At 44.5% G+C, this 570,418-nt stretch overlaps 3 protein-coding genes, 7 long non-coding RNA genes, 1 other non-coding gene and 5 pseudogenes across 35 annotated transcripts, besides 75 other annotated features; 6 read left to right on the top strand and 10 right to left on the bottom strand.

Moving 5' to 3' along the window:
• Positions 1-6,332: 6,332 nt before the first annotated feature.
• On the bottom strand, positions 6,333-23,707 carry LOC105374294 (uncharacterized). 2 transcript variants are annotated; one of them, XR_924873.2, is made up of 4 exons: positions 23,641-23,707; positions 21,010-21,198; positions 18,938-19,139; positions 6,333-7,535 (listed from the first exon to the last, which is right to left on the bottom strand). It is a non-coding gene; the product is annotated as an uncharacterized LOC105374294 (long non-coding RNA). The 2 variants fall into 2 exon arrangements; XR_924874.1 differs by lacking the exon at positions 6,333-7,535 and adding an exon at positions 16,182-16,332.
• Positions 11,057-11,557: an enhancer, noted in NCBI's record as "H3K4me1 hESC enhancer chr3:194707036-194707536 (GRCh37/hg19 assembly coordinates)". NCBI's record gives its function as "activates a minimal SCP1, AML or CMV promoter by ChIP-STARR-seq in primed H9 embryonic stem cells {active_cell/tissue: H9 hESC(primed)}" and the evidence as "EXISTENCE:reporter gene assay evidence [ECO:0000049][PMID:30033119]".
• Positions 12,850-13,350: an enhancer, noted in NCBI's record as "H3K4me1 hESC enhancer chr3:194708829-194709329 (GRCh37/hg19 assembly coordinates)". NCBI's record gives its function as "activates a minimal SCP1, AML or CMV promoter by ChIP-STARR-seq in naive H9 embryonic stem cells {active_cell/tissue: H9 hESC(naive)}" and the evidence as "EXISTENCE:reporter gene assay evidence [ECO:0000049][PMID:30033119]".
• A 6,755-nt stretch (positions 23,708-30,462) lies between the features above and the next one.
• On the bottom strand, positions 30,463-31,505 carry LOC105374295 (uncharacterized). The gene is made up of 2 exons (XR_007096224.1): positions 31,420-31,505; positions 30,463-30,673 (listed from the first exon to the last, which is right to left on the bottom strand). It is a non-coding gene; the product is annotated as an uncharacterized LOC105374295 (long non-coding RNA).
• Positions 55,146-56,143: an enhancer, noted in NCBI's record as "H3K27ac-H3K4me1 hESC enhancer chr3:194751125-194752122 (GRCh37/hg19 assembly coordinates)". NCBI's record gives its function as "activates a minimal SCP1, AML or CMV promoter by ChIP-STARR-seq in naive H9 embryonic stem cells {active_cell/tissue: H9 hESC(naive)}" and the evidence as "EXISTENCE:reporter gene assay evidence [ECO:0000049][PMID:30033119]".
• Positions 56,144-57,142: an enhancer, noted in NCBI's record as "H3K27ac-H3K4me1 hESC enhancer chr3:194752123-194753121 (GRCh37/hg19 assembly coordinates)". NCBI's record gives its function as "activates a minimal SCP1, AML or CMV promoter by ChIP-STARR-seq in naive H9 embryonic stem cells {active_cell/tissue: H9 hESC(naive)}" and the evidence as "EXISTENCE:reporter gene assay evidence [ECO:0000049][PMID:30033119]".
• Positions 83,730-84,024: a silencer, noted in NCBI's record as "tiled region #6289; HepG2 Repressive non-DNase unmatched - State 3:PromF, and K562 Repressive non-DNase unmatched - State 20:ReprD". NCBI's record gives its function as "represses a minimal TATA promoter and a strong SV40 promoter by Sharpr-MPRA in HepG2 and K562 cells {active_cell/tissue: HepG2 | K562}" and the evidence as "EXISTENCE:reporter gene assay evidence [ECO:0000049][PMID:27701403]".
• Positions 86,006-86,779: an enhancer, noted in NCBI's record as "H3K4me1 hESC enhancer chr3:194781985-194782758 (GRCh37/hg19 assembly coordinates)". NCBI's record gives its function as "activates a minimal SCP1, AML or CMV promoter by ChIP-STARR-seq in naive H9 embryonic stem cells {active_cell/tissue: H9 hESC(naive)}" and the evidence as "EXISTENCE:reporter gene assay evidence [ECO:0000049][PMID:30033119]".
• Positions 93,034-295,909, bottom strand: XXYLT1 (xyloside xylosyltransferase 1). 7 transcript variants are annotated; one of them, XR_924105.4, is made up of 5 exons: positions 295,305-295,909; positions 251,459-251,606; positions 205,141-205,265; positions 200,381-200,603; positions 194,353-200,295 (listed from the first exon to the last, which is right to left on the bottom strand). XR_924105.4 is itself a non-coding variant. In NM_152531.5 (4 exons), exons 1-4 carry the CDS (start codon positions 295,806-295,808, stop codon positions 94,465-94,467), a joined length of 1,182 nt encoding a protein of 393 aa, NP_689744.3. In that variant the 5' UTR covers positions 295,809-295,909; the 3' UTR covers positions 93,034-94,464. The 7 variants fall into 7 exon arrangements, 6 of the variants coding, with proteins under 6 accessions (NP_689744.3, XP_005269343.1, NP_001294998.1 ...); NM_152531.5 differs by lacking the exons at positions 194,353-200,295; positions 200,381-200,603; positions 205,141-205,265 and adding exons at positions 93,034-94,861; positions 181,199-181,331; XM_005269286.6 differs by lacking the exons at positions 194,353-200,295; positions 200,381-200,603; positions 205,141-205,265; positions 295,305-295,909 and adding exons at positions 93,034-94,861; positions 181,199-181,331; positions 281,255-284,249.
• Positions 93,082-94,281: an enhancer, noted in NCBI's record as "BRD4-independent group 4 enhancer chr3:194789061-194790260 (GRCh37/hg19 assembly coordinates)". NCBI's record gives its function as "activates an origin of replication core promoter dependent on BRD2, P300/CBP, MED14 and CDK7 cofactors, and independent of BRD4, by STARR-seq in HCT116 cells {active_cell/tissue: HCT116}" and the evidence as "EXISTENCE:reporter gene assay evidence [ECO:0000049][PMID:35650434]".
• Positions 97,854-98,354: an enhancer, noted in NCBI's record as "H3K4me1 hESC enhancer chr3:194793833-194794333 (GRCh37/hg19 assembly coordinates)". NCBI's record gives its function as "activates a minimal SCP1, AML or CMV promoter by ChIP-STARR-seq in naive H9 embryonic stem cells {active_cell/tissue: H9 hESC(naive)}" and the evidence as "EXISTENCE:reporter gene assay evidence [ECO:0000049][PMID:30033119]".
• Positions 103,774-104,290: an enhancer, noted in NCBI's record as "H3K4me1 hESC enhancer chr3:194799753-194800269 (GRCh37/hg19 assembly coordinates)". NCBI's record gives its function as "activates a minimal SCP1, AML or CMV promoter by ChIP-STARR-seq in primed H9 embryonic stem cells {active_cell/tissue: H9 hESC(primed)}" and the evidence as "EXISTENCE:reporter gene assay evidence [ECO:0000049][PMID:30033119]".
• Positions 105,095-105,174: an enhancer, noted in NCBI's record as "active region_21037". NCBI's record gives its function as "activates an Ori minimal core promoter by ATAC-STARR-seq in GM12878 lymphoblastoid cells {active_cell/tissue: GM12878}" and the evidence as "EXISTENCE:reporter gene assay evidence [ECO:0000049][PMID:35858748]".
• Positions 107,066-107,235: an enhancer, noted in NCBI's record as "experimental_67503 CRE fragment used in MPRA reporter constructs". NCBI's record gives its function as "activates a minimal promoter by MPRAs in K562 erythroleukemia cells, with activity observed for both the introgressed and non-introgressed 3:194803130 variant alleles {active_cell/tissue: K562}" and the evidence as "EXISTENCE:reporter gene assay evidence [ECO:0000049][PMID:34662402]".
• Positions 118,779-118,848: an enhancer, noted in NCBI's record as "active region_21038". NCBI's record gives its function as "activates an Ori minimal core promoter by ATAC-STARR-seq in GM12878 lymphoblastoid cells {active_cell/tissue: GM12878}" and the evidence as "EXISTENCE:reporter gene assay evidence [ECO:0000049][PMID:35858748]".
• Positions 118,969-119,138: an enhancer, noted in NCBI's record as "active region_21039". NCBI's record gives its function as "activates an Ori minimal core promoter by ATAC-STARR-seq in GM12878 lymphoblastoid cells {active_cell/tissue: GM12878}" and the evidence as "EXISTENCE:reporter gene assay evidence [ECO:0000049][PMID:35858748]".
• Positions 119,209-119,258: an enhancer, noted in NCBI's record as "active region_21040". NCBI's record gives its function as "activates an Ori minimal core promoter by ATAC-STARR-seq in GM12878 lymphoblastoid cells {active_cell/tissue: GM12878}" and the evidence as "EXISTENCE:reporter gene assay evidence [ECO:0000049][PMID:35858748]".
• On the top strand, positions 119,338-120,807 carry XXYLT1-AS1 (XXYLT1 antisense RNA 1). The gene is made up of 4 exons (NR_104188.1): positions 119,338-119,428; positions 120,035-120,127; positions 120,349-120,457; positions 120,670-120,807. It is a non-coding gene; the product is annotated as an XXYLT1 antisense RNA 1 (long non-coding RNA).
• Positions 119,723-120,922: an enhancer, noted in NCBI's record as "CDK7 strongly-dependent group 2 enhancer chr3:194815702-194816901 (GRCh37/hg19 assembly coordinates)". NCBI's record gives its function as "activates an origin of replication core promoter dependent on BRD2, BRD4, P300/CBP, MED14 and CDK7 cofactors, with strong dependence on CDK7, by STARR-seq in HCT116 cells {active_cell/tissue: HCT116}" and the evidence as "EXISTENCE:reporter gene assay evidence [ECO:0000049][PMID:35650434]".
• Positions 127,388-128,587: an enhancer, noted in NCBI's record as "BRD4-independent group 4 enhancer chr3:194823367-194824566 (GRCh37/hg19 assembly coordinates)". NCBI's record gives its function as "activates an origin of replication core promoter dependent on BRD2, P300/CBP, MED14 and CDK7 cofactors, and independent of BRD4, by STARR-seq in HCT116 cells {active_cell/tissue: HCT116}" and the evidence as "EXISTENCE:reporter gene assay evidence [ECO:0000049][PMID:35650434]".
• On the bottom strand, positions 127,602-131,293 carry LOC124909476 (uncharacterized). Its single transcript, XR_007096226.1, has 2 exons — positions 128,380-131,293; positions 127,602-128,264 (listed from the first exon to the last, which is right to left on the bottom strand). It is a non-coding gene; the product is annotated as an uncharacterized LOC124909476 (long non-coding RNA).
• Positions 131,181-131,350: a silencer, noted in NCBI's record as "silent region_15030". NCBI's record gives its function as "represses an Ori minimal core promoter by ATAC-STARR-seq in GM12878 lymphoblastoid cells {active_cell/tissue: GM12878}" and the evidence as "EXISTENCE:reporter gene assay evidence [ECO:0000049][PMID:35858748]".
• Positions 142,051-142,593: an enhancer, noted in NCBI's record as "H3K27ac hESC enhancer chr3:194838030-194838572 (GRCh37/hg19 assembly coordinates)". NCBI's record gives its function as "activates a minimal SCP1, AML or CMV promoter by ChIP-STARR-seq in primed H9 embryonic stem cells {active_cell/tissue: H9 hESC(primed)}" and the evidence as "EXISTENCE:reporter gene assay evidence [ECO:0000049][PMID:30033119]".
• Positions 142,594-143,134: an enhancer, noted in NCBI's record as "H3K27ac-H3K4me1 hESC enhancer chr3:194838573-194839113 (GRCh37/hg19 assembly coordinates)". NCBI's record gives its function as "activates a minimal SCP1, AML or CMV promoter by ChIP-STARR-seq in primed H9 embryonic stem cells {active_cell/tissue: H9 hESC(primed)}" and the evidence as "EXISTENCE:reporter gene assay evidence [ECO:0000049][PMID:30033119]".
• Positions 142,868-142,927: an enhancer, noted in NCBI's record as "active region_21041". NCBI's record gives its function as "activates an Ori minimal core promoter by ATAC-STARR-seq in GM12878 lymphoblastoid cells {active_cell/tissue: GM12878}" and the evidence as "EXISTENCE:reporter gene assay evidence [ECO:0000049][PMID:35858748]".
• Positions 148,967-149,499: an enhancer, noted in NCBI's record as "H3K27ac hESC enhancer chr3:194844946-194845478 (GRCh37/hg19 assembly coordinates)". NCBI's record gives its function as "activates a minimal SCP1, AML or CMV promoter by ChIP-STARR-seq in primed H9 embryonic stem cells {active_cell/tissue: H9 hESC(primed)}" and the evidence as "EXISTENCE:reporter gene assay evidence [ECO:0000049][PMID:30033119]".
• Positions 148,967-149,624: a biological region, named in NCBI's record as "Sharpr-MPRA regulatory region 14086".
• Positions 149,330-149,624: a silencer, noted in NCBI's record as "tiled region #14086; HepG2 Repressive DNase unmatched - State 8:EnhW, and K562 Repressive non-DNase unmatched - State 7:EnhWF". NCBI's record gives its function as "represses a minimal TATA promoter and a strong SV40 promoter by Sharpr-MPRA in HepG2 and K562 cells {active_cell/tissue: HepG2 | K562}" and the evidence as "EXISTENCE:reporter gene assay evidence [ECO:0000049][PMID:27701403]".
• Positions 150,563-151,093: an enhancer, noted in NCBI's record as "H3K27ac-H3K4me1 hESC enhancer chr3:194846542-194847072 (GRCh37/hg19 assembly coordinates)". NCBI's record gives its function as "activates a minimal SCP1, AML or CMV promoter by ChIP-STARR-seq in naive H9 embryonic stem cells {active_cell/tissue: H9 hESC(naive)}" and the evidence as "EXISTENCE:reporter gene assay evidence [ECO:0000049][PMID:30033119]".
• Positions 154,247-154,626: an enhancer, noted in NCBI's record as "active region_21042". NCBI's record gives its function as "activates an Ori minimal core promoter by ATAC-STARR-seq in GM12878 lymphoblastoid cells {active_cell/tissue: GM12878}" and the evidence as "EXISTENCE:reporter gene assay evidence [ECO:0000049][PMID:35858748]".
• Positions 154,767-155,076: an enhancer, noted in NCBI's record as "active region_21043". NCBI's record gives its function as "activates an Ori minimal core promoter by ATAC-STARR-seq in GM12878 lymphoblastoid cells {active_cell/tissue: GM12878}" and the evidence as "EXISTENCE:reporter gene assay evidence [ECO:0000049][PMID:35858748]".
• Positions 156,188-156,257: an enhancer, noted in NCBI's record as "active region_21044". NCBI's record gives its function as "activates an Ori minimal core promoter by ATAC-STARR-seq in GM12878 lymphoblastoid cells {active_cell/tissue: GM12878}" and the evidence as "EXISTENCE:reporter gene assay evidence [ECO:0000049][PMID:35858748]".
• Positions 156,318-156,427: an enhancer, noted in NCBI's record as "active region_21045". NCBI's record gives its function as "activates an Ori minimal core promoter by ATAC-STARR-seq in GM12878 lymphoblastoid cells {active_cell/tissue: GM12878}" and the evidence as "EXISTENCE:reporter gene assay evidence [ECO:0000049][PMID:35858748]".
• Positions 158,179-158,258: an enhancer, noted in NCBI's record as "active region_21046". NCBI's record gives its function as "activates an Ori minimal core promoter by ATAC-STARR-seq in GM12878 lymphoblastoid cells {active_cell/tissue: GM12878}" and the evidence as "EXISTENCE:reporter gene assay evidence [ECO:0000049][PMID:35858748]".
• MIR3137 (microRNA 3137) lies at positions 159,256-159,330 on the bottom strand. Its single transcript, NR_036089.1, has one exon. It is a non-coding gene; the product is annotated as a microRNA 3137 (primary transcript).
• Positions 163,792-164,293: an enhancer, noted in NCBI's record as "H3K4me1 hESC enhancer chr3:194859771-194860272 (GRCh37/hg19 assembly coordinates)". NCBI's record gives its function as "activates a minimal SCP1, AML or CMV promoter by ChIP-STARR-seq in primed H9 embryonic stem cells {active_cell/tissue: H9 hESC(primed)}" and the evidence as "EXISTENCE:reporter gene assay evidence [ECO:0000049][PMID:30033119]".
• Positions 164,294-164,793: an enhancer, noted in NCBI's record as "H3K4me1 hESC enhancer chr3:194860273-194860772 (GRCh37/hg19 assembly coordinates)". NCBI's record gives its function as "activates a minimal SCP1, AML or CMV promoter by ChIP-STARR-seq in primed H9 embryonic stem cells {active_cell/tissue: H9 hESC(primed)}" and the evidence as "EXISTENCE:reporter gene assay evidence [ECO:0000049][PMID:30033119]".
• RN7SL36P (RNA, 7SL, cytoplasmic 36, pseudogene) lies at positions 171,478-171,753 on the bottom strand (annotated as a pseudogene).
• Positions 172,339-172,448: an enhancer, noted in NCBI's record as "active region_21047". NCBI's record gives its function as "activates an Ori minimal core promoter by ATAC-STARR-seq in GM12878 lymphoblastoid cells {active_cell/tissue: GM12878}" and the evidence as "EXISTENCE:reporter gene assay evidence [ECO:0000049][PMID:35858748]".
• XXYLT1-AS2 (XXYLT1 antisense RNA 2) lies at positions 172,621-177,606 on the top strand. 2 transcript variants are annotated; one of them, NR_102710.1, is made up of 2 exons: positions 172,621-172,855; positions 176,992-177,606. It is a non-coding gene; the product is annotated as an XXYLT1 antisense RNA 2 (long non-coding RNA). The 2 variants fall into 2 exon arrangements; NR_102711.1 differs by having other exon boundaries at positions 177,007-177,606.
• Positions 172,689-172,738: an enhancer, noted in NCBI's record as "active region_21048". NCBI's record gives its function as "activates an Ori minimal core promoter by ATAC-STARR-seq in GM12878 lymphoblastoid cells {active_cell/tissue: GM12878}" and the evidence as "EXISTENCE:reporter gene assay evidence [ECO:0000049][PMID:35858748]".
• LOC105374296 (uncharacterized) lies at positions 174,021-176,060 on the bottom strand. Its single transcript, XR_001741088.2, has 2 exons — positions 175,838-176,060; positions 174,021-175,408 (listed from the first exon to the last, which is right to left on the bottom strand). It is a non-coding gene; the product is annotated as an uncharacterized LOC105374296 (long non-coding RNA).
• Positions 174,967-175,176: an enhancer, noted in NCBI's record as "active region_21049". NCBI's record gives its function as "activates an Ori minimal core promoter by ATAC-STARR-seq in GM12878 lymphoblastoid cells {active_cell/tissue: GM12878}" and the evidence as "EXISTENCE:reporter gene assay evidence [ECO:0000049][PMID:35858748]".
• Positions 177,312-177,953: an enhancer, noted in NCBI's record as "OCT4-NANOG-H3K27ac-H3K4me1 hESC enhancer chr3:194873291-194873932 (GRCh37/hg19 assembly coordinates)". NCBI's record gives its function as "activates a minimal SCP1, AML or CMV promoter by ChIP-STARR-seq in naive H9 embryonic stem cells {active_cell/tissue: H9 hESC(naive)}" and the evidence as "EXISTENCE:reporter gene assay evidence [ECO:0000049][PMID:30033119]".
• Positions 177,954-178,594: an enhancer, noted in NCBI's record as "OCT4-NANOG-H3K27ac-H3K4me1 hESC enhancer chr3:194873933-194874573 (GRCh37/hg19 assembly coordinates)". NCBI's record gives its function as "activates a minimal SCP1, AML or CMV promoter by ChIP-STARR-seq in naive H9 embryonic stem cells {active_cell/tissue: H9 hESC(naive)}" and the evidence as "EXISTENCE:reporter gene assay evidence [ECO:0000049][PMID:30033119]".
• Positions 180,032-180,171: an enhancer, noted in NCBI's record as "active region_21050". NCBI's record gives its function as "activates an Ori minimal core promoter by ATAC-STARR-seq in GM12878 lymphoblastoid cells {active_cell/tissue: GM12878}" and the evidence as "EXISTENCE:reporter gene assay evidence [ECO:0000049][PMID:35858748]".
• Positions 184,512-185,012: an enhancer, noted in NCBI's record as "H3K4me1 hESC enhancer chr3:194880491-194880991 (GRCh37/hg19 assembly coordinates)". NCBI's record gives its function as "activates a minimal SCP1, AML or CMV promoter by ChIP-STARR-seq in naive H9 embryonic stem cells {active_cell/tissue: H9 hESC(naive)}" and the evidence as "EXISTENCE:reporter gene assay evidence [ECO:0000049][PMID:30033119]".
• Positions 185,025-185,539: an enhancer, noted in NCBI's record as "H3K27ac-H3K4me1 hESC enhancer chr3:194881004-194881518 (GRCh37/hg19 assembly coordinates)". NCBI's record gives its function as "activates a minimal SCP1, AML or CMV promoter by ChIP-STARR-seq in naive H9 embryonic stem cells {active_cell/tissue: H9 hESC(naive)}" and the evidence as "EXISTENCE:reporter gene assay evidence [ECO:0000049][PMID:30033119]".
• Positions 187,074-187,213: an enhancer, noted in NCBI's record as "active region_21051". NCBI's record gives its function as "activates an Ori minimal core promoter by ATAC-STARR-seq in GM12878 lymphoblastoid cells {active_cell/tissue: GM12878}" and the evidence as "EXISTENCE:reporter gene assay evidence [ECO:0000049][PMID:35858748]".
• Positions 187,254-187,403: an enhancer, noted in NCBI's record as "active region_21052". NCBI's record gives its function as "activates an Ori minimal core promoter by ATAC-STARR-seq in GM12878 lymphoblastoid cells {active_cell/tissue: GM12878}" and the evidence as "EXISTENCE:reporter gene assay evidence [ECO:0000049][PMID:35858748]".
• Positions 188,099-188,266: a silencer, noted in NCBI's record as "fragment chr3:194884078-194884245 (GRCh37/hg19 assembly coordinates)". NCBI's record gives its function as "represses an EF-1alpha promoter that drives an FKBP-Casp9 reporter gene in an ReSE screen in HepG2 liver carcinoma cells {active_cell/tissue: HepG2}" and the evidence as "EXISTENCE:reporter gene assay evidence [ECO:0000049][PMID:32094911]".
• Positions 204,808-205,385: an enhancer, noted in NCBI's record as "H3K27ac-H3K4me1 hESC enhancer chr3:194900787-194901364 (GRCh37/hg19 assembly coordinates)". NCBI's record gives its function as "activates a minimal SCP1, AML or CMV promoter by ChIP-STARR-seq in naive H9 embryonic stem cells {active_cell/tissue: H9 hESC(naive)}" and the evidence as "EXISTENCE:reporter gene assay evidence [ECO:0000049][PMID:30033119]".
• Positions 205,386-205,963: an enhancer, noted in NCBI's record as "H3K27ac-H3K4me1 hESC enhancer chr3:194901365-194901942 (GRCh37/hg19 assembly coordinates)". NCBI's record gives its function as "activates a minimal SCP1, AML or CMV promoter by ChIP-STARR-seq in naive H9 embryonic stem cells {active_cell/tissue: H9 hESC(naive)}" and the evidence as "EXISTENCE:reporter gene assay evidence [ECO:0000049][PMID:30033119]".
• Positions 208,988-210,187: an enhancer, noted in NCBI's record as "P300/CBP strongly-dependent group 1 enhancer chr3:194904967-194906166 (GRCh37/hg19 assembly coordinates)". NCBI's record gives its function as "activates an origin of replication core promoter dependent on BRD2, BRD4, P300/CBP, MED14 and CDK7 cofactors, with strong dependence on P300/CBP, by STARR-seq in HCT116 cells {active_cell/tissue: HCT116}" and the evidence as "EXISTENCE:reporter gene assay evidence [ECO:0000049][PMID:35650434]".
• Positions 212,410-212,925: an enhancer, noted in NCBI's record as "H3K27ac-H3K4me1 hESC enhancer chr3:194908389-194908904 (GRCh37/hg19 assembly coordinates)". NCBI's record gives its function as "activates a minimal SCP1, AML or CMV promoter by ChIP-STARR-seq in naive H9 embryonic stem cells {active_cell/tissue: H9 hESC(naive)}" and the evidence as "EXISTENCE:reporter gene assay evidence [ECO:0000049][PMID:30033119]".
• Positions 231,448-231,975: an enhancer, noted in NCBI's record as "H3K27ac-H3K4me1 hESC enhancer chr3:194927427-194927954 (GRCh37/hg19 assembly coordinates)". NCBI's record gives its function as "activates a minimal SCP1, AML or CMV promoter by ChIP-STARR-seq in naive H9 embryonic stem cells {active_cell/tissue: H9 hESC(naive)}" and the evidence as "EXISTENCE:reporter gene assay evidence [ECO:0000049][PMID:30033119]".
• Positions 231,976-232,501: an enhancer, noted in NCBI's record as "H3K27ac-H3K4me1 hESC enhancer chr3:194927955-194928480 (GRCh37/hg19 assembly coordinates)". NCBI's record gives its function as "activates a minimal SCP1, AML or CMV promoter by ChIP-STARR-seq in naive H9 embryonic stem cells {active_cell/tissue: H9 hESC(naive)}" and the evidence as "EXISTENCE:reporter gene assay evidence [ECO:0000049][PMID:30033119]".
• Positions 236,571-237,152: an enhancer, noted in NCBI's record as "H3K4me1 hESC enhancer chr3:194932550-194933131 (GRCh37/hg19 assembly coordinates)". NCBI's record gives its function as "activates a minimal SCP1, AML or CMV promoter by ChIP-STARR-seq in naive H9 embryonic stem cells {active_cell/tissue: H9 hESC(naive)}" and the evidence as "EXISTENCE:reporter gene assay evidence [ECO:0000049][PMID:30033119]".
• Positions 236,666-236,839: a silencer, noted in NCBI's record as "fragment chr3:194932645-194932818 (GRCh37/hg19 assembly coordinates)". NCBI's record gives its function as "represses an EF-1alpha promoter that drives an FKBP-Casp9 reporter gene in an ReSE screen in K562 erythroleukemia cells {active_cell/tissue: K562}" and the evidence as "EXISTENCE:reporter gene assay evidence [ECO:0000049][PMID:32094911]".
• Positions 239,537-239,642, top strand: RNU6-25P (RNA, U6 small nuclear 25, pseudogene; annotated as a pseudogene).
• Positions 251,126-251,720: an enhancer, noted in NCBI's record as "H3K27ac-H3K4me1 hESC enhancer chr3:194947105-194947699 (GRCh37/hg19 assembly coordinates)". NCBI's record gives its function as "activates a minimal SCP1, AML or CMV promoter by ChIP-STARR-seq in primed H9 embryonic stem cells {active_cell/tissue: H9 hESC(primed)}" and the evidence as "EXISTENCE:reporter gene assay evidence [ECO:0000049][PMID:30033119]".
• Positions 264,792-265,354: an enhancer, noted in NCBI's record as "H3K4me1 hESC enhancer chr3:194960771-194961333 (GRCh37/hg19 assembly coordinates)". NCBI's record gives its function as "activates a minimal SCP1, AML or CMV promoter by ChIP-STARR-seq in primed H9 embryonic stem cells {active_cell/tissue: H9 hESC(primed)}" and the evidence as "EXISTENCE:reporter gene assay evidence [ECO:0000049][PMID:30033119]".
• Positions 276,596-276,645: a silencer, noted in NCBI's record as "silent region_15031". NCBI's record gives its function as "represses an Ori minimal core promoter by ATAC-STARR-seq in GM12878 lymphoblastoid cells {active_cell/tissue: GM12878}" and the evidence as "EXISTENCE:reporter gene assay evidence [ECO:0000049][PMID:35858748]".
• Positions 277,465-277,514: an enhancer, noted in NCBI's record as "active region_21053". NCBI's record gives its function as "activates an Ori minimal core promoter by ATAC-STARR-seq in GM12878 lymphoblastoid cells {active_cell/tissue: GM12878}" and the evidence as "EXISTENCE:reporter gene assay evidence [ECO:0000049][PMID:35858748]".
• Positions 278,304-279,091: an enhancer, noted in NCBI's record as "H3K27ac-H3K4me1 hESC enhancer chr3:194974283-194975070 (GRCh37/hg19 assembly coordinates)". NCBI's record gives its function as "activates a minimal SCP1, AML or CMV promoter by ChIP-STARR-seq in naive H9 embryonic stem cells {active_cell/tissue: H9 hESC(naive)}" and the evidence as "EXISTENCE:reporter gene assay evidence [ECO:0000049][PMID:30033119]".
• Positions 280,849-281,023: a silencer, noted in NCBI's record as "fragment chr3:194976828-194977002 (GRCh37/hg19 assembly coordinates)". NCBI's record gives its function as "represses an EF-1alpha promoter that drives an FKBP-Casp9 reporter gene in an ReSE screen in K562 erythroleukemia cells {active_cell/tissue: K562}" and the evidence as "EXISTENCE:reporter gene assay evidence [ECO:0000049][PMID:32094911]".
• Positions 284,346-285,285: a silencer, noted in NCBI's record as "silent region_15032". NCBI's record gives its function as "represses an Ori minimal core promoter by ATAC-STARR-seq in GM12878 lymphoblastoid cells {active_cell/tissue: GM12878}" and the evidence as "EXISTENCE:reporter gene assay evidence [ECO:0000049][PMID:35858748]".
• On the top strand, positions 285,097-288,404 carry LOC124909475 (uncharacterized). Its single transcript, XR_007096225.1, has 2 exons — positions 285,097-286,399; positions 287,734-288,404. It is a non-coding gene; the product is annotated as an uncharacterized LOC124909475 (long non-coding RNA).
• Positions 295,148-295,939: an enhancer, noted in NCBI's record as "H3K27ac hESC enhancer chr3:194991127-194991918 (GRCh37/hg19 assembly coordinates)". NCBI's record gives its function as "activates a minimal SCP1, AML or CMV promoter by ChIP-STARR-seq in naive H9 embryonic stem cells {active_cell/tissue: H9 hESC(naive)}" and the evidence as "EXISTENCE:reporter gene assay evidence [ECO:0000049][PMID:30033119]".
• Positions 295,148-296,059: a biological region, named in NCBI's record as "H3K27ac hESC enhancer GRCh37_chr3:194991127-194991918".
• Positions 295,190-295,369: a silencer, noted in NCBI's record as "silent region_15033". NCBI's record gives its function as "represses an Ori minimal core promoter by ATAC-STARR-seq in GM12878 lymphoblastoid cells {active_cell/tissue: GM12878}" and the evidence as "EXISTENCE:reporter gene assay evidence [ECO:0000049][PMID:35858748]".
• Positions 295,530-296,059: a silencer, noted in NCBI's record as "silent region_15034". NCBI's record gives its function as "represses an Ori minimal core promoter by ATAC-STARR-seq in GM12878 lymphoblastoid cells {active_cell/tissue: GM12878}" and the evidence as "EXISTENCE:reporter gene assay evidence [ECO:0000049][PMID:35858748]".
• Positions 296,310-296,539: a silencer, noted in NCBI's record as "silent region_15035". NCBI's record gives its function as "represses an Ori minimal core promoter by ATAC-STARR-seq in GM12878 lymphoblastoid cells {active_cell/tissue: GM12878}" and the evidence as "EXISTENCE:reporter gene assay evidence [ECO:0000049][PMID:35858748]".
• On the bottom strand, positions 299,495-467,770 carry ACAP2 (ArfGAP with coiled-coil, ankyrin repeat and PH domains 2). 13 transcript variants are annotated; one of them, XM_047447835.1, is made up of 27 exons: positions 467,545-467,770; positions 437,596-437,666; positions 416,840-416,897; positions 406,653-406,772; positions 405,759-405,812; positions 390,232-390,315; positions 370,009-370,067; positions 367,221-367,404; positions 361,682-361,726; positions 357,778-357,873; positions 351,635-351,709; positions 345,451-345,563; positions 337,697-337,717; positions 333,536-333,587; positions 331,973-332,073; positions 331,261-331,366; positions 326,716-326,924; positions 326,325-326,394; positions 321,940-322,031; positions 320,458-320,642; positions 319,946-320,050; positions 319,469-319,561; positions 317,015-317,202; positions 316,456-316,565; positions 313,871-313,981; positions 310,546-310,607; positions 299,495-304,178 (listed from the first exon to the last, which is right to left on the bottom strand). In XM_047447835.1, exons 4-27 carry the CDS (start codon positions 406,749-406,751, stop codon positions 304,078-304,080), a joined length of 2,415 nt encoding a protein of 804 aa, XP_047303791.1. In that variant the 5' UTR covers positions 406,752-406,772; positions 416,840-416,897; positions 437,596-437,666; positions 467,545-467,770; the 3' UTR covers positions 299,495-304,077. The 13 variants fall into 13 exon arrangements, with proteins under 13 accessions (XP_047303791.1, XP_016861535.1, XP_047303793.1 ...); XM_017006046.2 differs by lacking the exon at positions 437,596-437,666; XM_047447837.1 differs by lacking the exons at positions 437,596-437,666; positions 467,545-467,770 and adding an exon at positions 466,900-467,026.
• On the top strand, positions 374,425-374,780 carry RPL31P22 (ribosomal protein L31 pseudogene 22; annotated as a pseudogene).
• Positions 419,504-419,593: an enhancer, noted in NCBI's record as "active region_21054". NCBI's record gives its function as "activates an Ori minimal core promoter by ATAC-STARR-seq in GM12878 lymphoblastoid cells {active_cell/tissue: GM12878}" and the evidence as "EXISTENCE:reporter gene assay evidence [ECO:0000049][PMID:35858748]".
• Positions 458,533-459,033: an enhancer, noted in NCBI's record as "H3K27ac hESC enhancer chr3:195154512-195155012 (GRCh37/hg19 assembly coordinates)". NCBI's record gives its function as "activates a minimal SCP1, AML or CMV promoter by ChIP-STARR-seq in primed H9 embryonic stem cells {active_cell/tissue: H9 hESC(primed)}" and the evidence as "EXISTENCE:reporter gene assay evidence [ECO:0000049][PMID:30033119]".
• Positions 466,685-466,774: an enhancer, noted in NCBI's record as "active region_21055". NCBI's record gives its function as "activates an Ori minimal core promoter by ATAC-STARR-seq in GM12878 lymphoblastoid cells {active_cell/tissue: GM12878}" and the evidence as "EXISTENCE:reporter gene assay evidence [ECO:0000049][PMID:35858748]".
• Positions 467,225-467,274: a silencer, noted in NCBI's record as "silent region_15036". NCBI's record gives its function as "represses an Ori minimal core promoter by ATAC-STARR-seq in GM12878 lymphoblastoid cells {active_cell/tissue: GM12878}" and the evidence as "EXISTENCE:reporter gene assay evidence [ECO:0000049][PMID:35858748]".
• Positions 467,295-467,514: a silencer, noted in NCBI's record as "silent region_15037". NCBI's record gives its function as "represses an Ori minimal core promoter by ATAC-STARR-seq in GM12878 lymphoblastoid cells {active_cell/tissue: GM12878}" and the evidence as "EXISTENCE:reporter gene assay evidence [ECO:0000049][PMID:35858748]".
• Positions 467,295-468,134: a biological region, named in NCBI's record as "H3K27ac hESC enhancer GRCh37_chr3:195163293-195163792".
• Positions 467,314-467,813: an enhancer, noted in NCBI's record as "H3K27ac hESC enhancer chr3:195163293-195163792 (GRCh37/hg19 assembly coordinates)". NCBI's record gives its function as "activates a minimal SCP1, AML or CMV promoter by ChIP-STARR-seq in naive H9 embryonic stem cells {active_cell/tissue: H9 hESC(naive)}" and the evidence as "EXISTENCE:reporter gene assay evidence [ECO:0000049][PMID:30033119]".
• Positions 467,635-468,134: a silencer, noted in NCBI's record as "silent region_15038". NCBI's record gives its function as "represses an Ori minimal core promoter by ATAC-STARR-seq in GM12878 lymphoblastoid cells {active_cell/tissue: GM12878}" and the evidence as "EXISTENCE:reporter gene assay evidence [ECO:0000049][PMID:35858748]".
• On the top strand, positions 484,174-484,258 carry LOC124906341 (uncharacterized; annotated as a pseudogene).
• Positions 494,223-495,422: an enhancer, noted in NCBI's record as "BRD4-independent group 4 enhancer chr3:195190192-195191391 (GRCh37/hg19 assembly coordinates)". NCBI's record gives its function as "activates an origin of replication core promoter dependent on BRD2, P300/CBP, MED14 and CDK7 cofactors, and independent of BRD4, by STARR-seq in HCT116 cells {active_cell/tissue: HCT116}" and the evidence as "EXISTENCE:reporter gene assay evidence [ECO:0000049][PMID:35650434]".
• Positions 539,178-568,075, bottom strand: PPP1R2 (protein phosphatase 1 regulatory inhibitor subunit 2). 5 transcript variants are annotated; one of them, NM_001316325.2, is made up of 7 exons: positions 567,654-568,075; positions 554,544-554,651; positions 552,508-552,652; positions 549,569-549,646; positions 548,442-548,536; positions 543,768-543,935; positions 539,178-541,692 (listed from the first exon to the last, which is right to left on the bottom strand). In NM_001316325.2, the coding sequence occupies exons 2-7, from the start codon at positions 554,566-554,568 to the stop codon at positions 541,646-541,648; spliced, it is 558 nt and encodes a 185-aa protein (NP_001303254.1). In that variant the 5' UTR covers positions 554,569-554,651; positions 567,654-568,075; the 3' UTR covers positions 539,178-541,645. The 5 variants fall into 5 exon arrangements, 4 of the variants coding, with proteins under 4 accessions (NP_001303254.1, NP_006232.1, NP_001278433.1 ...); NM_006241.8 differs by lacking the exon at positions 552,508-552,652; NM_001291504.2 differs by lacking the exon at positions 552,508-552,652 and having other exon boundaries at positions 548,439-548,536.
• Positions 541,588-541,788: a silencer, noted in NCBI's record as "peak4984 fragment used in MPRA reporter construct". NCBI's record gives its function as "represses an SCP1 promoter by STARR-seq MPRAs in K562 erythroleukemia cells {active_cell/tissue: K562}" and the evidence as "EXISTENCE:reporter gene assay evidence [ECO:0000049][PMID:32103011]".
• Positions 547,837-547,971, bottom strand: RNU6ATAC24P (RNA, U6atac small nuclear 24, pseudogene; annotated as a pseudogene).
• Positions 562,697-562,926: an enhancer, noted in NCBI's record as "active region_21056". NCBI's record gives its function as "activates an Ori minimal core promoter by ATAC-STARR-seq in GM12878 lymphoblastoid cells {active_cell/tissue: GM12878}" and the evidence as "EXISTENCE:reporter gene assay evidence [ECO:0000049][PMID:35858748]".
• Positions 565,044-565,153: an enhancer, noted in NCBI's record as "active region_21057". NCBI's record gives its function as "activates an Ori minimal core promoter by ATAC-STARR-seq in GM12878 lymphoblastoid cells {active_cell/tissue: GM12878}" and the evidence as "EXISTENCE:reporter gene assay evidence [ECO:0000049][PMID:35858748]".
• Positions 568,047-568,286: a silencer, noted in NCBI's record as "silent region_15039". NCBI's record gives its function as "represses an Ori minimal core promoter by ATAC-STARR-seq in GM12878 lymphoblastoid cells {active_cell/tissue: GM12878}" and the evidence as "EXISTENCE:reporter gene assay evidence [ECO:0000049][PMID:35858748]".

Raw genomic sequence — 570,418 nt, forward strand, 5'->3', positions numbered from 1 at the left:
ACAGCCCGACCTGAAGAGCTCTGGAACTAGTGAAGGAGATGAATGCATTTGCAGGGAGAGTGACCACCTTCCCTCCAGTCGGCTCCACCTTCTTCATGACAGCAGCCTTCACAATGACAGCAGCCTTCACAATGACAGCAGTGACGAGGGCACCCCTCAAGGCTTCAGACCTTCAGGGCCTTAGGACTCATGTTCTGTTTTCTGGCTACACTAACGGAGCTAAGGGAAGGAGCCTCTGCTTCCGCTGCTCAGATGCTGGCTGGTGCCCGCCATGCCTTCATCATTCTCACATCTGATTCAGGGGCTCTCCCTTTCTCCAGGCTTGGGTTCGGGGAACCTGAGGGCCACTATCTGCTGGGTTCCATCAGCAAGTCCAGCAGCACAGCTGATCTGACAGGTGTCACATGACTCACAGGCAGGCAGGCTCAGTGGGACAAGTCCTAAACTAGGACTCAGGGGACCGCCTGGTCTCTGTTGTCTACTAACCAGCTGTGTGACCTTCAATAGGCCACTTCCCTTTTCTAAGCCTCAGTTTCCATAGCAGTAAAACCAGAGGGCCCTTCTCTAGAGAGTTCTTCCCGCCCTGACAGTCTCTCTCTCTCTCTCTCTCTCTCTCTCTCTCACACACACACACACACACACACACACACACATATCTGGGTGGGTATGTTTTACAGAAGTACTGTATTGCTCTACATTTTGTAACATGCTCTTAAGTTTTTGAGAAAATGATATACAGAAGGATTTGTAACTTCTTTGCTATTCACTCAAATGAATCCATTTTGTGTTTTAGTAGCTTCAGATCACTTCAACAGCCAATGCAAATAATCAAGACAGAAGCAGTGCAACCTCTTGGAGTTGGCCTATTTCCAGTGGTACAGCCAAACGCAATGGCATTATTTACCCAAATTGTTGGGCAACCAGCATGCACTGGAAGCAGATGCCAGCAGACGCCTTCCCGGACGCCAAGTCCTAGGAGTTGGCTTAGGCCCTTAGCTCAGGATGGAGGCAGCACCCACTGCATTGACACAATGCTGTGGGGTGATCCAGTCCTCAGCAACTACAGGGAGGATCCAGCCACTGGGGCAGACTGCACTTCAGGGACATCAGAAGCGGAAACCTGGGCTGGGGAGGTGCTTCCAAAGGAAACACCTGGAAGAGGGAGAAAGGATAAAAGAACCACCATCTAGATTAGGAAAGCAAGGCAGTTCCTGCCACCCAGAATAGTGTGTGCTGCTTGTTTGGAAAATGCATGATCATTTTCAGAGTCCTGAGGCCCGTCAGAGACTTTATGTCCAGCAGTGCCGATGGCCTGGTTCTCAGTCAAGGTAGTGGTCTGAGCTGCCATGGTCGGTCTCCTGCTCCAAACACATAGAAATTCTAGGTAAAGTACAGAAAATTAAATTTCAAAACCTATAACGAAGCTCAGAAGCTAAAAAAGCATCTGTGGATGCTCAAATAAAGAGGAGTCTTGCAGTGGTAATCAGGATTGAGCTACACCCTGTGTGTGCCTTAGAGGCTGGGTTTAGTTTTCAAGTTATCAGAAATCATATTGAGCTATAGAGATAGTTTATCACCCTGCATCTTTTAAAAACCAGATTAGGATATAATTTACATACAGTGAAATTCGCCCTTTTTAGGATATAATACTGTGAGTTCCGGCAAATAAATACAGTCATAGAACTACTACCCCCGTCAAGGCATGGAGCAGTTCCATCACCACGAACGTCCTTCTGCCCTTTGTAGCCAACTCTTCCCCCTCCCCTGGAAACTACTGGTCTATATTTGCCCTTCTATTTCTGCTTTTTCCAGAATTCCAGAGAAATGGAGTCATACGGTGTTTAGAAAGGCTGCAGCTTTAGTTCTTGCCCAGGAAGTGACACCAAGGCCACAGCCTTGCCGACAGCAGGAATACTAGGACTGAGTTCCCCAAATGAAACCAGGAGTCAGGAAAGGGCTCTCCTGTTTAGGAACTGGGATTAGAAAAACTGCTTGCTGGCCTGAATATTAGGCACAAAAGTGGGTCACTTACCTTGGACCATGAGGGAAACTGTCACCAATAAAATATCTGAACCTCTAGGTTGTATGACACAAAATTATGGACAGGTATTCTCATTGCTACCAGCACGGTGTGGATGTCCCGAGCCTAGAAACTCACATAAATACTGGTCTAGAAACTGTTTGCCCTTTAGAGGCAACAGATGCAATCACAATGTCATTCCAGAGGAACATCTCTGCAATCCAGGCATATGCAGGACCCCTCAGGAGATAGCTTCACCCACATAAATACAAAGCGCGCAAAGAAATCCAAAGCTCTGAGCAGTAAACAGCAGATTCAACCAGAAAACATGTCAGAAATGTAAAATTGTATAGAAGTCTGTGAGGGACTTTAAAATAGCTATATTTGAAGTATTTGAAGAACTCAAAGAAAGAATAGACTGATAAGAGGCCGGGCGCGGTGTCTCATCCCTGTAATCCCAGCACTTAGGGAGGCTGAGGCAGGCGAATCACTTGAGGTCAGGAGTTCAAGATCAGCCTGGCCAACATGGTGAAACCCCGTCTCTACTAAAAATACAAAAATTAGCCGGTGGTGGCTGCAGATGCCTGTAATCCCAGCTACTCGGGAGGCTGAGGCAGGAGAATTGCTTGAACCTGGGAGGTGGAGGTTGCAGTGAGCCAAGATTGCACCACTGCACTCTAGCCCGGGAGACAGAGCGAGACTCTATCAAAAAAAAAAAAACACAGAAAGAAAGAAAGAATAGACTGATAATGCAAAAACAGAATATTGTAGGAGACAATTACAGAAATGAATAATATAATAATTGGTTTTTAAAAACTAATGGTCAAGTTAAATCATCACTAGACAACTGAAAGAGGAATTAATGAGTAGGATGATAGAGCAAAGGAGATCACAGATATATAAAGAGATATGAAATCTGAGAGAGGAGTTCAGAGATGTGGAGGAGAGAGACTTATGCCTAACAGGAGCGTGAGAATACAGAGATGGGGAAAGAGGCAATATTTAAAGAGATGATGGCAGAAATATTTTTCAGAGATTAGGAAAGACCTATGGCCCCACATTAAATAAGCATACTAAGCCCAAAGCAGGATAAATAGACATAAATTCACATCTACAAGGAAAAAAAATGGTAAAAGCTAGTTTAATGAAGAGATAGATCACCTACAAAAGAATGGCTATCAGATTAACGGCAGAGCTTCCTTCATCAACATAGATATCCTAAGACAATGACTTATATCTTCAATGTGCTAAGAAAAAATGTCTTCCAAGGGGATTATAGTGTAGAACAGGTCCTCTCCTTCTCCTCCAGTATGTCTACACTTAAGAGGTCAATAGGGCCAGGTGCGGTGGCTCACGCCTGTAATCCCAGCACTTTGGGAGGCCAAGGCAGGTGGATCACAAGGTCAGAAGTTCAAGACCACCATGGCTAACATAGTGAAACCCTGTCTCTACTAAAAATACAAAAATTAGCCTGGCATGGTGGTGGGCACCTGTAATCCCAGCTACTCAGGAGGCTGAGGCAGGAGAATCACTTGAACCCAGGAGGTGGAGGTTGCAGTGAGCCGAGATCGTACCACTGCACTCCAGCCTGGGTGAGAGTGAGACTTCGTCTGAAAAAAGAAAAAAATATTCAATGTACCTGTGAAGGAGCTCTTGTTTATTGAGCATGTCCCTTTGAAGAAATGACTGAAGAGAGTCATTCCTCCGAGAGGTAGGAGCTGGTGGAATGGGACCTGCTAAGTCCACATTACCCAGGGACTGAGACTCGCTCCTTGAATTCTATATTCAAGTAAACTGGCGTTCAAGATATGCCAGGTGGATCAGCTAGACAGAGGTGAGCTAAATATTTGTTTAGATATATTAAGATAGTTTAAGGCCCAGAGATCCCCTCTGAAAGAACTTGAACTAGTCAACAATTCAGAGGGGAAATAGAAAGTGAACCCAGAAGAAAAGCACGACTGGAAAAAAAAAAAAACAAGTGTATTAATTTGCTAGGGCTGCCATAACCAAGTACCACAGAGTGGGTGGCTTCAACCGCAGACAGTTATTTTCTCCCAGTTCTGGAGGCTGGATGCCCAGGGTCAAGGTGTCAGCAGCTCTGGTTTCTGAGGACTCTCTCTCTGGCTCGCAGACGCCGGTCTTATTGCTCTGTCCTCACACGGCCTTTCCTCTCTTTGCAGACATGTGTCTGTGTCCAAATTTCTTCTTCTTTTAAGGACATCCATCATATTGGATTAAGGCCCATTCTAAACACCTCACTGTAACTTAATTACCTCTTTATTTTAAAGACCCTATCTCCCAATACAGTTACATTCTGAGCTATTGGGGCTTCAACATATGAATTTTGAAGAAACACAATTCAACCCATAACAGTAAGTGTGTACAAAGAAATTAGTAAGATCTAAATAAGTATTGAATCATCATTATCACCATCATCTCATCATCATCATCATCATCAATTTGGGAGATTTAAAAACATGAGGAATTAAAATAATAGAAATAGTAAAAAATGTGAGCAGTGAAAGGTTGTAAGTAAGAAATTTTGAGTGTATAAAATTACTGTTTTTATTCAGGAGAAGGATAAAGTGTTGATTAACTTCAGGCTTTGTTCAAAAAATACACAGTGAAGTATGCATATTATAAGCTTTAGGAAAATAGTGAAAGATCAGAAACACATGCATAATTTTCAAATCAGTAGAGGGCAAAAGAGGGAAGAAAATCTAATCAGTCTCACAGAAAGCCACAGAAAAGGAGTGGGAAAGGCAAAGAAACAATACATGAAGAATGCAAAATAAGATAGACAAAAATCCAAATCATCACAGTAATCACAGAAATCGTAAATGGATTAATTTTTCCTATTAAAAGATAGACACTCGGAGTACACTTCCAATGTCCAGATTATGCAGTTTGTAAGAAATGCACTAAACATAATGACAGAGCTTGAAAATAGACATAAAAAGATATACCAGGGGTATCCGTTATAAAGCTTTGGTTACAGGGTACAGAAGAATCAACCAAATTGGTTAATAATAAAGTAGATTTATTAGTTTAGATAAACAGACGTTGCAGAGGCAGGATCAGCTTCAGAGTAGCTTGATTCAGCAACAATCTCATTAAGGACCGAGCATCTTCCTATCTCTGCTCTCCCTTCCATGGTATCAGCTTTACTTTTAGGCTGGCTTCCCTTTGGGAGAAAATTGACTGTAGGATTTCTAGGTTTCATCTCACCTATCCCATCAAGAAAATTCGAGGCAATTCTAAAGAACAATAAGAGATTAGGGAATATGGCTTAACCAACAGGATATAAACAATTCTTATAAAGCTATACTAATAAAACTGGGTGATATTTATAGAGCAATAAAAAATAGACCAAATTAATAGATCAGAGAGCTTAGAGACTACATATATATAGATATACTTGGTGTTGGGACAATGGCTTTCCATGTAAAAGAATAAAATCAGGTTCCTATCTCATAGCATGCACAAAAATAAATTCCAGTTTGGCTAAAGCCTATATATTAAAAATATAACTTTTAAGCTACTAAAAAAAAATCTTTATGACATCAGGTAATAAAAAGCTTTCAAGATATAAGAGAACAAACCGTTTAAAAATTCATAGATTTGTCTATATCAAAATCAAAATGCTTTATGACAAAAAATGATAGATTAGAAGTTGTTTACAATATGAAATACCAAAAAGGTAGTCTTCAGAATATATAAAGACCTTCTACAACTCAATAAGAAAAAGGCGCTCAACCCAATAGAAAGAGGGTAAGAGATTTAAAGGGGTAATTCACAGAAGAGGAAATCCAAGTGGTCATGAATACATGAAAAGACGCTCAACTCATGGAAGCACTCACAGAAAACAAGTTGAAATCTTCTCATATCATGTCAATCTCCATATTTTAGAAAAAAATTAAAAGTCTGAAAATACTAATCTTTGTGAAAATATGAGGAAAATGGGAACTTTCAGAAACACTGCTAGTGGGGGATAAATTAGCACAGCCATTTGGGGAACAGCTTTGCAGTTATTATTAACATTGAAAAATGCACACATTTTATGACCGAAAAAATTCCCAAGGCATCAACCCTAGAGAAACTCTTCTATGAGGGTAAGAAAACACCTCAGCCTTGTAATAATGAAAACATTTTTAAACAACCTAAATTTTCATCTAAAGTAAAAGTGGTACATATTAATTAGCAGCAGTGAAAAGCAATGAACTATATCTGCGTATCTTGACATGAACAGATCTTCTAAGCCCCGTAATGAGTGAAAAAATCAAAGTGACATATATATAGAGAGAGAGAAAGATTATTTATTACATAAATTTATTACATAAATTTTTTAAATGTGGAAGATAATACTTTACATGATTAGGGACACAAATATATATTATAAGCATTTTTTAAGTGGACAAGAAGGCACATACCAAATTTATGACAATAACTTCCTCTGGAAAGGAAAGGAGGGAAATAGGAATGGGTAGTGATAAAAGTGAGATTCAATTTCATCAGTGAATTTCCTTTTTTAAAGCTCTCTGTGGGATTAATATGATGCTGTGTTTTAGACCATTTTCTGTTGCTTTAATAGAATGACTGATACTGGGTAATTTATAAAGACCAAAAGGTTATTTGGCTCATGGTCTTGGAGGCTGGGAAGTCCAAGGGCATGGCATCAGCACCTGGTGAGGGTTTTCTTGCTCATCATAACATTGGGGAAGGCATTATACAGAGAGAGAGCAAGCAAGCACATATGAAAAAGACTGCAAAAGTGAGCTGAGCTCATTTTATAACAACCCACTCTCGTGAGAAGTAACTTCCTCCCTAGAGAACTAATTCACTCCCATGATAATGGCAGTAATCCATGCAGGAGGGCTCCACTCTTGTGATCCAAGGATCTCTTAAAGGCCCCACGTCTTAATACTGTTACATTGGCAATGAAGTTTGTAACACATGAACTTTTAGGGGGCACATTCAAACCAGAGCAGGCTGGGACTTCAAATCTCACCCTACTGAGTTTCTTCCCCTTCTCTGACCTGCATCTCCCATTGTCTTGCCAGTTTCTCCTGGGAGCGCTTCCCTGATAAACTGTGTGCACAGTGAACCTCATCCCACGGTCTGCTACTAGAGAGCCTGTCCTAAGACGATGAGGCACTCAAGCGTCTCCCCCTCACTCCAATTCTTTGCTCCATCTTTGGTAGGCTGAAAAATGACTCCTGCCCCCACAAAAAATCAGTATTCTAATCCATGTGACCTGTGAATTTTACATTGTATGGCAAAACAAAGGGGTCTTTGCAGATGAGAGTAAATTAAGGATCTTGGGACGGAGGGTTATCTGGATACGCCCTAAAGGCACACACATTTATCCTTATCAGAGTGAGGCAGAGGGAGATTTGACCACACACACAGATGAGAAGGCCATGTGACGATGGATCAGGGAGAAATTCAAAGATGCTGGCCTTGAAGATTGGAGTGATGAGGCCACAAACCAAGGAATGCCAGCAGCCACCAGAAACTGGAAGAAACAAGAAACAAATTATCCCCTAAAGCTTTCAGAGGAGCATGGCTGTCTATGATTTTGAACTTCTGAGCTCCAGAACTGGGAGGGAATAAGTTTATGGTAATTCGTTAAAACAGCCATGGGAAACCAACATGCTCTCCTACTAATAAAAGCTTATAATCCTTACACCATGCTTACCATATCCCAGGCCCTGTGCTGAACTTTCACCCTGGTTGTCTCACGTAAGACTCACAATATCTCTTTGGGTTAGTTAATTCACAGGAGCAAAAACTGAGGTTTGAAGAAGTTAAATGACTTGCCCAGGGTGACACAGAGTCAGGATTCAGACACAGGCAGGCCAACTCCAGAGCTGTCCTTCTCTACAAGTACTGTGGTCCCACCTTTCAAGTTGGGAGGCCCAGCAGGGATGGTTATCAAGCAGGGAAGAAGGGGAGGTATGTCCAGTCTCTGCTGTATGTCAGGATCCCAGAAAAAAAGCATTAGAAGCCTGGGCTCTGGTATCTCTCCACCTGCCAGACCCCACCCACCAGTTCCAAGGAAAGGCAGCCCCAGCAAACGTCTCCACAGGGACTGAGCAAGGCAGATGGCTGGGCTGCTGAGCAGACGGAGGGAGCCCAGGGCTTTCTGTGCTCAAGGCCTGCTCAGAGAAGGTTGGTCTGGACACCCCAACCAGCCAGTTCACCAAGCACTGGCATCTTCCCACAAGAGAAGAAAGGAGGGAAAGATGGAAAAGAAAGAGGGAGGAAAACAAAACAGCCCAAACAGCCCAAATCACTCCTCCCCCAACAGCTGCGTTCAACAAAGGGACATTAAATTAAATTCTTGAGGAAACAGGGCTCAGAGGGTAGGACCATGCCAAGTGAGCCCAGGAACACTTACCACTCTTCGGAACCCAATTAGCCTCCCTTTGGGACACTGGGCTCTTCATTAATCCCTTCTCTGGCTGAAAATGAGGTCCCTGTGCTTTGATCCCCTCTGCCTGCCTGCCAGGGCTCCTGGCTGGGAAATGTCACATCTGCCACTGCTCACACCATTGTCTGAGCTTACAGACCCATGGCTCTCCAGTAGCATAGGCCACGCTGCCAGAAGCCCCTCCAAACACTCACCCAGACTTGAGTGTGGTCCCCAGATACACCCAACATACTCTCTGGGCACCATCAGAGAAAACTCAGACCCAGTACCTGCCATGAAAGAACTTGAGATGGAAGAGGGAGAAAAACTTATACAAAAACCTTTGATATGGCCCATAAAATCTCATCAGAGCCTCTACTTTACTGAGCACTGGCCTAATCCCATTCCCACATGGTCCATAAACACTTTTGTGTCCCTTACCCCACTGGGCCTGTCGCCCTGCTGTCCTGCCCTGATGCAGCTGGAGGCTGGGGGGCTCCAGCCTTCTCCTGAGGATTCCTGTCTAAATGCTCAGCTGCTCTGGAATTCACAGGAGCCCAGGGCATGGGGCCCACCTGGTCTCCTGCTTCCTTCAGGTTGTTGCAGAGCCCCTGTCCTCCCTCGCCTTCTCTACCCCTTTGCTCCCCCTGCCTCGCCTGCAGCTGTCCATGAGCTCTGCTCAGCAAGTCCCAGCTGACCTGGATCTTTCCTTTTTTTCCAGCTAAACAGATATCTGCCTTGCTAATACTGACTGCCTTTCAAAGCATAATTATGATGTGTTGTGTTAAAATCACACTCCAGTAAGGAGCAGGAGACAGGGGAGAGGAATGGATGGGATGAAGAGGGCCAAGAGTCTCTTCCTGTCTCCCGGTGCAGGGATTAAGAGACTGAAGAGGGCATTCTGGGGAAACTGAGGCTCAGAATGGCCCAATAACCTGCCCAAAGCCAGACAGTCTGTAACTGGTGGAGCTAAGATCCTGCTGTTGACTTCATTTGCAGGTGGAGGAGGATGAGAAGGAAGTTTAGGGTGCATCTGCCAGGTCTGGGCAGAGCCTGCCCCAGTTGTGTTCAAGGTCCAGTGTTCAACACCCCCACCCTGGCCCCATGCGGGACTCCAGGGAAAGCCTGGAACCACGCCCCGGGAAAACACACAGGAACTCTGAGGGCTGGGCAGGGAGGGCTGCGGAGCTGCCCAGGACACCTTGCCTGACAAGGGCTCCTGCCATGCAGCTCATTTCAGCATAACACCTGCTTACGACGGCCTGCTCTGCCTGGGGAAGGATATCAGGCCCCGTGGAGGATGCACAGCGAAGCCAGCACGTCCCTGACCTCAAGAAGTTGCCAGCCTCCCGAGGGAGATGGCTGTCGCACGGACTCCCGCACCCACCAGAAGGCCTGCAGGGAGACCTCTGGGGCCGCTTTTCAGTCACGACCTCTATGCTCCACGCCCGTCCTCTGGGCGCCAACTGGTGATGCTGGAGCTGGGACTCTGCCCGCGGCTCCGCTCTGCCAGCCGGGTCTGTGTAGGCTCTGCAGCCCGGGCGCTAGAGCGGCACCTCCAGGCTGGTGCGGGAGGCAGGACTTGCTCTTCCTATTTGCTCCCTGTCCGCTTCCTGCGGGCTTCCTGTTCCTGGGAGCTCGTTGTCTCCCTCCCCAGCCAACAGCCGGCAGTGCCAAACCGGAGCCGCAGCGGAACGCAGCTTGCAGCTTCTCCAACTCTGGCAGAAGCAGTTGCGTCACCCTGTGGCCCAAGAGCCGGCTCAGACCCCTGCTCAGAGGTTGGGATCCCAGGCAAGTGGGCCCTTGTCTGCAGGGCCCCAGCGCCAGCGCGCAGAGACCTCTCCTCAAGTCGGCTCTGCAGGGTCCCTCCGCTGTGTTTCTAAATGTCCCCCTTCGCCCCTTCAGCCACAGAAATAGTAGTAGCTGCCTTCTGCAGTTGCCACTTCTGCTCACCCTGTCAGTCTCTGTCACCCTGATGACTGCAGAGAAGAGTCTGGAGACCAAGATGGACCTCCCAGGACTTACAAAGCAGAGACTTTCACTCCTGCTCTGCTGAAAATCCCCTTCATGCCCTGGCTTTCCTGGACTGTGTCCTCGTTTCAACCTCAGTTTTTTTTGTTGGTTTGTTTGTTTTTGTTTTGTTTTTGAGATGCAGTCTAGCTCTGTCGCCAGGCTGGAGTGCGGTGGCGACATCTCAGTTCACTGCAGGCTCCCCCTCCCGGGTTCAAGCGATTCTCCTGCCTCAGCCTCCTGAGTAGCTGGGACTACAGGCGCCCGCCACCGCGCCTGGCTAATTTTTGTATTTTTAGTGGAGAAGGGGTTTCACCAAGTTGGCCAGGATGGTCTCCATCTCCTGACCTCCTGCTCCGCCCACCTCAGCCTCCCAAAGTGCTGGAATTACAGGCGTGAGCCACCGCGCCCGGCCTCAACCTCAGTTCTTTATAGGAAACTCTCTGTGCCCTCCTTATTGGATGCTGACTGCTGCTGGATCTTTAGTGGGTAGCTAGCCTTTTGATCTCATCCTCAGGATCTTGATGGCCCCCTCTCTGATAGCAGTTGACCTTATTCGTAGAACTGCTCCTCCACATGGCCCATCCCTTAGGATTTGACTTCACTGCCATAGCAGTCCCCTCTGCCCTAACTTGGCCTGAACATGATGTCAGTCCCAGAGGTGGGCCTGTGGCCTAAGGCAGCTGACCACAGCCTTCCCTGGAACCTGTATACTCTGAGCTCTTTCTTTTCCACAGTCACCAACTAGGGTAATTTAAACTGGGTTGTCTGCAGCGGGGCCTCTGCCTCCCACGGCTCCCCGTCCCAGGTTATCCTGTGTGTAGTAGAAAATAATGGTGACCATTCACAGATTGAGAGCTGGCTGCATTGAGGCTGCCATCCGGTCATGCCTGAGGTCCACTCCACCCCTGTCTTTCCCAATTTCTGGAGCCCAAAGCCTCCCTTTGTGTGTAGGCAAGCGTGAGCTGGGTTTCTGTCACGCTCAACAGAGGGAGTCCTGACTGATGTGGCAACGCCCCCCACACCTAGGTCGTCTGGAAACAAGCTGAGTCAGGGCTGGTCTAGTCAGACTCCCTACCTGGTTCTGCAACCTCACCACACAGTCTCCGCCGTGCCACAGTTGCTGCATAGCTTCCTGCTTATGCAATGGCTTTGCCAAGGGCCTAGACACCCAGTCGGGCCTGGCTGAACCAGGGCCAAGTTGAAAAGGCAAAATCCAAGATGGAACTAAGCAACAAAAGAGTCAAGAATCCAGGCCCCTCCCACCCCAGAGCCGTGGGCTTGACGCTGAACCTGAGTCTTCCCCAACCCCCTTGTATGAGGACGTGTGTAGGCGGTAAGTGTTGTGCGACAATAGGATTATATTCATTCCACTTCCTTAATGAGCCAGGCTTCTTTTGGAAATATCAGGCTCCAAAGCTGAGACATATATAATGTTATATATAAATAGAATGAATATAAATAGGCTGGGCACATTGGCTCACGCCTGCAATCCCAGCACTTTGGGAGGCTGAGGCGAGTGGATCACCTGAGGTCAGGAGTTCGAGACCAGCCTGGCCAACATGGTGAAACCTCGTCTCTACTAAAAATACAAAAATTAGTCGGGCATGGTGGCAGGCACCTGTAATCCCAGCTACTCAGGAGGCTGAGTCAGGAGAATGGCTTGAACCCAGGAAGCAGAGGTTGCGGTGAGCCACGATAGTGCCATTGCACTCTAGCCTGGGTGACAAGAGTGAAACTCCATCTCAAAAAAAAAAATGAATATAAATATATATGAATATAAACATATGTAGAGAGAATGAATATAAATAGATATATACATATGCATATGTGCGTGTGTGTCTAGACATATAGATACCTATATACACCCCAGAATATCTTTCCTATTTCTGCAGGAATAGGGTCCCAGGGGCCTCAGAGGCTGTTTAGTCCAGCCCACTCCCCTTCCCTCCCTCCTCCCAGATAAGGAAATTGAGGCTTCCCACCAAATCATGTAGTTGGTGACTCGCCACGTTGGGAGCAGAATCCAGGCCTCCTCTCGAACACATCAGTGTCTGACTGAACTGAAACTGCACACAAGGCAGATGCCTGACAGCTACCACCCTCAGACGTCAGTCTAGCAGGGTTCCCTGCGAGGACCTTAAGGGAGGAGAGGGGCAGCTGGAGGCCCTGAAGTCAATAGGCGTGCAGGGCCGTCCTCTCCTCTGAGGTTTTTTGCGTGGGACTTCCGAAGAGAAGAAGCTTCTCCCAAGTATATTTTCAAAATTCTTCTCTACATCAGACACACGGAAAAAACACAGCCAAAAGGCATCGGTGTGCTGACCCCAGCCCAGGCCCAGCAGGCAGCATGACGCAGGAAAAGGGGCCTGGCCCCAGCTGGCTGGGCAACCTGGGGCAAGTCATTCAGCCTCTTTGGGCTTTTGCTTTCCTATGTGCCACGTAGCGGGAGAGGGCATTCCAGTTCCCTACCCAACCTACTGTCCAAAGCTTTTGTCTCCAACTCTCTCATGCCAAGGCACAGCCCTGACTCTGCCAGCCCCCTGATCAGGGCCTCCCCAGGCAACAATAGGACCATGCCCATCACCGGGTACAAACTTTGTGGAGTTGTTGTGGACAGGGAGTGCCAGGCCTGGGTTTCCCTGGAGAGACACCGACGTGCAGGTACCACACATTTTGACTCCTGTCTTCTAAGTCGTAACACTGCAGCTCCCAGGATTTGCCAATTCAGCCCGGCTGCCCCCACCACGCTACTGATTACAGAACGGTCTAGAGACCAAGATGAACCTCCTGGGACTTAGGAAGCAGGACTGTGAATTCCCTTCATGCCCTGACTCTCCTGTACCTGTGTCCCAATGTCAAGTCTGAGAACCACAGAAACCTAGGAAGTCAGGGCTTTAGAGGAAAGCTCGTGATTTTAGCCTCCTCTCTCCCAATCCATTTTACAGACGAGGAAACTGCCCCAGAGGGCGCAGGAGAGACAGGGCAGGACCAGGAACTAGCTCACAGGTTGTCTAGATCTAGTCCCCACCCACTTTATTCTAGGTGCGCCCTTGGGAAATTCACTTCATCCCTTAGAGTGGCAGTTTCCACCTCTGTCAAGGTGAAAATAATCCCTTCTTTGTGGGGCTGCTGGAAGGATGAAGGAGGTTAATAAATGTAAAAGGCTTGGAGTAGTGCCCACCAGAGAAATTTGTCATTGTGAGCTCTATTAGTCACTTGCTCTAACAAACACCTCAAACCTTCAAAGTCTTAACACAAAAGAAGTTGATCACTCCTATAACATCCAACGCCAGCATTCCTTATGGGTGGGCTATTCGTCACATGGGGACCAGGAACTCAGGTTCATCATTTCCTGTGGTTTCCCCATCCCCGAGGACCCAGAAGGCCTCTGTTTCCAGTCAACAGAAGGGGGAAGACAGAGTGGAGAAAGCCCATCCACTCCTAAGCCTCAGCCCAGGGGTATTGCACGTGACTTCCATTCATACTCCACTGGCGAGAGCCAGCTCTATGGTGGCCATACTTGACATGGAAGAGTGGGGAGATGTAGTGTCTGGTCGAGTGGCCACCTCCCAACAACAAGCCCACCATACGGAAGGGGAGCCCACATTTGTCTCTGCAACAACTAACAAATCCTCCTGACCTAGTGGCTTCACATGACACTTATTGGTTCACACTCTCTGAGTCAACAATGTGGGCTGGAACCAGCAGTGGTTTTTCTGCTAGTCTCATCTGGGGTCACTTATGCAGCTCCAGTTAGCGGACAGCCCGGCTGGGCCTGCATGGCCTAGGACGGCCTCATACACATGTTCATCCCTGAGCATGCTATCAGCCAGGGTGTCTCGGTTCTCCAGCAGCGCATTCACACGGCAGCAGAAGTCCAAGGCGGCAAGAGCAAGACACCACAAGGCTTCCTAAGGCCTAGATTTGGCAACCACGTAGCATCATTTCTGCCACATTCTACTGATCAAAGCAAGTCACCAGGCAAGTCCAGGTTTAAGGAGTAGGGAGACAGACTCCACCTCTCAAAAGAATCTGTGGCCATTTGCAATCTACACACAGGGGTGGAGGAGAAGGATCACCCTCAGAAGATAAGAGGTTGTATTTTACACAGACCAGACACTCAGTGTCCTCTGCCATGGCTATCTGGTTGTCAGGATTTGAGAAGGAGTGTGGCTGCATCATACATATATGTAACCTATGGAGTCAACGAATCCACTGGGGGAGGGCAGAGAGAGATTATTTAAAGAGTGTCTTTGACTGGGTGCGGTGGCTCACGCCTGTAATCCCAGCACTTTGGGAGGCCGAGGTGAGCAGATCACGAGGTCAAGAGATGGAGACCAGCCTGGCCAAGATGGTGAAACCCTGTCTCTACTAAAAATACAAAAATTAGCCAGGCATGGTGGTGCATGCCTGTAGTCCCAGCTACTTGGGAGACTGAGGCAGGACAATCGCTTGAACCAGGGAGGCAGAGGTTGCAGTGAACTGAGATGGTGCCATTGCACTCTGGCCTAGTGACAGGGTGAGACCCCGTCTCAAAAATAAATAAATAAATAAAGGGTGTCTTTGATCCCAAGGCATTGACTCCATGCCTTAGTGTGGCCATATGACATGATAGAGAAGACACATTTATTATCCCCTCCCCAGTGTCATTTCCCACATGCCTGTCAGAGGATGAGCACTTGATTGGGCAGAGTATGATCCTAATGACTAAAGAGACACGTTTTTCATGGTGCATGATCTCCAGATACCTGTCAACGACTTCCTCTGGTGTTCAATCGAAGAACTAACGATTCCAGTGCTGGAGGAAAATCTGGCCGGGATGCACTCACAGAGAGAGAGAGAGTGTCTGACTCCAGTGTTATGCCTTCCTAGGGGACTTTCAAGGGTAATGTGGACTACACAGGATTCTAACCTAGTGTGCTAAGCTTAGAGCCCATCCTTCAGGTTAGCTAGGGCTCCCCTGGAGCACACATCTGTGCCAGCACAGGTGCTCAGTCACAGAGAGGAGTGTGGTTGGTCTCGTGCTAGGAGTCATGGATCTAACCAGTATGACTGCGGTGAACTCCTTTCCTCTCCCGGCCCTGGGAAGGGAACACTGGCCGACTAGAAAGACTCTAAAGGGAAGTGACCAGCACAGAGGGGCACAGAGCAGTCTGCAGACCAAGTCATGGGGATGATGGAAACGGCAGGTTTAGCCAGAGAAGAGAGACACAGAGAAGTTAAATATTCACATATTAGACAGGGTCAAACATGCTTGGTCATGTTATTATTCCCTATCCAGAGGCCTGCTGTGCTCTAGAGCAATCCTCCTCCTCCTCCTCCTCTTCCTCCTCCTCTTCCTCCTCCTACTCCTTCTCCTCTTCCTCCTCCTCCTCTTCCTCCTCCTCCTCTTCCTCCTCCTCTTCCTCCTCCTCTTCCTCCTCCTCTTCCTCCTCCTCCTCTTCCTCCTCCTCCTCTTCCTCCTCCTCCTCTTCCTCCTCCTCCTCTTCCTCCTCTTCCTCCTTCTCCTCTTCCTCCTCTTCCTCCTGCTCTTCCTCCTCCACTTCCTTCTCCTCTTCCTCCTCTTCCTCCTCCTCCTCCTCCTCTTCCTCCTCCTCTTCCTCCTCCTCTTCCTCCTCTTCCTCCTCCTCCTCTTCCTCCTCCTCCTCTTCCTCCTCCTACTCCTCTTCCTCCTCCTCCTCCTCTTCCTCCTCCTTCTCCTCCTCTTCCTCCTCCTCCTCCTCCTCTCCCTTTCTGTCTCTCTCTTCCCTCCTTTGCTCCTTAAATTCAATGTCACCAGGTGATCCAATATATAAAAGCTGTGAGTGGTGATGCTCCCTCGGGCAGTTTAGATCTTCGCTTTTAGTGGAAAACACTTGCATTACGTGAAACTGAGGCAGGAGAATAGGACCTGGACGCAAGGAACCTAATTAAAATTTAATAATTAGAAAATTTTAAAAGCAATTTTTATTACAAATGCACTTCTTAATGAGATAAATGGAGATAAATGGAGCTGGCTTTTTTCCAACTAGGTTGTGTATCAGTTGATGAATATGACTTACTGTTTTAATGAGTCGGAGTTGAGCATCAATTTTATACCTATTTTTCTGGTTTTTTAGATGTAGGCATTGAGAAACTCTAGTCATATCAGTAGATGGGAGTGGAAGGAGTTTTGTTCTAAAAAGGTCATTTAATTCTCTGAACTACTGACTTACGTGCCTGAAAATCATGTAGTAAACTACTATTAACTTTGATGAAAACCAAAAACTGAAAACCATTTGTTTGGCAAAAGGATTTTTACCAGTCTCAAGAGTCATTATCCTTGTCATCTTCTGGAAAGAATACAAAAAAATTCTATTAAGACTTAGGAAATGACTCTTAATCAGACCCATTACTCTTTCCCTAAGAGGTACTTGACTTAACCCATTATTGTCAGACGAGTTTAGGAAATCAAAATCTATTACTTAATTAAACTTTTGACAATACAACATTTTGATAAAATGCTTTTATATCATCACTTGCTTTAAATATATTTTCAGAAAACCTAAAACTGCAAATTTAGTTAATTCAAATTATGAAAAATATGTCATATAACTTAATTATCAAACCAGTCCTTACTATTAAATCTATCAACCAAATCAGGCTTTATGTCAGAAAAAGTCCAGCTTTAGAAACATGCTAACAGGCATTTTATGGAATACTATAAAACTTAGTAGAAGATAAACTTTGTAAAAGAACATCATAAGGTAGTGTTTTAAAAATGGTTCGAGCTTTACATCATTTTTGTCCAATGTAATATTTAACCTATTTTATAAGCTTTAAAAACAAAATAATAGCTCAATATATGATTACTGACTACTTAATTTATAAAGTTTATAATAATGTACTGTGAAGCCAAAATTGCAAGTGTTTTAGGAAGTGAGGAATATGATAAAAGCCATACTTCTTTGAACTCTGGTGTTTCGCTTGGGGAATTAATTAAATAAGAATCAGAAATAATTCAATTAATTTCACTGAATATAATGATCACATTTTACTATGTATTTAATAAAAGAGAAAGATAAATTCCACTAAAAAAGTTGGTCCACACTTAGCATATTTTAAATGGGAAGTAGAAAATATAAGACATTCTACAAAATGAAATAAGATGAAGTTAACTCTCCTAGGACAATTTATGATGTGATTGGATAAAATAACTTTTACCTACTTTATTTATTTATTTATTTTTTATGTTTTTGAGACGGAGTCTCGCTCTGTCACCCAGGCTGGAGTACAGTGGCGCGATCTCGGCTCACTGCAAGCTCCGCCTCCCGGGTTCACGCCATTCTCCTGCCTCAGCCTCCCGAGTAGCTGGGACTACAGGCGCGCACCACCGCGTCCGGCTAATTTTTTTGCATTTTTAGTAGAGACGGGGTTTCATCTTGTTAGCCAGGATGGTCTCGATCTCCTGACCTCGTGATCTGCCCGCCTCGGCCTCCCAAAGTGCTGGGATTCTGTAATCACCACGCTTGGCCTACCTACTTTATTAAATAATGAGCACAACATAGGAAAGACATCACATAAAAGTTGTATTTGTATATTTTTCATGATAGACTCAGGAAACATTACAGTTATATTTGGGGGCTAGAAGAATTAAAATTCTTAAACAAAAACAGTTATTACTCCCTCTACCTGACTCTACTACATTTCTGGATTGAGAATATCCCAGCCTGAGTCCCAATTCCCTATTTCTAAAGTGAGACTTCACCTCTAACGGAAATATGCATAAGACCAGGAACGGTTTTGTACTCCAGGGTGTTTTAATGGCTTGATTAGTCCTTAAAAGGCGTCTCCCCGGCCAGGCATGGTGGCTCACGCCTGTAATCCCAGCACTTTGGGAGTCCCAGGTGGGTGGATCACCTGAGGTCGGGAGTTCAAGACCAGCCTCACCAACATGGAGAAGCCCCATTTCTACTAAAAATACAAAATTAGGTGGGTGTGGTGGCGCAGGCCTGTAAACCCAGCTAGTCGGGAGGCTGAGGCAGGAGAATCGCTTGAATCTGGGAGGTGGAGGTTGCAGTGAGCCGAGATCGAGCCATTGCACTCTAGCCTGGGCAACAAGAGCAAAACTCCATCTAAAAAAAAAAAAAGTCTCCCTTTTGTGTAGCACCCCAGGGGTTTCCCTATTTCTCACAGGACGATGGGTATCTTGCTTTCTCCAGGCAGGGGAAGCATTACCGTCAACCCAAGTGCATCCCAGGGAGATGAGTTTAGGAAAGATCGTCATGCCTGTGAGGCTGAGAATCAGAGCATGATTCCCTCAAAACCTGCAGGGCTCAAGGCCCCTTGGTGACCTCTTCCACCTGCAGGGGTTTGCAGCCCTCACTCTGAACACCGCTGCCTTCGGGCGCTGGCATCCACAGTCTCTCTTCACTGCAGGTTCCGGTGACTCAGTCCAGCTGCCCCCGCCCGCCCACACTTACCCACGGGGCTTCACCCTCGCTGCCTCCCAGCTGCCCCCGTCGCCCCACACTTACCCTCGGGGCATCACCCTCGCTGCCTCCCAGCCCCTCTCACGGAGGAAGGCTGAACATGTTCTCCCTGGAAACTGAGGCCTGGGTGAGGAGGGGCTGCTGGAGAGCAGGAATCTGCTCCCATCTTCAGGACCCTCCCTGGAGAAGGACACTTTCCCACCTCCACTAGATTCTCTGGAAATTCTTCAGTCATCATCTGTATTCCCTGAAAAAAAAAAAAAAAGTGGGGGTGGGGGCACGTTTTATCCCTTAAAAAAGGGAGAAGTCTTTCTTGATTCCCAAAACAGCAGAAAATCAACATTATTTGGCTTTTTTACTTCCAAGACAGACTTTTGGAGTTTGCCAGGCTGGGCTGCTTGCGTTAATGGCAGCATGGATCAGGGAAAATGCCAAGACGCTGAGGTCTGAACACCTGGACTCCAATCCCAACCCCGCACTCATCCACCGTGTGACTTTGAGCAAGTCACTCCACCTCTTTGAGCCCTAATTTAAGTCCAAAATGTGGTGGTTGATACCTGACTCCCAGAGTATGGGGGAGGATTAAATGGGAGCATACACCTACAGGACCCAGGACAGTTCCCTGGGGTCAGGAGATGCCCCGTGACATCCTTTCCATCCCACTGTCCCTTGCTCTCCAGCTCAGAGTCAGGACCCGTCCAGCCCTCTGGGACAAGCCCAAGGAGCTGCTGCCCTATTTCCCTTCTCTAACCCTCAGCCCTAGCACACAGGCTCGGCTCTCTGGGTTCCCCCTTTTGCAGGCAGCCCCTGCCCTGCCCCAGCTCCTGCCCCAAAGCCTTCCTCAGACTTCACAGGGTCCGTGTCCTTCCCCTCTGAGCCTGGACCACTGGGTGTCACACACATGTGTACACTCTTGCACACACCAGTGCACAACCTCCCCCCCAACCCCCTGCCTTCCTAGGGCTCCCTTTGTGGCTGAAGCCAAACCCAGAGAAAAATGCAAAGTAGAAAGAAGAAGAATGGAGTCCATTTTTCACATTCTTCCAGGATCCATGAACTTCAGGGTGCTCAGATGGGAAATGAATATGGGCCTCTTTTTTAATCCTACATCTACTTCATTGTCTCAATTGGGAGAGTAATTAATAAATGATTAATGGGAATGGCTTCTACAAAGATGGAATGATCCCGAGATGTGTTGCAACCTGCTGCCCAGATCGTCTTTAGAGAATTTAGAGCTGCTGATAGCTTCAGGTTGACTCTTTTCCTTTACATAGCAGATAATGCCCCAGGCGGAGGGACTGTCTCCCCAGAGCTGAGCACTTGACTCACATCAAAGGGAAAAACCAAGCTTAACATTAAACAGCGGGTTCAAAGTACCAGAGCAGCCCATCTCCAAGGCAGTGTGAGAGCCCCAGGCTGCGGGCCTTCCAGGCCAGTGAGAGCCAGGCTTGTGCCCTGATGATCGAAGGCACCTTCTCCCACTGCCCTGGGGATTTCATGGGAGCCAACAAGATGCCACGGAAATTAATACATAAATAAAAGGAAGTATAGACCCACAAAGGCAGCAGCAGTGACCTTCGGATGAGATCTTAGGGTTGACTTTGAATTGTTATTTATTGTGCTGTTTTTCTGCATTGAGCTTGCATTATTTCTGGAAACTTTGTAATGTAATTTTTGAAGAATCTGGTACAAGGCATCTGAAAGGCACCTGATTATGTAAAGGCAGACAGACTGAACACAGATGGTCTGCTCAACCCCTTTTCAGGGTGAAAAAATGCTTGGTTCTAAGGTGGGCAGAGGTCCTGAGGACTTCACAGCAGGACCAGGTCAGATGACACGAAGGGAGCGAAGACTCTCACTGAGATCACTCTGCCACCGCGTCCTCTACAGTCTCTGCCAGGCCTCCAGGCCCTCATGCCCTGATCCTGCTGAGACTCCCCAGCCCAGCTTTCCCACGAGTGCCAGGCCAGAGAACCCACAGCCAAATGTATTTTCAAAGCCAACGACAGCTCTGCCTCCACTTGAGTGAGCTTAGGAAACGCAGGAAGAAAGGAATCCAGGCGCCCAAGAGGTGAAAGGAAAGAAGTGCTTTACTTGACCAAAGGTAGAACACGTACTTCCGGGGGGTGCAGAGCTCTTGACTATTCGAAGCTTCCACATTTGAATTTCGCTCCAGAAGGCGCAGTCCGGGCTTTGAACTGCTTTTCTGCTGGAAAGCAGCACCACCGTATCCCCTGGTTTTGTGCTTCCCTTGCTACTGACTTAATTGAAAGTCCAGTTTCCATCCTTCAAAATGTAACCTAAACCTGAAAATGTGTAGAGACACAAAGTAGATGAGGGTGTCGAGGGGTGGGTGTAGGGATGGGGATTAACTGTAAATGGGTGTGAGGGATCTTACTGGGGGTGAAAATGCTCTAAAACTGGTTTCTGGTGATGGTTGTGCCACTCAGTAAGTTACTAAAAGTCATTGAATTTTACACTTAAAATGATTGAATTTCATGATCTGTAAAATAGACCTCAATAAAGCTAGTCATAAAAACAAAACAACAACAACAAAAACAAAACACCCATTCTTATATAACCTCCTCTCCAAACTCTTCCCAGCTGCCATCACGCATGGAGCTGATCACGCCCTCCTCGGAACGCCTGCAGCTCTCTGGGTTTCCCTCCCTAACCTGTGAGATTGGTGGTTGTTCCTGCCTCTCCCATCTAGACCAGGCCCCGTCATCTCTGACTGCCCTATGTCTCTGCCCCAGGGTCGCCCAACGTCCTGAAAACCTGCCTGGCCTGAATAAATGAAGGGAGGACGGGGGACAGCTTGCAAGCTCACTCTATGAGCTCCATTGCCCAGGCCTTCTTGGCTTCCGGGAACTTAACTGGACACACAGACCTATTTCATTCACACCCCCAAGCCACCCCATCCCAGGCCCAGTGGGACAGACAAGATCACATGCCTTGTGACCCAAAACTCAAGGACACTGCTACATCCAAGCACAGAAGGAAGTCGCCTCATCGAAGCTCTTATGCTAAGGTATTCATACCCCCGTTATTTATAACAGTAACAAAGCTGAAAGACCAATAGGGCATTGGTTAAATAAAAGTACCACCGTAAGAGGCATTATATAGTGAATTAAAAGGATATTCCTCAAAACAATTTAATGGATGGAAGACTATTTACAATATCATAGCAAGCCACAAAAGCAGGTTGTAAAAATGTAAACTGTATGTATGATCCCTATCTGGTTTTTGTAAGTAAAAACTGGAAAGAATAGCAAAATGTTTACAGTGTATTTGTGGATGCTTTTCATTTCTATCCTTATACTTTTTTGCATTTTCTAATTTTCTACAATGAACATACATTACTTATTTAAAAAATCACTTAAAGAATATAGAAAAGCCCAAAGAGTAATACAATAAAAGCCATGTAGCTGTTCCCTAAAATTAGGAAAGATCCTATTTTATTTACATCAATCTCATGTTTTTAAAGAATAAAACAAAACAGATTAGATAAAATCTTCTTTAGATAATATCTTCTTTATTCTCTTCCCCAGTCCTAGTCCCTCCCAACCTCTCCAGAGACAACAGCTTTTTTAGATTAGATGTAGATCCAGTCCATGTTTTAATATTTGTATTATATTGACTACATAGAATTATAATAGATTTTTGGGCCAGGCGCGATGGCTCACGCCTGTAATCCCAGCACTTTGGGAGGCCGAGGCGGGCAGATCATGAGGTCAGGAGACTGAAACCATCCTGGCCAACATGGTGAAACCCTGTCTCTACTAAAAAAAATAAAAATAAAAATTATCTGGGCTTGGTGGCGTGCACCTGTAGTCCCAGCTACTCAGGAGTCTGAGGCAGGAGAATTGCTTGAACCTGGGAGGTGGAGGTTGCAGTGAGCCAAGATTGTGCCACTGCACTCCAGCCTGGGCGACAAGGGCAAAACTCCGTCTCAAAAAAAAAAAAAGTATAATAGATTTTTTTAAATTCCTCTTAAATGTACCAATAAAATGCATCATACTGTGTATAACACCTTGCAACTTGCATCTTTCACGTTGAAATATACATTTTCTTTCATTCACTTAACTTCCGTATAATAGTCTATTGCATAATTTGCCACATATATTCATCTATTCCTCCTCTGATGGACTTCTGATTTGTTTCTAATTTTTGCTGTAAGACGCAATACAGTGAATATCGATGGGCGTGTTTTCCTGTGCACACTAGAGCAGTGGTTCTCTAGTGTGGTTCCAGGACCAGCAGCATCAGCATCCCCTGAGAACTTGACAGAAGGGAAAATCCTCAGGCTGCACCCCAGACTGAATTAGAAACTCTGGGGTCAGTGCCTGGCAATCTGCAGTTTGGAGGCAAACTACATGTGGTTTGAGAACCATTGCTTTAGACTAGAGAACATAGCTAGAAATGGAATCCCTAGGTCCTGGGGCCTGCCGTTTTAGGGTCCACCAAGTACCCCCCAACAGCTCTCGAAGCAGCTTGCTGATTTACCTCCCACCAACGGCGTTATGAGGGCTTCTCCACGTCTTCCCCAGTACTGGCCCTGTCAACCAGATTACTTTTAGCCAAGATGATGGATGGAGATGCTATTTCATTGTTGTTTAAATTTGCATTGCCATGATTATTAAAGATGTTTCACGTACATATTAACCACTCAGTTTTCTTCTTCTTTCAATAATTTTACAATCACAAAAAACAGATTTGAAAACATATACACTTCAAGCCGTACTCACTTGTCTTATCATCCTGTTTAAGACATGAAAGACTGGACCAGAACTCCATGGCATGTCCAGCCACCCAGACACCTCCCTGTTCCGTGGTCTGCCCCTCGGCTCTGATCTCAGTCTCTAGGCCTCTCCCAGGATGACCTCCCACGCTGAAGCTCACACTCTCCTCCCATAACTACAGCCATCCTGAGCCCATCTGCCTGGGAATCATCCCTGCCCAAGAGTTAATGACAGGGGGTGAGTGCTCTTCCCAGCCCAGCCCCAGCCCCAGAGGACATGGGACCTCATTCAAGAGATTCAGTTTCCCAGCCCCGACCCAGCCCCAGGGGACACGGGGCCTGATTCAAGAGATCAAGTACAGTAGATGCTTAACAAGGTTGAGAGACTAACTCATTCAATCATTTATTCATTCAACCAAAAACTATTCATTGAACAACATTGGTGTGCCAGGCACTGAGCTCAGCAGATTGGTGAGTGGTGACCATTATTTGTGGGCCCTCCTGGACCTCACAGTTCCTTGGAAGAGACAGACATTAAATGTGCAATTCCACAAATTAATGTAAAGTTGCAACCATCACAACAGCCAAGAGACGGAGGTGGATAGAATGGTGAGAACTGGTCAGGGAGGTGAGGATGGATTCCCGAGGAGGTAAGGATTCAGCTGAGACCCGGAGGAGGCAGAGGCGTGCTTTCCAGCACCGCCCAGAATCCCCACATTCCCCAAACCCTCCCAGCCCTCTATGCACAGCTCTGAGTATGGAGGAAGAGCTGAGCGCAGCAAGGCTGCCCAGAGCTGGAACCCCAGACACGAGCCTAGGCCCACTCACCCACCAAGGGGCTGGGCTGGACACACTTACCCCAGAGCCCCAGAAGACCCCCACCAAAGGCTGGCTGTGAGCTAGCTCATTCAGCAGAGCCCATGTCATGTTTTTAAAAAGAGTGCTGTGGGGAAAAAAGAGAAAAAAATCACTGACTGTCCCCTCCACCCAACTACTTCTTCACTAGACATCTCATCCCTGGTGAATTTCTGATAATGCCGCTGGGTGTTTACAGTTTCCAAATGAGGCAGAGGGGCTGGTTCACTGCTGCCTGGGAGTCAACACAGGAGAAAAGCTGTCATCCCCATCTCTCTCGCAATCTCTCTCTCAAGGTTTATTATAAAATACCTGTCCCCCGCCCTTCCTCTGGATGGTAAAATAGAGCATCCTCTGCATTGAGTTTTAATCACCACTGACAACCAGCTCACTTCAAGGTCTAGAGTACACATCAGAACGATCTTACATAAAACAGGATGTTTTTTCAATGTCCGGGTCCTGCCCACTGCAGTGCAGAAGATGGTGCCTTCCCCCGGCTTTGGCTAGAGAGCATAGGGGTATGTTAACCTGGCTGGTGATGCAAGGAGAATCCCTTAGAGGAAGCTAGAGTGACAGGATGGGTTGATTATTTCAAACAGAGATGGTTTCATGAGACTGCATGCAAGAGTTAGAAAAGTCTTCTAGATTTTTTGGTTTGGAGGCACACCAGAAAGGAAAGGTGAGATCAGGGTACCCAGGTGGAAATCCAGGCTCTCCCCAAAACCCCAGGCTCACTGAGGCAGCCTGACACGCTACTCCTCTCAAAGTCTTAATTGCATTGTCTGTAATTTAAGGAGTTAGACTAGATTCTCTCTAAAATTTCTTCCAGTTTAATGCCCATGAGTCCTGATTAATTTTGATTTTGTTATGCCCCACTTCATATGATTCTTGGTGGCTCACAAAAATAAATTTGGCATAGGATTGTAAAGACTTATGCAAAGAAATTGGATGGGAAAGAAGAGTAAAGTGAGGACACTAAAATAAAATTAGCCTCTAAGCTGCATGGTAAGGTCCTATGCACTTTGTTAAAGGTGAGCCATATTTTTGCTTCTGAGCTTCCTACCAGCCAATGCAGAGAGGAAAATGTGATCAGTTTTGAGACCAAGATAATGGTAAGAAAAGACCAGTTTTCAGGAAAGCATCAACTCTTCTTGGTTCTAGGGCCTGAGGCATTTCTCACTTAGGTCTTTAAAGTGAAGGAATGCTGGCATGTTAGAGCACATTCTCAACAGAATCTTTTCAGGGAACACATTAACCTCTTTATAAGGCCCCTCAACGTGGCCAGTGACATAACTGCAAAAGCAGTGTGGTGAAATCAGTTTGACCTGGACCAAAAAGCTGCGATATAGATCTGGAGTTCTCTGGTGGTCTTTGTAAGCCGAGGGGAATAGCAGAGTAGCTAGGACAGTATTTCTCAAACCGAGGGGCTAAGGGCTCCTGGGGTTCCCCAGACATATTCTTGAGCCAGACAGTGCTGATTCGGAGCAGTTATCCTCAATCACGTTCATGTACATTTCAATAGAGGCAGAGGAAAAGAAACGGATCTGCCAAACGGCCACCTGGGCCAGTGGGCCATCTCCATCACAGTGCGAATTTAGTGTTAGTCAATATAAAGGGGCATGAGTGTGATGTGGGCATGCTCCTGCCACCTAACCCTGCGCCTCCATGCTGCCACAATCCCTGCTACTCAGTGACAACCGCAGACTCAAGACTAGCCGGCCTTGGTCTGTGTAAAGCTGCCTTTCTTAGCTCCCAATTGCCCCACAGAGTAAGGCTGAAATTCCTCTACAGGCTGTTCAGGTCTCTGTGTGATCCACACCACCTTCTCCTCTGGCTTCAACAGGGATGCTTCTCTATCCTCCCCCTCCCTCCCAATGTCAAGCCCTGACCCCTGAGTCAAACCATTGATTTGCCTTTGTGCAGACATCTTCCAACCTCTGAGTTCCCTTTGCCTCTCTCCCCTCCCAAGTTTCTCTTTTGACTTCCTCCCATCCTCCAAGGTCCAACCCAAAGACCACCAAAGTTAAGCCTTCCCCATTTTTCCAGCAGATGAAATCTCCCTCCCTCCCAGAGCACTTGGCCAATGTCACATCCATTGACACAACTCTTATTTCTGCTGGGCATGGCTGACTCAGTGAACATGCAGGATGAAGTACAGAGAAGCCTTCAGCCCACAAGAAGAATTTGGTTTCTTGGGCTTAGACCTGTCTTCTCGGCTTGACTGGGGGCTTCTTGAGGGCAAGAGCCCCAGCTCACAAGTCCCAGCCCTCCTGCCACATTCCCACAAGTTTTGCTAATGTCTGCAGAATTCACTTGCAGTAAGGAGGGGTGTGGTGTGGCTGCATCAGGGGAGAGGATGCCTCAGACAGCCAGCAGGTGGTGGGCTTGCTGGCTGGGCGAGCTGGGGCAGGACTTCTAATCCCTTTGTCACAGCTGGGCTGGCCTGGACAGTGGCCAAGGGCAGGAGGGGGAGGGAGGTTGCCTCCCCGTAGGTGAACACCTGACACACTGTGTGCTTATTGGCATTTCTTGCTGCACCTGTTTATTTAACCAAAGCATTCTGATCACAATGCCCATTAAACCTTGTTGACATATTTGAAATTCTGCATTCATGCAACTCAAGCGTCAGCCTTCCATCTGCCAGCTGTATCCTATATTAATTAAAACAGTGGATGAGGTAAACCCAGTTAATCCTCTGGGGGAGAGGTGGGGTTTGTTTTTCAAAGGGATACAGTTTCAGCTTACAGGGTGCATTGGTTTGCTTTTCAGAGTTCCAAATGGGCATTTGTTGTGCACACACTGTGCCCAGAACCTTCTGCTAAATACAGCCTTGCCCCTGATCACTCCTGAGTACTGAGGAATGAATGTGGGTAGGTGCAGTTGTGCATGTGTACATGCGTGAGCTATACACGTGAGCGTTTTGTGTGAGCCCTTGTGTTCATGTGGGTGTGAGTACCACATCTGCATCTGATCAACACCCAGTGACATGCCACCCTCCACGAATGCACTCGGCACACCAAGTTCCATTTGTTCTTTGTTATCCTTAAAGCACCAGGGAAGCTGTACTGCTCACATCAATCACTTGAGATTAAAAAAGAGACAGACTTTGTGTTTACTCCGAGCTCCCTGTGATGATCATTACTAAGACTTGTAATTTCCCTCCATGAGAATCTGGCAGGCTGGGAATACTTTCTTTTGATGGTTGGCAGCTAGCTCTTCATGGAAGAGCTTAGTTAATTCCTCCCAGGCAAGTTATGTGTCTCACTCTGAATGACAGTCTGGGACCACGGAAGGCAGGACCCCTGTGCACGACTCCGTGGGAGAGGTTTCACATGGGAGAGGAAATACAAGGGGAAGGAGCCTCCTGGGACTGTGCAGCACGGGGTCCCCAGTGGGAGGAGCGAGGCCTGGCAGTTGGGAGTCTGGGGTTGGGTCTGGCCGCAGGCCCACCATGTAATCTTGCAAAATTACCTCGTCTTGGGCTCTGCTTCCTCATTTGCAAAATGAAGAGATCGGATTGCATCATTTCTTAGGTCCCTTGTGTCTACAGGCTCTAGGAGTGTGCCAAGAAATGGAGTTGATCTGCTGGTTTTGGTGGGAACCACAGCCTCCTAAAAATGTTAGAGCCGGAGGGAACCTCAGCTCAACTTCTGTGCCTAACCTCCTCATTTCCCAGAAGCAAGTGACTTGTTCAAAGCAAGTCAACGCAGAAGAAATAGAGTATGCATTCTGGGATGGAAACAGAGCCAGCCCAGGTCCCTTGGTGAGGTTTTGAATGCATTTCATTTCCAAAAGGCAACCGAGATCACTTCCCCTCCACTTAGGTCAGGACTTGGCTCAGGCCTCACTCAGCTCCTTCCCAAACCCCTATTCCCTATCTGAGCTCCCCTCGTCCCAGCACCAGGCATTCATTTGTGTGGTAGCAGCTGGAATACTCAGGGCTCCTGGTACACATAGAGTGGTCCCCAGCCCCCGCAGCAGCACCCAGCAGCTTGTTGGAATGGCAGGACATTGGGCCCCACCCCAGAGCTTTCAATCAGATCCCCAGGTGGTCCTTCAGCTTGAGAGCTGCTGTTGCAGGACCACCTGGTCTCTCCTACTCTGTTCCACTCCCCTTCTCCCCAGCTAGACTGTGAGCTTTTTAAGGGTAGGTCACGCAGCTCATTCCTGTGTGCATCCCAGGGTTTGGAATGGTCCCTGGCGCAAAATAGGTGCTCATCAGGTATTGGATGAATACATGAGTGACATGAACCTGTGCAGGCTTCTTGAAGGCTGTGAACATAGCACCAAATCTGGAAGGGAAGACCGAGTGTTGATGGAGAGATAAAAGTGACGGTCTGCAGATAGCCTTCTCCCTGCCCTCGCTAGAGGCAGGGGGTCAGGACTAGCCTGGTTGGAAGGGATGACTGTGACACGAAAAAGCATGAGAGGAGGTAGAAGAGGAGGGAAGGGGAGGATATCAGGGAGTTGAATGATGCCACGATCAGAGTGTTTGGGACAGACCTGTGTACCCCGTTCATGTCCACCTCCCCTAATCTTACTTTCCTAAAGCAAACGTTCCCTATTTTCAGATGATTCTGAGCAAAGGCGAGGAGCATGATTGTTCAAAATGAGAATCTGAGTTCAGATCCCAGTCCCATTGTGTACATGCTGTGTGATCTCGGGCAAGTGACTGACCCTCTCCCCGTGTCCGTTTCCTCATTTCTAAACTGAGGATCACAAAAGAACCTTCGAAGGGTGCCCTGAGGATTAAATGAGATCGTATAATGCATTGCTACAGGGCCTGGCACAAGGAAAGGGTTCAATGGATGTGAAATGATCATAAGTGAAAGAATAAAATCTGATCACTAGCTGGCTGGAGACTGTCCAGTCTGGGAGTCTGGCACCCAGCTCAGTTTGCAGGTCCTAAACCTGGGCTCCCACACCCAACGCTTTGGTTTTTCCTCCCATTGGCCCTCTAGGCCTACTCAGAAACTCTTGTCTCCCTGAGCCCCTCAGATTCATATGTCTCAGGACGGTTGGGTGGGGGGATTCTCTCTTGTCTCCAGAACACTGGCATGGCTTGCCCAAGCCATAGAACCCAGTTAACCGCTCCCAGGCCCTCCCACCCAAATGCCATTGTCTTCATGTTGGCAGCTGACAGAGGTGCAGCGAATGTTTACATCCCTAAATTAGAGAAAGCCTGATAGCACCAGTCTGGGGTCTCCTGGCGGCCTCCTTGTACTGTTTAGCTGCGTCCAGGATTCTGCAGTCGGGCCACCCACCCACAGTGCAGGTGGAATACATTGTAGCCTATGTGAGTGATGCCTCCCTGGAATTGTGCAGTACACAAGCCAAGCAGATGTATGCAGGGCTCTTGTCCCCAGGCCCCACAGCCATTCGTGTCATGCTCCTTGTGAATAAGGTAAGGGCTTTAGGAACAGCTTTGCAGGTAGTGGGCACGGGCAGTTTAAAGTAGTCACAGGTCTGCTCTTTAGAAACAGTCCCTGCCATTTAAAATTCTTGAAAAAAGAATCTCAATCTCCATTCCAGCCATCTAGGAGAGGGAAGAGCTGGGGAAAGGACACAGGAGGAGAAGCTCTAAACTATGCCCTCAGTTTGTCCCTTTCTGGGGGCCCTGCCGTCTGGGCATCAGACTGCGGGCGGGTCTACCATCAGCCAAGCGCAGGGGATGCATTCTCCGAGACGGTTCCCAGGTGGTGCTGTGAGGGCAGGTGCAGAGAAGTGAGCCCAGCACTGAAGGCATCTGCCAGCATTCATTCCAAATAACCAGACAATGTGCCCTGAGCCCCGCCAGCATTTGTGGTCTCCAAGAAAATGTTCCCTTTCCCTCCCACTCTCCCTGTCTCAAGAGGAAATTTTCCCATCTGAATGTGTGTGACAGATGAGAAGTCGAAGCTCGTTTATCCTTAATAATGTTACTGAAAAATACCAGTAATTACATAAGGACTGCAGAAAATCACATTTAGGTAAATGAGGGGAGGGATGGTTTTTATTACGTTTCCTCAATGGATATGTAATTGTCAGCTGTAAAGGCACCTTCCTGGCTCACAAAATGACACCAAAAGTCCTTGTGAGAAGACTGGGCATTTGTGCTCACTTGGCGCTGGTTGGGCAGCTGGAGATATTTGGGGTGAGTTACCCTCCTTGGTCCTCCCAAATTACACTGCTCCATCCTGAGTCAGCTGGAAGGAGAAGTGGGACAGGGGAGAGTTTAAGTATGCGGAACACTTCTGTGTGTCAGAACACAACGCCCACCCACCCCATCTCAGAGGAAGCCTACCATCCTTCCAGCCCACTGCCAATGCTGCCTCCTCCAGGGGGCCTTCCTGCCAGCCCGGGCTGCGTCCTGGTCCATCTTTCCCAGGAGGAAGAGGGACCCTAATGTGGAAGAATCTGCTGTGTTCTCCTCTTCCTCCTGGGGTGGACAGCGAGACTACACTTTCCAGCCTCCCCTCGTAATAAGGTGTGGCCGGCTGACTAAGTTCTAGTCCACGGAATTTGGGGGGAGTGATGAGCACCACCTCCAAACCTGGCTCTACCGCTGACTGGCAGCCCCGGGCTCCCACCGCCCACCCACGCACTTCTAACAGGGAGCAGGGCGGACCCAGACCCTCGCTGCTGATCACAACACAGCGCGGTTTCTGCCAGCCCCAAGCATGGCAAGGACCAGTAGGGCTCCCAGGCAAAAGGCAGCCTCCCTATCTGGCCATATTGGGGCTGCCTCACCCTCTCTCATCTTTGAATCTGCCAGACACAACTGGAGTCCCCGAAATCCCTGGATGGAACATTCCAGCCCTGGAGTGGGGCCATGGGCTCATGTGCCGATGGGCTTGGGATCTGTGAGCTTGTCGTCCTACAGCGTGAGTCTTCCCCACTCTCCCCATCATTCTATTTTAAAGGCCAGTATCGTGTCTCCAGCTTCACTTACATGCCTGTTACCAAGAAGGACTGAAAGAAGCAAAAATACACAAAGGATGGCTTGGGCAGCTGTAAATAGTTCTGACCCACATCCAACCATCAGCCACAAATCATTTGTGAAAGGATCACAGAATCTCAGAGTCCCTTGAAAAACAAAAAAAAGAAAACTTAAAAAAGTAAAAAGGAAGTTAACTTTTACCATATCCTCATTCACCCATTTGCCTGTCTGACATTCAGCTCTGCACTGATGACAAACACTTCATTTATGAGAAATACTTAGTTCCATGGGCTTCTCCTGCATAACACTTGACTTACACAGTTCATTGAGTCTAAAGAGCTGATTCTTAAATTTATTTAGGAAGAGCAAAGTTGGAGGATGAAGACCCTCAGCTTTCAAGACTTCCTACAGATCAGGCACAGTGGCTCACACCTGCAATCCCAGCACTACAGTCTGGGCACGGTGGCTCACACCTGTAATCCCAGCACTACAGGCCAGGCATGGTGGCTCACACCTGTAATCCCAGCACTTCGGGAGGCTGAAGCGGGAGGATTGCTTGAGCCCAGGAGTTCAAGACCAGCATCAGCAGCATAAGGAGACCCTGTCTCTACAAAAATTAACCAGGTGTGTTGGCGTGTGCCTGTAGTGCTAGCTACGTGGAAGACTGAGGTGGGAGGAGTACTTGAGCCCGAGAGGCTGAGGCTGCAGTGAGCCCAGTGAACCATGATCATGCCACTGCACTCCAGCCTGGGTGACAGAGAGAGACCCTGTCCAAAAAAGAAAAGAAAAAAAAAAAAGACTTTCTGTAGCAGACAGTGAGGTATTGGTGAGAGGAGAGCCTCAGACCAACTAGGGCAGAAAAGAGACCCCAGAAACAGACACACATATATATCATATCACACATATGATATATACGGTCACTGACTTTTGAAAAACAAATCATAACACATCATTATCACAGAGTTTGAAATTATTTGTTAAACGCCTGTCTCCCCTTGTAGGCGGTGTGCCCTAACAGGAGAAACGCACATCTATCGTGTTCACAGCGAGGTCCTCAACACTTAATAAATACAATGCCTGGAACAGACTCGAAGCTCATCAGACATTTTTCAAAGGAAGGAAGGAGGAAGGCTGGGGGCAGGCAGACTTTCTTGATCCTTCAGGCATGAATGGGCTCCCTCTCCATACTCAGACTTCTGACAACCTCCACGTAGCCTATTCTTTTGTTCTTCACACATAATGTTACGTAATGCTTCATTCACTTTACAACTCTCTGTGCTTCCAAAATGTGGCCTTACCAGTTACAAAGACATGACTATCAAAAGCAAGCAGGTCTTTCCAGCCATCTGCTCGGCAGGAAGGAGGACGGCTTGATTAAGATTGCACATCCACTTCAGCTGGTGGCTTAATCAGCCCCAAACCTAAAAGAGCTTTCACAGCTCCTTCTGCTCTTCCCCAAACCCCTCCTGTGGGGTCACCTGGTGATGGTCTGGCTGGGCTCAGCTTGTGGACTAGGATATCACAGGTAAGAAGAGGTGGTCTCTTTCCACCGTCCTTGCAGAGAAAGTGCTGGTGTGTGTGGAAAGTTGGAGAAATGGGTTCCTGAAATTGATTTCCACTAAGACATTTTTAGCTGACAAGAACATGAAAATCTGCTTCTTAGAAACAGAAGCTTTTCTTATTGAATTAGAACATGAGATAATTTGTTCACTTTTCATTTTGGTTTAAAAAACACCGCATGTTCTCACTCATAGGTGGGAATTGAACAATGAGAACACTTGGACGCAGGAAGGGGAACATCACACACCGGGGCCTGTTGTGGGGTGGGGTGAGGGGGGAGGGATAGCATTAGGAGATATACCTAATGTTAAATGACAAGTATGGTATACATATGTAACAAACCTGCACGTTGTGCACATGTACCTTAAAACTTAAAGTATAATAATAAAAAAAAGTGAAACAAAAAAAAAAATCTGTGTTAACAAAAGAAGAAGCCATCCTGGTCTCAGCCCTGGGCTGTAGATTTTTCCCATTCCCAGGGAGGATGGGCACCTCCTCTCGCAGGTGGCAAGGCTACTTTTAGGAAGGCTACTATTTTCTTCTAGGGTTGAGCAGACTCTGGCTTGCCTGTTGTCTCATGATAATCAAAACACAACCCACACCTGCAGGACACATTCCAGCTTCTCCAGAAGCCTTTTCACTTGCTGCTCGTTGTGTCACCAGCGTCAGGTGGTCCTTGCCCCAAGCTGGTGCATGAGATTCTTTTCCAGGGACTTCAGGGAACCTGTGCTCCAATGCCTCAGGAGAGGAGAGAGTCTGGACAGAGCCCAAGATGAACGTCACCCTGCCAGTCCTTGTGTCTGGAGCATTTGCTCTGCTCAGGGTGGGATGCTGGCACGGAAGGGGACACAGCAGAGGACGTAGAGAAGGGCTACAGGGGCTGAAGACTGAGCTCTGTAGTAGGAGGTGGGAGGCCAGAGTACTCCTGACACCAGCTTGCTGTTCTGGTGCCAGCTCGCTATGCAGACTTAATTTCATTAACTCTCTGAGCCTCAGATGCCTCACCTGTAATGTGCAAAAAAAAAAAAAAAATTTAAGCATCTTATTTTTCTTAACGATCGTATGTAAAAGGGTTCAATAAACTTGCAAGTATACAGCAGAAGTGGACTAAATATTACAAGTAGTCTTTTCCATCAAATTCTAATAAAGAAGGCACGTGACACACTCTATCCATTTCCTATGGCTACTGTAACAAATGACTCTAAAGTAAGTGGCTTACAACAGAAATGTCCTCTCACATTTCTGGAGGTGTAGCAGGACAAGCGGCAGACAAAACCCCTCAGACACCAAGTTAAAGAAGGAAGGGCTTTGTTTGGCCGGGAGCTTCCGCAAGACTCATGTCCCCAAAAGCCAAGCTCTCCAAGTGAGCAATTCCTGTCCCTTTTAAGGGCTCACAACTCTAAGGGGGTCCACGTGAGAGGGTTATGATCGATTGAGCAAGCAGGGGGTACATGACTGGGGGCTGCATACACTGGTAATCCGAACAGAATAGAACAGGACGGGATTTTCACAATGCTTTTCCATACAATATCTGGAATCTATAGATAACATAACCAGTTAGGTCAGGGGTCAATCTTAGTAACCAGGCCGAGGGCGCGGCGCTGAGCTGTCTGCCTGTGGATTTCATTTCTGCCTTTCAGTTTTTACTTCTTCTTTCTTTAGAGGCAGAAACTGGGCATAAGACAATATGAGAGATGGTCTCCTCCCTTAGAGGGAGAGGTCTGCAGTAAAGGTGTCTGCGGGCTGTGCTCCCTCTGAAAGCTCTAGGGATAATTTTCCTTGCTGCTTCCCATTTCTGATGGCTGTAAGCATTTCTTGGCTTGTGGCTGCACAGCTGACTCTGTCTTTATGTAGCCTGTCTTCTCTTCTTTGTATCTTCTCCTCCTCTGCTTTTTATAAGGGCACTTTATGGAATTTACAGCCCACCTGGATAATCCAGCATGATCTCATTTTGAGATCATTAATTTAATTACATCTTTAAAGACTCTTTTCCAAGTAAGTTCCCACTGACAGGTTCCAGGAGTTACGAGATGCACACATCTTTTGAGGGGCCATAATGTAACCTCCTACACACATACACCCCTAAACTCACACCTAGAACCACCACCTCATAGCTGAGTTGGGCTGCTGCCCAGGTGTCATCCACAAAGCATGTTTCATAAGCATCAGATTATATATTCCTCAAAGAGGTCTCAGAGGTAGGGAATTATTATCCTGTTTGAAATAGGAGGAAACTGAGACCTAGAGGGTGAGTGTTGTACTCAAGATCACACAACATCTGGGAATTAGAGCTGAGACTTCAACCAAGGCCCATGTGGCAGGAGGCACAAAACTTGTTTCTCCCTCCAGAGCAAGGGGGATGTTTTATCTGCAAGGAGAAAGAGAGGGGACTCAGCCTGCAGCTGTAGAAATCTTCATGGAGGTGCTCCTCTTCCTCTCGCATTACCTCCGCACCTCCAAGTCTGCACTCACCTCTGCCCAGCCACCCCTGCATAGAGAAAAGGCACAGGACTGGACCTACATCAACCACCGGTCTGTTCTTCCCCGCCCTGTCTGAAGTGAGGGCTCACACAAGGCCCCCACACGGCAGGCCACAGGTAACACTCCCTCAAAGAAGGAACCGAGGAACGAATGGTTTGTGTCAATCGCACCACTGGAGGAGGGAGTCAGGCATCTTGTGCACTGACCCAGATAAAGGAGAATTTTCTACTCCACTGCCTTCTGATGGATGAACAGAGACAGAGGCCTCTCCCTGAAGACATTCAAGCTGAGTCCCCATGACAGCTTGGCAGGGATGCTGTCAGGGGCTCCTGCCCAGGTGACATGTGGGTCTTGAGGACATATGAAGGTTCTGGAAGCCGTAAGGTCTCCCACCCCGTGGAAGAGGACACCAGCCACATCCAAGGCAGTGCCTTCCTGCTCCATGCGGTGACTTGTGTGGACCTCACTGACAGACACGCACAAAAGAAACCAGGCACCTGAATACACAGTTTTTGTGTGTTAGTTCAGGTGCTCTAAGAGGTAGACACCAAGATGGGTTTAGACGTGGAAGAGACTTCTTGGGAAAATGCCTGTGAAGGAGAAAGAGCCAGAGACAGTGAGGACAGCCCTTGGCCACAAGGCAGGCATGGCCTCTAGAGGAGGGTGGGCCGGATGGGAGAGTGGGAGGAAGTGACTCAGGGTCCCAATAGGGGGTCTTGGAGCCAAAGTCACCTGTTGGGGGAGTCCTTGTCTTGCAAAAATAGGCTCATTACATGTGCTCAGGCATTGGCTGGAGGCACCCTCAGGAAGGGGCCTCAGTGAGAACTGGGGGTAACTCCTGACTGGGCCTTCCATCAGGTATGCTCCCCTTGGCAGGGAATCTGCGCAGCAGTTTCACGGCTGTTACAGGATGAGTCTATTTACAGGAAGGTCAGGGACAAGTCAACTAATAGATGACGCACTCACAAACTCAACACAGTGGTTCCCTTTGGTGAGGGGTGGTTATTGACTGGAGGAGCCTTCTATAGTGCTGGAAATGTTCTAAGTCTTGATCTGGGCGGTGGCTCCATGGGTGTACACACATGTAAAGGTTCATCAAGGTGTACACTTAGGATTTGCTCACTTTACTGGACTTATGGATATTCAATACAAATTGTAAAAGCAATGCCTTTACCAGCTCCTTTCTTTCCCCAGGCCACCTACAGTCGTATATCTGAGAACATTCCTTCAATCGGTAGAAGGGCTTTTTGGAGGTGCTAAATATAATTTTAGGGACTTTAATTCAGTGTAGAGTCAGGCAGAAGGGGACCAGAAGTGAGAAAGTACAGCTTTGTGGCTCACTCTCAGATGAGCTGAGGCCCTTTGGGCAGCTGAGGGGAGAGAGAAGGTGTGGGGGGCCGGAAGGGTGCCCAGCAGGTTGAAGCAGGGAAATGCTGGGTGACAGTGACTCACAGGGTGGCCAAGGACAGGAGGGAGAAACAACATCCTGGGACAGTCTGCAGTAGGTGGCCCAGCCCAGCTGCCTGCTCCCTGCCCCCAGGTCCCAGAACCAGCCCTTCTGGATGGGTGCCTCTGTCTCCACCCTGGGGCACAGCAGGCAGCTGCTGGCCGTGGCCACCGGCACTTCCTCTGGACTCCTCACCGTCCTGATGCTTGGCTGGTTCTCCTAGATCACTATTTCTGTTCCAGAGGACGGGAAACACTATGAGGCCTCCATCTGGCCATAAGGAGCCCTGGCATGAGCCTCTCCCCATCAGCTTAGGAGAGTAAACAAGGGCATTGGTGCAGGGTACCACACAAGAGCCAGACTCCCCACAGCACAGAGAATGACCTGGGGAAGGTGAATCACCTGCTTCACAGGCTGAACAAAACAGTCTCCTCTCTACATGCAAGGGGATCTAGTGGCATTCTCAAATGGCCATCCCAGAGGGTCCCCAGCCCCTACACTCGTGATTGTCAGTCCTTTATTTAGCAAACACTCACCGAGGCCCTGCTATGTGCAACAACACAGGATGGAGCCAACACAGGCCCTACTGCAGAGCTCAGACATTCAGCACGCACCCTCACACCCGGACTTACTTGGGGCAACATGAAGGTGCATAAGGCAATCTGTCTCCCCCCTCAAGCAGCTTGCAGTCTGGGCAGGACCAGACACTTGCCTTTAACACAAGGTGGGCAGTGGGAGAGGATGGAGGAGGGGGCAGCTGAAGTCTGGTGGAGTTCTGAGGAGGGAGAGATGGAGCCAAGGAAGAGCTTCAGGCTCAAAGGGGATCAGGGCAGAATTGGGCAGCCAGAAAAGTGAGACTGACCTCAGTGTTCTTGGAGATACTGTTTTGGGGAAAGGCTGAACAATTCAGTCCTGTCTTCTCATCAATTACATTGTTTTCAATTACATTGTTTTCAATTACATTTCAGAGATGTTCATCTTCCCTCCACCCCACACGGTTTCATACGTGGCATCCCAGGCAGTCCCCGGGGCTGGCTGCCCCAGCTCTATCATCCAGGCCCCTTCCCAGCCCATGCAGTGCCTCAGGACAGCCATAGGAGGGGAGAGGTATCTGTCTTCCCCAGCCGGTGGTCAACCAAATCTAAGCACATGGTCATGCCAGCCACCTCTCATGTCACCAAAACTCAGGGGCTTGAGGGTTTATACATCAAAGCTCCTACATCCATGCCTTGATTCTCTCCTCAACACTGAGAATCTCAGTTCTTCACAGATGTACGCAGTGAAGAATTCCACAGGCCCAGGCCAGGGACAATTTAGCCGACCCTTTGATAATGACCATGGATTTTATTTTTCCTCCTGTCACTGTAAGATAGATATCTGAAAACAGTGCTACATACCACTCACCATTTTGGGGGGCCGGTGAGCATGAGTGGTGACCTGCAGGGTTGCCTTACAAAAACCCATGACATCACCTGGCACCCTGTCTCTGTCCTCCCTGGACGTTTGCGGCCTCTCTCAGCTCTCGCACCCAGCCATAGCAGGCTAAAGCGTCTGACAGCTTTGCATCTGCAATATCGAGATCCAGCAGCTTTCCACAATGGCTGGCTGCAGCATTTACAGTGACTCAGATCATTTTCAGAGTTTTCAAGTGTATTCTCTCAGATCAACCAAAATCTGTGATAGGAAATGATGCAGCATCAGATTGGTCCCGTGTTTTATACCAGATGTTTAAACAAGCAAAGAAGAAAGTATGCTTAAGAAAATACATGGAAAACACACAATCGCAGAGTTTGCCTTGCCAAATGGAGCCTCCTAAAGCCTCAGCATCTTTAGGAGGGGGGGATGTTTTCTGAGAAACAGCTAATTCTCCAAGAGGCAAGAGCCCGGGATTAAGATAGGATCTCGGGCAGGAAATGAATGGGGCATTTCATAAATGTGCTTTTCACTCAGAGCCGCTTAAAAGGTACAAGTCAAGCTAACTAGGCCCATGTGATGGCTCCAATTATTGGAATCCTGTGCCTGGTTACACCAGGCCTCGGTGCTGTCTCGTCTCCTGATGGTATCTCACACCCAGACTCACTGAGAGCACAGTGCGGATTTCTGTACAATAATTTCCTCACCAATGCTCCAGGAGGGGATGCCAGGAGCACAGCTGTTGTATTTGGCGTTTCAAGGTTGACAGCAAGAGCCTAAGGAAGACCCCTTTGACCAGCCTGGACTGTGCTGGCTTCTTTCTCTAAACTTTTACAGTAGCTGACTCTGCACCTAAAAATGTAGCTCCTAACTGGAAGTCAGAAGGGCTTGAAGGCACTATGGAGATCACACAACTCACCTCGCCCACCCCACTGGTCCATAACGCATTCTCTCCTCAACGTTGCCAACAAGAATTGTGCAGACTCTGAAAGCCTGTCGAGGTGGGGCACTCACACCCTCCCCAGGGAGGTCATTCCGTCTCAGGTCGGTCTTTGAGTTCAGAGTATCTTCACCTCAGATCGGTCTTTGAGTTCAGAGTATCTTCACCTCAGGTCGGTCTTTGAGTTCAGAGTATCTTCACCTCAGGTCGGTCTTTGAGTTCAGAGTATCTTCACCTCAGGTTGGTCTTTGAGTTCAGAGTATCTTCACCTCAGGTCGGTCTTTGAGTTCTGAGTATCTTCACAACAGTAGCCCAAGATGTGTCTTCCTGGAGCTTCCACTCATGGCTCATGGTTCTACTTCTGGAAGCCACACGATTCTACCTGTCTTCTGTCTGGCAACTCTTACACAGCCCTGGCCACACAGCTCCTTTTCTTTCTATAATTCCCCTCCAAAAATACCATTGGTTCTTTTCTAATTATTTAGCCACGTTTTCTGATCAGATAGACCTTACTAGCTTGGATTTTCCTTCCTTTGTGTTCGAGTTCCACCCCTGCCCTACTTCCTATTCCCACTGTCTTTCTTATCATAAACCCAACACAGGGTTGAAGACATAGCAGACACCCAGCCAAACCGGAAACCTCTGCCTACAGCCACATCAAAGATTGGCTCGCATTCTCCTGAGGCTCTTCAAGTGGTGTTGGGAAGATTAATCAGCATCTTAGGCATCTATGAAGTGCCCTGAAAGCCTCAGGGGTGTGCAGCAATCACAGACCAAACACAGGCCAATCCCGAGCTGCACAACCCACGGTGGAGAGATGGAACCCTCATTTCAGCTCATAGCAGACACCCCCTTGGCCCTGGGCCTCAGCAGGGAATCCAGACATCAACAATCAAAGACCATCTGATGCCTGCTTTCTGACTGCAACTTAGATGGGGAAGGATTTTGAAAATTGCTTAGACTTGAGTCTTGCAAATGAACTTTCACAAGGATATAAAACAGCTGTGGGCAGAGTTTCACAGGATGCCACCGAGGCAGGAGGCCTAAGCCCTGTAGCCGAGCTCCTGAATTTCACGTCTCGGAGGCCACCGAGAATCTTAGAACCCTGGGGTTCCACGAAACACGGTGTGGACCTACCACCTCAGCTCTTGCTCTGTACCTTGATTTATGGAGGAACTACAAAATCACCAAACATGCCCTATTCCACATCTCTTGCAAAACCCCATCTTGACAAATAATACAACAATTAGCCAGGCATGGTGGCGTGTGCTTGTAGTCCCAGGAACTCAGGAGGCTGAGGCGGGAGGATTGCTTGAGCCCAGGAGGTTGAGGCTGCAGTGAGCTGTGAGCATGCCACTGCACTCCAGCCTGGGTGACAGAGTGAGACCCTGGAAAACAAAAAACAAAAAAACAAAAAACTAGAGAAGGAACCCTCATAAGACCGCAGGGCAGATGGTGGCAGAGAAAGATGACAGCCCAGGGCAGAAAAGAAGGATGTGACCTCACTGACAGGGAGATGGGAAGGTCCTGCTGGAGCCACACTGTGACCCTGGAAAGTGGCCACTGGAGACCTCTACTCTCCCTCTCGAGGCTCCCTCCCAGGCTCCAGAGTCCTCTTAGTGTCCCCTCAATGCCAATTACCTCCCTCCATGGTGCCCTACCCAGGCTTGCTTCAGGGACCACTGCTCTTCCCTGCCTTCCCACGCCCAAGTTAATTCCATTTCCATCCCCTCAGCATCCTTCTCTCTGTAAGTCAAAGTGATCCATGTAAAAAAGCCCATCACCTCTCAGATAACAAATAGAATTGGGGAGTGGATTTATCTATTTCTTTTAAATTGTCTAATTGATTGGCATATTTGTTCATAATAGCTTCCTATTATCTTTGTAGTATCTGCAGCATCCCTACTGATGACTCCTTTGTCACTCCTGATTTGGGTTATTTGAGCCTTCTCTCGTGTTTTCTTTAACAGTCTTGCCATAGATGTGTCTATTTTATTAATTTTTGCAAAAATCACACTCGTGTCTCTATTTCATTATATATGCTCTTATCTTTATCATTTTCTTCCTTCTATTTTCTTTAAGTTTACTCATTTGTAATTTTCTGACTTCTTGGATTGCAGACTTAGCTCATTAATTTTCAGACCATTTTAAGTAACAGCTTTATTGAGATATAATTTATATACTATAAAACTTATTCATTTAACATGCAATACTGCAGAAATCTTGTACATAGGTTGTTTTTTTACATGTGCAAGTTCTTTATTAATTTTAGACAAACTCACATTCTTTATCTGGCTATTATCCCAATTTCCTGGAACTTTAGTCCTTCTGTTAATTATATCATCAGACTCTTGTACTTAGTGGATATTTTTCTCATCTTTAGTGTAGCTTGTGTATTCAGTGAAACCCTTTCATCCTAGATTATAGAATAGTTTCTCTAAAGTGTTGCTGTATTTCTCTAGGCAAATCAAAAGTATCAGCAGCCTAGGACCCCATTTTTAAGGGGTGGGGTCTTGCAACGTTGCCCAGGCTGAACTCGAACTCCTGGGCTCAAGGGGTCCTCCTGCCCAGCATCCCAAGTATCTGGGACTTTGGGGCACACACCACCATGCCTGGCTGTATATTAAGGGCTTTGGTTTGGTAGTTTCCTGGACTTCTGGATAGTATAAATTCACATGTAAATCTATATGAAACACAAGCCCTGAGTTTTGACTTCTTGGGGGAGAAATTTTCACTCTGTGCCCAAGCAGAAACAGACATGCTTTTTGTTATCTTGCTGTGCCAGTGGACGGGTTTTCCCCGAATCTCTACTTTCCCTGAGGGTGTGGCCCTCCAAGAATGCCAATTGTCAGCAGAAGTCTCCTTCTGTCTCCGTTCCTTCTCCAAGGTCTCATTTCCTGACCTTATGTGAGCATGAAGGCCCAAGCCCTTAGGTTGCTGAAACTGATGCCATCATGACCACCACCCCATCGCCACCATCAATCTCTCCCCACAATTACCCCAAGAGTAGGCAGCAGCAACTCATTCACTCTCCACTGTAGCTGTTTATCCCCTGTTTGTTTCTGGTGTCTGGTAATTTTCTTTTCTTGCTTGCATGCTTGGCTATTGTTTACAATAATTTTTTTACATTTTATCCAGGTGTTTGTGGCAGAAGGGTTTATGTTTATCCAACATTTCCTAGAGGCTACTTTCTCCCGGGACTTTACAGTAGCTCTCATCAACACTATTTACCCTGCATCTACCACCGCACCTGTTTGGTAAACACAAGTAACTATTTCTTATAAGAATCATGATATTTTAGAAACTTCATGGTGAGTCTAAGTGGAGAAACTTACAGTGAGTCTAAACTCTTCAAGGGCTAAATGTCAGTTGCTGTTGTAGTACCTGTACTCAGGCTAGGATTCTTTCCATCTTGCTGAAGGTTCTCATTCTATTCTGGCTAAAGAATCCTATAGATTTATGGATCCTGTATCAGAGATATTTAACATCTATTTAGAAACAGCCAAGGATGGTATCAATAGTTTCTCATTTTAATCTCAGTATGTTCAGATGCCACATGAGGTCAAGAAAGTATAACTGATATACTTTAGGCTGCATTAGTGAAAGTGACTCCAACCAGAAATGAAGAGCTCTTTCTGACTCTCCAGTCAGTAAGTGGAGTGTGTGTTTGTTTGTTTTGAGATGGGGTCTCGCTCTGTCGCCCAGGCTGGAGTGCAGTGGCATGATCTCAGCTCACTGCAGCCTCTGCTTTCTGGGTTCAAGCAATTCCCTGCCCCAGCCTCCCGAGTAGCTGGGATTACAGGCACCCACAACCACACCTGGCTAATTTTTGTATTTTTAGTAGAGACAGGGTTTCACCATCTTGGCCAGGCTGGTCTTGAACTCCTGACCTTGTGATCCACCCGCCTCAGCCTCCCAAAGTGCCGGGATTACAGGCGTGAGCCACCGCGCCCGGTCGTGAGTGGAGTTTTTGATTAGTATTTCTGCCCTTCTGTTCTTGATCATTAGGCATCATCAAGCCATTTATCAACTTGAGTTTATTATGGACTAAACAGGGTGATACTCCCTTTGATCTTAGAACATCTTTCTTCTATCTCCCCCGTGACATGTTGCACTCACATATTGTTGATATTCCCCTAATCTACTGATGCCGAACTTGGGGAAGGACTTGAGCAAAATTTCTTATGCCACAGAGTGGTAAAGCCCTGTTCCATAAGGGAACATTTCAGGGCATTGGGCAGATAATTTATGTAACAAGATGCGACAAGGTAATTAGAAGGTAGAAGGAGACTCCAGGACAAACATATCCTTATTGCAGCTAGAGGTCATGGTCGTGTCTGATGCCTCCCGTTTCTCCTGAAAATGCATCTGCTGCTGGTCATCAAATAGAAAGTTATGGCGATGGAAGTAGTTGAGAGGAGTCACTAAAACAAGAATAGAATTGCAACATGTTCAATAGTTTGTGAATTTTATGATGAGCCTTGTTGAAAAGGTTACCTTCTGAGCCAGGCTGGGGTTTCCATAGCTCCGTCCCAATAAGATGCAAACCTCATGTTGTTGGAAAAGCCTTTATTTCCTGTGTTTTATTCCAGGACACATGGAGTAACCACGATTCAATTGGGTTCTGGAGATGGGTACCAGTCCTGCCATCAGTCAGAGATCTGTGGTACGTTTGGAGCCAGAATCATATAAGACATCTCTTCTTCCTCTTGCTATGTCCTTTAGTGAGCTACTTCTAAGACATAAGAACTAAATAAAATTCTCTAAAGAGAACAAAACCCAGAGTCAACAAGGAAAATGCTGAGCTTAGTAACAAAAAATTCAAAAAGTCATCAGCAAACAAAAAGAGTATGTGTCAAACTGACACTCTGTTTTTAGCTGGTCCATCATGCCTGCTCTAGAGAGACGAATGCTGAGCTAACTCTCCAGTCAGCACGCGGTGCATCTCCTCCATCATAATTACTCCCATACTTAGGAGAACTGACCTGGAATGAGAGTGTGGGAATCACATCATCTATTCTGAGTGCACAGCAGTTTTAAGTCCATTCCCTTGGGCAAGCTAAAAGGCAGGTCACTATAATTTGAATAGGATGGAAGTAATTTGATTTTGTTAAGTTCTTTACAATACATAGAATTATAGAATCATAAAACCTCAAGGTTGGAAGGGCCGTTTTGTCTTAAAGGGCGTTTTGTCTATCCAATTCAGGGATCTCCTTCACCACGTCCCTGTCAGTATGTTATACATGCTCTGCTTCAATAGCTGCAGGGATGGGAGCTTGCTTCTGCCCAAGAGAGTATAATGAGACTGTCCCTTCCCCACAAAGAGGTGGAGATTTCCTACGGAAGATCACAGCTTTTCAAAAACCAAGTGTGCTACAAATGCATAGTGAGCCCTTGCGACAGACTCCTCCGTTCCTTCACTACCCCATGGTCTTCCTCTTGGGACCACCCCAAAGCTCTTCCCTTCGTCGAAAATCCTGTCCCATCCTTTCTTCCCACCTCTCTCCAACACTATTTCCCTGTTTACTGAGGAAATCCAGACCATCAGACAAAAGCCGTCAGCTTCCCTGCCCTCCTGCCCTCCCTCATCTCTCATCTTCACTTGCCCTTGTGCCCGAGGAAAGAGTGGCTCTCTTCTTGTCTCAAGGTAAACCTTCCTCTCTTGCTGGGGATCACACACCTGCTGCCATCTGTTAAATTTGAATGACCAGGCAAATCCTCTTCTCCAACCCTTCTGGATCATTCTCCTTCATCTAGAAACACGTTCAGGCCTTTCCTACACTTAAACATAGCCTCACTTCACTCTGCTGTTCCTCTCCCGGGGCTCCATCTGGGCTCATTCATCCAATTTTAGTTAACATAGGCTAGGCGACACTGCTATAACAAACAGCCCCAAGTCGAACACAACAAGGGTTGGGTTTATTTTTCCTCACTTAGGCAAGGTCCACTGCAGGTCACAGTGACTCTCCAGAGTAGCTGCCTTCCATGCAGGGACCCAGCAATGCTGCTTTTTTGTTTGTTTGTTTGTTTGTTTGTTTTGTTTTAAACAGAGTTTCACTCTTGTTGCCCAGGCTGGAGTGCAATGGTACCATCTTGACTCACTGCAACCTCTACCTCCCACATTCAAGCGATTCTCCTGCCTCAGCCTCCCAAGTAGCTGGGATTACAGGCGTAAGCCACCACACCTGCCTAATTTTTGTATTTTTAGTAGAGACAAGGTTTCCCCATGTTGGTCAGGCTAATCTCAAACTCCTGATCTTCGGTGGTGATCTGCCCGTCTCGGCCTCCCAAAGTGCTGGGATTACAGGTGTGAGCCACTGTGCCCGGTCTGCTGGCTGCTTTAATCTGATGTCTCCTCCCTTCTCACTGCAAGAACTCCTCTGCTCACGGCAATAGGAGAAGCGATAACCCCTCCTAACTCCAAGAAGGTGAGAAATGTTTCTCCTGTGTGCCAGAAAGGAGAAATTAACAGTAAATAGCTATTCACTGAAAGGTTCTTACCACACTTTCACCAGCTTCCTGGATACAGATTCAAGGTCTGCTGTCCTGGCTGCCTAGTTCTACCTTCACCCCTGAATCTGGCTTCTGCCCACACCCTAGTGACACCGCTCATTGTTCCACTGACCAGTGGTGAACCCTATAGTCTTGGCTCTTCCTGTTTGGACCACAGGATCTCAGCTTCCTGCAGATTCCCCTTCACTGGGCTGTGCTTTGATGTTCTGCTCTGGGCTTTTCTTGACAGTCACTACAAGAAACAACCAGAACTCATTTTCTGCATTTGCTGTGGGATTCCTGTTGAAGAGCTTGTCTATATATGCCCCTATTTTCCTTAAGTAAACTCTAGGTGAAAAATAATTTTAGAATTTAGTGCCAGCAAAAGTACCATCTCTCCTAAGAAAATATGCTTCTATTACATAACGGTCTGCGTTTCACTTTTTATCATGCCTTGCCAAGAAGCTTAGAACTAAACTGGAGAATCAGTTTTAACAGGAATACTTAGTATTTTAGCTAACTTGCTTCCTCTTTTCCTCAGTCTCATCTTACCCCTCCAGCCTACTTGAAAAGTACCTTTTCTTCTGAGATCTTCCATTTATTTTTGAAAGTGCTAGGAGTATAAAAACATTAAAGCAACCTTTTCTGACCAGATTGAGGTGATGTGTCTGCAGCATTCCTAACCCTCCAGCACAGCTGAAGTGTCCCACAGACCCCTGCCAGGCTGAAATAAGTCACAGTCTTGTTAGAGAAGGTGGGAGAAGGTGCCCCGGGCAGAGAAACCATCAGCTCAGGCCCCATCCTTCCAAATTATCCTGCTGAGCCCCAGGGCAGAGGCAGGAGATCCTGAAGAAGGAGCAGATTCTGAAGCTGTGGCTCTGCGGCACTCTCCCCTTCCAACAGGGGCAGGCCTGGGGAAAGTCAGTGAATGCATAGAACAAGCAGAAGATACCAAAAGTCTAAGGAGAGAGCCTTTGTCCAAGAGGAGGAGCCGAAGATCAAGGTTTGAGTATCAGGGTTATGCTATCATCACAAAACTAAATGGGATGTTTTCTCTATGCTCTGGGACAAATTAAATGGCACAATAATTATAATTGGAAGTTTTGATCAAATTTACCCAGCTGTTCTTTGAAATCTATTTGACTCCTTGTGTCCCTCCTGTTTCTATAATCTGTGATTGCTAATTTCACTGAGATTTTCTATTCTATTAGCAAACATAGTGCATAACATTCATTCATTTGAAACTGATGCCTTTTGCTCATATGGTGATAACCCTTTCTCAAGTCTAATGTTAGATAAGTCTCCCTTTATTGTCCTAGTTAACCCCATTAGAAATCTGACGGTTTTGCTGTTTTTTTTTCAAGGGATTTGGATGGTTTATCATTTCTAATATTTTCTGCCTTACTGGTTTCTTCATTTTGTTCTTGCTGACTCCTTCCTTAAGTCTGTTTTGTTGGGGAGGTAGAGGAAGATTCACCTTTTTAGATAAAGGTAGGGTTAATTTTTATTCTTTTTATCAAACAATATAAACAATGCTATACCATTTCCTCTAAGTACAGTTTTGGTTGTATCCCTTGGGTTTGGATATGTAGGTTCTTGTTACTGTGGTTTTACTTGACAAATGATTTGTTTTCTAGCCACATTGCTTCATAACTAGAGAACAGGGCCTCCGAGGCTTTTACCTTTTCAAATGTGTGGTGGTTTCCTAACGATTCAGTGTGGTGGGGCAGCTCCTGACACAGCTACCTAAAAGCTCCATCTCCTGATATTCAGAGCTCAGGTTTATTACTTACTTTATCTTTTTGTTTTGTTTTGTTTTGTTTTGTTTTTGAGGCAGAGTTTTGCTCTTGTTACCCAGGCTGGAGTGCAATGGCGTGGACTCGGCTCACTGCAACCTCTGCCTCTCGGGTTCAAACGATTCTCTTGCCTCGGCCTCCCAAGTAGCTGGGATTACAGGCACCCACCACCATGCCCGGCTAATTTTTTGTATTTTTAGTAGAGACGGGGTTTCACATGTTGGCCAGGCTGGTCTTGAACTCCTGACCTCAAGTGATCCACCTGCCTCGGTCTCCCAAAGTGCTGGGATTACAGGCATGAGCCACCACACCCGGCCTATTTTATCATTTTTATAATGTAGAGATTCCCTAATCTTTAACTTCTTCATTTATTAATTTATTCCTTTTTCTGTTCTCGGATATATTTTTTTAACTTATTGAGTATGATACTTGTTTTATCTATTTTGTTTTTTATTAACATAAATATTCAAGACTATAAATTTTCCTATAAACACTTTAACCGCATCACCCATATATTATAAAATGTATCCATCCTGGCGAACACCGTGAAACCCCGTCTCTACTAAAAATACAAAAAATCAGCCGGGCGCGGTTGCGGATGCCTGTAGTCCCAGCTACTGGGAGGCTGAGGCAGGAGAATGGCATTAACCCAGGAGGTGGAGGTTGCAGTGAGCCAAGATCGCGCCACTGCACTCCAGCCTGGGCAACAGAGTGAGACTCCATCTAAAAAAAAAAAAAAAAAAAGTAAGATTTTCCTTAAATTTACATATTTATATATTATTAGAGTATATATAAAGGTTTTCATTATGTTTATTATATATATTTCATTATTATAACTTATGATCTTTGGAACTTCCAAAATGTGTTAGAATAGTTAAAATTTGGTTTTGTTGGTTTCAATTTTGAATAATAGGCATTTCTGCTTTCTAGGATTGTCCATTTGTATTTGTGTTGCATTGAGATGGAGGAATGTCTGTAGTTGCTCTGCTTCCTGGAATGTATTGTGCTTGCTGTTGTGAATTGCAGCAGGGTTTTTATGTTTTTTTACTTTATTATTTTAACTGACAAGCAAGAATTTCATATACTGATGGAGTACAGCATGATGTTTTGATATCTGTGTACACTGTAGAATGCCTAAATCAAGTTAAGATATACATTCCCTCACATATTATCGTTTTATATGGCGAGGACACTTAAAATCTAGTCTCTTAGTCATTTTCAAGTATACAACGTATTGTTATTAACTACAATCACCATGATGTTCAATAGACTTCTTGAGCTTATTCCTCCTAACTGAAATGTTGTGTTCTTTGACCAGCATCTCCCCAACTCCCCCATCTACACACACACACACGCACACACACGTGGGCACACACACAAGCACGCACACACACACGCACGTGCACACACACGCACACAAGCGCACGCACACTCAGTCTCTGTAGCCACCATTTTACTCTGTTTCCATTAGTTTCACTTTTTCAGATTGCACATGTGAAACTGTGCAGCATTTGTTTTTCTGTGCCTGGCTTAGTTCACTTAACATAGCGTCCTCCAGGTTCATCCACGTTGTTACAAATGGCAGAATCTCCTTCTTTTTAAAGCCGAATAGTATTCAATTGTGTACATGTACCACATGTTCTTTCTCCATTCATCTGTTGATGGACACTTGGTTGTTTCATATCTTGGCTATTGTGAATAGTGCTGCAACAGACAGGGGAGTGCAGGTATCTCTTCCACATACTGATTTCATAGCCTTTGGATATATACCCAGTAATGGGATTGCTGGATCATATGGTAGTTTTGTTTTCCTTTTTTTTGAGACAGAGTCTCACTCTGTCGCCCAGGCTGGAGTGCAGTGGTGTGATCTCGGCTCACTGCAAGCTCCGCCTCCCAGGTTCACGCCATTCTCCTGCCTCAGCCTCCCGAGTAGCTGGGACTACAGGCGCCCACCACCACACCTGGCTAATTTTTTTTTTTTTTTTTTTGTATTTTTAGTAGAGACGGGGTTTCACTGTGTTAGCCAGGATGGTCTCGATCTCCTAACCTTGTGATCCGCCCGCCTTGGCCTCCCAAAGTGCTGGGATTACAGGCGTGAGCCACTGCACCCGGCCTTGTTTTCCATGTTCTTTGGAATATACATGCTGTTTCCCATAATGGCTGTACTAATTTACATTCCCACCAACAGTGAGCAAGGGTTCCCTTTTCTCCACACCCTCACCACTTTTATCTTTTTTTTTTTTTTTTTTTTGAGATGGAGTTTCACTCTTGTTGCCCAGGCTGGAGTGCAGTGGCACAACTTCGGCTCACCACAACCTCCGCCTCCCTGCAACCTTCGCCTCTCGGGTTGAAGCAATTCTCCTGCCTCAGCCTCCTGAGTAGCTGGGATTACTGGCGCCCGCCACCATGCCCGGCTAATTTTTGTTTCTTGGTAGAGACAGGGTTTCACCATGTTGGGCTCCCACAACTTCTCTCCCAGGAGCTACGGGTTGGGACTTGGGCCCCTCTCTTCTGCTTCTCGTTACAGCCCTGACATCCCAGTTTGCCTTCACACCCAGCCCAGTGTAGATGGCCCTTGTTAAGATGAAACTTTAATTTTCCAACAGTAGGCAAAACGGTGGGCGTGTCACTTCCCTCTCTAGAGAGTTTCCTGATTTAGCAAACATAATTAATCCCATCCATTTGACCTCAATGTCCTTTTCACATTTCCCTCCAATACAGATGTTCTCAAACCCTGGCTGTTTATTAAAGCCATCTGAGGCACTTTCAGACAATACCCATGCCCAAGCCCCCAGACCATTCCGTCAGAATGGAGAGGGGAGCACAGGTGATTCTCCTGCAAAGCCAGAGAACCCCTCTTCTTAGCTCCCCATAAAACTCCTGTTCAAAGCCTTAGGCCAGTATCAGTTATTTCTTTCTCCAAGCGAGATAATGCAGAGGCATTTTACTGTGTATAATTTGTGATGCTATCACTTTTTCCCCAGGCCGTCTTTATGCAGACCAACCCAAGATGAAATGTTCGGGGTTGGGCAGGCAGATCCTTCAGCCCGAGTGGTGTGGCAAGCTGGAGGGAGGGGGAGGCGTGGCACCAACTCTGGGGAAGTTTCATGACAGCGAAGCTCAATCATCACAGCTGAACACCCAGGTCAGGTGAGGGAGGCCCCAGCCATCCCAAGACGGAGCAAAGCCCTCGGCAGTCAAGTTAGTTGGGCTGGACCAGGCCCCGGAGCTCAGAGGTGGAAGTAGTTTCAGACTGATGAGTTCAACAGGATGATTTTGTTCTGTGAAGTGGAAGCAGCTGGCAAATTGGAGGCTCTCACAGAGCCTGTCTCTTATAAGTAATGGGAAATGAGAAATTGTCCTCAGCAAAAACAGAGGGAGCTCCAAGGAGCCACAGTTTAAATGTCCACCCAGGCCAGGAGCGGTGGCTCATGCCTGTAATCCCAGGACACTGGGAGGCCGAGGCGGGCGGATCACTTGAGGCCAGAAGTTTGAGACCAGCCTGGCCAACATGGTGAAACCCCATCTCTACTAAAAATACAAAAATACAAAAATTAGCCAGGCTATGGTGGCGCACACCTGTAACCCCAGCTATTCAGGAGGCTGAGGCGGGAGAATCACTTGAACTCGGGAGGCAGAGATTGCAGTGAGCTGAGATCGTGCCACTGCACTCCAGCCTGGGCGACAGAGAGAGACCCTGTCTCAAAAAAAAAATATATATATATACATATATATATCCACCAGAGACAAGCTCCTCTAACACAGACACCTGCATGTAAACTATAGGCACAAAGGTAAAATAACAGGAAGGGCCCTAGATTTGGGAGTCAATATAACTGGATTCAAAGGCCAGCCCTGCCCTCCCCTTAAATCCCAGCACATCTTTGCCAACATTGGTTTATCAAACTTTTAATGTTTTCCAACAAAGAGGTGATAAATGTTATCCCATTCTTTTAATTTACATTCCAATGACATTTTAATAGAACTATAAAACACCAGAGTTGAAAGAGACCTCAGTGATCAAGTACTCAAATGCCTTCGTTTAAAGAATTTTTAAATTGAGTATAAGTAATACATTGACACATTATCATGGTAAAATTATATATATATTATATATATATATAGAGAGAGAGAGAGAGAGAGAGAGCAATCTATTGAATAGAAAATGAAAATTCCACTTTGCACCTTCCTCTGACTCTCTTACTGAGGGTAAATTGATGTTCATCATTGCTACATGATGGGTAATTTGCTACATATCTACTTGCATATGTAAATGCATAAAAGTATAGTGAGTTGTGGTATTTTACATAAAAGATATATAGCCGTATATCTTTTTTTGTAATTATTATTTTCTAACAACACATTCTAAGGGTGTCTTAACACATATCTCAGAAATCTTTCTGTATCAGTACACATAGACCTGTTCCACTCTTTGCTCCATAATATCCTATAGTATGGGGTGTATTTGTTATCCATTGCTGGATAACAAATTACCCCCCAAATTTAGCAGCTTTAAAACAAAAACAATTTATTATTTCACACAGATTCTGAGATCAGGAGCCCTGAAACAGCCCCTCATGGTGGTTCTGGATCAGGGCCTGTCGTGGGGTTGCAGCTGAGCTGGCAGGGCTGTGGTCATCTGAAAGCTTGATTGGGGTTAAAGGATCCACAGATAAGATGGCTAACGCCCATGGCTGTTGGCTAAAGGACTCAATTCCTTTCCACGTGGGCCTCTCTACAGGGCTGCTCACAACTAGGCAGCTTCCCCAGGGCAAGGGATTCAAGAGCAAGGAGAGAGAAAACCCAAGATGGAAGCGGCTTAGGTTTTACTAAGCCCGGGAGTGCCATGCCATTCCTTCTGTTACAGGTAGTGAGACAGGCATGAGCAGGGCAGGAGAGGGCTCTGGGGGAATGTTGGGTGATGGTTTGGCAATGATCACACTGCCTCTCTAAAAGTGATAAATTGGCAGCCAGTGCCAGGGAGAGGCCATTTCCTCATGGACCACACCTGCTGCACTAAAGTGTTCATTGAATGCAGGTGCCAGGGAGACACAACTTCCCAGGCATGGTGCATTAAGAGACAAAATGGCAGAGTATGACCCTCTGGGAGCACCCCACAAGAAAAGGGAAGAAAGCCTCAGGTGGGTATGTGTACAACTTCCTATACACACTGTGTAAGGGTAAGGAGGGCACTGCACATGCAGGCAGCTCACCCTAAGGTGAGAATCACGAGAAAGGGGCCAGCCCAGAAAGTCCTCGGATCAAGGTTAAACGCTGCACTTGTTCTGACGTCGCCCGCTTGGGGTCTTTTCCCAGTGTACTTTCTTTCCTGGTCTAAAGGCTTTATAAAAACCTTCCACTCCTCCTCTTGCCTTCCTCTCTTTTTCAGCCTTAGGCCCGTCAGTCAAATTCTTTCTTCTGAGGAGGCAAGAATTGAGGTTGCTGCAGACCCACACGGATTCACCGCTGGTAACTCAGATACCTTCCAACCTTCCACTGGTAACAATTCTGCCATATGCTGTTGGTCAAGCAGATCTTCCCTGGTTCAGTGTGGAAGAGGACTACACTGGGGGGATGCCAGGAGGTGGAGATCACAGGGATTGACTTGGAGACCTGCTGCCACATATGGTCACCAGGGTTATTCTCCATTCTCACAGGTGGCCTCCCGTTTCTCATGCTCACAGGCGGCACTGCCATGAGCATCCTTGGGCATGCTTCTGTGAGTTTTTTTGTTTTGTTTTGTTTGTTTGTTTTGTTTTTGAGATGGAGTCTTGCTCTATCACCCAGGCTGGAGTGCAGTGGTGCGATCTCGGCTCACTGCAACCTCCACCTTCCAGGTTCAAGCGATTCTCCTGCCTCAGCCTCCTGAGTAGCTGGGATTACAGGTGCACGCCACCATGCCCAGCTAATTTTTGTATTTTTACTAGAGACGGGGTTTCACCATGATGGCCAGGCTGGTCTCGAACTCCTAACCTCAGGCAATCCACCCACCTCTGTTCCCACTGAGCATGCCTCTTAATGCCCAGGTACGTCTCTTCTAGTCCTAGTGGTAGAATGGCTGCAATTCTTGCATTTTCAAATGGGAAACTGAAACCAGAGGAAGGTGACTTCTCCAAGGTCATACTGTTAATCGCCTACGAGTCCAGGATGACATCAGTCACCTGACTTCCAGCCTACTTTATTTTCAGAGCCACTCTGTAGGCAAAATACACATGGCCTGAGATTTCAGGAAGTATGTTGAGATAAAGCCTGGCTGGGAATTGCCAAGAGTCAGTTTCCAGAACGACAAAACGTGTAATGGCTAATCTTGCTTTGTAGGCACTACATAAACGTCACTACACTCAAAGCCTAGATTAGCCAATGCATGAATGTCTAATCTGCCTTGATTAAAAGGAAGCTGGTGGAAATGAGGAATCTTTTCCATGCTGTCATTAGCAGAAACTTCGGAGTGAGACAGACCCGGGTTTGAGTTCTGGCTCTAGCTCTGTGACTGTAAGCCAGCCACATCATTCCTGTGTCATGGTTTCTCCATCTGTAAAATGGGAATCATCAGAGTACCAACTTCACAGGCTGTTCAGTGGATGATGTGATGGTGTAGATCATGCACTCAGCGAGGGGCTGGCAGGCTTCCCACAGGAGCTGCTGCTATTTGTATTCTCCCTGTCTGGCCTACTTCATTTATCCATCAAGCTTCCTGAATGAATGGATTCCATTTTCTAAAAAATAGATGGTACCTGGAGAGCTCATTTTATTCCATTTTCCCACATCTTGACTCTGCTGTTAATACCATCCATTATTTTGTGGCCTGCTTTTTGTTGCATACTGTCAGATTTGTGATGAATGTAGCACAGCGTGGGCGTGAAGTCAATACAGAGCCTCCTGAGAGCTGCCCCTGTGGCCCAGCACAGACTACTTCTTGCCCCTTGTGTGGCTGGCTGTATGTGCAACTGTCTCTGCGGGCAGGACCTGAATCCTCCTCACCTCTGTGGCTGTAATGTGTCTGGAATGAATGAATGAATGAATGAATGAATGAATGAACAAATGAAAAAAAGGGATCGGCCGGGCGCGGTGGCTCATGCCTGTAATCCCAGCACTTTGGGAGGCCGAGGTGGGCAGATCACAGGAGGTCAGGAGTTCGAGACCAGCCTGACCAACACGGAGAAACCCCGTCTCTACTAAAAATACAAAATTAGCTGGGCGTGGTGGCACGTGCCTGTAATCCCAGCTACTTGGGAAGGTGAGGCAGGAGTATCGCTTCACGCCGGGGGCAGAGGCTGTGGTGAGCTGAGATCGCACCATTGTACTCCAGCCTGGGTAACAAGAGCGAAACTCTGTCTCAAAAAAAAAAAGGATCAATAGAACCAAATCAACTGAAATGAATGGGTCACAAAGGACATCGCTGGAACATTGAATTATTGCCTGGATTTGGATTTAAAATGTTAAGAGTATTGTAGAGATTTAGAATAACTTTGAGTCCTCCAACATCCAGCAGAAGGAAAGATGGGATACTGTGGGTCGAAGGATGGGGTACTCTGGGTTGAAGGATGGGGTACTGTAGGTCGGGAAAAAGGAAGAGGGGCCAAGTATTGCGCCGGTTTTCTGTGCGATGAGTTTAAGGTGTTTTCGGGCCTCCAGAGTAGACCTCATCTGCTGGGTTGGGTTTAAGGGAGAGACCCATGGCTTTTTACCAGCTGTGCAGCAGGTTAGCAAACAGGCTTTTACCCTGAAGCCACTGGATATCCCCGAGCTTCAGGAGAGAACCCTGGAAACCCTACTGCTCTTCAGAATCAACAAGCCCTGGAATGTTTCTGGCCAGAGCCAGGCAAGGACAGAGATTTAAAGGGGATGTGACAAGTGTCCCAGGTAAGTGACACCCAGGCCCAAACTGGAAGGGTACCAGCATTCTCCCTGTTTGAGGATCCTTGTCAGGGACCTCAGCCATAGGGAACATCTGAGCTTGGCCTCTGAGCCCTTCCGTCCACTCCTAGCACTGCCTCCACAGCCCCAAAGAAGACCCCACTTCTCCTCGAGGGTGGCTGGCCTGCTGGCAAAGACCATTTCCTCCTCCTCCACTTGGGAAGCCAGGGGAGCCTGGCCCGGCCCATCAGCTGGGCCAGAGGGCGGTACTGCCCTGGGGTGCCCTGAGGGAGAAGGGCAGGGCTCCGGGTGCCTGTGCAGTGCTGGGCCTCAGCAGGGGCCTGGCCCAGTGTGACCGCAGCGCCACAATAGCCAGGCTCCCCCCGAGGGCATCTTGTACGCAGGCTGATACTTTGAGCTTACTCATTCCAAACCCCTTTGCTGTCCTTCCTCAGGAAGCTTCCTATTGAAAGATAAATGCTCTGTCTGTGATCAAACAGATTTACATTTATTTACTTTCCTTTCCTCCCAGGACTGCGCCAGCCCAGACAAGTCCAAGAGGAGGATTCCAGGCAGTTAAGATGGTTTCCGGAGAAGCCTGGAATTTCCCCGTAAGCACAAGCTCGGCAGAAAAAGGCAGGGTCCCTCGGCAGCCAGGGCAGGGGCTGAGTCAGTCCCAAGTCTCCCTGGCAAATGGATCACCCCTTAGGGTGGGAAGAGCCCCCCAGCTGTGTGGGGAACCTGGCTAGAGGTTGCTGAACCTCTGCTTTCAAGGAGTCTTGTGACCCCGGGAGCATAGAACAATCGCGGAGGCGCTTACATCCAAAATCCATTTTCCTTCAAAAAAGTGTCCAGGTGGAGGTAAAGAAAGAGGACCCTGTATACTTTGGTAAATCTGTGATTTAGCTACAATGTAACTGGGCCTTGGGAACCCAGGGTGAGGTTTCTTATGTGACATCTCCTGGAAAAGCTCCGCTCAATTCCTGAAAAATCCCTTATCAGACACCGACAGGAAACAGGGATTTCCAGGGAAATGGATGTGGAAGGCACCTGAAGGCCATTCCAAAACTCCAAAGTTTTTATTTATTTTACTAACTTAGGTGACTTAGACATACAACTTCCTGCAAACAGTGCATTCAGCTTTGTGTTCCTAAGCAAATAAATGGAACAGAGGCCACCAAAACTAGGCCCGCTGGAAAGGGCAGAGCAGATGCCCTTACACCCATAGCCCCTGGGGGTCATGCCTGTGAGTTCTTGCATATCAGCTTGTGACAGCGTTGTGACCTGCCCCTTTGTCACCTTGCCACCACATCACCCCCCAGGGGTCTGGGCATTTCCTCGAAGCTGCTTCCAGGACAGGATCAGGAACGTGTTACTTGGGTGGGGGGCTGGGAGGGAGGCAAGGAGCTCTGGTTCTGCCCATGTCCTCCAGCCTCGAGTGTGCAACTGCTCTTCTGGGAACTTGGGTCTCCTCATCTGAAACACAGGGAATTAGAGAAGATGATTTTGTAACGCTCGAAGGCTCTGTAATCCCCAAAAACATGCTCTAAAGGGATCTCCAGTCCAGCATATCAACCCAAACAAAAGACAACGCTGTGGTTACTTGTTCAAATGCCTCTTTCTTCTTGTAAACAGTGCACTCCCAATGACAGAGGCCCTCTGCTACTCATCATCTAGGTAGCTGACAGGTGGCTGCCTGCGGTACCTGATGTTTGGACAGACAAACAAATGACCAGGTGACACCCAAGTGCGATTCTCTCTGATCGCCATCCTGTAGCCTGTCTCCTTAGCTGGGCTCCAAGCTCTTTGGGGAGCGAGGAACAGATCTGTTCTACATAGAATCTCCAATCAGAGCTGACGGTGGCTCAGGAAGCACCAGGGTGCCCAGGCTAGTTGTTGAAATATTGAAGTACTTCTGTGCAGTTGCTGAGCCTGAGAGAGCCTCTCTCCCCTCCCCCGCCACCAAGCCCAACATCTATCCGAAGGTTTCCTCTCCACCATCCAGCCACTGAAGGGTGGTGACTGATGTAGCAGGGCTGTAGGCCTCTGCTCCAGGACTGTATATGCCTGGTGCCATTCTGATTGGCCAGCGCCCTTGCCATACTGTCGTTAAATGTTGAGTGGTAGACCAGCCCAATGCAGGTGATGGGGAGGGAGAGCAGATGACTGGTAGGTGCCACCTGTCACCTGAGAATAGATATATGTAGGCCCTGCTTTCCCAATGGACTGAGAATGTTCCCAGCAAAGAAGTGGGCAGTGTGTGCTGCCTGACCCCAAGAAGACACATGCCCAGATCCCTAGCTGGACAGAACGAGGACCTCCAAGCACACCTGCAGGCAAAGGAATGGGCTGAGTCTCAGCCCCCCGGACTTACGAGCCAGGCGGCCCCACCTGTCTAAACTTGCGTTTCCTCTTCTGTACACAGGAGACAGTTAAACCTACCTTCCAGTTTGCGTGAGGACTTGTGTCTAACACGGGCTCTGATCTGTACCCACAGGTAGGGCTTTCCCTCCTGACAAAATCTTATTTTGATAAATCAGGACTTTAAAAATGACCAAGTGGTTAAGCAAGTGCATTCCGTCTGTGCAGATGCATCAAGCTGTTCGCTTACCTACACAATTCTGTATGTAGAGCAGACGATGATCCAATGCCAAAACATCAAATATATATTCTTAGGCATCAAAAGTATTATCAATAAAAGTTAAGGTGCTAAAAAAGAATGGCTGAGCAAAATCTAGAATTTGAGTCCTAGAGAAAGTTCCTGAGACAGGTCTCTTTCAATCCTGAGTTTCCTGACAGCAGGGGCTGGGAGCATATCAAAACAGTCCTTGCTAGAATTTTCCTCCTAAAGCTAAGTGTTTAACCGGTGCATTTTAGCAACAGCAGAGCTGGAAAAATATATCTGGGTAGAAGTAGCAGACAGACAGCGGTCAGCGAGCCAGGAGGTCGCAGGCCACAGGCCTTGGGCAGTCACACCTGCAGAGTAAACACTGAGTCAGACTGGGTTAATTATGCAGAGATTGATTCTGGCTTGAAAGAGGAAGGGAGAGCCGCCTCACTGCATACTCGGAGGTGGGCCTTGGCTAGGTGGATCTAACAATTGATTATTTTATTTCAGATCCAGGGAGTGTTGTGATATTGACCTTCAAGGTTCAGAGAAGAGTGTTTAGGACACACAGTGAAATAGACAGCTGCAGTCCAAGCCACAGTGGAATTTCTAGTGTCCTCTGCCCTTCTGGGGCAGGCTAGGGCGGGGTGGAGCAGGGAGACGGCTTCAGGCCTTTCTAATTTAAAAGGACAAGGACCAGGGGCTGGATGCCTTTCCGTTTCACACCCGCGGCTTCCCACTTCAGGAGTGTTCCTGTGCTTCCCACCTTGGCCTGTCTTCAGACGGGCACCTGGACGTGGGGCTTGGAGATCCAACTAGTCCCCAAGTTCACCCAAGACAGTTTGTTCCCAGGAGCTCATTTAACACTAGGCTGTTTGCAAGTCAAAGTGCGTCCCGTGCAAACAACATCCCAAGAGCACTGAGCGTGGCCAGCTGACCCACGAAGTCTATGACCCATCCCTGTACCTTGAAGTCCTGAAAGCTCTGGACCTACCACCATGTTGCCACGAGCACACACTCTAGATCTGAACTGCTCATTCGGTGGACGCTGGGAAGTGGGGACCCTGTGTCCACCAGTGTTCCTTCAGCACACAGCCACTGAGTGCCTGCTCGGGGCCAGGTCCTTATTTAGGGAAACCAGAGAGATGCCTCGTATACCTCAAAGGTCTCAGTTTAGGGCAGAATTCAGGACAGGTTCCAAATACCTACACCTGAGACCAAAAATGGTCCTATTAGGAGAGGTAGATAATGCCTGGAGAGGGGATTTCAAGGTGGGGAGGCCACATCCAAGTGGGGTGGAAGCAGGGAACTGAAGAGAAACTTGGGAGGATGGGCTGGACTTTGAAAGGCAGGGAGGGGAGGGCGTCCCAGGCCGAGGATAGGTGTGAGCAATTTCCCTTTCCCCAGGCTTTGGAAGGGGAACCGGGGAGGAAGGGCAGGCATGAGCCACGGCAAGGTAGGAACACCTAAGGGAGGCAGCAGGCGAAGCCCCCCAGCTCCTGCCCAGGCCCCTCCACTGTGCGTGGAGGGATGCAGGCGTGGCTCCGGCCCCTCTGCTCTGCATGGAGGGATGCAGGCCTGGCTCCGTGGGAAAGGTGAACTGAGGCACAGAGTCTCCTTCCCCAGCGCTGAGGACTGGGGAGTGGGTCTCCAGCAGCTCCTCACACTGCCTCCTGGCCGGGGCCTCAGAGAAGCCAGCCCAAATCCTGGCCCGGATCAGAAAAATCCCAGGTGATTAGATCCAGAGGGGATGGAGTCCCAACCTCTCCAGGCCACTCTGGAGGCCGAGGCTCTGAAGAGAAAGTGCCTGCCAAACGCTGCCCTTGGCCTAAGGAGCTTCCTGCAGCCAGGGCCTCACCTGCAAAGGGCTATGAAATCACCTGTTTTGCTTCATGATGATGAAGATTAAGTTTAAATCATATACGTCTGTGGGGGTGAAGAACAGCACCTTGAATCCCTTGCAGGTGGAGAGCGTGGAGGCGCAAAGGTTCTACTGGCTCTTCCCAGGCGCCCCCACACAAACTGGACTCCAATCCAGGAGGAAGCACGGAGGCGGCCTAACCTGGGCCCTCCTCCATCCACGGAGCTGAGGGCCCAGAGAGGGAGGGCAACTCGCCCTCCACCACACCCCGCACAGCAGCTCCCTCCTTCCCCAGGGCCCAGCCCTGACACCTCCTGTCCCTGCCGGAGCCCTGCACCTGAGGACCCAGAGCCACGCGGGACCTTCTTTCACAGCCAGGAGGCGTCGGGGAGCTTCCCAGGCTGACTCTGCTTCCCGTGCTTTCCCCACCGCCCCCGCCAGAAACTGGGGCCCAAATGGCAGCATCCCCACCCCACGGCGCCCCAGCGCTGCAAAGCGCAGCCCTTCCGTAAACGGCCTGGGGAAATGAAGTTGGTGGACTCTGCCTGTCCTCGTCCGGTGTCACCTCCTGCCGGCCTCCTCATTCTGCCAGGGCTTCTGGCTCCTCACCCGGGCACAGAGGCCCCTTCAGCAGCAGGGATGGGGGCATTCGGAGAAGGACTGGGGCCGGCTGATCCTGGCCTGACAGAGGCCTCCTCACCCACTGGCACCAGCCCTGCCCTGAAGACGTGGTCGTAGCATCGATGCAATCGGGGGGGAGCGTGGTGGGTGGGGCACAGCCTGAAGGAGGAGGTCGAGCAAACACGTGGCCTCAGCTGGGACGCAGCACTGTCTGCAGAGCCCCTCGAATCCAGCTCCACATCTGGTTCTCGGGGGCGCAGGGCTGCCCGTGCAGGATTATCGACCCTGTTTTCAGGGAACAGGAAACTGAGGCCAAGCGAGGGGTCCTGAGCCGCCCAAGGTCAGAGAGGTGGTGAGGGGGAGAGATGCAACAGGGGGGTCCCCAGAGTAAGGGCGGGCAGGGCGGATGCCTGTGCTGAGATGTGGCGCCGAGGCCTTACGAGCACCCACTGAAGGTCTGTTCAGTCACCCCAAGAATGTCTGGAGCCCGAGTATCATCTGGCAGCCACCCTGGAGAAGGAACCAAGAACGCGGGGGGAGTCGGAAAGGGGGGCCCACCGAGGGGAGAAAGGGGTCGGCGCCGCTGTTCGGGCTGGTTGCTTTCTGGGCTCCTGAGCCCGGTGCTGTCCCACCCTCCGGGAAAGTCTAAAGCAAGAGGTGCCACCGCCCTCCGTGTCCTGCAGGCTGAGGAGCAGTGACGCTATTCAGCAAGATGAGAAACACGGGCAGGAGGTAAGAACTGAGATCTCCTTCCTGTCGGCATCTGACGGGAGGAGGCATGTGAATCCCAGGAGAAAACAAAACCTAGAAAGCGGCTGAGCCAGGAGACCCCTGGGCGGTGGGCTTAGCAAGGGGCAGGGGTTACCCACAGTCCTCCCTAGCACCTCGTCCCCATCCTCTGCCTTCACACCTGGGACTCTCTTCCATGCTGGGGGAAACCTTCAGATGAATTGATTCTCGCTGAGGTTGTGCAGACCCCAGTGCACAGCCCCCAACCACAACCCCTTCCCTCCTGGCAGAGCTCGCTCTGGAGCAGCTGGAGGTCCAGCTTGATGTTTTCCCAGGACAGTCAGAAATCAGACCCAGCCAGCCCACCCCCCTGCAGGTCCACTCTTTGAATACCAGATGGCGGGGGCAGGGGAAGTCTCCTTAAAGCAAAAAGGAATAAAATTTGGAGACACAGTTTGCGGGGAACCAGAGGCCCACTCGGCTGTGGCAGCCACTGCTTGTTAGTCCTGATCTTTGTTCCCCGCTCTTCCATAGGATATTAAGCCGAGCACATAGATACTCAGAATAAAGACTGCATTTCCCAGCATCTCTTGCAGCAGATATGGCCACATGTCTAGGATCTAGTCAACAGGTAAATGCAACATTAGGGACTTTTCTTACAGGAAGTGGTCATACCCTTTCCTTCCTTCCTGGTGGCTGGAATACAGGCGTAATGGCTGGAACTGAAACAGCCATTTTTGATCATGAAGTAATCTTGGGAATTAAGCCAAGTTTAGAGAAGAAACAAGACAGAAGCATACTGTGTGTCCCTGACCCCACGGAGCTGCCACACTGGCCTAGCCCACCGACATTTTGAAAGTTTTATGGAAAAAAAATAGCTTTATAGTTTAAGTTGTTTGTTATTTGGGACAAAGTCAATATGAAATAACACACCTTTTTTTTGTTGTTTGAAGTAAACTTTTGTTAGTTTTTTAAATAATTTTTATTTGTATTTCAATAGTTTGGGGGGGTAAAGGTGGTTTTGGGTTACATGGGTAAGTTCTTTAGTGGTGATTTCTGAGATTCTGGTGCACCCATCACCCAAGCAGTGTACACTGTACCCAATATATAGTCTTTTATCCCTCATCCCCTCTCAACCTTCCCCTACCCCAGCCCCAGAGTCGATTTTATCATTCTTATGCCTTTGCATCCTCACTGCTTAGCTCCCGCTTATAAGTGAGAACATATGATGTTTGGTTTTCCTGAATCACTTCACTTAGAATAATGGTCTTCAACTCCATCCAGGCTGCTGTGAATGCCATTATTTCATTCCTTTTTATGGCTGTGTAGTATTCCATGGTGTATAAATACCTTATCCACTCATTGGTTGATGGGCACTTAGGTTGGTTCCATATCTTTGCAGTTGTGAATTGTGCTGCTCCAAATGTGTGTGCATGTGTCTTTTTCATATAATGACTTCTTTTCCTCTGGATAGATACCCAGTAGTGGGATTGCTGGATTTAATGATCGTTCTACTTTTAGTTCTTTAAGTAATCTCCATCTGTTTTCCATAGTGGTTGTACTAGTTTACTTTCCCACCAGCTGTGTGAAAGTGCTCCCTTTTCACCGCATCCATGCCAACATCTGTTGTTTTTTGATTTTTAATTATGGCCATTCTTGCAGGAGTAAGGTGATATCTCAAAGTGGTTGAAATTTGCATTTCCCTGATGATGATTAGTGATGTTGAGCATTTTTTCATATGATGGAGGCTGTTTGTATATCTTCTTTTGAGAATCGTCTATTCATGTCCTTTGTCCCCTTTTGCATGGGATTGTTTGTTTGTTTTTTTCTCGCCGATTTGTTTGAGTTCCTTGTAGATCCTGGATATTACCTTTGTCGGATGCATAGTTTGCAAGCATTTTCTCCTCCTCTGGGGTTGTCTGTTTACTGTGCTGATTATTTATCTTGCTGTGCAGAAGCTTTTTAGTTTAATTAGATCCCATTTATTTATTTACTTTTGTTGTTGTTGCATTTGCTTTTGGGTTCTTAATCATGAATTATTCGCCTAAGCCAATGTCTAGAAGAGTTTATCCAAGGTTATTAGAGGTTTTTAGAATTTTTATGGTTTCAGGCTTAGATTTAAGTCTTTAATCCATCTTGAGTTGATTTTTATATAAAGTGAGAGATGAGGATCCAGTTTCATTTTTCTACATGTGGCTTGCCAGTTTTCAAAGATCAGAGCAGAACACACCATTTTTAAAGGAACAAATCCAATCTCCTCCAAGAAACATGCCCAGAGCTCTCCAGGTCAACACAACCTTTCCCACACCTCCACGGCCATCAGAGCATTGGTCACTGGGTGCAGCAAAGCACAGTTGGAGTGCTTCTGCTTGCAGAGTTCTTTCACATGCAGTATTTTATTCATTTTCAGAACAGTCCAAAGTAGGTATTATTGTCAGCATATAATAAAGGTAGGGGCTGGGCATGGTGGCTCACGCCCATAATCCCAGCACTTTGGGAGGTCAAGGCAAGAGGATGGCTTGAGCCCAGGAGTTTGAGACCAGCCTGGGCAACACAGTGAGACTTCATCTCTACAAAAAAAATAAACAGAATTAGCCAGGTGTGGTGGCATGTATCTGTAGTCCCAGCTACACAGGAGGCTGAGATGGGAGGATTGCTTGAGCCCAGGAGGTTGGGGCTGCAGTGAACCAATTGTGCCACTGCCTGGGAGACAGAGCGAGACCCTGTCCCCCCAAATTATAATATAATAAAAAGCTAGGTACACATTGCCAAGTAACGACATGGTAGCGCGAGTGGTGACTGGTTTTCTGGTCTGGAACACTCTTCAGCTTGAATCTAAACGATGAATGCCCGGTTCCATCTCCCTTCCTGCCCTGTGAGCTGGGCGGGCTCATCTTAGGCTCAATGGGGCCTGATTCAGCTTTGATTCCTCAGGGCTGCGGGCCCCACCCACAGCAGGTGCTATGTAAATTTGTGCTGAATTGATTTGCTGTAACTGCAGCAAGGATTGATTTCTTCTAAGCTGCATTTCTTGGTTTGATATTCTCTTAAAAAGAGAAAAACTGCAAGGAAAGAAAAAAGCTGTCCTTTCAGCTGAACCCTTGGCCTGCAGGTAGCCAGGGCTTGGCAGTGTAGGAGGGATTGATCTGGAGGCCTCAGAGACTGAGCAGTGTGGGAGGGAGTGCTCTGGAGGCCTCAGAGACTGCAACAAACTGCTGAGAACCCAGAGCTGTGGCCACAGGAGGTTAAGTGTGGAAGGGACCCTGCAGCCAGGAAGAGCCTCTGAAGCTGGGGGCTCAGAGGTCCAGAGGATTCCACCAGCCCCACTCAGTGGTAGGGGAGACATGAAGAGCTTCAGGGAGGCCAAGAGAAGAGCTGGTTTCATAGCCAGGCTGTTTTGCAAATGTCACTTCATTGAATCTCACAGCATTTCTCTGGGGTTGGATGGCAGGCAACGCCATTTTTTTGATGGGGGATGGGGGATGGGGGATGGGGAACCGAAGAAGGAGAATTACAATGAATTCTTGCCTCCTAGCTATGAGAAAAAGCCACTGCCCCAGATGTACAATGCCCCGTGGGGAGACAGTGACCTGCCGAGTCTAACTCAGGAAAGAATTAGCTGTCCTCACCCCCACATTCACCCAGCGGCTCTGCACTGGTTTCAAAGGCCACCAAGTTCACGCCACACAACAGTTCTTCAAGGACCGAGGCAGACATTGCCCCTTTCGACGGAAGAGGAGCCTGAAACCCAGAGAGGGGAAGTGACTTGCCCAAGGTCACGCGGTGCCAAAGCTAGAGCCCGATGTCCCTCCTCCCACTGCCTGCAGCTCCTAGGTTGACAGTTGATCGTGTGCTTGCCAGTCTGCAAACCCCTCATGCTGCCTTTCACTGTGCCCAGAACGGGAGCCACAGTGGGGAGGAGAGGGTGGTGACAAGCTGAGCCCAAGCCAGCTATTGGAGAGTCCATGCCCCAGGAGTATCTCAGGATCACGGACTGCTAGAGCCAGAAGGACCTTGCAGAAAGTGAGGACACTGAGGCCTCAGAGGGGAGGGGACTTGCCCAAGGCCACACAGACAATGCCCTTTCTCATTGTTATGACAAAGAAACAACCAAACGGTGAGAAGGGGTGTTGTCTGCCCTTGCCCGTTTCCACACACAAGTGGAACCTGGAGTTCTGACCCCTCTTCCGCTCCTCCTGGTGACAGGGGCTCCCTCAGGAACCTGGCTTCTCTGGAGAGGCAGAGCTGTTCTTGGCTACCGAAGCACTCTCCCCTGCCCCCAGAAGTCCTTACTGTCTTTCAAGACCCCATTCAAATGCTACTTCTCTCAAGGATGACAACCCTCCCCCTGCATCCCCGCCCTGTCCCCTCCAACACCTGTGTCACCCGGCCTGCACCTCTCACGGCCCCCTCCCTGGAGTCACGTGTGGTCGCTGACTCATGACTTTGGTGCTTCCCAGGGCATAATCTCCAGGCACAGCCCATGCCCAGGCTCCCCAGGTTCCTGGGGGTATGAGAGACAGACATCAAAGGAGTTCCTGATGGAATGAGGTTAGCTGTGGCTGTGAGAAGCTGGGCTAGAGGACTCTGCAGGTGCCAAGTGCCTGTGGTCACGTGCTCTGGGCCTTGGGTGGCAGTTCCTGAGAGGGTGGCTTGTGAACAGCAGGTCTCGAAGGCTGGAGGAGTGGGCAGCTCCCGGCCAGGCCTTGGCCTAAGGGTTTTCCTGAGTTTAGGGCAAAGGTCCATGAAACAGCTGCTGGGCCAGCCTTCTGGTGACTGGAGCCACAGCCCTTTAAGAAACCTGTTAGTGGGGAACCCTTCAGGGGCTCCAAGTAAAGCCCCCCGCCCCCATTCTCTGGAGGAGAGGTGCCAAGCCAGGTCCCGTCATCCCCAGAAGGGCCTGAGAGGCTCCGGCTGGGGCGGCTGCCCTGGCATCTGCCCCAGGGGGCATGGGCTCAGCCCCAGCAGCCAGCACTCCATTCTGGTCACTGAGCCATGTAACATCCTCCCCAAACCCCACCGTCCCCTGGGTTCCCACCTGCCTACTGTTCTTGACAGATACATATGTATGTTATTTATTTATTTAATTATTTATTTTTGAGACGGAGTTTTGCTCTGTCGCCCAGGCTGGAGTGCAGTGGTACAATCTCGGCTCACTGCAACTTCTTCCTCTCAGGCTCAAGCGATTCCCCTGCCTCAGCCTCCCAAGTAGCTGGGATTACAGGCGCCCACCACCACACCCAGCTAATTTTTGTATTTTAGTAGAGACAGAGTTTCACCATGTTGGCCAGGCTGGTCTCGACTTCCTGACCTCAAGTGATCCGCCTGCCTTGGCCTCCCAAAGTGCTGGGATTACAGGCGTGAGCCACCGCGCCCGGCCTGTATGTTCTTTAAATAAAGAACAGAATAAACCCCAGCGTGAGTAATCTTCAAACTAATGAGAATCATTAAGTCAAGATGAGCATTTTCCCCTCATGTGCCTTAAGTCACTCTCCAGATGAGGGACAGCCAGCTGGCAGCTCAGCTAAAGGGACATGCAGGCTGGAGAGCAAACACCGTGGCCGGGACTGGCTCGGGCCCTGGCTTCTCAGCCCACCCTCTCAGTCGTTCTCTGCCCTCCCAATCCCGTCTAAGTGTCAGTTTTGAGGGATGTGGAAACGCGTGAAACACACCTCCATGCATATGAAAAAGAATGTTTATGACTCTTCTATTGACTTCAGCCCCTCCAAGACAGCCCTCGGGACTCCAGCAGCTGGGGGACTGGATTCCTTCCTCAAAGACAGCCCTTGGGACTTCAGCAGCTAGGGGACTGGATTCCTTCCTCAAAGACAGCCCTTGGGACTCCAGCAGCTAGGGGACTGGATTCCTTCCTCAAAGACAGCCCTCGGGACTCCAGCAGCTAGGGGACTGGATTCCTTCGATTGCCCTTCATCATGTTTCAGTGGGATTCTTGAAGCAGCCTCCTCACTCCACTGTCTCCCTACCCCCACCCTGCTGTCCTCAGAAGCCCCAGAAGCCCACGCTCCTGCAGCCAGAGGGACCATCCAAAGCTTCCATGAGATCTTCTCTCCTCTGCTTCAACCCCCGCCCCCCACCGTGGCTCCCCATCTCCTCAGGCAGTGATGCTCAGCACCCCCATGATGAAACAGCATCACCTGTGAGCTTTAAAAAGACACCCATGCTCAAGCTCCACCCAGACCCCAAAATCAGAATGCAGCGGGGGGCGGGGGGTTGGGGTACAGGGAGGCAGGCATGAACAACTTTTTAAAGCTGCCAGGTAATTCAAATATGCAGCTCAGTTTCAGAGCCATGGGTTTAAAGAGTAAGGGTGGGGAGGGGAATCTCCTTAGAGTGGAATGCTGGTGAGGAAGTAAGTCCGGGCGGAGCCAGGATTTGTAAATCATCACTCAGAGATCACTAATACTGATGCAGGCAGCTCAACAGATGCGAAAACCACTGAGTGAGAAGTTCCTGGGGAGCAGGATCTTCATACAGTCTCAGAGGAAAACCCCACAGATTAATGACAATTTACGAAGGGGAAAGGGCACCTGTACGTTAGGGAACCAAGTTCTAAAACCCAGCATCACCAGCCGTGGGGCTACGCCATGCTCCTCCCACCTGATGCAAGGGCAGGAGACGCCCCCATCCAGGTAGAATTTTTGCCTGTGACGTTCATTCTGAGTCAATGTTCTTCCTCAATCTGAAGAGTGCAGACTGTGGGCCATTCAAAAAAGAGCGGCCCAGGAGGTGGCATTTGAGGGAGGGGCTTCTTCATGGAGCTGCACGTCCTGGGGACTCGGAGGCATCTTGGGGAGGGTACTGGACCTCACAGCGTGTGGGTCAGGAGACACAGGTCAGTTTATTTAAATCTCAGAAGACAGCTCTCTGCTGACCTCAAGGTTACAACTGTTATTATTATCCCAGAGATGCCTTGTCTATCTGAAAAAGGGCCCATCTAGGGTGAGTGAGTGTTAAGGTTGTCCGCTTACAGGTCTGAGCCGGCCTGCCCATCTCTTTGAAATGAGCACAGCCTTAGGACAGGCACGGACTCTGGGCTGGGCTGCCAGACCGGCTCCTCGCCCCTCTCCGTTCCTGTCCCCACAGCCTGACCAGCCAAGTCCACAGGCACCACAGAGCTGTAAATCATGTCCTCCAACCTGCTCGTTGTCCCTGCTGCTGGCTCAGCCAAGGAAGAGGAAATGGGACCTAAATGCTTCCCAAAATCATCCGTATTCCCATCCCCATCCCTCTTCCCCCCAGATTCTGGTGCCCAGGATTTAGCAGAAAAAAATGTGCTGCCCTCCCATGCAAGTCCGCCAGCATTGGCGCCCCCCTCCCCGGCCTTTGTGCCTTAGCTCTCCTTCCTATGTGTACCGCTTCCTCTGCGTGGAAACACCATATGAATGCAATCGATATTTTTCTTACATGGGCAAGGATATCTAGGGATTCCCTGGAATGTCCAAGGACAGATGTGCAGAGACGGGAATGATGATCTAACAGAGCCCCTGTGGAGACCTGCGTAAGTGGCTCTCTCCCCAACCCAGGGAGCCTGCCCTCCCTCTCTGCTTGCATGAGGGAGAGACTGGGTCCCAGGAGATGCAGGGGTGAGGACTCCCCTCTGGAGAGCAGCAGCCTGCTCTGGCAGGGAGAGCACTGGATTGGGAGTCAGGAGCCTTGGGCTCCAGGTTGGGCTTGGCCACTGGCTCACAGAAGGACCCTGAGTGAGTCCCTTCTCTGCTCTGTTTTCTGTGCTGGCAAGGGAAGAAGGTGGAGCGGCAGGGTCATCCCTAGGTCCCCTCTGGCTGTCAATCCATGGCTCTGTGATGCTGAGCCAATCCCTTCTGGCCCCCTTGCCTCGTCCTCCCTGTGAACTCAGGGAATGCCTCAAGCAGGAAGGCACCTATCCACCCACATCAAACCAGGCCACCTTGCTCTCCCTGGAGGGCTAGGTCCCCCATGGGAGAAGCACTGACAGTTCCCGCAGATCTTTACTTTCTGGGTGGGTCAGGTGACAGGGAGGAAAGGGACCTGGAATGACATGGAAGCCCCTCTGAAGTCCCTCCTCACCCAGCTACTCCCCGACGCCTCTCAAGGGGCAGGGCAGTGGCACCCAGTCCCTGCTCCCCTCGAACAGGACTGCTTAGGCCCAGCCAGGCCTCCCCCTGGTGTCCTGCCTTCAGCCCACCCTGTCCGCTCGGCTGCTAGATCTTGTGTTACACAGGGCAGCTGCCCCCTCTTTCCTAAGCAAGGCATCTGCCTCAGTTTCCCCTACCCTTTCCGCAGTGAGCAGGACAAGCCCTGCCTCTCCCAAGGCTCAGGGAAAGGAGCCAGGCTGGGGAGATGCATTCTTCCACACCTTGGCCCATTGCGCGTGCTCCAACCGACGAGGTGCCACCTCAGAGACAGTCCCACCCCTGCCCATCCAGCCAGGTTCTCCTCTCCCTCTCCCCTTCAACAGGGAGTTCTGCGGGTGCTTTTTCATCTTGCCTGCTGGGGCCAGAAGTCAGCAGGCCTGGGCTCTGGACTGTCCTGGCTTCCGGCTTGCTGTGTAACCTGGACAGATCCTTCTCCAGAGGGCCTTGACTTCCCCATCTGCGGAATCTGAGGGGATTAGACCTGAATGGTCCTTCTCAGGATGTGGTCCTGGGTCCAGCAGCATCAACATCCCCTGGGAACTTGTTACAGATGCAGATTCCCAGGCCACACTTGGACTCACTGAATCAGGAACACTGGGGGTTGGGGCCCAGTTGTCTTTTTTTTTTTTTTTTTTTTTTTTTTTGAGACAGGGTCTCGCTGTGTTGCCCAGGCTGGAGTGCAATGGCACGATCTCGGCTCACTGCCACCTCTGCCTCCCGATTCAAGTGATTCTCCTGCCTCAGCCTCCCCAGTAGCTGGGACTACAAGCGCGCCACCACACCCAGCTAATTTGTGTATATTTAGTTGAGATGGGGTTTCTCTATGTTGTTGAAGCTGGTCTTAAACTCCTAACCTCAGGTGATCCACCTGCCTAGGCCTCCCAAGGTGCTGGGATTACAGGCATGAGCCACCGCGCCCAGCCAGCAATCTGTCTTAACACCCTCTGCAGGTGACCTGGGCTGCACTAGAGGGCCTCGGTGGTGGAGACCGCGATGGGCCACTCAGACTTGGCTTCAGAGTGCCGCCAGGAGACCGCCCTCCACCCTCACTCCATGCGGGGGTTGGCCTGGGCAGCAGGAAAGCACCTTTCGGGGCAGCCTATAGGAGCTGAGTGATTGGCTTCAGGTTAAAGGCCCCTCACCCCCACCCAGGGCAGTGCTGAAGGGCCCTCCAGCTCCTGACCTCCTGGGGTCAGCAGGGGCTTCAGCCTCCTCCTCGACACAATCCTGCTTCCTTCCTTCTCCCCCACGGGCCTCAATCCCAAGAGCTCTCTCTATACATGCCCTGCACGCCAATCACTGTGGAGTCTGCTTCCCGGGGACTCCAGCCTGCGGTAGCCTTGACAGGCTCTGACATTCAGTTCCCTTCTCCGTTCTCCTCCTCCACCTCCATCACTACAGCATGTTAAGCACTCACTGTGTGCAGGGCCCGGGATGAGAACTTTAAGTGCACTGTTTTGTCAATTCCCAAGACCACCCTGGGAGCTTCATCTTACAGGTGAGGCTCAGAGAAGTTAAGTGACCTGCCTGTGTCCCCCAATAGTAGGTGGAGGGTCGGGGCTGCTCTGTCTGATGCCACAGCCCAGCTTCTATCCAGCTCACCCTCCTGCATCTCAGGGAGGCCCACACACTCATGCGGACCTCTGGAGTTGTGGTAGGGGGGTAAAGAAAGGGGGACTAGGAGCAGGGTTCTGAAAATGCCTGTGACACTCAGGAAAGTGCCAGCTGACCCTGGCTTCCCACAGTAACCCCAGGGCCAGCAGCCAGGGCTCCTGAGCCATGCAGGAGATGCAGCCCCTATCCTCTAGGAACAAACAGGCCCATGGGGAAAAACACATGTATGTCCCTACTACAGGGCTGCCTCTGATGAGCCAGGAGAGGGGGCCCGGGAGGACTGGGGAGACTTCCTCTAGGACATGAGATGCAGGGCACCAGGCAGAAGCCAGGGACGTGCAGGTTCTTGGCGAACCTGTAGTGTGGGATGGATGGCAGGGGAGGGGCCACAGCCAGGCCACAGAGCGGCAATGACTGGAGCTTCTCAGGAGGCCAGAGCCAAAATGGCCCTCCAAGGGCAGCCAACCTGGGTGGCCAAGCGGAGGAGCCCTCTGGGTGGGGAGGAACTGCCCAGGCCTCCGGGGCAATAGGAACAGCTGCAGGTCATTCCTGGAAAAGGAGAATTAACCCAAGCCAAGCCAAGGCCTCCCTGCCTCCTGGGAAAGGCACAGTGGGGTGGAAAGAATGGAGGCTTTGGAATCAGAAAGCTCTGGACCACCCCTCAGCTCTCCCACATGCTAGGGATGTGGCTCTGAGCAAGCCATTTAATTTCTTGAAGCCTTGTGTCCCTCATCTATTGAATGGGCACAATGTCCCCTCCTTTCATGTTTAAATAACATGATGTATATCTAGCACGTGGAATTGAGCAGGCTCACAATGGCCGTTCCATCCTGTTCCACTTTATTTCAAGGCCAGTGACTTGGAAATTAACACGAAATGCCCACCACTCCTCCTGGAATGTGGCAAGTTATATTCAGTGGACCCTTCCTCCATGTAGAAGGCTCTTGGCCATCCTTGAAGATCCGTTCCAAAAGCTCCCTCCATCTTTTTTTGTTTGTTTGTTTGTTTTTGAGATGGAATCTTGCTCTGTCACCAGGCTGGAGTGCAGTGGCACAATATTGGATCGCTGCAACTTCTGCCTCCCGGGTCGGAGCGATTCTCCTGCCTCAGCCTCCCGAGTAGCTGGGACTACAGGCACGCACCACCATGCCCAGCTAATTTTTGTATTTTTTGTAGAGACGGGGTTTCACCGTGTTGGCCAGGATGGTCTCGATCTCCACCTCGTGATCCACCCACCTTGGCCTCTCAAAGTGCAGGGATTACAGGTATGAGCCTCCATGCCTGGCCACTCCCTCCATCTTTACATGGTCCATCTCTCTCCTCCAAGGCACTCCTCACATGGAGGACGTTTCTGTCTTACAGTCCATAAAACCAGAACAGATGAGAGAGTTGAAAGGGACCTCGATTCTGAGATACTCCAGAACAGCAATTGTCTCAAAAGGTTTCTGTGGATAAATACATTTGGGACATGCTAGGTTAAAAATAAACATGGCCCTCTCCTGCAGGACTGATCAGAGCCTTTAATGCACTGAGGAGCACTAAGAATCCCCAAGAAGGGGATCCAGTGTGAATGGAGTGTTTCTTAAACATTTGCCCAAGAAACTTTTTTGACCACAGAGTAAGTATCCTTTAACATGGGGATACTGATCTAAGCTCATAATTATTTTATAGATGGGAAATTGAGGCCCAGAGTGGCGAATTAATATACTCAGAGTCACACAGGGTATCAGAAGCAGAGCTGGGGCTGGAACCCAACCTCCTCCCTTTCAAGGGTCCTAGAAAATGGTGTTAGTTGTTTTCCAACAGCTGCTTGGACAAGAGGCGGCAGATACAAATGAGTCCATGGTGCCTCGTCTTGCTGCTCCCGTGGAAGGAGGTCGCACACACCACCCCACTGCCATTCTCACCTCTCTCACTCCTGATAGTGCCGGTCCCTCTGCATCCTGTTGCACTGCTCTCTGCCTCCGTTTCTTACCAGCACCTTCTGTATGGCCAGAGCTGTATGCCCAGCTCCTCCCTCAGCCTAGCTGCCGGCAGAGCTCCATGAATATGAGGAAACGCGAGTCAGTGGAGAAGGAGCCCCATCAGCCTGCAGCACTGGGGCTGGGGGTGAAAACAGAAGCAGGCAGGGGACAGCTTGGCACCAAAGCCACCTGCAGACACGAAGAGAATAAAGGTGTCCCTTTCCTCTGCAGGGAATGCTTTACTTATTCCAGCAACATTTAGGTGGATATGTTGCCCCACTTCTCAAAGCAAGCTGTCCACTTCCTATACTTAGGCAAGAGTGAGCAGACTGATACTGGGTTTCAGCTAAGAATAGGCCTTTGGCTGACCATCTAAAGTCAGGCCATCCTCGTGCTGCTCTGCTGTTTCATGCACTGGGGACATGGTCTTTAGGGTCCAGTGACTGTCAGAAAGGGAAGCAGCCTCCAGCCATACAATCAATCCATCGCCCATCCGTCCAGTCATCCGATCAACCAACCAGACACCAAACAGCTTCCTATCCACTCACCTGTACGTTCAAGGGAAACAGGCAAAGGATTGCATCAGCAGTGATATGCTGATTAACCACTTGCTCTCCGGAACAAAAAGCCCTGGCTTGTGCCATTTGCCAATTTCCATGGTGTTACTATTCCCACAATTTTAAGTTACCAACGTGATGTCACTGATGTGGAACTGGGAAAAGATGGATAGTAGCACACTCTCATATAGTATTTCTACCATACACATACAGATAACCTCAAGGGCATAGATTATAGTAAAATGTAGGATGATAATTAATAATTGATGTATTTTGAATATTGACTACCTTTGTTTTTAGGATCTAATTGATGGTTTATCTAATTTAATTATTTATTTATTTTTGAGATGGAGTCTTGCTCTGTTGCCCAGGCTGGAGTGCAGTGGCACAATCTTGGCTCACTGCAAGCTCTGCCTCCCGGGCTCAAGTGACTCTCCTGCCTCAGCCTCCTGAGTAGCTGGGACTACAGGCACCTGCCACCATGCCCGGCTAATTTTTGTATTTTTGGTAGAGACAGGGTTTCACCATATTGGCCAGGCTGGTCTCGAACTCCTGACCTTGTGATCCGCCCACCTTGACCTCCCAAAGTGCTGGGATTACAGGCATAAGCCACCGCGCCCAGCCAATTTAATTTTTAATAATGGTTGTTTTGAACAACTGGATCACAAAATTCTTGAAAAATTAATAATCAGCTTTCCCAATATGAGGTGGCTCCAGCTCAAGGTAGATTTGGAACACAAAGGAAAAAGTTCTTCTATACTGGAAGCAGGAGTTGAAAGGCGATCACAGTGAAATAATGACAGTCAACTCCTGTAAGTCTATACTAGGGAAGGAGACCAGTCTGACTTAGCTATGTCTGAAGCACACAGTTTAAAACGATCTTTAATTCTTAAAAAAAAAAAAAAAAGCTTTTATTTGAGGTTCAGGGGAACATGTGCAAGTTTGTTATATAGACTCATGTCATGGGGGTTTGCTGTACAGATTATTTCATCACGTAGGCACTAAGCCTAGTATCAAGCACTTAGCTTTTTTGCTCCTCTCTTCCTCCCACCCTCCACCCTCAGGTAGACCCCAGTGTCTCGTTCCCTTCTTTGCGTCCATGTGTTCTCATCATTTATCTCCCACTTGTGAGAACATGGGGTATTTGGTTTTCTGTTCCTGCATGAGTTTGTTAAGGATAATGGCCTCCAGCTCCATCCATGTTTCCTCAAAAGACATGTCTCCTTCTGTTTTTTTTTTTGGCTGCATAGTATTCCATGGTGTGTATGTACCACGTTTTCTTTATCCAATCTGTCACTGATGGGCATTTAGGCTGGTTCTATGTCTTTGCTATTGTGAGTAGTGCTGCAATGAACAGTCAGGGCCATGCGTCTTTATAATACAATGATCTCTGTTCCTCTAGGTATATACCCAGTAATGGGATTGCTGGGTCGAATGGGAGTTCTGCTTTTAGCTCTTTGAGGAATCGTCACACTGCTTTCCACAATGGTTGAATTAATTTACACTCCCATCAACAATGTATAAAAAAAAAGTCTTCTTTTCTCCACAACCTTGCCAGTATCTGTTCTTTTTTGACTTTTTAATAATAGTCATTCTGACTGGTACGATTTGCATTTCTCTAATGATCAGTGATGTTGAGCTTTTTTTCAAGTGCTGTTTGGCCCCGTGTATGTCTTCTTTTGAAAAGTGTCTGTTCATGTCCTTTGCCACTTTTTTGTTTGTGTTTTTCTTATAAATTCGTTTAAGTTCCTTATAGATGCTGGATATTAGACCTTTGTCAGATGCATAGTTTGCAAACATTTTCTTTCATTCTGTAAACTGTTTACTCTGTTGATAGTTTCTTTTGCTGTGCAGAAGCTCTTAAATTTAACTAGATCCCTTTTGTCAATTTTTGTTTTGTTGCGATTGCTTTTGGCATCTTCGCCATGAAATCTTTGCCTGTTCCTATGTCCAGGATGGTATTGCCTCGGTTGTCTTCTAGGGTTTTTATAGTTTTGGGTTTTATATTTAAGTCGTTAGTCCATCTTGAGCTGATTTTTGTATGTGATGTAAGGGAGGGGTCTATTTTCAGTCTTCTGCATATGGCTAGCCAGTTATCCCAGTACCATTTATTGAATAGGGAGTTCTTTTCCCATTGCTTGTTTTTGTCAGCTTTGCTGAAGATCAGATGGTTGTAAATGTGTGGCCATATTTCTGGGCTCTCTGTTCTATTCCATTGGTCTGTGTCTGTTTTCGTGCCAGTAGTATGCTGTTTTGGTGAAGTATAGTTTGTAGTATAGCCGTGTAGTATAGTTTGAAGTTGGGTAATGTGATGTCTCCAGCTTTGTTCTTTTTGCTTAGGATTGCCTTGGCTATTCGGGCTCTTTTTTTGGTTCCATATGAATTTTAAAATACTTTTTTCTAGTTCTGTGAAGAATGTTGTTGGTAGTTTGATAAGAATAGCATTGAATCTATAAATTGCTTTGGGCAGTATGGCCATTTTAATGACATTGGTTCTTCTTAGTCATGAACATAAAATGTGTTTCCATTTGTTTGTGTCATCTCTGATTTCTTTGAGCAGTGTTTTGTAATTGATTTCTTTGAGCAGTGTTTTGTAATTCTCATTGTAGAGATCTTTCACCTCTCTGGTTGGCTATATTCCTAGGTATTTTATTCTTTTTGTGGCAATTGTGAATGGGATTGCCTTTCTGACTTGGCTCTCAGCTTGGCTGTTGTTGGTGTATAGGAATGCTCGTAATTTTCGTACATTCATTTTTTATCCTGAAACTTTGCTGACGTTGTTTACCAGTGGAATGAGCTTTTGGGCTGCGAGTATAAGGTTTTCTAGATGTAGAATCATGTCATCTGCAAACAGGGTTGGTTTGACTTCCCCTCTTCCTATTTGGATGCCCTTTATTTCTTTCTCCTGCCTGATTGCCCTGGTCAGGACTTTCAATATGTTGAATAGGAGTGGTGGGAGAGGGCATCCTTGTCTTCTGCAGGTTTTCGAGGGAAATGCTTCCAGCTTTTCCCTGTTCAGTATGGTGTTGGCTGTGGGTTTGTCACATAGATGGCTCTTATTATTTTGAGGTACATTCCTTCAATACCTAGTTTATTGTGAGTTTTTGACATGAAGGGATGTTGACTTTTCTGAAAGCCTTTTCTACATCTGTGGAGGTAATCATGTAGATTATCTTCAGTTCACGACATATTTAATTCCATTGCATTCATGTATCCTGAATAATTTCAGTCCTATTTTGCTTTCCAGGGTCAACAGTATTCAGTTAAGCACCACTTTCTTCTTGAGCAACTTTCTTCTCTCGGTTCTTCTGGCCCCTTCACTTTGTTGTTCCCCTGTTACTTCAATCTCCTTTGCTAATTCCTCCTCCTTTTCAGCTCAGTGTGTGAATGTTGGAGTGTTCGGAGTTTGGTCCTGGGCCCTCTTCTCACTATTTACACTCTCTTCTTAAGGATTTCAATTAGTCCAGAGGCTCTAAATATCATGTATCAGTGCTTTCTTATTTTTTGTCTAAGCGTCACATAGAAATAATTTTTTAAAAACCCAAACAGTGCTAAAAAGCTTATTTTTAAAAAGCAGGAGTATCTTATCTATCTTCCCCACACCTCTTCAGAAACAATCTCTTTTCATTTGTTTCCTTCCAGGATTTACCTATTTATCTCCATATTTCTAAACAGCATGCATATCTTGCTAGCCTTTTTACAATCAATTTTATATAAATGTGTGTGTGTGTGTGTAATTTTTTTTTTTTTTTGAGATGGAGTCTCGCTCTGTCGCCCAGGCTGGAGTGCAGTGGCACAGTCTCGGCTCACTGCAGCCTCTGCCTCCCAGGTTCAATCGATTCTCTGCCTCAGCCTCCCGAGTACCTGGGATTACAGGCACGTACCACCATGCCCGGACAATTTTTGTATTTTTAGTAGAGACTGGGTTTTGCCATGTTGGCCAGGCAGGTCTCGAACTCCTGGCCTTAACTGATCCACCTGCCTCAGCCTCCCAAGGTGCTGGGATTACAGGTGTGAGCTACCATGCCCAGCCTCGATTTAATATATTATCTGTTAACTTCTTATTATAGTAAATAATGATTTGAGATATTTTACATCATCTATTTCCCTCTTTGCACTTCAAGTTTTAAAAAAAAATCTGTAGTAGTATTTCACTGATAGGATTAAGTTAATATTTTCATTGATGGGCCCAGCAAATGCATATTCTTTCTTTAAACCTTTTTTTCTGGAGTCAATAATTTTTATTTGCTTACTTTTTGTTGTTGTGGTTATTGCTGTTTTACTCTCTGGCTAGCTCTCCCTGCACCCTCTAAGGCCTGTCAGTTATTCGCATGGTCAAGTATGTCACTACTTTGTCAGTTCCACTTCCCTCCAAACCCCTCCCACCTCCCGCTCCCACCTCCCACTCCCATCTGCACTGCCGCTCTCCCAGCCTGCTGCACAGCCGAGCATCCCCTTCAATTCCTGGCTCCATTAGCCCCCTGCTTCCTGGATCTTGTGCATTCTTTTTTCTTGGTTTACTTCCTTGCAATGGTGACGCTTTCCTCCTGAAGCTTTCCGAGAAAGGAGGCAAATGTTCTAAGAGTTTGTGTGCTGTGTCTTCATTCTTATCTCACACTTGACTGGAGTTTCTAGGATTTTCTTTTTGTCTGATATTCTTAAATTTCACATTGATTGCATTGAGGTCAGCCTTTTTACCTTCTTTGTACTGTGCATTTCTGTCTTCCAGTTCTAGCAACTTTTCTTACATGATTTCTTTGGTACTATCCTCCAAATTACTTAGAACTTACACTGGGCAGATGTTGAAACTTCTAATTTCTGAAAATATATTTTTCCCCTATTTTTCACTTTTGTCTTTTCCCCTCTCCTTTCTTACAGAATTCCTCTAATTCGTTGTTCAACCATGTTATTCAATTTTTTTTTTTTTTTTTTTGAGATAGAATCTCGCACTTTCACCCAGGCTGGAGTGCAGTGGCACGATCTCGGCTCACTGCAAGCTCTGCCTCCTGGGTTCACGCCATTCTCCTGCCTCAGCCTCCTGAGTAGCTGGGACTACAGGTGCCCACCACCAAGCCTGGCTAATTTTTTGTATTTTTAGTAGAAACGGGGTTTCACCGTGTTACCCAGGATGGTCTCCATCTCCTGATATCATGATCTGCCCAGCTGGGCCTCCCAGAGTGCTGGGATTACAGGTGTGAGCCACCGCGCCCGGCCGAATTTTTTTATTTTATCTATCATTTTTAATTGCCAAGAATATTTGATTAGTCCTGGGTGTTTCTTTTTTTGTAGCCCTTCTTTGTGTTTCACAGATGCGGTACCTCCTCATCCTTTGAGGATATTATAATTTATTTTGACATTTTCTTTTTCTCTGAGTGCCTTTTCTCTGATTGTGTGCTTTGATCTCTATCTTTTGTGTCAGAGGGCTTTCCTCAAATGTCTGATGGACTTTATCTGAGCCCTTGTGTCCAAATGCAAACAGGAGACTCTGGGTGTACAGGTGGGATTAGGAGACTGGTGGGCTTCCTTGCAGGGTGCTCTGGTGGTCAGTTGGTATTTCCATTTAGGACCCCGAAATGTCATAGCTACAGGTATTTTCTGGGCAGTTCAGTTTCTCCAGAGAATAGAAGGTGTCTCCTCCAATTGCCTGCTCCAGGACAGAAGCCCAGCTGCTGGGTCCAAGAGCTGGACAGGGAAGGGGCTGGGGCAGGTCTCCAGTCAATGTGCAGAACCTCGCTCAGCTTGTTGTTTTTAGTCAGGGCTTCACCACTGCCCCCCCGCCCCCATTCTCGGGGCCTCCTAGTGCATTTTAAACAGAGAATAAAGTTCCAGTCTCCTGCAGGACTGGGGAGAGGGTGCTCATCGGTGGGGACCTCATGGGGACTGCCTCTTAGATTTTCAGTGCCTCCCGCCCCCTCCCGTTTCCAGCCCCCATTTCCCAGGCCTCATTCCCACCCTTCCCAGCTTGTGCCTCCCACTCCCCTTCCTTCCTGGCTTCTGTAAGGTGTCTCAGCTTCCTTTCTGTGGGCACGCTGTGCCTTGCAGGCACCTACATGGGGGCTTTCTCCTCTTTGCCAAGTCATTTCTCATTCTTCTGTCTACCTCCTATCTTCACCTACTGTGATTTGGAGGCATAAACATCTTCCCATTTCCTCAGACTGGAGTTTTATTTTAGGGATTTTTTTCTCTTTTATTTTGGGGGTGATTTTCAAGAGAATGGAAGCAATGTGTCCCTCACTTAATCATCTTGAAACCATACAACTGACACCCAGATGTATAGCCCACAACCAACCCCTCTCCTGGACCCTCCCCTGAATGCCAACAGCCTGTTTGAGGTCTATACTTGGTTGTTGAATAGACACCTCAAGTTTGTCACCAACAGGACACTTGATTTCTTCCCCTCACCCCAAATTGCTCTGTCAACATCTTCTCTATCTCAATAAAAGCATTCCCCAAATTCCTCAAGCCAAAGCCACTGGCGGAAGCCTGGACTCCCCTCTTTTGCTCGTCCCCAGTCCGCCTACAGCCCTAGCCCTCAGCAAGGCCTGGATGCTCCCCCTTCACACACTTCCTGCTTCTTCATTCTGTCCACTTCAATCAGTCACCAACCCAAGCCTCCTTCACCTTTTGCCTACACAATTTTATCACCCCCTACCTGGGCTTTCTCCTGACACTCTTGTCCCCTCCAGCCTACTCTATACAATGACCACAAATGTCACTTCCCTGCTTCAAACGCTCCAGTGGCTTCCTGGCTTCCCATCACATTTGGATAAGACCCAATTCCTTCCTGTGGCAATGAGGCCCTCCGTGACCCACCGCTCGCTCTCTCTGTGGCAATGAGGCCCTCCATGACCCACTGCCTCTCTCTGACCTCACTTCCTGTGCCTGCTCTCCTCTCTATGCCTGGGCTACCACGGTCTTCTGGCCATCCCTCCAACTGCTCCAACTTGTTCCTTCCTTGTGCCTTTGTTCTCGCTGTTCCCTCTGCCTGGAATCCTCTCCCCAAGACGTCACATAGCTGCTTCCTTCACTTTTTTTTGAGACGGAGCCTTGCTCTGTCACCCAGGCTGGAGTACAACGGCGTGATCTTGGCTCACTGCAACCTCCACCTCCTGGGTTCAAGTGATTCTCTTGCCTCAGCCTCTCGAATAGCTGAGATTACAGGTGCCCACCACCACGCACAGCTAATTTTTGTATTTTTAGCAGAGACAGAGTTTCGCCATGTTGGCCAGGCTGGTCTTGAACTCCTGACCTCAGGTGATCCGCCCGCCTAGGCCTCCCAAAGTGCTGGGATTACAGGCATGAGCCACCGACCTGGCCCCCTCCTCCTCACTTTTAAGCTTGTTTACTTATTTGTTATCCATCTCTCTTCCCACCAGAAGATAAGCCCCCTGAGGTCAGGAACCATGTGCACCTTGATCCCTGCTGTATCTCCAGCACCTAGAACAGTATTGGAGACACAGTAGGAACCCAATAAATACTTCTTGAATGATAGACTAGTTGGAAGCCAGAAGTCATCTGCTCTAGTGCAAGCTTTACCACTTGCAAGCTAGGCAAGTGTAGGTAACTTTACCTCTGTGAGCCTCAGTTTCCCCTACCTGCACAATGGGGATAATAGTCTCTTTCCTTTCCATCTGGGGTGGGTGGGCACACTGTTGTAAGGTGAAATGAACCTTGTGAAATGAAAGTGAAGACCCTTCGTAAGTGCATATTTGTGAACCGTGAGGTCCTGTGGACTCATGAAGGGCAGGAGAGCTGCTTCCATCTTTACCACTCCCCCCAGCCCCCACTTACCCCAAGGGAACCTGGGAGTGAAAGGAGGGCTGCAGGGAAAGGGCACTTGAAATTAATAACCTTATTTCAGAGTGAAAGTCCCACTGCCATTTGCACAGCAGGAAGCAGGAGAGTAGCAGCTCTTCGGCAGGCAAGGACTCCGTATCTGAGGCTGGGGAGCTCCTGCACTGGCCCTGGCTGAGCAGCGAGGTGGCCCAGGCTCTGCAACCTGAACCCACGTGGAGTCACACCATGACCCAGGACTCCACGGATTATACTGACTCAGCTAGAGTCAAGAGGGCTGCAGTGCTTATTGATGACATCTTTTTAAAATCATTATTTCAGAGACAGAGTCTTGCTCTGTTGCCCAGGCTGGAGTGCAGTGGTACCACCACAGCTCACTACAGCCTCAAAGTCCTGGACTCAAGGGATCCTCCCACCTCAACCTCTTGAGTAGTTGGGATTACAGGTGCACGCCACCACACCCAGCTAATTTTTTTTTTTTTTTTACTTTTTGTAGAGATGGGTATTGCCATCTTGCCCAGGATGGTCTTGAAATCCTGGGCTCAAGTTATTTGCCCACCTTGGCATCCCAAAGTACTAGGATTACAGGTGTGAGCCACTGCACCCAGCATCTGTGTGTGTGTGTGTGTGTTTTGTTTTGTTTTGTTTGTTTGTTTAGAAAAATCACAGCACCTTCTGGCACAGGTCAATGTTATCTTAGCTGGGTCAGGACAGTTCCTTCTGTATTTAGGTAAGGTTGTCAATCTTCCTTTTTAAAAATGTCGGCTGCAATTTTAAGAAATGATATTGTGTTTTGCTTCCTAGGGCTCCTTTTATTAATCCCCCTCCCTTCTCAGGGTTTTAGCCCAACCATGAGTGTGTGATTCGATCTGGAAACTGTCCAGAGCACAAATCAAACCAAGAGGGCTCTTCCTGGGCTCCAGCGTTTCCACCGAGCCATGTTTTCGCGTCGGCTTCAGGACAGGTGCAGTGGGTGCCCCTTCCCCAAGGCACCTCCCACTCTCCTGTGTCTCTGTTTGCCTTTGGGATCCTCAGGGTGGCTTTCTGTGGTGCTTTTTGTAGGAAATTGAGATTGCCATGGGGAAAGGGGAAAAGGGAGAGTGATGAGTGTGGTCATTTTCCTAAGGACCCGGTCCTGCGGTTGTTCAGAGGGTACTCCCCTTCCTAGAAGTAGGAAGAGCCTCTGAAGCTGGGACCTGAATGTGCTCAGGAGCAGAGTCACTGTTTCTCAAAGGAGTTAGTTGAGGAGACCAGGAGGGAAATGAGCTTGGAAGTCTAGAATCCTAGGGCGCTCAGGACACACAGGTCAGGCCCCCCAAGCTCTCGTCTGTTCCTTTTCTTGCGAGCTCGCATGGCCTCTGCTTGCACACCCCCAGGGACACGGTGCTCACTCCTTCTCTAAGCATCTCCTGCCATGTCTGCCTGCACTTCAGGACCATCCAGCTGGGCTCTGCGGAGCAGGGGTAATAGAACATTTTAGGGTGTTCCCAATCAGATAAAGGGAATTTTTTTTTTTTTTTTGAGATGGAGTCTCACTCTGTCATCCAGGCTGGAGTGCAGCGGTGCAATCTTGGCTCACTGCAACCTCTGCCTCCTGGGTTCAAGAGATTCTCCCGTCTCAGCCTCCCAAGTAGCTGGGACTATAGGTGCCCACCACCACGCCTGGCTAATTGTTTTTGTATTTTTAGTAGAGACAGGGTTTCGCTATATTGGCCAGGCTGGTCTTGAACTCCTGACCTTGTGATCCACCTGCCTCGGCCTCCCAAAGTGCTGGGATTACAGGCATGAGCCACCGCACCCGGCCAGATAAAGGGAATTTTATGGTGAAACAATTGCCGCAGAGACCGTCATGTCCCAGGAATCTATTAAGCTAGAGAAGAGGACAGATGTGAGCACAGGATATTAATTCAGTGGGGGCACAGAGGGGCCTTTCCTGCCAGGAGTGTTCATTTCTGAGCCTCCACCCCTCAGTCTGCCCTGACGCCAAGTCCTCCCAAGTGCCTGGCACTCTCCCATCCCTCCCTCCTGTGGCCCCCTCTGGGATTCTGGGGGCTGGGCAGCCCTGGGCCTGTCTCCACTCACTCTGCCCTCCTGTTTCCTGAATCCGCCGCTTCCATTTCTCTCCTGTACTGAGGAAGGGGATGGTTTTCAGTTATCCCCAGGCAAGTAGCAGAGAGTTAATGAGGGCCCACCCTGTGCCTGGCAGTGGAGTCAGTGGAGTCAGGTGCAGGGAGCACGAAGATGCCAGAGCTCCTGCCTCCCAGGGGTGCGGAAACCAGAGGCACAGTGGGATGCAAGAGGCGGTGGGAGCACGGTGGTGCCTGTCCAGCTAGAGGTGCAACCCGCTGACACGCCAGGCCCCGGGGACCCGCATCAGCCTCTTGTGGCATCCAACAACATGGAGCCCGGCAAAGTGAAATTAAGAAGGTCCGTCTGTATCTGTGTGCCTTGAAAAAGAGTGAGGATCCTATTCATAACCCCGGCCACAAGCGTCACCATCTCTCAAACTCTCTTTCTGTGAAACAGGCCCTAAGCACCTCTCTCCTCTCCCCATCATCCGGCCGCGCGGCCTCCTGTCAAAAGGGCCCTGGACTTCTGCTTCCTTCCGCAGGCCATGCCAGAAAACACAGGCTGCTCCTAGACAGAGGCCCCAGCGTCCGCCCTCCGCCCCCGCCTCCTTCACCCACCTCAGGACATGCAGCTCGTTGCTCAGGATAACGCTCTTTCTTACAAGCCCTGGACAAGAAATATTCTCCACCAACTTGCAGAGGGAGGCTCAGGGTGTCACAGGTGACAGGAGGGACACCCAGCTCCAGCTGAGGGGGCAGGGAGGCTTCCTCTCCCTTGAGCTCAGTTCTCACAGAGGAGCAGAGGTGGAAGGAAGAAAGCGGTGAGGAGCAGGGCAGGTGCCCCAGCAGAGCCACAGGAGGGTCTGGGCACAAGCGCAGAGCCTGGCCCATTCGTTCCTTCATCCCCACGGGTCACGGGCTGAGAAGACAGACTCAAAGTTAGCTCTTCCCACGACGGCTTGTTCACGCAGACCTGAGTCCGGAGGCGCTCGCTGCACTTGGTATAATTCCCACTTTCTTGTCTTTTGGTACCAAGAGATTCCAACCAAAGGCTTCAGTCCCCTGGCAGGTCTAAAAGCCTGTGATGACCGCCAGGAGCCCCAGCCTGAGAAGGCCCTGTCCTGTCTCACCCAAACTGTGCCGGGACCCCTCCCCTTTTGCACGCGCCGTGCCGGGACCCCTCCCCTTTTCCATGCGGGACGACTCCCTAGAACGTGAGGATGCTCGCTTTGCTTTTAAAACTTTGTCTCCACCTAGGCCTTGAAGTATAGATTCTGGCACAACCCCTTTCTGCTACAAAGGAGGCAAGTGAGGGCTAGAGATGGGACTAACTTGTCTGGGTCACACAGCAAGTCTGTGGCAGGGCAAGGATAATAATCCTAGGGGCAGAGTCCACCCAGAGCCTGGATGGAACACAGCACGTATTTCCTCTCTAGGGCTCAGGTCATAGCCTCCCTGGTAGTTCCCTGGTAGCTCCCTGTGTAGAGTTGGGACCCTAGCATGTGCCACAGAGAGGCTCAGAGAGGCCAAGTATGCTCCTAACTAAAGGCCACACAGCCGTGCTTTCTCACCTGGGGCACGCAGCAGGAATCCAGGAGGCATCCCTCACCCTCAGTGTGGATCCATGGGGACCCCTCTCTGGGCACCGACCTGCAGCAGTGAGACAGACTCACTGCGTGGGAAGTTCTGTCAGAATGAGGACTGACCCGCCCTCTTCACCTCTGTGACCCCAGAATCTAGCCCATGCAGGGGCTTGGTCAGCTGAGATCATGTCACTGCTCTCCAGCCTGGGTACAAATGAACAAAGTGTCACAGATGTCAACTTGTGCCCCCTCCTGAAAGCCTATATTCTTTTCATGGAGTTCTTCTGACTGACCCTGCCCATGATAAGCAGTGGCCTCACCCCGATGGAGGCTCACCACTTTGGCATCACCCCTGGCACGGGCAGATGCTGCCTCTGGGTCTGCAGGGCTCTTCACCTTTGGAGAGCTCCTCACCTGTCTCGAAGGTGGCTGAGGTCCTGCCTCCTCCTGCCGAGCCACAGCCCTACAGCCTGTCGGTGTGCCCAGGGCTGCTCACAGATCCCCTGTGGGCCACTGGGCCCTGTCGGGATCCACACGTGGAGGGAAAGGACAGAAGAATAAGGTCTTGTTCCCTGCTAAAAGCAGATGGCCCTCCCTGGTGTTGCCATTGGGACCAGCTAGCACCACTGGGGCACGCTGGGCTGGGACAGTCTGGGCAGTGTCACCATGGAGAGGTGGCTGACCTGCACAGGCAGCCTGGCCTGTGCTCTCGCCCAGGGAAGGATGCCAGGGAACCTGCAAGAGGAGAGAGCGGAGGCAGGACATGCCCAGAGCTGAAAGCCTTTGAGGAGAAAGAACCAAGAGTAGACTAGAGGGCAGCCAAGGTGGGAGCTGCAGGAGGGGGTGCTGTGGGCCGCCGGGCCTGCAGGGGCAGCGCTCCGGGAGGGACGCTGCTGTGCCACCAGCCCCTGCTTCAGGATGGAGGCCTTGTTCTCCCGCAAGTGTTGGGCGCTGATGGCAGGGAGCAGAGTCCCCAGGAGTGACCCTGGCTGAAGAGAGCTGCCTTGCCCAAGGCTATGCCCTCACCCGGGGCCGCCCATGCCCAGTGCCAGGACAGGTGAGGGTTGAAGGCCCCACTTCTGGGCATCAACCCAGGGCTTATGTGCAAGGCCACCCTGGCTCTGGGGCTCTCTGTGGGACTGGCTGAGGCCTTTGTCATGACTGTCTCGGAGCTCAACATCTCCCTGCCTAATCCTGTTCCCTCCCCTCCCACAGAGCAGTTTCCAGGAAGCCTCCTGCTCGTGAATCTCCATCTCTCGATCTGTGTCCTAGGAACAGCAGAAACCCAGTAGGGAGAGGCAGCAGTGGTGTGGGATTGTAGTACAAGGGGTCTGGGTGCCAGGGAGACGGGGGGAGCCCCAGCTGGGGAGTTTCAAGGCCTGTGCGGCAGGAGGATCCTGGGGTCCCTGGGAAAGGAGGCTGAGCTGGGGAAAGAGGCTGGAAGGAAAGAGACTGCCGTGGCTTCTTGGTTTGGAGAGAAGATGAAATTTCCTAAAAGGATGGACAGGATGAGATGGATCTAAGCTTACCCTGAAGCCGCCTGCCCATGACCATAACCAGGCACTTTGAGTTTTCCGTGCGTGTGCTCACCTGGCCTTGGAAGATTACAGCCAGTCGTGTCACTCTCTATTGCTGGAAAGAAGAGGATTACCTGCTTCCCTGACACCGTGCCTTGCGAGCACGGAAATTCACAAACACCCAGCGGGCACTCTCAGCCCTCGGGCTTGTGCCTGCGTCAAGCCATTCTGGGCCTTGGGAAGTGCCAGGACCGGGCTGGGTAGGCGGAAGAGCTTCCTGGTTTTGCCTGAGGTAAGGGAGAGGGGCTTTTCCTGAGAGAAGGTGGAGGTGCCCAGTGACGGGATAAGTGGGGGTTGAAGGTCGCACTCCTGGGCTTCACCCCACGGCTTCTGTGCAAGGCCACCCTGGCTCTGGGGCTCTCTGTGGGATCGGCCGAGGCTTAATGGACGAACGCCAGGCTCCATCCATGAGACGGCTCGAGTGTGGGGTCGGATGGCCATGGCACTCCCCTGGCAGGACTTCAGCACACCACAGAGCTCCGAGGAAGCTCAGCCATGGCCTGTGTCTGCCCTGGCGTCTCCATGCGGCACTGGGTTGGGCTGGGGTGTGAGGGAGTGAGGTATGTCTAGGGTCTTGAAAGTTCTTTGCTATGAGTTATCTCACCTGCTACTCACAGCAGTCCTGGGAGGGCGGGCAGATCAGGAGCTGGTTACATTCTCCCCCACTCACAGTGGTGCACCCGCTGGCCACAGTCAGGCAGTGAGGACAGGCCAGAAGCCAGGGCCCCTGCCTCCCCGTCCAGCCTCCTTCCACAGCGGCATATGCCACTCATGCGGAGGCAGCTCTGACGCGGGCCACACGCGCTGGAGGACTCCAGTATATCTTGGATCACAACGTGTCAATGCACAGAGACACGTGAACACGAGCACTGTGGTGGAGAGAAAGTGGGGGCTCGTGCCGGTGACCATAGGGGTGGGGGCCAGGTCTCGGGGGAGTAGCTTGCACCACTTAGTCAAAAATGAAGTATCTGCATAGCTTATGATCTGGCGGTTTTGTTCCTGGATATGCAACACAAATTCTCATCGGGTCTGTAAGGAACAAGGGCAGGGATGCTCACGCAGGGTTACTGGGGTGAGCGTGTGGTCCCAGGCTCCATAGGTATCCGTCAGTGCACAGTGAGCCCATCAGAATGGTTGGCTGCTCGGGGGATGGGAGAGGACTGTGGGAATAAAAGGGAATGAAAAATGGAGCGAGAGGCCCCTACAGAAAACAGTGGCGAGCGTGGGTCCTGAAGTGAGGGGGAACGTTGTCTTGCTCCATAAGGCAGCTGGGAAGGTCCGCGGGCTCCATGCTCCCGCGCTCCTGCACAGGCCTGAGCAGCAGGGGGCAGGGGGCTGAGGTGCAGGCTGGAGCCAAGCCCTACGGTTCAGGAAGGGAGGCTGGAGACAGGAGGGCAGCCGGCTTTGGAGATGTGAAGAGGCCCTCCCGCTCTGAGGCTCCGCAGATGAGTGGCCTTCAGCAAGGCTGCTGAGTGTGTCTGCGTGGTGGGACACCTCTTCCCCCTCAGAATGGGGGTGCCAGTGGAGATGCTCTGAGCTGAGCCAGCCTCAATTAAACCGGCCTTCCCTTCACTCTAGAAGGTGTTTTGTTCTTTGCAAGCTCCTTGGGGAGTGGCTGGCTGGTCCGCTCAACACGCCCCGCAGGGTAGCTCTACCTTCTCTCCCTGGTGAAGACTCGGCACTTCCCAAGGTGAGACCAGTGGGGCATGGGACTTTCTGCTGGGGGGGACCCTTTGGAAGGTGGTCACATAGCTGAACGGGACAAGATGTTAGCAGGTATAGCTGTCAATGGATCATAAGCAGAGAGGTGAGGGCTCCTGGGGGACAGCTGATTCTCTTTGGATTGTAAGTGCGCCTCCAGAGTTGGTCTGCACCCCTCACTGTGCCTGTGGAGAATGCGGGAGAAGGGAAGTGTGTAACCGCATACTTTGAGACAGTTTTACTCTGCATGTTCATGTCATGAATCCTAAGTGGGTGAATGACGAGTTGAGGTCTGGCAGTTTCGCATTTGATCTGGACTCTTCTTTACCCACATGTGAACCCCAGTGGCTGCATTTGAAACATGTGTTTCCCCAGACAGCTGGGGGCAGGGATACTGCCCAGAGATCTGGTTCAATCCCTCAGCTCCTTGTTTTTGCAGATGAAGAAACAGGCCCAGAGAGGAAAAAGGTTTATCCAAGGACTCGTGACAGGTTAGCTTTGAGCTGAGGCAGCACTGCCTCCACCTCCTGGACACGCCCAGCAAGTTATCTGTGGACACCTGACTGACAGGTTCACTGTGAGCTGAGGTAGCCCCTGACCTACTGGTTTTTGTGGAGTGGCACAGCCAACAAAAATTGGACAGCTTACAAGCATGCATCTGTTCATCCATGGGGTTACGGAGATGCTACCAACACATTTCATGAGCTCCAAAACGGCTGTAATTTATAATTTAAAAAGAATATTCTAAGTAATAATGGTTAGAATTCCCTTACATCTGTATTATTTCACAGCTTACCAAGTCCTTACACATCTTTTCCTCCTTCCACACTCCTTTGAGGAGCTCTTACCAGTGTCTAGAACTGGGGAAAGAGGTGGCCTTGCCTGTCCAAGATGGCCAGGTAGTGAGGGCAGGATGTGGACTCAAAGCCAGGCCTCCGTCTCGGGTGTGAGGCTGTCTCCACTATACCACCTGCTTGCTTGGAAATTTCTGCTCCCTGCCAACCTCCAGATTTAGCCCAGCCCGTGGGCCTCCCATATTAAGATCAGCCAGGAAGTGTTAAAATTAGCAGAGGTTTGGCCTCTAGTCAAAGCAGGTGCCAAGACACAGCTGCACTTACTACCTTAACCTACAAACTCCTGGTGTGCTCTAGGTTGGGCCTGTGAACCAACACATCATACTTTGACTTGATGAAATGCTGTTGAAGGAGAGGCCGCAGTCTGTTTGGTTTGACACACACAGAAGAGCAAATCTCTTCAGCAAGCCTGCGTGCTTTCCAAAGGCCATCATCATTTGTAGGGTGGACTTTGTGTATACACAAAAGATGACAGTATATGAGAAATGAAAGCAGGGTCTGGAGCTGCTATTATTAGATCGCTTTTATTTGGAGAACTGGGGCATCCACAGGGAAGTTGAAGACCCAGAGCCGACTCAGCCTAGATTATGTGTTCTTAGGGGTGACATCGGCCATGGACAGCCGGGAGCTGTAAGACGGCCAGGCTGACACTCACCTGGAACTGGGGAGAAGGGATGTGGTTAAAAATGTACAGCATTTATTATCTTATAATAAAGGTAATTAATACTCGATGTGGAAAATACAGAAATATAGATGAAAACAAAAAGCACCTTAATCCTAGCACCCAGACATGTTATCTTTTCAGATTTCTGTTTTCCTCATATGTACAGGCGTATTCTCGAGAGTGGGTTTCCATGAAGCAAGTTAAGCACAGCACAAGGAACTATGCTTGCATGACAGCAACTGTAACAGGACCCAGGTCAGGAGCTGGCACTCCACGACTTGTCAAGCACGGCAATGGCGAGGCACAGCAAGCCCCGGCTGCTCTGTCAGCGGGCTGGGGTGTGATCTGTGGGCGGGCTGGGGTGCCTGTGCGGTGATCTGTGGGCGGGCTGGGGTGTGATCTGTCGGCGGGCTGGGGTGCCTGTGCGGTGATCTGTCGGGCTGGGGAGTGATCTGTCGGGGGGATGGGGTTTGAACTGTCAGCAGGCTCGGGTGCCTGTGCAGTGATCTGTCAGCGGGTTGGGGTGTGACCTGTGGGCGGGCTGGGGTGCCTGTGCGGTGATCTGTGGGCGGGCTGGGGTGCCTGTGCGGTGACCTGTGGGCGGGCTGGGGTGCCTGTGCGGTGATCTGTCGGCGGGCCAGGGTGTGATCTGTTGGCGGGCCGGGGTGTGATCTGTTGGCGGGCCGGGGTGTGATCTGTCGGCGCTCTGTGATCTGTCAGCGGCCTGGGGTGTGATCTCTCAGCGGGCTGGGGTGCCTGTGCGGTGATCTGTTTGCGGGCTGGGGTGTGAGCTGTCGGCGGTCTGGGGTGTGATCTGTCGGCGGTCTGGGGTGTGATCTGTCGGCGGTCTGGGGTGTGATCTGTCAGCGGGCTGGGGTGCCTGTGCAGTGATCTGTCGGGGGGCTGAGGTGTGATCTGTGGGCGGGCTGGGGTGACTCTGCAGTGATCTGTCGGCAGGCTGGGGTGTGATCTGTCGGGCTCGGGTGTGATCTGTCGGCGGGCTGGGGTGCCTGTGCAGTGATCTGTCGGTGGGCTGAGGTGTGATCTGTGGGCAGTTTGGGGTGCCTGTGCAGTGATCTGTTGGTGGGCCGGGGTGTGATCTGTTGGCGGTCTGTGGTGTGACCTGTCAGCGGTCTGGGGTGTGATCTGTCAGCGGGCTGGGGTGCCTGTGCAGTGATCTGTTGGTGGGCTGGGTGTGATCTGTTGACGGGCTGGGGTGTGATCTGTCAGTGGGCTGGGGTGTGATCTGTGGGCGGGCTGGGGTGCCTGTGCAGTGATCTGTCGGCGGGCCGGGGTGTGATCTGTGGGCGGGCTGGGGTGCCTGTGCAGTGATCTGTCCGCAGGCTGGGGTGTGATCTGTCGGCGGGCTGGGGTGTGATCTGTGGGCAGGCTGGGGTGCCTGTGCGGTGATCTGTCGGGGGGCTGGGGTGTGATCTGTGGGCGGGCTGGGGTGCCTGTGCGGTGATCTGTGGGCGGGCTGGGGTGCCTGTGAAGTCATCTGTCGGTGGGCCGGGGTGTGATCTGTCGGCAGGCTGTGGAGTGATCTGTCGGTGGGCTGGCTGCCTGTGTGGTGATCCGTCGGCGGGCTGGGGTGCCTATGTGGTGATCTGTCAGCAGGCTGGGGTGTGATCTGTCTATGGGCCAGGGTGTGATCTGTTGGTGGGCTGCAGTGTGATCTGTCGGGCTGGGGTGTGATCTGTCCGCGGGCCGGGGTGGGATCTGTTGGTGGGCTGCGGTGGGACCTGTCAGCGGGCTGGGGTGTGATCTGTCAGCGGGCTGGGGTGTGATCTGTGGGTGGGCTGGGGTGCCTGTGCAGTGACAGTCTGCTGTGCACTGGGGGGTTGGAAGGTCGAGGCCACTGGTGACAGAGGGGAAGCTCCTGAGAGGTTTACTTAAAAGTAAATGAGGGATGTTGTTTGGCCTTTGCCCATTTTGACCAACCAGCTTATTGTTTTTTTCTTGCAACAACAAAATACACACATAGCTATAGACACATTTTAATTATAGAAAGGATTGCAGGGAAAATACCTTTATTATTGTGAGTCTAAAATTCTTTAGCCTTTAACTCACTTTTTTCCCGTTGAAATAATTGTTTTTTTAATGTGGTGTTTGAAACACCTATGTTTTTAGAAGTTGAAATACAGCAGAATAGATGCTCTTTTTATACATACGTGTGTGTGTAGGTATGTATCTATACACACGTGTGTACACTGATATACATACACATATATGTAATTTTAAAAATAGGATCGTATTAAACATATGATCTTACATTTTGCATTCTTTATTTAATAGCACATTCTAAGTATTTCCTGAGGCATTACATATTCTTCGAATAATGCCTCAAGTATTCTGTTATATGGATGAAGCATATTATTCATCTACCTATTCCATTCTTTTTTTTTTTTTTTTTTTTTTTTTTTTAAAGACAGACAGAGTCTTGCCCGGTCCCCCAGGCTGGAGTGTAGTGTCGTGATCTCAGCTCACTGCAGCCTCTGCCTCCTGGGTTTGAGTGATCCTCCCAGCTCAGCCTCCTGAATAGCTGGGCGTGCACCACCATGCCCAGCTAATTTTTGTATAGTTGTAGACACTGGGCCTTGCCATGTTGCCCAGGCTGGTCTTGAACTCCTGGGCTCAAGAGATCTGCCGGCCTCAGCCTCTGAAAGTGCTGGGATTACATGTGTGAGCCACCGCGCCTGGCCCCTCTTTTTCACATTTTAAGTTGCTTCCAATTTTCTTCTACTATAAAAAATGTGATAAACATATAGTATATGACTCTGTCCACATCTCTCACATTTTCTTACAGTCGACTTTAGACATAATGACCTTCATGAAGTTTTCATAAACATTATCAATAGCGTAATAAATCCCCCAATACAATGGCTGGTGCACAGCAGGCATTCAAGAATTGTTACCTATAAATAGGAAATCAAGTAGGTGAGAGAACAGACCAATTCTGTCACAGCAGAGGGCTGGGAAAGATATCTGCTCCACCTCTTCAGGGCAGGATGTAACTGGGCAGTCTAGGGTAAGAGGGATGAGAAGAAATGGGGATGCTTTTGCTCCCCAGTGCAGGTGGACCTGCCAATACCTAGAATGAAATGATTCCTTGCTTTGAACCAAACATGCCAATACTACCCTCTCTGACACCCTCTCAGATGTGCCCTCTCCTTGGTCCTTAGGATCTCCTGTAAGCACTCATCTTCATCAGGGGAGGTGGGGATTCCAATGGCATTGAGTACACACTTGATTCAGAGCCTTCATGCAGCTGAAACTGTGATCAGAGAACAAACAACATGAATCACCATGTTCTCAAAGATGATTTATTGGCTATCCTCACTCATGGGAAAAAGAAAAACGTAAATGAAATCAAAACAAAACAAGATGAAAATTGATACAAATGGACCCCTGGGGCTTTCACGTCTGCAGCCTACGTACAGGAGGCCCCATCAAAAGAAATGACGCTTTAATTTCTGCTAAGGTCTACGGTCTAACGTGGTATGATAAGGGGATTTTTTAAACAAAGAAACTAGAATGCTTACTAGCCCATGAGTGACATGTCTTCCAAGCCCACATGGTCACACTTGGGAATTGCTGGGTTCCTTTTTGGTTTTTTTTTTTTTTTTGAGATGGACGTCTCACTCTGTCGTCCAGGCTGGAGTGCAGTGGTGTGATCACAGCTCAGTGCAGTGAACTCCTGGACTCAAGCCACCCTCCCACTTCAGCCTCCCAAGTAGCCGGGACAACAAGCACAAGCCACCACACCTGGCTAATTTTTAAAATATTTTGTAGCGATGGGGGCCTCCCTGTGTTTCCCAGGCTGATCTCGACCTCCGAGGCTCAATCGATACCCCCACCTCGGTCTCCCAAAGTGTTGGGATTACAGGCTTGACGACTGTGCCCGGCCTGGGCTTTTTGGAATGAGTCTTCCTGGTCCCGACAGTTCTCCTGCATGTCCTTGTGGTGGCCAGTCTCTGTTCTTTGATGACGAATTTGCTTTCTGAGTAGAGTCTGGTCACCTGGAGCTGGTTTGGTGGAATAAAGGACAATGGGGTTCTAGGATGTAGCTGGGAGATACAAGCTGTGAGTACTCTAATAATGAGATAAGTTTTCTTATGCAGGCCCCAGTTGGTCCTGAAGTCCTTCCTCAAAGAGGCGATCCTGAAACCTACACCAAGTGACGTGAGCATCAGGAGAATGCGCGTGCAGCAGCCTCCCAGGGTGAGTATGTGATGGGCTGGCATTCGTTTGGAAGCTTAGATACTGGGCTGGTCATTAAAACCTTGGCTTACCTTACCCGTTTGGGGCTCGATGGGTGCTAAAGCAGTTCTGTTTGTACTTTCTCGAAAAATGGAAGGCTGTCAATTTAAATTAAATTTATATTGGTCCAAAAAAGGCCGGGTCTAAAGGATTTCCATTCCTCAGAGGCAGACAGCAAGGGGGACCCTTTCTCCCCTTCCTTCTCTTCAAGTGCTTGCTTCCCAGCCCACTGGACATGCGTGTCCTTTGTGTCGCCTGCTCCCTGGAGGAATAAGGTCCCAAGCACCAGCAGTGCACAGGCCAGTCCTTGGCGGGTGGCCTCAGCACAGTGACCTGCCCGGCAGGAGGTCTCAGCACCTTAATCACAGGACTTCCCTGCGGTGTCTCTCTAGCGGGTCAGACACTGCCCTTGGGTCTGTCCCAAGGAACCCTGTCCTTCCCCCAGATCTGGAGGCCCCGGGGGCAAGGCACGGGGAGCGCCTAGTCCTCCGGGATGGGAGTGTTGCAGTTCCCGTGGTAGATCTTGACGTGGCCCTCACACCTGAAATAGGCCTCGAAGACGTCACTGTAGCCATGGTCCCTCCACCAGGTGCACAGCTGCCGGTTCCAGGTACAGTCCAGCACATGGAAGAGCTTGGGGTGCTCCATGCCGATCATGGTGAAGAAGTCCTGGTCCCCGAGGTGGCCGCGGAAGTGGTACTTGTCGGCCAGCTGCTGCACCTGCGCCGGCTCCAGCAGGCGGCTGTAGAGCGGGGACTGGCGCATGGCCTCCAGGTTCAGCAACATCACCCCGCTGTTGAAGCCCGGCAGCCCCTCGGGGGGCGGGCCCCCAACCCGGGTCTGGGGGTTCTCATGGCGGAACTGCCAGAATGTGTGCCTGTGGAGAGAGAGGACAGAGTTAGTCCGGTGTGCAGGGGAACCAGCCTGCCGGCCTGCTGCCCTGGGTCTTCACAGCCAGCCTGCATGCAAACACTGCCACATTCCGGGGTGCAGAATCCGCATCACTACACCAGCAAGTGGCAGAGCTGGGACCTGAACCCAGGGCTCTGGACCCCAAGCCTCAGATTCTTTCTACCATCCTCTGCTACGTCCTCACCACAGCCAACATTGATATTATTGACTGAGGATGTACCAGGCGCCATACTAGACCGGCTTACTTACTCCCCACACAACCCCAGGGGATGGGTGCTCTGAGATGATACATCATTTCACAGCCAAGAAAACGGACGCACAGAGAGGTCAAGGTATTTGCCCAAAGTCACACACCTAGTAAGCAGCAGACGCAGGGACTAAACCCAGACAATCTGGCTCCAAAGTCCACATTCTTAAGATAGCAGCAATCTAGGTAGAACTTTCCACCCCCTTGTCTTCACCTGTGATCTTGAAAAGGAGAAGGGAGAGAGAAGCAGGGGACACAATCCTGAACAGAGATCTCATCAAGACGCAGGCAGCTGAACCCTGACTGGAACAGAACTGTTTTCTGCTTTAGAACAAGGCTCATTCATTGAGCCCCAAGCCTGGCACTTCAGAAAGGCTGGGCAGGGGCTGGGGGCCTGCGACAGCCCAGGGCACACCATGGGTTAGGGTGAAAGACAGCTGTAGAAGAGCCATGTAGGATGATGTCTACTTTAGAAGGAATGTCACTTCAAGTTCAATTTTTCTCTCAGCAGATTTAGAAACCAATCTAGGTTCATAGTTCAGGGAGTGTTAGCCTCTTCTAGGTCCTCTACCCAAATGCTTCCATCTGGAGGGGAGAAGAAAGACCTAGACACCTCCCTGTGAGGGCCAGGGTTAAAGCGCTGCACTGTCCTCCAGCCTCTTTAATAGCTAAGCCTCATGTGTGCTGCAAGGGGTGTGCAGGTGGAGGGGAGAGGCGTCCAAGCCCACACCCACAGAGGAGGGGCCACAGCAATCGTGCCGGTGACCTGGAGGAAGGAGGACCATCAGGAGGCCCACTGTGGCAGGGACAGGCGTGGGAGTGGGTCCTCACGGGGAGGACACATCGTGGCAGAACCAGCTCTGCCTCCCAGCCTGGAGATGCTGCCCCACCGGCCCCCGCAGAGAGACTTCCCCACCCAAACCCAGGATAGGATCTGCGTGATGAAGCAGAAGGTACGGGGGAATAAAACCGGAGACCCTGCCCAGGGTGGCCCTGAGGGGCCACTTCTCAGCACCAGCACATTGCTCCGCTTCTGGGAACGGAGGAACCTTCCTCAAGGTCTCACGTATCACAGAGAGTGCCAAGAGTCTGATCCTGGCGAGGGGGAAGCATTCCCTCCGGACATTCTTACAGGGGAATCCACAGGGCCACTGCTTGTGTTCTGCTGTGAGTGGAACCGAGCTCTGGTGCCTGCCTGGTGGTAACAGCCTTGGCAAAAATAAGCTTCTCAAGCAAACTGAGATGCTGTCATCTTGCCACAAAAGTCTGCGGTGATAGGGTCACACAGGGTTGGGATGCAGTGTGGCAGCTGTGTGTTCATTTTACCCTATTTCTTCCCAGTGGTTCATTTCAGGACCAGGTTATAAAGCAGCTAAAATTCTACCAGGCAGACCAGGGCACCATGACATCAGAGAGGAGGGACCCTCTGACTAGGGGCAGTGGGTGCTTTACCACCAAGGAGCTCGATTTACCCTTCGAGGGGTGGGAACGAAGCGTTTACCGAGGTGGAGCAGAGACCCAAAGGGAGGGAGGGCACGAGAAGCAGGGAGGCAGGACCTGTGGCCGCCGAGGTCCTGGACTACCTCATGCTCCACGGAGCCCACGTGTCCATCTTTCTTTACTGTCCAGAGTACCCAGGAGGGAGAGGACTCACCCAGCTGGGGGTGTGGCCCGTGCAGTCTCTTGTGTCCACAGGACCTCACAGGGCACCAGCACAGCAGGGCCACAGGAAAGATCACAGGGCTGATGAGGAACGATGGAAAGGCAGGCGTGGGGTGGACCGTGCAGCTGTCGACACCGGGTGGAAGCAGGGGGCAGGACACTGAGGACACGATGCTGCACCTGCAGATTCACTGAGCCCTCAACCTCCCCACCAGATCTACTGTGGGGTTGAGTGAGGAGCAGGAACCCGGAGAGGCTCAGGTGTCTTTTTAAACGGCTTTACTCCTAGCAAGTGGGGAGCAAAGAGGCCGCCCACTGTTCCAGGTATCCTTACCAACCTCGGCAGGAACGCTCCCAAATCTTCTGTGTCTGCAGCAAGGAGGAGCAAACAGTGAACTAGCACTGAGCTCGCTGGGCTCAGGAGATGGGGGCCGCAGGCAGAGAGAAGAGGACAGAATATGCCTCCAGGAGAAGGCCACAGCACAAGTGGCTCTTTGGGGACAATGCTCAGCACCACCACTCAATCAGGATGAAGAGGTATTTGATGATGGTCAGAAAGGACTGGTCTGGGCATCAGCCTGAGAAGGAAAGGAGGGACAGGAAATTGGGCGTGCAAGCTGCCCCGTGTGTGTGCTGCAGCAGAAACACAGCCTGAAAAGGAACAATGACTGTCCCCACCCAAAGCGATGTTCAGGGGGCCCTTGTTCAAGGCGTCCCTACTATCCCCAAATGAACCCAGAAAGACAGAGCAGTCACCTAAGGGAATGGTGGGTTTCTCTGGCTTCTGTGTCTGCTGGTTCTCGTAGAGGAATCGCATCAGCCTCGGGGTAGAAGGAATGGTACGGGGTGTGGACAGTATTGGAGCTCGTGCGAGGAACTTCTATCCCATGGCAAAATGGCCTAAACAGGCAGTACCGCCAATCCCCCCAACGCAACAGCACAGCGTGGGTCACGAAGCCCTCTCACACTCTCCACCTCGGCTCCCTCTCCCTGGCAGCCCAGGGACATTACTGCCTGCATTTTTGCAGAAAGGGAACAGAGGTCCTCAGTTTGTCGCAGGCAGGGCTTCTGATCTCTGAGGTCCCTTTGATCTGACTGCCTCGGATTCCACGGGCTAGGGTTCCAAGGAGGTGCGCTTGGATTTCAATCTTATTTCTGAATTTGGGTGGCACCGGCCGAGGCCAGGGGACAGGGTGATCGGGTGATGCTGGCACATTAGGAACTTAGGGCTCAGACCTGAGGCCTCTACGAGGCAGGGCAGTGAGTGTCCCAGACCCCTGCCCTTCTTCACAGGAGTCTGGGGCTGACAACGTATATTCAGGGGCACTGTCTGTGGCACGTGCAGAGGCTGCAGGAAACCTTTGTATAAATGCAGGTATTTGGTTCTGAGTCCTGGAGCATCCAGAAGTTTCTCTGACTAACCCCTCCCCCCCTCATGCCCACAACCCAGCCACTTTGCTCTAACTATCTGGATTGTCTAACCGTCCGGCCTGTGGAGAGTCTTGTTCCTGTCTTCCATAGTCACCTGGAGACCCACGGTAGAGGGGATAAGCCTTTTTCACCCCTTTAGAAATAATTTCAACTGGAAAACAAGCCCCCACGCAGACAGTCCCTGGTAAATATTGGGTCTTTTCAGAAGTCAAGGAGGCCCTTTGGGAAAATAAAAATTAAGAAGCTTTAAGAACATTCTTCCAGTCATAAATGCATTTTCTAAATTTTTAACATTGAATATAACTTAATAATCATAAAAAAGACTATTAAAAGCTAGTCAACTAGTTTTCATGAAGAAAACCCATCTTTATGGAAAAGGGCATCTGAAGTCATTTGGAAAAGCACAGTTACTTCCTCGCTTCAAGTCTTTCCCTGATGATCACAACCAAGGCCGCTCTGCTAAGGGCTCTCGAGAGAGCCGGGCTGGAGAATCTAAGGGCTCGTCCTCCCCAGTAAAGGGCACACGTGGCCATCAGCCCTCCCACCTCCTCCTCCCACCACTCCAAACCACAGGCCCTTTTGCCTCCGACTCTTCGTGATTTTTTTTCTCCTGCCCCTTTCTCAGCTCCTCAGGTCGAGTTCACCACCACCACCTCCAAGAGGGAGGAAGCGAGGATGGGAAAATGCTGAGCCTGGGCTGTCTGCACAAGACTCTGCAGGAAGGTTCTAGAAGCCTGTGCTGACTCAGGCTAAGTTCAGGCTGTAGACTGTCAGGCAAAGAAGGCTCCATTTGAGGTCTGAGATTCAGCACACGGCCTCGCAAGGCGTACCTCTGGGGCGTCCTTCAGCCTTGAGAGCAGTCACTGAAGGGCCAGCATCTGGGCCTCCTCCCAGAGGAAGCACCCGGCCCAGAGGCTGTGCAGTCAGTGAGGCCTGGAACCCGGAAACGTGATTTCCCTCATACCCATGCATGTGTGCCTGGCCCAATGAGCTCGTTTGGCGTGGAAGGGACCTTGTTTTCCAGTCATCCAAGATGAGAGTCCAGGAGGGAAAAGCAACACTCAGCAGCTGTCCAGCACTTCATCCACACCAGCCAGGTCCTCTGGGGTGATCCAGGGACATTTCAAGTCCACCCAGGCCCAGAGGCTCTCCGGACACCCTGCGCCCTGGCTGGGTGATGTCGGCTAATTTCAGACCCATGACCCTGCATCTTGGTCCTACCTGGAGCTAAGGCTGAAGTTCTGTGGGGCAGTCTCGAGCTCTTCAGTCCTTTAGGGGAACCACTGCCCTGTGGTATCAAACTGGAGAAGACATGGACATCCTGGAGTTGTAGGACCACCACGGAGCTCTAAGTACCCGTGTCCCTAGAGCAGTCCTTACTGCCAGCTCAGAACTGACCCTTATTAGGATCTCTTGATAACAAGACCTAAAGCAGGCTGAGGTCTCCAGCTCTACTGGACAGAGAAGGTAAGAAGTGTTCCCAGGCCGGGAGCGGTGGCTCGCACCTGTAATCCCAGCACTTTGGGAGGCCGAGGTGGGCGGATCACCTGAGGTCAGGAGTTCGAGACCAGCCTGGCCAACATGACAAAACCCCGTCTCTACTAAAAATACAAAACTTAGCCGGGCATGGTGGCGTGCGCCTGTAATCCCAGCTACTCAGGAGGCTGAGGCAGGAGAATCGTTTGAACCCGGGAGGCAGAGGTTGCAGTGAGTTGAGATTGCACCATTGCACTCCAGCCTGGGCAACAAGAGTGAAACTCCGTCTCAAGAAAAAAGAATAAGTGTTCCTAACGTCACACAGGCCATTTGCAGTAGGACTAAGAGATGCTCCTCATAGAGCCACGGTCTACCAGAGCCTGAAGACTGAGGGACTCCTGGTTCATATACCCATTGTGCAGATGAGGAAGCTGAGGCTCAAAAACTGGCCTGTCCAGGGTCACGCTGCTGAAAGGGCAACTCCACATTTCCAGGCAAATAATTTATGCTTTTCCACAAATGCCTCTGCCCAGAAAAGGGAACTGCTGCCTCCCACCTACCCAAAACAAGCCCTGTGGTGAGGCGAGGCAGCACCGCTCAGACAAAGCCAGCCTGCCAGGAGGCGCAGAGGCTGTGCTTTCCCCTCCAGCAGGGCCCACGTCCTCCAAGCTCACCACACTAGCACTTGGAGGAGAGCTGGGTGCCCGAGTGGCTGGCAGGACTTGCCTGGGGAAATAGGAGGGACACTAAGCAGGTGGCAGGCATGTGCTCACCCTCGTCTGTGGGACCTCCTAAGAAACATGTGCTTGTTTTCAAACCCCAGCCCTCTTTGAAGGCCAGCAACTGAGTTGCCAAACCACAACATCCCCAGAACTTGGAAGGGGCAAGCGAGGTCGAGGCGCGGCTGTTGCTTTGCAGGCTGAGTGGGCACTGGGGTTGGCCCTCAGTGCTGCAACCAGGCTGCCTGGCAGGACAGGAGAGGACTGCTGGGGCACCGGGCCCCACAGAGACCCTGTGGGGAGGCACACCGCAGAGGGCTTCCCCTCCAGGCCCTCCCTCCAACATGAGCCACAGCTCCTCCCCTCCAGAAAGAACCAGCACCACGGCCTCCGCCTCCTGGAGCCTCTCCCCGCACGCTGGAGGCTGCCAGGGCCCTGCTTTGCAACTGCTGGCATCTCTGCACCATCTGCACAGCCTGAGAGAACAGAGGTTCAGGGAAGGAAGAGGGCCTGGAGGAAGGTCTGGGGGCTCGGGGAAGTGAGAAAAGAGGTGACATCTGCTGAGCAGATGTGCACAGCTTTAATCAGGACAGTGTTACCACCCACCCCACACCCACCCGTTCCAGAGAGGAAGAAGCCCGCACGGGGTCACGGGGCCGACTGCGGCACAGACATTGGAACTCGACCGCGCGTGTTCCCGGAGTCTGAGTCGTTTTGAATTATGTCACGCAGGGGCCTTCGGTGGGAGGAGGGACAGTCGTGACAGGGCACTGGGGTGGCTACTAGACAAGCCAAGCATTCTGGAGAGTTGCCCCTGTTACAGCCTGCACAGTGGGCCTCATTTTTACCTAAAGACCACTGGGCTCTGTTAGTTCGCTAGGGCTGCCATCGCAAAGTACCACCAATGGGGCGGCTTCAGCAGCAGAAAGGTGCTGCCTCTCCGTTCGGCGGGCTGGAAGTCCAAGATCACAGTGCTGGCAGCTGGCTCTGTCTGGGCTAGGAGGGAGGGTCTGTTCCAGGCGCTCCCCTCGCTCCTGGTGGCTTGCTGGCAGTCTGGGATCCTGGGAGAGGCATCACCCTGCTCTCTGCCTTCATATTCACATGGCGTTCTCCCTGCGTGCACGTGCCTCTGTGTCCACATTGCCCCTTTCTATCAAGACGCCAGCCATAAGGATCCGGGCCTGCCCTACCCCAGCAGAACCTCATCTCAACTCTTTATATCTGCAACAACCCCATTCCCACAAAAGGTGACACTCAGAAGTGCTGGGGGCTAGGATTTCTGCAGAGGAATTCTGAGGGACACACTTCAACCCACAGCACTCTCCAGCAATGAAGATGGAGAAAAACACCACAGCTCACTGGTACCTTGTTCTCACTGTCCAGGGACTCAGAGGACACCTGTGGGGCCCAGAACTGCCCTCAGCAAAACCCCAGCCCCTGCTGCTCTCAGTGGGTGGAGACAGAATGACCCACAGTGGGCGGGGCAGCCTCTGTCCAGGGAAAGGCAGGTGTCAGTGGCTGGGGAAGGGAAAAGCAGAGGGATGGGAGATGATGTAGGGGGCGGCACGGGGACCCCAGCAGAGAGATGTCCAAAAGCTCCCCCTTGCAACATCTCCTGCAATCTCAACCCAGAGGCAGTGCCGCAATAACATGGATGGAATGGGGAAGATGCCCCCACTGGGCTGGTCCGGGACTCTGCGCTGACCCTGCCCAGCAGCGTGCCCTGAGGAGCAGCCCTGCCTGTCCCTGTAGGTGCTCAGCCTCTGCAGAGCTGATGCTGCAAATGCTCCTCCCTGCCCAGGCTTAGGTTGTGGCGGCTCCTCAGCGATCAGCCCTCGTCCACCCAGCCAGCCTCCTGGAGTCTGGAATGATAAAGGTGACCCATAGTGTCAGTCTCGTTCCCAAAGCTGTACCAGCTATGACCAGCCCATCTCTGTGGGGCCCTGTAAAGCGCGGCCTGGGGCTGGACGTCGTAGGGGGTGAATGGCCCTGATGGCAAGGCCTCTGACCTGGTGCAGGGCAGCCCTTCAGCCCCCTGCAGGCGTCCGTTTCTCCAGAGCCCTGCAGAAGGGCAGCTGGCAGGCCTGAGGCCTCCACATGGCACGGCACCACCAGGACCCCAAGGTTGCTGCCCCGTATCCTCAGGATGTGCCATGCCCTTCTCGAAGGCTTCTCCTGGCCCTCCGCTCCCCGTGCCCAGCCTGCCTGGGGTTGTCAGTCACGTGACCTTCCCCCAGCATCTGCAGCCCTGGAGCTGTAAAAACAGATGGGCAGGGACTGGGGAACTCACCCTCACTCAGTCACATGCAGCCCCGGAGCCTCGGCCCTGGGAGGGGCAAGGGACAGAGATGAGGGGGAAGAGGCAGTGGAGGGGCTTTAAGCCTGGATCCCTACTCAGACGGCGGAGCCAGAAACAGCCATGGCGGAGCTGGGAGGAGTGGGTGTGGGGCGGAGGAAAAGGGAATTCCATGTTGAGTCCCAAACAGGTGCCCAGAGAACAGCAATGTGGAGGAGCCCAGCAGGTGGCTGGAGGTACCGGCCATAAGCAGAGAGCACCAAGCAGGTGGTACGGAATTCTGGAGAGTTCTGACATTTAGGGCGTGGAAGAAGAGGAGCCAGGAAGATGCAGGGCGTTGGAGGACCCCGGCCACCTGTCCCTCACACTGACAGCCGAGAGGCCCGTAGCGAGTCAGGCCATGGGGGCCTTTTCTGCTGTGGGAGCTCCTGCAGAGCCACTGAGCTACACGGGCCTTCCAGCTAGTTCTGCAGGCCCACTGTGCCTCCTCCAGCCTCTCGTGCCCTGGCCCTCTGGGCACGAGATGTGTCCCACCAAGTTCCCTCCAGCCTACCTCCCCCTCTTCCTCATCCCCATCCAAGCTGGGCCTTCTCCCCAGTGATGCCCTCCAAGCCTCCTACTAATATCGACTGCCCGTTCTCTGCCTCTCACTCAAACACTTGGATCTGGACAGAATGACACCCAGACAGTACCTCAGTACCCCTCCACGAAGTAGAGATGCATCCTGCTGCCACTCTCCCCAGTCCCCAGGGCTGCACACAGCCCCCCACACTTCCAGAGCTGTCCTCCCCACCTCCCATCGCACCATCCGGCTGGCAGCTCCTTGCTCGCCGCCTGGGATCCCCTTCCTCTCTGCTCCATCCCTAGGGACACCCTCAAGAATTCCAAATGCTGATGGCCCTTCCCTTCACCTTGACCACAGTGTCCTCAAACCACACCTAAGCTACCCACTCGGCTCTCCATGAACTTTGCGACCAGACGCACTCTGCTCCAGTGATGGGAACTGAGATCCCTCTCTGGCGGCAACGTCCTGACCCACCCTGCACAGAACCTGCTCATCAGACCCTTGGAAGCTCTGACCCCTGCCCCCAGATGGTCAGCCTCAATTTGCATCTCCCGGCCCCTTACCCAGTGTCATCTGCCCCCAGTACATCACTGCATGTGAGAATACAGCAGTGTGGAAAGCTGTAGAGGGCAAGGACTTGGAAGTGCCGCAAGAGGTGACAGTGACCTTGGAGAAGGAGAGGGATGGAGACGGGGAAGCCACACCCTTGGCCCTGGGGAGCGTATGAACAGCAGAGAACAGACGCCAGGGAGCCAGATGGCACCTAGAGGCAAACAGAGGACAGAGGGGAGGATATTTTCCAAAGAGGGAGAGCTGAGTATTCTGTACGCCAAGGGAAAGGGATGCATACATGAGAGAAAGACAGACTGAAGAAATACAGGGAAAACGGCAGGGTGGCTTCTTTGAGGAATGAGAATAACGATAATGGCTAATATTTAGTGAGGACTTACTATGTGCCAGGCCCTGTTGTAAGTTCTTAAATGTATTCAGTATAATGTTTGTAATAAGCAAACAAGGTAGGTACTATGATTTCCATGTTCTAGATGAGGAAGCTGAGGCAGAGAGCTCTAAAACGCTTGCCCGAGGTCAGCAAGGGGAGAATTGCCAGGCAGAAGAGCTGTCCGGGAAGAGGGAACCCTGGGATGTGGCTGGGAGCAGAGAGGGACAGAAGCGAGGACAGCAGCAGTTCTGAGAGGTCAGGAAAGGAAGACATGAAGTCATCTAAGGAGGAGGAGGGGCTGGGTGTGAGAAGGGTTTGAGAAAGAGAGAATCTGTTTACAAGGGGCTCTGTGTAATACAATCGGGAATGAATAACAGGCAAATAAAGGGTGAGGGTGTGGGCAGAGTCAGGTGACTCTGGGACTGATAAGGGGAAGTGTCCCGCTCATCTTCATGTCTGGAGGGCCTGGCGTGGGCATCTGATTCACAGAAGGGCCCCCAGAACTGTTAGTTTCAAATGGATGGATTAATGAAGGAAGGCATAAGAGATTCTAAAGCTAGATGGCAGGAATTTAGGAGAATGTTGGATGAAGGCAGTGGCACAACCGTTCAGAAAGGCAGGGGCGGGAGGAGAACGTGCCTCGGGCCCAGTCACTAGAGGGAAGTGAAGACAGAGAAGGTGAGGCAGAAAAGTTGGCTCCCCAAGCCCAGGAATCCACATCTGTGACGAAGTGCTCAGTGTGACAAAGACTAGGAAGGAAGGGGCCCAGATGGTGACCTGACCTGGGGATGCCCACAGCCCTCTGGACAACACCCTTCCTAGCGCTGGCCCTGGAAGGCACCCAGCCTCCAGTACTGGGGCTTGTAGAGGGAGCAGCTGTTCAAGCCCCAGTACTTGTCACAGGGAGCAGTTCAATTCTAGTGGGAGCCCCAGGACCCAACCAGGAAACCACAGAGCCGGCAGCCAAAGCTGGTGAGGACCCACATGCACCTGGCCCAGCTGGGCAGCCAGGCCCCAGCTCAGCTCCACAACCCTCCTCTTTCCCTGAATTTAAGGGAGCGGGGGTGGGGGGGATGGGGGAGGGTTTGTCAGAGTGAAGACAAAACCACAGAGGGTCACCTTCAGAATCGGCTCACTGTCCCCGACAGCCTCATGGCGCTGGAGGTCACAGGAGAGAGTGCCAGGACACATGGTGGGGTGTTTTCCGGGACAGCGAGCAGAGTGCAGCCAGGTGTGGGAAAGGCGGCAGGGAGGGTATGTGTGGAATTTAACCTTGTGTCCCCAGTTAGACTCCATCAATCCGCACCAGCGCCCTTCACCCTCATGGGAGGGGGTGTTCCAACCCAGGAGCCAGAGGTGGCAGAGACTCCGTGGACGTGGCTCACCCAGGCACGAAGGTGCTGGGCAGTATGACCCCCGGCTGCAAACTGTGTTACTTCTCAAGATCAGAAAAAGTGGAGCGCCCTCCCATTCCATGTAAGGGCCCCCACCTTTGGCTGTCCCTGATCGCTGTCCTACACAATGTGGCATGGATCTTGGCCAAGGCAAAAATAGTAATTGGCACGGTGACAGTGTGATGGGCCAGGCCCAGGCCCCGCCTGCAGGAGCCTGTCATGCTGAGGTGGGCAGCCCTTCTCAGATGTCACTGTGCCTGGGCTCACCTGGGAGCTCGTCAGCCACTGCATTTCTGACAAGCCCCCAGGGATCGCTAACGCTGCTGGTCCAAGAATCACACTAAAAAAAAAAAAGCGTTTTTATGATTTTTATAAAGAGATGAAAGCCACTGAGTTATTTTATCCTGAAAATGGCCATACAACAGGTGGCATAGCAATTTGCAAAGTATACACAGGTTCTATGCTAATACTTGTCCCGTCTTCTCCCTCTGTCACAGCGCTGAGCAGGGCCCGGGGACAGGCTTCCTGGAAGCAGCACAATAATGCTTACAGGTGCCAGGAGGGAGGCCCAGCTCCGCCACCTTCCATCGGTCTAGGGTGGAGGGAAGGCCAGGAGGCAGCAATATATCAGATTTCCACTGCCTTGAAAAAAAATGTACAGTGCACATACAGGTTAAGAATATAGGTTCTGGGGGCAGACAGTCCCAGTCCGGAGCTTAAATCCTGGTTCTCTGCATCTACACTGGAGAAGGCACTCAAACTCTCTGTGCTGCAGGCTTCCAAATATAAACAGGGCTGCCGAGAAAATGTTATGAGGTAATGCAAGTAAAATACTCAATACATTCAGATGAGATAAGGAAAGCCACAATGTCAAGTTCAGCGAGCAGCAGTGCAGATTCTCAATGCCAAACACACCAGCCTCCCCTGTGGTCTGCAGCAGCCAGTGGGCCCTGCAACTGGTCTACCTGGCTCTGCACCCACCACCAGGGTGGGCCTGGGCAAATCACTTCCCCTGCTGGGCGCTCGGTTCCTAAACCTATTAAATGGACGAATCGGCCAGAGGATTCTTGTCAGTCCTGAAAGCCTGCAGTTCTAGGCCAGGACTAGAAGCTTCCGGGGGGCGATCACTGAACTCCAACGATTGATGATGTCTCTTTAACTGCATTCCAAGTGCGTGATTACAACATGGATTTGCTGTTGTTGTTACTTGCTTTTGTTTCAAAAACTCACTTCTATGTATTGACAAAGCCTCACGATGGATCCAGTGTGGGGCATCTGGGTGGTTTCCAATTATGGGACCTCAGCAGTGTGCTGTGTGTGTCAAGGGTGGCGGGCGCGTAAGGCAACCACTATGCTTATTTGCTTTTGCAGAGTCCTTAGGTTTGTCCTATTTGGGTGTATGCAGATTCAGTTTTCAGGAAATAGGGGTGATGAGTCTCAGGCGTTTGCCTCCCCGTCAGCCCCCCTCCCTGGTGGTCTTCCTGGAGGGCTGCTGACACCTGCCCATCTTCTCTCTCCCTCTGGTGCTACTGTCTGAGCAGCTGTGCAGGAGCAGGAAGGAGGAATAGGCAGGGCCAGAAAAGTTCCCTGTGTCCCTGGGACTTCCTTCCCTCAGGCATTTCGGCATAAACACACGGAACCTCGTGGGAGTACAGCAGGAAGAAAAAGTGAGGAACCCTGAAGAAGGATCTCTCGGCTGGGCACGGTGGCTCACGCCTGTAATCCCAGCACTTTGGGAGGCTGAGGCGGGTGGATCCCTTGAGGTCAGGAGTTTGAAGCCATCCTGGCTAGCATGGCGAAACTCCAACTCAACTCCACAAAAATTAGCCGGGTGTGGTGGCGCGTGCCTATAATCCCAGCTACTCGGGAGGCTGAGGCATGACAATCACTTGAACCCCGGGGGAAGGAGGTTGCAGTGAGCCGAGATCACTGGGTAACAGAGTGAAACTCCATCTCAAAAAAAAAAAGAAGGACCTCTCCCAAACTTGCCCTCAGCCATAAGGCACCCCCCCTGCCAAGAGCCAACAGTGAGGTGCCAGGTCACATGTGGCACAGACATGGCCCCAGCCAGGAAGCCCTGCTCACCCCGTGAGATAAAGTTGCAAACTTAAGAAGCCATGTCTGCACATTTCTGCTGGCCAGCCGAATTCCACAAAGCCCCTGACTCTGTGACAACGCTCAACCCTCCGGAGGATGAAGTGAAGACAAAACAGGATAGAGCGCCCGGCCCCCAGCGTCTCTTCCTGAGTCACTATATTCCTTAAAAGATCCATGACCCTAGTGCTTGCCTTTTCCTACGCATAAGATCGCATCTGAAGGGGTCAGTGATGTCGCTTCTGGAGTCTCTAACCAGATGCACCCTTGCACGTAAGCCTTGATAACCCCCTGCGTATACCGAGCCTGTCTACCTGTGTGTAAACTGTGAGCTGAAACAGTCTTGGGGCAGCCTGACAGAACCTCTCGAAAGACTCCTCCCAGGCTGGAGTCCTCAGGAAACTTCTGAATAAAACGAACTTAATTCTTTAAAAGCTTGACTTTTTCCTTTGGTCAACACCCTCCCTGCTGAGATGATCCCTGGGGCCTCTCCTCAGGCTTTCCTGACACCAGAGGTCCTTCTCCTCATCTCCTCCTCAGAAGTCAGGGTCATCCCTACATCCAGGCTGGCAATAAATATTTGTTCAAGCCTATTATGGACAAGCACCATGCCCAGAAAAATGACGAGGAGGAGGAGAAGAACACCTCTCCCCATTCACAGGAATCATTACCCAGCTATATGTACATTATCTCAATTCCTCACAACTACCTACGGTCAGTATTATTTCCATTTTACGGACGAGGAAATGGAGGCCCAGAGAGTTACTGCGCCTGGCGGTGCACAGTGGCTCATGCCGCTAATCCCAGCACTTTGGGAGGCCGAGGAAAGCAGATCACTTGCAGTCAGGAGTTTGAGACCAGCCCGGCCAACACAGCAAAACTCCATCTCTACTAAAAATACAAAAATCATCCAGGCGCGGTGGCAGGCACCCGTAGTCCCAGCTCCTCAAGGTGCTGAGGCAGGAGCATGGTTTGAACCCAGGAGGCAGAGGTTGCAGCGAGCCGAGATTGCACCACGGCACTCCAGCCTGGGTGACAGTGAGTGAAAATCGGTCTCAAAAAAAAAAAAGTGATGTGCTGATGGTCACACATTCTGCCTTTTGCTGCATTAACTCAGAAAGAGCTCATCTCCTGTGCTTTCACCAAGTTCAGAGCTGGAGTGAGAAATAACATCACAGAAAGGATTCCTAGCGGGCTTTGGTTCTCTGGGAAGGTCCGGCTGGTAAGGCAGAAAAGCAGAAAAGCAGAAAACAGGCTATGAGGTCTGAATTGCATCAGGCCAGTTCCAACCACAGAGCAGGCTGTGGGTGAGGATGGGAAGATGGCAGGGATCAGCTAGGCTGCTCCCTGCCCCAGGGATACTTAGAGGCAGGAGGCCCGATTCAAGTCAGGGCCCTGGCCCTAGACCCAAAATCTTCTCGCTGAAAAAAACCTATAGAGATCACCCAGGAAAATGGAGCATGGAAGCCACCTGGGCAAGGCTGCCCAGCTAGGACATAAAGTCCACCCTCGCTAGGGCACCACAAGACTGCCTGCAGCCTTTCCCACCAGCGAGATGGCAGCCTCAGTGTAATGTATTTCATGCAACCCAGATTTTGAGCAAAGTAAACCGTACTCTTTTCAGAGGTCCAATTCTTTCCCTAAAATACTTAGGTCAGCCCTTGCAGCCTGCTGTTCTTCACTTGCTGTATTTTAGTGAGTTAAACCACCCAAGGATGTTCTAGGCAAAACTCCCACCACTACACACGATCACAGGACTCCATCGGCCCCAGAAACCCAACCCCAGGGATTCATTCATTCAATTAGGCTTCAGGGTCCAGGATGTGAAGAGCACAGTGAATCACACAGACACCCTCATCCTGGAGAGCCCACTCTGATGGCAGGACCATTCTCCATGCTGGGGACAGTACACCTTGGCTCTTGGCAGGGGAGCTTCTCTAATGGTGCCCAAGACAGCAGCTCCTGCCAGTTGCAGAAGCTGAGGGTAGGAAAGGGAGGCCTAGCAAGGCAGCCACTTCCAGACCCTCGAAATGCCAAAAACCTCCAGAGTGTGTGGTTCATCTGAGCAGCCGCAGAGTCTTCACGTGGACGTAACCTTCTCCCAAGCAAGGATGACCCCCATGGGAGTTACAGTGCTCTAAATCCTCTCCTTGCACGAGGTCAAGTAGGAAAAGAAATGATTGCCATATGAAAGTTCAAGTTGGGGACAAAAGGGGCTGAGTGAGGTCCCTGGAGAACAGTTCAGAGGAGCACGGGCTTTGGAGAGAGAATATCTGGATTTGCCCTTTGGCTCAACACCCCTTCCGACCTCTCCAAACCTCTTGGGAATGGTGACTCAGTACCAGTGTCACAGTCCTGGTCCCCACCCCTGGCCCTGCCGCTCCGGCTCCAAGCTGGTTCAGAAAATACGCAACTCACCCAAGGTGTCCAGGTCTGGCATCTCTGCCACTCTCCCATCCCTGGTTCCCTAGAATGGAGCCTCCATCCCCATGTCTAAGCATGCCAGCGCATTTCACCAGAGACCGCGGTGGGAGGGGGGAGTCCACCCAGTTCTACTCGAGAAGCACAGCAGTGCGGTCAGAGAGAAAGGAGCAGGAGCTTAGCTCCTGTGCTCCCTCACAGCTCCAAGAGCCCAGTCATCCTGCGGGCCGCGGTGGGCAGCCGCGAGCCACAACCGTGTCTGGTGACAATCCTAGTAGAGTTCCAGACTGATGCGGCGAGACCACTCCATTCCACCAGGGGCTGGCCCAGAGTTTGGTTCAAAACCGTCAGGTCGCCACTAGCCTCACTGTCCTTCGACTGTGGTGACAGAGCCACTGCTCTGAGCACTCACCTCATACCCAACACAGGAAAGAGGTGCCTCAAAAGCTTGCTGGGCTAGCCTCCTCCCCCACCCCGAGGCTAGCCCCTGAGGCAGCTGCCCCCACTCACCTCTGTCCTCTGTGCTGTCAGGCCTTGCGGAGGCCAACACTCACTATGACTCGGTGGTGCCCGAGCTGCAGAAGACCCAAACTTGACTTTTCAAGCTTCTCTTTCAAGGACTGCCTGGGGCCTGTGGACAGGGGCAGCTGCATTAAAGGCCATTTGTACACACAGAGCACACCTGGGCAAAACAGACCTGGTTTCCAGCACCCCCAAACACCCAGCTTGCCCCCAGCCTGCCCCACAGCTGGCCGCGCTGTGTGCCTCGAAGCCTTACAGCTCAGCACTCTACAGCACTGTCCTTGCTTTTAAATTTTTCTTTTTTTTTAAGGGAAGAAAATCCACAAAACAATCTGTCCTTCTGACAGGCCAGCTCAGATTCCTATCGTGCTAGGTTGGATCAAGGAGCATCATTACGACGGCTTTATCAGAACTGTCTGCTTCAGAAAATAAACAACTTATCAAAGGTAGCCAGGTCTGGCGTCTCGGCCGCTCCCCTACCCCTGCTTCCCTGGAACAGAGGCTGTTTCCCTGTCTCCATGCATGTGAATGCATTTCAGCAGAGACCACAGACCTGTAGGGGAGAAGTCTATCCAGTTGTATTCAACAAACACAGTGGTTAGGGGCAGGGGCTGTGGGGTCAGAGGCCTGACTATGAGCCAGGGCCAGTTTAGGATGGGCCCTGTGAGGAAGGTCAGGGAAGCTGACCTTGCTGCTAAAGGGAACAAAAGGTTTGAAGCGAGGTATGAGGAAGGTCACTCTGGCTGGGTGGGCACTGGCATGGAGGAGGAAGGGCTGGAAGCAGCAAGACCAGGCAGGAGGATGCTTTGGTGATGGGGGGGAGGGTGGCAGTGCCAAGGATGGAGACAAGCAAAGGGTTTAGGAGATACTTAGCAGGTGTATGACTAGCTCTAAGAACGGATGCATGTAGGTGATGAAGGGGGACAAAGAGCTCCGGGTCCTGGCTTCTGTCTTGAGCATTCTGGCTATGGGGTCAGTGGCAGTGGCTGTTCTAATCATGATCAGTGACTTGCATGATGACACTGGCCAGGCCCCTCCCCGATACCTCCCACCTGTACCACAAGGAGGGAGAGTGGCCTCCTAGGCCTTCCCAGCTCCAGGTCGCCTTGGTGGCAGCACTGTGGTCACCTCCTCCTGCCTCGGTGCAGCTTCTCTAAACTCAGGGCAGGCTGCGGGGAGCAGTAAGGGGGCTGGGAGGCACTGCCCGTGTGGCCCGTTGACACGCCACCGTCTCTCCAGGTGGCCTGCAGCAAACCCGCCTTTCCTGCTCCTCTGGACACAGCCGGCCTTGCCCTTGCCAGGCTGCGTGTGGCCCTGGAGCTCCTCTTCCGCCCTCTTCCCGTTTGTACCCACTCTCCAGGGAGACATTTTTCCCCTTTAAACTGGAAATGTGCTCCCTGGCTCCTCCTCAGATCCCTTGTGCTTGAGTTGCTTCTCCAGGCCTTCCAGATAAATCTCTTGAAAATCTGCTGTGCTTGGGGTGCTCCCTGTGAAAGCAGAAAAGCATCTGAGCTACCCTCCCTGTCTCTCCCCACTGCGCGCTCTATTCAGGTATCAACACAGGTATGCCTGGAGCTGGTAGAGCACAGAGACAAGGCAGTCAGGCTCCCTGCACGCAGGGCCTGCAACTTCTCAGCTCTCTCCGGATAGGGCACTGGGGCCTGGGCTTACCCAGAACAGCCAACTGGAATTTGAATGAACATAAAGAGTGGAATTTTTAACAGCCAGATCAAAGCGGGCATTAAAATTAGATGCTACTGGAGGAGCCAAGATGGCCGAATAGGAACAGCTCTGGTGTACAGCTCCCAGCGTGAGCGACGCAGAAGACGGTGATTTCTGCATTTCCATCTGAGGTACCGGGTTCATCTCACTAGGGAGTGCCAGACAGTGGGCGCAGGTCAGTGGGTGCGCGCACCGTGCGCGAGCCGAAGCAGGGCGAGGCAAAGCCTCACTTGGGAAGCGCAAGGGGTCAGGGAGTTCCCTTTCAAAGGGAGTCAAAGAAAGGGGTGACAGACGCACCTGGAAAATCGGGTCACTCCCACCTGAATACTGCGCTTTTCCAACGGGCTTAAAAAACGGCGCACCACGAGATTACATCCCGCACCTGGCTCGGAGGGTCCTACCCCACGGAGTCTCGCTGATTGCCAGCACAGCGGTCTGAGATCAAACTGCAAGGTGGCAGCGAGGCTGGGGGAGGGGCGCCCGCCATTGCCCAGGCTTGATTAGGTAAACAAAGCAGCCGGGAAGCTCGAACTGGGTGGAGCCCACCACAGCTCAAGGAGGCCTGCCTGCCTCTGTAGGCTCCACCTCTGGGGGCAGGGCACAGACAAACAAAAAGACAGCAGTAACCTCTGCAGACTTAAAGGTCCCTGTCTGACAGCTTTGAAGAGAGCAGTGGTTCTCCCAGCACGCAGCTGGAGATCTGAGAACGGGCAGACTGCCTCCTCAAGTGGGTCCCTGACCCCTGACCCCCGAGCAGCCTAACTGGGAGGCACCCCCCAGCGGGGCACCTCACAGGGCCGGGTACTCCAACAGACCTGCAGCTGAGGGTCCTGTCTGTTAGAAGGAAAACTAACAAACAGAAAGGACATCCACACCAAAAACCCATCTGTACATCACCATCATCAAAGACCAAAAGTAGATAAAACCACAAAGATGGGGAAAAAACAGAACAGAAAAACTGGAAACTCTAAAAAGCAGAGCACCTCTCCTCCTCCAAAGGAACGCAGTTCCTCACCAGCAACAGAACAAAGCTGGATGGAGAATGACTTTGACGAGCTGAGAGAAGAAGGCTTCAGACGATCAAATTACTCTGAGCTACGGGAGGACATTCAAACCAAAGGCAAAGAAGTTGAAAACTTTGAAAAAAATTTAGAAGAATATATAACTAGAATAACCAATACAGAGAAGTGCTTAAAGGAGCTGATGGAGCTGAAAACCAAGGCTCGAGAACTACGTGAAGAATGCAGAAGCCTCAGGAGCCGATGCAATCAACTGGAAGAAAGGGTATCAGCAATGGAAGATGAAATGAATGAAATGAAGCAAGAAGGGAAGTTTAGAGAAAAAACAATAAAAAGAAATGAGCAAAGCCTCCAGGAAATATGGGACTATGTGAAAAGACCAAATCTACGTCTGATTGGTGTACCTGAAAGTGATGGGGAGAATGGAACCAAGTTGGAAAACACTCTGCAGGATATTATCCAGGAGAACTTCCCCAATCTAGCAAGGCAGGCCAACGTTCAGATTCAGGAAATACAGAGAACGCCACAAAGATACTCCTCGAGAAGAGCAACTCCAAGACACATAATTGTCAGATTTACCAAAGTTGAAATGAAGGAAAAAATGTTAAGGGCAGCCAGAGAGAAAGGTCGGGTTACCCACAAAGGGAAGCCCATCAGACTAACAGTGGATCTCTCGGCAGAAACCCTACAAGCCAGAAGAGAGTGGGGGCCAATATTCAACATTCTTAAAGAAAAGGATTTTCAACGCAGAATTTCATATCCAGCCAAACTAAGCTTCATAAGTGAAGGAGAAATAAAATACTTTACAGACAAACAAATGCTGAGAGATTTTGTCACCACCAGGCCTGCCCTAAAAGAGCTCCTGAAGGAAGCGCTAAACATGGAAGGGAACAACCGGTACCAGCCGCTGCAAAATCATGCCAAAATGTAAAGACCATCGAGACTAGGAAGAAACTGCATCAACTAACGAGCACAATAACCAGCTAGCATCATAATGACAGGATCAAATTCACACATAACAATATTAACTTTAAATGTAAATGGACTAAATGCTCCAATTAAAAGACACAGACTGGCAAATTGGATAAAGAGTCAAGACCCATCAGTGTGCTGTATTCAGGAAACCCATCTCACATGCAGAGACACACATAGGCTCAAAATAAAAGGATGGAGGAAGATCTACCAAGCCAATGGAAAACAAAAAAAGGCAGGGGTTGCAATCCTAGTCTCTGATGAAACAGACTTTAAAGCAACAAAGATAAAAAGAGACAAAGAAGGCCATTACATAATGGTAAAGGGATCAATTCAACAAGAAGAGCTAACTATCCTAAATATATATGCACCCAATACAGGAGCACCAAGATTCATAAAGCAAGTCCTGAGTGACCTACAAAGAGACTTAGACTCCCACACATTAATAATGGGAGACTTTAACACCCCACTGTCAACATTAGACAGATCAAGGAGACAGAAAGTCAACAAGGATACCCAGGAATTGAACTCAGCTCTGCACCAAGCGGACCTAATAGACATCTACAGAACTCTCCACCCCAAATCAACAGAATATACATTTTTTTCAGCACCACACCACACCTACTCCAAAATTGACCACATACTTGGAAGTAAAGCTCTCCTCAGCAAATGTAAAAGAACAGAAATTATAACAAACTATCTCTCAGACCACAGTGCAATCAAACTAGAACTCAGGATTAAGAATCTCACTCAAAACCACTCAACTACACGGAAACTGAACAACCTGCTCCTGAATGACTACTGGGTACATAACGAAATGAAGGCAGAAATAAAGATGTTCTTTGAAACCAACAAGAACAAAGACACAACATACCAGAATCTCTGGGACGCATTCAAAGCAGTGTGTAGAGGGACATTTATAGCACTAAATGCCACAAGAGAAAGCAGGAAAGATCCAAAATTGACACCCTAACATCACAATTAAAAGAACTAGAAAAGCAAGAGCAAACACATTCAAAAGCTAGCAGAAGGCAAGAAATAACTAAAATCAGAGCAGAACTGAAGGAAATAGAGACACAAAAAACCCTTCAAAAAATTAATGAATCCAGGAGCTGGTTTTTTGAAAGGATCAACAAAATTGATAGACCACTAGCAAGACTAATAAAGAAAAAAAGAGAGAAGAATCAAATAGACGCAATAAAAAATGATAAAGGGGATATCACCACCGATCTCACAGAAATACAAACTACCATCAGAGAATACTACAAACACCTCTACACAAATAAACTAGAAAACCTAGAAGAAATGGATAAATTCCTCGACGTATACACTCTCCCAAGACTAAACCAGGAAGAAGTTGAATCTCTGAATAGACCAATAACAGGAGCTGAAATTGTGGCAATAATCAATAGCTTACCAATCAAAAAGAGTCCAGCACCAGATGGATTCACAGCCGAATTCTACCAGAGGTACAAGGAGGAACTGGTACCATTCCTTCTGAAACTATTTCAATCAATAGAAAAAGAGGGAATCCTCCCTAACTCATTTTATGAGGCCAGCATCATTCTGATACCAAAGCCAGGCAGAGACACAACAAAAAAAGAGAATTTTAGACCAATATCCTTGATGAACATTGATGCAAAAATCCTCAATAAAATACTGGCAAAACGAATCCAGCAGCACATCAAAAAGCTTATTCACCATGATCAAGTGGGCTTCATCCCTGGGATGCAAGGCTGGTTCAATATACGCAAATCAATAAATGTAATCCAGCAGGTAAACAGAGCCAAAGACAAAAACCACATGATTATCTCAATAGATGCAGAAAAAGCCTTTGACAAAATTCAACAACCCTTCATGCTAAAAACTCTCAATAAATTAGGTATTGATGGGATGTATTTCAAAATAATAAGAGCTATCTATGACAAACCCACAGCCAATATCATACTGAATGGGCAAAAACTGGAAGCATTCCCTTTGAAAACTGGCACAAGACAGGGATGCCCTCTCTCACCACTCCTATTCAACATAGTGTTGGAAGTTCTGGCCAGGGCAATTAGGCAGGAGAAGGAAATAAAGGGTATTCAATTAGGAAAAGAGGAAGTCAAATTGTCCCTGTTTGCAGACGACATGATTGTATATCTAGAAAACCCCATTGTCTCAGCCCAAAATCTCCTTAAGCTGATAAGCAACTTCAGCAAAGTCTCAGGATACAAAATCAATGTACAAAAATCACAAGCATTCTTATACACCAACAACAGACAAACAGAGAGCCAAATCATGAGTGAACTCCCATTCACAATTGCTTCAAAGAGAATAAAATACCTAGGAATCCAACTTACAAGGGATGTGAAGGACCTCTTCAAGGAGAACTACAAACCTCTGCTCAAGGAAATAAAAGAGGATACAAACAAATGGAAGAACATGCCATGCTCATGGGTAGGAAGAATCAATATCGTGAAAATGGCCATACTGCCCAAGGTAATTTACAGATTCAATGCCATCCCCATCAAGCTACCAATGACTTTCTTCACAGAATTGGAAAAAACTACTTTAAAGTTCATCTGGAACCAAAAAAGAGCCCGCATCGCCAAGTCAATCCTAAGCCAAAAGAACAAAGCTGGAGGCATCACACTACCTGACTTCAAACTATATTACAAGGCTACAGTAACCAAAACAGCATGGTACTGGTACCAAAACAGAGATATAGGCCAACGGAACAGAACAGAGCCCTCAGAAATAACGCCGCATGTCTACAACTATCTGATCTTTGACAAACCTGACAAAAACAAGTAATGGGGAACGGATTCCCTATTTAATAAATGGTGCTGGGAAAACTGGCTAGCCATATGTAGAAAGCTGAAACTGGATCCCTTCCTTACACCTTATACAAAAATCAATTCAAGATGGATTAAAGACTTAAACGTTAGACCTAAAACCATAAAAACCCTAGAAGAAAACCTAGGCATTACCATTCAGGACATAGGCATGGGCAAGGACTTCATGTCTAAAACACCAAAAGCAATGGCAACAAAAGACAAAATTGACAAATGGGATCTAATTAAACTAAAGAGCTTCTGCACAGCAAAAGAAACTACCATCAGAGTGAACAGGCAACCTACAGAATGGGAGAAAATTTTCGCAACCAACTCATCCGACAGAGGGCTAATATCCAGAATCTACAATGAACTCAAACAAATTTACAAGAAAAAAACAAACAACCCCATCAAAAAGTGGGCGAAGGACATGAACAGATACTTCTCAAAAGAAGACATTTATGCAGCCAAAAACCACATGAAAAAATGCTCATCATCACTGGCCATCAGAGAAATGCAAATCAAAACCACAGTGAGATACCATCTCACACCAGTTAGAATGGCAATCATTAAAAAGTCAGGAAACAACAGGTGCTGGAGAGGATGTGGAGAAATAGGAACACTTTTACACTGTTGGTGGGACTGTAAACTAGTTCAACCATTGTGGAAGTCAGTGTGGCGATTCCTCAGGGATCTAGAACTGGAAATACCATTTGACCCAGCCATCCCATTACTGGGTATATACCCAAAGGACTATAAATCATGCTGCTATAAAGACACATGCACACGTATGTTTATTGTGGCATTATTCACAATAGCAAAGACTTGGAACCAACCCAAATGTCCAACAATGATAGACTGGATTAAGAAAATGTGGCACATATACACCATGGAATACTATGCAGCCATAAAAAATGATGAGTTACTGTCCTTTGTAGGGACATGGATGAAATTGGAAATCATCATTCTCAGTAAACTATCGCAAGTACAAAAAACCAAACACCGCATATTCTCACTCATAGGTGGGAATTGAACAGTGAGATCACATGGACACAGGAAGGGGAATATCACACTCTGGGGACTGTTGTGGGGTGGTGGGAGGGGGGAGGGATAGCATTGGGGGATATACCTAATGCTAGATGACGAGTTAGTGGGTGCAGCGCACCAGCATGGCACATGTATACATATGTAACTAACCTGCACAATGTGCACATGTACCCTAGAACTTAAAGTATAATAAAAAAATAAAAATAAATAAATAAATAAATAAATAAAATTAGATGCTACTTCAAGCCATTACCTGGGGAAAGTAATTAGACTCCTCCGAAAATAACAGCAGTTCTGCTGCCACTCCTGGAGCCTTTCTTCTGGAATTATCTGGCCGTCCTCCCGCTGCCCTTCTCCCCACAGCTGTTCAGGGTGCAGAACTGCCCACTGGGGAAAAGGTGCCCTGACTCCAAGCGCATCCAAACTAATTAGGAGCCTATCCTCCCCCAGCCCACGTCCGTGGAGGCGCCATACCCCCAAGGCCTGGTGCAGTCAAGGGGAGAGTGTCAGCTGCTCCCCTCGGGGACAGTGGCAGCTCCTCCTCCTCCTCCTCCTCTTCCTCCTCCCTGTGTGGAATTTCGTGGGCTGGCTTGCTGGGGAGGCCATGAAACATGAAATTCACAGCACTGGCCTCTCCTGTTCCTAGGTCTCAGACTGAGGGAAAAGCATAAAGAAACGCTGGCTGTGGACGCACCTTGGAAGGAGGCAAAGGAGAAAAGAAAGCAAGCACCCGACACAGCCCAGCGAGGCCCCAAGGAGGCCCCACGCCCCACTGCCTGTCTGCACTCTGCTGAAACCCACATCCACGCCCCCAGGCCAGCTGGCATCTTCCACGCTTCCCTGCTCTCTTGGGGCCTCCTCCCTCACGCCCTCAGTGTCACCTCGCCCTTTGCCCAAGACCAACAGACACCTGCCCACACGCATGCAGGCCCAGAGTGGCCCGACCAGGCTTCCTCGCCCCTTGTTCTGTCCAGACACAAAGCTGACATGGGAGTCCGGTCGGCAGACTCATCCCCACACCCTGTACAAAGCTGGACACCCGCGGAGACCTCCGGAAGCCAAGATCTAAGCGCTTCGATCCCACATTCACAAGCCCCCTCAGCGGGGATTCCCAGACGCACGCTTCTCCTGAGAGAGTCCAGCCCCTCCTGGCGGCCGTGGTCCCTGGATGCGGGTGCTCGAGGCCTGTGTGGGTAATCACGCTTCCCGTCTCCACGCCACCCTTCCCCCACAGAGTCGCCTGCCCTTCCACACAGACAAGGGGCCACAAGGCCGCACCTTCCCCTCTCCACACAGCCTGCGAAGGCATCGCAGATGCCATTCTGATTAGCAAATGCTGCCTCTGCTCCACCACGCACCTGTTCTGTGGCTCAGCTCTGCCACTGGCCCTCCAGAAGGTTTTCTCAGCTAACCCCACTGGCCTCCACCTCCCCTCCCAGGGTTCTCTCACATAAGAGTTACTAGATGCAGGGCAGTGCTTCCCAGACCTTACTGTGCGGGGGAAATGTGTGTCCGGGATCTGGTTAAAATGCAGACTGGGATTCCGCATCGCTGACAAGCCCCCAGGTGATACCAACGCTACTGGTCTGCAGGCCACACTTTTGAGTAGTGAGAAGGTGGAGGTAAGAGTGAGGACTCTGAGTCAGGGAAAGTGTGTTCTGGCCCCAGCTCCACCAGAACTAAGCATTACATCTCATGAGACTGCCGTGAGGGCTGCATGAGGTAATGCAGTGTCTGGCTGTCGCGGGAACGCAGCGTGCACTCGCAAATGCAAATTCTCTTCCTCTTGCTCCAGTCTTCTCCCTGTGGCGGTGGTGAGTGTAATGCCTCAGAAGACTCTGCCAGGGCATTAAACAAAGTCATACGCGAACCCCCCGGTGCACGGCAGGTGGGTGATGTGGGTTCTCCTTCCTTGCCTTCCACCATCTGGGACTGGGGCCAGCACAGAACCTGTGCCCCATATGGTCAGGGAAGGCAGGGGGACAGCTCCTAGAGCTGAGCCTTGCAGATGGGCACTCTTACAGCCGGGCCTCCACATCCAGTTTGAGTGCTCATGTGTGGTGTTGGGGAAAGGGGTCGTTCAGGTCACACTGGTGGGCAATTCTTCAGGGGACTTTGTCACCTGTGTGCTTATGCGTGAGCAACAGCGCCTGATGACTCTTGGGAAGAGCCACAACAAAGCGAGGGCCTGCAGGCGGCAGTGGCCAGGGAACCCTAGGTAAGGCCCTAACACGTGCGGTCCCCTGATCTGCGGGTGGGGCAGCCTTCACTGGAGGGGGAGTGAGTCTCAGTGAATCAGAGTGGGTACATGTGGAGCTGCAGGTCAGCAGCTCAACAGGGATGAGTAAGGTGCTTTCAGAGGCCACGTTAACCACATCTGGCTGGGAAGGAACCAGTTAGCAAACCTCTCTTTCCCTGCCCTGTTTCCAGCCCACAGGAACTCAAGCAGCTTCAGAGAAGGTCTTACTTGTTTCCGGGGAGAGGCCAGAGGCTCCGGGAACCCAATTCAATATGTAATATATAGCAGTGTCCACGCTATGGTCTAAGCAAAGGCAAGAGGAGAAATAAGGTTGATGGATGGCTCCATCCTTAGCACGCGTTTATGGACACCCACCCAGCCTTCTCCCAGCCGCCACGGCTCTCCACACACAGACAAAAGCAAAGCCCTTTGACCTTAAGCAGAAAAGTACACTGTCTCAACATACTTTTATAGAGTACCTGCTAAGCCTGGGGCCACCTAGGGGAGATTGGAGGGTCCCTCTAGCATGGCTGCAGCCCATGCACAGCAGGAGGATCTGTGTGGCCAGACGGGGAGGCTGGTGACAGTGGCGCAGACACAGCACTCAGAGGCCTCCAGGTGCGGAGAAACAACATGTGACGCAGACACCATGCTCTGTTCCCAGTGCGTCCCCAACACACACACGTATATATACACGACCATGCCCATGTGCACTTACATAATACACATGCACATACGCACACGTGTACGTAACAGACGCACATGCTGACAAACACACACGATACACACACACACACGCATACATTTCCTCGGCCTTCGGGAAAATGGAGTTCAACCTCCCATCTGAAGTTGAACTCGTTTCTTCAGAAGTGAGTCTGAGTCTTCATTTCTCAGGCACAGATGTGCAAGGAAACCATTCCTTCTCCTCCTCAGGCCTTCTCAGTGCCCTGGTAATATTTACACAGTTATTTAACAAGCAAGGCTGAGCTTTCCTTTCAACTGGCAATTAAAATCAGAACATAGAGACAAGCTTTGTAAAGCTTGGTTTCCATAGAGGATAATTTTCTTCCATGGGTTTAAAAAAATGAGAATCTTGACTGAAACTGTAGGTACTCACGTCAACAGTAATGCCCACTCAGTCTTCCAAATTGAGATAGAATGTGACTACCTTTTGCTGGAGGTTAGAAATAGTTCAAATTTGTATAATTTGTTTCCCAATTTAATAAGAAAAACAACAGGGGTGAAAATGGTCAGGCTGCGCTGAGCGCTGGGCAAAGGCAGGCTGTTCTGATTCCCGCCCAGCAGACCCCTCAGACGGGCTCCCCTGGCGTCCCTCTGCTGGGACTTCCCATGTCCCTGTTGTCTTGAAGAAAGGAACAAGACATATAGGCCGGTTCATTTTTAATCTGCTGCTGGTGTGGCCCAGTCCCCTCAACCAGACTGCTGGCAACTTTAAGTTGGAGACAGTTCTTGGAAGCAGGCTCAGTGCTGAGTTGGTTTTGACATAAGAATACATACACAGACAGACAGACAGAGAGATATACTGTAGCTGACATTTACTAAATGCCAGTCACCTTTTAAACAATTTATATCAATGATTTCATCCTCACTAAACTTTGTGACGCGGGTTACAGCAATGGCAAATGCGTATCAACACGTATCTAGCACCACGTGTGGGTTACAACAGCAGCAAATGCGTATCAACACGTAGCTAGCACCACGTGCCACCACATGCAAGCACTGTTGTGTTTATATCTGTGACCTCATTCAGCTTTCATAAACTTATGAGGTTGTTATTATCATGATCCCCACTTTATAGACAAGGAAACTGAGGCTTACAAGGGTTAAGGAATTGAGTCAAAGCCCCCCAGCTAGTAAGTGGTGAGGTCTGGATTTAAACCCAGGCAGCCTGGCCTGGAGCCCCCACTGATAAGACTGTCCTCGGCTGCCTCTCAGTGCATGGCGAGCACCCTGTGAACAGTCGCCAAGATAAAACCCAGCCCTGAGCACCTCCGCTGGGACCACACAACTGCTTCTGATTCTCCGGGGGAGTGTGAGTGGAGAAAAGACCCTCACACAAATGCCCCCACCCCCCCACCACGCACACACAAAGAAGTCAGGCTGGGCAGGAAAGACGCTTCAAACCAAATGTCTGGACAAAGAAAAGATGAGACTGGTGGAGGGGAACCGAGAAAGGCTCATGGAAGGTACTGTGGTGGTGAATAAGGAAGGACCCACAGAGTCCCACAGTCCCAGCAGTGGGGCGGGTCGGGAGGGGAACAGTGTGCTTCTGGGCCTAGGGGCAGCAGAGAGTGGCGGAGGAGACAAATGTGCATGATTCCACACACAGGAAATACCAAGAACAGGCACGCTCACAGGCAGGTTAGAGCTGGGGAGAGGCAGGAAATGGGAAGTTATTATTGAATGGGTACAGGGTTTCTGTTTGGGGTGATGCACATATACGAGAAACGGTGGTGATGGTTGTACAACATTGTGAATAGAATTAATGCCAGTGACTGTACACTTCAAAACGGTTAAAATGGAGCCAGGTGCAGTGGCTCACGCCTGTAATCCCAGCACTTTGGGAGGCTGAGGCGGGTGGATCACGAGGTCAGAAGATCGAGACCATCCTGGCTAACATGTTGAAACCCTGTCTCTACTAAAAATACAAAAAATTAGCCGGGCGTGGTGGTGCGCGCCTGTAGTCCCAGCTACTTGGGAGGCTGAGGCAGGAGAATGGCGTGAACCCGGGAGGCGGAGCTTGCAGTGAGCGGAGATCGTGCCACTGCACTCCAGCCTGGGAGACAGAGAGAGAGACTGTCTCAACAACAACAACAAAAGGTTAAAATGGCGAATTCTGTGTTATGTATATATTTGACCATAATCTCTCTTCACAGTGGCAGAGGAGGTGAAGCCACGGGCCTTGATGCTGTCAAGGTCTCGGGAGCCCTCCTCGCTGCGCTGGCCCCTGCTGCAGAGCCCGTCATCAGAAGAAAGTGATTTTTTTCCTATGGGTTCTGACAGTTAAGGCCCTGGTGCCTCTTGATGGCAATCAGAGGGACTGGAAAACTCACTCTCTGCCTCATTCCAACACTACCTACGGGTGGGACCCTCCCTGGGCCTCCTGGCCTGCAGCCTGGGGTCTCCAAGCTGCCTCAGGGCTTTCCGTCCCATGTTCTGCCCGAGCCCTGAGCGGCCCTGTTGACTTGGGACATGTGCCCCTTGGCTTGGCAGGGCTGCTGCTTCTCCCTTTCCATCTCATTGCTTCAAGCACAGACCATTCCACAATCACAATGTATTTACTTTCCAAAGCTGTGGATACCAAAGGAAAAACTGTGGTAGCAGAGTACGGTGTAATTAACGTGGAATGTACCAGGGGAACCGAGGACATGGCAGACAGACACCGCGTTCTCAAACAACCGCTTGCTGTTGAAGAGGGTCTATTTTCTCCTCTCCCTCTCCCTTCCCAAGAGATTAAAATAATAAACTCTAAGAAATAAATAAACGTGCTCAGCTTCACACATACGAGGTTGACCCTGGCGCAGGTGCGTGGACTCACGTGTGGGGTAGCAGCTGGACAGCCATGATCTGTGTCCATCACCACCCAGGCATCATGACCACAGAGAGACATATTTAGCACACACATTACAGTGCCTCCCAAACCAGCACCACCATCTGGGGCCTGTGCTGTCAGCCTGGACGCAGTCAAGTCAGCTGAAAGTAAAATCCATTCTCCATAATAAAGGTGTTCACAAGCCCCTTTCCCTGTGCAAGTTAGCAAAGACAGAACCATCTGACGAAGAATTAAATGCAGTAACTGGGCTGGGCGCGGTGGCTCATGCCTATAATTCCAGCACTTTGGGAGGCCGAGGCGGGTGGATTACGAGGTCAGAAGATCAAGACCATCCTGGTTAACACGTTGAAACCCCGTCTCTACTAAAAATACAAAAAAATTAGCCGGGCGTGGTGGTGGGCACCTGCAGTCCCAGCTACTGGGGAGGCTGAGGCTGCAGAATGGCGTGAACCTGGGAGGCGGAGCTTGCAGTGAGCTGAGATCGCGCCACTGCACTCCAGCCTGGGCGACACAGCGAGACTCTGTCTCAAAAAAAAAAAAAAAAAAAAATGCAGTAACTATATTTGAATCTTGTTCAGTGTAAAAGTTCTTAAGAAAAAGTTGTTTCTAAAGTGTAGCTTCAGTCAATAATTGGGATCTGTTTCTCACTGGGCACAAAATGGAGGGAGAAGAGAAAAATTCTCCCTGTCTTACTTAAAAAAGAAGACAGACTAAATAAAGTACAATAAATATCTATAGAATAAAGTAGTGGAAATTTGGAACTTCCAAATTTGCAAATCTGGAACTTCCAGTCCCTGCATAAAGCTGTCTGAGATCCTGCACCTGAAACCAATCTCCCCGCCACCACCGTTCCCCCTGCTTCATGCGACAGGCAAGGAGTGGCCCAGCCATGTCTGTCCCTCCTTTATTCATCCTCTGTGGATGTCTGACGGCCAGATGGACAGGGCTGGTTTCCTACTGGTCTCCGAATCTCCTGCCTCCACACCTAGCATGGGGTCCTATCTGGGAAAGTGTGGCCTATATGGCATGGAAGCCAGGTACAGCAGGAGTTTTACCCACCAGAGCACCGGACAGTGTGCTTTGGCCAGGACAAGGAGGGACACATTTAGCACACACATCACAGCGCCTCCCCCAGAAGGCAGGCATCTGCAGAGTCTTCTGCCCTGGCATCAGGCTAATGTCATGCTCCTCAGTGCCTATAGAATTAACGTCACCTTAGCCCAACACATAAGGCTCCCGGTGATGTGGCCTCTACCCCTGCCAGCCTCCTCCTCCTCTCTCCCTGGCACTCTCCCCGGCACTCTCCCCTGTACTCCACCCAGACCCAAGTTCCTGGGCCTACACACGCTACCCTCACTGAGGCTGTGGTGCCCTTCTCCCTCCTCGTCCACCAGAAAACTTCTTGTCACGAAAACCCAGCTCACAGGCCATGTCCTTTGTTCAGCTCCCTCCTCGCCCCCAAGCCTTGGACTATGTCTATGGTTGTGGGGTTTATACTGATCCTACATCCCTTTCTGTCCTATTAAACTGTGAGTTCTTTGGGGACAGAGACTGTGTCTTTTTATATCGGATATCCCTGCTGCCTAACCCTGTGCCTGGCACAAAGCAGGGACTCAGTCCAAATTTACTGAAGCGAACTAGTCTAGACAGGTATACTTTCACTGTCCAACTGCAAGGATATAACTAGCCTTTTCCAAGACAGCTATAGGTTCCACAGAGCGGCCCACAGCCAAGGCCTCTGCCAGTCTCTGTGAAGGGCTTCTGGCGCAATCCCAGCAGCTCCCCAGCCTCACTGCTGTAATCCACAAAGCACCTCCCAGCACGTGACAGTGAGGCTATGACAAGTACATAATATGTCACCTTCAGAGCCGCCAGGCCTCTTGCCAGTGCTATGCCGTCCTTACGGCGCTTGGGCAGGTACCCCCAGCTTGAATGTTCGACTTAATTGATTGGGAGCAATTAAGGAGAACATGTACTAGTTAATTAAACACTGTACCCCCACTGCCACCTTCATCAAAATCTCTTAAATCACATTAGGAAAAAACAGAATCTCTCTGGCTGGTTAGTATCTTTACTCTCAGGGCATCATGATGATGAAATGGGTAAACACATCCTCTTTTGCAAAACCATTTCCTTCCCATTTATTACTTTTTCTAGAAATGCACACAACTGCTATCACTTTCATAAATATTTTAAAACATTAGTAAGTCCCAGGGACATTCCTTTTGTATACTACATATTTCAGTGAGATTTGGATAAAATATGGCAGTTATACATGTAGCTCTAATTAACATATTTCCTGAATGAAAATGATAACATCTGGCCCCTTTTAAAGATGAAATATATGAAATTGGGATATAGCAAAAAATACATCTGAGCCGGGTGCTGTGGTGTGTTCCTGTTATCCTAGCTACCTGGGAGGCTGAGGCAAAAGGACTGCTGGAGCCCAGGGCTTTATGTCCAGCCTGGGAAATGTAGCGAGACCCTATCTCTATTGAAAAAAAAAGGGGAGAGGGGAAGGGAGGGGAGGGGAGGAGAGGGGAGGGAAGAAAGAAAAAGAAAGTAAGGAAACAGAAAAAAAGGAAGAAACAAAGAGGAACGGAGGAAAGGAGGAAAGGAGAAATGTAAGGAGGAAGGGAAGGGAAAGGGAGGGGAGGGGAGGGGACGGGGGAGGGAGGGATGCGGGGAGGGAGGACAGAAAGAAAGTAAAGAAACAGAAAAAAAGGAAGAGAGAAAGAGGAAGGGAGGAGAGGAGGAATGGAAGGAGGAAGGGAAGGGAAAGGGAGGGGAGGGGAGGGGGAAAAAGAGAATTGTCTGGTATATCTGAGTCTATGTTTTCCAACAGAATAGAATGAATGTCTTCTGAATTCTATGTAAGATATACAACATGATATTTTGAAATACACAGGTAGTGAAATGGTTACAATAGTCAAGCAAATTAACATATCCATCAATTCACATTGTTACTCATCTTTGTGTGTGTGGCAAGAGCACCTAAAACAAACTCTTTTCGCAAAATTCATGAATACGATATTATGGATGATAGCCCTCATGTCACACATGAACCCTCTAGACCCGTTCATCCCACACGTCTGCTACGCTGTATCCCCTGACTGGTATCTCCCCATTTCCTCCCTCACCCTCGCCGTGGCCACGGTAACCATCATTTTCTTCTCTACCGCTGTGTATTCAGCTTTTCCTCTTTTTAAAAAGATTCTACATATAAGTGAGATCATGCGACATATTTTTTCTCTGTGTCTGGCTTATTTCACTTAGCAATAATGTCCTCCAAGTTTCATCCACGCTGTGGCAAATGGTATGACTCCTTCTTTTTAAAGGCCGAGTAATATTCCGTTTTGTGTGTGTGTGTGTGTGTCTTGTATGTTACAATTTCTTTCTCTATTCATCTATCAACAGACATTTAGGTTCTTTCCGTATCTTGGCTACTGTGAATAACGTTGCCGTGAGCACGGGAGAGCAGTTATCTTTACGAGGTAGTGATTTCATTTCCTTTGGGTCAATGCCCAGAAGAAGGACTGCTGAGTCATATAGTAGTTCTAGTTTTATTTCTTTAGGAATTTCCATATTGTTTTCCATCATGGCTGTACCAACCTACATTCCTACCAACGGTGCAGCGTGCTGGGGCTCCCTCTTCTCCACACCCTCGCCAACAGTGGCTATCTCTTGTGTTTTTGACAATGGCTATTCTATCAGGTGTGAAGTGAGAATGACTGTTTTCTGATTTTGCCAGATTTTTATATGTCTAAGGAATCAACCCCGTACTGCCAGCCTGCACTGAACGGGGAGAAGTGGCGGCTCACGCTAGTAACAGTCAGTGCTGTGGGGGGCAGATAAAAGGGAGCCTAGGAACGCTGGACGGAAATGCTGATTTGCTCCAGATAACAGACTGGAATTCCAGGCCATGAGGCTGGGCCTAGTTTAGTTAATGCTGGGCCACTGGTGGTTCTGTGACAGAAAAACAGGAGTGCAGGAATGCACCCCCACACCAGCGACCTGCGTCCATCACCCCACGCCAGCGACCTGCGTCCATCACCCCACGCCAGCGGCCTGCGTCCATCACCCCACGCCAGCGGCCTGCGTCCATCACCCCACGCCAGCGGCCTGCGTCCATCACCCCACACCAGCGGCCTGCGTCCATCTCTTCTGCATTTGTTAGAGGCTGCATGGGCCTAAATCACACACACTCAGAACCTAGAAAGAATCAGTGTAGGTAAAACAAGAGAGAAATTAATTTTAAATAGGAACATGTTCTTTGTCTTTTGAAGCCTTTTAAAGGCCCTTACATTCACTGTCGCTGTGCCTTTACCTAGACTCAGATAAATGACAGAAGAGGTGCTGTTCTGTGAGACCTTTAGAATCCATCAAGGGGAAGTCACTGGGCAAGAGGAATGAAATTCAGGCCCTGAGAAACTAGGGAAAAAAAAATTAGAGAAACAATGCAATCTTGTCAGGTGACCAATTCCAAGTGTGTCCTTTGACCTCATGGAATAAAAGACAGTCCCTGGCATAACTAGCTGAAAATACTAGCTGGGGTCATATGCTTCTGATTACTGAGAAAGGCCAGCACAGGCTGAGAGTCCCTATGCTCCTGCCTAACCCTGTGGCCTCTCCAACGAGGGGAGAAAGGTTTGACGCACTAGAAGTTCATCACTTTAAGTCTGTTGTTTGGAATTCTGAATACATTTTCCTATAACAACTATTTCCAACTGGTGTTTGGGCGCCTTTTTAGACATTACATACAGATGGACCCACAGTTTAGAATGGGAGCAATGGGGAAAGGAAAATGGGAGGTCGGGCCCATGAAATCTACTGATGAGTAGAAGCCCTTTGGGAGCACACACCCACTGTGACGGTGATGACGGTGATGAGGGCTCCGTGTGTGTGTGTGTGTGTGTGTGTGTGTGTGTGTGTGTGTGTGTGTGTATTTTATGAGAGGGCAGATGCCATGAGAGGAAAACGAGGCTCTAGGAACAGAAACAGAAGTATGAAGAAGTGGTTCAAAGACAAGAAGTAGCAAGCAGAGGAGATGGTTCTGAGTCCCAATCATTCCTCAGCTTAAGTTCTTCTTTCTACAATACTTCACTTCCCAGGCAGCAGTGCCCAGGTGAGCAGTTCCCTTGCGGGGAGGGGGTGGGGCAGCAGTGGACTCATGCTGCCTGCTGGGAAAGGGTATGTGAGATTCAGCTGCTCACACGACCATGTGTTCACTGAGCAGGGGATCACAACCTCAAGCTCCCAGAGAGCAAGGCAGTGGGGACGAGGCGGGGACCCGGGAGATCCAGACAGCGTGGCACGACCACCTGAGAGAGGCTGCTGCTGTTCAGCTGAGGCCAGGGGTTCTGGAGAAAAGGCAGGCCTAGTATCATCCTGACTTCTGAGTTTTAAAGGAAAGCTACGGAATACCTTGATTTTAAATGTTGGCAACTAATACAAAGTAACAACAACAACAAAATGCTACAGGCAAAAACAAAAACAAACAAAAAAAACCCCACACCAAAAACCCTCTTCTGTCTGGTCTGTGGAATATCAGTTTGCAGTCCCTTTCCCAGTGTCTACAGTTAGAATAAACCATTTGGTTCTTTGATTCGCAAGTCTAGCTACAAGCCAGAATCACTTTGGGTACATGGTCAAAACGCAGCTTTGGAGACCAACAGTATTGGGATGCCTGGGACAAGGCCTGAGAGCCTGTCTTTTGAGGTGCCCTGGGGATAGTGGTGTGGCTGCGCCGCATTTGGAAACCACTGGCTGGTTTGTATTTCATCCATATAACCAACTGCTCACTAGTGTTTCACACCTCCAGTTCATAATGGTCAAATACTATCACAAGAATGATAAAACCACAAAATATGCTGACCCCATGGATAGGAAAGAGGTGAATGTCAAGGGGACCTGGGACACAACCAAGTGTGTCAAAGTGTGTCTTATCTAAATGGTTTATGAAAAATTAAAACTCTATAATATATAAGCATATGTTTTAACAGACGAATTTTCCCTCTACTAAATCTTTGAGTAAAACTGACTCTTCAGGAAGATGCAGTAAGCTTTGATCCTGTGACTGGAGAGTACAGCTGTCCCCAGGATATTCACCAAAGTTTAAGAGAAACAGACATATCTACACACCGTATCATCATCTCGTCTGACTTACGCCCAAAGGCAAAGGGCCACGTGAAGTCCACAGCAGGACTCAAGTGCAAAGTCAACAGACTTTTATTTAAACTTCTGTTCAAAGGTATGTGAGTGTTGAAAGTGTGTCAGATGGTGGAGAAAATGACATAACAGGAAATTGTCGTTTAACAACAGAGTCCATCCCTGAATGCTGCAGCCAAGTCTGCGCCTCCGCGTCCACTCACGGGGCCACCGAGCAGTGATTTGGAGACCTGTTTCAACTATCAGCGGGGGCCAAGGGATCCCTGAGCCAGACCTACACCATGGCAGAGCCCCCCAGGTCATTTTCCCACCGTCGGTGAAACTGTGAGGAAACCATGGTATTATTCCTGGCCTCCCTGCGCTTCCCTCTCTCCTTTCCTGGTGACGTTTCCAGCTGTCACCAGCATTCCATGGCATACTTCTTATTCCCCACCTTCCCTTACTCTCATATCATCACTTCTTAGTAAGACTAAAGCCTTCCCCTTTCCTGTATTATTTACTTCTGATTAATGTCGGCAGCATTTCACCGGCGCGTAGCATTTAACTATTGACTTGAACACCATAGGTATTGCTTCTTATGGAAAAAGAATACTTTAAATTAAACGTGGTCTCTTTATCCAAAAGTGCCCAATTTGTTATGATTAATAAAGTTACCAATCAATAAAGTTACTTCATATGATCACTCTGAAAAAAACAATAAAACCTCTTTGTGGAAGCTCAATACACTGCCATTCTGTCATTCACTAGTGTTCTCGACGGAGAGGCGCTCTTGCTGTGCTGTGTCGTTTTTGATGGAGAGATGCTCTTGCTGTGTTTTTGACGGAGAGATGCTCTTGTTGTGTTTTTGATGGAGAGATGCTCTTGTTGTGTTTTTGATGGAGAGATGCTCTTGCTCCGCACTCCCACCTAACCCTCACCCCCAACCCCCTGAAAGGTTCTGGCCCCAGCACGGCCCCGCACACACCCTCTCTCACTGGACTTGCCCCTTCCCTTCTCCCGGGCCTCACGGCGGTGTCTACGCCGGGCTCGCTGGAACCTTCCAGGGCTCGGTGATTCGGGGCTGCGGTGGGAGGGCCCTGAGTTCTTAGACCCGCGTGCAGATCCGGCCGCGACACAGGCGAGACCCCTGCCGGCGAGGCGCGGAACTGCAGGCACGCCGCGGCAGGGAGGGCCGCAGAGCGGGAGGGGCCTGGGGCGCCCCCAGCAAAGAAGCTGGGGTGGGGGGCTGGCCACCCATCAGGTCATCAGGAGCCAAGTCCTCTTCCACACTTCTTTCACCACTGTCTTCAGCTGCCACCTCTGTCTGCCTCAGGACCATCAAGCTGTCTGGCTTCCGTCCTAAGACCCTGAGACAGAATGGAACCCTGGGCACTTACCCTCCTAGGCCAAGGCCAAATTCTCCAAAACACCCCCTAGAGGTGGGGGTGACGGGGGGAGGAGAGTAGACACTTGGAGCCCTGGACATCGGGCCAAGCATCCCACAGACGACAGATAAACGGCTCCCGGATGGTAATACAATCAGAGGCTCCACAGAATCTTTTTCTGTTGGCAATGGGATTAGAAAATAAAAATAAATCCCAAACACACACAGGCACCTGCCCTTTGCCTGGTGGAATGGAGAGCTCTCGTTTTGTTTTGCCCAGAACGACTTTCATTTACAGCTTCACATTTTCAGCAAGACGAAAAGCTGAGTCCAGACGCCCTTCAAAAAGAAGAGAGGTGGCCGGGTGCGGTGGCTCACGCCTGGAATCCCAGCACTTTTGGAGGCCGAGGCGGGCGGATCACCTGAGGTCGGGAGTTCGAGACCAGCCTGACCAAGATGGCGAAACCTCGCCTCTACTAAAAATACAAAAATTAGCCGGGCATGGTGGCGGGCACCTGTAATCCCAGCTACTCAGGAGGCTGAGGGAGGAGAATCGCTTGAACCCAGGAGGTGGAGCTTGCAGTAAGCCAAGATCATGCCACTGCACTTCAGCCTGGGCAACAAGAGCAAAACTCCGTCTCAAAAAAAAAAAAAAAAGGAAGAAAGGAGGAGGAAGAAGAAGAAGGAGGAGGAAGGAGGAGGAGGGGGAGGAGGAGGGGGAAGAGGGGGAGAGGAGGAGGGGGAGGAGGAGGGGGAGGAGGAGGGGGAGGAGGAAGGGGAGGAGGAGGGGGAGGAGGAGGGGGAGGAGGAGGAGGAGGAGGAGGGGGAGGAGGAAGGGGAGGAGAGCCACAAGTGCCAGGGGGGCAAACCTAGCAAGAACAGTCAGTATTCTCCGCACTGTGACCCCGTCCTCCCTGCGCTTCTGGCGGGGATCCAGCCCCTCAGTGTTCGGAATCCTCATGGCCTCATGAGGCCAACTTGGTAGAGACACCACCTCCTTTCTTAAATGAGGAAAATGGAGACTCCCACGTGGAGGCATCACCCGCCCAGGCCTCCGCACAGTGGGGCCCTTCTTCCAGTCAGCTGCTGGCCAGTGCTGAGGAGGGTCCCTACACACAACACAACCCATTTTATCTGGCCAACACAACTCTGATGCCATTCGGCTCTCATGCAGTTGAACCGTGTCAGATGAGAAGTGGCTGGAAACCTCCCTCTAGCTGTATGCATCTCCCACCACTCCCCATAGGGGGGTCTGGCCTTTCATCTTACAGAGAGACCTAGGTGACCTGCAGAGGCAACCCTGGGTCACCTGAGCTGCAAGTCCCAGTTCTGGGCCTGGCCTGCAATGTTCATATATTCTTCCATCCATTCTTGTTTTTCTTTACTAAACATAACTGCATGTTACAACCAGCTAGGCATAAACATTAATTAGAAACGCAAACCACCATACTGATAAAAACATGCAGAAATCCTATGAACCAGCGGCGTAACTGGGAACTTTCTCAAGAGCCTTTGACTCTTATCAAACTGCTAACTCTTGTTTTATTTGAGACTTAGTAGCATCTTCCTAGTTTTTTAGAAAATTGATTTCCTGTCTGTAAAATACACATTTGGAGTAAAAAATCTGGAAAACTTTACAAATCGTAAAGAAAAAACAACACACATATACAGTCACGCATCGCTTAACAACAGAGTTTGCTCTGAGAAATGCATTGTTAGGTGATTTCGTCTTTGTGTGAACACACAGAGTGACTTCCACAAACCTAGATGGTATTGCCCACCACACACCTGGGCTGTATGGTACAGTCTGCTGCTCCTAGGCTACAAACCTGCATGGCATGTTACTATACTGAATACTGTAGATGCCTGTAACACAATGGTATCTGTCTATCTAAACATATCCAAACATAGAAAAGGTACAGTAATAATATGGTATTATAATCGGACGGGACCACCATCATATATTGACCAAAATGTTACGCAGCATGTGACTATAACTCAATTTCACTCTCCCCCTCCATGAAGCTAGAAAGTAAATCCAAGGATGTCCTTACAACACCCTACTGGTAACGTCACGTCCCACACAGTGGCTAGAAATAATAATTAAGGCAGCTATTATCTTGTGAGGTAAGCACTACTTCAGAGCTTTACCTGTATTTTCTTTAGTTCTCACGAAAACCCCAAAGGTATTATTATTTCCAATATATTGATAAAGCAGTGAATTCTCAGGAAAGTGAACTCGAAAGGGGCAGAGCCAGGACTGTTAATCACCCAGTCCCACTACCCCCAAAATTCATGCTCAGCATTCCTCCAGATACTCTCTCTTCGTTGCTTGCAGATCTCCACTCTTGAACAGGAGCATCATTTTATGAAGGAGGGCACAGGCAAGGTACTTCCACAGCAGAGGCCGACAGCCCAGCAGCGCCTTCACTATAGCTGAACACCTTGAGGCACACTCTCGAGAAGGCGGAATAACCAGGCCTGGCTCTCCCAAGCCAGCAGCGTGTGTGTGCGTGTATGGTGTGTCTGTGTGTGGCATGTGTGTAGTGTATAAGTGTGCATGTATGTGTGCATGTGTATGGTGTGTGTGTTGGTGGTGTATGAGTGTGTGGTATATGTGTGCGTGTATGTGGTATATGTGTGCATGTGTGTGTGAGGTATGTGTACGTGTGTGGTGTATGAGTGTGCATGTGTGTGGTGTACATGTGTAGGGGGTGTGTGTGTGCATGGTGTGTGTGGTTGTGTGGCATATGAGTGCACGTGTGTGTGGTGTGTGTTGTATGAGTGTGTGTGGTGTCTGTGTGGTGTGTGTGGTGTATGTGTGCGTGTGTGTGGTGTGTGTGTTGTATGAGTGTGTGTGGTGTCTGGTGTGTGTGGTGTATGAGTGTGCGTGTGTGTGGTGTATGTGTTCAGGTATGTATGTGAGTGTGGGGCTGGGTGTGTGTGTGGTGTATGTGTGGTGTGTGTGGTGTATGAGTGTGTGTGTGGTGTATGAGTGTGCGTGTGTGTGGTGTATGTGTGCCTGTGTGTGTGGTGTATGTGTGCATGTGTGTGGGTGAGGTGTGGGTGTGTGTGGTGTGTGTGGGGGTATATGTGTGTGTGGTATATGAGTGTGCGTGCATGTGTGTGTGTTGTGTGTATGTGTGTGGGTGGGGGTGTGTGCATGGTGTGTGGTTGTGTGTGGCATGAGTGTGCATGTCTGGTGTATGTGTGCGTGTGTGTGGTGTGTGTGGTGTCTGGTGTGTGTGGTGTATGAGTGTGCGTGTGTGGTGTATGTGTGCATGTGTGGTGTGTGTGTGTGTGGTGTGTGTGGTGTCTGTGTGTTGTGTGTGGTGTCTGAGTATGTGTGTGTGTGGGTGAGGTGTATGTGTGGTGTGTGCGTGTGTGGTGTATAAGTGTGTGGTGTGCGTGTGTGGGTGAAGTGTGTGTGGGTGTGTGGTGTGTGTGGGGTGTATGTGTGCGTGTGTGGTATATGTGTGTGTGGGTGAGGGTGAGGTGTGTGTATGTGTGTGGTGTGTGGTGTATGTGCGTGCGTGTGTGCTGTATAAGTGTGTGTGGTGTGTTATGTGTGTATAAGTGCGTCTGTGGTGTATGTGTGCGTGTGTATGTGGTGTAAAGTGTGTGTGGTGTGTGGGTGAGGTGTGTGTGTATGTGGTGTATGTGTGCATGGTGTGTGGTGTATGTGTGCGTGGTGTACGTGTGCGTGTGTGTGGTGTGTGTGTGGTGTATGTATGTGGTGTGTTGTGTGGTGTATGTGTGTGTGTGCTGTATGTGTGCATGTGTGTGGTGTGTGTGTGGTGTGTGATGTATAAGTGTGTGTGGTGTGTTGTGTGTGGTGTATGTGTGTGTGTGCTGTATGTGTGCATGTGTGTGGTGTGTGTGGTGTGTGTGTGTGTGCTGTATGTGTGCATGTGTGTGGTGTATAAGTGTGTGTGGTGTGTGTGTGGTGTATAAGTGTATGTGGTGTATGTGTGCGTGTGTGTGGTGTATAAGTGTGTGTGTGGTGTGTTGTGTGTGTTGTATAAGTGTGTGTGTGGTGTGTGGTGTATGTGTGCGTGTGTGTGGGTGAGGTGTGTGGTGTGTGTGTGTGGTGTGTGTGAGGTATGTGTATGTGGGTGGGGGCAGGGTGATATTTATTTTCTAGGGCTGCCACGACAAAGTACAAACCGGTTTGCTTAAACAGCAGACACTGATTGTCCGCAGTCCTGGAGGCTAGAAGTCTGAGATCATGGGTCGGCAGGGCTGGATCCCTCTGAGGGCTGCGAGGCCGAGCCTGTTCCAGGCCGCTCCCCTAGCTTCTGGTGGTTCGCTGGCAATCTTTGCTATTCCTTAGCACGCAGAAGCAAAGCCGTGATCTGACTTCTCCTTTACGTGATGTTCTCCCTGTGTGTGTGTGTCTGTGCCCAAATTCCTCTTTTTATAAGAACACCAGTCATACTGGATTAGGCTCGACCATGAGGACCTCATCTTAACAAATGACATCTGCAACGACCCTATTCCAAATAAGGTCACATTCTGAGGGAGTGGTGGTTAGGGCTTCAGCGTATGAATTTCTGAGGAACACATTCAATCCATAGCAGAGAGGGGAGATGGGGAGAGAGGCTGGATGGGGAGCAAGGGGAAAGGAGGTGGCGGAGAGGGTCTGGCTGGGCTGAGTGGGCTGGGCCTGTGTGTATCTCTCTGGCTAGGATGGCGCTCCAGGGGCAGGTGTCTGATGGTGCTCAGTGTCTCTCATGACGGGAGCATCTGTCACTGTGAACGTCTGTAAGCAGCAGGTAAAGGACACGCTGATTGTGACCAAGCTGAACGAGTATTATACTATCACTGGCCCACCCATCTACCACTGGTACTGACTCGTGAAGCCTATCTTTTCTCACAGAATTCCACTGTCTTCAACGTGGTAAGATTAACAGACAGACTTCTAACATAAGCTGTCTTCACAGGGCCTTGAGGCTGGATTACCTCAGTTACAACAAAACAGAATTTTCAAAAATAGGAACTCAACTTAAAGATTTAAAATTGAGGTAAAGTGGCCTTCGGAAAAATATGTAAATACAAGATCATTTGCTCGCCCCAATCGTGGAAGCTTGATTCAAATAGCGCGTGCCTGCTCTACATGCAAAGTGAACATCCTGATTGCCTGTAAATGCCTCAGGAACTCATTTCTTCTACAGTTTACTTGGCATTACTATCGCTGCAGAAATGTGCAAATGAGACGGGTGCTAATATCAATCAGTACATTGGTATATACCAAATCAGCTTAAGTGAGGACAAGATAGTTATAATTATTCTTAAAACCCACGAGACCATTTCTAGCCGTCAGGAGGGCCCATGAACTAGGAAACTGAGGCTTGCTGACATCTCAGCGACACCTGGGCAAAAGCCTACTGGAATCCGGGTCAGGTTCTGTGGGCTGCCATGGCTGAACACTGGGCAAACACGGGTTTCGCTGATGCTTTGGGGTTCGCAAGCCCCAGAAGATCTGTCCACACTGATCCACTCTGCTCAGTTCTGAGGCAACTCGGGGCAGGGCCATCGAGCCCACCCACCCCAGCAAGGACTGCACGTGCGCACGTGCGCGCACACACACACATGCACACACACGCACGCACACCCACACGCATGTGCACACCCACACACATGCACACACGCATGGACACATGCACACACCCACACACACCCACACACACACACAGAGCCCCCAGCCCCAGGTGGGAACAGCTAGATGAAGCAGTGCACACACACGCACGCACACACACACACGCATGCACACACACGCACACATGTGCACACACACACCCCCATGCACACACGCAGCTCCCAGCCCCGGGTGGTGGGAATAGTTGGATGAAGCAGTGCACACACACACGTATGCACACACGCAGCTCCCAGCCCCGGGTGGTAGGAACAGCTGAAGCAGTGCGCGCATGCACACACACACACCCATGCACACACGCAGCTCCCAGCCCCAGGTGGTGGGAACAGCTGAAGCAGCGCACACACGCACACACACCCACACGCATGCACACACATGCATGCACACATGTGCGCACATACACGCAGCCCCCAGCCTCCAGCCCCAGGTGGTGGGAACAGCTGGATGAAGCAGTCAAGAGAACATGGGTTTCAAAATCCAATCTGGGTTTCAACTGCAGCCATGCCCCTCACTCGCCGTGCCATCCCAGGCAAGCTGTTGCTCTTCTTTGAGCTTCAGCTTCCTCCCAGATAGGAACATTAATCCATACCCAGAGGCTGTGTGAAGATTAAACAGCATTTCATATGAGGAGCCCTCGCACAGAGCCTGGCAAGAGCCACTCCTTGGTCCGTGGACCTTCCCGTCTTTTCTCCCTTCCACAGTAAGGATGGAGCCGCCTCAGGAAAACATCTCCCACTGATTTCGCCGCAACTGCAGGATGGAAACGGAGGTGAACATCTGGCGGGAGCTCGGAAAAACGCCAGTTTCTGACACTATCTTCGACAAGCCAGGGAGTTGGGAAAGCTTGGGAGGGGAGTGGTGCACTAACGTATATTAACACTTACTACGAGGCAGGCACCGTTCCAAGAAGCTGACATGTTTTCAAGAATCTTAATTCTCAGAACATCCCTGATTAGGTAGTACGCTTATCCTTAACATAGGGGGAAACTGAGGCACAAAGCGGTTTACTGGTTTGTCCAAGGTCACAGGGCTATTAAATAGTGGAGCCAGGACCTGAACCCAGGCAGTGTGAACCCAGCACTCACGGTCTTTTTTGTTAGAATCCTTTTTCTCTTTAATCAGTTTTGGATTTCCCCTCTGTTTCATGAGCTTTTTGCTTTACTTTTTAGCCATTCATTCCACAAACACCTACTCGGAGCCAGGCCTGGGAATGCCGAGCTTGGCTGAGGGAGCCTGCACAGCACCCACAGGACCAGGCAAAGAGGCGGAAAGGGGTGTGGCCAGGAGAAAGGGTTGTGGCCAGGAGAAAAGGGTGGAAAGGAGCCCTGGGCATTCTGATAGTGCCAGAGGGTGCTCCTGAGGCCGGCGGGCAAAGAATGCTATGAAGAAGGGGTGTCTGAGTTGGCCATGAATGACAGAGAGGATTTCTCAAGGTAGAGATGGGTGAAGAGAAGTCCCTCCAGGTGGCAGGAACAGTGCAAGCAAAGATAAGCAGGTGAAAGCTTGGCACAGCATCTGGGAGCCATGAGTGCCCAATTTGGCTAGAGCGTACTGAGTCAGTGCCAGGTCACAAACGCCTTGAGTGCCAGACCCCTGGGTTGAAGATTCTGAATGCATTCCAAGATTCAATTAAGGAAGCAGGATGATCTGCCCATGATTTTGCCCACTTATGGTGGCAGCCAATCATCCTGCAACAACTGTGCCCCAGTCCACACGCTTCCAGGGAAAGCTGCATTGGGTGGCCCCCTTCTCGCTCCTCCACGTGAAGCCCTGAACTCAGCTGCCCAAATTTGTTTCTCCACAAAGTACAGCCACACCATTGCACCCAAAATGGAGGATCTGAGGGGCCAAGGAATGACTACTGCCTGGAGAGCCGGGAGACACGGAGCATCACCTTCCACCTGCGTTGAGCTTCTTTTCATTTCACTCCATGTACTAAATAAGCCATTTTGAGCACCTGCTCTGTGTACGGTCCTGTGCCTGGGTCCCATGAGACCCAAATCATTGTCATTTCTCTAGCACTTGAAACACATCTGTCCCCCTACACCCACAATCACATTATACAACCATGTCATCAACAAGTACATTTCTACTAAAAAGTTCCTGCTCATGACAGTGCTGGGAGGACATCTCTTTACACGTTTAATTACGAAGACCAGGACCAGACATGAAATCCTAATGACCCAAATGAACAGCACTTGATGTAGAAGGCAGCGCGGCTTTGCCCACATTCCCTGAACCTCTGTCAAGCTTGTGACAAGCTTTCGTCAATCAGACGAAACTAAGTGAAAAAGCAATCGCTTTTGGAGCACGCAGGAAGGTAGCAGTCTTACAGGCTTAGAAAACCAGGGAGGAGTGAAGCCGCTCAGTGGTCTCCCTGCCGGTGCAAGGAGGCTGCCACCTGCAGAAGGTGCTAACGCCAAGTGTGGGAAGACACCGGGGTCGGCCTGGGCGCAGTCACTCCTGGGTGGAGGCTGAGCTTGGGAGTGTGAATGCCGCAGGCCCCACCCGTTCCACTCGTCAAAATCGTACCTAGCTGAGGTTGCACAGTTGGCTCCTCCCAAACCTCCCGTTGATCCTCCTCCTATTGAGAGGTTGGAACGAGGGAAACTAAGCTTCCCAGATGCCCAAACGGCGAGAGCTCGGGACGTGAATCAGGTGCTGCGACTCGGGAACTAGTGTGCTCACATGAGACGTGCCCGGTGAGAATGTGGCTTCTGGCTGTCACTGCTGGTTAGACGGTCCCAGTCACCTTGAACCCAGGTCGTGCTGCCGCTTCCTGAGTACCAGAAAAGCAGGGCAGTGGTGGTGATTTCTGTCCAAACTCCATAATCCTCAGACCTCAACTTAGACTGTTCATCCTTCAGCCTCCTAGAGAGTCCAGGAATGGCTGTGGGCTGGCAACAGCTGCTTCTGAACTAGCCAGGAGTCCTTCAAAAGGCCCAGCCGGAAACCTGCCCCTTGAGCCCCTCCAACAATGTTGTAAGCACCTAATTCCAACAAGAAACTCCTTCTGCTTACACCACCTGGAGTGGTTTCTGCTTCCTACGCGATCCCTGGTTGATAAACCCTGCCTGGCAAACCGAGCACGCGTGAAGGCCTCAGGAGCCACAGTGGAAGTGGTTTGGAAAGCACAGCTATTTACAGGACGACTCCCTTCATCTGGTGCGGAGCAGTAACCCCCTCGTCTGGCTCCGGCAGCACACCGTGTGCGCTCTCACCTTTGAGCTGAGGTGTTCACGTCCGAGGTGGAGGAAGGAGGGCGGCAGGTGCAGGCCAGGACCGGACCTCGGTTATCTAGAGAGTAACTAACAGTGCTTTGTCAGAGGGCGAGAGGGTCTGATGGGGGCAGCTCTGTATGAAAACTGGAGGCGCTGAGGCTGTCCTCAGGCTCAGGAGACAAAGACCGAGGACAGGTGACAGGGACAGTGATAAGGAGCTGGGCCGCTCAGGAGATGGCAGGAAACTCAAGTCAGGCAGCTGAAGCATGCACTATTTGCCACAAACGGAGTCGGGCTATCTAAAACAGGTTGTTTACGTGGACTTGATGGGCCTATAAGACTCAGCGACAGGGAGAAGCAGCTGGATTGGGGTGTGTTGAGCTTTCCTGTCACCCAAGGCAGAGGGGCGCTGTGTTCTGGTAGGTGACATGCACTATGAGATCTCAAGAGCAAGAGAAAGAAGGCATGCCACCACGAGCGGTGGAATCTGCACCATGCTGGATCTACTGACACATCTAAAACATTCTCAACTGCAGCAACATTTCTGGGCAAGTAAGTTCTAAGCGTGTCTGTTTCCCCTCACAAATTCTAACCAGAATGCTTTAAGCCAATGCTTCTCCAATTTTAATGTTTCTGTGAATTATCTGGGGATCTCGTTAAAATGTAGATTCTGAGTCAGTAGGTCTGGGGTGGGGTCTGAGATTCTGTTTCTGGTCCATGAACTACACTTTGAGTAGTGAGACTTGAAGCTTCAGAAACATCAGTCAAGATCCAAACTATTTACAGGTGCACTGCCAAGTGCACATCAGCAAGAAGGGAGGGAACTTGGCCCAGGAAACACAAGAGAGAGACAGTAGAACCAATCCACAGGACAACTTATCAGCTCTCACCGGCTTGCAACTCTATTTCCTGCTCTCTCCCTCACCCTTACCCTGGGACGCTTGGGAGAATAAGATTTAATTTCCCATTTCTGGGGACTCTAAAAACTGTGCAGAAGGGAAAGGGAAGGTAAGTCATTGAGGGCTGACCATCTCCAGGACCAGGTAAAGGCTGAGACGGAAACACACTTGCTTGCCTGCCTGACCCAGAAAGCCTTGTTCTCCTTTCTGGAACCTCGGGAGCAAAACAGGCAAAGGTCCCACAGGTGATTGGGGGAAGAGCAATCCAGATGGCAGATAATCCTATACAATAATGCTCAGGCACACCAGGGGTCAGAGAAATGAAACAAAGTAACAATGAAGTGTTACTGCCCACCCATCAGCCCAGCCAGCACAAACAAGGAAATCACAACTGATGCTACGGGGATGTGGAAACAGGTGCCTTCATGTACTATTAATGGAAGTGAGAATTGCTGTAGTTTATTGGGAAAACAATCTGGAAACATCCTATATATATATAGTGTATACACACACACACACACACACACACACACATCCCCTTCAGCTCAGCACTCCTACTCTTGGGAATCTATGCCTGGGAAATAAAAGCACTAGCTCGGAAGGACACATACACACACGCGTCCATATGTACAAATGAGAATGTTTGTGGAAGCATTATTTATAAGTGAAAAAACTAGAGATAAAATGAATGCCATCAAAGTAAGAATGTTGAATCAGATGTGGGCCATCCATCCTATGGACTACATTAGCAGAATGAAATAAGAGAGGCATACCAGTGAACTTGAGGGATTTTTCTATGAAGTACTGATGAGCAAGAAAAGCAACATGCAGTAAATTTGATTCATATGATCTCATTTTTATAAAACAATTTTTAAAAACTTGTACATGTATCTATGTGTTGATGTGTGTCATAAGTGTCTATGACTTTTATAAGCACAGATAAACATATGGGAGGATTCCAAGTTATTAAATGAGTTATTTGGTGTGGAGTAGGGGTCGGGGTAGCGTGGAAACAAAGGGAAAAACTCCATGCACCCCCCTCTCTCACGCACACATGCATGCACACATCCAGGGAAACAATAAGAATGAGGGGTCCCTGGCCCTCTTTCCCTCTGTGGTGCCTGCCCGGAGCTCAGCTCTTGTGGGTAGCTGTCACTACAGGACACTGTGGAGGGGACTAATTACATGCCAATAAGTGTAAAGGTCAGTGGCCATCTCAGTGCCACTCAGCACTGGAGTTCCCATTCCTGGGCCCCTGGGCCACAGCCTCCCCGTCGGAATAACACTTGGAAATTTCCAGGAAGAAGAAATTCACTCTGCTCAGGGCAGCATGTTCTACTTTTTGAAAATGACTTTTTAGTGAGTTCTTTCTCACATGATGCTGAATTTCACCCCTTAACGCTTCTGCTCTCTGCTCCACGTCCTGCCCCCTAGAGCCACAAGGAACAAGTACATTTCCTGTCCCATATGAAGACAGAGATAATGCCCCCCTGGGCTTTCTCTTATCTTAACTAAACATCCCCAGTCCTGCCACCGGTGCTGAGCACTCATCTAAGGCATTTCCTGATGGCAGGTCAGGTTCTTACTCCTCCAGTGAGACACAGGGATTTTGATAAGATGCAGGCGAAGACCCCAAATCTCCAAGCCTTCCCAAGGAACAAGTCAGCACTACCCCTATCAGAAAAACTCTGAAGGAGATACAGAGCAGGGTGGGGAGGAAGGCAGTTCCAAAGGTCCTTCTAATTTCCTTAGGAGCCCCATGGCCCGTGGCCACCACTAGCGTGACTACACAATGACTGCCTCCCAGCTTCCACACCGGGCTCCCAGTGCATGTCACCGAGCTTGCCTGGCCATGACTCATGCAGGAAAGGCTGCACAGGTGACGCCAGGTGTGGACATGGCAGAAGGAACGGAAGATGAGGTTAGGCTTGGCTTCCTTGCAATCACCTTCTGAAGGGCTGTGGGCTGCAGCAGGGGCACTGGGCATTCCAAGCTGGGGGAGAATGCAGCCTTCACAGACTTGCCACAGGCACCTATGCCCCAGGGGCATACACAAGGGACTGCAAAGGGAGAAATGAACCATGGTGAGTTAAATCTCATTAATGCAAAACCTACCAACCCAGAATTAGAGAGACCTGGGCCTGGAGTTGACAGCGCCAATCCCAGAAACAGCTTTCACGGGTAAAGATACGAGTACACAATGTTTCAGAATTCCCGAAGGAGGTGACGTAGTAAACTTTCGAAACGTAGTTCCCTGAAGGAGGAATCTTCAGTGGGGTTCTAAGAGCACTGCGTTCCTCTGGGGCTCTGTCATTAGCTGTACATCAGCAGGCAGGTCACCTCTCTGCTTTGAGCCTCAGTTTTGTCTTTGAAAAAATGGAAATAAGCCCAGGCGCGGTGGCTCATGCCTGTAATCCCGGCACTCTGGGAAGCCAGGGCGGGTGGATCACGAGGTCAGGAGTTTAAGACCAGCCTGGCCAGCATGGTGAAACCCTGTCTCTACTAAAAATACAAAAAAAAAAAAATTAGCTGGGTGTGGTGGCACGCGCCTGTAATCCCAGCTACTCGGGAGGCTAGGGCAGGAGAATCACTTGAACCTGGGAGGTGGAGGTTGCAGTGAGCCGAGATTGCGCCATTGCACTCCAGCCTGGGAGACACAGCGAGACTCCATCTCAAACAAAAAAAAAAAAAAAAAAGGAAATAACATATATAGTGAAGCTGATATAAAAATCCAATAAGGGAAATCACATAAAATGACTATGTGACCTTAGATTGCTGTATAAATATGACTTTATTGGTCCTGCTGAGGACAGGCGATGAAGGGTATCCAGTAAGGGACCTGGGTAGCTGCTATGAAATGAGTGACTGGGTGATAACATGAGCCACTTTTCCCAACAAGAAGACAGAAAGAATGGATCAGAAACCAGGAGAGGATTCCAAGTGAATCAAGTGTAAACACACTCCTAGCCCGGGCCCCGCACAGAGTATATGGCCTGACAATGAAGCGATGGCTGGAGCTACATTCCACGACAATGAGCTGGATGCCCCCAGATGAGAGGAGGCCTCCGAGGGCTGTTTCGTCCTCACTCCGCAGAACAATGCTGAGTCTCCCGAATGCCTCTTTTGTTCCATACGGCACAAACATCACAAACATCTTTTAACCACCCTGTGTTTTCCTAGCTGTTTGTTCTTTTCTCAAAGGTCCTAAGATCACAGAATCATCTCCAAGAACAATAGCTGGGGAGCCTGTTCTGCAGTTGAAACAACAAGGTCAAGGGGTTTGTGGCTGAAGCAGGGAAGGCAGGGGGAGGTCAGGGGCTGGGCGGGGCGGGGGGAGCAGCCTGTCCCTGCATTCCCTTGGGATGGGAAGTTCCCACTGGGCCCGCAGGATTCCTGCTCGTGACTGGGGTACCGGCTGCCTGTCTCTAGGATCAGATTCCACTCAAAACTCACATGCTGTCTCTTTTCTCTCTGAAAACAAAAAGCTTAGATTTCTCCTCTGTCTTCAGCCTAAGGCCTCTATCCAGGTTCCACGGACAAGATGATCTACTCAAAGGAGGGCAGAGCCTGGGCGTCCAGCAAAGGCCTCACCCCCACCCACTCTGACACAGTAGCTGCCCCATCCTCCTGGGGGTGCCCCTCCCAACCCCACCACTGCCCTCTGCTGCTCAGATGCCCCCCCCGCCCCAGCCCCCATGGCCACAGAGAAGGAAAGCCTGGTAAAGAGCTTCAGGCTGGGCATGGAATCCTGGCTCCACCACATCCTGGCTCTGAGGCTGGCCTTGAACCATGTGTAAACCATCTGTGCCTCAGTTTTCTCATCTGGAAAATGGGAGTAATATTCATATTGACCTTACAGCATTGCCGTGAGGATTCAGTGACACTCCATATAAAGCAAGCATTGAGCACAGTGCCTGGCACAGGGTGCACCCCAATAACATTAACTAACATTATTATTCCTGTTCAGCTGTAGCAACAGAAACACCCCTGTATTCCCATGACTATCGTTAGCATTGCTATTATCCCTGCAGTGTTCTCCTCGGATGGCTCCATGAAAAGTGCTTAGTAACTCTGAGAGTGAAACCCATTTCATTCAGGATTCAGAGTCAGGATTTCCCTTCTCCGTGGCTCCGTCACTGAGCACCGACTCTGCGGGGTCCCGGAGGGGAAGACAAGGCAAGCTCACGGCACCTGAGAAGCTGGAAGAGCACGGAGAGGGTGTGCGGCCTGGCTGGCACAGCTCCTGCATGTCAGGCCAGCCCCCGCCCTGTTCCCAGACAGTCAGGGTTCCTAGGGCTTACTCCCCCAAACCCTCACCTGCAAATCAGGCTCGTGGTGTTCCCCTACCTCCCTGGGGCTCACAGGCAGGAGAGTGTGAGGGTGTGTGACGTGTGTTGGAGCTAAGATTATATAGCTGGGTGGCCTGTGGGCCACACCTAGCCTGCTGCTGCCTCCTCCGTGAGCACCCCCATGCTCCCAGGGCCCAAACACCCGGGAACCACAGCACACCGGCCATGCCCTTGGAAATGCTGCATCTACCAAAGCCTCCCTGAGCTGCAGGAAGGCCTTGGCCGCCCAGCCATTGAGAGGTCTATCTTTTCACCCGAGGATGTGATCTGCCCTCTACTCAGGCTACACCTACCGAGGCCTTCCAGGTAGAAATTCAGCCAAGGCCTGCCCCAGCGTGTGATTCAAAGGACAAGATGGTGATGAGAGACGGGGTTCCCTCTTGTACAGAAAGCCTTGGGTTGGTGCACGCAGGATGGATGGAGACTGACGCCCACCACCCGCATCTCTGCTCCTTTAACTCCTTTTGGCCTTCATACCCTCCAGGATGACCTCCCAAGACAGGGTTCCTCTAGATATTTTGCTCCCCTGCTGAATTCAGAGCCTCTGAAGGCTCCTCTTTGCTGCCTAGCCCCAAATGACGTTCTCATCTTTTCTGCCCCTACGCCCCACTCTAAAACCTTCCTCAGTCACACTGAGCATTCCCTCATCCCCAAACCTCCTCTGTGCTTTCTAACCACTTGGGTTTGGAGCTAGCAGACATGCTGGTCCTATTCTGGAGAATGGCACCCAAAACAAGAAAGGCTGAGGGCCTCGTGCTGAGACTCTACAGGAGAACACTCGCCAGGTCGGGGACTCAGGCAGCTTTATTCCAGCATTCTAGCCCTACCATCAACTGGCCCTGTGACCTGGGCAAGTGGCTACCCCTCTCTAGGCCTCAGGATCCCCATCTATAATACTGGGTGCTGACCAAGTCATCTCTAAAGGCATCGTCTAGCACTGGGCCTCCAAGAGAAAGCCCAGCCTGGACCCTACATTGTCATCCTCCATTCCTCTTGTCTTAGTTCAAGCTATTATAACAAAGTACCACAGACTGGGTGCCCATAAACCACAGAAGTCAAGTTCTTACAGTTCTAGAGGCTGGGAAGTCCAAGACCAACGTGCCCACTGATTCTGTGTCTGGTGAGGACTCACTGCCCAGTTCACAGATGGCTGCCTTTCCCCAGTCTCCTCATATGGTGAAGGGGTGACAGAGCTCTTCAGGGTCTCTTTCATCAGGACACTCATCCCATTCATGATGACCTAATCACTCTCCAAAGGCCCCACCTCCTGATACCATCACACTGGGGGTTAGGATTTCAACACATGAATTTTGGGGGGATACAATTATTCAGTCCATTGCACCCCTCAGTAGTCTAAAAGGGCTGAGGTTAAAAACGCAGATGGGAAAAGTAAGGCTCTGATATCTCCCCATCCTCCAGACGAAGGTGGAACACCAGCTCAGTGTCTAGCTGGAATGTAGTACTGAGTAGTAGTACAGCAGTACTGAGTAGTACTACTTGGTAGTACTGTAGTAGTAGTACTCAGTACTCAGTATCAGTACAGCAGCTCAGTGTCTAGCTGAGAAGTCCAGCTGGAAAGTACCCCATGCCTGAGCACCCCAGAGCTGGGTCCTAGGAGAGCCCACAAACAGGTGAGAAGGGATGAGTCCCAAGGTCCTTCGACTCCACAGGAAGGGGGAGGCGACTGCCAGCCCCAGCACCACAAATTAGCCAGGAAGCTGAGAGAAAGAAGGAAGTTTCCAGCTTTTTTGGTTTCACATTATTGACGGCACGTAACAAACTCCCCTCACCACCCCATCAGTGTGACAGCGGGGGCGACACGCTCCCCTTGGTGGCTCAGCAGCAGAGTGGGAAGAGCATCTGCTATCTCCACATCACTGTGCCTGGGGCTGTTTGCAGCCCTCCAAGAAGGACACTGAGCCCTCTGTGCTCAGAGACAGGGTGTGGCCAGCTGGAAAGGACCAGGTGCTATAAGCCAGGAGCCCGGGCACTGGCCTGGTTCTGCAACGAACCAGCTTGGTGACCTTGACAAAGTCACTGTTCTCTGATCTCACTTTCCTACACTGAAAAATGAAGGAGCTGGAGGAGATGATCTCCATGTTCCCATTCGGCAATGTCATTCTATCATTCTACTAAATGGGAATGACAACCAGATCTAATCAGCTAGAACTCATTCAACCAATATTTTTAGGTATCTTCAATGTGCAAGCCTCTAATTTACCAAAAAAAAAAACCCTACATTTTTTTCCTGAATGGCTACAGGCAGTGGAAGAAGTGGAGGGGCCCACCACCTATCCATCATAGTGGACAAATCCCCCCAGCACAGCATAAGGGGCTGCCTAAACCCCGCCATCAGCATCCACTCCCCAGAGCCTCCCCGTCAGCAAGCCCCCCTCTCCTGGCCGGCTGACGGAATTACAGAGGGCTTAATCTGTACCAATCTTCCCTCTCCTGACTGATGAGGCTTTGGGGATTCTGGGAGAACACGGAGGTGCTACTGCCTGAGTCACTAACGTCGGTGATATAACAGAGAAGGCCTCCCTGGAATATCTCTGCAGGCAGAAGACGAGTGAGTCCTGAGGGCTGCAAGGCCTGCGTCTGAAGGAGCTCGTCAGCTGAATTATTAATGGGACTCTGAACGCTGCTCAAGTTTCCCCTGACAGATGCTTTCGCCAGCTGATGGTTCTGAGACCAATTAAGAATGATTGCGGATTCCAAGGCAGTGCCACCACCAGTGAGCATCTTAAATGTCTCCGGAGCCCACTGCAGGAAATTCACAGCCAGCCATCTCCTCAGACGCGGGCACGATAATCACAAAGGGGGGCACCAGATGCTACAGGGTCTGGGCCACTGCCCCATATCAACTTCTGTCCCCCGCCCAGGACATCACCAGAACCCTAATTCCAGCACACAGAGCAGAAGGCCCTTCAAAGACCTTTGCAGCAAATTCCAAGGGTCCTAATGCCTCAGGAAAACAGGTATCATGTGAACAAAGGGATCTGGGTCAAAAAGCTTAAAAAAGCTAACGCTCAACAAAGCTAGACAGGACTGTGTACTTCAGGACTTCTAGGAGCCTTTAGTGTGCTCCGTGAATCTAGAAGAGGGGGAATAAAATGTACGTATTTCTCAAACTTACTTGATCATTACACCCTTTTCTTCCAGGACACATTCTGGGATTGGTGTTCCATGGAACTCACCTCGAGAAGTGTGGGTCTAGACCACAGCCCTCATTTTACAGACAAAGAGACAGAGGGCCAGGGTGGTTACGCAGTAAGCCAGATCTCAGGTAGAGTCCCTCATACTAAACGGCAATGTTCTAGGTGCTTGTCAGCTGCTTTAAGGAAAATGACAAGGTTTTCTACAGGAACTGACCAGATGGTTGGGGGCTGGACTGAGATGCTTCTGGGAGAACGATGGGTATAAATCCAAGACCTAGGACTCACCTGGAAGGGAAATGGTTTGCGATGGCAGCATGAGAGAGCTCTGGGGCTTTGGGCCTGGCACAGAATAACTTTGTTTTCCCCTGATAATTTGTCTAGTGTTTCTAGGCCTCCCCCTCTAGACTGTGAATTCCGTGGGGGCAAGGACCACGTTTGTTTTGCTCACGAACGCAGCCCCAGCACCTGGCACAGTGTCTGGTAAGCAGGCAGTGCTCAGGAAATATTTGCTGACAGACTGATAAACTAATGAGCACATGCCTTACTGTCAACTTCCAAAAACCCAAGACACTTTGAACCCCGTGGGAGTGTGGACCCCACATCAACCTCCAGTATCACAAGACTGCCCTCGCTGGCCGGGACACAGTCAGCCAGGTTCCAGGGACCACAACTCCCACTAGAGCCAAGCAGCGTACGGACAGGGGCTGGCTCCGGGAAGGCTGGAGTCTGAGCCGGCACTGGCAGCGTTTTTCACGGACGCAGCACACATCTGTATTTTCTATCAGGCTGCGGGTGCACAAGGCTGTCCCGGGTTATTTGAAGGACAGAGGGAAAAGAGCAGTACGAATAAATGGCATCTCAGCTTCTTTCAAGCTAACCCATTCTTTATTCATTTATTACACATTTACTGAGCAGTTACAGGGAAAGAGAAAAAAATGAAAGGCTTGATCCCCGCCCTCAAGAAGCTGATAGAAAAAAGAGAATGTGTAAAAAAGAGAAAATAAGAATGAGAAAAAAGAGGTGTGTAAGGGGCCACATGGCAAGGAAGACAGTGACGTCAGAGACACCTAGGCTAAACCTGTCCCCAAGAGCAGGGGAGGGGACCCGGCTCCGACAGGGAGCTGAACTGATATTCAGCTAGGGGCCTGGACATGATGCTTTTGGCCTCTACTCCTCGACCTTCGACCAAACAGTCCTAAAAGTGGGGGAAGCCTGGGGCCTGGGCCTTTCATCCCCATTTCCTTCCATTGCGGGGCTGGAGAATTGGGAGAGCAGCCCAGAGCAGGCTCTCCTTAGGTAGGGCCATGGACCAGGAGGGCAGCCCTAGCCTGTCCACCGGAGGGGCGTAGGAAGGAGCTCACAAGGCCAGGATATGAGCTCACAAGCCTGGTGGGGGTGGGCAATGGGGAAGAGCCCAGGAAGGGCAGCAAAGGGCTGTGACATCTGCCCTCCCCACCACCTGATTCAAAACTCTTTCGGTGGGGGGTCATCCTCCATCAGAACTCAAGCTCAATCAATCCCCTGGCCCCACGCTTCCAAATGCAAATTATCTCAATGAAGCGAAGAAGCCATATTGATTTTCAACTGAAATCTTGCCTGGAAATAAGTTGAAATGTTCATGATCAAAATCTGTGGCCAGGAGATGGGATCAGACCTAGAGGCCCTGCTGGCGCCAACCTGGTAGCAGGTGTTGGCAGAGACCTGCGTGAGGACAGTCCTAGGCAGTCACAGCCGCTCCAGCGGGCATCCACCTCCCGCAGCAGCCAGAACCCCGCCCAGACAACACTGCCCTCAACAGGGAAGGTGCGGGCAGGAGCAGCTCTTCCACAGGTTCACGATACCCCGAGATAACTGAGAAAGACACAAGGAGTGCCCCCAAAACCACATGGAGGCATTTCTGCTATATAGTCAGCAAATGAAAAATGTCAACAGTGACCTACGCCCAAATCACATGCATGCCATAAGGTTATTTTTCAATTTCTGTTTACTGCAGACCCGCCTTGGGCAAGCTGGTGCAGTTTTCTTTTCTTTAGTGAGTTGAGTTCTACCCCTAACACACAGGTGAGGTCGAGAGGCCCACTCAGTGCTGCGTGAGGCAGGATAAGGCCGTGAATGAAAGGCTGCCAGACCCAGGCCTGCGGAAACCACAGTAGCCACAGAGCTAAGCGGTGGGGTATTCGTTACCGCACCTGACCCTCTTTGGCGCTGTCCTGGCCTGTGGCAGGTCAGAAGTTGCCTTCCCACTGGTAAATGCGATTGGTCATTCTGTGATCATTCATTCATTCATTCACTCATTTACAGTAGTCCCAAATATTTGCTGGGACTGTGTACAACAGAGCATTGTACCAAGCACTGGGGATATAAAAGTGATGAAGGCACAGTTCCTGCTCTCTAGAAAGGAGCCCATGGATTTGGCCTTCTACCTTTGGTGTTCTCAATTCTGCGACAGTCTCGGCAAAAAACCCAACCGGGCATAAAGACTTGACATTCTGCACAGGAAGGAAGCACGCAGGGACAGAATGTCCATTTGTGAGAAAAAGGAGATACAAAAAATAGACATCCCTGGAGGGCTCCTCCTCCTTCTTTCAATTTGATCCCAACACTCCCCTCCCTAGAGAAGACAAGACTGTTCAACAGCATTGCCACCCCATCTGCCAGGTGGCCGGAGGGAGCAAAGGCACAGCCTCCCAGGGGCCCTCTGCTCTGACCTGGCTGCCTGGTGGAAAAACACTACAAATCTGGTAGGAGGTGATTTGATTTTCTTGCCTGGTTGCGATGCAGTTATGGTGTTATAAAACAGAGGGTCCGAAAGACTCTCACAGGGAAGCAGAAGGAAATGGTCTTTTCATCTTCCCATGTACCATTCTGTAACTCAAGTGCAGCAACCTCCATTTTACAGAATGTTCCCTCTGTGGATTTTCAGAGCCAGGCTAAGAAAATGAAAGAAGTCTTCAGGGGTAGAGGTGGGAAGAACCTGAGGGACCTGGGGTGGGCATCTGCGTTCTAGAAGAGTCTTCGCTTTGGGAAAAGCCTTCTCCAACACAGCTCCCCGGTAAACATGAGTGTTCAGAGATCAGTGCTTAAAAGAGAGGCCTTAGGAAGGGAGACACAGCAAAACTGGAATCTAAGTTTGGGGAGTACCTCACACGGCGGATTTGACTCTCAAGCATCATCCGTAGATTTGGTTTTGTGTTACTCCTGGGTGTCTTTGTCAGTTCCTCCAGGGGTGCCATGGACTTGCTAAAAAGGTGCTGGAATCAAAATTTTAATTCACGTATTTGTATTGATTTAGTTATTCCTCAGGCCCCATCTACTTGCAAAGATTTCGAGGTGGCATGTAATAAAGAAAATATAGACAATGCTAAAAGTTTAAAAATAGTGAGGTGTGGTGGCTCATGCCTGTAATCCCAGCATTTTAGGAGGCCGAGACAGGAGGATTACTTGAGCCCAGGAGTTCAAGACCAGCATGGGCAACATACTGAGACCCTATCTCTACAAAAAATCAAAACAATTTGCTGGGCATGGTGACACGTGCCTGTAGACCCAGCTACTTGGGAGGCTGAGGCAGGAGGATCACTTGAGCCCAGGAGGTTGAGGCTGCAGTAAGCCATGATCATGCCACTGCTCTCCACCTTGGGTGACAGAGTGAGACAAAATGTGTGTGTGTGTGTAATTTTTCTGAAGAGCAAAACGCCATGTAGAAAGAGGAAGTATTAATAAAAAGTAAGATATTTGATTGATCAGAATGAATTTTGAAGGGTCTGTGAAATGATTATATAAATCATTGAAAGAGGTAATTGTGCAAATGTGTACATCACATAGGCTGACATAGTATCAGAGCTAGAAGGGAGCTTAAACATCCAAACATCCGTCTCCTCATACAGATAGTTGGGAAACCCAAGGTCCAGGCAAGTGAAAGAGCCTGGCATGCCAGGAGCCCAGGGCCCATGAGGACCTGTAACCTGCAACGGGGCCAGGGAAGCTGACGGCACATGGCCACACCACTGGTGGGAGGCAGACTCAGAACACTTCCATCCCTTTCTAGCATGCAGTCCTAGTCTGCTCAGGGAAGTGTTGATAGCTCAGCCTCAGTACAGCCCCCCAGGGAGGCAAATGACTGACAAACGCCTGCACATCCCTTCCTACCTGACACACCACATCATCACCCACCAGGGCGCCCAAGCCAGAACCCCCAGTGCATCCTTAACCCATAGCGCATTCATCCTCCTTTCCAGCTGCCCCCCTTAAATCTCATCTCAGCCCCAGGTATTCATGTTTTCACTCCTCTCCAATCTAATCTCCACCATGCAACCAATGTCAACATCCTAAAATGAAAATGAAACCAGACCTCCCCATCCTCACCAGGATAAAGCACAAATGCCTTTGCATGGTTTATGAGGCCCTCTGTGTCTGACTCCTTGGACCAGCACTCTTACCTGCACACCCCGGGCTCCTGGACTAAACTCTCATAGCTCCCTAAACTACCCTGAGCCACTGCTCCTGTAGCTCCCTGGACCTAAAATGTCCTTTCTTCCTGACCAACTCCTGCTTTCCTTCCAATATGTCACCTCTTCCTGATGCCTTCCCTGATTACCTCTAATTGGGCCTCTCCTATGTGTTTAGAGCCCCTCATCACAATACTTATCTGTTACTTGCTTACTTGAATGTCTCCCCCCTTGTATAAGCTCCTTGAAGGTGGAGACTTTTATTTCTGTCTCTTCAAATCTTAAAACACTGGTACACAATAAATATTTGCTGTGCAAGAATGACTGGCTGACTGAATAAATGAAAGCATGCGCCAACACTGGAAGATTAGTAGAACCGTCTTGTCCCAGTGGCCAAGAAAAACATCCCCATGCGAGACGAGTCATTTTCATTCTCTTGGAAAGTAAAAAGGCAACTAAATCATTAAAATGAAATAAAAATTTTCATCTTTTAAAAAATGACTTTATACAGATCTGTCAGTACTTAATGCTTGTTCTACCCTGGAAAAAATATTGTGTGGGGGGAAGGTCGCGGCTAACATAGAGAGGGACAGCAGAGTTTAGCGTGAACACTGAAGTCTGCACTTATACGGCAGCCATTTACAACCTCCTGCCCTCTCTCTCTCTCTTTTTTTGGTAACAGCTTTCTTGACACATAATTTAAATTCCATACAATTCACCCATTTAACATGTACAATTCAGTGGATTTTAGTATGCTCACAGAGTTGTGTAACTATGACACAATTTTAGAATATTTTCATCACCTCAAAAAGAAATCTCGTACCCTTTAGCTATCGCTCCCCCAAAACTCCTGGACCACCTGCCCCAGCCCCAAGCAACCATTTTTGCCTCTTCTGGATATTTCATCTCAATGGACGCATATAGTGCGGTCTTCTGTGACGGGCTTCTTTCACTCGTCTTAATGCTTTCAAGGTGCATCGTGCTGCGGCATGTATCAATTCTTCATTCCCTCTATGGCCAAATAACATTTCATCATATTTTGCTTTTCCATTCATCAGTTGATAGACATTTGGTGATTTCCACCTTTTGGCTATTATGAATAATGCTGATATGAATGTTCATTTGCATGTTAGTGTGCGGGCGTATGTTTTCAGTTCTCTCGGGCATTTGGTGATTTCCACCGTTTGGCTATTATGACTCATGCTGATACGAACGTCCATTTGCATGTTAGTGTGTGGGCGCATGTTTTCAGTTCTCTCGGGTCTCTGTACACCTATCTAGGAGTGGAACGGCTGGTCAGGGTCACTAAGTTTGTGAACAGCCAGACTGTTCTTCAGAGCAGCTGTACCACTTCATATTCCCACCACCAGTGAGTGCGGGTTCCCATGCCTCCAACTCCTCACCAGCACCTGTTATTGTCCTGCCTTTCTTTTTTTATTATAGCTGACCAGTGGATATGAACTGGTGTCTCACTGTAGCTTTGCTTTACACTCTGCCTGATGACTAACGATGTTGAGCATCTTTTTGTGTGCTTTTTAGCCATTTGAATGTCTCTCCTGCCATTCTGCCAGTCTCAGCAAATACTCAGTGCAAGCTACTCAGTTGCCAGGATTTCCTGGTAGATCTGTGGTCCCTCTCTGAGGACCCTCAGGTACAGCCCCAGCATGCCCACCAACAGGTAGGAGCTGCCCATTAGCACCTTTAGAGATGACTCTGGAGCTGGCTTTGAAGTGACAATGATCACACTCAGTAGACAGGGACTATCTGAATGCAGCCTGCTGTCTTCTAGAAACTGCTAGGCAGGTCTGGGCTTAGAGGGGAAAGGCAGAGATGAGTGAAGATGGGGTGGACCCTGCTGGTCCTCAAGGACTTTATAACCTTTAGCTGTGGAGACACCAGGTAAGATTAAATAAATGCTTTAACCAAGTCATTAGCAGAATGCTTCAGAAATGGAGGAAAGAGGAGAGGTGATTCCTACTTACGGGTGAAGTGTAGATCAGGGAAAGGGTTCATGCCAGTAGCTATGCTAGAGCTCAGCTTACAAAGGAAGTAAGTTTCCACAGCCAGAGTTGGGGAAGGACATGCTATGCTAAGAAATCAGCCTGAGCAAAGCACTGGAGGCGAGAGGAGGGGAACGGAGGCAACAGGCAATCTGGAGGGGCTGGGCTCAAGTCAGCACCTTCAAGAATCTGAACAAATGTACCCATGGCCATACACAACAAAACGTGCATACAATTTCAGGGTGCAGGGAGAAGGGAGAGGAGGGCAGTGAGGCTGAAAGATCAGCTTGAGGCCAGATCGGAAGAGGTCTTTATGCTGCACCAACTGCGGCTTTGTCCCATACGCTCCGAAAAACAAGGCAGAGCTGGACCCAATGGTGACAGGATCCCCAAGGGTCTGCTTAGCCTGAGACCTGCAAACACAACACCATTGCCAAGACCTGCAAATTCTGCAAGCAGGACCATTCAGGTCCCTCCTTCAATGTATCCCTCGTGCCCTCTACGGCCTATTCTCAGAAATGGGACCCAAACAGTGTTCTCCCTTGTGCCGGCCTGCTCCATTGGCCGGTTCCTTCCCAAGCTGCTGAGGAAGCAGCCTCGCTTTGTCACAGGCATCCTCATTACCCACTACCTGACCCCCACATTGCTCAAACACCCTAGACTCAGAAGCCGAACCACCCTCTTTCCGTCTCCCCATTCATTTCCAAACACACACAGTCTTCTTTGTTCATGAAAGGGACAGGTGATCTGACTTGCCTGAAAGGCGGGTGGATTTTTCAGTCCTAGCTCCACATTCATCAGCACCTTACAAGTAAGGGCAGGCCTTGGCTTTGCAGCTAGCTGTTATAGAGCAAGCCTGACATATAGCCTTTGGCTAACTATAGCACAGCTATTTCTGCAACTGCAGCAAAGTGCACCACAAATCAGCAGTCACAAAGAATGGCTTGGAATCTGTTACAGCAAGAAAGTGCATCTCCAGAAAGCTCCATTCCAGCTGTAGGACACTTTTCCCGCTCTCTTTCCTCCACTGTGGTCCCAAGTCAACAATGCAAGCAACAGTTCAAACTGAGAACTGAGAACCTCCTTCTGCGAAGACCACTCTCAGAGCACAAGCAGGGGCAGGGCCAGGGTGATGAGGCAGGCAGGAGGTGACAAACCTCTATGGTAAATGTTTACCAGTGACCCCACCATATCCAGGCTAATTTCATAGTCATCACAAAATATATAATATTACCACACAGTGAAAAGAACACTCAATTATACTTGAGGCTTGGATCTTCCATTTCCTAGTTTTGTGACCTTGGACAAATTCTATAAAATGAGGACACTATCTTTGCTGTCTATCCCTGAGGGCCTCAGTGAAGAGGTTTGCCAATGAAGACAGAAGTCCAGGCAGGTGATCAGCATCTAGCAGGCCCAAGAGGAAGATGCTAGAAGCCAGCCAGTGAGACTTGGGGGAGCCAGGCGGGACCTCACTCCTAAGGAACTAAGGAACCCAGTGGGGTCCCTCAGTGCCAGCCTGCAATACCCAGAGGACAAGGATAGCATGTGATCCACACCGCTAAGGCCTGAAGCCCACCTCCACATTTACAGCTGTGACATGCTGGCCATGAGCTTTTGCCTTTCTGTGCCTCAGCTTCCTCACTTCTAAAATGGGGATAGAAATAGTATTGGCTTTATGGAGTTGGGATAATTAAACATTCCAATGCTCCAGCCTGGGCAACATGGCGAAACCCCATCTTTACAAATAAAGAAATTAGCCAGGCATGGCAGTGCGCGCCTATAGTCCCGACTACTCGGGAGGCTGAGGCAGGAGGATCACTTGAGCCTGGGAGGTCAAGGCTGCAGTGAGCCAAGATCGCACCACTGCATTCCAGCCTGGGCAACAGACTGAGACTCGGTCTCCAAAAAAAAAAAAAGAAAGAAAATAAGTGCTTAGAACAGTGCTTGGCGCATGACACACATTCATTAAGCAGCAGTTGTTATTATTACAAACTATGTCTCTGTTCACCATTAATTTAAACTGCATTTAAATTGCAGTTTGAGAGGTAGGCAAAGTTTTTGGAGGAACTAATGACATCAGCCTTCACTGGGGAGATGGATACACCTAATCAGAGCTGAAGAGCCAAGGAGGAACGCCACGGTTTTATTCTCGGCTTACTTGGAGATTTGCAACTGACACCTACCAGCCAGCAGACCGTAGTGAAGCAGGATGCTTAAAGACTAGTAATAATCATCTTTCATAAATATATGGAACACTTTCAGGTTTACACAGATTAACGCTGAGATGCACAATATGATTCTCATTTTACCAATGAAGAAAGTGAAGCCAGATTTTAAGTATTTGCTTAATTCCATGCACAATTCTCTTTCTACCAAAACCATATATTCTGATGGACTAGATTTTCTGGTTAACAAGGGCAGAAGTAACTACATTCTGTAAACTGAATCGTCCTGCTGAGTTCTAGTGAAACAAAAGCTTACAACATCATAAATAAAAAACCCTGCTTGGGGTGGAGGTGGTGGGCAAGTGTAAGCACCAGCATGGTCTCAGGGACCTGACAGAAGGAGGGTGGCAAGAGAAGGAATCAGGCAGATTAAGGGGCATGAAATGTGAAGAGAAAGACGGCTGAAGCCCCAGGTGCCCCGCCTGCTGAGCAGACAGATGGCTGCAAGTCCCAACGCTCTGATAAAAAAAGGAAAATTAATTTTTCCTGAATGGCCCTGGAGTACCAGCAGCTGACATCGGCAGGTGGATAACTGAGCCAGCCCTTGGGGTGGGGAGTGGGAGAGGGGGAAGAAGGGTGGGAACTTTCTTCTCAAGTAAGAAGGAAAACACTGGAGAATTCAATAGGTGTCCAAGAGTTTCTGGAAGTTCTACAGGCAAATGTGATCAAAGACCTTCAGGAGAAATGTGTCCCATAAGTGACAGCATCTATTGAACTCTAAAAATGAATGTGTCTGCACCAAGAAAACTAGATGTTCAGCTTCCAGCATGATAAACATTTCATATTTGAGTCACCTCTGCTACGCCTAACAAGCAGAGGCGGACGAGCTGCTGTGCCAAACGCTCCCAGATGCACACTCTCGGCAACTTGTTGCCATGCAGCATTGTATACAGTCACGCACCACGTGACGACGTTGCAGTCAACGACAGAACACACGAACAGAGGATGGTGCCAGAAGATCATGATGGAGCTGAAAAATCCCCATTGCCTAGTGACGTCTTGGGGATCCTGACCCTGTGCAGGCCTAGGCTGATGTATGTGTTTGGCTTGTTTTTAACAAAAAAGTTTTAAAAAATTAAAAACTTACAAAATGGAAAAAAGCTTACAGAATAAGGATAAAAAGAAAAAGTATTTACTTTTGGCTGGGTGTGGAGGCTCATGCCTGTAATCCTGGCACTTTGGGAGGCTGAGGCAGGAGGGTCGCCTGAGCCCAGGAGTTTGAGACCAACCTCGGCAATATAGTGAGACCCCTGCCAAGTAAAAGACAGACAGACAGACAGAAAGAAAGAAAGAAATTTTTGTACAGCTGTACAATATATTTGTGTTTTAAGCTGAGTGTTATTACAAGAGTCAAAAAGGTTTTTAAAATTTAAAAGTTTCTAAGGAAAAGAGCTGCAGTAAGCTCAGGTTAATTTATTTTTGAAGAAAGAACATTTATTTCTATAAATTTAGCATAGCCTACAGGTGCCTGAATAGAAAAAGCTTACAGCAGTGCAAAGTAACGTCCCAGGCCTTCACACTCACCCACTGACGCACCCGGAGCAACTTCCAGTCCTACAAGCTCCACTGATGGTAGATGCCCTATACAGAGGCACCATTTTTCATGTTTTACTCTTTCTATGTACTGTACTTTTTCTATATTTAAGTATTTTTAGATATACAAATATTTACCCCTGTGTTATAGCTGCCTACAGTGTTCAGTACAGAAACATGTTGTACAGGTTTGTAGCCCAGGAGCACGAGGCTACCCCTATACCATACACCCCATTGCTCCCAGGCTACAGACCTGTATACCATGCTACTGTAATGAATCAGCACACACATTTGTGTTCCCAGCAGCTGACAAGATTAATCTTCAGGATGCCAGGAAGGGACTCGGAGAAAGCTACAAGCTGGGGCCCTGGCTTCCCCGGTAAGAAATGTATGTCTGCATAGAGTTCCTCCAGACAGGCCTGCTCCCTGCCTCTGGAAGCCTGGCAGAGAGGAAACGCTTTCCATCCGTATTTCCCACTGGCTGGCATCATGGCGTGAAGAGGGGTGTGTGTGTGTGTGTGTGTGTGTGTGTGTGTGTGTGTGTGTGCGTGTGCGCGCGTGCGCGCACGTGCAAAGAGCTATCAGCTATTTCCAAAGACGACTCAGTAAATAAGAGCTTTTCTGTAAATCTGAGTATCTGAAGGACTTTTGTGGGGAAAGGTGTGAGGACATGTTTTCGTTTGGCATCAGAGTATGTTTGGCAGGGGCAATGGGTAGAAACCACAGGGGCGTAGATTGTTTTAGGTTTAATAGACAGAAAGACATTCTAACAAACTCATCCAATCATCAAATAATGGGCTGCTCTGAAAGTGGCCACGTCCCCACTGTGGGAGGTGATCCGCTTGAGACTGACAGATCTGGGATGCTGCAGGCGGAATCCAACATGAGGCGAGATACCCTCGGTGTCCCTCCCATTCCCAGAATTCTGCGACGATATCAACAGAATCTATAATGGTCTGCTAGAGTTAGGAAAGATAGTTCAATTCACCTTTCTCATTTTACACAGGAGGAAACCAAGGTGGATAGGAAGGGACTGGACCCGAGGCACCTGAGTCTATCTTTCCATCCCCTTATCAAAAAAGAGTCAGTCAGCAGGGGCAGGGAGGTTTGTTCAGCATTTCAGTGAAGAGAAAGGGGTGTTGGGAGATGGGAGGGAGGACAGTGAAGTACAAGTGGCTTCCATTTTCCAGGGCAGATGACACACTGGGCACCTCCACACTTCCCTGGAGAACCCAGGCTGGCTCGGAACACAGTCCCTAGGCCTCAGCACCAGGAGGCTGAGACCCACGGGAATGACACTGTGGCAGAAGTCAGCTGCTTTTGCAGTACATAGCAGGATGGGGTTCCTGTGACTGAAGGGGCAGACACGGAAACTCAGACTGGAAGAGCTTTCTACTGTAGAAAAGAGGTTTTTACTGTGGGAAAGAGATTTTCTACAGTAAATCTTTGCTGTCACCTTAGATGGATAAATGGATGGACGGATGGACAGACGGGGATGGCAGGACGGCAGTCAGGTAGGCAGGCAGGCATTATTCTAGTGCTTCCCTAGGGTAAGAGAAAGGTTCACCCGACTCAGGCTGCAGACATAAAAAAGTGAAACCCATGCCCTCTGATAATGACCAACATTCCCTCTATGGTGTAGAAGCTATGAATGGCCTGGCTGGATACAGTTTCCACTAAAACCTACACCACTGAGATTTCCCAATGATCAGAAGCCCTCAGCAACAGTCTGAGAGCAGCCATGCACGGCTGCCTTTAATTACACACTGATCACAGCATCACCAGGGCCGTCACCATGCTGGGAGGAAAAGCGATAACATCATTTTGCTGGAGAGAGCCCCACACGTCAGAGCAGAAATGCAGCCTTTGCCAAATGTGACTGTGGACAGAGATGAGAGATCCACTCGGACAGCGCTCAAACGCCAACGTAGGACCCTCAGTGCTCCTATAGGTTTGAATGAAAAGACTATCTTTAACATACACCTGTATACTGCAACCCACCCCGGCCCAAAAAAATAAATGGGACTCAGTGACCCAGGCTATAAGGTGGCTGGGTAGGAGACTGCAAAACATCTCAAGAGCTGCTATTTCCTAATTCAGGAAATAGAGGATGTGGTCTAAGAACCATCACTCCAGGACCTCAGGGGCAGAGGGGACAGGCAGGGGACTGAGCCCAGGAACCTGGGTTCTAGTCCTGACCAAGCGGCCCCGGGTGAACGCAACTTACCGAAAACTTAGTGTCTTCTACAAAACAAGGATAAAACCACCTGCGTTCTTATGTCACTGAATTAGTATGAGGAGCAAATTTAAAATATGAATGTAAAACCAATTTGCACACAGTTGAGCACCGTTCAAGCACACAGGACGACAGCACTGCTATAAGCCCTGGCCAGAAGCACACAAGGTGAAGTGGGCAGCTCACAGGACGCAGGGAGCTGCCAGGAAGGCCACTGCATGTCTGTCAAAGGGCATGGAGACTTCAGCCTGGACAAGAAAAATAAATAAATAAATAAAAACAAGCAGAGGTCCAAGGAGATAAATAACTTATTCTTTGTTTTAGACCATTTTTAGAAGTGGCGTCGAAGGGTAAAAACCTTCATCAGAAAGGCCTGGACCCAGAAAACAGGTTCTCAAACTGAGAAATGAGCACAGGATTGAGTGTCTAAAAGGAGATGATTACACTGCAACTCGTTCGAGTCCTAGGAGGCTGTCCACAAGCTTAGGCTTAGCTGCAGGCAGCCAATGGGATCCTTCAATCATACAGGTACAGCCTGCCACAGTGCCCAGGTGCCTCATCAGCTTGCTGTGGGGGCCAGGACAGAGAAGGGGCACTGAAGGGAAGAAAAAAGTGGAGGGAGAAACAAAGTGGGGTGTGACACTTTTCTTCTGGGGCAGGGGAAGGGGTGACATGTAGGGACAGGGGCATTACAAACTGAAGTTTGAGATGCTTTAATAATGGTGCTTCAAAAATCCTTGACCCCATATTGTTGGAAGCTATTTTCAGCTGGCAATTTACAAAACCACACATGGTCAGCTCCAATCTGGCCACAGTTTCTGCACCTTTGCCATTGGGCTTTCGGCACTGGTCTTCTGCACCATGGATAAGAGCACAAAGCCATGTTTTCCCACATGGGTAAAGGGTGGGGTAAGGGTGTGCACCTGCCTGTAACCTCAAAGACCGTGAAGAGAAAGGGGCTAGTGGCAGCTTCATCCAAGGCAGAAGGTGATTCCTTCCTGCACAGCACACTCCCTTTCTAGGCCAGGACAAATTCCTTCTGGCTTCAGAGGTGGTGCTGCTGCGCACTCTACATTTAACCTCTCCGTGCTCTGTAAATACTGCCTGCTTTGGCTTCACAGCACCAAGGAAAGTTATGGCTTGTATCGGACACGGAGAAAGGGAGAGGGCTCTGATGGAGCTGCTCTGTGCTTAGTATTATGTCATGTGTACATGACATCATTGTATTCTCAGCTACTTACTGAGTACCCTTAAGTAGGTCCTGAAGGCCAGTGATTCTCAAACAGGAGGAAGAGAGGGGTCATAAACCCTTGCAGGTCAGAACTGGCAGGCAGGCTTTATCAGACACACCCTTTCTGCCTGCATAGCAACATGTGAGTCCCAGATCTCAAATATGCCATGGAAGGGGAGGTTCTCGTTTTATAGCCCATATGCTGGGTGTCTCCCCATTTCACAGATGAGGAAACAGAGGCTTTAAGAGGTTTAAGTATGTTTCGCAAAGTCATTTGGCCAGTAAGTGATGGAGCCAGAAGTCAACCTCAATGACAGAAACTTTGCCAACATTTTAGTCTATCTCCACAATGGCAATAAGAGAAGCAAGTTATCTTCCCAGGAAATTTAAGTGATTTGGTTTTATTCCTGCTAGGGACTTCAGTTCCCTCCGCTTCATGCCATCATTTGAAAATAATAACCAAGCCTTAAAACTACAAGATGTAATTAGAGAGCTGGACACTGGCTGGAGGAATGGTTTCCGTGCCAGGCCCTACCTAGACTGGATTTGTGAGACTAGGAGGGGAGAGGCTGGGCAATATTTTACTAGTCAAGGGCCTGGTCCTTGACTAATAAGGTCATAGCCTTGCAGAGGGAGACACGCATTCATGGGAAGCGTCTGTCCTCCAAGCCTGAGGAGTGAGGGCCACAGCTGGGTGCAGGCGGCCCTCAGAGAGGCTTTATGGAACTGGCAGCATCTCACCTGTGCCTCGAAGAATGAGCAGGGCATATAGAAAAGTGGGCTGGAGGCCAGGTGCAGTGGCTCATGTCTGTAATCCCAGCACTTTGAGAGGCCGAGGCGGGTGGGTCACAAGTGAGGAGTTTGAGACCAGCCTGGTCAGCATGGTGAAACCCCGTCTCTACTAAAAATACAAAAATTAACCAGGCATGGTGGCGGGTGCCTATAATCCCAGCTACTTGGGAGGCTGAGGCAGGAGAATTGCTTGAACCTGGGAGGCAGAGGTTGCAGTGAGCCAAAATTGCACCACTGCAGTCCAGCCTGGGCAACAAAGTGAGACTCTGCCTCAGGAAAAAAAAAAAAAAAAAAAAGAAAGAAAGAAAGAAAGAAAAATGGGCTAGAGAGAGAGCATCCTAGTCAGAGAGAGAGCATCCTAGACAGAGGGAGAGCATCCTCAAGGGCCCCAAGTGTGGAAGACACCTGTGTGGGCAACAGCCAGGGGTTCAGTGCAGCTGAAACAAAAGTACAAGGGGAGCTGGTGAGAGGAGAGGTGGGTGCAGGGAGGGAGTAGCTGCCCCCAGTGTCAGGCTAAGGAGTTCGGCTTTTAAAATTAGTCCAATGTCTAGCATACAGCAGGTGCTCAGGAAAGCTGGAGACAGAGAGTCATCAGTTAGTTTGGGGACATGGAAGTGGGTAGGCGGTCCCTTGGCTGCAAAGCTCCCGGGTAGACAGTCCCTTGGCTGCAGAGCTTGGAGCTGCTAGTGACCCAGGAGACTACGTCTGATGTGAAATGAAATTGAAAGTCGAGCAGAGAGTCTGGCTAAGACCTTCTAAGAGGCGGAAAATGATGTGGAGGCAGGGAGAGGGAACCAGGCCCCCAGAGTCAGAATAGGCAGCAGGAAGGACATAAGGCCTGCTGCTTACGGATCTCTCATCTCTGTCCACAGTCACATTTGGCAAAGGTACCTCCACGTCGCAGGAGTGCAGCCACGGACGCTTTCACAGTGTGCTCAGCCGCTCAGCTGCAGGCATGGGGCCAGCCCTCTAGGCTATATACCTCTTGAGGGTGGGGTCTGTGGCTTGTTCAGAGCCTGGCCCTTAGCAGGTCCTGAAGAAGTAACTGTGGAATTCTTTACTAGATAAGCTCAGATGTGCCAAGATGATAAGACAAAGGCCCCTTCCCAAAAACACTCCCATGACTGAGGCCAAGCCCACATGAATCTCCTAAGTTTATCTTGGGTAATGCCAGGGCCAGGACACATAGGTGAGTTTCACAATGGGAGCCTGCGTTTCCATTCCATTCCCCTCACAGAGTTGGGGTGGGCTGGGCTTGGCTGTATTCACCAACAGTCCCTATGGACTTCTCCCAGATGAGGACCCCTCCCAGCTTCTGGAGATTCTGTGGCAGACATAATACAAGCCCATCCAGGAGGCATAAGGCGACATCTCCCGAGCCCTACGTGCTGGTCTAGGGAGCAACACCCTCTCTGCAAGACATCTTTAGGCTCTCTGGAGTACATGAACACAGGTGAGTCATCCTTTTACAGTCACAGGCTGAGAGGGTGCAGCCCTGGTGAGATTCTGACTTGTAGCTAATGTGCACTAAAAGCAGCTCTTGGGAATTTCTGAGACCAGCCAGAAATCAATGGTGACAATAAAGCATTTACACTTTTGAGCAGAGTTACCTCATCTCAACTTCGATTCCTTGATTCCTTCTGCATGGAATTATGGCCAAATCCCAGTGGTTAGTTCTCAAAATTAGCAAATTAGTCTATAGGCAACGTTAGCACCACCCAATAGAGAAAGCCTAATCCTTCCTATTCAACCCATGCCCAAATACCAGCTCCGGAGGTGGCACGGACTAGCAGAGGATGTGGGAGGCACCCTTACTGTTATGGACAGCATGTATGGCCCCCACCCAAATTTACATGTTGATGTCTACATTAGTCTGTTCTCACACTGCTATAAAGACATACCTGAGATTGGGTTGATTTATGTAGAAAAGAGGTTTAATAGACCCACAGTTCTGCAGACTGTACAGGAAGCATGGCCAGGAGGCCTCAGAAAACTCACAATCATGGTGGAAGGTGTAGGGGAAGCAAGCACATCTGCACATGGCAGCAGGAGAGAGAGTGAGAGAGAGAGTGAGAGAGAGAGTGAGAACAAAAGAGAGAGAGCACAAGAAGGGGGAAGCACTACACACTTTTAAACAACTGGATCTCATGAGGACTCATTCACTATCACGAGAAGAGCAAGAGGGAAGTCTGCCCCCATGATTCAATCACCTCCCACCCAGCCCCTCCTCTAACACATGGGGATTACAATTCAATATGAGATTTGGGTGGGGACACACAGCCAAACCATATCAACGTCCTAACCTCCAGTGGGATGGTATTCGGGGGATTTGGGGGAGTTATTAGGTCATGAGGGTGGGGCTCTCATTATGGGATTAGTGCCCTTATGAGAGACATGAGAGAGCTTGCCTCACCTCTCCCTACCTCTGCTCTCTCCATCATAAGAGGATACAAGACGGCCATCTGCAAACCAGGAAGTAGGCCCTCACCACATACCTGATCTGCCAGCACCTTGATCTTGGACTTCCCAGCCTAAAGAACTGTGAGCAATAAATTCTGTTGTTTATAAGCTACCTAATCTATGGTGTTTATTACAGTAGCCTGAACTAAGACACTTGGTAAGATTCATCTATACAGTCAGGGCACTTTTACTCTTTACCTTGAAAGTCCAGTCAAAAGCCAAATTCCAGTGCAAGAATAGTCCAACACTCCCCTTCCGGCTCTAACAGATGATAGGTCCAGATACACTGTGTTACGTGGCTCTGAAACAATTCCAAATACTTGCATAGTTTGCTACGTGAGTGTCATATGTTTTTCTATGATAAGAACTTGGAGTGAACTCTCCTTCCCCTTGAGAGAAAATGTTACATCATCAAATCTTATAAGACCCCGTATATGACCTCAACTACTGGGCTTCAAATTACGTATAAACTCAAGGCTTTGACATTCTAAGACCTCAGGCTATGGCAGGGCTACACTGCCAGCCACCTCTCTCAGGTGGCAAGTTTATGCCAAAATGAGGCCACACTCTTAACCGCCTCTTCAAAGACCGAGAGCTCAGTGGGGTCACACTCCATTAGCCTTTGAGCAAATCTCAGAACCCTTGCCAGCCAGCGCCAGCCAGCCAATGCTCTGGGAATCTAACGTGTTGTCCAGCATCTCCACTGTGTGGGTCATCTCTCCCAATGGCCACCTGTGTAAAGGTACCCCTCACACTTTAGTTAGACTTTACTTCCCACAGAGGGCTGCTTCCCGCCTAATTGAGCGACTAGACTCTAGTAATTTTGGAAGCCACTCACTCCATGGCTAATGCATTCCCTGAGAGAATTGTTCTCATTATTCTGCCCCTTTTTAGGCATTGTGAACCAAAGGAAAACAAAATCTCTTTGTGTAGCAATAAACCACGTGATTCATGTAATCACAACTTTGATTATCTCCTTATTTCAACCATAGAGAACACGATGCTGACCCCAGCGGTTATTTCTGACCCCAAATATGTAAGCCCTCCACAGCCTCTCTCCCCTGCCTTGGTTCCCTCCCCAGTCTCTCCTCTTCCGACCCTCCCTGCTCCACCACATCAAGCTTAGGTTTGCTGGTGTCTCCCGAGGCCTGGGACAGCCCTGGGTCACACTTGTTGTCCTAGTGCCCCCTCCCCAACCTTTGTTATCAAACGTGTTCTAGTTTAAACAATATATGAATGGTAACTATTTCTCATGATGTTTATCTTTACTTACTATGGTGGGCAGGCAGATCTAGAAAATGGAGTCTTCGGTGGCAGGGTCTCATTCAGACTGCTCACACTTTGGTTCCCCCTCTCCTTCCTTTTCTTCCAATTTTATCCCTCCTTTTGTCCCTGAAGGAACTTACCTTAGCTGGCAAAGACACCAAAATGTATCCTATGAGAACCGTAAGCCTGCTGTAGGTGTACCACAAATTCAGCTATAAGTTTTCTATTAGTCAACTGAAAAAAGGGGCCACCTAATTAGTTGTACAGAAGGAAAAAATAAGTTATCCAGGAGAAATACAACTATTCCTGACTGTAGACCATTTTCAGATGGGCCATCAAAGAGGCCACTTTGTGATGCCATTAGCAATGCCCTCAATGGCACCGCCGAGCAGGCAGCCGGGGCTGGGGCTGGGGTGCGTATGCACGCTGGGGTCTTCATGCGGCCAGCCCGCCCAGGCTTGCTTGGGAGGCAGCGCCGAACAGGGAGGATGGTGAAGTGGGAAGCAGTGAGGATATACCTGCCACATCACGCCCAGGCTGCTCCCTTCCCTCCTTCTCTCTCTTCCCTTTGGATTTCTCTCCCTCCATTCCTCCCTGGCCAGGCCTTCAACCTCCCAAAAGCATCTTCGGGCACCGAGAGGAGTTTAAAGATGCTCTTATACACATTCGACCTCTCAGACAATTAAAGTAATTGCACCTCTAAAAATGGTGAGTCTGGGGATCTTTTCATTTTCTTTCAAAATTGCATTTCTGGACACGAATTATGCTTGGCCTTGACATTTAGTTATTAGCTAAATCTGAGGTTAGGTAGAGAAACATTTGATGGAATTTTCAATTACCAATAAAAATCAGCTATTTCAAGTAACAGGAGAAAATGTTGGGAAAAAACAAAGTTGGAGTGCCCCTAAACAAAACTCTAGGGGTCAGTTCCCAAGAGCAGCCAACCAAAGCCTTGCGGGGTGCAGCCCACGGTGGGAGCATTTGGCCAGTTTTTTGCCTCAATGATCCTTTAAACCAGAGGTCTCAACCTGGCCATTCTTGGGCTCAGTCTGGTGCACAGATGTGGTTTTTTGGCCAGCAGATTGTCTGCTTAATTGTCGATATTTTGAAATCAGAAGCTTTTACGTTAACAACACAGAGTTCCGGCTTCTTTTGAAAAGAAAACAAATCAGAACATCTGGTAACACTGGGCCCACATTCACACAAAACAAAACACAGAACCATCAGAAACACTAGCCAGGAGCCAGGGCACAGAAGGGTTTTCAATCAACTGCTTTCCTTTCCTCTCTTCTACAATCCATTTTTAAATTGTAAAAACGTGTCTTACTTCCTGGAGGCATTTACCTGAAATTAAACTGCTGCAGGCTGTACCCTCAGTTTCTGAATCACATATGGGCTCTTCTTGTACCTGTTGCAGTATGTTACATTTACTAGATGATCACCTTTTCTTTTGAGAGCTAACCAAATGTTCTCTCATTATATATATATATATAGATAGATATATATAGATATAGATATATATAGATATAGATATAGATATATATATAGATATATATAGATATAGATATATATATATATATATTTATTTTTTATTTTTATTTTTTTTTTGAGATGGACTCTTGCTGTCATCCAGGCTGGAGTGCAAGGGCGAGATCTTGGCTCACTGCAACCTCTGCTTCCAGGTTCAAGCAATTCTCCTGCTCAGACTCCCAAGTAGCTGGGATTACAGGCACCCGCCACCACGCCCAGCTGATTTTTGTATTTTTATTAGAGACGGGGTTTCACTATGTTGGCCAGGCTGGTCTCAAACTCCTGACCTTAAGTGATCCACCTGCCTGGGCCTCCCAAAGTGCTAGGATTACAGGCATGAGCCACCGTGCCTGGCCAACCGCCCACTCCACTCCATCTCGAGTGTGATATGGCATGTGGACCGGGGACTGGGCCTCTTCTAATCTGATCGGTGCAAATGGCTGGCTAATCACATGCCATCCAGGTATTCCTGGGGTTGATTTGTGGGTTTTTTCATCCACAAATCTCTCCCAGATTCTGGCTGGCAAAGGGGGTCAAACGGTTCCTCCTTTTTTTTTGAGACACAGTCTTGCCCTATCGCCCAGGCTGGAATGCAATGGTGCAATCTCGGCTCACTGCAACCTCCGCCTCCCGGGTTCAAGTGATTCTCCTGCCTCAGCCTCCCGAGTAGCTGGGATTAAAGGCACGTGCCACCACACTTGGCAAATTTTTTGTATCTTTAGTAGGGACGGGGTTTCACCACATTGGGCAGGCTGGTCTCGAACTCCTGACCCCGTGATCCGCCCGCCTCAGCCTCCCAAAGTGCTGGGATTACAGGTGTGAGCCACTGTGCCCGGCCAAACAGTTCCTCCTTTCTGTTTCAGTTTCCCCTGCACCAAAAGGGCCTCAAGGATTCTACTACTCCTTTTATGCAGAAGTGTGTTTCCTTGATCCTCTGTGTGATGCCTTTAACCTTGGGCAGCAGCTAAAAGGGTGTGAGATGTGAGTAGAAAAGTGGCCCGCAAGACCAAGGTCACACTCCGTACCCCTCCTAAACCCTGCCAACATCTTGGCAGGAAGGTACCGGCAGAAGAAATAGGGGTGCCTTTTCTCTGCTCTGGTTATTCTTTGTAAATAATATGATTCACCCTTATGTCTCTACCTTGCTTAGACGCAATCTTCCAGGCTCTCTGAAAGCTGAATACCAATGAGCTGCAATTATACATCATCAGGAACATGAAAGTCCTGTTCACTGCTACCCAAGTGAAGAGCTAGAATTATCCTGCTTTCTTTAGAGTTCCAAGTTCGTGATCCTTGGGCCGGTCAACATAGGATGGTCCTAGCAGCAAAGGAAAGGATTTCCATGCAGAGACTGGGCTTGATTTTATTGAGAGAAGCAGCGGGCTTGTTTGTGTTTGTTTTTTTAACAGAGCCAAGGAAGATCAAGTGGAAGCCACGTGAATGGGCACCTCACTCCACGGTTACCAGCATTGATGGGGCCCTGCGAGCATCTCTGTGAAGCCACATGAACGGGCACATCACTCCACGGTGACTGGCACTGATGGGGCCCTGCGAGCATCTCTGTGAAGTCACATGAACGGGCACCTCACTCCACGGTGACTGGCACTGATGGGGCCCTGCGAGCATCTCTGTGAAGCCACATGAATGGGCACCTCACTCCACGGTGACCGGCACTGATGGGGCCCTGCGAGCATCTCTGTGAAGCCACATGAACGGGCACCTCACTCCACGGTGACCGGCATTGATGGGGCCCTGCGAGCATCTCTGTGAAGTCACATGAACGGGCACCTCACTCCACGGTGACCGGCACTGATGGGGCCCTGCGAGCATCTCTGTGACTTCACATTTCTGAAAGTCCATAGAATCCACCAGCCTCATAATGAGCGCTCGTCTACAGACGCAAGGACACCGCAGACATCCAGGCAAATCACGACATACTACGCCAATTCTGGCTCAGCTTCCTCTTTTACAAACAGTGATAGAGCAGTCCCCAAAAGGCAGACGGCTGGGTTCCTGGATCAAAACACTCCTTTGGGCAGCTCCTTGATGCTGGAGTCAATTCTGCTACCATGAAATAGAAGATCACAGGGGTTCTCTATGATCAACAGTAAGCAGCTCATTTAAAGAAGTCACCTAAGGCAGGAGGAGGAGACAGATGTTCAATTCAACCCCAGGCTCAGATTAAAAGTTTGATATTTCTATAAGAGCCAATTCTGCTGCTACCCTGGAAGCAGAGGGATGGGAACTTCAGATCCGTTTCACTTAGGAACCCACAGAAGAAATGCAGTCCTGTGGCTGAAGTCTGCACCTGAGATGGCCATGGAGCCATATAGAAATTCCCTTCATGTGGGGCTGGTCACGCTCAGCTCAGTCCTTTCCACACGTGGTTTGTTACAGAAGGTCCCTCTTGTACACATGCCACTGGGATTCAACTGTGCTATTTTGCTTTTTTTCCCCAGGAAGATGCTTACAGATAAGCCTTTCTGCTGCCTGGATTACAAATAAGGTTCTTTCAATGCGATGATGTTTATTTGGCATAGGAAACAGATTGCAGCAATGCAACAAAGCACACAGTCCTGCGGGCCCATCATCCGCCGCTGTGCCTCCACTGTAGCCCTGTCCAGACCCACGTCCCACTGCAAGCTCCTGGAGGACAGGGTCTGGTTTCTCTCTACTGCATAGCCAAACCCTCGGCAAATGCCTGCCCAGTGAGCTTTCTATTCGGGCACAGAGTTTGGTCTATCCCAAGAGCACTCTTAGAGGCTACGCCTGCATTGCAAAGCCAAACACCACTCCGAGAGACTTTTCAGAGGAAAGAAGGGAATGTGATACCCACTTCTTAGCATTTTGAAGGCAGAACTCCATTTTTGTTTGTTTGGTTTCTTTTTTTAGAGACAGGGTCTCGCTATGTTGCCCAGGCTGGAGTGCATGGCTAGTCACAGGCGTAATCCCATTACTAATCAGCACAGGAGTTTTAACCTGCTTCATTTCCAGCCTGGGCTGCTTCATCCCTTCCTAGGCAACTTGGTGGTCCCCCGTTCCCAGGAGGTCACCAAGTTGATGCCAAACTTAGTGCAGACACCCACAGAATTCCTGGGCTTAAGTGACCCCCCTGCCTCAGCCTTCCAAGTAGCTGGAACTACAGGTGCAGGCTACCATGCCCAGCTGAAGGCAGAATATTAAGCTGAGGGAGAGGTGAGCCACTCAGTAAAATTTACAGTTCCTACAGCAAAAAGTCTATGTATCTTGTCCATGGGATATCTCTAAACAGCAGTACTGACTCAGTGTTGACACCGCAGGCATTTGCGTTTTCATTAAGTTTTATCTACCCTATCTCCCTCACGTTATATCTTCCTTGAAAGCAAGAGGCATGTCTTCTACTTCGTAATTCCTCATGGGACCAATCCTATGGCTCACACACACAATGAGCCAAATAAAAAACTGAGAATAGGCTGGGCATGGTGACTCACACCTGTAATCCCAGCACTTTGGGAAGCCCAGGCAGGTGGATCACCTGAGGTCAGGAGTTCGAGACCAGCCTGGCCAACATGATGAAACCCTGTCTCTACTAAAAATACAAAAATTAGCCAGGCATGGTGGTCAGCGCCTGTAATCTCAGCTACTTGGGAGGCTGAGGCAGGAGAATCGCTTGAACCCGGGAGGCGGAGGTTGCAGTGAGCCAAGATCACACCACTGCACTCCAGCCTGGGCGACAAGAAAGAAACTATGTCTCAAACAAACAAACTGAGAATAACAAACTTTCCCATGGACTGTCTTTACAAACAAAAACTGAATGTGAAAGTAACTTCTCTAAGACCAGTAATGGGACTACAGAGCCTGACTTAGCAGCTGGCCAGCACCGCGGAGGAAACGCCCTCTGACTACACATCTGTTCCTGCATTCACTCAACAAACATCGAAGTGCCTGGCATTGGTCTGCACGGCATAAACAGAACAGAAGGGCTGCCTCCCAGTCCCACCCCTTCCACGCATTCACTTCCTCACTCATTCTTTCAGGAGACACCTGTGTCAGGCACGACGTGGTGAACTTTTAAAAACGGATTCAGTAGTACCAAAATACTCATAATGTGCAGACAGACAAAAGAACTGGAAGGAGTCGTGTTTTCAGACACAGGAAGCTTTTCACGTGCTCCACCTGGACCTCATCTCTCAGCCTCACACTCCGATCTTCAGCAGCCCCCGCTATGCGCCCGAGTCTTGGGACGTCATCCCGGAGCTCCTAGCCTGCCCGGGAGGCAGAGCCATCAGGTAAGAGACGGTCACAATGACAGCAACACAATCCCGCTTGGGTTCTCTGTACAGAGTTTTCCTTTTAAAATACCTTTTCCACTGATGTTATTTAAAAATAACAACCTCAGAGTAGACTTCTGATCTCTACCACAGGGCAGGTACATCCCTCCCTTTTTATGAGTAATTCCTGCAGGGGTTATAGCACGGCCTCCAGGTCACACGGGCTACACAAAAACACTTAGCCCAGTTTTCTAACTCCCAGGGAGTGAAGGAATCACTATTTTAAAAGGTGGCAAGCTTTTTTCTCCTTTACTCAGATTTAACTCTGATAGAAACTGACAGGCTCAATCTTGGTTAATTTTTTTTTTTTAAACACGAGAACAAGGTTCAAGAAATTCATCTTCAGGTGTCAGAGAGACGAAAAGAACCCAATAGCTTTTATCTTCAAGTCCTACATTTATGCATCTCGTAATGAGGGTGATGGCTGGTTCCCTTACAACGGAGGGCTTCATGCCTAGTGAACAACGGACCTGAATTTATATCAGCCATAAAGCCTTCCAGACGTGACGGTCACGCTAACATCCTGACATGAGGCAATCTGCAGAGAGATGGAAAGTGTGCTTGGCTAGAGGTTAGTGCTGCCTCTCTCTATTTTCTTCCCTTGTACCAACTGATTTCAGACTGAGGAACTTGAAGACAGAGTGACACTATGAGCTCATATAACTCTCCTCAGCTCTAAACTCGGCCACAGCAGATGTGTTTTTAAGAAACTAATAGACTGAAAATGACATTTACAGACGAAATGCTGTGACGACTGAGATTCGTTTCAAAATAATCAGGGGAAGAGGAAAAGTGGGTGGGAGGAGACATAAAACAAAGATTGGCTAAGGGCTGATAGTTATTGAGGCTGCATGGATATTATAATATTGGGGCATCCAGAAATATTACATGATGCTTTCTACTTTTGTATATGTTGAAAGGTTTTCATAGTAAAAAGAAAAATCATACCAAGAGACCAGCAACATTTATCAAAGAAGGCTGACTTAGGTATAAGGATGGTCAAGATACACTGTTAAGTGAACAAAAAAAGATGTACAAAGGTATAGAGAGTTTATTTACATATACACACACACACCCCCTGATAAAAATATAGAAAATTTCTGGAAAAATAATAACCTCCATATGCTATTCAAAACAAAAATGTATCACTTTTTAATGATGAGTTTTAGATAACAATTGTTTTCATCCGATGGGGGGGCAACAGGAGGAAAGGGCATAGTCGGCTTGAAAATGAGATAAACATCTCCATGGGCCAGGAACAGAACAGAAACCATATTGGAGATCAGGGCTAGAGCCATGGCTGGAACCTGGAAGCAAGCAAAGGGCCAGATGTTCACCCTCTGTGCAGCGTAGCAGGGACCAAACACCCCACGCACGGGGGAAAGTGGAAGCCAGGCTCAGTGAAACAGGGAGTGGGGGCTGCCTCGGGCACAGTCCTCGGTCTCTCCCCCTGTCCTCGTCCCTTCCTCCTCTGCTGCAACTATACTGCAATCTACATTCGTCCCTCCCCCCATCTTTGATCCCCTGGTTTCCAATATTCTCTGGGATATTAAAATGTTCTTCACTATTGCGGACTAGTTATTTTCTCTTTGTAATACTGTCTGTTTCTGTTTTGCAAATACCTTACAATGTTTAGGGTAAAGCCATAAAAACTGGTCTGTATAGATAAGACACTATTAATAAATGTATGATGGTAATTTCCGCAGAAGCGGGAAGGAGGGAAACACAGTACCAACACCCTAGCTAGCTGCGAGGAAGCCGGGAGATAACATATCCAGCGTTTTTGTCTTCCATAATAGGAGGCAGGCTTCTATGGCAGAGAATTCCCAAATTCTAGGAAAGGGGTTAAGATGCTGAGAAGCCAAAAGATGAGCAATAATTTTGCTAAGTTGTCAGCAGCCCCAACCGTACATATAAGGAAACTGAGGCTGAGGTTAAGTGACTTCCCTAGGTTCACAGAACTTATCAGTGGCCAAGCTGGGACTGTGGATAACGCTGCCACCACCACCCAGGAGTGCTGCTCGTGCTAGGCACCATAAATACATTATCTGATTCAATCTCCCTCAACTCTGCCACATATAGTGTTATAATCTCCATTTCTCATGAGCTAAAGAGACTAAGGCTCAGAGACGTCAAGAGACTTGCCCAAGGTCACACAGCAACTGAGTGGTAGAGGTAGTCAGTCCACACCCTCCCTTCTTCCCTCTGTGCTGGCGCTCACTCCCTCCCCAACACTCCCCTGGGAGCCCAGCACCAGTCCTTGGAGTGGGATGACGCAGCCTGCAGAGAAGCTTTCCTTCCGAGCGTCTGGAAGAACCCGAGGCTGGCACAGCACCATCAGCAAATAAAACCATGTGACTTAAAAAGGTGAACGAGCGGACATGATTAAAATACTTAACACAAAAGCGAATTCCCGCCTGGTGGCATGTTATCAGCAGCTGACAGGAATAGCCTGCCGCTTCCTCCTCAGGGTGGGCCGGGGCTCACACAGCACACGGCTGCCCGCAGAGCCTGGGGAGAATGAAACCGGAAGCCTATGCCGCCACCAACAAGCTCCCATTCAGAGGATCCTCAGGCGGCCAGCTCCACAAAGTGACCATAACAAAGGGCCACAGCCCACATACGCACACACTCACACACATATGCACACTCTCACACACTCACATACACACACACTCACACATACGCACACTCTCTCACACACTCTCACACACACACACACTCTCTCCCTCTCCCTCTCCCTCTCTCTCTCTCCATCACTCCAGGGTCAGCAGGAGCCCTGAAGCCTGAAGCCAAGCCATGACCAGGCCTCCTGGTCCCAGTGGCCTCCCCAAATGACCCAGTCCACAGTTGGGCTTCCTAACTCTACAGAGTGGTGACCTCAAGCCTGGAGCCTCACAGAGACCTTGAGGGCTGCCTCCCACCCCCTCCCTCTCTTACCCTGGTTTCCCTGCAAGCTCCCCTTCCGTCCCCTTTGTTCCTGTTCACTCCAGGATCTTGTAGGAGAGCCAGATCACCTGCTGCTGCTAAAAAGGGAAGTTTTACAATCGTGGGTAGAGGTGGGCAGCCAGATTTAGGAAAAAAGCGGGATATCTGTTAAAATTTAAATTTCAGGGTCAGGTGTGGTGGCTCATACCTGTCATCCCAGTACTTTGGGAGGCTGAGGCGGGCGGATCACTTGAGGTCAGCAGTTCGAGACCAGCCTGGCCAACATGGCTACTAATAACACAAAAATTAGTCAGGAGTGGTGGCTCTGCCTGCAGTCCCAGCTACTCGGGAGGCTGAGGCAGGAGAACTTCTTGAACCTGGGAGGCGGTGGCTGCAGTGAGTCAAGGTTGTGCCACTGCACTCCAGCCTGGGCAACAGAGAGAGACTCTGTCTTTAAAAAATAAAAAAATTAAAAAAATTTAAATTTCAATATACAATAAACAATAAACAATTATTTAGTATAAATAATTGTTTAGATAAACAATAAACAATTATTTAGTATAAATAAACGATTATTTATAAACAATAAACAATAACAATTATTTAGTATAAGTATGTCCTGTGCAATATTTGGGACATATTTAACATACAAAACACTTATTTGTTATTTATGTGAAGTTCCATTTAATTGGGTGCCCTGTATTTTAAATGGCAACCCTATATGCCTGGGGGAGGGATTGATTAGGAGAAGCCCAGAGGAACAAAGCGACTGGTAAAGAAAACACAAAAGAGGAGTGAAGATTAAGGGAGGGAGGGAGGGAGGGAGTGACGGAGGGGAAATGCTCTTTAATGAGGGTCTCTCTCACAACAGAAACTTCCACTATTACTTCATTTGAGTTCTCCAGTAATTCTCTGTGTTAGAGATATGTATCCCACTTACAGACCAAACAACAGAGGGTCAGAGAATCCAGTGACTCACAAAGTGTCACATGGGGAATTCACTTCTGAGTACGACCGAATGCTATTTCCTCCACATCAAGCTTCTTCGCCTGCTGCCACACCTTTAGAATTGTTATAGGCTGCACATAAAGAGGGCACAGCCGTTTACTTTTCTAATACTTTCATGAGGAAACAAATTCAAAATGGCACATCTTTACAAAATACAGTTGTCTATCTTTTAGATTCTCCTCTTGGCCCCTTATCCCAACTAAACACATCACCACTGAGGACCTGTCCAGGGGTTTAGCTCCTGATGAAGAGACAGAGAAAAGGTCAGAGAAAGGAAGGGTGACGCTCCATCCAAGATGACTACAGCGCTATGATTTCCAGATGGGGAAGGTCACGGATGCTGGACGCAACAGAATCTCAACAGGGACCCGAGAGAGAGAGGCTCCTCTCTCCCTACACTAATATCCCACGATCCCTGTGTCACTTTCCAGAACACACTGTCAGTTCCATGGACCTAGGATTATAAAATCCTGTAAGATTTATACAGAAAATATAAAAATCTGGGGAGGGGGAACTGTGAAACAATGTGAAAAAAACTATTTGTCAAATGGACAGTGGGGAATAACTTCTCCTCCCGCACCTCCTCCAAGCTTCTAACAACACTCATGGCACACAATACAGAGGAGACTGCCATAAAAATGACTTAAAATGTGCCCTTTTGAGGTAAAGTAACTATGGGACAAGTGACTATAAAAATGACACAGCTGGGGAGATCCAAATCTATTCCTGCTCAGCAAGTTTCCAGATTAAAATGTGTCTGCTTACCTAGTCAAGATTTGGTTTTGTGCTGTTTTGTGTTTAAATTTTCCTTTCATATAGATGCTAGCATGTTCTTCTTAAAATAAAACACTTGTCCACCTCACTCCCCTCTCTGGGGAGACCCCTTGGTGGTCAGAGCCCACTGCCAGTTCCATGGAAGTCCCAGGCAGGGGCAAGAGGGGACCTCTGTGGGAAGCAGTCTGACGGCCGCAGCAATGGCCAAGCCCAAGGGCCGAGACCGCCTGCTCAAGAGAAAGGCGGGCTGCGCTGTCCCTGCTTCCTCTCTCCCCTTCCATTCCCATCCTCTTCCTTCTCTCAGCCTCCCCACCCTAGCCCCACTGCCAGCCAGGTGAACACTCCAAAGCAGCAGATAATTAATGCCGGATCTCCCAGGTCCCCAGAGGTCCCCAGTCTTCTTGTGAAAGAAGGCAAAAAACATGCTCAATTCCTTGTCGGCCAGCCAGTACCAAGCCATTCCCAGCCCCAGCATGAGACTGCAAACGTTACAAGGCAATTCCCCAGAGCCAGCGGGGCACGCGGCAGGCAGTGCAGGGCTGTCATCTGCAGACTCCATTATTAAAGGTCTCTGGAAACATTTCAGCTGAGGGGTGGAGGGAGGGAGCATGAAAAGGAGTATAAGTCTCTGTTGATTTTTGAGTGCCCAGGCCCTGCAAACGCCATTCTTCAGACTCTGCTGCAGCGGAGGTCTCATGGTTATCATAGTACATAATGAAAATTAAAGATGCTCAGGGTTAGAAAAACTCAGTTTCATTTCGAATCTAAAATCTTTCAGAGCTTTCTTTCAGGAAGTCCAGATAATTAAACTGATTTTAAGTTGCACTGTTTATAAAATCCTAGATCTACAGAAAATACAAATTCTGGCCAATCCTGTCTAAGCACGATGGGTTTCCAAGTTTCCATTTATATCACATGAGAAGATTCCAAAGCAGGCCTTGAAGGCATTGGCGCTGTAACTGCATTTAATACTTAGCCCAGTTTAAACACCCCATGACGTCAGTTCTCCCCGATCCCTGAAGAGCTCACCAGCAGACAGGCAACTTCCAGACGGAGGGAGGACAATGAGGGTCCGAAGGGCTGTAACCCCCAATGCCAGAGCCGGGGAGCGGGGACTTAGAGCTCAGCTCTTCTCCTTCTCAGGTGGGGGAACAAAGGCCCCAAGGTGGCAGAGCTGGGACTAGTATCTAGGGCTTGGGACTCTGAGGCTCCCTGTATTGTTACAGTAGGTAGCTAGTCAGACATGAGCAGGGCAGGAGAGGGCTCCACCACCACCAGGAATGTCAGGCGACCATCAGCTGATGGTCAGGCAGTTGTCAACCGTCTCTCTAAAATGATAATTGGATGCAGCCAGCGCCAGGGAAAGGGAGGGTCCCAGTAGATAGAAAGAACCTGGAACTGACGACCAGCAGCTTCCTGGTAAGATTTCAGGAGTTGGGCACGTGGGCTCAAGCATGTGCACTAGGAGGCAAAACGGTGGCACTAGGAGGCATGTGCACTAGGAGGCAAAACCCTCCTCTAGGAAGGCTGGACTGGTAAGGGAAGAAACCAGGAAATAAATCACAGAAACAAACCATCTGGTAAAGAAAACACAAAGAGGAATGAAGATTAAGGGAGGGAGAGAGGGAGGGAGGGGAAATGCTCTTTAATGAGGGTCTCTCTCGCAACAGAAACTTCCACTGTTACTTCATTTGAGTTCTCCAGGGAGCGCGTGCACAACCTCGGTAAACACACTGCGCTCCCTCCCAAGGGCTTGCAGGCCACCCTCAGGGAAGAACCGGGGGAGGAGTAACGCAAACCCCAGAACCACGCCAATGTACAAAACCCCAAGTCAAAAGTCACACAGCACGTTTGATCTCCAAGTCACCCACTGGCCCTCTCCCAAGTGTACTTTATTTCCTTTCATTCCGGTCTAAAGCTTTTTAATAAACTTTCTCTCCTGCTCTAAAACTTGCCTTGGTCTCTCACTCTGCCTGAGGCCCCTCAAATTCTTTCTTCTGAAGAGGCAGGAAGTGAGGGTGCTACGGACCCATATGGATTCACTGCTGCGACCACTATCACCTCCCTCTGTTGGACCAAGGACCCCAGCAGATCTTCCTGGTATGAAGGGGAGGGAAGAAGGTGGGGAGTCTTCTACAGTTAAGATGGCAGGTGTCTGCCCAAACCCTCTCAAGTCGCCAACCCCTGACCTCAGAGGAAGAGGCCTACCCAGTGACTCTGGGGCCACACGTGAGAGGATTATATAAGGGAGAAAAGTCCACACGGCCCAAGGAGTTATCAGCTCATTTAGGGGCCTTGCAGGAATTTCCTGTTATGTGATCTGGGTCATGCAAATAGCCACAACCGAGCTGAAGCTGCCTCTTCACCCCCTCTTTCTGAGGGGAAACACAGGCTCTTGACTCACTAGTTGCCTGTACTCTGCAGCTCTCCAACGACTGGGCCTCCCTCCAGGAAGGTCGGCAGGGAGCCAGCATCACGGTGTGCACTGAGAACAAAGAGCGGGGCATGCCTGCGGGACAGCAAAATCCCAGCCCTTTCCGAACAAACTCGGCAGCTCTGCTCTGGGTGTGCTATCGCTCTACCCGCTGGAGAAACAGCCAGCAACATGAAACTCTCCAGGCCCAGGGCCACAGGCCTGGTTTATTGTAATCAAAACCCGCTTCAGCTGTTCCTTTCCTTTTTTTTTTTTTTAATTACAAGATGTAGAACAAGAACACACAAAAAAGTGCATGCAAACATGAAGCTAAGCTAAGTGGGGAACTGAGACCTTGCAGCTCTCCAGAGCCAACCCACCCCCACGCCCCCCACCGCCTGCCACGCCGGCTTTGGGAAGCATCACCCCCCTTCTCCTTTCCCATTCTCCGCACCTGCACATGTGCATCCCTAAAGGTTCCAGTTTGGTTTCGCTCTCGTCGCATGGAGCCGTTCCCTTTTTTGCTGTTGCTGTATAGCACTCAACTGAATGAATGCGTTTTATTTATCCATTCTGCTAAGTAGCAAATTTGAGTCGTTTTCAGTTTTGGCTACTACAAATAACGCTACAGTGAATATTCCAGAATGGTTCTCAGTCCTGGAGTTTCTCCATGACACAGGCTTGACAATCAAATGCAGCATCATGCGGAATGCGCTTCTTCGTGCTGACTACTGATGCCAGTCTGTGTTCTGACGTCTTCCCTCCCTACAAGACCACCAATCCACCCACTCTGCTAATAGAGAATGGGGGTCACTGGTGACTCACAGGCCAAGAAAGCCCAGCTGGTCAGTAGAAGGGAAGTTAAATCTTCCTCCGTAAGGCAAAGCCCAAGATTTTAAAATTCTGAGCTTAACCAGATCCAACAACCAGAACAACTGGGCTTTTCAGAAGAAAAAGGCCACAAACTCCAACAAAATAATGAGGTAGCACCTACGGCTTGGGATAGACCCACCTGCCCATACAATCAACTGTAAGCAATAAGTACCAATGTGTTCCCAAGATACTAAGTGCAGAAGGATCGGACGCCACTAAATCCCAATCTGTCACGGCTGGCAGAAGAGAGAGGGTGAAGGGTGGGGAGGGGTCGTGGAGGCGGCCCCCCTGCAGTCATGACGCACCTGTAAACTGGCTGCATCTCCCGGGCTATGCCGATGATGGCGCCTGGCAGGAAACTGTCAAATTCCTCAAACAACTCCCGGATGTTGGTCTTAAACTTCAGGTCTAGGTCCAGCTGAATGATCTGCAGGATCTCTGCGGGAAAGAGAAAAGGACAATGAGACACAGGTACACCTCCTGGGAGGCTCGGCCACGGACAGAAAATGAAGTGGAGGGCAGAGAAAAGGGCACTGGACTCTTACTGTTGTCAGTGAATGATGCACAGTTACCGCTGGAACAAAAGGCCTTTCATCTACCAGCAACCCCTCCACACTATTAGTCTTCACAAACGACTACCCGTGTCTTTTCTTCCAACTGCAGACATCCATTTTGCTTAAAACTAGGCGACCACACGCTCCAGTGTCGGCCTGCTGTCCTGATGTAACTGTTAACCGTGCACCATTTCACTCTCAAAAGTATCTCATTTGGATGATACCTTATGTGGACACCCTGCTTCCCTACATAAAACTCAAAGCGGGCCGGGCACAGTGGCTCACATCTGTAATCCCAGCATTTTGGGAGGCCGAGGCGGGTAGATCACGAGGTCAGGAGTTTGAGACCAGCCTGACCAACATTGTGAAACCCTGTCTCTACTAAAAATACAAAAATTAGCTGGGCGTGGTGGCAGGTGCCTGTAATTCCAGCTAGTCAGTAGGCTGAGGCAGGAGAATTGCTTGAACCCAGGAGGCAGAGGTTGCAGTGAGCTGAGATCGCGCCACTGCACTCCAGCCTGGGCAACAGAGCAAGGCGCCATCTCAAAAAAAAAAAAAAAAAAAAAAAACCCTCAAAGCATCCAGGTGTTTCCTCTTTGGAGCACAGGTGATAAATAACCCACACAAGAGAGAAGTAAAAAACATTATGGTCTCAGGCCTTTATCAGTGCGTTCTGCAAACCCAGATGTGTGTCAAGTGAAGATGCTGACCAGAGCGAAACGGCTGAATGATCTCAGATACCACAGTGTTTTTAATCCACTGCCTAAAAGACAGGATGAGCCCAGATTCTTCAATGTCACAATCACCTGGCACCTAAGAGCTGCTTCCATCACCTCCAGGTGACTCCGGGCTAGAAGCACAGGAGGGAGGCACTGGCGAAGGTCATTCCCCTATCCTTCACCCAGCCCAGCCTGACCAGGATCCTAGGTGTTGTGCCAGGCACCAAGCTGACCAGGACCCTGCCCTCAAGAGAGACATGCGGGTGGCAAAAAACAGAGGGAGGGGCCAGTGCTGAAGCCTGAAATGGAAGAGCAGCTGTGGGAGGTCCAAAGAGGGGGCGCATGGGGTTCAATGATGAAGCAGCGAGAGCAAGTTCCTGGTACCCGGCCTGGGAATCAGAACACACGAGTGCAACTTCCAGTTCTGCTGCTGATTGACCCTGTGACCCAGGGAAAGTTATTTTACTTCTCTGCACCTCAGCTGTTCCATTGGCTAAAATGGGGAGGTTCTCCTGTGCCTTGTGTGGGAAATAGCTTATGGACAGTGTTACAGGGATCCTAGAGACCTTGAGGAACAGAATTCTGGAGCACAGCACCACACTGGCCAAATGTAGAATTTGTGCAAAGGCAATTTAAGGAACTTGGGATAATTTTGCTCTAACTAAAGAAACTCCTGATGGGAGGAAGGGCCGTGCATTTAGTCAGCCTGTCAATCATCACATCGAAAGCCCACCACCTGCTACAGGTGCTCTCTCTTTCAAGGCCATCTAAACTCTACTTATTCTGCAAGCAGCAGCCTAAACACCCCAGACAGGCCCTGCAGGAGTCATGGCTTCCTGCTCTGTGCTCCCCACATGGCTGTCTGCCTGCCTGTGGTCATGGCCACCCGCGTACCTGTCTCACCACCCTTCTGGAGAGGGCATTCCTTGAGAATGGGAATATGCTGGGAGGGCGGGGCTCAGGACCATCAGACGCTTCTGGATGAGCATCTTCATCTTGTCTTAATATACCCTTCAGTAAACCTGAGCACTTCCCCTGCGCTTTAGGGACCAACTGGGAGTAAACCCAGAAAGGTCCTATGTAGGCCTAAGACACCAGAATCTGAGCTGCTTCGATGTTATTTACAACTCCTCCTTCCTAAAGCACCTTCCAGGAAGGGTTTGCTTAAAGTTGGTAACACTTCACCAGGTGAGGTCCACCGACTAGGAAGGAGACAGGCGGCAACTCCAGCACAAAGTGACCCATTCACACAGATATAAAACAACTGAGATGGGAGGCCACTCCTTTCTATTCCCGGAGGCCAACAGGCCCCTGTGCAGCCTGCACTGTCCTGCGGGCACCTGTCCAGGAGGTTAGCCCCTTCATGTAATTATGAAATAAGACGCCAAGTTGTAAATGTCACTGCTGAAGAGAAAGATGCTTACTAGGAATGCTGGAATTCATTAGGATGAGGTTTCTAAAGGGGCCTGTTCCTCTGGCCTCTGGTCCTTGAGGTAGCTGTCTCTCTGTGGGAAATATGTGGGGGCAAGAGGGTTACACAGAACGCTGAAGGCTTTGTGAGGACAAAATGAGACTGATCCATGGAAGTAACATCGCAGAGAAGATGCTGGTTGGAGGATAGCTGAAATGATAGCAGTAGGATCACTGAAATGTAAGGAATAAATGAACGAGATAACTGCCCCCAAAGCCAGGAAGACATGAAACCTAAGAATCATGAGGAAGAATGAGAAAAAGGAAGACTAGACAGCTACAAGACTCACAAGAATGGCCAGCACCCAAGGCTGCCTGAATGTCCACCATGTCCAAATCTTGAGAAAACGCAACAAAAAGAATGGCATGGCAGATCTGAAAACACTGGTTATAACTGATGCCACTCTACCCATTTTACAGATGAGGAAGCTGAGGGCCAAGAAGAGAGACTTGTCAGGCATTACACGCAAGCTAGGTGGCAAAGCTGATCTCAGAACCCAGGTCTACTGACTCCCTAGTTAATGCTCCTGTGTTTATTAGCCCCGTCACCTCCAACCCACTCCCAACACAGGCCATAAACTCCTAGAGAGCAGAATGCATTGTGTAATGGACCAAAGGGTGTGCTCAGGACTAACCAGGCACCCAACACAACTAGCTCGTGGAGTATCTGCATATCATCCCATGGAAATATCAGCATGAAGACAAGTGAGTACAAGCTAAAGGTGTAGCTTTCAACACCTCCAAGACCCTGTCACCATCATTGCCGTCACGGCCCTGGCAGCACTCCTCAGGAGCTCCTGGCTGTCCAGGGGACTATTTTCAGGGCTGAGAACACCTATGTCTTCTGCCTGGGTTTGAGGCCTGGCTGGCGGCCGATGCTTCCGTACAATTACACCACAGAGGGCCACATGCACGGCCCCAGTACCAGCTGGGAGATTTTCAAATCAACATTCCCAAGGGGATGTGCGGTTGGAATTGGCGGTGGTGGATCTCACATCCAGCAGAAACTTGGGTCGCTTCTGAGCTGGACGTTTCTCTGTCAAAGCGCTCTTCTCCATTTCCCTCCCAGGACATGCTTGGGCCAACTCGGCTCATCATCAGCATCCAATTAAACCAGCCACAAGCATGTCATCTGACCATGGGTGGAATTACAACCCAGAGTGAGTAATTAATGATACCCAAAAATAAACAAGAAAAGGAAAAAAAAATCCAGAAGAAAAAAATAGTGAGCCTTCTGTCCTCTCCTTTCCCTTCTCCTATCCCCAGAAACAATTCTTAGCAGACACATCTTAACACACAAAAAGCAACACGCAACAAAATAGATCAAGAAACGATGCAAAGAAAAGACATGCTCAGGTAAGCACAGTGCCTACTGTCCTGGGAAACACAACAGGCCTTCAGGGAGGGGCAGGTGAACCATGCAAGCGCCTCCTCTGTCTTTCTGTTTTGAAATGGCTTCAGAGATTTGCAGAGATAAATATTTACAACACATTAGAGGGCTTTCACTGCAGAGCATCAGCCCAAATTCCACTAACTGGGAGAGGGTTTAGGGAGAAGGGGAAATGATGACAGCATTAAGCTATGTGACTCCAGCGTCCTGAGGCTGAGGACCTGGAAGCAGCTGCCTGGAAAAGGGGCTAATTTTCCCATTGTCCACTTTGAAATATTGCAGCAATATGCCACCTGCCTTATCATACTCTGGTGTTTTTAAATTGCTGTTCAGGAGCACCTCTGGCCTGCGGGAGCCAAAGGGCAACTGAAAGGGGTGGAGACTTCCCCTAACAGTGAGAGGATCCTGACCCCAGAGGAGTTGTTTTGAGGCCCACGGGACAGGCACGGTCCCCCTGTGCTCCACCAGCCAGACCAGGCTGGCTTCTCGCACTGGAGGGTCTGAGCATGTGGTAGAGGGTCCGCCCCGCGACGCACAGACCCAGGGCGTGTCCCCAAGGGGATGTGCGGTTGGAATTGGCGGTGGTGGATCTCACATCCAACAGAAACTTGGGTCGCTTCTGGGCTGGATGTTTCTCTGTCAAAGCGCTCTTCTCCATTTCCCTCCCAGGACAAGGCCCAGCCACAGGGCAGCTGGCTCACTATAGGAATAGGGGCTACAAAGGAAGACGGGGAGCTTGCCAAGGGTCCTGCGCCTTGGCCACAGATTCTAGGGGCTCCTCCAGCCTGACCAGACAAATGTTCACCCTCTAGGAGCAGGGAAGGGATGTCTGTGTGCCAGGCCCTGGGAAGGCTTTGCATGCTGATTCAGCCCATGAACCTCCATCATGTCTCCTCGAGGTGGTGGTTAGTATCTTCCAGTTTCAGATGAGGAACCTGATGCTCAGAGACTTTCGGTAATTTGTTTAAGACAACTCAGCAAAAAAGGCTCAGGGTGGAGAGCAATTACAGATTCGCCTCGCTCGATAGTTTGCTTGAGCCACGACACATTTCTGAGAAAAGCCTTCGGACATCTCTGAAGTCCCTTTTAAAGTCCTCTTATGAGCCAGAAATGCTTCCACATCAAGGGTGAAGATAGCAGACGACCCCAGATCATCTCTGTGCAGTGGCTGGGGCTTCATGGACAGAACCCCCAACCATGACCACCTCCCACAAGACCCTCATCCCCAAGAAGCATGAAGACTATTGGGATTCTCTTTCATTGACAAAGACCAATAGAGAAACTTCTGGAAGAAAGGGTTTTATGCCCTTGTATCACCGAATCATCTAAACACTCTATGAGATATATAGATATATAGATTTTTTTTTTTTTTTTTTGAGATGGAGTCTTGCTCTGTCACCCTGGCTGGAGGGCAATGGCGCGATCTTGGCTCACTGCAACCTCCGCCTCCCGGGTTCAAGCAATTCTCCTGCCTCAGCCTCCTGAGGCACGCCACCATACCCGGCTAATTTTTATATTTTTAGTAGAGACGGGGTTTCACCATGTTGGCCAGGCTGGTCTCAAACTCCTGAATTCAGGTGATCCGCCCACCTTGGCCTCCCAAAGTGCTAGGATTACAGGTGTGAGCCACCACGCCCAGCCCTGAGATTAATATTATTTCTATTTGGCTGGGTGCAGTGGCTGATGCCTGTAATCCCAGCACTTAGGAAGACTGAGGCAGGAGGATCACTTGAGCTCGGGAATCTGAGGCTGCAGTGAGCTGTGTTCGCACCACTGCACTCCAGCCTGGGTGACCGGGTGACCAAGTGAGGCCCTGTTTCAAAAAAAAAAAAAAAAAATTCCACTTGACAAATGAGGAAATCGAGAAGTATAATAATCCAAGATCACGCAGCTGGTCAGTGGTAGGGCTCGAAACCCCGTCTGTTGGGCTCGACAGCCTGGTGCCTGCTTTTCACTGCCCATGCTGCCCTGCCTTCCGGGCTCCTGGGCAGCCAGGATACGGCCAGCGCTCAGCTTTGCAGGCTCTGCCCAGACAGGAAGGCCTTGACTCTCACTGTGCTAATCTATGTTTTCCACATTAGCAGCCTGCCCCTCCTCGGATGGTCGGGGGGAGAAAGGAAACAGAGTTCATAGAGTGATTTATGCAACCTGTTAGCAGCTCTGGTAAAAGGTTTTGGGTCCAGGAAGTTGAAATGAATAACCACAGCCAGTTTCATATATTCGCTGTACAACAAACTTTCTTCAGGCCTTACTCGCCCCCTCTCAAAATGAAGCATGAAAAACTGTGTTGGCTATGGCTCAGCCATGGCATTGTTTATAGCGCCCAGCTCCTGTTTTGTGGACCAAACAAATTATCATGAGAAGACACAGTTTTTGCTTCAGCAACAGTGTAACATGAGTCTCCTTCCTCATCCTTAGCACCTTCTGCTAAGAGGTATAAATCATATCCTTTAGGATAGGACAGAATTTATTTTGAACTTGGCTGAAAAATTTGGGGGACTTACATAAGACAGCACATATAACACCCAATGTAAATTTCCCTCTCGCTTCTATTGCCAATATGAAGTGATGGCTTACGCACGGATTGATGTAGTTCAATACACAGGGGAAATGGAATTTGAGATCTGAAAATCTTCCATTTCTATGGTAAGGATGTCCATGGTCCCTGCTGGCCTTTCCATAGTTCACATCTCTCTCGTGTCTGCTATAAGTTTTTGGTTTTTTTTTGTCTCTAAAAGCTTAAATTCTTTCCTATTTGAGGCAGGAACACATCTGGACTCTGTTCACAACAGTTAGACCGATGATGCTTAGTCTTTCTTCTTCACCAACAGGCTTTTTTTCAGAGACCCCTGGGGGAGAAGCTGTAGAAAGCAATCCTTTTTGGATAGAATTATCAGGTGTTTTCTGAAAATAATGATACAGATACCACTGGTTGCCCAAACTGTCACAGTGCAACTTTTCAAATTCTCCATTTTGAGATTCTTTATCAGAATTATGGGCTCCTGTTTCTAATCTCACCTTCCAACCACTCTCTCCCTCTTGAGTGGCATTTGAGCCCATGCCACCTTATGGATTCAGTCTAAAATTAGGTAAACTAACAAAGGTTCCATCCTGCTGCCTGCAGCTCCTCATCCCCACACTGTCCCCTGACACCTGCTCCTGCCCTTGGCCCTGCACTCTGTCAGGGCCTGTCCACTGCAGCCTTGCCCCTTCCATTGATTCACATGGCAATGACAATGATAGGACTAATTCCTTATATTTCTATGGCATGTTGCAACGTTCAAAATACATTCCCAGCCCATAAAACTCCTTCCCATGCTTTAACTCGTTTGATCCTTACAGCAACCCTAGGGGGCAGGTGCATCCATGTGGACTGGGTTTAACTGCATATCACAGAACACCTCTAGCAGCAACAGTTTCAACACAGAGAAGAGCATAACTAAGCCACATCCACGGAGGGCATGGCTGCTCCATGAAGTTATCAAAGACCCAGACGACTTCTGCTTTTCTCCTTTGCTATCCTAGATCTCATTTCCATCCTCAAGGTACCTCATGGTGCAAGACAGGGGCTGCTGGGGCTCCAGCCAACTTGGCTGCATTCCAGGCAACTGAAAGGACCAAAGAGAAAAGACACCCTGACTTTGCTTCCTGCAATGAGGCAGACTGTTTAAGCATCCTTCCTGGAAGTCTTTAACATTTCTTCTCATAGCTCACTAGACAAAATTTAGTCATGTGACGACACTTAGCTACAATGAAAGCTGTGAAATGCATTCTTTTATGGGCAAAAGGTTACCCCCAAATAAATGGGATGCAGTTGTAAATAAGAAAGGAAAGAACTGATATAGAGCAGGAACTAGCAGTACTCCCACAGAAGGCAAGAAGTAACTACACCCACTTTACAGATCAAGAAATAGAGGCCCAAAGAGATTAGGTGTTGCTACGGTCACATGGTCACTAGTGGCAAGATGGGAACTAAGTCCATGTCACTGGCCCCACATCCAGATCCCCTTTCCCTGTTCATGGAGCCTCCTTGCTGCAGTGGAGCCGCTGCTGTGTTTCCGCATGGACTCTTGCTTGCTTCCCCTCCAGACCTTTGTTCAGCCCTCAGCTGTCCCCAGTTGGTCTATCAACAAGATCCGTGCCTGCCAGCCCCAGGCTGCCATCCTGAAGGACTACTGTCCTCTGTCCCCTGCCTCACACTTTGTTCCTTCTTTGTTCCCTGCCTTGCCTCCCTGCATTTGTGTCCCACTGGGTCCCTTGGAATCCAGGCATGGTCATTAGCAAGGAGGACCAGGCCAGAGGTGGCCAGATACCAGCAATACAGACCCTCAGAGTAGGATCACAACCCCACAACTATTTCTGCAATGCCCAGAGAGTTCTGTGAGCAGGATGCCTCACCTTGGGGTACCCATACCATACCAAGATGGTTGACACCTCCTGAAATTGTTTCTGATGGCCAACCTCTTGTGTGACCATGACCTTGTTCCATTCTGACACTGAAAACACATTTCATGATGGATGTGGACGCTTATCTGTGGGTCCTTGACTACAATGCCTAAGCAAACACAAATTAGTTAGTGCTGAAGTGCAGTTTGGTAAACAGAACCTTTGCAATGATGGAGTCCGTTATGGGAAGTGACTAAGCGGGTTTCTTGGTGGTGAAATGTGTGGGGACTTCTGCTCCATTGGAAGGGGAGAGTCTGTATTTCCAGTGAAAATTGGAGCCTGGACTCTCAGCACAGGGGCCAGTCCTGGACTTCCCCGCCTTCCTGTGTACACATGAAAACATTTTGTTTTCAAGTTCTAGCACCTTGGCTACCTCTTTCGTGTCTCTAACATGAAGGTCTCTGTATTCTGGCAGCAGTTCTCCCCATTGTGAACAATGAATCCGCCACTCTTCCCTGGAGTTACACTGTCTCAGTTCCTCTCCCCCAGCAGACTCATTCTTCTCCAGGTGGTGCTCTCCAGCCTCCTACCATCCTCTACAGGGTCGCAGGCTACAGGGTTTCCTCAGCCTCCTCCAGCCAACTACGGCGGAAGCACCAACAACCAAGAGAGGCGCAAACTCCTGAGATCCTCTCCCAGAAAGGGCAAATAGGACCAGGCAGAGAACAGCCGGCTTCTCAGCGAGAGGAAGATGTCCACCCCCAGCCACAGCGCCTGACTTCTCCCTGGGACCATGGAGGGGTGTGGAAAGAATGGCCCCACATCATCCCTTGTGCTAGAAGAAACCCACATCACAGCACAGAAAAATGTTTCTCCACTTTATGAGTCCAGAAATACCTCTCTGACCTTTTCTAGCAGGAGGAAAAAATATGGCCTTAATCTTTTCAGTAGCAAATATCTTTTACCCTGTGACAGTTTGCAAACTGACTAGCCAATGGTCAAATGGCTCTTCAGCTTTCCTGTCTCCTGAGCCAGGAATCCTAACAAAATGTCACGTTATATTGGTGCTGTTGATACTACATCTTCTAAAAAAGATGGACGATCTATCATCATCGTTATATTAGTGCTGTTGATACTATATCTTCTAAAAAAGATGGACGATCTAGCATCATCTAGGAGATAATTAAGTCCCTATATCTCAGGTACTGGACTACACACTTTACATATTTTGCCTCATTGAATCCTCACACACAGGGCTTACTGTCCCCATTCTCTAGCTGCCTCCTCCCTGACAGGTGAAGTTTCATTGCTTTCATCTCTGTTTACCAAGGTTGAGAGGAGCCCCTCCTGTTATGAGTCTGATAAGAATGACACAGGAAGGTGGGGAAGTCCAGGACTGGCCCCTGTGCTGAGAATCCAGGCTCCAATTTTCATTGGAAATACAGACTCTCCCCTTCCCATGGAGCAGAAGTCCCCACACATTTCACCACCAAGAAACCCCCTTAGTCACTTCCCACAGCAGACTCCATCATTGCAAAGATTCTGTTTACCAAACTGCACTTCAGCACTAATTAGTCTATTTCCCAATTTTAATTAAATTTTAATTTCATTTAATTCATTAGTTTTTCTTCTAATTAAATAACATTTGAGTTATTTTAATTTTAATTAAAGACATAAAATACAATGCACCAAACTGACAGAACTGCAGCTGAGTGCAAAAAACAAAGAGAAAACAAGGTTTTGACTCATAAATATTTCAGCGTGCACTTCCTAAGAAACAAGGACACTCTCTTTCAGAACAACAGTACAACATCAAAGTCAGGACACTAGCAGTAACACCCCAATACTATTTCATCCACAGTCCCATTCAAAATGTGTCAGTTGTCCAAAAACAAAAACACAGTTCCTGGCCCCGGATTGCATGTAGTTGTCCCACGTGTTCTATCTGAAATGATTCTTCAGTCTTTCTTTGTTTTCCAGGACTTAGGACAATTTGGGGAATATGGGCCATTTTTTTTTTTATTGATTTATTGATTTTGAGATGGAGTCTCACTCTTTCACCAGGCTGGAGTACAATGGCACGATCTCAGCTCACTGCAACCTCCACCTCCTGGGTTCAAGTGATTCTCCTGCCTCAGCCTCCCAAGTAGCTGGGATTACAGGTGCCCAGCACACCCAGCTAATTTTTGCATTTTTAGTAGAGATAGGGTTTCACCATGTTGGCCAGGCTCGTCTTCATCTCTTGACCTTGTGATCCACCCACCTCGGCCTCCCAAAGTGCTGGGATTACAGGCGTGAGCCACCGCGCCCGGCCATGGGCCAATTATCTAGTAAAAGTCCTTCAATCTGGGTTTGCCTGATGTTTCCTCCTGACTAGACGCAGGCTGTGCATCTTTGTCAGGAAAGCCACGGAAGCCATACTGCGTTCTCGCAGCGCCATGTCGGCAGGCACATGGTGCCAGTGTGTCCTATCACTGTGACGTTAACTTTGATCACAGTCAAGCTACTATTTTTCTCTTTGTAACAACAACATTTTGTGGGGCAATACTTTAAGACTCTGACAATATCCCATCTCCTAACAAATGTTTACCTGTTTGTTTTAGCCTCCATTGATGATTCTTGTCTAAATAAATTATTACTATGTTGAGCCGGGCGCGGTGACTCATGCCTGTAATCTCAACACTTTGGGAGGCCGAGGCGGATGGATCACCTGAAGTTAGAAGTTCGAGGCCAGCCTGGCCAGCATGGTGAAACCCCATCTCTACTAAAAATACAAAAATTAGCCGGGAGTGGTGGTGGGCACCTGTAATCCCAGCTACTCGGGAGGCTGAGGCAGGAGAACAACTTGAACCCAGGAGGCGGAAGTTGCAGTGAGCCAAGATCACACCACTGCACTCCAGCCTGGGCGACAAGAGTGAAACTCCATCTCAAATATATATATATAGCTATGTCAATTGCCAAAAGGTGACTTTCCAATGCCTTCACTCCTTCTACATTTATTAGCTGGCATTCTACTCCACTGTGTTGACCTCACCCATGCCCAGCCAAGAAGAGCTTCCTGGGATCACCCACTTACGGTAGGTTGTGCCAAGCATATTGTTCCCTTCTAGTATTCCCCAAAATGCAAATACCAGAAGGCTCCGTGGTGCCTGAGGCAGGGGAACTGGACAAGGCAGAAGTGTCAGAGCTGCTGAGGCTGGAGCTTTGGGCCCATCATCCAAGTACTTGAGGCAGCAATGACCCGCTTAGAAAAATCTCCAGGATACGGGATCACTGTCCACTCATACTCGATGAAGAAATGATCACTGCATACCACAGGCAGCACCAGAACACCTTTTCTTTCCTCTATTTGTTTTTTTAAACAACTGTTGACATGGGCTCTCCATTATTTCACAAAATATGAACTGAGGGATTTTAGGCAAGCGTGAGTAGGTAGGGCCCTGGGATAGAGCCGTGGCTCACCGGCCTGGCTATGGCACTGCGTCCAACCATGGGCAAGCCATCCCCAGCTGTCGCAGACTGTAAGGATGAGGGGTTTGAAATGAATGTGGTCTGAGACTCCTCCCAGCCCTACCACCCTGTGATTCTGAACAGGAATGGTCTTTGCCCCTCACTCATACCTTGTTTGTTCTCAGAACAGCACAAATATATCATCAGACACAGGAGATATACTCTACTGCGTTGTTCTCACCCATGCCCAGCTAAGCAAGCCACAAAATCCCTACTATGTGCCAAGCACTATGCTAAATGTGAGGGTTCAGAAATAAATAGTGTCTTTCCTAGCCTCAAAATGCAAATACTGGAGGTTTTTTCACTAAATATCCTCTGCTGCCACTGCTGCAGCTGCTTCCATCCTACCCTGGTCCTGAGGGCAGCAGCCCTGCTCCCCAGTCACCCAGCAAGCATGGGCAGGCCCTGCTGAGAGAGGGCCCTGCCTATGAAGGAGAACCAGAGACTGGGAGGTGCTGGGACCTGCCTTACTACTGACAGCTCCCCTCTCTTCTGCAACATTCCTCATGATCATTAAATATCACCATATGGAAACTAACATTTCCTTAGTACCTACTGTGTGCCAGCCCCTGGAATATTTGAAAGGCCCTCACTTTCTATTTTGCAAATGTTGAAAATTCAGGTCCACGGTGGCCTGTAATAACCTGCTTAGGGTCACACGGCCAGTGAGTGACCAGCAGAAATGCAAGTTAGTCCCCATCCCCATCACAAAGTCTGAGCTCTTTTGCCTCAATGTGGTCCCTTTAAACAGGGCTTACCTCTGATTCCACCCACTCCCTGTGCAGTTACCTACTTCTGGGAAACAAATCACTCCAAAACCTAGTGGCTTAAAACAACAGTGTATTACTATCCCTGACAGTTCCGTGGGTCCCCTAGGCTTAGCAGGGTCTGATTGTGGGGGTCTTTTGGGCGAATGCAGTAAGACGGTGGCTGGGCTGGAGGCCTCTAAAGGCTCAGCCTGGCTGGCCGACCATGATGGCTACACAGGTCGCAGCAGTCCCTGCTGGCCGCGGCAACGCGCTTAGCAGAGCTGTCATCCTGATGAGCTCACGTGGGCTCTCCCTGAGGTTCAGGCTCCATCCCGGCACGGCAGCCGGGTCCAAGGGGAAGTCTGCCACGGTGAGTGTTCCAGGAGACCCAGGCTGAAACGGCAGGGCCTCTTGTGACCCAGCCTTGGAAGGCACTCGGCATCACTTCCACTCCATCCCATTTGTCAAAACAAGCCACGGTGCCAGCCCAGACTCAGGGAGAGGGACCAACACAAAGGTGTGCGTACAGGGAGGTGTCTCCCTTAGGGGTCGGCTTTGGAGACCAGCTGCCACGTCCCCTCATGCCACAGTGGGACACAGATATAGATGGTCCCCGCCACAATGCGGTTCCACTTCACAATTTTTCAGCTTTAGGATGGGTTTATCAAGGCATCAAATGTATTCTCAGCTTAGGATATTTTTTATTTACGATAGGTTTATTGGGCTATAGCCCCCCCCATAAGTAAAGGAGCGACTGTATTTTAAATTTCTTCCCTATAGTCTTCCTAGTTTTCTACTATATACAAACACACACACACACTTTTGTAATCACAGGGATAAATATTTGAAATTATAACTATATAATATTGTAATATATGTTCTATGTAGGAGTATCAGTGTGTCAAATGTATATTAATGTGTGTGTGTGTACATATATATATATATATATTTTTTTTTTTTTGAGATGGAGTTTTGCTCTTGTTGCCCAGCCCAGAGTGTAATGGCACGATCTCGGCTCACCGCAACCTCTGCCTCCCAGGTTCAAGCGATTCTCCTGCCTCAGCCTTCCAAGTAGCTGGGATTTCATGCCCGGCTAATTTTGTATTTTTAGTAGAGACAGGGTTTCTCCATGTTGATCAGGCTGGTCTTGAACTCCCAATCTCAGTGATCCGCCAGCCTCGGCCTCCCAAAGTGCTGGAATTACAGGCGTGAGCCACCACGCCTGGCCGTTAATGTATATATTTATATATATGTGTGTATATACACACACATATGAAACCAGAAGAAAATATACAAAATACCACTGGAATAAGTGTGCAATTATTTTTAAAGTATTTTTCATGTTTCCAAAATGGACATATATTGCTTTTGAAAACATTTTAAAAGAAATTAATTAACTACCTCACAGAAAACACCCATCTTTTAGTCAATGTGCATGAGATTTAAGGCATTTAGCCATGACCGCAACTTTCTTTAGGATTCCTTCTCAAAGTCAACAGAGGCACCTATTTATACAACCTTCTTCCGAAGCCAAGTCCGCTCCAAGCTTCTGCAACCTTCCTGCTTCACCACAAGATGGTTGACTGGACTTCCAAATGCATTTGTCAAAGAAAAATCAAACAATAAGCTGAGAGTTCATCTCACCTGGCTTCGTTTCCTGTCATTCATCTAGCTGTATTTATGCTACATTTCCCCATCTCTTCTTGCCAAGTACATCTTGGAAAGAGCAGATGCTCTGAGTATCTGAGCAGCTTAGAAAAATCCTCAAGCCTCCAGAGACTGAGCCTTTCCCAGAGGCCAATTTGCATTCTCAGAGCTCCAGGCCTAAAGGAACCCACTAAGCCAGAGCAGTGACTGTCACCTGTAAACCTAGCACTTCGCGAGGCCAAGGCAGGAGGATCCCTTGAGCACAGGAGTTCGAGTCCAGCCTGGGCAATGTAGTGAAACTCCGTCTTAACCAAAAAAAAAAAGTAATCCAGCCATGAAAGAGCAGCCTCAGAAATAGGTGAGGACACGAGCTCATGAATGGGAAAGTTCAGTCAAACCTCTGTGTCCAGGGAGGTAAACTGAGGCAAAGCAATTCCCTTCCTGTCAGATTTAAATGACTGTGTAAACCTCACTGCAGACAATGAGGTGGAAGGTGATGAACTTGCTACTGCCTAAAGTGATACAGACCATCCAAACCCAACAGCAAAAGCAGCCAACGGGCTTCCCTCTGAGTTAACAGCCAGCAAAGGCACAGGGTGAGCCTGGACCGCACGCTTCGGGAACTGGGCATGGAAAGAGCTGGGCACCTGGGCAGGAGATGCCACAGGCAAGCCTAAGTTCTCCTGGCAGCCCTACCCTTCCCACAGGAGGGCAGGTTCTGAACGGCCAAGCCCTGGGGTCTGTTACCAGCGTCCGCACACATCAACAGCTCTGGGAGCCCGAGATGGTGTATTTGTTGAGTCAGTCAGTGCTATTTTTACCCGGTCACTTTCCAACCATAAACCCAGACTTCAAATGTCATCACTTGGGGTGGATTAAGAAATCTGACTTGGCCTTTCTTGGGGTTTAATTTCCTACACGCCTGCATGAACGAAAAACTTTGGCATTCCTATGGAAACTAAGACATTTTAACCTTATCCAGGCAGGTGGTATCTGGATTATTGGTGTCTTGATTGTACTCTTAAACCTGCAGTTTCCCGATCTCCATGGATGTCAAACAAACAAACAAACAAAAAGCGTGTACTGCTCTGATGAGGCAGAGACGCCATGCCCTGCCCTTTCTCTCCTCTTCCAAAACAGGTCGCTTCCCCACAGGTCTGTATTCATGGTCTGGTTCCCAGAATGCCAGGTCAGGGCAAATTTGCTTTCTGAATATTCTAGTCCAATATCAAGAGATGAGGTTGCCTCTGTGCAATTCATACAACAGTTATTTGTGACTTTACTGGAGTCATTAATAGTTAAGTGATAAACATCCAGGTACAGAGTTTGGTAACTGTCAGTGATGGAAGATTTGAACAATCTTAAAAGAATTCCCAAGTGATTTCAGTTATAAAGCCAGGCGTTAATTGTGTGGTCACAGAAACGCTGAACACGTACCAAAAGGAAAAGGGATGTTCCTTTTCCAGGGGAGCCAGTTTGAGTTTTGTTTTCTTTTTAAAACACTTGTACCTTCATTCATATTTTAAGTACCATCATGATGGTTGGTAACTTTAATTCCTTTAACATTAACAAAATTGGTCAAAAGCACTTCTAGCCCAGGCGATCTGGGATTTTCTGCTCCAAGACAGACAGAGCCCTTCTGCTTTTCAAAAGAAAAACCTGGAACTGCACCAAGGTTTCCTCCTGCACCTAACGAGAGGCTTGCCATGCTGGAATAAAAACAGAAACAAGATGCTGCTCGAAGTGTTTCGCTCAGGAGGAAAAACACTGCCCCAAGAAGTTACCAGCTGGGCACTGCTGAACGTGAGCACGGTCCCAGGTTCTCTCCGGGGCCAGGGGAAGTACCAAGCCGGAACCTCTGAGTGAGTGTCCCATCAACAGTACCCGCAGCCAGCAACAACACACTGCAAAGTTCTAAGACATGGATGCCTTCCCTGTTCATGACTAACAACTTTGCATTCTTTCAATCATTCAACGAATATTTATTACACCCCTACTGTGAACCAGGCACTGCTCTAGCCACTGCAGATAAGGCAGGGGAAAGACAGGCAGGGGTCCCACTCCTGTAACTTACAGAGTAGACAAGATGGCCTCAGATGGCAGTAAGTGTTTCGGAGAAAATAAAATAGGGTGATGGGGGAGAATGTGACATTGTGAGAGCTACTGGCATCGGATAGTCAGGGAAGGGCTTTTCAAAAGGCAACATTTGAGCTGAAACTTGAACTGTGGGGAAACAGAAATGCAAAGATTTGGGGAAAGAGGGCAAAGGGAGTCACTAGTGAAAAATCAAGGAATGCATTTAGCACATTTCTGTTAAAAAGCGGGGAGGAGAACCAGTGGAGTTGGAGCATGGGTGAGTGAGGAAGAAAGGTACTAAAGCTTAAAGCCGTGGCTAGAGAGCTAGGTGGACACACCTGATCGGGTGAGGGGCTTTAGGCATTAGAGAGGAGTGGTTTGGCAGCCCCCCGGGGCTGATCGACACCCCTACTTTCAAGACTTGGCACCTCTCCATGCCTCTACCCTGATCCTGGCGTCCTGGTACACATCTTGCAAGTCCATCAGGAGCTCTGGCTCTCTAGACGGTGCTCCCAACAGTGGAGATGCTCACCCTGAGAGATGTCATAGAGCTCTCCCACTAGGGAACCGCATCTCCCCTGCATTTTAGGTCCCCTGGCTAACTTTTGTGAGGCTGGGGCCAAAGACAGAGAGTGTAGCTGCTACTCCTCAAGGAAAGAAAATACCAGGAAGGCTCAGGGAAAGACGCAGCGTCTCCTCCCCCAGCATCTGCCTGGCCATTATGGCCTGGTTCTGCTCCTGGCCTCATTCTCCTTTGTGTTGTTACCTAGGAGGTGCTCGACACTAAGTAACATTCTGGTTCATATAAGACTGGGCGGAAGAACAGCTCCCAGCACAGCCTTGCTATGCACCTAAAAACGGACATGAAACTCTATTTTTATTCACTGAATCGTATGCTCCTAATGACTAAAAGCATCATTTTAAAGACCTTTCATTTTCCTTTCTGGTTTTCAAATGGCCAGTGAGCTTCCCACTTTTCCAAATTCCCTTCCTCCACCCTCCCCACCACAGTAGTCCACTGACTCGGGGTAAAGTACGGGCTCAGGGGAATCCTACTGAAAGGCATCGTGGATAAAGTGAACTTCACTTTAGAAAGCAGAAGGAGCTTTGCATCTCAGGCCATCCCGCACCGGCTCGCTGTCCAGGAGAGCACCCAGCTCCCACCAGGGAGTCCCTCCTATGGGCCATGAGTGGCAATGACCTCATTTCCCTGACAGGAATTGTGGAGATGTCATTGCTGGGGTCTTCCCCAGGTCACGAGACTAAGGGCTGTGTCAGTAGGCACTGGTGAGAACAGCCGCTGGCTCCCTCGGGTTGCAGGAGCAGAGTGACATACTCAGAGTCCCTCAGTCAGAGGATGGAGAGGAAGCTCAAGGCAGAAGGAGGACACCAGGCCAGGCAGACACTTCTCTGGTGATTTTTTCTTTTTTAACGAGGGCTGTAGATCATTTCATTGGTCAGCTTCATATAAGCCAGCCTCCTGCCAGCCTTGCTACTGGCAATCAGGAAACCTTCCACACACCACCCCATCTTTGTCTAGAGACCCTTTGTCTAGAGCCTCAAAAGAAAATGAGGCTTTCACTTTTCCTCTGCAGAGGAGGCAGAGGAGTGGATCCTGGGAAGAGGAAACACACGGGCTCTCTTCCTCACAGCAGCCTACTCTTTTTCTTCTTAGGACTTCCCACAGTTGGCAATTATACCTTTTTTTTTCTGAGATAGGGTCTCCCTTGGTCACCCAGGCTAGAGTGCAGTGGCACAATCACAGCTCACTGCAGCCTTGATTTCCCGGGCTCAAGTGATCCTCCCACCTCAGCCTCCTGAACAGCTGAGACCACAGGTGCACACCACTACACCCGGTTAATTTTAATTTTTTTTAAAAGACAGAGTCTCATTATGTTGCCCAGGCTGGTCCTGAACTCCTGGGCTCAAGTGATCCTCCTGCCTCAGCCTCCTGAGTAGCTGAGACTATAGGAGCATGCCACCATGCCTAGCTATTTCCTTTCCTTCCCTCTTTCCCTCCCTCCTTTCCTTCCCTCCCCCCTCCCTCCCTTCCCTTCCCTTTCTCTTCTTCCTCTTCCTCCTTCTCCTCCTCCCCTTGGCTGCCTCCTCCTCGTCCCCTTTCCCTTCCTCTTCTCCTTCTCCTTCTTCTTTTCATAGAGATTGGGTCCCACTATGTTGCCTGAGCTGGTCTCGGACTGGACTCAAGCGATCCTCCCTCCTTGGCCTCCTGAGAAGCTGGGTCTACATGAGTGTGCCACCGTGCCCAGCCACAGTTGTACATCTGTTTGTTTACTTATCTATGGTTGGCCTCTCTCATAAGACTGTAAGCTCCATGAGGGCTTGGATTGTCCCTTAGTACACATTCAACAACAACTATTATTTTTTAAAAGGAGGAAATACAAGACTCACAGAACCAGGTTCACTTGGTAAAGAGCTTCCCCATTTAAGAAACTTAGAGCAACGATGAAAAAGCTCTACCCCAGAGCAATCGGGGCTGTGCCCTCAGAGCCACAGTTGTTGAGCATCAAATTCTGCCAGGGCAGAGCGGTCAGGGAAGTACACACAGGCAGTAATGCTCGGCCTAAGTCCTCGGAAGACAGAGAAGTCCTCTCCCCATAACAAGAGAGGCTCTTCTACAGTCAGGAGGGCCACGCAGCGTGCACTGGCTGAGCACCAGCCCGGCGGACAGAAGCAGAGGGCAGAAGCTCTCAGGAGACATGTGTGAGATGGAACTGGGGGAATGCGGACAGAAGGGAAGTCTAAGACCATTCCTTTGTTTCTGGCTCAAGCAACCTGTCATTAGCCAAGCTTCGGAAAGGGCACATTTGGGGAGAGGACGACAATGAGTTCTGTGTTGCATGTTGACTTTGCTGCACCCATGGGCTGTTCAGATGGAGATTCCTAGGGGTAGTTAGGACACAGGTCTGGGTGTTTCAGAAGCAGGTCTCAGATGGACACGGTAGTAACAGACATCGCTAGTGCTCACCCGCACTCTGCCTTCCTGGATCCTTGCAGCGAGGTGGCCACATGACTAGCTCCTGGCTGATGGACTATGAGCAGAAGTGCTGTGTGCAACTCTGGACTGTAGCAGTGAGAAGCCACTGCAGGGCCTCAGCCACTGCTCCCCTGGAAGCCACATGCTCCAGATGGCGTCGTTACAGGATGGAAGTGGCCTCGATTCCCGAGTCACTGCTTAAAAGGAAGATGTCCTAGAAAGCCAATGCATCCAGTGTGACATTTGTGTGGGAAAGAAAAAAAAAAATTATGTATGAAGTCACAGAAATTTCAGTCATGTTTGTTATTACAGCCCAGCTTAGTCTAGCCTTACTAACACAGAGGTCATCAGTGTATACGTAGCAGCTTAAGTCAAGTAGACACAATCTTTTTTCTGCCCACACACCTAAAAGATATGACAGAATTTTTTTTTTTTGAGACAGGGTCTCACTCTATCGCCCAAGCTGGAGTGCAATGGCATGATGCCAACTCACTGCAACCTCCATCTCCTGGGCTCAGATGATCCTCCCACCTCAGCCTCCCAAGTGGCTGGGACTACAGGTGTGTACCACCATGCCCCGCTAATTTCTGTATTTTTTGTAGAGACAGGGTTTCACCATGTTGCCCAGGCTGTAATTTTAACAACATGACCACATTCCAGTAATGACCTGAAAGGGAGAAGAGGTGACGTTCCCCTGCCCTGGCATGCATATTATAATCCTGGGTAGAGGAGGGGTGTGTAGAATGCTTAAATCCCCTCCCAGTAATTCTGATCCTCTGTGATCACACTTCTCCCCCATGATCTGAAAAGAACTGGTATGAAATGAGATGAGAAGCAGATCTTGAATATTCTGTCTTCGGTTTCAAACACAACAATCTTGCTTGTGCGCCATCAGTACGTTCCACCCCTCTGACACACTGGTATAATTTGATTAATTTATCGTGTTTATTAAGCTCCCTAGCTTCTCCAGTTCCTCATGTTTGGAGATACATTGATGTTGATGAGGCTGGAGAGCTGGAGGAAGCAAGACAGTAATCTGTATCCCACACCACAGCTGGCACTCCCTTACGCTTACCTAAGGACTCTAAACATGCAAAAGGCAGATGTTTGGGGTTGGAATTGACAATATGAAAAGCTCAGTAAGAAGACGCAAAAGTCACAGTTCCCATGGTAACCCTCCTTACCTCACAGAGCACAGGCCCACAGGGTCTGCTGGAAAGGTGATCTGAGAGGTAGGACAAGGCCGACTCCTTGGAACCAGCAAGAAACTCTCAAGCCCCCGCCTAGGGACTAACTCCCCGGCCTGCTGCCGCTGCTGACGTCCCCCCGCCACAGCAGGTCGGGGACCACATGCCGCCCTCCTCGCTGGGCTCTCACATCAGCACTACCAGCCAGGGGTTACTCCAGGGAAAGGGAAGGGTGCTACTCATAAAGGCTGGGTCCCTCCCTCAGGCTTCTACAGGAGCCCTTCTGCCGAACTCCTGAACCTCCTGTGGGCTTCCCAGGCTGTCCGTGCAGAATCACCTGCTCCCTTACAGTATTAACTCGCGTAGTTCTACTGCATATGCACACAGTATTATATTTAGGCATTTGTGCATCTGTGATGCTTCCTAGACAGTGAGGCCCACAGAGGTATGGACTGTATCTTGCCCTTTTATCCCTGGCCTCCAGAACAGGATCTGAAGGAGGACCTCAATTTCAAGATGACCTCAAATGAATGAATTCAAGATTCTCTCTTGACTCTTGAATGTGTTCATCAAGGACTTACTAGAAGATAGAGAAAGATACTTACCAGGCTTGCCAAGAGCATGAAACAGAGACACAGAATGGCAAACAGAAAGGGCAGAAGAATCAGTCTCTGACACAACCTGGTGGGGTAGGATCAATGCACCAACTCAAACTTGGGCTGAACATGAAAGCCCTGCAGTGGCATCATGCCAACCAACCACACAAGTTCGTGGCCATGAGACCTGCCTTAGCAGTAGCCTCAAAAAATGGGGAGATGGCCAGGTACGGTGGCTCACAGTGATAATTCCAGCACCTTGGGAGGCTGAGGGAGGACGATCGCTGAGTGCAGGTGTTTGAAAACCAGCCTGGGCAACACAGCAAGATCCCATCTCTACAAAAAAAATAAAAAAATAAAAAATAAAAAAATTAGCTAGGCATGCGCCTGTAGTCCCAGCTACTCAGGAGGCTGAAGTGGGGTAATTGCTTGAGTCCAGGAGTTGGAAGTTACAGTGAGCTGTGTTCATGCCACCGCACTCCAGCCTGAGTGACAGAGCAAGGCTCTGTCTCTTAAAAAAAAAAAAAAAAAAAAAGAGGGATGGAAATGTTGCTTTTGTTGACTGGAGTATCAGTTACAAGGGTATATAAGTTTGTCAAAACTAACTGGACTGCACACTTAAGACCTGTGCATTTCATTGTATTAAACATTTGATCTTGATAGAAAATAAATGAAAAGGAGGTATGACAGTCTGACTCCATTTTTTGCTCTTTAACTGCTGACAGCTTTTTTTTTTAAGCCCCATCCCTCGCTCTTCCCCTTCTGCCCCACATCTGGGCAAGCTGATAAGAAAGTCTGGATGCTCTCCCGCTTGGCTGCAGCAGAAGGTTCAAACCATGTAAGCCCCTGCCCACACGGAACCCTCGCCCAAACCTAACCGCTAATCACCATACAATCCCCAGACCAGTCTCCTTTCTCCTTTCTCTTCCCTGTCTTTCATTTTCAGACCAGCTTGAGAAGCCGGCCCTGCTCTCTCCAGAAAACCCTATTATGTGGTCTCAACGTTCAAATCAAATTCTGGGTGGAGACCATCCTGGAAATGTGGAGCGGCCACAACAAAGGGCACACACAGAGGATTTGGTGCCACTGCAAACTCAGTGTCTCCAGCAGGACGCGGCCATCAAATAAGGACTTGGCGCAGCTCCATCAGCAGAGGCAGAGCTCCCTGGTTTCACGCAGGGAGCTGAGAATAGCCCTGTACTCTGCACTCCGGTTTGTGTCTGCCCTCTCCCAGTGCCCAGCTCTGAAGCACGGTCTTCACACCTGGGCCCCGTACTTGAGGGGAGCAGAGACCAACTGCTGTGCATTCAGAAGCAGGTATCTGGAGAGCAGGGAACCTAGAGATATTTCCACCAGGGAGCACATGGGGAAGCCGGGACTGTTTCCCCTGATGGAAGGCTCTCTCTGAATTTGTAAAAGAAAGGAAATAGGCTTCTTCATTGAGATCGAGAGCTGAAGCATCAAGAGATAAAAGCAGGTTTTGGAAAACATAAGAAAGAGTTTTCTAAAATATGTCTGAAGATGGAAGAGGCTACTCTGAAGGTGGCAGCTCCCTGTCCCTGGGCCTTCACGTAGTTTCCACTGGACAACTCCACACTCCAGGGAGGCCATGGAGGAGATTCAAGAACTCATGATGGGGCCGGGCGCGGTGGCTCACGCCTGTAATCCCAGCACTTTGGGAGGCCGAGGCGGGCGGATCATGAGGTCAGGAGATCAAGACCATCTTGGGCAATATGGTGAAACCCCGTCTCTACTAAAAATACAAAAATTAGCTGGGCATGGTGGCACGTGCCTGTAATCCCAGCCACTCGGAAGGCTGAGGCAGGAGAATTGCTTGAACCAGGGAGTCAGAGGTTGCAGTGAGCCGAGATCGCGCCACTGCACTCCAGCCTGGGCGACAAGAGTGAGACACCGTCTCAAAAAAAAAAAGAAAAAAAAAAAAAGAACTCATGATGGGATCGTACCTCAGAGTTTTTCCAGCCCCAAAACACTCTGACCCAATTCAACAACTCCCTTAACTCCACTAAAAACTGCAGTGTTCAATACTCTGACCAGAAAAGGATATGGAAGCTCAAGAACTGGTTTTCAGTCACGTCCTATTTACACTCAACTTGAACACTGGCCAAAGAATCAGTCGGCTGAAGAGGCCTGCGTGTGTGGAGGAGGAATGCTGAGGAGACATTGGCCCCAGAATGGACACCGTCAGCTTGTAAGTCCACTAGTCAATTCCAACAGAAAAACCCCAAAAACAGAAACAAACCGGAGGCAAACAGCCCACACCGAGAGGTAAGCAGTTTCTAACTGGGAACTCAATTTCATCCTGCCCATGAGAAAAGCACAAAAAAGGTGATTTTCCAGATTCCACTTGCAGCCGTAGAGATGTGGGACAAATTTAAAAACGAGTCACAATTAACAAAGGATTTCCTAAGTGTGGTGTTGAGCCAGGAAACCTGCCCTGCGTCGCCCATGCTGTGACTGATGCGTGGGCCCCTGAGGATGCCTCCCCGTGATCCCTCGGGCCTTTGCTTCCTCCTCTCCCTCCCACTGTCTCCCCCAACACAGGCAGGCTCCAGGCCGGGACTCCACACTGCAGGCAGAGTCGGGCCAGGGTGCGGCTGAGTGACGGAGCGCCTGGTGAGGGACAGAAGAATCTCTGAGCGGCCCCAAGCAGTGGGGTTCTGGCAGAGCACCGCTGACCCGTCATGGAAGGAGGGGAGCAAACAAGAGGGGCAGGGAGGGAGGCAGCTGTGTAGCAGGCCTGGGGTGGTCTGGCTTATGCACAGTCATTTCTAACGCCAGATCCCCGTCTCTGCACTGACACCGGGGGTGGTGAGTGGCACACTCGGTCCCCCAGTTACAGGAAAGGTCCCTTCCATCCTGGGGACCCAACTCATGAGGGCCCAGAAGGAAGGAGCCACAAAGGTCTGGATGGTTTATCCCCCTGGCCCGCCTGGCCCTCAAGACACACTTCCTTCGGCTGCAGCCTCGCCGATTCCCGAGCTGTTTCCTGCTGCTTTTCTCATTTCATGAACTTCTTTTGAACAATTTCCTGTTCCTTTTTCTTTCTATGCTCCTCTTCCTGGCTCTGTAGCCCTTGAAAAGAAGCAAACAAACAGATAAGGGTCAGCATCTGAGGCCAGACCCTAAGGCCCTTCCCAGCCCTCTCCAGAGCGTGATGTGGCCCCGTCTGGCTAAGAGCACCAGACGGCGGTGGCTGGAGCACCCCGTGCCACTGCAAACGTGACCAGGAACATGGGTCTGACAGCTCTGGACACACACAAGCAGACGGGAAAGGCGCCTGCCCACTGCCCCCACCCCTGCAAGCACACACCTGCTCGCCAGGAGCAAGGGCAGCGCCGGCCCTCCTCGGGAGAAGCTCCAAGGCCTGTCCCTAGTCCTGCCTCAGGACTTTGCTCGTGAGGGGTCCTCAAGGCCACTGTCGCCCAGACCTTTAGCTATACAAAAGTAAGTGGTATGGTTCATCCCTTCTTGGCTAATGAGGTTTGACCACAAACCAAAATATAAAATGCCCAACTGATTTCAAGGAATTCAGTTCAGACAAAGGGCTAAAGGGTGGTGACTCCAGGCCGTGAGAGGGAAAGACAAGGCCGGAGCATCTGAGCCTTTGATGGGGCCCACCTGCGGCCAGGTGTGTAGCACTTAGAGAACATGTTCTAAAAAGAGAAATAAAGGTAATTTATTTGAGAAGTCGGTGCTTGAGAACACTGTGCTTCTCCTGAGGACTGACTTGCTTCCCCTGAGGACTGACTTGCTTCCTTCTCTCTGACAATGACGGCTCCATAAAGGATGACAATCTCCCTTTTCACACTGGCTGTGTATCTGCGTGGCTGCGTGGCTGCGTGGCTGCGGGGCTGCGGGGCTGCGGAGCATGTTTTGCCACCAGGCGTGCCTTTATGTCTTTTTCTATGAGGTCTACACTTTCATCTTCTACACATTTACCCCCTGGCCCTGAGTGTCTACTTGGTTTTGTTTTTTCACCTTTGTGTCATTTTAGTGAACACCTCAAATTCTCTGAGGGCTGTGACAGGGGACTGAGGAAGTGGATGATAATAGATATCCACAATCATGGTGTGAGCAGGTAACACTGCTTGAGTGCTTACTGTGTGCCAGGTACTGTTGGAAGCTGTTCCTGTATATAAGCTCACTTGGTGCTCACAACAACCCTCGAGATAGGTGTATTTCCATGGATAATGTATCCAGCCATGTGCTGGATCCTCTCACCCTCATTTCAGAGGAGAAGTCTTGGGCCCAAGTGGTTAAGTGCCCACAGGTGGTATCTGGCAGTGCTGGGTTTTGCACCAGGGCTGTTCCTCCCACAGCTGATACCCTTAACCACTGCATAATACATGGAAATAAGAGGGGAAGATGAATGAATGGCCTAACTCATGGACAATGGGTAAACTGCCCAAGCTAAAGTCAGAGGTTAGCTCCTAATGAGCTTCCGTATTTTTCTTGAGAAAGCTGGTCACCCAAGGTCTCCAATAAAATATGCTACTACAAACACACTTTCTATCTCAACAAACACTCCAGTTCTCTGGTCCAATTCCAGAGCAATATGACTAAAAACTGCCATTTGTTGAGTCCTTGCCTTGTGACAGACACTGTGAAGGGCATATTTACTCATTCACTCATTGATCCAACACCCTAAAACCTAGTCATCATCTTTCCAGATACTGTGCCAGCCCCTAAACGAGGTATGTGCTCCCGGGCAAGTCATTTAACCCCTCTGTGCTGGATTCTCTCGCCTTTAAGATGGGAAACTACCATATCCGCCTTCCTACCTTATATGGTGGCAGTGCAGATCGGGAATCAGCACATGTAAAGCACTTAGAATAGTGACTAACCTCTAATAATTGCTCAGTTAATGTCAACTGTCACTGCTGCTGCTGCTGCTATTACCTGACGAGGACAACTACATAAAGCAACTTGTTTATCTACTGAAAGTAATCATAGTAGCTTTTACTATACAAGAGACTGGAAGGTAACATCTCCATCCTAAAGGTTCTAAGTCTCATTCTCCCAATAAATCAATTAGTCCTATATGCAAATGGGCAAGCCTCAGAGCCGCAGAGCCAGACTCACTAGACGAGCACAGTGTGTTACTCATGCTGCCAAAAGCTTATAAACAGCTCCGTGGAGGAGGAAACATCCTGCTTGTTTTTCATTCTCCCTCCTCCCCCACTCCCCTGAAACCTAGCAATAAGCCGAGGTCTGCTTTCCCCATCAAGAGTGTAGATCTTAATACAAAAAGTCACTGACGAAAGGAAGGAAATTAATAAAAAGAACAAAAGACCTTACATTTTTCATCCCTTTATGTGAAATCTATTTTTTCTCTCAACAATAAAAACAACTGCCTCCCTATAAACGGTAAGGATTAAAACGTTTAGCATGGGGCTGCCAAAACAACTCCCTGAACCCCAAAAAATTACTGAGAAACTTCTAATGTGCCTGTACTAACGTATGTACCAACAATAGAAGAATTCCTAAATCTATAAAGAAGATTAACTATGTTATGATAGCTTATATCACGTTTTTACACACTTCATCTCCTTTCTTTTCTATAAAGCCTTGTGAGGTGCATGTTCTTATCCTCATTTTATAAGTCAAGAAACGGAAGCTCGGGCAGGACAAATAATTGATGAGCTCATATAATGAGAAAGCAAGAATGGGGTTCAGGTTTGGGGCTCTAAATTCATTACCCTGTTCCACTCACTGTGTGTGATGTGGTTTGGCTGTGTCCCCACCCAAATCTCACCTTGAATTGTAATCCTCATAACCCCCACGCATCGTGAGAGGGACCTGGTAAGAAGTGATTGGATCATGGGGGCAGTTTCCCCCACGCTGTTCTAGTAATAGTCAGTTCTCATGAGATCTGATGGTTTGATAAGCATCTGGCATTTCCCCTACTGGCCCTCAGTCCCTCCTGACCCCTGGGAAGAAGGTGCCTGCCTCTCCTTTGTCTTCTGCCATGATTGTAAGTTTCCTAAACAATGTGGAACTGTGAGTCGAAACCTCTTTCATTTATAAATTACCCAGTCTCGGGTATTTCTTCGTAGCGGTGTGAGAACAGACGAATACAGTGTGTCTCCCACTGAACTCTTGGGATTCAGGCTACGATTGGTCTGTCCTTTGGGTCTCTGAAAAATTGGCTTCCATCTGTTGTGGCCAGTGCCAGAAGGTCTGGTTCTAGGAATCCAAAAAGGTTAGGTCATTTTCAGGAATCCAGGGGACTCAAGTCCCTCCAGAATGATCCAAAGCTCTGCTATGGTTGCAAACAGGAAGGGAGTGAAACTACCAAGGAGCCCAGAACCCAACTGTTACCCACCCTGGTCCCCAGGAAAGGGGCAATTTGGGACCAACTAGGACTCTACCCCTCAACAGTCCAAGACTAGAAGGGAACCAGTGTGAAGGCTGAATGGTCAGAAAAAAACTGGAAGGCCTGACACTTCCCAGGATCGAAGGGCTATGTGATCCACTTGGCTGCCCTAGACCATCTGTGAGGCATATCATTTTGAGAGAAGAACACTGCCTTAAATTCTGGAATGAAAATCTTTTGTTAGAATACAGGCTGAATTTATAATCTACAAAGGAAGAGAAAGAGAAAAGACACACAAATGGCCTAGTTTGTGCAACACTGTCCAGCACACTTAAACTCATTTAATCAGCATCATTGAGCTATGAGCAAAGACAACCATCAGAGCAAGATACACAGGTGGGCCCTGCACAAAGACCACCCGTGTAAGGCCCTGTGTCGGTCCTTTTATTAAGAGTGAGTTAATTCAGTGCAAAAGAACAATGGACAAGCTTGGCAATTGCTTCAGTTTTACAACAGACGATATCAATTTTTCACATAACTTTCCAAAATGCTAAATGTGACTGGCTTTTAGCCCAATATGTGGAGCTCTCCATACCTCAGTTGACCTCCTTTTGGATTTCAAGCTGTCAAACACCTTTAGATCATAACAAAGGGCTAACTGAACGGCATGATCTTTAAACCGAAAACATGATTAAACCTTTGCCTTTAAACTGAAACCATGATTAAAATCCCAACTCACCTTGTTGGCTGACACCATACCTCAGACTATCTTAATAAATGGCCTCCTAATTCTGGAAGTTTAAGAAAATCCTCAAAATGGTTTGGAAGAACCCCCCCAAGAAACATTTAAGTCTCCCTGATTAGGTCTACTTACCCAGAAACAAGGTCTCTTCAGGACTCACCGGAGAACCAACAGAATTCCTTCCCCACCCCACACACAGCCGGTAAAACTTCCAATATTTGAGTCTATCATAGACACAGTAGGCTGGGAAAATATTCCAGGGAACTTAGCATTCTGAAAGAAGTGACTACTTCAATTAGGAAAAAAATCTGAAGTTCCCTTTCAGGCCAAATCATTCTCATTCATCTTTACCAATAAAATGGTCTACATTCAAATGGTAAGTTTGATCCCCGCATCATCAATCATCCTTTCAGTTTCGTTTGATCAAATGTTGGGCATTTATACAGCTCATTTTACAAACCATACAAATCAGAAGGTAGAAGTCAGGAGGGCCTGGCACCCCTCATGCCTGCCCTCTTGCAGAGCAGTGACAGCTCCACAAATGACCTCACTCCCATTAAAGAAAAAAGGAAGGAAAGAAGGAAGAAGGAAGGAAGGAAGGAAGGAAGGAAGGAAGGAAGGAAGGAAGGAAGGAAGGAAGGAAGGAAGGAAAAAAGAAAAAGAAAAGGAAAGGAAAGGGGAAGGAACAGAGGGTGCTGGAGAATAGGGAAGAAAGGTCTGTTCTGGGAAACAGAACAGTAGGGGTTTTGGAATGCTCAGTGTCTTAGAACTTAGACTAAAGACTGGAAACACCAGCTCAGGGAATATTCCATCGTGGTCATCTGATTGCTGGAACATGAAACTTGGAGCACATCTGCAGTGAAATGGGGGAGGAATAAAGATACTGAAAGGACATTCTCCAGAACCATGAGGACAGAGAGACTTCAGCAGAAAATAGGCCACTAGTATTTTGGGGTCCTGCTTCAGGAGCAAAACTTTGGTCCAGAGAGGTTTAGGGCTGGGTTTTTTTTTTTTTTTTTTTCACTTTGATTTCTGAGGTCACTGAAGGACCATGGGTAATAAGGTCAATTTGTGCTGATTTATAAAAATCAGCCTTCTGACTTCAGAGCTGTGGCACACATTATTTTAGACTCTGAGGTCATGTTAGTCACAGGTGTTGGGCTGGCCTGGCCTGAGGAGCAGGTCGACACACCCTCTGGGCGCTGAGGGACACAATGGGGACGGCATCTTCACTTTCTTCCTTCCGGTCCTTCCTGAGTGCTTGCAAGTGAGCCCAACCCTTACTTCTCTAAAAGAGGCTCACACCCCATCTACATACCTGGACACTCCCTCTCCTTGCACAACAAGACCAGAGGCCTCTCCCTTCCCTTTCCCACCTCTCTTCAGTCACTTTCACTCAGACCTTTCTTTTCCTGTGAAGGCTTCCTGCTCCCTTGGCCCTCAAGCTCTGAAGACCAGTCCACAGCTTTCTGGCTCTAGGGTCCCTGCAACACCTACCACGAGCTCTCAACCTCCCCTCTCACCTAAGAAGTCCAGGCCACTGTGCTCCTAAGTGCCTGGACCGCCTCCTCAGCTGCCTTCTGCTACATGATCAAGTTTCCCCAGAACTTTTGAAAGCCACCACAGAGCTGCTCCCAGACATGTCATTCCCCTCTTCAAAACCTTCCATTGCTGGTTCCCTCACCACAACCCAACAACTGGAACTCTTCGTTGAGCTTCACTGTGCTCTCCAGGGATCCTCAAGTCCAGACCATTCTTTCAGGTCCATCCCACAGAAGAACGCATGCAAAAGTACTTAAGTCACTGGATGAAAATGCAAACCATATTACTCCATTGGTTAAAATGCCACCAGTGGTTGCAAATCCCACTGTCCCCAGGATAAAGTCCCCAATCCCTCGCACAGCTTTCAAGGCCCTGAATAGCCTGACCGGGGTGTGCTCCAGGCAGCTAAGGCTTCAGCTTCTGGGGCACATCAAGCTCCTTCCACCCACAAAGCTTTTCCACTCAATATGCTCTCGGCCTCACTCTTCTTCCTCCGTGTCTTGGCCTGGCTAAGTCCCACCCACTTGTCTCACCTTAAATGTCACTGTCTGGAGGAAGTCTTTAGTAACAATCCCCCCCCACACACCCTGAATCCCCCACTCGGGCAGCACCTGGACTTCCCCTTCGTTGCCCTTATTGCAGCTGTTCCCATTATCTGCTTAATGTCTATCTTCACTGTACATTCCATGAGGACAGAGACCGACCCCATCTGTTTTTCTAACCCCCATGTCCTTAGCACCTAGGCAAGATCTGGCTCACAGGTGAAACTGAATAAATCTTTGCTGAGTGAGTGAAGTGCTGGTGATAACCTCTCCACGGACCTGGGCCCTCTAACCCACAACACTGGCTGAAGTTTTTTTTTTTTTTTTGAAACAGACTCTTGCTCTGTCACCCAGGCTAGAGTGCAGTGGCGCGATCTCGGCTCACCGCAACCTCCACCTCCTGGGTTCAAGTGATTCTCCTGCCTCAGCCTCCTGAATAGCTGGGATTACAGGTGCCCACCACCGTGCCCAGCTAATTTTTATATTTTTAATAGAGACGGGAATTAGCCAGGCGTGGTGGCGGGCGCCTGTAGTCCCAGCTACTCGGGAGGCTGAGGCAGGAGAATGACTTGAACCCGGGAGACGGAGCTTGCAGTGAGCAGAGATCCCACCACTGCACTCCAGCCTGGGCCGCAGAGCAAGACTCCATCTCAAAAAAAAAAAAAAAAGATAGAGACGGGGTTTCACCATATTTGTCTCGAACTCCTGACCTCGTGATCCACCCGCCTTGGCCTCCCAAAGTGCTGGGATTAAAGGCGTGAGCCACCATGCCCGGCCAGCTGAAGCTTTGCTTCTCACTCCTCCCAACTGTCTCTTCTGTGTCCCTTCTCTTGATACCAGCCTCCACTGTTATTATTAATATTCATTCAATTTTTTTTCTGAAAATTCCAATTTATCTGTATAGTGCTATGAGGAGCCCTAAGAATACAGTCAATCAATCAGACAGGCAATCTCTTCCTAATAACTTGTCCTAGTGTTTACTGGAGCGACTGAAGAGCTGAAACATACAGAAGGGGAAAGAAATGGGATTCCACCCCTGGACATTATTCCTTTAAGCTTCTTTGATTTTAATTGCTTTGCATGCACATTGAGGTAGAGTCCCAGTTGATTGAAACTTTTTTCATTTGCAGCTAGAAGTGAATGATTCAGGCTGCATTCCACCGAACATGCTCTTAATATTATGGAAAGACCCGGGGCTGAGGACATGCCTGGACATGATTAACAAAGTTGTGCATTTGTAAATTAGATGATTTCCAGGAAATATTTAAAACCTCCCTTTCTTCCTAAACACTTCAAAGAGGTGTCCTTGTTTATTTTCAACCTTTTACCCCCAACCTTTTTTTTAAAAAAGTAAATCCCTCCTCTCTCACAAAGTCTCTACAAAAGAAAGCCACTGTGATATGAAATCCATCCAAAGACATGAGTTCAACTAACGTCTCAACGAGCTTGCTTGGCTCTATATTTAGATGTGAGAGTAAACATCTGACTCTGGAGAAGGACTCATCCCAGAGACACCACTCCTGAACAGGAAAAAAGTCTAGGGGATGGAATTAAATTAGTTTAGCTCCCAAAAGAATAGTTAATAGAAACAGTCTCTAACCAGCTAACCACAAATATAGGATTTGCTCTTTACTCCTTGGAGAAGAAAATCCAGGGAGTGAGGCTGAAACAATCCTCTGTGCTGCCCAGAGGTAGGGCTCAAACACGGGACCAAATTGAGGACTGGCTAAAACAGGTCTGGAGTGGGAACAGCTTTCCATAAGACACACCCACTAATGTGCCATGTCAGTTTAGCATTGCCATGGCAACAACCTGACAACCAGAAGTTACCACCCTCATCCTAGAAATTTCTGCATAAACTGACCCTTAATTTGCATATAATTAAAATGGTATAAATATGAGTGCAGAATTGCTGCTGAGCTGATACTCTAGGCATGCTGAGTGCTCTAGGTACTCCTCAAGGAGCAGTACCTCTGCTGCTGCTGTGTACTGGCCATTTCAATCAAAGTCGCTGCTTAACACACTGGTGCACTCTCGAATTGTCTCCTATGAGGAGCCAAGAACCCTCTTGGGCTAAGCCTCAATTTTGGGGCTTGCTTGTCCTGCATCATAACTGCTAGCTCCCATATCTGTCCACTGGGTGGTATCTCAGAATCAGAGACTCTCAAGGTTGAATGGCAACATTTCTTCCAATTTCCACACCACTGCTCCATTTCCCTCCACAGCCAACTTTGTGTAAACATTAAGCACTTACACAAAAATTTTGTGACAACATGACAGAGATGCAGAACCAGGAGGTGCAGCCTCATACAGTAACATCCGATGGCTATGGGTTTAAGCTCGGCGCTAGCTTTCACCAGGTGTGTGATCTTGAGTCACTAGATTTCTTTGAGCCTCATTTTCCTCACACAATGATAATACCAAAGAATAAGAATACGCATATCCATTGAGCACTTACTATGTGCCAGTCCCTACACTGAGTGATTTACATTGATTAACTTATTCAAATTTCCCAAGAGCTTTATGAGGTGGATACTATATTATTTCCATTTATAGAGTAACACATGTGACTTGCCCACTAAGCTACACAGACACCAGGGCAACCTCTAGGAATCCAGGGTTTAATTTGATTTTAAAATAAAAACCAAATTATTAAAATAAAAACAAAAGTTTAAAAAAGTACTAAGCAAAGCCATCAATGACCACACATTGCAAGTGAGACAGACATCATAACTTGTCCCAGACAAGTTACAAAACAAACAAAACAGCAACAACAACCATTACAGGGAAAATACCAGAAATCAGAGTTTGATATAATAGCAAAACATCCAATTTTCAACAAAAAAGGAATTATAAGAGATTTAAAAAATAGGAAAGTGTGACCCACACTCAGGAAATAAAGCAGTTAATCAAAACTATTTTTTAATGCATTCAGATGTTGGATTTAGCAGACAAATGCTAGAGTTAGTTCAATAACTGAAATGAAAAGCTCACTAAAGGGACTCAATGGAAGATTCAAGATGGCAAAAGAATCAATGAACTTGTACATAGATTAAATAGAAATTATCCAGTCTGAAGAATAGAAAAAAAGTCAAAGAAAAATGAACCAAGACACCTGTGGGACAACTTCAAACATACCAATATACATGCAATGGGAGACCTAGAAGGAGTGGAGAAAGACAAAATAGGTGAAAAAAATTTGTAGAAAAAAATGACAGAAAATTTCCCAAACTTGATGTAAAACATTAATCTGCACATCCAAGGAACTCAACAGACCCCAAGTAGGATAAATACAAAGAGTTCTATACCTAGACACAGTATAATCAAACCTGTGAAAGACAAAGAGAAAGAAAAAAGTCTTGAAAGCAGCAAGAGAAAAACAATTCATTATGTACAAAGGCATTTCAATATGATTAATGGCTGCCTTCTCATTAGAAACAATGGAGACCAGAAGGCAATGTGATGACATAAAGTATTGAAAGCAAAAAGCAAAAAGAAAACATCAACCAAGAATTCCGTATCTAGCAAAACAATTCTTCAAAAATGCAAAAAAAAAGAACATTTCTGTATAAACAAAGACAGAGAACAAACTGTTTGCAGATTTACCTTATAAGAAATACTAAATGAGGCTGGGCATGGTGGCTCATGCCTGTAATCCCAGCACTTTGAGAAGCCAACGTGGGTGGATCATTTGAGGTCAGGAGTTCAAGACTAGCCTGGTCAACATGGTAAAACCCCACCTCTACCAAAAATACAAAAGTTAACCAGGCTTGGTGGCGTGCACCTGTAGTCTCAGCTACACAGGAGGCTGAGGCAAAATAATCACTTGAACCCAGGAGGCACAGGTTGCAGTGAGCCGAGTTATGCTGCTGCACTCCAGCCTGGGTGGCGAAGTGAGACTCTGTCTCAAAAAAAAAAAAAAAAAAAAAAAAAACTAAATGAAATCCTTCAGGCTGAAAGGAAATGATGGCAGATGGTAACTTGTGTCCACAGGAAGAAACGAAGAGCACCAAAAATTTTAAATATATGTACTAATATAAAAGATTGAATATATTTTTCTCATTTCTTAACTTTTTAAAAAGATGTGTAAGTTTGGATAAAGCATAAATTACAACACTGGGTTGTTGGGTTTATAACGTATATAAACATAATAAATATGAAAATAATAGTATGGAAGGGGGAAAGAATGGCGCTTTACGGGAGCAAACTTTCTGTTTTATAGGAATTAAGTTATTAATCTGAAGTAAATGGTGATAAATTAAAATGCATATTGTGAGCCCTAGGGAATCACAAAAAATGACTTTAAAAATACAGTTAAAAAATCAAAAGAAGAATTAAAATGGTACACTAAAATATACTTATTTAACACAAAAGAAGGCAATCAAAAAATAACAGAGGTACAAAAAAGAAGGCATATAGAAAACTAATAACAAAATGTCAAATGTAAACCCAGCCAAATCAATTAATTATATTAAATATGAATGATCTCAACACTCTTAAAGAAAGGCAGGGATTATCAGATTGGATTTTTAAAAAGTATACTTAAACTACAGTTGACCCTTGAACAATACAACTTTGAACTGTGTGGATTCACTTAAACATGAATTTTTTTCAATAAAAGTTATACCAAGTGTGCCTACCTCTCCTGCCTCCCCTTCCACCTCCTCCACCTCTGCCACCCCTCAGAAAGAAGACCAATCCCTCCTTTTCTCTTTCTTCTCATTCTATTCCACATGAAGATGACAAAGATAAAGATCTTTATGATGATCTGCTTCTACTTAATGAATAGTAAATATATTTTCCCTTCCTTATGGTTTTCTTTAAAAAATTTTCTTTTCTCCAGTTTACTTTATTATAAGAATACAGTATATATGTAACATACAGAATATGTGTTAATTGACTGTTTATGTTATTGGTAAGGAACCAAGTCAAAAGTAGGTTATTAGTATTTAACTTTGGGGGAAGTCCAAAGTTATGGGGGGTTGGCACCCCAATCCCCATGTTGTTCAAGGGCCAACTGCATAAACTATCTACAAAGGACACACTTTAGATTCAAAGACACAGACAAGTTTAAAGTTTAAAAAAATGGACAAAGCTATACCATGCATACAATAACTATACAATAGCTTGAGTGGCTGTATTAACAAGAGACACAACAGACTTTACAACAAGATCATTAGAGAGAGACATTTTAAAATTATAAAAGGGCCAATACATCAAGAAGATTTAAGAATTACATATGCATACGCACCTAAAAATAGACCTCCCAAATCCATAAAGCAACAACAGAATTGAAAAGAGAAATAGAGAATTCAACAATTATAGTTGGAGATTTCAATACCCTACTCTTGATAATTGATGGAACAGAATATTAGCAAGGATGCAGAAGACTCAATACAATCAAGCAACTTGACCTAACTGACATATATGGAATACTCTACCTAATGATTGCAAAATACACATTCTGCACATTGAAGAACACACAGAACATCCATTCCCTGAGACAGACTACATACTAGGCCACAAAACAAGTCTCAATAAATTTAAAATGTTTGAGGTCGGGTACAGTGGCTCATGCCTGTAATCTAGCACTTTGGGAGGCTGAGGCAGGTGGATCACTTCAGATCAGGAGTTTGAGACCAACCTGGCCAACATGGTGAAACCCGGCCTCTATTAAACAAATACAAAAATTCGCCAGGTGTGGTGGCATGCACCAGTAGTCCCAGCTACTTGGGAGGCCGAGGTTGTAGAATTGCTTGAACCCAGGAAGCAGAGGTTGCAGTGAACCAAGATCACGCCACTGCACTCCAGCCTGGGTAACCAAGTGAGACTCTGTCTCAAGAAAAAAAAAAAAATTAAACAATTTATCAATTCTTCAAAAAAATCTTTCAGAAAAGGAACACTTCCCAACTCATTCTATGAGACAAAAGAGAGCACAAGAAAACTGTAATTCCTAAACTCTATCTATCAATACAAAAAGAATTACATAGAATAGCTAAGTGAAGATTTATCCCAGGAATGCATGGCTGGTATAACATCTGAAATTAATGTAATACCCACAGACAATTGTCATATGTAAATTGTGAGAGACTGAATCCTTTCCTCCTAAGGTTGGGAACAAGGCAAGGACGTCTGCTATTGCCATTTCTATTCTACACTGTCCTAGAAGTTCTAGCTAGTGGAATAAGGCAAAAAATAAAATGAATTAACTAAGCAATTGATTAATTAAAAGCATCAGATTGGAAAGGAAGAAGGAAACTGTCTTTATTTACAGATGACATAATCCTGTATGTTAAAAATCTCAAGGAATCCACACAGAAAAAGGAGTTTAACAAGGTTTCAGGATATAAAATCAATCACACTTCTATATACTAGCAACAAAACAATCAAAAAAAGAAATTCAAAAAAATCCATTCCTGGCCAGGCACGATGGCTCACACCTGTAATCCTAGCACTTTAGGAGGCCAAGGTGGGCAGATCACCTAAAGTCAGAAGTTCAAGATCAGCCTGGCCAACGTGGTGAAACCCTGTCTCTACTAAAAATACAAAAAAGTTAGCCAGGAGTGGTGGTGTGCGCCTGTAATCCCAGCTACTTGGGAGGCTGAGGCAAGAGAATCGCTTGAACCCGGGAGGTGGAGGATGCAGTGGGCGGAGGTCACACCACTGCACTCCAGCCTGTGCCACAGAGCGAGACTCCGTCTAAAAAAAAAAAAAAAGCCATTCCTAAAATAATAAAATACTTAGGAATAAACTTAATAAAAGGAGTACAAGACTCGCATACTAAAAACTGCAAAACACTGCTGAGAAAACTAAAGAAGATCTAAATAGGTGGAGAGACATTTCATGTTCATGCATTGGAAGCCTCAACACCGTCAAGATGGGAATTCCTCCCAGACTGATATGTAAATTACTATCAAAATCCCAGCAGACTTTTTGGTAGAAATTGATGAATTGATCCTAAAATGTATATGGAAATGCAAAAACTTAAAAAAGCCAAAACAATTTTGTATAATAACAAAGTTGGAAAATTCACACTACTTGATCTTAAAAATAACTACAAAGCCACAGAAATCCAGACGGTGTGATACTGGCACAGGAAAGGCTTATAGATCAATGCAATAAAATTGGGAATTCAGAAATAAATCCTCACATTTATAGTCAATATATTTTCAACAAAAATGTGAAGGTAATTATTATTACTTATCACTATTGTAATTCAACGGGTAAAGGACAGTCAATTAGATATACAAATGCAAAAAAATTAATAAAAGAAAAGAATTTGGACCTTTATCTCACATCATACATAAAAATTAACTCAAAATGGATCATAGATCTAAATGTAATAGCTAAAACTATAAAACTTCTAGAAAACAAATGTTGCAGGAGAAAATATTCCTGACCTTGGGTTAGGCAAAGAATTCTTAGATAATGACACAAAAAGCCCTATCCATACAATAAAAAAATTGATAAACTGAACTTCAACATTAAAAATTTTGTGCATAAAAAATAAATCAATATTAAAATGAAAATAAGCCACAGACTGGGAGAAAAATATTTGTAAATCGTATATCTTATAAAGAACTTGCATCCAGGTTATATAAGGAATGCTTGCAACTCAGTAATAAGAAGACGAACACCCCAATTAATATATATATTATATATATATAAACAACTCAATTATATATCTATTCAGATATTTCACCAAAGATATGCAAAGGGCTAACAAGAACATGAAAAGATGCTTCACCTGACTAGTCTTTAAGAAAATGCAAATTAAATGAGATACCTTTATACACTCCCAGAATGGCTGTAGTAAGAAGACTGACAATAGCAAATGTTAGAGAAGTTGTGGAAAAACTGGAGCCCTCATGCCTCCCAGAAGGGAATATAAATGAGTACAAGCACTTGAGAAAACAGGCAGTTTCCTACAAAGTTAAACATAAATTTCCCATATGACCCAGCAATTCTACTCCTAGGAATTTACCCAATAAGAATGAAAATATATGTTCACACAAAGATAATGCTCACGACAGCATTATTCATAATAGCTCCAAAGTGAAACCGGTCCAAACGTCCATCAACTAACAAACACACGAACAAAACGTGGGACAGCCACACAATGGAACACTGTGTAACAAATTGAAAGGAATAAATGACTGATACATGCTACAACATGGATGAACCTCAAGAACAACATTATGCTAAGTAAAGAACCCAGGTGGAAAAGATTACATATTATATGATTCAATTTACATGAAATTACCAGAAAGGGCAAATTTAGAGAACCAAAAAGCAGATCAGTGATTGCCCATGGCTAGGGTAGGAGCAGAGATTAACTTCAAACAAGCAGAGGAAACATTTGGAGGAATGGAAAGGTTCTAACACCGAATTGTGGTCGTGGTTACATAAACCTATAAATTTACTAAAACCACAGAATTGTGCATTTGCAATGGATGAATGTGATGGTATAAACTGTACCTCAACAAAGCTGGGTTTTTTTTTTAAAAGGACAATGTACATAAAAATTCTCTTTAAACCATAAAACAGCAGCTGTTACTACAATGGTTGTTGACGTTAAATGCTATGGAGGGCCACTGAGAACCCTCCAGTGATAAAGCTGGCTACCGTTCTCATAAATGTTCTCTTAAGTGAATTCATATAAAGCACTTAGAACAATGCCTGGGTCTCAGTAAGCCTTCTGTATTAGCAGTTATTATTATTACAGTCATACTCAATGTCATTGCTATTACCAGCAAGACATGCCTGGCTTGAAGTGCTCTGAGAAGGTGGCCTGGCTTCCCCAGGGGTGACCACCACGGATTCCTTCCTCAGAGTCGCTCAGGCGCCTAAGACTGTTCCAGTCAGAAGTCCCACTGAGAAGTGGCCGCAGTTCTTCCACTGGACAGAGCCTCTTTCAGCTTTAAAAAAATAAAAGGACTCTCTTTTCTGTGTGTTCCTTTGTTCCTGGAACCATCTAGATCCCTGGGGAGAGGCTACCCGTGGTTTGTTGTAAATGAAAGAGATTCATGAATGAAAAGCTTTTGTGCCCTGGTCCCTTCACTCTGGCAGTTCCCCTACTGCCCAGCCCGGGAACTCCATTCATACAGCTCTCAGGAACAGCTCGGAGGGCCCGGGCAGTGCCGTGCTGGGAATGCTCTTCCTGCACCCCAGCTGGAGCCCCTTCCAGCAGGCTCACCCCTCTGGCCTGCAGGAGTTCAGCACCGCCAGCCACACCTGCCATGGTCTAGACACAGTCCTGTTGCATTGAAGTATCCAATGAGCTCCAGTGAGCCTGAGCCTGGTCAGGACCTCCAAGTCACAGTCCCTCTTTCTCCTCACTGCCTCAGTCTCCCTGCCTGGCACTGCCATTCCCTCCAGGCTAGCCCGAGGCTGCAGCCTGCTTGCCCAGGTCACCTGCCACTGCCAGTCTCCAAGGCCCCTCAATGTTGGCTTCTTCAATCACCCAGGAAGCAGCCAAGCCCTGGAGGACAGCGCCGTCCAGCAGAACCCTGTGCCTGATGGAAACGCTCCGCACCCGCACTGTCCAATAGAGTAGCTGCTAGTCACATGTGGCTACTGAGCGCTTGGAATACAGCTAGTGTGACTGAGGAGCTGAATTTTTAATTTTCTTTACTTTTAATTAATTAAACAAAAATGGCCACATGTGGCTAGCATCTGTCCTATAGGACAACAGAGTTCTGCCAACTGAAAGTGGCCTTGCCATCCTGCAGGGTGCGGCAGGAAGCAGGGCAAGATGCTCCCTAGCCCTGTGGCACTCACCCTGCCCTATTCCCCACAGCCTACAGGGTCCTGCCTCCTCCCCATCCCCGCCAGCATCACTACTGGGCCAACAACCCCGACATGTACAAATAGTACCCCTGGGGCAATAGGTATGCCCCCTCAGAGCTGAGCACTGCTCCTGCAGTCAGCCTTTCAGCAACAGATCTCAGGGGAAGAAAACATAACACAGGCAGATAGGCGGAGAAAGAGACCAGAGATGAGTCAGGCAGGCGATGAAAACATAGGGAGGGAGAAAGGAGGCCTCTGCCTTCTCTGTTTAAATCTGAAAAAATAACCTGCCTGGAATTTTAACTTGCTTGGGATGCAAACTCAGGAGACCCAACCGTGTAAAAGCAAATGTAACAGGATAAGAAAAGAAGATAACTGAAAACGGCTTTGTACAAATTAAAATGCCAAAGTAATAAGGAATATTGGATGAGACAAGACTAAACTGGCTATCAATGTTGGCTGAACAAGTGACAAGTCATTAATTGTCACTTCCTTTAAAAAAAAAAAAGTAGCACATTTGAGGACAGGCAGAGCAGTTAGCAGGAGGAAAAATATTTTACACTGGGACTAGTATATCCTTTTTAAAACCCGGTGTTGTCAATTACCTCACAGCATAACCACCCTGGATAGGAAAAAATCAATATGCACCGAGGCAATTATCTTCTGCACCTCTTGGTACTGAATTGGCAATGAGTTTTCATGGCTCAATTAGCTTGTAACTTAAAACAATAGCAGCTAGTCTCCATTTTCCTCTGGGATATTTATTTACAACAAAAATGTGGCCAGGCACAGTGGCTCACGCCTGTAATCCCAGCACTTTGGGAGGCCAAGGCCAGTGGATCACCTGAGATCAGGAGTTTGAGACCAGCCTGGCCAACAAGGCGAAACCTCGTCTCTACTAAAAATACAAAAATTAGCCGGGCGTGGTGGTGCACGCCTGTAGTCCCAGCTACTCGGGAGGCTGAGGCACAAGAGTCACTTGAACCTGGGAGGCAGAGGCTGCAGTGAGCCAAGATCGCGCCACTGCACTCCAGCCTGGGCAACAGAGTGAGACTCAGTCTCAATTTAAAAAAAAAAAAAAAAAAAGCTATGTTATTTCAAAGTGTCTTCAAAGGACAGACTGAGAACCAAATATTAGTGGCATTATAGTGAAATGTTATTCTGATAAGTATCCTTGGGAAATAATATTAAGAAACACTATGTACCTAAAGATGTTCACAAGCATCATAGTATGGCATCATAAAATGGCAAAAAATTGAAACTATCTAAACAAATTAAAGTCCTATAAAAAAGACAACTATATATCCCGTCCGCTCAGGATCACAATTCTCTGCTCCAGCGAAGCTGCTTGTTCAAGTCACCAATGACCTTCACATTGCTAAATCTAGTCCTCATCCTACTGACCTGCCATCAGCGTTTGACACAACTGGTCAAATACTCTCTCCAGAAACACTGTCCACTTAGTCTCACACATTCCCCTCTAGGCCAGCAGCTTATGGAAAAGCGAACCAGAGGCTTCCTTCCCAAGGCTAGGGAAGAGCTCTACTGGCCTCACCCACCAGTTAACTTCTGCACGAGCTGGAGAGACAAGCTGAGTTCAGCTGCGCCTGGCTCACACGCTAATCGGGCTTCACCCTCGGCTCTCCCCTATCCATGAAATCGGACTAGCAGAAGTGTGACTTATTCACAACAGAAGATAATCCAATAACCACTCAACTGAGGCTTGGGGATAGAGCATATATGAGGTTTACTCAATTCTGTCTGGCTTGGGTTATAAAAATTAAGGTGCATTTCCTGACCATGGAGCAAGTACTGACACAAACATCTCAGAAGTATGCTTGGGAAGGAAGGGATGCAAACTCAGGGAGCAATATTGGCATGGGTGATTCATAAAAAGGATGAGTAACTTGAAGGAGGAAGTAGATTCAAAGAGAAGACTCATGCAAAGTCGAACTTCTCTTCCCACTCCCCCTGAGTTTCAAAAAAGAGTCAGTCAGGAACAAGTTGTCCGGGCACTTCATCCCGGAAGGCCAGGGGCCTGAAGAAAGTTCTAGGCCATGCTATATCCACAGTAAGAAAAGCCTCTTGGGTACAAATATTCAAGGGCCTGGGAGTCAGGGGAGCTGGGATGTAAAAACTTCCCAACCGAAGCCACCCTAACAAAAGCAATAACAGCAAACGCTTACATGGTACTTATCCCGTGTAAGGTATCATCTAACTCCATATATTAATTCAATTAATGTTCACAAACTGATAGTATTATTTTCCACTACTAAGTGGCAGGGCTGCATTCAAACCCAGGCAGTGTTTTTTCAGTGCTCGTAACTATTATGCAACACACAACAAAACCTTCAACTATGAACACCTCTATCACCAGAGAACCGTTCTACAGTGTTCACAAGGTCATGGCACCCGCAGTTCTTGACAGCCATTTCAATGAAAGTCACTCTTTCATCTCAGGAAGCAAAATATCCCTCCCCTCACCACTGAGAATATCAATTGCTTCGAGAAACGCAGACAAGAGTGGCAGAGTTCTCCGACGGGAAGGCAAAAACCAATTCTCAAGTTAATAAGTAAATATTGGGAGGCATTTTGCCAAGAACACTGGAAAGAACAAACCTCTATAATAATCAGCTGATGGAGACTTGCTGCTTAGAAACAAATTTTGATCAACTGCATTACCAGGGACTGAAAGGAATCTGCAGGCTGAATGAAGGGCTAGGATATGTGGGTATGATGGCTGGGCCCAGGGAGTCAACATAGGATAGGAATGAGCATGGCCCGCAGGAGAGGCCGTGTGGGCAGGGCTAGGAGTCCAGACCCAACAAGCTCAGTCTGTTTCCCTGGCCACCGGCTCGAGGTTCCCATCATTACCCTGGGAAAGAGGAACTATCCAAAGCTCCTCCAAATCTCCTTTGCGGTTGCGTATGCCTACATATAAAAAGAATCTTTTTGGGCCGGGCGCGGTGGCTCACACCTGTAATCCCAGCACTTTGGGAGAGTGAGGCAGGTGGATCACAAGGTCAGGAGATCGAGACCATCCTGGCTAACACGGTGAAACCCTGTCTCTACTAAAAATACAAAAAATTAGCCAGGCATGGTGGTGGGCGCCTGTAGTCCCAGCTACTCATGAGGCTGAGGCAGCAGAATGGCGTGAACCCGGGAGGCGGAGCTTGCAGTGAGCTGAGATCACACCACTGCACTCCAGCCTGGGTGACAAAGTGAGACTCGGTCTCAAAAGAAAAAAAAAGAATCTTGTTGCTACCTTCACAAAGGCCTAGAGCTAAGGAGTCTCATAGGGGTTATCATCTATCTGCTCCCATCAGGATTCCAGGTACTCCCAAAGATGGCTGTCCTGACAAAAATCAGGCTGCAGAGATTCCCCAGCCTCGCAGTGCACTTGTGTTGGGCCTTAGATAAGTCCTTTCCCTTCCCTGGGTCCCATGTGTCCACTGAAAATGAGAGCATTAGACTTATGAGCCATGATGGCGTTTCCCCAACTGGTGTTTGGGAAACAATGGTCTGTAAGTCATTTAGGATAATGTAGAAAGGAGCATTCCATGTCAAGTTAAGTTGGGACCTGCTGGTTAGTCAAAGCTAAACAGACTTCCTAACTGCCATTCTTCTCAAAATCTCCAGCATGATGGTGTACACTGTGACCCTCCAAGAAGGGGATTGGAAGCTCTGTGTATCCACATATTTTTCCATCGCTGCTTTTCACATTTCCCATAAAGATCTTTCCTGGAACCTGCCATTTAGGGGATGCTGCTCTGCAAGACCTTCCAAATCTCGCGCTCTAGAAAGCCGTGAAGCAGCGCGGTTCCAGATCTGGCGCTCTGGAAAGCCGTGAAGCAGCGTGGCGAAGCACCCAGGAGCTGTAGTCATTCTGCCTGGGCTTGAACTCCAGCTCTAACCAGCCAGCTGGGTGACCCTGGCCATGTTACTTGAGCTGCTTCTTTATCTGTAAAATGGGATAAATGACCATTCCCACTGCCAAGGGTGGATTACATGAGATAATTCATCCAAGCACACAGTGGGTTCACTGGTAATAATAGTGGTGGTGGAAACAATGGTACTGGAATTCCATTGCTTCTCTGGAATCAAGCCTGGAAAATGCTTCTCCCAGTACTTACTAAAAGACATGCAACAGGACATAGCACTTGCCTTTCATGACCAACTTGGCTCCTCCCAGGCAAGGGCTTTGGCGACCAGGGTTCACTGACCTACAATCGGTTGACTCACATGAACACCCTCACAGCCTGTGCAGGGCAGGAATCTAGGACTATACTGCAACATGCCCCAAACCTGGAAACATCTGTCTAAATTAGGCGGGAAGAAGTGCCAAACAGGTTTACTGTGGCCCCATCAGTTACTCGTTAGTTTAATGATGGCAGTCACTCAGTAGAAAGAGCTGTGGGCCACAAGAAGGAATGCTGGGCTCTGGCCTGTGGTCCAACAGGAGCTCACGGGTCCGCTGGCTCCATCCTCTACCGTGAACAACCCCTCAGGTCTCAGTCTCCCCACCAGTAAAGTTTAGAAGTGAAGAAAATCAGGTTCTCAACTAGAGATGTACATTGAAGTTACCCAGGGTGATTTTCTTGAAATAACCCTGTCCCAGCCCAACCCCAGACCTACGGAGTCAAAAATCTCTATTTTTACTGTATATAAATTTTAACTCAATTTAAAAAAAATCTCTGAGTGCTGGAATCCAGGCAAAGTATTTGATAAAGCTCTCTGGGTAATTCTGATCCATCATCTTGTTCAGAGCCACTGGCCTGGATAACCACAAGCACCTCTCCCAGAATCTTCTAAGAAGTCACTGGACTTCGAGTTCCTCTGTGAAGAGAGTGTCTAACCCACTGCCTTTTAAATCAGTAGCTAGACAAGGCCAGGATTTCCCTAGAGTGCATGTGAGGAAGGGCCCTTGCTCCCAGCAAAGAGGTGCTCTATCTATCCTGGGGTCCCCAGCACACACTTTTAACCCTTCTGCTTCTGGGACATTCCTTACAGCTGCCTGTGTCTCTGGGGGTCCATCTCAACCTCTGCCTTTAAGTCATCCCAATGTATTCTCAAACCTGTGCCAACAAAAGCAAGACTCAGACGCTCCTCTCAAATTCTATACTCACTTTATCCCAAGTCCTATCTTGAGGCTGTTCCTTGTTGATGATCCCATTTCCGTCCCTCTGGACTCAGAAACTGTACTGGAGCCTCAGGTTTCTCTGAAAAGGCTTGGGCTCACTCCAGTGGCTTTTCACGCTTTTGGCTCTGCCAGATAAAACACCCATGCTGGCTGGCCCCTCTAGACCCAACTCCCAGCTGGGCAGATGTACACATTTCAGGGACCATCTAAATTTCACAGGACCTGAGTGCCCAAGGGATAAAGGCATTACAACCTGAGGCCTAGAAGGTCCCAAAGCCATGGTATTATGATTAATTCCAAGTTTGGGACTTAGCTGCTCCTCTGCTCCTCCCCTCCATCCGCACAGGAAACCAAGAGCTAACCGACAACTAAGACTAGACAGGGCCGGGCGCGGTGGCTCACACCTGTAATCTCAGCACTTTGGGAGGCCAAGGTGGGCGGATCATGAGGTCAGAAGTTCAAGACCAGCCTGACCAACATGGAGAAACCCCGTCTCTACTAAAAATACAAAAATTAGCCAGGTGTGGTGGTGTGCACCTGTAATCCCAGCCACTCAGGAGGCTGAGGCAGGAGAATTGCTTGAACCTGGGAGGTGGAGGTTGCAGTGAGCCGAGATCGTGCCACTGCACTCCTGCCTGGGCAACAGAGTGAGACTCCGTCTCAAAAAAAAAGAGTAGACAAGGACTGACGGAGGCCAACTTCAGACTTGGTCTCTGGAGCACTGAACCCCACTTTGCTCCAGTGTTGTCAGAACAAAGAACTATAGAGACACTGTCCCCCAGTCACACAGAAACAAAAGATACCAACATTGAGAACTAATCCCAAAACAGACAATGGAATAGGGCAGAGATTGCAATATTATCTTAAAGAGACCAACTAGGTCCCTGGCCAAAAAAAAAAAAAAAAAAACTGACAGTAACCTGATAGAATAATTAACAAATCTAAAAACGTGTCAATCCAAAGATGAACAGAACCTCAAAACCACATGCTGTCCAATATTATCCAGTAGAGAGAAGACTTGGCCATAAGCTTTAGAACATTCTGGTTCCTCTACCCACCATCTTTCTTCAGCTTTCACTGCCACATATAAAGACTGCCATGTCTACCAGCAGCCCCAGAAGGTGAAAATCTGGGACCCCTAAGAATACTTGTTGATTTGGGGTCCACAAGCCCAAGCTAAGAGGATATCTTGAGACTATCCGATGCATAGTTTCCAGTCCTCTGTATCCAGAGATAGCCACTTAGGTCATCTTGGAAGAAGAATTATTTTAGATAAATTCAGAGAAGATAGTAGGCCATAACTATTCTTAAGGACAAGAGTAGTTCATTTCTCTGTTAGCACACTACAATTCACAATGTAGAAATCACAAGATAATTTTTTTTAATAATCTTGGAATGAAGCCTTTTCTAGGTGTGACACAAAATCTAAAAGTCACAAGATAGACCTGACAACACAAATTAAAAAAAGAAATTTTGTATAGATGGGCTCTCACTATGTTGTCCAGACTGGGCTTGAACTCCTGGCCTCAAGCAATCCTACTGCCTCGGCCTCCCAAAGTGCTGGCATTACAGGTGTGAGCCACCACACCTGCCCACAACACAAATTTTTTAAAAACCTTCATAGAAAAAAAGTTAAAAGACTGCAAAAAAAAAATGTTTTCAACGTATTTCAGGGACAAAAATGCTTATTTCCTTAACAAATACAGAGCTCCTTGAAATTACTAAACATCAACAACCCAATAGAAAAATGGGCTAAGGGCATAAAGAGTTCATAGAAAAGAAATTCAGTGATTCTTACCATATGAAAGGAGATCCAATTTCACTCAAAAGAAAGGAAAGAAAACTTAATATTCTATAATGATATATATTTCACCTATCAAATTGGCCTGTACCCACCCCTTCACCTCACTGAAAATCCCTGGGGGCCCACATATCCTTCAAGACAGCAGCAGACCCCATGCCACCCCCAGGCTTGGGACTGACAGCAGTGCAGAGAAGGAACATGCAGGCACCAGAGAAAACCCACAAAAGAAGTGAATCGAACATTAACATCTCCCTCTGTAAAACACAAAGAACAGAGCTCTAGCCACCACTCAGGCCTTTAAAGTAAGGAGCAAATGGCCTGACAGACACATTCTCTCCACTGTGTCAGTGTCTCTCCAGCAGGATTCCTCCGCCCAGTGTTTTTGCCATTGGCCTATTATTTATTCCTCACAGCCCCTTGGAGCAGTGTGCTGGGACTGTCATCCTCCATGCTGATGGGGCTGTGAGGCCAGGCACTGCTGTGCTTCTTGTCTGAGGTCATCAAGCAACTTGGGGACACATTAGTCAAGTCAGCCCCCGGAACAGAGGCTGAGACGAAGGTGGGGGCATCAGTTGACAGCTCAGCAAGGGAGAAGAAAGGCTGATAACCAACTGAGGAAATGACGGTCATGTCAGACACAGCCCTAAAGGAGGCGGCGAGGCAAGTGCTTTTAAAAAGCCTCAGGTTTTTGCTTCTAATAGAGCTTAGAATTCACCACACATAGTGTTAGAGAAAACTATCATTGGCCGGGCACAGTGGCTCACGCCTGGAATCCCAGCATTTTGGGAGGCTGAGGCAGGTGGATCATGAGGTCAGGAGTGCGAGACCAGCCTGGCCAGGATGATGAAACCCCATCTCTACTAAACATACAAAGATTAGCCGGACGTGGTGGCAGACGCCTGTAGTCCCAGCTACTTGGGAGGCTGAGGCAGAAAACTCGCTTGAACCCAGGAGGCAGAGGTTGCAGTGAGCTGAGATTGCACCACTGCACTCCAGCCTGGCGACAGAGCAAGACTCTGTCTCAAAAAAAAAAAAAAGAGAGAGAGAGAGAGAAAACTACCATCATCTTAAGCAAAGCTGGCATGGGTCTGTGGCTAAAAGGTCCTCGCTTTCTCTCTCCCTGACACACACACGCACACACACACACTCACTCTCTCACTCTCTCTCTCTCTCTCTCTCTCTCTCTCAGTGGCATCTTCGTGTTCCAGTCTGAACTGCTGGCCAGCCAGCCAGCCAGGTCAGGGATGAATGACAAGGTGGCCCAGAAGACCAGTCCTGGCAGCCACAGTGGCCGTGCCGAAGCCTGGTCTGTGCAGGGACTGTGGTCTTCATGGGTTGCTCAGGCAACTCAAGTATCTCACTACCCACAACCCGCAATGTGCTGCAGAAGCCAAGACGAACTTCATTAACACGCTTGACCTGTGGCAACCCTCATGACCCAGCAGCCCTGCAGAATCCAGCCAGGCTAGGAAACGCAGGGGCAGACAGTGAATAAATGTCTACAGCCCTCCGCTAAGATTCTGTGACACTGTTTTCAGATACACCCACAAAAAGGAAGCACTAATAGACCCAGCTGGGGACAGTTTATAAAGCAGTTTCACATGCAAGATAATCCCAATCACGCAAGATCATCAGAGCACAAATTTTCCTCCCCAGTTGCGAAGTCAGAAAATAGAGGTGGAGGGAGAGAGGACCTCTGGTTTAGAAGGGACTTGAGAAACACTCAAACATTGCTGTTGGGATTTTGCCAAACTCTGGAAAAGTCTGCCAAACTCTGGCAAATCGCCAAACTCTGGAAAAGTCTGCCAATTTTTTATAAAATGAAACAAGTAACTACCAAAAGACCCAGCTACTGTACTTTCAGGCATTTATATCAGAGAAATAAAAATTTATGTCCATACAACAAAATGCAGCTTTATGCATACTAGCCGCAAACTGGGGACAACCAAGCTGTCCTTAAATGGATGGTTAAGCAAACTGGTATATTCGCATGATGAAATACGACTCAGCAATTAAAAAGTGAATTACTGACACGCAACAACTGGAATGAACCTCTTGAGGATTATGTTGAGAAAAAAGGCCTATCTCAAAAGGTTACATACTTTAGGATTCCATTGATACACATTCTTGAAATACAGAAATGAAGGAGGAAATTAGTGGTTGCTACGGGTCAGAGGAGGTGGGTGTGGCTGTAAAAGGCAGCACGAAGGATCTTTGTGGGGATAAACGTTCTCAGCTTGATGGTATCAAAGTCACTATCCTGGCCGGGCACGGTAGCTCATGCCTGGAATCCCAGCACTGTGGGAGGCCGAGGCGGGTGAATTACCCAAGGTCACGAGTTCAAAACCAGCCTGGGTAACATGATAAAACCCTGTCTCTACTAAAAATACAAAAATTAGCCAAATGTGGTGGCAGGCGACTGTAATATCAGCTACTCGGGAGGCTGAGGCAGGAGAATCGCTTGAACCCAGGAGGTGAAGGTTGCAGTCAGCCGAGATCGTGCCACTGCACTCCAGCCTGGGCAACACAGCAAGGCTCTGTCTCAAAACTAACAGACAACAACAACAAAAACAATATCCTGGTTGTTGTATTTGCTATAGTTTTTGCAAGATGTTACCACTGGGGGAAAGTGGGTAAAGGATCTCTGTATTGCTTCTTACAACCTCATGGTAATCTACAATTATCTTAAAATTTAAAGTTTAATTTTTTTTTTTTTTTTTTTTTGAGAGGGAGTCTCACTCTGTCACCCAGCCTGGAGTGCAGTGGCACGATCTCAGCTCACTGCAAGCTCTGCCTCCCGGGTTCACACCATTCTCCGAGTAGCTGGGACTACAGGCCCCCACCACCACGCCCAGCTAATTTTTTGTATTTTTAGTAGAGACGGGGCTTCACTGTGTTAGCCAGGATGGTGTCAATCTCCTGATCTCGTGATCCACCCGCCTCGGCCTCCCGAAGTGCTACGATTACAGGCGTGAGCCACCACGCACGGCCTAAAGTTTAATTTTGAAAGAGAGAATGGGAAAGACTCAAGAGTCAACCAAATGAAACATGTAGTCAATTCAAGAATGTGAATCCTGCATGGATACTAGATGGCAATAAGGTGATTATTTATTGTTAGTTTTGCTAAATGTAATAAAAATAGCGCATTTAATACAAATAGTACTTTCCAGCCAGTTGCGGTGGCTCACACCTGCAATCCCAGCACTTTGGGAGGTCGCGGTGGGAGGATCACTTGAGGTCAGGAGTTCAGGACCAGCCTAAGCAACATGGTGAAACCCCATCTCTACTAAAAATACAAAAATTAGCCGGGCGTGGTGGCACGTGCCTGTAATCCCAGCTACTCAGGAGGCTGAGGCAGGAGAGTCACTTGAACCTGGAAGGCAGAGGTTGCAGTGAAAGATTTGGCCATTGCACTCCAGCCTGGGTGACAGAGCAAGACTCCGTCTCAAAAAAAAAAAGTACTTTTCTGTTAGAGAGACTTATCAAAATATTTAAAAATAAAATAAGATCTGGTATTTGCTTCTGGGGGAGAAGGCGATGGGTGGGAGTCGAGATGAAAAGGGGCAGGCCATGAGTTGGTAACTACTGAAGCCGGTGATGAGTACACAGGCATTCATTATGCTCTCCTCTCTCCTTCTGTGGATATTTGAAATTTTCCATAATAAAAGGTGGAGGGGGAAAAAAAAAGGCCCACGGAGGATGTTCAGTGCCTCGCCATCAGTAAGAGAGAGAAACAAGGCTTTAACCTGGGTCTTCAGACCCTTCTACCACAGGCTGAGCCAGCCTGGAAGAGCCACGAGGGCAGGTGAGGAGCTGCCCCGGGCAGACTGTGGGATGGCTCGCGGGTCTGAGGAGCGCCTGGGGCATCGGGCCTGCAGGTCCCATGTTGTTGCTCCCTAATCAGCATATGGTGTGCAAAGCAGCCCCACACACAGTTGGTGGCACTGCAGATGGAGGCCACCAGGCCCGGGAGACTCAGCTACATCAGAGATGCCACACGTCTGGCTGGGCAGGAGGGCTCCAGGAAACAGCCAGCCCTGCCCTTCTTCAACAGAGGGTTTGGAGGTTCTCAGGCAACAGGAAAACAGTGACTTTATTCTACTCACCTTGGAAAGTGGGACCGACAGACAGGCCTTCTGTTATGTGCAAGATGTTCTACCTTGTACAAGAGGTGTACACTCTATGGAAAAAAGATAGCCTTGCTCAAATACCACATCCTCCTCAAAGCCTTCCCCAAATTCCTTAGCCAAAGGTGCCGCCTCCTTGGCACTTCACAGCTCTCTCTGTGCTGAGATCCCCTTGTATCAGTTACCTACTGCTGCATAACAAGTTAACCCAAAACTTAGCAGCTGCAAACAACAAATATTTATTTATCTTACAGATAAATAAATAAGCTGTAAGATAAATATGTTATTTATCTGAGACAATTCAGGCAAGCTTAGCCTCTGGCCCACGGGCTGCAATCAAGGTTGGCTAGGGCTCAACTATGTAAAGACTCAATTCCCCTCTCACTCGTGTGGCTGCTGGTGGGCCTCAGATCCTCCCTGGCTGCTGGCCAGAGACATCAGTTCCTCACCATGCAGGCCTCTCCACAGGGCAGCTCATATCATGGCAGCTGAATTCCTCCAGGCAAGGCTCAGAGAGAGAGACAGAAAGTGCCCAAGACAGAAGCAGCAGGCTTTTATAACACAGTCCCAGAGTGACAGGCCATCACTTTTGCCAGATTCTATTCACTAGAAGCATGTCAATAAGTCCAGCCTACATCAAGGGACAGGGACCCACCAGGGCACGACTCCTAGGAGGCAGGGATGACCGGGGGCCGTGTTAGAGGCTGCCCACCACATACCCCAACAGAGGTGGTATTTGGATGACACCTATTCCTTTCTTTTTTGTATGACAGGTGTTTGTACATTTATGTAAATGTCCAATTCCCCAACTAGAAAGTGAAGTTGTGAGGGCAAACCGCACATCTGACTCACATCTGTTCCCCTCCCCTCCTGTGCCTAGCACAGCACAGCATCCAGTCTCGGTGTCAGCTCTATATCTGAGAGTGGCAGTCAGCCCACCTGCCCACTGCCCACACGCCTGCCGAAGAGGCCCAGCTGGCTGCGTGTGGCACCACATGGTCCCACCTGCTCTGGTCCTGGCTGACTGGACCAACCACAACAAAAAAAATGAACAACGTATGACCTGCAGGCTGGCCTATGGGAAAATACCAAGAGACAACGCTCGTGACGGGAAAGTCACAACAAAGGCCATGCAAGCTTCAGTTCTGCAGGAACAGAAAAGCACATTTTTAGAAGGCAGCTGTAGAGAGGAGAAAATAAAGAAGTGTAGACAGAAACAATTATTCCATTAGAGAAAGAGAGAGAAGAAATCACCAAAAGATGGGTCCCAGAGCTACCCCTAATAAACCCTCTGTCACTGAGCTGAGCTGCATGAGTCCCACTTTCTCACGGGGGAGCGAGGTGAGGGAAAAGGAAGGGCAGACAAAGAGCGTCCAGAGTCCCCGGGAGGTCACTGGGCGAGGGCCACGACACCCAGCAGGGGGCTTGCAAGAGGAGTTTCCTTGAGGTTAGCTCCCAAATCAGCTCACAATCAGAAGCTCACTCCCATCCTAGGTGCCGTGAATTCTCCAAATTTCACAGGTCTGTGATTAAGGACTATGACAAACCTTATTATGTGATCAATGATGCTTTAAAAGAAAAAATACTGTACCTGACTCCCCCAACCCAAGACAGAAGGGAAGCCATCGCCCACCTCCCCTTACGTGGCTCACTCGCCTCTCAGGGGGAAGCTATCTCCCAGAGTGTAAGATGCCAGTGGGGTTAGGACAGGAACCGGCTCACCCTGTTAAGAAGCCAGTCCTCACTAGGGCAAGAAGCCTGTATGGAGGACAGACAGAGGAAGTGCAAAAGCCAAGGGTTAAGGCAGAGGAGACCTACGCCAGGTCCCCGGAGACAAGCCGCTCTCAAACTGTCTTGTCATCGAGTGCCACACCCGCTGGACCCCACTCACGTGGTGGAGTCACTCCGCTGCTGCGTGCTCCTGTCCACACAGGGTGGGAATCCTCCTCACCCCCTCGGCCCCATCAAGGGCTTTCAGATTTTACAGAAACGTTCCGGCTCTTGCCATCTCAGCCACATCAGGCCCGACTTAGGACCCTCTGGGACCTTTACAACCCCAGAGGTCAGTGTCAGGCAGCCCCACCGAAGCCGCACACTTGGGCCCTCCTGACAGGCAGAGCCGGTGACAGGGCTCGGGCGAGGCCTTCAAGCCAGAACGGAGAGCTCAGCAAGCCCAGGCAGTGGGACGGCAGAGTGTGGGTCTGAACCAGAGAAAAAGGCTGCAGCACAGGAGGGATGACCGGGGAGCAGCAGGAACGCTGACCAGGAAAACCCGCCAGGCAAGGGGAGGCCGGGCCCACACCCTGCAGCCCACTCTCTCTGGAGGCCCAGCTATCGCCCGGAATATTCCAAAGGCTATCCAGAAGCCAGAGTAAGGGGACAGAAAACGGAAAAGCAGGCCCGAGACTCCGTCCAAGGCGGCTGACCAGCAGGACCTGGCCATCAGCAACTACACACAGGACTTGAGTACAGAAATGAGTCTTCTCCAGCCAGGGACAGTGCACAAAGTTCGGGACAAAGAGAAGACGCTCAGCAGAGTCAGCCCCAGAGGCGGCTTGGCAAACACACCAGAGGGACACACAGGGATCTGACACCATCTGGGCAGCAGCAGCTGCAGTCCAGGCTGAGGCCCCGGCCGCCCGCACACCCTGGCCCAGAATGCCTGCTCGGCCCCTCCCCCAGCCTTCACCCCAAGCCTTCAAGGCTAACCTCTCCTCATCCTCCTCAAAGCTTCCTCTCTGTGCCCTGACAGAACTGACAGCACCTGGTGCATTCTCCGTGCAAACAACCCCCACACCCCGCTGAAGTCAGGACAGGACAGGACGCTGCTCTGCTGACCTCTCGCCTCTTGCTCCCTGTGTGACACCCACTCACTTGGGGTCCCTCCACCAACCGGAAGGTGAGCTCCCCAAGGGCAGGACTGCTGTCGTGCCCCAGTGCCCTGAACACAGTGGGCAGGAGGACGGACTCCTCATGGGTGAGGCGAGGCCCAGAAAAAAGTTGGCTGACGTCCTGGCAAGAAGTAATAAGAGCCAGCTGATGCCTTTGACCGATAGCCAAGAATTTAAAAGAAGATCTTGACAAATTAAAAGACAGAATCTAATGAAGGGGACCAAAACGGGAAATATTACTGTTCAACCAATTTGGCAACTATTTTCATTAGCTTAGAAAGAGCTTCTGGCATTAAATTAGTAGAAAATGGTCTCTACCACGTTACTATTTTTAGCATTTTATGACAAATTTGCTCAGCTGTCCCTCTTCAGAATAAGAGAACCGAAATGCCTCAAATTTGCTCCATAAGAGCTGCCAGAAAATAGTTTTCACTGAAATCACTGGACACATGTTTATACCCTTTGTTCAGTATTTGTTCAGATGTTTTCACTCAGGCAAGTTCCTGAATGTCTGTTTTTTCCTTTGCTTTCTTCCACACCAAGAACCCCTGCTCCTCCCCCCAGCTGAACGCTGACAGTCAAGGGCAGCACCCGCCACAGCAGGAATCAGAGTTCTCCAGGCTTGGGGAACCATCAAGAAATGGCTATCCCACAAATTCAAGCTCCTGGTTGTGACTAACCCTAAGGAGTGTTCAGAGTCCACTGGATTCACCAGAAGCTGCGGGATTCCACCCCCAAAGGTTCTCCAGTGGGGTTCAGAAAAAGGGCAAAGGCAGGCCGGGCATGGTAGCTCACGCCTGTAATCCCAGCACTCTGGGAGGCTGAAGCAGGTGACTCACCTAAGGTGAGGAGTTCGAGACCAGCCTGGCCAACATGGTGAAACCCCGTCTCTACTAAAAATACAAAAATTAGCCGGGCGTGGTGGCTCACGCCTGTAATCCCAGCTACTTGGGAGGCTGAGGCAGGAGAATCGCTTGAACCAGGAGGTGGAGATTGCAGTGAGCCAAGATCGAGCCTCTGCACTCCAGGCTGGGTGACAGAGCAAGACTCCATCTCAAAAGAAGAAAAAGGGCGAAGGCAGTGAGCCAGCTCTGGCAGACTGAGGGGACCCCTAAAATAAAGTAGTTCAAGATAACACCTAACAAAACGGTATTCATTTAATTCATTTGATGAATATTTATTGACTGCCTACTATGTGTCTGTATCGCTCTGGGAACTGGGAACACAGCAGTGAATGAAACACACAGAACTTCCTGCCCCCATGGAGCTTACATCTGGGTGGGGCAGATAGATGATCAAAACAAACAAAAAAAAGCAAAATCCATTCCACATGAGCAGACGATAAGAACTATGAAGAGAAAGAAAGCAAGGAAGGGCCAGGGCCCTTCATCACAGAAGATGAGCACGATTTCACACAGGACGGCCAGGGATGGCCTCATTGCACAAAGATCTGGAGGAGGAGAGGGGGCAAGCCACGGAATGCCACCGGGAAGATCTGGAGGAGGAGAGGGGGCAAGCCACGGAATGCCACCAGGAAGATCTGGAGGAGGAGAGGGGGCAAGCCACAGAATGCCACCAGGAAGATCTGGAGGAGGAAAGGGGGCAAGCCACGGAATGCCACCAGGAAGATCTGGAGGAGGAGAGGGGGCAAGCCACAGAATGCCACCAGGAAGATCTGGAGGAGGAGAGGGGGCAAGCCACAGAATGCCACCGGGAAGATCTGGAGGAGGAGAGGGGGCAAGCCACGGAATGCCATGGGAAGATCTGGAGGAGGAGAGGGGGCAAGCCACGGAATGCCACCGGGAAGATCTGGAGGAGGAGAGGGGGCAAGCCATGGAATGCCACCGGGAGAGTGGCCCAGGTGGAGGGAGCAGGAAGCGGGGGTGGCCACGGTAGGGTGAGTGACAGCACAGTGCAGGCTGAAGCCAGGGCTGCTGGATCCGATGGGATCGGATCCGACAGGATGGGATGCGAGGATCTGCCACTGGGAAGAAAAGGGCCTTGCCCACAGGCTCACAGAAACGTGGTAACGGAGTTAAATTCTGGTCAGCTGCACCTGGTGTGGCCTTTTGGGGACACACAGAACAGGCTGGGTTCCAGTTTCCCAGGACAGCCCTTCAGAAGACAGTGAGTCTTCTGGGGCAGGGTCCCCAAGCCCCATGCGAACAGGTACAGGTCAGTGGCCTGGTAGGAACCCGGCCGCACAGCAGGCGGTGGGAGGCGGGCCAGTGAGCATCACCACCTGGGCTCCACCTCCTGTCAGATCAGCAGCATCAGATTCTCAAAGAAACACAAACCCTACTGTGAACTGCGCATGCGAGGGATCTAGGCTGCATGCTCCTTATGAGACTCTGACGAATGCCTGATGATCTGAGGTGGAACCGTTTCATCCCAAAACCAGCCCCCAACCACCCCTCGGTCCACTGAAAAACTGTCTTCTGTGAAACCAGTCACTGGTGCCACAAAGGCTGAGGACTGCTGTTCTAAGGCGTTTAGGCCCAGTTCCCTTGAGGGTTGATGTTGAGAACCCTCAGTCACCCTCTGGGTTGAGATCCTCTGAAGCCACTTGTTGGTCAGTGCCGCGAGGGCGCTCCACCCATGGTATGCCGCCAGACCCACACCTCCTCTTCAACAACTCCATCCCCGGGGCCCCCACCACAATTCATGATCCACGGAAAGTCCTCCCAATCCCTCTGGGTCCAAGGCAAACCCAAAGCTATTTCAAATCTGGAAGTACAACCAAGTAAGTGAATAATTAAAATGGCACACCCAACGACATGCTCTATTGGCAGGGGACAGGAAAGGCTGGCTGATATGAGGTAGCTTTGGCTGGAAGGTGAGGCTTTCCTGCCCACATCCGCATCCCAACAGAGAGCTACACAAGTGTTATTTATTACGCTAATCTGAGGGCAGCACTTCTTTCTTTCTTTTTTTTTTTTTTTTTTGAGACGGAGCTTCGCTCTTGTTGCCCAGGGTGGAGCACAATGGCACAATCTTGGCTCACCGCAACCTCCACTTCCTGGGTTCAAGTGATTCTCCTGCCTCAGCCTCCCGAGTAGCTGGGATTACAGGCATGCGCCACCATGCCCAGCTAATTTTGTATTTTTAGTAGAGATGGGGTTTCTCCATGTTGGTCGGGCTAGTCTCAAACTCCCAACCTCAGGTGATCCACCTGCCTCAGCCTCCCAAAGTGCTGGGATTACAGGCGTGAGCCACCACGCCCGGCGAGGGCAGCATTTCTTAAAGTGAGTACTGTGGAAAACCCGCTCTCAGAATGTGAATAGGTATTCCTCAAAAAGGCATTCTGTGGTCAATCGTGTGTAAGCGATGTTGGTTACACAAAGCTAAATGTTTTTTACTGCAGTACCTATCAGAGCTTTTGGTTTGCTCCAAAGGGAAAAGTACTAATACTATCTAACACTTACCAAGCATCTCTCGGTATCAGGCCCTGGAACTTTTCACACAGTATCTCAGCCAGTCCTCCCCACCACCCCGGTGAGGCCTACATGGTCACTATTCCCATTTTACAGACAAAGAATGCTGCTCAGAGAAGGCAGGTTTTCACTCACGATCTGTGTTAGGAGTCACGAGGGGTTTAGGCAATACCAGATGTGATTTTGGTTTCTGAAAGCAAAACATTAGGAGCCATCGCAGGTGGGAGATTCAAAAGCCACTGTTACCTGCATCACTGGGGTGGAATGCAGAACTCTCTGGTAAACCAGGTTAGAGAATGTGGCTTAGGCTCAAAGTCTGAGCAAGACCTTAGACTCCTCCAGCCCCGTTTGCCTGAGGGGTAGAGAAGACAGCAGAAAGCAGTGTCCCTTCCCCTCCTCTGCAGAGGTCAGCCCCGTTACAGTTCACTTCTCCTGCCTCAGGGCTAAGAAGAAAATTCCAGAAAGAAGGAAAGCCCCCTCTGTGCATGGGACCATGCTCACTAGTCAACAGGGTCCTGGAATCACATTCTATTCCACCCTCCTATGGGGCAGAATCAGGGAGGGAGGAGGCTCTCCCTCTTCCCTGCATCAGCCAACCAGGATACTAAAGGGCAGAGTGAGACCTCACTCCCAGGCCTGCTGACCCCACCCATGTCCATCCTAAACCAGCCCCCACCCCCGTCAATCCTCAGACCACTTCTTTCTGAAGCAAGCAGGGGCCACAGGGCTAACTATGGGAACCAGCATGCACCGTCAGCCCCTTTCAGTCAGGATCTCAGAGGCTGGAAAACCATCTACATACGGCATCCACAATCGTAGGGGGGCAGTGGCGCCCTTGTGTCTGCTTTCTCCTGGTACTGAGGCTGATGGAGCAGGGGCAGAGAACAGGCTGCCCTGGAATCTCCAATCCTTATCCACTGTACCCCAGGTTCCAGAACGCACGCACATCCCCCTGCAGGAACCCTCCCCTTAGAAACATGTCTGCCTCATGACGGCTAATTAAACATTGATTACTGGTGCTCGCTTCGGCAGCACATATACTAAAATTGGAACGATACAGAGAAGATTAGCATGGCCCCTGCGCAAGGATGACATGCAAATTCGTGAAGCGTTCCATATTTTTGGAAAAAATGTTAAGGGCAGCCAGAGAGAAAGGTCGGGTTACCCTCAAAGGGAAGCCCATCAGACTAACAGCGGATCTCTCGGCAGAAACCCTACAAGCCAGAAGAGAGTGGGGGCCAATATTCAACATTCTTAAAGAAAAGAATTTTCAACCCAGAATTTCATATCCAGCCAAACTAAGCTTCATAAGTGAAGGAGAAATAAAATACTTTACAGACAAGCAAATGCTGAGAGATTTTGTCACCACCAGGCCTGCCCTAAAAGAGTTCCTGAAGGAAGCACTAAACATGGAAAGGAACAACCGGTACCAGCCGCTGCAAAATCATGCCAAAATGTAAAGACCATCGAGACTAGGAAGAAACTCCATCAACTAACGAGCAAAATAACCAGCTAACATCATAATGACAGGATCAAATTCACACATAACAATATTAACTTTAAATGTAAATGGACTAAATGCTCCAATTAAAAGACACAGACTGGCAAATTGGATAAAGAGTCAAGACCCATCAGTGTGCTGTATTCAGGAAACCCATCTCACGTGCAGAGACACACATAGGCTCAAAATAAAAGGATGGAGGAAGATCTACCAAGCCAATGGAAAACAAAAAAAGGCAGGGGTTGCAATCCTAGTCTCTGATAAAACAGACTTTAAACCAACAAAGATCAAAAGAGACAAAGAAGGCCATTACATAATGGTAAAGGGATCAATTCAACAAGAAGAGCTAACTATCCTAAATATATATGCACCCAATACAGGAGCACCAAGATTCATAAAGCAAGTCCTGAGTGACCTACAAAGAGACTTAGACTCCCAAACATTAATAATGGGAGACTTTAACACCCCACTGTCAACATTAGACAGATCAAAGAGACAGAAAGTCAACAAGGATACCCACGAATTGAACTCAGCTCTGCACCAAGCGGACCTAATAGACATCTACAGAACTCTCCACCCCAAATCAACAGAATATACATTTTTTTCAGCACCACACCACATCTATTCCAAACTTGACCACATACTGGGAAGTAAAGCTCTCCTCAGCAAATGTAAAAGAACAGAAATTATAACAAACTATCTCTCAGACCACAGTGCAATCAAACTAGAACTCAGGATTAAGAATCTCACTCAAAACCGCTCAACTACATGGAAACTGAACAACCTGCTCCTGAATGACTACTGGGTACATAACGAAATGAAGGCAGAAATAAAGATGTTCTTTGAAACCAACGAGAACATACCAGAATCTCTGGGACACATTCAAAGCAGTGTGTAGAGGGACATTTATAGCACTAAGTGCCCACAAGAGAAAGCAGGAAAGATCCAAAATTGACACCCTAACATCACAATTGAAAGAACTAGAAAAGCAAGAGCAAACACATTCAAAAGCTAGCAGAAGGCAAGAAATAACTAAAATCAGAGCAGAACTGAAGGAAATAGAGACACAAAAAACCCTTCAAAAAATTAATGAATCCAGGAGCTGGTTTTTTGAAAGGATCAACAAAATTGATAGACCACTAGCAAGACTAATAAAGAAAAAAAGAGAGAAGAATCAAATAGACGCAATAAAAAATGATAAAGGGGATATCACCACCGATCCCACAGAAATACAAACTACCATCAGGGAATACTACAAACACCTCTACGCAAATAAACTAGAAAATCTAGAAGAAATGGATAAATTCCTCGACACATACACTCTCCCAAGACTAAACCAGGAAGAAGTTGAATCTCTGAATAGACCAATAACAGGAGCTGAAATTGTGGCAATAATCAATAGCTTACCAATCAAAAAGAGTCCAGCACCAGATGGATTCACAGCCGAATTCTACCAGAGGTACAAGGAGGAACTGGTACCATTCCTTCTGAAACTATTCCAATCAATAGAAAAAGAGGGAATCCTCCCTAACTCATTTTATGAGGCCAGCATCATTCTGATACCAAAGCCAGGCAGAGACACAACAAAAAAAGAGAATTTTAGACCAATATCCTTGATGAACATTGATGCAAAAATCCTCAATAAAATACTGGCAAAACGAATCCAGCAGCACATCAAAAAGCTTATCCACCATGATCAAGTGGGCTTCATCCCTGGGATGCAAGGCTGGTTCAATATACGCAAATCAATAAATGTAATCCAGCATGTAAACAGAGCCAAAGACAAAAACCACATGATTATCTCAATAGATGCAGAAAAAGCCTTTGATAAAATTCAACAACCCTTCATGCTAAAAACTCTCAATAAATTAGGTATTGATGGGATGTATTTCAAAATAATAAGAGCTATCTATGACAAACCCACAGCCAATATCATACTGAATGGGCAAAAACTGGAAGCATTCCCTTTGAAAACTGGCACAAGACAGGGATGCCCTCTCTCACCACTCCTATTCAACATAGTGTTGGAAGTTCTGGCCAGGGCAATTAGGCAGGAGAAGGAAATAAAGGGTATTCAATTAGGAAAAGAGGAAGTCAAATTGTCCCTGTTTGCAGACGACATGATTGTATATCTAGAAAACCCCATTGTCTCAGCCCAAAATCTCCTTAAGCTGATAAGCAACTTCAGCAAAGTCTCAGGATACAAAATCAATGTACAAAAATCACAAGCATTCTTATACACCAACAACAGACAAACAGAGAGCCAAATCATGAGTGAACTCCCATTCACAATTGCTTCAAAGAGAATAAAATACCTAGGAATCCAACTTACAAGGGATGTGAAGGACCTCTTCAAGGAGAACTACAAACCACTGCTCAAGGAAATAAAAGAGGATACAAACAAATGGAAGAACATGCCATGCTCATGGGTAGGAAGAATCAATATCATGAAAATAGCCATACTGCCCAAGGTAATTTACAGATTCAATGCCATCCCCATCAAGCTACCAATGACTTTCTTCACAGAATTGGAAAAAACTACTTTAAAGTTCATATGGAACCAAAAAAGAGCCCGCATCGCCAAGTCAATCCTAAGCCAAAAGAACAAAGCTGGAGGCATCACACTACCTGACTTCAAACTATATTACAAGGCTACAGTAACCAAAACAGCATGGTACTGGTACCAAAACAGAGATATAGGCCAACGGAACAGAACAGAGCCCTCAGAAATAACGCCGCATGTCTACAACTATCTGATCTTTGACAAACCTGACAAAAACAAGTAATGAGGAACGGATTCCCTATTTAATAAATGGTGCTGGGAAAACTGGCTAGCCATATGTAGAAAGCTGAAACTGGATCCCTTCCTTACACCTTATACAAAAATCAATTCAAGATGGATTAAAGACTTAAACGTTAGACCTAAAACCATAAAAACCCTAGAAGAAAACCTAGGCATTACCATTCAGGACATAGGCATGGGCAAGGACTTCATGTCTAAAACACCAAAAGCAATGGCAACAAAAGACAAAATTGACAAATGGGATCTAATTAAACTAAAGAGCTTCTGCACAGCAAAAGAAACTACCATCAGAGTGAACAGGCAACCTACAGAATGGGAGAAAATTTTCGCAACCAACTCATCCGACAAAGGGCTAATATCCAGAATCTACAATGAACTCAAACAAATTTACAAGAAAAAAACAAACAACCCCATCAAAAAGTGGGCGAAGGACATGAACAGACACTTCTCAAAAGAAGACATTTATGCAGCCAAAAAACACATGAAAAAATGCTCATCATCACTGGCCATCAGAGAAATGCAAATCAAAACCACAATGAGATACCATCTCACACCGGTTCGAATGGCAATCATTAAAAAGTCAGGAAACAACAGGTGCTGGAGAGGATGTGGAGAAATAGGAACACTTTTACACTGTTGGTGGGACTGTAAACTAGTTCAACCATTGTGGAAGTCAGTGTGGCGATTCCTCAGGGATCTAGAACTGGAAATACCATTTGACCCAGCCATCCCATTACTGGGTATATACCCAAAGGACTATAAATCATGCTGCTATAAAGACACACGCACCCGTATGTTTATTGCGGCATTATTCACAATAGCAAAGACTTGGAACCAACCCAAATGTCCAACAATGATAGACTGGATTAAGAAAATGTGGCACATATACACCATGGAATACTATGCAGCCATAAAAAATGATGAGTTAATGTCCTTTGTAGGGACATGGATGAAATTGGAAATCATCATTCTCAGTAAACTATCACAAGAACAAAAAACCAAACACAGCATATTCTCACTCATAGGTGGGAACTGAACAATGAGATCACATGGACACAGGAAGGGGAATATCACACTCTGGGGACTGTTGTGGGGTGGTGGGAGGGGGGAGGGATAGCATTGGGAGATATACCTAATGCTAGATGACGAGTTAGTGGGTGCAGCGCACCAGCATGGCACATGTATACATATGTAACTAACCTGCACAATGTGCACATGTACCCTAAAACTTACAGACCTCCCATGGCAGTGAGTAAAAGTACAAAAAGTACAGAACAAATAAATGAAAACTCAATATGGCTTTTACTACATTTGTCAAATTTTACTTAAGGAAAAAAGAAAAGATGGTATTTTAAAGGCTTTCTGCAAAAGGCCACACACACACTGACCTCAGTGTTTCAGGGCAGGCAGGCAGGAAGGGAAGAAGGAATGAGGAAGGGAAGGAGGGAGGGAAGGAGCTGCTGGTCTAGAATTTCCCATGTGGGTTTTGCCCCAAGCCTGCAGGCATTCTGGCCCTGCCTCAGTTCTTTCTCATGCAGGCCTGTGAACCTAGGCTAAGAAGCATCCAGTGTCAACTACCTGAATCTTACACCAGCCTTTGCCACCCAGCAGCACTGACCCAAAGTGGACCCAAGAATGTCCTTGAAAGAGACCAACCATCTGCCTGCAGCCTCAAGACAGTAAGGCCCCCATGACAGACACTGAAATAAGGACTCTCAGGGGTGATAACACTCAGGAGGCCAGGAGAGCTGGATGGGGCCACCCCAATTTGTTGCCAGCTGGCTTTGCTGTTCTTTTCTACAATGGCAAGCGTCACACTAGGCTTCAAGAGATTCGGGCAGAGGCTCGGGCCCAAATCCTACCTTTTGAGGGATTTTATAACAGCTTGCATTTGTCTGGTCTTTTATCCACTCCCATAGATCTCCGCAGGAAACGAGCAGGCTGGGGCTGATGGTGGCAATAATCACATGCTAAATGTTATGGAGATTTCAGAAACCCTGATGCTGGGAGCTGGGGGGAGGGGAGGCTGGGGCGGATATATGAAGCATTTTTGGCAGCATTACTTTTTCTGTTGTTTGAGACAGAGTCTCACTCTATTACACTGTTACCCCGGCTGGAGTACAGTGGTGCTATCTAGGCTCACTGCAACCTCCGCCTCCTGGGTTCAAGCGATTCTCCCGCCTCAGCCTCCCAAGTAGCTGGGACTACAGGCGCCCATCACCACACCTGGCTAATTTTTTTGTATTTTTAGTAGAAATGGGGTTTCACCATGTTGGCCAGGCTGGTATCGAACTCCTGACCTCAGATGATCCGCCCGCCTCGGTCTCCCAAAGTGCTGGGATTACAGGCGTGAGCCACCTCGCCCGGCCGGGCCCATGCTCTTAACCACGACACCATAGGGCCTCTTTTAAATAACCTCCCAAGATCACGAAGCCTTGACCTTGGGAGTCACAGTGTTGCAATCTGCACTCAGCTCTGTCCGATCCTGAGCCTGGACTCCTACTCTCTCTGATACACCAATCCCCCTTTCAGCCTGCTCAGACCTGCCTGCCTCAGTGCTCCCTACACTGGACATTAAGAGACGATCAGACGCAGCCACTCACAGCCCCGAGCAGTACAATGAATGGAGCCTATCGCATGAAATGCTGAAGGGGTCCTTCGAAGCCTCTGGGCTCCCACAGCCCATGGCCAGTGGCACCTGTCAGGAGGCAGACACTACCAGCAGGTTGTGTGTGATGGGGTCCAAGCAAGGGACATGTGACCTTTGAAAAGTGACTATCCACATTCTTTAAGCATGGATGACATAGAGTGACTTCCCTCCAAAGAATATAGTATGGCAAGGGGGAAAAGAATAATTTACAGTGGAGAAACCTGACAAACACGACTTCAGCCCAGTGATCGAGGTCAACAGCAACAGTGATAAACCATGTACCCTTGATAGAATGTGGTGTGTCACTGATATGATGTGAGGGAAACAGCTCTTCTCCTCCACGGCATTCCTCCCATAACCTCCCAAAAACCCGTAACCTCAGTCTAATGATGAGAAAAACATCAGATAAATCCTAATTGGGAAACACTCTATAAAACAGCTGACCGGTATTTCTCAAAACTGTCAAGGTCATCAAAAACAAGGCAAGTTGGAGAAAATTTCACAGCCACCTCCTCCAGGAAGGCTTCCTTCTTCCTGCAAATGCCTGTGACCTGTCCTCTTCTGAAGCCCTCAGCATTGGGTGGCTCTTCATGTTGCCTGCCCTCATTGCTGGACCATGCCACCTGCCCCACTGACATGAGCCCATGAAGCAGCAGCCCAGCAAACATCTCTGAGACACCCAGGGTGGCCAGCACCATGTCTTGCAAACAGTAGCGCTTAGCATAGGCTGGGTATTGACAAAGGATTGACTGCAGGACAGGAGAGCCTTCCAGGGGTGCATGGGGGATGACAGGAGAGTCTCCTGGGGGCCTCTGGCCAGCCTAGAGCCCTGCTGCTTGTCTGGAGGCCTGCCTGCCCTGCTCAGGGAGAACCCACAACCACAGAGCATGCGCCCTAGCACAGCCCATACTGCTGAGCTGGAGCCAGCAGCGCCTCAGGCCATGTGACCCAGGAGGGGGAAGCTGGCAGTCCTGGAGGAGTTGCCCTTGGCTCCCTCCAGCTCCAGTGCGGCAAAAAATGTTTTTTTTTTTCCATTGCATAAGATGCTTCCAGTGGCGACAAACCCAACACCACAGACAAATGGAAATAAAAGCCCCGTGGATGTGGGTGAAGAGCAGAGAGTGGCTGTGTCTGTGGAGGGCACACAGGCAGGCAAGCATGAGCAGCGAGACCAGCCGCATGTGAATCCCCAACAAGCAAGGAAGAGAAAAACAAGCTCTGACCAAAGTCAGAGCCAGCATGTCCCGCCTGGCAGGACCCCTTCGTTCTTCCTGAGGCCCTTGCTCAGATGTGGTTCTGGGCGCTCCTGCTCCAAGGGGGCGATCAGGGCAAAACTCATGGGTTTGACCAGCCCAACCCTATCCCAGCCAGGTCCCCTCTGTGGGGCTGCGACATGGGGCCCAGAAGACAGGCAAGGATGCCAAGTCCTGTAAGTTTCACAGGGCTGGGCATGTGTAAGAGGCTGGGTGTCCACATCTGGACATCAGAATGGGCATAAGCTCCGGACTGAGAACTCCCAGGGCAAGGAGGACACAGATCGCTGGAGAACTCGGAGAAGCGGCCTAACCTCTCAGCTCCTCCCTTTCCTTTCCTGTCCAGTGGGGACAGCCACTGTCTCGAAGCTCTTAAGTGGCTGCCTGAGGTGGCCCATGTGAGAGGTCAGACACTAACAGGCTTAGAACTGTACAGACACCAGTAGGCTTCAAACTATACAGAAGCTCACCTGTGTGAGTCGACAACCCTGGGCGGCTGGGGGTTGACACACCCTGGCCTTATAAGGGTCACCTCTGGCCCAGTAATGCTACCCTTGGGAGCTATCATAGGGAAGAATCCTAATGAGAGAAAATAATCTGTATGCATGTGGATATCCATCGTATAATTTACAATACTAGAAAATATAGAAAGCAGCTAGCTAGCTGAGAACAGGGAAATGAGAAAGTGAACGGAGGTTCATCTACTCAATAAAACCATTCAAAAAATTTTCAAAGACTATAATTACACAGAAAATGGGGACGTGAGCCATTAACTGAAAAAATCATGACATAGCTTCATTTGTACAATTTCTTTCATGGGGGTTGAAATGAAGATTCAACTTCAAATCTTCATCTATAAAAAAAGACTCAGAATGATTTGATATATAGGATAACTCCTACTTTGCCTAAATGTTTAAAAAGCTACATGTTGGGAATATAAAGAAGATAAAGAATCAGTAATGATGGCCAGGTGCAGTGGCTCACACCTGTAATCCTAGCACTTTGGGAGGCCAAAGCGGGCAGATCACGTAAGGTCAGGAGTTCGAAACCAGCCTGGCCAATATGGTGAAACCCCATCTCTACTAAAAATACAAAAAAAAAAAAAATTAGCCGGACATGGTGGCGGGTGCCTGTAATCTCATCTACTTGGGAGGCTGAGGCAGGAGAATTGCTTGAACCCGGGAAGCAGAGGTTGCAGTGAGCCGAGGTTGTGCCACTGCACTCCAGCCTGGGCGAGAGTGAGACTCTGTCTCAAAAAAAAAGTAAGCACATTTTAAAAATAGTTTAGGTACAGAAGGATGACCCTCATGCTACAGAAGGGAAGGCGGGAGGAGAGCTTTAAACACAGAAAAAGAATTTGGATTTCTGGGGCAAACACTAGACAGGACCTCCAGGAGGAACTCAGAGGAGCACAGGCTTTTCTGACCCAGCCCTCCTGGGTGAGACCAAGGGTTCAGGCTCCACCCATACTCCACTCTCACTTTCCTGGAGAAAAACGAATGCTATGAAAGAAACAGAATAGCCAATGTAACAAGAATGCAGCAATTACATGACAACAAAACCATCAACCAAAGCACAAAACAACACTCATTTCTATGATTAAAAAACAATGAATGCAAAAAAGGCAGCAGTTAAGAATCATGACAAACTCAAGACAGCACGAATGATGTCTGAAAACAGAGTGTCCTTCCAAAAACTGCAGGAATTCCAAATGATCTCGGTAGGAACTCCCCAGTGCTGCCAAGTGTGCCAGGCCAGACTTCCTGGCAGGACACACCCCAGACGCCACAGGAAACTCAAGGACCGCTCATTTTATTTTATGACTATCAAATTTTAGTAACTCCTAATAACTGTTTTCTTAGGAAAAGGCTTTGGGGCACATGTAAAAATGAATTGCTGCCGGGCGCGGTGGCTCATGCCTGTAATCCCAGCACTTTGGGAGGCCGAGGCGGGCGGATCATCTGAGGTCAGGAGTTTGAGACCAGCCTGACCAACATGGAGAAACTCCGTCTCTACTAAAAATACAAAACTAGCCAGGCGTGGTGGCACATGCCTGTAATCCCAGCTACTCGAGAGGCTGAGGCAGGAGACTCGCTTGAACCCAGGAGGCAGAGGTTGCAGTGAGCCGAGATTGCTAAACCACTGCACTCCAACCTGGGCAACAAGAGCAAAACTCCGCCTAAAAATAAAAAAGAATTGCTGGAAGCACATTATCACTCCCCTGAAGAACCCCTGAAAAGACTGTGTGTTTGGGTCGGCTGGAGGCACATCTAAAATAACTCCTTCCCCACCTCCTGATGCATGCCCCTCAGAGGGTGGGGCCCACACCTGGAGGGACACCAATGATGCGTCCATTTACTGCATCGACTGCAAAGCTCTAGCCAGAGCCTTTTCTCTGCAGACATCACTGCCCCCCTGAGCTATGCCAGGCTCTTGGACAGGGCTAAGTCAGAGAGGGCCAGAGCACCTTCCTGGCATAATTCTCACCCTCTCCCAGAGCTTAGGAGCTCCCTAACTCTTGTCATCGGTCCCTGCACAATTCATTGCCTGGCTGTCCTATAGCTGGAGGCAGAAGAATTTTCTCTTCCCTGACAAACCACGAGGAGCTGTATTTCACCTCCTGCTGGGTACTCCACAGCATAACCCAGCCCAGAGTTGAGCACGCAATGGGCAGGAACCTGACAGCTGACAGAGGGAAAGAGGCAGGAGGGAGGGAGGTGAAGGGAGGGCAGGCGTGCCTCCCCCTGGCTCCCTAGAACTACAGAAACCCCTAGCGGGGATTCCTGCAAGCCCTGGGCTCTTCAGAATGCAAGTTGAAACAGCTCACTGCCGCAGCCCCTCATTTCACAGGTGGGGAAACTGGTGAGGCCAAGAGAGACAAAGTGGCTCAGCCCTAGGCACATACGTGGCTAATGGCGGAGCTGTGAGCAACACCTCCATCTGTCTGCCCTCTAGAATCTAGAACAGAACCACGTCCTTCTCAAGTCTGAGCCACCCACAGCTCCTGTACTGGGCTGTCCAGAGAGGTCATGTATGGGGCACCTGATGGGGTAGAAGTAACTATTTGGAGAAGCAGCTTCCAACCCTGGCTCTGCCACTTAAAAGGCTGTATAACCCTGGGCAGGTCTTGCAACTCCTCAGCTTCACCTGTAACCCCACAGGATGGGTAGAAGGGTTGGTGAGCTGACAGAGCTGCACCTGGGTCACTGCAAAGGCTCACCAATGCTAGATCTTCACCCTAGGCCCTGTCGGTGAGCTCGTCTCCTCTCTTCTTCAGACTCCTGCCCAGTGGAGCCCCCTGAGCCCTTGCCTCACAACAAAGAGGACACTCAGAGGCCTCCAGAGTGCTGGAACTTGCCTGCAAAGTCCCAGCCAGAATGGATGGGCTTGCTTTTCCCTGTGGCAGGACAACCTCCCAACAGGAACCGAGCTTCAACTCTCAACTCCTGAGTCTCTGGTTCACCAAGCACCTTCTTTTTCACTTCTGGTCTGCTGGGCTGGAGGAGCAGGCCTCCACCATATGGCCCACTGTCCCCTGGGCTACCAGGACCTGCCTGGTCTGGAAACTGCTGGAAAACTCATCCAGCCACAGTTCAGATAACTGCTACCCTAAGGCCCCAAACACCCCTTCTCACCATTAAGAGGCTCAGGACATGGTTCACCATGGCCAGAAACTGGTTGATATGGTTTGGCTGTGTCCCCACCCAAATCTCATCTTGAATTGTAGTTCCCATAATCCCCACATGTGGTGGGGGGGACCTGGTGGGGGGTAATTTAATCATGGGGGGCAGTTATCCTCATGCTGTTCTCATGCTAGTGAGTGAGTTCTCTGAGATCCAACGGTTTTATAAGGGGCTTTTCCCCCTTTTCCTTGGCACTTCTCCTTGGTGTCGGCATGTGAAGAAGGACGTATTTGCTTCCCCTTCCATGACTGTAAGTTTCCTGAGGCCTCCCCAGCCATGCTGAACTGTCTATTAAACCTCTTTCCTTTATAAATCACCCAGTCTCAGGTATGTCTTTATGAACAGCGTGAGAACAGATTAATACACTGGTCAATATCCAGGGCTCCAGAACCCATTAAGGATCACTGTAGGGAGATCCTAGAAACCAGACACACTCTAGGAGTTAGACCCTCCAAGGCTTCCAGTCCAAGCATGACCAGACCTGCCAGAAATTCCACATAAGCTGGACCTATCACACACTGGATGATGCATCTCTCTTTCCTGGAGACAGACGCCCAGAAAATCCTTCTAATTGCGCATCAGAGTTTCTTCAGAAGTTCTACATGGTCGTAATTTGCACCTCTCACATCTAGATTTGCTATTTTAAAATCAGATAAATACAGATTCAAACTAGAAAGAACAAGAGCATAAATTTGGATGGAGGATCATCTAATCCAACCCACCATTTTTCAGATGAGCAAACAAAGTATGGGGGTTGAGCAGTGGGGAAAGAAGGGGGCGAGTGCAAGGGGCAGAGTCCAGACCAGAGCCCAGAGACCCCCTGTGTCCTCATAAATGGACCCCGGGAGCTATGCAACCAAGGCCCTGCCCTTGATTCTTGGTGTAGGAAGCTCGGTGGTACAAAGGGCTTGGTCTGGCTCCCTCGTCCACTCTTTCATGTTCAGTGGAGCTATTCTCCCTGATACAGGGCCTGGGCAGTGTTGGAACCAGGGAAATGGATGCAAAAGTCAGACACCCAGGGGCTATTGCTCCTGGAAGCCCAGGTTACCTTTGGGCATGATCTGATGCATGGCGACCGAGAGGAAGAAGATGGAGTCACTGTAGTAGGTTCCCAAGCCAGCACTGAAGTGCTTCTGCATGGCCTCCACGATGGGGAAGAGCTTATCCGTCAGCACAGCAACATCGTGGAAGATGACCTGCAGCAGGTGCAAAAAAAACCAAGGCTCAGCAAACCAGTTCTCACTGCAAGCTCAACACCCAACAAGCACCTGGGCCCACAGAGGCAGAGGCAGACAGTGCCTCTCCAGGGTCCACAAGCAGGGGATGGGGCTAGGGGTAGCAACGGAGAGTTAAGGAAACGAGAAACAACCAGGAGTCAGAATTGAGGCCGCACTAAGGAGATGGGGACACTGTGTGAGGGGTGGCATGCAGGCATGCATGTACGGGCTGTGCAGTGGAAGAGAAGTGGGAGGACAGGAAATGGAAACAGCCCCTAGTCTGCTTCCTGCTTTTGAACATGAAGCTGGGCCCCCCTGAAGGTAGCTCTGTGCCCAGCGACTGGAAACCACGTGAGAGTGTGTGATCCTCATCACATTGCATGGCTAACACTGCTCCAGGCATCGCCACCTCCTGGTGGCCACTGCATCTGTTCCATAGGCCAGTCCGATGCTCCAGCTCTACCTCCCTCATCCAACAGTGTGAACAAGGAGAGGGTCTGGCCACTGGAAAATGGAACCCGGAAACTGCTCTGTGCTGCAGTAAACTCACACTCAACTAGCATTTCTTGAGTATCACTGACACTCTGGAGGCACTGTGAGAAGTATAAGGAATAACCAGGTACACTTTCCTCAAAGCACTTAGAAGTCCAGAGGTATAATCAGCTACGGCAGAGCTTTGCAATTTATGAAACACTCTCACATACCCACACTGATCCCCACGACAACCTAGGGCTTCTGTGAGGCAGACATCACTATTATAGCCTCCAAATTACAAATAAGGACGCAGACACTCAGACAGGTTACACTTGCAGCAAGTCACACAGATAATAAATGCAGAGTCAGAACTTGACCCTGGCCTCCAGATTCTCAGCCCCACACTCTTTCCACCATAAACGCATCCTCATTCCTTAACAGCAACCAACAAAGGATGAAGACATCAGCTCAACCCGCGATTAGAGCAGACAAGAGTACTAACGCGATCCTGAGTTGGGTTTCCTTGTCTAACTCTACTCCAGAAGATGAGAAGTATGGCCCATGCGCAGCCCCAGCTTCACATGTGATACCAGATGACCATGTACTGGTCCCACAGGTCTTGCAAGTTTTTCCTGTTGTTCCATGTGCCCCCACAGGATCTAGATCCTTCTACGACACACAGGAGGCACTCAAGCCAGAAGGCTGGGTGTTCCTCCACCTTCTTCCTCAGTGCTCCTAAGAGTTCTGCAAGCGCCACCTCCCGCCACCATCTTCTCTGGTATGTGACAGGACAAGCCTGCCACACTGCATCCTAGCTGCTCAATCACCACCTCATCAACTCCGAAGAGCCCACCTGAACAGGTGCCAGCAGCAAAAGGCAAAGCCACGTGAACCCCTGACTGCCCTGTTTACACTGTCACTTGCCCTGCCAGACAGTGGCAAGTGGTGCCCTTGAAGCTCTCCAATAGGCGGGCTCCACTCCATCACTCACCTTTCCCCTTTCCCTCCACCTGCCCTTCCAGTCTCAGGGTGCTGCCTGCACTACCTGCACTTCCAGAGCCATCGGTGGTCGTGGCCCTGTAAACCACCGTCTGCTCTTCCCTACTGTTGGTTCTGCTTTTGGCCTATATTTCACTTTTTTTTTTTTTTTTTTTTTTGAGATGGAGTCTCACTCTGTCAACCGAGGCTGGAGTACAGGGGTGCAATCTGGGCTCACTGACACCGCCTCCCGGGTTCAAGCGATTCTCCTGCCTCAGCCTCCCAAGTATCTGGGACTACAGACGCCCGCCACCACCCCCAGCTAATTTTTTGTATTTTTAGTAGAGATGGGGTTTCACCATGTTAGCCAGGATGGTCTCGATCTCCTGACCTCGTGATGCGCCCGCCTCGGCCTCCCAAAGTGCTGGGATTACAGGCATGATCCACCACACCCGGCCTATTTCCCTTATTTCTTCTATATGTATCTCTTTTTTTTTTTCGAGACAGAGTTTCACTCTTGTTGCCCAGGCTGGAGTGCAGTGGCGTGATCTCGGCTCACTGTAACCTCTGCTTCCCAGGTTCAAGTGATTCTCCTGCCTGAGCCTCCCAAATAGCTGGGATTACAGGCGCCCACCACCATGCCTGGCTAATTCTTCTACTTTTAGTAGAGACAGGGTTTCACCATGTTGGCTAGGCTGGTCTCGAACTCCTGACCTCAGGTGATCCACCCACCTCAGCCTCCCAAAGTGTTGGATTACAGGTATGAGCCACCGCGCCCGGCCTGTATCTCTTACATAGCTTATTTCTCTTATATTTCTTTTTAACCTATATCTCTCTTAGTTCACCTTTCCTTTTATTCTTGGGTCTCTTTTAATTTCTAAAACACTATTAAATTTAGAAAAACTTTGTTACTATTTTTTTATTTTTAATTTTTGTGGATAGAGTATGTATATATATTTATGGAGTATATGAGATATTTTCATACAAGCATACAATGCATAATAATCATATCAAGGTAAATGAGGTATCCATCACCTCAAGCATTTATCCTTTGTGTTACAAACAATCCAATTATTTTAGTTATTTGAAAATGTGTAATTAAACTACTTTTTACTGTAGTCATCCTATTGTGCTAGCAAATACTAGGTCTTACTCACCCTTTGCCAATATTTTTTGTATCCATTAACCATCTCCTCCTCCCCCAACTCACTCCACTACTTTTCCCAGCCTCTGATAACCATCATTCTAATCTCCATCTCCACGAGTTTAACTGTTTTAATTTCTACCTCCCACAAATAAGAACATGCAAAGTTTGTCTTTCTGTGCCTGGCTTATGCCACTTAACAAAACGATCTCCGGTTCCATCACTGTTGTTGCAAATGACAGGATCTCATTCTTATTTATGGCTGAATAGTACTCCATTTTGTATATGTACTGTTTTCTTTTTCCATTCATCAGCTGATGGAACCTTAGGCTGCTTCCAAATCCCAGCTATTGTGAATAGTGCTGCAATAAACATGGGGGTGCAGATATGTCTTCGATATACTTAATTCCTTTCTTTTGGGTATATATCTAGCAGTGGGATTGCAGGATCATATGCTAGCTCTATTTTCAGTTTTTTGAGGAACCGCCAATCTGTTCTCCATAGTGATTGTACTAATTCACACCAACAGTATATGAAGGTTCCCTTTTCTCTACATCCTCACCAGCATTTGTTACTGCCTGTCTTTTGGAGAAAAACCATTTGAACTGGAGTGAGATGATATCTCATTGTAGGTTTGATTTGCATTTTTCTGATGATCAATGATGTTGAGCACCTTTTCATATACATGTTTGCCATTTGTATGTCTTCTCTGGAGAAACATCTATTCAGATATTTTGCCCAATTTTTAATTAGATTATTAAATTTTTTTCCTACAGGGTTGTTTGAGCCCCTTATATAATCTGGTTATTAATCCCTTGTCAGATAGACAGTTTACAAATATTTTCTCCCATTCTCTGGGCTCTCTCTTCACTTTGCTGATTGTTTCCTTCACTGTGCAGAAGCTTTTCAACTGGATGTGATCCCATTTGTCCATTTTCACTTTGATTGCCTATGCCTGTGGTGTATCACGCAAGAAATCTTTGCCAAGTCCAATGTCCTGGAGAGTTTCCCCCAATGTTTTCTTTTGGTAGTGTCATAATTTGTGGTCTTAGATTTAAGTCTTTAATCCACTTTGTTTTTTTATATGGCAAGAGAGAGAGGTCTAGATGCATTCTTCTGCATAAGGTTATCCAGTTTTCCCAGCTTCATTTATTAAAGAGATTGTCCTTTCCCCAGTGTATGTTCTTGGAACCATTGTCAAATATGAGTTCATTGTAGATGTATGGATTTATTCCTGGGTTCTCTATTCTGTTGCATTGGTCTACGTGTCTGTTTTTATGCCAGAACCATGCTGTTTTGGTTACTATAACTCTGTAGTATAACTTGAAGTCACATCATGTAATTCCTCCAGTTTTATTCTTTCTGCTCAAGATAGCTTTGGCTATTCTGGGTCTTTTGTGGTTCCATATAAATTTTAGGATTTTTTTCCTATTTCTGTGAAGAATGTCATTGGTATTTTGATTGGGATTGCATTGAATCTGTAGATTGCTTTGGGTAGTATGGAAAGTTTAACAATATTGGTTCTTCCAATCCATGAATATGGCTTATCTTTCCATTTCTTGGTGTCCTCTTCAGTTTCTTGCATCAGTGTTTTATTGTTTTCATCCTAGAGAGCTTTCACTTGTTTGGTTAATCCCTAGGTATTTTATTTGTAGCAATTATAAATGGAATTACTTTCTTGATTTCTTTTTCAGATTGTTCACTGTTGGCATATAGAAATGCTAATGATTTTTGTATGTTGAATTTGTATTCTGCAACTTTACTAAATGTATTGATTAGTTCTAATCAATACATTTTTTGTTTTGTTTTTTGGTGGAGTCTTTAGGTTTTTCCAAATAGGAGGTCATATCATCTGCAAACAAGTGTAATTTGACTTCTTCCTTTCCCATTTGGATAGGCTTTATGTCGTTCTCTTGTCTGATTGCTCTAGCTAGGATTTCCAGTACTATGTTGCTATTCAACATAGTGGGCATCCTTGTTATTTCAGATCTTAGAGGAAAGGCTTTCAGTTTTTCCCCATTCAGTATGATTATTTGCTGTGGGCCTGTTGCATATGGCTTTTATTATATTGAGGTATGTTCCCTCTATACTCAGTTTTTTGAGGATTTTTATCATGAAGTGATGTTGAATTTTATCAAATGCTTTTTCAGCATCAACTGAAATGATCATATGGTTTTTGCCCTTCATTTAGTTGATATGATGTATCACACTGATTGGTTTGTGAACGTTGAACCATTCTTGTATCCTTGGGATAAATTCCACTTGGTCATGATGAATGATTTTTTTTTTTTTTTAAATGTACTGCTGACTTTGGTTTGTTAGCATTTTGTTGAGAATTTTTGCATCAGTGTTCATCAGGGATACTAGCCTATAGTTTTCTTTTACTGATGTGTCTGTCTGGTTTTTGGTATCAGGGTAATTCTGGCCTCATAAAATGAGTTTGGAAGTATTCCCTCCTCCCCTATTTTTCAGAATAGTTTGAGTAGGGTTGGTATTACTTCTTCTTTAAATGGTAGAACTTAGCAGAGAAGCCATTGCATCCTTGGCTTTTCTTTGCTAGGAGACTTATTATGGCTTTGATCTAATTACTTGTTATTGGTCTGTTCAGATTTTGGATTTCTTCATGATTCTATCTTAGTAGGTTGTATGTGTCTAGAAACTTATCCATTTCTTCTAGGTTTTCCAATTTATTGGTATATAGTTGTTCACAGTAGCCACTAATGATCCTTTGAATTTATGCAGTATGAGTTGTAATATCTCCTTTTTCATCTCTGATTTTATTTATTTGGGTCTTCTCTCTTTTTTTTCTTAGTCTGGCTAAAGGTTTGTCAATTTTATCTTTTCAAAATACCAAAAAAAAACTTTTCATTTCATTGATCTTTTGTATTGTTTACTCTGTTTCAATTTCATGTATTTCTGCTCTAATTTTTATTACTTCTTTTCTTCCACTAACTTTGGGTTTGGTTTGCTGTTGCTTTTCTAGTTCTAAGACGCATCATTAGGTGGTTTATTTGAACTTTTTCTTCTTTTTTGATGTAGGCATTTATAGCCATAAACTTCTCTTAGTACTGCTTTGCTGTATTTCATAGGTTTTGGTATGTTGTGTTTCTATTATCATTTGTTTCAAGAAATTTTTCAATTTCTTTCTTAACCTCTTCATTGACCAACTGGTCATTCAGAGGCATATTGTTCAGTTTCCATGTGTTTGTATAGTTTCCAAAATTCCTGTTATTAATTTCTAGTTTTATTCCATTGTAGTCAGAGAAGATACTTGATATTATTTCAGTTTTTTGGAATGTTTTAAGATTTGTTTTGCAACCTAGCATATGGTCTATCCTTGAGAATGATCCATGTGCTGAGCAGAAGAATGTGTATTCTGCAACTATGGAATGAAATGTTCTGTAAGTATCTATTAGGTCCATTTCGTCTATGGTGCAGATTAAGTCTGATGTTTCTTTGTTGATTTTCTGTCTGGATGATCTGTCCAATGCTGAAAGTGGGGTGTTGAGGTCTCCAGCTATCATTGTATTGGGGTCTATCTCCATCTTTCACTCTGATAATATTTGCTTTATATATCTGAGTGCACTAGTGTTGGATGCATATATAACTGTTATATCCTTATGCTGAATTGACCCCTTTATCATTATACAACAAACTTGTCTCTTTTTATATTTTTTTCTTGAAATCGATTTATCTGATATAAGTATAGCTACTTCTGCTCCTTTTTGGTTTCCGTTGGCATGAAATATCTTTTGCCATACCTTTATTTTCAGTCTATGTGTGTTTTTATAAATGAAGTGTGTTTCCTGTAGGCAATAGATCATTGGGTCTTAAAAAAAATCTATTCATTCACTCTTTGTCTTTTGATTGGAGAGTTTACTCCATTTACATTCAATGTTATTATTGATTAAGTAAGGACTTACTCCTGCCATTTTGTTATTTGTTTTCTAGCTGTTTTCTGGTCTTCCCTTTTAGTAAAGGTGATTTTCTCTGGTGTTATGTTTTATTTTCATGCTTTTTACTTTTTCATATCCATTGTATGTTTTTAGACTTGAGGTTGCCATGAGATTTGCAAATAATATTTTATAACACATTATTTTAAACTGATGACAAATTAACACTGATTACATAAACAAACATACTAAAAAACAAGCAAAAAGAAAACTAATAAAAACTCTATAACTTCATCTCCCCACTTTTTAACTTTTTGTTGTTTCTATTTACATCTTGCTGTACTGTCTTGAAAAGTTATTATTTTTGATTGGTTTATCTTTTCATCTTTGTACTTAAGATATCAGAAATATACACATTGCAATTATAGTGTTTTAACAGTCTGTGTTTTTCTCTGCACCATTACCAGTGAACTTTTCACCTGCAGATGATTTCTTATTGCTCATTAACATCCTTTTATTTCAGACTAAATAAATCCCTTTAGCATTTTTGTTTTGTTTTGTTTTGTTTGAGATGGAGTCTCACTCTGTCACCCAGCATGGAGTGCAGTGGTGCGATCTCGGGTCACTGCAAGCTCCGCCTCCCAGGTTCATGCCATTCTCCTGCCTCAGCCTCCCAAGTGGCTGGGACTACAGACGCCCGCCACTACGCCCAGCTAATTTTTTTTTTTTTTTAGTAGAGACGGGGTTTCACCATGTTAGCCAGGATGGTCTCGATCTCCTGACCTTGTGATCCGCCTGCCTCGGCCTCCCAAAGTGCTGGGATTACAGGCGTGAGCCACTGCGTCTGGCCAGCATTTCTTGTACGATAGGTCTGGTATTGATGAAATCCATCAAGCTTTTGTTTGTCTGGGTAAGTCTTTATTTCTCCTTCATGTTTGAAGGATTTTTTTTTTTTTTTTTTTTTTTTTTGAGACAGAGTCTCACTCTGTCGCCCAGGCTGGAGTGCAGTGGCACAATCTCAGCTCACTGCAACCTCTTGCCTCCCAGATTAAAGCGATTGTCCTGCCTCAGCCTCCCAAGTAGCTGGGATTACAGGCGTCTGCCACCATGCCTGGCTAATTTTTATATTTTTAGTAAAGACGGGGTTTCACCATCTTGGCCAGGCTGGTCTTGAACTCCTGACCTCAAGTGATCCACCTGCCTCAGCCTCCCAAAGTGCTCGGATTACAGGCATGAGCCACCGCACCCAGCCTGAAGGATATTTTTGCCATATATGCTATTTAAGTTTTTTCCCTTCAACACTTTAAGTATGTCATGCCACTCTCTCCTGGCCTGTAAGGTTCTCACCAAAAAGTCTGCTGCCAGACGTACTGGAGCTCTATTTTATGTCATTTGTTTATCTTGCTACTTTTAGGATCCTTTCTTTATTCTTGACTTTTGAGAGTTTGTTATTAAATGCCTTGAGGTAGACGTCTTTGGGCTAAATCTGCTTGGTGTTCTATAACCTTCCTGTACTTGAATATTTATATCTTTCTCTAGGTTTGGGAAGTTCTCTGTTATTATCCCTTTAAATAAACTTTCTACTGCTGTCTCTCTCTCTACCTCCTCTTTAAAGCCAGTAACTCTTAGATTTGCCCCATTGAGGCAATTTTCCAGATCTCGTAGGCAAGCTTCATTCTTTTTTACTCTTTCTTTTGTCTCCTCTGACTGTTCTTTCTTGCTTGCTTTCTTTTCTCGCTCTCTTGCTTTCTTTTTTTGAGACAGGGTCTGGCTCTGTCATCCAGGCTGGAGTGCAGTGGGGCAATCTTGCCTCACTGCAACCTCTGCCTCCCAGGCTCAAGCCATCCTCCCAGCTCTAACTGTGTATTTTCACATAGCCTCTTAAAGTTTACTATTTCATTCTTCTACTTGATTAATTCTACTATTAGGAGATTCTGATGCATTCTTCAGTAAGTCAATTGCATTTTTCAGCTCCAGAATTTCTGCTTGACTGTTTTTAATTATTTCAATTTGTTTGTTAAATTTATCTGATAGGATTCTGAATTCCTTCTCTGTGCTATCTTGAATTTCTTTGAGTTTCCTCAAAACAGCTATTTTCAATTCTCTGTTTGAAAGATCACATATCTCTGTTTCTCCAAGACTGGCCCCTGGTGCCTTATTTAGTTCACTTGGTGAGGTCCTATTTTCCTGGATGGTCTTGATGCTAGTGGATGTTTGTAGGTGTCTGGCCATTGAAGAGTTAGGTATTTATTGTAGTCTTTGCAGTCTGGGTTTGTTTGTACTCATCCTTCTTGGGGAGGCTTTCCAGGTATTCAAAGGACGTGGGTGTTGTGATCTAAGTTTTTGGTCACTGCAGCTGTATCTGCATTAGGGGGCATACCAAGCCCAGCAATGCCGTGGTTCTTGCAGATTTGTAGATGCACCACCTTGATGGTCTTAGATCACATCTGGAAGAATTCTCCGAATTACTTGTTCTCTTCCCTATCTCCCAGATGAATGCAATCTCTCTATATATCTATAAATATATAGACATAGACATAGACATAGACATAGACATAGACATAGACATAGACATAGACATAGACATAGAGATATACACCTGGCTGGGCTGCCTGGAGATTGGGGAGGGGTGACACCCCTGTCACTATCACCACTGGGACTGCACTTGGTCAGATCTGAAGCCAGCACACCACTGAGTTTTGCCCGAGGCCTGCTATAACCACTAGCTGACTACTCTCTATGTTCAATCAAGGCCCTAGGGCCCTACAATTAGCAGGTGGCAAAGACTGCCAGGCTTGTGTCCTTCCCTTAAGGGCAGTGAGTTCTCTTGGGCCCCAGGCAGGTCCAGAGATGCTATCTGTGAGCCAGGGCCTGCAATCGGAAGCCCTAGAAATCTGCCTGGTGCTCTATTCTACTGCGGTTAAGCTGGCAACAAAACCACAAGATAAAGTCCTTCCCACTCTTCCCTCCTCTTTCTCCAGGCAGAGGACTCTCTCCCTGTGTCCAGTACCACCACAGGCCCATGGGGAGTGCTGCCAGAGCGCCACCAATGTTCACTTAATGCCCAAGGACTCTTTAGTCAGCTTGTGGTGAATGCTGCCAGTCCTGGGACTCTCTTCAGGGCAGTGAGCTCCCCTCTGGCCTGGGGTAGGTCCAGAAATGCTATCCCAGAGCCAAGGCCTGGAACTGGGGACCCCAAGGGCCCAGTTGGTGCTCCCCCTATGTCTGAGCTGGTATCTAAGCTGCGAGACACAGTCCCCTTTATTCTTCCCTCTCCTTTACTCAAGCAGAAGGAGTCTCTCCTCGTTAACCACCACAGCTGTGAATGTGCTGGATCCCATCTGAAGCCAGCAGGTCTCAGAGTCTCACCCAAGGCCCATGGTATGTACTACCTGGTTACCACTGCTGATTATTCAGGGTCCAGGGGCTCTTTCGTCAGCAGGTGATGATTCCTGCCATTACTGGGTCCTTCCCTTCAGGGCAGTAGGCTCCCTTCTGGCCCAGGGTGTCTAGAAATGTCATCTAAGATCTAGGGCATGGAATGGGGGCCTCATGACTCTGCCTGGTGCCTTATCCTACCGTGACTGAGCTGGTACCCAAGTTGCATGACAAAGTCCTCTTTACTCTCCTCTCCTCTAACAGAAGGAGGGGGTCTCTTTTGGAGCTGTGAGCTGCGCTGCCTGGGTTTGGGGGATAGGGGATGCAAGTGCTCCCTGAGCCACCCTGGCTGGTGTCTCATTAGGTCATGTAACCCCCAAGTCCACTGGCTCTGAGCCCAGCACAGCACTAGGACTCACCTGGGTGTTGCAGTCCTTGTGGCCTGGTTTATTTAGAACCCAGAACACTTTAACCTATGGTAACAAGGCTTGCTGGAACTCAAGTTCTGACTGCTGAGATGGGTGATTCTCCTCTGTCTAGGCTGGTCTAAATGCTCCCTCCGTGGGCATCGGCTGAGTTCTACCCACTGCTGGCAGCAATGAGTTCCAATGCAAAGTCCCACAACTGCTGCACTCTCCTTTCCCCGTCACACAGGTTCTCTCTGAGCACCATGTGGCCACCGCCACAGGGATGGAGTCAGTGATCAAGACTGTCTTTCCTACCCTCTGCAGTGCTTCTTTCGGTAATATGAAGTTAAAACCAGGTACTGTGATCGCTCACCTGATTTTTAGTGCCCACGAAGGTGCTTTTTTGGTGTAGATCGTTGTCAAATTTGGTGTTCTTGTGAGGAGGATGGTTGGTGGAGGCTTCTGTTTGGCCACCTTGCTCCACCTCCAGCCTAACCATAAAAACCTTTTATGCCACATTGGTCCTCCTCATTCCCTAAAACTTGTTTTATGTAACACTTTAAATCTTCTGCCTCATTATAAAAGCCTTTTTAAAAATGTCTTCATGCTTCTCTTCTAAGGTACCGTTTCCTTTATCCTTTTCTGGCTACTGGTTTGTTTGTTGTTTGTTTGTTTTTAATACTTTTTTCCAGACACAGAATCCAGACCAGTTCCTGCTATTTTCCAACAGAAATCTCAAATTATGTTTCTCATTCCCACACCCCTCCGCTTCCTCTCACCCCTGCCCCTGCGACCTCTCTGACAGGTTTCCCTACCTCCTACCTTCCCCACTGCCCCATTCTGTTATACCTCCAGAATTGTTTTCCAAATAGAGAAATTCGTTTTTCTCTCTCCCTGGCTTCAAGACCTCCGACGACTCGTCGCTCCCTTAGTTACAGTCCGAATCCTCTAGCAAGGCCTCTAAGCCGCTGCAATAGTGGTTCTGGCCCCGTCCCCCGACCTCCCCGCCTCGTGTGACTGGGCAGCACTGAACCAGGCAGTCTCCCGTCTACTGGCCACACCTGGATGACCTACATCCTTGCATGCCTGTACTTGCTCTTCCCACCGTCTGTAATTACCTCTCCCAGCCCCCATCTGCCTGGTAAGATCCTATCCAGTTTTCCAATCCTCCCCTCCAGCCTTCCCACAGCCTCCCACAATTCACCAGGCCCTTCCTAACACCCTGCATCGCATGGGGGCTCCACTCACCCTGTCTGACTCACTTTTCAGGGCTCTGTTTCTCTATCGGCTGCATGGGGCACTCCTCGTAGGCAGAGGCCGTGACTGCTCTGTGCCCTGTATCCAGCCACTGGCCACATGACAGGCCACCCATACATCCATACAGGTTTGCTAAACTAAGTGAACTGCACTTTGGGCAAGTAACTAAACCTCTCTGAGCCCCAGTTTCTTCGTGGGTAATACAGGACTGTCACCACATGCTTCCTGTGGTGTCTGTCAGGGCCATGTGGAACACACATTGAGCCCGGGGGTTGCCACACTGTGCTTACTCCTAAGTGTTAGCACCAAACCTCCTCCCAGTCCCCGAAATGCCTTCTCCCCACAGATCAGTTTTCACTCCTAAGCCAGCTTTTCCCTCCCTCCAAATCATCCCTATCCGTTCGAATTACACAGGAAGCTGGAAGCTGACAAGAGGGTTCTCGCAGAAGGGAAGGCCTCTGTGTTCACTAAGCAGGAAGAGAAAGAACGGATCTGCGCAGGCATACACGCAGAGCAGGGCTGCTGCAGCCAAACTAAGGGAGATGAAGAGCTATCCTCAGCCAGCTCACTCCCTACTGGCCCCATCTCACCCCAAAGCTTCACAGGAGACAACTGCATCCCATCAGCATGAATAGACTTCTGAGGACAAACTGTACTCAGTACATTGTTCCAGACGCTGTGCTGCCAAGCCTGCACCCATGAATATTTCATATAATAAATCTGCTTAAAGATAAATGAGTATGCTTCATGGAATAGACTTTATGCAGCAAGAGGCAAATCACAGACCCTGCAAGTGTGAATCAAAATACCCAGGCCTCCCAAAGACTAAAACAGGTTTGCAAACTAACCTTCCCAAGGATGGGCTGGCACCTGTCATACTCTGGGGTCCTTTGCCCAGACCAGGGGCTGATGCCTGGCAGTGCGGCAGGGGGCAGCAAAGCAAGAGTGAAGAGAGGAAATGAGAGGGATGGGGGAGAGAAAAGGCCACCCCTTCGACCTCCCCTCCTCCCTTTCAAGTCCCCCACCTCGAGAGCTGCAAGAAGAACATACAACCTGGGAAACCAGGAATATAAGATGACTTCCATACTGAAGGCAATTAGCCAATGAGAAGACACAAAACAATAGTTAATGCCAACCTGGAATATATGATTTTTAGGAATGTAGACAAAAAAGTCTGATCACGATTTGTAGGTTTTATTAATTTGTTTACATACACATACTTAAAAATCCTGTTGACTATAAAATACTATTTCCCACACCCAGCTTACAAAATAATTTCTCTTCAAACCCTTCGTGTGCATCAACAGCAATGCCTTTATGAAGCCCAGAGTCAAGCTGAGCCACCCAGAGCACGTCCTCCTCACCAGCTGTTTAGGATGTGTTGGATACGGTTCCCTGTGAATTTATGTAGAATGTTGGCATCAGAAATGTCACCCCAACCCACAAGAACCCATGTTCGTATCATGAGGGCAGTTGGGTGTTGTTTTTAATCACCTAATGACATTTCTCAAAGTAGGGTTCTTCACCGGCCTATAATCATATATTTGTAGCCATTCACTAACCTTCAGGAATATCCCACCCCAGGAATATCCTGCCCCAGAAATGATTAAATCTGTGTTAAATTTCTCTGCCTACTTTTATTTTTAATTACTTCTGCATCTAAATTCAGTAATGACTGAGCTTTCTTTTCAGGCAAAGGTGTCCTCAAACAGTACTTTGTTGTTCAAACTAAAATATGTAACCGAGAAAGTGCTGTGTGATATAAAAGACCTTGGAAAGGCTCAACTCTTTCGAAAGGGACAGTGTAGGGAGGAGGGGAAAGAGGTGAAGCTTGCCTCATATTCTACCATGCACAGCAAACTCAACACTTGTGATGCAGGGAGGCTGAAGCATCCATCAGTCATGGCAGAGCCTGGTGCCAGGCAGAAGCAGGCGTCTTTGCCACCCAGCCCTGTGCTCGCTGGCACTGAGATGCCTGAGAGCCAGGCCACCGCTCCTCTAAACACTCCCTGGGGACATAAACTCAGGCCAAGCCTTTAGCTCCATTTGGTGGAGAAAACTAATTTTATCACTTGGCCGGCCCCACTGGGAGTCAGGTCGCAGCCACACTCCTGAGCCAAGAAGGCACGTGGCAAGGGCTGGCCCCACGCACGGAAAGATGCCAGGTTTCCCGGAAATCCCAAGGCCTGTTTGAAGAACAGCCACTCCTCTGGCCACAGACAGCAACGCCACAGGTCGGCCGGAGGCCAAGGGTTCACCCATCTCCTCCCCATGCGCCGCCAGAGACCATCCCCCAGCACAGCTATTGGAGGGAAGGTGGTGGCACAAAGCTCAGGCACACTCTACCCAAGTCCAGCAATCCTGGTGCCCCTGCCAATGCTGAATCCACCTCCTGAAGGAACCATAAACTGGGGGACTGAGGCAGGAGGATCGCTTGAACCTGGGAGGCGGAGGTTGCAGTGAGCTGAGATTGTGCCACTGCACTCCTGCCTGGGCAACAGAGCAAGACTCCATCTCAAATAAAAAAAAGAGTCACTAAAACGCTCCAAACCTATAGGTAGATCAAACACAATTCTGAACGGAAGAGGTCTTAATGTATCAGAAAAGTCACTAAGTAAAGACATCTGCCTCCCAATTGGAAATGGCCTCTCCCACTCTCCCACTCTCAGGCCTCGTCAAGCCTGGCAGAACACCAAGGCCGACCTGAAGAAGCAGGGCGGGTCTTTCAGGACCGACACCTACTTGGCACATTCCCAAGGAGGAGCTGTTCACACCTTCTTGAAGCAAGGGCAGGTGCCCTGTGATGTCTGGTATCCATACACTTGGAGGACAAGCAAACAAAATGACAGGCTCTGAGGCTGGTGGTTGGGGACACAATAGACCCCACTATGGGCCCCACAGGATTTAAATTAGGGCACAGCTATTCTGTGTCCTGATTTTCATGTCTGAAATTGTATCAAACGTGTTTCCTTAAAGGAAGTTTTCCTGGAGCAACAGACAGATGATTGAGTGATGGATGGGCAGAGCTACACTACCTATTGATCTCTCCCCAAGGCTTGTCAGCAATTCCAACAAGAACTGGAGGAAAAATGACTTTCTGGGAAAACAAAACAAAACATTGTTTTCCAATTAACCTGCACCAAGAATGTGAAGGCGCATTTCCAGAAGCGAAGAAAAATCTGCTAACGGACTAGGAGTCTTTCATTCCTACACCCATGCCAGACACCTGAACACCCCAGGGCCTATGCACTGTCTACTCTGCTCAGAGAACCCTCCCCCAGAACCTTCTGCCTGAATCCTTCTAGCCATTCAGGTATCAGTTCAAACGTCACCTCCAGAGATTTTCCCTCACCAAAAAAGTAGCTACCACCCTCACCACCAACACACACACACATGCGCACAACACACACACACATGCACACAACATACACAGACATGCACACAACACACACATGTACCCATCAGTCCTGGCTATTGCATGACCAGATTCATTTCCTCCATAATACTTATCACCAGACATGTCATATTTTTCAGTGTTTAGTCACTTACTGCCCATCTCTCCCCAGCTCCCAGCCAGCCTGTAAGGCACCATGAGGGCGGGACCTTGTCTGTCGTATTCATTGCTGCATATCCAGCTCTTAGTCAAGTGCTTCCCATGCAGTGGAGGCTCTGTAAATGCTTGCTGCAGGTAGGAACGAGCAAATAAAGGGGCAGAGAGGAGGGGCGATGGGACAACTGTTTCAGACACAGAATGTTGCCCCGTGGCCCCGCAGCACCTGGGAACTGAGCAGTTCCTTCTGACCCCAGCATCTCCCCCGGGCATGTCATGTGCTTCTCCATCCCAGCCCTCACCCAAAGAGAGAGATTTCTTCCACATAGGACTTACTCTAAACATTCCGGAGCACAGGCCTCCTTCTCACCTTTAACCTGCTAGACAGAAGACCCGGGCTACAATCACTCTCTTTGTCAGTAGGAGCTGTTGCCTCAATTTTACACCCAACCTGCAAACTACTGATACGACTTTGATGACTGGAGCAACACCAGGGTTCTTGGTCTTGCGCCAACAGGATCAATGACATGGACACATGAGGAGTGGTTTTAAGGAGCGAAAAGTTTAATAGGCAAGAAAGAAGGAAGAAAGAAGGGAACAGCTCACCCGTACAGAGACAAGGGATAGGGTTTGGAACAAGGAGAAACAAAGTGCAGTGGAAAAGCGGGGGTTCACATGGGAGGCTGGAGGAGGTGGGGTCTGATCTGCATAGGGCCCAGGGAATTGATTTGTCCAGGTATGTTATTTACACAGCCCGCAGAAAAACCTGGCCCTCCCACCTTAGCCCTTTTAATATGCAAATGTAGGGTGCCATGATGTTCTGAACACAAGGTGTTATCTGGAGGTGGCCATAACACTTGCTACACCCAGTGACAAGAACAGGGTGGGAATCGCCATGTTGAGTGAACCCAGTTTCTAATGGCTGGCATTCGCATATCAAAGCTTGCTGGCCCAGCCCTTCAAGACGCCTTTTCTGTTAGAAAAGAGATGGTTCGGCAACCCAAATGCCCATCAATGATAGACTGGATTAAGAAAATGTGGCACATATACACCATGGAATACTATGCAGACACAAAAAAGGATGAGTTCACGTCCTTTGTAGGGACATGGATGACACTGGAAACCATCACTCTCAGCAAACTATCGCAAGGACAGAAAACCAAACACCACATGTTCTCACTCATAGGTGGGAACTGAACAATGAGAACACTTGGACACAGCAAGGGGAACATCACACACCAGGGCCTGTCGTGGGGTGGGGGGAAGGGGGAAGGATAGCATTAGGAGATACACGTAATGTAAATGACGAGTTAATGGGTGCAGCACACCATCATGGCACATGTATACATATGTAACAAACCTGCACGTTGTACACATGTACCCTAGAACTCAAAGTATAATAAAAAAAAAAAGAGATGGTTCGGGGGTTGTTTCTTATTATAAGAAAATTTCCACCGAGAACCTTTACCTTAACTGTCTGCCTAAAAGTTATTCTTAATAACTTCTCTATTACTACTTCAGAATAGCCATGCCCGAATCTAAAATTTATGTCTGAAATTATATCAAAGGTGTTTCCTTAAATGAGGTTTTCCTGGAGTGACAGACAGATAATTGAGTGATAGACGGGTAGAGCCACAGGTCTATTGATCTCTCTTTTCTTAGTCACTAACATGTCCTGAAGACACTATCAGTGGCTGCCTGTTGCCCCCACCAATAACTTGAGCTCACTTTGAAAACAAAGGTCTGCAAGGGTAAGTGGTAAATGCTCTGAATTTGGTTAGCTTTAAATGGAAAAGGTAACAGTCATAATGGACGTGCAGTTTTTACAAGGAAAGAAAAAGACAGAACCACAGGCTGGGCCCCTCCCTCATGTGACGATTATCGCTTCTGCAGGATGTCCTGGATGGACTAGTAATTGAATTTTGTCAGGCAGCACCACAAACAGCTGAGAGGGGAAAAGCAGCCTGCCCAGCTAATTTCTAAAGCCATGTCCAATATCCATTCTCACAACCTACTTTACTGACAGTTCAAAAGTGACAGCCCCTCCTCCCCACGCTGTCCTCACTGCACGACGTCCAATCGTTACCTCCTCACCCTCATCTCCACCTCGTGCTTACTGAACCATCACTAGTTTCTAGGTAACCAGACCTGCAATGAACGTTCTAGGACTCCTGCAAGATTGCCATTGTGTCAGCAGAGATGGGCCCTATTCCAGTCATCCAAAACCTTGATATGACCAGGGCAGGGTAGGAGCAAATGTAACACAAAGACACCGGCCCACTGGACAGCAGGTGATGAAACGTCACATGTCAACAGGACGGCGTGTCTCCAGCAAGCCTGCAAGCTTCACCCTCGCTGCAAGGAGGGCAGCTCTGGGTCCTGGGTCTCCAGCTTTGCTGCACGCACACATGGCTCTTGCTGGGGAGACTTATTAAAACACAGACTCCAGGGTACTGAGCACAGAGATTCTGAGTCAGGGTCGGCAGTCAGGCACAGGAATCTTCATTTAAAAACCACTCCCGGCCGGGCGCGGTGGCTCATGCCTGTAATCCCAGCACTTTGGGAGGCCAAGGTGGGTGGATCACCTGAGGTCGGCTGTTCGAGACCAGACTGACCAACATGGAGAAACCCCTGTCTCTACTAAAAATACAAAATTAGCCAGGCGTGGTGGAGGGCGCCTGTAATCCCAGCTACTCGGGAGGCTGAGGCAGGAAAATGGCGTGAACCCAGGGGGCAGAGCGTGCAGTGAGCCAAGATCACACCACTGCACTCCAGCCTGGGCGACAGAGCAAGACTCTGTCTCAAAAAAAAAAAAAAAAAAAAAAACATGTTTCATTTAAAAATTTTTAAACTTTAGATCATTATGACAAATACAACATGAGACTCTGTCTCAAAAAAAAAAAAAACAAAAAAAAACCCACTCCCGGCCGGGTGCGGTGGCTCACGCCTGTGATCCCAGCACTTTGGGAGGCCAAGGTGGGTGGATCACCTGAGGTCGGGAGTTCAAGACCAGCCTGACCAACATGGAGAAACCCCCGTCTCTACTAAAAATACAAAATTAGCCGGGGGTGGTGGCACGTGCCTGTAATCCCAGCTACTCAGGAGGCTGAGGCAGGAGAATTGCTTGAACCTGGGAGACGGAGGTTGCAGTGAGCCAAGATTGCACCATTGCTCTTCAGCCTTATGTGTAGCCCAAGAAAATTTTTTTTTTTTTTTTTTTGAGACGGAGTCTCGCTCTGTCACCCAGGCTGGAGTTCAGTGGTGTGATTTTGGCTCACTGCAATCTCTGCCTCCCGGGTTCAAGCGATTCTCCTGCCTCAGCCTCCTGAGTAGCTGGGATTACAGGCACGCACCACCACGCCCAGCTAGTTTTGTATTTTTAGTAGAGATGGGGTTTCACCATATTGGCCAGGTTGGTCTTGAACTCCTGCAAGTGATTCGGCCCACCTCGGCCTCCCAAAGTGCTGGGATTACAGGAATGAGCCACTGCACCTGGCCCAATTCATCTTCTTCCAGTGTGGCCCAGGGAAGCCAAAAGACTGGACACACCTGTTCTAGAGTGTCCCAAGGAGGCAAGGGGTCCAGAAGCCATTTAATTTGAGCGGCAGCTGAAGGAACTACGGGTGTTTGCCTCACGTGGGAGTGGGAAGAGGCAGAGAGGATGATATGTGTGTCTCCTCCAAATCTCATGTTGGAGTGTGATTCGCAACGCCGGACTGGGGCCTGGTGGGAGGTACGGAATCATGGGGGCGGGTCCTTCATGAATGGTTAGCACCATCTCCTTGGATGTGAGTTAGCTCTCGCTCAGGCGGTTCACGGCAGATCTGGTTGTAGAAAGAAGTGTGTGGCACCTCCACCCGCCTCCACTCTCTCCTGCCCCTGCTCTCACCCTGTGATGTGCCTGCTTCCCCATCACCTTCCGCCATGACCGGAAGCTTCCTAAGGCCTCCCGCAGAAGCAGGCGCTGGCACCACCCTTCTCTACAGCCTGCAGAACCATGAGCCAATTACACCTCTTTTTAAAATAAATTACACAATCTCGGATATCTCTTTATAGCAACGCAAAAATGGTCTAATACAGAAGACAACACAACCACACACACACCTGCTGATTTATTCTCTTCGCCTCCTTCTCCATCTAGCACACTGGTGTTTACACCAGGTTTTTTCTTGCCTGTAATGAAGGGAGGATAAATGGCTAAAATAAACCCCTTCTCTCTTTCAAAATCTCAATTTGCTTTTGACTCAGGCGCTCCTAACAGAGCAACAATCAAGCATCGGTCCCCAGGAAGACAAGGCTGTCACGACTGGAAGAAAGAAGACCTGCGCAAAGGATCCAGTGCCCTCTCTGTGCCAAGTGTGGCCAGACCTGTTCTTCTTCCCCTCACCCTGCTCGTGTCTTCCTCACCTCCAATGGCAAGAGGGTCTTTGGCAAGCAGATACAGAGACGAAGACCGTGTAAGCACAGCAATACACAGTGTGTCTGTCTTGTAGGTACGGCACCTTGTGGACCTTCAAACACACGGGCCTTCCAGATGAATTTCCAGGATGACCATGAGGAACTATGGCAAACCAGCAGGATGGAGCCATGTCCCTGGAGGGAGAGCAAGACTCAGGGGAAAAATGAGAGGAATGAGCAGTGAGCAGAGGCAGAGGGGGTGAGCCCCGGACACTCCTCCAGGCTGATGAGGAATAAACCACAAGGCAGCTCCAAAGGAGAGGCGGGGGTGAGCAGGGGTCTGTGCTATCCTCTGGACTCTCTGTGTGTTCATGACCAGCCAACAGTGATGTTACAATGTGGCCACATGGCCTTCCAGACACCGTGACACAGGCTGAGGGGTTCCACAAGCATAAATCCAGGATTTCTTTAACACGGTCTATCCAGCCCCCACAGCCACAGCCAGAGAGCCAGTCCCAGACTCCCGGCGCCACTCGCCACCTGCCGCTCCAGCCTCCTGGTCCCAATTTCTGTCTCTCCACAGAGAAACATTACAAATGCACGGAGTCACTCACCATCTGTTTTTGGCACTCACTAAAGAATACTCTGAGTGAACTTTTTTGAAATAATCCTTGCACAGTGGGTAGAAGCATTCCCTAATTCACCTTTTCTATAAATCATGTTTTGCTTTTTGACATTTAATACTAAATTTTCCGGACAGTAGAAGCCGTTTTTCTACAAAATAATGTGTTCCACCCCAAAAAGGAGGGGAAGAGGTATGGCAGCGAGGGAAAGACAAGAAGGAGGTGAGATGGGAGAAGAGGGCGAACGGCCGTTCCAGGATTTCACTGTGAAATCTGAGGGTGGTCGGTCACAGTCCACGTATTCACCAAGCCGAGCGGTGGGAGGGCCGTGAAGGCTTCTTAGCCAGATTCCTCGATTTGTCCTTTTTTCGTGTGGGAACCATCCCATGACCTATGACCTCCAAAGAACACTGCAGTTTTACCATGAGTAACACCCAAAGGAGGCACTGAGCCAGATTCTGTCCCGCAGGCAGGAAGGTGGCCTGGGCCGGGAGGCTCGTCCCCATCTTCCGCACCTCACCCTCGTGCACAGCTTCCTCTAGGGGCCGGCCTCTCTTGAAACTGGCATTGAGCCCCAGTTCCGAATGGCCCCCCACCTCCTTCCTGGCTCTCTGGGTTGGGGACACAGCTGGAGCCCAAGGGGGAGAGCCATGATCCCCAGACAGCCCTGCCAGGCTCGAACCCTCCGACCCCAGGGCAGGCTCAGCTGCTGTATTAGCCTGTTCTCACACTGCTGTAAAGAAGGACCCAAGACTTGGTGATTTATAAGGAAAAGAGGTTTGATGGACTCACAGTTCTGCCTGGCTGGGGAGGCCTCAGGAAACACACAATCACGGCGGAAGGGACACATCTCACCATAGTGCAGCAGGACAGAGAGAGAGAAGGGGGAAGCGCTACACACTTTCAAACAGCAGATCTCCTGAGAGCTCACTGACTCTCACGAGAAGAGCAGGGAGGAAGTCCCGCCCCTGTGGTCCAATCACCTCCCACCAGGCCCTTCCTCTGACACGTGGGGATTACAATTTGAGGTGAGATTTGGGTGGAGACACAGCCAAACCTTATCAGCCACTTTCCAAGGCTGCCTGCTCTCCTGGGTTTCACAAAGCCGCTCATCCAGTGCTCGCTGAGATTGGTACACACACATCCAGAGGGGTGCAAAAGGGCGTCCTGTGGGCACACGGACCAACCACTTAGATACTTACAGGCTTATACTGTTGTGCAAAGTACTAAGAAGAAAGCTTTAGAACTTTGACTTCAACAGATACTACCTCAGGAGGGGCTAAGGAGAAAAGAAGAAGAAAAAGGAGTTGACATGGTTTGGCTGTGTCTCTCCCCAAATCTCATCTTGAATTCCCACCTGCTGTGGGAGGGACTGGGCGGGAGGTAACTGAATCGTGCGGGCAGGTCTTTCCCGTGCAGTTCCTGTGAAAGTGAGTAAGTCTCATGAAATCTGATGGTTCCGTAAGGAGGAGTTTCCCTGCACAGCTCCCGCTTCCCTGAACAACAACACCACCACAAAAGACGGGAGTTTCTCTTATTTTTTTGCCTGCTGCCATCCATGTAAGACATGACTCACTCCTCCTTGCCTTCCACTATGATTGTGAGATTTCCCCAGCCACATGGAACTGTAAGTCCATTAAAATGCCCTTTTTCCTTGGCCAGGCGCAGTGGCTCACACCTGTAATCCCAGCACTTTGGGAGGCCAAGGCGGGTGGATAACCTGCAGTCAGGAGTTTGAGACCAGCCTGGCCAACAGGGTGAAACGCCGTCTCTACTAAGAAAATACAAAAATTAGCTGAGTGTGGTGGCAGGCACCTGTAATCCCAGCTACTCGGGAGGCTAAGGCAGGAGAATCGCTTGAACTCGGAGGGAGGAGATTGCAGTGAGCCAAGATTGCGCCACTGTACTCCAGCCTGGGGGACAGAGTGAGACTCTGTCTCAAAAAACAAACTCCTTTTTCCTGTATAAATTACCCAGTCTCGGGTATGTCTTTATCAGCAGCGTGAAAATGGACTAATACAGGAGCCAAATTAAAATATACGTTAAGTAGGTAATACTGCAGACAGCTCTAGGGCACTGGGAAAATGCAGGAAGGAAACATGCAGACGGAATTGTAGATGCCCTATTCACATCCATCGCCTCCTTTTGTGGGTGAGACACTGTTTAAAAGGCCAAGTGCGGCACCAGCAGCCAGGGGGAGTTCAACACGCTGATTTCCCCGCCTGACGTCAGAACCTACTCACCTAATTCACCTAATGTCTCATCTAAAGCCTCTAACTAAATCCCTTCCTGTAACTTCAAAAGGTTACACCCACCAGGCGATGTTCAGGATCTGGCACTTCTCTAAGCAGCACCATGCTGTATAAAACAGGCATAGGGCTCACATCAGGCATACGGCTCACATCAGCACACAATGGCCACGCGGCTCACACCAGGCGCATGGCACGTGACAGGCACATGGCACACTGGCACCTGCTCTTCATGGGATCACAAAGAAAGGAAACATGTCAGGCAGCAACGTAGATGGACATGAGCTCATCTCATCCTCACCATAACCATGCCCCGTGGAAAGGAGGCAGTCGTGGCCAGAGAGGGGAAGGTCCCTGCCCAGGGTGACTAGGTCGATGGCCAAAGCCCAGATTTCAGCCCACGTCTCGCCGATTCCAGAACACACTCAACCTTTCAGGCACAAGGGTTGCCCTCGCTTCACTTGTCCTATTTGACTCCTTCATTAAGGGGCACAGCTCCCACTGAGCCTGCTCACTACAAACCCAAGCGCTGTCAAAAGAGGTAAACGTGTGGTCTGTAGCCCTCTTGATGTCACATACTTCAAGTCCACGCATAAATAAACTCTAGTGGAGAAAACCTCAACATCCCAACCTAGTAGCGGCCCTTTCCTGATGGATCCAGAATCCCTCCACCACCCACCACCACCACAGCTTCCCCAGGCCAAGCACCATCCTCTCTCCCCAGAGCCAGGGTGATGGCCTCCTAAGGGTCTCCCCAGCATTCTACTCTCCACACGGAGGCCAGAGCCCTCCTCCTCTGACCCAGTCAAAGCTGGAATCCTCACTCTGATGCAGGCTGGGAGCTGCCCTCCTCCTGCTAGCTCTGGCACTGATGTCCACTGTGCTCACCCAGGCCACACTGCACTGAGCCTCCGACACAGCAGCCCCTCACACCTGCTGCCCAGATGCTCCTCCCCAGGGCTGCCCAGCCAGCTCCTTCTTTCCTTCAGGTCTTCACTCAATGTCACCTTTTAGTGACAGCTTCCCTGCCCATCCAATTAAAAACTGCAACTGGCCGGGCGTGTTGGCTTACACCTGTAATCCCAGAACTTTCGGAGGCCGAGGTGGATGGATCACGTGAGGTCAGGAGTTTGAGACTAGCCTGGCCAACGTGGTGAAACCCCGTCTCTACTAAAAAATACAAAAATTAGCTGGGCGTGGTGGCACATGCCTATAACTCTAGCTACTTGGGAGGCTGAGGCCAGAGAATCACTTGAACCCAGGAGGCAGAGGTTGCAGTCAGCAGAGATCGCGCCACTGCACTCCAGCCTGGGCGGCAAGAGTGCAACTCCATCTCAAAAAAAAAAAAAAAACACTGCAACCACCCCCATACTCCTGGTCCTCTTCTCCTGCTGACACACGGTATAATGTACTCACCTGCTAACATACTATATGATTTATTCATCTGCTTTTCATGGAACAAAGAAATGAAACCTAACCTTTTATGAACCCCTACTTCACTGTCTCCCAGGCAGCAAACGAGACATTTTAACAGCTCATCTAGTCCTCTTCCTGCCAGGATGTAAGCGCTACAAGGCAGGGACTTTTCACCTGTTCTGTCTCTTCTGTTCATTGATACACCCAAGTTCCCAGGACAGCACCTGGCACATAGTAGATGCCCAGGCTGAATGATGGCTTCAGATAGCAGCAATACTGGACGGGGTTACATGGATCTTAAAAATGCTCATCTCAAAGCAGCACTCGTTTGCCTCTGGCTTTTGTGAATGACCCACAAGGACCAACCTAGGCTTCCCTCTGTCGGCATAAATGTGCACTGGCCAGACGGCCCTGGGATCTGAGGACTCCCTCAAGCTACATGAAAGCACAGACCATCTCACTGAGCACAGCTGCAGGAAGGAGACAGCCAAGTCATCCTCGCACGAGGCCCCTGCTGCCCCGCGGGCAGGTCCCCCACCTCCACCCCACCTGCTGGCTCCCCAAGGCTCAAGCCTAGCAGACCATGGTTAGGAAAAGCAGAGACCACTTGCTAACTGCAAAAATCAAGTGGATGACCAATATGGGTAGAGCCAAGCGGTCACCCAAATCACTCATGTGACCCCATGTGTTTCTGACAGGGAAGGCGGGGCCCAGCCAGGTGGAAAGGGGCTATCCACAGGTTAGGCAGCAGGTCCCTATAGGAGCCAGCCCAGAAGCCAGGCCCCCGGCCCTTCTCATACAGCCCTGCACCTGCCCATGAAGGGAGTGAGGCCAGGACAGACGCCTGTGAAGCTGCGCTGAGCACCGGGTCCAGACTTCAGTGAGGGGCTGCTCCGCCTGCAGCTGGAGGCACCCTCCTCTCTACCCTCCACAGAGACTCTGAACGCTCTCGGAAGGTTGGCCCCAGTGTCTGCACAGCCAGGAAGTCTGAGGTGGCACAAAGGAGCCACGCAGGTCTGCTCTCAAAGTTTCCCTCCTATCCTATTTCCAAAGTTGCCCCCAAGCCTCTACTACCTCCTGCCTCAAAGGCAGCAAGACCCACACCAATAAAAGGGAGTCTCCGCCAAGTGCTCAAGAGAACATGGAATGGGAAGGGGAACAGCCACCTGGAGGGGAGCTCACCAGGGTCCTGCAAAGCAGAAGATGCACACACCCCAGGACCCAGCAGCCCCTTCCAGGCGTGACCCTGGAGAGCCTCAAGCACATTGTTCGCCTGGGTGTTCACAGTAGTGGGAGTGACAAAACAGGGGAACCACCCGGCCATCTCTCAGAAGGCAAATGAGTAAACGGAGGTCCACCCACAATAAAATACTACACAGCAATTAAAATGACAGGGCAAGACTTCCATGTATCAGCAAAGATAAATCTCAAAATCATAAGGCTATGAAATCTCATACTCACAATGAAATGTCAAATGGATATATGAGACTGTTTACATAACTGCTGAAAACATACAAAGCAGTAATACATATATATTTTATGCATACATATGTGGTAAAAATTAAAAACATACAAATTGCACAAAACACCAACTTCTTATTTGTGACAGTAAATACCTCTGGAGGGAGTAGGATGGAGAAGAAATAGAGTGAGCTTTAGCTACGTCTATAATATTTTATTTCCTTAAAAAAAGAATCTTAAGCAAATAGAGAAAAATGTTAGCACCTATTTAACTTACACAGTAGAAACAAAGATATCTGTTACTTTTTTTGTTTTCATTTTTCTGTTTTGGCTTATTTTAGAATTAAAATTTTTTAACATCTAAAAAATATATCGTGAGAGGCAAAAAGCGGGGCTGTGTAATATAAATTAGCAGGAAAAATTCTTTATAATGAAGAGGCAAGAGAGTGGGCACTGAGGAGCAGCCCTGATAGACCTGATCTTCACATGTGTTAATTTGTGGGAACAGGACCACATAGGACTGGGAAGTGTTTCTTGTGGAGAATCAAGGAAGGTTCCTGGGAACAATTCAAAAGAAGAAAAAAAACCACACACACACACACACACACACACACACACACACAGAGAGAGAGAGAGAGAGAGAGAGAGAGATTCACTGTGGTGTTATTTATTGTGTGAAAAAAACAGAAACTCACAGCTCAGGTTACAAAAGAAATATGACTATAACGTATGCTACAGTGATATGAACAATAAGCTGGAGACAGGGCAGGGGCGGCGAGGCGGGGAGGCGTTTATGGCATACGCCACCGCAGGTGGGTCCCCTATTCAGTAACGTGAGTAGAGAACAAAATTCCCCTGCTCTATCCAAATTAGGCCTGCAAGAAACAAGGGCTCAAGGGAACGTGGGAAAATGAAGACGGTTTGTTGAATGAGATTTACAGCTTTCCACTACCTGGAGAAGCAAGTCACAAAGGGCTCTCCGTGGAGCCCAGGCACTGCACCCCAGCTGCCCGCTTTTCTCCAAGCACTTTCTCCTGCCCTTTTCTTGGACCCTCCCTCTCCCCGGGGCCCAGGGAAGGCTGCCCTAAGCACTGACTCCTCTCCTGGGGCAGTGAGATTTCCCTCTCATATTTCCAGGCTGGAACAAATCCCCCAAAGACTCCCGTAAATCAGGTCCAGATGCTGCACATGTCACAGAAAAAGGCTGAGAAGTCAACAGCTCCAGAAATCAGGAGGCGAAGCGGCAAGATCCCGTTTCATTTCCCAAGGCCCCTGCTTAAGACACAGCCTTAAGCAAAAGACACGTTTTCATTTTGCATTTGCCTTAAAATGTCTCCCAACTCTCTGAGAGCCACATCAGTTCTAAAATCTTCAACTGCTCACATTTCTTTTTTTTTCTTTTTTTTTTTTTTTTTTGAGAAGGAGTTTTGTCTCCCAGGCTGGAGTGCAGTGTTGTGATTTTGGTTCACTGCAACCTCCGCCTCCTGGGTTCAGGCAATTCTCCTGCCTCAGCCTCTCGAGCAGCTGGGACTACAGGTGCCCACCACCACGCCTGGCCAATTTTTGTATTTTTAGTAGAGACGGGGTTTCACTATGTTGGCCAGGCTGGTCTCGAACTCCTGACCTCAGGTGATCCGCCCGCCTCGGCCTCCCAAAGTTCTAGGATTACAGGCGTGAGCCACCGCGCCCGGCCTGTTCACATTTCTGATCAAAGCGAAAGCCACTCAGTCACTCAGTGAGCCCAAAGAAGAGACCAGTAAGCAGGGCCAGCCTACCTGGCAGTTTACATCCTCTGCAAACGCTGCTCAGCAAATTCAACTATGTAGCCAATCACTCTTCCCTCAAGTGAGTTTTAAAGGGTAACACCAGAGGGAAACGGTGCTCTCGGACAAGTCACGGGGGTGCCCACTGCCCAGCTGTGCACCAGGGGGCACCCCCACTGGGGTGGGGAGATTTCCCTCTCACATTTCCAGGCTGGAACAAGTCCCCCAAAGACCCCCATAAATCAGGCCCCAGGGGGCCCTCAGCGCTTGGAGACTCTGGCCACAGACGTCAGCAGTGACTGCCCAGGCCTGGCAGGTTCTCCAGGGCCTCAGCCCCAGGGCCTGGGACCAAAGCCCCACCCTGCACTGACCACAGGTTAAATTTGCCCTGAAACTGGGGTCAGCAGCAGAAACAACACGCCCCTCACCCTCCCAACCACAGGACGCAGGCTCGAAGCCTGACGAGGTGATTTTCAAAGTACCATCTGCTCCTGGGAAGCCATTCCCTGAGCCGGAAGCTTGTTCCTTTTCCCCTGTGAGGAAACTGGGGGCCACATGGCATCACACAGAGCCCTCTGCAGGCTCAGTCACCCTCTCACTCTTGCTCAGCACGTCCACGGGGCATAATTAAGTCTGTAGGCTGCGGGATCTCTGTGCCAAAACTGCTCTTTTGTTTCCCAAGGTGAAGCATCTGGAACCTGGGCATCCAGGCAACAGGCTCGCAAGGCCCAGATTCAGGGGCAGCCACCTGCGCCAGGCTGGGACCTGACACAGGGTGAGCAGGTGAGCCACTGAGCAGGACCATGAGGTGGCATGCTAAAGCTGGGCACAGCCACCAAGGGTGGGACACAGACCTGCAGGGCCTTCACGGGGCCAGGGCAGTGCCTAAGGGTCCACCTAGCACGCGTCAAGCACAAACAGCTGCGCTGTGCACATTCAGTCACTTAACGTCGCCCTCACACCAATGTTTTGGGGCAGGTGATAGGACTGGGCCCCTGCTACAGAGAGGAGGTGGTTCAGAGAATGTAAACAACTACCCCCCACCTCCCAGAAAGATGAGGTAGAGCCAGGATCTAAAGCGGCCCATCTGTAGCCAACACCATACTCATTCAAGAGACACACGCCCATTCCCACACCCGCTGCACAGGAAAGAGAAAGAAGTCAGACTCGGACCCTGTCCCCAACTGCCCCAGGCTGGGAAATTCACCAGCACTGCGGACAGAGCAGGGGATAACAGCAGCATCAGAAAGACCCATAAGGCCATAGGTTTGCAGAGGGAATGCAGTCCCTCAGCAAGGAGCTTCAGTCGGACTAAACCAGCAGAAAAGGCGGTTTCCGAGTACCATGCTCGCACAACAGGGAGCCGCCGACCAGGCCTGGAGATCCCTGTGACAGTCACGGCAGGACTGGGGCTGCAGGAGTGCAGAGCCAGGTGGGAGACAGCAGCGGGGTTCCCTACCCCACACGGCTCGCACCCACGAGCTCAGCCCCCAGCAGGACCCAGTCGGGCTGGGGACTCAGCTCCATCCAAGTGGGCTGAGCAGGGCCAGGCAATGGGTTGGAGGGAGCCATGACTCTGGGCCTGCAGCTGAGGAGGCTGCAAAGCTTCCTTCTGGAGCAGCCGATCAGTGGACGTGGAGCAAAGCCTTTCATTGTCCACAAAACACAGACGACTGCAGGGAGTCACAAGTGGGTGAGATCCAAAAGCTGTGTCAGGCTAGAAACCAAAACAGAAGACAAACCGGCGCACAGAGCAAGCACAGCGTAGAACTGGCTTCCGAACACAAGGGAAGGCAGGCAGGGAGACCATGAGTGCAGGGAACCAGAGAGGGCACAGGAGAGCTGCTCCCAGTCTCCCTTGTCCACTGAGCAGCTGTGTGGCCCTGAGCAAGTTGCTTGGCCTCTCTGGGCCCCCGTTTTCTCATGGATAACATGAATAGACTCAACTCCAGGACCAGAGTCTGGACTCCCTCCAACCCAGACCTCTTCTGCAGCTAAATGAGGGAGGTGGGGCTCCAACATCTCAGCCTGTAAATCCCACCTCCTAGAAAGAGGCTCCCTGCTGTTCTATGGGCAGCTCCTGGAGGAGGGAGGGAAGGTCCACCCCGGGCAGCCCTGGGATTCCCCTGTTCTGTGCCACCCAGCTGACCAGGGGAAGAGGCCACCCAGCCAGCAGCAGGCACAGGGGCACCGTGGGAACCCTTCTGGTGGGGCCCCAGCTCTCACAGAGCATTCCTGGCTTTGGAGGGACAAGAACAAACCGCCAAAATCAACAGGCATCGGGCAGAGTGCTGAAGAATCAGCAAGCCGGACTCCAATCATGGCTCCGAGCAAGCTCATCTGTGCAGCCTCTTCCTAGGGGAGACTAGCTACCCCTCACAGGCCTGGCTGCTCCAAGGTTAAATGAGGGAGGAAAAGCAGGATCCAGCATGGTGCCTGCCACCCAGGGTCTCCTGCGATGGTGGCAACTGTGGCTCATTGACGGTGACGATAAACCTGAGACAGCTCTGGTCATTCCAAGTCCCTCGCCCTCATGCTCCGCGCAGGCCTGAGGTGCGGCCCTGCACAGGGCAGGGCCCGAGAAACGAACCAGTACCTCCCAGAGGACGGAAGGGAAGTCAGCACGGAAGCCTCACCTAGGGTCATTCCAGGGATTATCCCAGAAAGAGGGGAAGAGCAGCCTCCTCACACCCCGCAACTTCTCACCCGCACATTCAGGATGGGGTCTGGAAAGGGCATGAGCTCTGTAAGCCCCCAGCACTGTTTATACACGCCTGGAAGAGAACAGACTGTTACTCAGAGCCGGAGCGTCCCCACTCCTCTTATGATGAGAAACTGAGGCAAAGACATCAGAAGGCCTTGCTAACAGAAGCCAGGGTCAGAGGAAGACCCAGAACTCAGGATCAATAACATCTGGGCAGGACTCTGTCCACCACACTCCAGCTGAAGTGAGCGCCCAGGGGCAGGTGCAGGCTGAAGAGCTTGCCCAGGGCACTGCCTGCCAGCCGGGGCTCTAGGCAGACCAAGCAACCTTCCCAGGGCTCTCAGGTAAGGGAGACAAGTGAAGCCCCTTGTACCTCCCAAGGGCCAGCATCAGCATTTCTTCATGGTAATGCAAGGGGGACAGTTCCAAAACCCAAAACACCGCTGACACTTCATGGCTAGTGTCAGGCTGGATGACTTTCTGCAGGAGAACCCGTGACAAGAGGGACCGGGAAGCTTTCTTTACAAGCTTGAGGCCTCTGTAAGCGGCCAAGGACGCCATGTCCCGCAAGTCTGAGCAGCATGTGCACAGGACATCTGACGGGCATCGGTGCCCAGCCATCCCACCCCGGCCTTCCATGGCTGCACTCACACCCCACTGCCCACCGTGTTGGCATCCAGCTCCTCCAGTGTGCGAGCCTATGCAGTCTTACCCATGCCAGGCCCTGCGCCACTACATCCTGGAGACACAGAATGAAATAAGACACAGTGCTCATCCCCCAGCAGCTGGCAGAAGGGCCAGTGTCAGCTCGGCAGGAGCCAGGGGAAAGGGGCTCACCAGGGTGGAGGTGAGAGGTAGGTCCCCACATAACTGGCACCGTCCGAGCTTCATCATGAAAGGCGAGTTAATCAGATGAAGATGGGAGGAATGGGTGATCCGGGGAAGAAGCCCCTGAGCAAAGTCCCAGAGATGGGAAGTGGCCGGGGTACACCACAACCCCAGGCAGTCCAGCCAGGTGGATCACCATGGCAGCCAGGTACATCCTGGCTGGGCCGGCACGGGCCCCGTAGCTCTCCCTGTGGCTCCCGCTCCAGAGTCCTGGCTACTGCTGACTCTCTGCCAACCCAGAGAGCCACACACTCACCCAGCCAGGCCGCCCTACCCCAGCTGCCCCCCTCTGCCCCATCTTCTGGTCATGACTCTCCTGCCAGGGACAGAAGACAGAGCCAGTCTGTGGCTCCAGCTGCCTGAGTTCCCTCATCTCTAAGGTGGGCAGGTCACATGCTACCCACGTATCATGGGTGTATATCCTCCAAGCTCCCTGCCCCCCAGCCAGCCTCTCCATCCTCACAAAGCAGCCCCGGCACACCCACAATCCTCGACCCTGTGTCTTCCTACCCCCTAGACAGCAGGTGGCCAAGGGTGCCCTAAGCAAAGCCTGCACTATGCCTGATCTTGTGCAGGTTTTTCAGACTGACAAATCCACCTGCTGAGCCTATGAAGCCCCTGCAGAATCCCACGCTGACCAGGACTCAGGGAGCCTGGCCACCTGAGCGGTCACACAGAGGTCACATCCTGGGCTGCTGTGATGCTCTGGCAAAAGCAGGGCCACCTCACAGCCTTCAGTGAGGCAACAGCCACAGAGGGTGAGGCTAGAGACCCCACTCAGGGGGATAGTGTGGCAGCCAGGCATAGGAGCAGGCTCTGGGAGTATGTGGGGCTATGTGGATCCATGAGCGTCTCCCCAGAGGCCCGGCCTTTTTAAGTCATTTACAGCTTACACTTGGCTGATGCCCAAAAATGACTATAAACAGTTACTGTGTGCAATCAGACCAAGAAAACAAATCAAAAACCAGTAAGAGGGAAACAAAACATCAAAATTTGACCAGAAATTGTATAATTGTGCACCATTTACTATAAACAAATTTGAATTGGAACCTTCGAGAAACTAAGGAACGTTCATAGAGGCGACTCTGTCATCTACACAAGACTACAAAGGCTTCATCATCCTGACAAGCAGCAGCTCCCACTCCAGAGCACAGGCCGGCTAGCACTGCAGAGCCTCTGTCCAGGGCCAGGTAGGGCTAGGGCCCCTGGGGAAGGGACGTGATGAAGATGAGCCTCTTCCTTCCAGCAGGAAAGAGAAAGTGTGGATGCCCCTGAACATCAAATAAGGCTAAGGCATCCTGTGCTTTCAGAGAGAGGCAAACAATATATTGCCAAGAGGTAGGGGAGGGAGGAGTGTCAGAGAAGGAAAAAACACCGTAGTTTGGAGAATTGAAGACTTGCAAGAACACGGGGACACCGGAAATAAACCTGGCCAGAAAGCTGTTTTGCAAGCTAGCTGCACTGCCCTCCAACTGAATCAACGGTATCAGCATGGTGAATAAACAGGTATGCGCTTTCTAGAGTGACAACAGCAGGGTGTCAGTTCCCAACACACCTATTCCGGTACCATTATTAGCAGCCACCGTTGACCAAGCACCTGCCATGTGCCAGGCTGTGAGCTGTCTCATTTCATCTGTTATCCCGGCAGCACAGCTGTGCTATCCCCAGGCCTGCCTGAGCAGGGCCGCAGGGGCCAGCCTCTGGGAGACTAGTCCCACCAGCAGAGGATGGCTTAATCGGGGCTGCTTAACAGTCATCGCCCTAATAAATAAAACCAATGGCCTTAATTTAAAACACATTAACTTAACAGCAGGCTTTCTGTCAGCTGATGAGGCCTAGCTCCACTGCTCAGAACAGGCAAGTAGTTAGAGTGGCCTCTCAGAGTCAGAGCCGTGAAGTCAAGGTCCCTGTGGCTTGCGGGTAAGGCCCTGGTCATCTTGACTTGTCTTCCACAACCCACACGACGGTGTGAGTGGTCCCAGGGCGAAAGATAAGAGCCCTGGATGGGAAGGCTGTGAGGAAGGGCAGCAGGGAGGCCTTCGGGCCCTGCCAGGCGGCCCTTCCAGCAAGCAGGCGGCCGGGCTCCTCCTCCCAGGGAGAGGCCTCCCGCCCCAGGTACAGGCCTGGGAAGCCCTCATCTCACCGCGAGGACAGTCGCGTGCGACAGGCCTGTAAGGTGGCATCCGAGTCCCTCCCGCAATTAAGGACGCCGGGCTCCAGGCCAGCGCCAGGGACAGACCCAGCACCAGGGCGGCCCCCGGAGCCGGCCTCTGGCGGCCTCGGGTCTTTTGCCAAATTCCCCACCGGCGCCAGGATACCGAGGGGCCACCCCCACCACGCGGCTCCAACAGACACGTTTCCCACACTGGCTGCGGAGGCCCGCCGGGTGTGACGGGGACCGGGCGGACTGGAAAGGATGTGGCTGGGGCCCCGGGGAGGACCAGGCAGGAGCGACGGGCCTCCCACGCAGCCTCCCTCCGACCGTGCTGCCGCATCGCCCGTCCCAGCGGCTCGGCCCCGCCTTGTCCAAAGGGCTCATCAAAGCCGGTTTACCGGCGGCCCAGGAAGGAAATGACCGCCCGCCGCAGCCCCGCCGACTGCCTTTCAGTTCAGTGCTTTCGAAACCACAAGGGCGGGCGGGGCTAGAGGAGGAAAAAAAACACCCCGCGGGAGCCTCAGGCTTGGGGGCTGCAGCCGCGCGCACCTCGCCGGCCGGGGGTCGGGCGCGCAGACGCGGTGCAGCGGCGCCCCCAGGCGGCCGCGCGGGGCACTGCACTCGGCCCGTGTGTCGGCCCCGGGCGGGGGAGGGACCGCGCCGCGGAGGAGGGGCCAGCCCCGCCCAACGCCCGACGCCCGCGGCCCCTCCTCTCCAGACGGGGGGCCCCGTGCTGACCGCAGCCGCGGAGCCCGCAGCGCACATCCCGGAGCACAGGACAAAACCTGTGCCTGCACCGGAGCCCCCATCCGGCTCCCGCAACACTGACCCCCCTGGGCAGCCTCGGGCACGGGGCACCTGGAAAGCCAGCCCCGGACACCGCGCGGATTCTGCCTCCCGGAGGTCGGACTGCATCCTCCCGTCCCGGGCGAGGCACATCCAGGAGGAGACAAGGAGGCGAAGCCCCCTAGGATAGGTGAAGACGACAGGCCCTGCCACCTTCGCTGTGGGTATTAGGGTGGGCTACCTCTCAACCGACCCCTCCGAAAAAGACGGGGCTGCTGCTATCACCTCCCTCAAACAGCAGAGGAGGTGCCTGGCTGCTTCTAAAGGCAGCTCGCTGTGGCACTTAGTCACTGCCCCTTTCTGGCCCAGGGTATCAGCTGGACGGGGGACACTACGCCCAGAGCTTCCTTCCTGTTCCGATGTTTGGCGAACCTGCAGCGCTCCCTGAAGCAGATGAGAGGGAAGCTGCACTCCCAGAAAGCGCAGTTTTGGTTCATATTGAATGGATTTATTGGGGGTGTCATCGGCAGGCGGATGACAGATTGTCAGGTGGGCTACAGCCCTGCCCTCATCCCCACACCCACAGCCCCTTGGCAGAGCTGCTAGCGGGGTCCTGAAGTGCCTCCTGCTGCTCTGGGAGCTCCGTAAGCCACCTGCTCTCAGCCTCAGGGATGCCACACCTCTTTCCCCAGCCTCAGCCACGCTCAAGTGAGGCGTCTGCACTTTTATACATTCTAAAGGCCTGAACAGGCCGGGCGCGGTGGCTCACGCCTGTAATCCCAGCATTTTGGGAGGCGGAGGCGGGCGGATCACCTGAGGTCAGGAGTTCGAGCCCAGCCTGGCCAACATGGTGAAACCCTGTCTCTACTAAAAATACAAGAATTAGCCGGGCACGGTGGCGCACGCCTGTGTAATCCCAGCTACTCGGGAGCTGAGGCAGGAGAATCGCTTGAACCCGGGACATGGGACATGGAGGTTGCAGTAAGCTGAGAACACACCACTGCACTCTGGCCTGGGGGACACAGCAAGACTCCATCTTAAAAAGAAAAGAAAAAGGAAATTAAAGAAAAGAAAAGAAAAAGGGGAGGGGAGGGGAACAAATGTTGCTACTATTATTCTCCTCATCAAGACTTCATACTGGTAAACATCCCCTTGCTGACTTCAGGCACATCAGTGTACACGTCAGAAATGTCCAAACCATGTCCTCGGAATATGCCCATTTCTAGCGATGTTGTAACACCTTACAGGGTAAGGAGGGGAAAGTCAAGGTAACTGTTTTTTGGGGTTTTTTTAAGAAAATGCATTTCGGTAAATATATTAAAAAATACCAAATACATGTATGTAGTTGTCCTTAGCAACATGTAATCGTCTCATTATTTGTCATTAGGGAAATGCAGACCAAAACTAAAATGAGATATCACTTCACACCCACTAGAATAGCTGTAATTGAAAAGATGGATGATTACAAGTGCTGGTGAGGATGTGGAGAAATCAGGACCTCCATACACTGCTGGTGGGAATGTAAAATGGTATAGCTACTGAGTTTGGCAGTTCCTCAAAAGGTTAAACAGAGTTAACCATTCCACTGCTAGGTTATACCCCAGTGATGTGACAACATATGTCCACACAAAAACTTCTAAGTAAATGTTCACAGCAGCATTATTCATAATAGCCTCAAAGCGGAAACAACCCAAATGTCCATCAACTGATGAATGGATGATGTGGTTTATCCATACGATGGAATAGTATCCAACCATAAAAAAGGGTGAAGCATTAATGCATGCTACAACATGAACCCTAAAAACACTAGGCTAAAAGAAGCCAGACACAAAAGACCACATATTAGCTGAGCCCACTTGTAGTGAATACTCAGAAGAGACACATTTATACAGAGAGCAAGCTGATTTGTAGTCTCTAGGGGCAGGGGAGACAGGAGGACGGAGGGTGATGCTAATGGATACAGGGTTTCTGAGGTGACAAGTGTTCTAGAATCAGTGGTCATAGCTGTACAACCTTGGGAATACACTAAAAACCACTGGATTGTATACATTAAATGAGTGAGCTTTATGGTACATGAATTATATTTCAATTTTTGTTGCAAAAAAAAAGTAATTATCTATCTTTTTAAAATATGGCCTACAGGAACAAGGAACAGTCAGGAAGTCATGAGGAATGACTGATACCCAAAGCTGGAGCAGTTAATCCGTGCATTGAGGCCCCCACAGATTTTATAAATCCCCGTCGATCAGTGTATTTCATCTATATCATGACCCCAAGGCTCTGCCTTATCATTTCAACACATACTTGCGGGCTTCTCCAGAGTTTATTGTATTTGATACAATACTATACAAAGTTATTCCCCTTAGATCTGTGATCATAAAGTTTTCCATAAGAAACATACATTGGTACACAAACTACTACAGCTGTTTTCATGAGTATATTACAATTTAAAAGAATGCCACTGTTAAATGCATTTGATAAAATATGCACTGTTCTCTAAACACTGCCATATAAAATGTCGGCCTATCTTTTCAAAGAGCCTCTCCCTTCAGGACATGTTTCTTTGATCACCTCTTTTCCAGACCATCATCAAAAGTTTCATTCAGGTGCAAGGTGCCTGCTGCTGTGACAAGCTGGAAAATCCATTGCATTTCCAGGGTCACCTGTTTGTCATTAGCTTCATCAATGAGACAGCCAGCATCAAGGTCAAGGTCTTCACATCCAGGCTTCTCTCAAGCCCCACCAATGAGCTAAGGTATTCAACTTTTCCAAGTCACTCACAGGTTTGCTCTTGCACTCAAAGAAACTCTGAGAATCCCCTACTGCATTTTAACATTTGTCCAGTATTCCTAGTCCTTGGCACATGCTCCTCCTGGAACCCAACCTGTAAGGTAACCCAACCTGTAAAGTGGATGCGAAGGTTTAAAGGGTGTCCCCTGGAATTCATGTGTTGGAAATGTGAGCCCCGGTGACGTTGCTGGGAGGTGGGGCTTTTATGAGCTGATGAAGTCATTAAGAGGGATTCATGCCTGTCTCCCAGGCCTGGGTTATATCTCTTGGGAGGGAGCGAGTTCTCACTCTCACTCACGGCACTGGATGAGTTACCAAGAGTGGCTGTTATAAAGCCAGGCGCCCCTCACGCTGTGCCCCTTCTGCATGCCTCTGCTTCCCTCCCCAGAAGCTGTCACCATCCTCTTGGACTTCCCGGCCTCCAAAACCTCAAGCTAAATAAATATCTTTCCTTTCTAAATTACCCAGTCTCGGGTATTGTTATGGTGAGAGAAAACAGACAAGGATCATGGGGGATGTGCAGTTTCCTTCTTCCTCCTATTTGTCACCAGGAAATGGAGCAACCCAGTCTCAGGCTCTGAAAGAGGCTGAGGTTTGAGGGAAAAGGGGCAGATCACTGAGAACTCTTCTAGGATATCCTGGGTTTAATCACTATAGTTATTAGTCAACTATAAATATTTATTGAGAACAGAGAATGTGCCAGAAACAGTGCTGAGACTATAGTGTCGACGGGAAAAAGAGGAAGCACCCCTTCTTCATTGTTCTGTGCTTCTCTATGGAGGATGCTCTCCTGGACAAACACTCCGGCCTGTTGCTCCCTGCCCCATCCTCCTCTCCTCCTTGCACACTAACTCCTCCTTAAGGCAGGAGGATCTATGTATGCAGAACCTGCCCATCCCTGCAGGGAGGCAAGCAGCTGCCAGAGCTGTCTGTGCCTCCAGAAGTCTGTCCAGTTCTTGTGTCCCAGGTTAAGAGACTGCTTGCCCGCTCTATCATTTCCAACTCAGGCCAAGAAATAAGGATGGCATCTATGGGGTTCCCGTAAACCTCAATAGATGAAGGTAGGTAAGGTCTCTGCCTTCTGGAGATTACCTTCCAGGAGGGAGACAGAGAGACTACAAACAAGTTAACAGGATAGTTACTTGCTCAAACATGCAGAGCACACTCCAACCTGAGGCCCACACACTTGCAGGTGCCTCGGACGGAGTCCCGCCCAGAGGGCTGTGGCTCCCTCACTTCCTTCAGGCTCTGCACAAATGGCACCTTATCCGTGGAGCCATCCCTGGCCACCCGTGCACCACGGCGAACAACTCCCCACACTGACAACCACACACTTGCTATCTCTGCAGCCTGCTTTATTTCTCTCTGTAGAATTGATCACAATCTGACTCACTCCATATTTATTTGTTAAAAATCCATCTCCTATACATTCCCTGCAACCCCAGAATTTAAGCTCCATGAAGGCAGAAACTTGTTCTGTTCCCTGCTGTTCACAAGTACCTAGAACAGTGTCTGGCACAGGATATGCACTTAACAACACCCTATGAATGAATACATGAAAAAATGAATACATGCTATAAAAGACATGCACAGCCGGGCGTGTTGGCTCACAACTGCAGTCCAACATTTTGGGAAGCTAGGGCAGGAGGATCACTAGTTTGAGACCAGCCTGGGAAAGAAGGTGAGATCCCATCTCTACAAAACAGTTAAAAAAAATTAGCTGTGCATGGAGGCACATGCCTGTAGTTCTAGCTACTGAGGAGGCTAAGGCAGGAGGATCCCCTAAGCCCAGGAGTTTGAAGCTACAGTGAGCTGTGATCACACCACTGTGCTCTACTCTAGCCTGCGCGGCAGACAGAAACCCTATCTCAAAAAAAAAAAAAGAGTAAAAGAAAAGGCCAGGCACGGTGGCTCACATTTGTAATGCCAGCACTTTGGGAGGCCAAGGCAGGTGGATCACCTGAGGTCAGGAGTTCATGACCAGCCTGGCCAACATAGTGAAACGCCATCTCTGCTAAAAATACAAAAATTATGTGGGCGTAGTGGCAGGCACCTGTAATCCCAGCTACTTGGGAGGCTGAGGCAGGAGAATCGCTTGAAAGGAGGCAGAGGCTGCAGTGAGCCAAGATCGCACCCTTGCACTCCAGCCTGGGTGACAGAACGAGACTCCATCTCAAAAAAAAAAAAAAGAAAAAAATGCACAAGGTGATGGGAAAGATGAAGGCTGGCATGAGGCTTGCGTTAGACAAGAGATTCGGGGAAGGTCTTTCTGAACAGTTAAGATTTGAGCTGATAGCACAAGGCAAATACCACAAAGAAGCAATATTGCTGTGCTCCATGGAGGCCATACAAGCAGTGGCTGGTGGGCCCCACCGCCTCTGCAGAGAGCTGGCCAGCATGGGGAAGGAGAGGAGACATGAGAGGCGCCTTGAGGCCTGTTCACTGTGATCATTTTCCCAGAAGTCAGTAGAGTAGAACCATGTGATGAGACTGGACCCGAAACAATACACACAGCAGCACTGGGCTAAACTGGAGTAAATGCGACCCAGCAACACAGATGTGATGGCCCCAGCCCCGGCAGCCATCCTGGACCACGAAGACAGCGCCACCCTCAGGGATGGTGAAACACAGAGCTGGAAGGAGCCGAGGACCGTGGTGGCTTCACGAAGCCCCCATGCCAGCCCAGAAATGCCTACCTCTGGACTGCATTGAAACGAGACATAAATTCAACCTTGTTTAAGCCACCATTATTTGGGGGTTTCATGGTATATTCTGTCAAACCTGATCTGGCAGGAAAGGCACATGGAAGGGATAAGTCTTGATCTAAGTTTTACAAGTGTGAGACTGCACTTGACAGAAAGACAACAGATGCTCAGAAGCAGAGCAAGCAAAGCGCCATGAGAAGAATTCAGGAAGCTCAGCCACTGCTGTGGGTCTAGGACATTGAAATGACCTGGGAGGACAGGTAGCCAGAAGCCACTGGAGGTTCTGAATGGAAGCGATACAATAAAGGCAGCATTCTGGCCGGGTGCGGTGGCTCACGCCTGTAATCCCAGCACTTTGGGAGGCTGAGGCAGGTGGATCACGAGGTCAAGAGATCGAGACCATCCTGGCCCACATGGTGAAACCCCATCGCTACTAAAAAATACAAAAACTAGCTGGGTGTGGCGGTGGGTGCCTGTAGTCCAGCTACTCCGGAAGCTGAGACAGGAGAATCGCTTGAACCCGGGAGGCAGAGGTTGCAGTGAGCCGAGACCGCACCACAGCACCCCAGCCTGGTGACAGAGCAAGACTCTATCACAAAAAAAAAATAAAAGAAAAAGACAAAAAAAAGGCAGCATTTTAGCAAGGTGAATGTGGCAGCCTTTCCCAGATCAGCACAGCCAAAATAGCCTGGATGGAAGAGTCACAGTCAAACAGTTCCTGAACGCCCACTGTGAGCCAGGCATCATGCTCCCCACGGAAGGTTACCCAGAGGACAGGATGCCTGAACTGGGTCTTAGAGACCAGCAGGAGAGCACTCCTGGATTTCTTACAGCAGTGACGCCCAAGCCTGCCTCTGTAACTCCATCCAAATACAGACTTCCAGGCCCCACCCAGGAGATTCTGAGCCCACAGGCTGGGGTGGGGCCCAGGATTCTGTATTTTCAAGTGTCCCCAGGTGATTCTGATGCATTTAGAAAATGGACTTACTGTATAGGCTAGAAGCAGCTCCTCCTATACTGGTACCTGGAACATAGCAAGCTCTGAAGTTTACTGATTAACAAATAATATGCTTCCCTGTTCACAGATAATAAACTAACAGATTAATTAAAACCTTCAAACATATTTAAAACAAGATACATGAATCCTTTTTAGCTAATATCCAATTAGCCAAAATAAAATCTAAGGTCACTAATAATGTTCTGTGATCTATTTCTGCAACCATTTCAGCTACAAGGTGTTTCTATGCCACTTGAAAATGGCCTGAGACCTCGGTGTGTGGGCACCAGCCCCGTGCCAGTTCACTGTGGCCCTGCTCTGCATCTTGCAGCCATGCTGAGGTCCCAGAGCCAACTGAAGGGAAGAGGAGCCCCCAGGCTATCTTCAGACAGTTCTAACACCACTCAAATCAATTCTCCCTGGGAATAAACTGCCCCCTGGACTTTACAAGACAGAAGTGCTCCTTAAAGGGGAAATACAGCACAAAGGGAACAGCACTGACCTAGGATGCAGGTCCAGCCACAACTGAGTAACTTCTCCAGAAAGCCTTGGGCGAGTTTCCTCACCTGTCATGCTATATACTCCAAATCCCTTCCAGCTCTGGCACAGCCAGAGTGAGAAATTCTAGTTTCCTTCTTCCGAGTCAATACTGAAAAAACAATTCCAGTATAAAATTCCCTCATCTGTCAGGTGCTAGGGAGGCAGCATTTAAGACACGTCAATGTCAGTGCCCTTAAGGAGTTTAGAGTCTAGCAAGGAAGACAAATAATTACTCCAACGATTATATAAATACAACTGTGATAAATGTTACTAAGGAACAGTGCTTGGAGTTTGAAAGTGTGTAATGGGGGCTCAGGAAAGGTTTACCAAGGAAAGAACACCAAAGCCGAGACCTGAAAGCTGAGTACCAAGGATGGAGGCAGGGAGAACTCCAGACAGAGGAAAGGCATGTGACATATGTTCTTTTCAGGAATATTCCAAACCTGAGGAAGAATTAAATCACAAGTAAAATGAAGCAAACCTTTTAGAATCGCACATTTAAAGGAAAAAAAGAGCACTTTTCATCACAAACAGAAAAATTTACAAAATATGAACTCAAAAATCATGGGAATGCCAGGTGCAGTGGTGTGTGCCTGTAATCCCAGCTATGCAGGAGGCTAAGGCAAGAGAATTGCTTGAGCTCAGGAGTTCAAGACCAGCCTGGGCAACATAGCAAGAATTCTTATCAAAAACAAAACAAAACAAAGTAACGGAGGCCAGGCGCGGTGGTTCACGCCTGTAATTCCAGCACTTTGAGAGGCCAAGGTGGGTGGATCACCTGAGGTCAGGAATTTGAGACCAGCCTGGCCAACATGATGAAACCCCATCTCTACTAAAAATACAAAAAATTAGCCGGGCGTGGTGGCGGGCGCCTGTAATCCCAGCTACTCAGGAGGCTGGGCCAGGAGAATCACTTGAACCTTGGAGGCAGAGGTTGCAGTGAGCCGAGATCACACTGTTGCACTCCAGCCTGGGCGACAAGAGCAAAACTCTGTCTCAAAAAAAAAAAAACAAAAAATTTAGCCAGCGTGGTGGTGGGCACCTGTAATTCCAGCTACTCGAGAGGCTGAGGCAGAATCGCTCGAACCCAGGAGGCAGAGGTTGCAGTGAGCTGAGATCGTGCCACTGCACTCCAGCCTAGGCAACAAGAGCGAAACTCCATCTCACAAAAAAAAAAAAGAAGTAACGGGAGCAATTTTATGCCAGGACTGATAACCCCTTATCCAATCACTGACATCTGGCTAGAAGTCCCCAGACACTAAACCCTCACCCCTCAACAGAGGAGGTATCAGTTCCCTCTGGTCATTTGCAGCTGCCTCCAGGCCTTGAGTGAGGCTGCCAGAACTGGGCCCAGTAAAGTGGGGTAGTCCGAGCATGAAACACTTACTCCAAGACAGGAGGGGCTCGGCCCTGAGGCTGGATCTACCCCTGGGCCAATATTTCTGGTGCCAACTAAGAGTGCCAGGCATTGTACATAGGGATGGATGATAAGACATGATACAGTCACAGCACCAGGGAAGTAGAAAAGGAAAGAAGGGACGCTTCCTTGGCTCCAAGGAGGGGATGGTATCTGAAGATGGGCAAGACTTGGAGATGGAGAGAAGGAGCACCCCAACAGTGGGAATGACAAAAGCAAAGGCAAGTAGGCTGGAAAGCACTGGCTGTGCAGCTAGCGCTGCAGCGGGAGCTGGGGACAAGGGGACAGAGATCCGGCAACGGTGCAGAGTAGGCCCAGAAGAGATGACAATGCTATCTTCAAGGCGGTGTTTGGAGACCTGGTCAAATCCCAAGATCTGCCCAGACTGACCCTATGGCCAAGGGCCCTCAGTTTTCTACCGTGAACTAGTGCAAAGTTTCTCAAATATTAGGGTCATTAGGATCACCTGGGACAGGTTGCCAGGCTCCTCCTCCAGCGAGGACCTTCAGAGGTCCCAGGGTCTAGGGACTTTCTCAGGAGAGGTGAAAGCTGAGTAAAGAATGGCCAAGGGCCCAAGAGGACACTGTGGGCAGACAGTACAGCATGTATAAGGCCCACTCCCTACATAGCTAAGGTATGAGGTGCATGTAGACAAAGGAGGAGAGGTGAAGCCAGAGAAGTGGACCAGGCTCACAACACAACAGCCCTACCAATAAACTGGGACTTCACCCCGTAGGCAACAAGGAGCTATCAGAGACTCCCGAAGCCTGTAGGATCCTGGCAACAGCTCCCCTAGTCACTCACATAATACAACTCCTGTCTCAGCATGCTTCCCCAACCAACATCAGTCTCCACCCTTTAATATTACCTACTACTCCTTAAAATCTGGCCTCGGATCCCCTCTGTACAACTATTAGGTCAAAATCAAATAAGCAATTTGACCTAGGCAATTCACACTATGTCAGAAACACATCTCAGACAAGGAGAGCCAGGCAGTGAAGACAGATGATAAACAGAGATGGAAGCTGTCATGGAGGCAGACTGGTCCAGCCTGGGACAAGGCGGCCAGCTGTGCTCTCCCCAGATCATATCTGTTCCTCTTGAGCTTTCTCTTCCTCATTCGGAGGAACTCCAGGCTTCTCTAAATGGGTTCATGACCCTTGGAGGAAGGGGAAAAAGGGACACAGAGAGGAGATAAGATGGTTCACAATGAGTTTGACCAGATCCTACTGAAATACCTTAAGAGCAATGAGAAGTGTCACTGCAACTTCAACACTTCCAGAGGCCTCACCAAGGCCCTCTCCAGTTGCTCAGGATGACTACTGGTGACCAGTCCCATCCTCAGAAGTCAAAAACTGAGGAACATAAACAGAGGTGCAGACTCTGAAGGCAGTGCTGAACCCTGCAACGTTAGCAAAATGGGGGCGCGCGGACTCTCCTGGGGGCTGCGCTTAACTGGGGGAGAGGAAAACGAGGCGGTCATTAAAAACGCAGCTCCACTCCTCAGCACCAGCTGAGGGCGTCTGGCTCCCGGACACGCCCCCGAACGAGCCCTCCCGCAGGTTGTGAACACTACATTGCAAGCGGGCAGCTCAGGGAAGATCCTACCCGCTAGTTCCCCGGATCCCCTCCGGGAGCGCAAACTGACCTCGCCTAGGATGGGGTGGGCCACCCACCGGGAGCCCCCAGCCGCGGCCCGCTCACCTTGCACTTGAAGCCAGCGGCGGGCGGCAGGAGCTCCCGCAGCAGGCCCTTGGCCACCTCGCGGCTGGCCTCCTCGCTCACGAAGTGAAGGTTAAGCACCTCGTGCGCCTCGAACTTGGCGAGGCGCAGCAGTGAGCGCAGCGCGACGCGGGCCTTGGCCTGCAGCGCGGCATTGTGCTCCGCCTTGGTGAACATCATCAGCAGGTGGTAGTCCACCGGCCCGGCACCGCCGCCCTCCAAGCTCTTGGCCTTCGCGCCGGGGGCTGGCGCCACGGAGCCCCGCGCTAGCTCCAGCGCGGGCGGCGAGGGCGCGGCGGGAGCCCCGGCGCGGGCCTCCTTCAGCCTCTTGGTGGCGCTGGAGAAGGTCTCCCGGCCTGAGCCGAGGTAGTAGAAGGCGCAGACGGCCAGCGCCGCGGCCAGCAGCAGGGCGCAGTAGTGGGAGCGCACAGCGCCCAGGCGCGCCATGGCCCGAGCGCATGGGAGCCCGCCTCGGAGGAGGCCCATGCGCTACGAGACCGCGGCGCCAGCGGTGCCAGCAACGCGGGAGAGCCCTCGGGTACCCGGACGCCGGCGGCCACTTAGCCCCGGCGCCAGGCGGCGGCCATGAAAGGGGCGGGGCCGCGCCGCCTGGAGCCAATCGCGGGCGCCGGTGCGCGGAGGGGCGGGGCCGGGCGTGCCGAAACCGCTGGGTCCTAGGTTCCAAGGGTATTAGAGGAGGGGTTAGGGTGGGATCCGGCGCCCGGCGTTGGGAGGGGGGGATTCCGGACTCCAGCGTGCTGAGGGCTGGCCCGCTGTCCCGGCTGAGAAATGGCGCCCTACGCGGCGAGCCCCAGAGGATATCCAAGCTGAGTGTTGAAGGGAATGGAGGCGCCCGAACAGAGGAACTTAGGTTAGCCAAAAGCGAAGCTGGAGGCACCAAGAGGTAAAACTTTAATCTCTGCACCTTTTTTCCCTCAATTTCTTGGAGGCTTTAAGCCGTCTCGGCCTCTCCCTGCACACGAGCTGCAGCTAGGCAATTTAAACCGGCAGCTCCTCCCTTTTCCCCCGCCCTGGGAGGAAATGGCCCGGGCCGCACGTCGCGCCGGAGGCCGAGCGGAGGGAGGCTGGAGGATGTGGCCAGCAGGGGGCCCCCGCCGCCCGCACGAACCTGCGAGGCTGCTCCCCGAGCCCCAGCACCGCAAAGCCCTGGAGGGCGACATTCATCCACTTTTGTTTTATAAACAGACTTTTAACACTTTATCAAGAGCCTCCTTGAGGGTACCAGGGAGTTTTGCACGCCGAGGTCACGTGCCCAAAGTCACACAGCTAGCCAGTAGCAATTTTGACCCTAGGCAGTTGCACACTGCTAACTAGATAAAAACGTACTAACTTCAGTCTTCTAAGAATTGAGGCTATACCAGTAGTTTTTAAGTAAACACGTGCAAGTGCTGTGCATGCTGTCTAAATAGACAAAGAACTTGAGTAAGTACAGTAACCCTTCAGTTCTTTGGCCAAGTTCTCTGATTTCTGACCAGAGATTAGGTAAACGGTTTTTCCTGTTATTTCCACATTGTAAGGTTGCATGGATTATCCAACCTCTCTGCTTCAGACCTTGGCTTACATGTCACTACCTACACAAATGATCTCTAAATACCTCCTATCCAGTGTCTGGGCTAAGTGCCATCCTCAATAATTCTGTGAGGGCCACCTAAATATATGTACTACCCTAGTCTCATCTTTCTTCATTGCAAGAACACGTGACTCCAAGAGAACAGAATATACATTTGTTTTTTATTAACCACAATATACCCAGTACCTAACACGGTGCCTACCACATTGGATGAGTCTCAAAAATATACTCAACCATTGAAACAGCATTTTTATTTCTAGAAAATCTTCCTAATAATTTAAGAATGTTCAAAATATTTAACCATAAGAATAAAGCAAGGCCAAGCATGGTGGCTTAGGCCGGGAATGGTGGCTCACGCCTGTAATCCTAGCACTTTGGGAGGCCGAGGAGGGCAGATCACCTTAGGCCAGGAGTTCGAGACCAGCCTGCCCAACATGGCGAAACCCCGTCTCTACTAAAAATACAAAAAATTAGCCAGACATGGTGGCGGGCGCCTGTAATCCCAGCTACTCAGGAGGCTGAGGCAGAAGAATCGCTTGAACCTGGGAGGTGGAGGTTGCAGTGAGCCGAGATCATAACACTGCACTCCAGCCTGGGCGACAAGAGCAAAACTCTGTCTCAAAAAAAAAAAAAAAGTAGGCAGTGTGGTGGCGGACACCTGCAATTCCAGCTACTCGAGAGGCTGAGGCAAGAGAATCGCTTGAACCTAGGAGGCAGAGGATGCAGTGAGCCGAGATCATAACACTGCACTCCAGCCTGGGCGACAAGAGCAAAACCCTGTCTCAAAAAAAAAAAAAAAGTAGGCAGTGTGGTGGCGGACACCTGCAATTCCAGCTACTCGAGAGGCTGAGGCAAGAGAATCGCTTGAACCTAGGAGGCAGAGGATGCAGTGAGCCGAGATTGTGCCTCTGTACTCTAGCCTGGCGAAAGAGAGCGAGACCCTGTCTCAAAAAACAAACATAAAAATAAAGCAAAGCTAGGTTCATGATGGCAAAAAATCAGAATCAAATGGTCATCAATAAAGTGGTTAAAGCTAAAATAATGCAGTCATTAAAAGTGATGTTTTCAACAAACTGCAGGTGGAAATTTAAAAAACTAACAAATGGGTGAGGTGGCTCATACCCGTACTCCAAGCTATGTGGGAGACTGAGGTGGGAGGATCACTTGAGCTCAGGGGTCCAAGGCTGCAGTGAGCTACGATCGCCACAGGACTCCAGCCTGGATGACAGTGCGAGACCCCAATTCCAAAAAAAAAATAGTAATGGTAACAAATGGAAAAAAAAACCTACAGAGACTAAGAAACATATTCACCAACTGCAACGTATGGAACTTATGTGAATTCTGATTTGCACGATCTATTTTAAAAATCGTATTTGAGAAACCAATTTGAATATTGATTATGTAGTTTTACAGTTTAAGAAGTGTTACGATTTTTTAAAGTCCTCAACTTTTAGATGTACATACGGAATGATTTGCTGGTGAAAGGTCTAGGATCTGGTTCCAAAAAGTCCAGGAAAGGGGAAAAATGGGTAGGAGAACAAATATAAGCCATGAGCTTATAGCTATTGATTTTCTCTACCTGTACATGCTTGAAATTTCCCATAAAGTTCTCCCCATCTATTAAGTGAAAGAAGTGGGTAACTGTATGATCCCATTATATAAATGTATGAATACACACACCCAAAGGTCTAGAAGGGTATACACAAAAAAGTAACAGTATCTCCCTCAGTGCTATCCAGTAGAACTTCCTGTGACAATGTATATATTCTACAATCTCCCCTGTTCAAAACAATAGTCACTAGCCACATGGGGCTATAAAGTTCTTAAAATGTAGCAGTACGACTGAGGAAATGAACTCTTTGTCTAATTCCAATTAAGTAGCCACATGTAGCTAGTGAGTTCCATTTTGGACAGCACAAGATAATGGAATTGTGGATGATTCTCTTGCTTCTTCTTAACATTTCTCCACAAGCAAAAAGCTTTGTGTTTGCAATAATTGAAAAATTAAACTGTTTTCACTTAAAATATTTATAGACTATTGATGTGGGTTCTCCACAGAACTATTCTGAAAATGAAATGAAGCTGAATAAAGCAAGTTATATTGAAAAGTTTATGTGTCTGCTTTCAATTAGCTTTTTTTTTTTTAAAGCAAATGCAGGTGATACACTTCCAGTTTGGTTTTTTCAACCTTCCATTCCTTCAGTCCCAATTCACTGACAAACGTGTGTGTGTCTGTTTACTAAAAGGATAAAATGGGAATGTGCTGCATAGATTAGGAACATTAATGTCAATCATAATGGAAAAAACTTAGAGCAAGCCCCTCCCCCCACCCCCCAAAAAAAACCTTTTATCTTTTTGCCAATGAATTAGGGGCTATAACAGCTCTGTGAACAAAGAGAATTATATACTTAAAAGATCCAAATGGATTTCTTGATTGAAGTAATCAGCAAATAGGATGAATGTGGATTTGAAAGGGCTGGGAAGAAATACCTTAAAAATAATAGTACCTTAAAAATAACTGCTGTTGACAGATATGTTCACAGTGTATTTCACAAGAAAATGTAAATCACCATGAAAGAACTAAGCCAGAGGTGAGATCTTTATTGACTTATTGTAATTTTTTGGCATACAAATTACTTAAGTATATTTACAATTCTTACATAATGTACATTTTAGAAGATAATGTACTTTGCTCCATTTACAATGACAAACTACTGTAAAACTACATTCATGAATTAGATACAAATCCTCTACATACTAATAAAAAGTAAATGGACTGTTGGTTATACATTCTTTAAAATATACCTTTTCACAGGTAGCAAGAAATAGTACATGTAATAAGTCTTTATGACTGGAATGATCCAGAAATATCACAAAGCATGAGTAAACACATATATAAAAGTAGCTCATCATTTCCAAAAGTTAACCTTTAGCCTTTGTGTAAAATAAATGGTGCCAACAATCTTTATAATGTAGCAAGCTTTCCCTGTTTAATATCCAAAAAATGGAGGGTGGGGAGGTTGAAGAAAAATAAGAAAAGTTAGCAAATAAGATAGTGAAAAGACCAATGCAGAGAAAAGTTTATGTAATCAAATCTTGCTTTGTCTCCACATTATCACATTTTAAGTGGATAAATTTATGTAAACAGAAAAAGATGTCCACAAAACCATATCTGTAGATGTCATTTGGAAGCATCAAGAAATTGATAAGTATGTGGTGAATTAAAATTACTTTTATAATGTTTTGCTTTCATTAATGTTTGTTATTGCAAAAATGTAAGATTTCCTACAATTTTGTCTTCAAATCCCAATCTAGCCCTTCAAACTTTTATCCAGGTTCTCCAGAATATTTGGAGTCTTTGTTATCAAAGCACAAGGAAAGCTGGCATTCATTATCAGACTTCGCTGCTTTACAATGATTTCAAATCATTTCATGATACAAATAAAGTGCCTCTGACTGGTGGTCAGTCAGACCTGGGTAATGGTGCCAATTCTGCCACCAGCTAGCAAATCAAGTGACCCTGCTCTGTAAAACAAAAGGAGCACCCTAGGATCAAAAAAGTAGACAACTTTGGAGCTTAGATTAAGATCTCAGAAATCCTACCATGAGAATCCAGTGAGATAAAGCAATGCCAAGTACACTGTAAGTAGCAAAACAGTATACAAAGGGATGCTTCTATATTTTCACCTTGTTTCATTACACTCATTTTAATTGTGAGGAGCCCTGAATCCAAAAAGGGTAGTGACGACTAGTCCAGTGCTCCTTCCACCGTATCATGCGGTTCTAAAGTCATTCTGGACATACAATCTACAAAAATACATCATTTTTCCAGCTCATGTCCATGATCCAAAGTGATATTATACACAAGTGTTATCTGACAATATAAGAATGATCTGGGAATGTCTGTTCAAAACGGTAGTAAATTTAGTCTTAAACACAATTTCATTTACTGCGACCATACTTAACATGCATAAAATATTTTTAAAATACAAACTTAAATTGGCCAGATTCTGAATGTGTACTTTTTTTCTTTTTCAAAATGCACTCATGAAGAACCAAAGTTCATATTCCAAATTAAATCTGTATGTCTGGAAAAGTAACCAATCAAAGTTCATTAAAATATACAGTGAAAACCGGTATAAATTAGGCAAACACCATAATCTAATGAATATCAGGAAATTTCTGAGTTTCTAAGGATTGTATTAAAGGTAACTTTTTAAAACCTTAGAAATCTTAAGCACATAAATGTTATAATGAAGCATTTGCAAATGACTGCTCAATTACTTTTATTCTAGCTCTAACATGAAATTGCATTTTATTAACTCTTCATAGTGCTGCTATTCTTATTTTGATATTAATCTAACTTTCAAGTTAGTAAGCTAATGATAATGAGCTAACAGATTAATAATAAGGAATAAGAAACTAATAATAGCAGATAAGTTATGGAAAGAAAATAAAAGGCCAATCACATTGACTAATGAAGCCCAAAAGCATGATTAACTAAGATTTCTTATAATGCACTGAATAATTCACAGCATAACATAATTCAGATTTGTTACATACCATATAAAAGCTATTAGTTGACATGGCTAAATTCACCTAAGAGCCAACCTACCTTGTAACTATTAATTTAATTTAAAGCCTTGCTGTTTACTCCATCATTTCTGCCAAATGTAGTCCAAATTGGGTCTCAGCATATTCAAGAAATCAAGCCACAGAAATGTGTACTTGTATTGCTAGGCTCCCTGCAATATTAAAGATTTTGCTTTCTCTGAAGATATTCTGAACCATGATCATCTTTAAGGCACTTCAAATACATTTCTGACCACTAAATTTAAGTAGATACTAATTAATTACTGCCATATTAACAATTCATCACGTAAGCCACAGGAGGCAAGAGTCTCATAAGGAATTGCCTTCACAACCACAGAGATTCCAGAGGTGATCTGAATGAAACACGCACCAATGGCCAGATCCAAAAGGAAAACTACCTAGACTTCCTCAGATAAAAGTCAGGATCTTTAGGAATTAAAACAGGAAGGGACACTATAAAGGAAAAGTGAGGTTTTTTCTTTTTCTTTAACGTACTTCTTTTCTTTGAGCTTCTTGGTCAAATAATTTCAAGGTACATGCTAATAAAAACTACAAATCAGATTTTTGCCTTTAGTGAAGGTGCCTAAAAAGCCAGATGATCTATGACTTTGAGGTGAAACAGCAAAGATAAAGATTTAATGTTCCTGTTATTGTTATAATTAAATACAATGCTGTGGAAGTTAGCATTTCCTCAGAAGTAATTCACAAATATATTTTTATCCTTATCTAACATACAGTGACCATTACTAAATAAGCATTACATGCATGCAGTTTGGCCAAATTATGGAACCTTTTCTGTAATGTGAACTTATTTCAATATAATTCCTGCTTGGCTAGATTCTGATTTGATGTTTAATCAACTTATAAAACCCTAGTGACTGGGAAATGTTAGAAAATTTATCTATAATTGGATCATAAAGTTTTTATATATTTTAAAACCTCTTATTTAGAAAGAGTATCAATAATATCATTTACATATAATTTCTAAAAGAAGAATAGACTTAATTGTTGACAACAATGGGAAGGAATCAAAAGGCAAATTAGGCTGGGTGCGGTGGCTCACGCCTGTAATCCCAGCACTCTGGGAGGCTAAAGCAGGCTGATCACCTGAGGTCAGGAGTTCGAGACCAACCTGGCCAAAATGGTGAAACCCGTCTTTACTAAAAATATAGAAATTAGCTCGGAATGGTGGCGGGTGCCTGTAGTCCCAGCTACTCGGGAGGCTGAGGCAGGAGAATTGCTTGAACCCAAGAGGAGGAGGCTGCAGTGAGCTGAGATCGTGCCACTGCACTCCAGCCTGGGTGACACAGCAAGACGCCATCTCGGGAAAAAAAAAAAAAAAAAGCAAATTAATTATTTTATACTTTAAGACATTTTCAAAGATGGAATCAGACTAATTTGTAGCATATAAATGGTAATGTTTATCCATAATATTTTGGAATTCAGGGGTCTGTGAATCATGTAACCGAATACTAAAGCTATATACACGATATAATTTAAAAGAATGTACACTGTGTACAAGTACACAAAATAGATGTAGAAAAAATAAACAGCAATTTATTGCTATATATTTTAGTATTAACTAAGAATAAGTGGGGTTCTTTTTCTCCTTTGTACAGAGATTTTTCTTTCACTAGGAGCAACAGCAAAACTATCTTTAAAAGGACAAATTTCAAATATAAAAATGGCCTACATGATTTTATAAATTGATTTTTCCTTTAAAGTTTTGATGAAGGCATAATTTTGTGACATTCAAGTAACCTTTAAAACATACTTTTATTCCATCGATACATCTGTCAAGGTTTTGGGGAATCAACCCAACAATGAAGAACTACACATTTTGAACTGGGGTTTTTTTTTGTGATTAAAAAAAAAAAAGAGCTTCTTTTTGCTGCATAAAATAAATCTAAAGGACTGAATTATGGTCTACCTGTACAGCCATTATACATACATACATTAAAGTACTGGACAATAACCTGTCACCTAAGAAGTATAACCGACCGCATTTATGAACAAACGGGGAAAACACATTCTCTAGTTCTAATAAATCATATATTATGTGTATGAAAGCTAGGTTACCAAAAACACATCAACACACACACCTATTTCTGAACCACCAAAAAGCCTCAGGGAAGCTAAAGAAAACACATATTCTTGAGGCAGGCAGGACAGTTGGCTTCCACTTGATGAAGACATGCTTGACTGAGTGATCCTGGGCAAGATGCATGGAGGAAAAAAATCAATGCCACCACCCATTGGCAAAAGAATCACTTTTGTCTAACCTCCTATCATCTTGTAACCTAGAGATGGCCTAAATCTAGACTGAACTTCTGTCTACAGAAATAGCCCTTTAAATAGGCTTTTTTAATAAAAGAGGTCCTAAACTAGGTTCCTCTCCTACTACTAGATAACTATGTTTTAATTTATAAATATATGAATGGGTACCTCTTTTCCAAGCCATTCAATATCTACCAAAATTAAGTAGAATTAAAGCAGTAAAAAAATTGTGATTTTTTAGCTGTATACATTAGGGGGTCACCAGATTTCATATTTTCCCATTTTTAAAAAAATTCAGAATTTCTGTGAATCTTGCTGGAAACGATTTAGTTTCTCTGGATTATTGGATGCCATTTGGGAAAAATCACGAAATATGTCCTGATAAGTTTCATCACCTGCATGAAATAAAATAAAGACACTTTAAACATTTACACAAGTATTAATCAAACAACATTCATATTTATTACTAGTACTATTTTATAATTCATTACATTAAAATTTTGTTCAGATGAGCATTTTTGGAAGAAAAGGGGCAACTAAAAATAAATGCTGAAAAATTATGCAATGAAAGAAAAAAAAAAACTATACCTGAAAAAAGCACCTCAGATGCAGCCACAGAAGAAAGCTCAGAGTTAGAAAAGAGCAAAGATGCAAGTGTTTTAAAGCAATGTAAAGAAATACGTTTATTAACACACGGGGGGGAAAAGTCATTCTAAATGAGGTGGAGTAAATGAGACCTTCTTTAAATAAATATTTCCCTTGATAAAGGCCAAAAGAAATGACTAAAACCAAATACTAATGTTTTGGATGGATGCAAGTTATTAACAAGACAAACTGATAATCAAGACAAACTGATAATCAGATAGGGAAAAATAATACTATCTTTTAATTAAAAGCAATTTGAAAAAGTAATTTTTTACTCAAACTTTAATGCGTAATTAAAACTAATGCACCTAATCCACTGCTTCCTAAACTCATAAAATAAAAATCTAGCTGGGTGCAGTGCCTCACGCCTATAACCCCAACACTTTGGGAAGCTGGGTGGGGGGGTTGGGGGGAGAATTGGTTGAGGCCAGGAGTTCAAGACCAGTCTGGGCAACATAGCGAGACTACATCTCTACAAAAATTAACAACAAAATCCTAGAAAATGGCTTTAAGGCCAGGTGTGGTGGCTCATGCCTGTAACCCCAGCACTTTGGGAGGCTGAGGCGGGCAGATCACCTGAGGTCAGGAGTTTGAGACCGCCCGGCCAACATGATGAAACCCTGTCTCTACTAAAAATACAAAAAGTAACCAGGCGTGGTGGTGGGCACCTGTAATCCCAGCTACTCGGGAGGCTGAGGCAGGAGAATCGCTTGAACCCGGGAGGTGGAGGTTGCAGTGAGCTGAGATCGCACCACTGCACTCCAGCCTGGGCAACAGAGCGAGACTCTGTTTCAATAAAAAATAAAAAAAAGAAAATGGCTTTAAAATCAGTTTTGCATTTAAAAGTTGGGTTTGTTTTTGTTTTACTGCAGGTCATATGAGCAAGAATGCTATGACAAAATGCAAATAAATACCAAGGACATCTGTTAAATTAGAAAAATAAACGTGTATATGTACAAATATGTTTACCGAGAAATAGATTATAGATACTGATATTATAGCTGACTGAATACCATTTTTCTTGTCATGAGAAACTAAATATACACACACATACAGATCAATCCCTCAGACGAAGGAATCTTATTTTCAAGATAAATCGTTGATCATGAATGCTTCCTGCTAAACATTAGCCTTATACAAATGCTTGGCATAATTCTGTTCTCAAGATTTCAACCATAAAATACTGTTTTTGATTATTATTGTAACATTTTAAAATTATCTCCTATAAGATACCTTGCATCCACCTTATAACACACTCATTGCTACAGATGTTGTTAATAGTGCAGTAAGTTTTGTCAGTTTTTAAAAAGTGAGATTTTTGAAGCAAGAGATGTCATACCAAAAGCTAGAGAATTAGAAAAAAGTTGAGGATAGGAGTAAAGATCTAGTAAAAAGGTCTAACAGCATAAGCCAAGATTTTGAATTAAAAAAATGTTAATACTTTTGGCCCGGCCGGGTGGCTCACGCCTCTAATCCCAGCACTTTGAGAGGCCGAGACGGGCGGATCACGAGGTCAGGAGATGGAGACCATCCTGGCTAACACGGTGAAACCCCGTCTCTATTAAAAATACAAAAAATTAGCCGGGCGTGGTGGTGGGCGCCTGTAGTCCCAGCTACTCGGGAGGCCAAGGCATGAGAATGGTGTGAACCCGGGAGGCAGAGCTTGCAGTGAGCCAAGATCGCGCCACTGCACTCCAGCCTGGGCAACAGAGCGAGACTCCGCCTCAAAAAAAGAAAAAAAAGGAAAAAAAATCTAATACTTTCTAGTCACTTTTTGTATTTAGTCTAGGTAAAAAGCAACTATTAACATCTCTATATAGTTTTCATTTAGCCCTGGAAATTTATTCCCGACCTGAATCAATCAATTAAACCTCATCAGTCTACTTTAAAAAGAAAAAAACAGTAAGAAGAGATTATTAACAGGTGGCTGAGAGTAACATCTAACTCATATTGACATGACTAAAATAAAAGGTTGATACGTTGGAACAGCTGGTAAGACAATCCAATTATACCCATGGTTTTGTAAAAGTTCACTTCCACATCAAAAGACAAACATTGCTATTCTCATTTTAACCATTCTAAAAGATAGAAAATAAATAGAGCAACATTAAATAGCAACAAACCATATAAAATATTTTTTCTAATTTGCAGATGTTGAATTAAAATATGTAAAATATTTATTGTAAACATTATAAATATTTTTAAAAGACTATTTAAACTGGATAGTCTGGAATTTTCCTTTCCAAGAAAGTGTAAAGTGCAGAGTATAATACAAAAATACCACAAAGATTTTACCATTCAACACTAGAAGTAACTTAAAAGGCACACATTATACATTCAAGAAGAAATAGGAAGAAGGGTCTAGCAGACGTTAATACCAAATAGTCTACAGGTAGCACCAGATGAGCACTGTTAAGTATTACAACAGTACAATGGCAATATATGGCTTCTACTATTAGCAATGCATATTTTGTATAACAAGCTATGGAACTTTTTAAATGGTTTCTCCGGTTTTGTTTTTAAATCATCTAGTACCTATTACACAAGTATATTTTAGTAGAACCATTGTACCATGCAAAACAAATTATAAGACTCAAATGCTTCCTTGAATGAAAGTGTTGGTGCTATAATAATCATTGGTTTCACTGACTGAATACATTTAAAAAGTGTTAATATAATACAAAAGGAAGTTGCCACCTTCACATACACACAAAACTTTTTGTTAACATTTAGTTTCTAACAAAACATTAATTAATGCACTGTTAATGTACTACCTTTCTTAGATCTCAAAATGTGTTGTCAAAAGCAAATGTTACAAGAACAATAGTGACCAAGATATTTAATACAGCTAACACAAATTGAACTTCAATGTGATTTTTTAATATTTAAATATAATTTTGATTACTTAGAATTTTTCCCAAGGCAAATATAATTTGTCTACATTGGAACACATAAACAACAACCCAGAATATGCTGCCATGGAATGTTCCCAGAAATACATTTAACAGTTTATTATAAATGGTAAACAACTCATCACTCAACATTTATAATACTAAGCATATTCTTTAAACTTAACCACATTCTATTTCCCCTCAGACAGTTAACTTTTCTATGTGCCTGGACAGCTCTAAGTTTTTAAAATGCAGACTGCTGTGTTTCCACTGACAGTTTAAATTCACTTTTAATTTTTGGTATTCAGAATATCTACCACAACAGCAGTTATGATGATTCAAGAGTTTGCTAATTTTGCTCTTGAAATGTACTCCCCTCACCTCACAGGGACGGCAGCACATGAGACCCACCCCAGGTCATCCTATGCACGACCTTACCCCTTCTGGGTGGGTAACAGCTTACTTTCATAATTACTTAGATCAGCGATTCCCAACTTGTGCTTGCTACATACTCACATAACCAGTAGCGGGTCCCTAAAGCAGTGATGATTCTCAACTGGCTGAGAGCCTGCCAACGATCAAGAAGAGTCACAGAGCCAGAGACTGTGGGAACCACCAAACCGGTTTCCAACAACTGAGAGAAGAGTGTGCTGTTTCCCTCACCCACCCATGTCTCCTAAGGGCTACTGGGACTGCCAAAGAGAGACACACCTTCTTTTGAAGAAAACGTGTGCTCTCAATCACCCCACGCAAGAAACAGGGAGTCCCAGGTCCCTAGGGTTGTACAGATAGAAAGTTCACAAGTGGGGTTTCCTAGAAATAAATCAGTGATTGCCAAAGATTACATCTGAATCTTTTAAAGGATAAGAGCTCTTCATTATCAAAAGATTAAAAATACCTGCATTTAATTTACCCAGAGTTCTGAGGTTTTCATTCTATTGCTAAGAAAACCAAAAAAGGATCTCAATAAAACAAGCAACCAAAGCATTTGATAGAAAAATGTACAGTGATAAGCAGAGGAAAAACAAACAGCCGCTGCCTGAGCCAAACATACCTGTCTCATAAAGAAAAAGAACAGAAACCGAAGAGCAATTGCTATGCCATTTCACCATGTCCCCTGTCTAAGCATAAAATCATCCTGCTTTAAATATTAGGCCCTCTGAATGAGTTAAAAATCTAACCCTTCTCAAGATGATCCTCAAATAAATCAGAAATATCTCAATTTTATTCTGATATACTATTTCCAGAATTCTGGTCTATTTTTTAACCTCTAAACTAAAATGTGAGAATGGTAAGAGAGCTTGTTTTAAAATGAGGCTTTTTTTTTCAAGTTTTCATTAAATTAAATTGGTAAAATCTTTTCTATACATTTTAAGTTTATGTATATATAAACTCAAAAATGACAGTGGAAGACATTTGAATGCTCCTAAATGATGGTGGCAGACACCCAAACAATTTGGGTGGAACTAGAAGTGGCAAGAACTTAGAGGCCCTTTCCTTTCAAGCTTCCCAACTCCAGAGAAGAGTCGACCACTGACCACCTGGCTAATCAGCTGGGTGAACTTCATCAGCAGACACCGTAAGGAAAGAGCAGCTAACCAAACACTGAAGTTAAAAATGTCAGGGGGAAAATAATTGTTTAACTTAAAATCGTGAGGTTCACTCTTCTCTTACAAATATCAGGTCATATTCTTTAAACAATTTTTATTTTAAAGTGCTTAAACACAAAGGCCTCAAAAACGGCCTAGTAATACTATCAGTTAAGAATATCTGTTATAAAATTATAACCTATTTAAAATCTAACATTCAAGTTTGAAACAAATGGGTGAAATCCAGAATGAACGCTAGAGCTTCACCCTTCATCAGCACTCTTCCATCTCGGAACATCATGAGCCGCCTACTATTGTATGATCCATAGGATTCAAGTGGGACACCCTAGATTAGAAATATCTAGCTGAAGTGCCTCTATTCTTAACGTTCTTACTTGTTCCACATTAAATTAGGCCAAAAATAAGCAGTAGTAAATACGGTCCTCTGAGGAAAGAACGGCCTCACATTAACTATATATTAATCTCGTTAAAATAAATGGCTGAAGTACAGAAATTTCAAAATGTATTTAAACAGGAAGAAGAGATGATATTACCAGGTCACTTTAAAAATAATGTATCAATATTCATTTTTAAAAAACCAAACCTACTCATTGCAAACTGAATATTCTCAAGTATTTTAGTCACGAATTCATGAAATTTTTTACTAATGTGTATATAAATTTAAAACAGACAGATGAGTAATTCATATACTCAAATTCATGAAACAAGAAAACCAATAATTACTCTCTTCTTTGTGAAGAACGTCTAATCAACGTGTTCTTCAAAGAGAAGAATCTGATACTTCTTCCTTGACATCTTGATTCAAAGGTGAAAATTACTCAAAATGAAACTTGAGGTGATCATGAATTGAAATTTCTCAAGTAGAATAAATCTACTTTGCCATCAGGTGCAAAAAGTATTGTTCTAAATACTTCCGCTTATCTAAGAGATAATGTACAACTGCCTGGAGGCAAAGCTTTAGCTTTAGATAAAATGAGACCTTTGCCCTCAGCCTTTCAAACTAGCTCCACTCACATCATGGACTTCTCCACCTGGTGAATTTTCATTTTAAATCTTCAACTCATTTTTAGATTGTAGTACAAAACTCATCAGTAAACTTTTTCTTGGTATTTTCCATACTGGCTTTTTATATGCCAGACACATGGTGATTTTTTTTTTCCCTGAACGTAATTTATAGAAATTCCCTGAATAACAAAAAGAAAACAATTTTGTTATATTCACTTGACAGCTAAAAAGAATTCCAAAAAGAAAACAACTATTTTGCTGCTGTAAGTATATGAAGAATATTTTTACCATTCCATTCATTTCACTGGAATGTATATGGAAGACATCCGTACAGCAAATAAAGAAGTCAGCAGCCAGAGTGAAATAGAGCAAGTCAATGTGTACTGTCATAGGAAGAGTTACGAATGTTTAAAGGCCCGGGATTAGCCACCCAAGGATTCAGTTAAGTACAGTACAAAGCTAACAACTCACAATTTACAAGTGGGTTATAAAAACTCTATAGTATCACATTAGTTTGCTAAAGAACTATGAATCTTCCAGTTGTAAACTGATAAATTCCTGAATGCATTTCTTATACTGCATTTCAGTATGGTTATTAGTAGAATATTGACCTGGCTGTCCATAAAGTCCTTCTGATTCCCGCATCTCTTCATTCATTCTTGCTAAACGTAACCTAAAAATAAATAAAATAGTGTTTTAGATGACATTATATAATATAAATGTCATAAATAAAGTCTATAAACAGGTAATACATGTACTAATGTAATTGTGTTTTATTTGCCATTAAAATAATCTGGCTTTTAGTTTATCAAACCCAGCAATCTGAGGTACAAAGATAAGTATCTCACCTTCATACAATTCTCATAAGAAAGGACAACAAAAATCTTCTGACGACTGCATTTTAGCTGTACTGCAGCAGCATCCCCGCAATACCTCTAGTGGCTTGCTTCCTCCAGATGCCTGACAATTCCTGGCTCTTACAGCAACCTGTCAAATTTTAACTGCCAACTGTTGAAATTATTGCTTCTATAGTGCAGAAGTGAGAACCTGTCATAAGTTCACTCTGGCTCACCCTGAAGTGAGGTAGCTGCAGACATATAAACAGCATGTGTGGCCTCTAAACACTGGGAATATATTTTGATATACAAACATTATAATAAATGACTATAGGTTACCAAGAATTTCCTAACATTACCATATTGCTTATACATTCTTTTTAGGTTACTCATCTTGGCAGCAGATGACATGTAGCACTAGATTAAGAAGCTAAGTATTTCCTTTAAGCAACATTTTAAAATAGGCAAATATTGTGTTTGGTACCCCTCTCCTACTCTGTACCTCTCGTCCGTCCTTCTGGGCCACCAAATTTCCACTGCCTTCTCAGACCTCCATCACCCTCTTCTGAAATGTTCTCTCTGGCAACTGCAGCGTGTGACATGAACTTTTCCTATCTTCAAAGTTCCACAATTCCCTTTATCTTCTCTCTCAACCACTGTGTGTATTAACAACAGTTCCACAAATCTTCCTTTGGCATTTGGGTTTTCACAGAGGATGCTTACAAAAATTCTTAAGTGAAACTGAAGCACTCACACAAAGTAAAACAAGAAAATTTAGACGATTTGAAAACAGATTATTTTTAAGGGAAGGGTCCACTGCTATATAGGTATTGCCTGGGAAGCTGCCTGCAGAGCTTGTCTCTCTATATCATTCCTATCTTTTCTTTAATAACTTATCTTTCTTCTACTGTAAATCTGTAATGATTTAAGAGTTCTACATTTTCCTGCAATAGCCTCCATAATAACAGTAACCCCTCCTGTGGGGAAAGGATCTGAGAAAGTATGTTTTGCTGTTTTGTTATTTTATTTGGCAGAGGGGTGACATATGACAAGTCAAGAATTCTCAGTAGGAGCTCAGGAGTGTGGATGGACCTATTTCTTCTCCAATGAGGGGGGATAAGCAATTATGGGCTTCATTTAGCCCAGGGTAAGTGAATAAGTGATAAAGAATAAGTGACGATACAAAACATGCTTGAGATTTCCTACATAATAAGGTATCGGTGACGATTAATTTTCTGAATTCCATGTGTAATAAACTACTTTGATCTGAGATGTAAATCAAATTAAGACCTCAAAATTATTTAAAAGATCACATTACATTTTATTCAAACATTCAGAAGCATGCATTTTAATCTTAAAATTAATCAAGTATTCACGTAAATAATTTTTTTTTTTTTTGAGACAGGGTCTCATTCATCCTCCCAAGTAGCTACGACTACACGCATGTGCCACCACACCCGGCTAATTTTTAATTTTTTGTAGAGACAGGGCCTCGCTATGTTGCCCAGGCTTTTCTCCAGCTTCTGGGCTCAAGCAACGCTCCCACCTCAATCTCCTGAGTAGCTTGGATTATGGGTGGGAGCACCTAGCTTTATGTGAATAATTCTTTTTAAAAACAAGCACAAATTCCTACCACTGCCCAAAGGTAATGGAACTTCACAAATTACTAATATCAATGCAACTATCCTGCCTACAGAATTAGAGAATCCTCTAATTCTCGAGGTAGTAGAATAATTATCTGTTAGTCTAACAATCCCAGCCTCTGCCCTAGTACTATACAAAGAGATAAAGAAACCATTTTAGCCGGGCACGGTGACTCACGCCTGTAATCCTAGCACTTTGGGAGGCTGAGGCAGGTGGATCACCTGAGGTCAGGAGTTTAAGACCAGCCTGACCAACATGGAGAAACCTCATCTACTAAAAATACAAAATTAGCCAGGCGTGGTGGCGCATGTGTGTAATCCCAGCTACTCAGGAGGCTGAGGAGGGAGAATCGCTTGAACCCGGGAGGCAGAGGTTGCTGAGCTGAGATCGTGCCATTGCACTCCAGCCTGGGCAACAAGAGCAAAACTCTGTCTCAAAAAAAAAAAAAAGAAACCATTTTGAAGAAGTCACTGGTTTTCTGTTTCTGTATCAGGCAGTATAGCATAAATGGCTAAGAACATGGGGAGCATGGGCTTTAGGGCCACAATTCTTGGTTTCAAATCCCAACTCCATCACTTACTAAAATCTCAAATTATCTATGGCTTGGCTTCTTTTTCTATAAAATGAAGACAATATTAACAATATCTTCCTCAGAGTTGTTGTGAGAACCAAATAAGTTCATGCATGTAAAGTGTTTAATACATTTAATGTGCTTAGAGAAGTACATGGCACAAAGTAAATACCAACCAACTTCGAAGTTCACACAATGCACAATGCTCTGTTAGCACTGTGTGCAAGTACAGTTGGCCGCTGTCCTTCTCTGTGGGTTCAACCAATCACCAGTGGAAAATATTCAGGGGAAAAAAGGCAATAAAAAACAACCATACAACAATTTTAAAATACAAATAATCGGCCAGGCGCGGTGGCTCACACCTGTAATCCCAGCACTTTGGGAGGCCGAGGCGGGTGGATCACCTGAGGTCAGGAGTTCGAGACCAGCCTGGCCAACATGGTGAAACCCCATCTCTACTAAAAATACAAAAATTAGCAGGTTGTGGTGGATCACGCCTGTAATCCCAGCGACTAGGGAGGCTGAGGCAGGAGAATGGCTTGAATCTGGGAGGTGGAGGTTGCAGGGAGCCGGTGCACTCCACTCTGGGCAACAGAGTGAGAGTCGGTCTCAAAAATAGATACATAAATATAAATACAAAACACTATAGTATAACAACTACATAGATAGCATTTCCATTGTATTAAGTATAATAAGTAGAGATGATTTAAAGTACATGGGAGGAGGTATGTAAGTTATATGTAAATACATACCATTTTATATAAGGGACATGAGCATATGTGGATGTTGGTATCCACAGGGTCCTGGAACTAATTCACTGTGGATAACCGAGGGACAACTGTAATTCACTGTATGGAAATAGTCAAGTAAAAAGGAAGTACTTACAAGGTGACTATATCAGCATTGGCTGCTTCCACAGCTATGCTCAAAGGGTCTTTCCCTTCTTCATCAGTGGCATGTTGATTGGCACCTCGTTTTAGGAATAAACATACCTGCCTGTTTAAGAACACAGCATTTTTGAGATATTGTCGATAAGAAAAAAAAATTAGTATTCACCTTAAAAAAAAAAAGTACTACTTAAGTAACATTTTCATTAGGAAATTCTTGATTCATTCTACAAATATTAACTGAACACTAACTCTACTAACAAAAACTTACCAAGATCAACATTTCACAAGTCTCAAGGTATTTTTGCATACATTATCTTATTTAATCTGGTGCTATATAGATAGCATGGTGGATATATAAGTTGTGGTCCCTACCCTCAAAGAATATCATAAAAAGGCCAGACGTGGTGGCTCACGCCTGTAATCCCAGCACTTTGGGAGGCCAAGGTGTGCGGATCACAAAGTCAGGAGATCGAGACCATCCTGGCTAACAAGGTGAAACCCCGTCTCTACTAAAATTAAAAAAAAAAAAACATAGCCGGGTGTGGTGGCGGACGCCTGTAGTCCCAGCTACACAGGAGGCTGAGGCAGGAGAATGGCGTGAACCCGGGAGGCGGAGCTTGCAGTGAGCCGAGATCACACCACTGCACTCCAGCCTGGGCGAGAGCAAGACTCCGTCTCAAAAAAAAAAAAAAAAAGAATATCATAAAAACATGTGCACAGGTATCTATAAACCTAAATGAAAAAAAGATCACTCAAGGTCATTATTTGAAAATGAAGAAAGCCAAGGCAATGTAAACTTCATAATAATAATACAACAGCAAAGAATGGGAAGTAATCTGCTTGCTGTACTTGCAAATATTCATTACTTGAATAAACTGAAAAAGAAATCTAAAATATGAAAGAATAACTAAATGGAGTCTATGAAATAAAATGGAAAGAATTTTGATAGTTTAAGAAGAAAATAATGGCTGGGCAAGGTAAGCACCTGTAATCTCAGCTACTCAGAAGGCAGAGGTAGGGGGAATCACTTGAGGTCAGAAGTTCAAGACCAGCCTGAGCAACATAGCAAAATGTCTCTAAAAAAAATTTAAAAATTAGCCGGGAGTGGCAGGGCATGCCTGTAGTCCCAGCCACTTGGGAAGCTGAGGCATGAAGATCCTGAGCCCCAGAATTCAAGGCTGTAGTGAGCTATGAATGTGCCTATGAACAGTCACCACACTCCAACGTGAGCAACATAGTGAGACTCCCATCTCTTAAAAAAAAAGAAGAAAATACAAAGGATGAGTTAAGTACTACCTTAAATACTACCTTTTTTAAGTGTAGAAAGTTTAAACGATGAAGTTATCTGACTGAATCTCTTTGCTGATAGAAGAAAACAAGCCATGATAAAAATAGCCAGACATGGCCGTGCGCAGTGGCTCATACCTGTAATCCCAGCATTTTGGGAGGCTGAGGCAGGTGGATCACCTGAGGTCAGGAGTTCAAGACCAGCCTGGCCAACATGATGAAACCTCGTCTCTACTAAAAATACAAAAAAATTAGCCAGGCATGGTGGTGCACACCTACAATCCCAGCTACTCAGGGGGCTAAGGCAGGAGAATCGCTTGAACCCAGGAGGCGGAGGTTGCAGTGAGCTGAGATCGTGCTACTGCACTCCAGCCTGGGTGACAGAGCAAGACTTTATCTCAAAATAAATAAATAAATAAATAAATAAATAAATAAATAATAAATAAATAAATAAATAAATAAAAATAGCCAGACACAGTGGCTCACACCTATAACCCAAGCTACTAGGGGAGGATCGCTTGAGCCTAGGAGTTCAAGGCTGTAGTGAGCTATGATTGCACCAGTGCACTCCTGCCTAGGCAACAGGGCGAGACCCTGTCTCTAAATAAATGAAGATGCTATTTTAAAAATATTTCAAAATAAGAGCTTCTTGCTTATCCACCACATAATAATCGGATACCCTGAGATATCTTATTAAGAAACAAGCGTTTAAGACACAAATTTTTCACATAAAGCCAGCATTTTCTTTCATGTATACTTCCTAATAATAGAAAGTCCATTTTCAAGGCTTTATTGTTCTGTGAATCTTACTATCGCTCCAGAAGACACAATGTCAACAACCCAAAGTAAGAATTTAGTTTAGAATTTGACTTTAGCTACCCTGTGGAAAAAACTAAAAATTACAAAGTCATCAAATTATCTTTAAATAGGTTATGTGTGTGCATGCTATGGAAATAATGTATATGTACATACATACATAAACACAAACACAGGCTTAAGTTGTCTGACAAAATCACAATTTTAATAACAGAGAAAGTTAAGTACTAAAACTGATCTATTTAATGACAAGTTAAGGTCAAAGTAAGCCTTGAAATTTTTGTATCTGAAAACCAATAGTAGCTTTTTCTGAAAGAGATTTTTTTTAACTTTCAAATTCCATCGTGACAAAATAAGTCATGGAACACATCTCTTTACAAACACTACCTGAAAACTTTAACCTAAGAAAAACTAAAACATTAATTCAAAATAATTTTTCAAATAAAGTCTCCTTAAATATGAAAGCACTGCAGTTACCCTGTGTGCCCTAAGACGGTGGCATGGTGCAATGGTCCCCGCCCTTGGACATCTCTTTGGTTGACATTAGCACCATTCTGTAGGAGGAACTCACACGTCACCAAAGAGCCCTTAAAGGAAAAAAGAGGATAACTATAGACAAAAGCAAATAACAAGAAACAACAATACATTTCTTTTTAAAAACAATTGGTTTTCGTTACTCAAATAGCATTTCCATTTCCTTCTCTCCAAAACAAAAAATATCCCTCAGCCAAGGCAGAGAAATTATAAATTATATTATTTTCTTCCCAAGAACTAATTCTAATAGAGATTCATTTGCAGTTTGTGAACTAGCAAAACACATTATATACTTTCATTATCGGAATTCTCTTCCACTGCAAAAAAACTTGAAACAACCGAAGTGGTGCTCAGAAACCACTACTATTAATAGCACAGAGGTTCCTTCTATTTTCTAACCCATCTCTTGAAGCAAAGACAATACTAAAGCCAGTTCAGAACATATTATGATTTTTTTTAAATATTTGATTGCTACTGAAAATGTCATTGTATAAACGCATACCCCTAATACAGCCTGAATAAGTGGTGTCGCTTTGTTTTCCTCTGAATTGGCCCAGTTCACGTCTGCACCATGAGCCAAAGCCTCAGCCATTTTAGGAAGGTTTTTTTCATATGACGCCCTATAAAGCTGAAGTCCTGGATTAAGATGTTTCGAGTCAAGAAACATAGAAGAATCTTGCCTTTCTCCTTCTGAAAAGCAAACACATACACATCAATAAAAATGAGCTCTTGGCAGAAAAAGAAAAAATTATTTAATAGGTAGAGTTTCAGTTTTGCAAGATAAAAAGAGTTCTGTGGATGAATGGCAGTAAAGATAGCACACTAATGGGAATATACTTAATGCCACTAAACTGTACACTTAAAAATGGTTAAGATGGGCCAGGCACGGTGGCTCACGCCTGCAATCCCAGCACTTTGGGAGGCCGAGGGGGGTGGATCACTTGAGGTCAGGAGTTTGAAACTAGCCTGGCCAACATGGTGAAACCTCGTCTTTACTAAAAATACAAAAATTAACCAGGCATGGTAGCGGGCACCTGTAATCCCATCTACCTGGGAGACTGAGGGACGAGAATCACTTGAACCCGGGAGGCAGAGGTTGCAGTGAGCTGAGATTGCACCACTGCACTCCAGCCTGAGCAATAGAGCGAGACTCAGTCTCAAAAAAAAAAAAAAAAAAAAAGTTAAGATGATAAATTTTATGTGCATTTTATTGCAATTTTTAAAAAATAAAGCTATGACATAAGAAACCATTAATCTATCATAATGAGCTTATGGGAGATTTTCACATAGCTATTCCCCAACATTCAACCTTCTTCTTCTATAAAGACAATCACTGATATGCCAGGCCTTTCTGTTCTTGCCAGTATCCAAGGGATAGGTTAATTACTCTGTACTACATTAAAATTGAGTATATTCCTAAATGTTGGGACTTAAGAAGCAGCAAGAATCCATAAAAACTTTTACTACTAGACCAAACCTCACTTCATTCCTAGGATGGTCCAATACCATCCCAATTGGCACTACAAGCACTTCAAATAATTTGAAGAGTGCTGACTCCCCTGAGTACTCTGCAGGACCAAAATCACTGAAATCATGGAGGAGGGGACAAGGGTTTAAAGCACAAGTCAAAAGAAAAATCTAATGGGGAGGGAGTTGCTGATCTCTTTCTCCTGATAGGACAGCCACAAGGAAAGATAAACGATAATAAGACAGTTCATGTGGATTAAAAATTATCCTTGGCAATTGGTAAGGCACTTTTAGCACATACCATTAGGCTTGGAAGAATGTACAACTAAGCATCAGGTGTGCTGGCTGACGCCTATAATCCCAGCACTTTCGGAGGCTGAGAGAGGTGGATCACTTGAAGTCAGGAGTTCAAGACCAGCCTGGCCAACATGGTGAAACCCCATCTCTACTAAAAATACAAAAATTAGCTGGGCATGGTGGCACACACCTGTAACCCAGCTACTTGGGAGGCTGAGTAGGAGAACTGCGTGAACAGAAGGTAGAGGCTGCAGTGAGCCAAGATCATGCCATTGCACTCCAGCCAGGACAACAGAGCGAGACTCAAAATAAAAAATAAAATGTAGGGCAGCCTCGGTGGCTCGCGCCTGCAATCCCAGCACTTTGGGAGGCCGAGGCGGGTGGATCACGAGGTCAGGAGATTGAGACCATCCTGGCTAACATGGTGAAACCCCACCTCTACTAAAAATACAAAAAAAAAAAATTAGCCAGGCATGGTGGTGGGCATCTGTAGTCCCAGCTACTCGGGAGGCTGAGGCAGGGGAATGGCATGAACCCGGGAGGTGGGGCTTGCAGTAAGCGAAGATCGCACCACTGTACTCCATCCTGGGTGACAGAGCAAGACTCCATCTCAAAAAAATAAATAAATAAAAATTTTAAAAAGTATAAACAATATATAGCTAGGACAGAATTTCCAAATATGAAGAAATCGCTGCTTTCTCATTTAAGAGTATTACTCCTCCCCTAGTTACCTTCTAAAAGACTAACCCCTTCCTTTAAAATATTTAATCAAGAGTAGGGCCGGGCACGGTGGCTCAAATCCCAGCACTTTGGGAGGCCGAGGTTGGTGGATCACAAGGTCAGGAGTTCGAGACCAGCCTGGCCAATGTGGTGAAACCTCGTCCCTACTAAAAACACAAAAATTAGCTGGGCGTGGTGGTGGGCGCCTGTAATCCCAGCTACTCGGGAGGCTGAGGCAGGAGAATCACTTGAAACTGGAAGGCGGAGGTTGCAGTGAGCCAAGATCGTACCGCTGCACTCCAGCCTGGGCAGTAAGAGTGAAACTCCATCTCAAAAAAAAAAGAAGAAAAAAAAAAAAAAAATTATATATATATATATATATATAATTTTTTTTTTAATCAAAGGTAAACATTTACCACATGCACTTTCCAGCAAACAAAACCAATTAACATTGAGTTTCATCAGAACTCACCAGGCTCATATAAACTATTGGCTGACACCGTGGAGGGTAAAGATTCTCTTCCATCATCAGAGCTCTGCTGAATTCCACTGTCATTACTTCTGACTGTTTTAAAGAAAAATTAACTAATGATTAAAGTTCATGCCATTTAGAAAACAATCTCCCACAAACAAGGTTTTAAAATGAGCTCTTACACATCAACATGAACTCAGGCACCACAAGGAGAATGCATTTAATATAATTTTAAGCCTTTTGAACACTTAGCTTATCGAGATATAAATCAATCATAAAACCTGAAAATAAACTTATTTTCAGAGTTTAACACATCTCATTACTCCATAATATGTCAGGGGTAGTAAAGAGCTTAATTTATTATATGACTGTAAGTAACGTGTAATTCTGAGACAATGGGTAACATCTAGAGAAATGGCCACACCGCACAATGACCACTGGCACAGACTTGGAATGCTCCACAAGAGTAGTACTTACTACTACGCAGTTTTGAAGAAGTATCAAAGTAGGAGAAGAGTGAATCTAGCTCATCAGGACAAAACAGAGACTCCCGCCTGGCCTCGTCGCTATTTACAGCAATCACTGGGGACATGCAAGTTAGCAAAGCACAAAGCAGGCCATAAGAAGGGAAAAGGGCAGGAAAAAACGTTACTGGGAAAAAATTTAGGAGGAAAAAATAGGAAGGAAATCAGGTAGTTAATCAGATACTTAGGGCTTTTGAAATGTCAGGTTTATAATTCCCATCTCCCCTTGCATTTTAAGCAGTTTTATTCCTTAGAATATACACATTACCTAGAAAGGTGAAATATTATGGCATTGTTTAAAGTTAACTATTTTAAAGACACAGAAATTCAGTTTTTCTTAGAATATGTAGAAGGGAACAGGTTTTTAACATTAAAAAAAACGACAATGGCTATTAGTTCAGGGATTATAAAAGTGATTTGAGCTTAAGAAAATAGCTATAGACACAGTAAGAAAGTTTGCCATACCTGAACTTTGGGCAGATGCTCTGACTTGGTCCCCTGGCCCAAATTTAGAAATGCTCAGCCTCTTTTCTTCAGAACTTTTAGAGACAAACTTTTTTTGCTGCTCAGGAGGTGATAATGATATAGAATATTTATCCACAAATTTCCTCTCCACATATTTTGCTCTGATATATGCCTCCTTCTCCTGTCTGACAGACATAAAAATGTCATGATGTTTTGCTTAATCTCTCAGCATGGCTAATACCACAACAAGCCATTATATACTGAACATATTCAAACAAAGTCACTGAATGTAATACTGGTTAAAACTGAATCTGTGACATTATACATATATATATTATGTTTCCCTTCCAAATACCTAATGAACTATGATTTCACACTCAAGTGAAATACAAACAGTAACCTAACTGAAAAATCACTAGTATTAACATGCTACTCTTCCCTTCTCTTAATTTCTGTGCTATTCATTTCTATACTGCCCTCATGCTTTTTGCAGAGTAGAAAACATCACCAGAAAAAAAAAAACTTAAAAATTTATAGAAAGTAACTTTATTTTCATGTTTACTCAAATAAATAATTTCACATACTGAACGAGCACTATTGATGGCTATTTTTCATAAGACTACTTTAAAACAACATATAGCATTATTAATTTAAGAAATAAAATAAACTTGTAACTTATGATACCATTATAAAATGCCATATCTGTTCTATACTTTTTACTTATATCCTCTTAAAAAGTTTAGGTCTTTGGTTAAAATAGAAGGCTATTTCAAGGTCTGAAATAACTCAGTCTTGTTTTAGTAAATAATTAAGATTCTGATTTAAATGGTATTGGTTTAGACAGCAATAACTTTCAAATACAATTGGTCATACATGAAGACTCAGACAGAAATCAGTATCAACAACAAAAATCATGTGCTTTGAAGGTACCAACTCTTAGCCACTTCATTCAATGAGCCCTCCTTATACAGAATTGGAAGAATAATTTCAAACACAGCAATCAAGTACTCTCCCCCTTTCAGAGGCACACTTTGCATCTTTAGTTCTTCAATATTATAATGCCATGCATAAACTATGTGATTAACAAATCTTTGCTAAATTAAGTATGAAAAATGTAAAATTATTCACTGTAGGTTAACAGAAACTTGATCCTTAGAGACAGTAATGAATAGATTATCCCTTTTTGAATGCTACCATGGACAGAACTTTGGTCTACTTTAACTGACTGTTAAGGGTTTCTACATTCCTATGCAGAGCCCTAATTTTTAAGATCTTTCTACTCTAAAGACTATAATTGATTATCTGTTCAATACAATATAATTATCTAATTAACATACCGAAGAAAGAGATAGCCAACATTCGAACAGAAGTGGTAATGACTGCTTCTAAACACTTTGTCTCAATGTTATATATCAATTACTACAGTGAAATAAAATCATAGCTATATTCCTAATTAGGGGGAAAAAACAACTGAAATAGTACCTTTGTCCTGGTTGGGGTTTCTTTATTCCCATTTTTTCCACATTAGCTTCATAAACTCGATTTATAACATCATTCCCCAACTCACACATAAGCTGTTTGGCAAAAAAAAATAGAAAAATAAGCTATACATTAAAGACCTTAAAATAAGCTAAAATTTAAAAATCCTTTAAGCAAGTACAGTTAACTAATCCCCTTACACATTCTGCAGATGCTTATTCTACAAAGAAGTTTTATGTTAAAACAAAATGAGACAAGAACTGAGAGTAATATTATCACCTTGCTGTTCTTCACCAAATTACCTCTGCTAGAAGATTATCACCCCCACCAGAGTCATTCTCTCTCTCTACAAGTTTATCTATGTATCTATCTAGCCACATATCACAGCTATTGTATCTATCTCTATGTCCACAGAAAGGCAAGAAGTATGACAACAAAGCATTATCTACACAGTAAGGTGCAGTAAGTACTAGCCAGTGTTAGGACAGTAAGTTAAACATTAAGTATCTATTCTTTTCAGTTTTCACATCTAGTTCCTAGAAATATGCAAATCTATCAAATTTACAACTTTCTGGTAATTATTTTTGAACTTTTACCTCTTTTTGGGTTGGGTTCTGTCTTCAGATAACAAACAACACCTAGTTGTATGTTCCAAATTCTTTTAGATTTTCCTTTCCATCTGTTACTCACCTCTTTAATTCTGTTCAAGCTCTCCTTGCCTCACTAATAAATTATATCTGTACCTTCTTAGCTAATCTTATTGCTTCTAGTTATGCCCAATTCCAGGCTTGACCACAAAAACAAACAGTTTTCCCAAGAGCAGATCACCCAAACCATTTCCCTGAAAAATCATACGTAGGTAAAAGGGACACTAATACACATTAAGATAACATTACCACTATGTAGAGAATAGAGGTTAAAGTGTTGGGACAGGTGAGATGTGGGAGCAGGCAAGGCCTGGGATGAGATAACAAGAGGATTACAATGCTCTCTGGACCCAACAACAGGAGTGAAGTCTGGGAAGAGCACTCTCATAGGCAAGAGAATGGTTTCCCTTTCTCTCCTCTTTTTTTTTTTTTTTTTTTTTGAGACAGAGTCTCACTCCATCACCTAGGCGGTAGTGCAGTGGCATGATCTTGGCCCACTGCAACTTCCACGTCCCAGGTTCAAGTGATTCTCCGGCCTCAACCTCCCGAGTAACTGGGATTACAGATGGCCACCACCACACCCAGCTAGTTTTTGTATTTGTAGTAGAGACAGGGTTTCACTATGTTGGCCAGGCTGGTCTCAAACACCTAACATCAAGGATGATCTGCCCACCTCGACCTCTCAAAGTGCTAGGATTACAGGCATGAGCTACCACACCAGCCTCTCTCCTTTTCCTTAATCATGAGCCCTTTTGAGGTCCCATTATTTCTATGACATCCCTCTTCTGTCATTTCCATTTATTCCTTTTTTTTTTGAGATGGAGTTTCCCTCTTGTTGCCCAGGCTGGAGTGCAATGGCACAATCTCGGCTCACTGCAACCTCTGCCTCCTGGGTTCAAGCAATTCTCCTGCCTCAGCCTCCCAAGTAGCTGGGATTACAAGCATGCACCACCACGCCTGGCTAATTTTGTATTTTTGGTAGAGATGGGGTTTCTCCATGTTGGTCAGGCTGGTCTTGAACTCCGGACCTCAGGTGATCCACCTGCCTCAGCCTCCCAAAGTGCTGGGATTATAGGCGTCAGCCACTGCGCCCAGCCTTCCATTTATTGTTTCTACTATCTCTCCCTGTCACTTTCTTTCCCCTCTTCCCATAGCCCAGCTACCTCTTAAAAATCTTAAATGTGCTAATTCCTTCTTTGAGCAATTATTACTTCTAGTTTTATACAGCATATTTTTCATTTTTAAAGTAAAGATACTAATTATTATATATAAAGTCTTCTTTAAAATCTGCACTGGTACTGTGAGACATCACTGCATCAGACTAGTAGCACAGAAATCAACCTTATTTACAAGAAATTTAATGTAAGGCAAAGGAAAAATAAGAAAATGATGGGAAAGGAAAGGATTTTTCAATTACTGATGCTAAGAAAGGTGGTTACGGATTTGGAAAAACTGGCTGCGTGTGGTGGCTCATGCCTGTAATCCCAGCACTTTGGGAGGCCGAGGCAGGCAGATCACTTGAGGCCAGGAGTTCAAGAACAGCCTTTGCAACATGGCAATACCCCGTCTCTACAAAAAATACAAAAAAAAAAAAAATTACTTGGGAGGCTGAGGCACAAGAATTGTTCCAACCCAGGAGACAGAGGTTGCAGTGAGCCGAGATTGCACCACTGCACTCCAGCCTGGGTGACAAAGTGAGACTCCGTCTCAAAAAAAAAAAAAAGGCCGGGCGCGGTGGCTCACGCCTGTAATCCCAGCACTTTGGGAGGCCAAGGCGGGTGGATCACGAGGTCAGGAGATCGAGACCAACCTGGCTAAGACGGTGAAACTCCATCTCTACTAAAAATACAAAAAATTAGCTGGGTGTGGTGGTGGGCACCTGTAGTCTCAGATACTCAGGAGGCTGAGGGAGGAGAATGGTGTGAACCCAGGAGGTGGAGCTTGCAGTGAGTCAAGATCGCGCCACTGCACTCCAGCTTGGGCGACACAGCGAGACTCCCTCTCAAAAAAAAGAGAGAATTTGGAAAAAATATCAAGAGTTAGGCACACATTTTCTACTCTACACTAAATAAATTCACAATATACTACGATTAAAATTTGAAAAATATTCTTATAAAAATGAGTGAATTTCAAAAAAAATTAAAAACATTCTATTTTAAAAAGAATGGGAATTAGTATCTACTTTCCGTCTTTCTTTTTTCTTTTTTTTTCTTTTTTTTTTTTTTTTTTTTGAGACACAGTCTTCCTCTGTTGCCCAGGCCGGAGTGCAGTGGTGCGATCTCGGCTCACTGCAACCTCTGCCTCCTGGATTCAAGCAATTCTCCTGCCTCAGCCTCTCGAGTAGCTGGGACTACAGGTGTGTGCCACCACGCCTGGCTAATTTTTGTATTTTTAATAGAGACAGTTTCACCATGTTGGCGAGGCTGGTTTCAAACTCCTGACCTCAAGTGATCTGCCCACCTTGGCCTCCCAAAGTGCTGGGATTACAGGCATGAGCCACCGCACCCGGCCACAGGATTTCAGACAGAAACAAATGAGCATATACTCCAACCCTTAAACTCATCTATTTTCTACAATATGGTAAACTAGATGGCAGGAATTAAAAGGATTATACTACTATTTCGAATTTTGTAAATCTTATCAGAAACCGGTAGTGGTCTAAAATTATTTATGACATTTTCATAGATATAAATTCTTAGACACAGGGAAAAAAGGAAGACTTGGTATGATGACTCCTAACCTGACAAATATAAATTTGCAAATCATCGTATGCTGAAACAACCCAATGGTGTCAAAAGCTTTTCTAATCCATTATGAAGTTTAGTATAGCAATAGACCTCTTATATATTTAAAAAGAATCTAATCAGAAAAGATTAAAATTAAGGCATAGAATCTGAACTGGGCCAAGGGTAGTGGCTCACACCTGTAGTCCCAGCACTTTGGGAGGCCGAGGTAGATGGACTGCTTGAGCCCAGGAGTACAAGGCCAGTCTGGGCAACATGGTGAAACCATGTCTCTACGAAAAATACAAAAATTAGCCAGGCATGGTGGCATGCATCTGTGGTGTCAATTGCTTGGGGGGTCTGCAGCACGAGGATTCTTTGAGCCAAGGAAGTCCCGGCTGCAGTAAGCTGTGATGGTGCCACTACACAGCCTGCACAAGGGAGCGAAGACCTTGTCTCAAGGAAAACAAGAACAGTGAACTAACCTGGAGTTAAGAGTGCTATATATAAATATAGCCTTTTTTTTTTCTTTTTTTCTTTTTCTTTTTTGAGACGGAGTCTCTCTGTTACCCAGGCTGGAGTGCAGTGGCGCGATCTCGGCTCACTGCAAGCTCTGCCTCCCGGGTTCACGCCATTCTCCTGCCTCAGCCTCCTGAGTAGCTAGGACTACAGGCACCCGCCACCACGCCTGGCTAATTTTTTGTATTTTTTAGTAGAGACGGGGTTTCACCGTGTTAGCCAGGATGGTCTCGATCTCCTGACCTCATGATCCGCCCGCCTCGGCTTCCTAAAGTGCTGGGATTACAGGCGTGAGCCACCGCACCCAGCCAAATGTAGCCATTTTTAAAACTTACAATGAAAACACCAGATTTGCCAAAATAGCCTCAGATGTGTTTCAATACAATTTAGCTAGCATACATTGGTAGCATGAAGAACTCACACATTTGTAAACCAAGATTCTAAAATCTTCACTTTCATGTGAAAATATGAAATATTTTAAAGCAAAAATTTTTTTTACCTTTAAAAGTTCTGGCTCCCAGGTGTCTAAAGTTAAAGATCGTACTTTTGAAAAATGAACCCCAAGGCTCCTAAGTGGAAAAAAGAAGACTGCATTACTATCAAGTCTCTGTTTGCGTATTTGCGCAAGTTCTGTTTTAACGTGACACAGGCTCTAATAAAGCCCTCGGCATACACATATAGGCACAGATCTTCTGTTTAATAATGAATGATGAACCAAAGTCCTCAACAGCTTTTACAAACCAGGATTTTAACTACTTCTTAAAAGGTACAAAGATACAAACTGGTGATTAAATTAGGGAAGTGGAAAAGGGCAACTAACAAGTGAAACAACCATTTCTATCTGTGTTTATCCAAAAGAAGAAATTCTCATCCTGGGCAGGCCTACCCACCGGTGAATTCCGGAGCACTCGATACACAAGGTGATGCCCAGGTTGATGCTGGCCCACCGTGGATCTGCCAGGCCACAGTCACAACAGCTGGCATTGCCAGGGATACACTGGACCCGCTGAAGCGCACTTTCTCCTTTCAATAATTTCTCTTTGGACTCATTTCCAGAATCTAGGCTTCCTGTGGATGGAGATGATTTCTTATCCAGCTTCTAAAAGAATTAAGAATTACTTGTTTTTAAAAAAAAAAAAGATTGAAATACTTTGTTGCACACTACATGCTCCAAACTAAAGCTTCCAATCAATAAATTAAAGGCCTGTTACAGGCATAAGCAAGGCAATAGTCTAGCTAGAAATTCAAGGATAAAAAGATGTAGGTTCTTCCATCAGTGAGCTTTTATTCCAGTGGGGAGAAACGTGTAAACATTTAAAATTATATATAATAAATGACACAATGAACATATGTACAAAAGATGAAGACAGAAAGGGAACACTAGTCTAACATGCAGGGTGGAGACAGAGGAAATAGGTAAGGGATTATTCAAACTCAAGAATGAAATAAATATTATTGTTTTATACCACACTTTTCCAAGGCGTTCAATAAACTTTAAGCTAGTCATTGTTTTTTTTTTCAGACCTCTCAGGGATAAGGCAAGTTAATTACTGCAGTGAGTAACTAGGAAAGGTATGAGCTTATATAAATAGTAAAGAAGAGATCAACTACAAAATTATAACTACAGAGTGAATCAAATATAGAACATACAATGTTTAAAACTTCAAGGGATATTAGGTAAAAGAGAAGAAAAGCAAAAGATGGCTGATTAACAAAAAGTTAATTTTTTGGCCGAGAGCGGTGTCACCCCTGTAATCCCAGCACTTTAGGAAGCTGAAGCGGGAGGACCACTTGGGTCCAGGTGTTCAAGATCAGCCTGGGCAACAGAGCAAGAGCCTGTCTCTAAAAAAGAATATGTCTGGGCACAATGGCTCATGTCTGTAATCCCAACACTTTGGGAGGCTGAGGCGGGTGGATCACTTTAGGCCAGGAGTTCAAGACCAGCCTGGCCAACACAGTGAAACCCTGTCTCTACTAAAAATACAAAAAAATTAGCTGGGCGTGGTGGCGCACACCTGTGATCCCAGCTACTCAGGAGGCTGAGACATGAGAATAGCTTAAACCCAGGAAACGGAGGTTGCAGTGAGCCAAGATCATGTTGACAAGAGTGAGACTCCAACCTGGGTGACAGAGTGAGACTCCGTCATATGAGCGTAAATACATACATACATACAAACATACAAATTAGCTAGGCATGGTGATGCACACCTGTGGTCCCAGCTACTCAGAAGGCTGAGGCATGAGAATTGCTTAAACCCGGGAGGGGGCTATTGTAGTAAGCCAAGATCATGCCACCGCACTCCAGCCTGGGTGACAGAGTGAGACTCCATCATATGTACATAAATACATACATACATACAAATTAGCTAGGCATGGTGGTGCACACCTGTGGTCCCAGCTACTCAGAAGGCTGAGGCATGAGAATCACTTAAACCCAGGAGGCAGAGGTTGCAGTGAGCCAAGATCATGACACCGTACTCCAGCCTGGGTGACAGAGTGAGACTCCATCATATGTACATAAATACATACATACATACAAACAAATAAGCTAGACATGGTGGTAAGCACCTGTGGTCCCAGCTACTCAGGAGACTGAGGTAGGAGGACTGCTTGAGCCCAGGAGGTCAAGGCTGCAGTGAACTATGATCACACCACTGCATTCCAGCCTGGGAAACAGGGCAAGACTCTGTCTCCCCGCCATCCTGCTACATGGCCATAATGACCGAATACAAAGATGTGGTACTTAGATCCTAAACAATGACAGATATGGTCTATAAAAAGTCTTCTGGTTTAAAAACATTTCAGGTCAGGCAAAGTAGCTCATGCCTGTAATCTCAGCACTTTGGGAAGCCGAGGTGAGTGGATCACAAGGTCAGGAGTTCGAGAGCAGCCTGGCCAATATGGTGAAACCCTGTCTCTACTAAAAATACAAAAAAAAATTAGCCGGGCATGGTGGTACATGCCTGTAATCCTAGCTACTAGGGAGGCTGAGGCAGCAGAATCGCTTGAACCTGGGAGGTGGAAGTTGCAGTGAGCTGAGACCGTGCCCCTGCACACCAGCCTGGGCAATGGAGTGAGACTCCATCTCAAAAAAAAAAAAAAAAAAAAAAAAAAAAAAAACTTCCCTGTAAGTTTAGGATTATTCCGAAATTTTAAGAAAGAAATATTTGTTTTACCAGAATATGTTCGATAATGGGAATTAGCAATTATGTAAGGAAAGAATATCAATATTATATTACAGAAATCATGTTGGTTCATTCCCAAGTTTTCTCTATATGCTAATGTTTTTGCACCAAATTAGAGAACTAAGTACACAAACACAGCAAAACTTGGGTCAGCCACTTCAAGGAACACAGCACTGAATATGACACCAATTCACGAAAGTATTAATAGGAGGAATGATTGTTTAAGCAGGACAGTTCAATCCTACTGTCGCTGCCCCCCATCTCCATGCCACTAGGGGATGACTGCTCTCTACACAAACACAATGACTGGAAGTTATTCTCTGGAGGATTAAAACAGAGTCTCTGAATCGACTTCACCTGAAAGGTGGAAGCCAGAGGATTAAATGAACATATACATACAATATGCTAAGATACCCAGTGCTTAGCTCCCCACCAATCCCTCATAGCTATGCAGGAGATCAATGAGTCTTCTCTGGGAAATCACATCAGCCGAAAAGACTCAAAAAGACCCTGACGATGGTTGTTCCTCAACAAATGGTCCAGACTTAGACAAAGGCCACAGTCAACAAAGTCCTAATTTTGTGCTCAGAGTTTCCAAAGAAGTTTTTAGTGCCTAACACTTATGATGAGATAGCCAAAGGAAGCCTCTAACGCAATAGCTCTCAACATTGGTTGTTTATGGAACTAACCCAGGAAGCTTGTGAAAGTACTGATGCCCAACTCCATTCAAGTGTTCTGGGGTGGTACCTAAGCAATGGGGGTTTTTCAAGCTCCCTGTGTGGTGACATCATAGTATGCAATGATGGTTAAGATCCACAGCTCTAACACTGATTCCACGAAAAAAGAACAGGTCTATATCTGTAAACATTTAGTGAACAAACACAGCTCTTGGAAATTAAGTATGTGCTAGCAGAACTGAAATATTCAATAGAAGACTTGGAAGATTAACTGAGAAGATTTCCCAGAAAGTAGAGCAAAACAACACACACGGACACAAAAATAAGAAAATCATAATACCAATCCAGAAAATACAGAGCAACTGGAGAGGAGAAATACAGCAGGTCATTAATAAGAAAAGCTTCAACATCAACACTGGAAACTAAAAAACAAACAATGCTGTTAAAATTCTCAAGATTATTTCCAATCTTAAAATATCCAACCAAACTACCAATCAAATATGAGGACAGAACCAAGACCTTTTCAGATATGCATGGAATCACAAATGCCTCATTTTCAGGAAGCTACTAGAGAAAGTACTTAAGTTTTCCTTAAGCCAAGAAGGAGAAAGATATGGGATACAGGAAAGAGAAGAAACTCCAGAAATGATTTTGTAAGGAAATCCCAGACTGACAGCCATGCTGCAGGCTTAGGGAGCAACTGGTCCAGATTGGAGAAGTGTGATTCTAGAGACAGACGTATTGAGGGCTATCTTTGCTGACATGCCCTTCGTCAATGTTCCCATCATTTGTACCCAGACAAGTTCACGCAAACGTGGCTACTGATCAAATTCCTACTTTCATCTCTAAGCCTTTCTGCTTGGATCAAGTTAGTCGTCCCCCCATAATCCCATGCCTGAAAAGGTTCTGCTTTGATCTATGATCTATATTTGGGAGCTGGAAGTTGGCCACGGTAAGTTTTGGAATACAATTTAGAGAGCAGTCGATCCCCCTAACCATACTCCCAACAATTATCTATCACTAAGCCTATGCCACAGTCTTGCCAGATGACCCAAAAGTGCTGAGTTCCATTTCTCAGGACCCATTTACTCACTCACTGCGTTGCCCAAAAGACTTTCTTGGTAAGCTCTTTGAGAAACTGAGGCCAGACTATGACCTAAGTTCCCACATTCACCTTATATTTTTAAGGGGCCTTCACCTAAGAGACAATATTATGCTTCCCTTTTTTGCTTTCATTCAGTTTTAAACACCTTTCATGATCATTATTTTATTTTATAATTAACTAAAATGGCACAATACTTTTGGGGAAAAACACTAACAGGGAAATACCTTATTCCGATCTGGTTCATATATTCAAATATTAAACATAGATTCACAAATACTGAAATAAAATGGTAAGTGAAATAAAGAGAAATAAACAAAAAAGAAATTAAATCCAGATTTTAAAAATAAAACTCAATTACATAAAATCATCTTCCATAACAAACGATGCTACATACAGTCATATAACGTTGCAACTAAAATCAAGAATTTTGGCAATATATTATCTGGTATTGCTAATACCTCTACTAACCTCTGATTCATCACCCTTCTCTCTATAAGCAGTAGCAATACTGGTCTGAACAGCCTTAATCCATGCCTGGCGCAGCTTTTCGGAATCTGCCTGGAGCATGCAACTTCTAAAAGGAAATAACATATTGTTTTCTCAGACACTAAGTTAATGCCAAAAACACCCTATAAGCTTTATATTTTTTCCACTTTGCTATTTAATAATTTTCTAGCCAAAAATATATATAATTTGTTGAAAGAAGGTTTTATTTCATGTATCTTTAGGGCAAAGTATGTTAACGAAGAAATTAAGGTGCCAATGAAACAAATTATCTCTTAAAAACAAATAACCCATCACTGAATATTTAAAAAAAAAAAAAACCACTTAAATTTACCATATAAATATAGAAACACTCATTTTTTTTTCTACTGGGTACAAACATAAAATGATAGTTATCAAAGAAACTCATATGATTTCAATTCATCATAATAGCTAAAACTTTCATATGAGCCCATAAATCACCTTTATGGAATTTAAAGAATAGGATAAATGGTAGAAGTTACATAAATACCTGACTATAATATCTGTAACCATTAATTATTGAAAATTATTTTTAAAACTTTTTTTTCTCTTTAGCACAGATACAGACAAATGCAAATTTCTCTACTCTGGAAAGTTATTTAAGACAAACTATAAAAACATAAAAGCAAATCACAGATCCTTTAGAACCACTTACTTTGTTGGCGAGACCACCTCAAAGCAGAATCGTCGCTCTATGTCTTCACAATGTTTCACTGTGCAAAGCCTGAGGTCTTCAACTACCACAGTCGGATTATCCTATAGTGAGGAAACCAAATTTCCATATTTTTCCACTTAGGTTTTAATACTACCAATAATGAAATACTTAAAAATATTACTTGGCATAACTGGTCTAATTTTCAAGATTTATATTTTATTTTAGAAACAGGGGTTATCAATATAGACATAAAAGTAATTTTGTCCTGTTAATAACTGTATCTACCTCATAAATTATATAGAGATTAAATGAAATTGTTTACATATAAAGAGACTGGTCCAACACTTGATACTTAGTAGATGCTCAATAAATGTTAATGTTCTGTGGCTTTTCTTCCATTTTCTTTTATATTCACTCTCCTGGTCCCCACTCACATATAATAAAAGCTACTTTCCTCCAAAAGAGAAGCTTTTATTCAGTCAAGTTTTAAATACCTCAAAGAAAGCTATAACTTCTTAAAATACCTAGGAGAATCAGAAAGATTTTATCACTTTCTACTGTTTAATAAAAATATAAATTCAAAACCAAGTTTATCAGAATAGAAGAAACCATGAACTAATAATTAGCTGATTAAAGGGCTTCTGTCATACAAACCTGCTACCATAGAACCAAGCAAGTAAAATTTCATATTGTGTCATCTCAAGAGTAGAGATTTGAAATCTGCAGTTTACAGAATATCATTCATAAAAAGTAACTAGGTGAAAAGCAAGTTATCCATTAACTAATGATTTATTCTTTTGTTTCTAGTTATTTTAATATTCTCAACTCACATGTAATCCCAATATGTCTTTCCCATAAATAAAACTTCCTCATCCTTAAAATAAGGTTCAGGAAAACAAACATATAAAACGATATTAACAAATTTAAGGGGTTCTATTTAAATTACTTTCAGCTTACATTTTAATTAATGTAATTTTTAACCATTCTGTCCTATAACCTTTGGCCCTATTGTGACATTATTTAAAAGGCACCCTCTCTTTCATCTTCAAAATAGTGCTATGGAATGGCAGTGTTATTTCTGTCATGGACTAGACAAAGATACATATAAAGAAATAAAAGTATGTTGTATATTTCAAAACAGCTAGGAGAAGAGATTTGTAATGTTCCTAAGACAAAAATGTTTGAGGTGATGGATACCCCAGTTACCCTGATTTGATCATCACACGTTGTATACAAGTATCAAAATAGCACATGTACCACAAAAGTATGTACAACTAATATATACCATTTAAAAGCTATCAAAACATTTTAAACAATCCTGTGACCCAGAAAAATCCATCTCAAAGCAAGGAATTAAGAACTCAGGATTCAAATCACTTTGCTTTTAAGAATTAAATGTTGATATTTTCCACCCTAGAGTCCTCTTATACCTGCTCAAACATAAAACTAATAAATAATTACATTAATTTTACACAAATGAGTATGTATAGACTTCAATGTTTACCAAAACAGATAAATAACTGAAACTGGTAACTCACTGGGGTTTCATTTATTAACACCTACCTTAAATTTTTTCTGGTAAACCAACTGATTATTCTGTATTGAAAACCAGCGCCTACAGAAACACAAAATAGATTAAGTTTTCATAAACATAATTTATTTCCATTGTTGTTAGAAATGAAATATTTGAGAAAGCACTGGAAATCACATTGTGTTAATTATGTTTTGAGAAGTCCACTGTATTATTTTGCTTTATATAAACTGATTCTAACATGGGAAAACTACTGAAAGAACAAACATTTTAAAACCACAGGTTAGGAAAATTAAAGTACTACATTTTGATTAATTTCATGTCATAAATTTACATCCTAACAAAAGCAGTTATCCTGTATGCTATCACCAAATAATAACTGTTTTAAAGTACAAATTTACAGCTTTTGAGGTTCCTCAAAAATAACTGAACTCTTTCCCAAGAAATAATTGCTTTTCTCATAAAGTTGGCATAAATGTATATCGTGAATAAAAGTATCCACTTGTGGCCAGGCACGGTGGCTCACGCCTGTAATCCCAGCACTTCGGGAGGCCAAAGTGAGTGGATCACCTGAGGTCGTCAGGAGTTCGAGACCAGCCTGACCAACATGGTGAAACCTAGCCTCTAATAAAATATACAAAAATTAGCTGGGCATGGCAGCAGGTGCCTGTAATCCCAGCTACTCAGGAGGCTGAGGCAGGAGAACCACTTGAACCCGGGAGGCAGAGGTTGCAGTGAGCCGAGATCACGCCATTGCACTTCAGCCTGGGCGACCGAGCAAGACTCCGTCTCAAAAAAAAAAAAAAAGTATCCACTTGTATACAGAAAAACATTGAAATAAATTGTGCTTTATTTTCAACTTTTCAGCAGATAATTCAGTAAGAGTTTGATTTGATAAGCAAAACAGAAAACTAATCATGTCAGAACCGACATCTAACAAGAGACAATCACAAATTAGCTTGGCCTTACTTTCATATAAAATACTCCTAAGTAAAATAATCAAAGTTATTACTACAAATGATTCACTCAACTATTTATATGGTTCTGCTCATTACTGTAAATTATTAGACAAACAATTTACTTACGATCTTTTTTAGAAGAAAAATCTATGCTATGTATTACATATTTACTAATTCTAATTTATTAAAACAATAAAAGACCTAAAGGCATAAAAAAAATTCACAGCCAAAAGCCATTCAGAAAAGAAAGCAAAACTTCTTATCAAGCATGAAAGGTAAAACAGTATTTGAATCATTATTTTAAAATTAGTTTCATGTGAGATGATTTCTATTGTAACATTAGTTATTAATCAATTAGCAGATATTCTACCTTTTCATTGATACTAATATGAAGCATTAGAAATTGTATTTAGAATTTCTATTTTTAAAAATTAAGTTAATTATCCAAAGCTGTTCTCATGTCATGACTAGAAGATGCTTTTCCACTTTTAAGCCATTTACTAGACAGACTTAGGTTTTCTTGTCACTTAAAGAGGAATCGCCTTTACCATTAAAAAAGACATTTGTTAAATAAGCATCTAGATAAAATGAGCTGGGTTGCCTCTAAATGCAAATCATCAAGAGGTAGGCTAGAAAAGGAAGAACTTCTGGGTTTCTTTACTTTGGGACAGATAGTTGGTTAGAAATGTTAAGGAAATACCTACAAACAAACAAAATGGTGCAACCCTGCCACATGGGATGACATGCAATGGAAACAATCTCTGATACTGATGAAAGCGTTTGTGTAAAAATCATTTGAAGTAGGGTGAACTGTAGTCATACAAAATCATTTGTTTTATATCATAGTAAATTCTGTAATTTGATGAAAGCTACGAAGAGTTTTACTGAACAACAAATTATGTAAACTTTTCACGCTTCTGAGGTCTTCAAAAAATTAACTTCTCTTGACCAGCTGCATCTTAGGACAATATCTTCTAAAAATAGTATTAAAACTTATGTTGTTGTCAAAGAGCTAACCCTCTGATTATTAACCTAAGGATCATATGTATTTCTGAAACCCAGTTCCTCTGCCATCGATCTGCTTCTGAATGACGTTTTCATAACATCGATTTTTATAAACTGAGGAAAGAAAATATAAACTCTTAATTTTACATCTCTTAAGGAAAAACGTCATATATCCTAGGTAGAAAACATTTTTTCAATTATTATACTAAGATTTGTGTGTCTTACAACACTATCACTCCTCCATTGCTATTATAAATTAAAAAAACTAGTAACATTGACCAAAACTTTAATCAGTTAAGTAAAAGGGAATATAATTTTTAATTATTTCTATAGAATAATCCTAGTTGTTATTAACATTTCATTGTGGTTTTTTTGTTTTTTTTTTGTTTTTTTTTTTGAAGCAGAGTCTCACTCTGTCACCCAAGCTGGAGTGCAGGGGTGCGATCTTGGCTCACTGAAACTTCCACTTCCTGGGTTCAAGCGATCCTGGTACCTTAACCTCCCAAGTGGCTGGGGTTACAGACACACGCCACCACACCCTGCTAATTTTTGTATTTTTAGTAGAGACGAGGTTTTACCATGTTGGCCAGGCTGGTCTCTAACTCCTGGTCTCAAGCGATCCACCCACCTTGGCCTCCCAAAGTGCTGGGACTACAGGCGTGAGCCACCACGCCCGGCCCTAGTTGTTACTAACATTTCTAAGAAAAGGAAAAGTAAGACTTAAAAACAGCTCATGGACTGTGAAATATAGAAAAAATACTTAACTTTGGATTCAGAAACTGACCACAAAGCCAAAATACAAGACAGTTTTCTGTTTTGTTTTTTGTTTTTGTTTTTGAGATGGAGTCTCACTCTGTTGCCCAGGTTGGAGTGCAATGGCACGATCTCGGCTCACTGCAACCTCCGCCTCCTGAGTTCAAGCGATTCTCCTGCCTCAGTCTCCTGAGTAGCTGGGATTACAGGCATGCACCACCACGCCCAGCTAATTTTTGTATTTTTAGTAGAGACGGGGTTTCGCCATGTTGGCCAAGCTGGTCTTGAACTCCTGACCTCAAGTGATCCACCCGCCTCAGCCTCCCAAAGTGCTGGGATTACAGGCATGAGCCACCGCGCCCTGCCAAGACAGTTTTTAAAATAGAAAAATTTCTTGCTTCATTAAGAAAAATAAGGTATCACTTTGTATCTCAAATTGAAATAACTCAATATAATACACATTTTATTAAATTCTAAATATTATACTTTAAAATATATTTGTTGTAAATATTAAATTTATAAATTATTAAATATTATTAATATTAACATACTAATTAGAGCTTCCAAATGACAAAATTTGGGCAGGAAAAGAAAAAATACATAAACAAAAAATTCGAGTTATCTTTTACCATGTTTGATCACTAGTCCCAGACTGCTCTTGTAATCAAGAACATGAGTAAAAGTCAAACTTCTAAATCTGTAGAAACGTTATCACTAGAACTATACAGATGATGGGTTTATTTACACATTCATGTAAGTGCCAAATAGGTAAACAACTGGTAAAAATTAAAAGCCTGAACATGAATGCTCCTTTACTTCAATTTATTTTTATACAGAGAAAATAAATGGCAAAACAAAAAAAGGTAACGAACTGACAATGTATTCTTTCAACATAATCAATATGGTTTTACCAAAAGGACTAATCCTAGTTACTGCTCAAATTTTTAAAAAGAGTTTACTAGCTTATTTCCCTCTATATTTTTATTTGTTTAGACATATATGTAATTTTTTTTAGAGACAGGGCCTCACTCTGTCACTCAGCCTGGAGTGTCGTGGTGCAATCACAGCTCACTGCAGTCTGGAAATCCTGGGCTCAAGTGATCCTCCCACCTCAGCCTCTGGAGTAGCTGGGACCACAGAGGCATGCCACCACATCCAGCCTTTATTTCTCTTTTCAAAAAAATAAGATATGTTTAAAAAAAAAAGTAAATTACTCAATCTGTATCTTCTTTGGGTAATTATAAATAAATCAAAGATTCCTTTACAGATTAAAACAAATTGAGGAGATGTGCAACTAAAAGGTATAATTCCATTTCTCAAATAAAATAGTTATATTTTCTTCCCAATTTAAAACATAAAGAGACTTTTCATCCATTGCAAGTAATCCAACTGGAATGCAAGTTAATTATGAGCTTTCTCGTGCCAAAAAGGAAACTGGAGTAAGATGAGGGTAAAGGGAAGGAAGCCATTTGGTACCTGATGTGATCGGGCTTTTTCCTGTCGTGTGAAAAAACGGGGCAGGATTAAAACATAAGGGAAAGGTGGTAAAAGAATGAAAACGAAAAATGTGCAAAATAAGCAAAGGACTAGCATGATACGAAAATAAAGCAAGAATTAAGAAACAAGCTTAAGCTCTGAACCTAACAAAATAATCAAAAGTATCTGTTGCATTTTATTAACTTTTTATACACATATGCATTTGTACAATTAATTCCAACTCTTAAGACTCTGAAAATTTCAGGAATATTCAAAAAGTTCTTCAAATACTACATTACAGGAAGTTCTGGTAGGATTTAGCATACTTGGATATACCTCTACTATTATTTTCTGCCTCAATGGTCATGGCTATAAAATATAGATAGCACCTCGCGCCTCATCTTAATAAGCTGCTCCTAAAAGTTCAGGAAAACAATCACTGTAGGAATTGCCTGTATAAACCTGAGATAAATGAAAAGTCTTCATAAAGAAAGTAGGTTCACTAAATAGAGGATGTCAAAGATTATAAAATATTAGGCAAATAAACATTTCTCCCAATTGCCCATCCCGTTTTCATGAAATGGTTATCAGTGACTTGAAAGCCACACATACGTAGTATTAATCTTTAATCCATGTATATACTTCTTATAATACAAAAGGCCAATAGAAATAAAACATTTACATCTATACCAGCAGCATACAGAACATTTTGCTTTAAAATCCTGTGTAGTACCTTCTATGCTCTTAGCTGTATTTTCTATTTCAACAAAGACTGAGCATAGCAAGTAATTATTCAGTTTTATTAGTTTTTCCAAGTTATCACTAAATAAATTATGTTAGTATCTATTTATTTTCCTTCATCTTTTCAGAATTTAATCATAAAAAGCAAAAGAGAATATAAGTTCTAATAATCCACTAATTTGAGCCTGAAAGGAAGCTGCCACACTGAGAAAATGACCCAACAAAGAAAGATTATTGTGGTGACTTCACTTATATCTTCAGAAAAATATATTTTATAGATTTATAAAATTTTTGAGATATTACCAACTACAACAGTTCACATAAGACATAAAACTTTTCACTTATGCTATTTCAATCGCATCATACAAAATATTATCTATTCACTTAAATTCCAGATTTTGGAATGACCTGAAATACACTTGTAATTTATGAAGCACAAAGTGAGGTTTTATTAAAACTATCTGGAAATTCCTAGTCACACTCACATTTCCCTGAGGAAGAAAATTTTGTTGTTTTTTTTTTTTTTAATTTTTGTGGGTACATAGTAAGCGTATCTTATTTATGGGAGAAAGAAGATTTTTTTTTTTTCTTTTTTTGAGACGAAGTCTCACTCTGGTTGTCCAGGCTGGAGTGCAGTGGTAAAATCTCGGCTCACTGCAACCTCTGCCTCCCTGGGTTCAAGTGATTCTCCTGCCTCAGTTTCCCGAGGAGCTGGGATTACAGATGCGTGCCACCATGACCAGCTAATTTTTATATTTTTAGTAGAGACAGGGTTCTCGCCATGTTGGCCAGGCGGGTCTTGAACGCCTGACCTCAAGTGATCTGCCCACCTCGGCCTCCCAAAGTGCTGGGATTACAGGCATGAGCCACCATGCCCAGCCAGAAGGTCTTTTTAAATAGTTGATTTTGATAAGACTCTACGCAATAATTCCATAGAAGTATAGGTAATAGCAAATGTGTGGTACCCTATGGTGACTAAAACAAAAAACGTGCCCTAAAAGTAATCCATAAACAATCCCAAAAAAATATTTAAATAGCAGGCAGAAAAATCTTCATATTTGAATCACTGGATTCCTGAATTTTTTAAATTAACTCACCAATATCATAAACACAGTCTTTTACTCAAAGTCCAGTAAAATAAATTAAGCTGCGCAGAGAATTGGATTTTGAGATACTTTAAGAAATTTAAATTCCAAATTTTTAACATTAAAAAGCAGAAGAGAATTCTAAGTAACATTTAAAAGATTACTCTTCTTTCCTCTCCCTTCTGTCTAGTTCCTTATCTATCACCTAGAAAATACTTAAAGACTTTAGTCACAAGGTTTGGACTTTCACTGATTGGCTGATTGAGACAGGGTCTCCGTCACCCAGGCTGGAGTGCAGACGCACAATGCAGAGGCTCACTGCAGCCTCAATCTCTTGGTCTCAAGCGGTCTTCCCGCCTCAGCCACCTGAGTAGCTGGGGCTACAGGCACCACACCACCACACCTGACTAATTTTTATATTTGTTTTTTGTAGAGATGGGGTTTCACCATGTTGCCCAAGCTGGTCTCCAATTCCTGGGCTCAGGCAATCTGCCTGCCTTGGCCTCCCAAACTGCTGGGATTAGAGGCATGAGCCACAATGACTGGCCTTATATGCTATATTCTTTTACAAGTCAGAATTTTACTAGTGTTTTTGGCAAACGTTCTTCAATAGCATGTGAAAATGATATTAATTTGCTATCCATAATTTTTCCTAATAACGTAAGTGCTTCAGGAAGTTCTTTTAAAATGAAGTATTTTTTCATAGTTGAAGTTGTATCTTGTTCTATCAAAATAAAGATGGTTTGGAATTTTCACAGCAAGTAAGAAAAATGCCATAGGATACTTGAGGAAGAGTTCAGAGTTCCAGGTTTTGCCCCTCAATTTGTTCACAAACCAGCTGTGTGATCTTGAAAAAGTGACTATGTCTCTGAAGCTCCATTTCTTTACTGAAAATAAGGGGCTCTACAATCTATGATTCTAGTCAATAACTGCCATTTCACTACACATAGATGGCATCTCCTTTAAAAACAGCCTAATTTCCAAAGGCATTGTTTTTTTCACTTTGTAAATAGGAGGTAATGTCTACAACTGAAAATTTAACCATTATTCCTTACTTGATTTTAGCTGCATTTTAATATCTATGCCAATGTAATTCAGAAAATTAATCATAATGAAAAGGTTCATGTATAAATCAAAATCGACTTCCTTCTATTGTCCTAAATGGCAGTGCAATATTCTACTAACACTTACTATGCTTCATTTTGAAGTCTGAGACCATCTCTCATTGTAGTAGTCCATGGAAGTTCATTTCTTTTCTTCTTAACATAATGGTATGTTTCTATGGATTTACTGTATTTTCACTTTGTTAAACTTTAAGTAGGTTGCTTTGAAATCTGAAGGCTAAAATTCAATTCTGCCATTATATCATGAAAACATACTGGTGAGTAACCTTTATTATAAAGACTCACCAGTCAAGCTGGGTTTTTTTTGTTTTTTTTTTTTTCCAACTTCTACTCTGGCTACAGAAATTTGTCAGGAAAGGCTTAGAAGACTACTGTCTTACTTTTTAGAGCTTAGAAAATGTAATTTTAAGTTTTCATTTTCACTTTAGCTAGAAACATTATTTCTAACCACACCACTTGAGTTGGTCCACCTATATTCATGTACTATTCTTATGTTTATTTATTTATTTATTTATTTAAGAGACAGAGTCTCACTGTGTCGCCCAGACTGGAAGTGCAGTGGCACAATCTTGACTCCTACAACTTCTGTCTCCTAGGTCCAAGCAATTCTTCTGCCTCAGCCTCCCAAGCAGCTGGGATTACAGGCATGCGCCACCACGTCCAGCTAATTTTTTCTATTTTTAGTAAAGACAGGGTTTCACTGTGTTGGCTAGGCTGGTCTCAAACTCCTGGCCTCAAGTGATACACCCACCTCAGCCTCCCAAAGTGCTAGGATTACAGGCATGAACCACCATGTCCACCACATGTATTATTTTTAAAGCTCTCTAAACTCAGGTTTAACATCAAATATAATCATTATTCTTTCCATTTTATATTAACTCTCAGGTTCAGAAAAATTATTTTGAATAAAACAAACCATCTACCATGTAAACATCTGGCAATATCAAATGCTGGGGAAATGCTCAATAAATCACTGACTTTCAGAAATGTCAGTGAATTTTTTTTTTTTTTTTTTTTTTTTTTTTTGAGACAAGAGTCTCACCCAGGCTGGAGTGCAGTGGTGCAATCTCGGCTCACTGCAGCCTCTGCCTCCTGGGTTCAAGCAATTCTCCTGCCTCAGCCTGCCGAGTAGCTGGGATTATAGGCATACACCACCACGCCAGGCTAATTTTTGTATTTTTAGTAGAGATGGGGTTTCACCATGTTGGCCAGGCTGGTCTCAAACTCCTGACCTCAAGTGATTCACCTGCCCCAGCCTCCCCAAGTGCTGGGATTATAGGCGTGAGCCACCGTGCCCACCCAGTGAATGTTTTTTCTATATAACCTTGACACCAAGACATAAAAATAATTACACTAGAAACCCATTTTAATAAAACATTAAATTTTTCCATTTAACAAAAATGTACACAAAGTTAAACTTACTAGGAAATTATATTTACTTTACTAATGTCCATTTTTTTAAAATAAAAACAACCTTCATCATTAAATTCATATTCTCTTCAAGTAATAAACACATTATAACCAATAATATAATAGTAAATCAACCAGAATCCAACTACTACTCATATTACAGAATTTTTTTGACTACTTTTTTATTTTTGGCAAAAATAGAGGCATCCTTGAATAAAAGATAATCACTGATACCCAGAAGAATGATCCTGCGACAACCAATCTTTTGGTTGAAGCTTTAATGTCTGAAGTTATTTCATTTTAGTATATTACTACATGAGAAAATACAATGAAATATTTTATACATTCTTTTAACAGACATTTAACAGATTTATATTTTATAAAAATTTGTTTAGCAACACCTTCAAAGTTTTTGGTAGCCATCAAGTTTAGAATAAAGGAGCATCAACTGCCACAGCTTCATATATGAAAAAAATCCTATTTCCTAAAACTCCTGTTTTATTGAAGTTATTGCAAAGATCAAAAGATCAGGATCACCTAGCTTAAAGATTCATAAGCATTTTGTTCACAAAGGGCAGGAAAAAAAAAAGATTCATAAGTGATAAGGACTGGCTCTGTGTCACTACCCAAATCTCACCTTGAACTGTAATCCCCACATGCCATGGGCGGGATGTGGTGTGAGGTGACTGGGTCATGCAGGCGGTTTTCCCCATGCTGTTCTCGTGATGGTGAGGGAGTTCTTAGGAGATCTGATAGTTTAAAAGTGGCAGTTTCCCCTGAGCTCTCTCTCTCCTACCACCTTTGTGAGGAAGATGCCTGCTTCCCCTTCTGCCATAATTCTAAGTTTCCTGAGGCTTCCCCAGCCATGTAGAACTGTGAGTCAATTAAAACTCCTTTCTTTATAAATTACCCAGTCTCAGGTAGTATCTTTATAGCAGTGTGAACATGGACTAATACAGAGAACTGGTACCAGCAGAGTGGGGTACTGCTGCAAAGATAATCTGAAAATGTGGAAGCCACTTTGGAAATGAGTAACAGGCAGAGGTTGGAACAGTTTGGAGGGCTCAGAAGGCAGGAAGATGAGGAAAAGTTTGGAACTTCCAAGAGACTTGTTGAATGCTTTTGACCAAAATGCTGATACGGATATGGACAATGTAGTCCAGGCTGAGGTGGTCTCAGATGGAGATGAAGAACTTATTGGGAACTGGAACAAATGTCACTCTCGCTATACTTTAGCAAAGAGACTGGCAGCATTTTTGCCCCTGCCCTAGAGATCTGTGGAACCTTAAACTTCAGAGAGAGGATTTAGGATATCTGGCAGAAGAAATTTCTAAGCAGGAAAACATTCAAGAGGTGACTTGGATTTCCCGAAAGTGTACCATTATATGCGTTCACAAAGAAAAGATAAGAAATTGGAACTTAGTTTAAAAGGGAAGCAGAGCATAACAGTTTGGAAAATTTGCAGCCTGACCATGAGGTATAAAAGAAAAATCCATTTTCTGAGGAGAAATTCAAGCCAGCTGCAAAAATTTGCAAAAATAATGAGGAGCTGAATGTTTACATCCAAGACAATGGGAAAAATGTCTCCAGGGCATGTAAGAAATCTTTGAGGCAGCCCCTCCCATGACAGGCCCAGAAACCTAGGAGGGAAAAAATAGTATTGTGGGCCAGGGCCCAGGACCCTGCTGCTCTGTGCAGCCTTGGGACTTGGTGCCCTGCAACCCAGGCACTCCAATTCCAGCCATGGCTAAAAGAGGCCAAGGTACAGCTCGGGCCACTGCTTCAGAGTGGGCAAGCCCCAAGCATTGGTGGCTTCCATGTGGTATTAGGCCTATAGATGCATGGAAGACGAGAATTTAGGTTTGGGAAACTCCACCTAGATTCCAGAGGATGTATAGAAATGCTTGAAGGTCCAGGCAGAAGTCTGCGGCAGGGGAGGAGCCCTCATGGAGAACCTCTCCTAAAGCAGTGCAGAAGGGAATATGGGATTGGATCTCCCACATATAGTCCCCACTGTGGCACTGCCTAGTGGAGCTTTGAGAAGAGGGCCACCATCCTCCAGACCCCAGAAGGGTAGATCCACCAACAGCTTGCACCATGCACCTGGAAACACCGCAGGCACTCAATGCCAGCCCATAAAAGCAGCGCAGGGGCTACACTCTGCAGAGCCACAGAGGTGGAGTTGCCTAAGGCCATGGGAACCCACCCGCTGCATAGCCTGCCCTGGAATGTGAGACATGGAGTCAAAGGAGATTTTAGAGCTTTAAGATTTAATGACTGCCTGGCTGGGTTTCGAACTTGTGTGGGGCCTGTGACCCCTTTGTTTTGGTCATATTTTCCCATCTGGAATGGGAACATTTACCCAATGCCTGTATTTCCCTTGTATCTTGGAAGTAACTAACTTGTTTTTTATTTTTACAGGCTCACAGACAGAAGGGACTTGCCTTGTCTCAGATGAGACTGTGGACTTGGACTTTTGAGTTAATGCTGGAATGAGATAAGACTTTGGGGAACTGTTGGGAAGTCCTGATTGATTTTGAAATGTGAAAAGGACATGAGATTTGAGAAAGGCCAGGGATGAAATATGGTTTGGCTCTGTATCCCCACCCAAATCTCATCTTAAATTGTAATCCCCACATGTTGAAAAAGGGACCTGGTGGGAGGTGACTGGGTCATGGGAGCGGTTTCCCCCATGCTGTTCTCATGATAGTGAGGGAGTTCTCACAAGATATAATGGTTTAAAAGCGGCAATTTCCCCTGAGCACTCTCTCTCTGCTGCCTTGCGAAGAAGATGCCTGCTTTCCCTTCACCTTCTGCCATGACTGTAAGTTTCCTGAGGCCTCCCCAGCCATGGAGAACTGTGAACCAATTAAAACTCCTTTCTTTATAAATTACCCAGTCTCAGGTAGTATCTTTATAACAGTGAGAAAATGGACTAATACAATAAGCAAACACTAAGTAAAAATGTACATAAACATCATATAGAGGAGAAACCAAAAGAAAAAAGAAAGCTCACTTGTCCTATTCATCTATCATATTCATAATTTGTACTCAAATCTATTTTATAACAAATATAGGAGGTAGACCATATTCAAAATTTATTTACTATAATGAGCTAGCCACTATAGACCAAGCATTATAAAAATTCTCCTTGCTTCCTTATTTAATCCTTGCTTCCTTATTTAATCCTTGCTTATTTTTAGAATTTAGAATTAACGATTTTATTCTTCACCTGCTTCTAAAGGGCATCTATCTTCAATAGACTGGGTTCAGGAAAGTTTCTATGGAATTTACAGAAGTTAAAGAACTATAAAGGAGAGAGTTGTCAAATCACAGGGAAAGTCAGAAAATCAAAACTATGTATAGATCAAGACTAGTATTTGAAATATATTACCTGTTCCAAGTTTTGAAGGCATTGCTGGCTCGTTTGAACAGATATCCTTCCATAACTATGCCATTTGCAGCATCTACGTTATATTCTAACTTAGAATCATCACTGGAGAAATCCTACACAAAATAACACATAAAGAAGTTCATATGACTTGACTAAGTTTCCTAGACAAGAAATGGATCCTAAGAAAAGAGTTCAAAAGGAAGAAAAGGTTTATATTAAGACAGTTACAACAATATTAATAAGAAAAATGAAGGGGGACTTAAATGATCAATAATAAAGAAATGTTTCAATACATTAAAGTATTTGACTTTAGTGGATTATTTTATGCAATACTTATTGTGATGACGTAAGGACATATAATTATATAGAATATAGTGCAAAACAGAAAATAAATCAATATAAACTATATATACATTGTGATTAAAAGCACAAAATAATATGTATACAAATAAACAAGGGAAACAACTAAATACTACACAGGGTATGACGTTTAAAATTCTTTTGTTTTATCACAACTTTTTTTTTTTTTTTTTTTTTTTTGAGACAGAGTCTCGCTCTGCTGCCCAGCCTGGAGTGCAATGAAGTGATCTCAGCTCACTACAACCTCTGCCTCCCGGGTTCAAGTGATTCTCCCGTCTCAGTCTCCCATGTAGCTCGAATTACGGACATACGCCATCATGCCCAGCTAATTTTTGTAGAGACAGGGTTTCACCATGTTGGCCAGGCTGGTCTTGAATTCCTGACCTCAGGTGATCTGTCTGCCTCAGTCTCCCAAAGTGCTGGGATTACAGGCATCACAACATTTTATGGTGATATGTGTTAACAATTTTTTAAAGTATATGGTTATATTTAATTGGGATTATTTAAAGTTACCACTATTTTCTAAATATATTACTACCATGGTAGTTCCTTTTTTTTTTCTTTTTTTTTTGAGACTGAATCTCACTCTGTCACCCAGGCTGGAGTGCAGTGGCACAATCTCAGCTCACTGCAACCTCTGCCTCCCCGTTCAAGTGATACTCCTGCCTCAGCCTCCTGAGTAGCTGGGACTACAGACGTTTGCCACCATGCCCAGCTAATTTTTGTATTTTTAGTAGAGACAGGATTTCACCATGTTAGCCAGGCTGGTCTCAAACTCCTGACTTCAAGTGATTCACCTGCCTCAGCCTCCCAAAGTGCAGGAATTACAGGTGTGAGCCACTGAGCCCAGGGGTGGTAGTCCTTCAATCTGACACTGTCTATGGCATTTTTTCCTAAAATAAAATTTAGTTTTCAAAGGAAACAGATCTTAGTCTACAGTTTGAAGTGGGCAAGTTGAACTCACTTTTTTATGAGTACTATGAAATCACTCATAGTCTTCTTCTAGCGTTCTAATTATCTAAATCTTCACCTGAATGCAATTTAAACTTCCAATTTTCTTCCACACATTCATGAAGTTTGGAAATCAGAAATTCAATATTTAAAATATTGCCTAACAAACTTCAAAGCATTTTGAACACAACTCTAAGACTGCTGTTTTCAGCAAATTTAAAACTCTAAAGCCAGTCCCATAACTTTTAAAATTCCTCCTGGACCAATAATTAAAATTAGAATTCTACCCTATTAAGGAGCAGTAAACGTCCTGTCTTGGGAAACATTTTGGCAGTATCTACTGAGATGCTGGGGCCTTGCACCAGAGGGAAGGCAGAGGGACAACCATCTAAGGGCCCTCCAAATTTAAAAGTGTACTAAGTCAGGAACAGGAAACAGACTAAATTCAGAATTTCAAAAGAGAAAAAAAAATAACCTCTCCTGACACCTTTGAAACTTTAACCACGAAAAGACCTGATAATCCAAAATAATCAAATGAAGGAGAATCTGTAAACAAATTGCTACATTGCTTCCTACTTTTTCTTTGGGGGAAAAAAAAATCAGGGAAACTTTAATGCCCTCATTTAAAATTTATTTGACGCTACAATTTATTTAATTATACAGAGAGAATTAAGGAAGCAGTAAATATAAATATAATTGACTTTGTTAACATTCTAAAGGTTTCATTTGTAACATCTGCAGTTTTTCAAAACCTTGGTCAACTTAAAAGACTTCTTTGAAAGTGCAGGGCATTACAAGTGTTTCTCTAATTTTCAACTATACTTCTTGAGATAAATTGTCTTCAATTTAATTACTATTAATATCAGCTAATATTTTGTAGTACTTAAAATGTGACAGATTTCATAACTTTAGCAATGAAATATGTTGGATGAAAGACATAGTGTTAGAATCTCCTTAAATACACTGATGACCTGACAAACTAGGAAGGAATACTCAAAGGCAAGAGACTGAGTGAAAACTGGAATTCAAAGAGGTAAGGAGAGCAAGGGCATCTGCCTATCAGGAGAACTTGAGTTTTGGTGTGAGGTCCAGGGAACAGAATGCAAAACCAAGGCTGGTCAAAGGGGAATCTAATAGAAACTTTCCCTTTGAAACAGCAAACAAGACAAGAAAAACCATTATTACCACTCTCACTCAAGATCATGATGAAACTCCTAGCCAGCAAAATAACAAAAAAAGAGTACAAGATTGGAAAGAAAGGAAAAAACCATCATTATTGGTAGATGATAACACTTCATACACAGAACATCCAAAATAATTGAGAGATAAATCAATATTAAAAGAGATTACTAGTTACAAAATCAATACAGAAAAATCAATTTTATCGCAAACAGAACAGTGGTAAAATAAATAAATTTAAAGATAACATTTAGAATACAAGTGTCTAGGAATAAATCTAACAAAAGATGTACAAGAAAAATCATAAAACTTTATGAAAGCCATTAAAGAAAACTTAAATGGAGAATATACCAAGCACACAGATTTGAAGATATAATAAAGATATTAATTTTGATTCATACAAAATTGAAGGAGGGAAGGTAGGAAGCTTTGCTATTAGATATCAAGAATTTGCCGGCCAGGAACAGAATGACAAACATTCATGTTCTCACTTATTTGTGGGATCTAAAAAATAAAACAACTGGACTCAGGGAGCTGGAGAGTAGAAGGATGGTTACCAGAGGCTGGGAGTGGTGGTGGGAACTGGGGGTGTCAGCGAGTGGGGATGGTTAATGGATACAAAAAAAAAACAGAATGAATGAGACCTAGTATTTGATAGCACAACAGGGTGACTACAGTCAAAATAATTTAATTGTACATTTAAAAATAATTAAAAGAATACAATAGGATTGTTTGTAACACAAAGGATAAATGCTTGAGAGGATGGATACCCCGTTTTCCATGATGTGATTATTATGCATTGCATGCCTGTATCAAAATATTTCATGTACCCCATAAATAATACCACCTACTATGTACTAACAAAAATTAAAAATGAAAAATAAAAATGAAATAAAAAAATTTTTAAAAGGATTTGATCAACAATTAGGCAACCTGGTGGGAAAATGAGATAAAGACTAATAGTTCACAAATAGGATATCCAAATGACCAATGAATATAAGATGCCCATTAGTCACTAAAGAAGTCACTCTAAAGCCAAAAATAATTAAGACAGCATAGTATTGACAGTTTAGACAAAAAGACAGTGAAACAGAATAGAGAAACTGAAATGGGCCTCACATATATGGAAATGTGATATATAACACAGGATATACCACAGAGCATTTGGGAAAGAGCAAACTTTTTAATAACTAGTCTGGATCAACTGACTACCAGTGAGAGAATTAAAGGAAACTAGATCTCTACCTCACACCACACACAAAAACCCAATTAAAGACCTAAAAAGCGGCACGGTGGCTCACACCTGTAATCCGAGCACATTGGGAGGCCGAGGTGGATGGATCACCTGAGGTCAGGAGATCAAGACCATCCTGACCAACATGACAAAACCCCATCTCTACTAAAAATACAAAAATTAGCTAGGCATGGTGGCGTGCAGCTGTAATCCCAGCTACTTGGGAGGCTGAGGCAGGAGAATCACTTAAACCCAGGAGGCGGAGGTTGTAGTGAGCAGAGATCGCGCCACTGCACTCCAGCCTGGGCGACAGGACCAAAATAAAATAAAATAAAATAAAAAATAAAGATCTAAAAAGCAAACCTATAATACAAGAGATATCTCTTCATGATCTTGAAATGGAAAGGATTTACTGAACAACACACAAAAAGCATCAACCGTAAGACTGATAAAAATAAGCTATATGAAAATTAAAAACACATATGCCTCAAATATATTATGAATTTGATCAAACATCAGGCAGCCTGGTGGAAAAATGAGAGAAAGATTAACAGACGTTTTACAAATAAGATATGCAAAAGACCAATAGATATAAGATAAGGTGCTTAAGCTCATTAGTCACTGAAGAAGTTAAAACTACAAGAAGATGTCTATATCTACTGATCAAATGGGCCAAAATCTGAAAGTCTCATAATATAATGAGCTGGCAAATAGGAACTCTCATATAGTGCTATCTGCTAAGATAGTATAATATTTTGAAAAACAATGTAGCATTATCTACTTATGCTAAATGACCTGCTAATGCTAATACACCTTCTAACTCAGCAGTTTTACTCCTAGGTATAAATACATGAGAAATGTAAAATGCGTGCACGTATCTGCACATGAATGTTCAAAGCACCACTGTTTCTCCAATTGATCAATTTAAATTTTTGAAAAAATCTACATAACTACAGGAGACATACTTTCCCTTAGTTTTTAGTGGACTGATTTTTTTTTTTTTTTTTTTTTTTTTTTACCTGTAACGCAGCCTTGTGTCAGCATTTAGGGGCAGAAAAGAGGTCAGTATTCATAATAAGCAAAAAATAGCATCATTTTCTTTAAAGGAAAACAGTTGAATATTATTTAAAATCAAATAAATTATTCTTAGAGTTAATAATTTACCATTTTTGAAGCTTCAGTACAACACTGAACTGTGTCCACAATAGGAAAAGATATTAAAAGATGCATAATGTTTATTAAGTAATTCAATTTAAGGAAATATTCAGATAGTTCTACAAATACCATGATATCTCATTTTAATTAAAAACAATTGGTCCCAATTTTTAGCAATCTTTTCATGATCATGTCATTAAAACTCATTACCCATGAACACATCATACTGTACACTCTAATTATGTAAAATTTTTATCTGTCAACTTAAAATAAAAAGTTAACCAAACAAAAGTTAATCTAACTGTAAACGAAACAAAATAAAACGTGGAGTTTGTCTCACCTGACACTAACTAGAAAGTAACTAACTTAAAGATGGTCTTGTAGAAATCTTTCCTTTAATTATTTTTCTTTGAGCATTAATAATCCATCATCAATTAAATTTTTCTTACTTTTATTATGATTTTGTTTTCATTTTTTTCCACTGACATCTTCTATATCAGATCTAGTTTACTGGTATTTTAAATTCTAAATAAACCATAAAAAAGTTGATTTTACTGCTCAATACCAAGAAAACAGATTTCTTAAAGCAATGCCAGAAGGCATCCTGTGCGTACTTATATTTCTATATTCAACTTCAGCACTCTCCTTTTATTTTCAGATAACTACACAAAAAGCACCACTGACTTTATAAGAAAGTTGAGTTGCAGGAATGTCACACTAAACTCTTTTAGCATGAAGAAATAAAAACTGGTTTAATATTTGAGTTCTCATTTTTAAAAATATTTTCAAAGTAAGTTTAGCTAGGCTTAGACAATTTAACAGGCAATGCAAGTGAAGTTTTAGCATCTCGTGACAGAGAGGAAAGGCTGCCTTGCAGTGACTGCAGTTGGAAAGTCTGTAAGACCAAACACGCATGTTGACACTAAGGTGCATCCACACCCTCTGCCCCACAACACACACACGGACACACACTTTTACAGGGAGTTGGTGGTATCCTAAATGTAATTATGAATAGTGTTTTGAATTCTAACTAAAGGCCACTTTTAGCTTAGTTAAGTTCCTAAGAGATTCAAATTTTTATAAACTGGTTCAAGAAGCATAGCTTTCAAAGATCTGAAAAAATAACAAAATACATACCTTAAAATCTGAAGAACATTTTGCTCTTCAAAAACAAAAGAGGAATTTATCTGCACAATTATTAGAACAACTCAAAAGATTTGTTCCAATACAATGATACCTTGCATAAACCAACACCCAAGCCATTGTATAAAGTGGAATTAATTTTTAATTTTTCCCCTGAGGTACCTTTTGTTGAATGGTGGAATGTTTTTGCTCCATTTCTCTTTTCTCCTTTGCTGCATCCACAACCAGTCGATCCAACTGTAAAAAGGGAAAAGAGAAAACTGCAGACTTAAAAAAAGTATGGATTAGTTTTTCAAACCATATTCCAAATCATTTCACAGATAAATAAAAAATCACTCAATTTAAGCTGATTTAATAAAGTTTTGGCTAAATTTTGAAGTAGAAGTTCATATTTTTTTCTGCTATCAAGTTCTCTTTGAGAAGATCCATATCTCCACTAGAAAATAAAAATTTCCAAGAACAGTCATGGTGCCATACATATACGATTGCAGACCGTGTCACAGGTACCCCAGTGATACACGTTCAATCCCTGAATAACGAAAATGACTCTAGCTTAGGCTCCTGCTGACCCACTAAGCAAATTCTGGTAGTTAAAATCAAAGACACGAAGAAGACACTAGTGACTTCTTTCCCAAACAGCAAAAAGCAGTGCAGCTAAACTAGTATTAACCAGCTAACCTAGCTCTCACAAATTCACTCTAACAGCTACTTCCAACCATTCAAGATGCTTCTTCATGTTTTCAGGTTGGCTCCCTAATGTCATACTCAAATCTAAAAAGAAGAAAAAATAATTCATGAGATAAAAGAGAAAGCTAAAAATAATAATAATAAAAGAATAGTAATCATTCATAAGACCAAGGTAGGAAATCGGCAATTCTTAAGGCTCATTTTTAAAAGCTCAAAAAACTTAATAAAACCATAAAACCTGGCCGGGCGCAGTGGCTCACACCTGTAATCCCAGCACTTTGGGAGGCCAAGGTGGGCGGATCACGAGGTCAGGACTTCGAGAACAGCCTGGCCAACATAGAGAAACCCCGTCTCTCCTAAAACTACAAAAAATTAGCTGGGCATGGTGGCAGGTGCCTGTAATCCTACCTACTCGGGAGGCTGAGGCAGCAGAATCACTTGAACCCACGAGGCAGAGGTTGCAGCAGGCCAAGATCGCACCACTGCACATTAGCCAGGGTGACAGTGCAAGACTCCATCAGCCCTCCACCAAAAAAAAATATATATATATGTATATATATAACCCATTTTTTTCTTGTTCCTTGGCGTTAGAAAGGATATCCATCATGAGGGAAGTATTTGATTTCCAGTAACATGTCACGAGAAATGCACTGGCTTCTTGAAATCCTATTTGCTAAACTAACAATAATTGGGTTATACATTATTAATTATGTGGGTTTCATTGTCTAGACTATGATGATGCCTTTCCAACTCTGAACCTCCATCACCTCTAAATGATTAACACATGTTCGATAAGTGAATAAATTAAAACATACATATCAGATCAGCAGGAATATGGAGAAAGATAAGCATTAAATGTCTACACATTTTAAGTTATATTTTTTTAAAACTAAATTTTTAAAAAGTCTTTTTCAAAAAAACTATTTGATCCCTTATCACAAATGATGTTTTTTCTACAGAAGAATAATTCTAGTCACAGATAATATTACTGAATAGTAATAAAGATTAACCAAAAAAAAATCCACAATGAAACAGATCTATCACTATTATAAAGTACGTGATACAGGTGGCAACTATGCTACTCTATGATCTAATACACACATACCTTAGTGACACGTAGCATTGATTTAGTGGGTAATACCGTACATGGTGCGCTAGAAAAATATACTCTCACAGAAGTTTCTTAAGCGGAATGAGTGGACTAACCATCCTAGGGGTTTTATGGCTCTGAGTGGCATATGAATATTACTCATTCATTCAGACTGAAATGCAGTACAAGGTAGCCCTCAAATTCAAAATATTTACAAATATGCACGCATATACTTTACATATGAATTCTGCAATGTAGGTGATGGTCTTCTGCCTAATTGGTAAGAAATGTCTCTTGCGGCTGGGCGTGGCGGCTCACGCCTGTAATCCCAGCACTTTGGGAGGCCGAGATGGGCGAATCACAAGGTCAGTAGATCGAGACCATCCTGGCTAACACGGTGAAACCGTGCCTCTACTAAAAATACAAAACAATTAGCCGGGCGTGGTGGCGGGCGCCTGTGGTCCCAGCTACTCGGGAGGCTAAGGCAGGAGAATGGCGTGAACCCGGGAGGCGGAGCTTGTAGTGAGCCAAGATCACGCCACTGTACTCCAGCCTGGGCAACAGAGTGAGACTCCGTCTCAAAAAAAAAAAAAAAGAAAGAAAGAAAAAAGAAATGTCTCTTGCATCTCTAACCAAAAAAGTGGGGACAATTCTCCCTCTCTGATGGGGAAAAAGAATAAAGAAAAAATATCTTTCATGATGGTTGGAGTTTGGGGGAAGGCATGAGTTGGGGAAATGTGAAGACTGGCAGAGTCTTATCTTCTAGACATGGGGAAATGTATCAGGAAGATAACTTGGAGCAGAGTAAAAAGGGTCCCGTGTTTGTGTTAGTACTGGACATTATCAATGTTAATAGGTTCCTATAACTAAGCAGGTATCCCTGGTCCTTCTGTGTTTTAAATCCCTTCCACTCCCACAAACCTCAGATCCCATCACTTCTCTTTCTCCTTTTCAACTTCTCCCTCTTGAACTACCATCTGCTTTTAAGTTGGTGCAAACCATTCTACCTTAATAAAACTGCTAACCCATACTCTTTTTCCAGCTACCACATTCTTTCCCTCTTTCCTTCATAACACAACTTCTTTAAAATATTACCACCTTCTGTATCTGCCCATTTCATATTCATCTACCCACTGTCATTCCGCTTCTACTGCCTGGGTCCCCAGCTCCATGGAAACAGCATCTCTCACAGAGGTAACAACTTTTTGCTGCTAAATCCAACAGGTATTTCTCAGTCCTAGGTTTACTTAACTTTCTAATAATGGAAGCTGATAACCACTCCTTCCCTTTGAAAGACTTTTCCTGGCCTACAATGCCAGTCTCCTGTTTTTCCACTTCCTCACTCATCTATGTCCTAACGCAGCTTCTCTTACCTTAGCCATCTCAAAATTTAGTCTTTCTTATGTCCCCGCCCCAAGTCAGCTTCTCTTTTTACTCAATACCAGTGGACCTCAGCCTTAACTTACAAAATGAAAATCTTCATGTATGGTGTCTAGGCAACTAGATTTTTTTAAATAGCTCTATGATTCAGAGATATCTAACTCACCCCCCATCAACTCACCCACTCTTGTGGTTGCAATCAGCAAGTATACGCTACTGATTCATTTAGTCTATCTCCCTCTTGAGCTCCGCATATATCCACTTAGACGTCTTATCCTCACAAATCAATATATTTAAGCATGAATTCGTCACGCCCTTCCACCCTCGAATTGGCTGTATATTAACCCTCAAATCTAACCATTTCTATCTCTACTGCCATGACTTTAGTTTCAGATGCCATTATCTACTAATTATGAAAAGAATATCGTAATTGGCCACCTCCAACCCGGCCATCTTATCCACTAGGCACTATAGGCTCTGGGGCTTAGATGTTTTTCAAGGACCTGCAGACTTATTTGAGATCTAGAGAGGGGGTAAACCTATAAAACTAAAATGATTAAATGTTTTAAAAACACATAATTTTTTCAGCTAGTCAACTGCAATTCAACTCATACTGCTTTTATAAATTACACTGAACATAAGATGAGAGCGCAATCTAATATTTGATAGTGTGTGAGGAATGTCTAAAACCCAGGAAGGTCTCTCCTTACCCCCAAGTCTGGCTTACATGTCCTGTCTATATGTTCCTGCAACACTTTGACCCTTCCCTATATGGTGGAAAAGGCCAGCTGTCCCTCAATATCTATTTTCTCCTTCTTCCTTAACAATGGAACCCCTAAATTCTAGCAGGTCACGTGGCTACCTGGCATTAACGTTAATTTCCCTTGCAGCTATTGTGACCCTGCGACTAAGGACTTGGCATTGGGATATATGTAGAAGTGATATGTACAATTTCTAGGAAATGTGCTTAGAGAGAAAACATATCTTTCATTCTCCTTTCCTTCTTCCCATTAGCTGGAATTTGGGTATGACAGCTAAAGCTTGATTAGCCACTTTGAACCATGAGGTAGAATCAAAAAACATAAGCCTGCACTCCTGCTAACCAAGTGGCCACCATACCATGTCTTTGACTTTACATAAGAGAAATAAAACTCTTTTTTAAATTACTAGTATTCTTGGTTTTCTATTACTTGCAAACAAACCTCATCCCAACTGTTACACACACACAAGGTATTTAGCACAGAGATTAAGAGTGTGGTGACTTGTTGGCTTCTCCCAAGAGACTAAGTTCTGTAGAGGCAGAAAACAGAATACATGTAATCCATGGCATACACCCTACATGTCTTTCCCCCGTCTCAACACACACACACACACAAACCACAACTCACATATACTCTGGTCAGTAAATGCAATTCCCATTCCACTCTTACCTTTTTCCTTAAACTCAATTTTTCTTTTCCTTTTTTTTTTGAGGCAGAGTTTCCCTCTGTCACCCAGGCTGGAGTACAATGGCCCGATCTTGGCTCACTGAGAACTCCACCTCATGCCTCAGCCTCCCGAGTAGCTGGGACTACAGGCATATGCCACCACGCCTGGATAATTTTTGTATTTTTAGTAGAGACGGGGTTTCACCATGTTGCCCAGGCTGGTCTCAAACTCCTGGCCTCATGTAATCTGCATGCCTCAGCCTCCCAAAGTGCTGGGATTACAGGCATGAGCCACCATGCCTGGCATAAACTCTATTTTTCATCATCAATCCCCTCCTCTTGGAAACTAAACTGAGACACCTTGAGAAAGAAAATCACCTAAAAATCGACAGTGTTAAAATAAAGAATGTTCGTCAATAAAAAACAATGTCCCCCGAACAGATCTAATATAATGTTATCATCAGATATGAAAAAATAATTTGAATATAATGACATTTTTATACATATAAAATTTGTATGTATATGTATAGAACTATTACACGTAGCCACCAGGCACAGTGGCTCACGCCTATAATCCCAGCACTTTGGGAGGCTGAGGCGGGCAGATCACGAGGTCAGGAGATCGAGACCAACCTGGCTAACACGGTGAAACCCCATCTCTACTAAAAATACAAAAAATCAGCCGGGCATGGTGGCGGGCACCTGTAGTCCCAGCTACTCAGGAGGCTGAGGCAGGAGAATGGCAAGAACCTGGGAGGTGGAGCTTGCAGTGAGCCGAGATCCCGCCACTGCACTCCAGCCTGGGTGACAGAGCAAGACTCCACCTCAAAAAAAAAAAAAAAAAATACTATTACACATAGCCATAGATAGGCCACATGTGACTGCATGAAATGAAAAAGTTCCCAAGAGCTCTATAATTTTAAGATTCTAAAATTTTTTTATTCAAATAACAAGATACAAGTTTTCAGGAAATAAAAAAGAGCTATAACTCAACTGAAAAGCAAATTGGAACAATAACTCAATTATCCAAATGTATAAAATTTAAATATAAGTCCAGTTATGTAGACTGCAAAACAAACACTTTGTTTTTAAATTCTCCTTTTCAATACCTTCACATGCAAACTATAACATAAGGTTCTTTTTACCTTTGATTTCATTTTTTGGGTATACCCAAAACGCAAACATTTGAGTATTTAACCCATATATAAATCTGCTATAGCATCCAACTTCATTCTTCATTAAGTAAATAAAACATCAAGTCCTCCTTGATATGATTTGGCTGTGTCCCCACCCAAAATCTCATCTTGAATTATAATCCCCATAATCCTCACGTGTCAAGAGAGACAAGGTGGAGGGAACTGAGTCATGGGGGCGGTTTCCCCCATGCTGGTACTCGTGATAGTGAGTGAGCTCTCACGAGATCTGATGGTTTTATAAGTGTTTGGTAGTTTCTCCTGCGTTCATTCTCCCCTCTGCTGCCTTGTGAAAAAGATGCCTTGCTTTCCCTTTGCCTTCTGCCATCATTGTAAGTTTCCTGAGGCCTCCCCAGCCATGCAGAACTGTGAGTCAATTAAACCTCTTTCCTTTCTAGATTACCCAGTCTCAGGCAGCTCTTTATAGCAGTGTGAGAACAAACTAGTACACCTCCAATATGCTAAATTTCTTTAAAAATACAAATACCAATGTATAAAACAGAATCAAGAAATATACTGCAACATTACCTGTGCACCAAGATCCTTCATGTAGGGTCCAAGTTCACTAAACAGATCATATCCTTGATGAAAGAAGGCCAAATGGGCATACATAAATGACAACATCTAATAGGGAAAAAAAGATGACCATTTTAAAATCTATTCCTAGATAGACATTCTGAAATATTACATATATATATAAAAATATATAAAAGACAGGGTCTTGCTCTGTTTGCTCTGTCGCCCAGACCTGGCATGCAGTGGCATGGACACAGTTCACTGCAACCTGGACCTCCCAGGCTCAGGTGATTCTCCCACTTCAGCCTCCTAAATAGCTGGGACCACAGGCATGTGCCACTATGCTCAGCTAATTTTTTTATTTTTGTAGAGACAAAGTCTCGCCATGTTACCCAGGCTGATCTCAAACTCCTGGGTTCAAGCAATCCTCCCACTTCCGCCTCCAAAAGTCCTGGGATTATAGGCGTGAGCCACCATGCCCAGCTCACCAAATCTATTTGAAAATTAAACTGAGTCATCTGTTTTAAAAGTGTATTTCAAAAATATTTTCAAATACAATGAAAATAAATTTTATTTAAAAGAAATTTCCCAGTGGTTTAACATTTTTAAAATGCTCAAAATTTTAGTTGTTTAGACTATATCTAGGTGATCAAAATGTATACAGCAGATTCAAATAATCCAATTTTCAATAACTCTACTATCTTCCTAGGTCCATTATAAAGTATTTATGTGCTCCTTCAACCAAGCTCACTGACAAACTTTAAATTGCAAAAAAGACAAAAAGATAAGAGAAATATAAAGTGCTCAAAATAAAACACAAACGCTTTACAATCTACGAGAGCACAAGCATAACCTAAAGTAGGAGAACGCTGGGTTTTTCTCTCAAGATACCAAAATAAAATGAGTCAACCGAATTTGCCAACATGGAAGTTTCTTTACATTCATTCCACAAATCTAAAAAGCTGACATTAATGGGCAGAGATTTGTCCAAGTTTTCCTATATCTTACCTATTTTAAAGAGAAAAATCACCCTCATTTTAATTAAGTTTTTACATGGAAGGAATTACATAATTAAATGAATAATACTGAAAAAATATTCTAAACATCCATATTATTTTCAACAAGTGGCATCTGTTCAATTTTCTGACGTCTAAAACAGGTCATAAAGTCCTTAATACTCAAAAATCCTCCAAAAAAAACTATTTTCAAAAAAAAAAAAACCATTAAAACACAGAGGCAAAAGGATAAAACTCAGAAGAGGAAAATTATTCTGGAATTAGATAATAGTGATCATTGAACAAATTTGTGAATAAAAACCAATAAATTATTTTAAAAATTGATTAAAAATTTAAAAAGAGGGATGGGATTAATAGCTAGGACTACATAAAAATATAAAATATGCCTGTACATCAAAATGCAAAACAAGCATATTAAAAGACAAATGATAAACTAGGGAAAAACCCATGACAAAGAGTTAACAGACTTAAGATGTAAGAGATGTTATAAATCAACATGAAAAAGATGAACACTCCAACAGAAAAAGAGACAAAGGACATATGAGGTACATAAGTGGCCAAAAAACACGGAAAAATGTTCAAACTCATTTGTATTAACAAAACGCAAAACTGAATAATGAGATCATGCTTTCTATCCAACAAACTAGGGGCAGCATGGGGGAAAAACTGCAATGCTCAGTGTTGGTAAAATGTGGAGAAATATCCATTTTCACACAATATTAGGGGAAATATTGTATAACCTTTGAAATTTGATGATATTTTTCTAAAGCCTTAATCCTTTGACTATGTAATCTCTTGTTTATAAATAAATCTATCCTAAGAAAATAATAAGATTATTCATTAGAATGATCAGGACAATGCTATGTTCTAAGGTCAAAAACAAGGAAATTATTTGAATATTCATTAATAGGTGAAATTAATTTATGGTATATTCCTTCAAGGTCAGTAAACTATGACCTGCAAACTTTATCAGGGCTCACCACCTGTTTTTTGATAGTCCATGAGCTACGAATGGTTTTTACATCTTTAAATGATTTAAAGGCAATGAAAATATATGAAATTTATGATATGTGAAAATTATATGAAATTCAAATTTCTGTGTTTATAAATAAAGTTTTATTGGAACACAGTCATAGCCATTCATTTACATACTGTCTCTCTCATTATAATAGCACAGTTGAATAATTCCAACAGAGACCATGAGGCCTGTAAAACCTACCATATTTACTACCAGGACTTTTACAAAAAACATGTGCCAACCCCTAGAATATTCAGGTGGTAGAATTCTACCTGGCCACAAAAGCCATCATTAAATAAAGGATATTTAATGACATATAACTTTGCAGTGTATTAGTGAAAAAAGAAAGTTATAAAATAGTATGTAGGAATGATTCCCATTAAAAAATTAAATGTGATTTTAAAAGGCATATATTCAAGTTCATGCACACACACATGCACACACACAGAAAGAGAGAAAAAGACAAAGATGTATGCCAAGATATGAATAGTGGCTTCCCCTTGGTAGCAGAATTTCTAAGTAGTTTTTATTTTTCTTCATACACATTCTAATTTTCTACAATTAATACACATTACTGTCAATCTCGAAAACAAGTGGGGTATAAATATTATCTTTTAGAAAACAGGAAGTACAATGTGTTTACCTGATAAGATATAACACAAATATATACATAAAATTTAGAAAAAAGCTAGGTGGGGACAAGAATCTAAGGCAACTTAAGCATAGCCTTTTGGGGAAAAAGTAAGTCAGTAAGTAATTCAGAGTTGAGAGATTATTACTAAGGTTATCAAAATATAAAGAGTGCTATGCCATACCACATCATGCCCTGCCCACTTCGTTGGCTTTTTTTTTTTTTTTTTTTTTTTTTGAGACAGAGTTTCACTCTTGTCACCTAGGCTGGAGTACAATGGCGCGATTTCGGCTCACTGCAACCTCTGCCTCCCGGGTTCAAGCAATTCCCCTGCCTCAGCCTCCCGAAGTAGCTGGGATTACAGGCACCCGCCACCACACCCAGCTAATTTTTTTGTATTTTTAGTTCAGATGGGGTTTCACCATGTTGGCCAGGCTGATCTCGAACTCCTGACCTCAGGTGATCCACCCGCCTCAGCCTCCCAAAGTGCTGGGATTACAGGCATGAGCCACCACACCCGGCCTTCGTTAGCTTTAAGACCAAAAATAGGGCTCCCCACCGCAAAAAAAAAAAAAAATTCATTGTCAAGTGGGTGAAGAGGCTCAAGGAAAAAAGTGATCCCCAAATTTCATCCCACTGGTTTTGTAACTGCATACGGAAGAACAAACCAAAAGACTGACCCACCATCAACTTTAAGGGAAAAATTCTCCAAATGATACTATTCATATAAATCCTCAATCTCAAATATTTTTGAAGTCCAAATAATGCCAAAAATTATAGAGAAAAATGTAAATATGTTGAAAGAGGCTGGGAAAAAAATTTTAAAGCAAAACAAGTAAGAAAAAATTAAAAACCTAAGTGTAACAGTTTTTTATGTTGATAACTTTCAAAACAAATTCTGAAATATTCTCACAGGTTTTTATACCAAACATTTTTAGTTATTCACCAAATGGTACTGGGCATCTAGTGCATGTAAAGCAACATATGAGGATAAAAGAAAACAAAAACATAACAGTATAGAGTCTACCTTTATGGACCTCACAGTGTATCAACAGATGAGACACACAAACAACTGTAACATGAAGGAGACAAAAAGAAGTCCAGTGCCACATAAGAAACACAAATGAAGATCAAAAAGAAGAGCAATTATAAACCTTATCATGTATATAGCAGATGCTCTTTCAACACCTAAATACGTACATTTAGTTTCATATTAAAATATTTAAAACATCATTTCAATTAATGTCTTACTGATTTTAGGATTTCTGATCTCCTTTTTGATTGAAGAACATTAATCTGAGGGAAAACACACGTGGTTAATCACCCATGCATTATTTTAAAGCTAATCCATAATGCAATATTGTAAAGCTTATTTTAATGGTTTAATACTTTTCGAAAAAGCAAATAAAAACAAAGCTCAAGCTTTTTCATCCTTCAACTATCCTTTTGCAAAACACAGTTAAGACAAACATTCCAGTGAAATTCTCGTACATTTCTGAGCTAAAAGAAAAACTGGTTATTTAACCGATATTAGAGTGATGGAACTATTTTGACATCTGAAGCTCTGGGAATTCCATCTTTTTCCCACCCTCTTTATCTAATTGCTCATCAAAGTTTCACATACAACCTAAATGTAAATTCTCAGCACTTTACCACTACCACCATCATGTCTTTTCCAGACTGCTGCAATAGGCTATGAATTAGTCTCTTCTCTGCTTCCATTCTTGACTCCCTACAATCCATTATACACACGGCAACCAGTCATCTTTTTTTTTTTTTTTTTTTGACACAGAGTTTTGCTCTTATTGCGCAGGCTGCAGTGCAATGGCACAATCTCAGCTCACTGCAACCTCTGCCTTCTGGGTTTAAGAAATTCTCCTGCCTCAGCCTCCCGAGTAGCTGGGATTACCGGCTTGTGCCACCACGCTCGGCTAATTTTTTCTATTTAGTAGAGACGGGGTTTCTCCATGTTGGTCGGGCTGGTCTTAACTCCTGACCTCAAGTGATCCACCCGCCTTGGCCTCCCAAAGTGCTGGAACTACAGGCGTGAGCCACTGCGCCAGGCCCATCTTAAAAAATTATAAATAAGATCATGTTACCTCTACCTTAACACCCTCCAACTTCCTACCATGGCCGGCAAGGCCCAGTGTGATGTGGCCCCTACCTACCTTACCTCTTCGACCTAGTTTTCTATTACCTTCCCACTTTCTGTACTCCGACCTGAGCCCGGGGCCACTCCCACCTCAACCTGAGCCCGGGGCCACTCCCACCTCAACCTGAGCCTGGGGCCACTCCCACCTCAATGCCTTTGCACTGGCTGTTCTGTGCACACGCCATGATGTTCCGCCCAGATGGGTATCAGGCTATCTCCTACCAATCAGGTCTCAAATACCATCTCCTCACAAAGGTCTATGCTAGCTTCTTACGTACTGTCTAGTACATCAACCTCATTTATTTTACTCAGAACATTTATAACTACCTTATATTTTCTGATTTGTGTCTTCTCCCTAACCGAAGTGTAAATTCTAGTGAGACCAGGGTCTTTGCCTTATTCCCAGCTGTAGTGGCACACACTAAGCACTCAATAAATATTTCTTAAATAAATTAACAGGTTTTGTTTTTAGAGACAGAGTCTCACTCTGTTGCCCACCCTGGCCGGAGTGCAGTGGCATGATCAGATCTCACTGCAGCCTCGAACTCCTGGGCACACAATCCTCCTGCCTTAGCCCCCAGCAATGCTCCCATCTCAGCTTCCCGAGTAGCTGGGTAGCTGGGACTACAGGTGCACACCACCAGACCTGGCTAACTTTTTTTACTTTTTGTAGAGACAGGTTCTCACTGTGTTGCACAGTCTGGTCTCAAACTCCTCGCTTCAAGCAATCCTCCTGCCTTGGCCTCCCAAAGCACTGGGATTACAGGAATGAGCCCCTGCACCCGGCCAGATTTTAAGTAAATGTTTTAATTAGACTAAATTTACTGAAAGATCAATAAATTAAAAGATTTGCCTTTTAGAGGATCTCTCCCAACTCCAGAAATTCACAACAAACATTTTATTTTTGTCTGTTATTATCTATCAGCTTAATGAAATGTTTAAAAAAAGAATCATTCACTCTTTGCCAATACTGTCAAAAGATTATACAATATCTTTTTAATATGTCCTTCCCACTGAATTCTGTATTTTATCAAATAATTTTAAAGCACTAAATTAAAAAAAAAAACAGAACAAGAAAAATCTAAGTAACTTTACTTAACCATAAGACTAGTTTCTGGCTGGGTGAGGTGGCTCACGCCTGTAATCCTTGCACTTTGGGAGGCTGAGGTGGGCAGATCGCTTGAGATTAGGAGTTTGAGATCAGCCTGGCCAACATGGTGAAACCCCATCTCTACTAAAAATACAAAAATTAGCCAGGCATGGTGGTGGGCGCCTGTAATCCCAGCTACTCGGCAGGCTGAGGCAGGAGAATCACTTAAACCCTGGAGGCGGAGGTTGCAGTGAGCTGGGATCGCACCACTGCACTCCAGCCTGGGCGACACAGCAAGACTCCTTCTCAAAAAAACAAAAACAGAAACAAAAGACTAGTTTCTTCTGCATGTATTTCAAAGCCTATTCAGTTTAGAGAACTACAATATTCACTTTCAAATGCTCTAAGTAAAGAAGAAGCTGCAAATAGCCTACTACTCAAACACTGAATAATGTTAAAATGCCTGTTTGATATGTCTTTTTTTCTATTTGAAAAAATTAAGTGCTATATAAAATTTTTAAATTTAAATGTTATATATAAAAATAAAATGCTATATAAAATAGGATTTTTATATTATATAATATTTAAATTATATAGCATTTAAATTATTGGAGGAAAAAAGTAAACTCAAATATTTAGAGTAGTTAAAAGCAAGACAAACTTTATACATTTGGATATCTATTACTTACTACTCTCTAAAGTAGACATAAATGAAATAAAGGCCATAAAATGATACAATAATTCCCATCAGAAAAATCAAACAAACTAATAGTTATTTGTTGGGGGTGGTGGGCATGAGGAGGCAGTGTGAGGATTCCTAACTTACATATGGACATCCAAGAAAATAATGTGTAAGTTTAAAAATAATGAAAATTTTAGCTAATCCTCCCAGTATAAAATTTGTAACATTAAGCCGTTCACTCTCTCAAAAAACATTTACTACATATCTATTTTCTAACCACTGGACTAGAGGCTAGGGATACAATCTAGAAATAGAAAAAATATATAAATAAATATTTACAATAAATGCGTAAGTAGTCTAACTGCAATGTGTACAAAAATACGGCAACACAGAGAAGGCAGAGGCAAAAATTATTCCTTCTGGCCTGGAGAAGTCTGAGTAACCCGGATCACAAAACAGAGAGTGAATTAGTGACAGGGCAGGTAAAAGCAATGCAAGGCAGACCAATTTCATGAGAAGACTTTAATACTCCAGACAAGAAACAGTAAGACTTAGGGCTGCAGCAAAGGTGAAGAAAGAACCAATTTAAGAGGTACACAGGAGGAATTTTCAAGACATTTTGGCAACTAGATATACTGGCTTACAATGAGGAGAATATCTGATATAATTCTCTCATTTCGAACTTCTATGAGAGTAAAAAAGTGACACCATTCAATTAGATAAGGGCAAAAGGGAAAGAGAAGCCATTTTGGAAGATAAGAGATTTCAGTTTTGAATACAATGAGAACAAAGTACCTCTGGGGAAAAAACATTTGGTCATCTACCTATAATAACAGGTGGTGATTCAAGCAAGGGGCATGATGAGACTGACAGAAAACAATAAAGTAAGAAAAGAAAAGAATAAAACCAAAGATGAAACCCTAAAAAGGAGAGTGAAAAGGCAGACAAAGGAGTGAAGCCCAAGACAGAAATGGAAAAGAAATAGAAGTTGGGAGGAAGACCTAAAAGCAGTTTCAGATAAATCAAGATAAAAGAATGTTTCAAGAAGGAGAGTGTGGTCCACCACTGCAGTAAAACAGAATAGTCAAGTTGGTTAAAAACTGAAATACGTCTAGTGAATAAAACCTCTGCATGAGCCATTTCAGTGGGTTAGGCAGGGTGAGTACCCTGTAGTGTGGGTACACTACAGCAGAAAATGGTATAATGTGAGGTAGGTAACAGGACCCAGGAAATACACTACTCCAGTCCAGTATCCTTTCCTCCAAAAGTACAGTCTATTCATCTTAAAAATTTAACTTCCCACTTACTGAACAGGAACTTAATAGAAAAAAAACTTAAAGTTAATTTTCTATTGTTTTGCCAAGTTACCTAAGTAATTTTTAATCACTAATTTCTATTTGGTTACTTGTATTTTTTCTTAAGAAATATTCTGTGATCATTGTGAAGTAAACAATCTCTGAGGACAACCACTATTGTTTTGTAAAAGGAGATTTATATAAGGTAATTCCCTAAGCATTAAAGTTTTTTTAGGCTTTAAATTCCATGATATATAGAAACACGCAATATAATATGCCTTCATTTCTCATGTCTCAAATACCTTTGGAGACCTATCACTTTCAGCTATAAATTAGACTGGAAGATCACCAACACCAAGCAACTTACCAAATACAGATTTCTAGTTTTTGGGTTTTTTCGTTTGTTTGTTTTATTGTGTGGGTTTTTTTTTTTTTTTTTTTTTGAGACGGAGTCTCGCTCTGTCACCCAGGCTGGAGTGCAGTGGTGCGATCTCAGCTCACTGCAAGCTCCGCCTCCTGGGTTCACGCCATTCTCCTGCCTCAGCCTCCCGAGTAGCTGGGACTGCAGGCGCCCGCCACCACGCCCAGCTAATTTTTTGTATTTTTAGTAGAGACGGGGTTTCGCCGTGTTAGCCAGGATGGTCTCAATCTCCTGACTTGTGATCCACCCGTCTTGGCCTCCCAAAGTGCTGGGATGACAGGCGTGAGCCACTGCGCCTGGCCCAGATTTCTAGTTTTTAAAAACAGCACCTAAAGCAAAAATATGATAACACTACTTCTAGAAAGATTTTTCATTTGGCAATATGGTGAACCTTAGTACCTCTAAGAATCTAATCTAAAGAAATAAGAAGTGTAAAGATGTTATTATCACTCACAATTATTGAAAATTATATTTTCCCTATTGTCAGTAAAAACTTGAACACCACAAATGTCTGTTACAGCAACTTAGAAGGAACTAGGGGCCCTTATCCTAAAGGAAGTAACACAGGAACAGAAAACCAAATGCCGTGTGTTGTCACCTATAAGTAGGAGCTAAGTTATAGGTTCTCAGGGGCATACAGAGTGGTGTAATGTGCACTGGAGACTCAGAAAGGGGGGAAGGTGGGAGGGAGGTGATGGATGAAAAATTTCCTGTTGGGTACAATGTATACTACTGGAGTGACAGATACAATAAAAGCCCACACTTCACCACTATGCAATTCACCATGTGACCAAAAACCCACTTGTACCCCTAAACTTATTGAAATAATAAAATGGTATAATAAAAGATAGTTAAATTGACATAACAACTCCAGAGAATAACATATAGCAACTAAAAATGCTTTTTAACATTTTAAAATGGGAAATATAATGTTAAGAGAAAAGAGGCAGAACTCAGAACCAAAGGAATATATATCCATACACACACAGGTACACTAATAGCTACACAGATGGAAATTTTCCACCTAAGATTATGTTTTAACTTTAAGTTCAGAGTAAAAGTATTTATTCTTCTTAGGGCGATCACTCAAAAGTAACAACCTGTTTAAGTAAGCACTGTCTGAAAACATACACAGTAAGAAACTATATACCTGAAGCACATAATCGAGGGCTATGTGTCGGAAACATTTTCTTGTTGCTGTCAGAATGTTGGTGGCTTCTTCAACTTCATGTTGTTTGTTTCTTTGTACTTGGGCATTTTTTACTAACGCATTTTCTTTTTCTTCACTGACTTTTTCGAATTGCTTCTTGGCATCTTTGAATTTTCTAAGATCTCTAAGAAAAGAAAAACTTAGTGAAACTTTTATAACTTGCTTCATTAAAAAACTTTAGCAGGCTGGGCGCGGTGGCTCACACCTGTAATCCCAGCACTTTGGGAGGCCGAGGTGGGTGGATCATGAGGTCAAGAGATCGAGACCATCCTGGCCAACATGGTGAAACCCCATCTCTACTAAAAATACAAAAAAATTAGCTGGTCATGGTGGCATGTGCCTGTAGTCCCAGTTACTCAGGAGGCTGAGGCAGGACAATCACTTGAATATGGGAGGCGGAGGTTGCAGTGAGTTGAGATCACACCACTATACTCCAGCCTGGTGACAGAGCAAGACTCCGACTCAAAAAAAAAAAAAAATTAGCAAAATAACATTTAGAATTGAATTCCTATGTTCCTCCATTTTTTGTTTCACCTCACATTGAAACACATTCACTCTTCAAACTAAAATATGTATTGTTTCTCAATTTTGTATAAATCCTGATAAAGTCAGCTAAAATTTCATTATTTAAATCTACATAACTTGAGATGACAATAAATTATCTAATTAACATTACAGAAACATAAAGTTAATTGTTTTTCTAAAGACAAATTCAGGGACATGTACCATTATTTAACCAAACGATTTTTAAACGGTAGTATACATAAGAATCTCTACAGGGCACTGGTTAAAAATGCAAATTCCAGAGCCCTTTCCGAGAGATTATGATTCTTTAGCCCTCGAGAAAAATCCTAGAAATCTGAGGAGTATTTTTTAAGACACGTCCTTGATTTTACTACCATGGGTGGTCTACAGATCACACTCTAAGAAACAACATTGATTTCTCATGCTGTGGCATGATCATAGCTCACTGCAGCCTTAAAGTCCTGGGCTCAAGCGATCCTCACACCTCATGCCTTTCAAGCAGCTGGGACGACAGGCACATGCCACCACACAAGGCTAATTTTTATTTTTTATTTCTGTGGTCTCACATTATTGCCCAGGCTGGAACACATCAATTTCTGAAAGAATCGTTACATCAGCAATGAATAACAGTATCCCTTTTAATAGTCTGAAAATCTGAAACACTTGGTTCATTAATGATCTTAGTCACATAACATCCCTTTGCTTTTATTTTTCTACTAGGGAGCTAGGTAAAATAACTTGAAGACAAATGATTTTATAAAAACCATAATAAAGTATATGTAAGAAAGACATTCAACTCCTTGAAAGATGCCATAAACTGTTATGTGTGCATTCTATGAAGACATTCTGAGTGTTCATCACAAAGTAATTTATAAAGAATTTGGTTGGGTGCCTGTAATCCCAGTGCTTTGGGAGGTTAAGGTAAGAAAACTGCTTTGAGGCCAGGAGTTTGAGACTAGCCTCAGCAACATAGTGAGACTTGCCTCTACAAATAATAAAAAATAAAAGATAAATTAGCCAGAAGTGGTGGTCCACGCCTGTAGTCCTAACTACTCAGGAGGCTGAGGTGGGAGGATCACTTCAGCCCAGGAATTCGAGGTTACAGTGAGTTATTATCAAGCCACTGTACTCCAGCCTGGGTAACAGAGTCAGACCCTGTCTCTATATTTAAAAAAGAAAAAAACAAAAGAAAAGAAACTGTAATACATAACCTCCAGAACAACAAATTCTAACCTATTAAAACAGTGTACTATCTTAATGAGATCTAACACCACTGTACAGCTCTATTATAATAAACTTTAATTTTATATATTCCCAGCCAGGAATCAAAAGAGAAAAACCTGTATTATTAATGTGAAAAAGAAAAACTTTCCTAATATGGAAATCTCTGATTTTTAAAATTTCTAGTTCTATTTTATTTCACAAAGAAAATGTGAGGTGACACAAAATACTCGTAAGTCACAAAAATCATGTACTTTTTTTTTTTTTGAGTTTCACTCTTGTTGCCCAGGCTGGAGTGCGATGGCGCGATCTCAGCTCACTGCAACCTCCACCTCCCAGGTTCAAGCGATTCTCCTGCCTCAGTCTCCCGAGTAGCTGGGATTACAGGCATGCACCACCCCGCCCCGCTAATTTTGTATTTTTAGTAGAGACGGGGTTTCTCCATCTTGGCCAGGCTGGTCTCGCCGCCTGACCTCAGGTGATCCACCCGCCTCAGTCTCCCAAAGTGCTGGGATTACAGGCGTGAGCCACTGCGCCCCGGCCCAAAAATCATGTACTTTCATGGCTCATTCTCGTATATTCCATTATCTTCTCTTCAAAGAAAATACCACATTGAAACAATGGAAAACACAGTTTCAACTACAATAACTAATAGTATTTCAACCACTTTTGGGGTTTGCTTTGATGGTGAAAGAACAATTAGATTATTTACATTAAAAATATTTTTTAAACCTATAGCTACATATCCTAGCCAAGTATCTTCCAGAACACGTATTTGTGGAATAAGTGATTCACTGAAAGACATCAAGTCTAATTTACTTATAGAGTAATTTAGGAAGAAATGCAGCATGCATTTCACAAAGCAAACAAAATGTCAATATTTTCAATAATTCATGGTATATAACTTCTTCCAAAAGATACGAATTCTCAGATTGATCATTAACTAGTTAATTTTCTTTCCTCTTCACCGCAATTGACTTACTCTTTAACAAAGTTCTGAAGCTGTGCCTTAATTGATCTCTGAGTTTGGTCAAACAGGATCTAAAAAATAAAATGTAATATTAAGTGATTAGAAAAGTAAACAAAATAATTTTCTTATCGTGCTATAAATACCACATCCCTCCATCAATTCTTCAATTCTAATACCGTCTATATCTCTTCTTGAAGACTACAAAAGAAATAACCATTTAAAAATAGAACCCAAAACAGATTAAGCCAATTTCATCTCTCAGAAATAAAATTACTTCTATTTACAGAAGAAAACAAATCTGCTTTAATATTTAAATAGAATGCTCAAACAATGGAGCAACATAGTTCCTTAATTCAAATTCAGGCTTTGGAAGACAACCTAAAACAGTAATACAAATTCCACTCCATACATTACAGAAATTATTTACTCCAATATATCACAGCATACCAAATGAAAACAGCTCCAGAAACGCCATATACCTTAGTTGAGGTAGAGGTTACTCATTGGGGAAGACGTGGGGACTTAAATGAATATTTTAAATTCAAATAAACATTATATCATCCTTTAGGTTAAATAACTGCTAACAGTAGAGACAAGAGTAAAATTTTATTCCTCCAGATAGTATTTTGCCCAACTTAAATGATGCCATATATTTAACACAGATGGCTCTGTGTATGATAAACATCAAAATGCTTATCGTGGGGATTCCACCTTTAATAATTTACAGATATACTTCATTCAGAGTTTGAAATAAAGTTAGATGAACAGGCAGAAATATCAATATCCAAAAGAAAATCCTCCATTCTTTTACTAATTGAAAACAATACCACAATTTCATTATCTCTGAAGCTCTGTCTTCTGTTTTCTCCTGAATACTACATACACACATTCCCCAGGAATCTGGACTTTTCAAAATCTGTCAATTTACTTCCAGAGAGAAATTTAATTTTGTCTGTATTATGTTAAACTCAAAGTACTAAACCCAAAGTAAGCAGAAGAAAGAAAATAATAAAGATTAGAGTAGAAGTCAACTAAACAGAAAATAGAAAGTTAATAGAGAAAAATCAAAGAATCAAAAAATTTGGTTCTTAGCGAATATTATAAAATTGATAAACCTCTAACCACAGTGATCAGAAAGAAGACGCAAATTTCAAACATTAAGAAGGAGAGACGCATCTTTATCATTGATTGTATATATATTAAAAAGGTAATCTGTGAAGCTAAGAAACAACTGTAGGCCTGCAAATTCAACAGACGAAATGGACAAATTTTGTGAAAGACAAAAACTCAATCAAGGCTCAGTCAAGAAGAAACTGATACCCTGAACACAGCTTAAAAGACAGAGTCTATAGTTTAAAACCTTCCATATCATATAAAGTTAAAATTACATGAACATGAAATATAACAATCCCAATCCTAGGTATGTGGCCAAATGAAATTAAAACTTATGTTCACACAAAAACCTGTACTCAAATGTTTATAGCAGTTTCATTCCTAATTGCCAAAATATAGAAAATACCCAAATGTCTTTCAACCAGTGAATATAGAAACAAACTATGATACATTCAAACAGCAATAAAAAAGAATGATTATTAATACATGCAACAACACAGGTGAATCTCAATGCATTTTGCTAAGTGAAACAAAATTTGTAGGGCATTCAGGAAAGTGCAAGACTGAGGGGATGAAAAATCAGCGATTTCCACTGATAGGAGGAGGATGGAAGGGTTAATAATGGGGCAACATGAGGGCTTCTGGGGAGTTGATGGAACTGTTGTGCATCTTGATTTTGGTGTGGAGACCCAACTGTATGCATCTGTCAAAACCCATGAAGTTATATGCCACAAAAAAAAATCAATTTTGTTATATTTAAATTTAAAAATAACTTTAAAATATGAAGAATGACAGTGTAAATATTAAACAATAGATTTTTAAATGAATTAAGAAGAAACAAATAGCATATTAACAGGTTGATTGAAAGGACAGAGAAACATAAAACCAACGAAAAGAGAACATCCAATCTTCTCAGGAACACTAACAACATTTAAGAAAATTGACCATATAGTAGGGCATCAAGCAACAATATGACATTATATTAAGTTACACTACAAAGTATTAAAAAGAGAGAACTACTGAAACAGGGAACAATACCGATCTCAAAAATGTTATTCCAAGCAAAAGAAGTCACACATACACACACAGACACACATACATGCAATATGATTCCATTTATATGAAGTTATAGAAAAAGCATAACTACTTTATGGAAGAAAATCAGAACAGGACTTGCCTTTGGAGGTGTGGGTTGGGACTGTCTGAGAAGTGGTATGGGAGAACTTTCTGGATAACGGTAATGATCCATATCTTAAAAAGGATTTGACTTACATAAGTGGATGGGCTTGCCAAAATTAACTTAAACATACAAATAGGGTTTTTGCATTTAACTGTATTTAAACTTGACCTCAAGAAATAAAATCAGGGCCAGGCATGGTGGCTTATCCCTATAATCCCATTACTTTGGGAGCCCAAGGTTGGAGGATCCCATGAGGCCAGGAGTTCAAGATTAGCCTGGGCAACATGGCAAGACCCATCTCTCTATATATATACATTTTCAAATGAGCCAAGCATGGTGGCACACACTTGTAGTCCTAACTATTCAAGAGACTAAGGCAAGAGAATCACTTGAGCCCAGGAGTTCAAGGTTGCAGTGAGCTGTGATCACGCCACTGCACTGCACTCTAGCCCGAGCAACAGAGTAAGATCCTATCTCGAAAGAAAAGAAGAAAAGAAAAGAAAAAAGAAAACTTGTAAAAAAAAAAACCTAAACCTGGGAATGTATTTGAGAAAGAAATGTTCTTTTGTCTATAAATTATTTTTAAATGCATTAATAATATTGAGGCATGGATAGAGGGAAGGATAAATGAATAGATATGTGATAAAGCAAATGCAGCATAATATACCTTTGGGGTGAGTATATGGATGTCAACTGTAAAGCTGTTTCAACTTCTAATTATAAAATATCAGAAAGAAATGGCACACATACCTTAAAAAATAAAAAGGAAAACACATCCTACAAAGAAAATACATTAAAAATTAAAAATAAATAAAAAGAAAAAATGTGAAAAACTCCACAAAGATGTCTTCACATCTTCATTGCTGAATTCTACCAAACATTGAAAGGTAGAAAGAACAGTACTTCTACACAAACTCTTCAAAAAAAAAATCTATCGGAAAATCTATTCTCTGAGAAAACGGAAGAACAAAACCAAAGACACTGTAAGAAAAGAAAGCTACGAAGCAGTATCCCTCATGAATACAGATGCCAAAATTCTTAGCAATATATAGTAATGACATAAGAATACATAGGAAGGAAAATACATCATGACCGACTGGGATATATTCCAGGAATGAAAGATGGATTTAACATTCAAAAAAATCAACATAATTCACCATGTTAACAGACTTAAAAAACAAACTGTATGACAGACACAAAAAAGCACTGCAACAAAAATCTTCCCTTCCTGATTTTTAAAAACTCTCAGGAATATAGACATATAAGGTACCTTCCTTGGCGTAATAAAGGGGACATATGAAAAATCTGTATCTAACATCCTGGCTAGTGGCAAAAGGCTACTTTCACCCTCAGATCAGGACCAAGGCCAGGAATGCCTACTCATCACTTCTATTCAACATTACACTAGAAATTCTAGCAATGCAATCATACAAGAAATAAAAAGCATACAGATTAGAAAGGAAGAATATAAAATTGTCTTTATCCACAGATGATGTGATCAGCTCTATAGATAACACTATGGAACCTGCAAAAAAAAAACTGCTAAAATTAATAAGTGAGTTTAAGAAGGCTGTAGAAACAAAGTCAAAATACAAAAATCAGTTGTATTTCTAAGACCAGCAATGAACAAATAGAAACTGAACATTAAAAAAAAAATACTGGCCAGGCGCTGTGGCTCACGCCTGTAATCCCAGCACTTTGGGAGGCCAAAGCGGGCAGATCACCTGAGGTCGGGAGTTTGAGACCAGCCTGACCAACAGGGAGAAACCCCGTCTCTACTAAAAATACAAAATCAGCCGGGCGTGGTGGCACATCCCTGTAATCCCAGCTACTTGGGAGGCTGAGGCAGGAGAATCGCTTGAACCCGGGAGGCAGAGCTTGCAGTGAACCGAGATCACGCCATTGCCCCTCCAGCCTGAGCAACAGGAGCGAAACTCCATCTGAAAACAAACAAACAAAAAAAGCCATTTATAATAACAAATAGGAAATGCTTAAGGATGAATTTGACAAAAAATATGCAAGACTTGCACAGTGATGACTACAAAACATGCTCAGAGAAATTAAAAAAAAAAACAAATGGAGACAATCTTTCATGCTCTTCTTTTCTAATTTGGGTCCAGCAGAACGGCTCCACAAAGATGGGCGGCAAGAAGAAACATCCTGCCATCGATAAGGTGACCCGAGGGTACACCAGCAACATTCAGAAGCACATCCATGGAGTGGGCTTCAAGAAGCATGGCCCTCAGGCACTCAAAGAGATCCAGAAATTTGCCATGAAGGAGATGGGAATTCTAGATGTGCGCATTGACACCAGGCAAAACAAAGCTGTCTGGAACAAAGGAACAAGCAATATCTCATAGGATCCCATATGTGGTTTTCCAGAAAACATGATGAGGCTGAACATTCACCAAACAAGCTCTATACATTGATTACCTATGTGTCTGTCACCACTTTCAAAAATCTGTCGAAAGTCAGTGTGGACAAGAACTAACCACTGATTGTCAAATAAAGTGAGCAAATCATACACACACAAATAGACAGAATCATGGCCCTCTACTTTGAGTAACACATATACTATTCAGATTAGAAGACTTATTATTAGCAAAATGTTGATTCACCTCAAATTGATCTATACATTCAACGCAATTCCACTCCAAATCTCAGTAGAAACTGAAAAGTTGATTCTAAAAGTTATATGAAAACATAAAGGACCTAGAATAGCCAAAATAACTTTGAAAAAGAGGAAAAGAGTTAGAATACTCATACTACCTGATTTCAAGACTTACTATGAAAGCTACAGTAATCAATGAAGTATGGTACTGTATAAAGACAGGTAAAGTCTGGGTACAGTGGCTCACGTCTGTAATCCCAACAGTTTGAGAGGATCACTTGAGCCCAGGAGTTGGAGACCAGCCTTGGCAACAAAGTGAGACCCCCCAATCTCGACAAAAATTCAAAAAATTAGCCAGGGGTGTAGCATGTGCCTGTGGTCCCAGCTACTCAGGAGGCTAAGGCAGGAGGATTACTTGAGCCCAGGAGGTGGAGGCTGCAGTGAGTCATTTTCATTTCACTGCACTCTAGCCCAGAAAACAAAGCAAGACTGTCTCAGGAAAAAAAAAAAAAGAAAAAAGACAAGCAAAAAGATCAATAAAGCAGAAATTACCCACGCATATGGTCAGCTTTTATTCATTTATTTTTTTTACAAAAGGTGCCAATAAAGATGGGAAAATGTACAGAGCAAGCTGGAGAGCCACATGCAAAGAATTTAATAATAATAGAGAGGAAAAAGAACTTCAACCGTTACCACAGAACATTTATAAAATTTAACTTGAAATAGATCATAGACCTAAACTTCCACAAGAAAACATTGAAAAAAATCTTACTGAATAGGGTTAAGCAAACATTTCCTAACAGAACACAAAAGAAAACTACAAAAGAACAAAATCAATAAACTGACTTCATAAAAAAAAAGTTTGATCTTTAAAAAACACTGCTACAAAAATGAAAAAGGCAAGCCAAAGCATGGAAGAAAATATCTGCAAAACATATAACAACTCAGTAAATATGAAGATAAATCCTTTTTTTTTTTTGGGCGGGGGACAGGGTCTTGCTCTGTCGCCCAGGCTGGAGTGCAGTGGTGTGATCTCGGCTCACTGCAACCTCCGCCTCCCAGGTTCAAGTGATTCTCCTGCCTCAGCCTCCCAAGCAGCTGGGATTACAGGGGCATGCCACCACGCCAGTTAATTTTTGTACTTTTAGTAGAGACAGAGTTTCGCCATGTTGCCCAGGATGGTCATGAACTCCTGACCTCAAGTGATCCGCCCGCCTCAGCCTTCCAAAGGGCTGGGATTACAGGCGTGAGTCACCACGCCAGGCCAATAAATCCATATTTTTTCTTTTTCGTGTGTGTGTGTGTGTGTGTGTGTGTGTGTGTGTGTGTGTGTGTGACGGAGTCTTGCTCTGTCACCCTGGAGTGCAGTGGCGTGATGTCAGCTCACTGCAAGCTCCACCTCCCGGGATCACGCCATTCTCCTGCTTCAGCCTCCCCAGCAGTTGGGACCACAGGCGCCCCCCACCACCACGCCCAGCTAATTTTTTGTATTTTTAGTAGACAAAGGGTTTCACTGTGTTAGGCAGGATGGTCTGGATCTCCTGATCCGTGATCCGCCCGCATCGGCCTCCCAAAGTGCTGGGATTACAGGCGTGAGCCACCATGCCCGGCCTAAATCCATTTTTTTAATGAACAAAAGATGACACTTCACCAAAGAAGATCCATAGATGGCAAAGAAACAAAATGCTCAACATCATTACTTATTAATAAGGAAATGCAAATTAAAACCATAAACAATTTTAGAAAGTGACTATGCCAAGTGTTGCTGAGCATGTGGAACCCCTGCACTCTTGTACACTGCTGATGTAAAATAGCACAATCCACTTTGCAAAACAACATTTGTGTAGGTTTTAATTTCTTTACAGATATTAACACTTTAAAGAAATGTAAAACAGTCATGTGCCGCATAATGACATTTTGGTCAAAGACAGGCCGCACATATAACGGTGGTCCCATAAAATTATAGTACTGTATCTGTACTGTACTTTTTCTATGTTTAAATACACAAATATCTACCATTATGTTACAAATGCCTAACGTATTCATTACAGAAACATGCTGTATAGGTTTGCAGCGTAAAAGCAATAGACTACACCACGTAGCCTAGGTGTGTAGGAGGCTACACTGCCTAGGTTTGTGATAAGTACATTCTATGATACTCACACAATGAAGAAATCACCTAACAACACATTTCTCAGAATGTTTCACTGTTGTTAAATGATGCGTGACTGTATTAAAAATTAATATAAACAATAAATAAAAGAAATTAAATATTTCCTTATTTTCTCTTAGCAATGGCTTACAGTCTTCACTTTAAAAATAGTAAACATTTAAGCATAACACTATCTTACAAACTAGCCGTTTTACACCTGGCTATTCACATAAAGAAATAAAACTATATGCCTACACAGATTTTTACATGTATTTTAATAAGCATTTTTATTTGTAATAGCCAAAACCTAAAAACAACCCCAAAGTCCATTGCGGTAGCTTTAAAATATGACAACAAATTCTTTAACACTGCTTTCTTCAAAAGCAGCCCCAATTCTTTGCTCTTTGAGTGTGGGCTAGATGGAGTGACTTACTTCTAGCAAACAGTATCATGAAGAAAGTAACAATGTGTGACTGCTGAGACCAGGTTATAAAAGGCATTGAAGCTTCCAGCCAGATGCAGTGTCTCAGCACTTTGGGAGGCTGAGGCGGGCAGATCACTTGAGGTCAGGAGTTCCAGACCAGCCTGGCCAACATGGTGAAACCCCAACTCTACTAAAAATACCAAAATTAGCTGGGTGTGGTGGCGCACATCTGTAATCCTAGCTACTCAGGAGGCTGAGGCACAAGAATCGCTTCAACCTGGGAGGCGGAAGTTGCAATGAGCCAAGGTCATGCCATTCACTCCAGCCTGGATGACAGAGTGAGACTCTGTCTTTAAAAAAAAAAAAAAAAAAGGCATTGGAGCTTCCTGTTTGCCCATGCTGCTCTTGGATCACTTGTTTTAGCAGTAACCAGATTTCATGTCATAAGGACACTCAAGCATCCCTGCAAAGAGGATCCTTGGTCAGAGGACCAGAGACTGAGGCAATCTCATGAAATTCCTGAGTCAGAGTCACCCAACTAAGCCACTCCCAAATTCCTGGCCCAGAAACTGTAAGATAATACATGCATGTTGTTTCATGCCACTAAGTTTTCAAATAATCTGTTATACAGCAGTAGATAGCTAATATAACCATCCACAGGTAGATGGATTTTAAAACTTGTGATAAATCCATACAATGCAATCGTATTGAGCAATAAAAAGGGAATGAAGGACTGAAACATGCAATATAATTGGACCTCAAAATAACACTGAAGAAACTAGACTACAAAAGTCCATTTACATACAATTCTAGAAAATGCAAACAAACCAATAATGATAGCAGATTCACGACAGACTAGGAATGAGGGAAGAAGGGAGAGAAACAGAAATTACAAAGTGGCAAAGAAAAACTTTTAAAGCATGATTGTTATATTCACTAAATTATTTGTAGCGATTTCATGGAGATGTGTGGATCTCAAAAGTTATCAAATTGTATGCTGTAACTATGCAGTTTATGTCAATTATTCCTTAATAAAGTTGTTAAAAAAACATCATTATATTCCAAAGAGAAAAGCAGAACATTTTTCTCTTTTCTGCTTTTCAACTTTTTTTTAACTTTTAGGTTCAGGGGTGCATGTGCAGGATGTGGAGGTTTGTTACATAGGTAAACGGGTGTCACAGGGATTTGTTATACAGATTATTTCATCACCCAGGTATTACACCTACTATCCATTAGTTATTTTTTCTGATCCTCTCCCTCCTCCTACCCTCCCACTCCAATAAGCCACAGTATGTGTGGTTCCCCTGTATGTGTCCATGTGTTCTCATCATTTAGCTCCCCCACTTATAAATGAGAACATGTGGTATTTGGTTTTCTGTTCCTGTGTTAGTCTGCTAAGGATAATGGCCTCCAGCTCCATCCATGTTCCTGCAAAGGACATGATCTCATTCTTTTTTATGGCTGCATAGTATTCCATAGTGTATATGTACGTATGCATTTTCTTTATCCAGTCTACCACTGATGGGCATTTAGGTTGATTCCACGTCTTTGCTGTTGTGAATAGTGCTGCAATGAACATACACATACATATGTCTTTATAATAGAACTATATTCCTATGGTTATATACCCAGCAATGGTATCTCACCCAGCTGATGTGAGATGGTATATCTCATTGTGGTTTTGATTTGCACTTCTCCAATGATCAGTGATGTTGAGCTTTTTTTATATGAGTGTTAGCCACATGTATGTCTTCTTTTGAGAAATGTCTGTTCATGTCCTTTGCCTGCTTTTTAATGGGGTTGTGTTTTTCTTTATAATTTAAGTTCCTTATAAATTCTGGATATAAGAGCATTATCAGATGAATAGTTTGCAAATATTTTCTCCCGTTCTATAGGTTGTCTGTTTACTCTGCTGACAGTTTCTTTGATTGTGCAGAAACTCTTTAATTAGATCCCATTTGTCAATTTTTGCTTTTGTTGCAGTTGCTCTTAGCAACTTCATCGTGAACTCTTGGCCCATACATATATCCTGGATACTACTGCCTTTAAAATGTAACATTACCAAAATTAAATTTTCTATACACTTGAATAGAATGTCAAGTATTTCATGAAATTAGATGTCAGTAATCTAGACTATTTACTGGCTTTGTTTTGGAGACAAGAGTCTCACTCCATCACGCAGGCTGGAGTGCAATGGCATGATCTCAGCTCACTGTTACCTGTACTTCCCAGGTTCGAGCAATTCTTGCGCCTTAGCCCTCTGAGTAGCTGGGACTACAGGCATGTGCCACCATGCTCAGTTGATTTTTGTATTTTTACCAGAGACGGGGTTTCGCCATGTTGGACAGCCTGATCTCGAACTCCTGACCTCAGCCTCCCAAAGTGCTGGGATTACAGGTGTGAGCCACTGTGCCCAGCCACAATAATGTAGGCTATATACTTTTAATACTTCCATTAGTGTGAAAAGTATGTTGTCAATAAAGCAACAGTTCTGTCTCTGACTTGCCAATTCTCAAGCCACAGCTATCTAACAGCTAATTCTTTTCTTTTTCTTCTTTTTTTTTTTTTTTTTGGTAGTTATTGTTGTTCTTAAAGCCCTTCCTCATGGACAGCTAACTCTTTTCTATATTAAACTGCTACACAGAAATTCCTCAATTCATCTACTGGTATCTAAGTCTCCAGTCTATACTTTCCCAGGAGAAAATTCACACATTTTCCCATCATAAAAAGTTTAAAAGCCACCAACAGAAAAGCTAAGGTTCACTTATATTTCTGGAAATTAACAGTATTATTCCAAGCAACACATGTATTACAAATAATCAAAAATGTCAGTTGACCAATCTGCTCATTATAAAATGAACTTACAAAAGTGCATAGAATAATATATGACTCTTTAAAACCAACAGCTCACACTAAAGTTATTCCTCATACATGTATGACCACAGTTAAAGCAGCACTATCTCTGCTCTCTTCAGGAAAGGAGGAAAGCTAAGACGCACTTCAAAGATCTAGTCCAGAAAGGTTAGTAAAAGAGTAGGCTGCATAACCATAGAGAGCATTATCCCCATTTCCAGTTCTTACAAGTAAGGTGACTTTGGCTCTAAGTATACATTTTGTAGTTTCAAGTCCTTGTGATTTATTTAAATATTATTCAGGGCCAGGCAAAAGACTCCATTGCAACAAAAATTAAAAATAGAAACAAGCTGGAATGGGAGGCAGAGCAATATGGCCAAATAGAAGCCTCCACCGATTGTCCTCCCTGCAGGAACACCAAATCTGACAACCACCTACACAAAAAGCACCTTCATAAGAACCAAAAATCATGTGAGCAATCACAGTACCTTCATATTGCTGAAAGAGGCAGTGAAGAGGATAGAAAAGACAGTCTTGAATTGCTGACCCCAGCCCTCCCCCATGCGCTCGTAGCAACCACAGGGCACAGAGGAAGAATCTGCGCTGCACACGGGGAAAGAGCACAGCAACTGTGGGACTACAAGCCGGAACGCAGTGCTGCCAATCCCGGCAGAACTCAGCCAATGCCAATGAATGGAGCATTTAGACCAGCCCCAGGGACAGGACAATCACACAGCCTGGAGGTTGGAACTGGAGTTTCTGCAAGCCTCGCCACCACAGGCTAAAGTGCTCTGGGGTCCTAAATAACAGTAAAAGGCAGGCTAGGTCACAAGGACTGTAACTCCTAGGCAAGTTGTAGTGCTGGGCTGGGCTCAGAGCCAGTGGACTTGGAGGTACATGACCTAGTGAGACACCAGCCAATGCGGCTAAGGGAGCGCTTGTGTCACACATCTCCCAATCAAAGGCAGGAAGGCTCCCAGCTCCAAAAGAGATTCCGTCCTTCTCCTTGAGAAGAGGAGAGGAAAGGATAAACAGGACTTTGTTTTGCAACATAAATACCATCTCAGCCACAGTTGAATAAGGCATCAGGCAGAGTCGTGAGGTCCCCATTCTAGGCTCTAACTCCCGGGTGATATTTTTAGACACACCCTGGGCCAGAAGGAACCTGAAGGGAAGGATCAAGTCCAGGAAGAATTCACCACTTGCTGACTAAAGAGCCCTTAGACCCTGAATAATCACCAGCAGCAACCAAGTAACACACACTGTGGGCCTCAGCTAAGACTCAGACATGCAGACTTCAGGTGTGACCCGGCATATTCACAGCTGCGGTGGCTACGAGGAAAGACTCCTTCTGCTTGAGAAAAGGGGAGGGAAAAATAAAGGGGATTTTGTCTTGCAGATTAGGTACCACCTCAAACATAGTTGGGAGGAGCACCAAGTGGGTTCGTAGGGTCCCTGATTCCAGAGAACACTGGACGGCACCTCTGGAACTACCCTAAGCCAGAAGGGAACTCACTGCCCTGAAGGGTGGGTCCCAGGAATGGCGACATTCATGAAAAGCTGAGCCCTTGGGCCTTAAGTGAACAGTGACAACATTGTGGCAGTACTCCCTGTGGGCCTGTGTGGAGGTGGACACAGGGGGTGACTCCACTGCCTGGGGAGAGGAAAGGGATGGGTGGGAAGGACTGTGTCTTTTGATTTCAGTACCAGCTTAAACATAGTTGAATACAGTGCCAGGGAAATTTCTAAGGTTTCCGATTGCAGGCCCTGACTTCCAGGCACTCTGAACCTGTCCGGAGCCTGGAGCCCAGAGGAATTCACCACCCCGAAGGGAAATACACAAGAATGACTAGCTTCAGCCACTCTTGAAATAATGACTATAGCCTGAGTGCCTTAAGAGAACACAGCTTGCAGCCAGGTAATAGTTACAGCAGGACATGGGCAAGACACGGTGCTTTGCTGGCTTCAGATCTGACGAAGTACAGTCCCAACGATGGCGGCGACAGGAGTGCTTGTATCACCCCTCTCCAAGCTGCAGGCAGCTTAGCCAGAGAGAGAGAGAGACTGCACTCATTTTGGAGAAAGTAAGGGAAGAAAACAAGAGTCTCTACCTGGTAATCCAGAGAATTCTTCCAGATGTTATCCAAGACCACAGTATTAGTCCATTCTCACACTGCTATAAAGAACTGCCTGAGACTGGGTAATCTAGAAAGGAAAGAGGTTTAATTGACTCACAGTTCTGCATGGCTGGGGAGGCCTCAGGAAACTTACAATGATGGCAGAAGGCAAAGGGAAAGCAAGGCATCTTTTTCACAAGGCAGCAGAGGGGAGAATGAACGCAGGAGGAATTACCAAACACTTACAAAACCATCAGATCTCATGTAATGCAATCACTATCACCAGAACAGCATGGGGGAAACCACTCCCATGATCCATTTAGCTCCACCTGGTCTCTCCCTTGACACGTGGGGATTATGGGGATTACAATTCAAGATGAGATTTGGGTGGGGACACAAAGCCTAACCATATCAACCACCAAGCTGGTATCTCTATAAGTGTCCAAGAACTACAGCATTACTAGTCTTGGGGTGCCCTCTAATGCAGATACAGCTGTAGGGACCAAAAACCTAGATAATAACAACTAAGTAGGTTTGAATACTTGGATAGCCTTCTCAAGAAGGATGAGTACAAACAAGCCCAGACTGTGAAGCCTACAATAAATATCTAATTCTTCAATGCCTAGATAATCACAAATATCCACTAGCATCAAGACCATTGAAGAAAACATAACCTCATCAAAAGAACTAAATAAGGCACCAGGGGCAAATCGGAGCAATGGAGATATGTGACCTTTCAGACACAGAATTCAAAATAGCTGCTCTGAGGAAACTCAAAGAAATACAAGATAACAGAGAAGAAATTCAGAATCCTATCAGATGAATTTAACAAAGAAATAATTTTTAAAAACCAAGCAGAAATTCTAGAGTTGAAAAATGCACTTGATATTTAAAGAACGTATCAGAGTCTCTTAACAGCAGAACTGATCAAGCAGAAGAAAGAATTCCTGAGACTTATGAGCCCTGTTTAAAAACAGAGAAGAAAAAAGAATAAAAAAGAATGAAGCATCCCTGTAAGATCTAGAAAACGGCCTCAATAGCAAATCTAAGAGTAAGGTAGAAAGAGAGAAATAGAAAGTTTATTCGAAAGGATAGTAACAGAAAATTTCTGAAACTGAGAGAAAGATACAAAACTTCAAGTAAAAGAAGGTTATAGAATACCAAGTAGATTTAACCCATTATTAGTTTAATAATCAAATTCCCAAAGATCAAGGATAAAGAAAGGATTCTAAAAGCAGCACAAGAAAAGAAACAATACAATGGAGCTCCAAAACATCTAGCAGTAAACTTTTCAATGGAAACCTTACAGGCCAGGAGAGAGAGTAGCATGACATATTTAAAGTGCTGGCAAAAAACTTTTTTACTCTAGAATAGCATATGAAGCAAAAATATCCTTCAAACATGAAGGATAATTAAAGATTTTCCCAGACAAACAAAAGTTGATGAATTTCATCAACACCAGACCTGTCCTACAAGAAATGCTACAGGGAGGTTCTTCACTCGGAAAGAAAAGGAGATTAATGAGCAAGAAGAAATCATCTGCAGGTGCAAGGCTCACTGGTGACAGTAAGTAGTACAAAGACAAACACGGAATACTATAACACTGTAATTGTGCTGTGTAAACTACTCCTATCTTAAGTATTAATAGAAAGGTGAAAAGATAAACCAAAAATAATGAGTATACCTTTTCAACAGAGACAATACAATAATATACACAGGGAAACAGTAAAAAGTTACAAAGTGAGGACACAGTGTTAAAGTATTGAGTTTTTGTTTGTTTGTTTGTTTTGAGACAGAGTCTCGCTCTGTCACCCAGGCTGGAGTGCAGTGGCGTGATCTCTGCTCACTGCAAGCTCTGCCTCCGGGGTTCACGCCATTCTCCTGCCTCAGCCTCCCAAGTAGCTGGGACTACAGGCGCCCGCCACCACGCCCGGCTAATTTTTTGTATTTTTAGTAGAGACGGGGCTTCACCGTGTTAGCCAGGATGGTCTCGATCTCCTGCCCTCATGATCCGCCCGCCCCAGCCTCCCAAAGTGCTGGGATTACAGGCGTGAGCCATCGCGCCTGGCCTAAAGTACTGTGTTTTTATTAGTTTTCTTTTTGTTGGCTTGTTTATGCAATCAGTGTTGATTTGCTACCGTAAGATACTATTTGCAAGCCTCATGGTAACCTCCAATCTACAAACATATAATAAATAAGCAAAAAATAAAAAGCAAGAAAAGAAAACATAACACCAGAGAAAATCACCTTCATTAAAAGGAAGACACTATGGAAGAGAAGACCACAAAACAACCAGAAAACAAATAACAACATGGCAGGTGTAAATCCTTACTCATCCATAACATTGAATGTAAATGGACTACACTCTCCAGTCAAAAGACAAAGAGTGGCTGAATGGATAAAGAAACAAGACGCAATAATCTGTTGCTTACAAGAGACACATCTCACCTATAAAGACAAAAACTGAAAATAAAGGAATGGAAAAAGATATTACATGCAAATGGAAACCAAAAGGAACAGAAACAGCTATATTTATATCACACAAAACAGACTTCAAGAAAAAAAAATTTTTAAGAGACAAAGAAGGTCATTATAATGATAAAGGGTTCAATTCAGCAAAAGAACATAACAAGTATAATTATATATGTACCAAACACTGGAGCACCAAGATATATAAAGCAAATATCATTAAAGCTAAAGGGAGAGACAGACCCCAATATAATAACAGCTGGAGACTTCAAAACCCCACTTTCAGCACTGGACAGATCATCCAGACAGAAAATCCACAAGGAAACATCAGACTTAATCTGCACTACAGGCCAGGTGCAGTGGCTCATGCCTGTAATCCCAGTACTTTGGGAGGCCAAGGCGGGCGATCACCTGAGGTCAGGAGTTCGAGACCAGCCTGGCCAACATGGTGAAACCCCATTTCTACTAAAAATACAAAGCTAGCTGGGTGTGGTGGCACGTGCCTGTAATTCCAGCAGTTTGGGAAGCCAAGGCAGGAGAATCACTTGAACCCAGGAGGCAGAGGTTGCAGTGAGTTGGGATCGTGCCACTGCACTCACTCCAGCTTGGGCGACAGAGTGAGACTCCATCTCAAAAAAATAAAAAAAAAAGGAAAAAGAAAAGAAAAAAAAAATCTGTACTATAGACCAAACAGGCCTAATGAATATTTAAGAACATTTCATTGAGGGGGTGTAGAACACACATTTTTCTTCCCAGCACATGAATCATTCTTAAGGACAGACCATATTGCTAGGTCACAAAACAAGTGGTAAGAAACTCAAAAAAAAAAAAAAAAAAAACCTGAAATAATATCAAGGATCTTCTCCGACCACAATGGAATAAAACTGGAAATAATGAGGAATTTTGGAAACTATATAAACACATGGAAATTAAACAATATGCTCCTGAATGACCAGTGGGTGAATGAATAGATTAGGAAAGAAACTGGGCTGGGCACAGTGGCTCAGGCCTATAATCCCCACATTTTGAAAGGCCAAGACAGGCAGATCACTTGAGGCCAGGAGTTTGAGACCAGCCTGGCCAACATGGTGAAACCCTGTCTCTACTAAACAATACAAAAATTAGCCAGGTGTAATGGCATGCACCTGTAATCTCAGCTACTCAGGAGGCTGAGGCATGAAAATCACTTGAACCCAGGAGGCAGAGGTTGCAGTGAGCAGAGATTGTGCCACTGCAATCCAGTCTGGGTGACAGAGCAAGACTCTGTCTCAAAAAAAAAAAGAAAAGAAACTAAAAAATTTATTGAAGCAAATGATAATGGAAACACAACAAACCGAAGCCTATGTATGGGATATAGTAAAAGCAGTATTAAGAGGAAAGTTTATAGCTAAGAGTGCCTACATCAAAAACAAAATACCTTCAAATAAACAACCTAATGATGCATCTTAAAGAACTAGAAAAGCAAAAGGAAACCAAACCTAAACCTAAAGTTAGCAGAAGAAAATAAATAAAGACCAGAGCAGAAATAAATGAAATTAAAAAGAAGAAAACAATACAAAAATCAACGAAACAAAAAGTTGGTTTTTCAAAAAGATTAAAAAACTGACAAACCTTTAGCCAGACTAAGAAAAGAGAAGACCAAATAAAAAAATCAGAGATGAAAAAGGAGACATTATAACCCATACTGCAGAAATTCTAAGGATCATTACAGGCTACTATGAACAACTATGCACCAATAAATTAGAAAACCTAGAATAAATGGATAAATTCCTAGACACATACAGCCTACCAAGATTGAAGCACGAAGAAATCCAAAACCTGAACAGACCAGTAACAAGACCAAAGCTCAAATAAAAAGTCTTCCAGGCTGTGCCCGGTGGCTCACTCCTGTAATCCTAGCACTTTGGGAGGCCAAGGTGGGTGGATCACCTGAGGTCAGGAGTTTGAGACCAGTCTGGCCAACATGGCTGAAACCCCGTCTCTACTAAAAATACAAAAAAATTAGCCAGGCGTGGTGGCACTTGCCTGTAATCCCAGCTACTCAGGAGGCTGAGGCAGGAGAATTGATTGAACCTCGGAGACAGAGGTTGCAGTGAGCCGAGATTGCGCCACTGCACTCTAGCCTGGGCAACAAGAGTGAAAACTCCATCTCAAAAAAAAAAAAAAAAAAATCTTCCAGCAAAGAAAAACCTGAGACCAGATGGCTTTACTTCAAAATTCTACCAAACATTTAAAGAACATCTAATACCAATCCTACTCAAACTATTCTGAAAAATAGCAAAGGAGGGAATACTTACAAACTCATTCTATGAGGCCAGTTATTACCTTGATACCAAAATCAGACAGAGATGCATAAAAAATAACCACACACACACACAAAACTACAGGCCAATATCTCTGATGAACACTGATGAAAAAATCCTCAACAAAATATAAGCAAACTCAAATTAAACAACACATTAAAAGGATTACCAACTGGGATTTAATCCAGGAATGTAAGGATTCAACATATGCAAATCAATGTGATACATAAAATTAAAGACAAAAACCATATGATGACTTCAATTGATGCTGAAAAAGCATTTGATACAATTCAACATAATAAAAACTCTCAAAAAACTGGGTATAGAAGAAACATACCTCAACATAATAAAGCCCATATACAACAGATCCAGAGCTTGTATAATAGTGAATGGGGAAAAACTGAAAGCCTTTTCTCTAAGATCTGGAAGAAGACAAGGATGCCCACTGTCATCACTGTTAATCAACTTATTATGGAAGTCCTAAGCTAGAGCAATAAGACAAGAGACTAAAATAAAAGCATCCAAATTGGCAAGAATAAAGTCAAATTATCCTTGTTTGCAAATGATATGACCCTATATTTGGACTAAAGACCACCAAAAAAACTATTACAACTGATAAATTCAGTAAAGCTGCAGGATACAAAATCAACACACAAAAATCAGTAGCATTTCCATAGGCCAACAGTGAAGAATCTGAAAAAGAAATCAAGGAAGTAATCCCATTTACAATTGCTACAAATAAAATTAAATACTTAGCAATTAACCAAAGAAGTGAAAGATCTCCACAATTAAAACTATAAAACATTGATGCAAAATGTTGAAGAGGACACAAATTAATGGAGAGACATTCTATGTTCATGAATTGGAAGAACTAATATTGTTAAAATGTCCAGGCCGGGCACGGTGGCTCATGCCTGTAATCCCAGCACTTTGGGAGGCTGAGATGGGTGGATCACCTGAGGTTGGGAGTTCGAGACCAGCCTGACCAACATGAAGAAACTCCGTCTCTACTAAAAATACAAAATTAACTAGGCGTGGTGGCACGCACCTGTGGTCCCAGCTGCTCTGGACAAAGAAAAAAGTAAAAGAAAAATACCAATGACAATCTTCACAAAAATAGAAAAAAAATCCTAAAAATTTATATGAAACCACATACACACACACACACACACACACACAAAAACAGAATAGCCAAAACTATCCTAAGCAAAAAGAACAAAACTGAAGAAATCACATTACCTCAAATTATACTACAGAGCAATAGTAACCAAAGCAGCATGGCACTGGCATAGAAACAGACACACAGACCAAAGGAACAGAATAGAGAACCCAGAAACAAATCCATACATCTAAAGTGAACTCATTTTCGACAAAGGTGCCAAGAACATGCAACAGGGAAAGGGCAGTCTGTTCAGTAAATAAAGCTCAGACAACTCCACTGCAGAAGAACGAAACTAGAGCCCTATCTCTTGCCATATATAAATATCAAATCAAAGTGGATTAAAGACTTTAAGACCTCAAATTATGAAACTACTAAAAGAAAACATTGGGGAAATTCTCCAGGACATTGGACTGGATAAAAATTTCTTAATACCCTACAGAAGCACAGGCAACCAAGGCAAAAGTGGACAAATGGAATCACATCAAGTTAAAAACCTTCTGCATAGCAAAGGAAACAATAAAGTGAAGAGACAATCCACAGGAGAAAATATTTGCAATCTATCCCTCTAACAAGGAATTTATAACAAGAATATTATAAAGGGCTCAAATAACTAGGAAAAAATCTAATAATCTAATTAAAAATGGGCAAAATATCTGAATAGACGTTTCTCAAAAAAGACATACAAATGGCCAACAGGCATATGAAAAGGCACCCAACATCAATGATCATCAGCGAACGCAAATCAAAACTACAATGAGATTATTTCACACCAGTTAAAATGGCTTTTATCCAAGGCTGGGTGCAGGGGCTCATGCCTGTAATCCCAGCACTTAGGGAGGCCGAGGCAGGAGAATAACTTCAACACCGGAGATGGAGGTTGCAGTAAACTGACACCCCGCCACTCTACTCCAGCCTGGGTGACAGAGCAAGACTCTGTCTCAAATAAATAAATAAATAAATAAAATAAAGGTTTTTATCCAAAAAACAAGCAATTAACAAATGTTAGTGAGGATGTGGAGAAAAGAATACCCTTGTACACTGTTGGTGGGAATGTAAATTAGTACAACCACTAAGGAAAACAGTTTGGAGATTCCTGAGAAAACTAAAAATGGAGCTACCATACCATCCAGCAATCCTACTCTCAGACGTATATCCAAAACAAAAGAAATCTGTGTATCAAAGAGATATATGCATTCTCACGTTTACTGTAGCATATTTACAGTAGCCAAGATTTGGAAGCAACTTAAGTGTACATCAACAGATGAATGGTTGCAGAAAATGTGGTACATATACACAATGCAGTACTAGTCAGCCATAAAGAAGAATGAGATCCTGTCATCTGCAACAACATGGACGAAACTAGACGTCATTATGTTAAGTGAAATAAGCCAGGCACAGAAAGATAAACCTCGCGTGTTCTCACTTATTTGTGGGAGGTAAAAATTAAAACAATTGAACTCATAGAGAGTAGAATGATGGTTAGCAGAGGCTGGGAAGGCTAGGTGGAGGGTAGGGGGACGTGGAGGTGGTTAATGGGTACAAAATACAGTTAGAAAGAATGAATAGAACCTAGTATTTGCTAGCACAACAAGGTGACTATAGTCAAAAATAATTTAACTGCTCATTTTAAAATAACAAGGTGTATAACTGGATTGTTTGTAACACAAAGGATAAATGCTTGAGGTGTTGGATACCCCATTTACTCTGATTATTACACATTATCAAAATATCCCATATCACATATCCCCTAAATACACACCTACTATGCACCCACAAAAATTTTAAATAAAAAAATGTTGCTAATATTGTTTTAAAGAACAAAATTATCAGGGCATTGTGGCATACACCTACCATCCTGAGGTGGGAGGATTCCCAGAGCAGTGCTATGATCATGCCCCTGCACTCGAGCCTGAGTGACAAAGGGAGACCTTGTCTCTAAAAAAAAAAAAACACATTAAGTATTACTCAGCTACCATAGCACTCTCTTCTGATGATTCTCCATGACATAATCATTCCTGTCCTTTCCGGAATCTATAGAAAAGGGCAAGGCTATGGCTTGTGCCACTATAGATTCATTGGATCTTTTGGTTAATCTCATTAGGCCTAAAATCAATGAAGAGAAAGAGAACTCTTCTTTGCAATCATCAGGAATTGCTCGCAATATGTCAATGAATATTATTTATTCCTCTCTACTTCATCTGCCTATAGTAATTTTTTTTTTTTTTTTTGAGACAGTGTCTTCCTTTGCCGCCTAAGCTGGAGTGTAGGTGGCGCGACCTTAGCTCACCGCAACCTGCACTTCCTGGGTTCAAGCAATTCTCCTACCTCAGCCTCCTGAGTAGCTGGGATTACAGGCACGCGCCACCACACCCGAATAATTTTTGTATTTTTAGTAGAGATGGGGTTTCACCACGTTGGCCAGGCTGGTCTCGAACTCCTGACCTCAAGTGATCTGCCCACCACCTTGGCCTCCCAAAGTGCTGGGATTACAGGCGTGAGCTACCATGTCTGGCCCTTCTACCTGTACTAATTTGTTTCTCCAAACCTTTTCTTCCTTCCTCTAAGGCAGTGGTTCTCCACTGGCTTAGTGTTGTATCACAATCACATGGAAAACTAAAAGAAAATACAAAGATGCAATCTTGTTGAAGAAACATAGGCTGCTTCTATATTTTTAGGAAGTTTGCCAGATGATTCTGTTATACAAACATTGGTACCAAACTGCTCTACCCAGTGGTTCTCAAATTGGTTGCACATTGAAATAACTTGGGCAACTTTTAAATACACAGATGTTGCAATAATTAGAGACACTGGTGACTCCAGAATCAGTATTTTAAAAGCTTGCCAGGTGTGACCAAACATTACCGCCATCACCTGGGAGCTGGTCAGAACTATAGAATCGCTAGAACCACCCCAGTCTTGTTAGAAATGGAGAATCTGAATCTGCATTTACCAAGATCTCCAGGTGGTTTGTTTACAGGAAACAATCCACTGTTTCTTAAACTGGGCTGCAGACTAGAATGACATGGGGAGCCTTAAAAATTACTAATGCCTGCTTCTTATTCGCAAACAATCTGGTTTTAATTAGCCTGGTTCATCCAACACCATTTTACTGAGAAGAATTCATGAAAGGCAGTTAAACCACTAAGTCACATTCACTAACATTAAAAGGACCACTCTTCAGTGTGTGTCATGGCAGATACAGTCTCCGTAAATGGGAAAAATGAAGGAGTCCTTTACAACAGTCATCAGGACACTCTTTCCGCCAAGGGCTAGATATAATAAGCATTGAAGCTTGTGGGCCATGAGGCCTCTATCACACTACTCAACCCTGCTGCTGTGGTGTAAAAGTAGCCATAGACAATACAGAAACAGAAGAGCATAGCTGTGTTCCAGTAAAAACTTATATGCCCCCCAACCCCGCCAAAAAAAAAAAAAAAAAAACGGCAATGGGCTGGATATGGCCTGCAACGCATGGTTTGCCAAACTGTGCTCTCAAACAGTGGTTTTCAAATGTTAGAATACATCAGAAACACCTGGAAGGCTTGTTCAAACACAGATTGCTAGCTCCCAGACACAGCTCCTAATTCAGCAGATCTAGGGTGGGCTCTGAGAATCTACAGTTCTAACAAGTTCCCAGATGGTGCTGATGCTGCTGGTCCAGGGACCACTCATTAAGAATCAGTTATCTCAAACTTTACTAGTGGTTCTCAAACTTTACTGCAATGTCAGGATCACCTGGGGAGATTTTTTCAATTATATGCTACACTTCAAATGACATAAATAAAACTCTGGGGGAATGGGGATTAGTTGACTATTGTCAAGCTTCCTAACACTGAGTCCTGGCACACAGATCAGGTATTGAAAGGCAACCTATATATATGACCACCATCAATTCCTCCCATCCCTGCAGGTGCGTGCCACTCTCCCACTCACACGGTAGAGTTGATTTTCCTTACCCTGAATCTGGGGTGGCTCTGAGTCTTGCTTTGATCAAAAGAATGCAGAAGTGATGCGATGTGACTTGTAGGCCCAGGCTTTAAGGGACCATGTACCCACTGATTTCACATTCGTGAAGGCCAACTATCACATTAAGAAGTCTGACTAGCCTGCTGGGGAGAGAGGCCAAATGTAGAGAGAGAAGTCCTAGAAGATGAGAGACTCCAAAGGGTGAAAGAAGCTCAGCCAACACCAGTCATTCCAGCCACTCCAGCTAAGGTAGCAGACATGCTGAATCCTTCAGCCACAGTCAAGCCACCCAGCCAGCACCAACTAGAGCAGAAGTAAGCTGATCCCTCCAAGCCCCACTTGGTGGCTGTTTTAAGTCACAAAGTTTTGGGGCAGTTGTTAAACAGTCAAAGTTACTGACAAGATGTTGGTAGCCGTATTTAAGATATTGATGTTTATAAGTTTTTATAGTGATTTTTAAAGCTGCAAACTACTTGGTATAATTCAGAATCTACAACTGCTAAAATTACATTTTGGTACTATTTGTATGCCTGTCTGTTAACTCTCTGGTTTTTTGTTTGTTTCTGTTTCTGAGACCAAGTCTCTCTCTGTCACCCAGACTGGAGCGCAGTGGCTCGATCTCAGCTCACTGCAACCTTCGCCTCCCGGGTTCAAGCGATTCTTCTGCCTCAGCCTCCCAAGTAGCTGGGATTACCGGCATGCACCACTATGCCTGGCTAATTTTTGTATTTTTAATAGAGACGGGGTTTCACCATGTTGGCCAGACTGGTCTCAAACTCCTGACCTCAAATGATCCACCCATCTCTGCCTCCCATAGTGCTGGGATGACAGGCGTTATCCCAGCCACTGTTTGTTAAATTTCTGAATGTAGTAATTACTACTTTGCCAAAGCTATATTAATTCTTCCTCCTGCATTCCCATTTGAATCATCCAAAACTATATTTTACCACAATTTGTGTTATCATTTCATGTTATTTTTCATATTTTTCCTACTAATCATGAAATTACATATCGTTGTTTCCATAGCATCATCATTTAGTATTACAGATTCTTATTAGAATATAATTGTTTTTGTTATTTTTCAGCTGTTACTTCTTCATTTTTATTTATCATTGGCTTTTGGTGTTAATTAGCTAAAGTGTGACTTGATGAAATTTCATTTATAGTAACTCCTAACCATAAAAATCATTTCTAAAGAAGAAATCGGCAGAGCACAGTGGCTCACGCCTGTAATCCCACCACTTTGAGAGGCCAAGGCGGGTGAATCACCTGAGGTCAGGAGTTCAAGACCAGCCTGGCCAACATGGCGAAACCCTATCTCTACTAAAAATACAAAAATTAGCTGGGCATGGCGGTGGGTGCCTGTAGTCCCAGCTACTTGGGGGGCTGAGGCGGGAGAATCACTTGAACCTGGGAGGCGGAGGTTGCAGTGAGCTGAGATCGTGCCACTGCACTCCAGCCTGGGCAACAAGAGCAGAACTATGTCTCAAAAACAAACAAAAAAAAAAAAAAGAGGAAGAAATTAAGTGTACATAATTAAAACTTATTTTAAATAAATTGTAGGCCTTTAGAGATTCAAAAACATTTTTTTAAATCTGATTTTCTGATCATACGTAATATTTATGACACTGACTAAAATGAATTATTGTTTTGTTTACTAAATGCTTAATTTTTTATTTAGCTTTTATTTTAGGTTCAGTGGTACATGTGCAGGTTATATAGGTAAACTCTTATCATGGGGGTTTGATGTACAGATTGTTTCATCACCCAGGTAACAAGCCTAGTACTTGATAAGTTATTTTTTTCCGATCCTCTCCCTCCTCCCACCCTCCACCCTCAAGGGCTTCAGGGACAGTTATTCCCCTCTTTGTGTCCACATGTTCTCATTATTTAGTTCTCACCTACAAGTGAGAACATGTGGTATTTGGTTTTCTGTTCCTATGTTAGTTTGGATAATGGCTTCCAGCTCCATCCATGTTCCTACAGGACATGATCTCATTTTTATGGCTGCACAGTATTCCACAGTACATATGTATCACATTTTCTTTATCCAATCTGTCATTAATGGGCATTTAGGTTGAATCTATGTTTTTGCTATTGTGAACAGTGCTGCAATGAACACTCGTGTGCATGTGTCTCTATGGTAGAATGATTTTTATTCCTCTGGGTATATACCTTGTAATGGGATTGCTGGGTCAAATGGTAGTTCTGCTTTTCGGTCTTTGAGAAATCACCACACTGCTTTCCACAATGGTTGAACCAATTTACACTTCCATCAGCAGTGTATAAGCAAGCATTCCCTTTTCTCCACAACCTTGGCAGCATGTGTTTTTTACTTTTTATTAATACCTATTCTGACTGGTGTGAGATGGAATCTCATTGTGGTTTTGAGTTGCATTTCTCTAATTATTAGTGATACTCAACATTTCTTCACAGGCTTCTTGGCTGTGTATGTCTTCTTTTGAAGTGTCTGTTCATGTCCTTTGCCCACTTTTTAACTGGGTTGTTTTTTGCTTGTTAATTTGTTTAAGTTCCTTACAGATTCTGGATATTAGAGCATTGTCGGATGAGTAGTTTGCAAATATTTTCTCCCACTGTAGGTTGTCTGTTTACTCTGTTGACAGTTTCTTTTACTGTGCAGAAGCTCTTTAAGGTCCCAATTGTCAATTTTTGCTTTTGTTGCAATTGCTTTTGGCATCTTTGTCATGAAATCTTTGCCAGGGCCTATGTCATGAATGGTATTTCCTAGATTTTCTTCCAGGGTTTTTACAGTTTTGGGTTTTACACTCGAGTCTTTAATCCATCTTGAGTTGATTTTTGTATACAGTATAAGGAAGGGGTCCAGTTTCAATCTTCTGCACACGGCTAGCCAGTTATCTCAGCACCATTTACTGAATAGGGAAGTCCTTTCCCTCATTACTTGTTTCTGTCAGCTTTGTTGAAGATCAGATGGTTGTAGGTGTGCGGCTTTATTTCTGGACTCTCTTCTCTGTTCCACTGGTCTGTGTCTGTTTCTGCTCCAGTACTATGCTGTTTTGGTTACTGGGGCCCTGTAGCATAGTTTGAAGTCTGGGCCAGGTGTGGTGACTCACACCTGTAATCCCAACACTTTGGGAGGCCAAGGCAGGGGATCACTTGACATCAGGAGTTCGAGACCAGCCTGGGCAACATGGCAAAACCCTGTCTTATACTAAAAATACAAAAAATTAGCCAGGTATGGTGGTGGGCACCTGTAATCCCAGCTACCTGGGAGGCTGAGGCAGGAGAATCACTTGAACCCAGGAGGTGGAGGTTGCAGTGAGCCAAGATTGTGCCATTGCACTCCAGTCTGGGCAGCTAGAGTGAAACTCTGTCTCAAAAAAAAAAAAAAAAAAAATAGTTTGAAGTCTGGAATGTGATGCCTCCGGCTCTATTTATTCTTTTTGCTTAGGATTACTTTGGCTATTCGAACACTTTTTTGGTTCCATATAAATTTTTTAAGGTTTTTTTCTAGTTCTGTGAAGACTATCATTGATAGTTTGATGGGAATAGCACTGAATCTGTAAATTCCTTGGGCTGTATGGCCATTTTAACAGTCTTAATTCTATCTATCCATGAGGATTTAACATTTTTCCATTTGTGCCATCTCTGATTTCTTTGAGCAATGTTTTGTAATCCTCATTATAGAGATCTTTCACCTCCTTGGTTAGCTGTATTCCTAGGTATTTTATTCTTTTCCTGGCAACTGTGATCAGGATTGTGTTCCTGAATTGGCTCTCGGGTTGGATGTTGTTGGTGTACAGAAATGCTACTAATTTTTGCATGTTATGTATCCTGAAACTTTGCTGAAGTTGTTTATCAGCTGAAGGAGTTTTGGGGCTGAGACTATAGGGTTTTCTAGATATAGCATCAAGTCATCTGCAAACAGTGATGGTCTGACTTCCTCTCTTCCTATTTGGATGCCCTTTATTTCCTTCTCTTGTCTGACTGCTCTGGCCAGGACTTCCAATACTATGTTGAATAGGAGTGGTGGGAGAGGGCATCCTTGTCTTATGCTGGTTTTCAAGGGGAATGCTCCCAAAATTCTTTTTATTTTTGAGACAGTCTTCCTCTGTCACCCAAGGTGGAGTGCAGTGGCGTGATCTTGGCTCACTGCAACCTCCACCTCCCGGGCTCAAGCAATTGTCATGTCTCAGCCTCCCAAGTAGCTGGTTATATAGGTAATACAGGCACACACCACCAAGCCCAGCTAATTTTTGTATTTTTAGTAGAGATGGGGTTTTGCCATGCCCAGGCTGGTCTCAAACTCCTGGCCCCAAGTGATTCACCTGCCTCGGCCTCCCAAACTTCTGAGATTACAGGCATGAGCCGGTACGCCCAGCCCAAAATCCTTAATTTTATAATCTTTCAATAAAATTTACATTGAAACATTTTAAGAAAGCAGAATTACATTCATACAGGAAGATTTGCAGGCTAAACCTCTGCAAACACAAAATAAGACACAAAGTTATTTTACGAGATTAGTTACAATAATATCAGATCGAGAAGCTAACTACAAGGTTACTCAATTAAGAGCTACAGCCAGAATGCTGCATACAATTGCAGAACTGTAAACGTACCAGCCTACAGGAAAAAAATGTCAAGAACTTTGTTAATTTCCAAAGCAGAACAAGAAACAGAAAAGGTGCCACATTTCATTAAGAGAATAACATTTTATGGCATGCCAGATAAACACATGCATAATGACTAATGCTACTCTATCAAAACTTTTTCATTCTGAGTGAAGCTTCTGCACATGAGTAACTGCGCTCAAGCTAACAGCAGAAAGAACACCTGAGGCTGGACACAGTGACTCACGCCTCCGACCTCAGCACCTGGGAGTCCCGGAGACGATCACTTTAGCACAAGACCTCAGCAGCGACCTGGGCAACACAGTGAGACTCTGTCTCTAAAAAAGAAAAAAAGCCAGACACAATAGCCCGCACCTTGTAATCCCACTACTCTGGGAGGCTGAGGCAAGAACATCACTTGAGCTCAGGAGTTCAAGACCAGCCTGGGCAACACAGGAAGACCCCCGCTCTACAAAAAAAAATTAGCCAGGCATGGTGGCACACCTGTAGTCCTACTATTTGGAAGGCTGAGGCAGAAGGATCACTTGAGCCCAGGAGATAGAGGCTGCAGTGAGCTCTGATCATACCACTGTACTCCAGCCTTAGTGCCAGAGCAAAACTCTGTCTCAAAACAAAATAAATAAACTCTGAATATAGTACCTCGGAAGAGCACTGACTGTTTTGCAAACTACCTAAAGAAATGCCTAATAATAAACAGCATGAACCCGGGAGGCGGAGCTTGCAGTGAGCCAAGATGGCACCACTGCACTCCAGCCTGGGCGACAGAGCGAGACTCCATCTCAAAAAAAAAAAAAAAAAAAAAAAAAGCCTAATGATAAAAGTAAAAATGCTAAAGAAAAACTGTGAAACAAAAAAGATATTATGGAAACACTGTAATTTTGCATACTGATAGTGTAGCTAACAATGACTACAAGATGTAAACTTACATTAAGAATTTATTTGGAGCCAGGTGCAGTGGCTCACATCTGTAATTCCAGCACTTGGTGATGTGGGAGGATTGCTTGAGCCCAGAAGTTCGTTTAAAAATAAAAATAAAAAATTTATTTGGAAAACTCTGATGATCTAGTAAAATATTTTACAGAGGATCTTTCATATATAAAAGTATGCATGTAGATATGATACATATTAATCCCAAATTAAATGTTATCAAAATGATAAATAATCTAAGACTATTTAAACATTTAGTATCATCAAAGAAATACTATGAGAATATCACTGTCTTCCATTTCACACAAAAGTGCACTGACTTCCAGAGAACAAATTTTGCTAAAATTTATGAATTAAAAGTAGAATTCAAACAGCTTGGGAGGAATAATTCTCAACTTGCAGATTTGTTTAACACTAGTTATTGACTTTAAAAAATGGCTTTACTAACTGGCACCCTGCTATCTGATTAACTTATATGAAGCAGTCCTTAAAATTTTTGACAATTCACATATACTGCCAGGGACAGTGGCTCACACCTGTAATCCCAACACTTTGGGAGGCCGAGGCGGGTGGATCATTTGAGGTCAGGAGTTGGAAACCAGCCTGGTCAACATAGTGAAAGCCCATCTCTACTAAAAGTACAAAAATTAGCCAGGTGGTGGACACCTATAATCCCAGCTACTCAGGAGGCTAAGGTAGGAGAACTGCTTGAGCCCAAGAGGTGGAGGTTGCAGAGAACCGAGATCACGCCATTGCACTCCAGGGCAACAGAGCAAGACTCTGTCTCAAAAAAACATATACTGACAAACTTTATGGATTCAGAATGTGGAAACATGAGGCTGAAACTGAGTCACTAAGTGAGTCAGTGCTAAAATCTGAATTCAAAAAAAGAATTATTAAAAGTAGGCAGAAGGGGGAAAAGGTAGAGCAACTTCGGTGTAAACCTGCAGAAAGGCTTCATTATTTTATTCAAAATCCATCCAGGTCAGGCACTGTCATCCCAGCACTTTGGGAGGCCAAGATGGGTGGATCACTTGAGGTCCGGAGTTCGAGACCAGCCTGGCCAACTTGGTGAAACCCCATCTCTACTAAAAATAAAAAATAAAATTAGCCAGGCGTGGTGGCAAGCGCCTGTAGTCTCACCTACTAGGGAGGCCGAGGCACAAGAATCACTTGAACCCAGGAGGCGGAGGTTGCAGTGAGCCGAGATCAGGCCACTGCACTCCAGCCTGGGGGCTGATCGAGACTCCATCTAAGAAACAAAAAATCCAATTTATCCCAGAAAATATAAGCATTACTTGTGTCAATCAGAGAAAAAGAAGAGCACTTCCATTTTATGAATGATTGCCTCTTTGAACTACAACTTAAGAAGATGAAATTATTTAAGTTCTAATTACATGTGAGAGAGGAGCTCCTGAGAGTTAGGGGAAAAGGGCAACAAATATTCCTCTGCCTTTTGCTAATATGCCTATATAGGCAGTTTCTCGTCATTAACAATGACCAATAATTTGAAAGGATCATCAATTTTAAATCTTGATCAGGAATTGCTTGAAAATATTTCATGCAGAAGACCTTTTCTTTTCTTTTCTTTTCTTTTTTGAGACGGAGTCACGCTCTGTCGCCCAGGCTGGAGTGCAGCGGCACCATCTCGGCTCACTACAAGCTCCGCCTCCCGGGTTCATGCCATTCTCCTGTCTCAGCATCCCATAGAAGACCTTTTTTTTTTTAAAGTTAAGTTTATTGAAGCAAGCTCAGCCTTATTTTTTAAAACATCTGGACCATGCGTACTGGCTCACTCGTGTAATCCCAGCACTTTGGGAGGCCAAGGCGGGCAGATCACCTGAGGTCAGGAGTTAGAGACCAGCTTGGCCAGCATGGTAAAACCCCATCTCTACTAAAAATACAAAAATTAGCTGGGCCTGGAAGCAGGCACCTGTAATCCCAGCTACTTGGGAAGCTGAGGCAGGAGAATCGCTTGAACCCGGGAGGCAGAGGTTGCAGTGAGCTAAGATCGCACCACTGCACTCCAGCCTGGGTGACAGAGTAAGACTGTCTCAAAAAATAAAAAATAAATAAATAAAAATAAAATATCTGGACATGTTATACACATTCAATACATAATATCTTCCCTAATACTGTGTTTTCTAAAAATATAATTCCATTAAAAAGAACCTTAAAATTTTTTCACCCAGATAGGTGCCCTTATCTCCCCATGAAGTTTTCTCCAGTGTTCCATACAAACATGACTATCATTTTCAATCTGTGCCATGAAATGAGATGACTTGTGAAACACTGAAACTACCCTGTTCTCACTGCCTAAAACCATTAGTTGAGTGACTAAGTGTACAGCTCTAAATTGAAAAATCAACTGTACAAAAAAAAAAAAAAAAAATACTGGCCAGGCACAGTGGCTCACACCTGTAATCCCAGCACTTTGGGAAGCCGAGGCAGGATGATCACTTCAGCCCAGGAGTTTGAGACCAGCCTGGACAACACAGCAAGACCCCATCTCAACAAAAAAATTAAAAATTAGCTGAGCACGGTGATGCATGCCTGTGGTCCCAGCTACTCAGAAGGCTGAGGCTCCTAGGAGAATCACTTAAGCCCAGGAATTCAAGGCTGCAGTGAGTTATGATCATGCTACTGCCTAGGCAACAGAGCAAGACCCTGTCTCAAAAATGATAGACAGACAACAAAAAGAGTCATACATGTTCATAGAATTTATGTAGCAAATCAACGTTAAAGCTGCATTCAGCAAAGATAATAATCAAATAAATATCAAATAAATATTCCAAGTTCCTTATACCAACAGCAAATTAGAATCCAAAAGTGTCATCAATGGAGTCACCAAAATCTCTTAAATTCTAGGAAAATAAGCCACTCTTCAAACCAATTCTAATATCTAGTAGAATGTAGCATACCTGACCTGCTCTGAAAAAGTCATGTGTGTTCACATCTTATAAAAACATATGCATTAAGGCCAAGTGCAGTGGCTCACACCTGTAATCCTAGCACTTTGGGAGGCCAAGGTGGGCCGATCACTTGAGGTCAGGAGTTCGACACCAGCCTGGCCAACATGGTGAAACCCCATCTCTACTGAAAATATAAACGCTAGCCGGGTGTGGTGGTGGGTGCCTGTAGTCCCAGCTACTCGGGAGGCGGATGCACAAGAATCACTTGAACCTGGGAAGTGGAGGCTGCAGTGAGCCAAGGTCACGCACTCCAGCCTGGGCAACAGAGCAAGACTCCATCTCAAAAAAGATATATATATATTGTGATAAAACAAAAGAAGTTTAAACATAATACTCCTGAGGAAGGAGAACCACTTGAACCTGGAAGGTGGAAGTTGCAGTGAGCCAAGATCGCACCACTGCACTCCAGCCTGGGAGAGAAAGCGAGACTCCATTTCACAAAAACAACAACAACAACAAAAACATATGAGTTAAAGAGAAACCTAGGATATTCTCATTCTAAAAGGAATAAGAAGAGTTCTATCCATTTTTACAGATAAATAAATAAATTACATGATAATCTAAATGATTTATTTTATTAAATGACTGGACAATCTGACTCCAACATATGTTTAATCTTTACGTGGCTAATAACACAAATGGTTTTATTATTTTCAAACATCTATTTAAGCCCACAAAGTTGGTAAATGACACCTCTGGAATATCCAGACTTTTATCCTTACACAAACTGATATACCAAAGCCCAACTGTTATGAGCTCTGCTAGAGAATCTAATGCAGGTTACACTATTTATTATCTTTTAGAAAGCAGTTTTTCCTAATCATCCTTTATATTGGGATGCTATGTAATTAGAATTCCAGAGAATGCTACAAAAATAAAGCATTTTATGTAACTAGGCTTTTCCTACATGTTAACAAATGGCTCTGAGACCAAATTTAAATCTTATAATAAATGCCTCATGATTTTATAAATTTTTAATAATGGAAAGTCATCTAGTAAATCCCCTTCATTTTACAGAGGAGGAATGTAAATCTTTTTTTTTTTTTTTTTTTTTTTGGAAACAAGGTCTCACTGTGTCACTCAGGCTGGAGTGCAGTAGTGCAATCACAGCTCACTGTGGCCCCAACTTCCCAGGCTCAAGTGATCCTCACACTTCAGCCTCCTGAGTAGCTGGGATTACAGGCATGAGCCACCACACCCAGCTAATTTTTCTATTTCTTGTAGAGACCGAGTTTCGCCATGTTGCCCAGGCTGGTCTCTAATTCCAGGGCTCAAGCAATCAAACCACCTCAGCCTCCCAAAGTGCTGAGATTACAGGTATGAGCCACCACGCCCAGCCTACAGAGGAGGAATGTAAATGTCAGAGAAATTAAATGACTTCCCTAAAATGAGAGTTATGTAACTACTGGGAGTATAACAGTAAACAAGGTAAGTGTTATCCCTAGCCATCGTCTAATTAACGTGAAGTATAACAGGGCTATGATGAGGGAAGAACTTTTGCCACAAATATAGGAATTCTAGTTCAAGTGACACAAGTCATTCCTACTGAAAAAAATTTAAAGTATTGGTTACAAAACAACAAAAAGGCCAGATAGAATAGATGGTATATTAACTATAAAAAGAAGAAAATTAAAAGAAAGTAAACCAAGGACTCACAATTTCATTTTTATATCTATTAAAAAGAAAATTTCTGAGACGCTGTCAAAAATAATAAGGGAACAAAATACACACTGGACTTCTGGGTATAGTGTCAGACAAAAAGTTCTTCATGTATAGAAACATGTACGTAAACACAAACAAGCTGACCAACATACAGCCTTCAGACCTCCAGGCAGACGGACAAAAAGTGGTTTTTTTCTTAGTATAAAAATTATCTTTTTAAAGCAACATGAGTTTTAGAGTCAACAGAGAGTATGAGGTTTCTCAAGTATAAGGAATAGTGAAAAAGAAGAGGGAGGGAGGGAGGGAGGAAGGGAGGAAGGGAGGAGGAGGAAGGGAGGAAGGAAGGAGAGAGAAAGAAAGTGAGAAAAGTGGAATCTGCTTAGGTTTCAGGAATGTAGGTGCACATTAAGATTAAGAGCACTAGTATTAAAAAGACCAATCTCAGCTGGGTGCAGTGGCTGACGCCTGTAATCCCAGCACTTTGGGAGGCCAAGGCAGGCGGATCACAAGGTCAAGAGATCGAGACCATCCTGGCCAACATGTTGAAACCCCGTCTCTACTAAAAATACAAAAAATTAGCTGGGCGTGGTGGCACGTCCCTATAGTCCCAGCTACTCCAGAGGCTGAGGCAGGAGAATCCCTCGAACCCAGGAGGCAGAGGTTGCAGTGAGCCAAGATTGCGCCGCTGCACTCCAGCCTGGCAACAGAGCGAGACTCCGTCTCAAAACAAAAAACAAAACAAACAAACAAAAAAAAACAAAAAAAATCTCTATTCCTCCAAAGGAAATAATACATATATACCTTGCTTCAAGGCCAGGTGCGGTGGCTCACGCCTGTAATCCCAACACTATGGAAGGCCAAGGCGGGTGGATCACTTTAGGCCAGGAGTTTGAGACCAGCCTAGCCACCATGCCAAAATCCCATCTCTACTAAAAATACAAAAATTAGCCAGGCATGGTGGTACATGCCTGTAGCCCCAGCAACTTGGGAGGCTGAGGCAAGAGAATCACCTGAACCCGGGAGGCGGAGGCTGCAGTGAGCCAAGATCGCACCACTGCACTCCAGCCTGGGAGACAGAGCCAGACTCTGTCTCCAAAAAAAAAAAAAAAATTATTTGCCAAAAGTTTATCTTAATCATAACTTTTCACATTTAAAACCATAAGAGCAAGGTATTATTATATAAAGAAATAGCATAAGATTTACTGCTTTAAAGAAAAGGAGAGGAATATTTCAAAGGATAATAAATTATAGAAAAAACATTTAGTCTATTATGTCAATTTACAGTCAATCACTTATATAAAAAAAAGAAAACTTTCTTATTAAAGAGAAATCAAATATACCAAACACTGCCATCTAAATTCAACAGAAGGCAAAAAGAAAACTATTACGTGGTCAAATTGGTGTCAAATACTAGAGCTAAAACCATAAAACTCTTAGAAGAAAACCTAAGGGTAAATCTTTATAACCTTGAATTTGGCAATGGATTCCCTTACACATAACACCAAAAGCACAAACAACAAAAGACAAAATAGATAAACTGAACTTCAGACTTCATCAAAACTAAAAACTTTTGTGTGTCAAAGGATATTTTCAAGAAAGTAAAAAAGAAAACCTACAAAATGAGAGAAAATATTTGTATAACATATACTGATAAGGGTTTAATATCCAAACTATGTAAAACAAGTGTAAGTCAACAACAACAACAACAACAACAACACAAGCCCAATTAAATAACTGACAAAGGGACTGGGTGTAGTGGCTCACACCTGTAATCCCAGTGCTTTGGAGGCTGAGGCGGGAGGACGGCTTGAGCCCAGGAGTTCAAGACTAGCCTGGGCAAAAGAACAAGACCTCATCTCTACCAAAAACAAACAAACAAACAAAAAATTGGCCTGGCATGATGGCACATACCTGTAGTCCTAGCCAATTGGGAGGCTACAGTAAGAGGATCACTTAAGCCTGGGAGTTCCAGGCTGTAGTGAGGTATGACTGTGCCATTGCACTCCAGTCTGGGTGACAGAGTGAGACCCCATCTCTAAATAAATAAAGGACTTCAATAGACAACAATGGTAACAATGACAGAAGATACACAAAAAACCAGTAAGCACATAAAAGATGCTCAACTGCATGAGTCATTAGGGAAATGCAAATCAAAACTACAATGAGATACCACTTCACACCTACTAGGATGGTTATAATTTTTTTTAAAAAATTGACAATAACAAGTGTTGATAACGATGTGGAGAACTTGGAACACTCAAACACTGCTGGTGGAAATGTAAAATGGTACAGTCTCTGTAGAAAACAGTTTGGCAGTTCCTCAAAAAGTTAAACATAGAATTACCATATGACCCAGTAAGTCTACACCTAGGTACATGCCCAAAAGAACTGAAAACAGGCACTCAAGCAGATACTTGTACATGTCAATATTAGCATAGCTAAAATTTGAACTATAATTAAAATAAACATTGTCATATTACTGCATCCTAAATATGCTAACCAACAAAAAAAAATTAAAATCAAATTAAGAACCAAAAACAAGCAGATTTTATGAAGATTATAAGTATTGATATTTTTATTACAGACTGGCTAATAAATTTTAAAGCACTGATTAAATAATTATACAACAGCCATATCAGTTAAGCTTTTTAAAAAATATAAGAAACATACAGCTTATAAGCTGCCATATTTGCAGTAAACTTTTGCAAACTTTGTAAAGGAATTTTGTGACACTCCCAAAGTAATATATATCCCTCATTCTTGAAGGATAAATGCCCACAAATCTTAAACACACATATAAATAGCTCAAAGAATATAGCACTCTTTAATATTGGTAATTGTTTAGATAAAGGGAATATATTGGTAAGTATCTAAAAAGAAACAGCTACATTTAAAATGACTTTTACTTCTTTATTCTTAAGTACATGCTTAAAAATTTTACAAAGCCACAACTTAAAGGGAAAAAATTTAACTTTTGGGTATATGTCCTTCAATGATATTAAGTTCACTATATTAGAATGGAAAATAATACTCTTATTCTCTTCTTTCACAGGCATGCATGCACACACACACTCACACACAAATACACACACAGCGTACATTTTAGATTCACCCAGCTAAAAAGTTGACGACCAATCAAAGCCATGTAATTCCCTTTTAGTCATTTCATAAAACATTGCGACTCAAGAAAAATACTAAAATGTTAATATGGTCATAGTAACACCTACTTACTGACACTTACTGTGTGAAAATTTATCATTTCTTGAAGACTGTCAGAAAACTTGGTCAAACTTGTCTATGAGAAAAAAAGCAAAAGAAAACCAAATCATTTATGAGCCACTTAAATAGGTCACAAAAATGTGACCTCAGAATTTCTGACAGAAGATCAAGTTACACTGTAAACAGTAACATTTATTTCCAATGACAATCTCACACTACCTTATGGGTACACTCTGCAGAGGTCACCTCTACACGTGGTAACAAATAAAACCCTAAAAATGTGAAAGAATTAATATTGCCCCTTCAACGGTATTATGCTAACAATAGAAATGGTAAATATAAACCTAAGGTAAAATTGTTTTGCGTGTATCAAGATGGCCCATGTAGGCATCTAGAATCAAATCATCATCAAACTACACCCATTTCTTCACCAGTTATTATTTCTCATGAAAGAAATATAACACCACATAGTATACCAAGGAATCTAAGCTAACCGAGCATAAGCTGGCTAATCAGAACCTATACAGCCCCCTATACATACAGTTAAGACGCTGTACTTAGGTTAATGCTCTCTGCGTGCCCCTATAAGCAGCTACTAGTAGGCATGATCTTGATCTTCCTGCTCAGGCCCTCTGACAGGTGCTTCAGCTCACCTAGCAGCAAGTAAACTTAATAAACTAACCACAACAATGAGAAACTAGGTGAGAAGAGCCATGCTAGATAATGCGCAATGCAAATCAACCATCACCTTCTCTTAGAAAACAGAATCATACAAGAGAGCACCAAGGGGTGACCACTTTTCTACTTCTAATTTTAAGTATCACCATAACTATAAATCAGGTAGATGAATGCACAATTCTTTAATGTCTTATTGCTTTTTTTTTTCATTTTTAACTGCAATTTTAGTAATACTAACCTCAACGACAGCATCATTACTAGAATACTGAGCCAGGTCTCGAATCCCATTCATGAACTGTTTATTTGCAACACAAAAGGCTTTTCCAGTATCAATCATTGCAATACAAAGTTTCACAAGCTGAAAAAGAAAAAAAAAATTCATCAGGTTGAAGATAGTTTTACAAATTACTTAGTTGAACAAGTGTTGGCAGTAACTATATGAGGTGACCTAGTTAAGTTCAATTTGTTTCATCGATAAACTCAAAACAGACTAATTGAAAAGTATTCTTTTTTCCTTCAGCTTATAAAGTAAATTCGTAGCAGAGTTGTACCAGAAAAGTTGACCATTTAGGATCCAGAGGCTGTGTGATAACAACAACAAAAGTATTTTGGAGGAAAGGTAAGTAAACTGTATGATAGCTTAGTGATCATTTCAATATTAGTCTATCAACGCAGATAGCTAAAGTGATTAATCAACCATGTATTCAAAAAAAAAAAATGTCTCTAATACCTATTGTTCCAGGCATTGTCTAAGCCTTAGTACCGGGCTCTTCTCTTTCTTTCATCTTTCTCTTTCTCTCTCTCCCGTCCTTCTTCTTTTCATTCCCTTTATCCCTCCAACTCCCTGTTCTTCCATTCCTTCCTTCCTTCTTTCTCTCCTTTCTTTCAGACACAGAACATTTTCTTTTACCAAAATCTTGGGTAAATGTCAAATATTAAAAAACAGATAAAAGTGAAACTGTTCTAGACAAAGGAGAGAAAAGTACTAAGGGGATGCAAAGGGGGGTCACCAAGAAGAGGATAAAGAGCCAAGAAAAACTTTAGAAAACTCCTGAAGGATCTCAAGAGCATAAATTAAAACTGCTGCCCTGAGACCTAGGGGAACAGAAAATGAAAACATCACCTCTGCTCTCAAAAACTCTAATTCTATAATTCTAACAAGTAGATAAATTCTACAGAGCACAAACACAACTACTATGACAAAACTATGCATGGAAAAAAAAAAAAAAGGAAGACCATCTAACGAGGGCTGTGGGGACCAGGGAAGGATTCCTAGAAAAGGCAACAGAAGATATTGCTATACTGTTAAGGGCTTTTGATTTATCAATGTGCATCCAAGAGGGGAGGTATATAATATGTAGCAATTCCCAAAAATATGTGACCATGGAATTCTTGTTAAGAGGAAGCATTATTATATGACCAATATTCCACAAAACCCACTGTGAGAAATGCTGGCACAGATGTCTTTTAAATTGTTTGCTATTTACAATATAAAATAAAATGTCTTGCCAGAAAAACTGATTCTAAAGTTCATATGGAGTAACCACTATGCAAGAAGAGCAAAAAAATATTTGAAGAGTAATAAGGTAGGAACATTAGTACTATATGATATTAAAATATATTATAAAAAGATAGTAAATAAAAGTCTGGTAGTAAATGCAAATAGACAAACTGATCAATGTAAAAGAATACACAGTCAAAAAAACAGATACAAATATGCCATATTTGATTAAAGTAATACTCCAGCCAGTGGGGGAAAAGTTATCTGATAAATGATATTAGGGACACTGGATAGTCATCTGAAGGGGATAAAAAAAGAAATTAAATTGTATTACAGACTCCCAAGTTAATTATAGATAAAGATTTAAACATAAAAACAGAATCAGAAATCAAAGAGAAAAGAGAAGGTTTTTTTTTTCAATAATCTCAAAGTGGGAAGTCTGAGAAGGATGCAAAGCTCAAATACTATGCAAAAAAAAACTGATCAATCCAATTACATAATAAGACATTTCTATAAGGAAAAAACAAACACAGTCAAAAGAAACAACATAGGAAAACAATATTAAGATAAATCACAAAGGACAAGTTTCCGTACCATAAAAAAGGGTATATAAATCATTTTGAAAATCCAACTATTCACTAGAAAAAATGGGTAACATACATGCAGAGATAATTACCCCCCAAAAAAGAGATACATGTGTCTTAAACCCATGAAAAGATATTCATTCTCACTATAATAAAAGAAATGGAAATTACTATTTTTTTTTCTTTTACTAACAGCAAAGATGAAAAAGTTTGATAACATGCTGTTTTAAAGAGGGCAGTTATGGGGAAATAGTCACTCTCACGCATTGTTGGTAGGAGTGTAAATTGGTACAATATCTACAGAAGGCAGTTTAGCGAGAGCTATCAAAATTTAAAACATACATACCTTCTAACTTCGCAATTTCACTTTTTAAAATGTATTCTACAACTATATTTTACAGATAGGCCATATGACACATGTAAAGATATTCACTGCGGTAACAGTAAAATATTGGTAGCAAGCTAAGCGTCTCTCAGTGGACAGCTAGATAAATAAATTATGATATAGCCATGAAAGGTAATACAATTCAACCATTTTTTAAAATGAGACAGCTCTATAACAACAAATAACATCCACGATATATTAAGAGAAAAATCAAAATGTAGAACAGTGCTAATATTTTTGTTGAAATGGGGAGAGTCATTTGTACTGAAGAGTACAAATACTTTTATATACTTAGAAAATTTTGTGAAAAGGCCAGGCATGGTGGCTCACGCCTGTAATCCCAAAACTTTGGGAGGCCAAGTTGGGCAGATCACTTGAGGTCAGGAGTTCAAGACCAGCCTGGCCAATGTGGCAAAACCCCACCTCTACTAAAAATACAAAAATTAGCCAGGCATGGTGGTGCGCACCTGTAGTCCCAGCTAGTCAGGAGGCTGAGGCAGGAGAATTGCCTGAACCCGGGAAGCAGAGGTTGCAGTGAGCTGAGATCATGCCACTGTACTCCAGCCTCAGTGACAGAGCGAGGCTGTCTCAAAAAAAAAAGAAAATTGCACAAGGGCGCAAGAGAAACTAGTTCAGTGCATTCCTCTAGGAAAGAGATTAGAAAATGACTGATTTTCACTGGGTACACACTTTTTTACCTTCAAATTGTGTACTACATAGGTGGTATTATGCAACAAATTAAATTCAAAAATAATTAAAAGTTTCCATAAAAACAAAGAGAGACAGGTTAATAGTAAAATATTACGGCAAAAAATATAGGGTTCTCAGCTAAGTCTGCTTAGGTTCAACCTACTGTCATACTTAAACATCTAAGTGAGACTGAGTGAACTTAACCTCAACAAACTTCCATTTCTTCTTCTGTATCACACATAACAATGGTACCAAACCATATATGGTTACTAAAAAAAAAGACTAAGGGAATGCACATAAAGATTCTTAGCACAGGCGTGGCTCATGCCTGTAAGCCCAATACTTTGGGAGGCCAAGATGGGAGGAACTCTTGAGGCCAGGCATTTGAGACCAGCCTGGTCAACAACCCTATCTCTGTATTCAAAAAAAAAAAAAAAAGATTCTTAGCACAAACTTACTGGCACATGGTAATTATTCAATAGAGATTTGTGCTTCCTTGTCAGAGGGAGAGGTTTTCCTATTGTTGTTTGCTTTTGTTTTGTTTTACTAAGAAACAAACTTAGTAAAAAAAAAAAAAAAAATCTTTATCTACTTAAGATAGAGGTGGCAGAGAAGGGAAAGGAGAGAGATGCTAAAGCAAAGTCCTGAGGAGGTAAGGGGCTTGGAACTGCATAGAAAAAGGGATACTTTTATTATTCAAAGAAGCAGAAAAACTAAAATGGTAAGAACAGATTCTGTTAAACTTCTAGATTAGCAGCAAGAAATAAAGGCATTCCCACCAAGCAGAAGAAGAGACAAGGTCATCTGTTGAGAATGAAGAACAATGTGGCAAATCCTGAGGTCTTGAAGAGCCACTAACGGTAACAAGAAAGGCACCTGACTGGGTCTGGAGGAAACTGCTTTATATCAAGAATTCCAGGAATGTGTAGCACCATCAGTTGGTTTCACCAAACAGTTGTGTAACTTCCCCTGTAGGGTTTTATAGGCCAGATACGGGACAAATAATATAGATGGTCAGACTTAAAATAGTGGAGAATTCTGCAGAGTAGCTATTATGGAAGGGACATGAAAGTCTCTGAAGAGAAATAATGATGTAATAACATTAAGAGTACTCTGAAAGGGATCATAGCAGCATTATTTACAACAGCCACAAAAGGGAAACAACTCAAATGTCCATCAACTGATGAATGGATAAACAAAATGAGGTACATCCATGCAATGATGCATTATCCAGCTATAAAAACAAAGGACTGATACATGCTACAACATGGATGACTCTTAAAAACATGCTAAGAGAAAGGAGCTAGTCACATAAGACCAAATATTGTATTATTCCATTTATTTGAAATGTTCAGAATAGGCAAATCCAGGGACAGAAAGTAGATTAGGTTGCCAGAAGACAGAGGGAGAGGAGAATTGGGAGTGACTGCTAATAGATACAGGGTTTCTTTTTGGGGTGAAAAATATTTTGGAATTAGATAGTGGTGATAGTTGTACAACACTGGGACTATACTAAAAACCATGAATTACTCACTTTGAAATACTGGATTTTATGTTAGGTTAATTTTATCTCAACTTTTTTTAATTACAAAAAAGAGGAATACATTGAAGTGTATTTAAAAATTATCTGAGCAGCCATAAAAAAGAATGGGTTCATGTCCTTTGCAGAGACATGGATGAAGCTGGAAACCATCATTCTCAGCAAACTAACACAGGAACAGAAAACCAAACACCGCGTGTTCTCACTCATAAGTAGGAGTTGAACAATGAGAAAACATGGACACAGGGAGGGGAACATTACACAGCGGAGCCTGTCAGGTGCGGGGCAAGGGGAGGGAGAGCATTAGGACAAATGCATGTGGGACTTAAAACCTAGATGATGCGTTGATGGGTGCAGCAAACCACCATGGCACATGTATACCTGTGTTACAAACCTGCACATTCTGTACATGTATCCCAGAACTTAAAGTAAAATTTAAAAAAAAAAAAAGTGATCTGGAATATCACAAGCGGATAGTGAAAGACCAGAGGTAGGGCTGAAGAACAAAAGCAGTAATGAGGCTGAGAACTGGAAGGACTGGAGACTCAACTCAGAAAGTAGGATATCAGCATTCCAGATTTCAAAGATTAGAACCCTGGGTGATGAGGCACAGAACATAGCCATGAAATAGGTATCAGAAGTAGAACAGAGGTCACCATCACAGGAGTTACAGAGAAAATGAAATTGTCATACAGCAGAACCACATATACGCTGCAGCTATCCAGGAGGAAGGACGGACTTGGCAATGAAGAGGGAGGGAGGCAGAAAGAGAGAAGACTGAGATTTTGCCAGCTGTCAAAATACTTGTTAGATGACACTGATAAATGAGATTCTAACTGAATAATATAAACCTACAAAGAGGGAAGATTTTTACCTACAACAAGATTAAATGTCAAGTCCATCTAAATTATCAAACTAATATCCCTAATTCATTCAACAACTTTTTACTAAGCAATTACTATGTCATAGACACTCTGCCAGATGATAGGAATACAAACAACTTATCTGCTGACTATCCTTGAGTAACATACTCTCCAATTCTTGTTTTTTCATGCGCAAATTAGGGATATCAATTTTGCAATATTGCTATAATAATAAGAAATAATATAAGTAAAACATAAGACTTTGTATACACCAAGTACACAAAACAAATGAGGGTTTTTTCTTTTTCTTTGGAAATGGGGTCTTGCTCTGTCACCCAGGCTGGAGTGCAGTGGCGCACGCACACAACCACGCCAGGGGCACCATACCCAGCTAATTTTTGTATTTTTAGTAGAGACAGGATTTCACCATGTTAGCCAAGCTGGTCTCAAACTCCTGACCTCAAGTGATTCGCCTGCCTCGGCCTCCCAAAGTGCTAGGATTACAGGCGTGAGCCACCACTCCCAGCCCATTTTTCCCCTTTTTAAGGACAATCTCTCTTCAAGGAGCTAACAGTCTGTTGAAGAGACAGCATCATTGTTTATTTAGAATTTACCACGTGCCAAGAACTGTGCTAAGTACTTTACATGTATTATCTCATTTTAGTTTCATAATAATCCTATGAAATAGACACTCTTATTTTCCCCATTTTGGAGAGAAGAAACTGAGGCACAGAAAGGTTGAAGAGCTTGTCCAAGGCCATATTGCTAGTAAATGATAGAGCCAGACTCAAACCCAGCAGCAGCTCCAGGCTTTGTGTTCTTAACTACCAGGTTATGCTACCACCCAAAACTATAATATTATAACAGCTTAAATCAGAGTACATGCAAGAAACAATGCAACAGAAGAAAAAGAGCCAATGTTTGTGTTCTTAACTACTAGGCTATGCTCCCCACCCAAAATTACAATACTATAACAGCTTAAATCAGAGTACATGCAAGAAACAATGCAACAGAAGAAAAAGAGCCAACATTTGGTAGTACTTGGCTGAGATTTAAAGAGTATCTGCTCAATGGGGAACAAGCATGCCAGTCAGACAATGCAACACATGCAGAAATTAAGCCTAGATGGCAACTATGATGCACTATGATGCTGTCAATGACAGAACACCTGGCAAGAATGGATCAATAATTGAACTCCGTAGAGCAATGCCACTCATAAAGCCTTATTCACCACAAAGAATGAACTACTGGTGGCATACATTATAGGCAAAGTCAACAAGCTAGTTTAACCTGTCCCTGGCATGATTTACAATGATACTATAGGTGGAACTTGCCCTGCACAAAGCTATGAAATCATTAACCTAGACTTGGAGCAACCCCTCCACCACCCACATTAGTCCTTCACTGACACTACCTTCAATAACAACCACTTCCTCCTCTCAGCCTCTCTTCTCTATGCTAACTCCCCATAGTTTCTAAAATAAAAATAATAGTTAATAGATTAACAATTTGAGCTGGGCATGGGGGCTCACGCCTGTAATCCCAGCACTTTGGGAGGCCAAGGCGGGCAGATCACCTGAGGTTAGGAGTTCGAGACCAGCCTGGCCAATATGGTGAAACCCTGTCTCTACTATAAATACGAAAAAATTAGCCAGGTGTGGTATCGTGTCCCTGTAATCCCAGCTACTCAGGAGGCTGAGGCAGGAGAATCGCTTCAACCTGGAAGGTGGAAGCTGCAATGAGCCGAGATCACACCACTGCACTCCAGCCTGGGTGACAGAGCAAGAATCCATTTCTTAAAAAAAAAATTAAAAATTAAAAAAAAAAAAAAGAATTTGGAAGAGGTACGAAATATAAAAGTAACTATGGAACTTTAGTGCGAGGGAAAACAGTGATTTTTTTAAGCTGTCAGGTTTCCATGTGTCTTGGTAGCCCTTTGGGTAAGACAGACTCTAGAACGGGCTTATAGTTCTTAGCACTCAATGTCGATACTTCAATAACTTGTTTCAGATTTGAATCTTTTGGTCTGAAGATTCTAGCAGTGTGTGTGCCCTACCCCAAGTGAATAATACAAAGGAAAAAAGAATCCACTCATAACAGCAAAATAATCAGCAAAAACACTGTCAGTGGATTCTATCTGTTTAGGTATTTTAAAGTCTGAGGTGTCCCACCACAGTGTTTCATATGATTTACATGTGGTTCTACCTTATTACCTTACTCTTATTTCATGTATATAATACATATGTAATAATATATGTATCACTTATGTATATATAAGTAATAAGATATCCTTCTTATACCACTCTGTGATTCTAGAAGGACTTGCCCCTCTACATACTCTCTCATAAATCTTCCATAAAATCAAAACTATATTTTCTGTTGTCTACTTTGAGAATTTAAAATTTTGTTTTAAAGAGTACTTGAAAATAAATGTAATGCCTCAGGGTAAAAAATAAAATAAAATAAAATAGTAATAAAAAGCCAGACATGTAATTTTTAAGTAGAAAACGAAGGCATTTTCAAATAATCTCCTTATCCAAAATTAAAATATTAATTTTTACAAAGACTTGCTGGAAGCCAGCTAGCGTTCCTCAGAACCTTTCCCAGTGGCAGGTGCTCCCCCAACGCGGATCCTGAAGTGCAGTGATGCGCAAGAAGAGCGCTGAACTGATCATAAAGACAGAGGGGCCGGGTGCAGTGGCTCATGCCTGTAATCCCGGCACTTTGGGAGGCCGAGGCGGGCGGATTGCCTGAGCACAGGAGTTCGAGACCAGTCTGGCCAACACGGTGAAATCCCGTCTCTACTAAAATACAAAAACTTAGCCAGGCATAGTGGCGTGAGCCTGAGGTCCCAGCTACTTAGGAGGCTGAGGCAGGAGAAGTGCTTGAACCTGGGAGGCGGAGGTTGCAAGTGAGCCGAGATCGCGCCACTGCACTCCAGCCTGGGTGCCTGAGCAAGACTCTGTCTCAAAAAAAAAAGAAAAGGGGTTCTAGCCCTGGTTGTGCCTCTTCTACTTTGTGATTTGAAGCAAGTCCTCATCACTTCCTTGGGCTTTGGTATCCTCAGCTATAAAACGGGAGTAATAACACTTGTCCTATCTAACCCTACAGGATTATTGTAAAAATTAAAAGGATACTACTATATATTACAGGGCTTTAAAAATTATACAGTACTATACAAAAATAACTTATCTCTAAACATCTTCTAAAATTTTGATGTAATTTGTTTACATATAGAACTAAATATAGTTTCTAGACTATTTATATTATATAAAGATGTGTGTTTCATGGTTTCAAAACATTTGAAAACCTTCAGCTTAATATATTTTATATCCTTGCTACTCAAAAGCGTGGTCCATGGGCCAACAGCACGGGCGTCACCTGGAATCCGGTTACAAACACAAAATCTCAGGTGTCTCCAGCTACTGAATCAGAATCTGTTTTTTCACAAGATGGGATCCCCAGGGAAGATCCCCCAGGGGTTCCTAAGCAAAGTTAAGGTCTCAGGAGCACTACGTTACACAGCAATGCCATTTATAATTATAATTATTAAACTAGAAAATTATTTTCAGAAAAGGTATTTCAAATATATACATCTGATTTATCTCCAGAAATTTAAAGAGAAACATGTAAATGAGCAGTGGTTTCAGAAGTATCTAAACAAATGGATCGGAAGCTGTCTTACTCATTCTACTGCTTCTGCCTACTATATAGCAAACAGTGTTTCTTGGACAGACACCAAAAAAATCATCAATAATATAGATGGAGGGAATCAATGTACATTTACCCTTCCATAAAATATGACCATACAGATTACTGAGTATCTATAAGTATTTCTGGTATTAGCTTAAAAATGGAATTAATATTTTAAATTGTATTTACATTTGAACGTGGCCAGACCCAAATTTATACAATGGTCAGGTTATATATGAAATCCATTAAGCAACAAAAAAGAAAGATGCAATCTTTTTGGTAGAAAATACAGAAAAAGCTTCTCTTTCTTTTTTTTTTTTTTTTTTGAGATGGAGTTTCACTCTTGTTGCCCAGGCTGGAGTGCAATGGCACGATCTCAGCTCACAGCAACCTCCACTTCCCCAGCTCAAGCGATTCTCCTGCCTCAGCCTCCCGAGTAGCTAGGATTACAGGCATGCACCACCACACTAATTTTGTATTTTTTTAGTGGAGATGAGGTTTCTCCATGGTGGTCAGACTGGTCTCAAACTCCTGACCTCAGGTGATCCGCCCATCTCAGCCTCCCAAAGTGCTGGGATTACAGGCGTGAGCCACCACACCTGGCCCCAGAAAAAGCTTCTAACAACATAAAGGATGTTTAGTGAGCTTTGAAGTCAGACATGGATTTGAATTCCTGCTCTGGCACTTAGATTAGACTTTACACAAGCTACTTAGTGTCTCTAGTCTTACTTTCCTCATGTGTAAAACTGGGATAATAATAGCATTTACCCTCATAGAGATAAAAAGCTACCAGGCCAGGTGCGATGGCTCACTCCTATAATCCTAGCACTTTGGGAGGCCAAGGCAGGTGGATCACCTGAGGTTAGGAGTTTGAGACCAGCCTGGCCAACATGGGAAACCCTGTCTCTACTAAAAACACAAAAAATTAGCTGGGCATGGTGGTGCACGCCTGTAATCCCAGCTACTTGGGAGGCTGAGGCAGGAGGATCGTTTGAACCCAGGAGACGGAGGTTGCAGTGAGCTGAGATCATGCCACTGCACTTCAGCCTGGGCGACAGAGTGAGACTCTGTCTCCAAAAAATAAAAAAGAGACCTACTACTGTAGGTACTAATCATTATTTACAGCAAACGAGAATCAATGTTTCAAAAAGCTAACTTGTAAAATTTACCTTATCAAGTTTTAGTTCCAATTCTGCCACATCACCTTCTACTTCTTCCAAAGCTGCCCTAGAAAAATTAAATATAAAATAAGTTATTTCGTTTGTTTAAATGTACACTTTACTCTTGAAAAGTAACTCTAAATGAAAAGATAGATATGAATGCTTAAAAATTACACTTCACATGAAGTAATAATTACCTTGGAATTTAGTATCAATACTTCATAATCATGCAATACAACAGGTAATACAATTACTGTTTAGGACAATGACAGAACACATTACGCTAATTTATACTCAAAGCATTAGTATCATTCCAATTAATAACACAAAATACAGCTATTTAGCACGTACTTTTTAAATAAGTGAGAAATTTTAAAAGTTGAGGTGTACAAAGAATTGGATTTCTTGATAACAAAACACATGCAACCAAACTGCAAGGCGTTGTTGGCAACCAAGAAGAGCTTTTACTTTCAGAAATAGCTCAGAACAATACCACCCTTGTTTTGTTTCCAAAGTATTTTTTAATCAGTACCTAAGACTAATTTTCATCTCTCTTCTTCTCCTAGCAATATAATTTTAATACAGAAAAATTAGCAAAGGTTAGATTATGTAAAATGCAGAACTAAATAAGCCAAATATTGTCTTATTGACAAAAGAGAATACAATTATAATAACAGTTAGCACTTCATACCACACTACAAGGCAACATTTCAAAATTGGAAATTTGTCTGAAACAAAATAGCAGCAACTAAGTTTTGGGGATGAAAACATTTTACACTCAAGAGTATGTATAACAAAATGTAATTCATCTACTTTAAGTCATTTATGCCATTTTCATATATCTACTTGATAAACTAGCAATTCTCAAGTAGGTATTTTAAGATTTAACTAAATTTTTAAGTTGGATAGTAATGGGGGATTTACACTGAGTAAGATATTCTCAGGAGACAGAGCTAGGATGAAAACTATTTCCAGAACAAGCATGGTGGCTCACACCTGTAATCCCAGCACTTTGGGAGGCTGAGGGGAAGGACTGCTTGGACCCAAGAGTTCGAGAGCAGCCTAGGAAACACAGGAAGACCCTGTCTCTACAAAAAATAAAAAGATGAGCCAGGCGTGGTGGCTCACGCCTGTAGTCCCAGCTACTCAGGAGGCTGAGGTGGAAGGATCACTTGGGCCTAGGAGGTTGACGCTTCAGTGCACTCCAGCCTAGGTGCCACTGTCTCAAAATAAAACAAAAAACTCTATTTCCAGAACTCCCACTTCACCTCTGTGTGACCTCTGAATAATCATCTTATTGACTTGTGATTCTGCTTCTCCACTGGGTAACATTTATTTTTAAGAAGTGTTTAAATCTCTAAAATAAGAAAATAACTTTGAATTATTCAGTAAAGAAATGCCTATGATAAAATGAGATGCTCTAGCATATGACTGGAGAAAATGGAAGGTGCTGCACTCTGTAGCACAGAAACAGAAATACTTCTTCCTGACTAAAAGTTTCTCATTTGCTTCAGCAACGTTTTTCAAACTATGCATTGTCCCCTTAACCTAGAAAACATTTTTCATTCACATCAGTCCTCAGTCCCTTCACCTACTCATCATTTAAACTTAATTTACACACGAGAACAAATGTATGTGTATGAGGATATTCAGTGTAACGCGTTAGAAACCTAGATGTGCAGCAATAGGAAATAATGTAAATAAATTACCATATATCCATACCATTATGTGAGGCAGAAGATTTTAAATGAGGTTGATCTGTATCTACTGATATGGAAATCTGCACAGGATAGAGTATTATATTGGGGGGGGGGGAAGCAAGCTACAAAATTATATGCATAGCATGAGCTCAATTTGGGAGCATATTTATCAGTCTACGAACTACAACTCTGAAGAATGGGGATTTGATAGCAGAAAGTATAAATAAGGATTTGCGCTTTTTACTAAATTCTAGATTGTTTAACTATTTTCAGCAACTATGCATTTCTAAGCAACGTTTAAAGCTAATAAAGGGGAAAAAGAAGTCCAAACACCATCTCCCCAAGACATGGTCCTCCTGGAACCCCTCAACCACTCAAGCTGAATGGCGTACCCTCCCGTGCCCCTCCAGCACCTCACACACATTCTATCACTGTGCACCTCGCTCACTAGTCTCAGTTCCCCATAGCAGTACAGACACGCAAACAAAATGTTTGTTGAGCCAAGGGAGAAACTCACTAAGTACGCTAATTGTCAGATACCCTCTTCATTTACATTTTAACCTTTATTTATCTTTACTCAGTCTTCCATTTCTTTCAAGCAAATTAGTTGAAATGACCAGTTTGAGATTTAATCGTTGGTTTCTACTAAACAAATGGGTTGGGATAAACTTTTTGTAACTTCTCCAATCTTATTTCACTGTGCAATTCTACTAATTCACTTTTGTAAAACAACATGTTTAAAGAAAGGTAAGCAGCAAGGCACAGTGGCTCACGCCTGTAATCCCAGCACTTCGGGAAGCCGAGCTGGGCAGATCACTTGAGGCCAGGAGTTCTAGACCAGCCTGGCCAACAGAGCAAAAGCCAGTCTCTACTAAAAATACAAAAAGTAGCGTCAGGCCAGGAGTTTGAGACCAGCTTGGACAACAAAGCAAGACTCAGTCTCTCAAAAAATTCCAAATAAAAAATGTTAGCTAGGCACATAGTGTGTGGCTGTAATCCCAGCTACTGTGGATTCTGAGGCAGGAGGACTGCTTGAGCCCGGAGGATTGCTTTATTTAACCCAGGAGTTTCAAGTTACAGTGAGCTATGACTGCACCACTGCGCTCCTGCCTGGGCCACAGGGCAAGACTCCATCTCTTTTTTTTTTTTTTTTTTAAAGTAGGGGGTGGTAAAGACTAAATGAGGACTGTTCATATCATCAATCACAGTACATGACACAAAGAACAAAATCAATTCGCAGATGAATAGATGACTTCTATTCATTGAGATAGAACCATTCTGGGACATATGTTTAAAAAACTAATAAGTGAAATAAAAGAATTTACCCAACAATCTTTCAAAATATTAAATGATAGATATTAATTCTCTGCAATCCTCCCCAATTTTTACGAAGCACATAACTTTTATAAAAATGCAAGGCAATAAAGAGGCCAAAATTATAGACCCCTACCCTCCATAGCTTAAAATTTAATTTAAAAAAATCAAGTTATATACACATTAATAATGAAATAAAATATATGACTGAGCAGCAAAATGAGCAAAACAGAGAATAAGTAATAAGGGAGATAGATGTTAAGAGAAAGGGAAGAAAAGAGAAGACAATGAGCACAGTCACAAAGGTCAGCAAACAATTACCCAACAGGCAAGTTTGACCCATAACCTGTTTTTACAAAGTCTATAAGCTAAAAATAGTTCTTACATTTTTAAGTGGCTGAAAAATATTTTTAAAAAATAATATTTTGTGATGCATGAAAATTATATTAAACTCAAATTTCTGTTCCTCTAAAGTTTTACGGAAGCAGAGACAAGTTAATTCACTTCCGTAGTCTCTATGGCAGCTTCCACGCCATGATGGCGTAGTTGAGTAGCTGCAAGAGAGACCATATGGCCCACAAAGCATAAAATATTTACTATCTGGCCCTTTACAGAAAGTTTACTGACCATTAAGAATGTCAAATATAAGAACATGAATGAAAATCTTTTCTCATATATGAAATACATAAAAGAAAATAAAATTTGGACTTAGCTCTAGCAGTCTGTACTCTAAGAAGCTGAATAAGCCCAGAATTCAGAAAAACAGATACTTTATTTTTAATAACAATACCTTCATTCTCTTATCTATTCATGCATCATAGTTTTTTATTATCAATTGAAAAATAGTTACCTAAAAACATAAAACTAGAAGAGAAGCTGGGTGTGGTGGCTCATGCCTGTAATCCCAGCACTTTGGGAGGCTGAAGTGGGTGGATCACATAAGGTCAGGAGTTCAAGACCAGCCCAGCCAACATGGTGAAACCCCTTCTCTAATAAAAATATGAACATTAGCCAGGCGTGGTGGCAGGCACCTGTAATCCCAGCTACTAGGGAGGCTGAGGCAGGAGAATCACTTGAACCCAGGAGGTGGAGATTGCAGTGAGCTGAGATCGCGCCACTGCACTCCAGCCTGGGACACAAGAGCAAAACTCCATCTCAAAAAAAAACAAATAAGAAAACTAGAAGAGAAAAAAATCCAACAGCAAGTTTACCACCAAGACATGGCTATGAAATGAATGAGGCTCAAAAATAGAACTCTCTCCACTCAGATAACTGCATATTCTTGTAGCAATAAACTTTCTAAGCTACTGTTTGTAAAAAGAGTATACATTAAAATAACTAAATACATTAAATGTGTAACATGAGCATTACATTTTCCTTATAAAATTATTTTAAAGAAAAAAGAAGTATGGGCCGGGCACGGTGGCTCACGTCTGTAATCCCAGCACTTTGGGAGGCTGAGACAGGCAGATCACTTGAGGTCAGGAGTTCAATACCAGCCTGGCCAACATGGTGAAAACCTGTCTTACTAAAAATACAAAAATTAGCCAGGCATGGTGGCGCATGTCTGTAATCCCAACTACTTGGCAGGCTGAGGCAGGAGAATTGCTTGAACCCGGGAGGCAGAGGTTGCAGTGAGCCAAGATTGCATCACTGCACTCCAGCCTGGGAGACAGAGTGAGACTGTGTCTCAAAAAAGAAAAAAAAAAAAAAAAAAAAAGAAGAAGTATGCTAAATAATTATTTTTCCCATCCATTTAAAATCCTTAAAAACTAACAACCACCACCAAAAAAAAAAAACCCTTCATTCCAACTTGGCAATAGCCTTAAAATGAAATTAATAATTTAAAAAAAATTAGGTCACATGGTGATGCAATCTAAATTGCCAATAGCAGGATATTCAAGATCATTAATAGGCACATAAATATCCTCAAACATTAAAGGTGGATTTCAGGCTCTAAGTCATAACTACCTAATAAAGAAATCATCAAATAGAAATAAATATTCAAAATGTGCAGATTTTGAAACTGTTGTATTCTTTTGTTTTATATAATACATGTATTTCTAAAAGCTGCATGTAAATTGAATAACCGTTTAGAGACTCAGGAGAGGTGCCTATATGTATGTGTCCATCATAGTACCTATCACCCTAAGTCAACTTCCTCTTTCAGCTCAACAGCCTTATGTACCTTGGGCAATGCTGGACTATTCTTTGCAAGGAAAGGACAACAGCTGCATCAAGGATGGCCCACTGACCCAAGGGCAGTCCTGGGATTTGTTAAGTGGTTAAAAAAGAGTGACGAAAAGGTCCTATACCAATGAGATTACTCCCTCTGTTTTCGACCAGAAAACAACACAGCACACACTCTAGAAACCTGCTTTTTAATAGAAGTGCTCCATTAAATACTTTTATAATGTGAATGGCCACCCCTTATTAGTTTGATTAAGTTCTGGGTCCTCTATGCTGGGTCTCTACAATATCTCTATGTTGAGAGGCAGTAGAATAAAGTTCAAAAAAAAAAAAGAAAACTTCTTGTGTTTGAATCGCTACTATACTTCTTATTAGCTGTGTAATGATGAACAAGTTGTGTTTCGGTTTCTTCTCTAAAACATAGATAAACAACACTCTCTCCCACAGAGACGTATGACAAATGTTAATATACATGTGAAAACACTAAGTAGTCAGTGAATGTCAGCTATGATTATTTACATAGTGTTAAAGAAAATGCACAATCTCTTTTTGTTTTCATGTTATGGGGCCACCTGAGAAGAAAGCAGTAATAAGATCATCACATACTTCCAAAATGAATTTGAAATAGTCTGAAAAGGGGCAAAAACAGTTAAAACAGGCCTAAGATCAGCAATTAAAACAGCAAATCTAATTTCCTTTAAGAGAAAACACTTCTAGGCGTGCAAAAGGCTTACTGGAAGAGAGACAAAAACACAATACTGCTGTCCCTTTCCAAAGATCACACGTCAAATACAGACTGGAGTCCTCTCCTAACTTCCTAACTTCAATCTAGACTAGAGGACTACATATATATGACATATAAAATGATGAAATATTTAAAAATCCACTTGGTTTCTAAGGTTATCAAGGAAGGTTCTATCCAACTCCTCTAAGAGCCTAAAAACAGAGGAGAACCAACATAGAATCAGTATGAAGGAAGGTTACAGTTCTAAATTTATATTTACACTTAATCTTAGCCAAAAGGCCAAGAAGCAACTGTATATTTGTTACATAATAACCTTTTATAAATATCTCCACTGGCCAGGCATGGTGGCTCACGGCTGTAATCCCAGCACTTTGGGAGGCCAAGGCAGGTAGATCACGGGAGGTCAGGAGTTCGAGGCCAGCCTGATCAACATGGTGAAACCCTGTCTCTACTAAAAATGCGCCAGGCATGGTGGCGCATGCCTGTAATCCCCGCTACTCGGGAGGCTGAGGCAGGAGAATCACTTGAACCCAGGAGACAGAGGTTGCGGTGAGCCAAGATCACACCATTGCACTCCAGCCTGGGCAACAAGAGTGAAACTCCAACTCTAAATAAATAAATAAATAAATAAATAAATAAATAAATAAATAAAATGTCTCTGCCTTCATTGTTTTCAAAAGTTTCAAGGGATGAAATTCAAAGGTCTTTCTTCTCTATTTATTATCTTACAAATGTTGTAACTGCTCCTACGTGCTCAAATTGATCTACTAAGCAAACCTAGCTAGATCCATGAGAAATTCAGTCCTGTAATAGGAAAGGGAGTAGTGGAAAAACAAACTAGAAATGGAAACCAATATTTTAGTCTGTCAACTCATACGAGCCCCTGAGAAAATCATTTAATCACACCAGACCTCAGCTCTCTCACTCTGAAACAGCTTGACTATCACTTCAAGACCTAACATTCCATTATTTGGGATTAAGCATTCAAAGGAAAGCTATTGGGTTGGGGCAAAAGTAATTGCGGTTTTTGCCATTACTTTTGCACCAATCTAATAGAACCTGGATTTGTTTCTCTTCTAAGTAAGATTTCCTCCAGGCCCTTGCTTTTGCTTTCAAAAGAGTTAAGGGAGGAAAAAAATGTTTAAGCCATAAAAAAAACCTCACCAGATTTTATATTAACAAGTTTCATTCATCTTCTCAAAAGTCTCCTCTGCATAGTTCTTAAAAGACAAGGAGTATGAATATAGATGAAAATAGTGGGATTTTAAAAGTGTTTTGTTTGGCTTAATATTTTGGAGGAAAACAGATTTATTTTATTTTTTGTAGAGACAGGATCTCATTATGCTGACCAGTCTTGTTGACCAGTCTGGTCTCGAACTCCTGGCCTGAAGCAATCCTCCCATCCCAGCCTCCCAAAGTACTAGGATTACAGGCGTGAGCCATAACACTTGGCCAGAAAAAAAATTTTGTTTTCCATCTACGTTTGTATCTTTCTAAGCAAGCCCCATTATATTTCTGTTTTACAGATTGTAAACATTACTCTGCCACTTCCCAGTGGGGAAAAAAAAAACTTTTTTTAAAAAAAGTAGCGAAAAAAAAAATCTATAACCCTTTTCCCCTCAAATTTTCCCCCATCAATACACAGTATCCAAAATAAAAACCATCAGGGGCCATGGAGGAGTATAATTGAAAAAGCAACCAAATCACAGCACAAGGTTGAGATGCAAATAGTATGGCTCTGGTGAATGAATATCACACTCTTAAGTCATAACTCAGATATCAACAACCCCTTTAAATCCCAGCTCATGATTTAAAAAATAAAAAAATTTAAAAAAAGGAAGAACTTAAAATATTATCCAGATAATAGGACCGGGTGCAGTGGCTCATGCCTGTAATCCCAGCACTTTGGGAGGCCGAGGTGGGAGGATCACCTGAGGTTGGGAGTTCGAGAGCAGCCTGACCAACATGATGAAACCCTGTCTCTACTAAAAATACAAAATTAGCCGGGTATGGTGGCGCATGCCTGTAATCCCAGCTACTCGGGGGGCTGAGGCAGGAGAATCGCTTGAACCTGGGAGCCAAAGGTTGTGGTGAGCCAAGATCGCACCATTGCACTCCAGCCTGGGCAACAAGAATGACAGTCCGTCTCAAAAAAAAAAACAACAAAAAAATACGTATGTGTATATATATATGTGTGTGTATATATATATATATTCCAGATAATCATCCTACATGGAGAATTTGAGGTGGGAGGAGAGGTCTATAGAATCTTCTGTTCCTGGGCCTTCAGCTTCTCATATTAACAGGTATATGATTTCAATAGTCACTTCCAAATTTGCTCTGCATAAAGACAGTAGCTATATACAGTCATTTTTAACATGTGTAGTGGCAAATAATCATTATTGACAGAATACTAATCCAAGGAAATACTAGTAATGTTTTAAGTGTGATCAGATATGAAGTTATTCTTTTTCCCTTAAAAAAAAAAAAAACCTCTTCTTTTTAAAGTTGACTTTCTACAAAATCATTCCATTTCCAAGAATTCTTATCATTGTAGTAGGCTTCAACATGACAGGAAAATTAAGTTATCACTGCTTAAAGGGTTAGAATCAAATTTTCAACCAAAGCAGTTAAAGTTTGTTGTTATTAGTAGAGTGTCACAGGCAATACATCTAAGGAGAAGACAGCATTGTAAACTTCATGATTCATAAAAGGGGCAGAGGAGATTTCCATGAAGAAAGAACATTGTGGCTGATAATAATGAAAAGACAACCAAGTATCTCAAAGATGGGATATAAGCAGACCCTCAATGAGAGAACAAAGCAAGATGATAAGAATATTTAGGGACAGTTCCAGACAAAACTGTCAAAAATTAGAATCAGAGGCCAGGCGAGGTGGCTCATGCCTGTAATACTGGCAATAGTTTGGGAGGCCAAAGCAGGAGGACAGCGTGAGCCCAAGAGTTTCAGACCAGTCCCAGCAGCATAGCAAGACTCCGTCTCTGTAATTAACTAATTAATTAACTACATTATAATCAGAAACCTGCCATATTCCTGCTTTTATGGCTGTTCCCCATTATCCTTTTCAGGAATTGGAAGTGGTACTGAAGGCACAGAATACCCTGCAAATCACAGCAGGTAGGGAACCAAATACTCAGCCTTGCAGGGTTCTCTCCACGACATACCACAGGCTGCTCAACAATCACATCTATAACTTTCCCAGACTCCTCCATAAACAACCAAGCATCTTATTAATACATAATAAAAGTTATTCTGCATTACATCTTCCTATGTTTTATAATCTACATGCCACCTTCATGCATGATATCACATGTGTATATTAAGAGAAGACTAGGCTGGGCGCAGTGGCTCAGGCCTGTAATCCCAGCATTTTGGGAGGCCAAGGTGGGTGGATCTCTTGAGGTCAGGAGTTTGAGACCAGTCTGACCAACGCAGTGAAACCCTGTCTGTACTAAAAATACAAAAAAATTAGCCAGGCGTGGTGGTGCACGCCTGCAATCCCAGCTACACCGGTTGCTGAGGCAGGAGGATCACTTGAACCCGGGAGGCAGAGGTTGCAGTGAGTTGAGATTGTGCCACTGCGCTCCAGCTTGGGAGACAGTGAACTCTGTATCCAAAACAAAGAGAGAAGACTACAGAACAGTAACGTGAAATATGAAGAGAAAAGCATTGAGTACATAAGCAACAACCCCAGAATCACAGAATCTTGAATGGGGAGAAAACTTAGTAAACTGCTAAATGACAGAACTATTAGATGACAGTAAAGCAGCTGTGTTTAAAAAACCGTTTTACACAGTATTTCATCTCCATTAAGCCCCAGAAATTTGACAAGATCTGTAAAGAGGAAGCTGAATACAAATTTAAGAGCCTAATAAACAGGCTCAGGGTTTTAAAGACAATCTTCACACCATAAACCACCTGGGATGGTAAACTTCGAACACTGAAGCACCTTCTACTCCTCAGCAGAATGAGCACCCCACCACCACCATTTCCACAGAGCACTCTGCACACTTCAAACAGAGCGCCTGACATTCAATTTACTAATGATAATTAAATTATTGGTCATTATGTCTAGACTGAGGGCCTCAAAAGCAGACACTATGATTCATTTAGCTATCTCTAGTTCAGCTAGTTACCAGGTAAACATTTGTTGAATGGGTGATGAATGGAGCATTTAAAACAACTCTGTTATTTGCGGCCTGGGGTCACGCAAAATGGTGATCTCCCTGTATCTCAGTACACACGTACTTATGTGTAACTTTCCAATTCCCTCTTGCTCCAGCCTTGTGATTCCAATCTGCTGTGCCCTCTCCAGCCTTATATAAATGATACTATAAAAGTCTCCAGAAAAAAATAAAAGAATAAAGAACTACAAACAATTGCATAAACCTTAAAACTAAAGTTATAATGAAAAAAGGAAAAAGTCCTCTTTTGGCATACAAGGTCGCACCTATTTACCTATATGTAACCAATATTATACATATAACTTTTTAAGTTGACAGAAAAGGAAAATTTTTATAATACTCTTCTAGAATAATACAGATTTGGACTTCTAAAACAGGCCTTGACAGAAATTTGACAGGAGCTAAGGAGGTATTCGCTCTACCACGAGCACAAAATTACATTATCATGATTTCTTCAACACATACAATTTATGATCAGACAGGATCCTTGGACACTCAAAGAAAAGAATCAAACAAGTTATACTAATCAGAAACAGGGAAAAGTTTAAGAGCAGCAACTTAAAATTTGTTTTTTAAAAAACACCATTCCTAGAAAAATTCTGGCAAATGAAAAAATTTCCCTTTTCTTTAACAACAAACGGCAGCAAATGTCTATTGTTTGGAATATAAGAAGAAAATAAACAATGATCCTTACCATCCTAGAGCTTACATTCTGAAGGGGAAGACAAGCTATAAACAGTAAACATCATCAATAAGTCAATTGGATGGTATGCGATAAGGTGGTAAGTACCATGGGAAAAAAGGAAAGTGAAATAAGGGGAGAGAGGGACGGCTACAGTTTTACTATTTAAAATTGATCAAAATAGTCCTCACTGAGAAAGTGACATTTGACCAAAGACCTGAAGTAACACAGTGAACCATGCAGACAAGGGTGTTAACAGGCAGAAAAAGCCACCAATGCAACATTCCTGGAACGTTCAATAGCAAGGAGGCCTGTACGGCCGAAACAGAACCAGAAAGGGAGAGAGCTGCGGAAGAAGTCAGAATACTAATGGAGAGTCCCATCACATTCAGAACCTTGTAGGCCCATAGCAACGATAACAGCAGCTATACCAGGTAACCACTGAAAGGTCTGCACCAGAGAAGAACCATGCTGTAAAGTATTTTGTCAAGACTCATTCTGGCTGCTACGTGGAGAAGACTGCAAAGAAACAAAAGAGGAAGAAGCAAAGAGACTAGTAAGGAGGCTACAGCAGTCATCCAGATGAAAGATGAAGATGGCTCAAGGTAAGCACCAATCAGTGCTGAGAAATGCTAAGATTCTGGATATATTTTGTATGTAGAACCAAGAGGATTTCTTGATGAATTAGATGTGATATGCAAGCATATGCATGCGTACACCAGGTACAGGTAAATGTGTAATCAAGTATAATTTCAAAGTTTCAGGCTGGAGCAAAAAGAAAAATAGTTACAATCAACGGAGATGGGCAAGACTACAGGCGGAACAGATTTAGGGAAAGAAGATCTAGAGTTCAGTTTTGGATTTGACTCCAAAATATCTACTAGATATACAAGTGATGACTTCAAATAGGTGGATGCACCTGAGTCTAGAGTTTAGGAGAGAAGTCTGAGTTGGAGGTATAAGTTTAGTAATCAAGAGCACATAGATAGTATCGGCAGCCATTAGACTGGACATTATTAAAATAAAAAGTAAAGATAGAGATGACTTAAGCTTTGGGGCATTTTGACATTAAAGGTCAGAAGAACAAAAGGAATGAGGAAAAGAATCTGAGAAGCAGCAACTGATGACATAAGAAGAAAACCAGGCCCCGCACGGTGGCTCATTCCTATAATCCCAGCTCTTTGGAAGGCTGAGGCACAAGAATCACTTGAGCCCAGGAGTTCAAGACCAGCCTAGGCAACATACATACATACACACATAAAATAAGAAGAAAACCAAGAGGGTGTCATAGAGAAGGGAAGTGAAAAAAGTGTTATCAAGGAAGAAGGAGTAATCAAGTATGTCAAAAGCTGCCGACAGGTCAAACAAGAGGACTAAGAATTAACATCAGGTTTAAGTCAAATTAAAATGGCTGAAAACAATTTTAGAAATGTTGAAAAACACTTCTGGCCTGATATTTTTGATGAACCAAAAATGTGCTTCTAAGGAAGAGATAAAATATTTTTAAATATCCCAGAAATATAAAATTATTGAATTATAGGCAGCACATGAGAATAAAAATGTTCCCAACTAGATACCCTGAAAATGAGTTGTAACATTCAGGAAGAAAGGTAAGTAACCAGATTCCCTGCCTCCCCTTTCCATTCTCAACCCATTCCGCGAAGCTAAATGTAATTCATTGGATGAAAAAGAAATCTTCATTTTCTTTCTCAGAAGGCTGAGGCAAAAGTTATATTGCCATATATACACACACACACACATATATATTTATATACATACACACATATATAGTTTATATACACACACGCACATATGTATTTATATATACACACATACGTATTTATATAATATAAATATAATTATATAATTATAATATATAATTTTTTCTTTTTTTTTTTTGGAGACAGAGTCTTGCTCTGTCGCCCAGGCTGGAGTGCAATGGCACAATCTCAGCTCACTGCAACCTCTGCTTCCCAGGTTCAAGCGATTCTCCTGCCTCAGCCTCCTGAGTAGCTGGGATTACAGATGAGCACCACAACACCCGGCTACTTTTTTTTCTACTTTTAGTAGAGACGGCTTTCACCATGTTGTCCAGGCTGGTCTCGAACTCCTGATCTCAAGTGATCCGCCCGCCCCAGCCTCCCAAAGTGCTGGGATTATAGGCATGAGCCACCGCAACCAGCCTATTGCCGCTTAAACACAGTCTAACTCCTACAAATACAAGGACTGCTAATCTAGCTCTCACTCTCCATGAGACAAGGTACGGACAGATCGAGATCTGTGCTTTCTTGTCTTTCTATAAAATTAGGATTGATTGCAATCCAACTCTATGGTTCATTTTGTATGGCTATGGTTACTGTTACCCTTTGCTGATGAACTCTCAAAATTAAAGGAACACATATACAAGCCCAATCACTTCCAATTAATTTCATCAACTGTTAAGGATGATGTATTGGTCTGTTCTTTCATTGCTATAAAGAAACACCTGAGGTCTGGTACGGTGGCTCACGCCGGTAATCCCAGCACTTTGAGAGGCCAAGGTGGGCAGATCACGAGGTCAGGAGTTCGAGACCAGCCTGATCAACGTGGTGAAACCCCCATCTCTATTAAAAATACAAAAATTAGCTGGGTGTGGTGGCGCACACCTGTAATCCCAGCTACTCAGGAGGCTGAGGCAGGAGAATTGCTTGAACCCAGGAGGCGGAGGTTGCAGTGAGCTGAGATTGCACCACTGCACTCCAGCCTAGGCAACAGAGTGAGACTCCATCTCAAAAAAAAAAAAAAGTATCTGAGACTGGGTAATTTATAAAGAAAAGAGGTTTAATTGGCTCATGGTTCTGCAGGCTGTATAGGAAGCATGATAGTGGCTTCAGGAAGGCCTCAGGAAACCAAATCACGGCAGAAGGCAAAGGGGAAGCAAATGCATCTTACATGGCCAGAGCAGGAGCCAGGGGCAGGGGGAGGAGTTACACATTCTTAAACAAACAGATCTTGTGAGAACTTCATCACAAGAACAGCACCAAGAGCATGATGGTAAACCATTCATGAGAAACTGCCCCCATGATCCAATCACCCCCACACCAGGCTTACCTCCAGCAATGGGGATTACAATTTAACATGAGATTTGGGCGGGGACACAGAACCAAACCATATCAGGTGGATTATACATTCTGTCCTACAAATTTAGCAGTCTTGTCTTTCAGCAATAAACATAAATGGAAAACTGGGTTACCTCTGCTTGAATAATCAATCTAGCTACATTAACCTTAATGCAATCACATCAAGAATCAAGAGTCAAGAATCTTTATACTTCAAAATTTATTTTCTATCAATAAGTCCTCACCCTCTTATTTAAATATCCTCATAGTCTAAAGGAGATTGTGTAATTTAAGTGATAGACTGTAAAACTTCAGTCATGTGTACTCAGGCTGGGCATTTATTTATATTCTATAGTTTATCACTAGATATAATCCACTGATTTACCATGGCTAGGAAAGGACTACAGATACAGTGGATACTCATTAAAACACCTGTTGATTTCTACAGCATCATAGTTGCACATTCCTGGTGGTACCTAATATTACCATCTAAATAACAGAAAACTATTCATCCCAAGACACCAGATTGAGAGAACTAAAAATCCCGGCCTCAAGTGATCCTCCCACCCTGACCTCCCAAAGTGTTGAGTTTACAGGGGTAAGCCTTCTTTTCTTTCTTCTAAGCTACAGGTTTGATCAAACACTCAGTTCCCCTTTTGTTCCAGATAGTTTGTATTTTGAGTAAATATTTCATATGCCTTTATTCTTGGCCCTAGATTTTACCACTTTACATTGATTGGATTTGAGTAAGTCTGCTGACAGCTTTGACAGTTAGTCATGAACTTACCTTCATAAAACTCGTAAGTATACACTTCCAAGGAAGTATAAACTAAGACACGCTACAAATTCAAAATATGTTGTGTCTGACAGAATTCAAGGAGAAAGAAATGTAAACTACTAAAATTTTTGCAGACAGATAGATTGGCTTAAATGCTTAAATATTATCTGTCCTATAGCTTAAATCTTGTCATGTAACATATTTAAATATGTCTTTAATGACCCACCTTATAAAAGGATCCTATGAGAGAGAGAGGAAGGAAGGCAGACAGGCAAAAAAAGGACATTTTCACTTCATAAAAATTTAAATATCTGTACATGCAATATAAAAAAATGCAGTTAAATAATTCTTATTAGTGAATGGAAATAAAATTTTGAAACTAAACTTATAGAAAGAACATTTTTAGTTTAAAAAAAAAAAAAAAGCCACGGGTGGTAGCTCCATGTCTATAATCCCAGCACTTTGGGAAACTGAGGTGGGAGGATTGTTTGAGCCCAAGAGTTTGAGACCAGCCTGGGCAACACAGCAAGCCTCCATCTTCACAAAAAAAGTTTGAGTTATTTTTTAAATTAAAAAAAGGAAAAAATACATTAAAAATATAGTTATAAATGCTCACATTAAAAAACAAGAAAGTCCTGGGCACAGTGGCTCACACCTGTAGTCCCAACACTTTGAGGAGCCAAGGCAAGCAGATCACTTAAGCTCAGAAGTTTGAGACAAGCCTGGGCAACATGACAGAACCCAATCTCTACAAAAAATACAAAAATTAGCCGGGCATGGTGGTGCATGCCTATAGCCCCAGCTACCTGGGAGGCTGGATCACTGGAGCCTGAAGGTAGACATTGCAGTGAGATGAGATGATGCCACTGCACTCCTGCCTGGGCAACAGAGTAAGACTCCGTCTCAAAAGAAAAAAGAAAGATAGATCTCAGAGATCAATAACCTAACTTTATGACTTAAGGAACCAGAAAGAGAAGATGAAACCAAAACCAAAGCTAGCAGGTGGAAAGAAAGATTACAGCAAATATAAAAGAAACAGAAAGTAGAAAAACGACAGAGAAAAGTCAATGAAACCAAAAACTCGTTCTTTGAAATACCAACAAAATGACAAACCTTTAGCTCTACAGAATTTTTTTTAAAAAGAAGACTCAAATTACTAAAGTCAGAAGTGAAAATGGGGACATTATTACCAATTCCAGAGAAATAAGATTATAAGAGAGTACTATGAGCAAGTATATGCCAACAAACCGGACAAGCTAGGTGAAATGCAAAATTCCTAGAAACACAACTTATCAAGACTTTAGTCTTTTCTCATAAAGAAAGAGAAAATCTGAATAGACTTATAACTAGTAAAAAGATTGAATCTGTCATCGAAAATCTCCAAAACAGGCCAGGCATAGTGGCTCATGCCTGTAATCCCAGCACTTTGGGAGCCCAAGGCAGGCGGTCTGCTTTCAGCTCAGAAGTTCCAGACCAGTCTGGGCAACACGGCGAAACCCTGTCTCTACAGGAGGTACAAAAATTAGCCGGGCATTGGTGGCTCACACCTGTAGTCACAGCTACACGGGAGGCTGAGGCACAAAAATCACTTGAGCCCGAAAAGCAGAAGTTGCAGTGAGTAGAGATTATGCCACTGGACTCCAGCCTGGGTGACAGAGTGAGATCCTGTCTCAAAAAAAGAAAAAAAAATTAAGTCCTAGACCTAATGGCTTCACTGGCAAATTCTACCAAGCATTTAAAGACGAACTTACACCAACCCTTCTCAGACTTTTCCAAAAAAGTGAAGAGGAAGAAAACTTCCAAACTCATTTTATGATGCCAGCATTACCCTGATACCAAAGCCAGACACTACTGGAAAAGAAAACTATGGAACAATATCCCTTATGAACACTGATGCAAAAATTCTCAACAGAAGACTAGCAAACTGAATTCTACAGCATAGTAAAAGGATTATACACCATGACCTAGTAGAATTTATTCCTGGAATGCAAGAATAATTCAACATATGAAGAAAAAACAATGTACTATACCACATCAACAGAATGAAGGGAAAAAAATCCATGATCATCTCCATTGATGCATAAAAATCATACTGACAAAATTCTTTTTTTCATGATAAAAACACTTAACAAAAAGGAATAAAAGGAAACTACTTCAACATAATAAAAGCCATATACCAAAAAACCACAGTGAACATCATACTCTACTGAAAGCTTCCCTGTAGGATTAGAAACAAGGCAAGGATGCTGCTTTCAACACTTCTATTCAACATAGCACTGGAAGTCCCAGTCAGAGTCGCTAGGCAAGAAAAAGAAAAAAAAAAAAGGAATCAAATTGAAAAGGAAGAAGTAAAAGTATTTCTGTTTACAGACAATATGACCTTATTTTGTATGTAGAAAACCCTAAAGATTCCACAAAGGAACCTGTTAGAATAAATGAATTCCTCAAAGTAGCAGGATATAGTCAACATACAAAAATCAGTTGCATTTCTATACACATTAAGAATGTACAATCTGAAAAGGAAATTAAGAAAACAATGCCATTTATAATAGCATCAAAATAGTCAAAACACTTAGAAAATCACTTAACCAGTAAGTTGAAAGGCTTGTACAATAGAAACTATAAGGCATTCCTGGGGGAAAAAAAAAAGTACAAAAGAAATAAACAAATGGAAACATATCCCATGTTAATGAATTGGAAGACTTAATATTGTTAAGATGTCAATTACCCAAAGCCTTCTACAGATTTAATGCAATTCTTGTCAAAATCACAATGATGTTTTTTGTAGAAATAGAAAAACCTGGCTGGGCACAGTGGCTCACGCCTGTAATCTCAGCACCCTGGGAGGCTGAGGTGGGAGGATCACTTGAGGTCAGGAGTTCAAGACCAGCCTGGCCAACATGGTGAAACCCCATCTTTACAAAAAATACAAAAATTAGCTGGGTGTGGTGGCAGGCACCTATAATCCCAGCTACTCGGGAGGCTGAGGCAAGAGAATTGCTTGAACCTGGGAGGCAGATGTTGCAGTGAACCAAGATTGCGCCACTGCACTCCAGCCTGGGTAACAGAGTGAGTGAGACTCCATCTCAAAAAAAAAAAAAAAAAAAAAAAAAAACAGAAATAGAAAAACCTATCCTAAAATTCATATGAAATCTCAAGGGACAATGGATAGCCAAAACAATCCTGAAAAAGAAAAGCAAAACTGGAGGATTCACACTTTCTGATTTCAAAACTTACCACAAAGCCACAGTAATCAAACAGACGAATACTGTCATAAAGACAGCCATATAGACCTCCAGAATAGAACACAGTCCAGAATTAACCCTCATATATATATTCAAATGATTTTTGTCAAGAGTATCACTACAATGCAATGGGGAAAAGTCAGTCCTTTCAACAAATGGTGCTTGTAAAACTGGATATCCACATGCAAAAGAATGAAGACCCTTACCTAACACCACATACAAAAATTAACTCAAAAGAGATCCATGACTGAAATGTTAAGATCTAAAACTATAAAACTCTTAGAAGAAAACGTAGATTAAAAGCTTTATGACACTGAATTTGGTAATTTCTTGGATATGATACCAAAAGCACAGGCAACAAAAGACAACAGACAAACTGCACTTCATAAAACTGAAAAATTTTGTGTATCAAAAGACACAGAGTAAAAAATCCATCCACAGAATGGGAGAAAATACTTGCAAATCATCTGGTAAGGGATTAATATCCAGATTACACAGAGAACTCCTAAAACTCAACAACAAAGACACAAACAACATGATACAAGAATGGGCAAAGGATCTGAATAGACGTTTCTCCACAGACGATATACGACTGGCCAATCAGCACATGAAAAGAAGGTCAACATCACTAATCATTAGGGAAACACAAATCAAAACTACAAGATACTACCTGCTATGGTTTGAATGTTTGTGTCTCTCCAAAATTCATGTTGAAACTTGATCTCCATTGTCACAGTATGAAGAGGTGGGGCCTTTGGGGAAGTGATGAAGACATGAGGGCTCCGCCTTCATGAATGGATTAGTGCTCTTATAAAAGAGGCTGAAGAAAGGGTCCTAATGGTCCCTTTTTTGCCCTTCCACCTTCTGCCATTGAGGACACATCAACAAGGTGCCATCTTGAAAGCAGAGATAGCTGGCCCTCACCAGACACTAATCTGCTGGCATCTTTATCTTGGACTTCCCAGCTCCAGAACTGTGAGAAATAAATGTGTATTATTTATAAATTATCTAGTCAGTGCTATTCTGCCATCGATGCAGGAACAGACTAAGAAGCCATCTCACACCCATTAGGATGGCTACTAAAAAAAACATAACAAGTGTCAATGAGGACGTGGAGTCACTGGATCCCTTCCGCACTGTTGGTGGGAATGTAAAATGGTACCACTATTGTGGAAAGTACTATGGCAACACTTCAAAAAATTAAAACAGAATTACCATGTGATCTAGCTATTCCACTTCTGAGTATATACTCAAAAAACCTGAAAACTGAGTACCGAAGAAATATTTGTATACCCATGTTCACAGCCGCATTATTCACAATAGATAAAACGTGAAAGCAATTCAAGTGTCCACCAACAGAAAAATGGATAAGCACAACATGACGTGTGCATATAATAGAATACGCATCCTTTTACCTAATATGAATGTACTTAATACCACTGAGCTGTATACTTAAAAAATGGTCAAGACGATAAGTTTTATGTTATGTGTATTTAAACACAATTTTTTAAATTGGAAGAAAAAATACATTGAAACAATTTTCACATCAAAAGGCACACATTTTATTTAGCTATTTCCTTGGTAATCTACAATATTTTTCCTCTAACTGGCATATTCCTAGTACAGGCCAATTCCAAATGAATAAATTTCTAGATCAAACCACGGAGAGACTTACAGATAATTAACAAAATAAAATAAATATGCAGCATTAAAACTCACACTGTAAGGCCAGGAGTGGTGGCTCATGCCTGTAATCCCAGCACTTTGGGAGGTCAAGGCAGGAAGATCTCTTGAAGGCAGGAGTTTGAGACTAGCCTGGACAACAAAGCAAGACCCTGTCTCTATTTAGTAATAAGGAAAAAAAAAAAAAACTCACAATGAATGTCAAAAACAAATTGTTTTTAAGCTGGATCTTGATAATGGTAAAGGATTATATCATCACTTACCACACAGACCTGCCAGCAAAATGCTTAAGAATCTACACTTGGCTAAAAATAAGAATTGGGGGCTGGGTGCAGTGGCTCATGCCTATGATCCCAGCACTTTAGGAAGCCAAGAAAGGAGGATTGCTTGAAGCCAGGAGTTCCAGTTCAAGACCAGCCTGGGTCACAGAGTGAGACCCTGTCTCAAAAAAAAAAAAAAAAAAAAAAAAAAGAATTGGCTTGTTACATGAGTAAATTGCAAAAAATAAATAAAGAAGAAGAATTGGCTTATACTATACTCTGTTAGGTGGCATAATTTGTTGCTCAGATTATCAAATGTGAGCAGGGTGTGATGGCTCACACCTGTAATCCCAGCACTTTCAGAGGCCAAGGTGGGCAGATCTTGAGGTCAGGAGTTCGAGACCAGCCTGGCCAACATGGTGAAACCCCATCTCTACTATTAAAAAAAAAAAAGTTAAATAAAATAAAATAAAAATACAAAAATCGGCTGGGCGTGGTGGCAGGTGCCTGTAGTCCCAGCTACTCAGGAGGCTGAGGCAGGAGAAGCGCTTGAACCCGGGAGGCGGAGGTTGCAATGAGCTGAGATGGCACACTGCACTCCAGCCTGGGTGACAGAGCAAGACTCTACCTCAAAAAATAAAATAAAAAATAAGATTATGAAATGTGAAATTTGAAGCAGTAGTTAGTAATAAGGAGAGATTTTAAGCCCTTTTGAGCTACAAGAAGTCTTTGTAAAATCAGTCTTGAAGATAACAAATTAAAACCGTAACTGCCTTTGAAATAAGTAGTAATTTAAAAAATAACTTAAATAGTAGAGTATAAGTTGTGTTTTTTGTTTCCTCATAAAAAATTCCTTGAGCACTTACTGGATGTCACGCACTGTACTAGAGACTTAGGAAACAGCAAGCGGTAAAACAAGCCCCTGCTCTCACGGCATCTAAGTGAAGGAAACACAATTAGTAAACAGATATGAAATATGTATACATGTAAGGTATTACAAGTGCTTTTAAGAAAAGCAGGATAAGAGGACACAGAGTAACAGAAGATTCCATTTTAAATATTTAAGAAAAATTAAAATATTCATGGTTGAACAGTTAATGTGATTTTTGTCATATTCCACAGTTAAATTTAGACCTTAAGGCATTTAAACTTTGTTCCTTTTGTAAGTAGTTTTGGTTGAAAGTCTTTGCTTATTTAAAATTGTATTGCTATTGCCGTATTTTCTTTGGTTGAGGTACACCACAGTCTAATTTCTTATGTCACAACATTCATCAGTTCATTAGAAAAGTATAGTCAACAGACAAAACTGTCTCACATTTATTTTAAAGTAAATATTGCTTAAGGCAATGAGAAGCCACAGACTGAAAATATTTACCAAAAAAAATTATATGTATATTTCTGATAAAGAACTGTTACCCAAAATATACAAAGAACTCTTAAAACTCAACAATAAAACATACAACCCAAATAAAAACTGAGCAAAAGGGGGCCGGACACGATGGCTCATGACTATAATGACAGCACTTTGAGAGGCTGAGGCGGGCATATCACTTGAGGTCAGGAGTTTGAGACCAGCCTGTCCAACATTGCGAAACCCTGTCTCTACGAAAAATACAAAAAATTAGGCGGGTGTGGTGGTGCACCTGCAATCCCAGGTACTCAGGAGGCTGAGGCACGGAGAATCGCTTGAACCCAGGAGGCGGAGGCTACAGTGAGCCAAGATCGCACCACTGCACTCCAGCCTGGGCAACAGAGTGAGGCTCTCTGTCTCTCAAAACAAAAACAAACAAAGAAACCCACTGGGCAAAAGACCTGAGCAGACACCTTAGTAAAGAAAATACACAGACAAGCCAGGCGTGATGGTGCACGCCTGTAGTCCCAGCTACTCTGGAAGCTGAGGCAAGAAGATAACTTGAGCCCAGGAGTTTGAGGCTGCAATGAGCTATGACTGTATCACTACGCTGCAGCCTGGGCAACAGAATGAGACCCTGTCTCTTTAAAAAAAGAAAAAAAAAGAAAGAAAAAGAAAAAAAGAAAGAAAAGAGGAGGAGAAACACAGATGGCAAATAAATAGGTGAAAAGATACTCCACATAATATGTCGTTAGAGAATTGCAGATTAAACAAGGAGAAACCACTACACACCTATTAGAATGATCAAAATCTAGAACATGGACAACACCAAATACTGGTGAGGATGTTCAGCAAAAGGAACTCTCATTCTTTGCTGATGGGAAAGAAAAATTGCACAGCCATTTTGGAAGACAGTTAAGCAGTTTCTTTAAAAAAGAAATACATACTTTTTATTTTCTAAAGAGATGGGATCTTACTATGTTGTGCAGGATGGTCTCGAACTCCTGAGTTAATGTGATCCTCCTGCCTCAGCCTCCCAAAGTGCTGGGATTATAGGTATGAGCTGCCATACCCAGCCTACGAAATACATTCTTGCCACACTATCCAGCAATCACTCTCCTTGGTATTCACCCAAATAAGCTGAAAACATATCCACACAAAAACCTGTACAGGGATGTTACACCAGCTTTGGAAGCAACCAAGATGTCTTTCACTAGGTGAATGGATAAGGTGTGTACATCCAGACAACAGAGTATCATTCAGCACTAAAAAGAAATGGAAAAACCTTACATTACAGGTTGAGCATCCCTAAATCAAAAATAGAAAACACAAAATGCTACAAAATCTGAGACTTTTTGAGCAACCACATGACACTCAAAGAAAATGATCACTAGAGTATTTCAGATTTTGAATTCATGGATTAGAGATGCTTAACCAGTATAATCCAAATATTCCAGAATCAAAAAAATCTGAAACCCAAAACACCTGTGCTCCCAAGCATTTCAGATAAAGGATACTTAACCTGTACTAAGTAAAAGACGCCAATCTTTAAAAGCTATACACTGTATTTCAACAACATGACATTCTAAAAAAAGACAAAAACTATGGAGACAGTAAAAATATCAGTAGCTGCTGGGAGTTGGGGTAAAGGGAGGGATGAATCAGTAAAGCCCAGAGAATTTTAAGGCAGCGAAACTAACTGCATGATCCTATAATGGTAGCTACATGTCATTATACATTTATCTAAACATCAAGAATGAACGTTAATGGAAACCATGGACTTTGGGTGATAATAATGTATCAATGTAGGCTCAATGCTTGTAACAAATGTATCATTCTGGTACAGGATGTTGATAGTGGGGAAGGTTCTATGTGTCAGAGCAGAGAATATAATAATTCTCTGTACTTTCTGCTCAATTTTGCTGTGAAACTAAAGCAGCTCTAAAAAAGTCTTTTTTTTTTTTTTTGAGATGGAGTCTTGCTCTGTTGCCAGGCTGGAAGTGCAGTGCTGCAATGGCTCACTGCAACCTCCGCCTCCCACGTTCAAGAGATTCTCCTGCCTCAGCCTCCCGAGTAACTGGGACTACGGGCGTGCACCACCATGCCCAGCTAATTTTTGCATTTTTAGTAGAGACGGGATTTCACCATGTTGGCCAGGCTGGTCTCGATCTCTTGACCTCGTGATTTGCTGGCCTCGGCCTCCCAAAGTGCTGGGATTACAGGCCTGAGCCACCATGCCCAGCCAAGTCCATTTTTTAAAAAAGTAAATATTGTCTTCAGCCAAAAAAGGTAAGTTCTTTTTATTAAAGAGATACCAGATAAACCACTTACTGACACTTGTATCATTTATTTTTAAATATTTTCAGATATATGACTTTATTGCATACCACTGATTTGATAAATTTTTGTATGTGCAAAAGATAAAAACTTTATTTAGAAAAAATAAAATATATATGCAAAATGATAAATGTATTTTTATGAGTCAGTAAATTTTTTAAAATTTCAAGTCATAGAAGGTGAAATTTTAGGATGAAAAAAACGCTAAAAAGGTGAATACAACCCACAGATTGGGAGGTGTGATTTTTATTAACAAAGGATTAGACTATCTACAAATTCTACAAATCAAAAAGAAATGGACAAACAGGCCAATAGAAAAATAAGAAGAAAATATAAATAGGCAACTTATAGAAGAGGAAATATGAATGAACAATTAACATGAAAAGATGCTCAATGTCAGATGGGCGTGGTGGCTCACGCCTGTAATCCCAGCACTTTGGGAGGCCGAGGTGGGAGGATCATGAGGTAAGGAGTTCGAGACCGCCCTGGCTAACACGGTGAAACCCTGTCTCTACTAAAAATACAAAAAGTTAGCCGGCATGGTGGCACATGCCTGTAGTCCCAGCTACTTGGGAGGCTGAGGCAGGAGAATCGCTTGAACCCAGGAGGCGGAGGCTGCAGTGAGCCAAGACTGCGCTATTGCACTCTGGCCTGGTGACAGAGCAAGACGCCGTCAAAAAAAAAAAAAAAATCCTCAACATCACCATCGGTTAAGAAACACAAATTTAAAATCACGAAATACCATTTCACATCCATCAGATTAGCAAAAGTTTTAAAATCTGGCCATACAAAACATAGGAGAGGATATGAAACATACACCATCTCCTATATAGCTTGTAGGAGTGTATACTGATATAACACCTTTAGAAAGCATTTGGCACATACCCTTCAACTTGGTAGTTCACTCCCTAGCTCTCACATGTGCACAAAGATACATGGAAATGTCATATTAACACTATGAACACAGTGTTCATTTTTCACAAAGAAAAATAGGAAATGAATATCCAGAAGACAATGGATAACTGCAATGAAGTATTTTCTTATAATGAATTTCCAAGTAGCACAAAAACTTTGAAAATAAAACTAAAGGAATGTGTCAATTTGGTTGAATCTCACAACACTAGAAGAACACGTCCAACAAAAGAGCAGCTCTTTCAACTTAAGTTTAATATGTATCTATCTTAAAATGTAAAAGAAATTATCCTCACTTGTAAAAACCAATTTGCCTTCAAGACCATAAATATCAAGATCTCAAGTCTTTTTTTTTTAAGAGACAGGGTCTCTGTCACCCATGCTGAAATACAGTGACACAATAATGACTCACTGCAGCCTCAACTCCTGTGCTCAAGCAATCCTGCCTCAGCCGCCTGAATACCTGGGACTACAGCTGGGCATCACAATGCCTGGCTAATTTTTTTTTTTTTTTTTTTTTTTTTTTACTTTTTGCAGTGAGTGGGTCTCCCATTGTTGCCCTAGCTGGTTGTGAACTCCTGGCCTCGAGCAGTCCTCCCGCCTTAGCCTCCCAAAGTGCTGACATTACAGGCATGAGCCACCACACCTGGCCTCAAATCTTTATCTCCAACCTAGATCTCTCTCAGAGCTTTCAGACTGCCTAATGAACATCTCTACCTGAATGTACCATGCATAACTCAAAAACGGGCATCAAATTCTCCAAAAATCTGTTGTTCTCTCTGTGAGCAGCAACACCATTCACAGTTGCTCAAGACATAAATCTAGACATCATCCTGAATTCCTTCTTCCTCATGCCCCATATCCAAGCAATCACAATGTCCTATTATCATTCTACCTCCTAAATACCTTGATGCTATCTCACTCTTATCTCCACTAACTACCAAAAGCGGACCATCATTTCTTCTCACCTGGATTATAGCAACCACCTTCTAAAGGACTCTCTTGCCCCAATGAAGTTAATGACGTCGACACACTGCAAGTACCATGTTCTTTAAGAAGCATAAATATGATCAAGAAACTGTCAACAGCTGGGTACAGTGGCTCACACCTGTAATCCTAGCACTTTGGGAGGCCAAGGTAGGAGGATTACCTGAGCCCAGGAGTTCAAGGCCAGCCTGGGCAACATACAGAAACTCCATCTCTACAAAAAATTTTAAAAATTAGCCAGGCATGGTGGTATGCACCTGTAGTCCCAGCTATTGAGGAGGCTAAGGTGGGAGGATCGCTTGAGTCTTGGAGTTCAAGGTTGCAGTGAGCCACAATCACACCCCAGCCTGGGTGACAGAGGGAGATCCTGTCTCAAAAAAAAAAAAAGATAGTATCACCTACTACTTAATATTTTTCTATGGCACTCCACTATCCTCAGGTTACAGTCCTTAATGTGACTCAAAAGGCCCATGATCTGACCCTTATTTAAAACGCCTCCGTCTTCCACATCCTATACTTTTCCTGCATTTGGGCCTTTGGACTTACAGTTCTCTCTGCCAGAAGCCCTCTTCTCTTCTTAAACTGTACTTCACGTTGGTAATTCCAAATTCGTCTTTCACCTGTCAATTTAAATATTCCTTACCTTAAGAAGCTTTCCTTTCCTATGCAAGACAGAGGTCTTTCTCATCCTCTCCCACAGTTCCCAGGATTCACTTAAATTATATCACTTACACTGTAATTTAAGTGTCCATCTGCTTTTCAATAATCCCAATATGACAAGCTACATGAGGGCAGAGACAGGAGTCTTGCTCACCATTAAAGCTGCAAAACCTAGCTCAAAGGATTAAAAGGTAGAATTTCCTTCAAAAAGGAAGAAACTGCTGTTTTGTTGTTCTTGCCAGGGCAGGGGTGCGGTGGTACCATCACAGCTCACTGCAGCCTCAAACTCCAAGGCTCAAGTAATTCTCCAACCTCATGCTTCAGCCTCTCAGGTAGCTGGGACTACAGACACACGCCTCCACACCCAGCTAACTTTTCAATTTTTGTAGAAACAGGTCAGGCTATGTTGCCCAGTCTGGTCTCAAACACCTGGCCTCAAGCAATCCTCCCACCACGGCGTCCCCAAGTGCTGGGATTACAGGCATGAGCCACCGCACCCAGGCCAAGTAACTGCTCTATCAATTTGCCATTAACTTGTTTCAGGTCCTTGCTCGGTCTGCCTTAAAACGCAGCTTCAAGATTGTTTATAATAGTTGCTTAACTATTAAAGAGATAAACAATAAGTCCAGATAAAAACACTGTCCTACATAAGTGTTTTGTAGTGACTACCACACCCTAAATATTATATATGGGGCTATTCAAAAATATTGAGACACTATATAATAACATGGAGATGCTTGCAAGAGACTGTATTGTTTTCTATTCTGTTTCTTTGCTTCAATTTCCTTTTTTTATGATATTAGCCCATTTTCTACTGAGGTAGTATCAGCATAAAAAAATGTTTAGCTGCCTTATCGAGACAAAATTCAAATACCATACCCATTTGAAGTGTACAATTCAATAGTTTTTAATATACTCAGAGTTGTGCACCCATCACCCCAGTCTAATTTTAGAACATTTCATCATCCCAAAAAGAAATCCCATACCCATTAGCAGTCACTTCCCATTACCTCTTTCCCTGCGCCCAGCCCTAGGCAACCATTAATCGACTTTCTGTCTGGGTAGATCGGCCTATATGCAACATTTCATTCAACTGGAATTGCAGGACATTTTTCCGTGCTCTCCAAATACATAGGATTTGAAAGTTATTTCACTTTTTTTCAAATATTTTCCTATCTTTCACTTACTGGGGGAGAAGAAATTTTTTCTTTAAGACTAGTTAAATGCAGTAGTGAGAAGAGGGGAAGGAGCAGAACAAGGAGATCAATCTGTAACTGACTGAACAATCAACTGAGATCACTGACTACCTTCAGACCAGCCAGGGGGAGGGGTAATATTTTTATATAGTAAAATCTATTTCAAGGCATTTGTCTTTGGTGTCATGCTTAGACAGACTGTCCTGGTCCCAAGCTAGCATACATTTTCATGTATATTTTCCAATACTACATTCACAGCTTCAATTTTAACATCTAAAGCATTACTCCATCTAAAATTTATTCTAGGGAAATGTATGTAACCTACCCAAACAGCCAGTTGTCTCTCATTATTATCTAGTAACTATCCTTTTCCCCTTGATTTTAAATAACACCTTCACCATTCTCTAAAGTCTTACATACATCGGAGTCTGTCTTTGGATTTTTAAAACTTCTGTTCATCTGTCTGTTCTAGGATCAATCTCTATACTTCAACAATACATTTTAAAGTTTGATATGGGACATTGTCCTCATTGCTCTTATTTTTCAAAATCTTGGCTAGTCTTGCATGTTTGTTCTTTTATATAAACTTTAAAATGCTGACTGACATTGCATTTATATTTATACATTAGAAAGAATTTATACTTTTGCAATGTCGAGTCTTCATGTAACAGATATGATTCCTTACTCATATTTCCCCCTTTCTGTCAAGTTTTATAGTTGTTTTATAAATTATGAAGTCCTATAAATTTTATGTTAATTTCATTTCTATTTATAGTTTTTGTTATTAATATAAATGGAATTTCACCTCTACTTATTTCCTATCTGCTTACTGGTATAAAGTTCCTAACTTTATTTAATGTATACACACGCTTGGAGGACTTTTTGAATTATTTTATTCATTTTCATTATATCTTTTTCTTGTTCTGTTTTGTTTTGGTTTTTTTGAGACGGAGTCTCACTCTGTCTCCCAGGCTGGAGTGCAGTGGCGCAATCTCGGCTCACTGCAAGCTCCGCCTCCCGGGTTCACGCCATTCTCCTGCCTCAGCCTCCCAAGTAGCTGGGACTATAGGCGCGTGCCACCACACCCGGCTAATTTTTTGTACTTTTAGTAGAGATGGGGTTTCACCGTGTTAGATGGTCTCGATCTCCTGACCTCGTGATTCACCCGCCTCGGCCTCCCAAAGTGCTGGAATTACAGGCGTGAGCCACTGCGCCCGGCCTGCAATTTTGTTTTTGTTTTTGAGATGGAGTCTTGCTCTGTCTGGGCTGGAGTGCAGTGGCGCCATCTCAGCTCACTGCAACCTCCAGCTCCCAGGTTCAAGTGATTCTCCCGCCTCAGCCTCCCAAGTAGAAGGGATTACGGGCACGAGCCACCATGCCCAGCTAATTTTTTGTATTTTTAGTAGAGACAGGGTTTCACCATGTTGGCCAGGCTGGTCTCCAACTCCTGACCTCAAGTGATCCACCTATCTCAGCCTTCCAAAGTGCTGGGATTACAGGTGTGAGCCGCCGCACCTGGCCCTATTGCAATTTTGAATGATTTACTTGTTCTATAGTGATAGAATAAGGAATAGGGTTATAGACAGCCAATGGAAAACTATGCCTTGCCTTTTTAACCATTAGGTTAAACAGAGGAAAGGACTAAAAATCACTGTGCTTTATTATTATCTGTTTATATATAATGAATTATATGTAATTCAGCCTGATAATTCTGAGACCTTTAGAACAGTGGTCCTTAAAGGTTCACATCAGAATCACCTAGACAGCATTTTGAAAGTATCTATGCCTGAGTCCTATTCACCTCTAGAAGTTTTCATTCAGTAGGTCTGGGGCAGAGTCCAAACAAAGGCATTTTGGAAGAAGCTCCTCAGGTGATTCTGATGTGCATCGCCTATTTGACTTCTCAAATGATGAAATAAACATTAAAATAAACCAAATGAAAACATTCATAATATAGAAGGCAAAGATCTTGACACAAAGTCATCCGTTATCTTTCTTAGGATCAAACTCTACCTTCATAACAGTGTCTTACTTTTACCTCAATGATCACTACTAGCACCTGTCGCCAGGATACAGCTGCTGCGTTCAAACCAAAAGAGATGCCATTGTTTGTATTTGTTGGAATCATAGGAAAGCAGTACTAGTAATGCATTAGTGCTGTAGTCATAGGAAAGATTACATACTGCTTACACAATAGCTGATTGATGAGCAAGAAATCTCCTCTACAATAGTTGCTGTACAATTGTGAGTGGTGGTTTGAATTAAACAGTTTTGTAATTTGTACGGAAGTTTTCTATTGTCACAGTTAGTTTTCTTCCATACCTAAAAGATTTGAGTTTTTAAATGAATACTGTAAAAGCAAGATTTTTGTTTTAATTTCCTTTCATACTTCACCTGGAAAGATTATTTCTAAATACCTTAAAATATGTTCTTTTCAAGAGATTCAGAAATATATAGTAAGTTATTCTTGCTATGAATTCTTTTCCTAACCAAATATTTAGAAACAAGTTCCTTTGTTATATACATCTTGACACTATTATATAAAGAACATTTCTGCTATTCTGTTATATCCAAAATGGAAGTTTTGGATACCAGACAACTTTCACATACAAGTTAACCTTCCAGTTCATTTTTTGTGTATCGAAAAAAAATGAGGTATCAGAGGTTATGTTTTTTAACCTCTTATGAAATGAATCAAGACACAAAAACAGAGAAGTGTATAATGTACTCCCTTGTACCCAATACCTAGTTTCAATGATCAGAACTTTGCCATTCCTGCTTCATATACTCCTGTCCCTTTTTTTAACTGATGTATTTTAAAGCAAATCCTAGATGCTGTATTATTTTATTGATCCTTAACAGATAAGATTTTTTAACAGAGCCTCTTTATCATTATCACACATAATAATAACAAAAAATCCTTAATGTCTCACTCTCATTTCATGATTGACTCTCCCTTACTGTCTCTGAAAGTATTTTTACACTTAGTTTTCCTCAAGGTTGTATCTTTTTGTTCCATATTGTGACATGCTAAAATATTTTGCCTGAAAAGTCCATTTTGTTTTCTTTTTTATTTAGAGATGGAGTCTTGCTCTGTTGCCCAGGCTGGAGTGCAGTGTGCGTCGATCATAGCTCACTGCAGCCTCAAAAGTGATTCTCTTGCCTCAGCCTCCCCAGTAGCTACAGAACTACAGGCATGCACTACTACACCTGGCTAATTTTTTTTTTAATTTTCTGTAGAGACAAAGTCGTGCCATGTTGCCCAGGTTAAAAGTCAATGTCATATGTACTATGCAAATCTGAACATGTCACATCTCTTTAAGAGCTTCTCACTATGTTTTCTATGATGAGCCTCCAAAATCCTTAACATGACATAAAATATCTTGCATGATTTGGCCCTTCTTCAAATCCAAGGCCTCAGATACGACTGAGACTTCTCCTAGGCTCCACCATAATCCAAATTTTTCATGATTTTTAAATCATTCCAATGATATGATGAATTAAAAGAAACAGGAATGAACAGCTGGCTAAATGTAATGAAAAAGCAACCCACTCCATGAACCTTGATGGAATACTGATTCAAAGGAATAAAACTAGTAAAATTAGTCATAAAGGACATAACAGGCACAAATGGGAACATTTCAACATGAAATTATTTTTAGTGTTATAAATGTGGTTATGTAGGAGAATGTCCTTATTTTTACGAGCTGCAGGTCAAACTTTCAAATGATTCAGAAAAAAAAAAGTACATGTGAGATGTATTTTATATACCTATTATACATGCATGTAAGATAAAGAGATAGAGACACACATAAAGCAAATGTGCCAAAATAGTAACAACCGGTAACTCTAGATGAAGGCTAGACAGATGTTCACTGTACAATCCTTTCTTGGATCTGTTAATTGTACAAGTATTTCGGCCGGGCATGGTGGCTCATGCCTCTAATCCCAGCACTTTGGGAGGCCGAGGCAGGCGGATCATCTAAGGTCAGGAGTTCCAGACCAGCCTGGCCAACATGGTGAAACCTCATCTCTACTAAAATTACCAAAATTAGCCGGGTGTGATGGCAGGCGCCTGTAATCCCAGCTACTTGGGAGGTTGAGGCATGAAAATCGCTTGAACCTGGGAGGTGGAGGTTGCAGTGAGCCGCAATCGCACCACTGCACTCCAGCCCAGACAACAAAGTAAGACTCCGTCTCAAAAAAAAAAAAAAAAAAAAGGAGTAACTATTTTAAGTTTTGCAGGCCCTACAGTCCCTGTTCCAACTACTCAACTCTGCCGTTGTAGCAAAAAACGCAACCATAAACAATATGTAAATAAATAAGCATGGCTATATTCCAATAAAACTTTATTTACACACACTGAAATTTTATATAATTTTCATGTGTCATGAAATTTTTTTTAAAACTTTAAAATGTAAAAACTTAGCACACATGTAGAAATGATGATATAATTTGCAGGGACTATTGACAAAAAAAAACAATGGAGCCTCTTGTTTAAAAGTTATTAAGAATTTCAAAATAGTAACAGCAGAGAACCAAACCAAGCACAGGGCCTTTCTCAGGGTGGGTCCCTGTATGACTACATAGCATGCATATCCACAAATCACGCAGGCCATAGTTTACCAACTCCTGGCTTAGATTCTACTGAAGATGGTTCAAGATTCAGAGCAGAAATGACAGAGTTCAAATCCCCTCCTACCACTTAATAGTTGTGTTCTCTGTCCCCTAGTATAAATAGCATATATCTCGGAGTTGTGAATAAATGATTTAATATATATAAAATACTTAGAATGGTCATATGTGTGTGTGTGTGTGTGTGGTGTGTGTGTGTGTGTGTATATATATATATATATATATATTTTTTTTTTTTTTTTTTTTTTTTTTTTTGAAACAGAGTCTCGCTCTGTCACCCAGGCTGGAGTGCAGTGGCGTGATCTCAGCTCACTGCAACCTCCACCTCCCTGGTTCAAGGAATTCCCCTGCCTCAGCCTCCCAAGTAGCTGGGATTACAGGCGCCTGCCCACCATGTCCAGCTAATTTTTTTTGTATTTTCAGTAGAGACGGGGTTTCACCATGTTGGCCAGTCTGGTCTTGAACTCCTGACCTCAGACAATCCGCCTGCTTCGGCCTCCCAAAGTGCTGGGATTACAGGTGTGAGCCACCGCGCCCGGCCAGTTTTGACTACTTTTTAGTCAACTAAAAAAATTTTAAGACCAGGTGCGGTGGTTCACGCCTATAATCCCACCTGGGGAGGCCAAGATGGGAGGATAGCTTCAGCCCAGGAGTTCAAGACCAGCCTGGGCAACACAGTGAGATTTCGTCTCTACAAAAAATTTAAAAAATTAGCTGGGCACAGTGACACACACCTGCAGTCCCAGCTATTCAAGAGGCTGTGGTGAGAGGATCATTTGAGCCAAGAGGTCAAGGCTGCAGTAAGCCATGATTGTGCCACTGCACTCCAGCCTGAGTGATAGAGTGAGACCCTGTCTTAAAAAAAAAAAAAAAAAAAAAAAAAAAAAGGTTTTAAGAGTTGATTGCTTGCAGTGAGCTGAGATCGCGCCACTGCACTCCAGCCTGGGCGACAGAGCGAGACTCCGTCTCAAAAAAAAAAAAAAAAAAAAAAAAAAAAGAGTTGATTGAGGTAGCAGGATATCAAACACATTTTTTAAATTTGCTATACAACTAAAAGTATCATCTGAATAGTTAAGTGTGTCAAAATGTTTGTGAAATTAAATATAACATTTCCTTAGAGCCCTCATATAAAAATACCCTGGTAGCTTAGACTAGTCAGAGTCTCTCAAGAATTATGACAACTACCCATCAAGACTTAACGATTCTGGACTGACTTAGTTACTACATTGTAAAAGGAAATTTAAATAAGACCCCAGGTGTCATATATTACTTATCGTTTTGCAATTCATCAATTGTACAATAACAGAAAAATTCCTCAAATAAAAATTATAGTATGTTATGTGAAAATGGAGAATGTATAACTATTTTAAGAAAGTACTTATTGGTAGTAAAAGCCTGTTGCCTATCTACTGTGTGCAAGAAATCGTGCTCAAGAACAAAGGAATAAAAAGACATGGTGGTCTGTGTCCCAAAAAGTTTACCATCTAAAAGTGAATATAGGATGGGATCACATCAGTTTTTAAAGTAAATTACACAAGGCTGCACAGCAATGCCAGCCCTATTTAACAACTCTACCTCAGTGTCTACTAGGTGTCTCAAACTTAACATGTAAAAAATATAACTCTTGACTTTTTTCCAAAAAAAACCTATTCTTCCCTTGTCTTCCTCTTTATCAATAAACAGAATCTCCATCCACCCAGCTGCTAAAGCCAAAAATGCGATTTTTTTATTCTTCTAATTCCCTATAAAAAAATTCAACATCAACTCTTCTTGATGCTATGAAAAAATGTTCTCAACTATCTCCCAAGTTGTCTCTCACCTGGCCCAGCCTGATAACTAGTTTCCTACAATGGCTTCCTGCGTGGTCTCTTTGCATTCACTCTTCCCCCATACAGCCCATTATCAAACAGTACTCAAAATATTTTTAAAACATAAACCTTATCTCCCACCACTGCTAAAAGCTTTCTAATTGCTTCCTATTGCACTAACCATAACATCCAAACTCATCACTACAGATGAATTATAATGCCTAACATGACCTCATCCTTGCCTACCTCTGATCTTAATTCTTAACCATCCCTTCCTCTTGCACACCCTGCTCCAACCCTATCGGCCTTCCTTCCGTTCCTTGAAGATCAAGCTCCTTTCTCCCTGAGGCTTTAATCTACAAGCTTCTCCCCACAACCACCACCACCTGCTATCCACCCTTTCCTACCCATGACTCCAGTGGTCAAACCTTGCATTCCCAACAGGAAGACAGGCAAACATCCTGGGTTTCCAGGTGGAGATGACACAATGCATCATCACCAATGAGTATTCGTGCCAAAAAAGTTTAAACTGTATCTGTCCCAAGGAAACAATCAGAAAAATTCAGGAAGGGGGCCATTCTAAAAGATAATTAGTCTAAACTCTTCAGAAAAGCAAGTAACCTAAGAGTGTTATCAAATTATCAATAATCTAGAGAAGCAGGGTATCAACACATCTAAAACAGGATTAAGCAGTATTATGTCACAACAACTTCACAGAATATACGATGCAGTCTTTTTTTAGCCATAAAACCTTCCTGGCTAGTTCTACTCTTCCCCTTTCTCACTACGGCAACTGAGTAGTCCAAAAAAGAAAAAAGAAAAAACTTCCTAACAATATTAAACATTTATACTATTAAATTAAAAATAGCAAAGCCACCAAAATTTGCACTATGATTATAAGGTCATATGTAAACCAATGAGCACAGATTAGATCTTTGGCAAGATTACAAATCAGTGTTGAGACTTTTGAGGATATTGGGATGGGGTGAATATGTTTTGCATGTGGAATAGAGGTGAATTTTGGGGAGCCAGGGGGTGGACTGTGGTAGACAAAATAATGCCCCCCGCCACCCGCCCCCACCAAGGATGTCAACATCCGAATCCTCAGAACCCGCAAATACGTTAGGTTACACGGCAAAGGGAAATTAAGGTTGCTATCATCTGACCTTGAGATTGGGAGATTATTCTGGAATGTCAGCCCAACATTATCACAAGGGTCCTTATCAGTAAAAGAGGAGGATAGAAGAGGGAGTATCACAACCACTGCTGGCTTTGGAGATGGAAAGGGGCCATGAGCCAAGGAATATGGGCAGCCCTTTGAAATTGGAGAAGGCAAGGTATAAAAAACTAAAATAAAGGATTCTTCCCTAGACCTTCCAGAAAAGAATGCAGCCCTGCCAACTGGCCTTTTATTTTAGCCCAGTGAGATCTGTATCAAAACTGTGATCTCCAGAACTGTAAAATCATTTTGTGTCGTTTTAGGCCACTAAGTTTGGGGTAATTTGCTATAACGGCAATAAAAAGCTAGTCATCCATCATTTAACAAAGGTGATACCTTCTCGGAGGTGCACTGTTAGATGACTTCTTCACTGGGCAAGCATCACAGACTACAAGCCACCTCGACGGTGTAGCCTATTACACACCTAAGGTACAAGGTATAGCCTATATGGTTCCTAGAATACAAACCTGTACAGTATATTACTTTACTGAATACTGTAGGCAATTGTTAACACAATGTTATTTGTGTATCTAAACATATCTAGGCCGGACGCAGTGGCTCACTCCTGTAATCCTAGCACTTTGAGAGGCTGAGGCAGGTGGACAGCCTGAGCTCAGGAGTTTGAGACCAGCCTGGGCAACATGGCAAAACCTCATCTCTACCAAAAATACAAAAAGTTAGCCAGATGTAGTGGTGTGCACCTGTGTTCCCTGATAGGAGGCTGAGGTGGAAGGATCACTTGAGCCTGGGAGGTGGAAGTTGCAGTGAGACAAGATAACACCACTGCACTCCAACTTGGGTGACAGAGTGAGACCCCATCTCAAAAAAAAGAAAAAACAGGTGCATTCAATTATATGTGCTTGTGTCTGTATGTATACATACACACACACAGATGCATATATATATATATACACACACACGTCTAAAAGATAATTAGTCTAAACTCTAGAAAAGTAACATAAAATTGTTACCAAATTATCAATAATCCAGAAAAGCAGGGTATCAACATGTCCAAAACAGGACTAAGCAGTATTATGTCATAACAACTTAATAGAATATATGACACAATCTGTTGTTGACTGGAATGTGACTGTATATATATACATACATGTATACATATATAGTCATAATTATATGTATGTATATATGCAGTCATATATATAGGTATATATATTATATAGATGTATATATACAGTCATACATAGGTATACATACATAGATATATATACACTCATATATATAGGTGTGTGTGTATATATATATACACACACACACACACTCATATATATAGGTCTATACATATATATACACACACAGTCATATTCCAATCAACAGACCACAAATACAACAGCGGTCCCATGGGATTATAATATCATATTTTTACTGTACCTTTTCTATGTTTAGATATGTTTAGATACACAAATGCCACTGTGTTAAAATTGCCTACAGTATTCAGTACAATAACAAGCTGTACAGGTTTGTATCCTAGGACCCAGAGGCTATATCATATACCCTAGATGTGTAGTAGGCTATACCATCTAAGTTGTGTAAATACACCCTATGATGTTTACATGACAAAATCATGATGCATTTCTCAGAAGATATTCTCGTCATTAAGTAACACATAACTGCAATTAAACACACACATGCAGGAATATATTATATACTCACACAATGGGTAATATCAAAAGGTGATATTACCAAATGCTAGCAAGAATGTGGAGCAACAGGAACACTCAAATATTGTTGGCAGATTTATAAACAGTACAATCGCTTTGGAATAATGCTTTGCAGTTTCTTATAAACACGTTTACCCCTTGACACAGCAATTCAACTCCTAGGTATTTATCTTAAGAGAAATGAAAACCTACCGTAAGAAAATTTGTATAAGAATGTTCGTAACAACTTTATTCACAATGATCAAACAATGGAAGCAATCTATCCATCATCAGGAGAATGAATACATTATGGTACATTCACAAAGAAATACTACACAGCAGTAAGAATGAACTAGTGACACTGGCCAGGTGCAGTGGCTCACACTTGTAATCCCAGCACTTTGGGAGGCTGAGGTGGGTGAATCACTTGAGGTCAGGAGTTCGAGACCAGCCTGGCCAACATGATAAAACCCCATCTCCGCTAAATATACAAAAATTAGTCGGGTGTGGTGGTGTGTGCCTGTAATCCCAGTTATCCAGGAGGCTGAGGCAGGAGAACAGCTTGAACCCAGGAGGCAGTGAGCTGAGATCGCACCACTGCACTCCAGCCTGGGCAAAAGAGCAAGACTCCATCTCAAAAAAAAAAAAAAAAAATGAACTAGTGACACACAGAAAAACATGGATCAATCTCATAGTTAAAATGCTAAGCAAAAGTACCAAAACGCTGAGAATAATAATTGACATACAAACCATAAGAATCTATTTATAATGTTCAACGATAGGCAAAACTAATCTAAAGTTCAAAAAAAGCAAAACAGTGGTTGTCTTTAGGTGGTGGGGGAAGCATTCTGGGAAGATGGAAAATAGGCTGTATCGTGACAGAGGTGTAGGTGACGGGTAGTGTACAATTGTGCATTTCAATGTATGCAAGTTTTTATCAAGAAAAAAACTATGAACACGAATTAATACTTTTTAATTTCTTTTCTTTGGGTGCTTCTACTTTAGGTTTCATATCTAAGAAACCATTGCCTAATTCAAGGTCACAAAAATTTAATCTTATGTTTTCTCCTAAGAGATTTATAGTTTTAGGTCTTCCATTTAGATCTATGATCCATTTTGGGAGAGTTCTTTTTGCCTATGGCACAAGGGAGAGTAAGTATAACAGAAACATAGATGAAACAAGAATTACACAACATTGGTATTTGCTTAAACTGGATAATGAGGGGTCATTAATATTATTCTGTTTAATTTGTATATGCTTGAAATTTTCTATAATCAAAAAATTAAGTGCAAAATGCCAGGAAAGCAACAAATTCAGGTTAGAAAGGAAGATGAAAAGGACAGGTCCAAAACAGTCCATGGATGACTGCCTAATGTTCTCTAATGATTTGTTTCTGCCAAGATGATCTGCCGGGATTTCTTATCTACAGATTATCAGGGAGGGAATTTACTTGATAAAGAAGAGACACAATCTTCTAATGTGATAAAGGACACAAAATAAATCCTACATAAGCTATGAAGCTTATTTGATGGATGTTTGATGCTATTAATTATTGTTACTTTTTTCTGATGTGATAATGGTGTGTAGTTACATAATTTTTTTAAAGTGTATATATTTTCAGAGACATACACATACATACTGATGGAATTCTATACTCTCTGAGATTTGCTTCAAAAATCATATGGGGAGGCCAGGAGCAGTGGCTCACACCTGTAATCCCAGCACTTTGGGAGGCCGAGGTAGGCAGATCACTTGAGGTCAGAAGTTCGAGACCATACCTGGCCAACATGGCGAAACCTCATCTGTACTAAAAATACAAAATTTAGCTAGGCATAGTGGTTCACGCCTATAATCCCAGCTACTCGGGAGGCTGAGGCAGGAGAATCACTTGAACCCGGGAGGCAGAGGTTGCAGTGAGCCGAGATTGCACCACTGCACTCCACCCTGGGTGACAGAGTGTGACCCTGTCTCAACTGAAAAAAAAAAAATCATATGGGGAAACAAGGGGCTGGGGTTTAAAGATCACCATGCATTGATAACTGTTAAGTCAAGGCGAAAGAAATATGGAGGCTCAACATGTATTTTCTATTCCACCTATGCGTTTGATTATAAATGTTCTACGCTTCAAACCTTTTTCAGTAACAGCTATATTGAAATATAATTCACAACATAAATTCACCATTTAAAAATATAGTTTAGTGGGTTTTAGTATATTTAGAGTTCTACAACCATTACCACTAACTCCAGAAAATCTTCATCACTCCCAAAAGAAACCCCATATCCGTTAGCAACCACTAATTGCATTTCCCTCACCCTCCAACCCCTAGAAATCACTAATCTATTTTGGCTCTACAAATTTGCCTATTCTGGACATTTCACATAAAATTATATAATATATGGCTTTTGTGTTTGGCTTATTTCATTTAGTAAAATGTTTCCAAGGTTCATCCATATTATGGCATATAACAGTATTTCATTCCATTTGACAGCTGAATACCTTAATTCCATTTGTATAGATACTTCATATCTTATTTATCCATGTACGGACACAGGTTGTTTCACTTTTTGGCAGTGAATAATGCTCCTATGAACATCCTTGTACAAAGTTTTGTGGGTATATATCTTCATTTCTCTTGGGTATACACCTAGAAGTGGAATGGCTCGCTAGAACTCATATGGTAACTCTATGTTTAACTTTTCTTTTTTTTCCCCAAGACAGAGTCTCGCTCTGTCACCCAGGCTGGAGTGCAGTGGCGTGATCTCGGCTCACTGCAAGCTCCACCTCCTGGGTTCACGCCATTCTCCTGCCTCAGCCTCCCGAGTAGCTGGGACTACAGGTACATGCGACCATGCCCGACTAATTTTTTTTTTTTTTTTGTATTTTTAGTAGAGATGGGGTTTCACTATGTTTGGCAGGATGGTCTCGATCTCCTGACCTCATGATACACTCGTCTCGGCCTCCCAAAGTGCTGGGATTACAGGCATGAGGCACCGCACCCAGCCTCTATGTTTAACTTCTTATCTTAGGAACTCCCAAACTCTTCCAATGTGGCTCACCATTTTACATTCCCACTGGCAGTGCATGAGGGTTCTAACAGCTCCACATTCTTCCCAATGCTGGTTATTATCTGTCTTTTCCAGTATAGCCATCCTAGTGGGTATGAAGTCGTATCTCACCATGATTTTATTTGTATTTATATGCATTGCTAGTTAATGATGTTGAGCATATTTTCATGTGCTTATTGACCATTTGGGTATGTTCTTTGAAGAAATACTTACTCAAATCCTTTGCCCATTCTTTAATTGGATTATTTGTCCTTCGAGTTGCAGAGCTTTACATTCTCTAGATACAAATCCCTTAACAGGTATAATTTGCAAATATTTTCTCTCATTTTGTGCATGACTTTTAATGTTCTGTGTCCTTTGAAGCATGAAAGTTTTTAATTTTAATGAAATTCAATTTATCAATCTTTTCTTGGGTTCCTTGTACTTTAAATTTCATACCTAAGAAACCATTGCCTAATTCAAGGTCACAAAGATTTAATTCTGTTTTCTCCTAAGAGCTTTATAGTTTTAGGTCTTCCATGCAGGCCTGTGATCTATTTTGAGTTAATTTTTGCCTATGACATAAGATAGGGCTCCAACTTCATACTTTCACGTGTGGATATTCAGTTGTCTTTGCACCATTTGTTCAAAAGACTATTCTTTCACGCATTGAATTGTCTGGGTACCTCTGTTAAAACTGGCTCACCATAAATGCAAGGCTTTGTTTCTGGACTCTTCAATTCTATTTCACTGATCTATATGTCTATCCTTATGCCAGTACTACACCGTCTTCATTACAATCACTTTGTAGTAACTTTTGAAATTGGAAATTGAATCCTCCAACTTCGTTCTTTTTCAAGATTGTTTTGGCTGTTCTGGGTTACTTATATTTCCACATGAATTTTAGGATCAGCTTGACAATTTCTTCAAAGAAACCGGTTGGAATTTTCATAGAGATTGCGTTTAGTTTGTAGATCAATTTGGGGAATATTGCCATCTTAACAATATTCAGCCTTCTGATCCATGAACATGGGATGTATTTCCATTTATTCAGGTCTTTAATGTCTTTCAATGGTGTTTTCAGTGTACTGTCTTCTAAGTACTTTCCTCTTTTTGACGCCACTATAGACAGATTGGTTTTCTTTGTTAGTATACAGAAATACAAATAATTTTTGTACATTGATCTTATAGACTACATCCTAGCTGAACTTACTAGTTATAACTGATTTTTGTGGATTCCTTAGCATTTTCTATATACCTTCATCCCTTGGTATCCATAGGACATTGGTTCCAGGACTCCCCCTGCCCACCCCCTGCACTACCCACTAATACCAAAATCCACGGATGCTCAAGTCTGTATATAAAATGGCACTGTATTTGCAAATAACCTTCATACATCATCTTATATACTTTAAATCATCTCTAGATTATTTCTAATACCTAATGCAATGTAAATGTTATGTGTAAATAGTTGTTATACTATTTATTTGTACTTTGTTATCGTTATTTTTTATTGTTTTTTTCCAAAATATTCTCAATCCATGATTGATTGACTCACAAAAGTGGAACCCATAGATACAAAGGCTGATTGTACAAGACTTATTATCTAAAAATATAGTTTTACTATTTCTTTTCCTATATGGATGCCTTTAATTTCTCTTTCCAGCCTAACTGCTCTGGCTCTATCCTCTGCTACAGTGTTGAACAGAAGTGGTGACAGGCTTCTTGCTCCTTATGTTAGGGGAAAGCTTTTAGTCCTTCACCACTAAATATGATGTTAGCTGAGGGTGTTTTAAAGATGGCCGTTATCAAATTAGGATCAAGTTAGGAAATTTTCTATTTTTAGTTTTTTGAATAGTTTTATCATGAGTGTTAGATTTTGTCAAATGCTTTTTCTGCATCTATTGAGATGATTGTGTTGTTTTAATACTTTACCCTATTATTATAGTATATTGCATTGATTGATTTTTGTATATTAAATCAACTTTGCATTCCTGGGATAACTATGACTTGGTCATGGTGTACAATCCTTTTTATATGGTGCTATATTCAGTTTGCTAGTACTTTCGTCAAAGATTTTTGTATCTGCATTCATAAGGAATACTGGTCTGTAGGGTTTGTTTGCTTTGTTTTTGGTGGGTTTGTTTCATTTTTGTTTTGAGACTAGGTCTCACTATGTCACACAGGCTGAGTGCAGTGGCACCATCACAGCTCACCAAAGCCTCAACTACCCAGGCTCAAGTGGTCCTCCTGCCTCAACCTCCTGAGGAGCTGGGACTATAGGCATGTACCACCACACACAACTAATTTTTAATTTTTTTATAGAGACAAGGTCTCACTATGTTGCCCAGACTGATCTCGAACTCCTGGACGCAAGCAATCCTCCCACTGTGGCCTCCCAAAGTGCTGGGATTACAGGAATGAACCGCCATGTTTGGCCTGGTTTTGTTTTTTTGTTTTTTGAGACAGGATCTTGCTCTGTCACCCAGGCTGGAGTGCAGTGGCGCAAATACAGCTCACTGTAGCCTCAACATTCTGGGCTCAAGCAATCCTCCCATCTCAGCCTCTCAAGTAGTTGGAACCACAGACGCATGCTATCACACTTAGCTAATTTTTTTTGTTTGATTTGGTTTGGTAGAGACAGGGTCTCCCTGTGTTGCCCAGACTAAACCCCTGGGCTCAGGCAATCCTCCTGCCTCGGCCTCCCAAAGTGCTGGGAATATAGGCATAAGCCATTGTGCCCAGCTGGTCTGTAGGGTTTTTTTGTGATACATCACCTGGCTTTGGTAGCAGGATAACAATGGACTAATGATTAGGAATCTCGATGCTTTGAAAAGTGATGTCTCCTCTTCTATTTCTTAAAGGAGTGTGAATGAATGTCAGTAATTCATCTTTGAACACTTGATAGAATTCACCAGTGAAGTCATCTTGGCCAGTGCTTTTCTTTTTGGGAAACTTTCTGAATATCAATTAAATCTCTATTTTTTATAGGTCTGTTCAGATTTTCTGTTTCTTCTTGAGTCGGTTTCAGTAGTTTGTGTCTTTCTTGAAATATATTCTTCTAAGTTAATGTCATCAATTATCTGTAGTATTTCCTCATAATCCTTTTTATTTCTGTAAATTGGTAGTGATGTGCCCTCTTTCACTCTTGAATGAAGTAATCTGAGTCACTGCCCTTTTTTCTTGGTCACTCTAACTAAAGATGTGTCCATTTTGTTAGGCTTTTCAAAGAACCACCTTTTGGTTTCAATTATTTTTCTCAATTGTTCTCTTCTCTATTTTCTCTTATTTCTGCTCTACCTTTTTTAGTTTCTTCCCTTTCGCTGCTTTGAGATTTGCTTACTCTTCTTTTTCTAGTTTGCTGGGGTGAAGATTAGCTACTATTTTGAGATCTCTTTTTTTTTTAGACAGAGTCTCACTCTGTTGTCCAGGCTGAAGTGCAGTGGCGTACTCTTGGCTCACTGCAACCTCTGCCCCCCGGGTTCAAGTGATTCTCCTGCCTCAGCCTCCCGAGTAGCTGGGATTACAGGTGTGTGCCACCATGCCCAGCTAATTTTTGTATTTTTAGTAGAGACGGGGTTTCACCATGTTGGTCTCTCAATCTCCTGACCTCGTGATCCACCCACCTCGGCCTCCCAAAGTGCTGGGATTACAGGGATGAGCCACTGCACCCGGCCTCTTTTTTTTTTAATATTAGTGTTTGCAGGTATAAATTTCTCTCTAAGCAGTGCTTTAGCTGCATCCCATAAGTTTGGCGTGTTCTATTTTTGTTTTCATTCATCTGAAAATATTTCTTCATTTTGCTTGTGACTTCTTTGATCCACTGTTTACTTAGAAGTGTACTGCTAATTTCTACATATTTGTGAATTTTTCAGATTTCCTTGTTATTGATTTCAAATTTTATCCCCTTATGGTCAGAAAATATTTTGTATGATTTCAATACTTTAAAATTTATTGAGGCTTGTTTAATGGCCTAACATCATACTCTATGCTGGAGGATACTTCATGTAAACTCGAGAAGAATGTGAATTCTGCTGCTGCTGTATGAAGTGTTCTATAGATAACTAGTAAGTCTTCTTGGTTTATAGCACTGTTCACATCTTCTATTTCCTTATTAATCATCTGCCTGGTTGTTCCACCCATTATTGGAAGTATTTATATCTCAAACTATGATTGCTGAATTGTCTATTTCTGCCTGCAATGCTGTTTTTGTTTCGTGTATTTTGGAGCTCAGCTAAGTGAATATATATTTATAGTCATTATGTCTTTCTTATGGATTGACCCTTTTATTTTTATACACATACACACACACAGATATATACATATATATGTATATATATATATATTTTTTTTTTTTGGAGACAAAGTCCCACTGTCACCCAGGCTGGAGTGCAGTGGCACGATCTCAGCTCACTGCAACCTCCACCTCTCCCAGGCTCAAGTGATCCTCCCACCTCAGCCTCCTGAGTAGCTGGGACCACAGACATGTGCCACCATGCCCAGCCAACGGTTTTTTTGTATTGTGGGTAGAGACAGGGTTTCATCATGTTGCCCAGCCTGGTCTCGAACTCAAGAGATCAAGCGATCTGCCCACCTCAGCCTCCCAAAGTGCTGGGATTACAGGAGTGAGCCACCATGCCCAGCCCTCTTATTATACTTGCCTGTAGTAATTTTTGTCTTAAAGTCTATTTTATCTGATATTAGCACAGCCACTCCACCTCTCTTTTGGGTACTGTTTGCATGGTTTGTCTTTTACTTTCAACCTATTTATGTCCTTAAATCTAAAGTATGTCTCTTCCTAAATACCATATAGTTGAATCATCCCTGAAATTTTAATAAGGCCAAATAATAAAAAGTTTTAAATAAATAAGGCCAAAATACATAGAAAGACATATCCTCTTCTGAAATTGAAGAAAAAAGTACTGTAAAGACTAAATATGTAAAACATATAACAAGAGGAAATTTGTCCTCCCGCACATCACAAAAGGGATGTGCGATTCATTTTAAATCAATGAAGAATGAATTTTTTTTAAAGGTGTTAGAACAAGTGGTTTTCATTAGGAAGAAAATAAAATTAGATTATCTGCTACAATCAAAACTAAGACCCAGTTGCATTACATGAAACTTAAAATCACTATAAAATGACAGAAAAATATAATGGGGTAGGGAAACTTTGCTAGGCAATAAACAAAAGCCAGCTTTTAAATTTCTATATGATAAAAGACACCATAAACAACGCAAATTTAACTGACACAATATTTAATAATTTTTTTTAAAGAGACAGGGTCTTGCTCTGTCTTCCAAGGTGGAGTACAGTGGCATCACCATAGCTCACTGTAACCTCAAACTCCAGGGCATCACAATCCTCCTGCCTCAGCCTCCTGAGTAGCTGGGACTACAGGCGTGGGCCACATTTGGCTAATTTTTTTTTTTTTGTAAAGACAGGGTCTCACTCTGTTGCCTAGGTTGATTTCAAACTCCTGGCCTCAAGTGATCCTCCCTCCTCAGCCTCCTGAACTGTTGAGATTATAGCATAAGCTACTGCACCCAGCCTAACAAATGAAATTAAAGCCTTTGGCTTAACATATAGAGTAAATGAGTGAATTCTCTTCCAGGACCACCATGTGAAAGTTCACCATTAAGAAAGTCAATTACTAGCAAAAGAAGTAACTATTTTTAAAAAGTCAATTAATCTATCAAAATGTCCAGTTGCAGATTTTTCCGGATTTTTTAAAACATTTTTGAGTCTGGTCGAGGTGGCTCACACCTGCAATCCCAGCATTTTGGGAGGCCGAAGCTGGTGGATCACAAGGTCAGGAGTTCAAGACCAGCCTGGCCAACATAGTGAAACCCCGTCTCTACTAAAAATATAAAAAATTAGCCAGGTGTGGTGGCAGGCGCCTGTAATCCCAGCTACTCGGGAGGCTGAGGCAGGAGAATCACCTGAACCAGGGAGGTGGAGGTTGCAGTGAGTGGAGATTGCACCACTGCACTCCAGCCTGGGCGACAGTGTGAGACTCTGTCTCAAAAAAAAAAAAAAAAAAAAGCAAAAAAAAACCCACATTTTTAAAATGAGGATAAGTCCTACTTTACATGCTTTTTTTTTTTTTTTTTTTTCATTAAAATTAGAGACAAGGTCTCTATGTTGCCCAGGCTGGTCTCAGGCAATCCTTCCACCTCGACCTCACAAAGTGCTGGGATTACAAATGTAAGCCATTGCGCCCCACCTGCAAGAATTTTCTTTTTTTTTTTTTTGAGATGGAGTCTCACTCTGTCCCCCAGGCTGGAGTGCAGTGGCGCAATCTCAGCTCACTGCAACCTCTGCCTCCCAGGTTCAAGCAATTCTCCTGCCTCAGCCTCCCGAGTAGCTGGGATTACAGGTGCCCACCATCACGCCCACCTAATTTTTTTGTATTTTTAGTAGAGATGGTGTTTCACCATGCTGGCCAGGCTGGTTTCGAACTCCTGACCTCAACTGATCTGCCCACCTCAGCCTCCCAAAGTGCTAGGATTACAGGTTTGAGCCACCACACCCAGTCAGGATTCCTGTATTTTGGTTCATAATAAAATTACTTTATAATTCCATTCTACTGCTTCTGAGATTAAAAAAAAAAAAAATTTCCCCTCAGCCCTTACCCACTGTATTAACAGGCAGTTGCTAAAAGTTTATTATAAAGATGGAAGGCAAAGGAAGGAGACAAGATTGGCACCAATCCAGACTTAATAGCAACACATAACTGAGGTGTATTTAGTAGTCACATTTTATTCCAATGTCTTTCGCCCATTAAAACCTTTCACCTGACTGGGCATGGTGACTCATACCTGTAATCCCAGCTACTCAGGAGGCTGCGGCAGGAGAATCACCTGAGTCCAGGAGTTGGAGAACAGCCTGGATAACAAGTAAGACTCTGTCTCTCAAACATAATTCACCCACAAACACCCTTTTTAAAAAAAAAGTTATTCTAAGTTACTGAACAAGAATCGTATCTAGCCGGGCATGGTGGCTTATGCCTGTAATCCCAGCACTTTGGGAGGCTGAGGCGGGCGGATCACCTGAGGTCAGGAGTTCGAGACCAGCCTGGCTAACATGGTGAAACTCCGTTTCTACTAAAAATACAAAAAATTAGCCAGGCGTGGAGGTGCACGCCTATAATCCCAGTTACTCGGGAGGCTGAGGCAGGAGAACTGCTTGAACCCAAGAGCCGGAGGGTGCAGTGAGCCGACATCGTGCCATTGCACTCCAGCTTGGGCAACAAGAGCAGAACTCTATCTCAAAAAAAAAAAGAATCATATCTGAAATAGAATCTAAAAATGAAAAACCTGCAGGATGGTGTATGATAGACATTGTTAAAGGATAAAAATAAATTATCAGATAAAAACTAAAGCATACCAAGGCTAAGGCCTTTTTTTTTTTTTTTTTAAGAGAGAGAGAGAGAGTCTAGCTCTGTTGCCCAGGCTGGAGTGCAGAGGTGTGAACATAACTCACTGCAGCCTTGACCTCCTGCCTCAGCTTCCCATGTAGCTGGAATCACAGATGCACGCCACCATGCCCAACTAATTTTTTTATTTTTGTAGAGACGGTGTCTCACTTTGTTGCCCAGGCTGGTCTCAAACTCCTGGCCTCAAGCGATCCTCTTGTCTCAGCCTTCCAAACTGCTGGGATTACAGGCATGAACCACTGCACCTGGCCACAATATTTTTATACTTGAACACTGCTGACAAAAATCTTTCATAATTCAGAAAGATGTTTATTTATTCAATTTATTTATTCTACTTTTTATTTCAAATAGATATTCACTTCCTAAGTAAAACAGAATACATTTTGGGTTTTTTTGTTTTTTTTGTTTTTTTTGTTTTTGAGACAGTCTCGCTCTGTTGCCCAGGCTGGAGTACAGTGGCACAACCTCAGCTCACTACAGCCTCTGCCTCCCAGGTTCAAGCAGTTCTCATGCCTCAGTCTCCCAAGTAGCTGGGATTACAGGTGCACACTACCACACCCGGCTAATTTTTGTATTTTTAGTAGAGATGGGGTTTTACCATGTTGGCCAGGCTGGTGTCAAACTCCTGACCTTAAGTGATCCGCCGTCCTCCACCTCCCAAAGTGCTGGGATTACAGATGTGAGCCACAGTGTTCAGCCCAAGAGTATGTTTAAGTAAAAGAAAAGCAGTACTTTTACGGAGGTTTTGTAAAATTTTAAAGACCTACTACATGCAACTACATACAATTAAGGGCCCAAACAAATTCCAACTTCAACATATTTTGGCCAAAATGCAAAATTTCCACTCAAAAAAAAGTATACTTAGGCACTTTACATTCCTGTAGATTTTTAGATGAACAAGGTTTTTAGATTTTAGATGAACAAGATTTTGACCTTTAAGCTGATTTTAAACTGGTATTTAAAAAACCAAAAAGGGAACCCAAAATTATACAACGAAATGTGCCCTCCAATCCAAAACAAAAAAAAAATGTTCACTGGGATGTAAAAGTAACCATTGACTATTCAAATTACAAAAGACAATGTTGCAAATGCAACATCCTTCTCCCTATTTCAACCAGTCCCCTTGTATTCTCCTCATTGATTTAACAGGAAAATAGATGTTTAAAGCTTGAACAGTGGTGAAATTTTCATCAGCAAGATGTGCCTTTTGCATTAATTCTACAGCACCAAGACAGTTATGTGCACACACTAGACTTAAATGCCACAAGATTCATTTATGAATAAAGACACGTATTAATTTAAAGACAGCCCAATAGATCAGGACACAAGTGCAGCTGCCTTACTACCAAAAAACAAGCCCAGGCCTCACAAGCTTTTTATTTTGATACAAGTTTCACTATCACTCAACATACACAATACTCTCAAAAGTAAAGCTCTTCTTATACATACAACATGTGAATGAAGACTTCTCAAATATTCTTTTCAAATGCTATACAGATCCTCATAGTAATAGGATTATGGAAAAACTATAAAAAATTAAGAATATGAATAATGAAACTTCTATTTCTCGGCAGTCTTCCCTCTATTGCAAATCTAATTTGTCCCCAAAATGTATATAAGATGTTGAAGTTATTGAAATTTTGGCATCTCTTCCCAATTTGCAGCTAACAATAATTGGAATATGGGAAACAACTCCTGAAAACCTGTAATATTTTAATTAACATAGAATTTATGTTACAATCAAGTTTAACAAAAGTTCACTATAATATTCCCTACAACTTAATCAGTATGTTGCCCTCTTATTTTATATTCAATGATTTCTTTATTTCAAAAACAAAGACATCACATGGTTTGTGACCAACCCCAGTAGCTAGAAGTATTTCCAAATCACTTCTCTCAACTTAAAAAAAAAAAAAAATTAATGTGAAACAAAGGGAGTTCAAAGCTACATCTTCTAAGGGAAAAATGCTGTGATTATTTCACTTAAAAATAAATAGCTGAGTCATAGTAACAAAATTTCACAAAAAGCTGAACTTTCTAAGGTGCACTTTAAAAATTACTCCACTTGCCATGCTGTCCTGGAAACCAACCTGCACGCCTGTCCTAGGAAATCTATTTGTGTCTCTTGAGTCCTTCAATAATGCAGAACATAAAAGTTTCAAAAATGAATCGCAACAACAGCTATCAAAGGAAGTGGGTTTTTTTAAATAATAGCCCTAGGCTCCAATAAAATTAATACCCAAAAATCATCAAAGGGCAAACGCAAAAAGCGTTCTTAAATTTTCTCTAAGTAGCAGTTCCTTAGTTTTACAATTCTTTTCTTTTTCGCTGAAAGGAGAATAAGAAATCCAATTAACAGTGTTAAGGATGAGAACAGTTAGTTCCCAGGCAGAGGATGCAATTTACAATCCAGGCTTGGCCCAGACATTAGCGGGCACACACACGCCAGTGCTCAGAGGAAGCTTCAAGAAATGTCACTATCTAACGGAAGTGTTAAGGCCTTATATTTGTAAGGACTATGACCAGCCCTGTAAATAAATACACTGTAAAACGCAACCTAGAAAAACTCCATTGTCCAAAACAACTCAAGACTTTCCTACTATCCTCAAAACAGAAAGAACCTGTGTCCTGGACGGCCTCAGGACGACCGCCTCTCACATAGAAAGAAGGGCAACCCATGTGAATCGGAGTGCCCCCATGTCAACTCTGTGACAGATCCACTGGGAGCATCCGACTGTGATCCGGGCCCTCCTGGGCAGAGGCTGCTGGAAGAGGAACACACAGGCAATCTTCACGGCCCTCCTACTTCCGTTCTCAAAACAGAAATGCACTTTTCTGCTAGTCCTCCGCCCTCAGCCCGGTACCTCTCGACAGCTGTGCCCCCTTCAACGAGCTTAAGTGGAAAGAAAAGCAGGTAGTCACCAACTAGGGTCCACGGAATGCGGTTGATCACAGCGCTTCCCCCCGCGATTCCCGCACGCATCCACCGCGGGCGCCCTCCGGAGAGTCGCTCTGGCCGGGGGCACCGCGAAGCAGAAGTCGGCGTCCCAGTTCGCCCCCTACTCTCTCCTCCCCGGGGAAGGGGGGCAGAAAAGCGCAAAGAGGAACTAAATGAACTGCAAGAGGATGCCCTGAAAGCTCCCTCAAAGAGGGGGTGGGGAGGGGGTGGAAACCAAGAAGGGGCGGAAGGAAGGGGGAAGGAAGAGCAGCCAGAGGAGGAAGGGGGCGAGAGCGAGCGCCCGCGAAGGGGACGGGACTTCGGGAGCGCGGCTGCACCCCATTTCCCCCAGCGGGAGAGGGTGCGCCGGCCTTCGGGGCGCTCCGCCCCGGCAGAGGGCAAGGAAAGAAATGAGAGGCGACGTCCCCGTCCCCGCCACTTCGTCGCCCCTCGGGAGGGCTCGGTGGGGACTGCAGTGCCCTCGCAGGGTGGGAAACGGCGGCAACAGCCGCTCGCCCCGTCGGAAGGAGCGGACGGCGGGGCCTCCTCCGGGTGCGCGGGCCCGGCTTTCACGCCCCCAGCGCCGGGAAGGCAGCTCCGCGGTGACGCCGGGCGGCCGTGCCGGTTACCTGAAGCGGGGCGAGTCCTTCAGACACTCCTCGAAATCCACAGTCATCTTCATCCTGCCTCCGCCTCGCAGGCGGCGCTGGCAAAGCCGAGGGGGCCGCGGGAGCGGCCGCGCTGGGACGCAGACGGCTACGGCGGGCGCACGGCCGCGACTAGCGTTGCGCGGAGCTGCGAAGGGCGCCTCGCCCGCTGGTCATAGCAGCCGCGAAGACGGCGACGACTAGTCAGGCCCCAGTCCCGCCCCTCTTCCTCCCGCCCCAAGTAGAGCGCTGGCCGCAGGGAAACGGCCGGGGAGTGACAGCAGCGGCCAGCCAGCCACGAACCTGGCGGCCAAGGGGCGGGGCATCCGGCAGCACCGCCTGCGGGCGCCCGGGCAACGGGTCTGAGCGACGGCAACCCGAGCCAATGAGCAGCGCGACCGTGGGCACCTCCTTGCCACAACCGCCCCCGAGGGCCAACCGGGATGCGCGGGCGTCGCTAGGCGGGACGCACCGGTTGCTGGGAGGCCGGCAGCTGAGGTTCCTTGGGAAGGAAGTCACGTGGCTGCGGCCGCGCTTCCCTCCGAGCCCCCGCCTCTTCTCCTGCTCCCCGAGCCCCGCCCTGCTGAGCTGCCAGCCCAGAGGAGCAGTCTCCTGCAGGTCTGAGGAAGGAAATTTGCTTTTCAAAGCAGATTGGCAGAAATCTGAAGAGGTTAGAGGCAGAAATTATAAAAGGAAGAGATAGGCTAAGCCACCTATTCCTTTCAGTTTAGAGAAACTGAGGCCAGAAGAGGAGCGAGGATAACTTTAGTGATAAAATCCATCTTTCATGTATTTGTTCCATAGCTTCATAATCTGGAAATTGCTCCCATGTACATCTTCTCATATAGCCAGAGACCACTTCCTGAAGGAGCTGCCGTTTGGGTTGGACATAGAAAGATTTAGGCAGGTATGGGAGGTAGGGTGCTTCGTGTGGAGGAACTCCTCTCAAAACTGCCGAAAGCATTCCCCCTCACTGACACTTTGCTCCTGGTGGTTTTCACTGTTCTGCCATGGTGGGGTTCTGAAGACCAGGCTCATCGTACTCACCTTGCAACACCTGCCCCTCTAATCCACACTTTTTCTAGAAGCACTTTAAGATACTTATCATCTGATCCTCACGGCAGGTATTTACCATACTCCTTCATTTTAAGATGCCATTGATTGTAAAAAGTACAAAGATGTCTTATATGTAATGAGTAATTTTTAAGCCAACCTAAAAAACACGGGCGTATCTATAAAAATGAATATACAGGGTGTTCTAACAGCATAGTGGCTCTGAGTGAGAATCTGGAGGCAAACTTCCTGGATTTAGGTCCCAGCTTTCTCACTTTAAAATGAACATAACACACAGATCTGATGAAGTTGTCCGGTTAACACAGTGCCACATATCGATCATTCAGTAAATGTTGGCTATTTTAATTGTACCATTTGCCTCTTCAGTACTATAATCAAAGGGCTTAAGTCTAAGTTCTCTCACTTTCACTGTCTGAAGTTTTTGTTTGTCTCAAAAACAATCAAACAATTTCGTTCCGTTCCCCAGGCTGGTCTCAAACTCATGGCCTCAAGTGATCCTTCTGTCTCAGCCTCCCAAAATGCTGAGATTACAGGTGTGAGCCACACACCCAGCCTTCTAAAGTCTTAATATAACTTTCTGACCGTCTGGCTAAGTATAGCGTGATGACATACTGTTTTTCGTAACCCATCAAGAGATATCTTGATCTCTTTAGCATCTTTAGAAATTAACAGTATAGACAGGGCATGGTGGCTCACACCTGTAATCCCAGCACTTTGGGAGGCCGAGGTGAGCAGATTCCTTGCTCCAGGAGTTCCAGACCAGCCTGGGCAACATGGTGAAATCCTGTCTCTACAACTCTACAAAAATATACAAAAAATTAGCCAGGCACATGCCTATAGTCCCAGTTACTCATGAGGCTGAGGTGGAAGGGTCACTTAAGCCTAGGAAGTCAAGACTGCAGTGAGCCATGATTGTGCCACTGCACTCCAGCCTGGGTAGACAGAGCAAAACACTGTATCAAAAGAAAAAAAAAGGAAAAAGGAAAATTAACAGTATAATTCTGAGGCATTTCAGAGAATATAGAAGCATTATATTCATTTATTCTTTGCTTATAAACTTGATTTCTTTTTTAATTGTGTATTCCTGGAAACCACACAGCTTTTCTTGATAGCTAAAAACAGACTATTGACTGTTAAATGTTCAGGGTCCTCAAGCACATTAGTGGTCAGGCCAACCTTCCCTAACATTGTAACTTCAATGTCAAATTTACCAAGACAGTTGGCAATCTCTACTATATTTGGTTGCGTTCCTGATGTGTGACAGCTAATCTGCATATACAATAACTTATTATTTTAATACTTAATCACAGTGTAGCCTTTTAGAAGATACCTAAAGTGACACTTTGGGGTTCAAATTAATATTCAACTGCATGGCACCACAAAGGCAAATAACTAAGCTAATTACCAAGTGAACATCTTTCTGTGGATGGCTAAATTTGCATATACCCAGTTAGTGATAACACTGTCACAATTTTTCTTCCTTGCCCTGTGATAAAGCAAGCATTTGGGGGTGTCAATTCTAAGATAGGTCCTAAATAAAGAAACATTAAAGTGGGATGGGGTGGGAGCAGTGGGTCTTAGAATAAAAGAAATACAATATTATTATCCTCATCTTTTTTTTTTTTTTTGAGAAGAAGTTTTGCTCTACCACCCAGGCTGGAGTGCAGTGGCACAATCTTGGCTCACTGCAACCTCTGCCTCCCAGGTTCAAGTGATTCTCCTGTCTCAGCCTCCCGAGTAGTTGGGATTACAAGCATGCACCACCACACCTGGCTAATTTTTGTATTTTTATATAATAATGGAAACCAAGGTCCCAACATATGAAAATAAATTACCAGGTGACTCAGGCCAAACACAGGCTGCCTGATGCCAGATCCGAACTACTAACTGTCCTCCCTCCCCTTAAGAATTCTGCCTTTGCAGTTGTAACTCTGTCTGCCCGTGTAGCAATCTCCCTTTCATCTTCTCTTTAAAACACCACTCTTATGCCACCCCCTCAGGAAGCTTTCTTGGCCGAAATACAAACCTCTCTATTCAACACACAGTAAAAGTTCCTTACTAGGCCCAGTCTGCACTCTAAAAGAATATAAAGTACCAAACTTTAAATGTCTTCCAAATTTCTTCTCCCCAAACTTCTCAGTCCCTCTCTACAAACCCTCTGGAACCCTGGACACCCATAGTTCTTCATAGAAAGCTGCTGATTTCCTCTGAGAACATTGTTGACCATACATCCTCTTGAGCAGAGGTTGTTCAATCTCTCCTCCCTGGTACTCCTTGGTCAGGATACATAGTCAGCAAAAGGCTTACACTGTCTTACTTTCCTTGTTGCTGTTATCCAGCAATTTCTAGTAACTCCCTGCCTTAGCCTGGCTAATTGCGTTGCAAATTATCTCAAGAAAAGGAAATTACAATGAGGGTGACTGTGGGCACTACTGGAACTGACAAGGGCAGAAACTCAGGCAACTCTTAGGACTGGTTTTCTCTCTTGTCATCTGCATCCTCTCTCTTTCCTACTTGCCCAACCCCATCAACTTTCCTTTCTGCTTTCCTCTAGGTTCTGTTCCCCTGTGAACCTGGTTTGCATACAATCTATCATTGCTACTGATTCCTCTAGAGGCTCCCAGTGGGTAATATAAAACAATGAAACTTTCCAGGTGTGAGCAGCATGCGGTGGTGGAGGCTATGACGAACAGAAAGCATGTGCCCTGTGTCCTTCTCAGCTCCAGTCAGTTCCTGCCATACCAGACCTCAGATTTAATGAGAGACGCCAAACAGCCAGATTTTCATGTGAAATCTCCCTGTTTTCAAATATTGACAAGCCTTTCAAAATATTACAGAACATTGCACAGGTTATAAAAATAAGTTTCAGGGCCACTCTGCAACCTCTGCTAGATATTTCTTGACAATTCTTTTTTTTTTTTTCTCCTTTTTTCTGAGATGGAGTTTCGCTCTTGTTGCCCAGGCTGGAGTGCAATGGCACAATCTCAGCTCACTGCAACCTCCGCCTCCCGGGTTCAAGAGATTCTCCTGTCTCCGCCTCCTGAGTAGCTGGGATTACAAGCTCATGCCACTATGCCCGGTTAATTTTTGTATTTTTAGTAGAGACAGGGTTTAGCCATGTTGGCCAAGCTGGTCTCAAACTCCTGACCTCAAGAGATCCGCCCACCTCGGCCTCCCAAAGTGCTGGAATTACAGGCATGAGCCACTGCGCCTGGCTGACAATTCTTTATACAGCCTTTCAACTTCGGCTCCTGGTGTTAATTGCTTAAATCTGTTTCCCAACTCACAGATCCCAGGAGACAATTACATTAGCCCAGCTCATCTTTTCATATCAGTCCACACAGGTAGTGGGTCCCTGGCAAGCCAAGAGAGGGATGGAATCACTCAACCTAATCATTTCTGCAGGGATGGGGGCTGCATGATGGCTGACTAGTAGTCAAGGCAATTTCCCTGTAAGAAAATGTTGATAGCTCGGCCCCATAAAACACAGCTAGTAAACACTCACGTTCATCCAGGACTTCGGCTCCTGACTCACAGTCCTTCATCCCAACTTCCACCATCAACTAAGGTGACATCAACATTCACTCATTTTTCTTTCATTCAATAATATTCATTGAGCATTTATTCTGGCCAGACCTTATAATAGGCTCTGAGAGGCTGGGCACGGTGGCTCACGCCTGTAATCCTAGCATTTTGGGAGGCCAAGGCGGGCAGATCACTTGTGGTCAGGAGTTCAAAACCAGTCTGGCCAACATGGTGAAACCCCATCTCTACTAAAACTACAAAAATTAGCCAGGTGTGGTGGCACTGTGCCTGTAATCCCAGCTACTTGGGAGGGCTGAGGCAGGAGAATTGCTTGAACCAGGGAGGCGGAGGTTGCAGTGAGCTGAGATCATGCTATTGCACTCCAGCCTGGATGACAAGAGGGAAACTCCATCTCAAAAAAAAAAAAAAAAAAAGGCCAGATGCGGTTGCTCACGCCTGTAATCTCAGCACTTTGGGAGGCCAAGGCGGGTGGATCACCTGAGGCCAGGAGTTTAAGACCAGCCTGACCAACATGGTGAAACCCTGTCTCTACTAAAAATACAAAATTAGCCAGGTGTGGTGGCGCATGTCTTTAATCCCAGGTACTTGGGAGGCTGAGGCAGGAGAATCGCTTGAACCTGGGAGGTGGGGGTTGCAGTGAGCCGAGATCGCACCATTGCACTCCAGCATGGGCAACAGAGTGAGACGCTGTCTCTAAATAAATAAATAAATAAATAGACTGTGAGACTTATAGGTGAGATAAATAATCTTTTCCCCCTACAACTCTCAGACTATGGTAAGTTCTGTGCCAGCAGTCTTTGAGTATTTACAGTGGCCTACTGTAATCTGATAGTCATTTCTCCTAAGGAAGGAAATTAGTGTTCTCATACCTCCATAGATATGAAGAATCTTAAAAAAGTAAGATCTAAGAAAAGGTGAGGAATGTCTTTCAAAGGGTCAAAGGACTGTTAGTCACAAGGAACTATTTTGACTGAAGCACAGAAGCAAGAGAAACACATGGTCTTCAAGCATGGTAAATCGAGAATATGGCTTTAGAAAAGAAGAAATGAATTTCTGATACATACACTATCTGTATCAGAAAGGATCGTACACCATCAATATAGACATTACAAAGAACCTTGTATGCCATGCTAAGGACTGTGTATATTAAAGCGAAGGAAAGCCACTGGAAGAATTTAAGCCTGGGAGTGACATAATCTTATTTGCATCTTAATGGAGAGTGGGACATTTTCAACTGATGCAATTGCAAGCAAGAGATGTTTAAGAAATAAAATTGAGGCCTGGGCGCGGTTACTCACGCCTGTAATCACAGCACTTTGGGAGGCCGAGGCGGGTGGATCACAAGGTCAGGAGATGGAGACCATCCTGGCTAACACGGTGAAACCCCTTCTCTACTAAAAATACAAAAAATTAGCCAGGCGTGGTGGCGGGCGCCTGTAGTCCCAGCTACTCGGGAGGCTGAGGCAGGAGAATGGCGTGAACCCGGGAGGCAGAGCTTGCAGTGAGCCGAGATGGCAGCACTGCACTCCAGCCTGGGCGACAGAGCAAGACTCCATCTCAAAAAATAAATAAATAAATTAATTAATTAATTAATTTAAAAAATTGAAAGAATCTGATGGCCAACCAAATGTGGGGAGAAGGAAAAAATAAAGACAACTCCTCGGATGACTCCAGGTTGCAGATCTGGGTGACTGGGTAATAGGTAGTGCTATTCATAGAAAGGGGAGAAAGTTTATCTCAAAATATGTTGCTTCAGAAAGTCCTTAAATGTTCTCATCTTATACCATTTTCTCACCCAGAACATCCCATGCACAAGCTCAGCATAGATGTCTCTAGTTGTCTCATTCCCATATATTCACTTCATACTCACGTTCCCACTCCCACCCCCATGCCAGTATTCCTTTTTTCTCCCAGGCTGTTGGTATACCACCCTGTCTCTCCCTCCACCTCAGGGCAGTTTCATACCCACAGCTCGGGATTGATCCAAGCATTTTCCTTCTGCTTTCTCCTCTCCTAGTTGCTGAGCAAGATTAGAAATAATTTCTATTGTAAAGCAGCAGGAAGCCATTGGAAAAATCTAAACAGAGGAATGGTATCATCTGATTTGTGCTGGAGTGCACTGGTGTGATCATAAGTCACTGCTGCCTCGACCTCCCAGACTCAAGTGATCCTCCATCCTCAACCTCCCGAGTAGTTGGAAGTACAGGTGCACGCCACACGCCTGGCTAATATTTGTACGTTTTGTAGAGGTGGGTCTCACTGTGTTGCCTGGGGCTGATCTGGAACTCCGGAGCTCAAGTGATCCTCCCTGCCTCAGACTCCCGAAGTAATTACAAGTATGAGCTGCTGTACGTGGCCTGATTTGTATTTTAAGGGGGAATAAGTAGGCAAATGGGTGAAGGCTTTTAGGGAGACTCTATCATTGCATTCACCAGCACATGAGACTCTATCACTGAGTCTCCATCACTGTGTTCACCACCACATACTTAGGATTTGCAACTGTCTTTTTTTTTTTTTTTTGAGATGGAGTTTTGCTCTTGTCGCCCAGGCTGGAGTCCAGTGGCGCAATCTTGGCTCACTGTAACCTCCACCTCCCAGGTTCAAGTGATTCTCATGCCTCAACCTCCCGAGTAGCTAGGATTACAGGTGCCCACCACCACACCCAGCTAATTTTTCTATTTTTAGTAGAGACGGGGTTTCACCACGTTGGCCAGGCTGGTCTCAAACGCCTGACCTCAGGTGATCCACCTGCCTCGGCCTCCCAAAGTGCTGGGATGACAGGCGTGAGCCACCGCGCCTCATCTCAACTGTCTTTGTATTATTTATCTGTGACCAGTTCCCTGGCCCACTGGCACAATGGCTGTTCTCAAACCTTGCTGCTCTCCTCAAGCCTCCCAGCAAATGTGCCCCACCCCACTCATGATTTGCAAACAACATTGGGTCCTCAAAAAGAAAATAAGAGTCATTAGGAACACTCTTCTACCCCCAGCCCACATACTCATCTATGTTCGCACTTTTCTTACTTCTTACCCACCTATCTCAGAGGAAGGTGGCATCTCTTTCTGCCACTCCTGATCTGTGCTCTAGGGAATCCACCCCTTCTGTTCTCTTTGGAGAATGGCTCTATCAATTATCCCCTCCTTCTCTGTACCTTCAAACTCTCAACTGACCATTCTTCTGTCTTTGGAAGAAAGAGAAGAAAATCATACACCGTCTGTATCAGAAAGGATTATTTTTGTTGTAAGAGAAACTATGTGAGTTAATGAAAACAAAGGGTTCATGATGGGTTAGTTTCACCCAGAACCAGATGGCTGGCTTTCCTTGAAACTTGAGAAGGATTTAGAACGAGGGCCTGTAAAGCCGGCAGCTCCTTCCTGTCTGCCCATTTCCACATCTGCAGCTTACTTCATCTGACTCTCCAGGCAGCAGCTCCCAACACTACCCAACCAACCGGAGAGGATGGGCTTTCTCTCTAGGCCCCAAATCTAAATTTCTTGGAGGAAGTATTGGCCCACCTTGGATGCTGTACCCCGCACAGAGGCCAATCAACTACAGTCAAGGAGGCAGCTGTGTACAAACATGGCTCCTGAGAGTCTGCCCCTGTGACCTTGTAGTTGGGAAATCTCTTAGCCAAGAAGGGGGACATGTGAGTTGGAAAAATTCCCCTCTGACTATTGCCAAATCTCCTTCCGTTGCTTTATATCTAAGACTCTTTAACAGCACAGTCTCCACTCCCTACTCCACAGTTTCTCCTCCCATTCATTCCAATATCCTCTGCATTCTGTTCTCCACTCTCTCCAACACCCCTGCTCCCTACCAACTGTTTCAGGAAGGTCACTTTCCAACGGCCAAACCCAAAGCACACTTTCAGTACTTGTTTTCCTGACGTCTCCTCAGCATTTGCCACTGTTTCCAAGTCTTTCCACCTGGGAAACTCATGCCACTTTCCTGCTTAAGATTCTTCAAGGGTTGGTCATTGCCTAAGCTATCATTTTTCAGCTTTCCCTAACTATGAAACCCTTTATTTAAAAGAAAAAGTATTTCACTGATGCCCACCATTAAGTAGGCAAAAGCAGAGTTGGTGAGGTTGAAACAGGAATGGGAGACCCAGAGCCTTGCCCGCCTGGCCCCACTGCCCACCCCCGGATGGCCCCTGTGTGGACTCCAAGGAGCACTCACAGCTCCACTGAGTATAGTTGGAAAACCACAGGTCTGTAGGATAAACACTGAATTTCTAATTTCACAAATAAGGTCCCTTCAATATCCAGCACCTGCCAACCTTTCCTGCCTTCTTTGCTGCCAGTCTCTCTACTGCAAATAGGTTCATCCATCCATGAAGGAGTTGAATGCTCTCGCTTGTTTCAGCGTGCCTCTCTCTCACGCCCACCTGGGTACACAATGTTTCTTCAGCCTGAATGGGCCTTCTCCCTTTTGTGGACCTGGTGAACTCCCCTTTATTATTTAAAATTTGGCTTAAATGGAATCTCCTCAGGTACTTTCCCATCACAGTGATGTGACTTTGGGATTCCGGTTGTTCTGTCACCTGTTGTACATAGTGTTGGAACAGGGTTCAGTTCAGTATTACAATTTGAGATTTTTATGTCTGTATACTTGCTAGACCTTCTGGGTGGTGATGTTATGTTCATTTCATCTTTGTAGCTCTAGAACCTAGCCCAGCACCTGATACTCTTAGGTGTCTTAGTCAGCTTTATGTTGCTTATAACAAAATCCCTGAATCTAGGTAATTTGTAAAGGAAAAGATTTATTTCTTACAGTTATGGAGACTGAGAAGTCCAAGGTCTTCTCGGGGGGCAGGCTGCACCTTGTGAGAACCTTCTTGCTGGTGGGGACTCCGTGGCGTCCCCAAGGTAGGGCAAGGGATCACGTGGTGAGAGGCTGAGCGTGCTAATGCTTGCTCAGGTTTCTCTCCTCTTTTTTTTTAATTTTCAAAGTTTATTTACTATTAATCATTTTTGAGACAGGGTCTCACTCTGTCACCCAGGCTGGAGTGCAGCGGCGTGATCACAGCTCACTGCAGCCTCATCCTCCAGGTCTCAAGCAATTCTTCCATCTAGGCTTCCAGAGTAGCTGGGACTATAGTTATGCACTACCACACTCAGCAAATTTATTTTTTTTATTTATGTTTTTGAGATGGAGTCTCACTCTGTTGCCCAGGCTGGAGGGCAGTGGTGCAATCTCAGCTCACTGCAACTTCTTCCTGCTGGGTTCAAGCGATTCTCCTGCCTCAGCCTCCCAAGTAGCTGGGACTACAGGCATGCGCCACCATGCCAGCCTAATTTTGTACTTTTAGTGGAGATGAGGTTTCACACTGTTGACCAGGCTGGTCTCAAATCCTGACCTCAAGTGATCTGCCCATCTTGGCCTCCCAAAGTGCTGGGATTACAGGCGTTAAGCCGCCACGCCTGGCTTCTAAATGTTTTGTAGAGACATGATCTTGCGTTGCCCAGGCTGGTTTTTAACTACTGCACTCAAACAATCTCCCACCGTGACCTCCCAAAGTGTTGGGATTACAGGCATGAGCCACCGGGCTCAGCCTCTTTTCTTCCCCTTCTTATGAAACCACCAGTTCCACTCTCTTGATGACCCATTAATCCATTAACGCATTAGTCCATTAGCCCATGAATCCATTCATGAGGGCAGAGCTCTCACTCTCCAACCACCTCTGAAATGCCCTTTCAATACTGCCAGACTGGGATTAAATTTCTAACACATGAGATTTAGGGGACACAGCCAAACCATAGCACTAGGTGCCTAATAAATATTGAATGAATAGATGTTTTCTTCTCCCAGTGTGATTCTGCTTCTGTAATTACTTGTGCACATGCGTACATTTACCTAACAGATGATACCTATCTGTTAGGGTGGCTGTTAGGATAAGATATAGATAACAGGGGCTGATTCATCAGTGGTTTACAACCGTAGAACAGAACTGTCTATATCATTTTCTGTGGTTATTGTTTGTTTGATTTAATATATATGAGTGGGTCCTACCTACTGAATCCAGTTTTCCAGGGGTGGGGCCTGGACATGAGTCTCACAGATGACTCTGAAGCCCAGCCTTCACAAGTGAAACTCAGGTGCTAACGTTCATTTTGTAACTCTAGGACCTAGCACAGAGACCAGCAACATAGTAGGTGCACACTAAATATAGGTGGAATTAAAATTGAAAGAAGTTTTCAACATTCAAAATGTGACCATTTTTATATCTAACAAGCCAAGAGGTTGAGGTAAGAAGGTAGGTTTAGGCTAAGGGGACCCAGACCACAATTTAGTTGGGTTCCTTATTGTTGGATCTGTGTGTGAGTGAACTCTGTTGCTTCTGCTTCCTTTTACCCCTGCCCCCCTTCCCGCTTTTATTACATAGTAAGGAAAAAATGTACTCCACCTAACTACAACCCCAAAAACTCAAAACACCCAGGTTTCTAAGAATTTGCTTCCTAATGTCTTGATTTGGCTGCAGCCTACCCTCTGGGAGCTCTTCTGAAAGTCTTCCTGTCTCATAACCATGACATTTAATTGACCCTCAAATCCTGTGAACTCTTTTCATGTGACAGCTCTTCCATTTGTGCCCTCTTTCCAAACCCCAGGGACATTGCCTTGATTCAGGCCTTTATTCTTCCTTGCCTGGATTACTCCAAATGGCATCCAGTTGGTCTCCCTGCCACAGTCTCACTCTCTCCAACTAAGCCTCTCTCTGCTACTAAAAACTACTTAGGGCCGGGCATGGTGGCTCACACCAGTAATCCCAGCACTTTGGGAGGCTGAGGCGGGTGGATCACTTGAGGTCAGGAATTTGAGACCAGCCTGGCCAATGTGGTGAAATCCCATCTCTACTAAAAATACAAAAATTAGCCAGACGTGATGGTGGGTGCCTGTTATCCTAGCTACCCAGGCAGCTGAGGCAGAAGACTCACTTGAACACAGGAGGCGGAAGTTGCAGTGAGCTGAGATCACACCACTGCACTCCAGCCTGGGTGTCAGAGCAAGACTCTGTCTCAAAAGAGAAAAAGAAAAAAAAAACTATATTAAAAGTCATTCTGGTTACTCATTTCCAGACTCAAAATGCTGTAGTGTCTGTAGTGTCTTCCCATTGTCTCCAGCACACAAGAGCGGTCACTGGCCTTTCTCACCAGCCCCATCTTCAATTCTGTCACCACCACCTCCAAAACGCCAATCATACGAACCATTTCAGCCATGGCCTTTCACAAGCACCAGAAACCAACTCTGGCTAGCTTAAGCAAGAAAAGCATTCCTTAAAATGCTGTTAGGTGTCCATAGAAGCTTTATTCATAATAGCCCCAAGCTGGAAACAATCCACATGTCCATCAACAGGTAAAAGGATAAACAAATTGCAGAACAATACTCAGCAATTAAAAAGGTAACCTGGGCAAATTCTAAAAACGTGACACCGAATGAAAGAAGCCAGACACGAGAGTATATATACTGCATGATTCCATTTCTATAAAATACTGGAAAACACAAAACTCATCTATAGTGACGGTAAACATATCAATGATTGTCTAGACGGGGCAGAGAAGGACTGACTACAGTGGGGTACGAGGGAACTTTTTGGGGTGATGGGATTGTTCTATTATCTTGATCATAGTGATAATTATACAGGCATAGACATTCATCAAAACCTATCAACTTACACATTTAAAATAGGTACATTTTAATTTGTAAACCATACCTCAGTAAATCTGATTATTTATTTATTTATTTATATTTTTTAGAGACAAGGTCTCCCAGTGTTGCCCAGGCTGGTCTGGAACTCCTGGGCTCAAGTGATCCTTCCACCTCATCTTCCCAAAGTGCTGGGATTACAGGTGTGAGCCATGATGCCTGGCAAAATTTGATTTTTTTTTTTTTTTTTTTGAGACAGTCTTACTCTTGCCAAGCTGGAGTCCAGTGGCACAATCTCGGCTCACTGCAACCTCCGACTCCCTAGTTCAAGCAATTCTCCTGCTTCAGCCTCGCAAGTATCTGGGATTACAGGCATGCACTACCATGCCCAGCTAATTTTTGTATTTTTAGTAGAGACAGGGCTTCACCATGTTGGCCAGGATAGTCTCGATTTCCTGACCTCGTGATCAGCCCACCTCGGCCTCCCAAAGTGCTGGGATTACAGGCGTGAACCACCGTGCCCAGCAAAATTTGATTTTTAAGAAATTATAAAAAGTCTATTAGGTAATTCCCAAGATCACCAGGAGGGTAGAGATCGAGGTTTGGGGTCCATGAAGACAGTGACAAGGCCTAAACCCACCAACTAGAACTAGTCCAGTGAAGATGCTATGCCTCTGCCACCCACTCCAGACATTACAGCCTGCACCATCATTAACCCAGGACACTGCCACCCTGAGCCATGCCACCGAGCCTTGGGCATCAACATGCCTCTTCCATTGTCGCCGCTTCTGTTGGATTCTGTGCAGCGGCTGCTCCTTCTGTTGTGGCTTGAGACCAAGTCTGGGGAGGGTGCTTTTCATTGACCAACCCTAGGTCACAATCCTACCTGTGTGTGAGGGCTGGGAGAGACGATGTAGCTTCCTGTTTTGAAAGTGGCAGGCTGACTCTGCTGTCTAAGTGGAGGATTCCCCAGGTATTCAGGGTGTTCAAAAGCAGGACGATTGTATTAGTTTACTAGAGCTGACATAACAAAATACCACAAACTAGGTGGCTTAAACAGCAGAAATGTATTTTCTCAAGGTTCAGGAGCTGAAAGGTGTTGGCGGTTTTGGTGTCTGCTGAGACCTTTTCCCTGGGTTTGCAGATAGCTGCCTTCTCACTGTGTCCTCCTGTGGCCCTTCCCTGTGTGCATCCTTGGTGTATCTGCTCCTCTTCTTATAAGGACACTAGTCATGTTGGATTAGCGCATCACCCACTGACCTCATTGGAACCTGAATTCCCTCTTCAAAGGCCTATCTCCAAATACTGTACAGTCACATTGGGGTTAGAACTTCAACCTATGAATTTTGGCACAGTTCAGTCCCTAACAGTGACCAAAAAAGGATGCCAATGTTCATTACCCTGATCTACTCTGATTTTCTCTTCTCTCTTTTTTTGTTTGAGACAGAGTCTCGCTCCATCACCCAAGCTGGAGTGCAGTGGTGTGATCTTGGCTCACTGCAGCCTCTGCCTTCTGGGTGTAAGCGATTCTCCTGTCTCAGCCTCCTGAGTAGCTGGGATTACAGGTGCCCACTACCACGCCCAGCTAATTTTTTTGTGTATTTTTGGTAGAGAGAGGGTTTCACCATGTTGGCCAGGCTGGTCTCGAACTTCTGACCTCAGGTGATCCACCCTCCTCGTCCTCCCAAAGTGCTGGGATTACAGGCATGAGCCACTGCACCCGGCCTCTACCCTATTTTCTTTTTCTTTTTCTTTCTTTTTTTTTTTTTCGAGATGGAGTTTTGCTCTGTCACCCAGGCTGGAGTGCAGTGGCGCGATCTTGGCTTACTGCAAGCTCCACCTCCCAGGTTCATGCAATTCTCCTGCCTCAGCCTCCTGAGTACCTGGGACTACAGGCGGCCGCCACCACGCCCGGCTTATTTTTTGTATTTTTAGTAGAGACGGGGTTTCACCATGTTAGCCAGGATGGTCTCGATCTCCTGACCTCATGATCTGCCCACCTTGGCCTCTCAAAGTGCTGGGATTACAGGCATGAGCCACTGCGCCCGGCCTGTTTGTTTGTTTTTTTTGAGTTGGAGTCTCGCTCTGTTGCCCAGGCTTGAGTGCAGTGGCACGATCTGAACTCACTGCAACCTCCGTCTCCTGGGTTCAAGCAATTTTCCTGCCTCAGCCTCCCGAGTAGTTGGGATTACAGGCACACACCACCACCCCCAGCTAATTTTTGTATTTTTAGTAGAGACAGGGTTTTGCCATGTTAGCCAGGATGGTCTCAATCTCTTCACCTCGTGATCCACCTGCCTCGGCCTCCCAAAGTGCTGGGATTACAGGTGTGAGCCACTGCACCCAGCCTGTTGGTTGGTTTTTAAGACAGAGTCTTGCTTTGTTGCCCAGGATGGAATACAATGGCTATCATAGCTCACTGCTCACTGCAGCCTTGAACTCTGGGCTGAAGCAATCCTCCTGCATCAGCCTCCTGAGTAGCTGGGTCTGGGTCTATAGGCATGCACCACCATGCCTGGCTAATTTTTGATTTTCTGTAGAGACAGGGTCTCACTACGTTGCACACTCTGTCTCCAACTCCTGGATGCAAGCAGTCCTCCCACCTTGGCCTCCCAAAGTGCTGGGATTACAGACATGAGCCACTGTGCCCGGCCATCATGAATTCTTTTTTTTTTCTTTTTTGAGATGGAGTCTCGTTCTGTTGCCCAGGCTGGAGTGCAGTGGTGCGATCTTGGCTCACTGCAAGCTCCACCTCCCAGGTTCACACCATTCTCCTGCCTCAGCCTCCTGAGTAGCTGGGATTACAGGCGCCCGCCACCACGCCTGGCTAATTTTTTTATATTTTTAGCAGAGACGGGGTTTCCCCGTGTTAGCCAGGATGGTCTCGATATCCTGACCTCATGATCCACCCGCCTCAGCCTCCCACAGTGCTGGGATTACAGGCGTGAGCCACCGGGCCCGGCCCGTGAATTCTTTAAAAGTAGGGACAGTGTCTTAGTTTTCAGTGTACCCTCAATGCCTAGAATAGTTTCTTGCACTGCAAACATTCTATAAGTATTGTTAAATTTGTTTCTGTACTCTTAAGTTCCTAAATACTATAGGTCACCTGAGCTAGAAGGAACCCAAAAGCATTATCTTGGTTTAGTGCCTTTATTCTACCGGTGAGGACGTGCACGTCTTCTTCCCCTATCACATGGTCGAGATAGAAGATGATGCCTTAGAAAATACTGCATGAGAATGTATACTCCCTGAGAGCAGAGACTGACTGCTTTTTTTCACCCTCATATCCCTATCATGTGGCATAGGGCCTGGCAAATAGTTAGGCTCAATTCATATTCAATATTTAATACACAACTAGCATGTCTGCCAGATATGAGGTTTCCTTATTGCTGAGAGGTGAGCAAATCCAAATCCTCCAGCCCTCCTTCTCACACACACAGTCCATGAGGAAATGCCTGTTCTAAAAAAAAAAGCCTGGCTTGCTGTGCTGCACAGTTCTGAAAGCGCTGGTTCATGAGAAGATAAGTTACCTTCAAAAACGAAACAGGAAACATGTATAAGAGGAAAACATTATGTAAGTATTGGTGAGACTCTGTGGATAGAGATTCTCATACACCCTATTGGTAGGATCATAGAACTTTTCTAGTTTGGCAATATATATCCAAATTTTAAATATGTATATCTTTTGAATTTATCCTCAGAAAAGGACAGGACAAATAATAAGGACACACACACACACACACACACACACACACACACACACACAGATATGGCTGTTTGCTGCAATGTTGTTTCTAGAGAAAAAAAAGATACATCCTAAATTTTTACTAATAGATTGGTTAAATGAATTACAGTATATCCATACAGTAGAATACCATGTAGAGCATGTAGTCCTACCAAAAAAAAAAAAAAGGTGGAGGGGGAAGGAAGTGAATCCAGTGTTAGCAGTGACTGTTTCTTTTGCTTTATTCCTTTTTTTGGGGTAAACAAGTAGACGGTTTTTATAATCAGAAAAAAAAATTCCAATTGAAAAAAAAATTTCAGACCTATTATTCCAAGAAAGGTAGACCCTGAAGAATTTCAAACTTTACCTATTTCTTTTAATCGCTTGTATCGTGCATGTCTCCTGAATTTTAAAAAATTAAATAATAACAAAGTTAAAATGAAAGTTAAAAAGTGAAAAACTTAGGAGGAGAGTAAAAAGTTATAATGAGAACCTAGGCTTTTTTGTTTTTTAGACAAAGAAAAAAGTAAAATGCACTGTGATGTTGTTCTAATTAACTGAGGAAAGAGCTCATACCAGTTTGTCAGGAAAGACAAACATTTTCTTCAGTTCCAAGAGAAAATGTGCTCACTTCAGCAGCACATATACTAAAATTGGAACGATACAGAGAAGATTAGCAATTCTCTTTAAAATAAATAAAAAATTTTAAAAAATAAATAAACCCAGAGGAAATTTTAAGACTTAACTTCTGTTCCTGTTACCTGTTAGCTGGCAAATATGCCCTTCCACTGGATCCTCACTTTCATGCTCAGTTCATGGCTTTGAAAGTGCTTACACAGGCCAGGCACAGTGGCTCACGCCTATAATCCCAGCATTTTGGGAAGCTGAGACGGGCAGATCACGAGGTCAGGAGATCAAGACCATCCTCGACAACGTGGTGAAACCCTGTCTCTACTAAAATATAAAAATTAGCTGGGCATGATGGCATGCACCTGTAGTCCCAGCTACTCGGGAGGCTGACAGAGGAATCGCTTGAACCTGGAAGGTGGAGGTGGCAGTGAGCCGAGATCGTGCCACTGCGCTCCAGCCTGGCCACAGAGCAAGACTCCATCTCAAAAAAAAAAAAAAAAAAAAAGGAAAAATAAAAAAGAAAAGAAAGTGCTTACACATAAGCATGCAATATTATCAAGGACATTTTGATATTTCCTTTGAGGAGGCACCAAATTACATACCTTATTTTAACTTTTTTTTTTAAATGTCGATATTACCAAATACAAAAATGAAGAGGTTTAATCCAAATATTAGGGAGCTTTAATTTTGTTGCTATTGTTTATTTTTTTAAAACTGTAAGAGTTTGCACATAGTACAAAGGGGCCTGCAGTGAATAGTAATTCCCCTTCCCACTGCTGCCGATGCCTGGGGCACTCAAGTCTCCTTAACTGCCAAAAGTCACCTACCACCTTCAACATGAACATGCACTGCTTTTCCTTTATCTGCCTTTTCCCTTGAACTGCCTCTAGATTCTTGGTGGAGGTGCTAGGGAAACATAAGGCAATAGAAATTAATTTGTCTATTTCTTCCTCTTCCGCCATCATGTGATCAAACTGGTACTGATCAATAAAGCCAAGCTGGCCACTTCTTTGCTGAAGTTAAAGCATTTCTTTAATTTTTATAAACAATAGGAATGGAGCCAAATATGACCCTTACAAGAAAAGATAAGCTCCCTACCCCACCTTACTAGAAAAGATAAGCTCCCTACCCCACCTTACTAGAAAAGATAAGCTCCCTACCCCAAACTACCTCATAAATATGGTTTGTAGATGCCTCATTCCTTAATCTCTTATAATGACAAGGTAGCTTGTTGTTGCTGTCATTATTGTTTAAAAAATGTGTGTGTTGAAGGGATGAATTTTACCTATTAGTCCCTTTGTAGACACTGTTCTATGTCATAGTACAAGTTTTATTACCATCATGACTTCAAAAAAAGTTTTTTAAAAAGGTTTTATTTCACCAGAAGAAGTATTCCTTTTTAAAATGTTCTAATGTTGACATTACTAATAACCCTTTGCACCAAAACAAATGCTTGCCAAAATGCTACAAGTCCAAAACTACACATTCAAAATACAAGATGTGGCCGGGTGCGGTGGCTCACGCCTGGAATCCCAGCACTTTGGGAGGCCAAGGTGGGTGGATCACAAGGTCAGGAGATGGAGACTGTCATGGCTAACACAGTGAAACCCCATCTCTACTAAAAAAAAAAAAAAAAATACAAAAAATTAGCCGGGCATGGTGGCGGGTGCCTGTAGTCCCAGCTACTCGGAAGGCTGAGGCAGGAGAATGGCATGGACCCAGGAGGCAGAGCTTACAGTGAGCCGAGATGGTGCCACTGCACTCCAGCCTGGGCGACAGAGTGAGACTCTGTCTCAAAAAAAAAAAAAAAATCAAAATACGAGATGTGGGCCAGGTGCAGTGGCTCAAGCCTATAATCCCAGCACTTTGGGAGGCTGAGGCAGGTGGATCACTTGAGGTCACGAGTTCGAGACCAGCCTGGCCAACATGGTGAAACCCGTCTCTACTAAAGATACAAAAATTAGTCGGCATGGTGGCGGGCACCTGTAATCCCAGCTACTCAGGAGGCTGAGGCAAGAGAAGCACTTGAACCCAGGAGGTGGAGGTTACAGTGAGCTGAGATTGTGCCACTGCACTCCAGCCTGGGCAACAGAGCGAGACTCCGTCTCAAAAAAAAAAAAATGTGTGTGCTCTGGGAATGCAATAGGAAGAATGATGTTTCAAGTTAGTAAAAATAGCCAGAGTGACGAATAAACTGTTAGAGAAATGGCAGAGTCCAGAAGTGCAAGGAGTTATCCACCCCCACCCTTGAGCCTTTGTGCCTCCAAGTGCACTGCTGTTCAGTGTGCTGTGATTTCTACATGACTGGCCACAACACAGTTAATCCAAAGAACAGAAATTGTCCGACTCCCCTGGTCCCAGCTCCCACTGCTCCGGATCCTCATGCTTCTGTCTCCTGGCTTTCTTAACTGCTCTCAGATAATTAGATTTGTTAGAGCAAAACTAATTGGTAGGCTAGTGCCAAGGGCATGCTGCCACTGACAAAGCAGGTGTGTAGCACCACTGCATTGGCTAAATTGCTCTGTACATGCAATTCGTCAGAGTCAACCCTTCCCTCCACCCGTGGAACAGCTGACCTGCCAGGCAACTATCTGGCAAAGAAGTTCAGCAGAGATGACCAGTGGGCATGTGGGCCTCCAATCTTTTGGTGATCATACCAGCCCTCACTTTCCTCCTCAGCTGATTCCATAATTGGCAGCTAAAAGGGGAGCCTGGGTAGGCAGGGGCATTGCCCACTGAGCTGTCGGCAGCTTGTTGATGTGACTCTCGAACACAGCAGAGGTGGGTGGCACTATGGAGATAAGCAATTCACACCTCCCCATACTTCCTCCCACTCCTTAACTTGGAAACACAAGGTGCTTTGGGATCTGGAATTGGCCTCCCTCAGCTGTTGTGCTATGACTTATGCTTTGCAAATGCTTCCTTAGGGCTGTCCCTTGAGGAGTGGTTAGGTTTTGCCTTGTAACTCACTGTATGTCGCAGCAAGACATTTAGCCACACACCAAAGCAGGGAGGATTTCCTACATCTAGAGTCATTGTCTTACAGAGCTATAAGAACTTCAAAGCTCCTGGAAAGGACTCGCCCAGGTTGGCACAACTAGCTTGCAGAACAAGAATTAGAACAGGTCCCATGAAGCAGCATTTCTTAAACTCGTGAAACTAGGAACCATAGGCAGGTATACATTTTACCTGATGAGCGATGAGTATGAGTATAAAATATACATATGGATAAATATATATACATATATTTATCCTCAAATATATATATATATATATATTTGAAACAGAAATGTCATACACATTACTTACCCTTTCTAAATCCTAATCCTATGTTCCACTTTCTATTCTTGTGTGGGGGATCTTTTTTTTTTGAGACAGAGTTTCACTCTTGTTGCCCAGGCTGGAGTGCAACGGCGCGATCTCGGCCTACTGCAACCTCAGCCTCCTGGGTTCAAGCGATTCTCCTGCCTCAGCCTCCTGAGTAGCTGGGATTACAGGCATGCACCACCACACGTGGCTAATTTTGTATTTTTGGTAGAGACAGGGTTTCTCCATGTTGGTCAGGCTGGTCTTGAACTCCTGACCTCAGGTGATCCGCCCGCCTTGGCATCCCAAAGTGCTGGCATTACAGGCGTGAGCCACCGTGCCTGGCCTCTTGTTGGGGATCTTTTAGCTGCTTTTGATCCACTAAATTGGTTTATGACCCATTAAAGAGTCACAACCTGAAGTTTAAAAAGCACGGTACAGGGCTGGGCACAATGACTCATGTTTGTAATACAGCACTTTGAGAAGCCAAGGCAGGAGGATTGCTTGAGCACAGGAGTTGGAGACCAGCCTGGGAAACATAGTAAGACCCCATTTCTAAAAAAAAATAAAACTAAGGCCAGGTGCGGTGGCTCACGCCTATAATCCCAGCACTTTGGGAGACCGAGATGGGCGGATCACGAGGTCAGGAGATCGAGACCATCCTGGTTAACACGGTGAAACCCCGTCTCTACTAAAAATACAAAAAATTAACTGGGCATGGTGGCAGGCGCCTGTAGTCCCAGCTACTCAGGAGGCTGAGGCAAGAGAATGGCATGAACCCGGGAGGTGGAGCTTGCAGTGAGCCGACATCGCGCCACTGCACTCCAGCCTGGGAGACAGCGAGACCCTGTCTGAAAAAATAAATAAATAAATAATAAATAAAAATAAAATAAAAATTTTTAAAAAAGTATCATACAGGGCTGGGTGCAGTGGCTCACGCCTGTAATCCTAATGCTTTGGACGACAAAGGTGGGAGGATCGCTTGAGCCCAGGAGTCCAAGACCAGCCTGGGCAACATAGGGAAACCCTGTCTCTACAAAAAAAATTTAAAGAAAAGTAGCCAGGGCATGGTGGTGCTGGCCTGTGTTTCCAGCTACTCAGGAGGCTGAAGTGGAAGGATCTTGAGCGCAAAGGGTCAAGGCTGCAGTGAACCAAGATTGCACCACTGCATTCCAGCCTAGGGAACAGGGTAAGACCCTTTCTCAAAAAACAAACAGAAAACTTAAGTCCTATCAAGTTAATCTTTTTAATAAAATTCCAGCATCTCCCTGTTGCTGGTAATAATACTAGCTAACACTCATGCCATGCTTACAATGTACCAGGTATTTTTTTTTTTTTTTGAGACGAAGTTTTGTTCTCATTGCCCAGGCTGGAGTGCAATGGCGCGATCTCGGCTCACTGCAACCTCAACCTCCAGGGCTCAAGTGATTCTTCTGCCTCAGCCTCCCGAGTAGCTGGGATTACAGGCATGCACCACCACACCTGGCTAATTTTAGATTTTTAGTAGAGATAGGGTTTCTCTGTGTTGGTCAGGCTGGTCTCGAACTCCTGACCTCAGGTGATCCACCCGTCTCAGCCTCCCAAAGTGCTGGGATTACAGGTGTGAGCCACAGCGCCCGGCCAAGTACCAGGCACTCTTCTAAACCACTTATTTATATTGAGCTTATCTATTCCTCACAATAGCCCTAGAACAAGCTTGTCCAACCCGTGGCCCGCAGGCCGCACGCAGCCCAGGATGGCTTTCAATGCAGCCCAACACAAATTTGTACGCTTTGTTAAAACAATATGATATTTTTTTTTTGCTATTATTTATTTATTTATTTATTTTTTTAACTCATCAGCTATCGTTAGTTTTAGTGTATTTTATGTGTGGCCGAAGGCAATTCTTCCTCTTCCAGTGTGGCCCAGAGAAGCCAAAAGATTGGACACCCCTGCCCTGGAGGTAGGGTTACTATCATACTCCTCTTAACAAAGATGGTGAGTAACAGCCCAAAGACACATAGCTGGTAAGAGACAGGGCCAGGATTTGAACCCAAGCAGCAGTGTAATTCCAGACTAAGCATTCTGGGCCAGAATTCTCCACAGTGGTTAACAGTGAATCCAACTGCTTAAAATAAGTTTCCAAGCCGTATCATGCTGCCTCTGTATGCTCCAGCCTGCTGGCCATTTGTATGACCTCATACTTGCTGTTCCCTATGTTTAAAACATGTCCCCTCTGCATTTGGTTAATTCCTACATGGGCTTCACTTCAGGTCCTCCCTTATTTCCTTATACTACCTGAGATATCCGTGTTCCCATAACACTCTCTCCTTTCTTCCTTCTCTGTCCCTCATTCATCCATTCAATTTTTTTTTTTTTTTTTTTGAGATGGAATCTCACTCTGTTGACAGGCAGGAGTGCAGTGGTGCAATCTTGGCTCACCGCAATCTCTGCCTCCCAGGTTCAAGTGATTCTCCTGTCTCGGCCTCTCGAGTAACTGGGATTACAGGCGCATGCCACCACGCCTGGCTAATTTTTGTATTTTCAGTAGAGATGGGGTTTCACCATGTTGGCCAGGATGGTCTCAATCTCCTGACCTCATGATCCGCCCGCCTTGGCCTCCCAAAGTGCCAATTACAGGCGTGAGCCACCGCGCCGGGCCCATCCATTCAATTTATTTGATAATAAATTATTTACTGAGCACTTATCCCATGCAAGGAGATATAGAAGCCACGAAGACAAAGTCCCTGCCCTTGTGAACTCATCTTTTCCGAAGGGAGAGTATGGAGATAATAAACGATTAAATAATATGTCAAGTGGTGTCAAGTGTTAACAAGAAAAGGCAGGGTTAGGTGGGCTGGACATGTGCCTATTTCATGTTGAGAGGTTGAGGAGGGGCTCATGGAGGAGGCGACATCCCAGCAGGGACCCAAGGAAGTAGGAGACAGCCTTGTGGACTTCTGGGGGAGGAGTAGTCCAGAAAGAGAGAACAGCCGGTGCAAAGACCCTGAGTGGAAAGAATGCTTGGATGGTCCAGGAATGGCCGTGTGGCTGGAGCAGAGTAAGCCAAGGGGACCTGGAGCAAATGAGTTCTGCAACATACTGGGATCCAGATGGCTTAGGGCCTTGGAGGTCACTTTGTCTTTTACCCTGTGTGAGCTGGGGAGCCGCTGGGGGATTCTGAGCAGAAGAGTGATGTATTAGTTTCTATTCCTGCTGTAACAAATTACCACAAATTTAGTGGCTTGGCCAGGCGCGGTGGCTCACACCTGTAATCCCAGCACTTTGGGAGGCCGAGGCGGATGGATCACAAGGTCAGGAGATCGAGACCATCCTGGCTAACACAGTGAAACCCCACCTCTACAAAAAATACTAAAAATTAGTTGGGCATGGTGGCGGGTGTCTGTAGTCCCAGCTACTTGGGAGGCTGAGGCAGGAGAATGGCATGAACCCAGGAGGCGGAGCTTGCAGTGAGCTGAGATCGTGCCACTGCACTCCAGCCTGGGTGACAGAGCGAGACTCCATCTCAAAAAAAAAAAAAAAAAAATTCAGTGGCTTAAAACAACACAAATTTATTATCTTACAGTTCCGGAGGTCAGAAGTTATCTCACTGGGATAAAATTGATATGTTGGCAGCGCTGCATTCCTCCTTCTGGAGGCTCTAGGGGAGAGGATGTTTCTTTGCCTTTTCCAGCTTCTAAAGGTTCCCTTGCTCCATCTTCGAAGCCAGCAACATTGCATTTCTCTGACTGTTCTTCTGTGGTCACGTCTCCCTCAGACCACACTCAGGAAAGGTTATCCACTTTTAAGAATTCATGTGATTAGGTTGAGCCCACCTGAATAATGCAGAATAATCTCCCTAGCTCAAGGTCCTTAATCACATCTGTGAAATTTTATTTTATTTTATTTTATTTTTGAGATGGAGTCTTGTTCTGTTGCCAGGCTGGAGTGCAGTGGCATGATCTGGGCTCACCACAACCTCCGCCTCCCAGGTTCAAGCGATTCTCCTGCCTCAGCCTCCTGAGTAGCTAGGATTACAGGCACCCGCCACCATGCCCAGCTAATTTTTGTACTTTTAGTAGAGACAGGGTTTTACCATGTTGGTCAGGCTGGTCTTAAACACCTGACCTTGTGATCTACCCACCTCAGCCTCCCAATGTGCTGGGATTACAGGCGTGAGCCACCGCACCTGGCCTGTGAAATCTTTTTGGCCATGTAAGGCAACACATTCATAAGCCCCAGGGATTAGGACACGGCCATGTTTGGTGATGGGGAGGGAGTATTCTGCCTATAGCAAGTGACATAATTTGAAGAGTTTTAACAGGATCACCTTTGGCTGCTCTATGGGGAATAAACTGTAGTGCAAGGGTGGAGGCAGGGAGACCGATCATTTAGGAGACTATTGGCATAATCCAGGTTCTCGAGAGTTGATCAAGGCCCAGACCAGGGTGCCAGTAGAAGAAGTGGCAGGATATGATCAACGTCTGGCCTTTTTCTGAAGGTAGAACTGACAGGATTTGCTGAGGGACTGGAGGTGGAGTGTGAGAGAAGAGGAGTCAAGGATAACTCCAAGACTGACCCTCCACCCCCTTACAGTACTTGACAGATGTCTCCTTTATTCAACTGTTCAACCGTCTTCCTTATTACCCCGAAAGTTCTGATGGAGAAGGCCCCAAATCTAGCTTGCTCACTGTTGTATCCTCACATCTATGAGTGCATGGAACATAGTAAAACAGTGCATAGCTACTACTTATTGAGCCATTATTATATGGTAGGCACTTTATGTACTCTTATTGAATAATCAGAACAGCCGGCCAGGCGCAGTGGCTCACACCTGTAATCCCAGCACTTTAAGAGGCTGAGGCGGGTGGATCATGAGGTCAGGAGTTCGAGACCAGCCTGGCCAACATGGTAAAACCCCGTCTTTACTAAAGATATAAAAAATTAGCGGGGCGTGATAGCGTGCACCTGTAATCCCAGCTATTCAGGGGGCTGAGGTGGGAGAATCGCTGGAACCTGGGAGGGGGAGGTTACAGTGAGTCGAGATTGCACTGTTGCACTCCAGCCTGGGTGACAGGTCAAGACTCCACCTCAAAAACAAAAAAAAAAAAATCAGCCTTATGAAGTAGTTACTATTATTATCCCCACTTACTAATTGAGGATACCAAGGCCCAGAGAGATTAAATGACTTATAACAGGAAATAGAAGGAGAACTGAGATTTAATCCACATTAAATACATAAATTCATTCAAATTAGCAAAAATTTGGGTTTATCTAAATATTCTGACTGCATATGAAATGGGACATGGGGAAAAGGATACAGATTTATAAACCTGTCAAAGTTTTAATCATAGAAGAATCATGTTAGGAAATAGCAAAAGTTAGAGCCACTAACTCAGAATTTTCAAACTCTGTAGTCAGTCTTACCTGTGGTTTGGTTGATGTAATGAGTGAAGCAGGCAGTAATTTCAGAAATGTTTTGTAACCACACTGGAGGCAAAGAAGAGAAAAACAGATGACATCAGAGAGACCATGCTGGTTCAGTGAAAAATGCCCAGATCTGATAGTGAAGGAGAGACTTTAGCCTCACTTTAGTCCCAACCACTTATTAGCCAATACATCTGAGGTATTGACTTCATCTCTCTGAGACCATCTCAACTCTAAAAGGGATATGATACTATCTGCCTTATCTACCTCATAGACTCTTGGGAGAAATTAAATTTATTTGTTCCATCAGTACAGAGCATCTATCATGTACCTGGCATTGCTGTAGACACCAGAGTCATGTCATGAACAAAACAGACAAAAAAGAAGGAAGTTTATTGGACTTACAGTTCCACGTAGTGGGGGAAACCTCACAATCATGGCAGGAGATGAAAGGCACGTCTCACATGGCAGCAGACAAGAGCAGAGGGCTTGTGCAGGGAAACTCCCCTTTTGAAAACCATCAGATCTGCTGAGACTTGTTCACTATCGTGAGAACAGCACGGGAAAGACCTGCCCCTGTGATTCAATTAACAGACAAAATCCTCACCTCCATGGAGTCTGCATTCTAGTGGAAGGGGAGATTGACAAAAACAAGAATAAACAAATAGATAATTTCAAGAGTGATAAATGCTACAAAGAAAAATAAAACAGGGTAGGGGGTTATAGAGTAATCAAGGAGGAGGTAACGCTGGACAGAAACATAAGGAAACTGAGTGAGCAAGTGATAGTAATGTGTGGAAAGGGAAATCCAGGCAGAAGAGACAGAGTGCTTTAAGCTCCTGCAGTGGGAATGAGCTGGGGCTATCTGAGGAATGGCAAAGAGTGAGCATGGCGAAAGAGTGATGGATGATGCTGGAGATGCAGGTCGGCCCCGATCATGCAGACCTTTGCTGGTCATGGTAGAGACCTTGGATTTTATGCATATCCCAGAAGATAATAGAAACACAAGTATGCAAAGAACAATACAAACAAATAGCAGATGAAAGAGGCATAATGTGGACTTAGGTGGCAACACTGGCACACCTGCTTCAAGAGCACAGGCTCCAGAGGCTACCTGGGTTGGAATCTCGGATGCACCAGTACCTAGTGGTGGCACCTTGTAAAGGACCTGTGTGATATAGTTTGGCTGTGTCCCCACCCAAATCTCATCTTGAATTCCCATGTGTTGTGGGAGGAACCCTGTGGGAGGTAATTGAATCGGGGGCAGGTCTTTCTCATGCTGTTCCTGTGATAGTGAACAAGTCTCAGGAGATCTGATGGTTTTAAAAAGGGGAGTTTCCCTGCACAAGCTCTCTTCTCTTGTCTGCTGCCATGTGAGATGTGCCTTTCATCTTCTGCCGTGATTGTGAGGTCTCCCCAGCCACGTGGAACTGTAAGTCCAATAAACCTCTTTCTTTTGCATATTGCCCAGTCTTGGGTATGTCTTTATTAGCAGCTTGAAAACGGACTAATACACTATGTCATATCAAGTTTTCATTGTACAGTTGTCCCTCATGTCTGCAGAGGATTGATTCCAGGACCTCCTGTGATACCAAAATCTGCAGATGTTCAAGTTCCTGATAAAAAAAAAAACATGGCATAGCACTGTATTTGCATATAACCTAAGCACATTCTCCCTTATACTTTATTTTTAACTTTTATTTTATTTTCCATGACAGGGCATCACTCTGTCACCCAGGCTGGAGTACAGTGATGCAATCATGGCTCACTGCAGCCTCAACCTCCTGGATTCAGGCGATCCTCCTGCCGTGGCCTCCCAAAGCACTTGGATTACAGGCATGAGCCACCGTGCCTGGCTCCCATGTACTTTAAATCATCTTGAGGGGGGAAGTATAAGTAATCTTGAGATTACTTATACTGCCTAATACAATGTGATGCTATGTGAATAGTCATTATCATGTATTGTTGAGGGAATAATGATAAGAACAAATGTCTGTACATGTTTAGTACAGATGTAATTTTTTTTGCAAATATTTTTTACCCAAGGTTGGTTGAATCCATGGATGTGGAACCCAGGAATACAAAGGGCCAATTGTATTTGTTAACTTTCAGGGGAAATGATTATAGTCACAGTAAAACCTAATACATGTAGTGACATGGTGGTGCTACTGTGGCCAACTTTGTATCATAAAAAGGCATCCTCTGTTTTCAATGGTGTAATGTGGTTCCATATCCACAAATTCACCCTATTTCATATTTTTGTAAGTTCTCCTTTACTTTCACAATACTTAGTAAAATCTTGTTGTTGCTGTTTGAATGTAAGAAGAAAATTAGAGTAATGTCCAACTGAAGCAAACCAAATTAAGAACAAAGCTATTCTAAACCCCAGCTGCCAACCAGCTATCCAGTCACCTACCTTAAATTGTTGTCTTGGAATTGAATAGCAGCCAAAACCAAATTATCTTCAAAGCTGGATTAAGATGCACATGGATAATAAAATTCTATTAAATAAGCCTTCCCATATCAATAAATAGCTTGAAAGGAAAAAAGCAGATGAAAAATCCCTGGGAGTTTATAAAAACTTGGCAGAGATATTTGTCATTTGGGTTATGCAAGAAACTATCCTGATAATAAGTACACTGATAAAGTCCTTGTGTAGAGCATATTTTACCAGCATTTGAAAAATATGTAAAAATGTTTTTGTTTTATTTTTAACCTTTCTAAATCCAGGGACCCAGGGCCTTCAAGAAGCTATTTTTGGTGATGGTACAATGTTCTGACACCTTTTACTGAGCAAAATTGACACATCTGTTGAAATTAACATTTGTATCTCCATGGACCGATATGTCAGTAAAAAATATAAAATATCACCATGTTTCCGTGCTAACCAGCATTTGGAAACAGAGGGCTCTTCAAACCAAACTGTTCCAGTCCCCTTGAGACAGGATCCAAGTATCAACAATTTAGCACTGATCCCCATCACCTTTGAATATTCTAAGACCACAGGGTAGATAAACTCAGCTCAAACTAAATGGAATAGAAGTTTCTGTGGTAGGCCGAATCCCATCTGTTAGAATCTACATATACCTTGCATCCTTGCGTACCTTGACAATCCAGCAAGTTTGCTTTGTGTCCAGATCTAGAGAAAAGAGAGGAAGAGCAGCGTAGCTGGAATATTTTCTTACATCCAATCGAGAAAAAATCCAAGGCATTGGAATCTATGCAACCTTCTTCTTGGTCCGTGCATTTACATCCAGCTGTAGATGAGCAATAGGGATCCCTCATTACAGACTGGAATCACATACTAACGCTTCACTAGTTACTATACCTAAAGACTTGAGAATAATTAAACATTCATCGTGGACCTTCCTATGAGTTAGAAAATATATAAGAAAGATGTGATTAGTTCAGGGAAAGAGAGGACAGGTATACATAATTTTACAATGCAGAGCAGCAGATGCCATATGGGAGAAATAAACATAAAATAATAATAGGGATTCAAAGGAAAAAAATCACATACAAAAAAGCTTAATGTAGGAGGTGGAATTTGACCTAAAAGGCAGAAAATACCAGAACATTAGAGAGTTGCTATTCAGAGAAAAGAAAAAGAAAGTAATAAAACAAGAGCTGTGATAGAAAAAAAAGAACAGCTGAGCTTCACTCAAACCCAGGGGACATGTAGAGGGCGGAAAGAAACATGGCTTGGAAAGATGCTTGTGGACCAGGGCCACAGTATAAAGGACCTAAGGGCAAATGAAGTTTTGATTTTATCCTGCGATCTATAGGGAGCCACAAGTGGTAAAACTGGGAATATTTTAGTGTATGATTACATTTGTTTTAAAAAGATAATAATATCCAGGAATATCCTGGATAATAATATCCAGGATTAGCGAGGGTGACAAGAGGAGGGACTGAAAAAGACTAATTGGGGGGTGGGTAGTAAAGGATCGAAGAAAGAGTAGATACCGAGCAGCTAGACAAGGACAGATTCGAGGGTCATTTTGATGGTAATGTTGACAGAGCTTAGTAACCTGTAAAATGTAGGCGTGAGGGTAAGAAGAAGAGCAAAGATGACCCGGTGCATAGCGCGGGTGTCAGGAAGACACTCCTCCACGGTTTTGGCATTATTTGGTGGGGAAAGTTTGAGTTTAGTTTTGTCCACATGGAGTTTAAACAAAACAATGTAAACTTAAGACCTGTTTTTTCTCAGATATCCTTTTGAAAAATTTTGCTTTGACTGCTGAGCTCCAAAATTAGCTCTGAGCTGTCTAGCTCTGTGCTCAAGTGTTTTGTTATGGGGCGTTGGAATATCGCCTTCCTACAAGACCTGCCATTTTACTGTCCAAAATTTCATGTAACAAAAAATAGGGGGTGGTGATTTAAAATTTTTTAGTAGCTTTTTTTTTTGCCACCAGTAGTTATTTTAATTTGCATTATAACTAAAATTTGGATGCAATCCCTATTGTTAATAAGATGTCTGAACAAAGAACCATAAAGTTTGGGGTTCTAACAATATATACCAAAGCCTCTGACTCTGAAAAAGATTTCAGTTGTTGTGCCATCTGCTTGGAAACTAATTAATGGTTTAAAAATAGATGAACTTTTGAAGGCAAATAACATGAAAATAATGGAAAATATTAATATAGATCTCATAAACCTACAGCATAGAAAACAGTGATGTGTTTTAGGTATTGCATTAAGGAAAAAACCAGGCTGAGAAGATGCCACTATGAAATGCTTAACACTAGGGCTGGGTGCGGTGGCTCACACCTGTAATCCCAGCACTTTGGGAGGCTGAGGCGGGCAGATGATGAGGTCAGGAGTTCGAGACCAGCCTGGCCAACATGGTGAAACCCCGTCTCTACTAAAAATACAAAAATTAGCCGGGCATGATGGTGGGCGCCTGTAATTCCAGCTACTCAGGAGGCCGAGGCAGGGAGAATTGCTTGAACTTGGGAGGCGGAGGTTGCAGTGAGCCGAGATTGCGCCACTGCACTCCAGCCTGGGCGACAGAGGAAGACTCCGTCTCGGAAAAAAAAAAAGAAAAAGAAATGCTTAACATTATGTGCATAGTATAATATGCACAGCTTTAGTGCCTACAGAAGCATAGGGAAAAAATAACATGCACAGATAAGGAGGTAGCTGATTCAAAGAACAGGAAAGCAGGATGATTGGTTGCCTGCCTGCCTGCCTGCCTTCCTTCCTTCCTTCCTTCCCTCCCTCCCTCCCTCCTTCATTCCTTTTTTTTTTTTTTTTTTTTTTTTTTTTTTTTGCCAGAGTCTCGCTCTGTGGCCCAGGCTGGAGTGCAGTGGCCTGATCTCCGCTCACTGCAAGCTCCGCCTCCCGGGTTCACGCCATTCTCCTGCCTCAGCCTCCCGAGTAGCTGGGACTACAGGCGCCCGCCACCAAGCCCGGCTAATTTTTGTATTTTTTTTTTTAAGTAGAGACAGGGTTTCACCGTGTTAGCCAGGATGGTATCGATCTCCTGACCTCGTGATCCGCCCGCCTCGGCCTCCCAAAGTGCTGGGATGACAGGTGTGAGCCGCCGCGCCCAGCTTGGTTGGGTACTTTCATAATTCTTTTTTCAAACTTATTACTGGTGATTAATTTTTAAACAGTATCTAGTAATGTGAGCACTCGTCCTATTTATGAGGTGAAACTTCTCATATCCTATACTTAATAATTTCTAAAATATAAACATACAAATCCCTGCCGTATCTTGTCTATTCTGTCTCTGTCTTCGTTTTCTTTTTTCTTTTCTTTCTTTCTTTCTTTCTTTTTTTTGAGACGGCCTCTCTCTCTGTCGCCCAGGCTGGAGTGCAGTGGCGCAACCTCAGCTCCCCGCGATCTCCGCCTCCCGGGTTCAAGCGGTTCTCGTGGCTTAGCTTCCCGAGCAGCTGGTCTCAAACTCCTGGCCTCATGTGATCCCCCCTCACCCGCCTTCCAAAGTGCTGGGATTACAGGCGTGAGCTACAGTGCCCGGCCTCTGTCTTCACTTTCACAACTAAACTTTTTAAACAAGCTACCTATACATGCAGTATCCCTTTCCACACCTTCCACTCATTCCTCAGCCCCGTGCAATGTGGCTTGCTACCCTCAAAAGGCCAATGAGGACACTCTCACTAAGATCACCAGTGATCTAGGTGACCCTGAATCTAGCGAAGTCTTTCTCATGTTAGCTCTGTTGTTTTGAGGATTAAATGAACTAATTCATGTAATACGCTTAGTAGAGTATCTGAAATGTTCAAGATACGTTCTAAACTTCTATCTTGTATTGGTCTATCCACATCTTCTGAATATAGGTAAATCCAGCAAGTGGATCTTTTTGTCATTTAAAAAACTTGAAGTAGGCTGCACATGGTAGTTCATGCCTGTAATATCAGCACTTTGGGAGGCTGAGGCAGGAGGTTCACTTGAGGCCAAGAGTTTGAGACCAGCCTGGCCAACATGGCGAGACATCGTCTCTACAAAAAATTTTAGAAATTAGGCGTGGTGGTGTGCACCTGTGGTCCCAGCTACTCTGGAGGTTGAGGCAGGAGGATCACCTGAGCCTGGGAGGTTAAGGCTGCAGTGAGCTGTGATTGCACCACGCATTCTAGGCTGGGAGACAGAGTGAGACCCTGAAAAAGAAAGAAAGAGAGAAACAGAGAGAAAGAGAAGGTGGGGGAGGGAGGGAGGGAAGGAAGGAAGGAAGGAGAAAGAAAGAGGAGGAAAGGAGGGAAGGAAGAGAGAGAGGAAGGAGAGGAGAGGAGAGGAGAGGGGGGGAGGGGAGGAGAGGAGAGGGGAGGAGGGGAGGGGAGGGGAGGGGAGGGGAGAGGAGAGGAAAAGTCGACCGGGTGCGGTGCTTAAGCTTGTAATCCCAGCACTTTGGGAGGCTGAGGTGGGTGGATCACTTAATGTCAGGAGTTCAAGACCAGCCTGGCCAATATGGCAAAACCCCGTTTCTAATAAAAATACAAAATACAAAATTTAGCCAGGCGTCTTGCTGCATGCCTGTAATCCCAGCTACTCAGGAGGCTGAAGCAGGAGAATCACTTGAACTCGAGAGGCACAGGTTGCAGTGAGCCCAGATTGCACCACTGCACTCCAGGCTGGACAACAGAGTGAGACTCTGTCTCAAAAAAAGAGGCCTGGCGGGGTGGCTCATACTTGTAATCCCAGCACTTTGGGAGGCCGAGGTGGGCGGATCGCTTGAGGACAGGAGTTCAAGACCAGCCTGGCCAACATGGTGAAACCCCATTTCTGCTAGAAATATTAAAAAATTAGCCGGGCATGGTGGCAGGCACCTGCAATCCCAGCTACCTGGGAGGCTAAGGCAGCAGAATAGCTCAAACCCAGGAGGCAGAGGTTGTAGTGAGCCAAGATCACGCCATTGCAATCCAGCCTGGGCAACAAGAGCAAAACTCCATCTCAAACAAACCAACAAACAACAACCAAAAAGTCATCACATTTTTACTCACTTGCATTTACATAAAAAATCTAGAAGATCTCGAAAAGAAGAATACACCCTTCTGTTTTAATTTTTTAAATTAACAAATAAAATTATATATTTATGGTATGTACACACATTTTTGATTTATGTATATACATCGTGGAATAGTTAAATCAAACTAACACATCCATCACCTCATATACTTAGTTTTTCATCCTAAGAACATTTAAAATCTGCTCTTTCAGCAATTTTCAAGTATATAAAACACTGTTATTAATTTTTTTTTTTTTTTTTGAGACAGGGTCTCACTCTGTCCCCCAGGCTGGAGTGCAGTGGCACAATCATAACTCACTTCAGCCTTGACCTCCTAGGCTCAAGCAACCCTCCCGCTTCAGCCTCCCAGGTAGCTGGAACTACAGGCATGTACCACCACACCCAGCTCATTTTATTTTTTATGTTTTAGAGACAGCGTCTCACCATGTTACTTAGGCTGGTCTTGAACTCCTGGCCTCAAGTGATCCTCCTACCTCGGCCTTCCAAAGTACTGGGATTACAGGGGTGAACCACTGCACCCAGCCAAAACACTGTTATTAACTATAGTCACCATATTTAACAACAGATTACCCCAAGTTATTCCTTCATCTAACTGAAACTTTATGTCCTTTGACCAACATCTTTCCAACCCCAAACCCCAGCCACTGGCAACCATCATTCTACTCTTTTTTTTTTTTTTTCCAGACAGAGTATTACCCTGTCACCCAAGCTCTTTTTTTTTTTTTTTTTTTTTGAGGCGGAGTCTCACTCTGTCACCCAGGCTGGAGTGCAGTGGCACGATCTCAGCTCACTGCAAGCTCTGCCTCCCGGGTTCACACCATTCTCCTGCCTCAGCCTCCAGAGTAGCTGGGACTACAGGTGCCCATCACCATGCCCGGCTAATTTTTTTTTTGCATTTTTAGTAGAGACAGGGTTTCACCATGTTAGCCAGGATGGTCTTGATCTCCTGATCTCATGATCCTCCCGACTTGGCCTCCCAAAGTGCTGGGATTACAGGTGTGAGCCACCACGTCTGGCCCATTCTACTCTTTACTTCTGAGTTTGACTTTTTTAGATTCCACACGTAAGTGGGGTCATGCAGTATTTGCATTTCTGTGCCTGGCTTATTTCACTTAACATATGTCCTCCACGTTCATCCATGTCCTTGCAAATGACAGCATTTCTTTTTTAAGGCTGAATAATATTCCACTGTGTATATACACCACATTTTCTTTATACATTCAACTGTTGGTGGACACTTACATCTCTTCAACATACCAGTTTCATTTGCTTTGGATATATACCCAGAAATGGAATTGCTGGATCATACAGTAGTTCTATTTTTAATTATTTGAGGAAGCTTCATATGGTTTCCCATAATGGTTGTACCAATTTATATTCCCCAAACAGTTTACAAGGGTTCTCTTTTCTCCACATCCTCATCAACATTTATCTCTTATTTTTAATTCTTCAGAGAATTCTCATCAACATATGTAATACTATTTTTCCAGAATCTGGGCAAAAAAGAAAGCTAAGTGTTCAAAGTATAGTTCTCAAAATTCATTCAAGAGAAAGAAAACAAGCCACATACTGGGAGAATATATTTGCAAAAGATTTATATGATAAAGGACTGTTATTCAACATATACAAAGAACTCTTAAAGCTCAACAATAATAAAACAACCAGCTGGGCATGGTGGCTCACGCTTGTGATCCCAGCACTGTGGGAAGTGTGAAGATTGCTTCAGCCCAGGAGTTGGAGACCAGCCTGGGTAACATAGTGAGACCTTGGCTCTACAAAAAAATCTAAAAATTGGCTGGGTGTGGTGGCTCACATTTGTAATCCCAATAGTTTGGGAGGCTGAGGTGGGAGGATTGCTTGAGCTCAGGAGTTTGAGACCAGCCTGGACAACATGGTGAAACCCCATCTCTACAAGAAAAACAAAAATTAGCCAAGCACAGTGGCGCATGCCTGTAGTTCCAGCTACTTGGGAGGCTGAGGTGGGAGGATTGCTTGAGTCTGGAGGTTGTGGGTGTGCAGTGAGCCGTGATTGTGCCACTGTACTCCAGTCTGGACGACAGCAAGACCTTGTTTCTTAAAAAAAAAAAAAAAAGCTCCACATCACATATCATCTGGGAAATGCAAATCATTAGTGTGGCTAAAAACCAGAACACTTACAACACTAAATGCTGACAAGGATGTGGAGCAATAGGAACTCTCATTTATTGCTGGTGGGAAAATGGTTCAGGTGCATTGGAAGATAGCTTGGCAGATTCTTACAAAACTAAATAAAACTCTGACTGTATGATCCAGCAACTGCACTCCTTTGTATTTACCCAAAGGACCTGTACACGTTAAAACCTGTACACAGATGTTTGCAGCAGCTTTATTCATAATCTCCAAAACTTATAAGCAACCAAGATGTCCTCCGGTGGATTAATGGATAAACTATGGTATATACCGAAAACGGAATAACACTCAGTGTTAAAAAGAAATGAGCTATCCAGCCATGAAAAGATACGGAGGAAGCTGAAACGCATATTACTATGTGAAAGAAGTCAATCTGAAAAGGCTATATACTGTATGATTCCAACTAGAGGACATTCTGGAAAAGGCAAAATTATGGAACTAACAAAAAGCCCAGTGGTTGCCAGGGGTTGGGAGGAGGAAGGAATGAATCAGTGGAGAGGATTTTTAGGGCAGCGAAGCTCCTCTGTATGATATCACAGTGGTAGATATAGTGAAGCTCCTCTGTGTGATATCACAGCGGTAGATACAGGGAAGCTCCTCTGTGTGATATCACAGCGGCAGATATAGTGAAGCTCCTCTGTGTGATATCACAGCGGCAGATACAGTGAAGCTCCTCTGTGCGATATCACAGTGGCAGATACAGTGAAGCTCCTCTGTATGATATCACAGTGGTAGATACAGTGAAGCAGCTCTGTATGATATCACAGTGGTAGATACAGTGAAGCTCCTCTGTATGATATCACAGTGGTAGATACAGTGAAGCTCCTCTGTGCGATATCACAGTGGCAGATACAGTGAAGCTCCTCTGTGTGATATCACACTGGTAGATACAGTGAAGCAGCTCTGTATGATATCACAGTGGTAGATACAGTGAAGCTCCTCTGTATGATATCACAGTGGTAGATACAGTGAAGCTCCTCTATGCGATATCACAGGGGTAGATACAGGGAAGCTCCTCTGTGTGATATCACAGTGGCAGATACAGTGAAGCTCCTCTGTGCGATATCACAGTGGCAGATACAGTGAAGCTCCTCTGTGTGATATCACAGTGGTAGATACAGTGAAGCAGCTCTGTATGATATCACAGTGGTAGATACAGTGAAGCTCCTCTGTATGATATCACAGTGGTAGATACAGTGAAGCTCCTCTGTGCGATATCACAGTGGCAGATACAGTGAAGCTCCTCTGTGTGATATCACAGTGGTAGATACAGTGAAGCAGCTCTGTGTGATATCACAGTGGTAGATACAGTGAAGCTCCTCTGTATGATATCACAGTGGCAGATACAGTGAAGCTCCTCTGTGCGATATCACAGGGGAAGATACAGGGAAGCTCCTCTGTGTGATATCACAGTGGCAGATACAGTGAAGCTCCTCTGTGCGATATCACAGTGGTAGATACAGTGAAGCTCCTCTATGCGATATCACAGTGGCAGATACAGTGAAGCTCCTCTGTGCGATATCACAGTGGTAGATACAGTGAAGCTCCTCTGTATGATATCACAGCGGTAGATACAGGGAAGCTGCTCTGTGCGATATCACAGTGGTAGATACACTGAAACTGCTCTGTATGATATCACAGTGGTCGATATAGTGCAGCTCCTCTGTGCGATATCACAGGGGTAGATACAGTGAAGCTCCTCTGTATGATATCACACTGGTAGATATAGTGAAGCTGCTCTGTGTGATATCACAGTGGTAGATAGAGTGAAGCTGCTCGGTATGATATAACAGTGGGAGATACAGTGAAGCTGCTCTGTATGATATCAACAGTGCAGCTGCTCTGTATGATATCACAGTGGTAGTTATAGAGAAGCTCCCCTGTATGATATCACAGTGGTAGATATAGTGAAGCTGCTCTGTATGATATCACAGTGATAGATACAGTGAAGCTCCTCTGTGTGATATCACAGTGGTAGATATAGTGAAGCTCCTCTGTGTGATATCACAGTGGTAGATATAGTGAAGATCCTCTGTGTGATATCACAGTGGTAGATATAGTGAAGCTCCTCTGTATGATATCACAGTGGTAGATATAGTGAAGCTCCTATATATGATACCACAGTGGTAGATATAGTGAAGCTCCTCTGTGCGATATCACAGCGGCAGATACAGTGAAGCTCCTCTGTATGATATCACAGTGGTAGATACAGTGAAGCTCCTCTGTGCGATATCACAGTGGTAGATACAGTGAAGCTCCTCTGTATGATATCACAGCGGTAGATACAGGGAAGCTGCTCTGTGCGATATCACAGTGGTAGATACACTGAAACTGCTCTGTATGATATCACAGTGGTCGATATAGTGCAGCTCCTCTGTGCGATATCACAGGGGTAGATACAGTGAAGCTCCTCTGTATGATATCACACTGGTAGATATAGTGAAGCTGCTCTGTGTGATATCACAGTGGTAGATATAGTGAAGCTGCTCTGTATGATATAACAGTGGGAGATATAGTGAAGCTGCTCTGTATGATATCAACAGTGCAGCTGCTCTGTATGATATCACAGTGGTAGTTATAGAGAAGCTCCCCTGTATGATATCACAGTGGTAGATATAGTGAAGCTGCTCTGTATGATATCACAGTGGTAGATACAGTGAAGCTCCTCTGTGTGATATCACAGTGGTAGATATAGTGAAGCTCCTCTGTGTGATATCACAGTGGTAGATATAGTGAAGATCCTCTGTGTGATATCACAGTGGTAGATATAGTGAAGCTCCTCTGTATGATATCACAGTGGTAGATATAGTGAAGCTCCTATATATGATACCACAGTGGTAGATATAGTGAAGCTCCTCTGTATAATATCACAGTGGTAGATATAGTGAAGCTCCTCTGTATGATATCACACTGGTAGATATAGTGAAGCTGCTCTGTGTGATATCACAGTGGTAGATATAGTGAAGCTGCTCTGTATGATATAAAAGTGGGAGATATAGTGAAGCTGCTCTGTATGATATCAACAGTGCAGCTGCTCTGTATGATACCACAGTGGTAGTTATAGAGAAGCTCCCCTGTATGATATCACAGTGGTAGATATAGTGAAGCTGCTCTGGATGATATCACAGTGGTAGATACAGTGAAGCTCCTCTGTGTGATATCACAGTGGTAGATATAGTGAAGCTCCTCTGTGTGATATCACAGTGGTAGATATAGTGAAGCTCCTCTGTGTGATATCACAGTGGTAGATATAGTGAAGCTCCTCTGTGTGATATCACAGTGGTACATATAGTGAAGCTCCTCTGTATGATATCACAGTGGTAGATACAGTGAAGCTGCTCTGTGTGATATCACAGTGGTAGATATAGTGGAGCTGCTCTGTATGATATCACAGTGGTACATATAGTAAAGCTCCGCTGTACATCACAGTGGTAGATAAAGTGAAGCTCCTCTGTATGATATCACAGTCGTAGATATAGTGAAGCTCCTCTGTGTGATGTCACAGTAGTAGATATAGTGAAGCTCCCATGTATGATATCACAGTGGTACGTATAGTGAAGTTCCTCTGTGTGATATCACAGTGGTAGATTTAGTGAAGCTCCCCTGTATAATATCACAGTGGTAGATATAGTGAAGTTCCTCTGTGTGATATCACAGTGGTAGATATAGTGAAGTTCCCCATATGATATCACAGTGATAGATATCGTGAAGCTCCCCTGTATGATACCACAGTGGTAGATATAGTGAAGATCCTCTGTGTGACATCACAGTGGTAGATATAGTGAAGATCCCCTGTAGGATATCACAGTGGTAGATATAGTGAAGCTGCTCTGTGTGATATCACAGTGGTACATACAGTGAAGCTCCTCTGTGTGATATCACAGTGGTAGAAATAGTGAAGCTCCTCTGTATGATATCACAGTGGTAGATATAGTGAAGCTCCTCTGTGTGATATCACAGTGGTAGATACAGTGAAGCTGCTCTGTATGATATCACAGTGGTAGATATAGTGAAGCTCCTCTGTGTGATATCACAGTGGTAGATACAGTGAAGCTTGTCAGTGTGATATCACAGTGGTAGATATAGTGAAGCTGCTCTGTATGATATAACAGTGGTAGATATAGTGAAGCTCCCCTGTATGATATCACAGTGGTAGATACACTGAAGCTGCTCTGTATGATATGACAGTGGTAACTATAGCACAGCTCCTCTGTGTGATATCACAGTGGTAGATACAATGAAGCTCCTCTGTGTGATATCATAGTGGTAGATATAGTGAAGGTCCCCTGTATGATATCACAGTGGTGGATATAGTGAAGCTCCTCTGTATGATATCACAGTGGTAGATATAATGAAGCTTCCCTGTATAATATCACAGAGGTAGATATAGTGAAGCTGCTCTGTATGATATCACAGTGGTAGATATAGTGAAGTTCCTCTCTGTGATATCACACTGGTAGATACAATGAAGCTGCTCTGTATGACATCACAGTGATAGATATAGTGAAGCTCCTCTGTGTGATATCACACTGGTAGATACAGTGAAGCTGCTCTGTATGATATTACAGTGGTAGATATTGTGAAGCTCCTCTGTGTGATATCACAGTGGTACATACAGTGAAGCTCGTCTGTGTGATATCACAGTGGTAGATATAGTGAAGCTGCTCTGTATGATATAACACTGGTAGATACAGTGAAGATCCCCTGTATGATATCACAGTGGTAGATACACTGAAGCTGCTCTGTATGATATCGCAGTGGTAGATATAGCACAGCTCCTCTGTGTGATATCACAGTGGTAGATACAATGAAGCTCCTCTGTATGATATCACAGCGGTAGATATAGTGAAGCTACCCTGTATGATATCACAGTGGTAGATATAGTGAAGCTCCTCTGTATGATATCACAGTGGTGGATATAGTGAAGCTGCTCTGTATGATATCACAGTGGTGGATATAGTGAAGCTCCTCTGTATCATATCACAGTGGTGGATATAGTGAAGCTCCTCTGTATGATATCACAGTGTTAGATACAGTGAAGCAGCTCTGTATGATATCACAGTGGTAGATACAGTGAAGCTCCTCTATATGATATCACAGTGGTAGATATAGTGAAGCTCCTCTGTGTGATATCACACTGGTAGATATAGTGAAGCTGCTCTGTGTGATATCACAGTGGTAGATATAGTGAAGCTGCTCTGTATGATATAACAGTGGGAGATATAGTGAAGCTGCTCTGTATGATATCAACAGTGCAGCTGCTCTGTATGATATCACAGTGGTAGTTATAGAGAAGCTCCCCTGTATGATATCACAGTGGTAGATATAGTGAAGCTGCTCTGTATGATATCACAGTGGTAGATACAGTGAAGCTCCTCTGTGTGATATCACAGTGGTAGATATAGTGAAGCTCCTCTGTGTGATATCACAGTGGTAGATATAGTGAAGCTCCTCTGTGTGATATCACAGTGGTAGATATAGTGAAGCTCCTCTGTATGATATCACAGTGGTAGATATAGTCAAGCTCCTCTGTATGATATCACACTGGTAGATATAGTGAAGCTGCTCTGTGTGATATCACAGTGGTAGATATAGTGAAGCTGCTCTGTATGATATAAAAGTGGGAGATATAGTGAAGCTGCTCTGTATGATATCAACAGTGCAGCTGCTCTGTATGATATCACAGTGGTAGTTATAGAGAAGTTCCCCTGTATGATATCACAGTGGTAGATATAGTGAAGCTGCTCTGTATGATATCACAGTGGTAGATACAGTGAAGCTCCTCTGTCTGATATCACAGTGGTAGATATAGTGAAGCTCCTCTGTGTGATATCACAGTGGTAGATATAGTGAAGCTCCTCTGTGTGATATCACAGTGGTAGATATAGTGAAGCTCCTATATATGATACCACAGTGGTAGATATAGTGAAGCTCCTCTGTATGATATCACAGTGGTAGATATAGTGAAGCTCCTCTGTGTGATATCACAGTGGTAGATACAGTGAAGCTCCTCTGTGTGATATCACAGTGGTACATATAGTGAAGCTCCTCTGTATGATATCACAGTGGTAGATAAAGTGAAGCTGCTCTGTGTGATATCACAGTGGTAGATATAGTGGAGCTGCTCTGTATGATATCACAGAGGTACATATAGTAAAGCTCCGCTGTACATCACAGTGGTAGATAAAGTGAAGCTCCTCTGTATGATATCACAGTCGTAGATATAGTGAAGCTCCTCTGTGTGATGTCACAGTAGTAGATATAGTGAAGCTCCCATGTATGATATCACAGTGGTACGTATAGTGAAGTTCCTCTGTGTGATATCACAGTGGTAGATTTAGTGAAGCTCGCCTGTATGATATCACAGTGGTAGATATAGTGAAGTTCCTCTGTGTGATATCACAGTGGTAGATATAGTGAAGTTCCCCATATGATATCACAGTGATAGATATCGTGAAGCTCCCCTGTATGATACCACAGTGGTAGATATAGTGAAGATCCTCTGTGTGACAGCACAGTGGTAGATATAGTGAAGATCCCCTGTAGGATATCACAGTGGTAGATATAGTGAAGCTGCTCTGTGTGATATCACAGTGGTACATACAGTGAAGCTCCTCTGTGTGATATCACAGTGGTAGAAATAGTGAAGCTCCTCTGTATGATATCACAGTGGTAGATATAGTGAAGCTCCTCTGTGTGATATCAGAGTGGTAGATACAGTGAAGCTGCTCTGTATGATATCACAGTGGTAGATATAGTGAAGCTCCTCTGTGTGATATCACAGTGGTAGATACAGTGAAGCTGCTCTGTATGATATCACAGTGGTAGATATTGTGAAGCTCCTCTCTGTGATATCACAGTGGTAGATACAGTGAAGCTTGTCAGTGTGATATCACAGTGGTAGATATAGTGAAGCTGCTCTGTATGATATAACAGTGGTAGATATAGTGAAGCTCCCCTGTATGATATCACAGTGGTAGATACACTGAAGCTGCTCTGTATGATATCACAGTGGTAGCTATAGCACAGCTCCTCTGTGTGATATCACAGTGGTAGATACAATGAAGCTCCTCTGTGTGATATCACAGTGGTAGATATAGTGAAGGTCCCCTGTATGATATCACAGTGGTGGATATAGTGAAGCTCCTCTGTATGATATCACAGTGGTAGATATAATGAAGCTTCCCTGTATAATATCACAAAGGTAGATATAGTGAAGCTCCTCTGTATGATATCACAGTGGTAGATATAGTGAAGCTCCTCTGTGTGATATCACAGTGGTAGATACAGTGAAGCTGCTCTGTATGATATCACAGTGGTAGATATAGTGAAGTTCCTCTGTGTGATATCACACTGGTAGATACAGTGAAGCTGCTCTGTATGATATCGCAGTGATAGATATAGTGAAGCTCCTCTGTGTGATATCACACTGGTAGATACAGTGAAACTGCTCTGTATGATATCACAGTGGTAGATATTGTGAAGCTCCTCTGTGTGATATCACAGTGGAAGATACAGTGAAGCTCGTCTGTGTGATATCACAGTGGTAGATATAGTGAAGCTCCTCTGTGTGATATCACACTGGTAGATACAGTGTAGCTGCTCTGTATGATATCACAGTGGTAGATATTGTGAAGTTCCGCTGTGTGAAATCACAGTGGTAGATAGAGTGAAGCTCGTCTGTGTGATATCACACTGGTAGATATAGTGAAGCTGCTCTGTATGATATAACAGTGGTAGATACAGTGAAGATCCCCTGTATGATATCACAGTGGTAGATACACTGAAGCTGCTCTGTATGATATCGCAGTGGTAGATATAGCACAGCTCCTCTGTGTGATATCACAGTGGTAGATACAATGAAGCTCCTCTGTATGATATCACAGTGGTAGATATCGTGAAGCTCCCCTGTATGATATCACAGTGGTGGATATAGTGAAGCTCCTCTGTATGATATCACAGTGGTGGATATAGTGAAGCTCCTCTGTGATATCACAGTGGTGGATATAGTGAAGCTCCTCTGTATGATATCACAGTGGTAGATACAGTGAAGCAGCTCTGTATGATATCACAGTGGTAGATACAGTGAAGCTCCTCTATATGATATCACAGTGGTAGATATAGTGAAGCTCCTCTGTGTGATATCACAGTGGTAGATATAGAGAAGCTGCTCTGTATGATATCTATAGTGGAGCTGCTCTGTATATCATCACAGTGGTAGTTATAGAGAAGCTCCCCTGTATGATATCACAGTGGTGGATATAGTGAAGCTCCTCTGTATGATATCACAGTGGTAGATACAGTGAAGCAGCTCTGTATGATATCACAGTGGTAGATACAGTGAAGCTCCTCTATATGATATCACAGTGGTAGATATAGTGAAGCTCCTCTGTGTGATCTCACAGTGGTAGATATAGTGAAGCTGCTCTGTATGATATCAATAGTGGAGCTGCTCTGTATATCATCACAGTGGTAGTTATAGAGAAGCTCCCCTGTATGATATCACAGTGGTAGATATAGTGAAGCTGCTCTGTATGATATCACAGTGGTAGATACAGCGAAGTTCCTCTGTGTGATACCACAGTGGTAAGATACAGTGAAGCTCCTCTGTGTGATATCACAGTGGTACATATAGTGAAGCTCCTCTGTGTGATATCACAGTGGTAGATACAGTGAAGCTGCTCTGTATGATATCACAGTGGTAGATATTGTGAAGCTCCTCTGTGTGATATCACAGTGGTAGATACAGTGAAGCTTGTCAGTGTGATATCACAGTGGTAGATATAGTGAAGCTGCTCTGTATGATATAACAGTGGTAGATATAGCGAAGCTCCCCTGTATGATATCACACTGGTAGATACACTGAAGCTGCTCTGTATGATATCACAGTGGTAGCTATAGCACAGCTCCTCTGTGTGATATCACAGTGGTAGATACAATGAAGCTCCTCTGTGTGATATCACAGTGGTAGATATAGTGAAGGTCCCCTGTATGATATCACAGTGGTGGATATAGTGAAGCTCCTCTGTATGATATCACAGTGCTAGATATAATGAAGTTTCCCTGTATAATATCACAGAGGTAGATATAGTGAAGCTCCTCTGTATGATATCACAGTGGTAGATAAAGTGAAGCTCCTCTGTGTGATATCACAGTGGTAGATACAGTGAAGCTGCTCTGTATGATATCACAGTGGTAGATATAGTGAAGTTCCTCTGTGTGATATCACACTGGTAGATACAGTGAAGCTGCTCTGTATGATATCGCAGTGATAGATATAGTGAAGCTCCTCTGTGTGATATCACACTGGTAGATACAGTGAAACTGCTCTGTATGATATCACAGTGGTAGATATTGTGAAGCTCCTCTGTGTGATATCACAGTGGTAGATACAGTGAAGCTCGTCTGTGTGATATCACAGTGGTAGATATAGTGAAGCTGCTCTGTATGATATAACACTGGTAGATACAGTGAAGATCCCCTGTATGATATCACAGTGGTAGATACACTGAAGCTGCTCTGTATGATATCGCAGTGGTAGATATAGCACAGCTCCTCTGTGTGATATCACAGTGGTAGATACAATGAAGCTCCTCTGTATGATATCACAGTGGTAGATATAGTGAAGCTACCCTGTATGATATCACAGTGGTAGATATAGTGAAGGTCCTCTGTATGATATCACAGTGGTGGATATAGTGAAGCTCCTCTGTATGATAGCACAGTGGTGGATATAGTGAAGCTCCTCTGTATGATATCACAGTGGTGGATATAGTGAAGCTCCTCTGTATGATATCACAGTGGTAGATACAGTGAAGCAGCTCTGTATGATATCACAGTGGTAGATACAGTGAAGCTCCTCTATATGATATCACAGTGGTAGATATAGTGAAGCTCCTCTGTGTGATATCACACTGGTAGATATAGTGAAGCTGCTCTGTGTGATATCACAGTGGTAGATATAGTGAAGCTGCTCTGTATGATATAACAGTGGGAGATATAGTGAAGCTGCTCTGTATGATATCAACAGTGCAGCTGCTCTGTATGATATCACAGTGGTAGTTATAGAGAAGCTACCCTGTATGATATCACAGTGGTAGACATAGTGAAGCTGCTCTGTATGATATCACAGTGGTAGATACAGTGAAGCTCCTCTGTGTGATATCACAGTGGTAGATATAGTGAAGCTCCTCTGTGTGATATCACAGTGGTAGATATAGTGAAGCTCCTATATATGATACCACAGTGGTAGATATAGTGAATCTCCTCTGTATGATATCACAGTGGTAGATATAGTGAAGCTCCTCTGTGTGATATCACAGTGGTACATACAGTGAAGCTCCTCTGTGTGATATCACAGTGGTACATATAGTGAAGCTCCTCTGTATGATATCACAGTGGTAGATACAGTGAAGCTGCTCTGTGTGATATCACAGTGGTAGATATAGTGGAGCTGCTCTGTATGATATCACAGTGGTACATATAGTAAAGCTCCGCTGTATATCACAGTGGTAGATAAAGTGAAACTCCTCTGTATGATATCACAGTCGTAGATATAGTGAAGCTCCTCTGTGTGATGTCACAGTAGTAGATATAGTGAAGCTCCCATGTATGATATCACAGTGGTACGTATAGTGAAGTTCCTCTGTGTGATATCACAGTGGTAGATTTAGTAAAGCTCCCCTGTATGATTCCACAGTGGTAGATATAGTGAAGATCCTCTGTGTGACATCACAGTGGTAGATATAGTGAAGATCCCCTGTAGGATATCACAGTGGTAGATATAGTGAAGCTGCTCTGTGTGATATCACAGTGGTACATACAGTGAAGCTCCTCTGTGTGATATCACAGTGGTAGAAATAGTGAAGCTCCTCTGTATGATATCACAGTGGTAGCTGTAGTGAAGCTCCTCTGTGTGATATCACAGTGGTAGATACAGTGAAGCTGCTCTGTATGATATCACAGTGGTAGATATAGTGAAGTTCCTCTGTGTAATATCACACTGGTAGCTACAGTGAAGCTGCTCTGTATGATATCACAGTGGTAGATATAGTGAAGCTCCTCTGTGTGATATCACACTGGTAGATACAGTGAAGCTGCTCTGTATGATATCACAGTGGTAGATATTGTGAAGTTCCGCTGTGTGAAATCACAGTGGTAGATAGAGTGAAGCTCGTCTGTGTGATATCACAGTGGTAGATACAGTGAAGCCGCTCTGTATGATATAACAGTGGTAGATACAGTGAAGATCCCCTGTATGATATCACAGTGGTAGATACATTGAAGCTGCTCTGTATGATATCGCAGTGGTAGATATAGCACAGCTCCTCTGTGTGATATCACAGTGGTAGATACAATGAAGCTCCTCTGTATGATATCACAGTGGTAGATATAGTGAAGCTGCCCTGTATGATATCACAGTGGTAGATATCGTGAAGCTCCCCTGTATGATATCACAGTGGTGGATATAGTGAAGCTCCTCTGTATGATATCACAGTGGTGGATACAGTGAAGCTCCTCTATGATATCACAGTGGTGGATATAGTGAAGCTCCTCTGTATGATATCACAGTGGTAGATACAGTGAAGCAGCTCTGTATGATATCACAGTGGTAGATACAGTGAAGCTCCTCTATATGATATCACAGTGGTAGATATAGTGAAGCTCCTCTGTGTGATATCACAGTGGTAGATATAGTGAAGCTGCTCTGTATGATATCTATAGTGGAGCTGCTCTGTATATCATCACAGTGGTAGTTATAGAGAAGCTCCCCTGTATGATATCACAGTGGTAGATATAGTGAAGCTGCTCTGTATGATATCACAGTGGTAGATACAGCGAAGCTCCTCTGTGTGATATCACAGTGGTAAGATACAGTGAAGCTCCTCTGTGTGATATCACAGTGGTACATATAGTGAAGCTCCTCTGTGTGATATCACAGTGGTAGATACAGTGAAGCTGCTCTGTATGATATCACAGTGGAAGATATTGTGAAGCTCCTCTGTGTGATATCACAATGGTAGTTACAGTGAAGGTTGTCAGTGTGATATCACAGTGGTAGATATAGTGAAGCTGCTCTGTATGATATAACAGTGGTAGATATAGTGAAGCTCCCCTGTATGATATCACAGTGGTAGATACACTGAAGCTGCTCTGTATGATATCACAGTGGTAGCTATAGCACAGCTCCTCTGTGTGATATCACAGTGGTAGATACAATGAAGCTCCTCTGTGTGATATCACAGTGGTAGATATAGTGAAGGTCCCCTGTATGATATCACAGTGGTGGATATAGTGAAGCTCCTCTGTATGATATCACAGTGGTAGATATAATGAAGCTGCCCTGTATAATATCACAGAGGTAGATATAGTGAAGCTCCTCTGTATGATATCACAGTGGTAGATATAGTAAAGCTCCTCTGTGTGATATCACAGTGGTAGATATAGTGAAGCTGCTCTGTATGATATCACAGTGATAGATATAGTGAAGCTCCTGTGTGTGATATCACACTGGTAGATACAGTGAAGCTGCTCTGTATGATATCACAGTGGTAGATATTGTGAAGCTCCTCTGTGTGATATCACAGTGGTAGATACAGTGAAGCTCGTCTGTGTGATATCACAGTGGTAGATACAATGAAGCTGCTCTGTATGATATAACACTGGTAGATACAGTGAAGATCCCCTGTATGATATCACAGTGGTAGATACACTGAAGCTGCTCTGTATGATATCGCAGTGGGAGATATAGCACAGCTCCTCTGTGTGATATCACAGTGGTAGATACAATGAAGCTCCTCTGTATGATATCACAGTGGTAGATATAGTGAAGCTACCCTGTATGATATCACAGTGGTAGATATAGTGAAGCTCCTCTGTATGATATCACAGTGGTAGATATAGTGAAGCTCCTCTGTATGATATCACAGTGGTGGATATAGTGAAGCTCCTCTGTATGATATCACAGTGGTGGATATAGTGAAGCTCCTCTGTATGATATCACAGTGTTAGATACAGTGAAGCAGCTCTGTATGATATCACAGTGGTAGATACAGTGAAGCTCCTCTATATGATATCACAGTGGTAGATATAGTGAAGCTCCTCTGTGTGATATCACACTGGTAGATATAGTGAAGCTGCTCTGTGTGATATCACAGTGGTAGATATAGTGAAGCTTCTCTGTATGATATAACAGTGGGAGATATAGTGAAGCTGCTCTGTATGATATCAACAGTGCAGCTGCTCTGTATGATATCACAATGGTAGTTATAGAGAAGCTCCCCTGTATGATATCACAGTGGTAGATATAGTGAAGCTGCTCTGTATGATATCACAGTGGTAGATACAGTGAAGCTCCTCTGTGTGATATCACAGTGGTAGATATAGTGAAGCTCCTCTGTGTGATATCACAGTGGTAGATATAGTGAAGCTCCTATATATGATACCACAGTGGTAGATATAGTGAAGCTCCTGTGTATGATATCACAGTGGTAGATATAGTGAAGCTCCTCTGTGTGATATCACAGTGGTAGATACAGTGAAGCTCCTCTGTGTGATATCACAGTGGTACATATAGTGAAGCTCCTCTGTATGTTATCACAGTGGTAGATACACTGAAGCTGCTCTGTATGATATCACAGTAGTAGCTATAGCACAGCTCCTCTGTGTGATATCACAGTGGTAGATACAATGAAGCTCCTCTGTGTGATATCACAGTGGTAGATATAGTGAAGGTACCCTGTATGATATCACAGTGGTGGATATAGTGAAGCTCCACTGTATGATATCACAGTGGTCGATATAGTGAAGCTGCTCTGTGTGATATCACAGTGGTAGATATAGTGAAGCTCCTCTGTATGATATCACAGTGGTGGATATAGTGAAGCTCCTCTGTATGATATCACAGTGGTGGATATAGTGAAGCGCCTCTGTATGATATCACAGTGGTAGATACAGTGAAGCAGCCCTGTATGATATCACAGTGGTAGATACAGTGAAGCTGCTCTGTGTGATATCACAGTGGTAGATATAGTGGAGCTGCTCTGTATTATGTCACAGTGGTACATGTACTAAAGCTCCGCTGTATATCACAGTGGTAGATAAAGTGAAGCTCCTCTGTATGATATCGCAGTCGTAGATAGAGTGAAGCTCCTCTGTGTGATGTCACAGTAGTAGATATAGTGAAGCTCCCATGTTTGATATCACAGTGGTACGTATAGTGAAGTTCTTCTGTGTGATATCACAGTGGTAGATTTAGTGAAGCTCCCCTGTACGATATCACAGTGGTAGATATAGTGAAGTTCCTCTGTGTGATATCACAGTGGTAGATATAGTGAAGTTCCCCATATGATATCACAGTGATAGATATCGTGAAGCTCCCCTGTATGATACCACAGTGGTAGATATAGTGAAGATCCTCTGTGTGACATCACAGTGGTAGATATAGTGAAGATCCCCTGTAGGATATCACAGTGGTAGATATAGAGAAGCTGCTCTGTGTGATATCACAGTGGTACATACAGCGAAGCTCCTCTGTGTGATATCACAGTGGTAGAAATAGTGAAGCTCCTCTGTATGATATCACAGTGGTAGATATAGTGAAGCTCCTCTGTGTGATATCACAGTGGTAGATACAGTGAAGCTGCTCTGTATGATATCACAGTGGTAGATATAGTGAAGTTCCTCTGTGTAATATCACACTGGTAGATACAGTGAAGCTGCTCTGTATGATATCACAGTGGTAGATATAGTGAAGCTCCTCTGTGTGATATCACACTGGTAGATACAGTGAAGCTGCTCTGTATGATATCACAGTGGTAGGTATTGTGAAGTTCCTCTGTGTGAAATCACAGTGGTAGATACAGTGAAGCTCGTCTGTGTGATATCACAGTGGTAGATATAGTGAAGCTGCTCTGTATGTTATAACAGTGGTAGATACAGTGAAGATCCCCTGTATGATATCACAGTGGTAGATACACTGAAGCTGCTCTGTATGATATCGCAGTGGTAGATATAGCACAGCTCCTCTGTGTGATATCACAGTGGTAGATACAATGAAGCTCCTCTGTATGATATCACAGTGGTAGATATAGTGAAGCTGCCCTGTATGATATCACAGCGGTAGATATCGTGAAGCTCCCCTGTATGATATCACAGTGGTGGATATAGTGAAGCTCCTCTGTATGATATCACAGTGGTGGATATAGTGAAGCTCCTCTATGATATCACAGTGGTGGATATAGTGAAGCTCCTCTGTATGATATCACAGTGTTAGATACAGTGAAGCAGCTCTGTATGATATCACAGTGGTAGATACAGTGAAGCTCCTCTATATGATATCACAGTGGTAGATATAGTGAAGCTCCTCTGTGTGGTCTCACAGTGGTAGATATAGTGAAGCTGCTCTGTATGATATCAATAGTGGAGCTGCTCTGTATATCATCACAGTGGTAGTTATAGAGAAGCTCCCCTGTATGATATCACAGTGGTAGATACAGTGAAGCTCCTCTGTGTGATATCACAGTGGTAAGATACAGTGAAGCTCCTCTGTGTGATATCACAGTGGTACCTATAGTGAAGCTCCTCTGTGTGATATCACAGTGGTAGATACAGTGAAGCTGCTCTGTATGATATCACAGTGGTAGATATTGTGAAGCTCCTCTGTGTGATTTCACAGTGGTAGATACAGTGAAGCTTGTCAGCGTGATATCACAGTGGTAGATATAGTGAAGCTGCTCTCTAAGATATAACAGTGGTAGATATAGTGAAGCTCCCCTGTATGATATCACAGTGGTAGATACACTGAAGCTGCTCTGTATGATATCACAATGGTAGCTATAGCACAGCTCCTCTGTGCGATATCACATTGGTAGATACAGTGAAGCTCCTCTGTGCGATATCACAGTGGTAGATATAGTGAAGCTCCTCAGTGTGATATCACAGTAGCAGATACAGTGAAGCTCCTCTGTATGATATCACAGTGGTAGATATAGTGAAGCTCCTCTGTATGATATCACAGTGGTAGATATAGTGAAGCTCCTCTGTGCGATATCACAGTGGTAGATACAGTGAAGCAGCTCTGTATGATATCACAGTGGCAGATACAGTGAAGCTCCTCTGTATGATATCACAGTGGCAGATACAGTGAAGCTCCTCTGTATGATATCACAGTGTTAGATATAGTGAAGCAGCTCTGTATGATATCACAGTGGTAGATATAGTGAAGCTCCTCTGTATGATATCACAGTGGTAGATACAGTGAAGCTCCTCTGTGCGATATCACAGTGGCAGATACAGTGAAGCTCCTCTGTGTGATATCACAGTGGTATATACAGTGAAGCAGCTCTGTATGATATCACAGTGGCAGATACAGTGAAGCTCCTCTGTATGATATCACAGTGGCAGATACAGTGAAGCTCCTCTGTATGTTATCACAGTGGTAGATATAGTGAAGCAGCTCTGTATGATATCACAGTGGTAGATATAGTGAAGCTCCTCTGTATGATATCACAGTGGTAGATACAGTGAAGCTCCTCTGTGCGATATCACAGTGGCAGATACAGTGAAGCTCCTCTGTGTGATATCACAGTGGTAGATACAGTGAAGCAGCTCTGTATGATATCACAGTGGCAGATACACTGAAGCTCCTCTGTATGATATCACAGTGACAGATACAGTGAAGCTCCTCTGTATGATATCACAGTGTTAGATATAGTGAAGCAGCTCTCTATGATATCACAGTGGTAGATATAGTGAAGCTCCTCTGTATGATATCACAGTGGTAGATACAGTGAAGCTCCTCTGTGCGATATCACAGTGGCAGATACAGTGAAGCTCCTCTGTGTGATATCACAGTGGTAGATACAGTGAAGATGCTCTGTATGATATCAATAGTGCAGCTGCTCTGTATGACATCACAGTGGTAGATATACTGAAGCTCCCCTGTATGATATCACAGTGGTAGATATAATGAAGCTGCCCTGTATAATATCACAGAGGTAGATATAGTGAAGCTGCTCTGTATGATATCACAGTGGTGGATATAGTGAAGTTCCTCTGTGTGATATCACACTGGTAGATACAGTGAAGCTGCTCTGTATGACATCACAGTGATAGATATAGTGAAGCTCCTCTGTGTGATATCACACTGGTAGATACAGTGAAGCTGCTCTGTATGATATCACAGTGGTAGATATTGTGAAGCTCCTCTGTGTGTTATCACAGTGGTAGATACAGTGAAGCTCGTCTGTGTGATATCACAGTGGTAGATATAGTGAAGCTGCTCTGTATATAACACTGGTAGATACAGTGAAGATCCCCTGTATGATATCACAGTGGTAGATACACTGAAGCTGCTCTTTATGATATCGCAGTGGTAGATATAGCACAGCTCCTCTGTGTGATATCACAGTGGTAGATACAATGAAGCTCCTCTGTATGATATCACAGTGGTAGATATAGTGAAGCTACCCTGTATGATATCACAGTGGTAGATATAGTGAAGCTCCTCTGTATGATATCACAGTGGTGGATATAGTGAAGCTCCTCTGTATGATATCACAGTGGTGGATATAGTGAAGCTCCTCTGTATGACATCACAGTGGTGGATATAGTGAAGCTCCTCTGCATGATATCACAGTGGTGGATATAGTGAAGCTCCTCTGTATGACATCACAGTGGTGGATATAGTGAAGCTCCTCTGTATGATATCACAGTGGTAGATACAGTGAAGCTCCTCTGTGTGATATCACAGTGGTACATATAGTGAAGATCCTCTGTATAATATCACAGTGGTAGATACACTGAAGCTGCTCTGTATGATATCACAGTGGTAGCTGTAGCACAGCTCCTCTGTGTGATATCACAGTGGTAGATACAATGAAGCTCCTCTGTGTGATATCACAGTGGTAGATACAGTGAAGGTCCCCTGTATGATATCACAGTGGTAGATATAGTGAAGCTCCACTGTATGATATCACAGTGGTCGATATAGTGAAGCTGCTCTGTGTGATATCACAGTGGTAGATATAGTGAAGCTCCTCTGTATGATATCACAGTGGTGGATATAGTGAAGCTCCTCTGTATGATATCACAGTGGTGGATATAGTGAAGCGCCTCTGTATGATATCACAGTGGTAGATACAGTGAAGCAGCCCTGTATGATATCACACTGGTAGATACAGTGAAGCTGCTCTGTGTGATATCACAGTGGTAGATATAGTGGAGCTGCTCTGTATGATATCACAGTGGTACATATAGTAACGCTCCGCTGTATATCACAGTGGTAGATAAAGTGAAGCTCCTCTGTATGATATCACAGTCGTAGATATAGTGAAGCTCCTCTGTGTGATGTCACAGTAGTAGATATAGTGAAGCTCCCATGTACGATATCACAGTGGTACGTATAGTGAAGTTCTTCTGTGTGATATCACAGTGGTAGATTTAGTGAAGCTCCCCTGTATGATATCACAGTGGTAGATATAGTGAAGTTCCTCTGTGTGATATCACAGTGGTAGATATAATGAAGTTCCCCATATGATACCACAGTGATAGATATCGTGAAGCTCCCCTGTATGATACCACAGTGGTAGATATAGTGAAGATCCTCTGTGTGACATCACAGTGGTAGATATAGTGAAGATCCCCTGTAGGATATCACAGTGGTAGATATAGTGAAGCTGCTCTGTGTGATATCACAGTGGTACATACAGTGAAGCTCCTCTGTGTGATATCACAGTGGTAGAAATAGTGAAGCTCCTCTGTATGATATCACAGAGGTAGATATAGTGAAGCTCCTCTGTGTGATATCACAGTGGTAGATACAGTGAAGCTGCTCTGTATGATATCACAGTGGTAGATATAGTGAAGTTCCTCTGTGTAATATCACACTGGTAGATACAGTGAAGCTGCTCTGTATGATATCACAGTGGTAGATATAGTGAAGCTCCTCTGTGTGATATCACACTGGTAGATACAGTGAAGCTGCTCTGTATGATATCACAGTGGTAGATATTGTGAAGTTCCTCTGTGTGAAATCACAGTGTTAGATACAGTGAAACTCGTCTGTGTGATATCACAGTGGTAGATATAGTGAAGCTGCTCTGTATGATATAACAGTGCTAGATACAGTGAAGATCCCCTGTATGATATCACAGTGGTACATACACTGAAGCTGCTCTGTATGATATCGCAGTGGTAGATATAGCACAGCTCCTCTGTGTGATATCACAGTGGTAGATACAATGAAGCTCCTCTGTATGATATCACAGTGGTAGATATAGTGAAGCTGCCGTGTATGATATCACAGTGGTAGATATCGTGAAGCTCCCCTGTATGATATCACAGTGGTGGATATAGTGAAGTTCCTCGGTATGATATCACAGTGGTGGATATAGTGAAGCTCCTCTATGATATCACAGTGGTGCATATAGTGAAGCTCCTCTGTATGATATCACAGTGGTAGATACAGTGAAGCAGCTCTGTATGATATCACAGTGGTAGATACAGTGAAGCTCCTCTATATGATATCACAGTGGTAGATATAGTGAAGCTCCTCTGTGTGATATCACAGTGGTAGATATAGTGAAGCTGCTCTGTATGATATCAATAGTGGAGCTGCTCTGTATATCATCATAGTGGTAGTTATAGAGAAGCTCCCCTGTATGATATCACAGTGGTGGATATAGTGAAGCTCCTCTGTATGATATCACAGTGGTAGATACAGTGAAGCAGCTCTGTATGAAATCACAGTGGTAGATACAGTGAAGCTCCTCTGTGTGATATCACAGTGGTACATATAGTGAAGCTCCTCTGTATGATATCACAGTGGTAGATATAGTGAAGTTCCTCTGTGTGATATCACACTGGTAGATACAGTGAAGCTGCTCTGTATGATATCGCAGTGATAGATATAGTGAAGCTCCTCTGTGTGATATCACACTGGTAGATACAGTGAAGCTGCTCTGTATGATATCACAGTGGTAGATATTGTGAAGCTCCTCTGTGTGATATCACAGTGGTAGATACAGTGAAGCTCGTCTGTGTGATATCACAGTGGTAGATATAGTGAAGCTGCTCTGTATGATATAACACTGGTAGATACAGTGAAGATCCCCTGTATGATATCACAGTGGTAGATACACTGAAGCTGCTCTGTATGATATCGCAGTGGAAGATATAGCACAGCTCCTCTGTGTGATATCACAGTGGTAGATACAATGAAGCTCCTCTGTATGATATCACAGTGGTAGATATAGTGAAGCTCCTCTGTATGATATCACAGTGGTGGATATAGTGAAGCTCCTCTGTATGATATCACAGTGGTGGATATAGTGAAGCTCCTCTGTATGATATCACAGTGGTGGATATAGTGAAGCTCCTCTGTATGATATCACAGTGGTAGATACAGTGAAGCAGCTCTGTACGATATCACAGTGGTAGATACAGTGAAGCTCCTCTATATGATATCACAGTGGTAGATATAGTGAAGCTCCTCTGTGTGATATCACACTGGTAGATATAGTGAAGCTGCTCTGTGTGATATCACAGTGGTAGATATAGTGAAGCTGCTCTGTATGATATAACAGTGGGAGATATAGTGAAGATGCTCTGTGTGATATCAACAGTGCAGCTGCTCTGTATGATATCACAGTGGTAGTTATAGAGAAGCTCCCCTGTATGATATTACAGCGGTAGATATAGTGAAGCTGCTCTGTATGATATCACAGTGGTAGATACAGTGAAGCTCCTCTGTGTGATATCACAGTGGTAGATAAAGTGAAGCTCCTCTGTGTGATATCACAGTGGTAGATATAGTGAAGCTCCTATATTTGATACCACAGTGGTAGATATAGTGAAGCTCCTCTGTATGATATCACAGTGGTAGATATAGTGAAGCTCCTCTGTGTGATATCACAGTGGTAGATACAGTGAAGCTCCTCTGTGTGATATCACAGTGGTACATATAGTGAAGCTCCTCTGTATGATATCACAGTGGTAGATACACTGAAGCTGCTCTGTATGATATCACAGTGGTAGCTATAGCACAGCTCCTCTGTGTGATATCACAGTGGTAGATACAATGAAGCTCCTCTGTGTGATATCACAGTGGTAGATATAGTGAAGGTACCCTGTATGATATCACAGTGGTGGATATAGTGAAGCTCCACTGTATGATATCACAGTGGTCGATATAGTGAAGCTGCTCTGTGTGATATCACAGTGGTAGATATAGTGAAGCTCCTCTGTATGATATCACAGTGGTGGATATAGTGAAGCTCCTCTGTATGATATCACAGTGGTGGATATAGTGAAGCGCCTCTGTATGATATCACAGTGGTAGATACAGTGAAGCAGCCCTGTATGATATCACAGTGGTAGATACAGTGAAGCTGCTCTGTGTGATATCACAGAGGTAGATATAGTGGAGCTGCTCTGTATGATATCACAGTGGTACATGTAGTAAAGCTCCGCTGTATATCACAGTGGTAGATAAAGTGAAGCTCCTCTGTATGATATCACAGTCGTAGATATAGTGAAGCTCCTCTGTGTGATGTCACAGTAGTAGATATAGTGAAGCTCCCATGTATGATATCACAGTGGTACGTATAGTGAAGTTCTTCTGTGTGATATCACCGTGGTAGATTTAGTGAAGCTCCCCTGTATGATATCACAGTGGTAGATATAGTGAATTTCCTCTGTGTGATATCACAGTGGTAGATATAGTGAAGTTCCCCATATGATATCACAGTGATAGATATCGTGAAGCTCCCCTGTATGATACCACAGTGGTAGATATAGTGAAGATCCTCTGTGTGACAGCACAGTGGTAGATATAGTGAAGATCCCCTGTAGGATATCACAGTGGTAGATATAGTGAAGCTGCTCTGTGTGATATCACAGTGGTACATACAGTGAAGCTCCTCTGTGTGATATCACAGTGGTAGAAATAGTGAAGCTCCTCTGTATGATATCACAGTGGTAGATATAGTGAAGCTCCTCTGTGTGATATCACAGTGGTAGATACAGTGAAGCTGCTCTGTATGATATCACAGTGGTAGATATAGTGAAGATCCTTTGTGTGATATCACAGTGGTAGATACAGTGAAGCTGCTCTGTATGATATCACAGTGGTAGATATTGTGAAGCTCCTCTGTGTGATATCACAGTGGTAGATACAGTGAAGCTTGTCAGTGTGATATCACAGTGGTAGATATAGTGAAGCTGCTCTGTATGATATAACAGTGGTAGATATAGTGAAGCTCCCCTGTATGATATCACAGAGGTAGATACACTGAAGCTGCTCTGTATGATATCACAGTGGTAGCTACAACACAGCGCCTCTGTGTGATAACACGGTGGTAGATACAATGAAGCTCCTCTGTGTGATATCACAGTGGTAGATATAGTGAAGGTCCCCTGTATGATATCACAGTGGTGGATATCGTGAAGCTCCTCTGTATGATATCACAGTGGTACATATAATGAAGCTGCCCTGTATAATATCACAGAGGTAGATATAGTGAAGCTCCTCTGTATGATATCACAGTGGTAGATATAGTGAAGCTCCTCTGTGTGATATCACAGTGGTAGGTACAGTGAAGCTGCTCTGTATGATATCACAGTGGTAGATATAGTGAAGTTCCTCTGTGTGATATCACACTGGTAGATACAGTGAAGCTGCTCTGTATGATATTGCAGTGATAGATATAGTGAAGCTCCTCTGTGTGATATCACACTGGTAGATACAGTGAAGCTGCTCTGTATGATATAACACTGGTAGATACAGTGAAGATCCCCTGTATGATATCACAGTGGTAGATACACTGAAGCTGCTCTGTATGATATCGCAGTGGTAGATATAGCACAGCTCCTCTGTGTGATATCACAGTGGTAGATACAATGAAGCTCCTCTGTATGATATCACAGTGGTAGATATAGTGAAGCTACCCTGTGTGATATCACAGTGGTAGATATAGTGAAGCTCCTCTGTATGATATCACAGTGGTGGATATAGTGAAGCTCCTCTGTATGATATCACAGTGGTGGATATAGTGAAGCTCCTCTGTATGATATCACAGTGGTGGATATAGTGAAGCTCCTCTGTATGATATCACAGTGGTAGATACAGTGAAGCAGCTCTGTATGATATCACAGTGGTAGATACAGTGAAGCTCCTCTATATGATATCACAGTGGTAGATATAGTGAAGCTCCTCTGTGTGATATCACACTGGTAGATATAGTGAAGCTGCTCTGTGTGATATCACAGTGGTAGATATAGTGAAGCTGCTCTGTATGATATAACAGTGGGAGACATAGTGAAGCTGCTCTGTATGATATCAACAGTGCAGCTGCTCTGTATGATATTACAGTGGTAGTTATAGAGAAGCTCCCCTGTATGATATCACAGTGGTAGATATATTGAAGCTGCTCTGTATGATATCACAGTGGTAGATACAGTGAAGCTCCTCTGTGTGATATCACAGTGGTAGATATAGTGAAGCTCCTATATATGATACCACAGTGGTAGATATAGTGAAGCTCCGCTGTATGATATCACAGTGGTAGATATAGTGAAGCTCCTCTGTGTGATATCACAGTGGTAGATACAGTGAAGCTCCTCTGTGTGATATCACAGTGGTACATATAGTGAAGCTCCTCTGTATGATATCACAGTGGTAGATACACTGAAGCTGCTCTGTATGATATCACAGTGGTAGCTATAGCACAGCTCCTCTGTGTGATATCACAGTGGTAGATACAATGAAGCTCCTCTGTGTGATATCACAGTGGTAGATATAGTGAAGGTCCCCTGTATGATATCACAGTGGTGGATATAGTGAAGCTCCACTGTATGATATCACAGTGGTCGATATAGTGAAGCTGCTCTGTGTGATATCAAAGTGGTAGATATAGTGAAGCTCCTCTGTATGATATCACAGTGGTGGATATAGTGAAGCTCCTCTGTATGATATCACAGTGGTAGATACAGTGAAGCAGCCCTGTATGATATCACAGTGGTAGATACAGTGAAGCTGCTCTGTGTGGTATCACAGTGGTAGATATAGTGGAGCTGCTCTGTATGATATCACAGTGGTACATGTAGTAAAGCTCCGCTGTATATCACAGTGGTAGATAAAGTGAAGCTCCTCTGTATGATATCACAGTCGTAGATATAGTGAAGCTCCTCTGTGTGATGTCACAGTAGTAGATATAGTGAAGCTCCCATGTATGATATCACAGTGGTACGTATAGTGAAGTTCTTCTGTGTGATATCACCGTGGTAGACTTAGTGAAGCTCCCCTGTATGATATCACAGTGGTAGATATAGTGAATTTCCTCTGTGTGATATCACAGTGGTAGACATAGTGAAGTTCCCCATATGATATCACAGTGATAGATATCGTGAAGCTCCCCTGTATGATACCACAGTGGTAGATATAGTGAAGATCCTCTGTGTGACATCACAGTGGTAGATATAGTGAAGATCCCCTGTAGGATATCACAGTGGTAGATATAGTGAAGCTGCTCTGTGTGATATCACAGTGGTACATACAGTGAAGCTCCTCTGTGTGATATCACAGTGGTAGAAATAGTGAAGCTCCTCTGTATGATATCACAGTGGTAGATATAGTGAAGCTCCTCTGTATGATATCACAGTGGTAGATATAGTGAAGATCCTTTGTGTGATATCACAGTGGTAGATACAGTGAAGCTGCTTTGTATGATATCACAGTGGTAGATACAGTGAAGCTGCTCTGTATGATATCACAGTGGTAGATATAGTGAAGATCCTTTGTGTGATATCACAGTGGTAGATACAGTGAAGCTGCTTTGTATGATATCACAGTGGTAGATATTGTGAAGCTCCTCTGTGTGATATCACAGTGGTAGATACAGTGAAGCTTGTCAGTGTGATATCACAGTGGTAGATATAGTGAAGCTGCTCTGTATGATATAACAGTGGTAGATATAGTGAAGCTCCCCTGTATGATATCACAGTGGTAGATACACTGAAGCTGCTCTGTATGATATCACAGTGGTAGCTACAGCACAGCGCCTCTGTGTGATATCACAGTGGTAGATACAATGAAGCTCCTCTGTGTGATATCACAGTGGTAGATATAGTGAAGGTCCCCTGTATGATATCACAGTGGTGGATATAGTGAAGCTCCTCTGTATGATATCACAGTGGTACATATAATGAAGCTGCCCTGTATAATATCACAGAGGTAGATATAGTGAAGCTCCTCTGTATGATATCACAGTGGTAGATATAGTGAAGCTCCTCTGTGTGATATCACAGTGGTAGATACAGTGAAGCTGCTCTGTATGATATCACAGTGGTAGATATAGTGAAGTTCCTCTGTGTGATATCACACTGGTAGATACAGTGAAGCTGCTCTGTATGATATCGCAGTGATAGATATAGTGAAGCTCCTCTGTGTGATATCACACTGGTAGATACAGTGAAGCTGCTCTGTATGATATCACAGTGGTAGATATTGTGAAGCTCCTCTGTGTGATATCACAGTGGTAGATACAGTGAAGCTCGTCTGTGTGATATCACAGTGGTAGATATAGTGAAGCTGCTCTGTATGATATAACACTGGTAGATACAGTGAAGATCCCCTGTATGATATCACAGTGGTAGATACACTGAAGCTGCTCTGTATGATATCGCAGTGGTAGATATAGCACAGCTCCTCTGTGTGATATCACAGTGGTAGATACAATGAAGCTCCTCTGTATGATATCACAGTGGTAGATATAGTGAAGCTACCCTGTGTGATATCACAGTGGTAGATATAGTGAAGCTCCTCTGTATGATATCACAGTGGTGGATATAGTGAAGCTCCTCTGTATGATATCACAGTGGTAGATACAGTGAAGCAGCTCTGTATGATATCACAGTGGTACATACAGTGAAGCTCCTCTATATGATATCACAGTGATAGATATAGTGAAGCTCCTCTGTGTGATCTCACAGTGGTAGATATAGTGAAGCTGCTCTGTATGATATCAATAGTGGAGCTGCTCTGTATATCATCACAGTTTTAGTTATAGAGAAGCTCCCCTGTATGATATCACAGTGGTAGATATAGTGAAGCTGCTCTGTATGATATCACAGTGGTAGATACAGCGAAGATCCTCTATGTGATATCACAGTGGTAAGATACAGTGAAGCTCCTCTGTGTGATATCACAGTGGTACATATAGTGAAGCTCCTCTGTGTGATATCACAGTGGTAGATACAGTGAAGCTGCTCTGTATGATATCACAGTGGTAGATATTGTGAAGCTCCTCTGTGTGATATCACAGTGGTAGATACAGTGAAGCTTGTCAGTGTGATATCACAGTGGTAGATATAGTGAAGCTGCTCTGTATGATATAACAGTGGTAGATATAGTGAAGCTCCCCTGTATGATATCACAGTGGTAGATACACTGAAGCTGCTCTGTATGATATCACAGTGGTAGCTATAGCACAGCTCCTCTGTGTGATATCACAGTGGTAGATACAATGAAGCTCCTCTGTGTGATATCACAGTGGTAGATATAGTGAAGGTCCCCTGTATGATATCACAGTGGTGGATATAGTGAAGCTCCTCTGTATGATATCACAGTGGTAGATATAATGAAGCTGCCCTGTATAATATCACAGAGGTAGATATAGTGAAGCTCCTCTGTATGATATCACAGTGGTAGATATAGTGAAGCTCCTCTGTGTGATATCACAGTGGTAGATACAGTGAAGCTGCTCTGTATGATATCACAGTGGTAGATATAGTGAAGTTCCTCTGTGTGATATCACACTGGTAGATACAGTGAAGCTGCTCTGTATGATATCACAGTGATAGATATAGTGAAGCTCCTCTGTGTGATATCACACTGGTAGATACAGTGAAGCTGCTCTGTATGATATCACAGTGGTAGATACTGTGAAGCTCCTCTGTGTGATATCACAGTGGTAGATACAGTGAAGCTCGTCTCTGTGATATCACTGTGGTAGATATAGTGAAGCTGCTCTGTATGATATAACACTGGTAGATACAGTGAAGATCCCCTGTATGATATCACAGTGGTAGATACACTGAAGCTGCTCTGTATGATATCGCAGTGGTAGATATAGCACAGCTCCTCTGTGTGATATCACAGTGGTAGATACAATGAAGCTCCTCTGTATGATATCACAGTGGTAGATATAGTGAAGCTACCCTGTATGATATCACAGTGGTGGATATAGTGAAGCTCCTCTGTATGATAGCACAGTGGTGGATATAGTGAAGCTCCTCTGTATGATATCACAGTGGTAGATACAGTGAAGCAGCTCTGTATGATATCACAGTGGCAGATACAGTGAAGCTCCTCTATATGATATCACAGTGGTAGATATAGTGAAGCTCCTCTGTGTGATATCACACTGGTAGATATAGTGAAGCTGCTCTGTGTGATATCACAGTGGTAGATATAGTGAAGCTGCTCTGTATAACAGTGGGAGATATAGTGAAGCTGCTCTGTATGATATCAACAGTGCAGCTGCTCTGTATGATATCACAGTGGTAGTTATAGAGAAGCTCCCCTGTATGATATCACAGTGGTAGATATAGTGAAGCTGCTCTGTATGATATCACAGTGGTAGATACAGTGAAGCTCCTCTGTGTGATATCACAGTGGTAGATATAGTGAAGCTCCTCTGCATGATATCACAGTCGTAGATATAGTGAAGCTCCTCTGTGTGATGTCACAGTAGTAGATATAGTGAAGCTCCCATGTATGATATCACAGTGGTACGTATAGTGAAGTTCCTCTGTGTGATATCACAGTGGTAGATTTAGTGAAGCTCCCGTGTATGATATCACAGTGGTAGATATAGTGAAGTTCCTCTGTGTGATATCACAGTGGTAGATATAGTGAAGCTCCCCTATATGATATCACAGTGATAGATATCGTGAAGCTCCCGTGTATGATACCACAGTGGTAGATATAGTGAAGATCCTCTGTGTGACATCACAGTGGTAGATATAGTGAAGATCCCCTGTAGGATATCACAGTGGTAGATATAATGAAGCTGCTCTGTATGATATCACAGTGGTAGATATAGTGAAGCTCCCCTATATGATATCACAGTGATAGATATCGTGAAGCTCCCCTGTATGATACCACAGTGGTAGATATAGTGAAGATCCTCTGTGTGACATCACAGTGGTAGATATAGTGAAGATCCCCTGTAGGATATCACAGTGGTAGATATAGTGAAGCTGCTCTGTGTGATATCACAGTGGTAGATATAGTGAAGCTACTCTGTGTGATATCACAGTGGTACATACAGTGAAGCTCCTCTGTGTGATATCACAGTGGTAGATATAGTGAAGCTCCTCTGTATGATATCACAGTGGTAGATACAGTGAAGCTCCCCTGTATGATATCACAGTGGTAGATATAGTGAAGCTCCTCTGTATGATATCACAGTGGTAGATATAGTGAAGCTGCTGTGTATATCACAGTGGTAGATATAGTGAAGCTCCCCTGTATATCACAGTGGCAGATATAGTGAAGCTCCTGTGTGTGATATCACAGTGGTAGATATACTGAAGCTCCTCTGTATGATATCACAGTGGTAGATATAGTGAAGCTCCTCTGTATGATATCACAGTGGTAGACACAGCGAAGCTCCTCTGTGTGATATCACAGTGGTAGATATGGTGAAGCTCCTCTGTATGATATCACAGTGGTAGACACAGCGAAGCTCCTCTGTGTGATATCACAGTGGTAGATATGGTGAAGCTCCTCTGTATGATATCACAGTGCTAGGTATAGTGAAGCTACTCTGTGTGATATCACAGTGGTAGATATAGTGAAGCTCCCCTGTATGATATCACAGTAGTAGATATAGTGAAGCTCCTCTGTGTGATTTCACAGTGGCAGATATAGTGAAGCTCCTCTGTCTGATATCACAGTGGTAGATACAGTGACGCTCCTCTGTGTGATATCACAGTGGTAGATATAGTGAAGCTCCTCTGTGTGATATCACAGTGGGAGGTATAGTGAAGCTCCCCCGTATGATATCACAGTTGTAGATATAGTGAAGCTCCTCTGTATGATATCACATTAGTAGATATAGTGAAGCTCCTCTGTGTGATATCACAGTGGTAGGTACAGTGAAGCTCCTCTGTATGATATCACAGTGGTAGATATAGTGAAGCTCCTCTGTATATCACAGTGGTAGATATAGCGCAGCTCCTCTGTATGACATCACAGTGGTAGATACACATCATTATGCATTTGTCCAAACCCATAGAATGTAGTATACCCAGAGTGAACCCAAATGTAAACTATGGACTTTGGGTCAGTGTCATTGTAGGTTCATTGATTATAACAAATGTACCACTTTGTGGGGGATATTGGTTATGGGGGAGGTTATGTATGTGTGAGGGCAGATGGTACATAAGAAATCTGTGTAGTTTTCTCTCAGTTTTGCTGTGAAGCTAAAACTGCTCTAAAAAATAAAGCTTATTTTAAAAAAATCACAAAACTTTCTTTGACTCATGTTCTAGTTGGAGCACAAAAGTGGAGAACTGCTATCTTTTCCAAAAGTGTTAAATGAGTTCATGAAACAGGGCTGGTCACCATTCAAGAGGTATTACATTTCAGTAACAACCCCTTCACCCTAGTCAGAGATTTTTGGCAATTTCTAACATCCAGAAACACAGACAGGAGGCTCGAAATGAAAAGAAGCCTCTTGGTATCAAGGAAAACAGTCACAAAGCCCACACACATTAAGCTGGTAATGATCCTCAGATGTCTTACTGTTGAAAAAGCCCAGCATGTTAAAGCTCAGGAAGAATCCCTTCAATGGGTTCTTGAGGACAAGACTGTATTTCAGATAGTATAATAATCAGTGTTCTGGGTTAGGCATGGTGACTTGTGCCTGTAATCCCAGCACTTTGGGAGGCCGGAGGCCGAGGTGGGCAGATCGCTTGAGCTCAGGAGTTTGAGACCAGCCTGGGCAACATGGTGAAACCCCATCCCCACCAAAAATACAAAAAAAAAAAAAAAAAAAATTAGCTGGGCATGATGGCACATTCCTGTAGTCTCAGTTACTGGGGGGCTGAGGCGAGAGGATCGCTTGAGCCCAGGAGGTGGAGGCTGCAGTGAGCTGAGATCGCGCCACTGCACTCCAGCCTGGGCGACAGAGTGAGACGCCGTCTCAAAAAAAAAAAAAAAAAAAAAAATATATATATATATATATATAACAATAATCAATGTTCATCATAAGAACAAGCTGGAGTCAATGAGTAAAGATTATGTTTGGTTTTTGAATATTGGAAAATGCACCACTCTCTAGCAAGATTTCCAAAAATGCTTACAAGCTGGAGTTTTGGTACAAGGCCTCAGCTGATTTGAGAAATTTTACTTCAGTGTAAGAGCTTGTTTTCAGATTATCCTGAATGTGTTAATTCTTAATACTCTCCACTCTGGAAAAAAGATAACCACCAAAGCGAGACAGGGCCACAGTGGTTCAGTCCAAGGAGAGATTTATTGTGAAAATGAAGAGTCAGGGTAACTGTATTCTAGTCTCTCCTCTGCCAAGAACCAGTTGAGTAATATTGACTTCCCTTTGCTTGCCTCTAAAAATTAAGGAAATTAGTTATTTCTGGTTTCTTTCTGGTTTCTAAGGAAATTAGCTGATTTTTGGTTTCTTTCTGGTTCTAATATTCAAACATGAAACATGAGGAAACATTAATAGAAAGGAAAAGGTGAATCACATTATGAGCAGGTATCATCCTTTTATTCACTCTGGCCATACTTGTTGAGAGTTCTATTGAGCTGGCCCATACCAAGCTCTGAGAATACTGTAGTAAGGGAAAGAGCTCCTGTCTTCATGGAGCTTTTTATTTAGTGAGGAAACCAGGCAACAAGCAAATAAACCAACAAGTTGAGGAAACAGTCTGAGAACCATAGGAAAGACATCTTTTTTACATGGAATAGGCAGGAAATAGCACCTCTGGGGGAGTTACGTTTGAACCTAAGAATGAGCAGAAAAGTTGCATGAAAAATTAGTAAAGAGCATTTCCAGCAGAGGGGCTTGCTAGTATCTAGGCCCTAACAGAGAAGAGAAACTTAGTAAACTGTACAAACTGAATAAAAAACCAAAACAAAATTTCTAATGACTGAAATAATTAAGTAGGAGTGGCACAAAAAATTTGAACAGGTATGTGGGAGCCAGTACAAAGTTTTGTCAGTCAGTCTAAGACACCTGGACTCATTCTTAAGGATGGTAGAGAAATTGCTGAAAGGCTTTAAGTAGGACAGCAACACTTACTGCTTTTTAAAAAATGGACTGGAGGCTGGGCGTGGGGGCTCACGCCTGTAATCCCAGCACCTTGGGAGGCTCAGGCGGGCGGATCATGAGGTCAGATCGAGACCATCCTGGCTAACATGGTGAAACCCCGTCTCTACTAAAAATACAAAAAAAAAAAAAAATTAGCCGGGCGCCTGTAGTCGCAGCTACTCGGGAGGCTGAGGTAGGAGAATGGCGTGAACCCGGGAGGCAAAGTTGCAGTGAGCTGAGATCACACCATTGCACTCCAGCCTGGGGGACAGAGCGAGACTCCGTCTCAAAAAAAAAAAAAAAAAAGGACTGGAAAGCTGGGTGCAGTGGCTCATTCCTGTAATCCCAGCACTTTGGAAAGCTGTCGCAGGAGGATCACTTGAAGCTAGGAGTTCAAGACCAGCCTGGGTAACCTAGCAAAACCCCCTCTCTACAAAATGTTTTAAAATTAGCTAGGCATAGTGGCACATCCCTATAGTCCTAGCCACTTGGGAGGCTGAGGTGAGAGGATCAATTGAGTCCATGAGTTTTAGGATGCAGTGAGTTATAAATGTGCCACTATACTCCAGCACGGGCAACCGAGCAAGACTCTGCCTCTTAAAAAGTTTTTTAAAAAGTATGATGGCTTGACTAAGGTATCTACAGTAGAGACTGAAGATGGTGAGAGATTTAGATACATGATGAAGGTATGGACTGGATTTGAGTATTTGAGAGAAAGAAATGAATCAAGGTAGACAATGTGGTGCTCAGTTATTGATTTTGGGAGAGTGTTTGGAGTGGGGGATAGAGCTATTAAGAATAGTTGGGAGGGGCCGGGTGTGGTGGCTCACACCTGTAATCTCAGCACTCTGGGAGGCCGAGGCAGGCAGATTGCCTGAGCTCAGGAGTTTGAGACCAGTCTGACTAACATGGTGAAACCCCGTCCCTACTAAAAAATACAAAAAAATTAGCCAGGCGTGGTGGCTTGCACTGTAATTCCAGCTACTTGGGAGGCTGAAGCAGGGGAATTCCTTGAACCAGGGAGGTAGAGGTTGCAGTGAGCCGAGATCCTGCCACTGCACTCCAGCTGGGCAACAGAGCAAGATTCTGTCTCAGGAAAAAAAAAAAAAGAACAGTTTGGAGGAAAAAAACTCAGTTTCGAACATGATGTTTATGATATACATAAGACATGTAAGACATGTAAGCAATAGACATCGTGATTCTTCTGTTCTACCTCTTTTATATATATTTTGCTTTTTGTCACAGTGATTATATATCTTTGTTCTAAGAACCACTTTTTATTTACCTTTTCAATGTGCATTCATTCCCCAGCAAAATTCCTGAGCACATACTTGGTGCTTAATAAAGGTTTAATAATGTTCTAAAAAACAAACATCTTTTCCTCTCAGCTTTATCAGTGTGTCCTCACTGAGTCCAGAAAATTTCAGACTCTAGGTCTACAGAACAATGCTTGAAGCTTAGAGTAATAGAGAATATTATTCTGGGTTCAATTTACTTAGTAATCTGTTCAATTCCACCCCATCTCCCAGGACTGTTTTTAAGAGTCCTAGATTGGATTACATACTTTGTGATTTACCATGAAAAACTAACTCTCAAAAGCTGGGCATAGGGCCGGGTGCGGTGGCTCACGCCTGTAATCCCAGCACTTTGGGAGGCCAAGGCAGGCGGATCACAAGGTCAGGAGATCAAGACCATCCTGGCTAACACAGTGAAACCCCGTCTCTACTAAAAATACAAAAAAAAAAAAAAAAAAAAAAAAATTAGCCAGGTGTGGTGGCAGGCGCCTGTAGTCCCAGCTACTCAGGAGGCTGAGGCAGGAGAATGGCGTGAAACTGGGAGGTGGAGCTTGCAGTGAGCCAAGATCACACCACTGCACTCCAGCCTGGGCAACAGAGCAAGGCTTCATCTCAAAAAAAAAAAAAAAAAAAAAAAAAAGCTGGGCATTGGCCGGGCACAGTGGTTCATGCCTGTAATCCCAGCACTTTGGGAGGTGGATCACTTGAGGCCAGAAGTTCAAGACCAGCCTGGCCAACATGGCAAAACGCCATCTCTACTAAAAATACAAAAATTAGCTGGGCAGTGGTGCGTGCCTGTAGTCCCAGCTACGCGGGAGGCTTGAGGTGGGAGGATCACTTGAACCTGGGAGGCAGAGGTTGCAGTGAGCTGAAATCACACCATTGTGCTCTAGCCTGGGCGACAGAGCGAGACTCTGTTCTCCAAAAAAAAAAAAAAAAAAAAAAAAAAAATGCTGGGTATAGCTGTGTGTACTTGTAGTCCCAGCTCCTGGGGAGGCTTGAGGTGGGAGGATCCCTTGAAACCAGGAGTTGAGTCCAGCCTGGGCAATAGAGTGAGCCTCTGTCTCTAAAATACACACAAAGACTCAGACACTCCTACTTGGGGAAGCAGGGACCAGTTTGCTTTTCAAAGTTAGCAGTGAACCAAAGCACATTTCCTAAGACAGTTTCAAGCTAAAGCAAGACTTCCATATTGTGGTTTTGACCCAGCCCTTCCTTCCCCAGCCCCTTGTCCCCCAGTAAATCAACTTAGGGATTATTAAAACAGCAGCAGAAGCTTAAATGGCAACAATCCACAAATCTGCTTCAACTTCTGAAATCCAACATTTGTACCAGGCTTTTGTGTTAAAAATCATCTGACATTTCTGATTTTTGTGAGAACTGTCTTGCTTAGGAAAAATTTTGAGGTAGGTGACTAGAGACATTGTATTAGTCTGTTCTCACACTGCTATAAAGAACTACCTGAGACTGGGTTATTTATTTAAAAAAGAGGTTGAATTAATTCACAGTTCCACAGGCTTAACAAGAAGCATGACTGGGAGGCCTCAGGAAACCTACAATCATGGTGGAAGGCAAAGGGGAAGTAGGGACATCTTCACATGTGGCAGGAGAGAGAGAGAAAAGGAGTAAGTGCTACACACTTTTAAACAACTAACTCTCCTGAGAACTCACTCCTCATCACAAGAACAACAAGGGGGAAATCTACCCCCATGATCCAATCACCTCCTATTGGGTCCCTCCCCAACAATGGGGATTACAATTCAATGTGAGGTTTGGGTGGGGACACAGAGCCAAACCAAACATATCGGAGATCTTCATTTGGTACGAAGAAAATCCACATAAAACTCTGATAAATGGCAGTGGCTTGCTAGCCCAGCCTTCTCAGTCTCACCTACCAGAAAGGCCTCCTGAGAATGGCTGCAGAGGGTGAATGTCTTCTTACTCCTTCCTTGTTCTTGCAAAGCAGCGCTCCCTCTCTGCTCTGCACACCTAAGCTTGAAACTCTTTAAAGGCAGGGAAATAATCTTATGTGTGTATTTCCCAATTTAGCTTGGCACAGTGCCCTATGATAAAATGCTTATTTTTCAATTGAGAGTGTCTTTTACATAGGAAGATAAAAACATAGAATTCTGACGCTAAGTAATTGCTTATACAGGGATACTTCCAAGACCAAGAAGCCTAACTAAACGAGAATGTAACTAAACTTTGCTTCCTATGTTCATTTCATTAGTCTATTATTGGTAACACTTTTTCAGACTGAACCATTAGAACAAGGCATACTGAAAAGCTGCTTATAATCCTCTTTGCTTAATAAGTGAGGTCAAATGATATTAAGATATAAAAGATTAGCCTGCAGAATCCTCTTCTAGTTCTAGTCAACACTGTCATCAATCCACACACAATTAAACAGATAGGAGCAATTTATAGGCGTTATCTTCCAGTTGCAACAATTCCCATTGGTAATAGAACTGAAATGCCGAACACTTGGCAGACTTTACTGAAAAAAATTTCAGGTTGGGCAGTTGAGATAAAATCATGACTAAACACTTGCCAAATGCATCCTCACTCACCTACTCTCAGCGTTACCTCCCCCAATAATTCCTCAAATCAAAAACCTGATGAGTCGAATCCCAAAACCACTTTGCTGGAGTAACCAAGTTTGGGGGTATGAGCCACAGACCAGAGACACTTGTTATCTGCTCTTCTATTTTCTTGACGGGTAGCAGACGTGCTCTTGTCAACCAACTATGCAAAGAGTGGACAGCGAGTGTAAGACATTCCAAAAATCTGCTTGAGCAGCAGGTCTTTGGAATACTAGTCTATCAGTACAAAACCACTGCAGCTTATAACCAACCACAACTACACATTAATCTGTCCTGAATATATATTTTGCAGTTTCTTGCATAAGTTACCAAAAAGTAAAATCTTATGTTTGGCAAGTTGTATCCGATCCATCAATACCCTGCAGTTATTGCTACCATGTCTTCCTTCTTTCACTGATAAACCATTCTCTTCCTCTTTTAGGAGAAAGTCCAAGTTTGATATATGAGAGACCCTGGCCTATTGCCCTACTTGGGATGTTATTTGATGGACAAAATGGGGTGGTTACAGTGAGATATGTTTGAAAAAGGTAAAACTAAGTTTTAAATAGGTTCCTATAAGCAGGACTGCTCAGACTCCTTATTATGATAATAATGTACATAAGTCTCCAAGAGGCTGGGGAATAAAGTACACAGTATGTGCGAGGCTTGTTTATTGCCTCATTTTCACGGAGCATGGTGTGGGATAAGGGTTTCATGGAACACACTGGGCAATCCTGTGTTGGGTACATGTTGGCTTTTATAGGCTGACACGGTCCTTGACTTGTTAAGATGGATTGTATGAAAAAAATCACGTTCTGAGCTTGAAACAGCCTGCTAAGAAACAAACTTGCAAAACACAACCAAATGACATGCATTCATCTCCAGCCACTGGCTATTTGTGCTTTTGAGCGATTTTTCCTAGATGGCACACAAACTGCAAACAAAATTAAGTTATTTCCAATTTTTCAGATTTTAAAAAACCCCAGAAGCTCAAACACCTGAAAAATGCTACTCCTAAAGCATAGTTATGGATCAATAATCCATATACATTTATTTGTAAGGTACAATTTCTAAAATGTTTTCTACATCAAAAAATGTATGAATAAAGACCATGAAATTTAGTTAGGTTTGGATTTAAATCCTATCATTTAGCATGTGTGAGGCACTGAAATGATTAATAAATAAGTTGACCAAGAGCACTTTCCTCACTTACAAAGTGTAGATAAGAATGCTTGCCTTTGTGTGGTGGTTTTGAGGGTTAGATGTAAGGGACTGAGCACAATGCTACTAAGACTGAGGAAACTACTCGGCCACAGCGTAATCCATGATCCACTCCTGGTATCCAGGGCAAGTGGTCGATGGATTATGGTCTTGAGATAGCTAAGTAACAATAAAATAAAATCCACACACAGGCAATTGTCATATTATTGTATTTTATTACAGTACGTGTAGTGTATACTAACTGAAAGGGAAAAATGTAAACAAAACCAAAGTCATGGGGAAAATGGCATCTTGCTTTAATCTTCAACTGAAAGTTACCTTAACAATCCATTTACACCATTATGTCAAATTTTAGTCATCTCTGCAGAATTTTAGACAAATGAAAACAGACAAGGTAACACCAAATAGTTAAGCACAGAAAGTGATACTGATTAAAAAGTTGAAAGTAAAATCTACCTTGGCTAGAACTGAACATTCAGATCTGTCTCTCCAGAGGAAAATCTAACTTGAATCATAATGGTTCATATTTTGACTAGTTCATACCCTATCAATTACCTACTTATGACTTGAACATACCTTTTCTCAGCTGCATGTGACAGCCTAAAACCCCACTGAGCATGCTGCTTGGCATGCCTTACTCCTCTGAAATCATCATCTACTTTCTAAAAACCAGAAAATGAGTTTGTGATTTAAATTTCAAAAAATAGTTTGTAGAAAACACAAAAAGAATCAACTGTTTAAAGTCTTATCCTTTTCTTCACTCTATGACAGCTACTTCTACAAAAAAAAAAAAAGAGTATGTGGGTACTTTCTAAGAACTCAGAAACAAGAAAACCAAAATCAGAGGGTGCATGAATATATGTGCACGCACATGTACAGACTTAATCTCTACATCCCCCAAGACAGATTTAAACAGGTAATCCCAACATTTTAAATTCAGAAACCAGAGACAAACAGTTTTGTTTCTAAATCAGTGGTATTCCTAGCTGAAATGTTTAGAATACTGCACTCACAGTTCAGCAGTACTTTGATTATATATCTCATTCAAAAAATCAAAATAATGGCCACATTCTTCTAACAGCAAGGAATTCTCCCACTTTTTATTTATTTTCAAATACTGCTGTTTCCATAAACCTGCAAGTGGAAGATAAGCTGTTCAATAAAAGCCTTCTTTCATATATGTATCTATATATAAAATATACAGACGTTATTTTAGAAGTCTGTTCATATAACAGATTATTTTGGTACTAACAAAAGTTGTACACAATTCATCAATTGTATGGCTAGAAATGAAACCATAACTAAACCAAGACACACAGGGCTTTCCTGCACTTGGTTGAAGGAAAAAATTCCACCTAATTCTTACTGCGTTAGAAGAATAAAGCACGTTTGTCATAGTACACATTATCGTAGTCCCTTAAAGCAGGGACTATTTAACAATGTCCAGGCTTACTTCTGTCTGTACATTCAGGAATAATCATATCACTGGTTACATACAATTCTCATGCAAAGAAAACCCTCAAAAAACAAACAAAAAAAACCCTCAGTTAGTTGTTTTCTTAAGTCTAATTAATCCAAACTAATAATAGCCATTTAATTAGCAATCTGTAAATCAGAGAGGTATAGAAATTCAGCAGCTAAACTGTATTTCCCACCTATAGCACTGCTGCTACTCAAACTATTTTCTTCACGTATTAGAAGAATTCATAGGCATTGATGGTCAAAATAAGAATTTCAACATAGCAGCAAATGACAGAAGAGTGAGAGAAAGAGCTCCTAATGTGGTGACAGTCTTAATGATCCTTTAAAAGGTAGAAGATTGTGTGCGTATGTGTGGAAAGGAGTAGGAAAGAAAAGCAGGAGGTTAAGACAGGTATTTAAAGGGAATGGCGAGATAGCTACATTAGAATATTTATTTTTTTAAAAAACTGCTCTGAAGTCTGCCCAGTGTACCAAAAACATTAAAAAACAAAAACAAACAAAAACCCCCCAAAAACAAAAAACAGAGCAGACATTGGTGAAAGTTTAACCTGATAATTTATTTGTGGGGAAAAAAGCTAGTTTTGATGAGAAAAAGTTCAGTCCTTTCCTTGTAAACACAAAGAAACTCAACAGGAATTTTAAAAATAGTAGGTCAGAAAATGCAACAGTAACTCTTATAATTCTTTTCAATTAAACAGACAAATCAAGTTGAAGACAAGTGTTAAAATACTATTCAGCCTAAATATTTATCAGTCTATATATCCTGTTGTTCAATTGGCTTTTGATTTTTAAAAAAATCAAATCAATAAACTTTGTAAGAGCTACCACATTTCAAGTGATGAAAATAAATTAGTTCCCCCCCAAAGATATTGTTTAACTTCTAAAGCATAAAAAGCTCTATAATATCTTATACAAATTAACCAGTGTTTTTACAAAAGTAATGCAGTTTTGGACTGATGATATTACACTGTATTTGTGGTAAAGTACTAGGCACAAGAATATATATATCGATTAGGCATTTTCAGTCTAATCAGTCTCTAAGTTTATCATTTAATTCTTGGCAATATATAATAACTGGTATGCATTTTGGTACTTAAGTCATGAATTGTGAAGAACAAGAAGCAACGTACTATAGTCACAGGGTTTACATCTAACAAACAATTGCAGTGTTGAACAAATCTCGTCTATGAACTTCGTAATTTGTTTTGCTGTTGGTCACTTGGAGTAGATCCTGCAAAGATAAAAGAAAAAGTCAACATAATTTGTTATATGTTGTCAACCCTGGCTAAAGTTCCCTTCTATTAGCATGCATGACAAGCAAATATAAAAATTTTAAAAACAAATAAGGTATATTTCATGTAGGCTGATTTAGACTGAAATTGAAGAATCTATACACTCCCCTAAATAGTCTAAAGAACAGAAGTGTCTACTTGCTGATAAAACAAACAGGTTTCAGATTGAACATTTCTGTAAGTCACAGGTGGAAAGGTAAGAGTTTACGACAACTCCAATATCCAGAGCTATAAAAAGATACATATTTATTACCTGAAAGCTATAAAATATCACCTAAGAGTCCAAACATGTCATTTTCTCCAATGAATTGTGTGAATGGGGGAGGAAAGGGGGAAGGGAGGAGACTGGCACTGTCCCAAAACTAATGGGTTCTATAGAACTTAGAGATCTGAAAAGCTGGTAAAATGTTAAGGGCCCAAAAAGGGTAGGGGGTAAATAAGGTACTTATTTCCCTAAGTCTTATCCTATTCTTGTGGGTTTTATAATGCTAAGCAGGATATACTCCTTTGCAAGGTGTACTTCATCTCCAGTGAAGAAAAATCAGGCACTGACCTAATACAAAATTTTAATCCTCCATTAAACTTAAACAAAAAATATATTTATGTACTAAATATGTGAAATGTAATATCTTATAAGCAGAGACGGACAAAATGCCATAGTTATTTTTCAAAAGAAATGGCGTTAAAACAAACAAACAAAAAACGCTGCCTCTATAACAAAAAATAAAATAAAAATAAAAATGGATAATAAAAACATGCCACAGCTACTATGTAAGATGAAGTTTGCTCAAGTTAAATATAAGTTAAACAGACTATGGGATATATAATGGAAATGAAAGGCTATATGAAATAGACTAAAAGGTTGAAGCATATTACGGAATAACAAAAAGTACTGTAATCCTGACACTATGAGACAGCAACTCATCAGGCTGTATCATAGAATTATTCATATTTAATACTATGCTTACCAAAATGGTAATACAATAATTATTTAATTTCCTAAGACTTAACCATTCTGGGCACCACAAATAACATCAGTTACGCCTCCACTGAAAAGTATGAAGTTTGTAAGTACAAGGAGTAGGTGGTGGGCACAAAAAATCTCCATTAGTGATGCAGAAGATTCACTTCATTAAATACCAGAGTAACAGTTCATAAAAAATAAATAAAACCTATTTCCTATGACAGATCAGGAGTTGCTAGGCTGCAGGGGCTGGGTGTCTAAGACTTAAAAAAAAAATAAAAACAAAAACAGTTAAATAACTTGTCAATCCAACAGTCAAAAGAATCCGTATTGGAAAGATATGACATACTTTGTATCTAACGGGATGTAAAACCAAATCTTCCATACTAAAAACATGTTTCAGGCTGGGCGCGGTGGCTCATGCCTGTAATCCCAGCACTTTGGGAGGCCGAGGCGGGCGGATCACAAGGTCAGGAGATTGGGACCATCCTGGCTAACATGGTGAAACCCCATCTCTACTAAAAATACAAAAAATCAGCCAGGCGTGGTGGCAGGCGCCTGTAATCCCAGCTACTCGGGAGGCTGAGGCAGGAGAATGGCGGGAACCCAGGAGGCGGAGCTTGCAGTGAGCCGAGATCACGCCACTGCACTCCAGCCTGGGTGACAGAGCGAGACTCTGTCTCAAAAAAAAAAAAAAAGTTTCATTTAAAAATTTTAAATTTTAGATCGTTATGACAAATACAACATGACCTAAAATATTCAAAACAAAATATAGCTTAATATGAAGACAAACATCCTTGCCTAAAGGCAAGTAAACCATAAGAAAGCCATATAATAAAACATATGGTCTAAAATCAAATCAACTCTAGGTATAAAAACTTTATTATTCTGAAATTGGCCATGCGGGTTAAAACTTTAGAAACATTTGGTATAATAAAGCGAATCTCAGCAAAATTTTCTGTTTTTTCACAAGTTTAAAGCAAAATAAAGTACATTATCTTAGGCATAGACCATTACAAAAGTCTCAGTGACATTTTCCAAACATCTAACCTTGATTTGATTCTTCCGTATTCATGCTTTCTCCATCTGCAGTCTCTAACATTTCTTCATCTTCATCATCATCATGTAGGTCTTTTGAAATTAATTGTCTGGCTAGTTTGATATTGAGTCCTTCATTGTAGTGAAGCTTCCTTTTCATTTCAAATTGTCGCTTTTTTTCTATAAGATGCAAAATGTAAACTTAGGAAGTTTGAGCTCAAGGATTGGCCCATGCCTGTTTTATAAATAAAATTTTATTGAAACAGTGATGCTCATTTGTTTTTGTCATGCTTAAGGCTGCTTTTGTGTTCAATGGCAGAGTTGAGTAGTTCGTAATAGAGACCACTGGGCCCTGCAAAATTTAAAATATTTACTATCTGGCATTCATCTCAATGGAAGAACAAGAATATATCCAGCCATTAGAAATTATATTTGTGAAGAAAGATTAAAGCTATGGGAAAATTATCCAGAAAGAGTTAAATGGTGACAAAAGAGCGAGTTACAACACCATATACTATATTTACTATGTACAATGCCTGTCACATACACACACAGAGAGAAAAATAAGACTCAGCAATTAACAGTGTTTAATTCTGAGTCAAGGAACAATGAAGTAGTTTTAATATTTTATTATTTTCTATTTTTATAATTAAGAAAAAATCCTTTAAAACAATTCTTACCTGTTAAGAAACTGCCATGATTTAAGACATTGTTGGCTAAAAACGTAACCTCATTTTCAGAGTAATTTTAAGAAAAACGTATTATAAAGTAATGGTGAAGTGACTCCAAAATATTTCATTTTAGTCTTCACCATAGAAACATAAAGCTGGCAGCAACACAACTGATCACACTAGAGCAACTATTTATGAATACATAATTTTAAGGTTTTTAACTTCCTTAGATCAGAAAATTAAAAAAAAAAAAAAACAACAGAAAAGGGGGGGCCAATATAAAATTGCCAGCTATTTTACCAATGAACAGCATTAAAATTATTCACCGTTGTTTTATTTTTTCTTTTTTTCAAGATGGAGTTTCACTCTAATTGCCCAGGCTGGAGTGCAATGTGCAATCTTGGCTCACGGCAACCTTAGCCTCCTAGGTTTAAGCGATTCTCCTGCCTCAGTCTCCCGAGTAGTTGGGATCACAGGCATGTGCTACCACTCCTGGCTAATTTTGGTAGTTTTAGTAGAGACGGGGTTTCATCATGTTGGCCAGGTTGGTCTCCAACTCCTGACCTCAGGTGATCCGCCTGCCTTGGCCTCCAAAAGTGCTGGGATTACAGGCATGAGCCACTGCGCCTGGCTTCACCATTGTTTTATTAAAAATTTCATCAAAATATTTCAATGTCAAAAATGCACAGAGGCCAGATGCTGGGGCTCATGCCTGTAATCCCAGGAGTTCAAGACCAGCCTGGGCAACATGGCAAGAACCTATCTCTACAAAAAAATTACAAAAAATTAGCTGGGTGTGGTAGTACACGACTGTGGTCCCAGCTACTGGGAAGGCTGAGATGGGAGGACTGGCTAAGCTTAGAAGGCTGAAACTGCAGTGAGCCGCGACTATGCCACTGCACTCCAGCCTGGGTTGACAAGTGAGACCGTAGCTCAAAAATTTATTTATTTACTTTTTAAAAAGCAGAGACATCTCTCAATAAGGGTATTTACAGTACTTTCTTCTTTTTTTTAAATTTTAATTTTTAGAGATGAGATCTCACTGTTGCCCAGGCTGGCTTCCAACTTCTGGGCTCAAGCAGTCCTCCTACCTCAGCCTCCCAAGTAACTGGAACTACAGATGCGTGCCACCACACCTGGCCTCCAAAGTACTTTCTCTTTGTTTGATTTTTACTAGAGACGGGGTTTCACCATGTAGGTCAGGCTGGTCTTGAACTCCTGACCTCAAGTGATCCACCTGCCTCAGCCTCCCAAAGCACTGGGATTACAGGTGTAAGACACCGCACCTGGCCAGTACTTTCTTAATTCCCTAAGCTTTTATCAACATCTATACTTATATTTTTAAAACTTATACTGAAGTCCGGGCGCAGTGCTCACGCCTGTAATCCCAGCACTTTGGGAGGCCGAGGAGGGCGGATCATGAGGTCAGGAGTTTGAGAACATCCTGGCTAACATGGTGAAACCCCGTCTCTACTGAAAATACAAAAAATTTGCTGGGCGTGGTGGCACACGTCTGTAATCCCAGCTACTCAGGAGGCTGAGGCAGGAGAATCACTTGAACCTGGGAGGTGGAGGTTGCAGTGAGCGAAGATCGCGCCACTGCACTCCAGCCTGGGCGACAGAGCAGGACTCTGTCTCAAAAAAAAAAAAAAAAAAAAAAAAGAACTGCAATAATTACCCAGTTTAGACAATAAAGTATATGAACATACAGTAAACATTCTGCCATAATGATTTATGTAATTTTAAAATCGTTACAAGTTGTTGAGTCATAATTTAATTCCCTATTTTTGGTTAAAGATTTCTGATTTCCTTCATGTTTTCAATGTTTCTTTTGGTTTGTTTTTATTTTGTGAAGGTATATCAGCAATTTTCAATGTTTTTAAGACTATATATATAAAATATATTGTGCATTTGTTCTATTATTTTCTCAGTATGAGCCAGTGTTTTTGAAACTGTGCATCATGATTATTTATGTACTTATTTATTTTTTTAAAGACAAAGTCTCACTCTGTCACCCAGCCTGGAGTGCAGTGGCATGATACCGGCTCACTGCAACCTCCACCTCCCAGGTTCAAGCAATTCTTGTGCCCCAGCCTCCCGAGTAGCTGGGATTAGAGGCGCCCACCACCATGCCTGGCTAATTTTTGTATTTTTAGTAGAGATGGGGTTTCGCCATGTTGGCCAGGCTGGTCTCAAACTCCTGGCCTCAAGAGATCCTCCTGTCTCAGCCTCCCAAAGTGCTGGGATTACAGGCATAAGCCACCAAACCCGGCCATCATGATTCTTAATAAGTCATAACTAACATTTAAAAAGGTTAAGGCAGACTATTTATATGAATACAACAAGTGAATTATTCTTTTTATACCTACTTTTACTTTTTATGGGGGAATATCTTAAGTTGTTAAAAGTTAGTATTTAGTGAGTGCTCACAATATGCCAAGATCAGTGATAAGTGCTTTAAATGCTTTAACTCATTTAGTAGTCACCAAAATATTTTTACAGCTGCCAATTTAGAAATGAGAAAACGGAGGCTCGGAGAAATTATGCAAATTAGCCAAGTGGCATACCTGGAGCACAAACTTAGGTTTGTCTGTCTTCTTAGACAATAATCTTAATTGTTATGCTGTGAGTTACAGTTTTTCTCCCTAAGCTATCTACTGTCAATAGACAACAATTTTTCAGCCACGTAACATCTATATAATTCAGTAATAACCCCACCAGTGGAAAATGAATTAATGAAATTATAATTAGTCAAATGGCTCCCCCTGCTGGTTGACTCATGAAATCACAACTTGAGAAAAACATCCCTCAATTAAAACTGACATTAACAAAAAATTCCTTATTCTCAACAGATCATGTTTTTAGAGAGTAATGAGGAAACAAACTCCAGAAACTATTTCTATTTGAAATACTTTTCAAGGATCTTTTGGGGTATATTTTGGGAAAATAAATGGAAAGTCACTGAAAGTTGAGATACAATACAACTTGAGAATATGCTACATGTAAAATTTCTCTCGTACAAATATTAGGCTCAGCCCATCATAGCTCTGTTGAACAGGCTATATTCTGAAGATGATAGGAAAGACTAGTAAATGATATCTTAGCAGCTACACGACAAAGATCCTTCGTTCTAAAGTTTCTCAGCTTCTTCACGGTACAGGAGGTAGTCCCTACGCCACAACACTTCAAGTAGGTTTCTACCATATTTTCCTTCTTCCTCTTTTTTGTGAGTATGTGCTTTTCTTATATCTTTCCCCTCTACCCACAAGCTTGGATTTTCCTTTAAAAATAGTTGCAAATAAACTATACACAATTTTTTAACTCCTGAGAAGATTATATATTCACATGAATCAAAAAGTATAAAATGCAACAAGATAAGACATACTCCTTTTCTCCCAGCCTCCACGGGTAACCACTTTTACTTGTGGAAACAGAAAGCACGAGCAGGCAGCAATGCCTTAAATGTGTATGTGCTGAATGGCCTACGAGACCCTCTTCCATCCCTGTGAAGGGGAGGGCTGTCTCCATCTCCCTTCCTGTGACACTACTGCTCCTTTTGATTGATGGGACCTAATAAAGACCTTCACTCTGCATCTGATCATCTTGGTTCATTTGTTAAGTTGCATCACTGTCCAACAACACAAAAAGCATAAGCAACTGGGAAATTAGCTCTTTCAGCTACCCACTTTAAGACCGTCCAAACGCTCAATGACTTGAAATGCATTAATTTAAAAAGTATTTACTGAGTATCTACTCTGCACTAAAAAGTACAAAGAAAATAATACTTATAATTACTTTAAAGATGGTAATACTTCCCCATATTCTTGAAATCAGGGGTAAAAAACTATTACACAACAAAACACACAAGTAGTATCTGAATTATAAAGATGTTGCTTTCATTCTCCTCCCCTGTGTGTCCCCAAAATGAAAACCATTTGCTCATCTTCCAAATAATGGATTTATCTTAGCAAAAATTACTAGCACCATGATGAAAGCAGTAAAGGAAATAAACTACCTCGTTCTTCAGGTGAGAGGTCACTATCCTCCTCTCCACTGCTTTCTTGTTCCTGAATCCGATACTTTGGCTCCAAGCCTTCAGCTGCAGCTAATCTATGCAACAATCATGTACAAAGAAATTAACAGTGATGTTTTGATATTATTTAAGCGCCTTATTCAACTGTTGATTCTTACAAAAACATCTGAAGATCATTAATGTGCTAGCTATAACCTGATGAGGAAAATAAAAGGCAAGAGAGCAGAAACGTGCCGGGCATGGTGGTACACGCCTGTGGTCCTAGCTATTTGGAAGGCCGAGGTGGGAGCACTAGTTAAACCCAGGAGTTTGAGGTTGCAATGAGCTTTGATTGCGCCTCTGCACTCCAGCCTGAGTGATAGAACAAGGCCCTGTCTCAAAAAAAAAAAAAGAATAAAAAGAGTAGAAATGGGCATAGACAAGAACAGTGGAATGGGTGCTAGAAATCAGTAAGTAGCAAAGGAAGAGTGCTTTTATGAATTAACTTATTTTTGCCTTTCTCACTGCTACCTTTAAAAACAGGAAGCAGGGGCCAGGCGCGGTGGTTCACCCCTGTAATCCCAGAACTTTAGGAGGCTGAAACCAGCGGATCTCTTGAGGTCAAGAGTTCGAGACCAGCCTGGCCAATATGGCAAAACACTGTCTCTACTAAAAATACAAAAATTAGCCAGGCTTGGTGGCATGGGCCTGTAATCCCAGCTACTACTGGGGAGGCTGAGGCACGAGAATTGCTTGAACTTGGGAGGTGGAGGTTGCAGTGAGTTGAGATCACACCACTGCACTCCACCCTGAATGACAGAGCGAGACTCTGTCTCAGAAAACAAATAAAACCCCCCACAGGGAAGTGACACATTTCAGTATCCCAAGTGCAGGTACGCTGGTCTTCCTGCCACCTACATACCTTGATTTTAATCAAGAGACAAGACTATAAAAGTTGGTGACTCAGAAGGTGAAAAAAGGGGGAAAAAAGGAAAAAAAAGTCGGCATAAAACATGTTGATCAACAGCCTTTTCTTCCCGCTCATACAGGGACAGCCACGCAGGCTGCTTTCAACTCTGCACGATTATAAACAGCCTAAGTGAAAATGTGCTCCGGTCATTAGTACTTACTTCCTGGCTAAGATGTCTGGCGCCATGGCTTCAGTGGCCTCGGTGTCACTACAGGCATCTTCATCATCCCCCATCATACTAGTATGACAAGCACATTGTAATTAATACCTGAAACATACATTTTCAGCCACAAAAACAAGGGAGAAAAACAATTCCATCAACCTACTTAACATATCAATATATTTATAGCTCTGTTGATATCTTTGAGGTTTAACTTTATATAGTTCCTATTCAATACAAATACTTAAAAGTACAGCACCCAATCAAGAAAAGACTCCAAATGATTAAAAAAAACACATAAATACAGTCTGCCTGCCATATCCACAGGATCCACATCCATGAATTCAACCGTGGATTGAAAATAGCCAGAGAAAAGTAAAATTTCCTCTGTACTAAACATGTAGACTTTTTTCTTATCATTATTCCCTAAATGATACAGTGTGTAACAACTATTTGCACAGTATTTACATTTTATTAGGTAATATAACTAACACAGAGATGATTTAACACATACAGGAGGATGTGCATAATTATATACATCTACAATGCCATTTTATATCAGAGACTTGAGTGTCTGAGGATTTCGGTATCTGAGGGAGGTCCTGAAACCTCCATGGATAATGAGGAATAACTGTACTGAAAACGTAAATGATCTGGAAAAAAAAATACTACAAAGTTCCAATTATTCCATCCAGTGGGAAGGAACAAGTAATGCAAAGTAAATCACTGTCTGGTTTTAGAACATGTATTTCTACATCAATCTTAAGATAGAGACAAAAGATCTACGCAGACACAAGACTGAGTAAAGTAACAAAATTCGATCCCAAAGATCTAATTTCGGAAGTTTACAAGTGATTTAGCTTTCTCACTCTACCCTCTAATGAAAAATTTGCTCCCCACTTCAATGCAAAAATGGGCAACCTTAATTCTTAAGCCACTGCAAAGTATATAAAGCAGAACTCAGCTATTTATAAAATACTGCCAGTTTATACATTTCCTGGTTAATTAAGGTGACAAGTAAGTCTATAGTTTAGATGACGTTCTTTTTTCTAAGGGAAGTTGAAATTGATCTATGTTATTGAGTTTAATCAAGCAAAGTAAGGTAAAATAAACATTTTGTTAATTTATAGAATCGTTCTATAGAAAATTCTAGTTGTAAAATTTACTGAATTATGTTTATATATGTACATGTATACAGAAGCAATAACTTCTTGTATACTAACTGTGAGATTCTTAGATAATAAGACATGATGTTTCTATAAAAAGCATCTTCACTTAAATAAAATTTTTTTTTTTTTTGAGACAGGGTCTCATTCTGTCACCCAGGAGTACAGTGGCACCATCACGGCTCACTACAGCCTCAATTTCCCGGGCTCAAGTGATACTCCCACCTAAGCCTCTTGTGTAGCTGGGACTACAGGCATGTGCTACCATTCCTGGCTTAATTCTTTTTATTTTTTGTAGAGACGGGGTCTCTCTATGTTGCCCAGGCTCATCTCCAATTCCTGAGCTCAAGCAATCCTCCCACCTCAGCCTCCTAAAGTGCTGGGATTACAAGGATGAGCTACCATGGCTGGCCAAATGAAACTCTCAAAAAGAAAAAAGAAAGTCATGGAAAGAAATGATAAAACTGAGCAGTGAACTGATAAAAGCAGGACACAGGTTATCTCTGCATGCACATAGCCTCAATTACTTAGGGACCAAATAACTTTTCTGGTTATTTGAATGGCAAATATCTACCATTCAAATTATATTTATAAACAGTCAAAAAATAATGGCCATAGCTATTCTGAAATTTTTTTTCTTTTTCTTTAGAGATAAGGTCTCCCTCTGTCATCCAGGCTGGAGTGCAATGACGTGATCATGGCTAATTGCAGCTACAACCTCCAGGGCTCAGACAGTCCTCCTGCCTCAGCCTCCTAGCTAGCTGGGACTACAAGTACACACCACCACCTCTGGATAATTTTACTTTTTTTATTTGAGACAGAGTTTCGCTCTGGTTGCCCAGGCTGGAGTGCAATGGCGCGATCTCAGCTCACTGCAACCTCTGCCTCCCAGGTTCAAGTGATTCTCCTGCCTCAGCCTCCCGAGTAGCTGGGGTTATAGGCGCCCACCACCACATCTGGGAATTTTTATGTATTTTCAGTAGAGACGGGGTTTCACCATGTTGGCTAGGCTGGTCTTGAACTCCTGACCTTAGGTGATCCACCCGCCTCAGGCTCCCAAAGTGCTGGGATTACAGGCGTGAGCTGCTGTGCTTAGTCTAATTTGTTTTAATTTTTTTTGTGGAGATAAGAGTCTCACTCTGTTGCCCAGGTTGGTCTTGAACTCCTGGGCAAGAGTTCTTTGGGGAAGGGCGTGGTGGCTCATGCCTGTAATCCCACACTTTGGGAGGCTGAGGTGGGTGGATCACTTGAGGTCAGGAGTTTGAGATCAGCTTGGCCAACACGGTGAAACCCTGTCAATACTAAAAATACAAAAACTAGCCAGGCGTGGTAGTGGGTGCCTGTAATCCCAGCTACTTGGGAGGCTGAGGCACGAGAATCTCTTGAACCTGAGACATGGAGCTTGCAGTGAGCTGAGATCGTGCCACTGCTCTCCAGCCCGGGTGACAGAGTGAGACTCTGTCTCAAAAAAATAAAAAATAAAAAATAAAAAACAGCATTCTTTGGGAGGCTAAGCGATCCTCCTGCTTCAGGCTCCCAAAGTGCTGAGATTACAGGCGTTGAGCCACTGCACCTGGCCTCAACTATTTTTTTAAATCATGTCTGATCTTAATTCTCCTAGGATACTTATCCCCAACTAACACAAGTGAGTGACGGATGGCCACTACATTTAGTAAAAAGAAAGTACACTCTGATTTTGGATTCTGGTACAATAAAGGTTTTAATATACATTTTAGAAGTTGGGCACGGTGATGTGTGCCCATAGTCAGCTACCTGGGAGGCGGAGGAGGGAGGATCACTTGAGTCGGGAGTTCCAGGCTGTAGTGTGCTATAACTGTGCCTGTTAATAGCCACTGCACTGGGCAACATAGCCAGATCTTGTATCTTTTTTTTTTTTTAAGATTTTTAAAGTATATACCTGCAATTTAGGAGAAAAATAAGAATATAAACCTCTTTTTAGCATGCGTATTTTTTTTTAACTAATTGTAATTTTATTGTTTTTCTTCCCCTCAATTTATTTTTACTTCAATAGGTTTTTGGGAAACAAGTGGTGTTTGGTTACACAGGTAAGTTCTTCAGTGGTAATTGCTGAGATTTTGGTGCACCCATCACCCGAGCAGTGTACACGGCACCCAATGTGTAGTCTTTTATCCCTCAACCCCCTCTCACCCCTCCCATCCCCAAAGTCCACTGTATCATTCTTATGCCTTTGCTTAGCTCCCGCTTATAAGTGAGAACATACAAGGTCTGGTTTTCCATTCCTGGGTTACTTCACTTAGAGTAATGGTCTCCAACTCCATCCAGGTTGCTGTGAATGCCATTATTTTGTTCCTTTTTATATATATTCCATGGTACATACATATATACCACAAAAAACTGTGTATTTCTTCACTCAAATTTCATCAGTATTGAGTTTCAGCATCTGTACCTATTTCATTATTTCTTTTTATGCTCATCAGTCTTTAATATCTTCAAGTTTTTTATTTTTACTGTTTTTGTTAGTAACAGGTTATTTCAAATTATCTTCCAAAGTTTTCACCCACTGACTTAAAATACAGTAGTTCTTAACTCTTCTTTCACTACAGAACAAATGGAAACAGCAGTTACCTCTATTTTAATGGTAACTTTTGGATTTATGCTGTCTTAATTCAATGACAAAATATTTTAATCTTGGAAATCTTTTATTTTTTTCAATACAAGGTAGGTAGGGCATAACTATTTTTTTTTTTTTTTTTTTTTTTTTTTTTTGTAGAAAGAGTCTTACTATGTTGCTTAGGCTGGTTTTGATCTCCTGGCCTGAAGCAATACTCCCACCTCTGCCTCTGTAATCTCAAAGTGCTGGGAGTACAGGCAAGAGTCACCATGCCCAGCCAAGGTATTATCTTTTTTTTTTTTTTTTGAGACAGAGTTTTGCTCTTGTCGCCCAGGCTGGAGTGCAATGGTGTGATCTTGGCTTACAGCAACCTCCGTCTCCCGGGTTCAAGCAATTCTCCTGCCTCAGCCTCCCGAGTAGCTGGGATTACAGGTGCCCGCCACCATGCCTGGCTAATTTTTGTATTTTTTTTTTTTTTTAGTAGAGATGGGGTTTCACCACGTTGGCCGGGCTGGTCTTTCACCTCAGGTGATCCGCCCACTTTGGCCTCCCAAGGTGCTGGGATTACAGGCGTGAGCCACAGTGCTCGGCCCAAGGTATTATCTTAATTAGGTATCTATACCTATTTAGAATCCTCATCTTCTCATAATGCTTCTTGCATTATTTTTGTCTTCATACTGGTTACTGCTGCGTAATGTAATTTCACAATTCATTTAGGAAATTCTGAGACTTGAAATTGTCAAAAATTACATGTAATGATCTGAACAACAATATTACATTAAGTTAAAAAATGAAGACATAAACAGTAATAATGACACCTATCTTTCAGTGGGTTACCATCCATGCAGTTATGCTTCTCTGCAAAGAGACTGAGTAAACCCCAGATTTCTACTTGGGAAGCAAACAAGCCCATATCTCATCTTCCTTTCATGGAAGTTAAAACTAATATATGCACCATTAGTAGCTAGCAACCACTGAGGTGCAACAAATAAACATTTACTACTACCATTATAATGTACAAAATGGCTTTCTTAATTTTAAACTTACACATCACTTAAACCATTACTAAACAAATTGCAGTTAGGTTACTGACTTCACTAGTGCTCCAGTAACAAATCTACAATAAAACAAATTCAAATAGGCTGTTATCCAGACGTTCATATGAAATGCAAAATGGAAGTAAGTCACAAGAGGAATGACGTCTACGTAACATTACCTATGGTAAGGAGTGCTTGGTTCATCTATTTTCATTAAACCATAGTCTTTGTCTGCTGGATGATACGTCGCCAAGATGTTCATTTCATCCCACTTCTGGGATTTTTTGCTAAAATTAAAAAGAAAAAACGTTTTTCCCAATGCAGAAAAAGATAAACCTGAATATCAAAATTCACAAATGTCCAAATTTAACATTTCAACTTCTATTTGATGGCCAACCTCTATTTTCACATATACTTTCTTGGAATAGAAGCTGACTCAGGGTAAAAACCATTAAGTAACTACAATAAAATGTCAGTAAATATAGAACACCTAGTGCCCACATATTAAAAACACAATATTTAGTATCTATATCAGGCATTCAAAACATTACCATACTATGACATGCTTAGCCTTCATTTGGCCTATAAAATAATGCAAGTCAAAATCTATACATTCGCTGAAGTCAGTAGGCATTTTTGATCTATATATCAGTAACTGTTCGGTAAAAAACACAACAGGAGTACTTCCTTGGCATAATTTCTTTCTGGGATATCTGTTAACACTCAGAACATAAAGATTCAAACAATAAAACTATAGAGAAAACCTCATCAAACTCAGACACCACTAAATCATTAGATTGCAAATAAATTACAGCTCTGTTTATTTCTAATCTAGAAAAATAAAGGTTTGCTCAGAAATGGTGTATTCAAACCTACTTGAAGAGCAATAGACGTTCTCTCTAAGTACTTTATTATTTTTGTTTTGTTTTGAGACGGAGTCTCACTCTGTTGCCCAGGCTGGAGTACAGTGGCGCCATCTCGGCTCACTGCAACTTCCACCTTCCCTGTTCATGCGCTTCCCCTGTCTCAGCCTCCCGAGTAGCTGGGATGACAGGCGCGCACCACCACGCCCAGCTAATTTTTGTATTTTTAGGAGAGACAGGGTTTCACCATGTTGGCCAGGCTGGTCTTGAACTCCTGATCTCGTGATCTGCCTGCCTTGGCCTCCCAAAGTGCTGGGATTACAGGTGTGAGCCACCAGGCCGGGCCATTATTTTTGTTTTTTGAGACAGAGTTTTGCTCTTGTCGCCCAGGCTGGAGTGCAATGGCACGATCTCGGCTCACTGCAACCTCTGCCTCCTGGGTTCAAGCGATTCTCCTGCCTCAGCCTCCTGAGTAGCTGGGATTAAAGGTGTCTGCCACCACACCTGGCTAATTTTTGTATTTTTGGTAGAGACGGGGTTTCACCATGTTGGCCAGGCTGGTCTTGAACTCCTGACCTTACGTGATCTGCCTGCCTGGGCCTCCCAAACTGCTGGGATTCCAGGAGTGAGCCACCGTGCCTGGCCTATAAGTACTTTAGAAACATCTGTTAAATTTCATGCAATGAAGTATTTGCACAACTATTAAGGTGCTCGATAATTAAATGCTTTCATTTTAAATGCTTACATACTCCTTAAAAAAGACCTCAAAGACCTTTCTACAAGCCAACATTATTTTGTTACATATAGTTTGTTACTTAGTATGTACTTGGAAAAACCTGCCTTAAAAAGAATCAATGTAAATGTTACACTGATTTAAATAATGCTTTCCACATTTGGTCTAAATTGTTAAGGTTTTACTGCAGGTATTTTCAATTTCCCAGATCCTGAAATACCCTTTAAGAATAACATACTCAACATTTTAATAACATATTCCCTTTTCCATACTCTCAAAATGGTTTGATGAGTTACCTTAAAAATTATACAGGCCTACTCTTGCAGGTGACTTCGTATTCTTTTGCTTTCTACCCTAATATACCCACAGTGTCCCCATTTCGGACTAAGCACTTTTTTTCTTCATTTTTTAAAATTGTGGTAAAACATACATAAAATTCACCATTTTAACCTTTTTGTTTTTTGGTTAATCTTCCCTGTATCATTCCAATTTTAGTGCACGTGCTCCTGAAGTAAGCACTAGCCATTACGAAGTGTACAATTCTATGGCATTAAGAACATCACATCATTGTGCAAGCATCACCACCATTCATCTCCAGAACTTTTTCATCTTCCCCAACTGAAACTGTACTCATTAAGTACTAACTCCCCACTCTCCCCAGCCCCTAGACCTGGCAACCACCATTCTACTTCTATCTCTAGAAATGTGACCACTCTAGGTACCTCGCAGAAGCGAAATCATGAAGTATTTGTCCTTTTGTGACTGGCGTATCTCACTAAGCATAATGTCTTCAAGGTTCATTCATATTGTAGCATGTGTCAGAATGTCTCTCTTTTTTTAAGAGACTGGGTCTCTGTCACCCCAGGCTAGAGTAAAGTGGCATGATCATAGTTCACTGCAGTCTCGAACTCCTGGACTCAAGTGATCCTCCTGCCTCAGCCTCCTGACTAGGTGGGACCACAGGTACGCACCACCATGCCCAGCTAATTTTTCTTTTTCTTTTTCTTTTTTTTTTTTTTTTTTTACAGGTGGAGTCTTGCTATGTTGTCAGGCTGGTATCAAACTCCTGGCCTCAAGCAATTCCCCTGCCTCAGCCTCCCAAAGTACTGGAATTACAGGTATGAGCCACCACACCTGGCCATAATCAAATTAATATGTCCTTAGTATTTGAAAAAAGTCACCTGCCAGGAGTGGGACTGTGTAATTTTTAAGGGAACTCATCACACTCTTCTGGGACTGAACTAGACTGGGTAAACAGAGCTTGCTTTAACAATACCGATGTCTTCAGATGCCTAGGCTTCTGCCTGTCACATAGTTGAGCTTGTGGCAGAAAACAAAAAACAAATTTAACCGGGAGACAGACACTGAAGGTTCAAGTTTCAGTTACCCTTTACTATAGAGAAGCCAAAAAAAAATCTTCTCTTGGACTCTATTTATAGTTGACCCTTGAATATTATGAGTTTGAACTGTGTGGGTCCACTTATATGCGGATTTTTTTTCAACAAATCTACTGGAAATTTTTTTGGAGGCTTGTGACAATTTGAAGAAACTCAGATAAACCACATAGCCCAGAAATATTTAAAAAAACCTTAAAAGTTAGTTATGTCATAAGTGCATTATACATAGAGAATAGTCTACTTTATCATTTACTACCATAAAATATTCACAAGCCTAGTTAAAATGTAACGTTAAAATTTATCAAAACATGCACATACAACACATGGTGTTGGATCTGCAGTTGGATCATAACTGCATAAAATTAACTACAGTACATACTATTCTATGTCACAGTTTCACAGCTATCTCTTGTTGCTACTGCAGTCTCCTCAAGTGTTGCAAGTTTGCTTAAAATGCTCTATGATGCGGCCAGGCACGTCTGTAATCCCAGCACTTTGGGAGGCTGAGGCAGGTGGATCACTTGAGGTTAGGCGCTCGAGACCAGCCTAGCCAACATGGTGAAACCCCGTCTCTACCAAAAATACAAAAAAATTAGGCATGGTGGCTTGCGCTTGTAGTCCTAGCTACTCAGGAGGCTGATGCAGAAGAATCACTTGAACCCGGGAGGCAGGGGTTGCAGTGAGCAGAGATCATGCCACTGCACTCCAGCCTGGGCAACAGAGTAAGACTCTGCCTCAGGAAAAAAAAAAAAAAAAGCTCTATGATGCTAGTTGTTTCAGTGTGAGTAGTTTGTTGCTCCAGTAAATTGCCTGTTGCAATAAAAAGTGATCTGTCTTGGTTTTTGAGTATTTTTTATCCTATTTAGTGCAATATTGTAAACCTTGAGTAACACCATGGGAGTCATACAAAATGCCACTAGAGATGCTGGAAGCATTCCCAAGAAGCAAAGTTGTGACATTACAAGAAAAAGTAGAACGCTTGATGAGTACCTTAGATGGAGCTCTGCAACTGCGGCTGCCCATCATTTAAACATGAATCCACCATAAAGACCATTGTAAAAATAAAATCAAATAAAAGGAAATTCACAAAGCTGTCACTGCAGTAGCGATACCAGCATGAAAACCTTGCATATTTTGTGAAGTGCCTTTTGTATTGCCGATGCATCTTTTATGTGAGTGCAGGATTGTACAAGACTATAGACTCTAATATGATTTGAGAAAAAATGATGTCACTATATGATAACTTAAAGCAAAAAGAAGGTGAAGAATCTAAAGTTGGAGAATTTAATGCGAGCAAACAATGGTTTGATAATTTTAGAAAGAGGTTTGGCTTTAAAATTACAAGATAACAGAGAAGCAGCTTCTGCCAACCAACAGGCTGCAGACGAGTTCCCAGAGGCCATTAAGAAAATCACTAATGAGAAAGGGCCAGGTGCAATGGCTCACACCTGTAATCCCACACTTTGGGAGGCTGAGGCAGGAGGATCTCTTGAGCCCAGGAGTTTGAGAACAGCTTGGGCAACCATAGTGAGACACTATCTCTACAAAAAATTTTTAAAATTAGCCAGGCATGATGGCACACACACACCTGCAGTCCCAGCTACTTGGGGGTGGCCTGAAGTGGGAGGATCACCTGAGCCCAGGAGGTCAAGGCTGCAGTGAGCCATCTGCAATCGAGCCACTGTAATCCAGCCTGGGTGGCAAAGTGAGACTGTCCAGAAAAAGAAAAAATTATTAAGGAGAAAGGACATCTGATCTGCCTGTACAGGTTTTTAATGAGAATAAAAGTGCCTGATTCTGGGGAAAAAAATGCCACAAAGGACATTTATTTATAAGAAAAGAGAAGCAAGCATCAGGATTTAAGGCAGGAAGGGACAGGCTAACTCTACTGTCTTGTGCCAATGCAGTAGGGTTTATGATCAGAACTGTCCTTAACTATAAAGCTGCTAACCCCGGAGCCTTGAAGGGAAAAGATAAACACCAGCTGCCAGTCTTGTGGTTGTAGAAGGTCTGGACAACGAGAACCCTCCTGGTTCCGTCCATGTTCTGTCCCCAGGGTAAGGAAGTACCTTGCCAATACAGAACTGCTTTTAAAAAAAAAAGAGAGATAGGGCATTACTCCATCGCCCAGGCTGGAGTGCAGTGGCACAATCATAGCTCACTGCAGCCTCGAACTCCTGGGCTTAAGTGATGTGACTGTGTCAGCCACCTGAGCAGCTAGGGCTGCAGGCTCAAGCCACGTGCCTGGCAGTAAAGTACCTTTTAAAGTTGTTTTGATTCTGGACAATGTCTCTCTTTGGCCACCTATGAACCCTATGAGTTCAACCCTATAAAGGTGTCAAGGTGGTTTACTCGTCCTCAAACACAACATCTCCAATTTAACCTCTAGATCGGGGGTCACAGAGGACCTTTAAGATTCAGCACACATGGCACTCTACGCAGTGGTCCCCAACCTTTTTAGCACCAGTGAGCGGTTTCGGGAAAGACAACTTTTGCGTGGTGTGGGGTCGGGTGGGAAGGTTTCAGGATGAAACTGTTCCACCTCAGATCATCAGGCATTAGACTCTCATAAGGAGTGGGCGACCTAGAGCCCGCGCATGCACAGTTCACAATAGGGTTCACACTCCTATGAGAATCTAATGTCACCATTGATCTGACAGGAGGTGGAGCTCAGGCACCTGCCACGTGGCCTGGGGTGTGGGGATCCTTGCTCTATGGAAAAGACTGTCAACCCTCATGGAGAACATCATGAAAGTCTGGAAGGGTTTCACCACTGTGTATGCCATTGTTGTTACAGAAAAAGCTAAGAAAGCTGTCAAGTCTCAAACAATGAATTCCTGCTCGAGAAAACTGTATCCAGATGTTACGCATGACTTCACGGGATTTACGACAGTGCCAATCAAGGAACTAATGAGATTGTGGATTATTTGGTGGGGGTGAAGGGTTTCAAGATATGGATCCTGAAATTCAAGAGCTAACAGACATCACACCAGAGGAATTAACAGAAGATGATTTGATAGAGATGAGTGCTTCTGAATCAGTGCCAGAGGATACGGAAGAATATGTAGAAGAAGCAAAGCCAGGAAACAAATTGACACTAGACAATCTGACCAAGAGTTCTATTTGAGACTGCTTGGCTTATTTTACAACATGGACGCTTTTATGATATGGACACTGAAACTAAACAGTAGAAGGAAGATTATTAGTACCACATAGAAGCATCTTAAGAGAAACGAAAAAGCACAAAAGTTAGGCATAAATTATGATGTATTTTTGTAAAGTTACACCAAGTGAGCCTGCCTCTCCTTCTATCGCCTTTATCACCCAAGACAGTGAGACCAACCCCTCCTCCTCCTCAGCCTGCTCAATGTGAAAGACCACCAGGATAAAGATCTTTATGATGATCCACTTCCTTACGATTTTAACATTTTCTTTTCTCTAGCTTACTGTATTATAAGAACGCAGTAACATAATACTTGTAACATACAAAACATGTAGTTAATCAATTGTTTATATTACCTGTAAGGCTTTCAGTCAACAGGAGGCTACCAGTAGTTAAGTTTTGGGGGGCTGGGCACAGTGGCTCATGCCTATAAATCCCAACACTTTGGGAGGCCAAAGTGGGAGGATCACCTGAGCCCAGGAGTTTGAGATCAACCTGGGCAACATAGCGAGACCCTGTCTTTAAAAAAAAAAAAAAAAAAAAAAAAGTGCTGGGATTATAGGTGTGAGACACCGCACCCAGCCAGTGTGTGCTTTAGCAATAATTTCTGACACTTTAAATTTATACTTAATATGCTTTTCTGTATGTATATTACACTGTAATAAAATATTTTAAAAATAAACACATATTAATAATGTTGTTTGGGGGTGCCTGTTAATCTCAAAGTAAAACAAGTTACTTCCTAAGTGATGTTAACAATATTGAATTAAAAATGACAATTTAGGAGGTGGGCAGATCACCTGAAGTCAGGAGTTCAAGACCAGCCCGGCCAACATGATGAAGCCCTGTCTCTACTAAAATACAAAAATTAGCCATGCTTGGTGGCGCATGCCTGTAATCCCAGCTACTCAGGGGGCTGAGGCTGGAGAATCACTTGCACCCAGGAGGCAAAGGTTGCCGTGAGCTGAGATTGCACCATTGTGCTCCAGCCTGGGCGACAAGAGCGAAACTCCGTCTCAAAAAAAAAAAAAAAAAAAAAAGACAACGACGACAACTGATCATCGTTGCTTAGGATAAAAAAAAGAATGAGGAAAGACCTCTGGAGTTTAAAAAGTATCTCTAATGGGAAAGAAAGAACGCCACATCCTGTAAATATTTTTTGCAAGATAAGGATTGAAGAAAAAGAACTACAGAACACAAGCAGAAATTAAGTTTTCTTGAAATTAAAAATAAAATTTAATAAACACAATCCCAGCACCCTAAGCCATTCATAATTTTGATTTCAGCATATTCTTCCCTTTGTATAATACATATAAATATGTATAAGCTATCAAAACATAAAAATATATATAACTATACATATAAAACAGTACATACAGTATATATACAATACATATGCTGATATATAAGTTTTAAGTATATGTAGTATAAGTTGCTTGTGTTTTTTTACCTTCTTAATGACTGTATAAGATTCATTTAGATTGATAACCTAAATAAGTTTTCCTATTTAAAATAAGGCAGACATGAACATATTTGTATATATGCTATTCAATGCTGTTTTAAAGAAAATTTGCTAGTGTAAGAGTCTGAATTAAAGTTTATTAAGAACTTTATAGTTCACTCCATGTTGCCATACAGATTTTTTTTTAAAAAAAGAGGACTGTTTGTAACGTCCCCAGTAAATTACCAAACCATTGCTAGGATTAGCTATTGTGTGTGTGTGTGTGTGTGTGTGTGTGTGTGTGTGTGTTTCCATTTCAGCAGGTATAAAACAGTATTTTAAAACTGTTGTTTCTTTGCCTAATTTCCTCATGTGAATTATGTTTACATCCTTTGCCTATCAGAAATCTTCCCATAAATTTGAGCTCTTTAGATTTATATAAACCACATTTTATATAACTTCAATTTTTCCCAGTTTGTTTGCCATTTAGTTTACTTTCTTCTGTAAATGAAATTTTAAGTTCTAAATATTCAAAGTCTCACTCAACTTGTTTTCTCAACAGAACACTAACAGAAAAAAAAATTAGTACAATTATTCAGATCCAAAAAAAGACAACAATAGCTTGCAAAAACAAGCATTTAAATAACGGTATTACAAAACAGACTCCAAAAATGCTAGGAAATCTTCGAAAGTTAGTGAAGTAGAAGAAACTGTCAGCAGGGGACACTGGATATGAAAGTCGGCATCTCTAAAGTGATGGCAGAATTAACATTAGTTGTGGAATAGCAAAACCCAAGGAGTGAGCCTGAGCTTAATCCCAGTACCATCATGAACTGTATGACCTCCTTTGAGGTCAGTATCCCTGCAGACAAAAATAGGGGCACCACCATTTACATGGCAGATCTGCCATGATGGTGAAAGCACCTGCTGGTTTCAGTTTTCCCCCACCCTCTTGGGTGACTGGTTTTCCTACAGCCTAAATCTGGTGCTGAAAACGTCACCGCTTCTCACTTTTACTTTGTTAGCTCATATGGTGCCACCTTAAGAAGACCTACTGGAACTTCTTGTTGCTTGTGACTTGCTCATTTGATAAGTTGTGACTGTGTCTGGAATGGGAAGCAAGATTTTGCTTCAAGGTGATTTAACTTTAATTGCACATTTCAAGAAATGGTTCTTTCTTTAAATGAAGATTCAACTTATATAGATTGACACAATATAAGACTTCGAAGCCTGATATCGTTACTGAACAATTAAAGTAAGACTTAACAATAAAAGCAATTACAAGTAAGCAAAAAGTAACTTTTAGAAAACAAATTTTTATTTTACTCAGTAAACCTCTGACTATAATATTCCACATCCCTTTATAGGCAGAAAAAGACAAAGTTGAAGCTTGTTTATATCTTAAATTACATCAAAGGAAATTAAGGCATAATTTTTTCAAGCAGAATTTGCCTGCATTATCTAAGACTACTATAGAATTTGAATTGAACAGAATAGTGAACTCCAAAGCAGACTGTGTAAAAACCCCGCTGAGATATGGAAAAAATGAATTTCTATATTTATTTCTATTACAATAAGACTAACATTTGAGGGTAAGGCACTGGGTTAAGCACTTTACATTTATTAATTCATTTAATATTTAAACTAAGGCACAGATATAATGAATAATTCACTGAAAATCACAACTAATAAAGTTTGCTAATAAGCAGCAGACAAGATTCAAACCCAGGCAATCTGGCACCAGATTAACCACTAAACTATAATCCTTCTCAAATGATAGGCTTTAGCAATATTTACTGTCATATTTTCAATAATTCCCAAAACACATTTTTTACATTTTCACATCTCTGAAAAAGAACATGTCTTAAAAGGATGGCATCTTATAATCATAGCTGGCAGTATTTTTTCTTCCTGGATAGTACATCTTAGAATCAACAGTGTCTTCTTTTCATTAAGATACACATATGTACTCACTAGGCCTGCTAAATTAGACCTTCATAAGTTGTGCCCTATATTCAAGGTATCCTGAAAGAATGGGAAGTCCACAATGATCGAAGATGACAGTGGTGTTTAAAACAGCTGAATGCTGTGGTGCAATGTACTGAGATTTATCTATACTTAGTTATGTGGATTTATGGATTCTATCCAGTTTTAATTTAACCCTCAAAAATTGGTATCTGACAAATGGTACCTGTAGAAACCACTCATTAAAGACATAAGTACTGGTGGGGCATGGTGGCTCTCACCTGTAATCCCAGCACTCTGGGAGGCAGGCAGATCACTTGAGCCCAGGAGTTTGAGACCAGCCTGAGCAATATACTAAAACCCCATCTCTACAAAAAATACAAAAATTAGCTGGGTGTGGTGGCCTGAGGTGGGACAATCATTTGAGAGCAGGAGATGGAGGCTGCAGTGCGCTGTGATCGTGCCACCGTACTCCAGCCCAGGTGGCAGAATGAGATCTTGTCTCAAAAATAAACAAAAAAAGACGTAAGCACTAATGCAAAGTATAAACAATAAGAAAATAACAGCACTGAGTCATCTAAAAAAATAAAACCCCCCTCAATGATGGTTTGATCGGTCCTGACAATTGGATAAAAAAATAGAAATGCTAGACTATCTGAATATGGCTTTATATAAACCTCACTTTAAGTGGACATTGAGTTTTGAGAATTATCTAATGATAGTAGTACATCCATATATGAATTACAGACATATATCTGAAGTATGTTTGAATTCTATTTTTAAAAATTCCTTGGTAATATTTACGTAAAATAACATCCTCTCACAACTGGGGGATGGGTAGGAGTCAAACTATCATCGCATTTTACACAACGAAGACACCTATAAAAGGTAGGGTTCATTCTCATTATTCTCTGATTCTTTCTTTGCAAGTTTACCTACTTGCTAAAATGTGTAATCCCAAAACTAGCATTTGAGGTCCGTTAGCAGTTGCTCACAGACAGCCACAGAGCAGGGCAGATTCTGAGTTGCCCAGTGCACCGTTCACAGCCGAGGTAGCATGTTCCCAGATGGGGTCAAACAAGGCGACGCTCTGCTTTCTTGTTTCAGCTCTTGTACTGTAAACAAGTGTCCTTTTCGTGGCCTATTTAGGGTCCTTTCCTGCATTTTTGTTGGTGAATCTGGTGTGTAAAATGGCTCCCAAGTGTAAAGGGCTATTTGGTATTGGCTGAATTTGTGGAGGGGGCCAACTGTATATTTATTGTTTCTGTTCAAAGAGGATCTCATAAAGTTTGCATGACTTGTGACAAATAATAATGTATATTTGGTATGGTTTGAACGTTTGTCCTCTCTGAAACTCACGTTGAAACTTGATCTCCAATGTGGCAGTGTGGAGAGGCACAGCTTTTAAAAGGTGACTGGGTCATGAGGGCTCTGCTCTGATGAATGGATTAATCTATTCACGGATTAATGGGTTATCAAGTGAGTGGTTCTGGTGGCTTTATAAGAAGAGGAAGAGAGACCTGAGCTGGCACGCTCAGCTTCCTTGCCATGTGATGCCCTGCACCACCTTGGAACTCCACAGAGTCCCCACCAGCAAAAACGCTCTCACCAGATGCACCCTTAAGACCCTGGACTTCCAAGCCTCCAGAACCGTAAGAAATAAATTCAGTTTCTTATAAATTATCATTTCAGACATTCTGTTATGACCAACAGAAAACAGACTAAGACTATATTGTATTACTAGTAGAATTAGTTTATTTGCTTTACAGTCACATAACAAGGATCATTAAAAAACCCATCCTTTTTACCACTTGGAACCAAACATCATGAACTTCAATGAATTAGGGTTTGATAGTTCTCTTTAAAGACAGGACTGTAACTCTAACTCGACAGGTCAGTCCCTTTTAAGTGAATCTACCCTGCCACAGATACTACAGAAGAGGCAGCCCTATGCAGTTGAGTCAGTCTAGTATAGTGGCTTTTGAGGCAGAAAGACCTGAATGTAAATCCCAACCAATTACAGAAAGAAAGAGGCCAATCCATAGATTGGGCCCACGGGAAATTACAGCAGATCCAAGTTAAGAATAAACAGAAACTAAAGAAGCAGAGATAAAGAGTAACTCACTTGGTAAATGGACCAAAAGAAACTCACACTGGAGAACAGCTAAATAACATAAATGCCAGTAAGGACCACATTCCTGCTGCTGAAAACCCTGAAGCTACATTTGAGCCTTCTGTAGTTACGTTACTTATCTTTTAATTCCTTTTCTTTTCTTTCCTTTTTTTTTTTTTTTTTTTTTTTAAGAGATGAGGTCTCATTATGTTGCCCAGGCTGGTCTCAAACTCCTGGGATCAAGCAATCCTCCCACCTTGGCCTCTCCAAGTGCTGAGATTACAGGCGTGAGCCACCACGCCTGGATGTTATTTATCTTTTAACTAACTTGGTTCTCCTGCTTCAGTTATGTTCTGGTGAAATTCTGTCTTCTTAATTCCATGACCTACACATCACACTCCCCCAGCACTCCATTTAACGTGGCTTAGCCCAAAGAAGTTGGAAAATTGTGTGTGAGAGAATGTAAGATTCAAGCATCCATGAGCGTGGGAGTTGCTAGACAAAAACTAAGGTCCTTTCCAGCCCCAAAAGGCCACGATTCTAACCTATGAACCTACTCAATATTTCCTTCAAGGTAACACAAATCCCTAAAATTTACCACCACCAAGCAGTAGTTCCTTTTATGGTCCTAAATAAGATCCTTTATCCAGGAATGCCCTAGGTTCCTATATTCTGAGATTTCACAAACATCCTCATTTTAGCTTCTGACTACCAATTTCAATGGTAACTTTTCTTAAGCCTTATTTTCAGAAAGTAGAGTCCTTCTATTTTTAGTATCTTGCAACGCCCAAGCCCCCGTGCACTTCTAACCCACTACAGATACTGTACTGCAACATTTTCTCCGTGCATAAACGCCTACCTTTCTTTTTTTAAAGGCTAGTATATTGTTCCATTATACAAACGTACCGTAATTAATATTTCACCAGCTCTTACTAATGGACTTCCGGTCGTTTCCAATTATATTATAAATATTACATACAATGCTCAGGTCAACAACTTTTTACATGTGTATCTTTAGCGTATGCAAGAGCAACTAAATTACCACTGGGTCATTTCAAGTTGCTCCTCTTTGAACTGTTTTGAGCTTAGATCTATCTCTGAACAGGAACAAAAACTAGAAAGCACCCAAAACTCTGGTTGCAGATGCAGAAATACAGTGTGGCACAATGCTAATGGGGGAAATGGTCTCTTCTTTGACGGATCGCCTATTAGCTTGAGACTAGATCTTAAAGGGTTCCCAAAGCAAGAAAATACACTGTAATTATCGAAGAATTTTAGATACCTCAGAGATGAGGTTAAGAAATAGTAAAAGCTTAACAGTCGAAGATCTGAAGCTTCAATTTCATTCTTTGATGTTCCCGATTACAGAAAGTTCAAAGATGATGTTTAAAAATATTATATATGCCCAAATGCTTAAAAAAAAAAAAGGAAGCATGATAAACGTCATCGCCCAGCCTTCTTAAAGATCGCTCCCACCCGCGGCTAGCCGGGCAGGAGAAGAGACTCGAGCGGCACCCGAGCCGCATCCACGCCGCCCGCCCGCCCCTGGGGTCTGGGTAGGTAACGGGCCCGGCGGGAAGGAGGGGCTCCCAGGCCGTCCCTCCCAGCGCTCACCTCAGCTCCTCGTCGACATTCCCGCGGGGCTGTTCGGCCGACGCCACCATAGAGGAAGTCGTAGAGGTCTTGTTCTTCAAGATCCCCTTGATGGGCCGGTGCGAGGCCGTCGAGGCCGCCATTGCCGGGCGCTCCGGCTGTCGGCTCAGGGTCGCTGCTTGGCGTGGGGTCCGCGAAGAGAAGGGTCGGCACAGCAGAGACTCGCAGGCAGCCGCAGATCCCGCTCAGGGCTAAAGCGGCCGCAACTGCTGCCTCGGAAACGGCTACCGCAGCGGTTGTCACGACACAACGACCCCGACGCCAGAGCCAACGCCGAACGGGTGGCGGCTACTCGCGCACCCTTAGCCACTGGCACTTGACCCGCGGCTCGCGGAGAGACGCCGGCCTAGAGCTCCAGCGCAGGAGCGACGCGACGCCGAAGCCAAGCGGACCCGCCCTCTCGCGATATCTAGGGAGGAGGCGGGGAGAGGGCGGGGCGAGAACAAAGCCGACCTCCTCGCCCCGCCCCCTCCGTCCCGCCCGGGCTGCTCGCCCCGCCCCCGCGCGGCGCTGGGAGGCGGGAGCTGTCTCTGAGAACCTGCGGGAGAGCGCCCGGGCTTGCTGCTTCCCGGACCCGCGCGTCTCTCGAGCACCCTCGTCCCACCACCTTGTGAGGCCGTAGTGTTATTTTTATTTTTTAGATCAGCAGACTGAGACTCGAGGTGACGTCACTCCGCAGAGAGGTTAGCTGACTTGAAGAAAACGGGTATCTCCTCTTTCCATTTCGCCCGTGTAAACAGCCGAACTGCCTATTATAAAAGCATGGACTGCCAGCATTGGAGTGGTCCTTAGAGGCCTATTATGAAATCATAGAATGTCTGCATTGGAATCGCCTCACCTCCTTTTACCGCTGGAGAAGCCGACGGACAGACGGGCAGCGACCCCCGCCGTCGCACAACCCGTCTAGGCAGAGAGCGCAGGAGACGGGAGGGCGGCAGGGACACATCTCCCAGCCAAGGACCTCCTGGGCCCGCAGAGGCCGCGACAGGTTCCCCCCACAGAGGGAACCAACTCTGCCGCAGGTTGATGTGGACTTCAAGCCTGCAGAACGGAGAGCCCATTTCCATTGCTTAAAGCCACCTCGTGTGTGGTATTTGTTATGGTCCCTGTACACTCCCTTCCCTCCCTCTCCCAAGTCCAGTCCGCAGCTCGCTCATCACCAGGCTCTTTTCCATGACTCTTTCTTGATCAGGCCTTTTTATCGTCCTCACCACAGGTTAGAGCACAGCAGACTGAGCCACCCAGAACTGGCCCCTCCGGTGGACCAGCCCCTGCGGATTCACAGACCACTGGTCCTGGAAGGGACCTTGTCAAGCAGGCCCATAAGGTGGCTATTCAGCCTGTTTCTCCAACAACCCCAGGGGCTAGAAGCCCGCCACACCCCCGTGTAACTCATTTTGTTTTTGGACAGCTCTGACTCTGGGAGTTCTTAGATTGAGCTGACACCTCGCTCCCAGCAATGTCTGTCCACTGCTGTGGGGGGTGAGAGGAAGCGTTTTCCCCTATCTAGCCCCTATAGCAGCAGTTTCACTCCCATGGCTCATCTCTGGACCACAGTCTCATCTTCTTTAACACAGGCTCTGTGCCTTTTGAGGATGACCCTGTTCTGTGTCCTTAGGACTCTGCCCCTCAGGGATGACTGTAGGGTTCTGAAAACGATTGTTTTTATCGTCTGGCCCCGAGCCCCTAGCTCCTAGATGAGTTCCTGGCACAGAACAGGGCCTCAGTATGGGAATGGATGTGGATGGAGATAATGGAGGGGAAGTGAGCTGGAAGGGGAGAAGGGAAACAGGGTTGCTGGTCACAGAGTGGAATGTGTTCCCCAGGGATTTGCCTCAGCCAGGGGCCTGCACAGTCACTGTTGGCACTGTCCCCACCTTTGTTCCCAGTCAAATATCCACTGGTGCCGTCTCTCCCTCCCAGGCCAGGACTGCTCAGTGGATCTAACATTACACCCTGACAGCCCTGTCCAGCCCATGGAGCAGAGAGAGAGGGTTCTCAGCGAGGGGAAGCAGGATGGCCACCTCCCTTCCCTTCCTGAGTTCTTTCCACCCCAGTGTTCAACACCTGTGTTGCGTCTCCTGCCCTGTCAGCAGGAGTCTAGGTCAGTGATGGCAATCCTGTTTTCAAGGGAATACACAAACTTCCCTGTATGTTCCAAATTATTGGGCAGATTTGCTTTGTTCCTGCTTGGGCTGGGAAGCATCACTGAGTTCAGCATCCCTGAACTCAACTGTGACTGGGCCCTTGATTAAGCAACAGCTTGCTTTCAGACCCTCTAATGAAAGGGACTACGATCGTATGACATAAAGTGTTTTATTAGTTAATTAACTAACAAACATTGGAACAGGAGGTGATGAAGAGTTCTCTGAAGAACCTTGGAAACATATTTCCCTCATCAAGAGTTAAACTTTTGTCTCCTGTACTGGTTCTTCCACTCCCAAACCCACAACAAATGAATGCAGATGAAGATGACTTTGGTAGCACTTAAAAAAAAATAGTTTGTAAAATTGTGAGGGCCAGTACTGCTTTTTTTTTTTTTTTTTTTGAGACAAAGTCTTGCTCTGTCGCCCAGGCTGGAATGCAATGGCACAATCTCCACTCACTGCAACCTCTGCCTCCTGGGTTCAAGTGATTCTCCTGCCTCAGCCTCCCGAGTAGCTGGGACTACAGGTGCCTGCCACCACACCCAGCTAATTTTTGTATTTTTAGTAGAGATGGGGTTT

This window comes from Homo sapiens, chromosome 3, assembly GCF_000001405.40.
Source record: "Homo sapiens chromosome 3, GRCh38.p14 Primary Assembly".
Lineage (NCBI taxonomy): Eukaryota > Metazoa > Chordata > Mammalia > Primates > Hominidae > Homo > Homo sapiens.

Bases quoted from the DNA above. Each gene is read 5' to 3' on its own strand.
- XXYLT1 (NM_152531.5), bottom strand. From the start codon at position 295,808: ATGGGCCTCCTCCGAGGCGGGCTCCCATGCGCTCGGGCCATGGCGCGC. The intron at 251,607-295,304 runs GTGAGCGGGCCG...CACCTGCTGCAG, and splicing joins CCGCTGGCTTCAAGTGCAAG to GTCATCTTCCACGATGTTGC. The intron at 181,332-251,458 runs GTAACCTGGGCT...TCTTTCCCGCAG, and splicing joins GCATCAGATCATGCCCAAAG to AGATCCTGCAGATCATTCAG.
- ACAP2 (XM_017006046.2), bottom strand. From the start codon at position 467,597: ATGAAGATGACTGTGGATTTCGAGGAGTGTCTGAAGGACTCGCCCCGC. The intron at 326,925-331,260 runs GTTAGTAGAGGT...TAATTCTTTTAG, and splicing joins AGAAGGGTGATGAATCAGAG to AAGCTGGATAAGAAATCATC. The intron at 320,643-321,939 runs GTACTATTTCAG...TATGTCTGTCAG, and splicing joins AAACCCCAACCAGGACAAAG to ACAGGAGAAGGAGGCATATA.
- PPP1R2 (NM_001291504.2), bottom strand. From the start codon at position 567,775: ATGGCGGCCTCGACGGCCTCGCACCGGCCCATCAAGGGGATCTTGAAG. The intron at 548,537-549,568 runs GTAAGTACTAAT...ATTGTTGCATAG, and splicing joins CCAGACATCTTAGCCAGGAA to ATTAGCTGCAGCTGAAGGCT. The intron at 543,936-548,438 runs GTTTATTTCCTT...TGCATCTTATAG, and splicing joins CTCACCTGAAGAACGAGGTA to AAAAAAAGCGACAATTTGAA.